This window comes from Sminthopsis crassicaudata, chromosome 4 (genome assembly GCF_048593235.1).
Source record: "Sminthopsis crassicaudata isolate SCR6 chromosome 4, ASM4859323v1, whole genome shotgun sequence".
NCBI lineage: Eukaryota > Metazoa > Chordata > Mammalia > Dasyuromorphia > Dasyuridae > Sminthopsis > Sminthopsis crassicaudata.
In genome coordinates this window covers 122,973,453-123,527,869 of record NC_133620.1, presented here as the reverse complement: position 1 = coordinate 123,527,869, position 554,417 = coordinate 122,973,453, and the positions used below count along the sequence as shown (strand labels likewise).

Below are 554,417 nucleotides of genomic sequence, written 5' to 3'. Positions count from 1 at the left end.
CTTCCCCACTTTATCTTTCACATATCCAAAACCAGCTACCTTTCTTGCCTATTCGATTCTCTCCCTTTGATACTATTGCCTCAATTTCCTCCAGGACCTCCCTCCATCATTCATCTTTTTTCTCTGTTTCTCACTACATTTCTTTTTATGTCTCTTGCTTTCTGTCTCTCCCTCTGTCTCTGTTTCTGTCTCTCTTATCTCTCTCTGTCTCTCCTTCCTCTCTTGCTTTTTCTTCCTATTCCTTCATTCTCTCCATCTCTTCTCCCTCCCCCTGCTTTTCTTTCCCTCCCTTTCCTTCACTCCTTTCTCACCACCTATTACAGATCCCATATTTTTAAGAAACCTTCTCTTGACCTTGCTTTCCTGTGAGTTATTGCTTAAAATTCCTCCTCCTTTTTATTGCTAAGCCAGGTTTTCTGCCTCCAAGTTCAGTGTTCTTTCCAGTAAGTCTCACTGACCTCTCTTAGGGCCTTCTGCACTAGCACTTCCCCCATCCCTGGCTGTCTGCCTTCTGTACTCTCCAGTGTAATGAAGCTTCTTTCTCCAAGGTTATCAGTCAATCCTTAATTTTCAAATTAATAGCTTTTTCTCAGTCATTAGATCAAGGGTTTAGTACAGGAAGGGACCTTGAAGGGTCATCCAATCCAACTCCTTAATTTTATAGATGAGCAAACTAAATCTAAATCTTCTTTCCCTTGATTTTGCTTGAAACATTTTGCATGTCAGCTCTATCCTTAACTCTTTGTGTAAACTCTTTTCACCTGGTAGCCTGCTGATCTGAGCATTCCTTTTTCCAGATGCATCACTATTTCATCTTTCTTCTCCTTTTTCACAAGGCATGGATATGCTCATGGCTCTTACTCTCTGCCTTTGAAGCCTTATCTGCTCTCATGGCATCAGGAGGAATTCAGATGGCTCTCTTGTATAGACATATATACTTCCATATGTACATATACAGATGTACATATACACATCCTTAATACTTCAAGAACCTCTGATGTCATCAATGGGGGTGCTCCTTTTACTGCCATAAAAGTGACAAAAGGAGGTTGATAACAGTTATACACTTAGTGATGCATATTTTGAATCAACGAATTTAATAAATGTCTGTAGTATTATATTTTCATGCTGCTATCAGAGTTACTTAGTTTTGACAGTATTATGCATATGGTAGGCAGTTAGTAAATGTTTGTTGAATAAATAAATGTATGAGTCAAATCATAAAAGCCTTCTCCTGCATTGGTTTCCACGTGTCAACTTTCTTTTTCTGGAAAGGTGGAGTGGAAGTTTTCAGATGGATGTAAAACAATTACTTTTCCCAGTGGCACTAAGAAGGAAATCAGTGCTGACAATAAAACAACAGTTATCACATTTACAAATGGAGATGTGCAGAAGTTCATGCCAGATCAGAGAGTGGTACGTAAATGTTTTGTTTTATTTTTAATAATTTTTTCAAAACCTGGGGGTAGCACAGTAAATAAGAGTTCCAGATCTGAAGTCAGAAAGACTCATGTTGAGTTCAAATAAAACTTCAAACATTAGCTGTGTGACTCTGGGGAAATGACTTGATCCTATTTACTTCCATTTCCTTATTTATAAAATGAATTGTAGAAGGAAATGGCAAATCACTCCAGTATCTCTGTTAAGAAAACCTCAAATAGGGTCATGAAGAATCATATCTCATTGAAAATAAACAATAAGAAATATATAGTCAAAGGGGCAGCTAGATAGAGCACCAGTCCTGAAGTCAGGAGGACCTGAGTTCAAATGCAGCCTTAGACACTTAATACTCCCTTCTCTTTTTGATTATATATTTTCTTTCTTTTTTTCTAGTAGGATGTTCCTATTTTCCAGTCTCTTAGATTTTTTCATTTTTACTTGATCTATCATTCAGCTAATTGGCTAAAATCTTCCTTTTTTTTTTTAGGAGGGAGGGCTAAATGCAAAATGCCACCTGATGCTAAATTATGGGAATATGTACAGTGTTGTAGGGCAACATACTCCAGATTTGGAGTCAAAGAGGTAATTGCAAGTGTTGACTTAATTATTCACTACCTTTGCAGTCTTGGGTGGGTCACCTTTTTGAGTTCTACTTTACTTTAAACTCTGTACAATGAAGGCATTAAAACTCACACTACACATATCCCTAGATTATTATGAGAACCAAATGAAATAATCATGTAAATCATGTCAATGTGAAGCATTAAATTATACCTTCTGAAATCTAAGCTCTTGCTATTTTGTTTTGCATTCATGCCACAAGACAGGAGAATGTAGGGAAGTGTTAGGAAGAAAGATCATTGAGACTGGAAACCAAAAAATGCTATTTTCATTTCAGGAGGCCTTAAAATTATCCTCTTATTTGTTAGTTTCTTTGTTTATTATGCATCTTGAACAAGTCATCAAGATATTTCCTTTCTGCTATATTTCAGTTGCCTCATCTTAAAATGAGAAAGTTGGACTATGAAATTACCTCCAAGGTTCCTTTCAAACTTAAATAATATCTATTGCCCACACGAACTTGAAACTGTCTTTTGCCTTTTTGATGTGATAGATTCATACTACCTTCCTTACTTGGTATCTTTTGAAGATGGAATTTTGTCATTAGTTGAAGTCACTCATGAGCCCTAGCAATGAAAAAAAAAAATGGAAACGACCAAAAAAAGGAGCTACGAGTAACATTGCAGTGAGACTTTTTAGTGCTAATAACTTCTCTCTGACATTTATAGCACTTTTCATCATATGGAAATGGGCATAAACTACCTTAGTTAGAAATTCAAATGTGTGAGATTCTCTTTTTATCTCTACAATGATCATTTTGATCCCTGTGCAGGTGTTATTTAATTACAATGCAATTAGAATCCTGTTCAGTGACTTAATAGGAAAAAGAACCATTTCTCCCTAACCCAAGTGGGGTTTGCAGGCTGGTTGAACTATGTTTAATTTTAACTTGGTTTATGAATCAGGAGGAGATGTTATACATTTGTATTTCTTTATTCTTATTTTCAAGGACAATATTCTTGTATGGTTGCTAAATTCTTTTCAATGTCAGCTCACTGAAAAGCCAAGCTCATAGAACTTGGTGGCACATAAGTATTTAAGATCAAGATTTTAATAATTCACTTCTATAAAGATAGTAGCAAGTTGGTTTCTTTCTATCCTTCCCACTCTCCATTTTTTCCTGAACTGAGTGGATTTCGCATTGTGGCAATTCTGGACAATGCATACTTTTTAAAAAAAAAAAAAAAGAAACTTGGAATTATGGAAATGAATATTCTCCTTCTCCCTTCTCCCCCTCTTTCTCTCTCTCTCTCCCCCACCCCATTCCTTCCCTTCCCCTACCCCCGACTTGCCATAATGGATAAGAAGTTAGGAGCAAACCCAGAGCAATTCCTTTTTTAAAAATAGTTTTTATTTACCAGAAATATGCATGGATACTTTTATAACATTGACAATTGCCAAACCTTTTGTTCTAATTTTTCCCCTCTTCCCCCCCTCTAAATGGCAGGTTGACCAATACATGTTAAATATGTTAAAGTATAAATTAAATACAATATATGTATACATGACCAAACAGTTGTTTTGCTGTACAAAAAGAATCGCACTTTGAAATAGTGTACAATTAGCCTGTGAAGGAAATAATAAATGAAGGTGGACAAAAATAGAGGGATTGGGAATTCCATGTAGTGGTCCAGAGCAATTCTTAAGAGAGTTACCTACAAATAGAGGTTATATCTTGCCTTCTTATAATTCCAATATGGTTAAAAACACCAAGCATTCTTAGCTGTTGGCTCAGTTTGTTTTTACCATTTTATTTAATTTTTTCAAGTGCTATTATTTATTTTCCCTCACCATTCCCTAATTAAAAAAAACTTTTAAAAGTACTATCCATCCATTCAATAGCATTTAATTATTATCCAAGTAAAACAAATTTTCATATTGTTTCATTCTGCATAGTGAATCTATCACCTTAGTTATGGTTTCATCTTTATTTTAATGGAAAGTCTGCAAGCCATGAGAAAAATTTAGCCCTATATTTATAGTATAATCCTTGCCCATGTAGGTGAATTATGGAAAGGAGTACTCTCCTCCCTCTCTTTCTCCCTCTCTCTCCCTCTCTTTTTTCCTCTCTCTCCCTAATGTTTCTCTTCTTCCATTTTCCTTTTTCATTCTTTCTCTTCTTCCCCTTATTTCTTTTCTCTTCTATTGGGTCCAAATCATTAAACCTGCCAGTTCATTGTCATAGGAAAATCCTTGTAATTTCCACTCCCAAAGCAAATTAAGCAAAGCAAATAAATTCTTAGAAATTTATTAACTTAAGAAAATTCTCTAGGGCCCTAAGGTTAACTGAATTTCCCAGTCATACAGAAAGTGTCAGAGGTGGGGCTTCCGAAGAGATCATCTGAACTCCAGACCAGCTGTCTTCTCTTCTCTTTGCCATGTTGCTACTTACAATGGGTCAGATTATTGACAAAGAAAGTGATTTTTATTTGATGCATTTGTTTGGTAGAGTTCATATTTGTTCTTACTTTTAAAAGAAGCCCAGTGGAATGTTAACAATTCTGTCTCTTAAAAACAAATAAAAACTAAATCAAACATTTCCACCTAACATTTTCTAGCTGTATAAAATTGGGCTAATGAAATCACAGTTCCTTCTTGGTGTTTGCTTTTAGAATTTTTCTGAGAATCAGTGCCCCTAGAGATATTTAAAAGAAAAAGAAGAAAAAGGTTTCTTATTCTTGTTTTATAGCACCCCATGACAACATTTCCCCTTCACTCACTGTAGAGTTCTCTTTCATTCTTTATTAGCTTCCCTATGCTCATTCATTGGAAGTGAAGGAAGTAACAATTAAGTGAACCCAGCCTTGCTGGGCAGACATGGGCTGCTATGGAAGGTTATCTAACCTGATGGTACTTGGCCCTGTAGATATTATCCTCTATTTTGGTGTTTCATTCAGCAAAGAGAACCCAGATTCTAAAAGATGGACATCCATTCAGGATGTGTTTTGAAAGAATGTCAGGTTTTTCCTTACTCTAGTTATTTTGAGTTACTCAAGAACCATGGTCCATGAATTTCTGTAGCTTCAAGGACTTGACTGGCAAGGTCTGAGTTGGTCATTCAAGTGTCATGGGAGCCTCCTTTCCTATTATGCACATTTCTAGAGAGTGACTGTCAAACCTTAGGGATATTAGGAACAACGAGAGAAAGCTGGAAGGAACCTTGGAAGCCATTGAGTCCAACCCATTCATCTTACAGATAAGGAAACAAGCTGATGGAGTAAGTCATTCGAGCAGGGCCAAATAAATTGTAAATATATGAGCCAGGATTCAATTTTATTACTTTCTAAACTTCATGTCTACTTTTCTATCCATCATACCAGGAGAGATATCACCTAGTCCTTTCTTTAGATTTCACAGATGAGGAAACCCAGGTCTAGAATTTGTCCTCAGCAATTTGTCCATGGTCACACAGCTTGTTACTGGAGGAGCCAGGACTATCATTCAAGTCTTGTGACTTCCAGGTTATTATAGGATGCTGCTTCCTTTCTGTAGACCTGATTGCCTACATGCTGGTTGTGAGACACCTGCAGGGAAAGCATTTGTCCCTTTGAATGGATGAAGCCCAGATTTAAAACAAACCCTCTCAAAACCTTCCTGTAATACCAATGTTGTACTTTCAGCTTTATTATTATGCAGATGCTCAAACAACTCACACCACTTATCCCAATGGCCTGGAAGTGCTACAATTTCCTAATAAACAGATTGGTAAGTGATAGACTGACCCTTGAGGTCAGAGTTACTTTATCAAGATAATTTTTTCTTAGATTGTTTTTCTTGTTGGTTTATCCTTAAAATATCCCTTACAGAATGTTTACAGAAAGAGGGAAAAATTGCTGTGTGTTTTTTTGTGATGGGAAAAAAATCATTTAACAACAACAACAACAAAAAAGCCAGCTGGTGAAAGATATATGAATAGTATATGTGGGTATGATAGGGCTGGCTGAGCATATGGGCAACAGCAAATAGAGGTATTTAGGCCAAATCTACAAAACTATAATGGTGCAAATAAATTTAACCTTTATAAACTGAGATAATTGGGGGGAAAATAAGTTTGAGGGCTTCAGTTATTCTAATTGACTTCAAATTTCTTAAATGACTTCTCAGCCCTCTGTTTTATTTTGTGTAGACAGAGGTAGAGAAATGAAAATAGTACTGGAGGAGATGGTCTCATCCTGGCATCAGCTCTCATATGGCACAGTATATGGGCTCTTTACCAATGGGCCCAATTTAGATGCATCATATGCAGAGTTCACCAAGGAAATGGTACATGCTGCCAGCATTCTCAAATAATGTAATTTACTGTACCTCTGCAACAATGACCTTTAAAGCCATCTTTCTTTATCGCTTAAAAATTCAAAGCCATCTGTAGCACAGGCCCTGGAGCCTACTCTCCCAAACCCTATATGCACTGGCCATCTGGCTAATCCCTGGAACATAGTTGCTATTTTTCCCTTCAGAGTTCTCAGGGTATCCCTCAGGGTTAGGGTATATGATTTTCTAAGAAAGGTTCATGAATTCCCATCAATGTATTTCCCTCCTTGTGATTATTATTTGATATCAGATATCTAGCAGAATTATTTACTTTTTAGAAAGGAGTATTCATTGAAGTAGTATAATAAGGATAATCAGTACAAAATATCTATCCACCCCTACCTGTCTCTTGAATTTCCCATTTTTTAAAGTTAAAATTATAATCATGATCAAAATAGTAGCCAACATTTAAAAACTGTCTACTATTACCTCATTTTATCTTCACAATAGCCCTAGAAGATAAATACTGTGATTATTCCCTTTTTACAGATGAGGAAACTAATATAAGCAGAGTTTGAATGACTTGCCTACTGTCAGAGAGCTAGTGATTTAGATATTTGAGACTTTAAACTGTCTACTATACTTGTAAAACTGGATAAATACTGAGTAGGACTGGATAATTACTCAGGTCCCTGCCACCTCCAAGTTAGCGATTCATTTGAATGTGTAAAATCTGTTATATTTACTCAAGAATGTATCTCCTTCCTCCCCAAGTACAATATTGAAGATAGAATTTTGTGCTTGCCACCCACATGCGTCACAGTTTGATTATTCTTTATTCATTTGAAGTATATTGATTTTGGTCATCCCAGTCTTCAAGTGAGAAAACTTAGATTTGAAGAAAGATTTTTCTCCTTCATGAAAATCCTATTCTGATGCCTCCCTATGAGATGGAGGTGACTCTGGGGGTCTCGAAGGCTTTGTTATTGGGGTTCAAACTCTGGCAAGTTTTGCCACACTGGAAAAAATTTTAGCACTGGCCCCCTCACGGACTACATGTCTGTTGTGTGAAGACCAGCTTAGATAAGTTTGAACAGGTTGGCTTCTGAGTGATTTTTTTTTATTTTGTTCTGTTTGTTTTTAGTCAAAACAGCCCAGCTAGGATCATCATTGGGTTATGATCTGTGTTAGTAGAAAAAGTGCCTGTGTCAACAAAACTAAAGAACCTTGAAGTGTTAGAATTAAAAAAAATATATATATAATATATATTAAAATATATGTTATATATATATTATATATATGTATATGTATATACACTTATATACAGAGACATATGGACACACATGCATACACACAAATAAATATACATATCTACATATCTATATACATATGCATGTACACGTATATACACCTATACACAAACACGCATGCATACATTATATACATATATACACACTCACAATGCATGCATATAGACACATACACACATATATACATATATGGCTTGCATAAACTCATACTATAAGACCTTTTCTTTGTGTGACACATCCATTGTATAAATCTCAATGGCTCTTAGCCTAAGCAGATTCCTTTGCATTTGAACCACCAGAGATCATAACCTATATTTAATTCCTCCTTCTGCTTTCTTAAGTTTTTGAAGGTTGTTTATTTTCTCTGTGCAAACCCCACCTCCCCAAAAAGAAAAAAACAACAACAAAACCCCAAACCATCCCGTACCAGCAGCCAAATGTATCCTGTCTTGCTTGTTGCATATGAATGCTAGAAAAAGCAACAAGAGAAAGCTCTGTGGCTCCAGATTTTATGGTAAATCCTTTCTAGCTGTTATACTTTATATAAAGCTGTTCAGTTCATTCTTGTTGCAAATAATCTGCCTGTAAATTTTTTTTTCTGACATTGGTAAATCCAGTGCAGGAATAAAAAAAAATCTTCTCATTGTCTTCTTCAAAACAAGAACCATGAATCTATTTTCTTTGTTCCTGCCCTTCCTGTCATTTTTTTTTCTCCTTCCTGTCCTTAACTTTCAGCCTATGTGGTTATGTGTTTTATTAGCATTTTAACTCTGCTAAATTGTCACATAGGGAGTGGGTCAAACTCAGAAGAAAGCATGAGAAATGTCTCAGTCTCCCTCAGAAACCAGGCAAAGAATTGCTTTCAGTGACCTTAAAGCAAATCACTGAAAATGAAGGATTAGACTTGCTGGCTCGCAGCTGCCTTGTAGAATGATTGATTAATGTTAATTCAGTTCTTTTGAAAATGAAAAGTACTTTATAGACCTGGATTTTCTTTCTGCCACTGAACCTTTTAAACTGTCTAAGTCTTAGCTTGTCCAGCTGTAAAACTGACACCCAGTTATTCCATAGGAATTGTAAGTAGTGTTATTGTTCTTTGGTGAATTTTAGGAGGGGAAATCTGGGGGATGGTGAATAGAAAAATAGGCTAGTCAGTTGACATGCCCTTGCTAAAAGCAATGGTAATGCTGATCTGATTATAGTTCTCAGGACAAGAGGTACAGGGAATGGTATACATATCCAAAGGCAGATTGGAAACTGGATGAAGTGGAAGAGCATCTCTTCCTGGAATTTCGTAGACATAAAGGAATTTTCAAAGTGGAAAATTTCTAGACTAAACCATTTGTTTTTCATTACAGTTTTAGAGAATCACCTAGGAGGAACTGATAGACTAAATTATTTGACCTTGGTAACACTTCCATTATGTGTCAAAGATCTAGAATCCAGGGCTTCCTGATTCTAAGATCAGTCCTCTACTACTGTGTCCCATTCATTACCTTTCTTTCTTCCCCTGATTGGGATACAGAAATATTAAGGAACTTTTCTCATGTCACTAAGATGTAAGATTGCCAAACTCCAAAACCCTTTACTGCGCTGTCTCCATATAATTATTTCTCTCAAGTCTTCTTCAAAACTAAATTTGATCATTTGCCTAGGTGATGCTTGACATGGGAGATAGATAGTTGACAAGGTGTTCCCAAAGCCAATATGAGTCTTGATTTGATTAGAATTCACAGAGCAAAAATAAACTGTGCCTAATGGCAAGTTGAAACTCAGTTGGGGGATAATCACAATTTCATGGGTTGGAAGCTAAGAAGATGCAGGCAAAAGTTGGCTGCTTAGGACTTGTCCAACCTCTGATCTCCTGACTTTTGGAGCAGTGCCCATCCCCTCACCTATACTGCCAATAAGTAGCATGGAGGTTGAGAGAAAAAAAACTGACCAGGATAGGCAATGAAGGGTTTAGGGAGGAAACTGAATTGAATGGATCATAAAGGACAAGTAGGATATCAGAAAGTTAAGGAGAAGGGAGTAGGACATTTCAGATAAGTACAAAATATAAGTAGAGAAAGCAGGCGTGGATTATGGAAAGGTTGTTGGACCTGGAGGTGGAATGCTATTTGTATTATTTGGGGGAAGTCATTTAATTTTTTGGAACTTCAGTTTTTTCACCTGTCACATGAAGGGGTAGAAGTAGATAATGTCTCATTTTGGTTTCTAATGATTCAGGAGATTTTTGAGGTGTGTTTTAGATAGGAAAATATGGTAATTTTGTGGGACTTATCCTTAGAGATGAGGAGAGATGACGTGAAAGTGAAGATCAAAAACAAGCAAACAAATTGGATATGTATTTTGGAAGAATTTGAAGCCACATTTAAAATTTTGGATTATAATATATAAGGCTTGGGAATTTATTGGAGATTTTTAAGTTGGAGGGATTCCACAAGAGTCATTCCATATGTAGAAATTCTCGGTTAATTACATTAATTACATCACTATAAAGAATTCATTTTTTTAAAAAAAGTGAATTTAATTATGAATTACTTTTCAAGACATTTTCTTAGAAGCAACTAAAGTATAAATCAATCCCTATGTTCCTGACAATCTCCTAAAAAGCACAATTCATAAAATTGCTTAAGGAAAAAAAAATGATTATTTCTAAATAGATTCAATGTATTATACTTACACTTTTAAAAAAATTGCTTCCTGTAGAAAAACACCATCCTGATGGCACTAAGGAAATTGTGTTTCCAGAAGGCACAGTGAAATACTTCGGTGTTGGGTATGAGGAGACTTTATTCCCTGATGGAACATTGGTGAAAGTAGAAAGGTAAGCATTGCGAATTTAGGGAAATCTAAGGCATCCTGTTTCTTTTGTTTTTCTTTTTGTGTTTTCCTAATAGTATAATTTGAGCACCAAAATGATGCGGGGTGATACAGATATCAGATAATGATAGACAACAAAAGTTGGGGTTCAGTCATGTAAAGAATTCACAATGGCCATTTTCTTTGACAAAAAGTAGATTTATTTAGAGGTTATAGACAAGTTGAAGGGATACAATAGACACCAGGAATGATACATATTAAATAGAATGGGAGAGCATATGAAAATAAGCTCCTCAGTGGAACTCACAATTACTCAGTGGAAAGGGAGCACCCCATGGGACATGTCCTTAACTGGCAGGCTAAATCTTGAAAGAAACTTAGCACCCTAAAATAGTTAATTAGCAGCAAGAAAGATAAGTGGAATTGGGAAACGTAGTAGAATCAGGAGAGATGCCATGTGGCATAGGGGAAGGGAAAGGGGAAAGACTCCATGAGGCAGAGTGTCTTAGAGGACTGACCCAAAGGAAGACAGCAGCCATGGGATGGCCCCAAAGTAGATTTTATAGAGAAAATTTAACCTCAGGGACATGACTGGGATTTCTGACAGGACATGGCAAGGTGAGATTGCTGGAGACCTCTGCAGAGGGTGGGTCTCAGGGGTTTGACATAACTTGGATTTCAGACTGGTGAATCTCCCCAAAGGGATCATGGAGCTAAATTGATCTTTATCAGAGCCTTCTCCCTGTCTGTCTCAGGGATGAATTTTTATTAATTCCTAACCACGCCTAACACTGAAGACCTCATCATGTCTACTCTTCTTTTTTTTCTCTTTATTTTTTTAGGTATTGGTAAAAACAATTCAAATTATCAATCATTCAGAAAGCATTTATCAAATGCTTACTATATGCCAGGCATTGTACTAAAGAATAGGGATAAAAAAAAAAAGGTTAATAGTCCCTGCTTTGAGATAGCATACATTCTAAAGAGGGAGACAGAATATAAATTGCTAACGATGAGATATATACTGAAGAAGGAAATAGCAAACCATTCTAATATCCTTGCCAAAAAAAGTCCCTGGTCAAATTGGTTGACAGGATCATGCAGAGTCAGACAGGACTTAGTGACTGAACAAGAAAAAGAAATTTACAGAGTGGTGAAAATGCCTCACAAGGCTGAGGGGGTGTGAGAGAGGAGGAGTTGGAGTGGGGGCGTGAATGGGGAAAGTTCTCCTATAAAAGATGGAATTTGAACTGAGATTTGAAGAAAACCAGAAACATTAGAAAGCCAAGGTAGAGAGGTTTTCAGGTGATCTTCAATTTTATTGTCTCCCGTTCCCAAAATGGATCATGATTATCAGGGAGTGACTCCATGACATGCAAGTAAATTGCATTTAAGTGAGGGACAGCTGGACAAGTTCACCTGCCTCCAGAGTCATCTGGGTCCAGTGGCCAGATACAGATCAGGATGATTAGAGATGACTGGATAAAATGGCAGACTTTGGCCTTTTTAAGTTAAGCTAACGGGTCTCACTTTGACTGAAGGTACATCAAAGCTAGGTGGCAATTGAAGCAAAAAAAATGTCCTCTTTCACCTAGTACAAAATATCCAAATGAATAAGTAAAGGAAGGAATGAATTTGAGAGGCGGGAAGCTCTGGGTTTCTGGCCAAAGCAGAAATGACTGGTATTTACTTTCAATGAGGAGCCAAACAACCCCCAAACAAATGGGGTTTGGTCTAGGACCTATTGGTGGCCAATTACCTTTCTTTTCCTGGAGTTCTCACTATGCAAGGGATCAAAATGAGACTGTCATTGGCCAGTCCCAGTGACATGGCTGTAGAGCAAAGGTAGAGAAAAGGTAACATGAATTCTGGAGGCTTCCTTCTAGTTTGTCATTCATGTGCTGTTCTGGACCTTGTCTGGATCACTCAGTGTCCATTTAGAAAATGGGAGTTAAATATATATTATCTAATATTTATTTTATTGTCAACTGTGATAGTGAAAGTTTCTAAAATGAAAACCAGAAGCATATCTATGAAAATCTATGATCAATTATGGCTAAAATGATCATAAAAGATTAATTTTATCAATTTGTAATTCATTCATTTTTTGATTGTGCTTGGCTCTGATCCCATTTGGGGTTTTCTTGACAAAGATACTGGAGTGGTTTACCAGGTGAAGAAACTGAGGCAAATGGGATGAAGTGACTTGCCCAGTGAGACCTGATTTGAACTAGTGTTCCTGATTCTAGCTGTCCCATTGATATAAATTATATAATTATAATATATAGTAAAACATATAATTATAAATTATATACCCATAATAAATGATTGTTTTTTAGACTATACAGTGAAAGAATTGATAATTTTTGATAAAATACTGGATGAGAAAACAGATCTAGGGAGCAGTGATATTTTTTTATTTAGTCCAGTATAGCTTTAGTACTGTCTACCATATTACACATTTTATAAGACTAATTCTCTCCTATTAGGAATGGAGATAAAACCATTATGTTCAGTGATGGGCAGAAAGAGATCCACACTTCACAGTTCAAGAGGAAGGAATTCCTTGATGGTACCATCAAGACCGTGTATAATACTGGCCATCGGGAAACAAAGTATACTTCAGGCAGGATTCGAATCAAAGATGAAGCAGGAAAGATCATCCTTGACAAGAAGTGATTCGTCCCTTCTGTTTGTAAAATTATGTGTGCGACTCAGATCACTTTTCATTCAGATTTTCTTTTATATCTTTTAGTTATCTGACCAGAAGCAAGACATAGGTAAGGGCCTATGAGGAGAGATGCATGAGAGATCTCAAATCCAATTAATTATGTAGAAATCTTAGAAGAAAAATGATTCACTTATTCTTAATTTGGAAGGGGAAAAATGGTTAAAATAGTACTCTTGAGCCAACTTCTTGTTCCCAAGGTCATTGTGCCTGGTCCATCCAGGACCATTTATTCTTTGGTGACCAGATGTGTCTGCTATTGGAGCACCTTGCAGAGCTCCCTGCTGATGCCATGCCTTTATTGGACTCTTCATTTATTTTTACTCTGTTCATTCATCCCAAGGCAGGTGAACTTAGCCTTTTTGCAATCCTGCCTCAGCAGAGATTGTCCAAATAACAATACCCATCTTATTTCCAGAGCTAGGTTTTTGTACTTGGTTCCAAAAACAGTGAATGAATTGAAGCAGTTTTAAACAGTCTTGTAGCAACACCTGTCATGAGCAGCAGACTTAACCACCTCTCTGAATATCTGGCAGCCATTTACCCTCCTACCAACTTCATTCATAATCCCAAGTATGAAAGTGATTACATGATTTTTACTAACCTTACAACTTCATTTCCATTGTAAATAACTCATAGAATGGCAGAAGTAAACTTTTTTTCTGAAACAATTAGAGCCCAGAAAATGTAAGAAGTGAATAACTTCTTGCAAATGTTATCACATATGACAGGATGTGGCCAGATGTGATTTGCTAATGTGCACTTTTCTATGTTTTTATATGAAACCAGATGTGATCATGTATTTTCATGCCGATGATTATCTTGGCCTGGGTATATATTGTGCACATACTGCTTTGTTCTTTAAGATGCTCTTGTATTGTTGTTTGAAGAAACTAAAAATCAGCATTCCGTATTGTTATGAGAAATAGAATTCTGTTTTTATTAGTGCAGGGTTACGGCCATGTCCTTATAGGTGAATGCTGAGAATTTTTTCAGAAACATCAGGCACAAAAAATTCCAAAAACCTTTTGGAAGTTGGACTGAGAGAATACTTTGGTCAGAAATTTGTTCATTTTTTCAAATTGCCCTTCAAAAAGGGTGAATCAATTGATTTCTAATTGTCTTGTGGAATGTTAAGAGTTGAAAATCCAAGTGTGGTTTAACCAGAAAACTGCATTCATGAAGCCCTATGGGATTTGCCTGAGTGACAGCACTCATCAAATATAATCTTCCCAACTCTGCTGAATGTGTAAAACCTCTCTTGGAGATGAAAAGGGCTCAATAGAAAAGATCTGTTTTCAAATGTGAAGTAGCTAGAAATCTTTTTAAAAAATTATAAATCTTCCATTTGTTTAGTACCATGCTAAACACTTGGCTTATGTATGTAAAAATGATCTTGGAATGGGCTTTTGTCATATGTATTGATGAACTGTATCCCATAAGATTTTGAGTTGCCAAAGGAGAGCCATTGCACTAATTACAGATAAAAATTTTCCTGGTATATGGAGATAAACAATGTTATGTATCCACCAATAGACAGATGTTGATAATCTAGGGGAAGGATCGGTGGACTTGGAAGAAACCTTGATAAGAGTTTCATCTTAGCCAGACCTAGCTAGCTGTACAATCCTTGGCAAATTTCTTACTTGCTTCATATCTCACTTTCCTTTTTTTTTTTTTTTTTTTTAAAGATTGAGGTCACACATTTCACAGAGATAGAAGGAAGGATGATGAATGGCAGCTTAGTGAATACTTTTTGAAGAGAAGAATCACATTTGATTTGGTTATCTAATTTATTTTATTTATTCCTAAAAATGAGAACATTGCAGTCGACCCAATGAGTAGTTTCTATGAAAGAAAATGAATAGCTTCCCCTTGTCCATATTTTTGACATGGCACTTACTGCAGCAAAACTTGCCAATCTAGAAAGAGGGCATTGGGGACCACACAATATCAGGAAGAAAAACTTCCACTGCAAACAAGTTTACTACCTGTTTTAATTCAGCCCAATTCATAAACATTTAATAAGAAACTACTATTTATTTGTCTATCTATGTATCCACCCATCCATCCATTCATCTATCTAGCTGTGATCTATTTAACATCTACCTACCTACTTACCTATCATCTATCTATCTAATCTGCCTGGTCCTGTGCTAGACTGTGGAGAAGCAAAGACAAAATTGAAGCAGTCTCTGTCCTCAAGGAATTTATATAAATTCTACAGGAGGGGCACATTAAAGATAAGCAAAATCAATATATATGTACATATATTATTATTATATAATCAATATATAATATATTATATATGTATATATGTATACATATATATATATATATCAAATAAATGCAAAGCACTTGAGCAAGCAAAAAATAATTTGAGTCAGGGAAGGTATTTTGTAAGAAGTAGTACTCAAGCTAAGGCTTGAATTGATAAAAAAAAATCAAAAACATCAGCTCCAAGCTATAGAACTGAAGAACATTATTCCAAATATGAGGAACAGTCTGCACAACAAAAGGGAGTAAGCAATGTCACAACTTGACAATAGGTAGATTGACAGTGTCAGCACTTTCTTATAATAAGTTCAAAGTCTGTACAGAAGCACAGAGGAGGATAAGGATGTTCTTCCTTCCTCAAATGGAATCTCCAATCTCATCATGAACTAGTTCCAACTTATTCCCTCTGGTGTTACATTCCACTACTATTCTTTACAAGCCCACTGTGCAGTCAAAGTATTATATTCCCACATATTGAATATTTCTATAATTTTTCACTTTTGTCTGGAATACTCTTCCACAACTTTCACCTGTCATAATTTTAAGCCTTTTCTTTTCTCTTTTTAAAAACTTTTCAATAGTATTTTTATAACATGTAAAAATAGTTTTCAACATTCATTTTTGTAAGACTCTGCATTCCAAATTTTGTCGCCATCCTTCCCTATCTAACCCTTCTTCCAAGGCAGCAAGGCAGTAGATTACACATATGCAATCATTTTAAATATGTTTCCATATTGATCATACTGTGAAAGAAAAAATCAGAACAAAAGGGAAAAACCACAAGAAAGAAAAAGCAAACAAAAAATAATGATAACAGTATGCTTTGATCGGTATTCAGTCTCCATAGTTCTCTCTGAATGAGAATGGCAAATTCCATCCAAAGGTATATTACTATTGAGAAGAGCCAAGTCTATCATAGTTGATCATCACATGATCTTGCTGTAACTATATACAGTGTTGTTCTGCTTCTGCTCACTTTACCCAACATCAGTTTAGTTAGTCTTTTCAGGCACTTCTGAAATTAGCATGTTTTATCATTTCTTATAGAATAACATTCCATGACATTCATATACTATAATTTATTCAGCCACTTCTTAATTGATGAGCATCTACTCAATATCTAATTCCTTGCCATTATAAGAAGAGCTGCTATAAACATTATTGCACAAATGGATCCTTTTCCCTTTTTTATTATGATCTTTTTGGGATACAGACTCAGTAGAGACACTGCTGAATCAAAGGGCATGCACATAGTTCCAAATTACTCTTCAAAATTACTAGATCAGTTCACAGCTCCACCAACAGTGCATTATCGTCCCAGTTTTCCCGCATCCCCTCCAACATTTATCATCTTTCCGTCACTTTATTCAATCTGATAAATGTGAATGGTACTTCAGATTGTTTTAATTTGCATTTCTCTGATCAATAGTGGTTTAGAGCATGTTTTCATATAACTATAGATGGCTTTAATTTCTTCATCTAATCCTAACCATTCTTCTAAAGAGCCAGCTTAATTGCTACTCTCTCAATGAAGTCCTCCTCTCTCACCCTACTCCTCCTTCATTTCCTCTTCATCAACCAAGTAGCCTTTGCTTGTCACCGAATCATCACCAGAATATATTGCAGCTGTTTAAGTATGAACCTTATCTCTCCCACTAGACTGTAGACCCTGTGAAGACATGAACTAATTTTGTCTTTCCTCTTTTTACCTTCCACACACCCTCCATTATATTAGGAGACTCGGCAAATGTTTTTTTTGAATCAGTGGATGAGTGAATGAATAAATAAATTCAAATATAATTTAGGATAACCAGAATTGTCCTGAGGCAAAATTGTGAAGCAGATAAAGCCTCTACTCATTTCTCTAACTTGTATGATATTCGTTTTCCCTTCCTTGGCAGTCTAGTCTCTTGTTCCACAATCAGAAACTACCATTGTCTTCATTCCTGTTAAGGTATAAACAACTGATAACAGATTTTGACATTAATGACATTTTGAGATATAAATATTTTAATTGAAAGAAGTTCTGATGGTGGACTTTCAAATGTCAAACATAATTGATATTTTCCAGGCATGCATAAAATCATATGAGGAGGTGGTCAGGTATTCCCCCTAACCAAAAGCAGCCCTGTAACATCTTAAGGGGGTATGTGTCTCAGTCTCACAACATTTGTTTGTACCTACAAAGATTAACATAGTGAGATTTATAACCTAAACAAAACTCATAAAGTTATTTGAATAAGACCTAGATTCAGTATAGTTTTAGCTGTGTTATCCTAGGCAATTCTCTGAATATTCCTGTGCCTTATTTTTTTTATCTACAAAAAGAGGGGGGCTAGAATTGATATCCTCTAAGAATCCATTATACTCCTTGATTTTGTGTGGCAAAGTAGGAGTACTTTTAATTAGAATTCACATGGTAAGTTCCAAGTTCCATTTTGAGTTGTCACAATAAAAATACTTAGGTAGGCTCTAGACATTTTCCAGTAATTTAGCAAGTAGATGCTTTTAAAAAATCACTTTACATGTAAAGAGTCTTAGACTCATTTACATAATCCAGTGAAATATAAGGTAGACATTTTATTAATATTTATTTAATATTCATATTAGAAAATTGGATTAACAAAGTAACAATGATTACTTTCTTCAGGATGAACCTGAAAAGAGTAGTGAATAACTGATCGTCTTGGAATACTATACACAGGGGAAGATTGCTCTTAAGATGTTTTTGCCTGTAGTTTAAAGTTGAAAGAAAAACTCATAAGACATAGGGATGATTAGGCATTGAATGTGATAAACCAGACACCACTATTAAAAACACCTACCTCCTCACCAGAAGTAGGGGAAATTCTCTCAGCTAAAGTCATGACACTAGTTTCCCACTTTTTCTAGCTTGTCTGATGATATACTTTCAATTTCAAAACTATCAAATTCAAAAGAATTTAGTATAAAAAAATTGAATTCCTATGGGGTAATAAACTTTTAAAATGACCTTAAAAACTTGTCTGTCTTATTGACACACAAGTCTTCTCTTAAAATCTTAACTGTTATTCTTACATGATACTCTTTCTTTCCTTCCCCTCCCCCAATTCTATTCATTTCTTCTGTTCCTGTCTCTCCTTTAAGAGTCTCAGAGTCTCAGTGCCTTCTAGAAGAAAGAATACATGAAGATTAAGTCCAAATGTGCCATAAAACAACTCTCTGAGAGAATAATTTAAGTTGAAATTAGACCATGAAATTGTGAGATTTTCTAAAATATATATTTATTTTTCTTATTTGTTACCAATTTTAACATTTCTTGGAGATTGTGTTTTTAAAAAGATAAAAAGATATATTTCAAAAACACATGGAGGTCATTGAAGATCCTTTTACAAGATTCTGAAAGATCTGAATATTTTGTAATAATTATATCAATTCATAGACTAGAATAGGAAGTATGTACCAGATTTTCTAAAGTGCTGTCACTCATTTGCCAATCTCCTCAAGCTCTCCTGAAATAGAAGTCAAAAGAGCATAGGTGGGAATGCTTGGAATGCTTCATATGCATCATATAGAATAGAATTTGATTTTCCAGCCTTTCATCATTGCTCACTCCATTCAGGTATATACTGAGTGTGGAATTTTAGCAACCAGTTCACATCTCTGTTTCCATACATAATCTTACTCTTCTCATAACATGCAGGGCAGTACCAAAAGTCTCTACAACTCCTCAATTACAATCCCACTTATTTACCAAGACCCAAGTACATGATGGTAACCTTTAAACTCCATATTCTTCCTTTGACTTTCATATTTAATGCAAATGAGAATGTGTCCACCAAAACCAAGCAGTGATGGAACTTAGCTTTGAAATGAATTGAGATACAAAGGATTAATTGTCTGAGTTGAGGAAGGGAACATCCAGGGCTGGTGGACATCTTGGGTTAAGGCACTGAGATGAGAGATGGATAGTTGTGAAGAGTAAGAAGAGTAGTTTAGCTGGACCATATGTAGTATGGAAAGGGGAATAATGCATAATATTCAATAATCAAGTGTTATTTAGACTTTGCCTGAAGATTCCTATTAAGAAGGTAGATTATTCCACTTTTGAATAGCAAAGATAATTTGAACAGCACAGGTAATTGCTAGTAGCCAAAATTTGCCTCTTTGAAATCTCCACCTGCTCTTTCCTATTTTTAAAATCCTAGGTATAATTTCAAGAAGTTTAACCCTTAATCCATCTAATAGCCTTTCACCAACTTATTATGATCAAAATTTGCTCCAAGTTAAATATTCCTTGTATCTTCACTGAATTCATATATAGCAGGAATTTGAGGCCCTTCACTATATTTACCTTTCTCAGATTACCCATATTCTTTTAAAATAGGGCATTGAGCACTAGGCATAATGCCAGTTTGCTTTGATGAGTCCTGATATCTTGTCATCCAGCCTAACATCTTGTTACCTTTTTGAATGCCATATCACTATTTTGACTAAAATGGGACTTGCAATAAATCTCCAGATTTTTTTCAAACTAATTGTCAATTCATAAAACTCTTATATTATCCTGATGAAAAGGATGTTTTTTTTAATCCAAGTGCAAGACTTTATATTTATCACTAATTTTCTTTTTATTAAATCAAACACACTATCTGAGGTTGTTGAGACTTTTATGGATCCTGTTAATCAATAAACTATCTTTGGCTCTGCCTAGTTTCAAATTGTGCTATAGTCTAGCTCAGCTTAATTCCTAATTGGTAATATCATTCTATAATATACCTACATCTTTCCCTACTATCTAAAAAATATCATAGAAAATTGTTCAATGCTGTGCTGAAATATAGGGAAACTTTTAATTATAGCTTTCTCTTTTCTACTAGATTTAACCTGTCAAAAAAACTAGCTCTTGGTTTTTGATGATCATTGCTAGATAAAGGTGAAAGATGGATATAGAGTTGAAGAAACTCACAGAATGCTTGACACTTTAGGAAGATGGTCTTAAAAGGATAGAAATTTAATTCTTGAAAATTTTGCATCCTAAAGGATGCTTAAAGGCTGGTTGAATTTTGACTGTCTTTGAATCCTTTGATGTCTTCTCTCCAGATCTCTGGAATATATTTTAGATTCCCTTTTTCTCTTTCTTCCCCTTTTCTCTAATTCCTCTTCTTTCTATATTCCTCTCTTTGTCTCTGCCTCTTCCCTCCTTTTTTTTCTCCTCTTTTCCTCTCTTCTGTCTCTATTTCTCTATCTCTGTGTCACACACACACACACACACACACACACACACACACACACACATATCCATCTCCCTCATCTATGGGGCCTGTGAATACAGATCACCATTCCTTAGAGAATGGAAAAATGTTGCCTTTACAGCTGGTCCAATTTCACTCCTTAGTTTTCCTCTGTATGTATCAGCCATAATTTAAATTACCATTCAAGCTACTCTTATGGCTCATTGCATTATGGAGGTAACCCAGTGGTTTTGAAGGCTATGCTGGGGAAAGGCAAAGTCTGGCTGATTCTACAGTAGATTGCAAAAGCTTTGCACATGTGCCCAGGCAGAGACTGCATGTCTGTGGCTTCCAAATAAATTTTGAGAGGTCCATCAACAGTGTGACTTCAAGGTCATTTTGATTTTTAAACACTGCAACTGTCACAAATCATCTACTAAGTACCAGAAGGATTGTGATCTGCTTTGGGTGACAAAATTCTATATTCTTCAAATGTTCCCTTTATACACTCTGCAACATGTCACTTTCTAACATTTGAAAAGATGCTATCTTCAGTTTCTTCACAACTTTCGAGGGCCTGTTGTTTGCCTATTAAGTCTTTTTTGTTTTCATTGCTGCTCGTTTTACTTCCAAGGCTTTGCAGTTTCCTCACCAATCTTAGAATTTGAAATACTCCAATTATTTATTTTTGTTTCTCACTAAGAGCAATCTCTTTTTTTTTTCTTTTCTGTCCATTATCATCTCCCTCTCCCTCTACTTCTCCCTCTCCTTCTCTATTTCTCAGTATGTCTGTCTCTCTTTCTCCCATTCCATTTTGTGCCCTAAATCACTTTTATTTGTGGCTAATATACACAAAATAGTTTTTAGTGATATGCCTATATCAAGAGAAAGAAAAGGCATAATTTTAATGAAATTAGTTCTTAGATCCAGAACTGTGAAAACCCTCAAATGCTCAGAAATCTTTTTAATCTCCACAAAAGTAGACATTTACCACCGTATCCTACTTTAATTGAACAGTATTTTTCAAGAGAAAAAATTTCTCATATTTCATTTTTTGTTATTTCATTGCAATCTTCAGTATTTCTATTTAACTGGTTGGTATTATGCCTCTGAGGAGTTGGTTAAGTTGATCCCCTAAGAGCATATACAGATTCCCAGTAGGGTCATACTTGAATATTTTTCAACAGGATAGAATTTATGAAAGCTTGTCTTCCATTGGAAAAGCATTAGACAATCCCAAAACCATTTCCACAGCAAGATGATCCATTATAATAAGTTAGTGAAAGCTACCCTGTTCTATTTCATCTAATAGACCACATTTTGCTCTCCCTTGGTACTTAGTATAATGTCTTTCACATGATAGAACCATAAATAAGTTAAATCAAACTTAGATCAATTTTATAACATCCATTGGCATTTAATTTTATAACATTAATTGACATGGATCATTTTCTCAACAATAGTTGAAAATTTATATGTTAGACCAGAAACAAATATAACATATTTCGTGAACCTTCACATTCCCATGTCAAGTGTAAAATTGCCTCAATCATATGATATTCAGGGGAAGCTATATCTAAATAGAAGAAAAGCCATAGCCCAATAAGTTTTAACCACTAATGATACTAGAGTTTTATTACACTCAATTAAACTGTTCTGATAAAAGTTTAACCACCAGCAAAATGTATACAGATCAGACACACTTTTAAGTTTAATCATTGTTAATTTTTTTTCATGACTTTGTTTAAACAATAAAAAAGTCCTAATTTCTAACAAACTGCTTTTATTGACTTTTCTTTCATTCCACCTAAATCCAATCAGTTCTGACAGTTGAACCTTCAGTAAAATTATCTCATTCTTCCCTGTTTTGACCTACCTGGGGAGAAACTTAGGGTATTCCCCTTCCAGATAGGTTTTTTGCAAAGTTTTTCTTTTGCCTCAGCTTTTATCCAGTCTTCAATGAATAAATTGATGTTACTTTAGACAAATTGAGACCTAGGAAAGACCTTGGCTTAAAAATGTCAAAATTACCCACTGAAGCTAGAGCCATCTCTAACCTGTGTCTTGTTATTGGATGCCGATGACTCTGGAGGAAAAAGGGGTTGATGACTTTGCACAGCTCTGTCCCCCTTAAGTCCAATTAACTTGCCGGTTGAGAAATCACACTCCTGATTCATTGGTCCTTTTCAGAATAAACAACAATCTCATCCTTCCTATTCTAGATGCCACCATTCCACCTAAGTCCTTTATTACCTTTCATTAGGATTACTACAATTGCCTTCCATCTGAAATCCATTTCACCTGATGCTGTCTCATTTATTTTCCTATAAAATAGTTACAATTACATCATCTTTACATAAATCCTTTTCAAGAGTTCCTTTTGAACAAATTGAACAAGCATATTTTCTAAGATATGACCCTGATTTCCATGTCCATCTCTCATCTCCATACCCGATTCTGTGACCACCCCAACTACATCCTTGTCCCAGCACATTCCCCATGATATCCCAATTCAGTTCTTGAACTCACATTCCCTCTCTCTGTATGTATCCCTTTCCTGTTCTATAGATTCACTTATCCAATTCTTGCTAATCCTTCAATGCTATTTCTAATAACTACATCCTTGCATCCCTGGCCAGGATGTATTATCTTTTCTTGAATTAGGTTGATAGTTTGGTAGAAAACAAAAACAAAAAAAAAACCCAAAAACAAACAAAAACCACCCTGGAATTGGAGTCAGAAGACTTTGGATCAAATTCTGCCTTTTGCCATTTATGTCACTTTGAGTAAGCTATGTCTCCTCTCTGGACTTTCATTTCTTCATAATGAAAAATGAAAAGATTGGACCAGGTGATCTTCTACCTCTAACTCCATCATTCTATGATAAGATTTCTCTTATTCCACTTCTATGACCTATAGCTCTTTGTGCTTGTATTATATCCCATATGGAAATGTCCATTCTGGAAAAGAATGCCCATTCTATGTGTATTATATCCTATACTGGAATGTCCATTCTAGAAGGGGAGAAAGCATGAGTTATCCCTCTTTGTATCCCCAACAAGACCCAGCACAGGGCTACTAATGGTAGCTCTTAAAAGTTGAATAAGTTAATACATAAATGCTTACAATCAAACTGTTTGAGCAATACAGCTTCAGTATATAGATGCTATTTGTTCCCAAATGAGATGTATTTGAATATAATGGAAAATGACTTGTCATTTTTTTATGTGTGGTAAGAATGGGGTCAGGAAATCTTTTGGTGTCCTTTTTTCTTTAGTTTTGCAATTTGTTTAGGGGAAAACTTTGATGTATTATAGGATGTTAGATATGGAAGAAACCTAAAAAGTGTGAATCCAATTCCTTCAATTTTTAGATGAGGAAATTGAAGGCACAAAAGGAGAAATGATTTACCCAACGTCAGAATGTGCTAGTAGCATTGGGTATACATTACGAGTTATTTGTTATGAAGTAGATTTCATTATGCAGAAATTGGTCATTAAGAGAGTCCCATGAAAAGATCTATTGAAATGTGGCTGTTTAGAATGTTTACTCCTGATATTTTAGTCTTATATCCTTCTTCTAAGATCCTGCAACATATTAGCTTAATTTTTTATTATTTTTATTTTTTTAATTATATAAGGCCACTGTAGAAAGCCATGTCCAAATGCATGTAGGCACCACTTTCCCAGAGTTTTTGAGGAAATCTTAGACTTATAATAATATATGTGTTTTGAATCTATAAAAATTTAAACACATCATATCTAATGTAATTTTCCTTTTATCTAATTTTGATAGTTTTATATGCTAGCCAAAAAGCAAATAATATTGTCATTATTCATATGATAAAAAGAAATTTCAAGGACTTGCATTCATATTGTCCCTAAGTCATGAAAATCCTTTGTTATGTTTTCTTAGTTTTAACCTCTGCCTCTGGTGTTGATTGCTTATTTACAAAACTTCTGAAATTCATGGATGACCTTTTTGATATCCAGTCCATTCTTGGTAGCCTCAAGAGTAGCCTCATTGAAAGGGAAAATGAGAACAAAATCACCTGCACAGGAGCATGGTCTCATGCCCTTATCTGACAGCAAATTTGGGGTGATATTTTTCTTCTTCTTACATGACTCAAAAGATGGAGAGTGACGGAATGAGTTGAATGTAGTTTGCATGTTTCTTATCTTTGGAAAGGCTGCCGGTAGAGAATGTTTTGCCTTCCTTTCTTTTGGTTTTGCAATAAACATTTTTTTAGGAAAAATTTTGATATTTTTCTGTATGACAGATAAATCTGTCTTATAGACTATTCCTTTGAACTCTAATAAAGATAAAAAATTGGAAGAGATACAAGACTCTTTATAATGAGATGTGTATCCAGACAATGCATAAATTCTGTTTTTTTGTCCAAACTGAGAAATATTTGTCCATTGTCCTGAAGTTTCAAGGTCTCTCTCCGAAGTTTCAAGGTCTCTATCTTTTTTACCTTCTGCCCAGGAAATTTTACACCAATGCTTTGAAGTTTCATGGACTCTATTTTTATCACCTCCAGTCCAGGAAATGTGAGGCCGGTGATTTGAAGCTTCACTGGGTTTCTTTTTGGTGTTACCCAGGCAAATCTGTTTGAAATGCATTAATTCAATGATATCATGGATAAGCTTTCTCTTCACTAACACATCAGAAGAACAGTCTAAAGATAAGCCAGGACTAACATTCACTTCCAAAAGCCATGGTTTGAACTTGTCATCAATCAAAATGTCAAATCCAAAGAGCTCAAAGCAATTGGAAGCAAAGGGGACAGAAGGGGCTATGGAGAGAATTGTGAGGATCACCAGGTGGTTGATTCTTTGCCAGAGAAGGAGGTCATCCACATCCTGATTGCGAAGATAAGTGAAGAACTTGCTCAGGGTCCATTTGCAACCTTGGCCAATCCCTTCTTTATTTTTCTTGTAGGAGGCCCCACTTTTGTTGACAGTGCTATTGGTCAGATGAGCACATTTGTTCTTCAGGTTATTGAGATCAAACTTTTCAGTGGCGAACCGTACCAGTCCTTCCTGATAGAGGTAAATGGTTAAGGGCTGGAAGCCAGCAACACAAACATAAATCCGCAGATCACTTTTATACTTAGCAATGAGGAAGGGATTGCTGATATATTTTTGTACAACTGTTGCACAATCAAAGAGCAAGTCTTTTAGGTCACTGAAAATCATTATGCCCCTCCCACCAGACAGTTCTGCTGGCTTGCAAATCCAATAGCTTGGCTTAGCGCCAAGGGTCTCTTTCTCCCTAGAATATTCAGCAACGAATTTAATGTAGTCATTGGGCATGATAAAAGTTAGTGGAGAGAAGGCATAAAGAGATGCTCCATAAATCCCTTTCATGTGCTTTAGATGTCTTGCCAAGTAGTCTTTCCTGGTAAGCCTGGTGGTTCCTGGGTGATGATTAAGTCGTTGCCATGGCTTAATATTGTTATGATCAGTCATACGGAAAGCTGAGGTCCGCCAGTACAGGTTCCAATCTGCTACATCCTGCACATCTTCATTATATTTGTTCCAACCACGTTCTAGAAGAACATTTTTTACTACTTCAGGAATATAGTCATCTGCACGAAAGACCAATGGCTTTAACAAAATTTCTGAATTTTCATCTGTCATCATATGATTTTTTTTCTTTACTAAAAGATAGAAAATTAGAAAGGGGTATATACAATGAATTCAGCTTGTCATGATCATAACCTAGCATAATATCTAAGCATAATAGTAATTTGAGTTATTTTATTTTGATATTATCTGACTGCTCCACTGCAAACTAAATTAAAGGAAATAAATGAGCTCATGTCTATAGTTTATACCCAAACAAGTCCATCTATAATTTAACATTCCTTAGGACGTGTTGCCAAAAGGATAGACTCACTTTGTTATTGGGTATGAGTGGGGAAATATTAAAATGGGTCAAACTTAAAAGGGTCAAATTTTGCTATTGGGCATGAGTGGCCACATGTTCTTGATCTCCAAAAGTATTGCTTTCAATATGCCTGTTGTTTCCCATTTGTGCAGGAATACAATGACATTTAATATGAAATTAAACAAACTAGTAATGGAGACATTGGATTTTGTTTTTAAAAAAATCCTTGGTATGACAAGATGGCAAGAGAAACATTTTTTAAAAATTAGTCTAAAAGGTATAAAAAAGGTAGGGAAGAGGTTCACAATGATGCAGTGAGTGGTTAGCTAATCACCAACAGGATTGGAAAAAAATTATGAAAAGTTAAGAGATATATTTGCATTGAATAGAGGGTTCATTATCAGGAAAAAACTCTTAATAGAATTGTTCAAAAGTGGAATAAAACAACTTTCAGGAACTTAATATGAGGCCTCTTTTTGCCTTATAGTAAAAGTTTTATAGTTCAGAGATTTTTTTTTTTTGATTCAGAACAGTATGATGCAATGACCTTATTCAAATTTGGTTCTAAATTACTTTTGCCTATTTCCAAAAGTTAGTTCCTTCTCAATGGGTAAAGTGAAAGTTGACTGCCTACTTGTTGGGGATAATAAAGAGCAGGAGTTAGTGACATTTTTTGTGCAATCAGTATAGTGAAAGACCTTGAGATCATTATATACCAGTATAAGTTGAAGAGACAAGAGATGAAAAGGCTTACAGGGAACATGATAACTGTCTTTGCGGATCCTAAGGATTGCCTTGTGGAAAAAGGATTAATCTTAAAGCATAAAAAGGAACAATGGACCAACATTATGAAGAGGTATATTTAAACATAATATTAAAATAACCCTTCCTAATCCTTAAGAGTTAATCCATAATGAAATGGGCTTCCTTGGTCAGTCATGGGCCTTCACTTAACAGAAAATTTAAGCAAAAACTGGATGACTGTTTAGGTGTTGATTGCACTAAATGATTACTGAGATCCCTTCTAATTTTGCTATTCTGTAACTATTTAAAGAGCTATATAAATACCAGTTATTATTATATTTGCTGACTTCAAGTTCTAAGTATGGCTCTCAAGAAGATATGACTAATTGACATCATTGGCTTGGGATGAATGCATGCTTTGAGGTCCCTGAACACTATTGCAATGAACTGAGATTGGTAGAACTTGGGGATGCAGGGGGAAGTATGTGTTCAGGGGAGGGGAGGGTGTGAGTTGTACGAGTAGTTGTTAAAACAAGATGATAGGTATATATACCTATCATCTATCTATGTGTGTACACACACACACACACACACACACACACACACACACATATGTGCAGTAGCAGCAGCAGCAATAACAATAACATAGTAATAGCTAGCATTTATACAGAGTTTTTTCATGAGTCTCAATATTGCTAGAATAGTTTTAGGTGTTTATAGATTACTGGGAACCAGTCCTAGGGGCTGGAGAAGAAGAGGAGAGAATAATGTCACACAGACTAGAGGGAAGAGAGGGCATCAGAGAAAAAAGCGTTAATTCACAATGTCAGAAGGTATACCTTCACAGAAGACTCCCGATTGAGAAAAGAAAAAAAAGTAGATTTGATAATTAATTTTACAATTAAGAGGTCAACTTAAAGAAAGTTTATGATGAAAGCCAGATTGCATAAGATTAGAATCTAATCAGAGAAGAGCAAGTGGAGACCCAAATTGTAGATGGTTTTCTCAAGGAATTGAGCTATGAAGAGGAGAAGAAATAGAACAATAGCTAACAGGGATGGTAGCATCAAATGAGTATAATATTGAGAAGCAGAGATATGAAATTTCTGTAATCTAGTGGCTCAAATTACCCTTACCTCTTTATCTGGAGCAGAATTCTGAGCATGCAACAATCCTTTGGAACTTCAATTGATCATGAAGTGGAGCCATTAAAATGGATGTCACAGAGTCTGTGTGTATGTGGTCATGAATATCCGATATAATTAAATGAAGCAATATTTTGAATATATACATATATGGTAATATAATATTTTATATTGGCATATGTATTATGCATGCATGTTGCATGAAGTATATGTATTGTGCTGTATAATTAAATGAGATGACATTATATCTGACTTTTTATATACACACATGTGTATGTAGATTTCACACATACATATATAAATATATAATTTAATCTTTATAGTAGTCCATTGAAGTGAGTACTTTTACAGATGAGGAAAATGAGGCTGAGAGGTTAAATTACTTGCCCAGGAGTATCTAGCTAATATAAGTTCCTGAAAAGAGATTTGAACCAAGATTCTCCTAAATTTAGTGCTATATCTCACTGTTTCTCTAATTCTCAGTTTCTATAATTTTTTTGGTTGAAAAGGGTTCTAATTATGGAAACTTTTGGACCCTAAAGGAGAGAAAGATGTTCTCTACATCCTCTCTGCCACACACTGGTTCATCTGCAGTAAAGGGAGAAAGAATTATGGCAAAAGAAACAAAAATCCACGGTATTACTGTGAATACTTGTGGGAGGCACTGCTGGAGCAGGTGATTTTCCTGAAATCTTTTGGCTGCTGCTCTGTTTAAATATTTGTCATAAGCAATTATGCCCTGGACAAAATGGGGAAGCAGTTTTCTTGTCTTTTATCCATAGCGACTCCGCTATGAACCTCTTTTATCTACTTTAGAGTGGTTCCTTCCCACTTCAAGGTTCCAAAATCATCTTGTAATCTTTCAATTAAAATCTGCTCTTGAGAAAAGGGACACCTATTCATACTAATGCAGAAATGATAGATAAGAATTTCAAATGTCCTACACAAAGATTAGCCTTGGGAATATTTAGTTTTAAAAAATTATTTCTTTTAATTCACACCTTTAATAAAGTTTTAGATAAAAATCTTTCCACCACTTAACCACCTGTCTGATTTTGGAAAGTAATGATAACTGATATGTATATAAAATAAGATTTGCAGAGAATTGTAAATGCATTATTTTATTTTATTCTTACAACAATCCTAAAAGATAGGAATTATAGGATGTATTTTCCCTTATAAAAAAAGCTATAAAAGTCTAAAACTACACTAGGAATTTTGGGAGTTCTTATGTAAAATCCTATATAAATCCTAGCTTTTAATATTAATTACTATTACCTACTGCTGTTTTTGTTGCTGCTACTACCACTACTTCCACTACTACCATCACTTTCTTCCTCTTCTTCCTCCTTCTTCCTTCTTCTTCTTCTACTGCTATTATTGCTACAACCACCACCACCATCATTTTACAGATGAGGAAACCAAAATAGAGAATTTAATTTCTGAAAATTTTCAATTTGTTTTTACATGCAAGAGAAAGTTTTGGGTGATTAACAGGCTATCTGTTGCCCTTGAAATCATATTATGTAAATGATAAGATTATCATCTGTTCATATGAGATTTAGCCTACTCTACCATTGATGTTATCTGTGTAACTTTAGATATCACTCAATTTCTGTAGGTCTCTAATAGTCGTGGTAGTAGTAGTAGTAGTAGTATCACCAGCAACAACAGCAATAGTGGAGATAGTAATAGTGGCAGTAGTAGTAGAAGCAGCAGAAGTAGTAAAAATAATAATAGTAGAGATGATGATTGTAGTGCAGTAGTAGTAGCATCAATAACATCAGTAGGGCAATAGTAGTAGTCATATCTAGCATTTATACAGAATTTTACATATGATTCTCAAAATTGCTAGAGTAGTTTTAGGATTTTATAGCTTATTGGGAAGAGATTAATATATAGAAGATATAGTTATATTAAAATGCATCAGGAAGATTCTAGGAAGATGGTGGAGTAGGTCAGTAAATTTCAAGCTCTCCAGATTTACCCCACAAACAGAACAAATTTGCATCTCAGAGTGAATATAGACTGTTGAAAAATGTGGGGCATTTTTTGGGGGGGTCCTAGTACAATCCCCAAAGATCCAAAGACAAAACCCAGATATGGATTAACCTGTGTGAAATGCAAACATCTCTGGGCTGGCTCCACAGAAACACCAAGTGGGGAACCCTGGGGCTAGCTGGGGTAGGCTGGAGCCTCAGTAAGAACCACAGAAACTTTTCATCTCTAGACAGCTTGGGGAGTTGGAGGTTTGAGTCCAGGAAGACAGAAGGAACCTTGGCTGATTGGGATCACCAGGCTCAGCAATGCAGTATAGATATGACCCTGGGTGAGAAGGAATCAATACACCTGGTGAGTGCAAAAGCCATGGGGCAGGGATGCTGCTGGGCACTTGCAGGAGGATGGAGGTCAGAAGGAAGAGATGAAAGTGAAGCACCAACCCCCACCACAATTAGAAGTACTTAGGCATTTAATACTTCACTTTTTGAAAAAATGAATCAGCAAAGAAAAAAAAAACCTAACTGTAGAAAGTTATTATGGTAATAGGGAAGACTGGGGTTCATCTTCAGAGGAGAACACTTAAGTAAAAAACACTTATTCTCCCAAAGGTAATGTTAAAAGGCTACCTGCCCAGAGAGAATTTATAGAAGAACTCAAAAAAAATTTAAAATTTAAGGAGAGACATTGAGGAAAAACTAAAAAAAAAAAAAAAAAAAAAAAAAAAATCCAAGAAAAATATGAAAAAAAAGTTATCCAACTAGAAAAGGAGATACAGATTCTCAAAGATGAAAATAACTCTTTGAATATTAGATTTGGGTAAGGGAAAGCCAGTGAAGCTATAAGAGACCAAGAAATAACAAGATAGAATATAAAGAATGAAAAACAACAGATCTGGAGAACAGAAAAAAATGCAAGAATAATTAGACTAACAGAGAACTTTGAACAAAAATAGAACCTTGACACAATAACGCAAGAAATAATCCAAGAAAATTGTCTAAAACAGGAGGGGAAAGTAGAAATAGAAAAAAAAATCTACCAACCACCTCAAAGAGATTCTTTGTGTAAAACACATAGGGATATTATCTTCAAATTTCAGAACCTCCAGACCAAAGAGAAAATTTTTCAAGAAACAAGAAAAAAAATTCAAATATACTGAAGCTACAATTAGATTAATAAACAAAAAACTGGAAATGCCCCATCCTTATAAGAAGCATATATCCTGGTGTTTCACAAATGAGTAACTCCTACAAATGTAAAGGGTTAATTTACCCTGGGAAAATAATGAATATAAATACAGGGTTTTATAAATCTGCCACCTCTAATAATTGTCCATATATTTTCTTTGATGGTTTAACAATAAGATTATTTGAATTTTAGATTCCTTGCAGCCACCCAGCCTCTAAGCTTGGAAGAGGTTGTTTGGGCTGTAATGACACCATACTTACTTAAAGAATTAAAAGGCAGCCAGGCATAGGGAACTTTGAATTCACTCATTTTACTGATGTTGCAATTTGTAGTAGTAGAGACCCACCCTGGGAGTCAGAAAGACCTGGCAACATGATTGAGCAAGTCCCTTAACTTTTGGAGCAGGTGTTGATATGAATTAATAGGAATTTCTTCTTTGGAAATTCCCTTTACTAATTAAAACATAAATCTGGTCCACTTTCCTTGCTTCTTCCCACCCTTTAGATCTAAGTAATTCTTTCTAGGAATGAAATGATTATCTCTGAATTCCTCACAAAGGTGGTGTGAATCCATTTATCAAAATATATTTTTATGTCTCTTGTTAAACAGAATCTGAATAGTAAGGTACCTCCAGGGGAACCTGGGTGAAGATAATCATCTGATCATTGCTGTGACTAATGTAAGCACATTACTAATGTAATCCCTGAAGGGGCTTCCATTGAATACACTCATACTTCCATTTGACCCTGCAGAAAAGGATGGGTAGAAATAGCTTTGTATCATGCATCATTTCCAAGGAGCTCCTATATTCCAGCTTGGTCAGCTACCTAACTGAATACCCAGATTGGGAAATTAGAGAGTTAGGTTAAGAAAACAGAAGTGAGACTATTTAATAATGCCTAATATTGAGTGCCCCTGTACAAAATTCAGAGGCTATGGTTTCAAAGGATTACAATACGAATATTTGTAGATCTTATTTAAACTTAACTTTACCAAATATCAGTGAACTGTATTATCTTTCTGCCTCTGTAAACTTAATAGGTTTCCTTTTCCCCACATTGTTCCTTTTAAGTTTTTTTTTTCTTAAAAGACCCATATCTATGTTAAATATTCTCCTCAAACAACTAATATCTTGAGACACATTTTTATATATTGAAGAAGGAAATGACAAAGCAGAGAGGTGGAACAGTGGATAAAGCATTAGACCAGGAGACTAAGACCTAGATTCAAATCCCTCCTCAGCCATTTCTTAATTCTGCAACTTGGGTAAGGTCACAGTTTAATTTTCCTCATCTATAAAATGGGGATAGTTTTAACATTTACATTAAAGGGTTGTTGTGAAAGCTAAAGGCTTTTCCCAAACCCTTAAATTCTATATAAAGGTAAGCTATCATTGGTAAAGTAAGTCTCCTTTCAAAAACTTTAGACAAGGGAATAGTTTCTTCTTATTGATCTTCTTGGGAGTTCCCTCTCATTTTCTCTATTATGCTTTTTCAAGACTTTTATTTCTGTGTAACAACTAGAAGAATTTCTAGGCTGATTCTGTGTAAGATTGTTTTTCTTTTATAGACCTCAAGACCTCCAAAATGGCTCCTATTCACTATTCAATATTATTCTGCCATGTTAATGTCAATTGATTTCACATATTGATTGTGTCACTTAAGAATTTAAGAGCTTGATATGTGCTAAGTGTTGTATTGGAATTCATGGCAAATTACTTAGTAATCAAGTGAAACTACTTCTGTAGTTTATTAGCAGGAGTGAGTAGTTTACCCTTCACCTTTAGACTCAGCTTACTCAAGGCTGCAGCATGTTCTCACAAGACTGTTGATTAATGTTTATGATTTTATGATAGTCTAATTTTAAGCAATGTTATATAGCCTTTCAGGAACAACAATCTGCTTTGTCTACTATAGAAAGACCACACAGGGCAACAGCAATAGAATTTGGCTAAGTGTTACTAAGCAAAGGGGAAACTATTAAAAGATTTTCTAATTAGCAAGCCAAGAATAAAAATAATTCATAACATATAGCCCAGAAGGCATTTTTCTCTATTCGAATTGACATTTGCCTTTGCTGTTTGTTATGTATCCCCTAGCCATATGTGATGGTAAATATTGTAAAGTGATATGTAATTAAGTTCCTCCCCTTTCCTAGGAAACAAAATACAGTTTTTGCAATTGTCTTTTTCATTTGATTGATGTAGACAGTCAAAGCCAATGAACTAGATACTAATATTGGTATTTCTGGGACTATCTTGTTCAGTTTTGTTGTTTAAATTCCTCAGATTTACTGGAAAGTGACCAATTTTGTCTTCACTTTATGATTTTCATAATCTTATAGCTCTCTATTATTAAGTTTTAATTAGGAAGGGAAAAATAAACTAGTGAGGCTCATACAGATTGTTAATAAATAAAGAAAATAGTATGATGAGGCCCTAAATTTTTATTCTTGGTTGTACTTTTTCCAGAATAACCACCGTTGGTGACCCAATAGAATATATGATTCTACAGGATGGTGATTACATTTTTTTCTCTACATCAGAAGCACTTAGTACCATAATTGGCACTAGTAAAGAATGTATAAACTAATAGATTTATTAATTGATCCATAAGTTGCTTTGCCACACTTTGCTTTTTGTTTTAATGTTCTGTCTTCCTGGTACAACTACACATAACAGATTCCACTTGCAATTGTCTTTTTCATTTGATTGATGTAGACAGTCAAAGCCAATGAACTAGATACTAATATTGGCATTTCTGGGACTATCTTGTTCAGTTTTGTTGTTTAAATTCCTCAGATTTACTGGAAAAAATGGATGAATAAAAAAAGAAATTGGTCACTTCTTGGAATCAAGATTTAACATTGATATCTATATATATGACTTATGGATAAAGGAGGAAAGATACTATTCACTTCCATATTCTTTGAAAACTACACCAAGATGATACTTAGAATTACTCAGTCATTACTGGCCCTGGCTTTATGACACAGACACATTTTTCTATGAAGAGCAAAATGTAAGATATGATTGGAGTCTATGATCACTTTGGGAACCGTGATCGTGGAAACATTTCACTTATCCAAATACAATTGTATTTCTTCCTCACTCCAAGACAAATGCTCTTGTGACTCAAGCACATACCAATAGAGTTGGAATCATGCCATCATTGATATAGAAAACAAAGTACATCTTCCAGCTCCATCTGGAAACTTACATGTTCTATATCAATATAGCTGTTTTCCTATACCTGAACCACGCTATTCAAGAAGTAACAAAAATGGGCATATTCTGAGGTTCAAACCTAGAATTCTAGTGACAGTAAAAGCTTCTTGGAATACATGAAGGATTTTCACCATAACTCTAGATTTAAGTATTTTTGCAATTATGTTTTTGCCCCAAATCAAGCCCCAAAGAAACTCTGCAGTAAATATCTTGTGAGAAAGAGAATTGATTTGATATGGACCAACTAGGGATATAGATGGAGTAGGCAAGATGATTTAAGAGTTTTTAAGAAAGCTCTTATGATATCACCATCCTACTGAATTTTCCACTCTTATTCTTCTAGTAGCCAGTTTCAGACCTTGACTAATAGTTGTTATTGTTTGTTCTTTGCTCTAAAAGAGACCATAACATCATGGAGGTGATGCCATGATATGCAAGTGAATAGGATTTAAGTGAGGGAGGGCTATGCAAGGTCACAGCCTCACTTTTTCCTGCAGAGCCATCTGGGGCCAGTGGTAAGACATAGATCAAGATGACTGGAGATGGTTCTGGATGCAATGGGAGACTTCGACTTTTTTAAGTTAAGGTCTTCAGCAGGTCTCAGTTTAACTAAGCCATACCCATTCAGAGATTAAGGCTAGGTGGCAACTGAGACAAAAAATATCCTCTTTAACTTAGTCCAAAAAAAATCCAAAAAAAATTAATCTGGAAGGGAAAGACCCTTCCGTTTCTGGTCAAAGCAGAAATGATTACTATTTACATTCATGTTGGTTTTGATTTAAGGCATGGTCCTTATGAAAGAAATCTAGTCAGTAAACCCCAAGATAACTTGGGAGAATTCAGAGCACCATTATAAAAATGAAGACTTCCCTCAGTTTCCTACTAGATACAAAATAACAGGATGAGAAAGCAGTGTGCTACAATAGAAAAAAAAATGCTAGATTTGGAATAAGATGGATTTAAATCATTTTTCTGTCACATATGATTTTTGGACAAATCTTTGCCTGTACAATTAGGAAGTGGGACTAGATTACTTTCTAAGGTCATCAGACTCTCAATAGTTCTTAATCTATGATGGACTCCCCTTATGGAGGAAATCATGAGATATTCCCTAATGGATGTCCCTTTATCGATATCTCATTGCCACCATTTCCATACTTGAGTTGGATTTCTTGCCTTACAGAATACTTTACCACCAGGAATCAACAGAAAAACATAATTCTCTAATTAGGAAAACACCCACAAGAGTCAGAGAAGACAATTTTTAAAATGGGAACATGATACTTGGCTTTCAAAAAGGTAGTTGAAACTATAAAGGAGGAGGAAGAGTAGTGCATTTGAGAGAATAATTGATGTTCTACCATAAGAAGGGAAAATAAAGCTCAGCACTAATAACATAATTCAAAGTACCTGTAAGATATGAACAAGAGTAAGACTTATTCAGTAGACCATTCTTAAGGAGGAGGTGTCTCTCACAAAGTTGTTGGTGCACCTCAAGGCCATCAAAAGCTACCATAAAATAAACCCACCAGGGTTTTCTTTCTAAGTTAAAGGACATCAGTAGTATCTGAAATCCTTTTAGGAAAATAGAAACAGATAAATTTAGCACCAACTTAGCAAGAAAAAAAATAAGTTAAAACAGTAAGTGCTAAGTTCTTTCTACTGTACAGTTAAGTGGTGTAGAGGATAGCATTCTGAACTTGGAGTTAGGAAATCAGCTTCAGACAAGCTTTGTTATCCTGGGCAAGTTACTTGACCATTATTCATCTCATCATCTGTATAATGGGCTTAATAATAGCACCTACCTCTCAGGGTGATTCTGAGGATCAAATGAGATGGTAATTGTAAAGCACTTAGCACAGTGCCTGGCATACATGGAAAGTAGAATACAAATATATAAAAATAATTTGTGTTGTTGTTATTATTATCCCAACTTGGCTCCTCTCCTAGTGGTAAGTATCTAGCATCAGTAAAAAAATATCAGGAAGTTTTGTCTCCTCACTACTAAATAGTTTCTATCCCAGATTCATCTTAATTTCCCTCCCTACCAGCTGACAATATATTTTTAACAATTTGCTCCATAAACAGATGATGGTATTTTTTGTAGGTGAAAAAAAGTTCTAATTTTAATTTTATCTATTTTTTTTTCCCAGCAGAGACCATTTCGAAGCATTATTTTGACAATCCATTAGCTAAAATGGGTAAAAGATATGCATATTAAAAATAATTTGCTACTTCCAAAATCACATGTTTTTTGCTCTTGCTATTCCAGGGAAAACCCCAATTCCCCTCTCCCCATGTCTATGAGAGGAAAAAGTGAAAACAGGAGAAGGAAAGTTATCTTAAGCATATTTGAAGGGTTTTTGCCATATCTTGGTACTTTTCTTAGACCTAAAAGTTCTTCTGGCACCCATTTTCTTCTTGTCCTTTATTGGCATACAAATTAATATGTATTTTTGGCTACATATTTTTGCAACTATTTTATTTTTGAAAACTCTAATATAACAAAAAAATTTAAAAAAATTAAAAGAAAAAAAACCTATTAAATGTTACATCGGGCACAATAGAACTTTCAGTGCCAGATATGATTTGAACTTTCTGAATTGTTTTCAATCTTGAAAATGCTCAAAACAAAATTAATTTTAATTCATTTTTTAAAAATAACTAAAAGTTCTATAGTACCTAAGTGTCTATGTGGGGAAGTATTGAGATCAAAATGGTGATAATATGAAATTTTAAAATGTTGATAGAATATTACCTCCCAAAAAACCTCCTATAAGGCTTGGAGATCATAGTGTCAAAAGAATCAATAATAGTAAAGTGAATTGCAATATGTAACTACATGAACTGATGCTAAGTGAAATGAGCAGAACTAGGAGATCATTATACACAGCAACAGCAAGACTATATGACGATCAATTCTGACGGACATGGCTCTCTTCAATATTGAGATGATTCAAACCAGTTCCACTTGTGCAGTGATGAAGAGAGCCATCTACATCCAGAGAGAGAACCATGAGAACAAAGTATGGAACACAATATAGCATTCTCACTCTTTCTGTTATTTGCTTGCACTTTGCTTTCTTTTTCAGTATTTCTTTTTCTTACTTCTTGCTCTTATTTTTCTTATGCAATAAGATGACTGTAAAAATATGTGATACATATTTTGGATCTAACATGTATTTCAACACTTTTAATATGTATTGCACTACCTGCCAGCTAAGGGAGGGGGTTGGAGGAAGGAGGGGAAATTTTGGAACAAAAGATTAGAAAGTGTCAATGTTGGAAAAAACCACCCATGCATATACTTTGTAAATAAAAAGCTTTAATAAAAAAATAGCCTCCCTAGAAATTATCGTATTCTAAACTATAATCATAAAGTGTTCTTATTCTCCATTCTTTTCTATCCCCTTGTATTATTCCAGAGTTTAAATACCAGAGTTGTACACCAGAACATCATACTAATAGGGGGTATAGAAAAACTTATAGGGCATGTAAAAATGAATGGGCCTAGCTCTTATGGAAATTTGAAATCTCCTATAATTATCAAAATACATGGACATCATATTGCATAATTTGCAGCCTCTTAGCATCACCAAAAGACTACTAATATTGAAAAAATTAACTTTTGTTTTAGAGATAGATAAGCTTGGGGCTAATTGATAATCTTGTGCAATTTTCCAAATGTAGTCCAGCCCCCCCCATTTATTCTTAACTCTGAGTCCAGCTCAATGTCCATTTATAATGTCCACATATATTTACTGACAGGTCAACTCAATTGGTTGTTCTTTCAACTACATATTAAATTTTGTACAACAAACAATGTTACACATTTTTAATCATAAAATTTGAAATCATAGAATGCTATAGTGTCAAAAGAATCAATAATAGTAAAGTGAATTGCAATATGTAATTGCAAGAGTAAAAAAATAAAAAAAATGGAATAAAAAAAGAAATTGGTCACTTCTTGGAATCAAGATTTAACATTGATATCTATATATAATTGATATCCTTATCAAAAAGAATTAGAAAATGGGAGGGACTTAGTGGGACACTCGGAATACCACTCAGAGTGAGTTGTACTGATTCTGGAGTTAATTGGCCTGGGTTCAAATTTTGATTTTTGATAATTGCTATCTGGTTGATTGTAGACAAGATACTCAACTTACTTGAACCTCTGTTCACTCCTCTGTAAAATTAGGGGAAGGAACTACACTAGATGGCTTCTGAATTCCCTTCCAGTTCTAAATCAATGGTTTTTTTAAAGGTCTCCAGCATAATGGATATACTTGGTGATGAAAATCTGTGTAAAGAATGAAGAGTTTCCTGGACTTCATGATCCCTGGAAACTTATTCTGTAAAATAAAATTGTCTGAAACTCCACACCTCTTCAGAAACTCTCTCTTGTTGGAGAGTGGGGAAGGTGCATATTGGATAGCTTCTTCCCAGATTCTCTATCATGTAAGGAAGATTCCCCAGGGCATTCACTTCATAATTTTTGTGCCCAGCTGCTCTACTCCATTTTATAATATCCAAAACCTCTCATTCTGCAAGGTAAAATTAACTCTGAAATCCATACCTCCTTAGATAGTTTCCTACCCTGGCTTTAAAACTTCTTTATGACCTAGGCTGCTCCTATTTCTTTTTCAGTTTTTTGTTTGTTTGTTTTTTAAAGTATTATCTTCTTAAATTAGTTTGTAATCTCAATTAGTTTGTAGGGATTGTCTTTGAATTTCTACTACTTAGCACAATGCCTGGCACAAGGTAAATGATTAATGTTTATTGTCTCTGAGATATCAGAGAGATAAAGGATGGGTTGTATTCTGTTCAACTAGAAGGAATACTAACATAGTATATATTCATGGTAATTCTTTTGGGGACTGAAAGATTGTCAAATAATAATAAAACATTTTTTTCTATGCCAGCTGGCTCCAGACTGGAATTTACTATATAATTCTCATTCTGTCAATGTTACTGAACCACTGAGTTGTCAGAATTCCATCAGCCTGAATGTATTTAACTGTTTGCTACACCCTAGTTGACTACTCTGATGTTGATTGAAAGCACAGTCGGAAGGAAATAGAGGACATTGGACATTCCTTTTCTTCCCATTAATTCACTACAAGTAGAAAGCCCCAGGCAGGAGTGTAGCTAATCCACTAAAACATTCTGATATGCTGAAATCAGAATCATAAATGTGAATCCCCATTTTATCCAAGTTTTGTTTCTTTACCTGGCAAATGAAATGTAAGATCCTTTCCAACTCTAAAAATACATGGTCCATATTCCTCATAGATAAACACATTTAATTTCAATTGTATTTGTCCAGCAAATCTCCTAATAAATTACTAATCAGTCGGTTTCTTCATTGATGCTACCCTGAAGTCTTTATTTATTTCTAATAATCTTCTAATTTTTCTTGTGCTTGTCTGTTTTATTCTTGCTAAATCTGAATTTCCAATGAGTGGTAATTAAAGCAACAAAGATATTTACCTGGGGCACAAAAATGGTTGGGAAGGGGATGAGAAACAGCAGTAGTAGCACAGAGTCTTCTCTTGGGAGTGGGTAGGAATACACTCCAACTAGGTATTATCTCACACTGGAAGAGGAAACAGCCTATAATTGTAGAAGGGTTCCAAACATAACCTATAAGTAGGCAATTCCAGGGTGGGGCTAGGTGAGGTCACACAGGCTACTGAAAGACTGCAAAGAATGATACATGTAGGTGGGAGATTCTTGATGACTGTGGGGAAAGAAATGAACCCTTAGAAATCAAGCTTGTCCTTATGATGTTAGTGCTTGATTGCCTTGTCCTAGTTACTTCTCCGGAGAGAATATCCAGAATATTTTAGATGTCTAAGATGAAGAAAGTAGGCTGTGGGTTGAGGGTATGTTAAGACTAATCTAACTTAATTTGGAAGAGAATAGTGGAAAACCTTTGTCCCCTCCACACATAGGAACTTTATGGGTAGGAACCACCTGGAGCTGATAAAGAACAGTAAAAATCAACTAATATAAATGATGAAACAAAATCTGCTTCCACACTGAATGGTAATATGAAGAATGATATAGCCCAGTGTTTCTTAAACTTTTTCTACTTGTGAATCCTTTTCCTTTCTAAAAAAATTTTTACATGACCCTGGGCATATAAGTATATAAAACACGTATAAAAATCAAATATTTATTGATAGTCATAATTTCACAACCCCTACATTCAGTTATATGATTCCCTAGGGGTTCATGACCCACAGTTTAAGAAGCTTTGATCTAGTCAATCTGTATTATATCACTACTTGATTTATACCAATCTTTGCCTTATGGAGTTTACTCATCTTCTCCCCTTCTCCTTACCTCATATCTTTTTGACATAATCCTTGATCAGTTCCTCCTTTAATACAACCTCTGATATAGAAGTGGCCTTCTTTCTTGTCAAGACCAGTCCCTCTACTTGTATCCTTGATTCCTGTTCCCTTCCAATACTGCCTGTATATTGCCCTATACCCATCTCCATTCATTATTCTTCCTCTTGAATATTCAACTTCTCTTAATTATCTACTGGTCCTAACTTGCTTTCTATAAATATGCCTAACTCTTCTTTATCCTTTAAAAAATTCTCACAAGACCCTACTATATCCACAAGTTCCAGCCCTCTCCTAGCTCCTGTCTTCTCTAGATTTCATGATGAACTACTGTCCTTTGGTGTTTCTCTTACTTTCTGACCAAGTGATTTCTTCTTTGCTGGATAATGATTCATGTTCCATCCTACTTGGGTAACCTTAAGGATTCTTGGATTCTTTTATTTTTTCTCTCCACACCCTCTCATTTGATGTTATCAACTCCTATAGATTTCATTATGATTTCTATACTAATGTTTCATAGAATTATATAACTATTCCTAAACTTCCTCCAAAATTCTAATCGTTTAATCTAATCCAGTGACCAATGTCTATTGGATTTTTCAAATGAATGATCCATAGATACCTCAAACTTAATATGTTCAAAAGAAAATTCATTATATTTCCCTTCTAAATCTACCCCTTTTCCAAATTTCCTTATTTTTGTTGAAGGTTTGTAAATTGTGTCATCTGATCAGTTTACCCACATGTCGAATCAGTTATCCAATCTTATTGTTTCAGCCTCTACAACATATTTCTACTCAAGTAGCCACCATCTTTTCACTGGGCTATAGCAATACTCTCCTAAGTGAGGGCTCTATCCAATCTATTCTCATTCTTAAGTGTACTCATAACAAACAAAAATAAAATATACCACAAATAATGTTAATTTGTGGTTCACAGAAATCTGTTTCTTTTTGGGTTTGCCACCATTGTACTTACTTACATTACACTCCATCTCCCTTTGCACAGTCTATCTCCCATGACTAAAAAGTATTCTCTTCTTACCTCAGCTATTTGAAATCCAGGCCCTACTTAAAGCCTTAGCTATAATAATTCCACCTTCTGTATATGGCCATTTTGTGGTCCTCCTAGCTGTTAATGCTCTCCCCATAAAAGTTACCTTGGGTCTGTTCCACTTGTGTTCTAGATATATTTATATATGAATGTGTTGTTTTTTACAATTAGAATGTCAGTTTCCTGTAGGCTAAGAATAATTCATATTTGCTTTTGTATCTACAGTGCCTGATACATAATTGGTGTTTAATAAGTATTTTCTGATTGATTGATAGAAGTAGGAATATGAAGTCTAGAAGAGAGAAGGCTCACCAGGAACTTAGCAGTGGTATTCAAGTAATTGAAAAGTTACTGCATAGAAAGAAAATTAGATTTGTGTTTTTCATCAGAACACATCTGGAAGCAACAGACAAATAGTAAAGAAGCATATTGATAACAAGAAAAAACTTTCTAATAATTAAAACTATTCATAAGTAGAATGAGGCAGTGAGTGTTGCATGTCAGAAAGTCATCAAGTGAAGGCCAAATAAAAATACACCAAAAAAAAATTTAAAGTCACATGAAAAAGTGTTCTAAATCACTATTGATCAGAGAAACACAAATTAAGACAACTCCAAGATACCACTACACACCTCTGAGATTGACTAAGATACAGGAAAAGATAATGCTGAATGTTGGAGGGAATGTGAGAAAACTGGAACACTCAAACATTGTTTGTGGAATTGTGAACTGATCCAACCATTCTGGAGAGCAATTTGGAACTTAACCCAAATAACTATGAGAATGTGCAGTGTTTCTTTCATCTTTGATCCAGCAGTGTTTCTACTCCCAAAGAGATTTTAAAGGAGGGAAAGGGACTCACATGTGCAAAAATGTTTGTGGCCGCCATTTTCATAGCATGGCTTTGTTAATATCATCATGATGGTCCTTAGCATCTACTTTTGAAATCCTCTGTTTTTATGATATCAAAAAATATTAACCAGGCCACCAATATATTATACTGAGTGAACAAAAAAATTATCCTCATTGGCTAATTCACTTGCTTTAAATTTTTTAAACAGCTACATGTGTATATCTTAATTTACTGTGTATGGCTAGAAACTGAGAATGAAAGGTTCACAAAATCAATCTAACCCATACTAGCGAGAACATCACAGTAGTTTAGTGATTTACATCAGAATTAGAATTATTATGGTTACTTATACTTTGACATCCATATTTGTCTTCAAAGTGCTTTATAATGTTTTGTGCTGATTGTGTCTTGTGAGAAGATGTGCAATTTATACAACTGAGAATTTTGAGTGGGAGACAGAGATGAACCAGTTTTCTCAGAGCCATCTAACAGAAAAACCAAAATTAGAACTTGAAGCTCTGAAATGATTGTTTGACCCACTGGACCTGTGCTGTCCCTCTGGCAGTGCTGAAGTGGCCATTGAGTGATGGTCTCTACTCTAAAGAATGACTTTGAGTTACTAACAGAGACGAAAAGCTTTCAAGGTTTCTCTCTCCAGGACTCTTGACAGAGTACCTTGGCATACTCCATTAAATCCCTCTCATCAAAAAGTTAAAAAAGAAAAGAGGGAATGCTGAAGGTGTCGTTCAAGAAAGTGCCACAGTTCCTAACAGTTGGCTGGCTTTTCAAGAGAAGGAAAGCACCATCTATCAAGCATCACAAACACAACCCAAAGCAACCAATTCCAGTTGATTGCTTTGTTTGCTGCATCAGGAATCACTTGCAACTCTCCTATCTGGTAGGGAGGCTTGGGCTTATGTCAAAGCCAGTCTGGCATGTTTTGCCAAGCGATAGCAGTAGTAGATAATGAGCCCAGACAGCAGATTAGAATTCTGATTCTTCATTAACATCAAGTTAAATATTTTTAGGTTGGCTAATTTTCAATTTTATTTGTGTTTGTAAAATACAAGATTGAAGGCCATTTCTTTGTTCACATGCAAGTTTACCTGGGCCTCTTACATTCATGCCTCCTCAAATGAAAGAGAAATAGTCTTTCTCATTAAATTCCAGGATGGAGGTTATTTCTTTCTTAGCAACTTAATGGGTTACATTAGGGAGTTGGGATATGTGTGACAGGGCAGAAACTTCCTGTTTTATATTGGTGCCAGATTCTGAGAAGTGTATAGAAATATGAATTCTTTCAAATCTCAGAAAAAGACTCAAATAGCTACTGGCCTGCCTCTGATAGCTGGAGTCAGCTCATACCTGTTTGGAAAAGTTGATTGTTAAATTTTCAACATAAGTAATCAGGGCTGGATTTATTGCTTTTCTGATTATCAAAACCTAAGAAAGTGATGGAGAAAATGTTAATAATGCAGATTAAATTTAACTTTATTTTCTAATAAAACTAATTTACATGGAGCTAATTTCTGTTATATAGAGAGGTGTTTGCCTAACAACAACTCTGTAAGATATTATTGTCTCCATTCTGCAGAGGAAGAAATTGAAGTTCAGAGTCACAAAGCTGGAAAACAGGGTCTAACTCAAGGCTCCAACTCCTAATATCATACTTTTGTCACAAAACACTATGAAATATATTGATACCTTTGTTCAATGTATCTCAGTTGAAATTCTTCTTAATAGTATGTTAATAGTAATGAACAATTTTGGCTCTGAGAGCATGTTAGAAAACACACTTCCCTCTCGGTAAAGAGGCAGGAAATTACAGGTACAAAATGCCGGTTGTTCTTGTTTAGTTATTCTTTAAATATTTCAACAGGGAGAGGGGATTAAAAACCAAAGTGGGGGGGAAGATTAGCAGGAAGTAACTATTGTGTTAAAAACAGAAAAGGGAGGCAAGTATTATAGACATTTCATTTATAGCCAAGTAGTTCAATGGAAGATTCCTAGAATCAGGAAAAACAGAGTTTAAATCTAGCCTCAAATACCATGTAAACTTGGACAAGTCACTTAGACCTCATTTGCTTCAGTTTCCTTGACTATAAAATGGGAATATTGCTAACATCTACTTCCTAGGGCTGATGTGGTGAAGATCAAATGAGGTAATAATTGAAAACTTCTTAGAATAGTGGCACATAGTAATTAATAAATACATGCTTATTATTATTATTACTATTATTTCCACTGCATTTATAATTTTAAACACCTCTTGATATATTAACAATGGAAGAGTTTCATAGTGAAAATCATTTTTATTCTCAGAATAAAATTAGCAAAATCTTCAATATATATGCCTGTGTGGTAAGAATTCAATTTGTAAAGATTTCCTTTAGGGATTATATCATTTCAGAGGTATAAGATACCTCTCTTAGCTGTGGCCAGTCAAATTTAGGCTCTGATTCTGATATTAGTGGTGAAGAAAAGTAGGCTATCTACCTCCTCTTGCCCACAAAGTCTAAGCTTTATTTAAATTATCTTCTCTTTCTATGTTTGGCTAAATGGCTCAGGCCCTGATTTTTGTCTGGCAAGAGAAAATTGGGCCAAAATCAAGAGGGAAGTGAGTATCCCCCATAAATAAAAACAACCTTTTCCTCCAGTAAGCTGAAAATTAATTCCTAATACCATGTCCAACTTTGGACAGGATATTTGTATATTTGAGGCAGTCTAGGACTGTTCATAATCGAGTTTCAAACAATACTGTTCTACAAAGTGGGGGAAAAGATTGTTATTTCCTTGTGGGTGAGACTGGGTCTCATACTTTTTTTTTTGGTTTCCCATGATACCCATCAAAGCCGTAGGAAGTGTGGCTAGTAGAAAGAATGCTGGATTATAGATCAGGAAACCTGAGTTCTCATTATTTCGTCATTAATTTCCTGTGTGGTTTTAAGCAAGTCTCTTTGCCTCCTTGATATATTTATTCATCTGTAAAATTGACGGTTTGGACTTTTAAGGTCCCTTCTAATTCTAAAAATCTGGACTTTATGAAACATTAGATATTAAAAAAATATTTTAATCCATAGGAACAGAATGGAATACCCTTAGACAAAACAGCTTCTGTCATGAAAATGAGGTCTTAGGTTATCATCAAGGTAGAATTAGCAGTAAAAATGAATGGGAGACAGAGAAGCCAAGTTCCCAGAACTCTTTATCTCCTGGCGTGAAAATATCCTCTGATTATGCTGGGAAGAGTTTCTTGGTAGATGACAAATGCAACAATCACCAACTGTTTGAGTTTCTCAATAGTATTCAATAAAATCATTAGTAAAAACTAGCTTTGGGGCCAGGAGAAAGGATTAAATTCAGGAAGGAAAACTCAACTTCCATGAACTGATAACAACGGGACTCTATTTCTAAGATGCTTTATGGAAGTTTTAGAAGTTCCCAGGGCCATTTGAATATACTTTGACTGAGGTTTTCTTATGAACAATATGGAACTTATAGAATGAGTAGCTTATGTCTTGGAAGTTTATATTTCAGTAGAGATATATAGTTCAGATATATCCATACATACAAGTACATACATATATATATATGCATGTGTATATATGTGTATGTAAGTATGTAGACACACACACACATATATATATATGTATATATATATATATATATATATATATATCATATCTACATCTAGAAGATGGAGGGCTTCTCCAAGTACAATAGAATCAGCTTTTCACTTTTCTTTGGATTAAAAGAGGTGAAGAGGAAGAGCAGGTGAACAGATAACCAATAATCTTGCAAAGACATAAACTGATATGAAGTAGAAGTAGAACCAATTATTTAAGTTATTAAATTATTTAACAATTTTAAAATGTAAAATTTAATTAATATTTTAATTAAATTATTTAACAATTTAAAATTTTTAATTTTAATTAAATTATTTAACAATTTTAAAATTTTAATTTTAATTAATATTTTAATTGAATTATTTAACAATTTTAAATGTTTAAATTGCTTCATTTAATGAGTATAACCTATATAATCTGTTTTTCTTAATGGTTAAAAACTGAAATAAGTGAACTTTTATCTTTTAATTTGCTTACATCCAAATTTCTGAAATAGTGGGAATGGGTATGATTTATCACAACTATTAAAATGACCTTAATAAATAGAATGTTGTTTTTCCTCAAAGGACAAAAAGTTTCTGGCCTTGGGGCACTTGTCAACACATGTCCTTAGTATCTTTTAATTTGGCAGTCATGTAATATGATGTCACAAATGCCCAAATCTATTGAGAAGAATGTTAAGATAATCAAATAGGACACAGTTCTAGGATTTGACGAACCCCTAGGAATGCTATAAAGCCCTCTCATATCTCTCTCTTTAAAATTCAATCCAAGAGCAAAAACAAAGAGATGCAAATTTTCATTGAGAATCTCCAGTTAATATTTTAGTGGTCCTATTTTCTGTCTTTAAACAAAATAGCTTTTTTATTTTTAAAATACATGCAAAGGACAGTATTCAATAGTCACCTTTGCAAAACCTTGTGTTCCAAGTTTTTCTCCTTCCCTTTCTCCTCACCCCCTAACCTAGACAGAAAGCAATCCAATATATGTTAAACATGTGCAATTCTTCTCTATATATTTCCACATTTATCATGCTGCACAAGAAAAAATCATATCAAAAAAGAAAAAAAAGAAGAAAAGAAGAAAGAAAGAAAGGGAGGAATGAAGGAAGGGAGGAAGGAAGGAAGGGAGGAAGGAAGGAAGGGAGGAAGGAAGGAAGGAAGGAAGGAAGGAAGGAAGGAAGGAAGGAAGGAAGGAAGGAAGGAAGGAAGGAAGGAAGGAAGGAAGGAAGGAAGGAAGGAAGGGAGGGAGGAAGGGAGAGAAAAAGAGAGAGAGAGAGAGAGAGAGAGAGAGAGAGAGAGAGAGAGAGAGAGAGAGAGAGAGAGAGAGAAGAAAGAAAGAAAAAGCAAACAACAAAAAAGTGCAAATACTATATTGTAATTAGGGGTCCTATTTTGAAGGACTCTTTACCTTCTGTAGTATATAGCAGCCCCAAATTAGACACAACTCATTATTCAGCCCATTAACATGCTATGAAAATTTTGTTTTTAATCTTTTTCAATGATTTCAAAATTAAACCAAAATTAAAATTTTGTGAACCAGCCTTTTGGCTAATACATGGACACTCATTGACTTTAATGAACTAGCCACCAAACTATAAGTGATGTAATGCCTGGAAAACTTGATTCTAATTTAGGTTCTGCTATTTATAGCCATTAAAACTAGTTTTACAACCTTAGTAATTACTTAATTTTTGAGAAACACAAATTCCTATCAGTAAAATGAAGGATCTGGAGCTCTATTTCTCAGATTCCTCACAACTCAAAAATTCTGTGATTCTATTTGGGACTCAGGAGGGACTCAGGAAAGAGAAGGAGATCTAAAGAGTTAATCATCTACAGAATGTTCAAGAAAGTGAGAGGGAAAAAATGGAAGTTAAGTGAGAGAATGGGAACTCTCTTTTGAGACTTGAATGCTGTGAACTAGATGCAAGATTTAGTTAAGAGAAAGAAAAACAGAACTTCAAAAGTAATTAATATGGATTGGAGAATATATAACAACTAGCAGAGGAGGAAAAAGGTATCCTTTTCTTCCTCATGCAGAGTAGAGAAATGTTGTTTAGGGCTTTTTGCCTCCCTTTGGGCAAGAGGATGCTCTCTTGTGAGAGAGAGGAGGCTCCTAATCCAGTTCTATCTGAACCAGGGAATTACTATTAATATATAAGAAAATATGGAAGAGGAAAGTCATGAGAAAATCCATTCATCTACTGCTAAAAGTGTGTATGAGTGCAAATAGCATGTCCAATTTTCTGTGGAAAAATATCTCATATTGGAACTCAATATTGTTAATAGAATGAATAAGTGCATGGATTATTCTGAGGTTAATAAATAGTCCAGGTCTGGTTCACTTAGGGCGTAAACATCTAGAAAATAGCTGATGTGTTCTGCTGTTTCCATGGAAATAAAATGCTAATGGATAATGTTACTGTGGGCAGAGAGGACAGAAATATAGGAAGAGAAGGAAAGTACTTAAAATAGCATTGCTCTCTAGCCCACTTGTCTCTCTCAGTCTCCTGAATAAATAAGGAATTGAAGTGTGAAAGATTTCAAATTCTGTCCTTAGCAAAGGAAAGAGAGAAAAGTTCATCATGGAGGCAAACTTTGGGTATTTTCCTAGAGAACATAGGTTAAATATAGTGCACATTTAAGAGAAGCCAATTTTTTGGAGCTAGTCAATCCTGTCGAATCCTTTCTAGCAACTCATTAGACAAAGAAATATTTTAGAAGGCATTTAGTACATCACCACATGAGAGTTGAAATGACAGATTTTGTTCATCTTTCATTAATTGTTAGAGTGAATATACACATATAAATTATCACAATTTCATAACTTCAATACTGTGGGAAATACTCAAGTGGTTGATTCCAAGCTGATTCCAAGTTGATTACTAAATGTTCACTGTATGGTGAGCACTATGCTAAGTGCCAGAGATATAAATAAAAGCAAAATTACTTGCCCTAAAGAACTCACATTCTAATGGAGATTACAATATGCAAATAACTATGTACTTAGAAGAATTCAGTGTGAATGAGAGGTAATCTTAGAGGGAAGGAACTAGTGGTAGGGAATCTAGAAGGGCAGAAGGTGGGGTTTAAAATGAATCATAATAGAAACTAGTTAAGCCAGATGCTTGAGGTGGAAGGAGAGCTTTAATTGTATAGGTGAAATCAAGGAAAAGGAGTTATATGAGAAAAACAACAAAGACCACATTGTCACTGTATTGTCGAAGACTGAAGAAAAACAAAATTGAGAAAACAACAAAAATTAGGAAAGGGCCAGGTTGTGAAATGCTTTAAAAGCTAGAGGATTTTTTTTATTTGAAAAGCTAGAAGTAATAAGAAGCAGAAGTAACATCACTTTAGGAAAATCACTTTGGTAGCTGCTAAACGGAAGATGGGGAAATGGAAGATGGAGTGGGGAAACATCTGGAAAAGGAATCCAAACAAAAAACTATTGGAATAGTCCATGTATATTGTGATAAAGGCTCCAAGGTAATAGTTACATGAATGTAGGGAATGGGTATAGGTGAAAGCTATTGTGTAGATACAAATGATGACTAGGCAACAGGATTGATACATCAGATAAGTCCAAGTGAGAAATGGATAAAAGTCCCAAGATGGCAAGCATGGGTGACTCAGAGGATGCTGGTGTCCTTCACAGTAAAGAGAAAGAAGGAAAGAGGGGCAGGCTGGAGAGGAAAGATGATGGATTTTGTTTTAGTCATGTTAAATTTGAGCTGGCTAAGAATATCTGATTCAATATGCCTGAAGGGTGATTGATGATGCAAGACTAGAGTTCAAAAGAGAGGTAAGGACAATCTGAAAATTTATTTGCATAGAAATGATAATTGGATCCATGAGACTGAGGGGCATCTTAGGTGATACATTGTGAACAAGAAACTGAGTTCCAAAGTGGTTGTATGAAAAAGTATCAGCCTAGTCATTATAACATATATCTAGGATGGCAACACATGATGTTCTATTTTATAGTTCTGGATTTCAAGAATAGCCACTGTTTTCTTTTTAATTCTCCTTGACCAAACATAAAAATGATAAAATTTAGCAATATTGTTTTTTTTTTTTAAGTACTACAGCATGAAAATTGTGGAAATATGTATAGAAGAATTACACATATTTAACATATATACGATTACTTGTCATCTAGGGGAGGACATAGGGGAAATGGAGGGAAAAATTTGAAACATAAGGTTTTGCAAGGGTGAATGTTGAAAATTATACATGCATATGCTTTGAAAATAAAAAGCTTTAATAAAAAAGTACTGCAAGAAGTTTATGTCATATTTTGGTTTCTTAAAGTCAGCTCTCTTTATCCCAGATTATGGCATTTAGTCTGTGTTTGAATTTACCCACTCTTCTACAAAGAATTTCACTAAAAAGTCATTAGTTCAGATGATAATAAAAACAAACAAAATAATTTGATAAATGGTCAAATTAAATGTATTAGGAATAGTTGCCTGTCACATTGTGGCATATTCTTAGCATCCTCCTTTCATAGGAAGTCATCTATGACTAAAGTTCAAAAAAGAGATTTCCTTTTGAGCCCCAAAGATCAGCCAGATAATGACATAGGCATGGTATATGGAGGCTGTGGTAGCTTGGAAAAGTAGGAAATGTGGCAACTTTTTTTTTTTAATCCAGTGATAACAACCTATTTGGTATTTCTCAACTTTTAATTAATTTTAAGGTCACTCATATTGTAGATTCAGCCAACAAATACTCTTCTTAATGAGTATATTCACTTCAAATCTCATATCTCAAATGACATGAGAAAACTTCATCACTCAAAGATAAAAAATTCCATTTTAGGTAAAACCTAAATAAATGCATTAAGTGGCAAAAACTTCCCCTAAGAAAAACTCCAAACAAGTCTTTCTTTCTTTCTCTCTCTTTCTTTTCTTCCTTCCTTCCTTCCTTCCTTCCTTCCTTCCTTCCTTCCTTTCTTTCTTTCTTTCTTTCTTTCTTTCTTTCTTTCTTTCTTTCTTTCTTTCTTTCTTTCTTTCTTTCTTTCTTTCTTTCTTTCTTTCTTTCTTTCTTCTTCTTTCTTTCTTTCTTCCTTTCTTTCTTCCTTTCTTCCTTCCTTTCTTCTTTCTTTCTTTCTTTCTTTCTTTCTTTCTTTCTTTCTTTCTTTCTTTCTTTCTTTCTTTCTTTCTTTCTTTCTTTCTTTCTTTCTTTCTTTCTTTCTTTCTTTCTTTCTTTCTTTCTTTCTTTCCTTCTTTCTTTCTTTCTCTGTCTCTCTCTCTCTTTCTTTCTTTCTTTCTTCCTTTCTTTCTTTTTTAAATTTGCTTTCACATGGAGCTTAAATGTACAAAAAATATTAATCAAACCCAGATTGACACATGAGCTAAAGCTCCATTTTCCTTTTTTCTCAACTTTTTTTCCCTTCTAGAAGTTTCTTTAAGCTTTGTGGTATGAAGATACAAACCTATTCATCTACCTCTAAGTTTTCCAGTTTGATTTTTAAAATCTCCCATTTACCACTATTCAACCTTCTGTGACTATGCTACCTATAATCTGTCTAGCATCTTCATTAGAATCAGTCCCATCCCACTGACTTTGGACTTTTGGTCTTAATGTGTCCTAACTCTAGTAGCTGAATTCATCTTATTTTGTTAGAAACAAGATTTCTACATTTATTTCTATGCCATGGCCACTTTTGCTTTACTCTCTCCCCGACTCTCATTTCCTAACTTCTCTTTTGTATATCATCTTCCTATATTAGAATGTAAGCTCTTTGAGAATAGAGGCTATCTTGCTTTCTTGTATTTGTATATCAACTTGGCAGATATTGTATAACTGGCATATAATAAGACTTTAATCTTATCTCTATCTATTGTCCACTCTATCTATCTATCTATCTATCTATCTATCTATCTATCTATCTATCTATTTATCTAATCTGTTATCCATTGCAATCCTTTTTCTTTCAAAGGGCTTCATTAGTTACATAAATTTGTTAAAGTGAATCCTATACTATAGAAAGAGACTTATTACTTTGTATTTGCCAAATGGTGTCTGTCATGTAGCAAAAAGCAAGAAATATGAAGGATACAATCAATTGATTACACTGAGGTTTCCAAAGCAAAAGGACAATTATGCAGACATAATGTGTCATTGCATTTGTATGCCTTGTAGAGGGAAGAGAGGAAAATAAACAACCCTTATAAGCATGAGAAAGAGCACAAGCTGGAATTAGTTCTTGACTTTACTGACTTGTATGCCATATCCTTAAAATAGGCAGGTAGAGGTATGTACATGTCACTGCATCTAAACTAGTACTGGTCTTTTATCAACCTTCTCTTTGTATTGAAAAAATATGAATGCCAAGTGGTACAGAATTGCCAGTTTCTTTTTTTTTTTTTAAGTTTTATTGATGGGTTTTGTTTTTACATCATAAATGTTTATAGATTGCTCCCACTTTGTGAGAAGTCACTTAAGAAAAGTGAAACAGTTAAGTAAAACTAATAAAATACTGACCTAAGAGGTGTTATAAAGTTCAAATGGTGACCTTAACATGATTGGGTAACTAATCTAATTTCTTTTTGTGGACATCATGATGTTCATATCATGAACTATAAAAATCTATAAATGCACTCTCTAAGTGACCTCATCTGAAAGTGCATGAAGCATTTCATATTTATAGCACTCCCATCTCTATTTAAAAAAAATAACAGAAATATATTGTCTCTCCCTTCTACTCCACTGAAAAATAAAGGAAAGAAAAAATTTCCTTTACCAAATATGCATAGTCAAATAAAACAAATTCCTTCAGCAGCTACACACACATAAATATTCAGAGTACACAATTATATAGTCATATATACCCTTTGACTCAGCAATATCATTATTAGGTCTGTATCCCAAAGATATCAAAGAAAGGAGAATCTATTTATGTAAACATTTTAGCTGTTCTTTTTTATGGTGACAAAGAATTTGAAATTGAGAGGATGGCCATTAATTAAGGAATGGTTGAATAAGTTGTGGTATAAGATTATGATGAAATACTACTATGCTACAAGGAATGATAAACAGGATGCTTTCAGAAATACCAGGAAAGACTTTTGTGAACTGATTAAAATGAAGTGAGCAAAACCAGGAGAACATTGTACACATTAACAACAATATTGTAAAAATGATCAACTGTAATAAATCCAACACAATTTCAAAGGATATAAAATGAAAAATGCTATCCACCTCCAAAGAAAGAGATTATAAACTTTGAGTGCAGATTGAAGCATACTCTTTTACTTTATTTCTTAGAAATCTTTGTCTATTTTCTTTTGCAGTAGAGATAATATGGAAATATGTTATGCTTTACTTCACATATATAATATCAAGTTGCTTGTCTTCTCAAGGGGTAGGGAAGAGGTGGAATGGAGAAAGATAATTTGGAGTTCAAAATAAAAAAAAAATGAATGTTAAAATTTGCTTACATGTAATTTGGAAATATTTAATGAAATAAAAAGGATTTTTTAAAATCTCCTATTAATCCCCTACAATATTTATTTGAGTTGTTTTAAGAAAGCAGAATCCAGGCTGATAAAAGAAGCTTATACTTTCCAGTTCTCTATAAAATGTAATAATACTTGCATGCCTTACTTTTGAATTTTTTTATTCATCTTATCTTTAAGATCAATGGAATACCTTTTTCTAACACTAAAGTTAAAATCCTTGCTTATCCTTATTCAATTTAAGCTTTGTTCTCCCTTCTTCTTTTGCTCTTCAAGAGAATATACTATTTATGAGCTAAAATAAATTCTATGAAATTATAAGCCTTAAATATTGATTAAAGAAGCATCTATGTATCATGGCAGGACCTGGCTGAAAATGAAAGAAAGGAGGAGGAAACAAGCATTAAGACCCTACCATAGGCCATGAATTTTGCTGATTGCTTTACAAATGTAATCTTATTTGATTCACATAATAACCCTGGGAAGTCATTGCTATTATTATTCACATATTATAGTTGAGGAAATGTATATTAAATTACTTGACTTTAGTAAGTGTGTGAGGATGGATTTGAAAGGAAGTCATCAAAGAAATGGAGAAAATCTCAGATCCTGTAAATAAAGCAAAAAGAAAACAAAGAGAAAATAACTGTTTACATCTATGTTTTCTCCTCTTTCTTGATAAACTCCTTGAAAAAAAGTCTTTTACTCTTTGAATTTCTACTTCCTTTCATTTTCTTACAAACTCTTGGCAATCTGACTTCTGGTCTCATAATTCAAATGAAATTTTTCTCTGCAAAGTTACATGTGATCTCTTAGACAAATCAAATCAAATATCTTTTTTTTTTCAAAATCATCTGCCTTCTTGACTTTTATCAGTAGCATTCAAACTAGTGATCATCTCTCTGCCTGAATAATCTCTCATCTCTGGGCTTTATGGCACTTCTCTCTCATGTTTCTGTTCTAGATGTTCTTTCTCACTCTCCTTTGGTAGTTCCTCCATGTCAGTCCCACTAATCATTGGTATCCTTTAAGACTCTTGGTCTTCAGCTTAAGATCTTCTTTTGCTTTATATTGTATCACTTAATGATCTCATCAGCTCCCATAGATTCACTTCCTATCTCTAAACAGATGATTCTCAGATCTAAATACCTAGCTCTAGTTTCTTTCTTGAGCTCTAGTCCCATGTTACTAACAGTCTTTTGAACATCTCAAACTAGATGTCTTGTAAACCTCCCAAACTCAACATGTCCAAAACAAAACTCAGATCTCCTCCCCTCCAAAATTCTCCCTTCTCCCAAACTTCACTGTTACTATCAAGTGCACACCATCCTCCCAGTCATTCAGACTCCCAGCCTTGTTGTCATCCTCAACTCTGCACTTGTATAACCTCCTATTTCTAACCCATTACCAAATCTAACTATTTTACCCACTCATCTCTTATATACATTTCTTCTTTTCTCTATTCACACTGTAGTTCAGGCTCTCAAAAGCCCAAGCTAAGACTACTGCAAATGTTTTCTGATTAGCTTTTCCAATTCAAGTGTCTCTACTCCTGTCCATCTTCAGTCGGCTGCCAAAGTGATTTTTTTTACCCTATTCTTCTCTCTCTTTCTCAATAAACTCTAGTGGCTTCCTATTACCTTTAAGATAAAAAAATGAATTCCTCTTCACAACCTGACCCCTTCCTGTCTTTCTTATATTCTTCCCTCTTAGTCTTCTTACACTCTATCTTCCTCTATGTATTCTGTGATTCAGATATATTTTCAGTAACTTGCAAATGAGCTTCTGCCTCCTATCTCTATGCCTTTTACATTAACAACCTCCTATGTTTGGAATACTTTCCTTCCTCATCTCTTAGTTTTCTTGACTTCCTTAAAGTCTCAGCTCAAATATTTTTTCTTCAGGATGTTCTTTTCGTGAACAAAGCTGCTAATTTCTTCCCTTTTGAGATTGCTTTTCATCTACCCTGCATATATCTTGTACACACTTACTTATTATTACTTCCCTCATTTTAAATCCAGATCCTTAAAGTCTATTTTTTGCCTTTCTTTGTATCCCTAACACTTAGTATGATGTCTGAAACAAAGTAAAAACTTAAAAAAATGTTTATTGGTTGGTTACCTTACCTGATATGACTACTTTTCCAAAGATAACTCTTCTTCCAACAAAATGTATCCCCAAGACACAAGTGACATATGTCTAAAGGGAAAAAAGACAAATAGTAAATTTATGTCTGCACTAATGATAAGCTTCCCTTAAGGACTGAAATCTGAAAAAAAGGCAGAGTTTGATGATTTAAAATTTTGATGAGGATGTCTAAATTATGCCAAAGCTCATTCTGCCGTTTGATTGCTGGCATGTTAATCTAACCTGAAATTTTATTTCAGTTTTCAATTCCCAGAGTTCCAGGGGCAATGCTAATCTTTGCACATGGAATCTTTTGGACATAAAGAAAACTGTGCAGAATTTAATATTTACACAACTTTCATCCCAATTTTCCTTCTGTACACTCAACAGGGAGACTTGGGGGGCATTGATTGATGAATACAGTCATTCTCTATAGACATCATTACTGATAGGATTGATGATATGCAATGATAAAAATGAGCAAATGAGAGGTATATAGTACTTCTTGTCAGAATAAATGTATAGGATTATGGAAAAAATTATTCTCATATACTGGTGATGGCTCTAGTTCCTTAATGCTCATTTCAACTTCATCTCTCTCTCATGTGAAGTTCCAGCCAAGAGAACAAAATCAAGGGCAGTCTGTGGATAGCATAATACTTTCCTCTATGTACTCTATTCTAATGTATTACCTGTGCACTCTGTTCTAGTGTATTACCTTCCTTTATGTACTCTAAGTGGTAGCAATTTAGTGGAAGTCTGATGAGCTATTACCCAATTTCAGACTTGCATGCTAAGCCAAGTAGAATTTAAATTTTCTTGACTTTTCAGAAAGAAGGGAGTTGAGATAAATGGAACTTGATATTATTAGCTATATAATTTAGAAGGGAACTAAGAGGTAAAAGAATAACCAATTTAGAACTAGAAGAATCTTCAAAAGTTTTCTTTTCCTCTCCCTTTCATTTCTTTTCCTCCTCCTCCTCCTCCTTTTCCTCCTCCTCCTCCTCCTCTTCCTCCTCCTCCTCCTCTTCTTCTCCTCCTCTTCCTCCTCCTCCTCCTCTTCTTCTCCTCCTCTTCCTCCTCCTCCTTCTCCTCCTCCTCCTCCTCCTCCTCCTCCTTCTTCTCCTCCTCCTCCTCCTCCTCCTCCTCCTCCTCCTCCTCCTCCTCCTCCTCCTCTTTTTTTTTACCCCTTTCTCCTCCTTCTCTTGTCTTTCTCCCTGTCCCTCTGTCTCTCAGTCTCTCTGTCACACTGTCTCTGTCTCTGTGTCTCCTCCCTCCTTTGCTCCTCCCTCTGCTTTTTCTTTCTCTCTGTCTGTCCATCTCTGTGTATGTCTCTGTCTCTCCTCCTCCTCTGCTCCTCCCTCTAGTTCTCTTGTCTGTCTCTTTCTCTCTCTGTCTCTTTGTCTCTCTGTGTTTTTCTTTCTCTCTTTCCCTCTCTCTCACTGACTCTCCCTCTCCCTCTCTCTCTCTCTCCCTCTTTCTCTCTGTCTCCACCTCTGACATAACTTAACTGACATAAGTTAAATGATTTGCCACAGTTATGTAAGTAGCAAGAATTTGAACCCATATGTCTTCCTGACTCCCTGTACACTGCTCTATTCACTGTGCCATGTGGCTTCCTTAATATATTTTGTCATTTCTCTTGAATTCCAGATCTTTCTCCCTCTAGTTCTAGTGCTCTCTCTACTATACTCTGCCCCCCCCCCACTCCTCATCTGCCTGATGCTTGAATAAAGGTCTTCTTAAACCTGGGAATTTATTGGGGTTTTTTTTTGAAGGGTATGTGTTTTCAAAGTAGGTTGACATCACTTGTCCCAAATCCAAGCCTGAATAGTAATTATCAGTCCTAGCTACATTTTTTATTCCTAGAGTGCTTAATTAGAGCAAATTCCAGGCCAAGAAGAAGGATTATATAACAAACATAATTTAAGTATCCTTTACTTATTTTTATCCACATATTAATTTGACCTTATTAATCATAAATGTTTCCAAGACTTTTTGTCAGATATGCATAGAACCCTGAAATTTGCATAAACTTTGCATACCTTTCAACCCTTTCTTCTTAAAACTATCTTCTCATTTAATTTCTGAGGTAATGCAGTTTCAGAGATGTTTTCTTACACTTTTTCAGCAACTTCCATTATTTGATTTAATTTCTTCCACAAAGCCCTTACCCATACAGTTCCCTAAAGTTCTATATAACACATATAGCAGATAATAAATATCTGTTGATTAATTAAAATTGTGGACAAGAGTACATTTACATAGATGAACTGGAATCACTAACAGAATAAATCAATAATAACTTGCATTTTCAAAACATTTTAAGCATTGCAAAACATTTCTCACAACTCTGTAAGTAACATGTTTTGAGTCCCATTTTACAGAAGAGAAAACTAAAGTTCAGAAAGTGAAGTGAAAAAATACTATTAAAAAAGACAAAAAAGAATAAAATTAGTTACCTGTATCCACTCTGTAAGATTCAAGCACAAGTGCTTTCTTGCTTTAGATCTTGCTGTTTTTTTTTTCCATCATAGCATCCTTCCTTTCTTTAGGGATTTTTGCCAGTATTCATTTATTGCATTACTTATTCTGAGGAGAGCCAGGAAAAGTTTGTTCAGAAGTTAAACCTTGTTTGCATATTTATGAAGATTTTCTAATAGGCTCATCCCGTTGTATGTTACTGCTAATGAAAACCCTGAAGCATTTCATTACAAGAATATTTATTCCCTCCCTGCAAATCCAAGGCAAATGTATAATATTCCCTGAGACATAGATAGTGAATAAAGCTTCTAATCTTTCCTGCTGAACCATTTGAGTTCTTTCTTTCCTTAGGATTTGGTGTGGGATTTCACAGGATGAATTTTCTTCTTGATTAGAGGCATGGAGTTCCTAAATTTGAACTATTTATCCTGGTTCATACAAACTTTCTGTTAATTTCATGTAAACAGGTTAAAAAAAAAAGCTAACTGGTGAACCAGACCAGTGATTCCTTATATACTCAGTCAGGATTTAGAGTTGGAGTCATCCAGATCAATCTCCTCCTTTCATAAATGAGATAAATGAAGATGACTTAGACGTGCTAAGTGGCAGACCTAAGATTTCATCCCAGATCTTTTGGTTCCTAATTTATTTTTCAGTGATTTTTAAAGGGATGTCAGATAATTAAACCCTACATTTAGCAATTGCTCACCCTGCTAAAATTGTTCTGATAATGTTAGGTGGTTATGGATTATATTATCCAGTCTCTAAGGAATTAAAATTGCTAAAAGTAAAAATATTATTTACTAACATTTTACAATAAGTTTAAGTAAATTTCTCAGTGTCTATAATTAAGTGACTTAGTAGAGAGTAGCTAGAGAATTAGGTGGTACAATGGATAGAGTGCTGGTATGAAGTCAGGAAAACTCATCTTCTTGAGTTCAAATCTGGCTTCAGACAATTTACTAACTATATGACCTTGAACAAGTCACTTAAACTCATTTATCTCAGTTTCCTCATCTGTCAAATGAATTGGAGAAAAAAAGGCAAATCACTTTAATATCTTAGTCAAAAAAATAAAACCAAACCTCAAATGGGGTCACAGAATTAGACTTGACTGAAAAATGACTGAACCACATTAGGTGCTTAGAAATGTTTTTTGAATGAATGAATGTTAAATAAATGATTTATTATAAGTAATGTTGAACATCATTATAACTAATTAAACTTCCTTTTAAGTATTTATCCCATTGCTTCAACATTGGAGTTGAACAACATAACTTTTCAGGCATTCCTTCTAAGTTCATCAGAATTCTTTCTTGTTATATATGTGATATATGTATATATTATCTATGTTAGTTACATATGTGCTCTATCAGTGAACTCCAATTTATATAATAATGTCCCTATTATGTAACATTTAGATTATATCTTTTTGTTTGTGGTTTAAAATGTTTCCATGAAAATCTATGAAAAAATGGATCTTTTTGTTTTCAATAATGTATTCAGGGTACGTACCTAATAATAGACCTGTTGGTTTAAAAGAGGTATGGTTATTTCTCTAAGTGTCATATTGCCCTACAAAGTATACTATAAATGCTCAATTTCACCATTAATGAATGAGTATAACTGTTTCTCTTTTACTCCACAAAGATTGCCTTTGGTTCTTTCCATCAATTCAATGAATTATTGATAACTCATACTTATTTTAATTTTCATTTTGTCAGTAAATTAATAATTTGTGTTTTATCTTTTGCCATTTCTTGGCAATTCATTTGTTGATTATCCAAAATTATAAATTTTAATAGTTCCCCATATGTTGTATGATGAGGTTCAAGGGGAGCTATTTCTGATTCAAAAGGGGAGGTACAAAGCAAAAGGCACTTATGAAAATTCACAATAGTGTTCTCTTTGCCAAAAGTTACCTTTATTTATTAGGAAATGTCATGGACAAAATCCAAAGGTGATTTTTGTGACATACTTTGGGAAGGGGCACTTTTTATAGACAGAAGGAAGGAGAAAGAAATCAGGATAGAGTTGGGAAGATAAAAAGGAAGCGTTAGGGAAAAATCTCAGAGTAGATGATCTGATTAAAGAATTTTGATAGGTTTCTTGATAAGTTGAGAGAACAAGCTGATTTGAATTCCCATCACTATAGATGTCAAATTTTTATATTATATCGACAAATGCATTTTCCTAATTTGTTTTCATTCTGATGATAGTTTTTATTAAAGCTTTTTAATTTTCAAAACATATGCATGGATAATTTTTCAACATTAACCTTTGCAAAACCTTAGTTCCAATATTTTCCCTGTCATTCTCCCACCACTCTCCTAGATGGGAAATAATCCAATATATGTTTGTAATTTTCTTTGGTTCGGTTTTCTTGGAGCTCTCTGGGGGCAGCCTTCCTTTCAGCAAAGAATCACTACAAAAGTAGCCAGGTGTTAAAGTCCAAATCCTTTATTATCTCTTTCAAAGCCTTGTCTTCTTTCACGATTAGCTTTCTTAGAGGCTTTCTGGAGTCTTGGTTTCAGTAGAGAAACTAAGGAGGAAAACCTGCCACTAAGGTGAGATGGGATGAATGAATCTGAGTCCAAGGACTTGTGCTTCAGCCTCCAGTCTGCTTGTCTTCTCTAGCTCTCTCTCTCTCTTCGAGCCTCTCAGCCCTGGAGCCTGACTGAAGATCGAATAAATCTCTCTCCTTGGTTCTGAGAGCTTAAGCTCCTGCCTCCAGTTCTCTTGTATTCTCTGCCTCTGCATCTGAGGTCTTTATCCAAGTTCCAGTTTATAAGCTCTACACTGAGTATAAACCAATCATTGTATCACTAGGAAACCATTATTTGTTGTAAGATTAAATCAATCATACTGAACTTAGACAACTATTAAGCACCATGCTCAACTAGATAACCATTGTCTCATCAATTCCACTTAGTACCTGGTAAGAATCCTTATTTCAAGTTTAGAGTTCTGGTCTATAGCATATGTTAAACATGGTCAAATATATGCTAAATATAATATATGCATATGTATTTATACAATTATCTTGCTGCACAAGAAAAACCAAATCAGAAAGGAGAAAAATGAGAAAGAAAATAAAATGCAAGTAAACAACAACAAAAAGAGTGAAAATGCTGTGTTGTGATCCACACTCAGTCCCCACAGTCCCCTCTCTAGATGTAGATGGCTCTCTTCATTTCGAAATCATTGGAATTGGCCTCAATGATTTCATTGTGAAAAGAACCACGTCCATCAGAATTGATTGTTATATAGTCTTGTTGTTGCCATGTATAGTGCTCCTGGTTCTAGTCATTTCACTCAGCATCAGTTCATGTAAGTCTTTCCAGGTCTCTCTGAAATCATCCTGCTGATCATTTCTTATAGAACAATAATATTCCATAACAGTCACATACCATAATTTATTCAGCCATTCTACAACTGATGTTCATTTACTCAGTTTCCAGTTTCTAGCCATGACAAAAAGGGCTGCCACAAACATTTTTGCACATGTGGGTCCCTTTCCCTCCTCTATGATGTCTTTGGAATATGTCCAGTAGAAAAACTGCTGTGGGTATGCATAGTTTGATAACTTTTTGAGTACAGTTCCAAATTGCTCTCCAGAATGATTGGATCAATTCACAATTCCACCAAAAATGAATCAGTGTCATAGTTTTCCCACATACCCTCCAACATTGTGCATTATCTTTTCCTATCATCTTAGCCAATCTGACAGGTATGTAGTGGTACCCCAGAGTTGTCTTAATTTGTGTTTCTCTGATCAATAGTGATTTAAAACACCTTTTCATATGACTAGAAATGGTTTTAATTTCTTCATCTGAAAATTGTCTATTCATATCCTTTGACCATTCATCAGTTGGAGAATGGCTTGAATTCTCATAAATTTGAGTCAATTCTCTATACATTTTGGAAATGAGGCCTTTATCAGAACCTTTGACTATGAAAATACTTTCCCAATTTATTGCTTCCCTTCTAATCTTATCTGCATTAGTTTTGTTTGTTACAAAAACTTTTTAGCTTAATATAATCAAAATTATCTATTTGGAGTTCAATAATGAATTCCACTTCTTCTTTGGCCACAAATTCCTTTCTTCTCCACAGATCTGAGAGGTAAACTATCCTTTGTTCTTCTGTTTATAATATCACTCTTTGTGTCTAAATCATGAACCCATTTCGACCTTATCTTGGTATATAGTGTTAGCTGTGGGTCAGTGACTAGTTTCTGCCATACTGGTTTCCAATTTTCCCATCAGTTTTTGTCAAATAGTGAGTTTTTATCCCTAAAGCTGGGGTCTTTGAGTTTATCAAATACTAGACTACTACAATCATTGAGTATTTTGTTCCATGAACCTAACCTGTTCCACTGATTGACTACTCTTTTTCTTAGCCAGTACCATATGATTTTGATTATTACTATTTTGTAATATTTTTAGATCTAGCACAACTAGACCACCTTCATTTGCATTTTTCATTAATTCCCTTGAAATTCTTGACCTTTTTTCTTCTAGATGAACTTTGTTATTATTTTTCCTAGATCTGTAAAGTAATTTCTTGGGAGTTTCATTGGTATCATACTGAATAAGTAGATTAATTTAGGTAGTGTTGTCATTTTTATTATATTCGCTCAGTCATGAACACCTGATGTTTTTCCAGCTGATTAGATCTGACTTTATTTGTGTGGAAAGTATTTTGTAGTTGTGTTCCTGACTTTGTCTTGACAAGCAATTCCCAAATATTTTATATTGTGTAATAGTTTTGTTGTGCAGTTGTTTGTTTTTAATGTAGTTACAAAGATCTCTCTTGTCTAAATTGTCCTTTCTTACATTGTAATAAAAAAGTCATTTCTCCTCTATAATTGTGACAAATTTTTCTATTTATTTCCTTTTAATGATTCTTTTAAATGAAATATTTCAACATTTGAAATCTATATGCATCAGAAGAAGCATCACTGTTTTCCTTTACTGTTGCATCTTAAGGTAACTATGTAATCTTTACCTCTCAAATGAAACCTTGTATATGTGTTGTTGCTCTCATTAGAATGTTAATTCTTAGAGAGAAGGGGCTGTCTTACTTTTCTGTTTGCAAGTCACAGTGCTTTGTAAATATTAAAGCCCTTAATTGCCCTTAATTGCTTTCCTCTATCACATAGTAAAAACTCATAGAAGTATATGGGTCTAAATCCATTTTCACCCAAATTATCAGTTTTCTTAATATAGGTAGGGCATCCTTTCCTCAATTTTAGTTTTCTCAAACATTAGGCTTTTTTATACATTTGATTTTATGAATGTATTCTCCTTAATTGTTTCCTTTTCCATCTCCCTCTCCCTCTTTTTTTCTCCTTTCTTCCTCCTCCCTTCCCCATTTTTCTCTTTCTTACCCTGCCTCTTCTTTCCTTCTTCACTTCCCTTTCTCCTCTTTCTCCTTTTCCTCCTCTTTCTCTTCTCTTTTCACTCCTTCTCCTCCTCATTCTCTTTCTTCTTCTCCTTTTCTTCCCCCTCCTCCTCCTTCCTGAACTTTTCCTCTTTCTTCCTAAAATCTTGCTGAACTTGCTGTCTCCGTTCATTTTTTGATTAAAGAAATTTGATTTTCTTGATACACTATCATATGTGACATGCAAGTAATATTTTATGCCCTCCAATATTTTTCTCCCTTATTGCAATTGTTACAATTTCGCCTTTTATTTAAGTGGTGAAACTGGGTAGCTTTTATTTTAGTAAGGATGATTCCAATATTTTTCATTACATGTTATGTTGAATCTTGACTTAAGATGGATAAATTTTATTGTACCAAGGAGAAAAATCTCTCTATTATCTATTTTAGTTCTTTAAAAATTATCGAGTGTTAAATTATATTAGCTATTTTCTCAGTAGCTTATGGATTCTGAAGTAGCACAGCTTGGTGGATAGCTAGCTAGCCTTGGATTCAGGAATATTTGGGATTCATCATGTCTTTGAAATATACTAGATGTATGATCATGAACAAGTCACTTCACTTCTCAAGAGTAGTCTAGGAAATTTTTCTAAAGTTGTCAGCTGAAGAGATCAGTGTTGTTAATAAAATTTCTTATGAGAGCTCTCTACTCTGATGAAATCACAGTTGCACTCTTTCCTCTCTTCCCAAAAAAGTTTTATTATTTTAATAGCCTTTCTGATGCTCAACCACTCTTTCATTATTATATTGGTTGTCAAGGAAAGATATACAGTGATTCAGGGATATGGACAATTGCATCCAGTTTGTATGGATTATTCATATTGGCCAGCTATGCAATTCAGGTTTTTATATGTAAGCCAGACCTCTGTAGTAAACTGATTTTAGTTTCTAGAAAATAAGAATAGTTATATAAGTCATGTTTATTATTATTATTATTGAACACACACACACACACACACACACACACAGTTCTAGACCTGAAGAAATTTAGGAATCTTTATGTAAGATGAATATTTATATGAAGCTTTCTAAGTTCCTTCAGGGATAAGATTTTTTTAAATAACATAATTAGTTATAGGATAAATAGGTAATGATTTAATTTTATATATTAGCAGAGGATCCCTCTGACCTTACCATCAAGTGTAGTTTCTCAAACTAAAGATCAAGAAAAAGACAAAGCCAGCACTTCATTCAGGAGGAATGAGAAGTGTCAGGTTGGTCCCTCAGAGCCAGGGATCAGGTACCAGAAATAAAAGATGTTAAGCTGGTGGGCCAGAAGCAAGAGGTAGGCTTCAGATTTAAGAATGCCAGTACTAGTGGATCTAGGTGTTTTTTCCCCTGATTTCTTGAACTAAAATGGTTCATTTTTTTGGTCTTAGCTTCCAGGTAGTCCATTGATTTTTAAATGATCTTGATCTATTTTGCATTGTCAAAATGTTTTCATGAGATGGATAACAATTTTTTTCTATTTTTTCCTATAATTATAGTTGAACTTGTGCTGAAGCTGATTCTTACAGATTTTGCTTGTAGAAATTCTGGAGTCATTATTTTCTTCTTTTGTGTCTTGGGTGTCTATCATAGCGGGAATATTATTTTGTTTGCCCAATTTTTAATCTATTTCAGATTTTATGTTACAATGAGGCTCTTCAAACTTCTAGGGCCTGCTACAACTGAGAGCAGCTATGTGACGCTGAATAAATTGTCAGGTCTTCTGGAGTCAGGAAGAGGACCTGAATTCAAATCAAGCCTGAAATACTATCTTTGTGATCCTGGGCAATTCAGTTAACTCTGTTTGTTTCAGATACCTCATCTGTCAAATGATCTGGAGAAGAAAATGGCAAAGCCCTCCTAGTCTCTTTGTCAAGAAAACCCTAAATGGGGTGGAGAGCCAGACGTGACTGAACAGCAACATGTCATCAGTACATTTTTCCCATCCAAAGAACTGGCTGTTAAAAATTTACTACCATCTCTCTACTTTGTACAGTCTTTCTCTATGCTGTAAAACTTTACCAGCAGCTCCTAGTTAGATCCCCTTTTTAGTGCCTTTAATACTCTCTATTTCCCTTTGCAAATCAAAATGATTCTCTTCTCTGTCATAATAGTACTAGAACAAATACTAAATTTTTGCATTTTAATAAAAAGCCTTTGCCATACCAGATACATTATAAAAAGTTGATTATCAAAATAATCTGATGCTGGCTAAGAAATAGAGTAGTAGATAGGGAAATAGGTTAGGTATATAATACATTGTAATATATGAACATATTAATCTAGTGTTTGATAAACCCAACAATCCAAGCTTTTGGAAAAAAAAAACTTAGCATTTAAAAAAAACTGCCTGGAAAATTTGTAATCAGCATGGCAGAAACTATTCTCTCTTTGCAGATGACTTTCTGATCATATATCCAGTCTGAATCTCTCCCTTAATTCTAATCTTCCATCACCAACTATATAACAGATACCACAAAATGAATATGTCTTTGATGTCTCCCATGGCCAAAACAGAACTTGCTGTCTTTTCTTCCAACTCTCTTCTCAACTTCACTAAAAATCTTTCTTTCTATCAATGACAATAACCATCTTTTGGATTCTAGCTTATCATTATAATGACCATTTATCATCATGGTCTTCACGGGAAAGATGGTAAGTTTGGTTTTAGAGTTTGAATTAATGGCATATCATTCAAATTGAAGACTTTTGGAAACATGAGATTGGAGCAAAGGAAGGAGGTGAGGGCTGGACATCCAGAATTAAAAGCTATCTTTGTAAAATTGATAATTGAAAGCAGGAATAACTAAGTCCTACAATGGTGAGAGTGTTCAGAAAATAACAGGCAGCAAAAGTTCTGAATCCCCATGAATGAAGAAGGAAGATTAACCAGAAAAATATATAAATAAAAACAAAGGGAGATTCAATGGTATTGACCCTAAACAATAAATAGACATTAGTGAGGACTAGAGGATTAAAGACATTTTCAAACAGGTGTCATACCTTAACATTTATATAGAGAGCTTTGTAGTGTAAATATAGAAATATATAATTTTTAAAAGGCCTAACATTTCTTAAATGGATTTTGGACAAAATCTGATTACCTAACTAAAAATCAAAGCTTTTAATATCAGTGACTTTTAATAACTTCAAAGGCCTTGCCCTAAATCATACATCAAATAAATGAGGAATCTATATTAACCAAGGAATCTAGGTATTTGGCATTTCAATTGTGTGACCTTTTCTCAAAAACAGCAAAAGAAGTAATTTCCCACCTCATCTGTACAATTGATTAACAAAAACTCATATCAACACAGTACAATGCAATGATATAAAATAAAAACATTTTATAAACTATACTTCTATATGAAGATTTGAATAGTCATTGAATAGACTGATGATGTACACAAGGATAGGCCCTTGTTTTATGCAAAGTACTTCTATCTGGCCCATAAACTCATGTTAATAGTTCATCACAATGCAATCACAAGATCAAAATATATTTGCTTACTCAAATCTGAAAAAAAAAAGACTAGAGAGGTAATGAACAGTGAATATTGAATTTTGAATTTGAGAGATAAAAGCTTAGAGTAAGAAGGAAAGTGTTATCCCATCATGAAAAACCTTTGAAGCTATTCATATAGCAATGGTGCTATTTAATGTTGATATTAGATTTTTATTTTTGTGTGTGTTCATATACTTAACTTTCCAAAATACATAGTCAACTCCTATGGTATGGGTTTTTTTGGGGGGTCTCCTGTAGAACTTACTACAACACTTATAAGGTATATAATAAAAAGTCTATTGAATAAATGGATTTCTTTCATGTAGGTTAATTCTGAAATTGTTTTCAGGTATCTTGTGCTGATAATGTTACATTTCCATCAAAGATGTTTTGCTTGGAAAGAAATTTTCTGAAGTTCAATCATCACTCACAGGCTACATTTGCCTGGGTACCAATTACCAACCCCAACCACTTGCAGATTCTTACTTCACTCCGAGAAGGAACAAATTTGCTAGTCTTTATTTCTCTATAGAAAGAAGGGTGTTGAAAAAAGCTGGGTAAACAATGGATGGTTCTTTAAAATCAAGAAATGGAAGAGATCTTAAAAATCACCTACTCTAAGGGTTCTACTTGAAGGTAGCTGGATTTGCTAATTGTTTTTAAGTTTATAAGTGTTTTTTTAATATGAGAGGTAAAAGGAGAACACATGCTACTTATTAACCAAAACAAATTAAATTTTTTGTTCTTTTTTATTATAAATGTACAATAAGTTTTTTGGGGAAAATGCATTTTTTTTAATGAATCATGTTGAGAGAGAAAAATCAGAACAAAAGGGAAAACCACGAGAGAAAAAAAAAAGGAAAAAAAGTGAAAGTAGCATGTGTTGATTTACATTCATTCTCATAGTTCTTTCTCTGGATGCAGCTGACATTTTCTAACCAAAGTTTATTGGGATTGCTTTGGATCACTGAACATCTGAGAAGAACCAAGTCTTTAGTTGATCATAGAACAATCTTGCTATTACTCTATCACTGTATTCCTGGTTCTGCTTGTTTCACTCATCATGAGTTGGTATTCATTTTTCCAAGCTTTTCTAAAATCAGCTTGTTCATCATTTTTACAGGGCAATAATATTCCATTACTTTCATAACATTCAAATATTCCAATAGAAATTCATTTAAAAATGCATTTAGTATTACTCCACAACCAATGTTTGAATGATAGTAATCAACCTGTCTGGGGGATTTGTTTCTTGATCTATGTTATTGTGTAAATTTTATTCCAAGTTGGTAATGAGAATCTGTATATTTAGTTGTTTATATCTTACTATAGTTATCTCAAGGCAAAGTCAGCATGCTGAGTAGTACAATGGGAACATTTAGAAAACTGCTTTAATGTTTTGTGTGTCATCCTGTTGTAGCAGCTGACCAACTCTTCTGAAAACATATACTCAATCCCTCTACCCAATGTCCTAGCCTTTGTTGGAAATGACCCTTCCTTTTTCTAGAATGTTTTATACTTGTCCTACCAAGCCAATACCCCTTTCTGGCCAATTCCCAACATCTTCCTAGTATAAATGAAAAACCAGTCTTGTGGAAAAGATAAAGATATGGCCTAACCAATAGTATACTTAGATGTATTTTGGATAGACTGAATGGCCTGACCTAAAGAATAGCTATTAATAACCCCATGTTAAGTTAGATTAATGTCTCCAGTAGTATGTCCCAGGGATTGAGTCTTGAGTCTTATGTTTTTTTATTTTTATTAATGATTTGGAAAAAGAGAAAAATGACATCTCTATCAAATTTGTAGGTGATGCAAAGCTAAAAATGATTGCTAACACACTACATGAGTAAGACCATAGAGCATTTTCCATACAGAAACAAGAAAACTGGGCTGAACCTAATATGATGAGATTTAATAGAAATACATTCCATATATAATTAATTACAAATATATTAATAGAAATATAATAGAAATTAATAGAAATACAAATACAATAATAGAAATATATATATATATATATATATATATATATATATATTAGAAAATATTACATTCAAGTTCAAGAAATTTGCACCACAACTACAAGGTGAGGGAGAAAGAAAAGAATGGCTGGTAAACAGTTTATAAGACAACTAGAAATTCAATGTGAATCAATAATGTGGTTTGTTGTTGTTTAGTCATGTCAGCTGACTTAACTCATCATGACCCCATTTGGAGTTTTCTTCAGAAAAATAGTGGAGTGTTTTTTTTTTTTTTTTTCATTTTCTTCTTTAGTTCATTTCACAGATGTGAAAACTTCAGGGATAAGTAACTTGCCCAGGATAATTTAGTAAGTGTCTGAGGCCAGATTTAAACTCATAAAGATTAACCTTCCTACCTCTATTACCGCATATTTTTTGTCCTTCAATAATGTGAAAGAATAGCCAAAATAGCCAATATATTTTTCAGCTGCTAGAGAGATATCATTTCCAAGAATAAAGAAGTGATGGTCTTTCTCTTCTCTGTCATCATCACACCATCTCTGGAATATTATATTCAATTCTGGGCACTACATAGACCTTGATTAATAGGAATTATTATTATTATTATTATTATTATTATTATTATTATTATATAGGAATTACTATTATTAATAGGAATTAATTATTATTAATAGGATTAATAGGAAGATAAGCAGAATGGTGAATGGTCTGGAATCTGTGCTGTGTCACAGTAAGTTGGATAAAGTGAGGGTGATTAGTATGGAGAAATGGCTTTTGGAAACAGAATGGCTATATTCAAATATCTGAAAGCTACTGGGGGAAAGAGTTTAGACTTGTTTATGTGAAATTCCACCTAATTTTCTAGACTATCAACATATTTATGCATCTTAAACAAGTTAGTGATTCCTCTTAGCTTTGTGTCATCTACAAGTGAAAGGGATGGCATTTATTCCTTTCCTTTATATCATGGGCAAATATTTGGTCTAGAAGATAGCAATAGGACCAAGGATGAAAAATATAAAGAGATAGATTTAGGTTTAATATAAGGGGAAACTTTCTAATGATTAGAGAGAGCTTCAAGTAAAATGGACTATCCATAAAGATAGCAGGGGGGTTTTCTTCAAGCAAAGGCTAGATTACCACTTTTTGACTTTGATAGAGCAATTATTCTTTTTTATGTATGGCTTTGACTAGAGGTAGCTTCAAACTCTGAAATTCTGTGATTCTATATAACTGACTTAAGCAAGTATTTCGATAGCCAATGTTGTAGCAAATTTTTTTTTCTATTTCTTTCAGTGAATTCAAAATTAAACCATAATAATTGCATGGATCAATCAATTATGCAGTGAAAACAAAGAGACTTACTTCCCTGTCTATAAGCTAAGCCATGAATATAGCAAAATGAAGAACTACTAAACAAAGTCAAGAGACCTATGATCTAGACTAGATCCTGACATAGACATTATCAAAATGAACTACAGGAGCATTGTTCAACAAGCATTTATTATTTAGCTACTATGTGTTTTGAACTGTTCTTGCTGCTGGGCATAGAAAGGCAAAATCATTCCTTGTATTCAAGAAACAAATTTTATTAGGGAAAAAGGTGGGGAAAATAACACGAATACATAAGTGAATATAAAATAAATACAAATTAATTTATGGGAGATAAGACACTAGTAAGTAATGGAATCAGGTTAGTCCTTATATAGGATTAGGTTCTTGAATCTTACAGGAAATTAGGAATTCTGAAAGGCAAAGGTGAAAACAGAATGTGTTACAAACATGGAGTTCAGCTGAAGTAAAGGCATGTGGACAGGGAATGGAATGTCAATGAAGAACAGCAAATTGGACAGTTTGGCTAAAACATAAGAGTATGTGAAGGAGAGTATTGTGTAATATAAGTGTATATGTTGACTAACATGATGTTGTAAGGAGTTTTAAATATGGAAAAAGAGAAGTTTTTTAAGGTTGAAAAAAAAAAAAAAAGCTAATGGGAAGCATCTTGGGACCCATGAGCTCAAATACCTTTGAGAAGCAGAGGAAAAAATTGGGAAAGTATGAGAAAGGGGCTTTACTGAGACTAAAAGTTACAATAGCTCTTATATTTCTGCAAGAATTAGCCTTATTTTCTATTTTACTATCTCCTAGAAAGATGATTCTTCTTATGGCATAAATTTCCTGGCCCCCAAAGCCTGTATTTAGCTTACTAAAAAAATAGAAAAAATATTTTTAAAAAAGGATGAGCTAAATGCAAGCTGTGTGATTTTATTGGAAGGGAGAAAGTGCTGTTTATGAGACAATCTACTACAAAAAACAAGGGAGAGAAGGAGACCTCCTCCTTTCTCCCAAAACCTAAATTTAAAAAGTGTGTCATACCATATTTGGGGCCAGATGGAGAGAAAATTGGCTCTTAATTCTATTTCACCTGAGACTAGGATTTGCTATTGCCTTCTAAAATAAAATGGGAGACAAAATCCAGGTGAAAATCCATCAAAATGAGTGTTAATGCCTATTTCTTATCCCGTTTTCAAAGAGGATATTTAGTAATTTACAACTGAATTAATAATTTCCTGTGGAACATAATTTGCATATACACACTCAATGTTTTGGGAATAAATGAGAGTAGATTATCCTCAGATTAATAAATAGGCCATATTCAGTTTTGTTTGGATATAAGTATCATTCTAAAAGATAGCCCATGTATTCTTTCAGATTACCATGGAAACAAAATGTCAGTGGTTAATATTACTGTGGGCAGAGGAGACAGTCATGTAGAAGGAAAGTATATCTAAAATAGCACTGCTCTCAAGCCTACTTGTCACCCCTACTCTCCTGAATGGACAAGGAACCAAAGTATGAAAGATTGACTCCTGCTCTGAGGAATGGGGACAGAGGAAAGTTCATCAGGGAGGCAAGCTTTGGATACTTGTCCTAGGGAATACAAGTTAAAGAGGCAGATATTTAAAAGCAACCTAATTTTGTGAAGCCTGTTGATCCTGAAAAATCCCCTTTAACAAGTTATTAGGCAAAGAGTTATTTTTAGAAGGCAGCATTTTGTATCTTAAATGAAGCACATCAGCATGTTAGACCTGCCATGACAATTTCTCCCATATTTCATGAACTGTCAGAGTGAATAAACAGATCAGAGATGTTTTCCTAGCCCTATTACTCCAAATGCCAAAAGAACTCTTAAAGTCTTCTGGGAAATAAATAATTATGCCATAAGAAGAATCATCTTTCTATTTTTTTTTATTCTTTTTTACTTTCTAATGAAGAAACATGTCTGGCTGTTTACGATTGTGGATGATAACTAAAAAATTTAAAATAATATTGAATCTTGCATCATTTCTTTATAGATGTTTTTATGAATAGTGTGTTTTTAAAAGTATTCAAGAAGAGAGGAAAAGGTAAGATTACAAATCAGACCCACTGATTAGAATGAACAAAATAAATGTAAGAGATGATTTCAGAAATCTGGCATAATGGCAAATACTGTCTGCAATTTTTGGTGTCATATTGAGTCTATTAATTTTTAAAATTAACTTCATGTGTAGAAATATAACAGCAGAGAATAGAAAAGGAAATCATTATTCATAATAATATATAATAAAATTATTGTTATTATTTATAGTAATAGTTAGCATTTACATAGTGCTTTGAGGTTTAAAAAATGCTTTATAAATTACACCTAATTTGATCCTTACAACAATCTTGAGGGTTGTTTTTATCTCCATTTTTACAGATGAAAAAACTGAAGTTGAAGGAGGCTGATAACTTGATCGAGGTCACAGAGCAAGATTTGTACTCAGGTGTTCCTAAATCTAAATACAGGATTCTGTCTGCTGTACCATCTACCTCCTATTTCTTATTGAAATAATACTAAAAGCTAATAAGAAAACAAGCTAGAACTATTATAGCTATAACATTTTTTTAAAAAAAATATCTTTTTATTTTCAAAATATATGCAAAGATAGCTTTCAATATTCACCCTTGCAAAACCTTGTGTTCTAATTTTTTGTCCCTCCCTTCCCCATCCCTCTCCTAGACAGCAAGTAATCCAATATATGTTAAGCATGAGCAATTTTTCTATACATAGTTCCACCATTATCATGCTGTACAAGAAAAATTAGATGAAAAAGGAAAAAAATTTAAGAAAGAAAACAAAAAGCAAGCAAACTATGAAAAAAAGGTAAAAAATATTATGTTGTGATCCACATTCAATCCTTATAGTTGTCTCTCTGGTTGCAAACAGTTCTCTCCATCACAAGATCATTGGAATTGGCCTAAATCATCTAGTTGTTGAAAAGAATGTTAGAGTGGGCAGCTAGGTGGCGCAGTGGATAGAGCACCAGCCTTGAATTCAGGAGGACCAGAGTTCGAATCTGGCCTCAGACACTTAACACTTCCTAGCTGTGTGACCCTGGGCAAGTCACTTAACCCCAGCCTAAAATTAAAAAAAAAAAATGTTAGAATTGATCATCATATAATCTTTTTGTTGCTGTGTACAATGTTCTCTTGGTTTTACTCACCTCACTTAGCATCAGTTCATGCAAATCTTTCCAGGCCTTTCTGAAATCATCTTGCTGATAGTTTCTTTTAGAACAATACTATATTCCATAGCATTCATATACCATAATTTATTTAGTCCTTCTCCAAATGATGGAAATTACTCAGTTTCCAGTTATTTGCCATTACAAAATGGGCTGCCACAAACATTTTGGTACATGTGGATCCTTTTTCCCTTTTTAGTGATCTCTTTGGGATATAAGCCCAATTGAGAAACTATTGGATCAACATGTATGCACAATTTGGTAGCCCTTTGGGCATAATTCCAGATTGCTCTCCAGAATGGTTGGATCAGTTCCCAACTCCACCAACAATGCATCAGCATCCCAGTTTTCTCATATCCCCTCCAATATTACCATTATCTTTTCTTGTCATCTTAACCAAACTGTGTGTCTTAACTTGAATTTCAAATTATCATCAATAGTGATTAAGACTATTTTTTCATATGACTACAAAGTTTTAATTTTTTTATCTGAAAATTGTCTATTCTTATCTTTTGACCATTTATCAACTGTAGAAGGCAGCTATAACATTTAAAAAATAATTATATTTTAGCATGAATACTCCAGCATAAAAACAAAGACAGGAAAAACTTATACAACTCCAATTAACTAGTTAAAATGTCAATTTCTAAAAAGCAAACAACAGACCAAAAAACCTCCCATAACTTTATAAAAACCAAGACACAACATCTCTCCAATATGGGATCTAAATGATTCTTACTTCCATGATCAAATGTCATATTCTCTTGATCTTGATTTCTTTGATTTTGTGAGTTCAGTAAATGTTCATGGAGTTTCAATATCCATGAAATGAATGAGAATTTAAAATAAGAATCCAGATAATACAAGAAAAAGAAACTCAAAATACTTTCATCTAAATCACTTAGTGTATCTAAGGGACTGAATTTTGAGGACCTAAATATACCTCCTTTCTATCTTTTTATGTGTAGATAACCCTTGCAAAGCTAAAATAAATTCTGGAGATTCCATGAAGATAGGAATCATGTTCTTTTTTCCTATATTGTCCCTCACTGAAGTGAAAGTACAGAGTTTCATATACTGTGCAATTCAATAAAAATAACTATTACTTCAAGGATCTAATAGTCCACTTTGGATCTTGTGGAACTGATAGTCATTGGAACTGTAGAAATAGAATCTTAACAATCATCTACTCAAATCTCAAGTCAGAGATAAGAAACAAAGGCACATAGTCGGGAAATGCTATGTTTAGCTTTGTTCTCTTAAAGGATATATCAGTCCAGCAGCTATTATCAAGTCTATCAGCATTGCTAAAAGTTCCAATTCCTTACTCAGTGATGATCTCAGTAAAGATAATAACAGCTCTCAAGATTGTAGTAAGGATCAAATAAGCTGTAATTTGTAAAGCATTTTTTAAACCTGGAAGTATTATATAAATGCTAATTATTATTATAAGTAATAATTAATTTGTTTTTTCCATTATTTATCGTGATACATATCTAAGTATGAATTTAATTTTAAAAATTAATAGACTCAATATGGCACCAAAAATTGCATACAGCATTTGCCAGTATGCCAGATTTGTGAAATCACTTCTTACATATATTTTGTTCATTTTTATTAGTAGGTCTGATTTACAATCCTCCTTTCCTCCCCCCTTCTTAAATGCCTTAAAAAAATAGGTACAACGTACCTATTCAGAAGTATCGGTACATGTTTATAATCCTTGCTACCTAAGAGACTGAACCTGGCAGATTTCTTATGCCTGGGACTTCTAAGCTAGAGTGGACTATGCTTATTGGGTTTCTATATTAAATTCATTACTAATATGGTAAATCACCTGAAATGGGAAGCCTCTAAGATTGAAGCCAGCCCAAGTTGAAAATGGATCAGTCCTTTGTTAATTCCAAATAAGATAAGAGAACTGATTTCTCTCATATCTATCTATGAATTCATGTTATTTACCTACCTACCTATTTACCCAGCCATCCATCTAGCTATCTAAATGTGTGTGTGTGTATACTTGGAAATGCCACAATCAACACTTTCTCATTTCTTCTTGCCTAAACTGTGTGTGTATATATCTTTAATATGACAAAAATAATTACAAGTGGAATTTTGCTTTTCTTCCAAATACATTAGCACATTTAACTAAGTATGTGTCTGGCCCATTAGTCTATTAAGAATCTATTTAAAGTTAGCTGAGTTCAGAGAGCAGACAGGACTGAAGCAAAAGAGAATTAGCAAAAAACAAAAAATAGTCAAGTTAGTATGATAAACTAGAAAGGGAGAAAGAGAAGACAAGAGAATTAACATTTATATAATATCTATTATGAGCCAGGCATAAAGCTAAATGCTTTAAACAAATATCTCGTTTAAGAAATTCTGAGGGTTGCATTTCTATAAGAAATTACAGATCTTTAGAAAAGAGACTATTCAGAGAAGGACATGCTATTTCACAGAGCTTTAGAATGAAATGGGATTTTAGAGATAGGTCCAGAAAAGGAGGGGAGGGAATATGCATTTACTATGGGCCAAGTATTATGCTAAGTGTTTTACAAATATTATTTCATTTGAAATTCTCATTTGTTTTCATTTCACTTACAATCCTTGTAAATAGGAGGTCTTATGATTCTTACTTTACATTTGAGGGAACTGAGGTACAGAAAGGTTAAGCGAGTTGGCAGAATCACACAGCTAATAAGTATGGTGGTCAGATTTCAATGCAGGTTTTCCTGACTCAAGCCCAGAAATCTATCCTCTAAACCCCCAGAACAAGATAAAACCCACAAACCTTTAAAGAATCTGTGTCATGTAGTCAATGATCAGATCAAAATGGGCACATGATTGATTCCACAAGCAAATTAGATCATAGAATAGTTTACCTGCCATAGTTATGGATAAAATAATAATTTATGACCAAGAAAGAGAGAATGTTACAGAATGTAAAATAGATAATTTGTATTACATTAACATAAAAAGGTTTTGCACACACAAAACCCCAAAGCCAAAATTTAAAAGAAAGCACAAAGGTAGGGGGAAATGTTACAGCAAGTTTCCTTACAAAGACCTCATTTCTGAAATACATAAAGAATTGAATTAAATTTATAAGAATATGAGTCATTCTCCAGTTGAGAAATGGTCAAAGAATATAAAGAAGCAGTTTTCAGACAAAAAAAATATCAAAACTATATGGATATGAAAAAAGTGCTCTAAATCACAATTGATTAGGAAAAGAAGCAAATTAAAAGAACTCAGAAGAACCATCACAAACCATCAGATTGACTATTAGGATAGAAAAGAAAAATTATAAATGTCATATGGAATGTAGGAAAATTGGGACATATTAATTGTTGAAGGAATTGTGAACTGATCCAATCATTTGAGAGCAATTTTGGACTTATTCCCAAAGGACTATAAAACTGTGCACATCTTTTGGACCCAGCATTGCCACTATTAAATCCGTAGCTCCAAAAGCTTTTTTTTTTTTTTTTTTAAGAAAAAGGGGAAAGGACCTACTTGCATAAAAATATTTGTAGAAGCTCTTTGTATGGTGGCAAAAAATTGGAAACGAGGTGATGCCCAGAAATGGAAGAATGGCTGAGCAAGGTGTGGTATAGGCTGTGATGGAATACTATTATGCTATAAGAAATGATGAGGATTCTTTCAGGGAAAAAAAAAAAACTGGGAAAACTTACGTAAATTGACACAGAGTAAAGTGAGTAGAACCAGGAGAATTATGCAAAATGAGAGCAATGTTGTATTATGATTAACTGTGAATGACTTAGCTATTCTCAGCAATATGAATATCCAAGACAAATCTGAACTACTTATGCTGAAAACTGTTATCCACCTTCAATGAAAGAACTAATGAAGTTTGAATGTAGATGAAACAATATTTTTACTTTATTTTCATTCATTTTTGTGTTTTCTTTCATAACGTGACTAATATGGAACTATGTTTTGCATTGTCTGGTTTTTCAATGAGGGGGGAAAGAAGAGAGGGAAAGAGAGAATTTAAAATGCAAAATTGCAAAAACAAATTAAAGGCTAAAATTATTTTTGCATGTAATTGAAAAAGGAAAAAAAACTAAAGAAAGAATCCATGTTGGGGTAAATATTTGTTTGAGTCTGAGCAACACCTAATTTAGCAATATTTTTGAACTGGATATTAAGGATTTATGATTTTATAAAGCATAAAATATTTTCTCCCAATTTCTTTTTTTTCTTCTAATTTTGGCTGTAAGGATTTTGTGTAACACTTTCAAATTTACTACAATCAAAATTGTCTATTTTACATCTCATGATTCTCTTGACCTCTTTGTCATGAACTCTTCCCTTATCTATATCTGAGAGATAAAACTTTCCATGCTCCCATAATTTGCTTCTGATATCAATCTTTATTTCTAAATTATGTACTAATTTTCACATTATCTTGGTATATACTGCAAGATAATGATTTTTTAACTAGTTTCTGTCAGACTGTCTTCCAGTTTTCCCAGCAGTTTTTATGAATAAGTAAGTTCTTGCCCCCAAACATTAGATCTTTTGGTTTATCAAATTTTAGATTATTATGGTCATTTATTATTGTCTGTTGTATACCTAATCTATACCATTGATTGACCACTCTACTTCTTAGCCGTTAACAGAATGTTTTGATGATTATCACTTTGTAGTATTGTTTGAGATCTTGTAGTACTATACCTTCGTTCACTTATTTTCCCATTGATTCCTTAATATTTGTAATCTTTTGTTCTCCCAGATGAATTTTATTATTATCTTTTCTGGCTCTATTAAATAATTCCTTGTTAATTTGATTAGCATGGCATTTAACAAGTAAATAAATGTAGACAGAATAATCATTGTTTTATATAGGTAGGTCACTACCTGTGAAGAGTAAATATTTTTCCAGTTAAATAGATTTGTGTCATTTGTGTAAAAAAGATTTGGTAACGGTATTCATAGAGTTCTGGTGGATGTTTTCACAGTATAGTTTTATAGTATTGCTATTACCTCATTGTTTATGACACCTTTTAATAAAATGCAGTTTCTTTCATTATCTCTTCTGTCTGTTTTTTTTTTTTTTTTGCTTTGAGATCATGATTGCTGTTTTTAAAACTTTGTAAATATTTATGTCTTCTTTTTATCATGCTTACATTGCTATTCAACTATATATCTAGTATTTCTGATATTTATTTAAACCCATGAGATTAGTTGTTTTAATAAATAAGCAATCCTTTATGAGAGAAAGATTTTTCCAGTTTATTAAATATATAATATTTAATGAAGGAGAATACATTTTTATTAATTATTTTTTAAAAATCCAGAATTATCCCTGGATGATTCTAGAGTCTGGGAGGTAACCTAAAAGTAAATGTGATCAATCCCATGACCTTTGAACTTGTTATATTGATATATGTTAAGTCCTCAGTATATTTCTCCTTGAAGATGATATTAATCTGATTAATAAGTCTTTGCAGAGTATTCAGCACCTTATCTATTATGTTCATGATTATGATTGATATAACCATCAATCCAGGAAAAAAAATGAAAGAATGAAAATGCCTATTTAGACTGTGACGAGAAATTAGATGGTTATTGTATGAACTTAATACTCTGGTACATATAAGGACAATTGGACCCATGGTTGAATAGGAGGAAGAGAAAGAAATTGTGTTGTACTTTCAATGATGTACTTTCAAGATCCAAATCTTTTATACAAAATTTCTCTCAGTAAAGCTGTATAATTTTGAATCTCTGAACATCACAATCTTCTAAGAGTCAAAATGGCAGAGGTGGATCAAAATGGGCTGAAGTTTATCTCCAACAATGATCCACAAGACATAGAATATAAAATGTATGGTAAAAAAGGAGGTAGGCCAGTCAAATAGCAAAAGGAAGGGATACTAGATGAATAGTGTAATAGTACTACTACACCCATCCTGATCTCAGTATAAAAAGGTCTAGAAAAATGTTTCCAGAACATTGCACAAATTCCCTGTTGAAGATTTATGAGAGCATATGGACAAGAATTACACCATCTGAAAAGGCATAGATGGGTCATGATCTGTGCTAATGGAGGGAGAGAATACTCACACCATGAGATCACAGATACATTGAAGTATTGTGACTAATGCTAAAATTGTTCTGAGAAAACAATTTAATACTTTGGTGCTTCTACAGAGAAAACCATGTCAAGCCTTTCTTAATATATCTCCTCAAACACCTTGTCATTTTTTACATTTTTGTTTGAATAAATTTTTCTTCTCTTTGACTTTGCTTTTTTTCAGCAATTGTCTCAGATGGCTTCCCACGTTCCAGATACTCAACAATCCCATAGGTCACCATTGACAAAATCAGTACTGCAAGTACTATATAGAGTTTGACATCAACACACAAAAATGTGCTGTATCCAAAAGCAATGACAAATCCAAGGGATTCCCAAAGGCGGTAATTGGCAAAAGCAGCTTCCTTGTTCTTTACAAATAAAACTCCATAGATGGCTGCAAGGCAAAGAAGAAAAGAATGATACATTTTTCCTGCAATTATGCTTTTTTATTATTATTTCTGAGACTAATTACTCATACATCACAGTTCCTCAAATATTCCCATCAAAATTTATATGTATATTTTAGTAAATCTTTGATAGTAGAGCTAAAACAAATTACTATTATATGTTCAAGTTATTTTTTCTATGTTTATCTAGAAATGAAAAATAATAGCATGTTGTTATTAACTCATTATTATCTGGCTCAATATAATAGTTCAAAAGCAAGGGCAAACAACAAAAGCAATAATAATATTTAACAGCATCCATCCATTACAGAAGTAAATTCAAGAATCACCCAGACGTATTCTAATTCCATGTTTAAGAACTTTGAATGTCCTTTATCTGATCATAATCTTTATCTGTGCATCTTTCTCTATGCTTTATGACCTGGAATTCTTTATGCTCAGTATTACTTTTAATTACATTTACATTTATATATTAAATTATGCCACTTCTCAAAAAAAAGTCATATTCTTAAATTAATGTCTCATTTACCTTAGAAGATTGCTAGCAATGGTAACTGCTAATTTATTAGGATAAAGGAGGTGAGTATATATTATTTTCTTATAAGAAAACAGGGATAATAAGAGCTACATAATTAAGGCCCTTATAGTTTTGTCAAACTTAGTACTTGTTTTGAAAGCAAAAATTAACATCTAACTCAGAGAGAAACAGATCAGTTGACACTATAGGCAAGCATTAATAGAATTAGAAGATTAATTCATTGAAAAGGGAGGCACTAAGAACATTGTTTATCTTGAGACCACCAAAATTAACTGATTAGACATTTGTAATTCTTTTAAACTTTCCTCTTTGATTTGTAGTAATGATTCCCATCTTATATCCATATCATCATTTATTTTAGGAAAATTCTTAAAATACCTGAAAGAAAGTATTTCTATTACTTTAAGGATTAGGACAAGGGATAAAAGAAAGAATCATGTTCTTTCTGCAAGATGGTTTGAGGGGAGTCAGTTTTAGAAGAATGTGTTGACAACTAGTAGCCAGAAAATGACATCAGGTTCTAAAGCAGATGAAAATGTATGGGAGAGATAAGTTTTCATCTTTTTAATAATAATATCAGTAGCTAGTATTTTAGTGTTTTTAATTTGCAAAGTACTTATTTTATATGATTTCATTTGATCCTCTCAATAATTCTGAGAAGTAGGTGCTATTATTATCCCCATCCCCAACATTCCTATTATCCTAGCCCCAAATTATATTAGGTTCATTGAACGTTATCTTACTTCCCACACTCTAGGATCCAAGCAAAGTTACCTTCTTTCTGTTCATCATATATGGCATTCCACCTCCCTTCTCACCAGCTTCTTAGAGAATCACTCTTTTCCTTCTTATCATAGTTCAATCACCATCTCTACATGAAGCCTTTTCTGATCATCCCAGCTGCTAGTATTTCCTAGCAGTTCCTAGCAATTTCCTGCCTAATTACTTTGTATTTAGCTCTTTTATATTTGTATTTATTCTTTTTATATATTTTCTGTATGTATTTATAGATGTACTTTCTATTTCCCAGTTAGAATCTAAGCTAGAGTAGAGAACATTTTAGTCTTTGTATCTGTATCCCCAAGTGGCTGACATATGTTAAATATTTAATAAATAATCACCCATGAGCCATTATTAGATTTCTTAGCTGTGTCCTTTCTTTTAGAATCTTCCTAACGTCTTTATTGTTTGAAGGTGAAGAAGCTAGAGAATGGTACTTACCATTGGTTTGTGTCTGCAAAACAGCATCTGCCATGCCCCAGAGGGCAGGAAATATGAAGAATACGGGCATCTGACTAGGGTGAGGTTTCCACAGCAAAAGGGAGATGATGCAGGAAAAGTGTATTATTGCACCTGTAAGTTTGAAAAGAAAGGAAAAACATAAAAGGGAAAAAAATTGGTCACTGAAAAGCAGTTAAACAATAGATGTAGAAATTATATATGCAAAAAAGAAACTCATTCCTTGATTGTAAAATGTCCTTTTAAATTTCCTTTGTCCAATTTTCCTTCAATAACTTCAATGAAACTAAACTAGTACTTGGTCTTTTATAAATCTCCTTTTGGTACTAAAACAAAGCACAGATGATGCTATTGGAATGCAGGAGTTCTGATCAATACATATCTACTATACACTTTCTAGGTCTATTAACACCCATAGATTTTTTTTTCTTTTTGTTTTTACCTTTCTTTGCATCTCATGCATTTAGGATAAGGCCTAGCACCATGGTAGTTAGTAAATTCTTGCTGATTAACTGACTAATTGATTGTCTTTGAAAACTAAACTGAAAATATCAAGATGGGGAAGCTTGGATCTGAGAGAGCCACTAGGTTACTATTAGCAGTTATAGTATGCAATTTTAGGACCAAGGGCAGTTGCCAGTATTAGGAATAAAGGAAGAAAACAAAAGTAAGTTAACTCTAGGTCCCAGAAAAGCTTTCTCAATTGAGAGGTGATGCTATTATATTATGCAGTCTTCACAAAGTTTTTGACAATTATGATTTCTGCATGCTGTCAATATCATAGCTTTCTAATCATAAGACAATTTCTGTTTCTTTTCATATGCATATCTTTGGAATTTGAAAGTACCTGTCCACATATCTTAATACTAAATTCCTCCATCATCCAATTCTTTCAGACCTTGATTGGGTATCTATTTTTAACTTCATGATTCAAAATCCTTGCTTATTATTATTCATATTGAGCTCTATTTTCTTTTCCTTGTTAATTAAAATAATAAAATGTATGAAATTTGAAGTCTTAGATTATCAATAAAGAAAGTATCCTACATCCAATCATTCTGGAGAGTGATTTGGAACTATGCTTGCTCAAAGAGTTATCAAACTGTGCATACCCTTTGACCCAGCAGTGTTAATACTGGGCTTATATCCCAAAGAGACCTTAAAGAAGGGAAAGGGACCTATATGTGCAAGAATGTTTGTGGCAGCCCTTTTTGTGGTGGCCAGAAACTGGAAACTGAGTGGAGACCATCAATTGGAGATTGGTTGAATACATTATGGTATATGAATGTTATGGAATATTATTGTTCTTTAAGAAATGACCAGCAGGATGATTTCAGAAAGGCCTGGAGAGACTTACATCAACTGATGCTGAGTGAAGTGAGCAGGACCAGGAGATCATTGTATACTTCAACAACACTATATGATGATCAATTCCGATGGATGTGGCCATCTTCAACAATTAGATGAACCAAATCAGTTCCAATAGAGCAGTAATGAACTGAACGAGCTACACCCAGTGAAAGAACTCTGGGAGATGACTATGAACCACTACATAGAATTCCCAATCCCTCTAATTTTTTCCACCGGCATTTTGGATTTCCTTCACAGGCTAATTGTACACTATTTCAAAGTCCGATTCTTTTTGTACAGCAAAATAACTGTTTGGACAAGTATACATATATTGTAGTTAATTTATACTTTAATATATTTAACATGTGTTGGTCAACCTGCCATCTGGGGGGGGGAGGAGGGGAAAAATTAGAACAAAAGGTTTGGCAATTGTCAATGTTGTAAAATTACCCATGCATATATCTGGTAAATAAAAACTATTTAAAAAAAAGTGTTCTAGAGCATTGAAGATTGGAAAGAAAGTCTAGGAACATTTATAAGCATGATGACAGCAGTGAATGGATTTATAATAATGTAAACAATGATATTTTAATAAATGATTTTTCCCATGTTAGTCTTCTAATTTCCATATTGACATGAAATAAAGTAGGGCAAGGTCCTGGATTTAGAGCATGAAAACTGCCCTTATTAAAATCCTAGCTCTACTTACTGTCTGTGAGTTCTAATATACCACTTCAACTCCTAGACCTCAGTTTCTCTATAAAATAAGAGGATTTGATTAGGTAGTCTTTAAGGTCCTTCCCTGATAAATATTCCTTATATTTGCCTCTAGGTTTCTTCTTAGTTTTATTGGGGCCCTACAGCATAACCTCATAATTATATATCATCAGCATTATTTAAATAATTATTTTTTTCTGTTCTGAGATATTTGTGTAAAAAAAAAAAGCACTTACCACAGAATGAGGCATATAGTAGGCACTTATATAGATGCTCATTGCCATTCTTTTTCCTTCTTTTTTCCCCCTTACTTTCCCATGAAAAAAGGATGAGCAAATCTGTTTTCTAATGTATTAATGAGTAAATAATTGATCTATGTAAAGCATTTTGTAAAGTTTAAAATATAATTTCATGTAGAATAACAATATACATTCTATTTATAATAATCATAATATAAATAGGATATATGTTTATATGTGTGTATATAAGCACTTTCTCAATAGCATCTTTATAGCATACTCTCCAAAGACTTCGAGTTAGATGGGACTTTAGAGGTCAGATAGTTCAGAGGGTCAAATACACAGCCTATGGGACAGGTTACCCATAAGGAGAAGAAACTAGATTAAAATATATGCATATACTCCTTATGAGTCACTGTTCCACAGGCTGTGTGTTTGACCCTCTAAACTATCTGACCTCTAAAATCCCATCTAACTCGAAGTCTTTGGAGACTATCCTATAGATATAACTATTATACCTTATATATTATACTTTATATACAGTAAGGCCCAAAGAAAACAAAAGAGAATTGGTTTCTTCTCACTTACATTAATAATAAAGGGGTCCACAAGCAGCTAAATATAAGCTTTTAAACTCCAAGACCAGGGCTCTTAAGCATGCTGCTTAAATCTTAGAAGAATCATATTCAAATATAAAAGACAGAAACTTTTTATTATTACCAATAAAGAGAATAAAGATTATTACGTACCTAATACAAACAAAGCTATTCTGCCAGTATACTGGGAGAGCTTTCCAAACAGCATAGAGCTGATGGAATTGGTGGCCGAAAAGCAGATCATCACATAACCAACATATTGTATCCCCAGGGCACAGGTGACATATGACTAAAGAAAAAGCAGGCAAAGATTAAAATTACATTTACACTCATGATTGTTCTTCTTGGGTAGAGACTAAACCTGTAATTTCATGTCTACAAAAAACTTTCAGATAGAAACTTGACCAATGTAACTCAGCTCTTTCTCCCTAATTATAGTCCTAGAGAGCTATTTAGAACCCTGCAGGATTAAGTGATTTGCCCAAGGTCATATGGCCAGGATGTGTGAGAAGTTAGATTTTAACCCAAATCTTCTTAACCTCAAGGCTAACTTTAACCACTTCATTTTTTCTTAATTGTCAGTTGGGGAAATAAGCTTTTTCAGAAAGGATTCTATATCATGCTCTAATTCATTTGTCATTTGATGGACATGTTAATTTAGCCTGAAGCATTGTTTCATCACTTAGCTTCTTGTATTCCAAGGACAATGATAATTTTTATTCATGAAGTTTGGATGCAAAAGAAAAATGAACTGAATTTAGGGATAATTGACAAAATTCAACCCAATTCTCCTATAAATATATCCAATTTATCATCTTCATCCCTTTAGAAAATGATTGGTGGAGCTCATAATTATTTATGGTTTTGATTACTTGGGAAGGAAAGAAAGGAAACAAGCATTTGCCAAGTGCCTACTATGTGTCTGTCACTGTAATAAGTACTTTAGCAATATTATCTTATTCAATTCCCACAACAACCCTATGAAATTTGTGCTATAATTTTCTCTGTTTTTGAGTTGAGGAAACTAAAGCAGATGGATGTTAAGTGATTTGCCCAATGACACACAGCTGAAAAATTATATGAGAAAGAAATGAAATCAGTTTTTCTTTCTATGGACCCATCATTTTGTCCACTGTGCCACCTAGCTACCTCCCACAGGGACAATGAAGGAAAGTGGTAAAAATCATAAAAGTCTCAATGGGAAATGAGAGGCAGAAAACTATTGTAAAAGGTTTTGAGAAATTATTCATATAAAGTGGTGGTCATCAGCATTTCTATATACTACCAATAAAACCCAGCAGCAAGTGATAGAAAGAGAAATTCCATTTAAGATAACTGTAGGCAATATAAGATTCGTGGGAGTCTATGTGGCAAGAAAAACTCAGGATCCACATGAATGCAATTGCAAAGCAGTCATATCTAAAAAACTGGAGAAATATTAATTGCACATGGATAGGCTGAAGCAATATAATAAAGAGAACAATTCTACCTAAATTTATTTGGTACCATACCAAAAGTACCAAAAAAATTGTATAGAACTAGAATGACAAATGATAAAATTCATCTATTAAAAACAAAAGAATAATAATAGGGGAATCAATGAAAAAATGAAGGAAGATGGCCTAGCCATACTAGATCTCAAACTATATTACAAAGCAGTAATTACCAAAACAATCTGGTTCTGAGAAGGAAATAAAGTGGTGAATCAATGGAATAGTTTAGGCATATGATAAACACAATAATAAATGACCATAGTAATTTGTTGTTTTACAAACCCCAAAATTCAAGATTTTGGTATAAGAAATCATTAATTGACAAAAACTGCTGAGAAATCCAGAAAGCAATTTGGCAGAAACTAATTATAGAACAGCATCTCACACTGTTTACCATGTTGCAGTCATCAAAAATATTACTTAGACATAAAGGGTGATAATAAAATGAGGGGATAATGAAATATGTCTGTCAGAGTTATGGAAAAGGGAGAATTTATGACTAAAGATAAAGAACATTACAGAATGGAAAATACACAATTTTGATTATATAAAATTAAATTTTTTTCACAAAACAAAATCAATGCAGCCAAGATTAGAAAGGAAGCAGGAAACTAGAGAATTTTTTTTACAATGTCTCCAGCAAAGGCCTCATTTCTCCAATATGTGGAGAATTGAGTCACATTTATAAGGATGCAAATCATTCTCCAATTGATAAATGATCCAAGGATACTAATATGAGGGGATGTAAAAAAATAAGAACATGAATATTCTGTTAGTAGAGTTGTGGACAGACTCAATATTATGGTGAACAATTTGGAACTATGCCCAAAGGACTATAAAATGGTGCATATGCTTTGCTTCTAGGTCTGTACTCTGTGGAGATCAAAAAAAAAAAAAAAAAAAAAAAAAAAAAAAGGAAAAGGATCTATATATATGAAAATATTTATAGTAGCTCTTTTTTTGTGGTGGAAAAAATATTGAAATTGAACGTCCATTAATTGGGGAATGGTTGACCGAATGGTAGTATATGATTGTGATGCAACACTATTGTACTATTAGAAATGACAAGTTAGATGCTTTCAGAAAAACCTGGGAAAATTTATATGAACTCGTGTAAAGTGAAATCATCAGAACCAGAAGAACATTGTACACAATAATAACAATATTTGTATGAGAAACAATTGTGAATTATTTCACTATACTTAGCAATACAATGGTCCAAGCTAATTCCAAAGATCTTAGGATGAAAAATACTATCACCTTCAGAGAAAAAAATCTGGATACAGATTGAAGGACAGTTTTTTTCCTCTTTTTTTTGTGTTTGGAGGGATATCTGTACTTTCTTTTATAACATGATTAACATGGAAATATTTTACTTTACTGCTCATCTATAATCTACATCATATTGCTTGCTTTTTTAAGGAGGGGGAAGGGAGGATGAAAAAGAATTTGGAATTCTGAATTTTAAAAAAGTATAAAAATTAGTTTACATCTAATTGAGAAAAAAATAAAAACAAATACCAGAAAATAAAATAAAGTGGTAGTTGCTCCAGCTCCTTAATATGTATTGCAATCCACCTTGTCCTCTGACTCTAAACTATATCTCAGCCAAGGGAATAAAGTCAAGACAGTTTTTGTAGAGTGAATCTGATAGAGTGATAAAGATGGTCTTTTGGCTAAATTCAGGCTTTCCTGGAATGCACTGTGATGGCCCAGTGTTCTAGAAGTATTTTAACTATGAACAATAACATAAAAGATAACTAGGTTGGTATTCTTATAATTTCCTCAATACTTCCTTTCTAAAATGTAATTCCAGGGTTCATGTTTTTTGTTTCTGTTGTTTGCAACTAGGCAGAAATATTTGATTATTGACTATAACACCCAAACCAAACAGAGGGAGCCAAATGAGGAAAATAAATTATTTTAATGTATGTAAGGACTAAATTATAAGATCTATATAAAAAGTTGATATACATACAGAAGTTGTATATCATTGATTTGTGGATAAGGAATGTGTTTGAACTATATTTTAAAAGATTTGGATTTGGAATCAGGAAATATAGGTTTATTTCCTGTCTTATATATTTATTCACTTTCTAGGCAAGTCACTTCACCACTGTCAGATTTGAAAACAGGCTAGCAGGAATAATAATACTTGTAATGTCTAAACGACAGTGTTATGAGAATTAGAAGGAATTCAAAATCACATAGTTTAAGTTGCAACAGTTCAAGCTTTCCCTGAAAAATAATCTAAAGTCTCCAAGCAGAGTACTCCTAAGGCAGTCATTTCCACTTTGAGATAGTACTCAAGCACTTAAAGGAAGCACAAATTTAACTCTTTGCAACTTTAATTCACTAATCCTACTTTATCCCTTGGAGGATAAATAGAACAGTACTAATCCTTCTAATAGACAGGCCTTTTGATATTTGAGTAAGCTATCATGCCATTTCAAATCTTTTACAAGCTATCAGATTTTCCCTGATATGAACTCACTGAATTTCATAAGCAATGAAATTATAGACTTTGTCCATCTTACTGTCCCTCTTCTGAATATTCTCCAACCTATCAGTGTTTAAATTTTTTACTCAGAGCTAAGCACAACACTATAAATGTGGTCTGACCACAGGAGCAATTGCTGCTTCATGATGATACCTTTCCTTTTCCTTGATTGATTGCCTACTGTATTCTCCATTGCATCTTTTCCAAATCACTTTTCTTCTCAAACCATCTACTCTCTTCCCACTTCTTTCCCCAAGCTTAGCAGAGAACCTTAACTTGTACTCTACTAAGAAAATGGTGGTCATCCCTTAGATATTACTGGTTTTCCCTTTGCCTTTCATATCTCAGCATTTTCTCTCAATCTCTTCTTTGTTCTAACATCAGTGGAAGAAGTGATCCATCTTACTGAAACTAACTTCTGCTTGTGTCCTAGAATCCTATTCTCTCCCATCACCTCTTTAAACTTGCTCCTTTGTTCATTCTCCCTTTTTCTAATCTAAAGGTCTTACCTTTCCTTTTTATCCTTCCTTAGTGTCAAAAATACATTGAGATCTCTTTTTTTAAAAGTTGAAGTTGGACTAGTAATGACTACTCTTCAAGTAAAGCAAAGTTCACTTCTAAGTTCATTTAATTTTATTCTTCATAACCAGGATCTTTCCATCCTTTACATAAGAGAAACTTTGTCAAATTTTTTTAATCTAATTAAATTATATCTACAACATTTCTCTGATCTCTCCGCAATATGTGTAATATACTTTATAAATCTTAGAAAAACCTACAGGAATGCCATCTATTCTTTGTCAGTCCCTTTCTAGAAGGGGTAAGAGGTGAGGCATTGATTGCTCTTTTGTGAATAAGGGGAACATTGGATTAACTTCTGGAGAGAGTCTGATAAGAATCTCCAGAATTCATACCTTTTCATTTTTAACTATATCTATCTCATCTCCATCAGCTTAGGCATCCTGATATTAAGAAAGGAGAAAAGTAGAAAGGAAAGCTGTATTCATTTTTATCTCTATAATTTTTTCTACTTATTCTTCTGATAAGAATCTTGGTTGAAATCTAAAAATTCTCATCTAAGAACAAGAGAGAAAAGTCTAATAGAAAAAGATGAGAGGGTCTAAATCCTTCCTTCTTAGAATCAACCTATAGCTTTACTATGCTTCTTATAAACCTCACATTACAAATTCTCCAGTTCAAGTAATCCTAATTTTATCTTTAGGAAGGAGGACAGGCTATTAAGAATAGGTGACCATCCTGAAAAGATCTGAATTGCTTTTATCTTCAAGGAAGATAATCTGATAGCTGGGTCCATATCCATTCCTTATTGGTGCCAAATATACTCTGAGATAAGCAAGCTTTGAGGTCTTTTAGATGCTGTAGAAGTACACATCTACGGCAGTTAGGTGGCTCAGTGGATACAGTACCAGCTCTGAAGTTAAGATGATCTGAGTTCAAATTTCATCTCAGATACTTAACATTTCCGGCTGTATGGCCCTGGGTAAGTCCTTTAACCCCAATTGCCTCAGGGGGAAAAAGTACACACTTAATTCAGTCTATACAATAGGTTAAATATTGGCTCTTTTAGTCTAGCCTTTCCATAAATTGAGATATCCCCCAAGAAAGGAAACCATGTTGAGCAAATATATCTGTGATTCTATGGTCTCCTTTATGACAAGTATTTTTGTTATTGCCATGACTTCTGGATGACAACCTTTTGCTATATTTGGTTGTGGAAAGATGAATCTCCCATCTAAAATGTCCTTTATATTTATTACTGTGTTTAGCGTATATATGTTCTGGGAAAAAAACCAAATTGATGACCTATATCTCTAGCTTTTTTATTATTATTATTATTTAATTTTATAATTATAATTTTTTGACAGTATATATGCATGAGTAATTTTTTTTATAACATTATCCCTTGTATTCATTTTTCCAAATTTTCCCCTCCATCCCTCTAGTCCCTCCCCTAGATGACAGGCAATCCCATACATTTTACATATCTCTAGCTTTGAGATATTATATTACAGGTTCATTCTATTTGTACATATTGATTGAGGCTTCCATGGTTCCTGGTGAGATTTAGCAAAAAATGTGACAAAATCAGTTCCCTTAAATTTTTAAAATTCTCTAACTCCAAAACACAAAGTGACCTTCACATTCCTCCACCTGTTGAAATCTTTCTTCAGGTTCAAATAAACTGTCTTCTCCTTCCTGAAGTACATTTCAAATTTCCCTGCCTGAAAATATCTCTTTTCTGAAATTTTGTCACAGTACTTTGTATATAGATGAGGGAGAGATCAGATGTAGATTAAGGTGAGGCAAACTATGATCTTGTTTGTTGTATAGCAGGTAAATGAAGAATGTTTTTTAATTTTTTATTATTAAAGCTTTCTATTGACAAAACATATGCATGAGTAATTTTCCAACATTGACCTTGCAAAATCTTCTGTTCCAACTTTTCTCCTCCTTTCCCCCACCCCCTCCCCATCTGGTAGGTAGTCCCATACATCTTAAATATGTTGAAATATATATTAGATCCAATATATGCATACATATTTATACAGTTATCTTGTTGCTCAAGAAAAAACTGATCTAGAAAGAAGGTAGAGGTTTTTACATTTTTAAATAAAGTTTTATTGTTTTTAAAAATGTAAAAACTAATTTTAGTTAACATCTAAATAAAAAAAGGGCTGGATTTGGCCTTCTGGATATAGTTTTCAGAATGTTCTAAAATCTAAATCTAAATTTCTAAAATCTCTAAAATTAGTTCTAAAATCTAAAAAAAGTTCAGATGTTCTAAATCTGTTTTTTCATTTAGTGTCTGATATATGTTGTAATTATTTATGCAAAAGACTAATCTCCTCTGATAGACTGTGATTATGGTCAGGGACTTTGTTGGATTTTATCTTTTTAACCCGTGTGACTAGCATAGAGCAATCACTTCCCAAATGCTAGCTTAATTTAAGTTGAATTTTATTCATCTTTCCCTAACTTAATTGGGTGAGTCACTTTTCTTTGGTGGAAACAGTTATACAGGCTCAGATCTATGGTTACACAATCAAAGAAATTTAGAGATTTTATTTATGTTGCTAAAGGGAATCTAATTAATCCAGCCAATGGAAGTTATAATAGACATTCTCAATATTGTATTTATTCAAGCTATGACTATATTTTTATCAGTCTCAAATGATTATGCTCTACTTATCATCAAATGCAAAAAAGGAAATTGAGAATACAATTTGAAGGGGTGACATTGCTAGAAGAACAAAGTATCATTGTCATGAGTCAAAGCTCTGAATTTATAACTAGATAGATTCACACTGAAATCTAGTGCTGCATGTCCAATTACCCATTGTAAAGAAATAATTTAACAGAAGACTATTGGTTGTTTTTTTTTTTGTTTGTTTGCTTGGGTTTTTTGGTTTTGTTTTTTGCATTTCATTGCAATCTTAAGGCACCGACAGTGCCTAATTCATAACAGACAATAAATACTTTTTGATTGATTAATGAAAAAGTCTTATATTTTTCAAATATCAAAATTTCTATTTTATTTAGTATTGTGAAATAAGGATGTGTCCATTACTTGAGGACAAACAATACAGAAATGATCAGAGTATTAAATGAGTTCATAGAGAATGGCCAACTAAAATTATTTTTAATTTATCTTAAAACCTTTTTTTCTAAAGACAACTTATATATAATAATTCCCTTTCAGTCAAAAAGCAGAAATCAGTTTAATTCAACTGAATAATTATAAAGTGCCTACTCTTTTCAAGGCATTATATCATATGCTAAAGTGAGAAATGATATATTCATTATTCTAAAAGACTATGATTAATGAATTCCATGTTTGTTGGAAAGTGTTGACTCCTTTGTTTACAAATCTAAGTCTCTCAAAATCATTAACTATATGAGTTAGTAGGGATCTTAGAGGCTATTTAGTCTGACTTTTACTTGGGAAAAAATATCTTTTACGATGTTCCTACAAAAATAATGATAAACATATTCCTTAAAAACTTCTGGAAAAAAGGGAATCTGCCACCTGTTGAACAACCCATTCTACTTTTCTAGGTTTTATATGGGTTTATGTCTCTCGATATTAGGAGTTGTTTCTTTATATCTAGCCTAAATAGGTCTGTGCAGGTTTCTCTCACAGTTTTCATTTTGGTCTTTTCGTTGAAATAGAACAGTCTAAAGCTTCTTCTTTCCAAATTAGATACACTATGATGGATGTGTGATTTTATGAATTTTATATTCCATCTAAATGTGGATTATAACCCATCTGCTTCTTCCTATGTATAACTCTTGTCCATGTCTTCCCATAAATGCACAAAATGGCAGCCAACCAAAATACCAATGGTGGGTAGAAAAGACAGGGAAGGATGCTTTTCTAGATCTTGTGATAATATATGGATCCTAAAAGAACCTGTGGATCATTCGTCCCTCATTTTCAATAAATGGCCTGATATTTATTTTTCTATCATACATATCTGTGTGTTCTTGGCTATTAATGTGTTGGCATGGATTCATGCCTACCTTTCTGTTACCCTTTGGATGATCCTCAATCATAATTCTTCAAAGATGGGATATTTCATGATTCATAGTTACATAGCAACAATAGGAGAATATTGGCAGCTTAAAGTGGTACAATGGATAGAATACTGGCCCTGAGTCAGGAAAACTTGATCTCTGATACAGATTCAGACATTTAGTTGTGTGATTCACTTAAGTTTAAATCTTTTAAACTCTGTCTTCTTCAGTTTCCTCAACTTTAAAATGAAGAATATTTGTAGCAGTTATCTCGCAGAGTTTTTATGAAGCTGAAAGGAGGTAATAGTTATAAAATGTTTTGCAAACCTTAAGGTAAATGCTATCTTTTATTCTTGTTTTTGATGAGATGGGACTTTATTCAGAGATTAACTCAGGATCACTGAAAACTTTACTCAATTTTCCCAAAGAAACCCATGCTTCTCTCCTCCTTTTCTTATTCAATTCTGAATGCAGATCATTTTCCATGCACAATGTCTATCCAAACTATATATATCAATGGACTAAATCTATGTAATGCCTTCTATTCAACTGCTTATTGTAGCCTCTTAATAGACATTCTTCATCCACTTGTTTTTCTTGCATGGATATTTAGGACAAGATTTAGAATAATTTTTTAGAATAAATTTTCATTTTAATTTAGGAGATTCTGCAATATTCAAGTCTTGATTCAGTCAGGACAAAGTTGTCTATATACAGATGCATGTGGAAGACCTAACCATCAATAACAAATACCTTTTTCCATTTGGACAATACATTAAACATTCTCTATGACTATGTCAAATCCCCTGGCAAACCTATATATTCCTGTTTAATTTCTTATTTGACATTAATTATTAGAGAAAAACATCCCAAGAACTCACAGGTTCCCCTGAATCTGACCTACCTCAGCAGATCCACTTAAGTCACTAGTAAAAATAATATACACATCATCATCATTAGTTAGACACATAATTTTCGTTTTCTTTCATACCTTTGTATAGTCTCCAGAAAGGAATCCTTGTTCAAAACCACTATACATTGTCAGTGGAATGAGGAGACATTGCCGCTTATCTTTAAGGTGCCGGAAAGTTGCCAGGAAATTGGTCCAAAAAGAGGCTTTTTCCTTTTCGTCTGTACTTTCCAGTTGATCATTTGGGATCTGCTCAAGAAATACGGCTACCAGTAACACTGCCAAAATTCCACTTCCTATGGAGATAAAAGTAACCTAATGTGAAAAGTGCGATTAAAATGTGGCTTTATGTTAAATGTTTTGGCTATCACAGAATATTGGACCCATGCCTTTTGGAACCATGACTTTCTAATATGGCTTCTTACAATTAGAACATGGTCAGAAGAGAAAAAAAAATACATTATATGTCTTAAAAAATGGCTCCTTGAAAGAGACTCTCTTGGAATGCAAGATTTCAGGAACATGAACATTTTTTTTTTCTCATGATAGTATATTCTTTACTTTTCTATATCCTAATACATTGTGTTTTTTAATTATGACTTTTTATCATAATTATGTCTATCTTCAGAAAAATTGATGGCTCTAATTAGCACAATTAAATTTCTTTATGTTTTATGTGTATTATTTCTATTTTGTACTTTTAGACATGAGAAGTTATTAGGTCACTGGATTTTTCCTAATCTAAACCAATTTGTGGTCTAAGGTTGCCCAAGATTTTTTTGTCTATAAAGCAGACCAGAAGAAACCATTAAAGAAGATGTTAAAATTGATTTGGGGATATATTCTTAAAGCAAAACAAAATCATAGGGATTCGTTTGCGTACAGTCAAAAAACAATAGATGAATTTTCTGTAATTAGGAAGTTTAAAAATTAGCTCAGTGTAATGGAACAAAGGAAGAAAACATGAAAACACTAAAAACAAGAATGCACAGAGACTTCAGAGATCATAGGATCATAATTCTGGGATGGGGAGGTATTGTCAAGGTGATCAAATTCAGTCCACTAATTTTGCAGATAAGAAAACTGAGGTAAAGAGAATTTGAGATTTCCCTAGCTTCCTAGCTAGGAGAAGTAAGATTGAAATTCAATACTGCAAAGGTGATTTGCTCCTCTGTTTTTACTGTCATATCACATTGCCTTTTGCATGCCCCAAATAATCTTGGTTAGAAAATATTTGAGAAGCACTGGTCTAGAATCTCTTCTTTATATGTCTCATATATAATTGATAAACTAGTCTGAAACACAAAGAGATGGTATAAAGGCTGCAACCTTCAGGCAGAGAAATCAGACAAATATTGTCTTAGTTTTTTTTTTTTTTTTCACATCATTTGCCCTTGATTGTGTATCTACAGATTTCTGAGCTTACTGGTCTTAGAGCTGGATTTTAGGATGAGTGGTAAATTATTGTCTTACCAATCTGTGCTTGAATTTTGCAATCACAGAGATGAAACATGACTCCTGGTTCCTGATTATGAAGGTAATTTATCATTTCTTGTGGTATTTTCTAATCTCAGATAGGGATCTCAGAAATATTCTCACAAAACAATCTATGTAAGTACTGCCTGAAAGTTGATTCTTATTAGCAATTTCCAACCTTTTCATCATTTGAATTGCATAGAATAATTCTCTAGATCCTGTGAACACCAGCTGGCAAGCAGGTATCTACAGAGCAATTCTCTGGAGACACAAAAGATAAAATACCTTCTATGAACAAGAGTCCAAGATTCTGGTATGAAAGGAGTGCTACTTCAGAGCACAGAAGAGAATGGGCATAACCACCAAATACCACAGATTTAAAATTCAATGAAAAATTGGCTTTATATGTAAGTTTCTTTTGGGGCTACAAGGAAACCACCACTAGATGTGTTCACTGAACCCCTATTTATTTTACATATAGAACATTAGGCTTAGCTTTGCCAATATATTGGAATAAGAATAATTCTGATATATTTAACTTCACATGAGAAAAATCTGCCAAAGCAAATTGTCCTTCACAAATTTAGAAGAGAAATTGTTCAATTTGGAGAGGAGATTTTCGGTGTGGGGGGTTAAGCATAAGAAAAAGGAAGAGAATTTCAATTGCCTCTAATTTCTTTACTATTGATAATTAATCAGTATTCATTTTAGGCACATACCAGTATAGATGCCCAGCAGTGTGTAAATTAATTCATTTGTTGGACGCTTAGTACTATTTGTAGATGTGTTGCTTATAAAGCAATCACTAGCTCCACAATGCATCAGTTGTTCTTCTGGGATTTCTCCTGTAAAAAATAAGAATAAAACAAATTAGAGTATTGGGTACTATCCTTCTGGTTTCAAATAATGAACTGGAGTTAGTTTCCAAAATCCAGAAATGATAGATTATGACCCTATGTGGCTCTTCGACACTAAAACTTTGAAAGTCTCCTTGCATCATTTATACTTAAAAAACAATCATTGTCCATGGAATTCTCCTTTGATGTCTCATCATCGTTTTGAGATGACCCTGGGTTCTCAAAGACTATGTCAAACAACCTCCTCTCAAGTTGGAAAAGCTTCAAATATGAGATATCTGAAAAACTATGTATCTATTATCTGATAGCCAGCTTAGCTGTATTTGGAGAGCCTTATGACCATAAAACTCTCTAGAGTTTCTCCTTCAAGTCTAGCTTCTGTGCTGTATCAAAATTAAAAAAAACAGGCCTCCAATGTTATGATTGAATAATGGTTGATAGAGAGGGATGTGGATATAGCCAGCTTGTAAATAAATAGTTTGAAAATAATATCATATAGTAGGATCTCAGAATAATTGCCAATATGACTTGTTTTCTGCTTCATTTCTCCTGAATTTGGACATTTTTTTGATACATACTGTTCTGTGTCTAATACTAGAAACAAAACACAGTAAAGAACATTGGATTTGGAGTCAGAAGATATGGATTTGCATCCTGGCTATGGTATTTTTTACCTTATCTCCTCAAGAAACTGATTTAGCATCTTCAGGGCTCAATATTACTTACCTGTTTTTAAAGGGGTAAGGGGGCTTATAATATCCCTTCTGATTTTAATTCTGATTATTTTCAAAAAAGTTCAGAAATTTATTTTACTAAGTGATTCAAGCTATAATTTTCTCCACATGATTTTTAAAAACAGAATTTTAAATAATTTTAGGAGTTTTGGGGGGATTTGTATCATAATGGATAAAATATTGGATCTAGAGTCAGAAAGAGCTGAATTCAAATCTGGCCTTAAACATTTAATAGCTGTGTGATTTTAGGCAGGTCATTTGACCTACCTCTGACCCAGTTTCCTTATTGATAAAATAGAGGTGATAATAGCATCTATCTCCCATGGTTGTTGCAAAGATAAAATGAGGTAATATTTGCAAATAATTATGCAAGCCTTAAAGTAAAATGTGTATGTGTGTATGTATGTTTGTATGTATTTAGTTTGGGGAAAATAGTATAATAGAGATACTCAAGAAAATTCTCTCTCCTTGGTAAGATTTCCTTCTATATACTATGAACTCTACTTTTTTAATCACCCATTTAGTTCTCAACCATTTAGAATCTAGTTTACAATCTCACAACTCTACCCAACTCATCTTTCTGAATTCAGATCTTTTCTCTGACACTTACCAACTGTGTGATTCTGGTAAGTCACTTAACCCTGTTTGCCTCAGTTTTCTCATCTGTAAATTGAACTGGAGAAGGAAAAGGCAAATCATACCAATATCTTTGCCAAGAAAATCCCAAAAAGTATTGTAAAGAGTTTGACATGACTGGAAAACCACTAAGCAACAAAAACTAATCTTATCATTCATTGCCTAATGGGCATATTAATAATCTCAAATCCAACATTTACAAAATAGAAATAATTATTTTTCTCTTTAACCTATCTTTTAAAAAAAAACTTCCTTATTTTTTATTGAAGGCACTATCATTCTTCCAATGAAGACCACATTGTTGCTTTATTTTGAACATTTGGCTTTCCTTAAGGTATTTATATTTATAATAATATCATTTGACTTATATAAGGACAAATAATATAATAAAAAGATAAAATAACATAATGGAGAAATAAGAGCATGATAATTGTTAAGGATCCTAGAACCTTATAATTCTGTTGAGGTTTGTTAAAGTAACATTTTTTTAAAGCATACAATCTATTTTAGTCCATCACTAACCATTTTCTAATTCTTACCCCGAATAATCCATCCTTGACTTTTGCTTCACCACTACATTTATAACATCTTACATTTTCTTCCCATTTCTGCTCATCATCATCAACAATTACAACTCAATTGATAGAGATAGTAAATGACTTGTTTAGAGTTGTGCAGCTGGGAAGTGTCAGAGATACAATCTAAAGTTAATTTTTCCTGACTTTGTTTAATACTCTATCAACCATTTTACCACAATCCTAATTTAGGCCTTATTTACTTCTCCCTTGAAAAAGTTTAAAGGCTAGTAGTAAATATTAGAATCATGATTTGAATTCACATTTTTTAAAATTCCAAATCCAGTGTATATATAGACTTAATTGTTATCTAAGATTCCTTTATATTCTAAATATTGCAGTGACTAAAAACCATTTGATGTTGGGAGAAAATAATAATTCAAAGCAATAAATATTTATTGAGCATCTACTGTGCACAGAATTCTTTACTGATGACACGAAAATGAAAAATGGCATAAGCCCTGCTTTCAGGAACATTGTGATCTAATGGGAAGTATACAAAATTTATACAAAAAAGGATGATACAAGATAAAATATGATAAGGCAAAACAAAAATATGTACAATGTGTTCCAGAAAAATGTATGTTCACATGAAACAGAGAAGATTTAATGGAAGAAAGACATCATAGCAATAATAGCTAACATTTCTATAGTGTTTTAAGGCTTGCAAAGTGCCTTGACTATGTTGTCTCAGTTTATCTTCACAACTCTAATGTGAAGACCTAGTTAGCACCCTGGATACCTTAGAATCAGCCGGAGTCAGAATAAGCAAAAGTCCTTGGTCTTTATTCTTGGTCTTTAGAGGTAGAAGTGAATTGGATGGATACAGGATCTCCATGACCTTCCTTCTCTTCCTCTCCTGCCAAAAGTAACTCTGGCTTGTCTTACTCCATCCCCTAGTCCCTCTTACAATTCTCTGTATACACCAAACGCTTGAGCTAGCACAGAATAATGCGAAGGACATTTTTCAAGCATATGCTAAGAGAGTATTGTCCAATAAGTAATTAGCCTTAAGTGCTCAGTTGTCCAAGTGCACAGTACTCTGAGTTTCAACCCTTTACACTGTAAGATTGTCATCTTAATAGTCAAGGAATCTGAGGCAGATAAATAGTTAAATGACTTGCCCAGGGTCATACAGCTAGTTAACATCTGAGACTAAATTTGAATTCTAGTCTTCTTGAGTAGAGAAAGGAAGACCAAGACAGAATCTTTCAATAGGCATGTGTGCATGGCAAACACAACCACACATGAAAGCAACACACATACATGCACAGTTTGAGAGGAGGCAAGGGGATCACAAAATCACAGAAGACTAAAATTTCCATTTAGGATGATCCATAATTAAAAAAAAAAAACTAGTTCCCATAATACTTGGGAACTGATCATCCAGCTTTACTCAAAGGTAAACATACTTTCCTGCTTAGGAAGTTAATATTTTGGATATCTCTAATTGTTAAGCAATTTTTCTTTACATTAAGCTTAAATTTGCCATTTGCCAACTTTTGTCCATTCCTGCAATTCTTTCCTCTATAGCCAATAAAAAAAAATCCCTCTTCCATGTGTCAACCCTTCAAAAACTTGAAGAAGGCAGCTAATACTTCTCTTCCCTTTGAAGGACACTTCTGGTTCCTTCAGTTGCTCCTGATATGACTTTAATTCAAAGTCCTTCTCCATTTTACTTGCCCACTTCTGGATACCTTCTCCAGATGATAAATATCCTCCTTAAAACATGGCACCCCCTAAATAAACTCAATGTCACGTATGTGGTGTAATTAGGGTAAAAAATGTTCATATCCTTAATCCTGAAAACTATGTTTTTGTCAATGAATCAATTAAGCCTCTAAAATGTCAGATAATTGGGTTGGTGACTAGAAAAATAAATATCTTTGAAATGAATAAAATAATCTCAATTCTCAAAGCATTTTGCTCTCTAAAGAGGGAGACAAGAACATCTGAAAGTACATACAGAATAAATACAAAGTGAATAAATTGATGATAGTTTGTGAAAAAGGGCCTTAGAAGGTAGGGAAATAAGAAAGTCTTCATGTAGAAATCTGTCTTTAAATACAAAAAAAGAAGCAGATTCTAATATACAGAGGTGATGAGGGGAGGTGATATCTATACCCAGGAATAGGGTGTAGACATTGTGAAGGGATGGAGATAGAAGTTGGAGGGTTGGGTTAGAGATACAGAAAGAAAGCCAGTTAGGCTGAATTGCAGAATGTGGAAGAGAAATCAATATACATTTATGTTGGAAGGGTAGGTCCAAATTTTAAATAACTTTAGAACGTTACATAAAGAAGTTTATATTTTGTCATAGATATATAGGGAGTCAGTGTGAATAATGGGTTAGAATTCATCTCTAAAATGATGTGGCTTTCTTAATCATGTCACTAATTTATATTAACTTTGAAATTCACAGATTTTTTTCTAACAAAATACTATTCGACCATGCTTTCTCTTGTCTTGTACATGTGAAGTTAACTATTTTAAGCCTAAATATGAGGTTTCACATATATTCTTCCTCATATTTCACTTCTTTTTTGACTCATCTCTTCATCTCCTTTTTGACCTAGATTTTCCTGAATCTTGCCTATTTATCCTTTCTTTCTTTTTTTTTTTTTTTTTTTTTTTAGGCTGGGATTAAGTGACTTTCCCAGGGTCACACAGCTATGAAGTGTTAAGTGTCTGAGACCAGATTTGAACTCAGGTCCTCCTGAATTAAAGGCTGGTGCTCTATCCACTGAGCCACCTAGCTGCCCCTATTTATCCAATGAATTAATTATGCAAACTAAATTTGTGCCATCTGCATAAAGAAAAATATACTATTTAAGTCTTTTCCCAAGCCATGGATAAAATGTCAAATGTCACAATATCAAGTTCAGATTTCTGAAGTTCCCTGAAGACCTGCCCAATTATTATGGCTCTATTAATGACTACTCTTTGACTTTAGCCATTCAACCATTTACAAAGTTCACATATTTGAACTCTCATCTATTTCACTTCTATTCACTTTTCTCACAAACATATTATGACAGACTTTGTTAAGTTCTGTGTTGAAATCTAAGCCAACATTATCTACAGTAGAGATGTCAAACACACTCAAGAGAAAAACAGACCAGATTAAAATGTAATTTGGAACTATTCAAAGGAAGCTTATTCTTTTACTCTTACCTTCCAACCAAGAAAGTTCAATTAGAAATCTAGAAGAAAATGAGGAGAGCATTGTATGAGAGAAGTCATGAGAGACAGAGGATTCAAAATGGCAGAGAGAAGTCAGAAAGTTGCCTGAATTCTTCCTTTTCCTTTGGAAACAGTGTTAAACCAAGATACTAAATGGATGCTGGAGCAACCAAACCCACAAAAAACCAGAATAAAATAAATTTTCAGCTTAAATGTAGAAGGACTTCAGGAAAGGTCTGTCTCACTTAGGTAAAAGGGGAACACATCTCAGTACAGACAGTGAAAGTCAGGGAGAAGCTGTTAGCGACAGCACAGACAGTGGACAGTGGCACAGCAGTCCATCTGTGAGATCTTCAGCATCAAGCAAAAGGCAAATTGTAATCCCTGGAATTCTGACACAATAGGTGCAACTAGACCAGGCCACTCCAGGGCAGTGGGCAAGCTACAAACATCCAAAGTCCTGACATGGAGGAGGAAGTCTCCTGACATGGAGAGCCAGTGACCATGCCCTTGGCTCCTCGCACAAGAAACTTGGAGGAGTGCTTCCTATGCCCCAGAATCTGAGCATAACTTTAAAAGTCATGAAAGTAAATTTTTAAAAAAATACAGAAAAACAGAAAAGAGCCTTTCCCATAGAAAGCTACTATAGTGACAGGGAAGATTGAAACACAAACTCAGAAGAGGACAATACCGTCAAAATACTTACATGTGAAGTCTCATGGGGGAATATAAATTTATCTCAAGTCCAAGACTTTTTGGACAATCTCAGAAAGGATTTTAAAAATCAAATAGGTGGGGCAGCTAGGTGGTGCAGTGATTAGAGCGCCAGCCTTGAAGTCAGGAGGACCTGAGTTCAAATCTGGTCTCAGGCACTTAACACTTACTAGCTGTGTAACCCTAAGCAAGTCACTTACCCCCAATTGCCTTGGGAAAAAAAAATTAAATAGGAGAAGTAGAGAGAAAAAAAATAGGAAAAGAAATGAAATTTATGGGAAAAGAGTCAACAGTTTGAAAAGAAAGCATAAAAAATTGACTGAAGAAACAAGCACATTAAAAAAAAAAAAATTGGCCAAGTGGGAAAAAAAAATCTATCATTTCCTACACAAATGGTACCTACACAAAAACTGACCACATATTAAGGCACAAAAATCTCACAATCAAATGCAGAAAGACAGAAATACTAAATGCATCTTTTTCTTTTCTTTTCTTTTCTTTCTTTTTTTTTCCCTCTGAGGCTGGGGTTAAGTGACTTTCCCAGGGTCACACAGCTAGGAAGTGTTAAGTGTCTGAGACCAGATTTGAACTCCGGTCCTCCTGAATTCAAGGCTGGTGCTCTATCCACTGAGCCACCTAGGTGCCCCCTAAATGCATCTTTTTTCAGATCATATTGCACAAATATGTATAATAAAGGGCCTTGGAAAGGTAGACTAAAAAATTTAATGGAAACTAAGTGATTTAATCCCAAAGAATAAGTGAGTCAAACAAAAAAAAAATCATAGAAACAATCAGTGATTTCATAAATAATGACAACATCCAAAAATGTATGGGATGCAGCAAAGGAATCCTTAAGGGAGTTTTATATCTCTAAATGCTTACATGAATGAAATAAAGAAAGAGATAAGTAAATTTAGCATGCAACTAAGAAAGCTAGAAAAAGAACAAATTGAAAACCCTCAACTAAATAACAAATTCGATGTTCTGAAAATGAAAGGAGAAATTAATAAAACTGAAAGTAAGACAAATATTGAACTAATAAAACTAAGAGCTGATTTTATGAGGAAAAAAAAGAATAAAATATTTTAGATAAACCTTTGTTTAATTTGATTAGAAAAAAGAAAGCAGAAAACCAAATTATCGGTATAAAAAATGAAAAAAAGTGAATTTGTCACCAATGTAAAAGAAATCAAAGCAATAATTAGGAGATATTTTGCCCAATTATTTGCCAATAAATCTGACAATTTAAGGGGAATGGTTGAATATTAACAAAAATATAAATTACCCAGATTAACAGAAGAGCAAATAAAATAAATAACCTTATTTTAGAAAAAGAAATTGAGCAAGCTGTCAATAAACCAAGGGGAAAAAAATCTCCAGGGTCAGTTGGATTTACAAGTGAATAATGTCAAACTTTAAAGAACAATCAACCCCAATAGAAATAAACTATTTGGAAAAGTAGGCAAAGGAGTTCTATCTTATTCCTTTTATGACACAAATATGATGCTAATACCTAAGCCAGGAGGAGCCAAAATGAAGAAAATTATAGACCAATTCCCCTAATGAATATTGATGCAAAAATTTTAAATAAAACATTAATAAGATATTACAGCAATTTATCATCAGGATCATATACTATGACCAGATGGGATTTATACCAGGAATGAAGGGCTGGTTCAATATTTTGAAAACTATTAGCATAGCTGACCATATTAATAAGCAAATTAATATAGTTATCTCAATAGGTACAGAAAAAGCTTTTGACAAAATACAGCACTCATTCCTTTTAAAAACACTAGGGATGCTAGGAATAAATGAAGTCCTTAAAATGATCAAGGAATGTTAGCTTTAGCAATAAGAGAAGAAAAAGAAATTGAAGGATTTAGAATTGATGAGGAAACAAAACTATTACTTTTTCCAGATGATATAATAGTAAAATTAGAAAATCCTAGAAACCACTTAAAAAACTACTTGAAACAATGAAGAGCATTAACAAAGTTTCAGGATATTAAAAAAATTAAAATCATCAGCATTTCTATTTATTACTAACAATGTCCAGCAACAAGAGAAAGAAATTTCATTTAAACTAACTGTAGACAATATAAAATATTTGGGATTCAACTTGCCAAGACAAACCCAGGAACTTCATGAACACAACTACAACACGGTTTTTATATAAAGTCAGATCTAAAGAAAAGATGAATTTACTATTTCTGCCTTTCTGCCTTTGATTATGAAGTTTATATGCCCTTGGTCAAATTTTGTGCATGTTCCATGTACTACCAAAAAAAAATATATATATATTCCTTTTTGTTTCCATTCAGTTTTCTCCAAAGGTTTATCATATCTAATTTTTCTAAAATTCTATTTACTTTTTTAACTTTTTCATTTTTTCTGAGGTTCAATTTATCTAGTTCTGATAGAGGAAAGTTGAGATCACCCACTTGTATAATTTTGCTATTTCTTTTTGCAGCTTTTATAATTTCTACTCTAGGAATTTGGATGTTATGCCACTTGGTGCGTATATGTTTAGGATTGATATTACTTCATTATCTATGGTACCTTTTAGCAAGACATAGTTTCCTTCCTTATCTCTTTTAATTAGATCCATTTTTACTTTTGCTTGATCTGAGATCAGGATCACTATCCTTTCTTTCTTTCTTTCTTTCTTTCTTTCTTTCTTTCTTTCTTTCTTTCTTTCTTTCTTTCTTTCTTTCTTACTTTCTTTTTTTCTTTTTATTTCAGCTGAAGCATAATAGATTCTGTTCCAGCCTTTTATCTTTACTCTGTATCACTGCTTTGAATGTGTTTCTTGTAAACAACATATTGTAGGCTTCTACCTTTTAATCCAGTCTGTTATCCACTTCTGTTTTATGGGAGAGTTCATCACATTCACATTCACAGAAAATTACTAACTCACTATTTCTTGCCAGCTTATTTTCCCTAATAATACTTTTCTCTTTTCTTTCCCTTTTCTCTCCCTTACCAGTGTTTTTGCTTCTGACTACCACCTCCCTCAATCTGCCCTCCCTTTTTACAGTCCCTTTTCCCTTCCTTATCCCTTTACATTTCTACTTCTAGTCTTCCTTCTATTATCTCCCTTTTTCTTTTCCTCTTTCTTCTCCTACTTCCCGATAGGATGAGGCAAGTTTATATATCAAACTGAATATATCTGATATTCTCTCTCTGAGCCAAATTCAATGAGATTAAGATTCATGCGGTACTCATCCCCCTCTCTTCTCTGAATAGGAATTTTTTTGCCTCTTTATGTGCTGTAATACCCATTTTACTTCCCTTTTCCTCTTCTTCCATTATAATCTCTTTTAGACACCTAGTTTCTTTTCTATATCATAACAGTAAAGTTAAATTATATCTATATTTGAAGTACATCCCTAACAAAGAAACAGTTCTCAAGAGTTAAACATATCATCTTCCCATATAGGGATATTAATATTTTCACTGTTAAAAAACAAAGTTTTTTTCTTACCTTTTTATGCTTCCCTTGAGTTATATATTTGAAGATTAAATTTTCTGTTCAGTTCTGGTCTTTTCATCAAAAATAAATTAAAATCCCCTATTTCATTGAATGTCCATTTCCCTCCCCTGAAAGATAATGCTTAATTTTGCTAGATAGTTGATTCTTGGCTGGAGTGCAAGTTCCTTTACCCTCCAGAATATTATACTCCAGGCCCTTCAATCCTTTAAAGTGGAAGCTGCCAAATCATGGGTAATTGTGATTCCTTGATATTTGAATTTCTTTTTTCTGGCTGCTTATAGTATTTTTTTCCTTGATATTTGAATTTCTTTTTTCTGGCTGCTTACAGTATTTTTTCCTTCAGATTTTTTCCCTTCCTCCTCCAACCCCCTCCCCCAGATGGAGGCAGTCTTATACATGTTAAGTATATTACAGTATATTCTAGATACAATATATGTGTGTAGAACCGAATTCCTTGAAGTTTTCATTTGGGGATCTTTTTCAGGAGGTGGATTCTTTCAATAGCTATTTTACCCTCTGTTTCTAGGACACTGATTCAGGTTTTTTTGATGGTTTCTTAAAAAGATGTCTTTTTTATTGTGGTTTTCAGGTAGTTCAATAATTCTTAGATTGTGTCTCCTGGATCTATTTTCCAAATCAGTTTTTTTATTTGTTTTGATGAGGTATTTTACATTTTCTTCTATTTTTTTTTCATTCTTTTGGTTTTGTTTGACTGATTTTTGATGTTTCATTGAATCATTTACTTCCATTTGTTTAATTCTAATTTTTTAGTGAATTATTTTCTTCAGTTAGCTTTTTTTAAATCTCTTTTTGCATTTGGCCAATTGAATTTTTAAATGAGTTGTTTTGTTCATTGGATTTTTTTCTCATTTCACACATTCTGTTTTTTAAGGAGTTGTTTTCTTTTTTCCATTTCACCAGAACTATTTTTAAAGAAGTGATTTTTTTTCAGGCAATTTCTGTGTTTCCTTTTCCAGAGCTCTCATTTCCTTTCCCCATTTTTCTTCTAACTCTTTTAAGATCATTTTTTAAATTCTTCCAAGAGAGCTTTTTGAGATAGAGAACAACATATAATTCTTTGAAATTTTATCTGGAGCTTTTTTGCCTTTAGTGTCCTTAGGGTTTGAGGTGTGTTCTTCCCTGTCTCCATAAAAATCTATCTATGATTACAACTTTTTTTTGCTTTTTTGCTCATTTTTAAGGGTTGAGGTCTGCTCTTAGGGTAAAGTGGATATTGTCCCAAGCTTTCTTTACAGGTGACAGTGGCTTCACACTGTCCTGGGGCTGGTGCTGCCAGCTTCTTCTAGTGTTTGTGTGGCCAAGTCCCACTTCTTATGCTGAGGTTCAGAATCTAACTATTTGCCTTCTATAGTTGTGATGGAGGTCTTACAGCTAGTCTGCTGATCCACTAGCTTCTGAACCAGGACAGAGTAGAAAATACTGTTGTATTTTGGCAAAGGGGCACCCATTAGATTCCCCCTACATGGGGAGGTCTCTCCTCCTTGGGTCTCCCTGTACTACGTTGTATCTATACTGGGCTACAAACCTCCACACATCAGCACCAACCACCTGACTGAGAACCTGAAGTTCTTCAAAAATATCTTCTGCTGGAAATTTGCTACACTCCAAATATTTGTGGGTTCTGTGATTCCAAAACCCATTCACGGGCTTGGTCTGGTGTTGATCTGAGGGAAGCCAGGAAGACCTCAAAGACCTATTTACTCTCAGCCATCTTATCAGTTGTTGTTCTTCATCCTTTGTTCTTCCAGAATAATGACATCAGAAAAGTGATTCCTTGACTTGTAAATGAATTGGATTTAAATGATCAGAGTCCTGCAAAATCATTAGCTCACTCTCTCCTCCAGAATTATTGGAATCCAGTGGTAAGACACAGGTAAAGGCTATTGATAAAAGTTCCAGATGGAAGGAAACATGGTCTTTTAAAGCTATGGTATTTCCCAAATCTTAGTCCTTCTGATGAAATGCCATTCAGTAATTAAAGACTATATAAGAATTGAGGCAGTGCCTTCTTACTAGATGTTCTCTTCCATTTACATTATCTTTTACACACATGATTATTTGTATATTGTGTGTCCCATTAGAATAGGAGCTTCCTGAAAAAGGGCATTCAGAAAGCTTAGCACAGTATCTGATACATAGTAAATATTTCTTCATATTTTGATATTGAGATGAATGAGAATGAGGAATTAAGGATGACACTGAGGTTGAAGGTGAACCATAGGGAACAGATGTCAGAAATGTTGAATTGAATAGTGAGGCATTTTAGACTATGATGGAACATGTTTGTTAGATACTTTTTTCCACTGGTAAGGGCAGGATGGTGGTGGGGAACAAAGCAAAGTGACTTATTGCCTTGTCTTGAGAAGTAGTTTTTATAAATGGTAAACTATTATGTAAATATAAGTTATTATTAATCAAATAATTTTCTGTCATTTGATCTTTGAACTTTCAAGATATGGTTTTGCTAAAGGTCAATGAGTAAGAAAACCATCAAGCAACAAAATTTTATATCTAGGTGTGCCAAAGACAGTTACAAACAGAAGAGTGTAGTAAGAGAATATATGGGAAAAGAAACTTTGATCCTGGATGACTCAACTAAACTAGTCTCCAAGATAATTGGCAGCCCTTACTTCCCACACATCTGATAAAATGCAGAGTTGAACTGAATTATTATGACCATATGACCCTTAATCTTAGTAGCAAACTAAGATGATTCAATTTATGCGAATGGGGCAAGAAAATCAAGCTAATTTTATATTACATAGAAAATCTGAAAGGGAAAACAATGACTAAATAACCCTGTAAAATTCAATACAAATTATATTGAGCTTTCTCAATATAGATTACAAAAGGAATATAGAAATGACTGAATCAGCAGCGCCCAAAAAGATAAATGGTCAAAAGGAATATAGAAATGACTGAATCAGCAGCGCCCAAAAAGATAAATGGTCAAAGGATAAGCACAAGTACTTTTAAAAGAAAGAAATCCAACCTATCAATAACTGTATGAATGTGCTCAAATAACTAATAAAGAAATGAGAAGTAAGGCACCTCTGAGGTTCTACCATATAGTCAATAGATAGGCAAAAATGACACAAGTGGAAATATTGGATGGTCTGAAAGAAAACAGACATATTAATCCCTGGTTGGCAGTGTTGAGAACTGGTTCAGGCATTCTCAAAAGTCACTGGAACCATGCCCCCAAAGTTCCTAAACTATGACTTCCCTTTAACACAGCATGATGAAACACGTTACTTCTGATAGAGAAGGCATGAATTCAAAAGAAACCCATACATTTCTGGATATGGCCAGGGAGGAAATTTGGTTTGCTTGACTTACAAATATTTGTTACAAATGTTTTAATTTTTTTTAATTTGGAGGGGAGTAGGAGAAGGAGAAAAAAATAAATATTGGATTAATTAAAATTAATTGAATTATAATAAAAATTTAATTAATTAATTAAAATAATAAATTATTATTAATTAAATTTAAAAATAAAATTATTTTTTAAAGACTGAATCAACATATTTATCTCACTCATCACCACAGAAAGACGCCCTTCTTGGAGCAGTATTTCAGCTAGCTCCATTTACCTTTGGTCGGCTCTTGCTGAAATACCAGAGATGAAATCAAATTCCCCCAGACACCAGATGACTGAAATATAAGAAAGAAGATGCCAAAATACTGGTTGACGACGTCTTTCCCAAGTTTTCCTGCCTTCTGTGCATACACATTTCCACTAATTGTAAGATAAGTGCATTTGGCTGACCACAGCGGGGCTCCTCCAAGACCTAGGATGATGGAGGTGGGGATCAAGGTGTACCTACAAAAAAAGAATCTCAGTTAGGCAACATAAAATGGCATGTTCTTTCTTTTTATTACTTTTTTTTGAGAGAAATGATGGAGAAAGACAAACCATTCATCATACTTTTAAAAATGGGTAAGCAACATACTTTTTAGCTGAAGTACATAGGTAGAGAGGTCATTAAGTGCCAATGAATTCTGATGATGGAAAGTTCAGTAGATGGTTGTCAAGTATTTCTAACAATTTAAAGGTACTGATAAGAAAGCCTTGGTATCCTCTGTTGGAATATTGTGTGGTGCTGCTAGAGTACAAGATAGAAGGAATCTATTAGTCAACTGATCTTTTTTGATATCTTCCATTGCTGACTTCTCTCCATATTTGCCCTATAATTAATGTGTAACAGGTTGCAGCTGGCTGAAGGTCAGGGCTTTTACTAGAAGAGAGAAGAGGAGATATACCAGCTGGCATAGAAGTTTCCCAGAGAGAATGCGATATAGCAGCACATGGAGGCTGTAATGGTCCACTTGCAGCCAAATTTCTTAATGAGAATTGGAGGAAGGAACATGGAAGACAGGATCAGGGCTCCATAGACAACACTGAGTGTAGCCACTCCTAGTCCTTCCTCATCATTAAGACTGCTCTGTAAAAACAAACAAATAAAAAATAGTCAATTATATTCATTTAAAAGAGGAAATAAATAAAAGATCATTTAGGTATTCTGCTTATTTTTCCTGAAAAACTTTGAATAATCAAACAAAACAATTTCTTTTTCTGTAAAAAAAAAAATATTCATTTATTTTATATTCATTTGTAATCTGTCCACTTACTGACTTCAGACACGTCAATTGAGAAAAACCCAAGAACAAAACTGAGCATAAACATAGTTCATCAAAACAAATTTCCACTTTAGCTATGACCAAAAATAAATGTATCTTTCTGTGTATTTTAAATTTATCAGTTCTCTGGCAGGAAGTGAGTGATATGACAAATTCTACCTCTCAAATTCCATGAAGTGGTACAAAGAAAAAAATTATAGCAAAATTTGAAACAAAGTAGATACCCTTCTATATAATTATCTTAATTGTAGAACATGAATATATTGGCATATTATTATTCTGTAAATAAAATAGTGAAAAAGAAGGAACCCATGGAAAGACATATAACCTCATGCAAAGTAAATTGAACAGAACCAAGAAAATAATATACAAAACAACTATAATAATGAAAGAAAAACAAAAATCAAAATCAAATGTTACCTTCTCTCTTTCTTTTTTTTTTTTTTTTTTTTTTTTTGAAACTTTCTTTTAGTTTGGTGTCTGAGACACTGTAATCTCTAAGTTTTGCTTGTGGCTTTTCAAACTTTCCTTCTTTATTTATCCTTCTTTTTTTTTTTTTTAATTTGGACTAATTACTCTGGAATTTACTTCCAATATATGGAGAAATATTTATGTTATATCTCCAACTACATTGTAAACCCTTTGAAAGTCCTTGTGCAAAGTACGTACTTAATAAACATCTGTTGTTTGATTAATTGATTAAAATCCTGGACTGCAAAGAACAATTGCTCAGAATATCAGGGAGAAAGAGAAAAAAGAAATCATAACTCGTGTTGGCACAGCATTTCAAGTCTTCTCAGAGCAATGCAAAATAAATGGAGGAAAACAAGGCTAGCCACCATATTTAGACTAGTCACAGCATAAAACTATGGTCTGGAAGGAACATTTCCACTAAATATCAAAAAGGAAAGAAGAAATTAATGATAAATCATATTGACCCAAACATTTTAAGTTTTACTAAGCATTGTCTCATAATCCACATAATCCAATAGGATTATCTCCATTTTACCAGTGAAGAAATAAACTAAGACTCAAAGTGAAGGGATTTGCTCAAGGAAACATTCTCATGATCTTGATTTGAACACAAGCCCTGCTAACTCCATTTCCCAATCTGTTCTCATTGTGCTATACTACTTCTTTTTGGGAGGAAATATGCTAGATTTAATTTATTATAATATCTAGATGGCACCGCGGATAGAATTCCAGCCATGATATCAGGAAGACCTGAGTTCAAATACAGCATCAGATACTTACTGTGTGACCCTAGACATTTAACCCTGTCTGCCTTAGTTTCCTCATCTCTAAAATGAGCTGGAAAGGAAAATGGTAAATCACACCAATATCTTTACCAAGAAAAATCCACATTGGTTCATGAAAAGCTGGATACTATTGAACAACAGCAAAGATTTATTATTTCATGAGTTGGGAGTAGAGCCAGAGTAATTTAGACTAAGACCATTTTCCTATTCTTGAGGATTAATTATTAAACTTATCCTATTGTATGTTACTGAAAATCCTGCAGCATTTCACTAAATTGATATTTCTTCACCACCCACAGCTTTCCTACAAATAAAAAAGGTGTGCTTTGGTCATGAGAGCTTGATTACAAGTGAGTAAGCAGAGAGATTTAAATCAGTGTGCTTTGGTCATGAGAGCTTGATTACAAGTGAGTAAGCAGAGAGACAATAAAAAAATTACTATCATTTCCATTATAATTTTAGTATGGACTCTAACCATAACCTATGGCATAAAACTGCAACCTTCACGCTAATGGAGCCTCTATATTCTTTATATGCCTATTTTTACACGTTAGGCAAGGTATCTATTATGGATCATAAAGAAACCTGAAATATTGGAGTAATCCTCCTTTTAACTGTAATAGCCACTGCATTTGTAGGTTATGTGTTACCCTGAGGCCAAAAATCATTCTGAGGTGCTACGGTAATTACAAACCTGTTGTAATTGTTCAATCAACAAGCATTTATTAAGTACTTGCCATGTGTCATGTACTGTGTACCCTAACCCTAGCAAAACAAATAAAGGAAAAACAGTCCTTGCTTCAGTAAGCTCATGTTCAAAAGAGAGAAACATGTAAACAAATAGGTACATGGAAAATATATACAAATGATGCATGATGACCTTATGAGGAGAGGCTCTAGCAGCTATTCATTGAAAAGACTATTTATTTAAAATTTCTGATCTATTTAAAACTCTTTCTCTACTTAAGACTTTTTGTTGGAAGGAAGGAAGAAGGAAGAAAAAAAAAGGGGGGGAAAGAAAGAAAAAGAAGCAAACAAACAGAGCTGGCTGTGCTGATCAGTACAACCTAGTGACTGTCAATTCTAAATTGGGTCTTTGAGCTGGAAAAGCCCTTAGAGATCATCTAGTCAAGTCCAACTCTCATTTCATAGCTTAGTAAAATACAGCCAAGACAAATGAGTCAGACAGGGATTCATTTACAGAATAAAGATACAAAAACAAGCCTCCCCACTCTTTACACTTTAGTGGTCTGAAGGTGTCCGTGGTTTCAGAAAATAGTTATTAGCTGCTTAATACATTCAGAACTTTAAAATTCCTTTGGTTGTATGACATATGGGTTATTTAGAGGCCAATGAATAGAGAGGCACACGGCTAGGGGTAGACTCCGGCATATTCCCAAGGAAGGACTGACTACCCTCCCAAAGTTTCAGAAAAGATGTCATCTAAGAACTGTAAAACCTGAGAAGCATAAAGGGTCATTAGATACAAGAGCGAGGGATCAGAGAAGGATAGCCCTCATGCAGCTAGGTGCCATAATTGATGAGTTTCTGGGGCTGTACTCAGGAAGACCAAGATCATATTCAGCCTCTGATAATAACTTGGTATATGACTGTGGGTAAACCATTTAATTTCAGTTTGACTCCATTTTTTTCAAATATAAAATGGGGAGGGGCAGCTAGGTGGTGCAGTGGATAGAGCACCAGGCTTGAATTCAGGAGGACTCGAGTTCAAATCTGATCTCAGACACTTCCTAGCTGTGTGACCCTGGGCAAATCACTGAACCCCAGCCTCAGGAGGGAAAAAAACAAACAAACTATAAAATGGGGATAATAATGGCATCTACTTTATTGTGTTGTAGACAGAATCATATGAAATAGTTGTAAAGTGCTTCTGGCTCATGATTGCTATATTAATGCTAGCAATTATTATTAATAATTTTTATTAATATCTACACAATATTTAGAGAACTCAAGGGAAATACTCCTTCAAATGAGAACTCTACAAGATGAGTGATGGGCAGTGATGGGTGCATCAAAATAAATGCAAAGAATTGTTCTAGGTCTGGACTGTAAAGATTAAAAGCATATAATTCAAGGAGCTTCCAGTCTAGTAGAAGAGATGACACTATATATAATAATTGTTATAAAGTTATAACATAGTTATGTGTATAGCGGAGTTGACCTCTTAGAGATTCTCTCTAAGACTCATGGATAAAACAGCACTTCTAGCTGGGAAAATAAAGGCAGATTCTGTGGGAACCCTACCCATTAACTCAGAGAGGCCTAAATGTCACAGTAAGTACAGTGAAAATATCAAGACTATTTGTAGATGAGGCAATCCCCCTCTCTTGGATTCCATATCTAATAGTCAATTTGCAAATCTTCCTCTTAGCAGCTCCCAACTCCTGAAGCCTATTGTCTCTCTAAGCTTAACTTCTAGGGGAGCTAAATTTCCAGCATCTTTGGACCTATACTCAGGCCTGACCCATGATCATTATGTCAGTCATTTTCCCCTACTTGGGGAAAAGTTTCATTGTTTGAATGGTGAAAAGGGAATCCAAAATCTCCCATATTCCATTACCACCTCAGTAAGTGTTGCTTCCTATTGAGCACAGGCTCATACAACATTAGGCTCAGCATAAAAAAAAAGAAAGGAATATTAGGTATATTAGACATGGTTATTAAAAAGAAATATCAATACCCAGTTTTATGTTGTTAAGTCTCAAGTAGGGCAGTTAACTTCAAGAAATGAAATAGAAAGGCATTTCAAGGAAATTGGAGCATTATTATTTTTTATAACTCAACATTATCTGTAGTTTTAAGCTTTAAATTTAAGCAAGGCAGCAGACACAAAGTCAAAATAAAAACTGTGTATGAAAAATGATGATGAAAAACTCAAAACGGATGTGAACTTTTTAATTGTTTTCTTTTGGGGGGAGGAGAGAAAGAAAGGTTGGTTGGTTAGTTTTGTTTTATATAATAGGAGGGAGCACAACTTTTTTTTTTTTAACCTTCCCAGTTTTCTGTCACTGAATTCCAGATTCTGAACAAGCGCCCTGTTTCAATTATTGTATTTTTTAAATAGTTCTTTAGATTTCCCTTCATATCCTAATAAACTGCTTGCATGTTGTGGTCTAGAGCAGGGAAGCTTTTTAAACTTTTTCTACTCATAACCCCTTTTTGCTCCACCAAAATTTTACATAAGCCCAGGTATATAAAATATATATGTAAATCAAATGTTTACTGATAATGAAGCATAATTTCATGACCCCCACATTCAGTTATACAACCTTCTATGGAATTGCAATCCATAGTTTAAGAAACTTTGATCTAGAGCAGTATCCTCCAAGATGAGGAATATGCATCCCTTGGGAGTGCAAGGGATAATCCAGCAGAATCTGTGAAAAAAAAAAATTAGAATTGAGGAAAGCAGTGCAGTTGTTCTAGCTGCTAATAACTACCACCAGCTTCTGTCATTCTCATCTTTCTCCATGTGCCTGAGAAGGGGGCTACAATGGGCTGTCAGATATATGAGTTCCTCCAAAGGCCCACATGATCCCATGAATAGGATGAAATGGGATAGATTTCAATGGAATTTATGATCATTTTTTCCCAATACATTTTTAAATGAGATTTTTTTTTTGCTTATAAAACTACCTTTTCCCAATTACATTCTTACCGGGTCTTACCAACAAAATAAATCATTTTGTAAAGGCTGGGATTAATTATTTGGAATATGATTTTCTATCTTCTTAAGCATAGCATTTTTGACAGGTAGAACAAATCATTATGAATCATCTTATTTACAACCATTTATCTTTGAGGTCAGATTCTATTATATGAATCTGTAAAAATCTCATAAAATCTGTATATGTTACTTTTAGGTTGGACCCTGGACAAGCTTGTGGAATAAACAAAGTTCTGCTTCTACAGAACTGCAAGGTCTGCTTGACCTTAGACAAAGTGATAGGATTATAGCAGAAGGAATCTTAGAGACACAGCACTTAGTCTAATACTCTTCTTTTACATGAGATTGTGGTACTCAGAGTTTAAGAAACTTAATCCAAGCTCATTTAGTTCTTAAATATCTGAGGTATGATTTGAACCCTGGTTTTAACTGCAAGTCCAGTCCCCCATCCAGTACAACATGTTGTCTCTCACTTTTTCACTTGAAAAATGGCAATGATTCTTGTAGTTTCTGCTTCAAAAATTGGTGAGGCACAAATGAAATTATGTATTCAATACTTTAAAGCACCATGCCAATTGTCAGTTATTGTATTGCCTATTTGCTCACAATGTTAGGAAGCATGAAAATGTTGCTACAAATGCTAACAAATGATGCGCATTATAATAGTACCCCTCAAAAAGCACAGATGGCACCATATTGTCAATGGATACACTCAGGATCTGCTAAAATAAAACCTGGACCACACAGCAGCTAGCAAGTTTTGATTTAAGAGATATCACAAAGATAATATCTTTTCTAATCTCTGCTATGGAAAAAGTTTAAATGCCCTTAACATAAATGCCCTTAACATTAAATACACACACACACACACACACACACACACACACACACACACACACACACACACACACACTTTAACAGCCTTTTAAAAATTTCCCAAGAATGGCAAATCCTCACCCATAATAAGCATTTTTAATTCTACACTAAGATATAAATGACTGATATATCTTTTTCTCCCAGGAACTCTTGCTAGGAAAGAACTGAAAGAAGAAGGAATAATGTGGGAAAAGAGGGGTAAACAAAGGGGCATGGAGGCAGAACTTTGTGTTCTTTAAAAGCTTGCCCAAGGCCTAACCTGAAGGCACTATACAGGTTTTATGAGAATTTTTTATGGATTTATATGCTAGAATCTCAAAGTCTAATGGTTCAAAACAGGGGATGATTCATAATAATTTCTTCTACCTGTCTTAGCTAAGTTCAAGAACAGAAAAAACAATCCCAGATGTTAACAAACCCTATCCAAGAGTATGATATGATTTATTTTGTTGGCAAGACCCAATGCAAATGTCGAATGTAATTGGGGGAAATTGTCTTATAAATTAAAAAAAAATCTTATCTTAGAAGATCTTAGAAAAATGAATGCAGATTCCATTGAAATCTATCCCATTCCATTTCATTCATGGAATTCTCTTCTCCTATAGAGATGAAATAAATTTTGGTCCTATCTAATGTCATCTATATGACCATTGGCAAGCCATTTTTCAGGCTAATGAGAATATCATTATTATTACTATCATTACCTACCTCAGACAGTTGTAGTAAAGAAAGGTTTTATAAACCTTTTGCACCCATAGAATTCCAGGTTACATTTATCATAATTATATGTCTCATCTTCATGTAACTTTGGGGACCAAGAGGCCAAAAAGAGTAAGGGGCATATACCTTTTGAAAACCTCAAGATTGCCAAGTGAAATACATACACCTACCTGTAGATTCTGAAGACCTCCATATGCTGTAAATAATAGCAGAAAACCAAAGGCAATCACAAGAACATTCTTTAAGTTTCTTTCCATTTTGTTAATTGAAAATCTTCATTTATTAGTTGACGGTGTAAATCTGTATTTCCTTAAGTAACCAACCAGAGCTTCAAGGTGAAAAAGGAGTCTGGGCTTTGAAGTGACAGCCTCCCTTCTTCATCTAAAGAGAAAGAACTTGTGATAGCCATTAAGGCTAGTTAATGAACTTTGTAATCACTATCATCTAGCACTCCCACAAAATATTGTTAATTATTCACTTTCTCCAGAACATCAACAACAATTTTCCCAACAGGACAAAAGATTAGTATTTTTTGACAAATGGTGTGTGTGTGTGTGTGTGTGTGTGTGTGTGTGTGTGTGTGTGTGTGTGTGTGTGTGTGTTTTCTTTCCAAGTAGACAATCAAATGTGCTCTGGCATCTATGTCATGTACTGAAATTGGAGGTAGTACAAAAAAAGAAAGTCTTTTAGTCCCAAATAATAAAAAGTAAACATTAGCTCTTGCTCCTCATAAAGGCTAACATAATTATAAGGTATTATGGATGGTCAAATACTTCTTTATTACAATACACAAGCTATAAGATTATGTAACATAATCAAAGCAAGAACAATAATTTTCCCCATTTAAAAACTTCAAATTTGACCTTAGAAGGTTACTTTTTGAAAACCTGTGATTTATGTTATTTTAAAATAGATTTGAGTTTGCATGACAATCCTTATGAGCTGGGGGAAATATAGCCAATGGGTATACCAATGGAAATCTAATTAAGATAGTATAAACTTTATGCTTTGGGGGAATTAACCATCTCCCAAATTCCTCATGTCACTGTCATACTTTACAAGTAAGAGTTGGCAGGACAGTTATTTCTGCTTGTGGTAGCAGAACATGTAAAGCATCTTCTTTTTATCTTTATTCACATGATTTGCCTAATACCCTACTTAATACCACTTAATACCACTACATGAAAATACTTTTGCTATAAAAACTGGCATATCCAAACACTTTTTATAAACCAGCAATTCTTAACTTGTTTTACATAAACTTATTTTTAAATATATTTTTATAATTGGGTTTTAATTTTAATGTTTTCCTCACCATCCTAAGCATTTTATTTTGTGTGTTTAAAAGCATTATTCTATTATTTTTCTATAAGAAACAAAAAGCAGGGTGATTTTAGAGAGGCCTGGAGAGACTTACATGAACTGATGCTAAGTGAAATGAGCAGAACCAGGGGGTTATACACAGCAATGGCAAGATTATATGGTAATCAATTCAGATGGACGTGGCTCCTCTCAACAATGAAATGACTAAGGCCAGTTCCAATGATCTTGTGATGAAGAGAGCCATCTATACCCAGAGAGAGGACTGTGGGAACTGAGTAGAATATAGCATTTTCACTTGTTTTTTGCTTGAATTTTATTTTCTGTCTCATTTTATTTCCTTTTTGATCTCATTATTCTTGTGCAGCAAGATAATTGTATAAATACATATGCTTATATTGAATTTACATATATTATTATCATGTTTAACACATATTGGATTAGTTATCCTCTAGGAGAGGGGGTGGAGAGAAAAAAGGGGGAAATAGAACACAAGGTTTTGCAAGAGTCAAGGGTAAAAAATTATGCTTGTGTATGTTTTGAAAATAAAAAGCTTCAATTAAAAAAAAAGATTAAAAAAAACAAACATTATTCTGAGAATCTATACAACTCCAGACTGCCAAAGGGGGCTCATAACACCAAAAAGTTTAAGCAACTTTTATGAAAAACTGAGTATCATATCTCTTCATTCATATTAACAAACTTTTATCATTTTTTCAACTTCTACCTGATGTTGGTAATTAATATTTATTTTCTTAAGATAAAATGAAAAAAACAAAGAAAATGTGTCCCTCAGTACTCCAGAGGATGTCTAATAGCAAGCTTATCTTTTAGTTTTTTATAAAATGTAAGCTCCTTGAAGGCAGGAACTTCTTTGTTTTGTGTCTCCAGCACATGACAAATGGCATATGCTCAATGAATATTCATAAGATCATAGATTTAGATCTGGAGATAATCTTAGAAGGCATCTTTCTAGTCTAATCCTTTTGTTTTGTAGATGACAATGGTCACTGAAGTAGTTGGGCTAGTATTCAAACCAAGGACCTCTGTTTCCCAGTCCAGTGTTTTCCCACTATACTAGACTTTTTTCTGTTGAGCTGCATTGCTATTTCATAATTCCAAAGTCATTTCATAACTATCAGTTGTATGTTACTTAAAATTTTCCTCTTATTCTAGCCACATTAAAGAAGCAGGCTGGGAATGACCTAGAAACAAGTTTTTTCAGAACTCTCTGCCAGTTCCGGTAAACTGCAGCACTGACTGTTCCCTTCTTCCCCCAGCCATATATAAGAGAGATGAAGCAGAAAAACTAATGCTCTATGTGCCATGGTCTTTGTCCAGCAACAATATTCCTTTGAAACTGCAACATTATTATTTATCTGTACCACATAACTAATAAGCTCCCCCCACCACAAATTCCTCTCCTTGTCTTAAGTTTTAGCCATAGATGAGCAAGCTGTTCCTACTCTTCCCACTCTCATGCCTACACTCCTTTTCCTTTCCCCACCCATGTTTGAAATTGCTTTTCCAAAGTCAACAAAGGTCCCATTAATCTATGTATTAGTTCTCAATGACTAGCTTCCCTGGATAATACTCTCTTTATTATCCTCTCTAGAATTGGACGGAGAGGACTTCATTCCCATTCCTCCCCACCCCATCTTCCACACAAACAAACTATTTTGTTTCTTCAGTTTTACAAGGAAATTCAGATACTCCTACCCTTACTCAGCATTCTCTCTTCCTTTGAGGTTTACTACAACAAAAATTTCTACCTAATTCAGGTCATGGCAACTTTTTCTTTATATTTCCACTACTTAATTCCCACCTGATATATAGTAAGTACTTAATAAATCCCTGTTGATTGACACAACCAGATAGATTCTAAATCAATTCCTTCCTTTCTCAAGGAGTTCAGAAAGGGATTTATCATCTTTCTCTCCTCCCATTTCCTGACTTTCTAGTAGGGGGTTTCAACATCAGTAGTGATTCTCCTTTAAACTCCTTTGCTTCCAAATTTCTCAGGTTCCTACAATCTTATAACCTAGTTTATTATTATTTCATCTCAGTCACACAAAGAGAACACTTGTGGGAAATGTGGAGACACACTGTTTATCCATGTCTTTGTGTGGCTGAGATGAAATGATGGATTAGATTATAATAAAATAATAGGATACAGTGGATCTCACCATTCCTTACACTTCTTTAATTAGCTTTCCTTGATAGGATCACAATTTGTTATTCCTTTCCTAAACCAGTTCTTTGTTTTCATTATGTACTCCAATCATTCCACCCCTTAGGATTTTCTCAGGCTATTACTCCTGCTCCCACTTCATTTTCCTTCCTTTCCAATCTGGATATTTTGGTTAGTCAGTTAATTCCATACTATCCTGTACTCTTGAATCCCTTAGTTCCTTTTCCTATTTGCTACTAATCCCCTTCCAAACCTCAGTACAAAATTACTCCTACCATCTGCTTTTCTTCTCCTATTTATGTGCCACTGAATGGAGCTAGAAGTGCAACTGTACTGACTAGAAACATTCTAAATTTATTTTATATCACTTCACCAGAGCCCTTATGTTATCAAGGTAGAATTTTCATATCTCTCAATTTATTTCTTCTTTTTCCATAGATACTATTCCATGCCTTCTCATATCATGTCAGGTCTCCTAAACGTCCTTATATTTCCTCTCTCTCAGCTGAGGACACTGGTGATTATTTTACTGAGAAAATTGAGACCGTTTAATGTAAGCTTCTTCTTCTTCCCATTCTTTCCATCTCATAAATCCTTAAACTGCTTTCTTCTTTTTTTCCTTGTTCTTTGACAGTGATTTTTTTTTGCCAAGATCAACTTCCTCTTTTGTGCCTTCATTTCCATTTATTTACATTCTTTTCTGCAGATTTTAAGCTCAGTAACACCCCATCTTTCTAATCTTCAACCTTTCCCTGTCTGATAATTCCTTCTCTACTGACATCAAATATGGGCAAGTCTCCCCTTATCCATGAAAAATATTTATTAGATTCCATTATCCTATCAAGTTCTCATCCTACATCTCTGTTATCTTTTTCAGCCAAAATCCTAGAAAAATCTTTCTAAGATCTTTGGCTCTTATGCACTATTTAACCTTTTACAACATAGTTTCCTACATCATCATTCAACTGGAATTGTCATGCCAAAGTAATCAACAGTTTTAATGACCACATTTGGTGTTTTTTCTTCAGTCTTCATCATTCTTAATCTATTTTAGTCAATAGAGATTTATCAAGGGATTTACTTATTATGTTATATTATACCATATATTTACTTATTATATGCTAAAAATGGACAAAAGTTGGGGATACAGAGTACAAAAAAATCCAAAAAATCAGAGTCCTAGCCCTTCAAAAAGTTAACATTGTAATGGTGAAAACATCATCATCATCCTCATCATCATCCTCATTGTCATCCAGAAAAAAAAATGGTGTTTACATAAGACTTAAGATTTCAAAGTGCTTTACAGATGTTATCTCATTTGATCTCAAAACAACCCTGGGAGATAGATGCTATTATTATACTTATTTTACAGTTGAGGAAACTGAAGCTGATAGATATAAGTGACTTGTTTAGGGTCACATAACTAATAAATATCTAAAACTGATTTTGGACTCAGGATTTTCTGACTTCAGTTGCAGCATTCTATCTACTGTGCACCTGAAACCTCAAAAAAACCTATCTGCCCAGAATTGATACCTCTCCAATCTGATCGATTTCTAAAGATTATATGATATACCATATCTACCCTGTTAACCAGGATTCCATATGGAGATAATAAGGGCTCATCCATAATGGTTAAAAGCCACTATATCCTTATCACATATTTTTTGCTGCATTTGGGCAAAATAAACCTCTTTTTGTTAATGTTCGATGACTTACAATTGCTTCATTTCATCCCAACAATGAATCTGAACTTAAAAAGTGTTGTTATTGGACTTGCATGAAAACTATATACCTACCAGATATAATCAGTGTAAAATGTAGATAATTATCTAGGGAAATGATTAGCAGCTGGAAGGGTAAGGCAGGAGAAACCTTCTAGAGAAGATGAAATTTTAACTTAATTAATAAATACTTATTTCCTTTCTATAAGTCTCTTTCACAGGACAGTAAACTGCTTTGACACTGCAGCATGTTGTCATACAAAAAAAAAAAAAAAGTACTACATCTAAATTTTGAGCACCCAGGTTCAAATTCTCATCCCACCACTTATTACCCCAGGTGATCTTGAATAATTTGCAACCAGCCTAGGTCACAGTTTCCTAATCTATAAAATTAAGAAGCTAGACTCTATGATTTCTAATTTTCCAGCTCTCTAAATCTATGATTCTATGACTAATGAAAGGTGTGTGCATTATTCTTTTTCAGGTCCACACTGCCTTTATATCTCATTAACTAGTGGATTATTAATATGAAGGGATTCATAGGGGATATAAAAGCTTAGGCTTGGAAACAGAAAGACTGATTTGTCTTTCTTCTGTCATATATTGTCTGTATGACCACAGATAAATCACATAATCTCTCAGTGATCTAAGCAACTTTCCAAAACTCTAAATGCCAAGTGATCTATTAATCTCTGGCGAAGGGAATATTCATAATTAGAAGGTTCCTAAATTGATGCAATCACATTTTTCAATGTCTCCCAAAAAAGGTAAAAGAAAAAGGTGGCAAGAATGTATCAATCTGCTGGTGGAGAAAGGAAGGAGATCCAGGTATAATATCCCATTCTAAAAAGCCCAAATACCAGCGATAAACAGTCCCTGAAACACAAGTCAGAAATCCTTAACAAAATTGAGATTGAGGTAGCTTGACAAAAAAAAAATATATATATATATATATAAACCAGGATATAGACTACTCAGCCTATAAATTACAGATTCAAAGCCAAGGCATTGGAACACAAAGGATAAAATTAAAAAAAAAAACAAAACAGTACTATAAACGGAGATATTCAGTGCCTACTACTGATGAATTACTTCCCACCAAAGAATCATCCTCAGGTAATATATTAGGTAATATCTACTCAACTGAAATTAGATACAACCTCAGACTTAGAGAGATGTAATTCTATTCATTAAGCAGGTCTTTAACAGACCTTTTTTCTATTAAAAAGAAAAAGATGGGGAAAAGTCCACAAAATCATGTAAACATTGATTAAATACTAATGACTCAAGTTTATATGCTAACTCTAAGTACAAATACTATTTGGAATAAGATTTGAATAACTGATTCCTAGACTAAAAATCCTAGAATCCTAGACTATAAAAAAACCTTAGAAGCCATAGAGTGAAAACTTACCCTGTTTAGGAATGCTATATCCTGGATAAATGATCATCTGGCTGTCATCACCCCAAGATTTTTAGTGGTAGGGTCCTTACAAGTTAGGTAATTGCATTTGGTTTCAGCTTCATTTCAATTGTTTAACTGCTCTTTATATTGACCCAAAATTGACTTTTCATGTGGTTTTTCCTGGATTTTTTACATGATTTTGGAATCCCTATTTCAGATTCAATTGTACAAGTACATACAGGGTGTAGTCCAGTGAATTCTCTATCCAAAGATTAAGAGTGATAATTCAAAGAACAAAACTTTTATTTAGGATAGAATTGCAAAGTAAATAGATAAGAAAACTCTCTCAGCTCCTCATGCACTGAGCTCCATGCTGTCAGAAAAGGGAATATTCTTTGGAAGACTCAGATTCTAAAGGACTTTCTTAGCTGGAAAAACTTTTAAAGCTCTATTTCCTAATGGCCAAATATGTCTCACTCCAGCTACATTCTGTGTTTGTAGCTGTTGTTCCTTCCTATCTCTGAAGTTGACGATTATTGCTAGTCTGTAGGACTGTTGCTATCCTCTGATGCTGGGTTGCTTCCTGCTGATATACTTCAATCTGTTGACACTATCACAAGCTGCTAGGAATTCTTTCATAGGAATGTTAGTTAGGACTTTTTATGTGCTGCTATTGCACTGGCCAGATATACCTAGGACAATAAAGAGTATCCAACCAGGGGGGAAAGGATATCCCACTGGCAAAAATCTAATTTTTTTTCTCCCAATAACTTTACCACATGCCAGTGTATTTCCTCCCAGATTTTTCAATGTTCAGATTGACACTAGGAAATTCCATTCAATTCTCAAGTTGCTTCTGGAAATCAGCAAAATATCATTAGAGTTTCACGAACTAACAAGGAAGTATTTAACAATACAGGTAAGGGCAGGGTGTAACTGGAGACCTTTGCCTGTATCCCTACAGGTCAGATCTTTGTCCCTCTTATATATCTCTTACTCATTGATGCTAACACTACCCTTGGACCTATATGAAGAAAATGCTATCTTCTTACACTAAATGGTATTTATAATTAATTATGACTACTTTTAGAAAACTTTTTAATCAAAATACCTTAGGCTTTTAGCTCCTCTAAAGGCTACTTAGATTTTGGATTTAATTTGGCTTTCTCGTTTCCTTCTTCTCCTAAAGTCTCTCTATCTTAGATACTTAACTGTTTGGTTCAATCTGAACTGAGACATTTCTTAGTTTCTTCAATTCTATCAACCTAGGAGGAGAGGAGCTTCTGAGGATTACATTCTCTGCTACTTGCCACAATTTCTTGGGGTATTTTTCTTGATTACAGATTCTACATTTCCTCCTTCCCTTCCAAGAAAGTGTGTGTGTGTGTGTGTGTGTGTGTGTGTGTGTGTGTGTGTCCATCTATAAGGTGTCTTTATGATTCTCTGCTTCTTTTCCATCAAGAAATATCATTTATAAAATGAGAAAGTTAGAATCAGTGATCATTAAGATCCTTTCTATCTCTAAAATGCATCTGCTATATAACTGGTTTCCAGGACAACCATACTTCTCTGGTACTATATTTTTTTTCCTTTGTCTTTACTGGTCAATAATTCACCTATGTTGAAAGAGATTTTTTAATGGTATGTTGTATAATTTGGCTTTCTGTCAGATCAGCGTGTGTCTTAAATAGACCCTTTCTCATCTCCAATTTTATCCTCTGAATCCTTTAAATATTATTTGAAGAGACTAATGTTTAAATGGAGTTGAACAGTGACTTCCTTACCCTTTTCTTACTAAAGCAGGGGTTCTTAACCTTTCCGTTGTCATGAAAGCTTGATATTTCCAATGAATGACATTAAGAAAAATTCTTACCCAAAGGGAGCTTTGTTGCCTTCAGGCAAAACAAAGGAAAGCACCTGCTCAATCTGAAATCAGTTATATATTTTTCTCAGAATTTTCCCCAAACCTAGACTTTGATTCTGAGTTTCAGTAGCTTTTCCAACAGTATACACCTCAGTCTTTTAACCTTGTAACTTCCTATTCCAATTAACTTTGTTACTCTGGTCATTTTATTTTCTGCTTTCTCTTAAGATTTTAAGTAGTTTAAATTAAACAAAATAACCGTCTGGCAATCTGGCAATGTCTATTGACCACATTTCATAATAATGTTTTTAAGTGTATAAAATAAAATATATACAATAACAAAGGAAATATATATACATATACATATTACATATATATATGTGTGTATATATGTGTATATATATAATATAGGACCATATTATCAGGTTAAGAACCACGGAAGACTCATCTCATCCTTCACTCCAGGAATTTAAATAAAAATTAATTACTGTGTATTGAGGGTGTAAGAAGAGGAGAAAAGTATATAATTAGGGTGGAAAAGACAGCCTGGTCAGTTTTAAATACCAATTGGATTTTAGAAGTAGCTTTGGTCTTATTAAAACAAATATTTGATGAACCCCAAAACCAGAGATAATATTGAAATATTTAAGATCTCAACAAATGCATTCTGTTTCATTAATATTAGTATCTCTACAGTATCATCAACTTGGGCAAAGTAAGGTTTGGTTGTTATCTGTTTGAATTATGATTATCACTTCTAAGGGGCTAGTATCAGGGCTACTTGCCATAATTTGGAAAAACACAAAAATTTTCAATTATTATTCTAACCATTAGATGGCACTGTTTTTCTATTTCTCAGTAGTTCCAGGCTTATCACTAACCCCAAGGTGTGACAGAAATGAGTGTCATTTAATCAGATTTTAAATAATCAAGCTTCCTGACAAGAAATCAGAGATTGTTCTTAATTTTAAGGGAAATGCAATCAATGCTTTAGTCTTTTTACAAAAAAGTGTTCATGTAAGCAGATTATCATCATTCTTGACATTTTAAAATGGTATTTCATCTGTTAAAAAGCAGCAACAAAGACATATCCTTCCTATTAACAAATAATATAGATTGTTTGGGTCCTCACAGACAATGGAAAAATCAGTTGCATTCATTAAGAAATATACAGCGTGTGAGTGTGATTGTATAGTGTGTGTGTTATAAAGAAAAAACTAAGACTAAGCTTGAATATAGTATCCTTGTGTTTCTTGCTTGCGGATAGATTTCCTTTGGCTGATTGTTGCAAACCATCTAGCACTATGAAAAGAACATTCAGGTCTACCAGGCTTTCAGATGAAGCAATATCTTCCTTCATTCGTCTTTGAATCAGATGATTTCTCAGGTGCCTGCCACCCCTAACACTCCTTTAAAGGAGATAAGCAGCTTTGGTCTTCCCTCACAACATTTTTTAGCTTGCCTGACTCTGGAGGGGCCACATCTAAGAATCAAAGGTGGATTCAATCAACACTCCCCACTCTGTCCTTCTCTGCTCAGCCGAGAAGAAACGAGGAGCCCAATTAGGGAAATAGCTTTTGTGATAAGACTCCAGTTTGTTAGGCACCCATCTGAGACCCCTGCAGCTCATTTCCATTAATACCAGGAGAGGGCATTGACCTTCACTGCGAGCTGTCTCAGCTGGAAAAGACCCTAAAGGGATCCTAAAGGAGAATTGGAATATTTTGCAGAGACTCAGCTTTTTATTCCTTTCATCTTAACATTATAGATAGATTCTCTGAGCCCTCCAGGTAGTTCCTCTTTGAAAATGCTTTTGACTGTCCTTTGAGGTGTTTTTTTTTTTTTAATCTCCTTTGCCAAGGTTACCCTTAACTCATATCCCATATAAGAAATTTGTGCTGTCTGAAAATCTAGAAATAATGCCTAGAAGTCTGTCTTTTCTGAGAAATTTGTGGAATCCTTGCCAATGACAAATGGCCAATGGTAAGGTTGGGGTACTCCTTATTTTGTACCATGATGTAGAAGTCTCTAGTAGGTCTGTGGTACATCACATTTGACAATGCTTTCAGTCTTCCTGTCAGTCTAACTAGATTTTAAAGCACTTCTGACTTCATCAAGAAAATCATTGCAAGTATTTCTTCTTATCTAGTGTTACTCCTGGTTCCTTAAAGAATGAATTATATATATATATATAAATGCATATGCACAAACATATATATTAAGCCTGTCTTTTGTAGTAAGTTTATTTTTAATCCATATTGTTTTATGAATCATGTTGGGAGAAAAAAACTAGAGCAAAAGGGAAAAATGTTAGGAGAGAGGAAAAAAAAAACAGAAAAAAGAAGTGAACATAGCATGTGTTGATTTGCATTCAGTTTCCTTAGTTCTTTTTCTGGATGCAGATGGTATTTTCCATTCAAAGTCTATTGGAATTGCTTTGGATCACTGAACAACTGAGAAGAACCAAGCCTTTCATAGATGACCATTGCACATTCTTGCTCTTATTGTGTACAATGTATTCTTGGTTTTGCTTGTTTCACGCAGCATCAGTTCATGTGAATTTTTTCCAAGCTTTTCTATAATCAGCTTGTTCATCATTTTTATAGAATGATAATATCCCATTGCATTCATATATCACAACTTGTTCAGCCATTTCCCTATTGATGGGCATCTACCCCTTTTCCAACTCTTTGCAAACACAAAAAAGCTGCTACAAATATTTTTTGCCCATGTGGGTACTTTTCCCTCCTTTATGATTTCCTTGAGATACAGACCTAGTAATGCCACTGCTGGGTCAAAGATATACACAGTTTTATAACCCTTTGGGCATAGCTCCAGATTGTTCTCCAGAATGGTTGGATTATTTCACAACTCCACCAACAATATATTAGTGTCCCAATTTTCCCACAAACCCTCCAATATTTGTCATTATCTTTCTCTGTCATTTTAGCCAATCTGAGAAGTGAAAGGTAATACCTCAGAATTGTTTTAATTTGCATTTCTCTAATCAATAATGATTTAGAGCATTTTTTCATATAACTATAAATGGCTTTAATTTCATCATTTGAAAATTGTTCATATCCTTTGATTACTTATCAATTGAGGAATGATTTGTATTCTTATAAATTTGACTCAGTTCTTTACATATCTTAGAAATGATACCTTTATCAGAAATACTGACTATAAAGATTTTTCCCAGCTTTGTACTTCCCCTTTAAGCTTGTTTCTGTTGGTTTGTTTGTGCAAAATCTTTTTAATTTAATATAAACCTAGTTGTCCATTTTGCCTTTCATAATGTTCTCTAGTTCTTCTTTGATCCTCCCTTCTCCAAAGATCTGATAGGTAAATTATCCCTTGTTCTCCTAAATTGTTTATGGAATCATCCTTTATGCCCAAATCATGTACCCATTTGACCTTATTTTGGTATGGGAGAGTGGAATGTCAGTCTACATCAAGTTTGTGATATATTATTTTCCAGTTTTCCTAGCAATTTTTGTTAAATAGTGAGTTCTTATTCCAGAAGCTAGAGTTTGGGGGGTTATCAAAAACTAGATTACTATGGGCTTCGATTATTGTGTCATGATCCACCATTCTCTATCTTAGTATCAATTATTTTGATGGCTGTTGCTTTATAATATAGTTTTAGGTTTTGTACTGCTAAGCTACTTTTTTTCATTAATTCCCTTGATATTCTTGACCTTTTGTCCTTCCAGATGAATTTTGTTATTATTTTTCAAGTTCTATAAAATAATGTTTTGTCAGTTTGCTTGGTATGGCACTAACAAGTAAACCAATTTAGGCAGAATTGTAATTTTATTATATTAGCTTGGCCTAGCCATGAACAATTGATATTTTTCCAATTGTTTAGAACTGACCTTTATTTATGTGAGAAATATTTTGTATTTGTATTTATACAGTTCTTGGGTTTGTGTTGGCAGCAAGACAATACTTCCCCCTGCCCAAGTATTTTATTTTATCTACAGTAATTTTAAATGGAATTTCTCTTTCTATTTCTTGCTGATGGGCTTTGTCAGTGATATATAGAAATGCTGCTGATTTGTGTGGGTTTATTTTATATCTTGCAAATTTGTCAAAGCTGTGAATTGTTTTCAGTAGATTTTTGGATGATTTTCTAGAATTTTCTAAATATATCATCATATCATTTACAAAGAGTAATAGTTTTATATCCTCATTGCCTATTCTAATTCATTTAATTTCTTTTTTCTTTTCTTATTGCTAAAGCCAGCATTTCTAGTACAATGTTGAATAATAGTTGTGATAATGGGCATCCTTGTTTCACCCTGAAAGGATGCATCTTCTCTCCATTACAAATAATGCTTGCTATAGATTTTAGATAGATACTGCTTATTACTTTAAGGTAAGCTCCCTTTATCCCTATGCTCTCTAGTGTTTTTAATAGGAATAGGTGCTATATTTTGTCAAAAGCTTTTTCTTCATCTATAGAGATTATCAATGATTTCTGTTGCTTTTGTTATTGATGTGGTTAATTATGATAAAAGTTTTCCTGATATTGAACCAGCCCTGCATGCCAGGTATAAATCCCACTTGATTATGGTGTATTATCCTGCTGATAAATTGTTGTAATCTCTTTGCTAATATTTTATTTAAAATGTTTGCATCAATATTCATTAGGGAGATTGGTAAACCAAACCTATTAAAAACATAGTGGAAGACATCACAAAAATTCATTTGTTGAGTTTAAATATTGCCTTCTAGCAATATGGACTTGGAAAAACCTGCATTGCTATTGGTGGAAACCTTTTGAACATACTACAGAAAAATGGAAATGACACCTTATAGCAATATCAAATTCAACCAAATGGGTAGAATCATGGCTTTATTGAATTGTGGAGTACAGGCTATTCTTTAGTAACTGACAGTCAGGCATATCTCACTGGACTAGTAAGACAAGTAAGGGGCAAACAGTATTTCTGGTTGAGGTAAACAATTTGCTACTTTATGGGTAGACACATAACCACAATGACACCTGGATTGGCAAATAGCCTAAAGAAATTCTGTGCTTGTTAGGATAACACACACATTTACAAATTTAATGCTTAGATACCCTCCCACTCCCACCCCCAGAAAATAAAGCATCATCTATACAAATCTTACCTGGTTTATGTTGCTTTCTTGGATTCAGGATATGAGGAAGTTTGTTGCTGCTCCATTCTTTTGCAAACCCGAAACACAAAGAAGAATCTGTAATCTAGTTTCACTTTAAAAGAAAATGATGACTCATGGACTTTTGTGCAAGTTGTTGTGAAACTATTGTGTAATATTTATTTTTATTACAGCAAGAAGCAAAAGTCTTTGGAGAATAATTGGTCACTCAAAAGCAGATTGCCCCCAAATCTATTTATAGTTGCTTGAATTTTTAGGTACTCTATGATCAGTAATGATGATAAGATGTACCAGGAAAAGTCATTTGACATAACTTAGTGGCAGGACATCTCACATTTCAACTGAATATGTATTATTATTATCCAGTAGAAATTGTAAAATTTTGCAAATTCTAGATATTTTGTGAATTCTAGACATTTATGTCTATGTAGATGTCTTATTATATTTTTAGAATATCTTTATACCAAGGGATCTTAGTATGGAGTCCATGAACTTGTTTGCTGTTGTTGAAACTATTGTTTAATATTTTAAAAAGTGCATTTCAATATAATTAGTTTTCTTTATAATCCATATGTTTATTATTCTGATAGAAATTTAGCTGAGGTTTTATTAGAGTGTAGCCCTTAGGAATATGTCTGGCACTTGGTAGGCATATAGTAAATGTTTGTTGAATGAATGGAAGATTTCTGAAAATAAAATGAATTATTTATAACAACTTTTGCCAAATTCCATCTTTCTAGAAAATGAGTGATTGTTGAGAACTGCCCTTCCCCCAACATCTTCTATCTCCTTTCTCATCTGTGTTCCATGTATCTTTTTCCAGTGTTCAATTGGTATTTAATCATCAAATAAAGTCATATTGTACATCAGTACTGTGGGTAATAAGGGGGAAAAAAGCATTTCTGTATCACCTAAAATCCTACTCCAATTTATATATCAGCATATATACTCAAATGGCCCACCCCTTCTAAGCAAGTTGAGTTCATTGTTTCATATGGGGGAAGGGGAGAAGTATGCCATGTGCTACAAGTTGGAAAGTGAACTTTGTTGTACTTATGAAGGATATCATTACCAATATAAAAGCAAAATGATAGCACTTATGACTCTCTAGCTCTTATTTTCTTAATTCACACAGTTCAATGTAGAAATTGAGTGATGGATCAACTGTGAGTATGTACTAAGCATCCTTCTAAGGTAATATTCATGACTGCCATTTTTGTATTATTGAAGATAAATGTAATGGTTATTTATTCCTGGATCCATGCTTGAATTTAGCTTTTGGGAGGAAGGAGGAAAAGAATAGAGGAGACACTATGGCTTCAGGTGAAGAATTCAACTGAGTATGTGTTTTTGAAAGAGCAGGTACGCAATAGATAGAGTGTAGACCCTGGAGTGAGGATTATCTCAGTTTAAATCTGAACTTAGATACTTACTGGCTATGTGATCCTCAAATCATTTAATTCTGTTTGCTTCAGTTTTCCTCATCAGTAATCTGTAATATAACAAACCATCCTAGTATCATGAAGAGTCAGACATGAGTAATAGACTAACACCACCACAACAGGTTTGGAGAGCCAGTTATCCCTATTATTCATAATGCATGTGCTTGAGTCCTAAACATTTACAGGAACATTTGACTTTATGGAGAAATGGTGAATTTCACTCAAAGTTGCAAATGCAGAAAGCACAAAGTAATATCCTATAGCAGGCCTAAACCTGAGGTTGGAGGTTAAAATACAATGACACACTTGTGGAACAAAAAAATCCAGTAAAAGCCACTTTACTAATTAGAAATTAAAATAATGATACTGCTTTCTCTAGGCACCAAGTTGAGTACTATAAAAGAGGAATTTTAGGTAATTGAAGATCAGGAAGAACCTCTAACATAGAGGTTCTTAACTATTTCTGTTTAGTGAATTCTTTTGGCTGTCTGGAGCTCTTTTCAGAATGTATAAAATAAAAATAGATAAGATTACAAGGGAAATCAATTTGTATTGAAATAGTTATCAAAATATTGTTTAAAAAAATAAGTTCATGGACTACAGGTTAAGAATCCATGCTCTAAAATAATTGACTTCCAAGCTAAGGCAATACTCTATTTACCCAAACCACAAAATGACTTTTACCCTTTTTTTTTTCTCCCAAAGGACCAGTCCAATCTATAAGGCACTAGGAGGGCAAGGACTATCAAACAATTAGGTGAAAAAAATCCAAGAGATAGGGAAAGGGAAAATCGAAATCTCTGGTCAGTTGCCATGGGCTAGTGGGAATGCGTCCATAATCTATATCCCACTAGCCCTCCTTAGTAACAGTCCCAGAAAAATAAATAAATAAAAAATAAAAAAAAAAACAAGGATAGTTCCTACCACAGCTGGCCTATATTTCTTTCTGTGGAAAGCGAGAGCTCCTACTGTTGGGAACTGAAAGCCCAACACAGCTATGTCTGCTAAGTGCTCCCAAATATCTAGACTTTGGCAAGGAGCTGAGATCTTTTGGCAGACCAAAGTGGTCATCTGGATCCCAGATGCACTGTGTTTAGTCCCTGAGTACCAGGCTGACACTTTGCATAGAAAAATACATTCCAGTGTCAACACTATATGAGAGAACTGTTTTTTCTTTGCCAGCTCAAATATTCTCTTTCTTTTTTACCCCAAACTAGTGAACATGGTAGGCAGCTAAATGCCTATTTCCAAAATGAAAGAAATAAGTTTGTCCTTCTGTGGTCAGAAAATGAGGTTCATGAAAATAAGGGCCTGGAGTGATAGGTATGAATTGCCAAGTACCCCTCACATCCATTCTCATACATCTATCATTCTCTCTCTCTCTCTCTCTCTCTCTCTCTCTCTCTCTCTCTCTCTCTCTCTCTCTCTCTCTCTCTCTCTCTCTCTCTCTCTCTCTCTCTTTTCCCCCCCTCTCTTTCATACAACTTGTTTTCCTATTCCCTTCCTTTCCTCATTTGTTTTTCTCCGCTGTGTTTAAATATTTCATTTTAATTCAATGCCTCTAGTGCTTCTGAGGAAAGATGCAATTAATGCAAAGTTGTTTTTTTAAGTGCTTTAGTGCTAGGTGCCATGCATTAGAAGGAAGGCATGCATATGACAGTCAGTGAAGTGACTTCAATCAGTGAACTTCCAGGGCAACATGACAATAGGATATTTTGCATAGGGAATAGGGTCCATTTTGCATTTTTGCCTGAGATAGATATTGAAGACAAATTAAAACTCTACCAACACCTGCAAAGATTCATGCCAAGCAATGTTAATCATTGACTACTACTACCTGACAGGATGCTTACCCCTGCCTACAAGTGGTCATATCATCTTGCAGTTTGTGGACTGTCTCTTAGAAATTTGATATGTATTTTGGAAAAGTTTACAATTTATTTCATTTTTGGTCAATTATGATTTTCATTATTACTCTGCTGTTGTTAGCTCTATTTGTTTTAAAAGTACTCCTCCATCAATTAGTCATGATTTCTATTTCAGAGTTTTAAATGATTCCCTAATGGCCAATTTCCTTCTCATCATTACCATTAGAGCTTCACTTTTTAAGAAATGAAAGCTCAGAATTTTTAAACTCTTGAAAATGTATTTGTCAAGGAGTCCATTTTCAGGAGGGAATCATTTGCATCTAAGCACACTGCTTTACAGTTTGGGCCACATTAATTGAGAGAGACTTTCTCAGAGCCAGGAAGACCTGTACTGACTGTTATCACCTTGGGCAAATCACTTAATGTCTCAGTCCATTAGCCATTAAGCAATTCTCTAAGACAAAATTTCAGACAAAGTGTTGTTGTAGAATCATTTCAATGGTGTCCAAGGTTCCATGACCCTATTTTGGAGTTTTTTGGCAAAGATATTGGAGTGGTTTGTCATTTCCTTCTCCAGCTTATTTTATAAATGAGGAATTAAGGCAAACAGAATAAGGTATTTGCCCAAAGTCACATAGCTAATAAATGTCTCAAGCCAGATTTGAACTCAGGAAGATGAGTCTTCTTGATGCAAGAGCAATGTTCTGTCCACGGTTCCACCTTGCTATACCTTTCAGAGGAAGTACTAGCCTTCTTTAATAGAGGGAATTTTATCTCCCAGAATATCCCTAAGCCAAGAAGTCACAGGCCTTGCTCCTAAAAAATGCCTATATTATTTGATATATAGATATTTGAATCAAAGTAAGAAAACAGCATTTGCATTCTTGTTCTTATAGGATTGCTGTCCTCATTTTCAGATGTTCTTCATATAGCATTCAATAAAACTCATTATGAATTAATTACCTATTATGTTCAATATAAGTCAGCTAGGTGTCATTGTGAAGAGTGTGAACTGGAGTTAAGAAGATTCATCTGGTAAGTGGCCTCAGATATATGCTAGCTGTACGACCCTGGGTAACTCACTTACTTACCCCTGTTTGCCTCAGTTTCCTTATCTAGAAAATAAGCTGGAGAAGAAAATAGCAAACCACTCCAGTATCATTGCCAAGAAAACCCCAAATGGGATCGTCAAGAGTCAGACATGACTGAAAATGATTTAACAAAATGTTCAACACAATGAACTATATGTTGAAGTTATACTGACAGAACCAAAATTAGTCCATACAATCAAGAAACTTATTCTACTGAATAAAATCAGCAAATTTTTCTGATAGTCAATCCTACTATACTGATGGTAGAATCACTAACTGAATTTGAAAAGAGCATTCTAGTTCTTTTTATGCGTTGTTTTTCAAAAACTTTCCTATGAGCCTTCTAGTCAATACTATTATAAGGAAAACTTCCAAAGTAAACATAAGGTGTGATCAGTCACTCCAGACATTGACACTGCTGCCTCTCCATGGTGCTGTCTTTCTTCCTCCTTTCAAGTGATTTCTTATTAAATTTTTCCTTCTTTCAGGTACTCTCTTTATTAAACTCACTTTATGTCTCTTTGTCTCTTTCTGTATTTTTCTCTCTGTCTTTCTCTGCCTCTTTGTCTCTCTCTGTGTGTGACATATGTATAACAGATTGCTTGCCAATCTGAGGGAAGAGATTGTAAAAAAAAAAAAAATCTGTTTCTCTCTCTCTGCTTCTATCTCTGTGTCTGTTTTTCTCTGTCTCTTTCTATCTCTGTGTCTCTTTCTTTGTCTCTGTTTCTGTTTCTCTTTATGTTTCTCTCTCTCTCTCTCTCTCTCTCTCTCTCTCTCTCTCTCTCTCTCTCTCTCTTCTCTGTCTCTGTCTCTGTCTCTGTCTCTCTCTCCTCTCTCTCTCTCTCTCTCTGTCTCTCTGTCTCTCTCTCTGTCTCTCTCTCCTTTCTCTCTCTCTGTCTCTCTCTCTGTCTCTCTGTCTCTCTCCTTTCTCTCTCTCTCTGTCTCTCTGTCTCTCTCTGTCTCTCTCTCTCTCTCTGTCTCTCTCTCTCTCTCTGTCTCTCTCTCTCTGTCTCTCTGTCTCTCTCTGTCTCTCTGTCTCTGTCTCTCTCTGTGTGTGGGTGTCAATAATTTATAATTTGAGGTAAAATTAGTCATATTTTACATCTTTCTGTGCTAGTCTTGTTTCTTAGTATTAAATGAAAGGGTTTTTTTCACTGTTTTAGGGATCTTATATGATTGTACATGTAAAACATGTATATTCACATTATTTGTTGTCTTGGAGAGTAAGGGGAGGGAGGAAAAAAATTGGAACTCAAAATATTTTAACAAAAAATAAAATATTATTAAATGTTTTAGAGATCTTAAGCTGAGTACATTTGAGGTGTATATAGTTTTTATGGTGAGAACGTTTTCCAAAGTTCCTTACAGAATTTTGCTGCATGGCCTTGATTAAAATTGAGAAATTTGGCCAAAATTCTGAAAATTCTGCATACTTACCCATAAGACTTCAAGCATTTTTCACAATACGCAGCTACTAGTTAAGCAAAATTCACAAAGGAATCATTATCCAATCATGATTCATACACATAAATTGGGACAAGCATCCTACCAGTATCTGCTATCTCAATTGTTTTTGTTATTGTTGTTGCTGCTGTTTGTCCTTGTTCTCGAAGAGGACCATGATGTCAGGAAAGTGGTACCAGGACATGCAAGTGAATTGGATTTAAGTGAAGGCCACCTGCCTCACTTTCCCCTCCAAAGCCATCTGGGTCCAGTGGCCAGATGTAGATTGTATGTAAGTATGTATGTATGTATGTATGTACATCTCCTAAGTAGATTAAGACAACTTGAGATGCTTTAGACAAAATGGGAGACCTTGGCCTTTTTAAACTAAGATCTTCAATAGGACTCAGTCTGACTGAGACTGCATCCATTCAGTGATTAAGGCAAGGTAATGATTATCTTAATTAGTCACTGAAAGAATCATAGAATCATAGAGTGACAGAGCTAGAGAAGTAGAGCTCATCCAGCAGAGTGTTCTGAAAAAAGGACTACATTTGACCTCAGGGAACCTGGATTTGAATCCTGACTTTCCTACTTAATACCTCTGTGACCTCGGGGGTCACACATGTATTCTCTCTTAATATTCATTTTCTTATTTGTGAGAGAGATGAAGTAGATGATATCTGAAGCCCCTTCTTTTCGAAATCTCTGGTGCAATATATATTTTTTTTATTTTTATAGATAAGAAGAACTGGGGCCCACTGCATCAAGGTAGTTCCTAAAGGCATACCAATAATAAAGACCTTAGGAATTCAAACCCAGGTTTTTTTTTCTTACTTCATATCCATTGTCATTTGCTCTACTGCCATACTGCTTTCTCAAGCCACTTTATCTGGAAATCATTTGTTCTTACCAAAAATAAAGTTGTTGAAGTTGTATGTTTTGATTGCTGTCACAAATTAGGCTGACTTTTCTGTTGAGAAACTATAGTCACTAGTAATAGGGCATTGCCAAAGAGTTTTTATCCCCCCCCTTCATAACATTCCCTTTTCTGCTCTTGACACTGCTACCCCTTTATTACTTGATGTTTAGAGTATCACAATAGCTTTCTTGTTGGTTTTCCTGCCACAAGTCCCTTCCCTCTTTAACTCATTCTCCACTCACCTGCCAAGATGATCTTTCTAATAAAACGGAAAATAAACTGAGGTACAATTTGTCATTTGCATGGCAAATAGATGTAACACTGTTTTATATTTCAATTTGTTAATTGTTGTCACTCATACCATAAACTTCTGGATTTGTAGATGGTTTAGAATGACCACGAACATCTACAAACATGCACGCATATAGTCCCTAATCCTGGTCTTGTGAATGGTCAGGCTGATTATCATTATTGCTATACCTTATAAATCCCTTTTGTTTCCTGGAAGAAAGTTGCCAACCTTATGTTCAGCTCTTTCCCCATGTCAGACTTTAGGTCAATCAGGAGAAGACTCATTGGACAGCTCACATCCTTCTCTAGATGAGCTATCATCAGTCTTAAAGAAAGTGCTTTGAAATTCCATCTAGTTCACATAATTGCTGATTTTTACTCTTGCTCACCAAGAAGCCTGACAGACTTCCAAGAGTATGTAGGTTATTTTGATTTATTGTCTTTATGGGATCTTGGCCATTCTCTAAATGTCATTTTTAAAAATGGCAAGTTGCCTAGTTTTTCATCCACTTGATTTGGAATGGCTTTCCTTTGGTCTGCTTTATTGTGTAGTCCCTGCTTATCAAGATTGATTTCTGAGCATAACTCTACTGCTTTGACAGAAGACTTGACAGTGACTTTGGGTATCATTTTATCATTTGTTTCTACCAGAAATTTTCTGAACTTAGCTCACAGGTAATCTGTATGTCTCTCAGTTAGCCTGATCTCTCACCAAGGGATGTATTAGATTTAGTTGAGTTGGAGAATTCAATGCTCTTTTGATACTCTCTGCTACCACCTGCTTCTAGTTTCTTGGAAGTTTTCTCACAAAAGGTATTGATAGCCATAAAATCAAAGTATTGAGTCCTACAACATTGCCTGACTCATTGTGCAACTCTGTTGAATAAGTTCGGAAGATTCTAATCAATTCTGTCACATCAGAAATTATTCACTAGACTGTTTCTTTGCATACCAGAGTCAAGATATCAAGCTTATATCAATGTAGCCCACATATGGATGGACTTCACTCACTCCACAGTGACTCTGTCTAGATTATAATTGCCTTTTTATATAATAAATATAATAGTCATGAGGTCCACTGTCCACTTTAACAGATTAGAATAGCTTTAATTCTCACAATCACTTCTGTATAAGACACTATGAGTCTAAGTAGATAGATTACATGGGTAGTTTTTTGGATTTCTTTTGGTTAGTTAAATTTTATTTCATTTTTATTTTAAAAGGACATTTTTTCTCCTTCCCACAGATTCCATTTAAAAAGGAGAGTGGAAAGCCCCTGTTAATGTGAAGCAAAACAAATGACCAGATTGACTGAATAGTTATTAATAAGATCATGCTTAGCTTATTCAAGGTCAGAAGTAACTTCTGTTTCTGACCTTACCATCCAATATTAAGTCACTGAACAACAGCTTCTGTCCAACAAAACACATATTCATCTCTTAAGAATGTCCCAGCATGCAATTGTCTGTCTAGGACATGGCTATAACAGAAGACAATGTTTTAGCTTCAGGCTGTTAAGAACTCTTGTTCCAGAATTCTTTGTCCTTATAGTAGCAGTCCTGACCTTTGTTTTATTTGTTTTTCAGAAGATTTTCCTTGTGTTTTTATCTACAGGTCTTAACAGTCAAAGGTAAAGGTGCCTTTTTTATAGCCCATACAAATGATGATATTCTGGATTTCATTTTATTGGGCTCTCTCTCTGAAAAATTAGCATTCTTGCTCAAATGATCACGAATTCAGTAGGCCATTGTGTGTAATCTGTTTCACCAATTTAAATATAATAAATGCTTTTGTAATAACATCTAACTGCCTTCTTCCTGTCAAATCAGTGCTTACCTAGGGGCAACTTCACAATGTCTTTCTGCTGGATTCACAGTTCTCTTGACTATTAGCTTCCAAAGCTTTGTCAGAAAGATAGATGCCTACCTTGATCCTGACATACATTTGGGGATTTAGCATAAGTTGGCTGCAAATTCTCTGTAGTGCCAAGTCACTTTTCTAGACTTTTCAAGCATTCAATATTGTACTATTGAGGGCCTCTTTTTTTTCCAGATCATACAACAATTCCAAAATTGGACTTTTATAATTGTTCCGTGATCTCTATTTCTTCATTTTAATCACCTGACACTGCTGTAATATCCTTGGGGCATATCCTATTGGCAGCTTGAATGATATCCCCCTCCAGAGAGATGAGACATATTTTTCTGAAAAGTATCATTACAACTTGCCACAGTGAAATCTTTCTTCCAACTAGCTTGTGTTAAATACTTGTGCTAGTTACTTGTCTTAGATAACATATTCAGTGAATCCTTTCCTTTGTAAGAGAGTCTTGAATTTTATTTCTATTTCTTCTTTTTTAATATGGGATTTAGAATCTGGTTTCTAAATATTTTTGCCAATTCATATTCCTGGTCATACTAGACCAAGTCACTAATTTAAGGAGCTTAAAGACTAAAAAAGTGGATGTCTGTCTCTTTATAATATTTAATGGGTGTTTAATACCTCTCCAAATCATTCACTACTACTTTCAATGTTTCTTATATTAATTTGTCTCTAGTGCTCATAAACACCTCTAATATTAAAAGTCATTAGTGGAATAAAATTCTAATTAAAATGAGGTATGTTATTTCAAAATTAGGAAACTATGGGTATTAAATGTAACTTAAGATGAGCTTGATAACTATCATCATTATCAAAATATATGATCCTACCATAAAAAAGTCATTAGTAGTATTTCCATTTCCACTTCATACCAATGCTGTAAAGATTTAATATCCATACAATCAATTTTTAAACATCAAAATGATCAGCAACTTGGATCATATTTGTGAAACTAGTCACATTATCATTACCTTTATCTATGATTCACTTTTAGAATATTTCACTTTGATGTATTTTAAATTAAGTATAGTCAACTCAAACTCTGTTTACCATTTGGGAAAAAAATGACCTCTGAAATTATAGAGAGGAAAGGAGTGATTTGTGGGTTCTTTGAAGTATGTGGGCAATCAGCATCATATAAAATGTCATTTAAACAGTTTGGATTCTTACTTCTTGAGGAATTGTGGCTGGAAAGTAAGTGAATATCTTCAGAGAATTGGAAAGGCCAAATGTAAGATCCCAACTACAAAGAAACAAGCGGTGCAAAGACTGACTCCACTATAACTGTGCAAATTATTAGTTGTGTGGCCTATTAGGATCATAAGATTTAGAGCAAAAAGAGAACTTTAGCCAAACACCTTTATTTTACTGATAACAGACTAAAACCCAAAGATGTCACACAACTCACTAAATATTACTTGGGTGTTAAGTAACAGATCCAGGATTGAAAGTAACATTCACTGATCTCAAATTCACTGTTATTTCTACTATATTATACAGTCTTCATCTTTCTTTCCTCAGACTATTTTCTTTTCCTTTCCTTAATCAGGGAATAGGCAAGACTCTCCATGTATGAGTTATTTATATAACTACCAGGGAGACAATGCTTCTTTTGCAAAGAGGTAGAGAATAACTCTAAGATTTTCACTCAAAAGGGTTTCCACAATTCTTTATGAGCCCTCATAATAGCAAGAATTTGGGTTCAATGGTGTCTTTTGGACAGGGCGCTGTCCATGGTAGCTAAGATTTGTACAGCACTGTTTAACTCTTCCAGTCAGCAAAATATTTGCTAATTAGCATCTCTGGGCTATAAGATTAATCTGTACCTGAATAAAAATCCCCTCTAAAACATATTTTGCTTGAAGACCTTTAGTAATAAGAACTCCTTTATCTTCTAAAGTAGGCTTTTCTTGTTTGGGATGACTCCAGCCTCCCTAGATTGGTGATGGTCTCCTTAAACACTATTTCAGGAATGCCTGAGCCATACAGCACTATCTCTTCTCTGGCTACTTCTATTCCAATTACTTTGCTTAATCAGTCATACCTTTCAGTTCCCTTATCTTTTTTTTCCCCTAAAGCAATTGGGGTTAAGTGACTTGCCCAGGCTCACTCAGCTAAGAAGTGTTAAGTGTCTGAGACTAGATTTGAACTCAAATCTTCCTGACTTCAGGGCTGATGCTTTACATCCATTGCATCACCTAGATGCCCCATGCTTCCTTATCTCTTTACCACTCTTCAGTTTTGTTACCATGAACTATAATAATCTCAACAATGCATTTCTGGGTGAAATGTGTCACTCCTATGGCCACATATATCATCCATGTGTCCTCCAAGATCAAAGTGCTCTTTCCTGAATATCACTTTCCTATCTGTGTTGTTTTGCCCAAAAAAAGGCAAGTTCTTTGAAAGCAGGAACTATATTTGCATTCCATTAATTTAAAATAGTCCTTGAAGTAAGTTCTTAATAAATTGGTTCTTTTGGTCATTCATTCAATTGTTCATTAAAGAGTTTTTCCTTACATCATTCCCAAAATTTGCCTCTTTGCAACTTTTCACCATTGTTCCCAGTTCTGATATCTAAGATGAAGTAGAACAAGTTGAATTCTTCTTCCATGTGACAGTAATTCTTTAGATACTTGATGACAGATATGTTTCCCCCTATGTTCCCTCTTCCCCAGGCTAATTGTCCTCATTTTTTCAACTGATTCTTAAATGACATGAACTCAGGTCCTGACTGTTGCTCTCTAGATGCTGTCCATTAAAGACTATCATATTCACAGAGCTGGACACAGTGCTGCTCTTGCTTCAACCCAAGCTGACAATGTTTTTAATCTTCTATATCACTTTTGATTCATATTTGAACTTGAAATTCCCTAAGTTTATAAGCATTCTTATAACCCCCTAAATTTACAAGTTCAAATAGACTTTTGAGATTATCAAGTACAATTCCCTCCTTTTTTACATAAAGAAACTGGGGACCAGAGAGGTCAAGACACTTGCCCAAAATTACTGACTTATGTATAGGAGAGCTATGATTTCAATACAAGTCTTGTGATTCCCAATACTCTAAAGAGTTCTCTCTATTTACCTTCCTTATTTTGAAAACATAGATGTTAAAAAGGCTACTTCACTTTCTCTTTTCTGCTACAGACTTCCATCTTAACTCTCAAATGAAATTCAAACTCCTTCATCCTAACTTATTATAAGTGAGACTTTTCTGAGGCTACATATAGCAGAAAGCTCTTGGGTGAATAATTGAGTGATATATATATATATATATATATATATATATATATATATATATGTATGTATGTATAATTCTCTCTAATTATTATTACTCTTTCCCCATAACTTTTGTATGTATTTGGTATTCATTCTGATTTGGTATTATTCTGCTAGATGATACAGCAGACAGAGTACTGGACCTGAAGTTAAAAAAAGATCTGAATTCAAATCCAGCTTCAGATACTTACTAATTATATTATTCTGTGTAGTTCATTTAATTTATGTCTTATTTTCCTCATCTATAAAGTGGGAATTATAACAGCACCTCAGGATCATTGTGAAGATCAAATGAAATGTTTGTAAAGTACTTAGCAAGGATTTAAAGTGTATTGTTGGGGCAGCTAGTTGATATAGTGGATAGAGCACCAGCCCTGAAATCAGGAGGACCTGAATTCCAATCCGGTCTCAGACACTTAACACTTCTTTGCTGTGTAATCACAGGCAAGCCACTTAACTCCAATTGCCTCAGCAAAATAAATAAATAAAAATAAATAAAGTATATTGTTATTGTTGTTTACATGCTTTCTACTTCAGTGGAATGTATGCTCCTTGAAAGCAGGAAGTATTTTTGTCATTATATCCTTAGCATCTTTACATATAGTTGCTACTTAATAAATGTTTTTTGATTAGTTGATTGGACAATATTAGATGGACAGGGAAATGCTATCCTAGATTTATTTAGGACATAACTTGATTTTTTTTTCATTTTCCCCCTATGATATTGACTCAATGTAGGTCCTATAGAAAATAAAATCTGAACGAATTATTTGATTCAATAACTTATGGCAGACGGTGGTACATCCTGCATTTCTATATGTTCTTTATATAGAATTAAAGAAAAAGCAAAAGGTTGGAAATTGGTGGACAAAAAATTGTATCATTAAAGGTAATGTAGCTCTGTTCTTTGGACTATACCCACAGATGTTTGCCCATGGAGCAGGGAAGATTCAGGAAGCTGCTTGTTGGTAGACAGCTTTTTCTACCCAGTGAGTCTACCCAGACTCACATAGACTTGAACTTGACTTGGGGTCAGACTATCCAGAATGTCACTGATGCTTATCTTAGAAGAGATGAGGAGAAAGAAGACTTTGCAATCATGAAATGCAAGAGAAATAAGAAATCACTATCAGCAAGGGGCATCCATATAAAGTCATTCCTCTGAAAGTAGCAAATAGGTCACCTTTCTAGATTCAAAAATAATCTTTTTTAGTCACAGCTTCAATCACATGAGTATGTGGGGATAAGGCAGAAGCCTCTGATAATAAATGTCCTGTAGCAAAAGAGGCAGGGCCTAGTTCACACCCATTTATATTCTATAATCCACTCCCCAGTTCAGCCTAGTAGGTGGACCTATACATCATTGGAGACTCCTGATTAGTCTCCATGTATTCTGGAATCCAAATGTTTCATGGAAAAGATAACTGACTGGGGGGAGATCCAAGTTAGCAGAGTGGTAAGAGACAGTGAGACAAACTTATCACAAAATTCTTCTAAATAGATCTTGATAAAGCACCCTTTCTACCTTGACCTATTGATAGTAGCAACAAGTATTTCAGGAACAGTCTGATGAAGTGTATAAATGGCAGATAACATGGTGCTTCCTATCCTTCTATGTAATTATGGTGTATTTATAACAGGGTTCTTAATCCAAGGTCTATGAACCTTTATTTTTAAAAAACCTTTGGACAATTGTATTTCAGTATAATTGGTTTCCTTGAAAATTCTATATATTTTTACTTTATGAATTTAAAAACATGATTCTGACCGCCAAAGGTGTCCCTTACACACAAAAAAAGGATAAAGAATTCCTGATCAAAAAGAACAATTTTCTATGCATGTTATTCCCTCCTCTCAATGTGCCTCCATTATGCTCAGGAGAATTTAAACTTCTTTAAGCCACGGAGTGTTCTTTTTGGTTATGGTTCATAGTGTTTTGAGAAGCAGATAGGATAAAGAGCAGATCTCAGAGGAGCCAGAACTCAAAGGACTTAATTAAAATCCTACATCTAACAAAGACTGATTGTATGACTCTAAGCAAGTCACAACTTCTAAGTGTTTTGGATTACCGGCTAGAACAGGTGCAGAGAAGCTGGTGGTCTTCCTAGTTAGAGGTAGATTCCCCCACCTGTAGTTCAGTTAGACTGAATATCTTGAAACTAGAAACCATTGCGGTGTTTTGGGGGGTGAGAGGAAAGAGTGAGTTGGCCTTTCTTTGTATCCCCAGCACTTACAGATGGGATTTTGATTGTTACCTCCAAGAAAAACCTCCTCTCTCTCCAGCCCCAAATCCACAGGAATCCTCAATCACAAACTGACAGGTGCAGGTCTGCATGGTCTATAATTCCATCATCCATCAAGTCTAGACATACCATAGAAATCAACCAGCAAGAAAGTAGGTAGCACTAACAGGATGTAGACTAGAACATTGAATCATAAACTTCAATAAATCTTTCCCCCAACATAACACCTGCATACTAGCCTTCTTTTTTATCTTTTGGATGAACTGATAATGAAGTCAGGCTAATCATAATATCGTTACTATACATTAATACCTCTCTAAATGGACTTTTCTGTATTCATTCTGGGTAACCCCATGAGCAGTTTCATCAAGGTTTTAGGACATCCCCATGTTAGCAAACTCCTCCTATAATGTCAAAATTTGCATATCTTCTGATTAAGTCAGTGCCATTTTACTTCATAAAAATTCCTGAATTGCTTTGCTGGGCTCTTGATTCCTTCAGGGAGGTTGGCCCACCAAGTGTGTAAATGTCATCAAAACACCTTTGCTTGTGTTGGAGTCTTGAGTCTGAATTCTTTCAGAGATGATACCATGGCCCATACCTGATACCTCAACACTTATGGACAGTGCTTGAAGGCACATAGCAGATGCTTAAGATGCAGATTTTTCTGGCAAGATTTGAAATTATTCTCTTCTTGGCTGAACTGAGATTTTATCCTGTTTCCTGGAAGCCCCATTTACTCTTGCATACTCTTTTGTGTTATCTGGGATCTGACTGACTCAGATTGAAGGTAAAACAAACCTTGAGGGTATTCCCCTCCTATATTCATTTATTTATTTAGAATTTTTTTGGACTAGGTGAAAGAGCTTCTTTGCTTCAATTGCTACCTAGTCTTAATCATGATACTGGTGCAGCCTCAGTCAAACTGAGACCTGTTGAAGACCTTAACTTAAAAAGGACAAGATCTCTCATTTCACCCAGGGTCATTTCTAATTCTCTTGATCTATATCTTGGATGACTCTGGAGGGAAAAGAGAGGCAAGTGATCTTGCACAGCCCTCCCTCACTTAAATCCAACTCACTTACACATTATGCCATCTTCTTCCTAATGTCATGGTCCTCTTCAAGAATGAAGGACAAATAACAACAACTCTTTTGTGCACCCTAATCTGCATTGCTTCTCCCATTTCTGTTCTGGAGCTTGCTTAGATAATAAAAGTCTGCTATGTCTCTTTTGTATAAGAAACCTACCTTGTACTAGGCTTTTAATGCCTTGACAAGCATTTGGTGGAAGGGAGACAAAGTGGCCAAGAATAAACTGCTACCTTTTGTTCTAGGGGAAAGTTACTTAATAATAATAATAATAGCAAGGAACTATTCATGCTAGTTCTTTTTTTGCATTGGCTTCTAGGTGATGATCTAGATGATGAAGGCATTGTGCTTTATGAGTGAAGCACAATTGCAGGAGCTCAAAAGAAATGTGAAATGCACAAATTTACAGAGATTTCCACTCCAAATATTCATGTGGGCTATTTGTACGCAATGTGTGATAAAGTTTTCTGAGCTTATATTGGTGATTGGTCACAGTCAGACATTGTACCTTGACTCCAAATTAGTGCTGTCATCCAGATCCTCCTCAAAAATGAAGAGCAATAACAATAACAACCTTCCCCAATCAATCTATTTCCAAAGCCTGATAAATTTATCTATAAAATTTCATTCAAACCTATGCCTTTCCATTTCTACTGTTAACATTTTTACTTCAGCTAAGATCCTTAGGACCCTTGCCCTGAACTAATCAATGTTTCCCAGTCTTCTTGATTGCAATCTCTTCCCTCTACAATTAACTCTCCGCAAAAATAATCATACATAAATGATCCTATCATCCCCCTACCCAAAACATCTTTAATGACTTAATAAAACTTCTGACTTTAATAGAATTGCTATGAGCTTATTCTAATATAGCTTGCCTTTATTCCTGAACCCTACCCCCTGCCATTTGATGCTTTACATGTAGTAATCTTTTAGTCGTTTCCTAGTTTGGACCCTGTTTTGCAGTCATGAATTCTAAAAGTAATCACTATCATTTCACAGATTTCCCTTTTACATATTTTACATAGTTTTACAAAGACAAGCAAAAGAGGATTTTTTTAGTCTATATTCTTTAGTTTTTCAGAATACTCTCTTATGGTCCCAAATTCTTACAATACATTCCACCGGGGCAATTAATTCAGCAAACTAGGCAGAATGTACAATCACTGATTTGGAGTCTACAGAGAACTTAGAAATCATCTACCCCAGCCCAACTACCTTTGAAAGATGAAGAAACAAACCTAGAAAGATACAGGCACTTACCGAGGTCATAAAGTCAAATGACAAGCAAATTCTTCTAGCCCATAGGATCATAGATGTTGAGTAGCAACCTGTCCTAGACATTATCTATTCCAATTCTCATTTTGTAGGTGAGGAGCCAGGGACCTAGAGAGGTCTAGGCACTTGCCCAGATTCACACAGGAACTAAGTAAAGCCAGATTTTTAGTTCAGGCAGCAATTTTCTGGTAAATGTTTGACAACCAGTAGTCCAGGGATGAGGGAATGTACTGATGACATACTTTTTAAGTGTAATCTGCATTTATTAGCATTTTCTCTGTTGCTTTTTAAAATCTAGACAATCAACAATAAAACAATAAATCAAGCCCTAATTTCTAGGGTTTGCCAATTTCTGGGATATAAATATTCACACTGAAAACTTAACAATTGGCTCTTTTAAGCTGGTAAGAGCTGGCTTCAGCATACCCCTTAATTGAGATCACTTTCAATTTTGCCATGCTTTCTCCATGACTCATATTGTTGAGTCTTTAGCAACAGATAGAGATATTATTACTAATCACTGACATTTTGGGAAAATCCTGGAAAACTGAATAAAACTTCTTTAACTCATTTGGAGTTGTGTTCAAGTGTTTTATCAAGTCTAGAATTAAGGAAAATTCTAATGGGATTCAAATTTTCAATGGAAGAGCTGTCAAAGAGAACACAGGTAAGCAATGGAAGAATAGTGGTATCTGGGTGGTCAGCCTGTAAATTGCTTCAGCCAGGAAGACCTGAGTTCAAACAGTGCCTGACTAGGTGACCCTGAACAAATCATTTAACTTCTCAGTTTCTTCATCTGTGAAATGAACAATACTATTTTCTAGGGAATTTGTGAGTAGAAAACTAATATGTGGAAAGTGCTGTATAAATGCTAGCTATTGTTACAATGTTTGATGAAAGAGTTTTTGAATCTTTTTTGCATGATAAAGGGACAATTGCATAAGCCAAATGCTTAGTCTTAATTATTATATGGGGCAGACTCTCCACTATTCTCTACTAATTATCTTTCTATATAGAGATCATATTGTTTACCTTCCATGTGCCAGTTTGATAAATCTCACTACTTTAGATTGGTAGTCAAGTAATTTGTATGTCAGAGGCAGCAATAGCTTGTCTTAAATGAGGCTTTTAAAGTTCAAAATGATAACTTTATCTCTTATTTTTCTCCTTTTTTATTATAGCTTTTTATATACAAAACATATACATGGGTAATTTTTCAACACTGACCCTTGCAAAAACTTCTGTTTCAACTTTTCCCCTCCTTCTCTCCATCCCTTCTCCTAGATGGCAGGTAGCCCCATACATGTTAAATATGTTAAAGTATATGTTAAATATAACATGTGTATACATATTTATACTGTTATCTTGTTGCACAAGAAAAATTGGATTTAGAAAGAAGGTAAAAATAACCTAAGAAGAAAAAACAAAAATGCAAGCAAACAGTAACAGAAAGAGTGGAAATGTTATGTTGTGGTCCATACTCATTTTCCAGTGTTCTTTCTCTGGGTGTAGCTGGTTCTGTTCATTACAGATCAATTGGAATTGATTTGGATCATTCTTTAATTGTTGAAGAGGGCCACGTCCATCAGAATTGATCATCATGTAGTCTTGTTGTTGAAGTGTATAATGATCTCCTGGTTCTGCTCATTTCACTCAGCATCAGTTCATGTAAGGCTCTCCAGGCCTTTCTGAAATCATCCTGCTGTTCATTTCTTACAGAACAATAATATTCCATAACATTCATATACCACAATTTATTCAGCCATTCTCCAATTAATGGACATCCATTCAATTTCTAGTTTGTGGCCACTACGAAAAGGGCTGCCACAAACATTTTTGCACATCTGGGTCCCTTTCCTTTCTTTATTATCTCTTTGTGATAGAAGCCCAGTAGTAATACTGCTGGATCAAAGGATATGCACAGTTTGATAACTTTTTGAGTATATTTCCAAATTGCTCTCCAAAATGGTTGCATCCATTCACAACTCCACCAACAATGCATCAGTTATGACTTAGTCTCAACTCCCCACTCCCAACATTTCTTGTTTTGACTCTTTACATATATATAATATGAACAATGTGGGGCAACAGAAAAAGTGGCAGGAAAAAAAAATCTACTTGGAAACTTCCTTAAAACTCTGGAAAGGCAGCATGTAGATGCATTAATTATTCAGAAAGGGAAAGGGATAGGTGATTTGAATAAGCTAGAATTTGTATTGCACCTACTAAGTGTCAAGCAATATGCTAAGGATTTTATTTTTATTTGAGCCTCAAAGCAATCCTGAGAGGTAAATGCTATTGTTATCCTCATTTTACAGACGGGAAAACTGTTGCACAGAGTGGTTAAGTGCCTTATTCAAAGTCACACAGCTAGTAAATATCTAAGTTTTGATTTGATTTGAGTGCATTACCCAACTACCTAGATTGGCTGCCCACCATGTATCACACTAACTTGGGAGACATCTTAGTTCCTTTCTGGTACATATGTGGTTTCTCTTCCAAAAGGATTGCTGTATCCTGAATAGCAACTGGAAGACAATTTATAAATATGCTACTCTTTAATCTCCATGGCCAATAATTTTAATCAGCAGTGCTAAACACCTGAAACACAATATTGCCTGGTTTTGAATTTTAGCTAGTAGATAATAGAGCCAGTCAATAAACATTTACATTTTCTACTATGTGTCTGGTATTGTGCTAAGTACAAAGAAAGATAAAATGTTGTCCCTGCTTACAAGGAGCTCATAGTCTAATGGAAAAGAAATGGCAAGCAGATATAGATATAGATATAGATATAGATATAGATATAGATATAGATATAGATATAGATATAGATATAGATATAGATATAGATATAGATATAGATATAGATATAGATAAACATACATGCAAACCAAATTAGGATAATGAACGGAAGGGAAGGTACTAGAATGAACAGTGAATCAAGAAAGTTTCCTATAGAATGTGAAATTTTAGCTGGGACTTTGAAGATAGTGACAAACGCAGGAGCCAGACATAAGACGCGAAAGGATTCTTGGTGATAGTAGGTGATAGTTGACAGATACAGTGAGACATGTGAGTAGAGAGCACATGCATAACGGACATCACAAGTAATATGGAAGAGGTGGCAGATAGAAGTGGTGGTATAAACTATAGGAAGACTAGAATAGTAAGTAGTATGGTAAGAGGTAGCCAAATTACTAAGGACTTAGGATGCTAAATAGAATGTTATATTTGATCCTGGAGGGGATAGACAGCTTTAATAAACTGGAAATTATTAAGTAGTGTAGTGACATAATCAGACTTGTGCTTTAAGAAACTCATTTTGACAGCTGAGTGGAAGTTAAACTACAATGGAAAGAAATGAGGCAGGGCATTAGTCACCAGGCTATTAATAGTAGTCCAGGAATGAGGTGATGAGGATCTGTACCAGTTGTAACAGTTTTTGAGAAGGAAAAGAGGAATACTACAAAAACTGATAGGATTTGGCAACAGACCAGATAGGGGATGGTGTGAGACAGTGAGAGAGAAGTCAAAGCTGAACCTACTTTGGAACACTATGTAGTACCACCACTATTAATAAGGTAATTCAAAAATAATAAGAGAGATGGGAAGAGAGGAAAGTTTCAGGGAAAAAATGAATGAATTTAATCTTGTATATGTTAAAATGTGCAAGGAAATTAAAAGGAAACAAAAACTTATTGTACATAGTCTTCTCCAGAAATTCACACACAAAAGGGAAGAAAGATATGAGATGATAATGGGTGGGCATAAATGGCTTACGTGAGAGTTTGGAGGGGATAGGAGAGATATTAGAAGGTTTGTAGGCAGTAGGGAATCAGCCAACAGATAAGGAGAGATTGAAGATAATTGAAAGTATGAGGGGATAGAAAAGGCATTCTGCCAGAGAAGAGGAAATGTTATGACATCACTTGTGTATATAGAGACTTTTACCTTAACAAATAAATGAACCACTTCATCGTGTGAGACAAGATAAAAGAGGTAAATGGCAAAAACATTTGGGAGAAATTCACTGAAGTTAAGTATAGGTGAAGAGGAACAAATATAATATGAAATATCACTCAAATTTTTGCAAACCTGAATTCTGTGACTTTTGAATGCCCCATTCCCCATGCAGAAACTTCTCTATCCTTAACACACATACACATACACACACACACACATATAGAACACAGCTACTCAATACATTTTGGCCTCAGGACTTATTGAATGAAACAAGTGAAAGGGAAAAGGTTGAGTATTTTTATGTGGAGTAGTCCACTTCTAATCATCTCCCCAAATATGGCCCAATTTCCCCGCTTATTTCCTTGTAGAAAAAAAATATTCTGAACCACTCCATACTGGTGGATAATAAAAAAAAAAAAAAAAAAAAAAAAAAAAAGGAATAACAGAATGGGAGCAGATGAGTCCAGGACCTCAGTTCTGGATCTTGGACTATATCAAGGGCAAGTTCAGTAAGACAAAGCAGTAGTCTTCCACCAACTCACCAGCCTTACAGAAGTTGCAACAGTGGTCAAATTTCTCTGCTGTAGGATCGGACTCCCCTACACAGTGCCACTCTATGCTGTTCCAATCCCTGCTCTATAAAGTCTGTTGCCACAGAAGTTTGTAGCCACCAGAGCTCGTAGTACTATTCCCATTACTTTATGGAAGTTTCACCTTGATCCAAGTGCAATAGCAGCTTCTTGTTTCCCATGTCCATATGGCAATCGGTATGTTTACATCCTTTTTTTAAAAACGGCAGCAGAAGGACAGAGGCAACCAATTCTGGATGCCAGCTTGCTGATCCTTCTCAAGGATCCTTAATCCAGAGAGTGTTATAGTGTGAATTCTCCAGGTTCTCCTTCTCCCCAATTATCATTGCCTCCTACCCAGAAGTAAATAATTCTAAAGAGATAAGAGGCTATGATACAGACACAGTAGCAAAATATTGGTAAAGGTAGAGAGCCAGATAAATCCCCCCAGAAATTATTGCAGAGCCACAATTATACACTGAATCTGCAGATAGATTTATCCAGCCATGATGGTTGCTTTGGGACAAAACTGATGACATTTATAAGGCAAGGGTGGTGGTAACATCTTTTGCCTTGACCTTTCCAGGGACACAGCTCTCAATTCTTGGTATTGAGCAGTTCCCCTAAGGATCTGGCAATGGGCCTTGGTTGGAAACAGAATAGGTCTGTTCCTAGTCATATTTCTGCAAAATATGAACATGCACCCCCCCCTCAGTCTCATTTGACATCCAGAATTTGCGAAAGTTCTTTTCCTCTTTGTTCTTGTATGATTTAGTTATTTTTATTACTTTTTCTTCTAAAATAGAATAGCTTATTTTAGGAAAGAATATTCTTTTTTAGAGCTTTCTCAAGTATTTCTGGGGAAACTTGCAATGAATGTAAAGTTAAAAGATAATAATAAAATTTATATCTTGGTTATGATGCACCAGAATAAAAGCATAGAGTTAATCTCTGAATTAAGAAAGCTCCCTAGGAATTTTCTGCAGAAAGTCTACATTCAGCTTTGCAGATTTGAGTGAAGCAAAAATACTGAAGATCAACTCGATTTCAACAAACATATATTGAGCACTTTCTCTATGCAGGACACATATTATGAATCTAGAAGGTTGCCTCCTCATCCCCATGGCTAGTTCTAGCATGTTTTAATTATAGATAATCTGCCTAATGGAGCTCCCAGAGTTTGTACAGCTAGTATCAGTTAGTGCCAAATAATGAATCCACTGCAGTGGCTGCAAGTATTCAAATTTATACTATTTGAAGTTATAATCATGTAAACTGTGATAATCTGTTTCAGCCTAATAGAAATAGAGAGTGCAAATTTGAATAATGTGACCACTTCAGGGAATTCATTATTTGCACTAATTGAGACTGAGCTGTACTTACATACCTACACTAAATTTATCAAAAAATAGAACTTACTGTGTGAAAGGAATTTAAGCTTTAAACTATACCAGATAAAATAAGTTGTTTAGTTGGATCCTGGAGTTCTTAAAATATTCATTTGAAAAGTTTGCAATTTATTCACTCTTAGGTCAATTATGATTTTTTTTTATTACTCTTCTGTTAAATTTCTTTGATTTAAAAGTACTCTTCTATCAATTAATCATGATTTTTATTTCAGAGTTTTAAATGGTTCCCATGTGACCTATTTCCTTCCCGTCATTATTGTTTAGATCTCACTTTTTAAAAACAGGAGCTCAGAATTTTAAAACTCTTAAAGATAAATTTGATTAGGACATCATTTGCATGAGAAAAGACTACTTATTTCCATGCTCTGCTTTATAGTGTGGGCCTATCTCCATTTTTTTGTGTTCCATATCACACAATGTGCTTGGAATTAGAATAAGAAAATGAACAGAATATTTGCCTGACTATGTTTGTAATTCTGAGTTGTTTTTCTTTTCATTTTGGTCTAGTAATTTGATTTCATTGGTGTAGAAAATTTTTGTGAGGACACTAAGAATTTGATTTATCCAGATCAATCAATCAGCATTTGTCCTAAACCAATCTTGATTTGAATCCAGGTCTTCCTGACTCTTTTGTCAATTTGTTATACACATGTCATATGACTCCTCCTAAGATAAAAGTTACAAGGGCAGCTAGCTCGTGCAGAAGTAAGGAAAACTCATCTTTCTGAGTTCAAATTGACTTCTGGCACTTATTAGCTATGTGACCCTGGGCAAGTCATTTAACCCTGCTTGTCTCAATTTCCTCATTTGTAAAGTGAGCCAGAGAAGGAAATGTCATACTACCCTAGTATCTTTACCAAGGAAACCCCAAATTAAATGATGAAGAGGTGGACACAAGTGGAAAATGACTAAACAAGAAGATGATAGTATTACTTCCCCAAGTAACATTTCTTAATATGCTCATTATATACCCTTTATTCTTTCTATAATATTCAATTAAACAAGTTTACTAAGTTCTATGTGTGAAGCAGTGTGCTTTGGGGCTGACAGAAAAAAATTCTTTGTTCTTATAAGTCTACATTGTATTAGAATGCAGCATGTATGATATTAGCAAGTCTACTTCATCAATAAGATCTTGGATGCATTTTATCATTATGCTGATTACAGAACCTGGAAACTTTTATTACAATTTAAATATGAATGAAGAATTTTTAACAGCCAAAGTCAGTTCTCCTTTGAGGCTATGTTTTTTTTTCCAAAAAAAAAATATCAATTTATGAAGTTTTTAACCAAAACTAACTTAAAGCAAATTCTGAAGCAGACATTATTTGTTTCAGTACTCCTTGTCATTACTCTCTTTTGTCCTCTTCCTGCTTTTAAAAAAATTCTTATATTTTATTTATTACTTTCAGGTGCCTAATATTTTTTGCCTTTCCCCATCAAAATCACACACACACATACAAAATGAGAATGATTTATACTTTGGTGTAAATTTGTAATTAGATCCTAATCAGTGGCAACCACTTTCTCAGAGCAGGTGCAGGTATGATTTCTGATGATTTTTCAGTCTTTTTACTCCATGGTTAAGAGGCAAGTTTTTCTGAAACAGTAATACATTATTGGTGGAGTTATGAACTTATCCAACCATTCTGGAGAGCAACTTGGAACTATGCCCTAACGGCTATCAAACTGTACCTAATCTTTGATCCAGCAGTACCACTAGGAGATCTGTAAAAAAGGGAAAAGAAACCCATATGTGCAAAAATGTTTTTGCAGCAGAAAGGATCTGGAAACTGAGTGGATGCTCATCAGCTGGAGAATGGCTGAATAAGTTCTGGTATATGAATGTTACAGAATATTATTGTTCTATAAGAAACAATCAATAGGATGATTTCAAAGAGGCTTACATGAACTGATGCTAAGTGAAATGTGTAGAACCAGGAGAACATTATATACAGCAACAACAAGATTATGCAGTGATCAATTCTGATTGATCCGGCTCTTTTCAACAGCAAAGTGCTTCAGTCCAGTTCCAAAAGAGTTGTGATAGAGTCCAGAAAGAGAATTGTGGGGACAGAATGTGGATCACAACATAGTATTTTCACCTTTTTTGTTGTTTTCTTTCTCATTTTTTCCCTTTTTTTGATCTTATTTTTCTTGTGCATCATGATAATGGTGTAAATATATAGAAGAATCACACATGTGTAATATATATTGGATTATTTGTTTCTGGGGAGGGAATGGGAAGAATGGAGGGAGAAAAATTTGAAATACAAAACTTTGCAAGGGTGAATGTTAAAAACTATCTTTGCATATATATATTGAAAAAATGATTATTAAAAATAGAGGGATATTTTTAACTTAGCTGCTGAAATAGGACTGAGAGGCAGAAAAAAGTTTCCCACAAGAGGAATTTTACCTTTTTCCACCTTAGTTGTGTTTGAATGAAACCTTTAGGTGGATAGGCACATCTTCCACCTTAATGTCCTCACCCAGAGCCACACATGACTGTGAATATGGGGTGCTGGTCTTTCCCTCTTTGCATTTGTTTTTTCTGAATCTTAGATGAATGGTCATTGACTAAGCTGTGACTTTGTGAACTTTGAGAGTAAGCTACCCCAGAGTTCCAAGAACTAAAGTCCATGACAGATGTCTGTCTCTTGTAAAGAATGAAATACTGAGTAACCTATTTGTCTTAGTATAAAAATGAATTGAAAGTAGTAAAAAAGAGAATGACAGCAGCTCATCCATTAACTATATCATATTCAGAAAAGAACTCAGTGGGGTGAATGCTATGTAGAAATTGCTTTAAATATTGAATCCTTTCTCTCCACAAATTGAAATGGCATGAGAGAGATTATGTCTCTGATTTGGGGAATTTAGTTGTACTTCTTGCTATAGCTTTTCAGTAATCTGCCTTTGTAAAATCTCGATCTCTCCTTTGTAAAAATTAATATTAATTGTACTGAGGATACTAATTGGTGATATTGATTATATAAAGAAGATACTAAAAATACTGGGCAATTAACATTGGGTGAAAACATGCTGGAATAGAGGCTCATGTTAACAGCATAAAAGAATAGCCTTCACCAGTAACCTTAGATCTCAGAGGAGGAGCTGTAATCTTGCTCTAGGGATTCAATTTATAAGAGCAAATAGAAATTGGGATAAAGGCTCACAGCATACACAAGATAAATTTTAAAGCCTTTTCACTATTATAGAATGGAATGTTTTTCCACATTTTTTTAGGAATTTCAAGCACAGTATTTGGGGGCAAATACTTTTTTAATGGGACTTCCCAAAACCCAGAAAATAAAAGCAATATATTGAATGACCCTGCTTCTAGCTAAAGAATTTGGCTGGGCTTCTAAGAATTTCCCCTACTGCCTATAATAACTCACAATACTCAAGAGCTCACTCTTCTTTGGCAGTTAATTGTGAGCCAGTTGCCAGTTGTGAATCATACCCCAAAATGAGGACAAGCAGCCTGTGCATGGCTGCTACACCATGCATTGAATAATTTCATAGGATCAATGAATATCAGAAGTAGATTAAAGCTCATCTAAAATATTATGGTGAGAAGAACAATGGATTGACATCAGAGGACGTCAGCTCAACTTCTGACTTGAATGATGATAACAGGAGAAGAGGCAATAAGATGTGGAAACTGCCCAGAATCATTCTGATTACTCCCTCTGGGAGCTCTGAAAATTATTTCTTTCCTGAAATGTGTGGTACAGAATAGGACACATTAAGTCAGGAGTGCTTTGACCAGAACATTGATCTTCTCTTGATGAAACCTAAGAGATTATACTGTTAATCTATATTCGCCTTTCTAACTGCCAAAACAAAGATTAGCAAACTAAATTCCAGGGACAAATCATGCATGATAACTATTTTTGTGTGGTCTATGACTAAAAATTTTTTAAAACATTTTTATATAAACTTTTATTGTGTTTAAAATATAAAAAAATGTAAAAACATTTTTAGCTAAAGGTATAAAAACAGGGCTGGATTTGGCTCTAAGGCTATAGTGTACTAGTATACGCTTGTGTTTTAAAACAGAAGTTTGTTTTTTTCATATGAACTGTTGTTGAGCCACACCTCCCCCAACCCATACTTGTAAAGTTGATTTTCTTAAACACAAGCAAGATTTTATATTTATCTGTCAAAATTTATATTAATCATGCTTGATATTCCTTAAATCATTTTGCCATTTATAACTATGAAAAACATTGATTGCCATTGATAAAAATACCAGCTATCTGCTTTTTCCCCAAAGGTCCTAGTGCCAGCCTATACTTCACAGAAAGGTATGTAATATCAAATCTCAAAGGCTCCATCCTCCAGGTCTCATTCTCCCAAATGATCATAACCCCAAACCCAGAGATAAATAATTCTAAAAGAGAAGATGACATGGTGTAGAAACAATGGAGATCGATCAGGAAGCTTGCATCAGAACTGATTTCTTCATTCTCCCTTCCATTACTTTCAAGATATAAACATTTTAGTTGTCATAGTGGCAAAATAGTGATAAAAGTAGAGCCTGGCAAATATTGACATTTCTCTTTATCACCAAGTACAGATTCTTGGGGCATTTCACAAAAGGCCTCTTATTACACTGCTATTGTCCCATCTATGCCTATTAAGGACTATTCTTTTTTTATTAAAGCTTTTAATTTTTCAACATTAACCCATGTAAAAATTTGTGTTCTGATTTTCCCCCTTTTCCCTCCACCTCCTGCCCTAGAGAGCAAGTGCTTCAATATATGTTAAACAAGTTAAAAAATATGTTAAATCCAATATATGCATGCATATTTATTCAATTATCTTGCTGCACAAGAAAAATAAAATCAAAAAGGAAAAAATGAGAAAAAAATAAAATTCAAGCAAACAACAACAAAAAGAATGAAAATGCTACGTTGTGATCCACCCTCAGTTCCCACAGTCTTCTCTCTGGGTGTAGATAGCTCTCTTGATAGCAATATCATTGGAACTGGCCTGAATCATCTCATTGTGGAAAAGAGCCAGTATTCTTTGACTCTGCCTATTTTACTAGATACCAAATACCATTGACTACTTTCATGTGGTTTGAATCTCTTCATCTTATATATAAGTATAGTATGAGAGACTTTGTCAAATGTGGTATAAAATCTATGTAAACTTTAGTTAAACCATTAGCCTGAGCAACCAGTGTAATAACCCTGTGCAAAAAAAAAAAAAAAAAAAAAAAAGATGGTGTTAGAGTGGTATAATCTATTCCTGATATAATCATACTGGCTCTTTATTATCTCTGTTTCCTTTTCTGGATAATTTCTTCAACAGCATTTATGAAGCATCTCCTCTGTGCCAGATACAGGTGTGAGATGTTGGGAACACAACTGTAAGAATGAAATCCTTAAGAAGCTTATAATCTATTAATATCCCTTTAAAAATATTGTTTTAGATTTAACTAGAAATCATAGTCCAATGTCCTGGACTAGTATTGTAGACTCTATTTTCTTTCTGTTTCTTGAAAGGGACAATATTTGATGTTCTTTAATTCTGTAAAACTCCTTTCATTATTTATAAATCTTTTCAAGATCATAGCCAGCAGTACAGCAACCACTTTTGCCTGTTATTTCAGTACTGAAGAATATTATTCATTTGGCTCTGTTAAGTAGAGTTCTTCAGGCTCAGCTAAGTGTTCTCTTGAAATCTTTTGTGTCTTCTTTACCTTAAATGAACCAAGCAGGATATATTGATTAAGCCCCTTCTCTGTGGCTGAGGATAGAAAGACAAATATAAAATAGTCCCATTTATCCTTTAAGAGCACAGAGTGTGTGGAAGGTAGAGGGGGGAAGAAAGAGCAGTGCTAAGTACCCTTGTATGTAACTGGGTTCTCGCTCCATCCTGAAGATGAAAAATTTCTTTTTAAATGTTTATCTACATTAAAGTTCAGTCACAGACAACTCTTTGTGACCCCATTTGGAGTTGCCATTTCCTTCTCCAGCTCATTAGGTTCATATAGTGAGTGTCTGAGGCTGAATTTGAAATTAAGTTCTTCTGATTCCAGCCTATCTACTGTGCCAGCTAACTGTCCCTTTATCTTTGAGTTTATATTATTTAATACTGCAAGTAAGTAAGAGTTATTTGCTATAATGTGATTCCATATTCTTGAATACAAAGTTCAAAAGAGAGGCACTTAGCCTTTAGACTTTTTTCTTTTCATAAGAAATCTGGGATAGTCTAGACCTGAGAGAAAATAAAAATCAATTTTCTTCTTAAGTATAAATGAAGAGTATGTGTATACTGTTTTCTGAAAGTCTTGACCATGAAGAGATATCGAAAGGAAATGATATCTTTTAAGAAGCTGTTATCACTTTTACAAGCAATTTGAGGTCTGTAAAATTCTTTATATTTATCTTACTTGATTCTCAGAACAATCCTGTGAGAAAAGTGCAATTATTTATTTTCTGAATGAAAATGAGGCAGGCAAAGGTTAAGTGACTTCCTTGGAATCACAAAATTAGAAAATGTCTGAGGTCATTTTTCAACTCAGATCTTCTTGATGTTCAGTCCAACTTCTTACCTAATGTATTACCTACCTATCTGTTTCATGAAATTGATTTTTGAGAGAAATTGAGTGATGCGGGACTGTGTTTTCAGAGGTTAGGAGAAGATGGTTGTAATTATAGTTTGAGATGACTTGGGGTGGCATCTCACAGCAAAAAACACTGTAAATGATTATTTATGTCTTATGTTATTATTGCTTACATTGTCCATCAACTGTATGGCTTGTATTTTTGATATTTTAATACAAGAGATTAGTGGATTTCATACATAAGCAATCACTTGTGGGAAAAGACGTTTCTCCAGTTTATTAAATATATATTTAATGAATGGTGGATAGGGTCAAAATAATAAAAAAAAAGGTGATATAATTTAATGATTATGAAGAAAATATCAAAAAGACGACACCTGGATCTTTTTAGAGATCAAGAGAATAAAATTGAATATATGTCAAAGTCAAAGAGTGAGAGGTGGGTGACCCAAAAAAGAATGTGGCCAGTCCTGGGAACCTTAAACTTGCTCCACACACATGCGCGCGCGCGCACACACACACACACACACACACACACACACACACACATGGCATACTTCATTCTGAAGATGATATTGGTCTACTTTATTAAGCTCCATAGTAGCACAAAACCTCCTTATTTAGATAGACGATTAGTCTAGTAAAAAAAATTCTTGTAACATCTATTCAATAAAAAAAAAAATCAAAAGGATAAAAAAGGCTATAGTTTAATCTATGACAAGAAATCCTCAGGTATACTCAACTATAGACACTGCAGTTAAATGATAAGCAGAAAAATATTACATTGCATTTGGAAGTTTGTGCAGCACTTTCAATAAAGCTGAGCTATTCCCTGGCATAAAGACTCAATTCTTTTATATAAAACTTCTTTCTGAGAAACTGTATAATTTTGAATCTCTTAACACTACAATCTATAAGAAATCAAAACTGATAGGGACTAGCCAAAGTGGGGTGAAGCATGTTTCCAACAATTAAAAAGTGAAGTATGCAATACAATTGAAGAATTATATAATAAGAAGGGAAGTAGGCCAGTCAAATAGCAAAAGGAAGGGATATTAGTGAATAGCCCAAATATTACACCCTCCCTTCCCCCAATATAAAAAGATCTGGATGGATATTCCAGAAGATTGCACAGATTCCCAGTGGAGGATTTATGTATGGACAGAGAGTATGGACAAGAATTACACAGGAAGAAAAGACGTGGATGGATCTGTACCAATGGAAGGAGAGAATATTCACATCCATGGGATCACACATACATTGAAGTATTGTGACCAATGCTGAAATTGTTCTGATAAAACAATTTAATACTTTGGTGCTTCTACAGAGAAAACCATTCTGAGGTCTTCTTATAGTTTCTCCTCAAGCACTTTGTCATTTTTACATCTTTGTTTGTGTAACTGTTTCTTCTATTTGGTTCTCCATTTTATCAGAAATTGTCTCAGGCAAATTCCTATATTGCAGGTACTCAACACTCCCATAGAACATCACTGAAATAATCAGTGCTCCGAGCAGAATATATAACTTGATGCTGACACACAAATATGTGCTGTATCCAAAAGCAATGACAAATCCAAGGGACTCCCAAAGACGGTAATTGGCAAAAGCAGCCTCCTTGTTGTTCACAAATAGAACTCCATAGAGTGCTGCAATGAAAAAAGAATGAAATGATAAATTTATTCTGAAACCATGCTATTTTTTTATTTCTGAGATTAGGAACCCACACATCAGTGTTCCCCAAATATTCTCAACAAAATGTGTTGGTTTTCTTTTTTAAGTAACTCTTCCAAGCTAAAACAAATTCCTGTTCAATTTGATTTTTCTATATTTTCTATATTTTTCTCTATTTCTCCAGAAGTGAAAAATAATAACCTGCTATTGTTAACTCATTCTTACCTGGGCTAAATATCAAAAGCAAGGACAAGCAAAAGAAGCAGTAATAACATTTAGCAGAACATTTATAGATGTAGATGTGATTCAAGAATCACTTACATGTGTTCTAATTCCATATTTAAGAACTTTGAATTTCCTATATCTGATTGTAATCTCTTATCTTTGCATCTTTCCTATGCTTTATGATCCAGCATCCTGGCCTTTAGCAGTTTTAATAGCTGCCCTTCAAAAAAAAGTCATATTCTAAGATAATGTCTCATCTCCCTTAGAAGATTGCTATCTGTGCTAGCTGCTCATTTAGGATAAAGAGAATAAATATATTTTCCTTACTTGTGAGAAACCACAAAGAGAGTCTTCTGTGGGAGAAAAGAGAGTGAATATTAAAGCTTAGGGCTCTTATCACTTTGCCAAACCCAAGTCATTTTATTTGAAAGCAAGAAATTAAATTCCCATTTAACAGACAGAAAGCTCTTGGTTGACTAAGAGCTAGTAGAATTAGGAAGTCAGTTTCATGAAAAAGGAAGCACTAAGAACATAACTTATTTTTTCCTCTGTTTCCTGAGACCATCAAAACAAAGACAAAAATTTTAGAGGATTATAGAGGTCTTATCAGTCTTTCTTCTTTGTTATTGAGATTCCTACTCCATTCTTACATCATGACTTATTCTAGGAAAACTTTAAAACATCAGAAAGCTCTTGGATTATTTTTAAAGGGTAGGACAAGGGATAAAAAGGGAAAAAAATGTGTTCTTTCTACAAAGTTACAGTGATTTGAGGAGTATCAGGTGTATAAGGGAGAGACTGAAAGCTAGAAACCAGAAGGAAACATCAACTTCTTTTGTGAAACTCATTTTTAGTTCCAACACTGATAAAACTGACTGAGAAGGCAAGTAATATTTACTAAGTTATTAACTTAGAAGATTTCTTTTCATCCTCAGAAAACCCTGTGAAGTAAGTGCTATTATTATTTCTACTACCCTAGCCCTCTCTCTCTTTCTTCACTGAGTGTTACTCCTGCCACAATGTATGATAGAAGCAAACCATTTAACATCTCTGTGCTATTGCCCTACCACCCCCATCCCTGAAATGCAGGCCTATCTCACAACTTTTTTCGTGTACCTTTTAAAATTTGCAAAGTGCTTATCCATATGAGATTTCATTTGATTTACAACAACCCCTGTGAAAGAAGTGCTATTATTATTTCCATTTTAGGGAGGAGGAAACAGAAATTGAGAAAGTTTAAGTGATCTATCTAAGTCACAGCTACTAAGTATCTGAAAGAAGATTGAATTCAGGTCTTCCATAGTCAAAGTCCAATACTCTATACATTGTATTACATAGCTAATTTTTTTCTGAACCTGAAGCGGATGAAGAGAAAGACCTTAACTTTTCAGTTATTGACTGGCTCTTTCTGAATGAACATATGGCATCTAAGTACTGAAATACAATAAATGAACTTTCATCTTTTTGCTTTCATCGATATTTCTGAAATAGTGGAAATGAACCCTCACTTTCATAACTCTCAGACATACCTTCCTGAACAGAAGGTTGTTTTTCCTCTCTCTGCCTTAGGGCACCTGCCAACAGACTACTTAGCAGCTGTGAATCTGGCAGCTGTGCAATCCCATCTCTTAAATGCCAAAATCTTTTGAGAATTATCTAAAAATAATCAAATGGTGCAAAGTACTAGGATTAGTATACTCCTGGGAACATTTAAAAACCCTCTCATTTCTTTCTTTTCTTTTTTTCAGAAGTCTTTAAAGTTCAGTCCAAAAACAGAAGCAAAGAGTGGGAAATTTTGATTGAGTTGAGAGCCTTTGATTAATATTGCCTTGGTTATATTTTCAAATTTCATTTCCTTCTTCATGATTTATAGGAGCTCAAATGAAATACAATAATTATTTGGTTTGTTTCCCAATCTAATGTTATGCAAAACTTGATTTTTAATCTAAAATGCTGCTATTTTTAAGTGCAATGATTAGTCTCCTTCAGTGCTTTCACAATTAAACCAAAATTTAAATTGTGTGAACAAGTCATGCATTTAAGACGAGATAAGGCAGTTCCTTGACTCTCTTGTTCTTGCCACCAAAGCACAGATTCTATAACACAAAAAGATGAGATTATGAGTCTAAGGACCTACATGAAAGTCTAGACTGCCATGTACAGCTACTAAAATCAGCCATATCAGTCAGTCAATAACAAATTACAATAAGCTTTTACTATATGTACCAGGCATGGTCTAAATGCAACACATTTGATCTCTATGAAAATTCAATTTCCCTATATGTTAGATAACTATTATGCTTAATTTCTCTAGTTCCTTATATCTCAAAAGTTCTGTGACCAAAGGATCACAGAATTTCACAGATTTCAAAAATTAGTATAAATTTTTAAAAGGCCCTCAGCAAAGAAAAGGAAGAACAAGCATGTCCATTATTGTGGGATCTCAGACAAATATTTCTGAAGGATGGGAAAATTGTAAAATAAAATAAGAAAAGGCCATTCTGTCCTATGACTTGGTGACTGTACACTTTAAATGCCAGTTAATTAAGGGAATGGGGTATAGAGTTGATGAAATAGAATTGAATGGAGTGGCTGGCTGGAAAATGTATGACAAAAACAAAACAAAGAGAAAGAGCCCTTTGGCTCCCTCCACAAGTTGAAAAGGCAAATCTGTTTGGCAATGGTTTTGCCCAGAGAGAATCTTCTGATAGGAAAGAATTATTTTATCTTCTTCCGTCTGAGGCAGAACTTGCCCCTGGTTTCTAAGAAAATGTAGAAAAGGCAAACTATGAAGAATGACATTTACCCACTGCCAGAAAGTATATAAGTGGCTGATTGTATGTGTGGTATAAAACAGGAGATTTGTAAGGCTGGTAACAAATGAAATAATGAATACTATCCAATAGAAATATCTTACATATAGATAGTAGGCACTCAATCAGGATTGTAGAATGAACAAGTAGATTCTCCTCAGATTCATAAACAGACCAGTCTCAGTTCAATCAACACCCAGAAAGAAACAAATCTATTCTGTCAAGTTTCTGTAAAAAGGGAATTCCACTGAGTTATATACTGGTGGCAAAAGAGACAAACAGAAAAAAAAAGGAACTTAAAATAGTATAACTCTCCAGTCTATCTCTCTCATTTTCCTGGATAGACAAGGAACTGAAGAGTAAAAGATATCAAATCTTGTCGTAAATTATGTGCATACAGAAAATTTCATTACAAAGGAAACTTTGAAGACTTGTTCTGGGAACTCAGATACTCAACTCATTTGGGATCTCATTGATTTGAATGTGTGCTGAAAAATACATATTAAATATAGAGAAAGAGAAAGATAAGCCAGATTTTTGGAGTCCATCAGTCCTGACTAATCCCCTTTCACAGTTTATTGGGCAAAAGAATATTTTTAGAATACATCCTTGTATCTTAAAAAAAGTACATCTTTAGTCCATAAGAGTGTCCGTGGCATTTCGCCCATTTTTTATTAATTATCAGAGTAAATAAAAATATAGAAATTCTTACATCCCACTGCTCTAAGGAAAGGAAGTCCCAGAGCACTGTGAGAAATACCAAGTGACATCTTTCCCAATTTTTATTCACTTTATTTTTTGTTGGAGATTCATCTCTCAGCTTATAATTGAGAAATGATTATTGAAAAGGCAAATATAACATAGTACTGAATTTGCTAAATTCAATTACAGATATTATGATGTATACTTTATTTTCTTTAAAATTATAAATATTATTCAAAGATTAAAATTTTAAATTTGATCCAAAGATTATTAATTTAAAAGTGAGGAGAGAAGGGATGATTTTAGAAATTTGGAATGGTGACAAAAGTTATGTGTAATTCTTTTTTTCAGGTATTCTAATGTCTTTCATTATCATGAATTATGATACTTGAACAATTTCACTATTCTGATTTTTATTTCTTTGTTTTTAATATATAAAGAAGAAAACTGGGTTATTTCTTCTAGGCTGTACAGTGATTCACATTCATTCACTAGTGAAAATTTATATTTAGATAGACTTTCTTTTTTTTAAATTAATTTTTCACACATATTGCTTTATGAATCATTTTGAGAGAGAAAAATCAAATCAAAAGGGAAAAACCATGGGAGAGATTTTTTAAAAAATGAACATAGCATGTGTTGGTTTACATTCAGTCTCCTTAGTTCTTTTTCTGATGCAGATGGCATTTTCTGTCCAAAGTCTATTGGAATTGCTTTAGATCACTCAACCACTGAGAAGAACCAAGTCTTTCAAAATTGATTATAGCACATTCTTGCTATTATTGTGTATAATGTATTATTCCTGGTTCTGCTTGTTTCAATCAATATCAGTTTATGTAAATCTTTCCAGGCCTTTTTAAAATCAACTTGTTCATCATTTTTTATAGAACAATAATATTCCATTAGCCACAACTTGTTTAGCTATTCCCCAATTGATGAGCATCTACTCATTTTTCAATTATTTGCCACCACAAAAATAACTGTAACATACAGTTTTGCACATACAGGTCCATTTCCCTCCTTTATTATTTCCTTGGGATATAGACACAGTAATGGCACTTCTGGGTCAAGGAGTATGCAGTTTTATAGCCCTTTGGGCAGAGTTCCAGATTGCTCTCTAGAATGGTTAGATCATTTCACAACAATCATTAGTGTCCCAGTTTTCCCACATCCTCTCCAAAATTTATCATTATCTTTTCCTGTCTTCTTAGCCAATCTGAGAGGTGTGAGATTGTACCTTAGAGTTGTTTTAATTTGCATTTCTCTAATCAATAGCAATTTATGTAATTTCTGATAGCATATTGACTCTACTAATTTCTTTTTAATAGACATAAACTTACAACTATAATATGGGAGATATTGAAAAGAACAAAGTAAACAAAACTTAATTGGGGCAGCTAGATGCACAGTGGATAGAGCACCAGCCCTGAAATCAGGAGGACTTGAGTTCAAATGTGATTTCAGACACTTAACACTTCCTAGCTGTGGGACCCTGGGCAAATCACTTAACCCCAATTGCCTCAGCAAAAAAAAAAAATTATATATATACATATATATATGTATATATATGTATGTATGTTTAGTTATTAAGATATTATTTAGAGTGAAGACAAAATGGAAGCTGAATTAATATTATAGCTAGAATGTTAATGATGATTCTTTTTTAAGCATATTACTGTTTTCCAAAAACAAAGTTCTATTCTATTCAAATTAATGCCAGTTAACTTTTCATTTATTTAGAGCCCTCAATTAATGCCCAGTTGATCAGTAAGAATTTATTCAAGCATCTATCACATTCCAAGCAGTGTGCTAAACCTTAGGCATAAAAAAGATAAATATGAAGCAGTTCTTGTCCTTAAGAAACTTATTTTCTGTTGGTAGAGACTAAATTCCAACACAAATATATACAAAACGCATACACAATTAATAATAAGTATTGGGGATGGGAAGTATTAACATCTGAGAGAGTCAAGAAATCATGTTTGAGTTGAGTTTTGAAGGAAATCATATTCTAATAGTTGTAGATGAAGGGTTGTACAGTGAAATAGAATGCTGGGCTTGGAGTCAAGAAGACTGAAGTTCAAATCCATCATCAGAAACTCACTATGTGAACTTGGAAAAGTCATAACCTCTGCTTGTCTCAGTGTCTTCAACTGAAAAATAGGGGTGATAATAATAGCTCCTTAGAGTTGTTATGAAGATCAAATTAGTATTTGCAAAGTGCTTAACATAATGCCTAGCACATAGTAGATGCAATACAATAACTAGTTTTTCTCTGAGCATGGGAAGATACTAATGGAGGAAGCTTATGCTTTGGAGAAAACTCGAGTCAAGTAGACCAATTTGTATGCTTCTGCAGCCATATAGGAAAAAGGTGAAGAAAGCCTCAACAAGATCAATAATTATGTGAATGAAGGTGACAAATATCAAGAGATATTGTGGAGCTAGAATCAATAAGATTTAGCAACTGTTTCTGTCAATGGAATGAGAGACAGTGAGGAATCAGATATGACTCCCAGTCTGTGACAATGACTATCCCATGTGAAGTCAAAATAATTCTTCTCTTTATAACCAAGCTTCATATTCCTTTGACTTTCACTTTGTTTTTGCAAGTCTAATGGTGGAGACCTCTATATCACAAAATTAATCCTGTGTTCTAAATAATCCAATGAAAAGATGGTCAAAATACTCTGATTTCATACATTGAATGTGTATGTATATATGTGTGTGTGTGTGTGTGTGTGTGTGTGTGTGTGTATCAGTGAATTTTTTTGGTCTAAATTATATGTGCATTTACTTTCACTTTTAATATTCTTAAATTGGTGTGATTTCATTGATATTGTGAAGTCATAGATAAAGAAATTCCATTCATTGATACAAATCTGCACTTTCTCTAAAAATTATAGAATTAGAAAATTGCCTTAAGCACTAAGGGAGTAAGTACCTTCTTCAAAGTCATATAACTACTATATGTCTGAAAAGAACATTTAATGAAGCTCTTCCTGGCTCCTAAGTCAGCACTCCATCCACTAAGTCACATTGCCTGTCTAGTCTTTGAATAATGAAAGTATATTGAGATGGGTCAGTGAAGACTAAAGCCTTATCTTTTACTTTCTGTATATTTTCTCAACACACATGCAATACCCACATAAGGGTGGGTCTACATTCAATGGAAGTTAAGGATCCAGAAAGTTAACAAGTCACTTTAAAAATAGTAGAGTGCATGGGAGCAAGTCATCCAATCCAAATCCTTCATGGCACAAAGAAAAAATGAGTCTTGCAATGGTTAAATGTCTTGCCATGAATCATACAGCTAGATAATGAGAGCAAAGGGTCAGCCCAATAGCCACTTTGAAACAGGATTACAACACATGACATTCTCCCAACTTGTCTGTCTCAGTTTCTTCCACCTTGAGAAGGCCTCCATGATTAGTGAGTCCCTGCCCTAAACTGTCATAACTTGAGGACCTTCAATCCTACCACACAGGAGTTTTACTTCCTGCTTGCTCTCCGACTTGTTCTACCTCTATACCATTAGCCTTGTATGTTATCATCCCCTATTTAAATGTAAGCTCCTCATGAGTTGGGACTGTCTTGTTTTCTTGCTTTGCATCTCCCATGCTTAGTATAGTACCTGGCATGCCTGGGATGCTATGAATATTGCATTTTCACATCATTTTCTCTTTGCCTAAACCAATATTTAGATAGTTTTCCAATATGGTGAAAATACTTCAAGAAGAGTTTCACTCTTGAACCAAATTAAATACATTATGGCATCTAACCCTTATGTATTTGAACTATCATTCTGTAAGAAACACCATCTAGGTGAAAGGATATGAACAGACAACTTTCAGATGAAGAAAATGAAACTACTTCTACTCATATGAAAAGATGCTCCAAATCATTATTGATCAGAGAAATGCAAATTAAGACAACTCTGAGATACCACTACACACCTCTCAGGTTGTCTAGGATGACAGGAAAAGATAATGATCAATGTTGGAGGGGATGTGGGAAAACTGGACACATTGTTGGTGGAGTTGTGAATGGATCCAACCATTCTGGAGAGCAATTTGGAACTATGCTCAAAAAGTTATCAAACTGTGCATACCCTTTGACCCAGCAGTGTTTCTACTGGACTTATATCCTAAAGAGATCTTAAAGGAGGGAAAAGGACCCACATGTGCAAAAAAGTTTGTGGCAGCCCGTTTTGTAGTGGCAAGAAACTGGAAACTGAGTGCATGCCCATCAATTGGAGAATGGCTGAATAAAGTATGGTATATGAATGTTATGGAATGTTATTGCTCTGTAAGAAATGACCAGAAAGATGATTTTAGCAAGGCCTGGAGAGACTTACATGAACTGATGCTGAGTGAAATGAGCAGAATCAAGATTTTTTTGTACACGGCAAAGGTAAGATTATACAAGAATCTGATGGATGTGGCTTTTCTCACCAATGAGATGATTCAGCCCAGTTTCAATGATCTTGTGATGATGGGAGAGCCATCTGCACCTAGAGAGGACTGTAGGAACTAAGTGTGGATCACAACATAGTATTTTCACTCTTTTTATTGTTGTTTTCTTGAATTTTATTTTCTTTGTCTTTTTTTCCTTTTTGATCTGATTCTTCTTGTTCAGCAAAAATAATTGTATAAATACATATCTCTATATTGGATTTGCATATATTATTACCATGTTTAACATATATTGGATTACTTGCCATCAAGGAGAGGGAGTGGGGGAAAGAGGGAAAATTGGAACACAAGGTATTGCAAAAGTCAATGGTGATAAATTATCCTTGCCTGTGTTTTGAAATTAAAAAGCTTCAATAAGAAAAAGAAAAAGAAAAGAAAAAGAAAAGAAACTCCATCCAAAAGTTCAGTCCAGATTTAGGACTAAAACAACACTGATATCCAAGGGTATATAATAAATTGGCATAAATTATGTGTACTCTAGAAAATCAAAGGTACTTTGTTATCTGATTTGTCATTAGTTTGGGAACACTAAAGGCATTATGTTCAGTTCCGGAGAAAAGGGATAAATCTAAAGAGCAATAGATAATTCATGGATCTTTAGAGTTTGAAGTGATCAAAATAATCACTTAGGATATCATGTAGTCTAAATCTCTTCTCTATTGGATTAGTAAAATTGAAGTCCATAAAGATTAAGCACCCAGCTAGGAAGTGTTATGGCTGCTACTTCGGCTTCAGATTTAAAGTCTGTATTTTGCACCCTTTCAGGTAGAGGTAAGAAAGTAGTAACTTACCACCACTAAGGATAATATTTTGTGGTTTAGTTTTATGGAGATTTATTTCCTGCTCCTAGATGGGTTAAAAAAAAAAAAGAAAAATCCTTTTGGATTCTCTAAGTATGCTAGAGAATATATTGCAGAGGTAAGAAAGTAACTTACCACCACTAAGGATAATATTTTGTGGTTTAGTTTTATGGAGATTTATTTCCTGCTTCTAGATGGGTTAAAAAAAAGAAAAATCCTTTTGGATTCTCTAAGTATGCTAGAGTAAAGAACACAATCATAGTATTTGGAAGGTAGAGAAGGCTATAGCAGTTTGGAAAACTTCTTGATTTGTGGAAGCTCTTCTGTTGTTAATACAACCAATATCATTTGTGATAATCTTAATTTTCAAATATTATTCAATAGGATATTGTGTGTAAATAACAACAAGATTGTGTGATGATCCACTATGATGGACTTGGCTCTTTTCAACAATGAGAAGATTCAAAACAATTCCAATAGACTTGTGATGGAAAGAGCCATATGCAACTAGAGAGAGCAATATAGAGACTGATCAACAACAACAAAGGTGAAAATACTATGCTTTGTTGCTGTTGTTTGTTCTTTTTTTTCTTTTTTCTCACGTTTTCCCCCTTTGATCTGATTTTTCTTGCATAGCATGATGGATATTGAAATATGTTGAAAAGAATTGTACATGTTTAATCTATATTGGATAGCTTGCTGTTTAGGGAAGGAGGAAGGAAAGGAGAGAGGGGAGAAATTGGAACACAAAGTTCTGAAAAGGGAATGTTGAAAACTATCTTTGCATGAATTTGGACAAATAAAATACTATCTAAAAGTTCAAATAAAAGGAATATTGTGGTAAATACTTCCCCCCTCTAACATCCACTGTCTGGGTGGCTCTGAGCAACTTAACGCCTCAATGGTCTAGGCAATTCTCAAAGTCAGTAAGTTACAGAAAAGGTGCTAACTTGCTTTGGTACAAACAGCTAGGTGGTACAATAGAATACACAAAAGAACTATTATCAGAAAGAATTTAACATCATCAATAACCGCTAGGGTATGGTTCCAGTTCTAGAGCCAGACATCCTGGAAAATGAAATCAAGTAGGCATTAGAAACCTTGTTAATAATAAGGCTATGAAGATAGTGGAATTCAGCTGAACTATTTAAAATCCTAAAAGATGAGGCTGTGAAAGTGATGCACTCAATAAATACCCAGCAAATCTGGAAAAGTCAACAATGTCCACTAGATTGAAAAAGATCAGTCTATGTCCCAATCCTAAAAACGGCATGCCAAAAAATGTTCAAATTAATGAACAATTGTGCCCATTTCACACGCTAGCAAGATTATGTTTAAGATTCTACAAATTAGATATCAGCAATATGTGAATTAAGAACTACCAGAAGAGAAAGGTGGTTTTTGAAACAGCTGAAAAATTAGACATCAAATTGTTAACATTTACTAGATTATGGAGAAAGCAAATAAGTTATGGATAAAGAAAAATCAAACAACTACTTTTGCTTCATTAACTATGCTAAAGTCTTTTGACTGTGTGGATCCTCAAAGAGATGAGAGTACTATTTAATCTCACTTGTCTTTTAATGAACCTATATGAAGGCCAAGAAGTAACAGAACCAAACTTGGAACAACTGATTGGTTTAAAATTGGAAAAGGAATACAACAAGGTTATATATTGTCAACTTATTTATTTCACTTACATGCAAAGCACATCATGAGAAATGCCAGGCCTGAATCAAAAGCTAGAATTAAGATTCCCAGGGGGAAATATCAGCCATTTCCGTCTGATAACAGTCTGATGGCAGAAAATGAAGAAGAATTAAAAGCCCTTAGATGAGGGTGGAAGAGGGGAGTGTAAAAAGTACCTTGAAGCTTAACATAAAACAAAACAAAACAAAAACCCCTCAGACCTTGACAACTGGTCCCATCACTTTCTAGCAAATAAAAGGAGAAGAAATGGAAACAGTGTCAGACTTTATATTATTGGACTCAAAGTTAACTGCAGACAGTGACAGTGGCCATGAAATTAAAAGAAGTTCCCTTCTTGGAAAGAAAGCTATGACAAATCTGGAAGCATTCTAAAAGGCAAAGGCATCTATCTTGCTGACAAAGGTCCATATAGTCAAAGCTGTGTTTTCCCAGTAGTATTGTAGAATTAGATTATAAGAAAAGCTGAGAGCCACAGAAGCCATATTTTCAAACTATGGTGCTAGAGAAGACTATGGTACCATGAGAAGACAAGAGTCATGGGAAGAGACTGTGATATTGGGAAAAATTGAAGTCAAAATGAAAGGGGGTAGACAAAGGATGAGACAGATAGACATCATCATAAAAACAATGAATATAAATGTGAACAAATTTTGGGAGATAGTGGAGGATAAATATCCAGCATGCTATCTTACATGGAGTCACAAAAAGACTGACCGACAGCAATAGCAACAGATCCTAATAACCTTGTTATTTTGCTATATCTTTTCTTTCTCAGTCATGTTCTGAGAAATTGTCTACAATAATAGCTTCTACTTACTCTCCTCTCACTATTAAACCCTTTGTAATATGGCTTCTGATTGTATCATTCAATTGAAGCTTCTCTCTGAAGTTGCCCTTGATCTCATAATTGCAAGATCAGAAAGTCTTTTCTAGGTCTTCATCCTTCTTGATAAGGATCTCTACTTCTTTTGACCCTGTTTGCCACCCTCTCCTCCTGGATACTGTCTCCTCTGCTCCAATGCGTGCTCCTTCTCAGTCTCCTTTGCTGGCTCACCATATCCTTGATGTCCTTTAATAGTGGATATTCTTCAGACTCTATTCTGGGTGTTATTTTCTTTCTATGCACTTTCTCTTAATCTTATAAATTATCTGAATTCAATTATCATTTCCATGAAAATAACTCATTGATGGATACTATGTCTCCCTGAGCTTTAGTCTCACTTTACCAATTGCTTATTGGATATTTCAAATTGGATGATCCAGAAACATCTCAAATTCAAAGTTCAAAAATAGAACTTTCCTTCTCTTCCTCCAAATCACTTCTCTTTCAGACTTTCCCATTTCTGTATAAAGATCACTATTCTTTCCAGTAATCAAGTTTATATCTTTGATATCATGTTTGAATTCTTATTTCTCCCATCCTATATCCAAATTTTTCAGCTCAGATAATTTCATTCCCCTATTTAATAATCTCCAGTGGTTCTCTAAATTATTATATAAATACTATCTTTTAAATCCTTTCTGACTCCAAAGTATTTTTCTAGCTTCATTGGACATTACCATCCCTCTTATATTCTGTGATCCAAGAAAACTGACTTTCTCATTGTTTCTCATATGTGGCATTCTATCTTTTGTTTTCTTACAGAATCAATCTCTTCCTTCTAGTCAACTCCTATTCAACCACCATTTTCTACATTAAAACCTTTCCTGATCCATCTCAATTGTTAGTGCCTTCGCTTTCTAAATATTTTGTATTTAACCACCTTGCATTTGTGGGTCTATTTATGTATATATATCATCTTTCCCACATAGAACCTAAGCTAAAATAGGGATTATTTCATTCTTTGTATTTTTATCATGAAGACTGAGCAGACTTTTTGGCATACAGTAGGCACTTAAAAGATCACTGATGGAGCCACTGTTTGATTTCTCAGCTTTTCTTTCCCTCCTAGAAGCTTCCACCATCTTTATGGAATGAAGGTACAAAAGTTTGAAGAATGATACTTACCATTGTTTTGTGTCTGAAAAACAGCATCTCCTATTCCCCAGAGGGCAGCAAATAAGAAGAAGAGAATCTCCTGAGAGGGATGAGGTCTCCACACCAAAAGGGAAATTATGCAGGTGAGGTGTGTCACTGTACCTGTGAGTTGAAGAGAGAAGGAAAATTGAAAAGGAAACAAATGACCATTGTAAATAAGTAAAAGAACAGAAGGCAAAATTTAGATACACAGAAGAAATTCTTTCTCTGATCTTTTGGTTTCCTCAATTTGAACAGTTTCCTTAAAATATCTTTAAGTGTTTTCTTTGACATGTTTACCTGATCATGGTTCTTAGGCTTTTTTGAGTCCCCTTTTTATACCAAGACAAAGCACAGATGCTCCTAGGAAAATAACTTCTAATTATTTTACTTTCTAGGTATCCATGGATTTTTTCTTCTTTCTGTTATATTTTCCTTTATACTCCAAGCACTTAAAATAGGCTCTGGCACATTAGGGAAGGCTTCCTGATTGGTTGTCTAATTGTTAGATATTTTGGTTCTAAAGACTAAACTAAAAACACCCAAACAGAGGAACCTTAGTATTGAGGCAACAAAAAAAGATCATAAGAAGCACTATATTCTACAATTCAATATGTAGGATAGTTGTCAATCTTAGATGTGAAGGAGGAAAACAAAAGTAAATTAATTATTAGGAATTTAGAAAAGTTTTCTAAATCGAGAATTCTTTCTACTTTACCATGCTAACTCTAAAAATGGCAACTGAGAACATTTCTGACAATTGTGACTTCCACCTTATGTCAACATCATGGTTTCCTGCTCATAAATAATTTCTGTTTCTCTTTGAAATGTAATAAATGTATCTTTGGAACAGGAAAAGACCTGCCCATATTCCTTACGATGAAATTCTCTATCCTCCAATTTTTTCCATCCAGAACTGGAGATATGTTTCCAACTTCATAGTTTAAAATCCATGCTTATTATTATTCATGTTGAACTCTATTCTCTTCCTTCTTGATTCTCAAGAAATAAGGCTATTAAAATAATGAGCTAAATAAAATCTGTCAAATTTGATGGATATGAGTAAAGAACAAGGCTATAGGATAGCAGGCTGGAAAGGAAATTTGTAGACATGGTAGAAGCAGTAACTGGACTTAGCAATAATCTTAATAATGATATCTTAATAAATAAGCCTTTTTCCAAGCCAATCTTCCAATTTCTACATTGCTATGTAAGAAAGCCATAAAAAGCGGGGGGGGGGAACCCTAGCTTTAAGAGCAAGAAGACTGCATTTGGGGAAATTTTAGTTCTATAACTTTCTCTATGACTTTAGATAAGTAAATCCTTTCACCTTATAGGCTTCAGTTTCTTTATCTGTAAAACAAAAAGATTAAGATAGATAGTCTTTAAGGTTTTTCCTTATTAGACATCCCCTAAGTTTACCACAAGATTTTTCCTCAATTTTATTGGAGTTCCATATTATAATCCCACAATCATATATCATTAGTATTATTTGGATTAATTTGTTTACCAGCTATTCTTCTAGTCGTGGTCCACCATCTGACAAATGTCTACCGTTCACCATGAAGTGGATTGGGTGAAAATGAGTATGAATATCTCTGAGTGCTTCTGAAAGGATCTAATGAACTAGTTAATGTATAAGTATATGTACATGTAAAATGCTTTATAAAAAGGTATAATTTAACATTAAAAAAGTACATGTTTAATTGGTATAATGATAATATAATAAGTAATACATATAGGTGAATGTAAGAATCTGTGTGTGCATATAAATATATCTATGTAAAGTGCTTTCTAAACAACATCCTTGAATCATAGCCTCCTAAAATTTAGGGTTGGATAGGACCTTCAATGTGATTTAGTCCAAAGGTGTCAAACACACCCCCAATTCTGAGGAGTAGATTAAAATATAATTGAGAAGTAGTTATCAAAAGAAATAAAAATGCAATCGGATATAGATGATGTTACTATGTGGTTTTCTAAGTCAATATGCTTCTACAGGAGTCCTAAGTACAGTTTAGTAGTTCCCATTTATATATGAGTTTAACATTATCAGCTCCCATTTTACACTTGAAAAGACTAAGGCCCAGAGAAAAGAGAGCAGAAATAACTTCTTCCCAATTACATGAATAGAAAGGAATCCAAAAAAGAAGTTGAATCCAGTCTATTTCTACTATAAATACTCTTTCCCCACCCTGCTGATTGACAAATTAGAAGCAGCATCTGCAGATAGAAAAGATAGCAACTTATTAATAAGTTAAATAGATGATAAAGTAAATAAGAGCTATTACAAACCTAGTGCATACAAAGCTATTCTGCCAGTGTATTGGGAGAGCTTTCCAAATATCAAAGAGCTAATGGAATTGGTGGCTGAAGAGCAAATCATCACGAAGCCAACATAGCGAATTCCCAGGGCACATGTGACATATGACTAAAGAAAAAAGAGGCAAATGTTAAAATAATGTTTTCACTTATGATTGTTCTTTCTCATGGATAGGGACTGAACCTGTGATTTCATGCTTATAGGGAAACTCGATCAATTCAGCTTAGCTCTTTCTCCATAATTTACAATCCTGGAGAGTTACCTAAGAGAACCCTGAGAGGTCAAGGGTTTTGCCCAGAATCATGTTCATTTAGCCTGAAATTTTGCTTTACCATTTATGTCCTTAAAGGAAAATGCTCATCTTTCCACATGGCATCTTTTTGGATGCAATGGAAATGAACTGAATTTAGAGTTCATCGACAAAATTCTACCCAATCCTGCCCTATGAATTAATCCACTTTATTTTTTTTCCAGAACTATGCTGCAAAAGATGATGGATGAAACTGTTTATTACAGGCTTGAATACTGGTGAAGGGAGGGAAATAAGTGCCTATTATGTGTTAGGAACTATGCTAAACATTATATAAATATTATCTCATTTGATTTCCCCAACAGCCCTATTAGAAAGGTACTAAAGTATCTTCATTTTATAATTGAAGAAACTGAGGCAGGAAGAGATTAAATGACTTAGGAAATAACTGAATCTAGATTTGAACTCAAATTTTTCTCTCTCCAGGCTCAGCAGTTTGTTTATTGTTTCCCCTACTGTCTACTGTGTCATATTCCCAGGGAATGATAAAGACAGTGAGAAAAAAAATCTTAGAGCAAATGGGAGGCAGAAAATGCTTCTGTTTGAGTAAATGTAAAATATTTAACTTGAGCTCCTTGGTACATCTTCCAATTCACTTTATCCTCAATCTCCAAACTGCAACTCAACCAAGAAAATAATAGGCCATGACTAAGTTCATCCTTGAATAGCATATATTAACATGGTCTGATATAATAGAATTGCCCTGGCTACAAACAATAAAAGTAACTATGATGAGATTGGTGATCCTTCTAGTTTCTTCAACACTTCCTTTCTAAAACTGAACTTCAAAGTGGGTTTTTTTTTTTTTTTTACTGTAGTTTGCAACTGTAAAGTAACATTTTTTAAACTGAATATTACTCTTAAGTCTTATAGAGAGCCATATTGGGGAAAGAATTTATTTTAATGTAAGTAAGTATTCAACTGTAAAATCTGGCTCAGAGGTTGACACACATATAAAAGTTGGTTATCGATGATTATAGGAAAAGTAGCATGCTTGAATGGGTGAGAAGAAGTACAGATTTGAAATCAGGAAATCCCTTAGTGTACATCCTGTTTTTACATTTATTCATTATCAGGGCCAGTCATTTAGCTAATCTGAAAATAAGATAGTAGGAATAGTAATATTTGTACTGTCTAAACCATATAGATGGACACAAAATCACATAAAAGTCCAAACTTAGTCTGAAAGATAATCCATGACCTTCAAAGAGGAACTTCTGAGACAGTCTATTATACTTTCAGATAGCTCTTATATGCTCACATGAAACATAAATTTGTCTCTTTGCACCTTTAATTCACTGATTCTAGCTTTGCCCTTTGAAGGCAAACATAACTAAATCCTTCTCCCAAGAGACAGGCTTACATATGCTTGAATAAACTACCATGCCCCTCTAATTTAACTATTCTGAATTCTTTCAACTAATCCCTATATCATATGAACTCACTGATTCTCCTAAGCAATTAGTTCAAGGCTCTTCTCTATAGTGGTTCCTTTCTGAACACTTTCTAATCTATCAATGTCATTTCCTAAATGTGTTTACCTAGAACTAAACATATGCCGTCTTACTAGGAATGCCCACTTCTTCACAGCAAAACCTTTCCATTTCCTTGATTGATTGTCTATTGAATTCCCCATCATATCTCTTCCAAATATCTTTTTTTCTCAAGTCACCTATTCCCTTCCCTTCTCTCTACACAGCTTAGCAAAGAATCTTACCTCATATTTACTAAGAAAATAGAGTCCATTCATCAGTAGTTCTCTTTCCTTCACTTCTGCCCTTCAAATCCCCTTGACATTTTTTCCTAACCTCTTCTTTGTTCCATAATCAGTGGAAGAAGTGACCTACTTTACTGCAATCAACCTCTCTTGCCTGTGCTCTTGGATCATATTTTTTATGAGCTTATCCCTTTATTCTCTCTCTTTCTAATCCAAAGCCTTCATCTTTCCCCTATAGCCTTTCCCTACTGTCAAAAATATATAGAAAAATTTCCTCTATTTTCTATTTTTTTCACTAATTTCTGCCATCCACCAAGCTATTTTCCCATATTTTTCTTCTTTCACTACTAAATTCCTAACAAAAAGCTATCTATAGTCATTATCTTTACTTCTTTATTTGCTACATACTTCTATACCCCTTGTAATATCGTACCTCATCAACAAATTTAAACTTCTCAATAAAGTTTTCAATAATTTTCTAATGGTTAAATCCAAAAGGCTTTTCTTATTTCCCATTCTTCTTACTCTAACATTTTTTCCTTCCTTTTTCTTTTATTTGTGTGACTATTCCTTCTCATTTTCCATTACTAAATTATTCTCCCTTCATCACTTGTCCCATCTCCATCTTGGCATGAGAATAATATAGGATTCCCCTCTGAGACTTTCTTCTCTCTGTAAAGCACTTAGCATAGAGTCTGGCATATAATAAGTTTTTGAAATTATTTATTGAATTTATTATTATTGAAATATTTATTATATTACTTGTATAATATATATATTACTTAAAAATAAGTTCAAAATAAAAATCCTTATCTTCTGCCCCACCAAATAGTATCTTTTCCTCATTATCTATTTCTTTCAAAGGTATCACCATTTTTCTAATCACTCAAATCCATAATTTCAAAGTTAAAATTGACTCTTCATTCTTCCTCTTTCCACCTGTCCAATTAATTTCTATGTATTGTTAATTCTACTCCATCAACACACAAAAACAAAAACAAAAAATTGTTGCATCTATCTCCTTCTCTTCAGTCATATAACCACCACACTAGTCTATGTACTATGATAATAGCCTCTTAATTGGTCTCCCTACCTAAGGCCACTATACTCTCTAATCCATCCTCCACAACACTGCCAAAATGATATTCTCAGAACAGTTTTAATTACATCACTCTCCTTCTCAAAAAGCTTTAGTGATTCCTTACTACCTTTAAATGTAAATGCAAATTCCTCTCTTTATTATTTAAAGGTTGTCAGAATCTGTCTTTTATCTGTCTTTCCAGATGTATCACACATTAATTTTCTTTACATGGGAAGGTGATCTTTATTCCTGCCAAACCAGCCTACTTAGCACTTTAATTATATGAAATTCCAATTTCCAACATTATACCTTTGCACATGGTATCTCTATAAAGCCTCCCTTAACTCAATTTTATAAAGTTCCTAGCATCTTTCACAGAAAGCATAATTCAGATACCACCTCCCAGAGGAGAATTTTTCTTGATATCCTCATTTACTAGTGCTTTCTTCATTCCCATCTAACAAAAGTACTTTGAATTTATTCTGAATATGATTATTTCTATACATGGGAGAATAACAGTATCTATTTCACAGGTGGGGATATCAAATGAGAAAATATTTGCAAAGTGCTTTGCACACCTTAAGGTATTATATATTGTTGGAGCTGTTGTTATTAATGAAATGGAATTTTATCTCAAGGATTTCTTCAGGATCACTAAAAACTTAACTTCCCCAAAGACACCCAGGCTTCTTTCCTCTTCCTATTCAATTCTGGATGCATTTCATTATTTATGTATGGTGTCTGATCAAGCTGCATGTACTGATAGAGCAAATCTGTGGGTTTTCTATCCAAATGCCTATCATAGTCCAGTAAGCATTTTAAAATTCTTTTTCCTGTAGGACTAGTTAGGTCAAAAGCTTTAAAGCAATTGTGCTTTAAAATAATTCAAATCTTGATGCAGTAAGGATGTAAATAAACAAAAGCATGTGAAGTACTTAACAATTTATGATAAATCCCTCTTCCACTTTGGACAATGCATTGTAAATTCTCCATGTCACTGTCAAATCCCTTTGGTGAACCTTTATATCCTGGCTTGATTCCTCATTTGATATTAATTATTAGAGGGAAACACATTAAGGATTCACAGTAAGCCTTGTGTCTTCCCTGTCTCTCAGCAGAATCCACTTATATCATTGGTAGAAATATCAAATACAATGTCACCATTATTTTTATATACTAATAATGATTTTCATTTTATCCCATACCTTTGTATAGTCACCAGCAAGGAATGCTTGCTCAAATCCACTATACATTGTTAGAGGAATGAGGAGACATTGCCTCTTATCTCTAAGATGCCGGAAAGTTGACAGAAAACCGCTCGCGATAGATGTGTTCCCTTCTTCTTCATTTTCTTCTGAGTCATTTGGAATTGGATCAAGAAATATAGCTACCAGGAATACTGCCAAAATACCACTCCCTATGGAGACAAAAAGGAATCTTATGTGACAAGGGATTCAAACTTTTAGGCTGTCACAGAATATTGGACCCATGATTTTGGAACAATTGAACTCTTTCTAGAGTTTGATAGAAAAATGAACTACCTAGAGATCTGTGAAGCAGCTAATAACACACAGGAACTTACCTGAACCAACTCTTTGCCAGGCAATTTCCAATAAATTCCATATTATTACAAGAAGTCTTCAAATTGTAGGCTGGATGTGAACTCATTGGGGAAATTGTAGAAATAGTTTATGTTTGAGGAAGAAATTGGATTCTCCCTCTCTAATATCCTAAGATCAGATTATTTTTCTTTACTTTATACTGAATCATATTGAAACGTATTCACTCTTTTTACTTTTTCACTCTGTGTTTGTTTGTATGTGGGTATAAAATGATTATTGTTGTCCTTCATTCTTGAAAAAGACCAAAATGATATCATTTTGTGTGCCTGACTAATATGAGCTCAGAATGCTCTTCCACAGGTCATCCACAAATAGTCCCGAGGAACATTTGAGGTGGCTTCTCTAATTTTACACATCTCACATTTCTTCTGAACTGATCAATTTAATATTAATATTTAATTTAATGTTAATTAATAAAAAAGCACAAGTCCTTTTAAAAAGGCTGATCCTTTTGGAAGGTCTTCTGGAAGAAGGTCATCTACCTTAGAGCCAAGGTGACTTTAGAAGATGCTAAGGAACTGTTGATATGATATTTGCTGTCCTACAACTCTAGAAGAAATACCAAGAGCAGAACACTCTGAACACAATATTTGTAGGTCTGACCAAGATCTTTAACATAGTCAATTGTGAGGGCTTATGGAAAATTATGTCAAAATCTAGTCACCCAGAAAAGGTCATCAGTATTGTGTCAATTTTATGATGATATGCTTCTCTGAATTCTGGACAATGGACAAAGTTTTCATGGCTTTCCCAGTCACCAGTGGAGTGAAACAAGGCTGTGTGCTTGCTCCCATGCTCATTAGCATGATGTTTTCAGCCATGTTGTCAAATGCCTTCTCTGCTGAGGGCATCATCAGTCCTGTGCCAGTGTCTCCCATGTTGTAGGAGATTCTAAAACTCTTAAGAGAGACCTTGTATACAAGTATCCTTGTATCACTTTTTCTGACCACCTTGTGAGTGCTTGCCCTGTGTGAGTTCTCCATAAAATAGTCTTTTTTGGCAAGCATATATTTGCCATTTGAACAGTGTGGCCAGTGCAACAGAGTTGTGCTCTCTGCCGTAGAATTTCAATGTTTAGCAGTTTAACTCAAAAAATAACTTCAATGTCTGGTATCTTATCCTGCCAGGTGATTTTCAGTCTTCTTAAGACAATTCAAATAGAAGCAATTTAGTTTTCTGGCATGGCGCTGGTAGACTGCCCAGATTTCATAGGTATACAACAATGAGATCAGCACAATGGTTCTAGAGACTTTCAGTTTGGTAGTAAATCTAATACTTTTCCTCTCCCACATTTCCCTTCAGAGCCTCCCAACACAAGACCTTTTTAAAAGGCTGATCCTATCCCTGGAAGAAGGTCATCTACTTTAGAACCAATAAGGCTTCGGAAGATACTGAGAAACAGTTGGGATGGTGTTTGCTGCCCTACAACTACAGAAGAAATGCCAGGAGCAAAACAGGTCTTAACACAATATTTGTAGGTTTGACCAAGGCCTTTAATATGTTCAGTTAACTGTGAAGGCTTATGGAAAATTATGTCAGAATTTAGTCACCCAGAAAAGTTCATTGGTATTGTATGTAAGTTTTATGATAGCATGCTTCTCTGCATTCTGGACAATGGACAAAGCTCTCGAGCTTTCCCAGTCACCGATGGAGTGAAACAAGGCTTTGTGCTTTCTCCCATGCTTTTTATCATAATGTTGTCAAATTTTTTCAATGAGGATAAATATAGCATCAAAGACAGCTACTAAACTGATGGTAAATTCTTCAACTAGAAAAGGCTATGAGTCAAAACTAAAGTGGAGAGAATATTGGTGCATTTTTATTTCCAGATAATTATGCACTCAATGAGCCTCTGAAGCCAAGATGCAACAAAGTATGGATCAGTTCTCTGCTGCTTATGTTAATTTTGGCCCAACAATTAATATTAGGAAAATACAGGTCCTCCATCAGCCAATACCACATAATCCATAAGTGGATCCATTGATTACAGCAAACAAAGACGTTTTGAATGTTGTGGATAAATTCACTTACCTTGTCAGTATACTACCGTCACACTGAAAATGAGGTTTAATTTATGCATACATATATCACCTACATATACATATTATATTTATAATACATATTATATATAATATACAATATATACATGCATATAAGTAACATATATGTGTGTATGTATACATCTTTCTTCTAATTTGTCCAAATAGGTTTTACATTTTACAACTAGGAAATGTCAAGGAGGGAGGTGGTTTTCAGATAGCTGAAAACTAGATTTCACTGATTATAAACTCTTTTACAACATTCATGAAGTTCAATTTTACCAATCTCAGCATTGATCTCTAAGGAGCCACATTTTAAAGCACTATTTCATTTGTAACAGTTCTCTATTCTTTGTTTCTTATGGCTGATTCATAATCAAATTTATCTTAACCATCTGCCTCTACTTCCTTGTCCTTCCAAATATCATGTAAATTCAGTAATGCTAACAATTAGAATGGAATCTTATTGAGGACTATTTGGAAATCTCAAGAGATTATGCTTACTATCATTTCACTGATTTCTCATCTTTATAATACAAAGATATATTTTGGTAGTTGTGGTATGAAAGGATTTCTAGTCATTTACACAGTTCTGTCCCAAAGATTTCTAAGTCTACTTTTCTAAATCAATTACAAAAGCTGTTTTTCTTTATATAAACACTATTGAGATAGAATTGTCTAATCTCCATCTATTACATAAAATTATTTTCCATCAATTCCATCACATTATTAAGATGTTTGGTTTCAAAATTGCTTAATAGGATGTCAAAACATTATCAAACTTAATTTTGACAATACACTGGGATAGAAGTAACTCTGATATCTCTAACTTCACTTGAGAAAGATCTACCAAAGCAAACCAGCCCCTTACAACATATCAGATCTCTACTGGGGAAAAAATTATATAATGTTGGGGGTGGGTAACTTTTCTGAGTAAATACAAGAAAAAAAGAAGAGAATTTCAAATGCTCATAATTTACTTTTCATTGATAACTGATTGGCATTTAATCTAAGCACATACCAGTATAGATGCTCAGCAGGGTATAGATTAACTCATTTGCTGGACGTTTAGTGCTGTTTGTAGTTATGTTGGCTATAAAACAATCATTTGCTCCACAATACAGCAATTGTTCTTTTGTTATTTCTCCTGTAAAATAAGGGGAAAAACACATTAAGTATCAAGTACTGTCCCACTGGTTTCAAATAATAAAGAGGAATAAATCCTTGGAATCTATCAGTGATAGATTATGATCATGTGTAATCCCTCGACACCAAATTTCCAAAATCATCTTACATAGTTTGTATTTAAAGAACAATCATTAAGTTATTTCTGGAGTCCTCCTCTGATGCTTTGTTATGATTTGGAGGTGATCCTGGTTCCTCAAAGACTATGCTAACCAACTGGAAACTTGGGTACTGAGAAATCCCCTCATCATTTGAATTGCTTCATATATAAATATGGCACAATCAATGAAAACCATCTTAGCTTTTATAGGAGAGCTTCATCCCCACAAAACCCTCTGTAATTTATTCTTCATGCATAGCTTCTCTGCTGTCTCAAGACCTAGAACACAAGGGTCCAAGGTCGTAGTTTGTAAAGATGGATGGGAACACATATAAACAATTTTTTTAATGGTACCATGTAGCAAGACATCATGAAGTAAATATATGATTTCTGTTTTCTGTTTGACTTGGAGGTTTCTAGGCACCTATTTTGTGTGTCTATTAGGTAATCTAGAATTGGAAATAGAATATAGTCAAAAGTACTAGATTTAGAGCCAGAGTTGAATCCTGGCTATAGAATTTCCTATCTGAGTAATGTCAAGAAATGTATTTGAATTATCTGAGGCCCAGTTCTTCATCTAAAAAAAGGGAGAGATCTTGTAGGGTCTTTTTTGGTTTTAAATCTATAATCACCTTCAAAAGGTTCAGAAATTTATTTTATTAAGTGATTCAAATTAAAATTTTTTTATAACAATTTAAAATAAATTTTGGAATTAATTCTGAATCATTAGGTATCATAACAGAAAAAAAATGCTGAATCTGGAATAAGGAAGACTTGGGTTCACACCACATCTCTGATGCTTACTAACTTTGTCACCCTGGGCAAATCATTTAATCCCTGCCTGCTTCCATTTCCTCATCTGTAAAAATAGGATTAAAAATATCACCTATTTCCCAGGGCTGTTGTGATAATAAAATGAGATTTTGCAAAGAATTTTGCAAACCTTAAAGCACTATGCATGGTTGTCTGAGTCTGTGCATGTATGTGTGTGAGTGTTATTTAGGTGGCAAAAATAATGTGGTAGAAAGGGGCAGCTAGGTGACACAATGGATAGAGAGCACCAGTCCTGGAGTCAGGAGGACCTGAGTTCAAATCTGGCCTCAGAAGCTTAATGCTTCCTAGCTGTGTGACCCTGGGCAAGTCATTTAATCCCCAATTGCCTCAGCAATAATAATAACAATAATAATAATAATAATAATAATAATAATAATATAGTAGAAATACTGAAGGAAATGAATTCTCTCTCATTACTTAGATTTCCTTCTGTCTATTGTAGCAAACTCTCATTCCCTCTAATTATTTTTTAACTCATGAATCAAAAAAAAAAAAAAAAAAGCCTAATTCCTAGGCAACCAATTAACCTTTTGAATACCTCTAATTGTGTAAATTTGACATTAGGCATCTCCCATCCATTCTTCCCAATTCTTCCCTCTCTAATCAGAACAAATCTAATCTTCCTATTGACAACCACTCAAAAACTTGAAGATAGTTAAATGCTTCTCTTCCCATTCTCCCTTCTCTTTGTCCTCTTCTGAACACATTCTCCTGATTAATATCCTCCCTAAAATTTGGAACTTTAAACAGAACTTTATTTCCCAGATGTCTAGAATGTCTATCACAGTATTTTTACTGAATACTATGTTTTTCTCAAATCATTTAAGTCTTTACCAGTCATTGTGCTTATTCCTGGAGTTACAAAAGCAGAGAATGAAATAATATCAAAACTCAAGAAATTGTCATTGTAACAGGGGACACAAGCACATCTATAATTATATACCAAAAAATACAAATGAAAACAAAGTGATAGAAGATGTGGTAGTTTGGGAATGAGGGCTTTAGCAATTATGGAAATAGGAAAGGTTTTGTGAAGAAAGTTGTCCTTTCTTACTTGAAAGAAGAAAGTAATTCTATGAAGCAGGGGTGAGGAGAAGAGTAAATGTATGGAAACAAAAGTTGTAGGGTTATTTATGAGGGCAAGGCAGAAAACAGTAAGACAGGAATGCAAAATGTAAAAAAAAAGTTTAAAGAGTTTTAAATGAGTCTTTAAAAAGCTGAACAAATAAGTTTATATTTTGACCTTGAAGCAATAGGAAACCACTGGAATTTATTGAGGAAAGTGATATCCCCTGATGTAGCTTATAAAAAATAACAGACTGCAGTGTAGATAATGAACTGACTGGAATCTATCTCTAAGATCATGTTAGCTTTCTTGACCACATCATTGATTCATTACTAACTTTGAAGGTCACTAAATTATTTCCTGTCTTTAACTTGTGAAGTTGATATTTTTAGTTTAAATGTAAAGCTTCCCATCTATTCTCTACTATATTTCTTTTTTTTTTTAAATTTACTTTCAGTCCAATTTTTTTCTAAATTCTGTTTATCTAGTGAATTTGTTATTTTATCCCAAATTTGTGACATCTACAAAAATAAAATACCAGTTAGCCATTTTCCCAAACCATGGGGAAATGTTTTTAAATGTCATAATACCAAGTCTCGGTCATTAGGTTGACCTGGAGATTTTCCTAATTAATATGGGCCTATTAATGACTTTTCACTGATTCTGGCCTTTCAGCCATTTAAAATATCCACATATTTGTACTATCATATATCTAATAAAAATATCATTAAAATGATAAAAATATTTTCTATAAAAATATCATTAGCGATTTTATCAAATTCTGGCTGAAATCTAAGCAAACATCTGCAGCAGAGCTGTCAAACCCAGTCTATAGACCATGATGCCATCCTCCCAGATGCATCCACACCAAATTAAAATGTAATTAGGAAATATTTTACAAAATAAATTTTAAAAGAGAACATTTGTTCAATCATATTGGGCCCTTTGTTGTAAGAGCCCCACATTGGGCGCCATTTGTAAAGTGCTCTCCTGGCAGTTACTATTACTAGTCTGTCCTAGACCCACCAGAGTACCTTTGACCACTGTCCTTTGCAGTGTGAACTCTACCTGGCTCACCTCCTCTGAGGCCTTCAAAGGTCTCTGGCCACAATCTCTTGAATCTATAGCTTAATAACTGGTAGTGCACTCAAGAACAGCCACGTGTAATCTTAAAAGCCTTTATTATACCTACTCACATAATGCCTTAACTGATGCCCTGACTTGTTGGCTCCCGAGTGAACACCTGGTCAGAAGACCTACGTGTTCACTACCAAAACCCTTACCTCTTTTGGCTATCCATCTTGGCTTGGCCACCCAGGCTAGGAAGCCAGAGTGAAGAATGCCAGGTTAAAGAGAGCGATTGCTGCCTGCAGTGGGCTTACATAGGGCCTGTGAGGTCACACACACAGCCAATCAGCAAGAGAGTCACCCATTACGAAGCTATCTCAAAATGGACAAGATCCCACCTACAAGGCAGTCCTAATATCCATAGAAATTACTTCCGGACCACTCAATCTCCTGATGCACTGTGATCCCATTTGGGTTTTTCTTGGCAAAGACACTGGAGTGGTTTGCTATTTCCTTCTTTGGCGGATCTAGTGGATCCATTTTGACAGGCAATCAGAGATTAAATAATTTGGTCAGGGTCACACAGTTAACTCTGATCTTCCTAACTTCAGGTCCAGTACTCTATTTATTGAGCCACTAGCTGCCTCACAATAGAACATAGATAATGGTAATATGTGGTTTTTCTACATCAATATGATTCTTATAGAAATTCTTATATATGGTTTTAATGGTCCTGTTTCTATTTGAGTTTGACACTACTGGTATGTTGTATTTTCTTCATCATCCAGTTTAATAACACAAAAGAAAAGGAAATAAAAAACTATGGCATGACTATGTTCTTTATGAAGCTGTGATAGATGGCTGTAAATGCCTTTTCTACATGTATAGTAATCATGGCTTTAATAAAATATTTAGCCAAGGATCACATTGGAGCTCACTAATCTAGCATGTGTTCTCTTAGCTTTGGTAAAAATGCAGTCAAATCACTTTTTTCTATTCCTATAGGTATCTCTCCCATTCTTCATGATGTTTCAAAGATAACAGTAATAGCTGTTATCAATTTCATCATCCTTTTTGGTACCCTAAGATGTAGTTCAGATCCTAATAAGTTGAACTTATTAAAGGACATTTACTGTTACTTTTACCTTACCAATGAAGCTAACCAAGAAGGACCAATAAGAAATCTAGAAAATAATGAGAAGAGCATGGTATGGCACAAGTCATGAGAGAAAAGAGAATTAGGAATTAAGCAATACCAAATGCTATAGAAAGGGGCATGAAGCTAACAAAAAAGAAGCAATTGAATTGTGCATCACGAAGGTCATTAGGAAACTTGAAAAGAAGTTCCAGTAGAGTGTAGGATCTAATAGCCAACCTGAAGAGGGTTGAAATATGAATGTAGCCAGATGCAATGGAAGGAACATTGAAATGGACCTTATAAATGATCAACGTTAAATTACAGCCCTGACATCTTGGTCAAGCCATTCAGTAGCTCTGAACCTCCTCTAAGGTCCCTCCTACCTCTAGTTTTAGAACCCTGTGATTCTATGGGGGTATTCTGAGAAAGTGCTATCTTCCTATTGGAAATCATACTTTCCAGAAGTTTGAAAGTGAAAAATTTTACCAGTAGGAAGATAATTCTAAAGGATGGCAGGGTGAAGGGAAAGTTAAATATCAAAAACACTCAAAGGCAAAAAGTATGTTGAGAGGAGAGTCTAAAGAGTCTTCCCCCTTCCATATTTATTTATTCACTTACTTATATTTTTTTGAAATAGGTAAAAGAGAAGATTCTTTGCTTCAATTGCCACCTAGCCTTAAATACTGAATGGGTATAGTCTCAGTCAAACTGAGACCTGCTGTAGACAGTCTAAAGAGGTCTGTTGTGCCACAGTCCCCTTTTATTGTCCTAAGTTTCCCTAATGGTGTTGCCTCGGTTTCCCTAAATTGTTTTGCCTCAGTTTCCCTAAATTGTTCTGCCTCAGGTTCCCAAATTGTTCTGCCTCAATCTCCTTAGTTGTAAACTCTCCTCCACTTCATTACAATTGATGTAACTCAGGGCTAGTTACTCTAAGGTTATAAATTGTAAATGTGTAAACTCAAGATAAGGGAGAGTTCAGACTTCCTGGTTCCAAACGCTTCCTAGATTAGTAAGAATTTATGGCCCTTCCCCCCAACCCTTCAGAACCAGATTGATGGTCCCTTCCTGGAGATTCCTGCTCACCAGAGTTTGGACTCTATCCACCTTTTTGTGTACCTGAGCTTGGAGCTTGCATATATGTCATTGAGAACTCACATTTGTTGCTGGATGCTTTGGACATCAGCCCTGGGGGCAGCATGCCCCCAGCACAATTTCTCTCTCTCAGAGATCCAATAAAATATTAAAAATTCTCTAATCTCTATCTTGCCTCAGTTTCTCCAGCATTACCACAATGGATCCAGGGCCATTCCTGATCTATAACGGGGCAATTGGACCCAGATGGCTCTGGAAGAAAAGGTGAAGCAGATGACCTTGCACAGCCTGCAATTCACTTGCATGTCATGTCATCACTTCCCTGATATCATGGTCCCCTTTGAGAACAAAGGACAAAATAACAACAACAACAACAACAACAACAAAAGTTACTGAATGATTCACTTCTCTAGTCCTCAATTGCTTCGTGTAGAAAATAAAAGGAATTATAATACTTCTCAGATCTATTTCAAATTTCTATTCTTTAATCATTTAGAAAATTATGCTCATCTGTTTGAATGTTGATTAGAAATAGAAGTTCCTTTCTAACAGTAAGAAGTGCAAATATCACAATGATATTATCCAGACTATGAACTTTAACTTTGGGTTTTACTAATGCGATTGCTACAGACAAAATGATATAAAGTAGATTATTATTACCTACATAAAAAGTGCTACGGCATGTCACCATAAAATGAAGAAACCTTCTGTCTGATTAATTAAGAAGAAGAAGGAAAAAAAAATCATTCTGGATAGTCTCTCTTTTAGCTATTATTGTAAAGTGTCACCATCTTGGATGGGCCAGGATTATGAACTGATATGCTGAAAATTTTCAGATTGACGTCTATGCTTTGCATGGGTGATGAAAGGAGGAAAGGCAGTGGTAAGGAGATATATTTTGATTACATTTTCAAATGTTTAAGACAAACTTATGCTTCCTCTTTTCCAGTTTGTTTGGCAGATGAACAAGAACTCTCATTAATATACAAAGGGAAAAAGCAAAAGTTATTACTCCAAAACACTTTCAACTTGGCAATATTATATATGGTCTTAGCAAAGTAAAGTGACAAATGTGTCACTGTTTCTTAAAATGCATAAAATTTAAAATTCTTTCAAACCCTACTGATAGTAGGCATTCTGGAAAAAGCCCCAAGCTCCAAGCCAGAGAAGGCTTGAGTTCATATTTTAGCTTTGTCACTTGCTAGTTGGAAGTCTGTGAGCAAGTCCCTTAAACTCTCTGAGATTCCATCACCTTATTCATTAGGCGAGAAAAATAATAATTGCATGACGTTTCTAGCCTTTTTCTATGTTACTCCTCTTCATGCATTCTACAATCCAGCTACACTGGTCCACCTGCTATTCCTCCAATATGGCACTCCATTTCCCAACTGTTATTTGCATTGGAAATTCCTCTCTCAATACTCCAGAATTCTCCCCCTTCTATACCTTTCTTTTAATTTCCCTGGTTTCCTTCAAAACTCCACTTAAATCTCATCTTCTGCAGAAGGGTTTTACCATTCTTTCTTCTCCTCAGTGCCTTCTCATTGGAAGTTTCCTTCCATTTACACTATCTCTTACATGTACGAATATTTGTGTGTTGCCTCTCCCATTAGCATCTTTGAAAGGAAGACTATAATTTTTACCATTTTTGATATTTACAGTGCTTAGCACAGCGTCTAACATATAGTAAGCACTTCATAAATAAATACTTGTTGACTTACTGACAAGATTTTGATATCAGGATGAATGAGAATGAGGAGTCAAAAATGATAATGAGGTTATGAGTATGATTGAGAGTGTTAGTATTATTAACAATCATGGAGAACAAATATTGTAATTATTGAATTGAATAGTAAAGCATTTATTGGTAGACTATTAGGAAACATGTCCATTGGAAAGGCTAGGGTGTTGATAAAGATAAGGAACAGAACAAGTTGCCCTGCTGTCTCTTTTTTAGGGTTATGTGAAAAGTATTTTAAAATGGTAAAGCATTATATAAATATGTTATTACTAAGATAAAGAAAATAAAATTACTAAAAATAATTTCCTTCCTCTTATCTTTGTTTGAATGTTTTGGATTTTCAGCATAGATACTAAGATGAATTGATATAAAAACTATAATACAACCCAGTTTTATATCTAAGTGTATCCAGAGGCAGTTACAGATCAGTTTAATAATAGAATGAATGCAAGGAGAAACTTTGATATAGAATGGCTCAGTTGTACAAATTAATTAGTAGTTTCTAGTCCCCAGTACTCAACACATCCAATAAAATACAATTGATTTGAAGAGAATGACTATGTGTCCCTTAAATGTAGTAGAGAACCAAAGTGATTCCATTTGTGTGTGGAGGTGGGGGGAAAAAAAAGTCAAGCTATTTTTATATTGTATAGAAGGGGCAAAAATAATTCTTTAAAGTTAATTTATACTTTATTGTGCTCTCTCAACATAGATGGAAAAGGAAATAAAGAAATATGTTCAGAAGCATCTAAATGGTACAGTGGATTAAGCACTGATCCAAGTGTCAGGGGGACCTGAGTTCAAATTCAGCCTTAATCACAATTCTTACTAGCTATGTGACCCTGGGCATATCACTTAATCCCAAATGTTTTGCAAAACAAACAAACAAAAACAAAAGAAATATACTCAGATTCAATTAACAATTTTCTGATAAATATTCAAGGAATATGGGCAAGTACCTTTTTTAAAAGAAGAAATCTACTATCAACAAGTATAATTTAAAAGTATTCTCAAATCTAATAATCAGATAAATGAAAACCTTTGAGTTTCTACTTCATATCCAACAAATTGGCAAAAATGACACAAGTAAAAATGACAAATGTTGGAGGGACTGCAGGAAAACAGACCTACTAAGGTATGGTTAATGGTTCTTTGAACTGTTCCAGGTATTCTGAAAAGCCCTTGGAACTATGCCCCCAAAGTCCCTAAACCATGCATCAAGGTCAGCACTAAGCTTATATAGACTGAAGATGAAGCATGTTACACACTTCCTTATAGAGAGGGGATGGATTCAAAACTGAGATTGAACCATGCATGTTTGGTTATGGTCAGGGAGGGAATATGCATTGCTTAACTACGTAAATTTGTTACAAGAATTTTACTTTTCTTTTTGTTGTTTTCTCATTTTAAGGGATGGAATGGGAAAGAAAGAGAAAACAGACATTTGCTCATTTAAAGTTATAAAATAATTTTTTAAAATGGAATCAACATGTTTCCCTTGCTCATCTCTACGTAAGTTGCAGCTACTTTAGAGCAGTATTTGAGTATACTCCATTTACCTTTGACAGATTCCTGCCGAAACACCAGAGATGAAATCAAATTCCCCCATACACCAGAGGACTGAAATATGAGATAGAAGATACCAAAATACTGATTGACAATATCTTTCCCAAGTTTTCCTGTTTTCTTTGCATAGATATTTCCACTTATTGTAAGGTAAGTAGACTCTGCAGACCACAGTGGGGCTCCTCCTAGACCTAGGATTATGGCAGTGGGGATCAAGGTGAACCTAGGAAAAGAGAATCAGTTAGTCAATGTAAATGTTTTTTGTTTCTTTGAGAGAAATTAAGTAGCTCGGGTCTGCTTTGTTTAAACTTCCATGATGTCCTTCCCAGGATAAACTGATTACTTGGAATCTCATGATCATATCAACTCAGCCTTGAATACTCAACACCTTCCCAATTTCCTCAACCTCCTCTCCTATCTGATTGGAAGGCTGGAAGGTAGAGGAAATATTAAACTTCTCCCCAAGCTTCTCTTAATATTAAAGCAGGCACAATATGGACTTTCTGGTTCACCCTGCATTTTTTTATCTGCAGCTCAGCTTGGTTTGACCTCCACAGAACAAGATGCCCCTATTCAGGTACTTCCTGGCATTCCTGTCTTCCCCCTTTTACCTTTTATTGTTGTCTTCCACCATTAGCTTATAAGTTCACAGGCAAGAATGTCTTTCATTTTCTTATTTGTATCCCCAGAACTAGAACTATGCTTGGCACAGAGTAGGTGCTTTTAAAAATGTTTTCATAATTGGGTTAGACAAGCCATTTATCATTGCACTTAAAGAAATGACTAAGCAACATACTTTTTAGCTGAGGTACATGTGGAGAGAAGGCATTAAGTGCCAATGAATTCCAGCACTGAAAAGTTCAGTAGATGGTTACCAGGCATTTCAAACAATGTGAAGGTGCTGAAATGATAAAAAGCCTTGGCCTTCGCAGCCGGAATACTGTGTGTTGCTATTAAGAGTAGGAGGAAGCTTTTAAACAGCTGATCTTTTCTGACATCCTCCACTGCTGACCTCTCCATATATCTGCCCTATACCTAGTGAGCAGCAGAATGCAATTGGCTGAAGGTCAGGGCTTTTCATAGGAGTTAGAAGAAGAGATATACCAGCTGGCATAGAAGTTTCCCAGAGAGAAAGTGATATAGCAGCACATGGAGGCTGTGATGGTCCACTTGCAGCCAAATTTCTTAATGAGAATTGGAGGAAGGAACATAGAAGACACAATCACGGATGCATAGATAACACTAAGTGTAGCCATCCCTAGTCCTTCTGCCCTATTAAGGCTGCTCTGTAAAAACAAACAAAAAAAAAACAAGCAAACAAAAAAAGCTAGTTACACAAATTCAAATGTTTTGTTATTTGAGGATTTTTCCTGAAATTTTTTGAAAAAATAAAATAAAAATGTTTTTTCCTTTTTGGAATAAATAAATTTATTGATTTTTACATCATTTAGAAATCTATCCCTCCAATCGTCTCACTGATCCCTAACTGAGCAAAGAAAAACTTGATTTTAAACAATTCAGCAAAACAAAATCCCACTTTGGACATGACCAAAAATTAAAGTGTCTCTGTATTTTAAATATGTCAGTTTTCTGTCAGGAGGTAAGGGATATGACAAATGCCATTTCTCAAGTTCCATGTGGTTGTCTTTAAAAAAAAATATGCACCAAAATTTTATATCATCACTTTTTTGTAATGGCAAAGAACTTAAAAGAAAGTAGATGCTAATCCATATAACTAATTATATTCATTGTGGTACATAAATGAAATGAAATATTATTCCTCTGTAAAAAATAAAACAAAAAGTTAATAACAAAGAGCTGTGAAAAGACATGACTTGATACAAAGTAATTTGAACAGAACCAAGGAAAAAAATATACAAAATACCTACAAAAATATAGAACCACAAACATAAAGAACAACAAAAATAAGAACCAAATGCTATAAAATTACCATGACTGGGTTTAACTTACAAAAAAAGCAGAGGTAGAAGAATATACTTTTCTCTCTTCCTTACAGATGGGAGATAGCATGTGATGTCATATTTGATTGACAAAATATTTGGAAATTAATTATCTTCTTAGGGAAGGGTGGGGAGAAAGGAATGGATATTCTGGCTGTACACCAAAGTAACCATAACCTGATGGTAGGATATAGTCACAGGACTGCAAACAAGAATATATGCACCAGGGAGAAAAAAATGAAATCCAAACTGGTTTTTCCTTTTTCTTTTTTGATTCAAATTTCAAGATTAAAAATTATGCCTGACAAGATGTTTTGAAATTCTACCCAATGAGACAATTATATCAGAGTTTTCTCTACACAGATTTAAATGAGAAAATAGACCTGGCAAGCTTCAATTAGTACTTTTGAACTTAGAGTAGACAGAGAGGAGCTCTCATGCCTCTGAAGGGAAACAAGACTGTCCAGAATCAGGTTTTAGTTTCCAAAGCAAAATCATCAGTGAGCAGGAATAGAACTAGCACATGGCAAGTAGAGAAAACAGCAAATAAATCCAAGCTAAGTAATGACCAATCAATGATTCATTGAACATTGAGAAAGAATCAATCATACTTCTAAATCTTGCTCCTTATAGTATTTCTACATTTATCTTTTCTTGGCTTAAAACTCAGGCCTTCTTCTCTTCCCTTCACTTCCTCTCCTCTCACTGACTTCTAAACCTACTGTATAGCCTAGCTGCTGAGCTTATTTTTCAAATGAAATTATTCTCTCTCAAAATAAGTGATCATTTAGTGAACAGATCTATTGGTCTTTTCTCTATCCTCACTATTCTTGACTTATCTGAAGCATTTGAAACTTGATTGTTCTGCAGGCATCTCAAACTCATATTCAAACCAGAAATCATTTTTCCCCTTAAGTCCATCCTAAATTTCCCTATTTCTCTCAGTGACTCCATGATCCTTCCATTTATGTAATATCATTTCCTCTTTATCATTTTTGACTTGTACTCATCTCACATATCCAATGAGTTGCTAAATTGACTTGTTTCTACCTCCAAAATCTCTCTCATTCACATCTATCCCCTACTTTCTATTCACACAAAGACCACCCTATTTCACCTTATCTCCAATTGATTAGATCACTGCAATATAGCCTGCTTATTTTTCTTGCCTCAAGTCTCTCTCTATTCCAATCCATCCTCCATTCCTCCAAAGTGATTGTCTAAACATTTTGTCTGACCATCTCTCTCCGTCTCTCTCTCTCTCCTTTTTCCTCTCTCATCTCTCTGTGACCTTTGCAGGCATTCTCCCCCATCCCCAGAATGTTCTTCCTCCTCACTTTCATCTCCTGGAATCCCCGTCTTCCTTTAAAACAAATCAAATATCTCTTTTCTGTATGAGTTGTTTCCCAGTCCATATCCCCTAATTTACTAGTGCCTCCCCAACTAAGGTTTTTTGGTAAACTTAAATCTTCTTTAAATTGTAAATCTGCTTTCTTTACCTACATATGTGTATGTGCTTTTTCCTACTAGAATGCAAGTTGAGAGGAGGATGCTTAATCTAGTGCTTAATCCACAGTTGATACAAAATGCCCATTGACAGAGTGATAAAGCAGTTAACTATTTCATATTGTTATTTTGTTTGTAGTAAAAGTCAACATTCACTGACTCTTGTACTCATGCTGATATAAGGTTCATGATATTCTAACAAGCATCACTATCTCCACAATGAGAGCCTTCTAAAATGTAGGATATTGAGACTACTAAGAGGAATAAGACCTCGCCTTAAATCTCAATAACCAGACTTAGAGCCTTATATAAACTAACTAATCTGTAAAGGGTGTATTCTAAATCTTTTTAAGTTCAGACAAATATCACATCTACTCAGGTACTGGCTATGTGATGGATGAGAAAGTGATATGAGGAAGAAATTTGTAAGAACAATATTATTCAATAAAAGTGTCCCACTCTTCATATCTTCTTAGTCTACACTGTTTTGAAAGGTGCTATAATATCAGAGTAACATAACAGAATTTCAGGGCTTATATAAGATTTTATTTTTTATTATTGTTTTATTATTGTTGTTTTATTCAGTCCTGTCTGATTCTTTATGACCCCATGGACCATAGTATGCCAATATTATCCATGGATTTTTCTTGGCAAAGATACTGGAAGGCTTTGCCATTTTTTTCTCCAGGGGATTAGGGCAAATAGAGTTTAAGTAACACGCCCAAAAGTTCACAGCTAGAAAATGTCAGAGGCCAGATTTGAACTTAAATCTTTTTGATTCCTGGCTCAGCCTTCCATTCATTGAGCCTCCTCTCTTCTACATAAAATTAATATACCAGGAGAAAGAGGAGAATTGACCACAGTGAAGGTGCTAAATATAATCAAATAGGTATAAAAGTCATTTCTTTCTCCGCAATCTTGCTACCACAATTTATCATTAATTCATACTATATATTAAAAGGCCTTCTAGGAGTTTTAAAAAACCATGCAGGTATTTAATATGTATGGGAATGCCTGCCATCTAGGGGAGAGGTTGGAGGAAAGGAGGGGGAAAATTCAGAACAGAAGGAGTACAAGGGATAATGTAAAATATTACCTATACATATGTACTGTCAAAAAATGTTATAATTATAAAATTAATTTTTAAAAAATCATGCAGGGAACCCATAACTTGTACTTAATATATGTGGGTACTCTTTTTTTGCTTAGAACTCTTGTTTCTTGAAATAGTCTTCTGGTTTAGTTTTTGGAACACCACAATCTTTAGGTTTTCTTGCACCTTTCAAATTTTTTCTTCTAAGTTTTCTTTATTTGATCTAATAATTCAAACTTTATTGGGAAATTCAAAATTTATTGGGAAACTTTTCCATGATGCGGTCCTTGACCTTTTATTCTTCACTCTTTGTACACAATTCCTCTGAGAGTTTAAGCTTCTCATAACTGATTCCATTCTGTGTGGCTCATAACTCCTCATGTACATCTCCCTATTTCCTCCTGTCCAAGCTGATCTCATCATTTTTCCCACCAAAATTAATTTCATTTATCTTAGATAATTAATCATCTGGGTCTTCTTCCTTTTGTTCCCTTCAATGTTCAGTTAGTCACTAAGTGCTGTCAATTTTCCCTTCCTATTATTTCTTTCATTGTGCTCTCTTACTTTTCAGTACCATAGTTACAATCCTAGCTAAGAACTTTATTATCATCATATACCAAAACTACCAAAATAAGTTATTATTCTTACTACCAGTTTCTCCCAACTCCAATTTCTTGGCATCATTTTTGGATTAATCATCTTAGAAAATGGAGAAACAGCTTTTATTTAGGACAGTGCAAAGCATGGACTCAGAGTGCAAAGATAATTTGAATTGTAATTCTACTACTTATTATCTGTGTGACCTATGCCTATATAGGACCTGGTTTTGTCACATATAAAATAAGGGGATTGGAATAAATGAGGTCCATTCCTACTCTAAAACCATGACTCCCTTTTATGTCTGTAACCTATTTGATAACAATGTCTGAATGATAAAATTCAATATCCATAAACTACTATTCAGTGCTTTCTGAAATGCAGCTCTATGTTTTGAATTCTTTTTAAACCTGTAAAATTTTGCAAATGGGATTTATCTTTTTAGACTACTGCTGCCCTTGGCTCTCACATGGCTCTGCTTATATGTAGATCAAGTTCTGTTTAAGGCAGTTTCTGGGCTCTTTTAGTTTTTTCCTTATAAGAAAACTATTGGGTTGGCTAAACCTGCTTTTGTAAGAAATGATCCGCTCCAAATTTGACTTTTATATGTAGTGAATCTCTTATTCTTAAGCATCTTTTCATAGATCTATAATTCTTATCTCTCTAATTACATTGTAAACTCTTTTAGGGCTCATACACCTTTATGTCCTATGCATAGTAGTACTTAACAAACATGTTTTTTGATAGATTGGTAAAAACCACGACAAGAAAGAACTATTCCTCAGAATATCAGGAAGACAGAAGAAAAAGTTAATCATAGTTCATATTGGCACAGCAGTTCAAGTCTTCTCAGAGCAATGCAGAAGAAATACATGGAAGGAAAGAAGGCTTACAATCTTGGTTAGATTAATCATAGTCTAAAACTGTGGATAAGAAGGAACATTTACATAGAATATTGGAAACAGAAAGAAGAAATCAATGATAAATCACATTGAATAGGCATTTTAAGTTTTACTAAGCACTATCTCACAACCTACCAAAGTAGGTAGCACAAATAGGATTATCTACATTTTACTAATCAAAAAATACATTAAGGCTAGAAGTGAAAGGATTTGCTCAGGGTCACACAGTGTCACAGCCTTCATTAGAACACAAACCTTGCAACTCCTTTCACTCTGCCATATTGTTTCTTTGGAGGGCAAATGTGCCAGGCTTAATTTACTGTATCATAAACCGGGAGTAGAGCCAGTCATTCAGACTGAGACAGTTTTTCTATTCTTAAGGATAAGTTTTTGAATTTATCCTATTGTACCTTACAAAAAACTTTGAAGCACTTCATTAAATTGGTATTTCTTCACTACTCACAGCATTCCTACAAATCAAAAGGTGTCCTTTCTTCCTTTGATCCTGGTTACAAGTGGGTGAGCAGGGAGATTTAAATAAGTAAACACAAAACTTAAAATGCCAAATTTATTTTCTGTGTGAAGAAGCCCATTGACACTGAACCAAAATTAATATTTATAAGTGGAGCAAGTCCTTTCTCCTCCCCTTTATGTATATATCCAATTAGGTAAGACTCGAAAATACAGTTGTAGAACCTTCTTTCCAGATTGTGTTCCAGATTGTGTTGTATGGGACCCTGAACATATAGAACTCCATTGAGTTCCTCTAGTCATTTTTTCTTTCCATATTCACTTAATAATTTCAGTTAGTTGTTCGATCAACAAACATTTATTAAGTGCTTGCAATGTGCCATGTGCTGTGCTAAGCCCTGGCAAAAACAAATAAAGAGAGAGGGAGGGGGAAGAGAGAGAGAGAGAAAGAGAGAGAGAGAGAGAGAGAGAGAGAGAGAGAGAGAGAGAGAGAGAGAGAGAGAGAGAGAGAGAGAGAGAGAGAAGCAGAGGGAGAATAGAGAGGGGCACAGACAGACAGAGATACAGAAAGAGAGATAGACAGACAGATATAGAGGGAGAGGGAGAGAAGGAGAAAGGAGGAAAGAAAGGAGGAAATGAGAAAAAAGAAAGAGGAAAGGAGGAAAGAAAAGAGAGAGAGGGAGGGAGGAAGGAAGGAAGGAAGGAAGGAAGGAAGGAAGGAAGGAAGGAAGGAAGGAAGGAAGGAAGGAAGGAAGGAAGGAAGGAAGGAAGGAAGGAAGGAAGGAAGGAAGGAAGGAAGAAAAAATAATCTGTGTTATTTAGCACAGTTTAATGATTGGCAATCCTAAATTAGGTCTTTGCTCTGGAAAGGCCCTTGAATATGACCTAGAACATCTTTTTCTCTTATTTCATAGATTAGGAAAATGTAGCCAAGGTAAATGAGTCAGATAGGGGAATTCATTTACAGAGCAAGGATACAAAGACAAGTCTCCCTACTCCTTAGACTTTATTGGTCTGTAGGTGTTAGTAGTTTCAGTAAAATTTTATTAGCTGCCTAATACATTTAGAGCTTTAACATTCCTTGGGTTGTATTATATGACAAAGATTTCTGAATAATTAAAATCATGGGTTACTTAGAGGCCAATGAATAGAGAGGCACATGGTTGGGAAAGGACTCCAATATATTCACCAGAAAGGACTGACTACCCTCCAAAAGCTTCATAAAAAATATCATCTAAGAACTGTAAAACCTGAGAAGGAGAGAGGTTCATTACATAACAAGATCAAGGGATCAGAAAGGGATAGCCCTTTTGCAACTCGGTACTATGTTTGATAGAGTTGCTGGGCCTGTAGTATGGGAGACCTGAACTCAAATATGGTGTCTGATATTAACTTGATAGATGACTGGAACCTCAGTTTGACTCAATTTTTCAACTATAAAATGGGGATAATAAGAGCACGTACTTTACTATGCTGTGGTAAGGATCAAATGAGATATTTATAAAGCATTTCTGGCTCTAGTTGCTATATTAATGCAATTTTTATTGCAATTATTAATTTTTTGTAGTCTTGGCCAACTTACTTAACCTCCATTTACCTCAGTTTCCTCAATTATAAAATGAAGACAATTATTTCTACCTCTCAATGCTGTAAGGGTGAAATGAGATATTATGGGTTATATAAGCATTAGTTTATTATTATTATTTTTAATCTCTTGATACCTATACAATGTCAAGAGACTCGGAGGGAGGTCTATGTCAAGTGGACACTGCATGGAAAAGTTATAAGAAGATGTGGACAACAGCCTCACAAAATGAATGATGGAGAGTGATGAATAACACAATCTGCATCAAAGTATATGGAAGGGATTGTTTTGAGCCTGGGGCTACACAGATTAAAAAGGTTACAGTTCCTAGTTTTAATGATCTTCTAGTCTAGTAGAGATATAGGTAGCCAGAGATATATAAGATGGCTAAGTATACAGCGAAGGTCCACTGAAGTGGGACTCTTAAAATTCATGGAAAGAAGATAACTTCTTACTGGGGAATTGAGAAAGACCCTGTGTGGGACAGATTGGCCCTATGCCTGAAGTAAGAATAGCCAAGTAAAAATATAATGTCACAGCATGGACAGTGAAAATCTTAAGGCTGATTGTAGTTAAGGCAATCTTTTCCTCTGGATTTTAAATTCAGAATCCTCTGGATTCTAAATCTAAATTTGCAAACATTTCTTTTAGCAACATTTAAAAAAGAAAGAAAAAAAGAAAGAAAGAAAGAAAGAAAGAAAGAAAGAAAGAAAGAAAGAAAGAAAGAAAGAAAGAAAGAAAGAAAGAAAGAAAGAAAGAAAGAAAGAAAGAAAGAAAGAAAGAAAGAAAGAAAGAAAGAAAGAAAAGAAAAGAAAGAAAGAAAGAAAGAAGAAAGAAAGGGAGGGAGGGAGGGAGGGAGGGAGGGAGGGAGGAAGGGAGGAAGGGAGGAAGGGAGGAAGGAAGGGAGGGAGGAAGGAAGGGAGGGAGGGAGGGAGGGAGGAAGGAAGTATCCCTTTAAGCTCAACTTCTTGGGGGAGGTGCTAAGTTTGCAGCATTATTAGACTTATCCCCAAGCCTGACCCATGATCACAAAACAGCTATTTTCTCCTATTTGGGGGAAGCTTTCTTATTCAAATATTCATAAGGGACACACATATCCCCCTGTTCTATGACCATCTCAGTAAACTTTGTTTCCTATGAACATAAGCCTATGTAGACTCAGTAGTATTTAAAACAACAACCACCTTATTTTTCTAGCTATAGAAGACATAACCAGACATGGTTACAAAAAATAAAATCAGTACCTGCTTTTATGTTCTTCAGTTTTAAATAGGACAGTAACTTCAAAAGCTTAAATAGAAAGGCATTTAAAGAAAATCAAAGAATGATTTTTTAAAAATATTTAAACATTATCTAGTTTTATTCTTTAAATTTGAGTGAGGCAGTAGCTCTGAAATCAAAGTAGAAAGTAGAGAGAGTAGACAGTTTTTTGTCTTCCCTGCCACATGCTTCTGCCATTCTCATTCCCCTACATGTGCCTCAGGGAGTACTATAATGGGCTAATATCTATACTGACTCCTCCGTAGGTACACCTGGCTCCCAACTAGGTGACTGTGGTCAAGTGATAGGATCATAGCTTTAGAGCTTCAAAGAATCTTGGAGGCCATCCAGTCTAACCCCAGCCTTTTACAGATGAAGAAAGTGAAGCACAAATAGCTTAAAAGACTTGTCCAGGTTTACATAATTAACAAGTATCTGAGGCAAGATTAGAATGCTGGTGGTCCTGGTTCCCAATCCAGTCTTATCCCAAATCTGTCGGTATCCCAAAGAGATAATAAAAAAATAAAAAGGACCCACATATGAAAAATGTTTGTGGCAGCCCTTTTTATAGTGGCCAAAAAACTGAACAGATGCCCATCAGTTGGAGAAAGGCATATGAATGTTATGGAATATTATTGTTTTATAAGAAGTGATCAGCAGGATGATTTCAGAGAGGCCTGGAGAGATTTACAGAAACTGATGCTACATGAAGTGAGTAGAAGCAAGAGAACATTGTACACAGCAACAAGATCAATAATCAATTCTGATGACACAGCTCTTTTAAACAATGAGGTGATTCAGGCCAATTCCAAAAACTTTTTTTTATGGTAGTAAATTTTTTGTAGTATGGTAGTAAATTTACTACCATAAAAATCAGAGCAAAAGGGAAAAAAAACAATAGGGAGATTTAAAAAAGAAGAAGTGAATATAGCATGTGTTGATTTATATTCAGTCTCCTTAGATCTTTTTCTGGATGCAGATGGCATTTTGTGTCCAAAGTCTATTAGGATTGCTTCAGATCACTGAACCAATGAGAAGAACAAAGACTTTCATAGTTGATCATGGCACATTCTTGCTGTTATTGTGTACAATGTATTCCTGGTTCTGCTTGTTTCACTCAGCATCAGCCAATAGACGTGATGGAGAGAGTCATTTGCATCCAGAAAGAGAACTATAAATGTGGATCACAGCATAGTATTTTCACTTTGTTGTTATTGTTTGCTGGCTTGTTTTTTTCTCTAATTTTTTTCTTTTTGATCTGATTTTTCTTGTGCAGCATGATAAATGTGGAAAATATTCAGAAGAATTGCACACATTTAACTTACATTGGATTACTTGCTATCTAGGGGAGGAGGAAAGGGTGAAGAGGGAGGGAAAAATATGGAACATGAGGTTTTGCAAGGGTGAATGTTGAAAACTATCTTTGCATGTATTTTGAAAAAGATAAAAAGCTATTATTAAAAAAAGAAAATAATTTCTTGTTGAAAAAAATAAAATAAAATAGCAATTAGACCATATAGCAGCTAAAAAGTTTTCATTTCAGGAATACCACAAAGAATCATTGCTCAAAATGCTTTCAAATCTTTTTCCTACAGAAGTATCTAAAATATCATTAACATTAAAAAATGCATTGAGCAATCTTTAAAAACAATTCTAAGAAAAGTAAATGCCTTCAGAAGGGCATTCCGTTTCATAGTAAGTATAAATAAGTGATGCAACTTTTTCTTCCAGTAAGTAGCTTTTGATAAAGACATCAAGACTGAAAAAAGAAGGAATAATGTGGGAGGGCACACAAGGGATTAAAAAAGGGGGGGCATGGAGACAGAACTTCATGTACTCTACGAGTTTGTCCAAGGTCTAACCTGAAAGCACCATTTAAATTTTATGTTTTTTTTTATAGATTCATATAACAGAATCTGACCTAAAAAAAATAAATGGTTCACAACACAGGCTGATTCATAATAATTTGTTTTATTTGTCTTAACTACTGTAAAAGAAGGAAAGAAAAAACACTTTCCAAATCATTAATCTCAATTCTTTGAAATCCCTATCTAAAGTATAATATGATTTATTTCATAGATACAGTAATGCCCTGTGGGTGCAGTGGGCGATATGAACTAGTCCAACAATTCTGGAGAACAATTTGGAACTAAGCCCCAACTACCACTAGATCTGTACTCCAAAAGAAACAAAGAAGAAAAAAAGAAGGAAAGGAATGCATATGTGCAAAAAATTTATAGCAGTCCTTTTTGTGGTGGCTGAGGGGAATGGATGATTAAGCTATTTTATATGACATGAAATACTATTGTGCTATAAGAAATGATAAAGGATTTGAGTTTGAAAAAAAAATGATATGAACTGATGGAAAGTGAACAAAACTAGGAGAACATTGTTTTCAGCAATAGCAATATTATGATAATAATCAATTGTGAAAAATTTTGCTATTCTGATCAATATAATTCATTTTTGTCCAACTCTTTGGGGGTTTTCTTGGAAAAGATACTGGAGTGATTTCTTATTTCCTACTCTAGCTCATTTTACAGATGAAGAAACTGGGACAAACAGAATTAAGTGACTTGCCCAGGTTTATACAGCTAGGAAGTAGCTGAGATTAGATTTGAAGTTAGGGATTCATTACTCCAGGACCAGCTCTCTGTATTGTTCTACCTCATGGCCACTTCTCTGCCTCTTGAGCAATAAGATGGTCCATGACAATCCAGAGGACTCATGATGAAAATGGTAGTCATCTCCAGGAGACAAAAGTGATGAGCTCTGAGTTCCAATTGAAACATATTATTTTCACTTTGTTTTTGGTTTTTTCCCCATAACATGTCTAATAAAGAAATATGTTTTGCATGACTTCATAAATATACGGGTATTGCATTTTGTGCTTTCTCAATAGGTGGAGGAGGGAAGAAGAGGATTTGGAACTGAAAATAAATTAAAATTAAAATTTAAAAATATTGATTTATTTTGTCATCAACACCCAGTGAGAATGTAATTGGGAAAAAAGTTTTATACATAACATAAAAACAAGCATTTAAATTTAGAAGTTCTTAGAAAAAATGAATACCAAGTTAATTGAAATATGTTCCTTTTAATTTTATTCATGGAACATTACTCTCCTTTGAGATGAGTTCAAATCACAGCTGAAACTATCTCTGTGGCCCTTAGCAAACCACTTTGATCCTTAAGTAGTACCTGCAAACGCCAAGAGCATGCCCTTTGAAGACTTGAAGATATTAAAGTTAAATACATACACCTACCTGTAGATTCTGAAGAGCTCCATAAGATGTAAATAGAAATAAAAAGCCAACAGCTATGACAAGAACATTCTTCAAGTTACGTTCCATTTTGTTTAATGAAAACCATCAACCATCAGCTGAGAGTGTAAATCTGTAGTTCTGAGCTTCAGTGGAAAAAAGAAGTCTGGGCTTTGACGTGACAGTCTCTCTTCTTTATCTAAAAAGAAAAAAAAAAAAAAAAAAACTTGTGTTAACCATTTGGATTAGTTAATAAGCTTTCTTATGAGGAACACATAATTCCCCAAACCAGTTAATTATTCACTTTCTCTAGGATACCAATGGCAATTTTCCCAATGAGACAGAAGTTTGGGGCTTTTGACAAATGGTTGTTTTTTTCTTTTTGGGTAGATGAGGCCCCACAATCAAATAATGACTTTCCTATTGTGATTATATGGGCAAAAGTTGATATTATGGCATTCAAAAATGGAAACCACTTTGCCCCCAAATAACAGAGTAAATATCACTTTTTTCTCCTAATAAGAGCCAATAAAATTATAAGGCATAATAATGGTCAAAGTTTTCTCTATTAGGAAACACAAATGACTAGTATGGACATGTTTTACATGATAGCACATGTATAACCTATATCTGATTGCTTACCATCTCAGAGAAGGGAAATAAAAAGAAGAAAGGAAAGAAGGATAGAATTTGGAACTCAAAACTTTTTAAAAAAAGTTTAAAAATTGTTTGTGTCATAGGTGATACACATATATATGTATATATATATTTAAATATGCTACAAATCCAAAGCAAGGTCAATAATTTTTCCATATAAAAACTTAGAATTTATATTTGAAAGTTAATTTCTAAAAACCAATTTATGCAATTATAAAATAGCTTTGGATTTGCATGGCCCCTTTACTTTTGACAATCCCATACCAGGTTGAAAGGTGAGAAAAGAGTTATATACTGTTGTTCATTATAAAGACCCAGGATACTAATCAATCAGAAATCCCTGGAGTAAAAAAGCTGTAGCTGTCCAAATATAATAGATCCAGGAGACATGGCAGAATACAGGATTGTAGATTTTGAATCTGGGAAGGATCTCAGAAATCTAGTTTATCCCTCTTCCCCTCTCTATTTTACTGATTAGAAACCTGTGGCCCAGCAAGGTGACATGATTTAATAAAAGTTTCTCAGTTACTAAAGCAAAGCATCAGGATTTAATGTTTACTTTTTTATACTGTTCTCACCTAATCTGCATCCTGGAATATTAGTCAAAAACTAGGGAGATTTTTGCCAAGAAGAAGATAAGGAAAACACAAGACAGAACAAAATAAAGTTTTGAGTGAGAGGCTAGCTATAACTCCTCCCAAGTCGTCAGAAGGTAATGAATCTTTGTACTTGGGAAACCATCCATTGTCCCACTTGTCAATGGGAAAATATGTTTGATTCAATAGTAGAGATCAAGTATTTTGCAATTTTCTTTTAGGTGGCCTCAGCATGAGCTAATGAACAATTGCCACTATGTGGAGACCCTGCTGCTATAAGCCTTGCTATATCTAGATTACTGGTTTATCATATAGATGTGTGTATGTATGTGTATATATATATACATATATATATGTGTGTGTGTGTATGATGTATATAAAATTATAAATACATAATATTATATAAATTATCATATTTTAATATAAGATTTCCTTTGTAATCCTAGGTATTTTATTTTATATATTTAAAAACATTATTCTATAAAGGGATCTTTAACATTTTTCTCCCCCCTGAGGCTGGGGTTAAGTGACTTGCCCAGGGTCACACAGCTAGGAAGTGTTAAGTGTCTGAGACCAGATTTGAATTCGGGTCCTCCTGAATTCAAGGCTGATGCTCTATCCACTGCGCCACCTAGCTGCCCCTTAAGGGGAGCTTTAGATATCATCAGTCTATGAAAGAGAGTCTATAGGAAAACTAAGGAACTCATATTCTAAATATTACATATTTATTGAAAACCTTATTCAGACTTGATTTCAACAAGCTGCTTCTTTGGAATACTGTTATGCTATCTCTTTGTTCATATTAACTTATTTTACTATTTCTTTGGCTTCTATCACTTATTCAGAAGACCCTGGCATGGTATTAATTATTTATTTGCTGATGAGAAAAGTTAAATATACAAGAACATTTGGCCCTCAACAACAGTCTGGAAGATTACTAATAGCAAGATTATCTTCTTTTTTGCCATAAAATATAAGCCCTTAAAGAAAGGGATTTTTTTGTTCTTGTTTGTTTAAGATCTCCAGCCTAGAAAAATGGCAGGCATTTAAATAGTCATAAGATCACAAATTTAAAATCTGGAAGGAATTTTAGAAGCCATCTGAACTAATCCTTTCATTTTATAGGTGCTCAAAGGATCACAAGAGTGACAGGGCTACTATTCAAACCAAGGACCCCAGACTCTCAGTCCAGTGCTCTTTCTTTTGTATCAGATATTTTTCTTGTTAAATTGAACTGATTTGTCATTTTATAACAATCAGTTCTAATTTCCTCTTATCCTACCCACACCAGAAGAGCAGGCTGGGAGTGCCCAGCCCTCTCTTCCAGCTGAGATAGGTCATAGCATTAGCTATCCTTTAGCTATAGGAAAATCAAAAGTGAAGTCTAATATCTCATATACTAAATAAAGGCTTTGCCCAGCTACAAAACTCCTTTAAGACTGTAAGCATTACTATTCATTTATACTTATTTCCCCATGTCTAATAATTTCCCACTAATACCTACTCTTTTCCCTCTATTTCTCAAATACTGGCTACATGAGTGAACTATTCCCTACCTTCTATTCCCCTATTCTCATAATCTTCCACCTTTCCTCATCTACATTCCACTCCAATGTTGCCTGCTTCTTTCACTGTACTTTTTGAACTTATTGATCCATAATGAAGAAAGGTCCCCTTATTACGGACCTCTTTCTTTTATTCTACATTAGGTATCAATAACTAGCTTCCACCAATGACACTACATCTTTTGCTATCCTTTCTACGACTGGCTGGAGAAGACTTCATTTCCCACTCCTCCCTACCGCCTACCACACTTTCAAATACTTTTCTTGGAGGGGAGTAGGATTTGCCTTGATTTCTGTTACCATTTCAAGACTCAATTTGCTTATATTATGAAAATCTCTTTCTTTGAAGTTGACTCCAATAAAAATCTTCCATCTAATCTAGGTCATGGTGGCTGTTGTACATCAGACTTCAGACCATTACAAGTAGTTCAGCACCTGGCTCACCCTATTTCCCTTCTCCCCAATTCCCGACTTTATACTAGGGGACTTCAACATCCATAATGATGCTCCTCCAAACTCCTTTTCCTCTTAATTCTTCAGCTTCCTACAATCTTACAATTTACTCCATTATTCTATTTTAGCCACAAAAAGAAATGGACAAATAGTGAATCTCACCATACCCACTAGTGTTCTATCTCCTTAATTAAAACTCTAACATTCCTTAATATAACTATAACCTCTTATTATTCCAATTCTCCCTTACTAATTACTCCTAAATCAATTCTTTTTTTCTTTTTGTGTTACTAATCTTTTCACCCCTTAGGATTTTCTCAGCTATTAATAATTCTTGCTCTGATATAATTTTCTTCTTTTACTAATGTGGATCCTATGGGATGGACAATTAATATTATTTGGCTTCCCAAATCATCATTCAACTGAAACTGTTACTTCCAAAATAATCAATAATGTCGGCCTCTCCCTAGTCTTCATCCTTCTTAATCTATCTCAGTCATTTTGTCAGTGTTCATAAGGATTTTTAAAATGTTAACTATGTGTAAGACGTGCAAAATATTGGGGATATAAAGAAAAGGGGGGGACATGTAGTCCTAGCCCTCAAGCAGTTTACTTTCAGAAGGAGAAAGAAGACCAAGAACAAGAACAAGATTTACATAGTACTTTCAGGTTCAGAGTGTGCTTTATAAATATTATCTCATTTACTCTTCAAACCAACTCTAAGATATAGATGCTATTTTTATCCCCATTTTATATTTGAGGAAACTGAGATAAAGGAGAGGTAAGGGATTTTCCCAATGTCGTATAGTTAATAAATGGTGAAAGCTGGATTTGAACATAGGTCTTTCTGACTCTAGATCCAGCACTTTGTCTACTGTGTATTTGGTTGCCTCAAAAAAGTTAAATTGGTACCCATCTGACTTAGTGGATTTCTGAAAACTACACATATCACCATGATCTACTCTGATGAAAATGTTTTCATATGGAGATGAAGAAGTCTTCATCTAGCAAAGTTAAAGGCCATTATATTCTTATTACATACCCTTATTGCCTTAGGGTTAAATAAATATCCTTCTGTTAAATTGCTTGTCTCATTTTGTCCTAAAATTGAACCTGAACTAAGAAACTTTGGTATGTGGATCATTGTAACATTTGTCATAGTCAACATGTACAATAGATATATTCAATGTATAATGAAGGTAATAGTCAAGAGAAGTGATTAGTAATGGGAAGAATAGGATAGGAAAAAATCTCTAAAAGGTGGTGAGATTTTAGCTGAGGCATGAAAAAAGCCAAGAAATGAATGTGAGGAAGGAGAGCATTCCCTCCTCACGAGGGAGATCTAGGAGACCACCAGTGAAGAGGCCTGAAGACAGAGGATGGAGCGCCAGGCATGAGGAACAACAAATCATTGTTGCTAGACAGTAAAATACATGGATAAGAATAAAGTGTAAGAAAACAGAAAGGTAAAAAAAATGTCAAGTTTTGAAGAGATTTAAAGTTAAACACAGAATGTTATATTTCATCTTGGAGGTAAGGAGTCATTAAAATTTATTGAATAGTCTCAGACTTGTGCTTTAGGAAAATTACTTTGGAAGTTGAGTGGAGGATAGATTGGAGTCCAGAGACGTGCACAGCAGAGAGAACACTCATTCACTTATTTATTAAGTGCCTACTTACATGCCAGGCTCTGTGCTAAGCACTGGGAGTACAAAAAAAAAAAAGGCAAAAAGTCCCTCTTTTCCCTGTATAACTTACAATATAATAAGAGAAACAATATGAAAAATATCTATACGAGGCAAGCTACATACAGGATAAAAAATAATAACTAGAGTAAAAACATAGGAATGAAGATGAATTAAGGAAGGCTTCATGTAGAAGATATAATTTTAATTGGAACTTAAAGAAAACCAAAGAGTTTAATAATTGGAGAGAAGAAGAAAAAGTATTCCAAGGTTGAAGGACAGTCAGGGGAAATGCTCAGAGCTAAATAATGTCTTGCTCACAGAATAGTCAGAAGGCCAATTAGAAGGCTATTGAATTAGTTGCTTGCTATGAGGATGCTTCATGGAGTATAAGAAGTTCTTCTCTGGTTCAGATTAGTTGTTGCTAGACTGCAATATTATTGTCCCAATAATGGTAGCTCACATTTTTAATCAACTTAAAGTTTATAAAGTGCTTTTCTCACATTAATCCTGTGAAGATTGTTTTAAAAAATCCCCTTTTAAAAGATTCTTGTTAACAAAAGATCCCTTTGACAAAAAGACAATTGTCCTACTCTCCTGTGAAAAAGGGAAATTTTAACACATATTATAGTTATTATCAAGCCCATATTAACAAGATATATAACAAAATTATCTCTCTGAGACACAAAGAGATTAAATGATGTGCTCTTGTTCACACAGGTTGGGAGTTTAGGACTGGTGTTTGAATCCAGTTTTCTCTTAACTCTTACATCCAATGTTTCTTCTACTATCTCTTGACACTTGGGTGTTGAGTGCACAGAGTGCTGGCCCTGAAGTCCAGATGACTTGAATTCAAATCCACTCTTAAATACTTAATAATTATGCGCCTTGGCAAATAATTTAATTTATATTTACCTCAGTTTCCTCAATTGTAAAATGGGAATAATCATAGCATTTACCTTCAGGTTGATGTAAAGATAAAATGAAATCATAATTGTAAAGCACTTGAAAAATATCAGATAGTAAGATATCAATGAATACATTTTTTTCCTTTCTAGATGCCTCTCTCTGAGCTTTTTGCCAAAGAGAGAATTCAGCTCTGCCATTACAGCATGCTGTCTTGAAAAAAGGGACTACATTTGGATTCTGAAGTTGTTGTTAAGTCAGTCGGTGGTGTCTAATTCTTCATGACCCATGAACCATAGCATGTGTGATGTTTGTGAGGTGTTCTTAGCTAAGATACTGAGTGATTTGTCATTTACCAGTGCCTCATCAACTCCACGATGACCTACCTGTTCATCTTAACTTACTCTGAATGTCATAGCTTAGCATTTCATACACAAGCTTTTCTACCATGACAAGGCAGTGATCCAGGCTGGGTTAGATTTAGGAAATCAAGGTTCGAGTACTAGCTCTACCACTTGGATAACTAGATAATAATTTTCTAGTCCATAAAGTGAAAAAGTCCCTTAAAGTTCTAAATTTATAATTCTGGATGAGAAGTGCAATTTTTTGTCATATTCACATTTCTCTTAGATCCCTGGATTAATAGATTGTTAATAGGAAGGGAATCATAGGGAATATAGATTTGGGGAAAGCCTAAATTTATGTCTTTCTTCTGGCATATCCTGGCTGTGTGACCATAGATAAATCATGTAACTTCTCAGTGACCTAAGCAACTTTTTAAGACTTTAAATTTAAAGAGAACTGCTAATCTTCATTAGCAAAAGGAATTCCTATACCAGAATTTTACTACATTGATGAAATCACATTTCCAAATGGCTTGAAAAAATGAATAGGGGTAGGGGGCTATAAGGAAGGTGTCAATCAGCCTGTAGGGAAAGGAAGGGGTTATAAGTATATCATGCTCTAAAAAATCCTAAACAGTAGCTGATAAGCAATTTCTAGTATATGAATCAGAAGTTTTATACAAAGTTTAAATTGAGACATCTTGATAAAAAGAATATACTAGTCTGAGGCTAGGAGCAACATGGAACATGAAGAGTATGATTAAAACAAAAGAGTCAGGTTTTTTTTTTAAAAGATAAAAACAAAAAGAATAAGATTAAAAAAAAAAAAAAGTTCAGCATGTCTTATACTGATGAATTACCTCTCACAAAGAAACATCCTGATGTAGTATGCAAGGTAATACTCATCTCCACTCAGCTGAAATTAGATGAAATTATAGAGAGAAATGTGATTAAATTCATGAGCTGGTCTTTAAATGGCCTTTTAAAATATATATATGAAAAACAAAAAATGAAAAAAATAAAATCATGTAAACATTGATTAAACACTAATCACCTTTTTATGCTATAAATGCAAATACTAGTTAGAACAAGATTTTAATAGCCATAACTATAAAAACATAGAATAGAGAGAGACCTGAGAAGTCATATAGTCAAACAATTTATCCTATTTAGGAATATTTTCTACATATCCCTTATAAGAAGTCATCTAGTATTCATCATCACAATACTTTCAGTAGTGATGATCTCATAAGTCGGACCATTCCATTGGTTTACAACTTTGCTAGAAATGACTTCTTTATGCTGCTTCCCATTTCCCTCCATTTCCATTGCTTTTAGACTTCTTTGGACTTCTCAATCATGCCTTATTTCCATAGGAAAACTCATCATTTGGAAATCTCCGGATTGTACAAAACTGAATGTACATGGTATGTACATCTAATAAGTAAACTCTGCTCCATTTATTGAACACTCTGGATGGGGAAAAGAGCCATAAGCTCCAGTACCTTTATTCAAGAAAGATGCTCATCACAGTCTTCTACCTATTTTCCACAAGGCACACTAGATACTAGAGTGGTTTGCCATTTCCTTCTCCAGTTCATTTTACACATGAAGAAATAGGATTAAGTGATTTGATCAGGATCATACAGCTACCCCAAAATTAAGAGTGATAAATAAAATGTAAAATTTTTATTTAAAGTAGAATATCCTGGGATATTGTCTTAGCTGGAAAAATCCTTAATGCTCCATTTTGCAACAGCCAACTGTAACTTACTTTAGATTTATTCAGTTTGTAGCTGTTATTTCTTTCTATCTCTGAAGCTGCTCATTGTTGTTGGTCTGTTTCTCTGCTGATTTACTGCCATCTGCTGACACTATCATCAACTGCTAGGGTTTCTTCTTTCATAGGATTGTTAGGATTCTTTGTGTAATGCTACTGTACTGTACAAACATATCTAGGGAGAGGCAGAGCCAAGATAGCAGAGAATAGACAAGGACTTCCCTAAACTATCCTTAGACCTCTTCAGGTACCTTTAAATAATGTCTCAAAATGAATTCTAGAGCAGCAGAACCCACAAGTGGACAATGTGAAACAATTTTTCAGCCCAAAACAAGTAGGGGGGTTGGAAGGAAAGGTCTGTTGCACCCGAATGGAGTGCAGTACAATAGAGGTCACGGTGGAGACCTGATTCCACCAAACCAGGAGTAGACTTAAAGGAGACTAAATCAGTGGCAGCAATGCAAATTCCAAACCTCTCAGTCCATAGATGGTAAGGGGTTCAGACAATTGGTCAGAAGAAAAATATAGTAGTCCCTTTTATGGCACCAGGGGCAGGATTCTGTTGCATTGCTTATACCTAGATCTGGGTAGCTCTCCTGGATCTCAGTCCCACGACAAAGTAAATTATTACCACACTTCTATGGCTTATAGCCATAGAAGAACAAGGATCCTGGTTACAATTCCATAGTGGAACAGACCAATGCACAAAGCAGGAGAGTGGTAAACACATCTCTCCCTAAATCATACCATCTTGGAAAAACCAAAAAGTTACAGGTCTCCAGAATTACCTCTGAACACATATATAGAAAAAAAAAACTTGAAGCTTGGGACAATGCCCAAAAAGGCTGAAAATGAATAAACAGTAGAAAAATCTTGACTATAGAAAATTATATAAAGACAGGGAAGATCAAAACACAAACTCAGAAGGCAACAAAGTCATGACCCTCCCACCCAAAGTCTCAAAAGAAAATATGCATTGTCATTAGGTCATGGAAGAGCTCAAAAAAGATTTTTAAAATGAACTAAAAGAGGAGAGGAAAAATTAGGAAGGCAAAAGAAGTAATTCAAGACAATCATGGAAAAATCAACAGTATGGTTAAAAAAAAAAAAAAACCACTCACACACACACACAAAAAAAAAATACTGAAGAAAATACCACCTTAAAAAAGAGAATAGGCCAAATGGTAAAAGAGGCACAAAACTTCAATGAAGAGAAGAATGCCTTGAAAAACAGAACTGGCCAATTGGAAAAAGATGCACAAAAGTTCATTGAAGAAAATCCTTAAAAATTAGAATTGAGCAAGTGAAAGCTGATGACTCGATGAGATATCAAGAAACAATAAAGCAAAAAGAATGAAAACATAGAAAATGTGAAATACTGAAATACTTCATTCAAAAACCAACTGACCTGGAAAATAGATCCCCAGATAGATAAGTTAAGAAATAGTGGACTACATGAGAGACATAATTAAAAAAAGAACTTAGATATCATCTTTCAAGAAATTACCAAGGAAAACTACCCTGATGTTCTAGAACAGAAAGTAGAACAAAAATTGAAAGAGTCTATCAATCACCCCCTGAAAGATATCCCAAAATGAAAATCCCAGAAATATTCTATAATTCCAAAGTCAAAGAAAAATATTTCAAGCAGTCAAAAAGAAATCATTTAAATAGTACAGAGCCACAATAAGGATAAAAATACAATATTCCAAATGACAAAAGAGATCTGATTGCAATTAAGAATCACATACCCAGCAAAATTGAGTATATTCCTTCAGGGGGAAAAATAAATATTCAATGAGATAGAGGACTTTCAAGCATTCCTGATGAAAAAATCAGAATAGAATAGAAAATTTGATTTTTAAATATGACTTAAAAGAAGCATAAAAAAGGTAAGCAGGAAAGAGAAATCAAAAGGAAATTATTAAGGTTAAATTTTTTTACATTCCTACATGTGAAAATAATATGTATAACCTTTTAAAACTTTATCATTATTAATGTAGTTAGAAGTATACAGAGATAGAAAACATAGGTGTGAGTTAATATAATGGGATGATTATCTAAAAAAGGTAATTAATAGATGAGAAAGAAGAAAGCACTGGGAGAAAGGAAAAGGAGAGATTGAATAGGATGAGTTATTTGGCAAAAAAGAACGCTGATGGAGATTTTATAGTGAAGATGAAGATGGGGATAAAAAGGAGCATGTGAATCTTATTCTCATTGGAATTGACAAAGAGGGGAAAATATACCATACCAGAAAATAGAAGGGGAAGAGGAGAAGGAGGGAGGGGAACTTTGATAGAAGGGAGGACAGATTGAAGGAGGCAAAAGTCAAAAGCAAAACACTTTTGAGAATGGACAGGGTGAAAAGAAAGAGAGAGAATAGGATGAGCAGGAGAGAAATAGAATGGAGGAAAATACATAGTTGGCAATCTTAATTATGAAAAAAAAAATTTACAGCAAGTTTCTCTGATAAAGATCTCATTTCTCAAATATAATAAATTGAGTTAGTTTTATTGAAATAAATGCCATTCCTCAATTGATAACTGGTCAAAGCATATAAATAGATAGTTTTCAAAATAATCAAAACTATCTACAGTTTTCATATATAACATTAAAAAGTTCTAAATCATTATTGATGAGAGAAATGCAAATCAAAACAATTCTGAGCTACCCCTGCACACCTATCAGATTAGCTAATAAAACAAAAAAAGAAAATTATAAATGTTGGAGGGAATGTGAGAAAATTAAAACACTTGGTAAAGTTGTGTACTGATTCAACCATTATGGAGAAAAATTTGGAACTATGTCCAAACCATGGACATAAAACCATGTATATCCTTTGATCTTGCAATATCACTACCAGGTCTGATTCCAAAATTTCAACATCCATACCATTAATCTCCTTAAATCATAATTATGTTGAGTTGAATCATATTTGTGGGATTGACCACAGGCTAACATTATCTTTAGGCATGGGAGTACATTTTTAGAATACTTTATTCTGACACGTCTAAAATCAAGTCTAGTCAATCCATCTCTGAACTTTGTTCTTCCCTTGAAAAATAAAGGACCTCTGAGATTATAGAATGATAAGGCATGTTCTACCTCGTTTATGGATTCCTTGAAATATGTGTGTATCCATATATACAATAACATTTAGTTACTCTGAGCCCTTATTTTCTGGGGCAATTGTGGCTTCTTCTTTTGTGTATATCTTCAAAGAATTGGAAAAGCCAGACATAGGGTATCATTAAAAAGAAATAGGAGATGCAAAGACTGTAGCTGTTTAATAGCAGATCCAGGGTTTAAAGATCCACTAATTTCAAATTCATTTCAATTTCAAATCAAGTCCTCTTTACCTCCCTGAAGAATATTTATCTTTCTTACCCCTCTTTCTCTTTCCCTTATCATGAACTGGGCAATACTTCTCATGTTACAAGTTGTTTATTTGCCTAGAGAAGAGATGATGGTTCTTGTAAAAATATATAGTGGATCACTCTGGGGTTTCCAAAAATATATTTTTTTTTTCTTTCTGAACTCTTGTAATAGGAAGAATTTAGGTTCAATAGTGTCTGTGCTTGTTGTCTGTGTTAGCTAAGATCTATTATTGTTCAATTCTTCCTATAATGATTTTTTAGCAGTCAGTAAAACATTTAATAACAAAGCTCCACAGAATCTCTGAGCTATAAGTGTAAATTGTACCTAAACAAAACCCTCCTCTCCACCATGCTTGAAGACTTCTAGTGATGAGAACTCCCTTAATTTATATGGTAGGTTCCTCTTTGGGACGGCGCAGCCAGCTTCTACAACCTCTTTAGACTGGTGGCTGTCTTCCTAAAATCTAATTCAGGAATCATTCAACTATACTTTACTATCTCTTCTCTCACTACTTCTCCATCAAATACCTCAGTTAATTAGGCATATCCTTCCTTCTTCCTTCTCTCCTTACCACTTCCAGTTCTGGATCCATTTACCATAAGTATATCAACATTTTATTTCCCGATGAAATGTATCATCACCCTTATGGCAACACTCATTATGCTGGTAGCCAGCAAGTTCAAAGTACTCTTTCCTGTTTAACACTTACTTTATCTGTGGGGTTTTTTTGTTTTGGTTTTGGTTTTGGTTTTTTTGCCCAGTGGAAGTCTCTCTTTGAGAGCAGCAATTTTTATATATTTGTTCTCTAAGGACTTAGTATAGTTCTTGGGACCTAGTAAGCCCTTAATAAAGGGTAATTTTTTTTGTTATTCATTAAGTTATTGTTTAAGAACTTCCCTTAAGTCAAGCCTGAATATGTCCCTGCAACTTTTTACCATTGCTGTCAGTTCTGCCTAAGGACTAAGCAGAACAAATTGAATCCCTCTTTCATGTGATAATAGCTCTTTAGGTGCTATTCACTGTATTATCATAATGTGTGTCTTTTTTTCTCTAGACTCATTGTCCCCACTTCCTTCAACTAATTCTTATATGACATGAACTCGACTCCTTACTATCCTAATTATTTCACAATAGCTACTCTCCAGATGAGAGAACATCAAAGACTATAATATCCCTAGAGATAGACGCAATAGTCCTCTTAATTTAGGCCAAAATGACAATAGTTTAGGGTTTTTTTTTAAGCTTCTATATCATTTTGAGTTTACCATTCCCTCGGTTTATAATCTCCTTTAAGATCCCCTAAATTTATAAAATGAAATGGATTTTAGAGATTATCAAGTCCAAGTTCCTCATTTTATAGATTAGGAAACTGAGGCCCTAAGAGGTCAAGTCACTTGCCCAATATTACTTGGATATCCATGAGTAGATTTTAATATGATTCCAAATCCAAAGCCTCATCTACTATTCCAAGCTGTCTTTATAACTCACAAATCTTATTCAGATCAATGGATATACAGCTACACCATCCCTTTCTTGAGCTTGAGAAATCAGGTTGAGGTGGTTTTTTTTTAGTTCAATTATAAGATTTTATCTTTATCCCTATTAAATTTCATTTTATGTAATTCACTACACTGTCCTAGCTTGTCAACATCTTTCTTAGTCCTAATTCTATAATTCAGTTTATTAGCTATCCCTGTTAGCATTGTAGTTTTTACAAATTTGATAAGGTTTCATCTTTACAATTATCCAAATCATTAATAGAACTGTTAACAGGACAGAGCCAGTCAGAAATCCCCAAAGCACACTCCATTGAACATCTTTTAAATAGACATCTAAATGTTAATGGCTTGGCCATTTAACCAGTTCATCTAATTAAATTCTGTCATTTAGCCCTCACAATTTAGCCCTCATAATAATAACAATTTGCCATATGTTTTACTAACATAGTAAATCATATTACCACATTCCCCTGATAAACCAGTCAACTAATCTTATCTAAAAAGAAAATATAGTTATGTTGGTATGATCAATTCTTGATAAACAATTCTGCCTCTTTGTCATCTCTGCTTCATTTTTTCCCTAGAATTTCCCCAAGAATCAAAATGAAGTTCTATAATGTTTAGATTTAGCCTCTTCATTAAAAATAAAAAATCAATACACTTTGCCATTTCCTGAACATGTGGGACCTTTTTTTGTGTCATTCAAAGATTACTGAGATTGAATTGGGCATCATACTATCAATGCCCTAAGAAGGAATTACTATGTCCCTATTGACTAAAATTCATCAAGAAAAACTAGGTGTTCTCTTATTCTCTTCCTATTTACCTTATTTATTTTGAAAATCCATATATTATAAAGGTTCCTTTACTTTCTTGTTTCTCATATTTACTTCTGTCCTAGCCCCTTTGCACAAAATTTAGTCTTTGACCCTAGTCTGGTAGAAATAGCTACTCTGAAGTTATGTATGATAGACAGCTTCTAGGTGAATAATATGTTTTTTTAACATATTATCCCCTCCCTACATGCTAATGTCCCCCAAAATTGTTTTTTTCTACATTCCTTACACACAAGATCTCTTTTGTACTGCTTTTGTACTGGCTTTTTCTGCTCAGTCTATAAGAATACTTTCTTCAAGATTGAGATCAAGCCTCATTTCTACAGAAAGCTTTTTTTTGAGATCCCCAAGTATTCCCCATCTCCCTAACTATCTTGTATTTATTTGATATTTATTCTACATATATTATAAAATTCTGGCTGATATGGTGGATAAAGTGTTAAACCTCAAATCAGAAAGTCCTGAGTTTAAATCCAGCATCAGATACTTACTAGAGTGAACTTGGGAAAGACATTTAATCTGTCTGCCTCAATTTCCTTATTTATGAAATAGGAATAATAATAGTACTTGCTACCCAAAGTAGTTATGAGGGTCATGCAAGATAATATTTGTAAAGTATTTTGCAAACCTTAAGTGTATTATTGCTGTTGCTAAGTTAATATACATGTTGTCTACATCACTTAATTATAAACATCTTGATATTAAGAACCATTTTATTTTATGTCTTTTTGTTCTTAGGACCTTGCAGTATGTCCATCATATGATATGTATTTAATAACTGCTTTTTGATTGGTTAATTGAGTGATCAGTTCACAATTTAGATGGATAATATTCTAGAAAGTATATTTAGGATGTGCCTTCATTTCTTTCTAATGTTGCACTATTTTGACTTTATGTAGGTTCTAAAGAAAATGCAATCTGAATCGTTTGATTCAGATGCTTTTGTCAACATGGATGTTGATATATGCTTCATTTCAATATGTTCTTAATTAAAGAAAAATTAAAACATTAAAGAACAAGTGAATGGGCTGGAAATTATTGGTGAACAAAATCATTGGCTTATTGGAGCTAAGGTAGCCCTATCTTTTGGACTCTTAACAAAGGAGAAGATGGGGGAAGTCCAAGCTGCTTCTTGCTGGTATAATAGCTTTTTCTGAGCATTCCCAAACTCTAGGTCCTATGGATAATACCTGCAGATACACTATCCAGAATTTTTCTGATTCTCATCTTTGAAGGGGCTAAGAGAAAGAACACATTTCAATCAAGTAGAATAAGGAGAGTTAAAACTCATCATCCCCCAAAAAGAAGTTTAAGTGTGTAGCCATCTTAAAGTCTAGCAAGTGGACCACTCCTCTTGGTCCTTAAAGTCTAGCGTGGATCAGACGCTAGTCTTTGACAGGCTGACTCACAGGAACACAGGTATAAAATAGGAATCTCTGGCTGCAAATATCTTATGGCAAGGTATCAGGGCCTAAGCCCATCCCCAGGCAGTAGAAACCAAAAAACCAAAACAAAACAAAATCTATATTCACAATAACACCAATATAAATGGAAAGAACAACAATTTCTTCCACAAAATCAGAATGTGCAGAGTTCTGGGAAAACAGTACTTTCCACCAGGAAAAAAACCCTGATTCTCCATCTTCTCCCCACCTCCATCACCTAGCTTTGAAGGAGCTACCTTAATAAAGAACCTATTAGAAACATTGTCACAGATTATATTGTATCTTCAAATGGTTTGAATAGGAAAGAAAAATTGCAATTGATGGGAAATGGAATTTCCCATTGATAGATTCTTTTCTACACACAACTTCAGGTTTGGTCTACACAGGGAAGTGGGCTTTTGTTAAATTATCCAAATGAATGTACCAATAAAATAAGGTAATAAAGATGATAACTTTGTGAATTGTTCAGTGATTTACAGTTTACACATTATATGTACTATCTCAGGGAGAGGCAATTTTGTTGCTGTGCAAAGAATATTTAATTTGTATTCAGTAGACTTATGTTTCAGTCCTAGCTCTTTTATTTTAATACACATGATTCTAGACTTCCTTCTCTGGGTTTCAGTTTCCTCATATGGAAATTGAAAGAGTTGGACTAGAAGCTGAGGCTTTTCATGTTGGGGACTATGAACTTTAAAAAATGCTTTTGTTGGGGCTAATAATTGGATAGAGCACCAATAGTGGAGTTTTGATGACCTGACTTCAAATCCAAACTCAGATCTTAATAGGTTTTATGGCTTTCAGCAAGTCATGTAACTCTGCCTCCAAAAACATTTCTTTGGACAATTGTATTTCAATAGAATTTATTTCGCTGTGTAGCCATATGTATTTTATTTTGTGAATTTAAAAGCATTATTCTGAGAAGGGTTTCATAGGATTCACCAGATTGCCAAAGGGAGTCTGTGAAATAAAACCCCATGACTAGATCATCTTAGATTTTAAAGCCAGAAGCAGGAACATACAAACATTGAAAATACTTGATAAAAGGAAAACTTTCCTTAGAATTAGAGCTATAGAAAAGTGAAATGTCTCAAGAAATAATAACTAAATCCTCCAGCTATCAATAGAGTTTTTCAAGTAGAGACCAGATGATCTATGCATTTTGTAGAGTGATTTTTGCTTATGTTTGGAATGAGTTAGATGATCTCTGAGGTGTCTTCCTTCTCAATTTCTTTGATTCTAATACAGTTATTATTATCCCTACTTTAACCAAGGAGAGTCAATGCAATAAGATTAAGTGACCGTCATACAAGTAGTAAACAGCAGAATTTTATCTTAAACACATCATCTTTATCAACAATCCTGCTATCTTTTCTTCAAACAAATAAATTTTTAAAAATCAATGGATGGATGGATGAATGAATAGATTACAGATGAAGATATGCTCTGACTTTCCAATTATCTATGTAACTCTAATAAAATTTTATTTCATTTTAATTGTGAATATAGTCTTTGGGAAATCTCTTGTTTTATCTTCAAAGTAAACAGCTAGGTGGTAAAGTGGTTAGATCACTGAATCTGAAGATCAAGAAGATTTAAGTTCACATCCATCTTTGGACATTTGCTAGTTCTGTGACTCTGAGCAGGTCACTTAACTTCTGCCTATAAGTTTTCTCACTTTTACAATGGTGATAATAATAGCACCTATCTTCCAAACATGTTGTGAAAATAAAAGATTTTTTTTTTGTAAAGCACTTTGTAAGCTTTAAAGTACCATGTAAATGTTAACTATAACTATTATTCCTCAAAAAGTGCCTATACTTTTCTTTAGCTTATAAATTGCCTACATTTTAGAACTAGTAAAGGAGAGGCGTTCAACAGTACTTTGTTCTTATGTTTTTAGTGCTCAGTCCAGTATTTCAATTCCCTTTCTCATTTTGAGATAAGATTGGGAGCCAAATATGCCAGAGAGCCAACTTGGCATGCTGGTTATTGAAATCCTAAAATATGGAAACCTGCTGGGCCAGCAGCTGTAATAGTGAAAGGAACAGGAGGCTGGGAAGATTATCCAAGAGAGAACTCTCTCCCTATACTTCAACAAATACTTTTCTTTTTTAAAGAAAAAGTTAGTGCTTTGAAATAAAAATACCTTGGCAGGTGGCTCTATATTTACCTCAAAGACATGTATTTTGAAATACAAAAGGACATAAAAGACAGCTTTCAAATCTCCAAATATGACATCATTTAAATTTGTGGTCATATGAAATTTCAAATAATATTATGACAAACAAATAAAAAAAACCTTTGGTGCTAAAATTTATAATTTATTCCATCCTGCTCCCCAACTCTAGCTAATATTTCTTGTTTCTTTCAAGGAAATGTTCTATGATTAATCTGATTTGTCACTGGTTGAACAGACAAAGTGCTTTAATTTTCAGGCACTGGAAAACTGTTCTTTCTATCTTGGATAGAACCTGCTACAGCATAGAAATAAGAGCATAAGCTCGCTTTAGGGCATAAAATGAAATTTCTCTAGGGAAATAACAAGAAAAGGCCTAGTAGTATGTAGAATCTAAGTTCCTAGTGTGCTGTGACTATTTGATTTTTTTATTTGTATACCCATTGCCTGATATTTGGTAGATAATTAATAAGTATGTATTAGATCGAATTGAATTGAATCAAAATGTTTTTTATTTGGGAAATGTCCCAAATCATCATATTAACCCCACCAAAGGTCAGTTCCCAGAGATTCCAAGTGCTAATCTAAGGGCTAAAAGTGGGTGGTGGTACCCATTTTTAATAGGAAATATACTAAATCTGGAACTAGAAAACATGGGTTCAAATTACAACTCTACTACTTTCTATATATAGGATCTAAAGAGACTTCCCTCATCTCTTCATATAAAATGAGGGAATTTGACTTCATGATTTCAAGGATTTCTTTCTAGATACTTCCTTCTGGGGAATCATGATAATATATGACTTAAAAAAAATAGGGATAAGAAATTATTTATTTGCTCTGGTTTTCTCTATCAAGGAAAAACATATTTTCACTAGAAATATTAGAACAACTGTATGTAATATGGAGTTTATATTCAAGATAAAAAAGAGATTTTTTTTAAATAGGTAAGGAGATGGTAAAAGAACACATTAGATTAAAAAATCTAGGTTAATGAGGTTTTTTGTTTAAAACTTTCAATTTAGATGTATTTGACAAATACTCTGACAATACATACACACATTCAGAATAATTCAATGCACAAAATTTTCAAAATAACTAGATATTATAATAGTTCACAATTTAGCTTTAATTGTACAAATACTCATCATAGGAAATCAATTTTGCAAATATATTTGTTTTCTTTTTTAAATACTTTAATACAGAAAATTTGTCTCTAATCATCTTAAAGCACATTTTAGTAATTAAAGATTTATTTCCTATTACTTGGTTTACTCATTTCAGTTTTTCTAATTTAACACAGCACATCAGTCACTTCCAAATGAGCATAGAAACAGTGCTTTCTGTCTCAATCTGTCATTTCTTTTCAGATACTGCTGCCTATAAAGTTTAAAGGATTCTAGCCCTTTTTTATTGAACTGAAAAAAAAATCAAGTTTTCTTTAGTAGAGCTCATTTAAACATCTTTCCTTCTGAAATGTACCTAGTGTAAAGTTTAAGATGTTTCACTAACCCTTAACTGGCAACATTATCTTTTCCATTCTAATACACATTAGATTAGCTAGAATTTGTCTTACTTTTGACTGGACAAGCATCCTTACATTTTCCCTCTACCTAGAATTTCAGAAACTTTTAGTATCTAGTAACAAAAGCAAAGGATCAGTGTAATTTGGTCAAAAAGCAAGTAGATCCAGAATAAAACTATTAGTGAGTTTTTTAATTTAAATAGTATTACTTAGACAGTAAAAGAGGAGGATGCATTAGATAAGGTTTAGTCAATCATGTACTTTCAGCAAAGTATATGACAAATTCTTATTCTAGAGAAATATATAATAATCAATAGTACAATAGGTAGATTTGGAATACTCATTAATGGTTCTATATTGTTTTGGAGAGAAGTCTGCAGTATAGTGTCCTAAAGATCTGTGCTTGACCCAGTGTAGCTTAGCATTTTAATATGTGACTTGGATAAAGTCATAGATGATCTACCTATCAATTTGCAGATGACACAAAAATGGCAATGATAGCTAATAAATATATTAGATAAAAGAAACAGGATTCCAAATAATAGCTTCCATCTCCCATCCTTTTAATCCCTTTGTCCTCCATGTCTCTTTCCTATTTTCTTTCTCTTCCCTTACCTCTCCTCTCCTTTTCCCCTTTTCTTTTCTCCTTTATTTTCATGCTAATTTTAGAAACAGGAGGTCTATATGACCATATATTAAGACCAAACTGGGTTCTTCTGGAAGATACTAATTCATAGTATAATCTTATTATATTTGTAAGAATTCTTTTGTGTCTACATCACTGGAGTTTTGGCTAAAAATTTCACTCTCAAATTATGAAAGTCATTTTAATAGATATACATATTGATACTGAACTAAAAATTTCCTTTAGAGACTGTCTCCTTGTAAGTCTTAAATATTTCTTCCCCTCTTTTACTTATCTCGATCCCTGAGTGTCCATCTAAGTAGAAAAGCATGGAACTTTCAATAGCTTCAGAGGGCTTGCTCAGATCACACAATCAAGGCATATGGGATTATAAATGACTATGTGACCTTTTTCTGAGTCAGTTAAATGAATAATTCCCCACCTAATCTTTACAACTGATTCCCTAGGGATTCATGTCAGCTAAACACAAAGCAGCAATTTCAAAATAACAGTTTTTACAAAGTACAATTTTGATTTGATTTTGAATTGATTTGAATGGGCATTACAACTGATGATCCATTGGAGGATACGACTTTTGACCTATATAATCATATAATCTTTTTTCTCTTTTTACAAGGCTTTTGGGATTAAGTGACTTGCCAAGGGTCACATATCTAGTAAATGTTAAGTGTCTGAGGTTGGATTTGAACTCAGGTCCTCCTGGCTCTAGGACTGTTATTCTATCCACTGCACCAACTAGCTGGCCCCACCTTTGTTCTCTGTGTGTGTACACAATCAACTTTAGCTTATAAAGTAAATCATTTCAATGATTCATTACTCCACAACTTACTTTTAGCTCTGAAAATTTTAATACATTTATGTCAGTAAAACTGACATAAATCTGGGGAAGTACTGGAGAAAGAATGAATAAGGAATCAGCATGTCCTTAATTTAGGATAAAAAGCTAAAAAAATAAGGGAAAGAGGAAAATGTGATCCCATCTCAATAAATTTTTGAAAACAGTCATTTGGCCCTGAATCACATATTGTCTTGTCAGATGTTTTGTTTTATTTTCCTTATTTTATTTATTGTTTTCTTGCTACTTAACTTGGGTAGATCAAGAGAGATACTAGACTAACTTGGTGAGTTTACTAGGAGGGATATTTGATGAAGGGAATTTCCTCATCAATTTGATGAATTTTCCTACTTTCTCTACTCACCTGAAAAACTTGCAAACTAATGTCTTCCCAGAGAAGAGTGGTAGGTAACTGGAGACCCTGAGAAAGATTATAAAATGACTACTTCAGTACAGGTGATTTTATCAGAAACAGAAATCAGAGTGTAAGTGTAAAGTAGCTACTGTGAGACTAATGGGTCACACTCCCACTAAGCATCTGAAGAAGCTTATAGTCAAGTCTTGCTTATCCATATAATGAGGGCCTGTTTAGTGCCCCAAGTGATATTAAGAGGGTAGCACACCAAAAGGAAAAGAAAAGTGCTATAATTTACAGATACAGGTAAAGTCAGTATCAGTATCAGTAGTAGGGGGGCTTACCTGATAGTCCACGCAGTGGGACGAAATGTTGACTCTTAGAAAAGGTGATATGAGATGGACTAGAAATTGATCAAAATAACTTCAGAAATAATAGTAAGTACCATCCAATGTAACCTGGGAGGGGAGTCAGATGAAAATATTTCCCATCAAATTCATGGCATCTGGTAGCAAGTCCAGCAATCTTTTACTTCAGCCCAAGCAGTTGACTTCAGCAAAATAGATAAGCAGATCATATGAGATCTCTTGCAGAGATCTTTTGCAGACAATGGCTTAGAAAGGCTCAAGTCCAGTCAGAGGAGGACAGAGTACTGCTGAAATGTTAGCAATCGGAAGCAGACTTATAGATGTTCTGGTTGTGTTGAATCTGGAATGCAGGGAGAAAGAGGAGTGGTACAAAAGAGAATTCTCCAAGGCTAGTAAGAAGTAAAATTATTCTGTTGCTGGCACAGGGGTCCTATGAAGTCACATGAGTGACTTGTGGTATAAACACAATGAAAAGATTGTTGCCAAAAAAAGTAAAGCCTTAGGCAACTTTCTAAGATCATGTGATCTGAATCAGGGTTGGGAGTTCCCACCTAGATGAAATCTCAGGTTCTAGGCATAATCAGTTTGAGGGTAAAAAAAATCCTAAAAATTTCTTTATCCTACTTCTGATACATTCTCTACATAGCTACCAGACATTTTCCAAAAGCATGGATCTGACAATGTCATTTTTCTACTTGATAAACTTCCCTGTTTTCTCTGGGATTAAGTATAAACTTTTCTGTCACATAAAAGCTTTCACAGTCTAATACAATCTAAGAGGAAAATGTGATCCCATCTCAATAAATTTTTGAAAACAGTCATTTGGCCCTAAATCACATATTTTTCATTTTTCCAGCCTTATTATACATTATTACCCTTCATGATTCCTATTATCCTTTCCTCTATTATATCATGGCACTCTATCGGAGAGCCTTTGCCTTGTCCATCCTTGTTTTCTGGAATATAGTCCCTCTTCCCCTCTTTCTCTTAGAAAGCCTTTAAGACTTATCTTGAATTCTACCTTCAGCACAAGTCCTATCCTGAACTACCACTATGTCCCTACTCCCACGCACAATTGTTAGAACACCCTACAAAAGTAAAAATATCAGCTTAAAGTAAAAGTATCCCAACCTCTTTGTTTTTCAAATAAGAGAAATGAGATGCAAAGAGCTTGTGACTTGTCCAGGGTCACAGAACTAGCAATATGAAATTGATTTGGAATCCAAATCTTCTTAATTCTAAGACCAATACTATGTAATTTTCCTCATTGCCTCTCACTAATCACCCTGAATCTGTATTGCATAAATATGCACATATGTATCTGCTGTTTATCCTTCTCCTTCACCATCTAGATCTTTCATCTCTATCTTTGTATTGTCAGCATTTAGCCTAATGTCTGAAACATAAAAAGTTCATAGTAAATCTTACTGATTGGTTTATTGTTAGCAGCTGGTACAATGTAAGGTGATGCTTCCTTTCAGGTATGCTGGGTCTTATTCTCCTCCTTCCCCCCTCTTCCCTCCTCCCTCCCAATTTTTTTTTTTTTTTTTTTTGCTAGTAATGTCATATTTTCATCAAAGTTGTTGTGATTAGTCCACACTTAAGAAAGCTGGGGGACATTGAGGATGGAGCTCTTAAGACCTAAGCTCAAATATTGCCTTACACAAATGCTAGCTATGTGTCTCTGCAAAGTATCTGAATCCCTCTAAACCTCAAGTTTTTCCATATGTAAAATCAAAGAAGGTAATAGCACCTATTTCTTAGAATTGTTGCCAAGATCCAATGAGATAATATAAAGTGCTTTAGGAACCTTAAAGTTCTAGATAAAAGTTTTTCTACCAAGTCAGAGAAGGAGTAAGAATAATCCCAAATATTTATTTATTCTTTAGAAAAATAGTTCTTCTGACCAAAACTTTAGAATTATAAGGATTCTCCAAAGGACTTAGTCCTTTGCCTGTGTTGCAGTGATCCTCCATGATCATGAGTAGAGCAAAAACATTCCTTACAGATTTTCATTCTTCTATGCCAAAGAGTATGATGAAAAACAGGGCCTATTATATGTGTGTGTGTTTATATGTACATATATATATATATATATATATATATATATATATATATATATATATATATATATATATATATATATATATATATATATATATATACTTTTTTTTTTTTTTTAAAGAAAATCACACTATATTCAGCTACATGTATTGAGTGTAAGGGTTCATTTGTCTACTGGTTTTCCTTCTAGGTTTGAAAAGGCTGAAAATCTGTTGGTAATCCTGAGGTAAGTGATTTCCTCTGACTTTATGCAGAAATACCCATCTTCTTTTTTAACAACAAGAAGTAGCTCCCCACACATTCTTGTAAGACTATGCCAATAAATGTGTTTTTTTTTTTCAAATAAAATTAAGAATCTATTATATATTTTTTACAACAAATAAGTGAATCCTAAAAATATGTTAGGAATATAATGATGCATTTGTAAGCATAGGGCCACAAGGAAAGAAAAGAATGAACTTTGATATCCAAAAATATATTTTACAATTGAGGAAACAGGAGTAGGGTAGTTAATTAGTTGCCCAAAGTTGTGAACCTCAAAACTTTATTTTTTAAACCTCTGACTATAAATCTATCATTTTCCCCCTGCCCCCCAATAATATGGTGTTTATTCAGGGAGAAAATGTAAGAGGGGCAAATACTCCCTCCCCTACACTTTGAACTTCCCCACAAGGATATACTAGATGTCTGAAATCAAGGGTGTGGGAAACATTTCAGCTTGGCACCCTGTCCCTAAACAGGACCATAACAGTCTGACCCTTGATACTCTCCTCTGTCCTTGATATCTATCTCTGATAGAAGGGGAGCCTCTGAGAAGGAAAGATAAAGATTATCAAAGATCTCTAGACTCAGCCACATCATCAAAGGGCTAGTGGGAGGCATATGATTATCATTGGAATGTATGTTCAGTTTAAGAAAGGATGGAGACCAGGGATTCCCAGAAAAGGAATAGGAAAGGAAGGGAGGTAGTGACTTGTCTCCATACCTGAATTCATATCCTTGAAGCTGGTCCTTCTTGATTTGATCCCTTTCTGCAGTTCTCCAGTAGCTACAACAAATTCTCAACATGTTAGTTTTATTAGGTTGACTTTATTTTCATTGGAAAAAAGTGAATGCATTTATGTAGAAGTTTTCCTTTAAAATACACCACAATTTAGGCCATAATTTTGCACAGTTCTCTCTTTTTTAACCTCCAAAAAAACTGCCCCAGTGTATCCATATCATGAAGTGGAAACTCTGCATTATTCCCCCCTACACACACACACACACACACACACACACACACACACACACACACACACACACACTTTTTAATCTCCTGCCTAGAATAATAGCATCATCCCTGTAACTTGGGGGGGGGGGAGGGAGATAGATAAATAAATCTTGTTTACTACCCACAAGGTTAAGTCTTGACTTGTTTTTGTTATTATTCTAGGTCAGATATTTTGACCTATTTTGTGTGTCATGGAAGTTTGGTGAAGTAAATAGAGACTTTTTCATAACAACATTTTTAAACACAAAATACACAAGAGTACAACAGAAGCTGATAAGGTTGAAACATATCAAGATTATTTTTTTTAAATCAGGTTTATAGATTCCAGGTTAAGATCACCTATTTTAGGGGAGAAATTCCCATTGCAAATTTAGTCCTGCAAAAAATTGAAAAAACAGTTAAAAGATTAAGATTTTTTTGTAATTTAATTTTTATTTTAAGCACCAAATTCTCTCACTTCCTTTATCACTCCCCCATTCATTTAAAAGGCAAGAAATATGATATGTATTATATACAGTAAGTCTTTCACAATTTATAATCATTACTGTATACAATGTTCTCTTTGCTCTGCTAATTTCATTTTGCATCAATTCATGTTAAGTTTTTATAGGTTTTTCAGAAATCATTCTCTTCATGATTTCTTATGATACAACAGTATTCCATCACAATCATATATTATACCTTGTTTATCAATTTCCCTATTTGACAGGCATTTCCTCAGTTTCCAATTCTTTGCCACCACAAAAAGAGCTACTATCAATATTTTTGTCCATATAAGTTTTCCTCCTCCTTATTTGTTCTTCTAGCTCTAAAACAAGTTTTGCTGAACCAACAGGTAATGGAGTTTTATAATCTTATGGACATTAGTTCCAAATTGTTCTTCATAATAGTTGGACTAGTTCATATCTTGACTTAATGTACTAATGCAGTTCATTCTCATAGTCCCTCCTATATTTGTCATTTTCCTTTTCTATTATCTCAGTCAATCTAATAGCTGTGAGGTGGCACCTCAGAGTTGTTTAAACTTTTATTTCACTATATTTAGTGATTGAATAATTTTTCATATGATTATTGATAGCTATGGTTTCTTATGAAATCACCCTGTTTATATCCTTAGACCTTTGGGGAATGGTACTTATTTTTCATAAATTTGGCTCACTTCTCTATATGTTTATAAAATGAGATTTTTATTAGAGAAGAATTCACTATAATCTGCTTTCTCCCAGTTTCCTGCTTTCCTTCTAATTTTGGTTGGATTTGGTTTTGTTTCTGTAAAACCTTTTTCAGTATAATCAAAATTATCCATTTTACTTTCCATGATCCACTCTGTCTCGTTTGATCATGAACTATATTCTTCTGTCCATATATCTGACAGATATTTCTCTTCTCTTAATTTACTTATGACACTACTCTTTTTTGGCTAAATCATGTCCCCAGAATTACTTCCAATCAACTGGTTCTGTGGTAATTTGCAAGCTCAGGAATAGCAGCCATGATTGGAGCCCTCAAGAAAGGGCAAGATTGGGATGGGAGAGAACATAGCTAAGCAGACCTAATTTCCCCTAGGCTATTTCTCTCCACAGCCTGGGATTGGAGAAATCTATCTCTGTCTTTTGGATAATACATAGCCCTCAGCAGAGGTGATTCATGTCCTAATAAATGACCAAGCATGATGAAAGGAATTCTACATACATTATGTGGGTTTTAACATTGTTGGATGAATGGATGGATATCAATTGCCCTTGACCAAATGACCAAGGAATCAGGTAGCATCCTGTTTCCAATGGAAAAGCCTCTGATCCAGATCTCACTGGAAAAGTCTCTCTGACCCAGAAATAAGGGTGAGTAACAAGGAAACTTTGTTAAAGAGCTAAAGTAGAATTTCAGCGAAATGGGGCAAATTTTTAGAAAACAGCCTTCTGTTTCTGTTCAAAGAAAATGTTTAGAGAGCATTGTCAAGGTTATGAAAAGCCAAGGATTGATTATAATTTTGAAGGAGACCACTTTGAACTTTTAAAAACTGTACAGGTCATATGTCCTTGTTTTTCTATGGAAAAAGAATTGGATCTAGACAAGTGGGAATTAGTAGGAGAGGAACTAGGTGAACACTACAATTCCAAACCAAACTTAATTTCCAAAGATATATTTCATAGTACAATTTAATCCAAGTGGCTTTAAAAAGTGTTAGACTAAAGAAAGGGAAGAAAGAACAGGAAGGGAGGATCCAACTAAACTAGGTGAAAAGGATGAATCAAATAAGAAGGGAGTTAAGTACAATTCTGAACAATAGGAGCATTTCCCATCTCCTCCTCCCTCAATTAATCCTTCAGGGGGTGGAGGAAGGAGGGGAAGAGGCAGTGACACAAACAGAATCGTCTTTTAAGCAGCCTATGACAAGATTAGAAAAAGCATTGGTTAAGGCTAAGAGAAGGACAGGGATGTAAGTGATTTTATAGATGCATACCCTGTGATTGAAGAGCTTGACTCTTCAGATCAAAAAAGGAGAAGATATACTCCTTTTGATTTGGATAAAATTAATGATTTGAAAAAAGATTGCACTCTTTATGGGGATACATCCTCTTATGTTAAAAAGTTACTAGATAAATTTGTCTTATGAAATCCTAACCCCAAATGATTGGAAATCCATAGCAAGGACATGTTTAGACCTGGACAAAACTTGTTGTGGCTTTCGGAGTATCATGAATTATGTAGGATTCAAGTCAGATTCAACAGGGAAACAGGAGTTAACAGGTTTTGACCAACTAGCTGGTCAAGGTCAGTATGGAGGGAATTCAGAACAGATTTATTATCCCATAACAGTGTATGAGCAAATTTCTAAGGCTGCAATAAAAGGTTGAGGTTCTCTCCCCAGACAACAAGATTGAGGGGATACTCACAAAAATTGAGCAAGGTCCCAATGAATCTTTTGTGGATTTTGTGGGACATCTGCAAACTGCTGTCACAAGAACTATTGGAGAGAATGCAGCTACAGAAATAATGACCAAACATTTGGCTATGGAAAATGCCAATGAGCTTTGCAAAAGAATTATATGGGGACTAGACAAAGATGCTCCTTTAGAGGAGATCATAAGATGCTATGCTACAGTAGGCACAAATGCTTATTGTACTCAGATAATGATGAACATGGAAAAATGGGGTCCCTCTTGGCAAAGGACTTCTAGAGAAACTCGTCAATGTTTTCAATGTGGAAAAGTTGAACATCTAAGAGCTCCACAATATGGAGATAGAATGAGAAGACAGGCTGAGAGAAAACCTAAAACCCCATGTCCAAAATGTTACAAGGGCTTCCACTGTGCCTCAGAATGTGGATTGACCCAGGGAAATGAGAGGTGGAGCCCAGCTCCAAGATATCAATCAAAAGATAGGTGGGGCATGATGGCAGCTGAGATTACACCTCAGTCTTTAGAAGGTCAGGACTCTGACCTGATCAGCCAACAGAAAAGCAATCAGATAGCAGAAATGGCTTGCATTTGGGGAGAATACAGGCCTTTTAAACCAACAGGGCCGAGTCCAGTGTAAACAGCTCCAATGTAATTGCCAGATGATGAGAAGAGATTTAGAAAGTGGTAAATAGAAGGAAATTAGATAGGTTAACTGCCTGGGAGAGAGGGTTTGCTTGTATTTTTACAGACAGAGAAGGAAACATATGGAGAAGGAAACAGATGGGTGGCAACAAGCACCTGGAGAAAGAGAGAAAAAGAGAAAAATCTGGAAACAAAGGAGAAGACCTAAGAACAAAATTTGCAGGAATCATTGGATTCCCTAACACAAGATAAGACTGTTAAAGGACTTGAAAACCAGCAGGGATCATTAGATTCCTTGAAATGAAAAATTACTGATGAGATTATTCATGTTATTTGTTACATCATTTCTAGCATGTGTTATGTTAGTTATGTGTTTATGTAATTTATGTAATTGTGTGTAATACCTCCCATATTGATGGATTTATGTATTCCTGTTTCAAGAGAGTCCCTTGAGAGACCCACTAATCTGATTTGATTTCCCGTTTGCTTTGATATTTTCATCTCCCTGAGAAGTCAGGGAGGGTGTGACCACCTCCTTTTTATAATGTTTTCACTTCTTTTTTGAGCAGTCAGGGAAGGAATGATCACCTTCTTTTTGGAGGTTCTCACCTCCTTGAGAAATCAAGGAGGTCATGACCACCTTATGTACTAAATCAAAAGAAAGGGGGAGATGTTAGGATTTTTATAAGGTGCTGTCACTGGAATGAATATAATTATCTAATTTAGCACAGTACTTAACAATTCTCTTCCTAGTATTGGTGAGAAACTTATCACTTCAAAATAAATAGATATATAAACAAATAATTTAATGGATAGATGAATAGGTAGATAGGCAGGCAGATGGATGGCAGATAGATGGATAGATAGATAGATAGATCATTTTGACCTTATTTTGAGCTTATGAAATGTTGGTCTATTCCTAATTTCTGACAGACAACTTTCCTGTTTTCTCAGAAGTTTTTGCCAAATAGTGAGTCTTATCATAGTGTCAGTGATCTTTGAGTTTATCAAATAAATTTTTACTAGCTGCTTTGAAGCAACATGTTACCATGTGAGCAAAAAAAGTGAAGGCAAACTGTCCAGATGGTCACTTTTGTTTCATTTTAAAATATTTGACATATCCATTTTTTAAACAATGTAAAAAAAAATCAATTTAAAATGGGACCTATTGGTGAAAATCTTGTATTGCCAAGATAAATTTGAACTTGACACACCAGCAGTGCTTGACCTAGTGGTTTACAAGGTGAAAGAAAGGGGTATATTAATCAAGTTTGCAAATCAATTTTCCATAGAAAACCAAAAAATGTGTGAATGAGCCATTTCAGAAGTATTTATTTCAGACTCCAGATGTGATTTCTCTAGATCAGAGATGTAGAATTAAGAAGAAACTTAGAGGTCATGTAGTCCAACTCCCTAATTTTACAGATGAGGAAACTGAGACATAAATTACTTGCCTGAGGTAATGCAGGTAATATGGGACATAGCTGAGATTCAAGCCCAAGGTATCTGACTCTAGATCATGCCATTTGGTCTCATTTGAAGAAAGAGAAATATTTGGTTTGGTTTTGTTCTATTTGCCACACCATTACCCCATACTTGATCACTATCAATAGTGTTGAATCCAAATTATATCACTATTAGTAATAACAATACATAGCTCATAATAAAAATGTTAAAAACTATTATTTGTCCTTTATTCTCAAAGAGAACCACCACATCAGGGAAGTGATGCCATGATATGCAAGTGAATTGAATTTAAGTAAGGGAGGGCTGAGCAAGGTCATCTTTCTCACTTTCTCCTCCAGTGCTGAATCTAGTGGCCAGATAAAAATTCATTTTCGTTACAACAATCCTTAGAAGAATGAATATGAATCCCCACTTTTTAGATGGAGAAAGTGAAGCTGAAAAAATCAGAAAACTTGTTCAAATCAAGTCACAGAATCAGTAAGAAAAAAAATCAGGACCTGAACCCAAGCCTTCCAATATATCCACAACATATTGTTTCCATCTGGACAGTGAATGAGGTGGGGAGACAAGTATAAGTGATATTGCTGAATTATCCAGGCATTTTGTCTACTTCCCTGAATTCATCATCTAATTGGTTAATTTTCTTCACTACATACAATAAAAATTAGTATGAAAAATATCCAAAGACTAATTCCCTTTGTTTTTGAGATTTGTTTGTTTGTTTGTTTGTTTGTCTTTCAAATTTGAGCCTTTGATTAGTGTTTTTTTTTTAAGTTGAGGAATTTCTATGAACTCTAAAAAAAAAAAAATTTATGAGCTAATATCATTCACTTAATGTGCAAACCTGTGTAAATTATGACCAGAGACATTGAAATATTCTTGTCCCAGACATGAATACTAAGCCCTTGGGTTGTATTTTAAAAGGAAAAAACACAATCACCAAGCTGTCTGTTATCTCTGAAATAGAATTTCTCATTTCACTAGGTCAGCACCTGCTGTATTTAAGAATAATTCCATACAGGGAGCCTGAACTTTAAGGAGGCATAGAGAGTTTTTCTGCATGATGTGAAATAAAAGGTTTGCAAGGGCAAACCTTAAAGAAACTAGGTGGTATTATCTCTGGGCATTTATTTCTGCTGTCTAGGGTTGCCCTTCGTCATGGCTTATAGGTTCATTAGTGGAGTCAAACCCAGAACTTGTTTCTTATTGTAGGTATGTTTAGCAGAAATGGATAATTATGTTCCATTAGAGTGCAGTTTCCGTCTGGGACTGAAAAGACTTCTTCATCCACCTTATAATTATGCAGCTAAAACACTTCTATTATTAGAGTGAAGGGATAAATGACAGTTTTATCATAGTTTTTTGACCTTTGATTGATCTAGAGTAACAAAATGCATTTCAGGAATAGTTTGCTGATATGTATAATGGCAGAAAACATGGTTCTTCCTATCCTTCTACATGATTGTGATGCTTCTATAATAGGGAATTTTAACCTGAGGTCTGTGAACTTATTTTATTTATTTATTTATTTAGGCTGGGGTTAAGTGACTTGCCCAGGGTCACACAGCTAGGCAGTGTTAAGTGTCTGAGACCACATTTGAACTCGGGTCCTCCCGAATTCAAGGCTGGTGCTCTATCCACTGTGCCATTTAGCTGCCTCCTGTGAACTTATTTTATAAAAAATCTTTAGATAGCTAATATTTTTTTCCAAAGGAGTTTTCAAAACAAAATAAAATCTGATATTGCTCTGAATTTGCTTTATTTTTGAATTTCATAATTATCCCTTTAGTTTCTTTTTAGAATCAGTTATAAACTTTTTTTTTTTCTTTCTAAAATGATACCAGCAAGCTCAAGGTTGACTTTTAAAGTTGAAATTGTTTAGCAACTTTGGGATTTATAAAAAGCAAAAGAAATAATGGAGAGAAAATATCAATAATTCAGGCAAAGAAAAATCCTTTTTTATTATATTAATTTAGGTGATTCAAATAAAAACAGACAAAGCAGAAATTTTGCCTAATTAAATTAGATATTTTTCATTATCTACTTTGATTTCATAATTGGGGCAAGGATGCCAAAGATGACAGTCTCTCTCCTGAGGAGCAATCTCTTCAATCTGAGAATGTGACCCTTCCCCAGGGCAATAGCAATCAAGACAAATAAATCTTATTATTAGATAGATCACCACTGGAGCATTGATTTAGAACTTGAAGGGACTTTTGAAGTCATCTAGCTCAATGCACAAAGTTAAGGATAAGAAAAAGGAGGTCCACACAGTGAAATGACTTTTCCAAGATCCAAAATGAACATATCCTGATATATTATCTAAGTATATAGGATAGGATATAGATTAGAGTAGCATAAAGTTTCTAAGATGAAAGTGGTTATGAAGTATTCCTTCCATTAGTGGTGCAGGGAATTCAATGTTTTACTGGATATCAGGCTTTGTACTTATTTCTGAATTTGATTTCCCTATGACTAAGATAAATAAATCTCACTAAGAGACCTGTGAATTTTATAAATATTTCTCTTATTCATCTCCTCTTTCACTTCACAATCATTCTTGTTCAAGTGCTCATCATCCCTGACTTTTTTAATATTCTCTTTTAATTGGTCCCCCTGTCGATAAATTTCCTTCTCCAATTCATACTCTACCTAGTTGTTAAATTGATATTCACCTCTGGCTGTCATTCCCTTGTCAGCAGCCTCTTGTGGCTCCCTATTCCCTCTAGAATAGAAACAATAAAACTGCTATGTGGCATTTTAAATGTTTTGCAATATGGCTCCAACCTATAACTTATCCTCATGTAATCTACAATTCAGGCAATTGCCTATTTGCTGCCCCTGTATTGAACATTCTGTTCCCCACCTCTGTAACTTCAAAGGCTATCAACCATTCCCCAAAATGCTTTTTCTCCTTATCTCTACTTCTTATAACAGCTAGTTTCTTTGTGCTTTCCTATTGCTACTTTTGTATGTATATTTATACATCCTGTATTTAATTATCTATGAACATTTTGTATCCCTGTAGAATATACACTTTTTAAGGACAAGAATTATCTTGCTTTCAGTGTTTAGCACAATCCTTGGCACAGACTTAATCAATAAACACTGATTATATCTTAGATCCAAATAGACTTACCAAAAATATAATGGAGAAAGTAGAATCCTTAGTTTAATAGGTGAAGATTCTTGCTATGTTTTTCTCATTTCAATGTAATAAAGAAATATAGACAGATTTAAATATATCACAAATTTGTCCATTTAAATTGGAATTCAAATTTTTAGAAAATTTATTCTGAGTTTTTTTTTTGGTTTATTTTTTAGGCCATCAGTATTAGATGACTTGTCCAGGATCACATAGCTAAATAAGTGTTTAAACCCAGAATTGAGGTACTGCTGACTCTAAAACTGGTGCTCTATCCACCATAACTCTTAGTTCACCTAATTTTTATTTTTTTGTTCAGGCAATTGGGGTTAAGTGACTTGCCCAAGGTATGCCCTAAATTTTAAAAAGTCATTGTTAAAATTTCTATTTAGATATGCTAGTCTATAGATACTGTAGTTTCATTCATGATAGATTTTCTTTCTGTTTAGAAGAAAAGAAAGTAGGCTGGTGCTAATTTTCCAGATATTTGATAAACTATGTAACTTTTTCAGAAACTTCAACATGATATGAAGGGATGACTTCTTTCATCTCTCTTCGTCCTTAGAGTCATCAGGATAACTCAAATTCCATTATCTCATGCCAAGTAGAATAGCATCACCAACTATTCTCATAAGTACATGGTTCACAAGGCTCACGGAATCAACAGGTTTATTTTCAGGTCAACAATACCAAGCAGAAGTCATATTAGGGCCCATGAGAAATAATTACACATGCCAGTGAATAACTCTTCCCCAGGTACCTGAATAACCTCAATCATTTACATACATTTCTCTGATAAGGGCTCCCAGTGAGTTTAGCTTCTAGTTTGACTCCTTAGGACAGGACTCCTACTGAGGCTGTTAGGTTTACTATTTGTCAGGAGATTGTCACAGTGCCAGGCCATAGCAGATTTTTTTTAATAAGGTAGATCACACTTGTATTTAGAAATTTGGGGAACAATAATTTATTATTATAAATTGTTTTCCCTCTCTAATTAAATTTTCCTTAATCCTTTATACCTATTTTTATGTTTCCAACAAAGAAAGAAAGAAAGAAAGAAAGAAAGAAAGAAAGAAAGAAAGAAAGAAAGAAAGAAAGAAAGAAAGAAAGAAAGAAAGAAAGAAAGAAAGAAAGAAAGAAAGAAAAAAAATTGAAAATCTACATAGTTTCCAATCTTCTATACATAAAACGAGGAACTTAAACCAGGAATATGTGAAATGACCAAATGAGAAAAGATCACATTTTAAGTCATATTGTTGACATAAGTTGAGATGAAATAGTACTATTTGGGTAGATGAAGATTTCCTAGTTTTTGGACAACATTCTTATGGTATAATTCCTTTTACTAAGTTTTCAGACATAAAGCATATGTATGACAAAGGTAATTTTTAAATTTAATATAAAAGAATTTCATGAGGTAATACAGTTTTACCTTATGTATTAATACAATTTGGAAACATATAGTCTATATTTTAGCTACAAGTCTAGAATTGCATTTGTGTTTGAGAAATACCTTTGAATCTAGTTCAACCATCACATTTTGAGGCTTGATGCTTCAAAAACATCACATACTCCAAATATCCTTGGTGATTTACTTCATTCTTTAAAGCACTGTTTTTAGCTTCCTTTTTGAGGAGATTTTATCCTGAGTGTGGATGGCTCAGATAGTTTTCTTTATTCTGAGTGCATTTACATGTATAACCAATTTAAAGCTGTCTGTAGTCAACAAAGCTCCTGAAAATATCCCTTAAAGCAAAGTGGGATTCAGCCCAAAGGGGAAAAATGGTTCCCAATAATAACAAAACCAGGGAGAAAAGGGAGGAAAGAAGGAAAGGATTTGATAGGGTTGTCTCAAATTATAATGTTCAAGCAATCAAAGACACTCTTTTCTAGCTACCAGTCCACAGTTAGATTTTTAAATACATGTAAAATTAAGAGGCTAGAAACTTATGCAATAAATAGATAGAAATACTTCTTTCATCTAAATTTTAAAATAGTCTTTGTACTTGACTGCCACTTATCACTTGTGTTGCTTAGTAGTTGCTTAATTTCTGTGGGATTCAGCTTCTCATGTGTAAAATGAGAAGATTGGGTTAAATGATGTTTAAAGTCCATTTTCACTCTAAATCTATGATCCTATATAATAGCATATGATTAGGAGCATTACATTTTAAGGACAATAAAGAAGTGATAATGAACTTCATGGAACTTTATCAAGATTCATAGGATCATAGATAGATTGAGAGAAAGAACCTCAGTGGCCATCCCACCTCATTTGACAGATGGGGATACTGAAATTGAGAGAGGGCAAGAAATTTTTTCAGTTGTTATTTCTTAAAACACAATGTAAATTGACAGATGGATTGAGTCCTTCCCAAAAGAGTTACGGAACACAGGAGAATACCTTAGTGATATTGGGCTTAATCTTTAAAACAAAAACAATAATAAAACTCTAAGCATTGTCAGTAGTCCTGCAGTTTAAGCCCTATGAAAAGCAGACTCTTACCAGATCAGGGAATGTTGCCTCTCCTCTTCACTATCCTTTCTTCACCTTCACCCTATACAAGGTCTACTTATTTTCTACCTTAAAGTATTGAAACTGGAACATGCAGGAGCCATAAACCTATCTTCTCATTTTAACTGGTATTACCTGTATTACCTCATTCAGTTTCTAAAAAATACCTAAAGCCAAAAACTAGAAAAATATTCAGTCAATGAGAATATAAGTGTGAATCCCATTTCTAGTATTTATGTAACACTAAAGGATTAACTTAATTTCTCAGTGTTCAAGACTAGAAGTATTAAACATGCTTCCCATGGGCCCCACATGGTGGATAACACTTACTATTATGGCCCAAACCAGATTAAAACATAAATTGGGAATTATTTAACAAAATAAATAAAAGTGCAATAAACCTAATGTTTATATGTTGTTTTCTAAATTAGAGATTCTTAAACTTTTTCTAGTTGTACCCCCTCTCTATTTGAAAAAATTTTATATGATCCCACGTATATAGGTATATAAAAATAGGCATACAAATAAAACATTTATTGATAATAAATCTTAATTGCATAATCCCCACATTCAGTTACAAGACTAGTATGGGGTCATAAACCATAGTTTAAGAAGCTGGGTTCTAAGCCAATAAGTTGTCCATAGGTATACTTATATATAAGTTAGCATTCACCGTTTCTCTCTGATTTTGATACCAGGGTTCTAGACATTTCTCAAAGACTATAAGTTACAAAGATTCGACACTGAATTGATAGAGGAAATTGTCTCATTCAAGACCTCCCTATCAAATTATAAGTCCAGTCCCTATTATCTTTATTTACATGACAAAGGCATTTTAGAACATGCAGATCTAGAACCAATTTTATGGTAAACAGAATGGAATGCCTATAGTGATAAAACCGAAGTACATTAGGGAAGTTCTCTTTTCCCCAATATAATAAAGTTCTACTGGTTTATTTATGCCTTAAATTTCCCATCAGTACAACTTCATTTGGCTCCAAACTTATATCTTTGTTAAAATGCAAATCCCAAAGGCAAGAAAAAACTTTTATGTAGAGTGTTGATTATATATATCTAAAAGAATGTTTCAGAGTCTCATTTGTACTCCTATTTTGATTGGAAGTCAAAAACAGTGGGAAATAAGACTACATGGAAGGAGTTCAGAATTGAAAGTGAGAGAATAAAAACAGTCTACTATCATATAGTCTTAGTCTATATAGCATAATACTCTTGAATTATAGGGGCTAAGCAGCTAAATTCTACTAAAATTTGTAGAGGATCACAGTCAATGGGGACCTGATAACAATACTGGGTTCAGTTCCCCATCTCCCCTAAGGTTCCTAAGAAGCCAGGGGATGTTGACAAACTGTATTGAGATTGAAGCAGAGTGAGACCAGATGGAAGACTGATACCAGGTGGCAAACTACGTACAATAGCAAGTTGTTTATGTGGTCCCACGTGCTCAGTGTTGTTTTTGTTATATTATATAAAGGAGAAAGTCCTTGAAATAAACAGACCCCATTTTTCCACCATCCTCAGGAGTCCTGCCTCATCATTTCTCCACTAGGAAGGTATATTTTAATCACCCTAGTGTGGGGGGTCTAGAAAGCAGGACACAACATTTGGTGCCCATACATGGGGCTCTAGGTGAGGTCCTATACAAGTCAGCTGATCGGCAGAGTTCAGTGGAGAAGTCCCTGTGACCCAGAAGGGTAAGTATAGAAATAAGCAAGCGGGAAGAATCAGTAAGGGCTAATTTAGTCACTTTTGTTTCTCAACTGAAATGAGGCAAATACTAAGAAATGAGCCGCCCTACGGAGGGAAGTAAGAAGCATGCTTAGCTAAGTTAACAGAGAATGAGGTTTGGTGGTAACTCAGAAGCAGATCACTGAGTTCTCACATGCTCTGCAGTGCCTGTCTCTATGGCTTTGTAAGAAGACTTTCGAGCCAGAGATGTGGAAGTGAGTGGGAGAACAACTAACTGAATACATTGGAGTAAAATTGATTTTAATGAATCCTAAAAGTATTAAAACTAGGAAAGATTTTAATTGGGTGGCCAAACCAGGAAGTATGAGGAGAAAAACAACCAGAGGGTTGGTGCATATTGCTGTGGAGGATACAGTACTTGGGGCAGAGCTAAGTAAGCTTTTTTTTTTTTTTTTTTTTTTTTTTAGTGTTTTACCGATTTCACTTGCCAACGATTATAGCAAACACTTACATGTCTGGCATAGGAGGATCAATAGCAGCTGAACTTGGTGCTGCTCCTTTGGGGTGGAGGTTTGGGGATGGAGCATGGGATTTTGCTCCTTTTTTACTGTTAAAAAAAAAAAAAAAAAAAAGGATCCCCATCAGTCTATGGGGAAGAGACATTTTACAACAGTTAGAAAACAATTAAGTACTTCAGCTTTTTAGGCAGGGCTGCTGTGGAAGACCTGACAGCATTCTTACCTGTTCCCATTCAATGGAAAATTAATACACTGGTGTGGGTGGAACAATGTTCCTTAATCAGTGAAAAAATTCAGGCCTACTAATATACTCCTAAAATGTAATTTGGTGATATTTATCCAGATTTTGACTCCCAATAACAGAATCCAGGATCAAGCTGCTCCTCCAAAAATAAAAGAGAGGGGGAGCCATAGATAACCCTAGAGAACTTATAAATTTAAATTCATGTATTAAAATTTTTGTTTGATTTTTGATGGAAATGTACTGGCTCCAGCAAATAGGTTTTATAACCTGCTCGAAGGGCAGTGTTCAGTGCTAGCAGATCCACTATTTTTTAGATGATCACCAGGTGATGTGGAGAGATCCAGAAAGTGGTGAATGAAAGGGACCAAGATATGTTAACTGCTTGTATCTCTGGGTTTGCTTGTATCTCTACAGATGGAGAAGAAACCCAGTGGGTACCAACAAGCCATATCCACCTTGTCCATTAGAAAGAGATGAAAGGGAAAAGACCCTCGGGGTGAGGGAGAGGACCTGGGAGGCATCGGGTGGTTCCATTGCTGACTGTGCCCACCACTGAAAGAGACTAGCAGTTAACCCTTTGTGTACTCAGGAACATCAAAAATAATTCTCAATAAGACTGATGCAGGACTTTAAAACCTGCAGGAATCATTGGATTCCCTGACACATAAAGTGATGGACAATAGATTGCTTTTGGACTATTTCCTGGCTGCTGAAGGAGGTGTATGTGAGGTTGTGAATTGATAGTTATTTTTTTACACCTTCCTTTTGGGATTCAAGGAAATCTTTGTAGTATTTTGTTTATTTATATTGTTTGTTATGTTACTACTTGCTTGTATGATATTACAACTTGCCTGTGTGATTCTTCCCATGCTAATGGATTTAACCACTGGTATATACCTACTTCAATTAAAACAAAAGAAAGAGAGAGATGTAGAGGGTCACAGTCAGTGGGGAAACTCTGGATAAGGTATAAGACCCTTTAGCCCAGAGGGAATCTGCTGACAATGTCTGGTTCAGCTCCCCATCTCCCCTAAGGGCTCTCAACTTTCCTGAAAAGTCAAGGGATGATGACAACCTGTGTGGAGATTGAAGCAGAGTGATACCAGATGGAAGAATGGTACCAGGTGCCAAATTGTGTATAACAGCAAGTTGTTTATGTGGTCCCACATGCACAGTGTTGTTTTTGTTACATTATATAAAGGGAAAAGCCCCTGAAATAAACGGACTCCATTTTTCCACCATCTCGGGAGTCCCACCTCATTATTTCTCCATTAGGAAAGTATATTTTAGTCATCCTGGTGTGGGGATTCTAGAAAGCAGGATACAACAAATATTCACATTTTTTACTTTTGAAAAATGATTGTTATTTGACGAACAAGATAAATTTTTTCCTTTTTACAAATAACATAACAGTCTACTTGGCTTTAGAGAATCAAGCAAGAAAACAGATTAAAACAAAGATATTAGAAACAATTAATAGCTTTGGTTAAAAATAACCTAATATAAAATTAAACCACAAAACTGTTAGTATTAATTGGTAATAAACAATAATAAAATTGTGGAAGAAATAGTTCAAAATGAAATCCAACTCAAAATAACTACAAAGTGTATAAATATCTACCAAGAAATAAACAAAATATCTAAATAAAAAAAATATAAAAATTAACATGTCAGCGATATAAAACCCAAAAAGAAATGGGGGCTGCTAAACTATACACAAAGATCTTGGCAGGTTTCATATTGACTCAAAACCCCACATATTAATATTACCTGTCTCTTCCTGTTAAAGCTTACCTAATTACATTTTAATCTGGTTTAACCTGCACACCGAATTGTAGGCTCCATTAGGTTCCACAGTAGTGTTTGACTCCTGTGACTTAAATCATGGGAAAGATATTTATTGATCATGGTTGGGTCATTCTAATATAATAAAAATCATGGTAATAAATGAATTAAGATACTGAGTATATGCTTCATGGAAATATTTTTTAAATTTTATTTGAGAGAGAAAAGGTCCAGATGTTTAAAGCCTTTCCCCACTATTCATCTATTCATCTTCCACTCAAGAGGCACAGAGCAGATCTGAACACATCACCCCCAAAGACTCTGTCATTTGCAGAGTCAAGTTTAAAGTCAATTTAACATTTGAGGGTCTTTATATCCTTTTCATAACTTTTCATGACTCTTTATGAAATTCATAATATTTTCAGTCATCTTATACTTTACTTGAACTCTACTTATCCATGAAATCAGCTCATTTATTTTTCCTTACAGATGGCATTCTATTTGCTGGTTCCATATTTGTTTCATTGATTATCCCTATAACAAGACTATTTCTCCACTTGCCTCTGCCTCTGACATCTCTAGTTTCTTGAAAACCCAATTTGAATAATACTCATCTGTGGTAGTAGTTTTTTTTAAGTACCCTAGCCACTAGAACTTTTTCTTCTAAGTTTACTCTCCTTCAACTTTGTGTATATCTTGTTTGTCCTTATTTTTTGTTTATTTATATTTGTTCATATGTTATTTCTTCCATTATTATGTAAGCTCTTTAAGGACAGGAACTATTTTTGATTTTTGCCTTTCTTTGTAACCCCATCATTAATTGCTTAGTATACAATAAGCACTTAACAAATGCTTAAATTATTGACTGGGGGAAAAAAGGAAAAACGATGAAGGAATAATATTTCCAGGCTTTGAATTATATCAGGAAAAAGTAATCATTAAAAATTTTATTCCTAGTACCTTGTCATTGAGGAGGTATTAAAGAAGAACAAGTAGTTATTAAAAGAATTGAAAATCACCACAACTCAGAAAATCCTTGTCAGTTTTTTTAAAATGAAACTCCTAAAAATCATACTAAATAAATGCAGCCTAGAAATTGCACATTAAGCACATAGTCAAAAGAACTTTTTAACTTTAAGTCAGATAGTCTTGGAACAGATAATGATCTTGATGATAGAAAAAAATAGTTTAATAAAAAAGATTCAAAGCTTGAGGAATTACTTTGCTACACTCTCTAATAGAGCTACTTCCATGGCTAGTTTCTCTGTGTTCCATAAACCTTTTGTTCCTATAGTTTAAGAAGCTCCTCTTGGAAGGGAAATGCCAATTAAATTAAAGCTTTAAGGACTAACAGATTCTCAGAGGAAAGCAGCTTGAGAATTATCCCCTAGACTTATAATTGAGAGAATGAGAGTTCTTTATTTTTATAAGTTATAGCATGAGCCTCTGGATTTTAAGCTAAAAGAAAGATGGTAGAGCCCATTCTTCTTTTTATAGAGATGAGTGACTCTTATGTAAAAAATTCTAACTGAAGCCAGAAGTTCAAAGGAGTAAGACTTTTCATAACCTCTTGTTCAGTGAATCCATAGCTAGAGCAAAGTGACCAAGAGAACCCCCTCCAAAAGCAACCCCAGAAGACTGGCAAGGAGCAACCCCCATATATAAAGACTATATAAAATATTCAAACTCTAGCATTCTCCCTTCGTATAATTCATGCCATGCAAGCTTAGTGAAGAACAAGCTTGGTATTATTACAAGATATCTGCGTTCCTGCTTCATTGGAGGCAAGAATTACTAATGTATCTATATTCCACGACCGTCTGTATTTGTATGTGCCCTTTCATTCGCTTACCCAATATGTCCCTAATTTCTACTAATGATATGTTTATTTATGGGATAGTGTGTACCAGGTTTATAAAGAGAATGTTTTATTTATGCACACACACACATATATACATAATTATGTGGGGAGAATGAGAGAGAAACCCATCTCTGCAGTAAAGAAAAGTAAATACATTTTCTCAAACTTCTCCAAGGGCCATTCTTGGTCATTACAATTATCTAGCATTCCATTTCTTTTTTCATTATTTCTAATTACATAGATGTAGTCATTTTAATATATGTGTAATATGTGTTTTATATTTATGTATACATATATATATATACTCACACACATATATTTTACATAAGTTTTCTCATGTATATTTGAACTCTTGTTTCTTATGGCACTGTTATATTTCATTATATGTATATATTACAATTTGTTCAATTGTTTCTCAGCTGATCGGTATCTACTTTATTTTCAGTTCTTTTCTACAACAGAAAGTGCTGTTTTAGATATTCAGTGCATATATATATATATGAGACCTTCCTGCTTCTGACCTCTATGAATGTCCAAGCTGACTCCAAGCCTAGCCTTGTCTCTTATACCATGCCCTAAAAAACCAAACCAAACAAAAAAACCAAACCAAAAAAAAAAAAAAGTTCAACCTAAGATCTCACTGTTTTGATAAATAAATATCTCTCCTAAATCAATATTTCAGGCAAGTCCCAACCAACCTGGTTCACTCTACTCCCTACTCCAGTCATCACCAGCCATCATTATGTTATCCTTAGTCTTTATCTTATTCTGCATGACTGGTATATCATATCAATGAAAAATTCTAGAGCTATGGTTTTGAGTTAAGGTGTACCCTTAGATTAGCTGAATCCAGAGGTAGCTGGTCTGGAAGAAGCCATATGCTAATAGGGAAGTGCCCCAAAAATGTTACACTGGAAGTCAGTGAAAGGCTCATTCTAGAAACTTTCAATTTCCTACAACTGCAAAATGATGAAAGCCACTGTCATACTCCTTCACAGGGATTTTAAAATGATTCATTCAGATATATTTGCCAAGAACTGGACTCTTTTCAGAAGAAAGTACTAAATGTATAACATTATTATTTAATATTTTAAATGGACTTGAAATATGTTATGCTATGTATGTATGTGTGTGTAGCCTTCATCCCTACTCAACATGAAAACACATGAATTCTGAATAAAGCCAAGAAGAAAAATAAATTCTCTGTATCAGCAAGGAGAAATTCTCTTCCTGTTTCCTAGCCAGTAGTTGCAGCCCAGGTAGTTGCTGGCCTAGCAATTACTTTGACATTTTGAGCTCTGACAGCCTCAGGCCAACATATTGCTAAGGGCAGAAGCCTGTTAAGCATTAAAGTCTCCAAACACCTTGGGTGTCAGTTAAATGTTTTGTAGGAGAATGACTAGCCTAGATGCTGTCACGGTCTGCAATGTTTCTGAGTTGGGTTTTTTTGGTTTAGGTTTTCTCCCCCTTATTATGGTTAAAAATTTCTTTAAACTGCCAATGTTCCCTTGGGTTCTAATTGAGCCATCTGGATCCCTTACATAAATCTCTCCTTTCCCTTCTCAGGCAGTACCCAATCAAATGGCACTAGCAATGATACTTTCCCAGCATGAAAAGATATCCTAGAGCTCCCCTTTAACTATTTCTTAACTTAAGTTCTGCAAGCTTTTTTTTATTCCCTGAGGCTGGGGTTAAGTGACTTGCCCAGGATCACACAGCTAGGCAGTGTTAAGTGTCTGAGATCAGATTTGAACTCGGGTCCTCCTGAAGTCAGGGCTGGTGCTCTATCCACTGCGCCAATTAGCTGCCCCAATGTTCTTTTAAAACTTTTTTAAAAATTATCAGAATGGGTGAATAGAAACTTTTGGGAATACTCCCCAGGCTTTTAGTAAAGAGAATCACCCCTCTGCCCATGCTGTAATCATTTGTTTTTTAATGCTAAGAAACAGGTTGCATTTTATAGTCCCTTCCTTCCCCACTGTTGTTGACAAGCAAACATGAGAACAAGAAATACAAATCTCCAGTTGTACAGTGAAGGATCTAGGAAGACCTAATGATTTGGGTGCAAGTTGTCTGCACTCCAGTCTCAATGTGCCACTAAATACCAGGTGGCTGAGAATTGTTCTCACAGCCTGTGAGATCTGGGTCACAATCTGTTGCCTTCAATAGCAGAACCAGGACTTTGCCTGCTAGCTTGCACAGCCTTTGTTTTCTTAAATCTGAAAATTCTGGAAAACACCTTTGGTTGCAAATCAAGCTGTCTTCTTGGGTTAGGAGTATAGAGTTCACAACTCATGGGATACAATTCAAGATGAAGTATGTCTTTGTGCATGGTAGCAAGGAAAAGTCTTCGGAACACCAAGAATCAAGAATTCTTGAACAAACTAAACATTATTCTTTGCAAATGGAGAGAGCATGACCCAGGATTAAATGGCAATTCTGTCAGGCATAAGACTGGTAGAAGTGAGATGGGACAACGGGCCTCCAGTTCCCTGGCTCATACTGTCCCTGTTTGACTGTCTTCACTCATAATAAGCCCTTTCATTTTCTGAATGTTGCCCAAGGAAGTTCTGGGCTGAATTTGCTTCCATAAATTGTATGGGAGATGTCATGTCAGTAACATATACAAGTGAGATCTTTTAGGAGGCAGAACATATACTAGTGGGATTTTCTTCCAGAGGAAAAAAGTTAAGAAATCTTTTCATTGCTCTAGTCAGTCTATTCCTGAAACAGATTTACTCGGAACTGATTCTTAACAAATGGAGGATTTGCTTATACTGTAATTGCAACTGGCACATTGTAGTGACTGTCATTATAATCAGTGCCTTTTTGTACCTGAATTCCCTCTAAGTAGCTTTCATCACATAAGACTTTTTTTTAAAGTATGTACTTTAAGGAATGTTCTTATGGCACATAGTTTAAGTAATTAATGTCTGCCCATCACACAGAAGAAAGAAAGTTGTTAAATGGCATAGCAGTCTCTCTCATCCTTCAAGAATTAAAACACATTCAATGATTTTCCTGGAGCAAGAAGTCTACATCATTGCATTCGGATATGTAGCAAGAGTCCAAAGCAACAATAGGACCTGTGAGTTGGTAGGAAAATGTCATATGTAAAACCCAAATGGATAATGTTGTATTCCAAGAAGATGGAGCATCATAATATTCCCAGTTCCCACAGGAGACAAGCAAGTCTTTGTCCCCAGTACCCTTTCCTCTTCCTGTAATTAGTCATAAAACCTCTACTTTGGGAAGACTGAGTGACACATTGACCTGGACTGTTGGGTTTGTTTTTGTTTTTGATTTTTTTGGCCTGACAACTAAGTCTGAAATCTAAGAAAGCAGTCTGGCTTGCTAAACTGTGAATGGAGATGAATTGATGATCTGCTTCTGGCCCCATCTTGTTCATCAGTGTGGTCAGCCTGCAACTTAGCTTCCCAGGGCCCCTTTAGTAAATGCAGAATAATACAACACAGAGTAATGAAATAATGATTGATTGCAGCAGGCTTTGACTGTTACTAAATGCTACTCTTGCTTAATGGATGTCACAAGGTCCTGAAGGCAGGAACTAGATTTGCTTTTTATTTTAGGACTACCTCCAAATGCTTTAGCACAGTGTTCCCCAGGTAATGGATGCTCAGTAAATGCTGATAATGACTGACAAGGGATCCTGTCATTGAATTTGATTGTTTTATATGTCAGGCTAATCATTATCCAGATGAATGTTTTTCTTCCCTCTATTCAATTCTTTTTATAAATGCTAAATAATTTTTTTATTGTTAACAGTGATGTGATTAAAAAGAACAAGCTATTTCTTTGTGTGACCCAGACCTCAGCTTTCTCTGATAGGAAATTATATTCATTTAGAGAAAGTATTTGAATAAGGATCTCACAACTATATAAGAATTTCTGGGCATGTTTTGTCTCTTCAACTAAGTTGCAAGCTCCATTATATTGGAAACAGTCTTTTGTGAGCTCCCACCTATCCCCACCCTATTACTCGTAGCACATTTCTAGGCACAGTCAGTTGATTGAGTAAAAACAGGTAAAATAAAAGAATCGAGTTATGTGTATAGGAGTTATGTGTATAGACTTGCATTGCTTTTCTAGATTAGTGCTTGACAGTGCCTTGCACATACAATATATCCAATATTTGTTGTATGAGTAAATGAATAAATTAATAGATTAAGCACATCCTTATATAAGAATAATTTTCCTTATTAAGGGAAAGATCAATTAGCCAAGAGAGGTATAGTATATCTAGAGAAGACTATGTTATAAGAATTAAAGTCATTTGTAAATTTTTTTTTTTTAATTAGCACAAACCTATATTTTATTTGGATCAAAAGTGCAGGGTTCTAGAGAGTAAAGCAAGTAAGAGAGAAATTTGTCACACTCTGATACAGTTTCATTTTCATTTGCTATGAATTAACAGTGAGATGAAGTTCACAACCACCCTTCCCTAACAGTTAAAAAAAAAAAAAAAAAGGCTACTTTGATTCTAGAATGGCCTTAGAAGTACAAGCTTGGCTGAGTATAGTCATCAGGATTCCTTATCATCCATTCTTAAACCTGTAGTGGACTTCTCTGTAAAGGGCTAGAACTGAGGGGATGTACTTGACCTAGGTGCAAGGTAATCTAGCACTTAGGGCTAATTATCAATTGGACAATTCCCTATTAACAAGTTTGGAGGATGACCCTACCCAACTGGATGCTGGCTCGATCTGTGGGTGTGGTGAGAGAAGGGAGGAGTAGGAGAAGGAGGATTCATTCTTTGGCGGTAGAGAGAGAGGAAGGAAGTGTAGAGATTCCTACATCTAATCCCCTGAGAGGGACCCCAAAAGACCAAGAATATAGACTTTTGCTTATCCTGACTCTGGCTGATCCTAAGATATCCAGGGTCTCCACATTTGACTCCCAAACACTTTTCACCCATGTGGACTGGATTCAAGGTAGGTCAAGGTTGACCAGGCCTCTTTTTATCTTATGTTCTACCTACATATTTGACGTAATACACCTGGGGAAGATTCCGTGACCAGGAACAAAAACTTAACAATAATGTGACCTATGAGGCAATATGGAAAGTGGGCCTTTGAAGCAAATATTTTAGAAATGAGAGACAAGCCTTGACATGTGGCTGCCCACATCTAAACCAAACTCAAGCAACACTCCAATAAAAGAGAGGGAAAAGTTTGAAAGGATGATGGGAGAGCAGGAAAGAATATAGGACATTCAGATGTGAAGGCTCTCAACAATAGTGGAAGAGAAGCTTGTGCCATGTGTTCTTTTCAAGTCTTTCAGTCTATAATGCACTACTTAAATCCCCCACTCTAAAGGGGGGATTTACTACTTAAATCCCCCACACTAAAGGAAAAAAATTAAACTAAATAGATCCTCCTGAACTTGAACAACTTAGAATTTCCATAGAGCCCTAAAATCAATATCTCCTTCTGCTATTCATCCAGAGTAGGACTAACCTAGGACCAGACCGGACCTACAATTGTCATGAACTAAATTTGGAGGGTTTTCCCCAAGGCAATAGGCCTTTTGTGATGAGGATCGGTTCATTTAACTATAAATGCCCTTCATTTGCCTAAGACACTTGCTGCTATATAAGGCTGGAGCAGTTATGTTAAATCTCACCCAACCTCCCAGTTCAAAGTCCTGCATCATCCTGTGTCAGGCATGAATTCTTTCTCTGGATGCAGAAAGCATAATTCTTTATATATCCTTCATAGTTAATTTAGGTCTTTATAATAATAAAAACAACTTATTCAGTCAAAATTGTTCTTAAACCAATAGTGCTGTTTTTGTTTTTTTGGGTTTTTTTTCCTGAGGCTGGGGTTAAGTGACTTGCCCAGGGTCACACAGCTAGGAAGTGTTAAGTGTCTGAGACCATATTTGAACTCAGGTCCTCCTGACTTCAGGACTGGTGCTCTACCCACTGCGCCACCTAGCTGCCCCTGTCAGACATGAATCTAAAAAAGAATAGATACCCAACTATTCAATGTGTCTTACTAGACCTATAGCAAATCAAAGGATCTCTAATGATATCATCTAAGTCTGAATTGAGTATCTAATATATTCTTTCCTCTACTGTGAAAACTACTTTGTTTAAGTGCTATTGAAAACACATCATGCAAAGCGGGTATAACACTTCAAAAATCTGTAAAGAAATAAGGGGGAGGGAATTGGATTAGGTGGGATTTAGAACAGTGTGTACATTAATAGGAATGGGATGAGATTATAGAAATGGGATAAAAAAAGAAGGGAAGGTCAGGGGTAGAAAATAAAGGAAAGAATCTATGGTCCAGAGGGCAATAAGGGGACAGTAGGAGGTTAAACAAAAGCAATGCAAGTTAACATATAGAAGTAGAAGAACTAGCAGGGATAAGAAATGAGAGATATGCACAAACACAATAATAATGATCAGGAGTAGAATTTATTAGAAAAAAAGGTAGGGATAGTAGTCATTGATCTCAGATAAAATCAAACTTAAAAAGACTCAATTTTCTTATGCAGCACGACAACTGTGAAAATATGTATAGAATTGCACATGTTTATCGGATATTGGATTAATTGCTATCTAGGAGAGAAGAAAGGGGGGAGGGAGGGAGAAAATTTGGAACACAAGCTTTTGCAAAGATGAATATTGAAAACTATCTTTGCATATATTTTGAAAATAAAAAGCTATTAGTAAAAAAGAAAAAGACTCAATCAAGAGAGAAATTTATTTTATATATCAGCCATATTAATATTCTTTTATATGTGTGTATGTATATACATATATGCATATGTATATGTTTATATATAATGGCATATATACATAGGTATATGTATGTGTGTAGGTAGGTATGTGTATGTAGTATGTATACATACATACATACATACATATATGTATATAGGGGTATGTGTATGTGTGTGTGTGTACATAAATATATCTATGCTTAACTGTAACCTGCTTGGGAAACTGGATGGGAATGAAAAGGGGAAAAAAGAATTTTTAAAAAGTGCACAGCTGAGAACAAGAGGACACCTACAAGGAAGAAATGAAAAGATAAGACAATTATGAATATAATATCTTCTATTAATATGTATGCTTTCTTGAAATGGAAATTTATTTTTACATATTTTGAATTCTCTCCATGTTCTGATGGGCACATGACAATATTGTTGTTGTTTTTTCCTATTTTGTTTTTTCTTATTTTCCATTTAAGTTTTAAATAAATACTTTTTTTTAAAGGAAGAAAACAGATTATGGATATAGACTGTTCTGAGGGAAATAAGACCCACAGAGAGAAAGTGTCACAAATTCTCTGACTCCAAATCCAGCATTTTTTTCATTAAACTTTAGGTAAGTCATTTCCCTATTGTGTCCTTAGTTCCCTAATCAGTACAATGACGATGTTAAATAACTTTAAAGGACCCTTCCAGCTCTAAATTTATAGCTAACATTCTTTTTATTTCCTGAGACAATTAGGATCCAGTGACTTTCCCAGGGTCACACAGCTAGGAAGTGTTGTGTCTGGGATCACATGTGGGCTGAAAGTTCTCTCATTACCACACTTCTACTTTTAAATCTATTTGCTGTTTTCATATGTTCTGAAGGATTCAAGATTCTTTTCCAATTAAATGTAAAAATATCTACTTTACATGCAGAATTTTTTTTCTCAAAAAGACAGACTGTGGTTCAAAAAAAAAAAAAAAAAAAAAAAAAACCCTGTAATCCAGCATATGCAATTTCAGCTCCAAACACAGACTGGAGTTGTTATCACTACTTAAAAATCCATTACTTGATACTAAAAGTTGGTATGAGTGTGCATTAAAAAAGAGCAGCAGACAGCAATTGCCTTCCAATGTGGCTGGCTACGCTCAGAATGTGTTTGGAAAATTCCAATACTTAGTGCTTATCCCTCCCTTTACAGCTTCTTATAAGCAAGCATATTCGTGTCTTTTCTTGCAAACCAAGATTGGCTCACAGTGAATCCAGAGCACTGATTTCTGGATACCTGCTATGCTGAATATGGATCTACCAGTTAGACTGTGTTTTCAGATTATCTCTGTTGGGCACTATCCTCATTGAAAAAATAACTTTACCCCATCAATATAGCTTACTAAATTTAAAACTTGATGCATTATCACTCCTCTTGCCTAATATAAACTCCCAAAGCACAAAGTACACACACACACACACACACACACACACACACACACACACACACACACACACACACATCATGGCCAAAATATTTTAGAGGGGATTAGTTAGTATCTGAATGAAACCTGGGTCCTAGCAAAATTCTGATTCCACAGTAACTCACTGAGCTCTGAACTGAGTTAAAGAGACTTTAATTTACTCCTCTAAAATTTTTCATCTGTTCATTTCCTGAAAACTCTTAAAAGGACAGAGTTGAATAAATCCAGATGATCCTGTTGGAAAGTGAGCTTGAGGGAAATCAGATATATAGTTCAGAACCTACCCTGGTCAGAAATACCATAGATCAAGTATGAATGGCAATATGATATAAGGGAAGGCATACTACTAGAATGGGCATTGGAAGACCAAGATTCTAATTTTGCTTCTAATACTTGTTAGCTGCAGGACTTTGGGAAGGAATCTCTTTAAATTTATTTCCTCATTAATAAAATAATGAAGTTGAAGAAGATAATTTTGAAGGTTCCTTCTAGCTCTATGATTCTGTCTTCAGCATCTCCAGCTTCTCCTTTCTATAGAAAGAATCTCAGAAAACCTCAGAGGCCATCAAGTCCAACTTGTATCTGAATAAGTACCCTTTATACAACCTGTCCTGAAAATGAATATTCAGACTCTGATGGAAGATTTCCAAACTCCCAAAGTAACTTCTTCCACTTTTTTGATAACTCCCATGGGTTAGATTACCATCTCTATGCATTTGAGTCCCATTATCTATATAACCTGCCTGAATTTTTATCTTGATCTACACCAGATATCTTCTGGACATGTCCACCTGAATGTTTCAAAGACACAAAATCAACATGATCAAAAGATAACTCTATAATTACTCTTAACTTCTCTGTTTCCATTAAGGGCACCATCATCCTAGTTATTTAGATTACCTTAGAGTCATCTTTGAATCTTCCCTCTCTTTCGTGCACCTCATCCTATCAATTACCAAATCCTATTAAGCTGATTGCCACAATATGTAACATATCTATTCCCATCTTTCCATTCACACAACTTCGTTATTTCAATCACTCATCCCTTTTTACCAGGATGATCTAAATAGCTTCCTAAATGGTCTCCTATGATCCACTCTCTCCATTCTCTAATATATCTTTCACACAGCTGCCAAATAAACCTAAGCCACAAATTTGACCACACCATTACTCTGATCAAGAACCTTCAGTGGCTATTTACCACTTGTAGGATATAATACAGAGTCCTGTTTGGCATCTAATTTATTTCCAATCTAGCTCCTTCCTTTCTGTCTAGATTAATTTCCCATTACTCCCACACACATATTTCTCAATCTAGCCAAAATGCTCTATTTGTCTTGTATATGATATCCTCTTTTTGTTTCCTTGTATTTGTACAGGCTCTCTACCAATCCATCCACAAATCAATAATGAATTTTTATTAAGTACTAACTATGTATCATGTAGTGTGCTAAATTTTAGAATTTTTTTAAATAAAATATTCTTTTTCCTCAATAAGCTTACAGCTTTAGGGGGAAAACCTATATGTATAGAAGTAGATTCATAAAATATAAAAATTCACAGAAATGTAAGATACTATCCCTGTGAGGTATTAAAGCAGTTTAATGTTTTTTAAAATAATTTTTTCACAGTATATATGCATGAGTAATTTTTTATAATATTATCCCTTGTATTCATTTTTCCAAATTATCCCCCCCTCCCTCTACTCCCTCCCCTTGATGACAGGCAATCCCATACACTTTACATGTGTTACAATATAACCTAGATACAATATATGTGTGTAAATACCATTTTCTTGTTGCACATTAAGTATTAGATTCCAAAGGTATAAGTAACCTGGGTAGATAGACAGTAGTGCTAACAATTTACATTCACTTCCCAGTATTCCTTCTCTGGGTGTAGTTGTTTCTGTCCATCATTGATCAACTGGAAGTGAGTTGGATCTTCTTTATGTTGAAGATATCCACTTCCATCAGAATATATCTTCATACAGTATTGTTGTTGAAGTGTACAGAGATCTTCTGGTTCTGTTCATTTCACTCAGCATCAGTTGATGTAAGTCTCTCCAAGCCTCTCTGTATTCCTCCTGCTGGTCATTTCTTACCGAGCAATAATATTCCATAACCTTCATATACCATAATTTACCCAACCATTCTCCAATTGATGGACATCCATTCATCTTCCAGTTTCTAGCTACTACAAAAAGAGCTGCCACAAACATTTTGGCACATACAGGTCCCTTTCCCCTTCTCAGTATTTCTTTGGGATATAAGCCCAGTAATATCACTGCTGGATCAAAGGTATGCACAGTTTGACAACTTTTTGGGCATAGTTCCAAATTGCTCTCCAGAATGGTTGGATTCTTTCACAACTCCACCAACAATGTATTAGTGTCCCAGTTTTCCCACATCCCCTCCAACATTCATCATTATTTGTTCCTGTCATCTTAGCCAATCTGACAGGTGTGTAGTGGTATCTCAGAGTTGTCTTAATTTACATCTCTCTGATCAGTAGTGATTTGGAACACTCTTTCATATGAGTGGATATAGTTTCAATTTCATCATCTGAGAATTGTCTGTTCATATCCTTTGACCATTTATCAATTGGAGAATGGTTTGATTTCTTATAAATTAGGGTCAGTTCTCTATATATTTTGGAAATGAGACTTTTGTCAGAATCTTTAACTTTAAAAATATTTTCCCAATTTGTTACTTCCCTTCTAATCTCGTTTGCATTAGTATTGTTTGTACAGAAACTTTTTAGTTTGATGTAATCAAAATCTTCTATTTTCTGATCGATAATGATCTCTAGTTCTCCTCTGATCATAAATTCCTTCCTCCTCCACAGGTCTGAGAGGTAGACTATTCTCTGTTCCTCTAATCTATTTATTATCTCATTCTTTATGACTAAATCATGGACCCATTTTGATCTTATCTTGGTATATGGTGTTAAGTGTAGATCCATATCTAATTTCTGCTATACTAATTTCCAGTTTTCCCAACAGTTTTTTCCAAATAATGAATTTTTATCCCTAATGTTGGTAAGTTTGGGTTTGTCAAAGATTAGATTGCTATAGATGTACCCTTTTTTGTCCTTTGTATCTAATCTGTTCCACTGATCGACCGTCTATTTCTTAGCCAGTACCAAATGGTTTTGGTGACTGCTGCTATATAATATAGCTTTAGATCAGGTACACTTAGACCACCTTCATCTGACTTTTTTTTCATTAGTTCCCTTGCAATTCTCAACCTTTTATTCTTCCATATGAATTTTGTTGTTATTTTTTCTAGGTCATTAAAATAGTTTCTTGGGAGTCTGATTGGTATAGCACTAAATAAATAGATTAGTTTGGGGGGTATTGTCACCTTTATTATATTCGCTCGGCCTATCCACGAGCACTGGATGTCTTTCCAATTATTTAAATCTGACTTTGTTTTTGTGGCAAGTGTTTTGTAATTTTGCTCATATAATTCCTGACTCTCCTTTGGTAGATATATTGCCAAATATTTTATACTATCGACTGTTATTTTGAATGGAATTTCTCTTTGTATCTCTTGCTGTTGGATTGTGTTGGTAATGTATAAAAATGCTGAGGATTTATGTGGATTTATTTTGTATCCTGCAACTTTGCTAAAATTCTGAATTATTTCTAATAGCTTTTTAGCAGAGTCTTTGGGATTCTTTAAGTATACCATCATGTCATCTGCAAAATGATAGTTTGATTTCCTCATTTCCTACTCTAATTCCTTGAATCTCTTTCTCAGCTCTCATTGACGAGGCTAGCGTTTCTAGTACTATATTGACTAGTAATGGTGATAGTGGGCAACCTTGTTTCACTCCTGATCTTACTGGGAAAGGTTGCAGTTTATTTCTATTGCATATTATGCTTACTGACGGTCGTAAATATATGCTCCTGATTATTCTAAGGAATAGTCCATTTATTCCTATCCTCTCAAGCGTTTTTAGTAGGAATGGATGTTGGATTTTGTCAAATGCTTTTTCTGCATCTATTGAGATGATCATATGGTTTTTATTAATTTGATTATTAATATGGTCAATTATACTAATAGTTTTCCTAATATTAAACCAGCCCTGCATTCCTGGTATAAATCCTACTTGATCATAGTGTATTATCCTGGGGATGATTTTTTGAAGTCTTTTTGTAAAGCAGTTTAATGCTAAAAGAAACTGAAAACAATTTTTTTTCATAAAGCAAAAGAGTAAAATCATCTACTAACAAATGCAAAGTATTGCCTCTTTCATAGATGAATAGTTTGACACCTGAAAGGAGTAAGAATAGAAATTTGGTATAGTAAAAACTACTAAAAAAAAAAAAAAGAAAGAAAGAAAACTCACAAAAGTATAAAAATATAACAATTATCAAAAAGTATTTGAGCAGTAATCCTATATGATGTACATAATAAACTATGAAATAAATATAAATATATGGGTCCTTGTAAAGGATATGGAGTGATCCCTCTTGTGAATGGAAAGGTTAATGTTTTAAAGGAGCAGTAAAATACTTTATTTATTAAAGGCTGAAAAAATTAAGTATCAAAAATATATTCAAAGACACAAAATGTAACAGAGGGCCTTTTTTTAAAAATTGGTTGCTATAGGGCATTAATTTCTTCAATCATTTGCACATAACTATTTTCAAACTTCAGAAGATAAAGGAAAAAAAAAGAAAGAAAAGTCATATGACTGTTGACTGAAGGATAGTTAAATTAGGACTATTTCATGGGAGAAATTAGGTGAGTGAAGCATGAGTGATTTACACCAGGACATTCTGATTTATTTGCTGAGGGTAGAGAAAGATGAGATTGAAAGCTACAGTGTCAGAGAAAGGTGGGACAGTTTGGTGGCACAGTGGATAGCATATAAGGTCTGGAATCGGGAAGACCTGAGTTAAAATCTGCCTATTAACATTTATTATCTGTGTGACCCTGGGAACATCACTTGATAACTATCTGCCTCAGTTTCCACATTTGTGAAATAAGGATGATAATAATAGCACCTACTTCCCAAGGCTGTTGCAAGGATCAAATGAGATAATTATTACAATGCATTTAGCACAGTGCCATACACACAGTAAACAATATATAAATTTAGCTATTATTAGTTATAATGGGCAATAGTAGAATGCTCTATGAGTAGCTAGATAGCACATTGGATAAATATTAGGTCCAGGATCAGGAAGATTCAACTCTGGACTCAGATACTTACCTACTGTGTGACCCTGGGCAAGTCACTTAACTCTGCTTAAGCTTTCTCCTATGTAAAATAAGCTGGATAAGGAAATGGCAAAACACTCCAATATCTTTGCCAAGAAAAACCCAAATGGGATCACCAAGAATCAGACATAATTGAAAAACAACTGAACAAATCAAAATCAAAATGCAACTTTGTCAGAATTATAGAAGAAACCAATAGCAAGAACAATTGATTAATAAGAAGGCTTTGGTTGCATCTCCTAATAAGTTGAATTAAGCCTTGAATTCAGCTTTTGCCCTTTTTATCACCTAGAACTTAAGATAAATATATTGATCTTTGTTATCTTCACTGGCCCTTAATCTTATTTTAGAGAGAAACTCAGAAAGGGAAGTGAAAGATTTTGCAGTTGCTTTGCTATAAAACAAAATGCTGAGATCTAATTGAATGATAAATAATATAAGTGAGTAAAAAGCTGGAGAGGCCATTTTGCCTAGCCTAGAGAAGCAACCTGAGTGCTTAGCTTTGAGTTCTGATTTCACTAGGATACTGCAGCAATATGGGGGGAAAGAGGGAAGTGAATAGCTGCCTTGGCTAGTGCATAGTGCCTAGAGATAGCCAGTCTGATAAGGTTTGAAATTCTCATGATTGGGAAATAATAACAAAATTAAGAATATAACAACTGTCTAACCTCTATAAGTTGAAAGAACTTATAATAAATTCAGGTGCAGAATTTTGAAAAGGGAAGATGATTTACTTATCTTCAGAGTGATGAAGAGTAGCTGACAGAGAAGAGATTTTGTATGGTACAAATATTATGGAATGACCAAGTCAATAAGTTCAACTAGCCTACAATACAGATTTATAAGTTATCTCAAGCAGTGAGGTTTTCTCCTTCATTTGCTTCCTTGTTAGATTTCTATAATTCTCCAGCACAGATATTGAGAATGTGACTCAGATTTGATGTGAATTATAATACATGCTTTATTTATGTTTGTGTGTGTGTGTGTGTGTGTGTGTGTGTGTGTGTGTATCTTTTACCCCATTGCTAAATAAACAATAATGCTTAAGATTGAAAAGTGTTGGGCAATTAGGAGGGACAGTGGATAGAGCACCAGCCTTGAAGTCAGGAGGATCTGAATTCAAATGTGATCTCAGACACTTAATACTTCCCAGGTGTGTGACCCTGGACAAGTTACTCAACCCCAATTGCCTCAGCCTCTCCCCTCCCAAAATGTATTATCATTGTTAGTGTCTGATTTGTGTAAATAAAAGCACATTAAAGTGGGTAAAATGGTAACTTGGGTAAATATATTTCCTTTCAAGAGTAATTTGAGAATTTTAAGTGTGACCACATAGTGGTCTTTCTCTGAGAACCTAGAATTTCCCATTCTGAGGACAGAATAGAGTGAGCAATTTGGCTCAAAAAGGGAATAGCTATTCACACATGCCTATGTGAGACATAAAAGGCACAACAGAGTGAATAAGATTCTCTCATGTATACATTATACAAACTAGCTTTAGAAGGGAGTCTGCTAGTAGCTGAGATAATCAAAATGGGTGTCACATAGAATTTTGAACTTAAATTGTATCTGGAAGGAAACTCAGAGATTCTGAGGAGTGATAAAGAGGGAGTATATTACAGATGTGGAAACAGAGAGGAGATAGAATACTTACTGTGTGTATAGAATCATAAGGAGATTACTATAGTTAAATTATAAAGTTTGTAGAAGGGAATCATGTGTAAAAAGACTGGGAGTGTAATATAGCTCTTATATGTATCTTGGTAAATTTATTTCCAAATATTTTATATCTTCGATAGCTGTTTTTGATTAAAATGTCTCTTTCATCTTATTGCTGTGGGTTCTAATTTGGGGAGGGTTTTTTGCTGTTACACAAGAATGCTGGTGGTTAGTGTGAATTTATTTTATACATTGTACCCTACTTATTGTATCAATAATTTTTTTTATTTCTTATTGAATCAGTCTGAGTATTTTATATTTTTATAAATGAGTTTGTAAAATGCACTCATTTTCTTCAAATTATCATTTTTGCTAGAATGTGATTGAGCAAAAGTTTCTGGTAATTTCATTTATTAACAACTGTTTGATTACTATAAAGTCCCTTGTTTTCACTTTTGATATGAACAATTTATTTTTCTTATCTCTTTAAAATATAAATGGTAGTTGTTATTATTCATTATCTATAGTACCTTTAAACATGACAAAATTTCCCTCTTTATCTCTTATTATGTTTTTATTTATTGTAGATTTATCTAAAAATCATGCTTGTTACACCTGTGGGTTTTTTTTTGTTTGTTTGTTTGTTTGTTTTAGTGCATCTAAAACATAATAGATTTTGTTCCAGCCCCTTATTTCATACTTTATATGAACTTTTAGGTTTCACGTTTGTTTCTTATAAGCTACATATTGTTGATTCTGTTTTCTAAACCATTCCCTTCCATTACATGGGTGAGTTCATCCCATTTACATTCATAGTTATGATTGATAATTGTGTACTTTCCTTTATTCTCTCCTCATACTATTTCCTCTTACATTCCTGTATAAATAAGAAGAAAGGGTAAAATAGTTTGTCTGTTTCTATAAATAAAATGGTCTATTTCCATTTTGCTACAGCTTTTTTCTTCATCATGCATTCATTCCTTTCCCCTTACACAATTTAGCTTTCTCATTCTTTTTGATCCCCTTTCACATCCTCTTTCTGAAGTTTAAGAATATCTTGTTACTATTCTTTTAATCTATTCTGTTCTGCCTCTTAAACAGCTTATCTTAGTTTCTTCTAGTTACTTTGTGATTTTAATCCATTTGTATTCCAAGAAATGTGCATTTCTCTATGATTAAATATTCTTTCCTATAACGAACCTCTATTATCTCCATGTTGTAATCTTCACCTGAAAATGGGGCTAATAATACTTATGTACTGAGTTATAATAAAGAAAGTGCTCTCCAGATTTTAAAGTGCTATATAAAATAATAGTGTATCAATTTTATTATTATGTATGCATTATGTCTTCCCCTTAATATATCCTATTTCACTAAGTGGTAAAAATTAGGTGTGCTTGCCTCAAGGAATATGTGTATATATGTGTATGCACTTACATATGTGTGTATTTATGTATATCTACATATATATATAAGTAAATATTTACAAATATATGGATATGCATGTGCATACATAGGAATATGTATGTATGCATATATGTAACAAAAGCAACTTCCAAGGCTAGGGCACTTACTGGCATTACCTCCTACTGAATAATGGGTCCCATGATTTGTGCTTGATATTATTTCTGATGCTTGAAGAGAATCATGCTAGTATTGCCCTTCATCCCTAAATTATCATTATTTTGAATATGCTTATATTATATATGTATATTCATTATATGCATATACTTATTATATATTTATATTATACTTTTATGTGATATGACTATATGTTTATATATTGTATATATCCTTATCTCCATATATGTTCTTTTCCCTGCCTGAATATTAATTTTTTGAGAGAAGGGATGGTTTCATCATTGCCTTTGCTTCCCTAAAGCTTACTGTATTGTCTAAAAATAGAAGGTCCTTAATAAATATTTATTGATTTATTAATGGGCCTAATAACTTATTTCAAATATTTTAAGGGCTATCTTAAAGGGAGATTAAACTCTTTCTTCTTGGCCCCAGAGAGTAGAACAAGGAACAAATAGTAGAAATTGCAAAAAGGCAGATTTATATTCCTTAACAACATCAACAAGAACTTTTATATAGCTCTTTAAAGCTCGGAAAATGTTTTAGAAATACTATCTCATTCTATTCTCACAATAGCCTTCAAAGTATTTATTATTATCCTCATTTTTATGAATGAGAAAATCAAAGTAGACAGAGGTTAAATAATTTCTCCAGAGTCACTAGTATTTAAGCTAATAAGCCAGTAAATATTTAAGAGAACCACTAATAAATACCTTTATTAATAAAATAAATAATAAATTAAATAATAAATTAGAAGGTAAATAATAGTGAGTATTTAAAATAAAGATTTGAACTTGTCTTCCTAACTCAAGGTTCAGCATTCTATCTACTTTACTACCTAGCTCCCAAAGCAATAATTAAAATAGAATCAATCTATTAGAATTAGATTAGAAAGACAGAGACAAAAAACAAATAGACTGAGAGACAGAGAGACAGAAAGACAGATAGAAAGGCAGAGACAGACAAAGAGAGAGAGATAGAAATATAGAGGGAGAGGGGGGGAGGGAGAAAGAGACAGAGAGACAGAGACCATAGAAAGAGACAGAAAAACAGAGACAGAGCGTGTATGTATGTGTGTATATATATGAGTGTATGTGTATATATATACACATATATATATACACATATATGTATGTGTGTATACATATATATGTATATATATATATGTATATATATAGATATAGAGAGAGAGCATATATGTATGGGGAGATACAGACAGAGGATGTGTTTGTGTGGGGGGAGAAGAGAGAAAGAAAAACAGACAAAGAAGAGGGAGAGAGAGAAAAAAAGAGGAAAAGGGAGAGAGAGAGAGAGAGAGAGAGAGAGAGAGAGAGAGAGAGAGGGAGGGAGGGAGGGAGGGAGGGAGGGAGGGAGGGAGGGAGGGAGGGAGAAGAAGAAGAAGAAGAAGAAGAAGAAGAAGAAGAAGAAGAAGAAGAAGAAGAAGAAGAAGAAGAAGAAGAAGAAGAAGAAGAAGAAGAAGAAGAAGAAGAAGAAGAAGAAGAAGAAGAAGAAGAAGAAGAAGAAGAAGAAGAAGAAGAAGAAGGAGGAGGAGGGAGGGAGGGAAGAGATAGACACAGGGATAGAGAGACAGAGACAGAAACAGAAACAGAAGCAGAGACAGAGAGACAGAGGAGAAAGAGACATGTGTGTGTGTGTGTGTGTGTGTGTGTGTGTGTGTGTGTGTGTGTGTGTGTATGGGAGGGAGAGAGAGAGAAAGGAGAGATCCACACATATGTGCATAGATACTAATACACATACATTCCTTAGGATGGGCACACTTCTTTTTTGTTGTTAAATCACTTTAGGCCTGGCTGACTTTTTATGATCTCATTTGGAATATTCTTGGCAAAGATACCAGAGTGGCTTGTCATTTCCTTCTCTAGCTCATTTTACAAATGAGGAAATTGAGACAGAGGGTTAAATGACTTGCCCAGGATACCACAGATAGAAAGTGTCTGAGCTCATATTTGAACTCAAATTTCTTGGCTCCAGGCCCAGCATTCTATCCATTGCAAAACCTCCTTGTCCAAGGCATAGAATGTTGAAAAACAACATTCTGATAGAGATAAGAGTTGGACTATCTTATAATTCTGAACTTTGGTTATTCTGTGTCTGGAGTGTCTATTTTCATTCCAAGTTATTCAGATATATACCTAGTAGAGAGCACCTCATTCTGCTGCCATTCACTATAGACACAAACCAACAATACAACACTATGAATGCAAAATGAAAGATAATAGCAGTTTCAGGAACCCTGAAATGGTTCTTTCTAAAGGGGAAAAATAGACATTTTCTTTGGCTCAAATTCAAACCTTAATTTTGTTGTCCAAGTGCTTTTCATCAACATTTAAAACTGAGTCCAAATGAATCATCATAGAAAAGGTTATTTGGAGTTGAGTGGCTAACCTACCATCTGCTCCATAAACATAGCCATCTAAACAAGTTTTTAAAGGGATTTGCCCCAGTTCAGCTATTCTAAAACAGGACTATTGTGAAATGATTGGCACCTACAGTATAAGTCCCACCCTTCTTTATCTTCTCAACCCATAATTAAGAGTTGGAAATGAAGAGGTCTCCCAAAAGAAAAAGGTTACAGACAGGAAGCATGTTAAAGATCAGATCCAAAAAGTGTTGCTTCCAGTAATTGAATATGGTAATTTAATTAATGGTGTCTCAACCACTGCTTTTTCTAAATTAGACATATTATGATGCTTATTAACTAGAATTTTTGTTTGAAAATCTATCATGACATTATTAAATTTTTTATGTCAAAATTAAATGGTTGACCTCTTATCCCAAGATTTTTTGTCAATTTTAAGTTTTTATAAGTAGGAATTAGGGACAGGAAATAATACTAGCTTACATGTATATAGTGCTCTAAGTTTGCAAAGCATTTACAAATATCATCTCATTTGATTCTCCCAATAGTCCTGTATAAGAGGGGCTATTAATACTCCACTTTTTCAGATGAGAAAAATGAGGCTAACTTACCAAAGGATCACATATTTAGTATGTGTATAAGGTAAAATTTGAACTCAGATATTAAGAATGACTTAGTCAAACATATAGAGAACTGAACATAATTTTTAGCAATAAGGACAACTCCATAAATGAAAAATGATCAAGAGATATGAACAGTTTTCAGATGAAATAATCAAAGGTATTTATAGACATATGAAAAATTTTCTAATTCATTATTGATTGGAGAAATGGAAATTAAAATAATTTTGAGGTACTACCTCATACTTATTAGGACATAAAAGGGAAATGACAGATGATGGAAGGATTGTGGGGAAAATGAAACATTATTGTACTGTTCCTGAAGTTGTGAAATGATTCAACCATTCTGTAGAACAATTTGAAACTATGCCCAAAATGGCTATAAAACCATGCATAACCTTTGATCTAGCAATACCACTGCTAGGTCAATTTCCCCAAGGAGATAAAAAACAAAAAAGGAAAAGGACCTATATGTACAAAAATATTTATAGCAGTTTTTTTCTGGTGGCAAAAAAATTGGAAATTGAGGGGATGCCCATCAATTGAGGAATGACTGAATAAATCTTGGTGATTACAATGAAATACTATCATGCTTTAAGAAATGATGAACAGCAAAAAGTTATCAAACTGTGCATATCCTTTGACCCAGCAGTGTTACTACTGGGCTTATATCCCAAATAGATCTTAAAGGAGGGAAAGGGATCCACGTGTGCAAAAATGTTTGTGGCAGCCCTTTTTTGTAGTGGCCAGAAACTGGAAAATGAGTGGATGTCCATCAATTGGAGAATGGTTGGGTAAATTATGGTATATGAATGTTATGGAATATTATTGTTCTGTAAGAAATGACCATCAGGATGAATACAGAGAGGTCTGGAGAGATTTACATGAACTGATGCTAAGTGAAATAAGCAGAACCACGAGATCATTATACATGTCAACAGCAAGACTATACAATTATCAATTCTGATGGACATGGCTCTCTTCAACAATGAATTGATTCAGACCAGTTCCACTTGTTCAGTGATGAAGAGAGCCAGCTACACCCAGGGAGAGGACTATGGGAACTGAATGTGGGCCACAACATAGCATTCTCGTTCTTTCTGTTGTTGTTTGCTTGCATTTTTGTTTTCCTTCTCAGTGTGTTTTTTTCTTTCTAGATCTGATTTTTCTTCTGCAGCAAGACAACTATATGGATATGAATACATATATTGGATTTAACATATATCTTATCATATATTAGAATACCTGTCGTGTAGGGGAGAGAGTGGGGGGAAGGAAGGGAAAATTTGGAACAGAAGGTTTTGCAAGGGAAAGTGTTGAAAAATTACCCATGCATATGTTTTGTAAATAAAAAACTATAAATAAAAATGATACACAAGAAAAAAAATGATGAGCAGGATGCTCCCAGAAAAACTTGGAAAGATTTACATGAGCTGATACAAAGTGATATGTACCATGTACAAAGTAACATCAATAGTGTAAAATGATCAACTGTGAACAACTTAGCCATTCTCAGCAATACAATGATCCAAGATAATTCTGAAGAACTTATAATGAAAACTGCTATCCATCCCCAGAGAAAGAACAGATGGTATCAGAACACAGATTGAAGCATACTTTATTTATTTATTTGTTTTGCTGAAGCAATTGGGGTTAAATGATTTGCTCAGTGTCACATAACTAGGGAGTGTTAAGTGTCTGAGATTTGAACTCAGGTCCTCCAGACTTCAGGGCTGATGCTCTATCCACTGCAGCACTTTAGCTGCCTCTGAAGCATACTTTTTTTTTTTTTTACTTTCTTTATTTATCTTGGTAGTTTTGGGTTTTTTTTGTTTTGTTTTGTTTTGTTTTGTTTTGGTCTATATTTTCTTTTACAACAAGACTATTATGGAAATGTTTTTCATGATTAAATACGTACAGCCTATATCAAATTGTCTGCCTTTTCAATGAGAGGGTGAAAGGTAGATAGAGAATATGAAACTCAAAGTTTTAAATATAATTCTTAAAAATTGTTTTTACATGGGGGGAAATAAAATATTGAATTATTGTACCAAAAAAAAAATAAGTTAGTAACCTGCTTCAATCTGTGAATAATCCAAAAATGACTTGAGAGGGAAAGAAGAATAACAGTGACTCCATTAATAGCATAATATTAATCTCTTTGTTGCAATGGAATTCCTTTTGTCACAACTCTCAAAGAGAATTAAAATTATTTCAAAACATAGTCCCTATGACATATTTAAATAGAGATTTGTACATATACAAATCATAGAATTTTAGAACTCTACTGACTTCAGGGATTATCTAAACCAAATTTCTCATTTTAAAGAGGAAGAAACAAACCAGGAGAGATAAATTTACTTACCAAAAGCAATATAGCTATTAATCAGCAGTTAAGGTATCTTCTAACTCCTAGTTCAATACTCTTTCTACTATACAATACTATGAATATAAGTTATTTCAATTGCCTGAAATTCACAAAGTGAATTAGTGAAGGGATGAAGAAAAGGAGTTATGTTCAATAATTTACAGTTCATTGACCTCATTCCCTTTCAGAGTTTTATTCTTATCCATGAACTAAAATTCTACTTGGGAAGTCAGCCCAAGGGCTATGAAGAACACAATACTTGAAGACAAAAGTGAAACAATCTGAAAAAGAGAAAACATTAAGTTGTTTAATGAAACCAGTATAAATGCATAGAGAAACTCCAAAATCAATTTAGATGTTTAACAATGTACACAGATGTTAGAAACAAGGATAGGTAACAAAGAATGAAAGAAAAAGTGTGACATGTTGCTTAAAAATTTTGTCTGTCTGTGGTGTTCAAGATCAAAATGACCAGAAGACACTGAGGAATGCTAACACATTTGAAAAGGAATTCCCCATCCTCTTCCCAACCCCTATTCATCTCTATTCCCACCCATCCCCACCCCTGTCTGAATAACATCATGAAGAACTAGAGGATCAAAGGTAGAACTACTAGTTGTGGTAGATGAGGTGACAACAGATAGAAGGCATACCTTCTTGATTTTTATCTTGCTTCTGTTTTAACCACCAAAAAGAATGATCCTTGGACTGGAAAGAACAGAACAAAATTGACAAAATAAATAAGGAGATAATACAGGAATATCTCATTGCCCTTGGATTCCAGTGATCTTTCCCAGATGAATTAAATCCTCAAGTACTGAAAAAACCTATAGATGTGATAGTTGAGTCTCTATTTTTTAAAAAAATGTGAAAAATAAAAGAAATACTCAACATTGGAGAATTAATTAAGATGTCCTTATTTTAAAAGGTTGGGGTGAGAATAAAAACTAAAAATTCTATGTCACTGAGTTTGACTCCTGGGAAAAAATTCTAAAATGCTTTACAGAAGTAAATAAAAGGTTAATAGACATCTAGGGGAAAAAAACAATGAGAATAAAAACAGACATATTATTTCCTTTAAAAAAAAAAGACAACCAAACAGTTAAGAGAATACCGTAGATGTAATTGCTCCCAAATTTTGACAGTGATAAAATAAAAACTTGAAAGAATATGGCTAGTATAATAGATATTAGATGATAGATAATGGAATTTAAAGAGTTGAATACAACTAAAAAAGTAACAGGGCAACAACACTTATCCTTTTGTCTTCCTATGGCATCACAGAAAGGATCAGTACTGTGGAAGATTGGACACAAAAAATAGAGAAAAAATATTTGCAATATTTTTCTGATAAAATTGGATAAAATCTGATAAAAATCTTATTTCCAAATATAAAGAAGTAACACAAATTAATAAGATTGAGTGTTTTCCTTGTCAATAGTCAAAGGATATAAATGGGAAGTGTTCAGGGGAAGAAATTCAAACTAAGATCAACCACAAGAAAAAACTGCTAATTCACAAATGATTAGATAAAATGTCAATTAAAAAGAATTTTTAAGTTCTACTGACACTTATTGGATTGGCAAATTTGACCCCCCAAAAAGAAAAAATGACTAGTGCTAGAGGAGCTGTGGGAAAACAGGTTCACTGTTAGATTTATAGCCCCTGTTAGAGTAATTTGGAACCATGCCTCCATAATTACTAAACTCTATATATTCTTTGACCCTGCAATGCTGCTTCTAAATCTCAACTCCTGGAAAATCAAAGAGGAAAAGTACCCATATGTACACAAATATTTATAGCAACTCTTTTTTTTTTCATGGTAACAAAGAACTAGAAACCAAGGGGGTACCCATTAATTGGCGAATGGCTAAGCAAATTATGGTATATGAATTGATATTCATATATCATAATGAAATGATAGTGTCCTATTAGAAATTATGAAAAGGACTGGGTTTTAAAGAAATCTTTTTTTTCATTTATCTGGGAAATTTGCATAAACTAATGCAGATGAAGTGAGGAAAAATAAAATAGTTTATAAAACAATATTGTAAAAACAAAAGGCTTTGAAAAATTTAAAAATTCTCATCAATGCAATGACCAATCACCATTCCAAGAGGAATCATAATGAAGCATGCTACATATCTCTTAAGAGAGGTGATAGACTGAAAATATAGATTAAGACTTCAATTTTTTACATTTCAAATATGTATATTTACATATAACATGGCCAGTGAAGAAATTCATTTTGTTTTACTTTGCATATTTGTCAAAAGTGTTTTTTTCATTCTTTTTCAATAGAAGTGAGGAGATATGAAGGACAGGCAAATTTTCATTCATAAAATAAAAGCAGAGTTAAGAAAGTTTCCCAGAGTCACACAGCTAGAAAGTATCTGAGGTCAAATTTGAACCCAGTTCCTTTTGATTCCAGAGTCATGCTATGGCTACTATACTACCTAACTGTCCCAATGTTGTTTTGAAGGATCCAACTAGTGACACTAGATAGGGGTATATAATTGTACTACAAGTCTTACTTTATTTCATTTGGAAATTTTTTTAAAGTATCTTCTACTTGGATTTCAAACCCTGATTTGAAGACATCTGATCTTTCTCAATAGCTATTCTCTAATCTGTATTAGGGCTCTTTCACTTCTCTGTTCTGTCTTAATCTATAAGTGAAGAATTCTCTATTGAGAATAGTCATTAATCACTCATTCAAGTGTGTGATATAATTACCATTTTCTCATTGAGCATTTCCTACATTTATTCAGTGATAACAAACACCTCTTCCTACAGAGGAGGTCAAAGTAGAGATTAATACTGCAGTTGGAGCAGAAGTGAGAAGTGAAGCCATATTGGAAAAGAAGAAAGATAATTAACAATGGACATTAATTTTAGTCTAAAATAAGGTCTCAAGACTTCAGTAGGGGGTGTTTAATCCCCTTGCAGATCAGCTAATCAAATCAGCAGCATCTGTCAGGACGGTATAGAATACCCAGATAGAACTTAAATTTGAATAAATCACTATTTCTATGCACTTGTTTCTCTGTCTATAAAACAGAACCAATAGAAAGTCTTTCCATTGGATTTGATTAGTAAAAATTCATGTGCCTTTCAGTAAGCATGAAATTCATATGTGGTATATACAAGTAGAATCCATTCTACTTGTGTACATGAAGAAAGTTTTCAACCATTTCCTTTCAGTAATTAGATTTCAATTTTGATTTATCTTCCATATTTATGGAATGATCTACAATCTTATGGTAACTATGTTCTTTTGAATAAGTAGTTTCAAAATTGCAAAACATTTTGTGGACCATCATTCAGGCCATGTAATAAAATGGTGACACATGTGAGAGCTTGCTCAAATATCCTGTAATTCTAATATAGAAAAGAGGATATAACAGTAATATCAGTAATGCCAGTGATATGATTTGTAACTAAGAGGGTTTCCAAATGAAATTCATTTGAAAAATCATTATCGGACAAAAATCAAATACCATCCTCGTCTTATGGGAAAAGATTAGTGTAAAACTTGATTTAAACCATGAAGTAGAATATCTGAATAGTGAATCTTCAAGCATAATGTCAGATGATTATCTTATGTTTGCAGCATAGATTCCTCCTAATTGGATTCTGAGAAGGCTCACCCTTAGAAAAAAATTAATGTTATTCCTCTTTGAACTTCTCCTGGATAATTCAGTGCCCTCAATTCTCTCTTTTTCTCATTAAGCTCATTATCTATAAGAATAGTAGTTTGTGAAGTATGTGGGAAGGCATATGATCTTAATTTTCAATTTGTTACTTATTACAACTTTCCAGTTTTTGTTTGTTTAAAATCACAGCCTGAATTCCCTCTGCTTGGGTTTCTTTGCACTGCCTCTCTTCATATTTCAAAGATGCAAGAAGTCACCTGTGAAATAACACCACAGAAGGTCTCTTTGTTTGCTTATTCATGAAAAGGAACTGAAAACATGCATTTAAAGCAATCTTTGGATTCAGGGGAAAGGAAAGAAAGGAGAGAAAGGAGAAAGGAGAGGCTATATGATTTTTTTGTAAACCAAATTATGTATGAGGTATAAAAAAGAAGAAAATAATCTTCTCAAAATAAAAACTGTCCTTCTAAATGGCAATATTGGAATCACGTAATCAGGGCCTATATGATAGCTATCTGAGGTTCCCCATGTCTGAAGGAGAATTCCCTCTGTAATATTACCAGCAGGTGTTCATCTAGCCTGGGTTTGAGGAGACCAATCATGTCTCTTAAGTCTTCTCTATTACATCCCTAAAACAAGAGAAGTAATCAGTTTCTGTCTCACTCACATCACATCTGGAGTATTTTGTTCAGTCCTGGAAACTACATTTTAAGAAGGACATTGTCAAGCTAAGCATTACACCCAGGGGAGGGGAAGTGGCTTGATAAAAAGTAGTCAGTAAGATGTAGTTGGAGAAGAACAGACTTAGTGGAGATATGAGCACTACAAGTACAGGAACAAATTGTTGTGTAGAAGAGAAATTAGACTAAATCAGATTGGTCCCTGAGGGCAAAATGAGGAGAAATAATCTATAAAATCTAAAAAATAAATGGGTGGTGAATTCTCTCTCCTTTGAATTCTTCAAGAAGAAAATAGATAACCATTTATTCAGAATGCTGTAGGTTTAATGTTTGGATTTATCTTCAATTAGCCTGGCTTCCAAGAGTGTTTTTTTTTTTTTTCTACTGTGTCATCATGGGCAAGTGACTTAACTTTTGTTTTCTTGATTATAAAATGAGGATAAAAATAATAGCTACCTTTAAGGTTATTGTAAGGATTAAATGAGATTGTATTTGTAAAGTACTGAGCACACAGCCTAGTCTGTTTTGTTGTTCAGTTACATCCAATTCATGATGTCTTGGACTATATTGTCCACCTGGTTTTCTTGAAAAAACTAGTACAGTGCTTTGCCATTTCCTTCTCCAGTGGATTAAAGCAGATAGAGATTAAATGACTTGCCTAGGGTCACACAAGTTAGTGAGTTTCTGTAGCCAGATTTAAATTCAAGTCTTTCTAATGCCAGTTATAGTGCTCTATTCACTAAGCCATTTAGCTGCCACTGCCTAGTAAGCATTTAGTAGGTATTATATTTATTTTAAAAAATAAAATAAACATCAGAAAGACTGAAATTTAAGAATATCTCAAAGGATTTGACCAAACCTTTGCATTAATTAATAAGCCTGCACAAGAAGAATAGCAAGGAGGTTTGATTCCAGTGACTGCTGGATACAGTTAGAAATGCCACCTGTACGCATGTTCCAAAGAGCCATACTAGAAGTAACATTTGGGAGCATGAATAATATTTACTAAAACTACTCAGAATTCTCAGGGAAAATTGCACTTAGGTTGGTGTTGTGCATCATTATTTCCCAAGAGTTATTGTGAGCCCTAATTGTTTTATTTGACTTGTAAATAAGCCTTTTCATTGAGTCTAGAGATCCATGGGCAACTTAGCGGAATTCTTAACAGCTAACTGGAATTAGAGAATTTCTCAAGATTGTCTAGGTGAGGACAACGTATTTTTTTGCACCTTTCATGCCTTAGGTGAGCCTCTGATACTAAGGTATATAGTAAATCCTACCTTAAGCATCTGGCAGGTTGTTAAGATAGACCATGTAGTGGACTAGACTGGGAGTCTGGAAGATCCACATTTAAATCTTGCCTTAGGCAATTAATAGTCTTGTAGTCTTAGTGAAGCACTTAAATCTCTCTCAGTCTCACCTATGAAATGGGAATGATAAACAACACTCTTATCTGCTCTTATGAACTTCAGATGAGAGAGCAGAGTGTGTGCCTGAATAGAAAGAACAAGCTATCAAAGCAAAAAAATGCCCTGTAATGTCTTCCCTTGGCAGCCCTGGAAAGCTAATAATAGTAGAAATAGGTAAAACCCAAAAGATGATGCTACTGGTTGGGTCAAGAACTAGCCTTCCAACTTAGACCTCCAGGGAGAAGTTGTCTATGACCTCCATTTTTTAACCCCAGCCACTACAGGGACTGTGAGAGACCCTGACTAGGGGTATTATATTATCGATGTGGCCTCTTTTCATTATCCCCAGTCTGAAGGTCCTAGCAGGGAAACAGAAACAAACAAGAGAAGACAGGTAGATTTTGATGTTTAGATAAGGCAATAACAGGCTTCAGAAATGGTGATATTAGAATAAATGGAAAAAACAAGGAGCAGGATGGCATTTGTAGAGAATATAAGGCCAATGGGATTGCCATAGCCCATTTGTAGCAGTTGGCATCTAACAGACAAAGCCCAAGACCTTTCTGAGTTTCCCTAGGCTGGGATTATTTATGGCAACTTCTAGATTAACTTCTTTCTTCAATTTGTTACTTTCTCTAAATAAGCTTTTAAATTTTATTCTTCCTCTTGCCATCCAATGATTCCCCAGTGTACTTCTATAGGTTCTTCTTGTTTTGTTTTGTTTTTCATTTATGGAATAAAATAAAGATTTCCATAACATTGTATGATTTTTAAAAATGATTGCATATGTAACTGCAAATCCATGAAACTGCAAAATTTGCTATTTTTTTCAAATATACAACAAAATTATTATGTAAATTTCTTTTTTCCCCTTACCTCCCTCTCATCCCCTATCCTAGGGATGGCTATCATTAGACACAAAATAAGTATATATAATATATTTACATTCATATATATGTATATATAATATATATGTATAAAATCATTCTATTTGTACTTCTATTCATTAATTCTTTCTCTGGGTGCAGAAAGCATATTTCTTTATATATCCTTCATAGTTAATTTGGGTCTTTATAATAATCAAAACAACTTATTCAGTCAAAATTGTTCTTAAACCAATAGTGCTGTTTTTTGTTTGTTTGTTTTTCTTTTTCTGAGGCTGGGGTTAAGTGACTTGCCCAGGGTCACACAGCTAGGAAGTGTTAAGTGTCTGAGACCAGATTTGAACTTGGGTCCTCCTGAATTCAGGGGTGGTGCTCTCTCCACTGTGCCACCTAGCTGTCCCTAATAGTGCTGTTAATGTATACAATGTGGTTGTACAAGTTCTATTAGGAGCTGCTACCAAGGAAATAGAGAATAGACAATAGTATCACACTAGTAATTAACCCTATTCTTAGTAGTAATTGTATGTAGGCATTTGCAAAAACTAGTTTGATTATCCTAGGAAAGTTATCTTTCCCATGGTAGCTGGAGATATAGGGATATGGGAGGCAAATAAGAATGGGAACAATGTAAGACTGAAATAGAAAAGTTTTCAGCCAGAATAGCATTCTATGCATGAGTTACAACAATAACAAACAGACACAAAAAATAAACAACAACAATAACAACAAAAAGTTGTTAAGCATTGTGCTAGATCCAGAGAATATTACAAAGATAAAAAGAACCACAGTCCCAACTGTGTGATATTTATAGTCTAGTAATGAGAATAAAAAATGCACAGATATAAACAAAATACAAATTGGAAAGCAAGCAGCATTCATTCATACATTCTTTCATTCATTCATCAACAAGCACATTAAGTGTCTACTATGTGGCAGAGAAGGAGCTATTGGAATAAAGTTGCAAGATGCAACATAGAGTTAAGAATCCTGGGTTCAAGTCCTTCAGACACTTACTAGCTGTGGGACATAGAGCAAGTTGTTTTCCTTACTTACGATATGAAAATATTAATACTTAGACAATCTAACTTACCAAGCAGTTTAGAGGAAAATGCTGTCCAAATTTTCAGTTATTATATAAATGCAGATTAACACTTTGATTAAAAGGTATTGAACTCAATAGAAAATACAAAGGGTCATTATAGGGTCATAAGAAGAAAGGTACCATATCCTACAATGACACATAGTCAGACATCATTCCCTCAGGATGTAGGAGGTGGAATGAATTCAACTAGTGTAATCAGATATGCAACTCCAGGCTGAATTTGGAAAAAAAAAAAAAAAAAAACTTCATTGATCTATAAGTCACCTCCATGTCATCTCCCACTTACATTCTAGTCAGTGCTATTCTATGTCTGGTCTGTGATTATCTGAAGATTTCTCTTATTATAATTGGGTCATGGAGAGCTCCTAGATATAGGGGTTCAGGAAGGAACAGCATTGTGATCTGTTCTATTGACCTTAATGGGCCAGTAAATCAAATGACTAGAACAGCTTATAGATCAGAGATCAGAGTTGGACAGGAAAATGAATCAATGTTTTTTTGTTTTTGGTTTTTTGGTTTTTTGGTTTTTTCCCCACTCTGATCCTTACTCTCTCAAATGACAGTTGGTATGTACTAATCAACAAAGCCTGGGATCAGATTTCCCCATGGGCAAATTTCTACAGTGACTTATCTGATGAAATTCTACCCTTATTTCCCTGATCCCAAAGACAAAGAAAAGTCAATACTCACTCAAAGAGCACAAAAAATATAATACGTTCTTCCAATACACAATTTTGATCCCTAACACAGGCAACATGAAGGAACAACTAAAAACCCACCAAGAAGATAAAAAGAAAACTAGATCCCAATATTACCAAGGATAGGAGGGAGGAAGATGTGTATAATAGCAAAAATTTCACTGAGAATATACTTTCAGCATAGGGATCTGAGCAGGAATGTTTTATATCTTAAAAACTGGCTCGGTAGAGAACAAGTAATCTATGCCATATGTGAAAGGTGGCATTCCTAATCAGACCCAGATACAATAGAGAAATTTGCTGGGTTACTTATTGATAATGAGGTTTTGAGTGGAGAGAATTTCTTTATTAGAACCAGAAATTGATTAAGAGTTTAAGTTGGCATTCAGAGACTCCAGGGAAAAGGGTACCTCATAGCCCTATAATCAAGCAGCAGTATTATCCAGTAAAGAGTTGTGATTACATAACTGCTTAACATGGAGTCAGACCAAGTCAGGACAGTGGAAAAATGGAAACTGTCATTGCTTACATGTTTATGGCCACCATGCCCACTTACTCTGTGATTCCATAGTAGAATCCTATCATAGCTAAAACATCAAACAATCTATTTTAAAAGTCATAATGATTACAATCTATTCTGTAGTTTTAATGACTATCTAACTGGCTAATCACAATCATGTCTTAGCCATAGTACCTGCTTTCTTAAGGATTTCAGTATGAAAGACTTGTAAGAGAAACAGTGGCAGTAAGAACACAATAATAAAAAATAATCTCTGATAGACTACTAGCCCAGTTGCCCCCAGCCATCAAGCAAAATAAAAAAAGAAAGGAGGAGGAGGAGGAGGAGGAGGAGGAGGAGAAGAAGAAGAAGAAGAAGAAGAAGAAGAAGAAGAAGAAGAAGAAGAAGAAGAAGAAGAAGAAGAAGAAGAAGAAGAAGAAGAAGAAGAAGAAGAAGAAGAAGAAGAAGAAGAAGAAGAAGAAGAAGAAGAAGAAGAAGAAGAAGAAGAAGAAGAAGAAGAAGAAGAAGAAGAAGAAGAAGAAGAAGAAGAAGAAGAAGAAGAAGAAAGTATTTAAGTGTGGGGAAGAAAGGAGACAGAGAAAAAAAAATTTGAACATGCTTATTTGGATTGTCAATTTGTTCCACCCAGAAAAACATCCTTTGGGCCATTATGACTTTTGTCTACTTGTATGCAACAGGGCAGCTAGGTGATACTGTGCATAGAGTGCTGGGTCTCAAGTCAAGAAGAGCTGAGTTCAAATGTGGTCCCAGATATTTAGTAGATCTATGACTGTAGTCATTTAATCCTGTTTGTCTCAGTTTCCTCATCTGTAAAATGACCTAGAGAAAAAAATTATAAGCCACTCGTCTCTACCAAAAAACAAAACAAAAAACAAACAAACAAACAAACAAAACAGATGGGATCACAGAGAGTCTGACATGACTGAAAACAAGTAAAAGTCCACACACTTAACTTTCCAGCACGAAGTCCAAGGCCATATGATTGTCATACACATTGAACATATGCTGGCCTTCAACCATTATTTTCAGGTTCTCCTCTATATAGGTTTGGTCTTTCAAAACATGTACCATAGTTAACTGGACTTCCTTAAGAGAATTCTCATGAGCCAGCTTCATCTTTGCAGTATCAATAAGGGTAGCTAAGCCAATCACAGTAGACAATTACAAGATACCTCCCCACATGTGGTTTAATATTCATTTCCAGAATAAAGTGGGATGTGATCGGGAGATCCTGGGAATGGTTTATAAAACAACAGCTCAAGGTTAAAGGGAGGGAGAGTAAGATAAGATTATTAGAAATGATCATTGGGGTGAGAATATAAAGCAGAAATTGTGGAACTGGTGGTTATAAGTCCACCAAGCAACTAGCATCATTTATACCTAGATCATGCTTATCCATGTAGTGAAAGACCTGCCTAGTGTCCCATGTGACATTAAGAAGAGCACATGAGAAAAAGAAAAAATAGTATAATTTGTAAAGGTGCAGGCAAAATCAGTATTTCTTGTGGGGTTTATCCCATAAGTCATAAAGTGGGCTGAGATGTTGGCTTGAAGTAGATACATGATGATGGGTAAATGGAAGAGTAAGCACTGCCCAATTTGGGGTGTCTAGCAGGGGAATGGGGGGTTCCTGTCAAAGGCAGCATTTGATGAGATGTCAGCCTCATTCATGAGATGAATTATGAAGATAGTTTTCTGTCAGATCTTTTATGACAGTGGCCCTAGAGGGACTCAATGCTAGACAGATGAGGAGAGGACATTGCCAAAGTGTCAGCAAATTAAAACACAGACTTATGGGTGTCTTGTGGTCATGGATCTGACACACAGAGAGAAGCAGAAGTGGTACCTGGGAGAATTCTCCAAGTCTATTTGTTGTTGAGTCCTTTGACTTGGATACGACTCAGTGATATTGTTTAGGGTTTTCTTGACAGATTACTAAAATGGTTTGCCATTTCCTTCTCCAGCTCATTTTATAGATGAGGAAACTGAGGCAAACAGGGGTAAGTGACTTGCTCAGGGTTAGACAGCTAATAAGTATCTAGTGCCATATTTGAATTAAAGGTATAAAGGCAAGACCAAAATTTTTTACACAAATTTTTCAGATCCTGGGGGCACTGTGTCCCTTACTCCTGTGATGTGGAAGGAACAGCTGCACATATGTAGAAGGCTGAAACTCCAAAAAGGTATGCTTGAAGCAGACAACCAAGCACTTAAGGCTAATTACCTATTTGGATGTGAGACAATGACTCTGTTAGCATGTTTGGATAAATGGCTCTTCTCAGCATTGGTGCTTGCTGAATGTTTGGTGTTAAGATAATCATAGGCAAGGATTGGAGGGCTGAGGGAGAGGGGCCAGAGTCACTTAGCAACAGGAAGAGGAGGAAAGAAGTTGATTACTCTGGACTCCTGAATCCAGGATTCTGCTGGGCTGCCTCTTTCAATTCTCCCCCTAAAGACCAAGGACTTTAATTTATCCTGACTCTGGCTGATCCTGAGGCCTCCAGGAAGATAGCTCATACCTTACACATATAACCAGGAAAGAATTATAAAATTCCTCCTCTTGACCAGACAATGAGTTTCTTTTGCTTGGGCACAATATCTCACACTAGTTCCATCCTGAATTTGGGCTACTAAACTTAACTTGCCTGGGATCCTGATTTACAGACAGATCTTAGCCTGGGATATCCTGAGAATTTTTATTTCCCTATTTAGAGTGGGAGCACTTGGGGTTGACATCAGGGAATTCTGACTGGTTGGAGACTAATTCTCATTATGTCCATAACATATTTACTAACTATATCTTTCTTTCTCTCTTCAGTTAAACACTCTAAGAAAGATGCATATACTATGTAACACTATTTCTCTTCTCACCTGATTTTAATGTTTTTGCACTTTGGCCTGTAATAAAGTCTTTCAAAGCTACTAAAGATCTCTAATTGACAAATATAATGGACTTTTCTGAGTCTTTAACATTTGTCAATCACCATTTCCTCTTAAATACTCTCTCCTCTCTAAATTTCTATATCAATATTCCATCCTGATTCTCCTGTCACATCATTCCTCAGTGTCTTTTGATGAATCATTATTTGTCTTTTGATGAACCATTATTCAAATCTTATCACTAAGGTGACGCTCAGTCCTCTATTCTGGGATCCTTATTCTTTTCATTCTATGTGGTCTGTCTCAATCATCTCATCAACTTCTATAAGTTGTTATTATATCTATTCAAATGATTCCCAGACTTACACATAGCTAGTTCTAGTCTAATGACTCCCAGATCTTTATATTCCAGATCTACTCCTGCATTACAAACCAGTTACTTCTTAGACATCTTGACTTAATTATCATATAAACATCTCAAACTCATTATGTCATTATCTTTTCCCTCAAACTCTTTGCATTTCCAAACTTTACTATCACGGCCAAGATTATCACTAGCCTTCTAGACATTAGGCTCACAACTTCAGGATCATCTTGGACTCTTTACTTTCAATCACCAAATATTTCCAATCTGTTTTCAAATTTCATTGTTTCTTTTTACTTTCATAATTTCTCTTGTATATGTCTTCTTTCCCTCATAGCCACAGCCCTAATAAAGACCCTCATCACTTTTCACCAGGACTATTACAAAAGCCTTCTGATTGGCCTCTCTAATTCAGATCTCTCCAACCCTACTTTTACTCATCTGCCAAACTGATTTCCCTGAAATGACACAAAGTAGACTCTTAATAAAAGTTGATTGAATGATAAAAGTGATTACTTTAGAGAAACCTGGAAGACTTGTATGAAATGATGTAGAGTAGAGTGAACAAAAGTAGAAGCACAATTTATATAATAACAGTGTAAAAAAACAAGCTTCGAAAGATTTAGGAACTCTGATTAATGCACAAAAGTACAGTAACGAACCGTGTCTACTTCCTGACAAAAAAGTAATGGACTCAATGTACAGAATAAGACAAATTTTCAGACATGGACAATTTTATATTTTATTTTGCTTGACTATATATTTGTTACAAGGATTTTTCTTTTGTTCAATTTGGAAGGGGGAGGAGGAGTTTCTGCCAAGAACGAGGGAAATCTATCAATATGGATACCAAAAATAAAGAAAAATAAAGGAAATAAAATAATATTAAAAGCATTTGTAATAAATATTAGAGAATTAAGGAAGCCCCCCCCAAAAAAAGATAATCAGGATAGTTTTGAAAAACATGTTAAATGTATTATATAATTAATAGGAAAAGGATGATGTCCATAATAGATACTTGTAATTTCACATATAGTCATGTTTTTCTATACTATTTTGTATATGAAAATAGTCTTTTTTTAGTGTCTGTTGAGCTCATTATGTATATGTATATATATATATATATATATATATATATATATATATATATCATATATATGTATATATGCACAAACACACACACACATATACATATTTTTAAAAATTGAGAAATCTAGGGCAGCTAGGTGGTTCAGCAGATAGAGCATCAGCCTTATAGTTAGGAAGATATGAGTTCAAATGAGGCCTGTGAGATTTATAAGTTCTGTGATTATGGGCAAGTCACTTAAACTCTGATTGTATGCCCCTTAAAAAGAAACTGAGAAGTTTAAAGGGTTTGTATTTTTTTTAACTTTCCCTAAATTCCCTTTCTTGTGCCTTTTTGCTCATAGGTATTTCCATATAATTTTTCTTGCTCTTTAAGCTGTTTTCTAATTATGATTCTTAGTTTCCAATAAAAATGTGTAACTTATATAAGTACCGTCTTCTGAGAAGGAAGGAAAATGGAAGAAGCCAATAAGTACCTGAGAAACAATGAACTAAAAAAACAGGTCAAGGTACTAAAACCTGTCTCAATAATCAGACTTCTATTCTGATAAGAGTCCAAGAGTTATGTATGATTTTTATCAATAACATGTATTTTAATGCTCCCTAGTAATGGGACCATTTTCTCCAAGATAGAAAATGTGTTGTTTATAGCCCAGTGTGAAGCCCAGTCCTTAGGGCCTCCAACAAACCTGCAACCTAGGAGAACAATAGGAGGGATAACAAGTAGATGGGATCACTAGAGATAAAATCACACTATAAGAGATTAGAGAAAGGGGGTGAGTGCAGCTAATTTTGATCCTCAGCAAAGCCTAATAGTTACATAGGATTAAACCTGGCCCTATTTGCATTTGCAAATCAGGTCAGTAAACATGCTTTCCCTCTTCTCCATACCCACCTTTTGCTTTCCTATTAGCCTAGCTCAAAGTCCAGTAATATAACTTACCCTTGAGAAATATTACAGGGAAAGCATCAGGATGGAAACAGATTATGTGTCAGTATGCCAAAAAAAAGACAGAAGATTTTAGTTTTTGGATCACCTTCTCACATCCTGTGCATCCAAGAGCATAATGTGCTATGCTATGCATCTGGAATATATTCAAGGGAATCATCTTTGAGAACATCTGTGAGGACACCTTTTTTTCATTTGAAATTTTAATGAGGATTTAATAATCACAGTGAACCCTATGAATGTGATCTGAGCACTTTGCACGCCCAAGGATAGATGATCTGAGTGGGTGGGGAAGTGAAAAATATGCCAGTTCTGTTAGCAGATTCCATTATCGGCCCCAAATCCATTTCAACACATTATGACAACTTTTTGACATATGATTGAAATTTTCTAAAAATGTAAAGCTTGAAGTCCATGTTCCATAATGTGTGGTATTTGGATTTTCTTTTTTGGGAAGATGGCTGGTGGTAAAGCAAAATATCTTGGGGTCTAATTCCTTAAAACCCTAAATTATGACACTAAAGTTGCCAAAGAGAACACTTCTTCATCCAAACTTTATAGCCCCATATCTGGTAGAATTGATAATAGATTATTATTATTATTATTTTTTTTTTGGCTAAAACAAATATGTTTGCCCTGGGAAAATCTCGATCCAATTGTATTCTTTATTTTGAAACATTCTTTCATCCCAAAGGACATTATGAACAGGTCTGAACTTTTACTTTTTTTAAACCAGCAGCCATCAAGAATTCCTTTTGACCATCAGAATTTTGTCTTTTTCCTATTCTTGCACTTTCTCTGAGCTGTCCACACCTCCTTTGGCAGATCACAAGCCTAAGAGAATTCAGGCATCTGCAACCAGCACCATTTCCTCCCTAACCCTCACTCCTCTACACAGATGCTCATAAAAATCCACCACAAAGGAAATAGGAAGCAGATGAACAGCATGTCATTTATTATTTCTTTTAAGCTCACTATTCAGTTCTCATTAGATCTGTTTTGAGTTCTTTTACACTAGTGGGCCAATATTTAATTTCATGGCTGTTTGCACACTATTTAATTCCGTAACATGGTAGCAAGTAAAATGAACTTGAAATTCAGAGAGTGGACAGTTTTTTACTCCCTCTAATTCTCAACTCTCATAGGAAAAAATAAAAACAATAACGAACAAAAAAGTCCTCTCACTGGTAACTTCACATAGTTATCATAAGGGAAGTACCTAACAATTCCCAAAGCAATAAAAAATAAATAAATTATTCTTAATTAAACTTTTTTTTGTTTTACTCAGTCACCTGTAACATTGAACAAACTAACCATGATCAAAGCTGCGAATTACTAATCTTAAGTGCCCTGCATCCCTGGTTCACATTTCAATCTTGTAACAGAAGATACATTTTCCAGATATGAAAATTGGATTGATGTAAAAAGGAAGAAAGAGGTATGTTGCAAGAGAAACACTGGGGTGGGGGGGAGGGGAGGCACATGCTAAGATAAAAATGATCAAAATGTTCTGTTCCTAATAACTAATTTGTATTTGATAGAAGAAGAGACTCCTCTTACAATAATATTACAATAATAATTCATAATAATATTCATGAAATCCTGATACCATGAATTGTTTGGTAAGTATAGAACAAACCTCTATTGCCTCATTTTGATGGGCAGAAACATGGATTGTGGTTTATCATCATGAGATAGAAATAAGTCCTCTCACAGAAGAGATCCTGTTTTGGACCAATGAGGAATAAGTTGAAAGGAGCAGAGCATAGGACTCTAGCATGAGTGGTATCTGGATTTTCTTTCTTGGGAAGATGGCTGGTGGTTATTTTTGGTGGTGTTTTCTGTTTTTGCTGAGAGAGTGACAAATGTGACAGTATCTCAGCAGTCCAGAATAGAAATAGCCCAATTCTTATTGCAATCTCGCTCATCAAAAAAATTTCACCTACTGTTCCTAAGGGAAATAGTGGACACCAACGACTATGGTTCAGAGTACCTGAACATCTTTGTATCCTACCCTTGTGCCTCTGTTATGCGTCTATAAATTTGTGACTATTATTCCTTCATATACACACTATGTATCAATGACAGAGGGGCTTCTAGTTTACACTTGAAAAGTTGTATTGTTATTACTCTTGGTTTGCCTTGAGTTAAATGTGTGTTTCTTTAAGAATTAATGGAGTTCAATTGGCTGATTTGTTAAATTGGAAAAGACATTGGGAGAGAGCCTCAAGAGCTAAGATGTTTAGAAAGGTAAGTATGTATTTCCCCCATCAAAAATACCCCTAGAGTTCTTAGATAATGGGTTAGAACAGTCCTATCCTCCCTGAGAACCTCCCAATCTAGATTGAGTGAGCCAACTCAGAGAGAGAAAAAAAAAAAAAAACAACAGAAGTAAATAGGGATTATGTGATATACCTCTTCTAGCCAATTACATTTCTTCTTTAGAAAAACACTGTGACATTGGAAGACTTCCAAGGCATTTCTATGCCTTTTCCTAACTTTGAGACTTTGGGAAAATAACAACCTCTCTCTGGATACTTGTACTCTAAAATATAATTATTATTTAAGTAGGAGCCGAGAAAATTCTCCCTATCACAGATTGTGTTATAGAGAGACTTTCCTGAAGTCAAAACATAAAATGGTAAATAATTACTAACTCTCTAGGATGATTTCCCTAAGGCTTCCTAGCTTTATGGATATGAAATCCTGGCAAAATATTCACCATCTCAGAAGGCAGTAGCAATAGATATGCATCACCAAAGCAGTGGGCTACTTAGCCCCAATTCCACATCTATCATGCTTTATAGATAGGATTATAAGTCATATATTACCAACCTCTCATTTTTACAAATAGACAAATTTTAGGACTGAAAGCATAAGTGATTTGGCCAATGTCATGTAGTCACCAAGTAGCAAAATCAGAATTCGAAACTAAGCCTGCTGAGTCCACATCTGGTGAACTTTCTCTTAGAGAATACTCTTTTTACTTTTCTATGTACACATTGCATATTCAAGTAAAATATAAGCTCCTTGAGGCCAGGGACAACTGTTTTCATTTTTGTTTTAGAATTCCTTTTGCTGTGTAGCATTTGTATTCCATAGGTACTTAATAAGTGCTTATTGGGTGGATCTAGCAAACTGAACTTGATTGGGCCATTGGAATCAGGATAATGAGGAGAAATCCTCAGGAATGGCCATTTTGACATGGGCATCTGAAATCCTGTGTTGCTGAAATCTGTGATGTAAGACTCCACATCGCCCATCACCAGCTCCAGAATTGGCTAAAGATGTTTTAAATAACCTGCCTTAATGAAAGCCCCTCACTGCCATATGTTCTACTTGGAGCTGTATACACAATCTTCAAGTAAAGTTTTACTTAAAGAATTGTAATATTAAAAGAAAAAATGTTAATTTTGTATAAAAAATCAAATGCTTATTGAAAGTTTGGCAAATGGGCATATCCTTGAGTACTAATTACTAATAACTCCGAAACTATATTCCATTCCTAAAGTTTCAATTCAAGTACAAGGTACTGTATTAAGTGCTTTGGATTCAAAGAATAAAACAAAAACAAACAAAACCCACAATCCCAGCATTCAATGAATTTAAAGTCTGCTGGTAGGTCAGGGAATGAGACATACACAAATAAGCACCTACAAAATGTCGAGAAAGTAAATTTAAAAATAATTTCAGTGGAGGCTAGGTATTATATATAGCCCTATGGCTAAAAGAAAGTCCCTTAAAGATCATTGCTAATATTTCTGTAATATTTAGTTTGTGCCTGGTACTATGGTAAGCACATTACAATTATTTTATCCTCACAACAACTCTGGAGAGTTAGATGCCATTATTGTTTGCATTTTACACCGAGGTATATGAAGATTAAGTGATTTGCCCAATAAACATCTAAATCTGAATTTGAATTCAGGTCTTCCTGTCTCAACACCCAGAGTTTTATCTGTCCCACCTCACTGTCATATGATTGTTAAGGCAGTGACCTATTGTCAGAGATCTGAGTTTAAGATAGCTGTTTTAACTAAATGTCCTTTAAAGTTCCTCCCAACTTCAAGAATCTCTAAAACAATGAGAATTATAGGTAGCATTTACAGGTAATTTTAGAAGCACCATCCATATATTATCTTATTTTGTCCTCACCACACCCTGTGCTATTATTATTATTAGCCCTATTTTGAAGAGGGGAATTTGAGATCTTGAAATAACAAGTGACTTCCCAGAGTAGTAAAGTTAATAAGTTTTTGAGGGCACATTTGAACTCAAGTCTCTGTCTCCAAGTCAGATAATCTATACACTATCCCTGCATCCTGGCTGCTTCCTAACCCAGAATTTAGTATACCGTACATCTGACATGGACTTCCTCTGAAGGAGCTAATTATATATGAAAAAGACTTGCAGATAACAGCATCCAATTTAAGGTCAGAATTAGAAAGGTTTTAGTGACTTGTATTCATAGCATAGGATCCATCTTGACTTGTCTTATCTAAACTATCTAAAACTTATCTAACTTAACTATCTTATCTAAAACTATGTTTTGGGGAACAAAACTCTGCAGGGTGTGATACCCTCAGACACAGGCCTGTGGTTTAGTCATAACTTGACATACCTTTAAATTGCAATTACTTTTAATTATCCAAGCAATAAGCTAGAAAATGAAACAACATGTTTGCATTCTTATGAGGTAAAATCATAATTGCTGGGGCTAAAAGCAAGAGCCGTCCCCCTCTTTGCTACATTCTTGGTAAAGGTTTTGGAAGGAAGGAAAAATAATGGGTAACAGTCAACGTATTTCAATTGGGAAAACTAAAGTTAAGTCCTGTATATAGCTAATCACATTCCAAATACCTTAGAGGCATCTTAATATTTTTTCACACATAGTTAAGAGAATGTTGATGCTTATGGTTCATCAGTTGAAGTATTTATTATCTCAAGCCACACTACAGACAAACCTGCAGAGCATGGTGCCTGTTGTTTTCCAAGGCAGAAGAATATGTTCCCTCTTTTTATTCATTTTTTTCTTCACAGGGAGAGGTGATTTCACAGGTATAGGCAACTCCTGAGTGAGGAAATTTTCTCTGTGAATACAGCTGTTCACCTTAAGGTTTGGAGAGTTTCTTGGGGAAACTCACAGGTTAAGTGACTTGCCTATGATCACACAATTAGTACATGTCAGAGAGGCTGAACTGAGGTCTTCCTGCCTTTAAAACTGTCTCTCTGTGATAGGTTGCCTCTCATTGCCCTTTATTCAAAAAGAGGAATGGATTTTGCTGCACTGTTCAATGTTTTGAGTCATTGCTACTTTCCAAAATTAGGAAAGGGGGCCTAAGGAATCAAGAACAAGACTGTGAGCTAAAATTCTTATCCCATGTCAATCATTGGCCAAAATTTGAAAGAATTTACTGAACTTACATTTGAAGAACATCCCTCTCTTTGTATAGTTTTGTATTTTATTCTTTAATCCACTGAATAGCACATTGAAGAAATGGACTATTCTTTTATATATAGGAATTTAAAACCCTATATTGTGAGTTATTATAGGAAAAATGTTCTCTAAATCTTAAAGCATTAGCTAAGTATTGGCTACTGTGAGGATCATGTTCATTAAATAGCATACTATTCTTTCTAGTATTCAGATGGCTAGCAATAATCTGCAACAAATGACCTAAACTGCCAGCCTCCAGTAAGCCTTTGGGCCATTAAGGATTTAAAAAAGTCTCTCTCCAAGGTACAAAATAATAGGTGTGGGTTCCTTAGTTTAGCTACTAGCCAATCTACCTTTTTACCCTATTTTACCCTGAATATCATCCAGGGAGGGTACTGAGCTTCTTTACAAGTCAATTTCCACCAGCACTGATCCTGGACCAGTGTTCACAGCCCAACTCTGATCACATCCTCCATACAAGATTGGAATAAATTGATAAAACAATTATTTTTTTTAAATACTGCCTAGCTTTCTGTTTTAGATCAGGAAGCTCCTTGAGAGCAGGAACTGTTTTGGGGAGTTTTTGTTTTAACTTTTTTGGTATCCCCAATACTTAGAACAGTACCCAGTACATAGTAGGACTTAATGAGAGCCAAAAGAATCTTAACTAAAATCATCTCTAATCTTGCCATTAGAGGTTTGCAGGTGAACCTACAGATGAATCAAAAGAATCACTTAATTTGATGCTTTCCCAAATTAAGTTTTCTAAAATGGAAGACTTTTACAATTCATGAAGACATGACAAGCATTTCAGAAAAGAAACTGCATGCTTGTGAATACAAATGAAGGCAAGAGAGGGAAATTCTGTAATCATCTTATTTTTGACAGTCTCCTCTCTTACACATGATTCCTTCCTCCTCCAGAATTTCACGTTCTTTTTTCATTAAGCTTCTCCAGTGAAGAACTGGGAGGAGCAGACAATAATATTATGGGGGGGGAGGGAGAAAGTGACAGCTGTTTCTGGTTGTTTCTCATTAGCAGTTCCATCAAGCCAATAAATGTTGTAACTGTTCGCTATAATAAGCAGATGGTGGATACAGAGTATGGACTGGCCACAGGGAAAGTGTCAGTTTGTGGAATGGTATTCTTTCTAAAAAACAGAAACTGAACTTTGAGGAGTAGGGCATGAAAGAAGAGAAAGGAAATGGGAAGAGATTTTGCTGTGCTTTGGAAGTGAAGTCAAGAGTTATGATCCTCCCTATTAATCTTCAAGCAGTTTTAATTCCATCATCTAACCCAACTAGATAGCCTAATGTCCTGGGAAATACACTTAATTTGGAGTCAGAATTATCTAGACTTGAGCCTCAGATTGGCAACTTAATGACTGTGTGACAGCTTCCCTGACTCAATTTCCTTATCTGTGAATTTAGGATGATAACTATAAGACTTGTAAATGTAAGACTTGTATTGTGGGTTGCACTAGACTTGATGTTTAGACCACCGAGAAACCTTCCTAATGTACCTTTCCCCTTTTTTCCATTCCTATTCTGACCCTCTTTTATTTGTTTTCACAATAAACATACCATTTTTCTAAACCATCAGACTCTCTCTCCCTCCCACTCCCCAGCCCCAAATGCATCCTTCCTGTCTTCTCCATTTCTTTCACCATCTTTCCATTCATCAAGGTTGGCAACTTTGCAGTCATCCTTGACTTTTTCCCTCTCCCTCTCCTCCCAAATTCAGTCTACATTCAATCTATATCCAATTGCTGACTTCTTTCACATATGTGACCTCTCCATTCACAGAGCTACCATAGTAATTCAAATCCTCAAAACTTTTCACTGTGGACAATTACAGCAGTTTTCTGTTTGCCTTGCTTCTACTTTATACCTATACTAATCCATGCTTTATGTCATTGCAAATTTATATTCCTAAAGTACCGGTCTTATTGTATTACTACTCTGTTCAAAAACCTCTTGTGATTCTCTATTGCCTTAAGGATAAAATATCAAGTCATCTACATGGCATCCAAAAAATGGTTCTATCTTATCTTTTCAGCCTGTAGTTATTATTCACTTTCATGTACTCTATGTACCAGCCAAATTGTCTGAACACAACAGTTTACCTCTTATCTTCAATCCTTGGCAAAATCTGTTCCCCATATCTGAAAGGACTCATCTCTGCCTCAAAAATCCTTTACACAGGACTTTTCCTGATCCTCTTTTCACCCTCAGCTATAGAAATCCTTAAAATTACTTTATATTTACTTTTGTCTTAATTTTGATTTATTTTTTAGTACATCTTGTTTTTCCTGATAGAATATAAGCTTTCTGATGAAATAAAATATCTTGTTTACTTTGTCATTGTATTCCTAGCACTTTGTTCAGTCCCTGAGATTTACTGCTACATAAAAAAAAATTGTGCATCAATTGTCCTTCATACATTAAAGTTCAGTAAAAATGAAAACATTTACCACTTCCTCTTTCTCCTCACCAACCCCTTCACTCCATCTATTTTCTACTCACCTTATTTGATTTGTTTAATATATCTTGAATTGCTTAATCATAAACTTATTTTTAAAGATCATCCCTTCCATATGTCTTCCAACACAATAAATTGAAATTATTATTATTCAGATAACTTATATTAAGTACTAACATGTGATACCTTCATGTATTTTCAAAGATTCTGACAGAAATTAATAAGCTTTAATAAGTCCTTTTGTTCATTCTTTTCAATTGTTTCCAGCTCTCCATGACCCCATTTGGGGTTTTTCATTCTCCAGCTCACTTTGCATATAAGGAAATGAAAACAAATAGGGTTAAGTGACTCTCCCAGGGTCACACAGCTAGTAAGTGCCTGAGGCCAGATTTGAACTCAAAGATGAGTCTTCCAGATACCAGGCTTATACATTATGATGGCATTAAGCTGCCCTACCAAATCCTTCCAAGCTATAAAAAAAGGATGAGTATAGATCTACTATGTACTAATCTAAAAAAGTTCAGAGATTTATATCACTAGAATATTGTTCTTCAGCTAACGGAGATATTTTTGTTATAAACACTCATAAAATGGATGTAAATATAAAATGCATCTCATCCCCAGGTAGTCAGTCAGTTTCCATTTATATGGTGATATTGATGGAATTGTAGAAAAGGCTGGTATTCTCAATGTGTGATATTTGTCCAAATGATCTGTTTTGGTACATTCCTTTAGGAACTCAGCCATGAACGGGATCAATAATATTTTCATCATAAATGAAATTAGGAATGCAACTAAATGGAAGCACAACTCAAAGGTTCCCCCTAGAAAGGTGAATGAAGAAGTTTAAAAAGTTGATTTCATTCAGTCATCTGAGAAAACATGAAGTATCTTTTTATTGAACACTTAGCTACCTCATCTTTCAGTATTTGGGTTTATCCCCAGAAAGCTATTCTGGGTTTAAGACACATTGTGAGTCAAAGCCTACTCAAAACCATATCTCACAAGCCCCAACAATGAGTTCCTTTTACTAAAGAGAATAAATTAGTTCAAAGCAAAAGACATTAAATTAGACAACACAGCAGAATAAATGTTAAAAAGTCCCCTCTCTCTTCACATAGGGTTTGCTGCACCACAGTTTACTATGTCACTAGGAAAGAAGACACATTTAGGGAACAGTTATAATTATGAACATGCACCAAAAAATGACAATCAAAAACTGATGTATTAGGAATATTACCTAGTCAGCACAGGCAGGAGGTTGGAGGGCCAACGAAAAGGTTATATTACAAGCCAAGAATATATAAAAATCTCAACTACAATGGTTCCTGAAAGTGTATGTTTTGGGGGGAGAGGAGGGAAGATTGTCACAGAATTACAAAGAAAGGATAGGCTATGCAGGGGTTCTCAAACTACAGCCAGAGGGCCAGGCCAGATGTGGCCCACTGAGGACCTTTATGCGGGCCACAGGGTTATGGCAAATAGGCTTAGGGGCGGAGAGTGCGAGCTTTTGTTTGTACTATAGTCCGGCCCTCCAACAGTCTGAGGGACAATGAACTGGCCCCCTATTTAAAAAGTTTGAAGACCACTGGGTAGAGACTGAATGAATGTGGAAAATGAGGTAGAGGAAAAAGTCAACTATCACACTAAGATTTTGTGTAGTAGAGAAGTAGCACAAAGGATCAACTTTGGGAGAGGTAAGGAGTCTGCTTTTGGACACATAAAGTTTGAATAGGGCATCAAGGTGGCCCAACAGATTAGAATTCTGAGCCCAAAGTCAAGAAGGCTCACCTTCCCGAGTTCAAATCTAGCTTCATATACTTAATGTCTTTGTGATCCTGGACAAGTCACTTCACCCTATTTGTCTAAGTTTCTTTATTTGCAAAATGAACTAGAAAAGGAAATGACAAATCATTCCAGAATCTTGCCAAGAAAACCCCAAACGGAGTCCCAAAGAGTTGGCCGGGTCTGTAATGACTGAACAATAAATTTGACGCAACAGTGAAGCAACCAACATTTCAGTAGGCAGGTCTAAATTTGGGACTTGAATTGTGACTAGAATGTGGGTGGAAATGGGGGAGAGAGGAATTATATGCTTATAATTGATGTGATGGGAGTGATTAAGATCATCAAGTAAAAGAATATAGGAAGAGAAGAAAAAAATGACAGTCTTAGGTGGTATATGCATTTAAGAAATAGAAGAAAAAATAAGGTAATAAGCAAAAAGCACAAAAAAAAGCATGCGGAAAAGTAGAAGAACATAAGACCGTAGTGTCTTGAAGGCCAAGGGAAAAAAATAAAAGTATCAAGGGAGGGACAGGGGCTGACCTGGCAAAATACTGCCAAAAGGTCAGATTAGAAATATCCATGACTTGAATGCAAAAAATGGAGATAGAGAATTAGTTTCCATATATTGATTTGTGATAAAGGAATAAAATGGACCAAATGCTTCTTAACTTTATAAAGAAAAGATATATCTGTATACTTTGTATAGTTTCTTCAAGAGTTTGAAATATCTTCATGAAAAATGAAATTGATTCTAGCTAAAAAGAAACAAGAAGTTATAGAAACCATTTCAAAATCAGCTATGTGTGTGTGTGTGTTGTCAAATCATCTTGTCAGAGCAAAGGTTAAAATAAATATCAGATTAGAAGAAATAGCAAAGATGAGCAGAGAGTAAATTCTTCAATTTTAATAAGTGTTTAAACAAGCTGTCAACTTCAAAAAATGGAAATAAATCAAAGTGTAAAGATTGATTGTCATTATTATCGTTTTCTAGAAAAGTTCAACTGATTCAAAAATGTAGCCATCAAAAGAAAGTCAAAAGAAACCAAAAACTTTCTTAGACAGCAAACAATCTCCATCTTGGGTTAAGAGATGTGATGATCAAGAAAATTATCAGTTTAACATACAATGTTTGTAAAACACAATGGGTGGAAGAGGAAAAGAGAGAGAGATTTCAAACATTATCATCACTCAATCAAGAAAAACAGTTGAGGAAAATAGATGAGATTAGTGACAAAATGACGTGAAAGCCAGATGGTTACTGTGAATTATCTAGGGAGCGTTAGAAACCAGAATGGCAGAGTTGTAAAATGGAACAGCCCTACCTGCATTTTTATATGAACTTAGGACAAAAATAATGAAACTATTTATTTGTCATACTCTTCTCTTTCTGTTGTTATTATTGCTCTGTTGTTTTAATAATGGTCACTCTTTGAGGCTCCTTTGGGGTTCTCTTGACAAAACTGCTAAATATTAAAGGCTTTAGAATAAAAAGGGTTATTAATTAGGCAGTGAACATTTTCATCAGGTGCATTGCACTATAATAAGTTCTGAGGATACATAGTCAAGAATTGTGGATGTTAGAGACAAACGAAAGCAACAGTTCAAGATTTTCCAAGATGCTTGTCGGGGAAACCTTCCCCTTATACTGTTCTTCCTCAGAAGTAGTCTTGAACTCTATCCCAGATGGAAGTGATCTGGAACTCTTCCTAGAAAATTTAGAATAATATTAATAATAATGGTTCTTAAAGTGGAGAAGTGGATAGAATTCATTCAAATCTAGCCTCAGATATTTACTAGTTGTATGACCCTGGGCAAGTCATTTAATCCTGTTTGTCTCAGTTTCCTCATCTGTAAAGTGATCTGGAGAAGGAAATGGCAAACCATTCTAGAATCTTTGTTAACAAAATCCCAAATAGGGTCAACAAAGAGTTGGACATGACTGAAAATTATTTTTAAAAAAACTAATAACTATTATTATTATTAACATATATGTGCTTTATATAATTTATGCAAAGTACTTTGTAAATATTTCATTTTATCCTTGTAACAACACTGGAAGGTAGATGCTATTGATATTCCTGTTTTATAGTTGAAGAAAGAAACAGACAGTAAGAGCCAGCAAGTGTCTGAGTTCAGATTTGAACTGTCATCCAGATTCCAAGTCCAACGGAAAGTTACAAGTAATGCTAAAATCCATCTAATCCAACCTCTTTATTTTACAGATGAGGGAACTGAGGATCAAAAAGGTAAAAAGATTTGCTTAAACTAACACAGGCAGTTTGGTAAAGACTCTTACCAAAGTGACTTGAATTCTAATCCATATTTTTTTAGACTGGATCATACTCATTGTCTATCTCACATATCTAACATCTAGACACTGACTATATGTAGTTAGTTTTCTATATATTTGAGTATATATTTTAAAATCTTGTTAAGTAGATTGCAGGCCCCTTGAAGGAGAGGCACTTAGCTTATGTTTCTTTATATTCCTCTTAGTGTCTGATATGTTGGGTGTAGGAAGTGCTGAGAAAATATTCCACGGTCATTGGAATCTCCCACTTGGAAGGAAACTCTAACCTTGGACAGCAGTTCAGATAAAATGCCATCTGGCTTCCACTTGAAAATCTTCAGATGTTGAGAATTTATAGCCTCCTGAATCCCCATGAACATAATTGTTATAGTTTATTTTCCCTTTCATTAAGCTAAAGTCTTGCTTCATTGTGAAATGAAGAATTGGACCCTGGCTTCTTGAAGATTATGCCAGTAGAGTGGGAGCTCAAATAGGGTCTACTAAATCACAAAGACTTGGCTTTTGTCCTGGGATTTTTGTTTTCCAAGGACCAACTAGATAGATTAAGAGGACAACACTAGATTGACTGCTAATCAATAATTTTATTTTATTTCATTCACAGTAACTTTTGCAGGCTTTCTAATGACACACAGAGAGAAGAGATTGCCATTTTATTCATTAGTGAGATTGTATACACTGACAAAGTCTCAGATTCTTGATGTATTTGAACATGGCCATGATCAAGGCCAAAACCAGTATCCCTGAAGCTTCAGTTTTTTGCTCCTGATTGTTCCCTCTGGGACTAAAATAAGCATGTATAATTCCTCTTCTAAGTGATAGTCCTTCAAACACTTTGACCTTCATCAAATGTACCTAAATGTCTTCTAATCTAGGTTAACTCACCCAAGGTCTTTAAAATCCCAGATTCTTAAACTGTGGTGCAAGACCCCATATGAGGTCCTATAACTGATACCCAGTTATGATTTATTATCAGTAAATGTTTGATTTGAATACCTATTTTATAATCTTATATACCTGGAGTCATATAAAAATTTCTCAGTTGGGTCACAAATAGAAAAAGTTTTAAGCTGTTTTTTAAATGATCCTCATGGGACATAAATCACTTGTGTAATTTTTTTGTCTACCTATCTTGCAATCCATCTGTTTGCTATCTTAAATACAGATATGTATTTATATATGTATTTTATGACATGAGTGGTTCATCTTTTATTTCATGATATTATTTCTTGAATATAAAATTATATTAGTCACAGTGTCCTTACACCTACCATGTCTCTTTTGATTGTCCTTTCTGTTATTTGTAATCTGAATCAGGTTGGATATAATCTGGATCATGGTGGATAAGAATTTGAAAAAAAGTAGTATCATTGACACAGTTACCTCAAAAAAATGGGATTTTTTAAAGAGTGAGCAATTTAGGATCATTGGAAATGCTACCCTACACAATTTCCCAAAAACAAATGAGCCCCATCTTCTCTTCCTACTCAATGATGGACTCAGCTCATTGTACATTTCACTTTTCTAAGATTCACATAAGAGATGGGTTGCCTGGCTAGTTACATGCCATAATCTAGGAAATATACATTCTTATACACACTGTTTTTCACGTGTGGATGCTTAAAACAATTTCTTTCATAATACTATAATTTTCACTGAGGGGGTTTTATAGAGTTCCAGAATTTGACATAATACACATAATAGAATTTCAAAATTAGAACATCAATAGAAAAATCTTTCTTTAATATTGTCACTATACAGATCATTTTTGATAACCTTTTGGGGAACATATATCTCCTGTTTTAACACTTCATGTGATATCAATATTCAGGGGATCATTAAACAAAAGTTATTTTGTAGTTGTCCTTCATATTTTATATAATTTTCATATGAGAAGTATCTTGAATAAGTAGAGCATTTAAGGATAAGTTTTGCTCTACTGAATAAATTGCTTTAATAAAACCAATATGCAATAAACAGAATGGAGCATTATATTCAATATAACACTTTGTCAGTTTTGTGACAATAAAGATGTGATCCTCCATGGATCACATGGAGCAAGCACTTGTAAAGTCTAGCTACTGACTTTTAATGTTTTCAAATCAAGTCAAGTAAGATGTGCTAAGTTCTAGGGATACAAAAAAGCTAAAATCATTTTCTGTAGTCAAGTTTTAGGGCTCAAATTTTTTATTGAGGATATCCTTAAGGGATCCAAAATCCAATTTTCATTAAAAGAATTTAATAATGAGAAAGTAAGTGTGGGGGGTAATGAATGTTTATACATCCATAGGCATCTAACCACTTAAAGTAGCATTGGAATTCTTCTTTTAAAACATTCTTCCTTTTGGAATCTTTCTCCTTTGAGGTATTATGGGAATTCCATCTTCTTGTCTGGTTTTAAGGTAACGATACCTTTAGAATAGATTTCTTACATTTGTACTTAGGTCTGGTTACGCTCCCAAACTTTATCATTAGTCAAGAAGTCACCATTATATTTGGAGATAGAAAAAAAAAGGCAAAAACAGTCCCTGCCTTCAAGAAACACATTTTAATGGAGACAGTATAGAAACAACTACAGAAACTGTTAGCACTACTGTCTATCTACCCAGGTTACTTATACCTTCGGAATCCAATTCTTAACGTGCAACAAGAAAATTGGATTTACACACATATATACTGTAACACATATAAAATGTATGGGATTGCCTGTCATCTAGGGGAGGGATAGAGGGAGGGAGGGGAAAATTTGGAAAAATGAATACAAGGGATAATGTTATTTAAAAAATTACTCATGCATATGTACTGTCAAAAAATTATAATTATAAAATTAATAAAAAAAGAAAAAAAAGAAACAACTACAGAAATAACAATTTTATTTAGGATAGGCAGAAGGAAGATATTAGCAGTCAAGTATGGGAAGTAGGAAAGTCAGAAGAAGAAAATGAAGCAGGAGAACATTTCAGGTATGAGAAACAACCAGGAAAGAGACATATAGATCAATTGAGAGATGGAATGAGTAACAACAAGGAGGCCATTGATCATAGAATAAGGAGAAGTGAATAAAGTGTAAAAAGACTAGAAAGATAAAAAGGACCAGATTATGAAAGGTTTTCAGTGCCAAATGAAGGGTTTTATATTGAATCCTGGAGATAATAGGAAGTCACTGTAGTTTATTAAATTAGAGTTTATTGAGTAATATGTTCAGATCAGAACTTTAGGAACCTTGAGTGGAGAATAGACTAAAGTCAGGAGAAATTTAAGGCATAAAACCCATCTATTTCCTCATATATACATTAGATACAGAATTAGGTATCTAGAGTGCCAAGCCTGCAGTCAGGAAGACTCATCTTACTAATTCAAATCTGGCCTCAAACCTTAAAACTAGCCTTTTAATTTTGGGCAAGTCAGTTCATTCTATTTGCCTCAGTTTCTTCAACATAAAATGAGTTGGAATCAAAAAAGGAGTCAAAAAGGGCAAACCATCCCAGTATCTCTGCCAAACCCCAAGAGAGGTAACAAAGAGTTGGATACAACTGAAATGACAACAATAATATGAAACACAAATCTGCATTAGACCTACTTGACCTATGTTTTCAAAGGTATGAAATAGCATGTGAAGCTATTGGACAATCTATACTTAGAGCAAATTAGCTTTCTTGTCCCTAGTAAGGCAGCTCTCCTTAATTCAAGACAATACCATGATGCTGATGCTACTGATGATGAGGATGGTGATAGTGATAACAATAATAATTCCTTGTACATAGGGCTTAAATTTTATAGCTTATTTTATAAATATTATCTCATTTTCTTGGAGTTATTTTGTCTTTAGTATAAAGATGAGACTGATAAAGGTTAAGCACTATCATTATCTCCATTTTACAGATGAAGCTGCCAAATATTAACTAGCCTGGAGTCACATCAGTATCTGAGACAACTGAACTGTCTTCCTAACTCAGAGTCCAACACTATCTGTGTTCCACTTAGCTGCTTATAAATATAATTTTAGACTAAACATGTTCTTGGTTTATTTGGTAAGGATTTTTTGTGAATAAAAAAGAAATCCTCCATTCAAGTCCAGTTCCCATGCCTCATTATATCACAGATATCAACCTTAGTTCTTTAAGTGGTCTTATAGTTAATACAAAGTTGGAAAGACTTTGCTAAATCAGAAGGGTACATGTAGACATGAACACTTAAATAATCAATAAAGAATTATAAAAGGAGTAAAAGGCATTATACAAATTATACAAAGGAAGAAAAAAATGGAGAGGTAATAAAGTTAATTAAAGAGGTCCAAGGGGTATCCTGGTTATGTCAGTAAAACACCAGAAAGGTGCAATTGGATGGATCCTATATAGGAAATTTCTGAGAGAACATGAACTAGTTTAGAAAGGAATGGATAGTTTACTAACTGCGTCACTAAAGCTTACTCATGAATACATAAAACTACAAATACATTTGAGTATCCTTAGGAAGATTTTAAAATATTGCCATGGTATTTATTTTGTTGTTCACTCCATAACACTTAATATAAATCTTTCCATATTTTTGAATTCTTTCATTTCTTACAATGTGTTAATATTCCATGACATTCATATTTGACAAATTGTTAAGCTGCTAATCAATTGTTGACCTGTAGATTTTTTTCAAAGTTTATTTCGTTGTTATAAGTCAAGTTGCTATGCATATTTTTATGCAGATGTAACGTTTTCTCCCTTTTAATAAATGACATCTTAAGATAGCATCGTGGGAATGAAATGACTGAGTCAAAGGGTAAGAACATATTTCAGACTTGCCATTTTTGTCATATGTCACTATGCTGGTTTTCCAAAAAGATTGTGCCAATTTACAGCTCTATAGCAATGTATGCATTCCCTGCTTATCTGTGTGATCAAACATAAGAGAACAGAACTTAACAAGATAGAATAATGTGTCATGTGAATTCCCCTTAGACTGGGAAGAAATGACCAGTCCTGGTTTCATGTTTTTAGTTTGTTCATAACTGAAATGGAATGTGAGAAAAGATGTTCAGACTTGTCCTGACCTAAGTCTTCATGTAATTCATCAAACACACATATTAACTAAAAGTTAAAAAGACAGAGAAAAAGAAAGGGTTTGGATTTCTTTCTAGAAGAGTACTTAAATTATTCATTTAAACAGGCTCTTTCAAGGAGCTTTGTGCAGGAAAATGTAAAACACATTCCCACTGCAGCCTTTTGCAACTGGCCTGTTATATGTGGTTTGGAAATAAAATAGATAGCATCTAGAGAATCATTCTATATTCAGGCAGGGAGGAGTGAGCTTTAGGAAATGGGAAGTGAATTTGCTTCTGCCTCTTGAGAAGCTTTTAGAAGCAACATTATCTCTGGAAGTAACTAGGAGACGACAATCATCATTTTCATTTTGATGAGAAACTGAGAGACAAGGTTAAGTGATAAGCTTAAGTACTCAGTCTTTCCCAGGGAAATTCAGATAGAACAAGCCCCTTGGGTATGGCTTCAATTGAGTAAGAACCCAGGAGTCCAGGATCAGAACACTGAGTGGAATTATTTATTTAGTTAGTTTTTGCAATTAGAACAAATAGCTAGAATTTTGTTAGTGTTACTTAGTCATGTCTAACTCTGATCCATTTGAGATTTTCTTGGCAGGTACATTTGTCATTTCTTTTTCCAGCTCATTTTACAAATGTGGAAACTGAGGTAAATAAGGTTAAGTGATTTGCCCAGTGTCATAACAGCTAGTAAGTGTCTGTGGCTAGATTTGAACTCAAGAAGATGAATCTTACTGACTTTAAGCCTGGCATTCTAACCACTGTGCTCACCTGGATGCAAAGAACTGAAAATCTGACTTTAAAATCAAGTTCCTAAAATAAACTCAATGGGGACTGGAGGGGGAGGAAGAAGACAGAGATTCTAAAAGGAGGAACAATGTAAACACTGAAAGGTGGGGGGTGGGAGAGGGAGCTTACCTGGTGTGCCTGGGAAGGAAACATGTCATTTAGCAACTTCCTATATTAATTATTCTTACTAATTAGGTGCTAAGCTCAAATGTATCTCTTCTTCTGGAGTTCAGATATTGTCAGCAGCTTCCATAATTCAGTGCTTCTGCAGCAAAATCCCACACATCCAACTCTATTTAGTCATTTTCAGTTCTGTCCTTTTGGGATTTTCTTGACAAAGATATTTGAGTGATTTTCCATTTCCTTCTCCAGCTCATTTTACAAATGAGGAAACTGAGGTAGACTTACTCAGAGTCATACAGATAGGAAGTGTCTGAGGCTGGATTTGAACTTAGGAAGATAGGTCTTCCAGTCTCAAAGCTCACCAGAACTCTATCTAGTCTGGCTCCAGCCAACTCCAGTTATAGCTTTTATAGAACTACCTGGATCACATGAGTAAGCTAGGTGGTTATATGTGGGAGATTTCTTACATAAGTGTACTTCCTTTTTCTTCTTTCTCACTCACTATCCTTTACTTTGAGATAATAGAATGATGGCAAAGCGTCTAAATAATAACTGAAGTTTATCTGTTTCTCTATTATCTTTAAAGATGAACCTTCCAGGGAAGATTTCCAGTGTCTAGGAGAATAAAAGTTATTAGTCTTGGCTAAAGAAACCAGCAAAGATACTGCTATTGATTGCACATGTAAGAAAGGATTTATGGAAATGGATCTTTTCTCTACTTTTTATATTTGATGAAATGTGTTCTGTGAAATTAATAATAGGAAAACTTTCAAAAATACTTCAAGTCACAGTCAATTTGGACTTCATACCAATAAAAAGAGGTGTGGTCATGTTAAAATCATGGCAATCAAGCCTTACGTGAGTAGGAATTGATCTCTTGGAGGTCACAGAATTCCTTCTTCATAAAGCATCACTTTATTGGCCAGGTACACTATTATTATTTTCTAAACCTTGAAACTAAGGTATTAAAGAGCTCCAGAAATGGGGAGGGATGGGGGAGGGAATACTTATCTATATGTCAGCAACTGGGGAATAACAAGAGAAAGACTAGAGACAAGCAAAACCAATGGTCTAATCTGGCTCTGATTCTGAATTAGGTGATGAAATATGTCATATGCAGAAAGTACTCAGTGGCAACTCATTATTCAGGAGAGAGAGAAAGTATAACACCTAGGGAGGAGAGAGAGAGAGAAGAGGAGGGAGGAGGAGAAAAGAGAAGAGAAGAAGGAAAAAAGGAAGGAAGGAAGGAAGGAAGGAAGGAAGGAAGGAAGGAAGGAAGGAAGGAAGGAAGGAAGGAAGGAAGGAAGGAAGGAAGGAAGGAAGGAAGAGAGGAAGGAAGAGAGGAAGGAAGGAAGGAAGGAAGGAAGGAAGGAAGGAAGGAAGGAAGGAAGGAAGGAAGGAAGGAAGGAAGGAAGGAAGGAAGGAAGGAAGGAAAGAAGGAAAGAAGGAAGGAAGGAAGGAAGGAAGGAAGGAAAGAAGGAAGGAAGGAAGGAAGGAAGGAAGGAAGGAAGGAAGGAAGGAAGGAAGGAAGGAAGGAAGGAAGGAAGGAAGGAAGGAAGGAAGGAAGGAAGGAAGGAAGGAAGGAAGGAAGGAAGGGAGGGAAAGGAGGAGGGAGGGAAAGAAGGGAGAAAAAGCAATATTAAGTTGTTCCTTCTACCATATCCTACAAGTAGGAAATCTCTATAAGAATTATGATATCTCAGTACTGGATGGAGCATCAGAGATCATCTGATCTAATCAGTATATAAACAGAAATTTCCTTTAAACTCTGCCCAAGAAGTGATCATCCAGTTTTTGTTTGAAGGCCACTAGTGAAAAAGAGTCCATTATCTGCAGAGATAGTCCATTCTACTTTTGTACAACTCTAATCAACCAATAGCCAGCTTACTTAAATAAAATTGATTATCTGTCCTTCTTCAACTTCTACTCATGGTTTCTTGTTCTATCCTCTGGGCCCAAGAAAAACAAATCTAATTCCTCTGACAATAGACTTTCAATGCTTGAATTTATGGTAAAGTACTTTTCAAACCTCACAATGCTTTCAGAGGGAAAATGGTCAACATAAGTGAAATGCAGCACTCCCAATTCTTAAAAATCAAAATTTAATGCCCAAACAAATCCACTAAAGTCAAAATTTATCTGCTAATTGCAACGTATTTTGTAGCTACACAGTTGAACTGTCTTAATGGGGACTGTGACCTTTTAGTAATTGTCCCTGAAAGACACACGTGTTGACACATGGTGGCAGTAGAGAGTCACACTCAGGAAACATTTAGAAATTAGCAAAATTCTCCTTTTTAATTAAAAAAATAAAAAATTTAAGTTAGATATCCAAACGTCAATAATCAAAACTTAAGTATGGATGGTGCCATACTGAATTTCCTACCTGCCCAGTTCTTATCTGATTTTATTCAACAAGAGAATTTAAATAGAATCTAAATGTGAATGTTGGATTTTCCATTTACAAGTTCTAGCATCTTGGTCAAGTCACTTAATTTATATAGACCTCAATCTTCTCAGCTGCAAAATAGACATAATACAGTGACTTAACTAGTTTGCAAGATTCAATTAAATTCAATTCAACATGTGGTATTAGAGATTCAATTTCAACATGAAGAGTTTCTGAAATCAAAGCACTATCAAATATGTTAAAACTGTGTTCTCCATTTTTAGACTCGAGTTTACCAGAGATAATTTTATTTAACTTAACACTAATCTCTAGCAATGTCTAGTTTGAAGAGAGATTTGCCCAAACTGGCAGTTGTCAATGTTCTCTAACTAGTAAGTCCCAAGAAACTATCAGATAACATTCATAGGAATGTTGAAAAAGAAAATGTTAAAATAGAGTCTGTGTTAACATTCCAGAATTATTAAGCAACCAGATCTTCAACCCGTTCTCTCTAGTTATTACTTCTCTCACTCCAGAGTAAAAGAAAGGGACATTTCCCCTCCCCTCCTATTAATATGTTTATCCTTCCTTCATGGCTGAGAGAATGTCCTAGATCCAATCACTTCCAGTCGGCAGTCTGACTAATAAGAGAGAATTGAGTACCATACTTATTCCTTTTCTATAGGAAAAAATCTTTTAATTCTCTTTACATCTTTCCAAGAGATTTTTCCAAGGATTTTAGTTAAGACTTTTTGGAGGAAAATATTATTTTTTGATATTTTTAGTTTTGTTAAAAAGATTTTAAAAAACACTTTCATATTCTACTAGATAGTGGGATATAAAATGAACACATACAAGTAAATTCAAAGTTTATGCAGAGTAATTTCAGGAGGTAGAAGAATACCAGTATTGGTAGAGGATCTGGAATCAATCAATTAATCAATAAACATGTATTTAGTACCTACTATATGCCAGGCAGAGCAAAAAAAGAAGCAAAAGACAGTCCCTTTCCACAAGAAGCTTATAATATAATGAGAGAGATAACCTGCAAACAAATATTGTATAAAGGCAAGCTAAATATAGGATATATATGCATATATATGTATATATATATATATATATATATATATATATATATATATATATACAGGATAAATAAGAAATGATTAACAGAGAAAAGGCACTAGAATTAAAAAGGGTTGGGGGAAAAGGAAGAAGAAGAAGAAGAAGAAGAAGAAGAAGAAGAAGAAGAAGAAGAAGAAGAAGAAGAAGAAGAAGAAGAAGAAGAAGAAGAAGAAGAAGAAGAAGAAGAAGAAAGAAGAAGAAGAAAGAAGTAGTAGTAGTAGTAGTAGTAGTAGTAGTAGTAGTAGTAGTAGTAGTAGTAGTAGTAGTAGTAGTAGTAGTAGTAGTAGTAGTAGTAGTCAGGGAAGTGCTCCAGGCATGAATAGCACTTGGAAGCAATTCCTACAGCAGAAGTGTGTGATATATTACATTTATTAGCAAAATTCTGGGTATCCCAAAAAGTCTAGTGCAGTCCTATACTTTCAATAACAGAGATTTTTGAGACTAAGGCTTTTTTTTTTAATTAAGCATTTTAGGACACCCTGCATTTGTTAAGTGTCTACTGAATATAGCATATTATAGACCCTACTTGCCATTGTACTATATCAACATTATTTTCTGTGGAATCAACCTACCCAAAATAGCTGTCTCTTTTTATTTCTCTAAGTTCTATTAAACACCTGCATCTCTCTTCTTCCTTTAATCAGAAAGTAGGAAAATCTTTCCTTTAGATGTAAAATGTAAGTTTTTCACAATAAGATATACTTTTGAGCAGTTAGTAAAACAAGATATAAGTTCTCGGATGCATACTATTTCTTTTTCATAACCGATTTCTAAGTGTTCCTAACAGCTAATTTTAATCAGTCTTGTGATTAAGTTCCCCTGACTCTGTATCATATATCCTGATCTCTGTCAATTTAGACTTCTTTCTGTAGATGAGAATCCTATGATGCTCCAGCCTCCTGGTTTCCCTGAAGGAAAATGGCACTACTGGGTTTCTCAAAAATGTGAAACCAAAGGGTTGTTTTTTGTTAGGTAGATAGTTTTATTTCTTAGCCTCTTCTAGAAAGGATAGAATGAAGGAGGGAAAAAAAGAAATGGTAGAGTAGTTATCTTGAAGTTTGAAGGCCTGTCTTATAATAAGAAAATTCTTGCACACATTAGCTGAGTGACCCTGAGCTAGTTATTCCCATTCTCAGAACTCTGCATATATCTCTAAAATTTTAAGTTGAAGCAGTGCATACATGTACACATGTGTGCATTTCTATGTGTATACAGTTATCCTTTCTACATTGTGACTTTTCTCATAATGGTTTATAAGAAATTAAATGGGAATTTTTCAGAAGCTAAAATGACATGCAATGGTCAGCAGATGACAGAAAAAGTTTAGAATCTTTCACAATATGACTAATATGGAAATATATGTTTGTGCATGTATAACCTACATCACATTGCTTGGTCTTTTGGGGAGGGTATTAGGGGCAGGAAGGAGAAAAAAAATTTGGAATTCAAAATCTCCCAAAAATGAATTGAAAACTATCTGCATGTAATTGGAAAAATAAAATACTATTTTATTTTTTAAAAAAATAAAGGGAGGATCAAAAAATTTTATGTGGATTTTTGAACTTGTGGGGAGACACTACACCCATAATCCTCCAATATGGAAGGGATAACTGTATCTACACACACTATTTATTTATATTTGTGCATGTATGTATATCACCTCACACCTGAATTATTCCAGTAGCTTTTTGGTCCATCCCTTTCCCTCAGTTATCTTCCCACTCTAGTCCATCATCCACTTAGCTACCAAAGTAATCTCACTAAAGCAGAGTTTTGACCATGTGACACCCTCTTTCCCACTTCCCTCAATTCACTCTAATGTCTTCTGAATCAAATATAAAAATCTTTTTTATTAAAGGGCTATTTTTCTATTAAATCCTTTCATAAATTGGCCTCTCCTATCTTTTCATTCTATTAATACCATATTCCCTCCATGGGTATGATAAGTAAAGAATATGAAAATAGATGAAGATGCAAGAATGGAAGGCTATTCTAGCCTTCTAAAGTTATATTGTAGACAGTCTTTATTTAATTCCCTCACAAAAAAAGGAGGGTTGAGATTTGAGGGGTGATGGCCAGCCATAGATCACTGCCCTTCTTTACAATGGGCCCAGAAAAAAGGAGCAAGCTCTTTATTCTCTCTCCCTCACTTCCCTTGTACTACTTTCCTTAAAGGTCTCCCCCCCTTTTTTTCTGAGGCAATCGGGATTAAGTGACTTACCCACAGTCACACAGCTAGCTAGGAAGTGCGGAGTATCTGAGGGCATATTTGAACTCTGGTCCTCCTGACTTCCAGGCTGGTGCTCTATCCACTTCACCACCTAGCTGCCTCAAAAGTCTCCCTCTTAAGAAGCAAAATCCAGAAGAATCATTTTAAGGATTAAGTGTAGCATTTTGAAGTGGAAAAAAACATTCTTAAAAAAAATTTAGTCTAATATCCTCATTTTACAAATGAGGAAAAGGAGTTCCAAAGAGGTAATTAGATTTTTTGAAGGACTGTTTAGGTTTCAGTGTCAAACTCAAATAGAAAGAGGGGGAGAGTAGCATTACACCATACATAGGACCCCTGCAGGCTACATATTGACAAATTAAAAATGTAATGTTATTTATATCTTATACTTTTATTCATTTAAAAATATTTTCTAATTTCATTTTACTTTGGTTTTGGAGGCATGCAGAATTATTTTGGGTGTTAGATACCCAGGAGCACATCAGAATTTGAACTGATTCTAAAATCCAAGGTTATTACTACTGTGCCACAGCTGGCCTCCATCCCCTAATAATCAGTTAACACCTTAGTCAGGGTTAATTGACAACCAGCTGTGAATGAGAATTGGCTCATCCAATAAATAATTATTAAGCTTCTACATATGCAAAGGAAGTGGGATGAAATTAGAAAGCAAAGATAAAGTCAGCCTTTAGCCTCAAGGAACTGTTCATCTGTAGTGGAGGTAAAGCACTATATAATTAAATGCAAAGTAGGTAAAAAGTGCAAAGGAGAAATCCATGAAAATGCTATGAAAAACTGAAGGAAAGCCCATTTGTGGCTTAAAGGAAGAGGTAAGAGGGGATAGAGTAGGAAGTGTCCAAGAGAGATTCCAGGAGGACAGCCAGGAAAGTAAATCCCAATCAGGAGGAGAAAAGTAAGAGATGGAGAAGCGAGAGAAGTCAAAGTCAAACTGTTCGATTTTGTCTAAGATTTTGTCACACAAGGATAGCTTTGATACAGTATTTTTTTAAACTTCCTTAAGTATCCTTTCAAATACTACTCAAATGTCCTTCTTCCATGAATCATTCCTTGTTTCCCTTATCATCTTACCCTCCCCATCCTAACCAACCTTCCTCCCTTTGACCTGTCACATTTTAATAACTTTGTAAAGTCTATGATAAATAAGACTAATGTGAACTTGATCTCTCTGCAAGTGTTTATTCCCACTCTTGCCACAGGGACTCAGAAGGCCAGAGAAGATTGTGGTGACCATTCAGAAATCCAAGAAGCCATTTCATTGGAAATGGAAGTTGTAGAAAGACACTGAAAAGGGATGTGGAGGTATTTTCCAAGTGTGAGCAAATGTTTGAATTTTTTTTTTTATGTTTGACTATGTTACAAGTGACACCTTTGGGAAGCATATAGGTGGGGGTAACTGGGGAATTATATTTAATAACAAATTATATTTCTAGTTGAATAATGATAAAAATAATAAATTTAGAAGAAAAAAGAGGAGGGGAAAAAGAATCTACTTTGTTAAATGAAGGCAGGAGCTGTTCTGAGCAATAGCACTGGGCTTAGGGGTATTCCAGCAGAGGCCCTTACTCTGGTACTCTTCCAGAATAAAGTTGCAAGACCATAGAAATTAGAATTATGAGGGTGAACCAGAAGCTGTTGTTTGTCTTTTGTTCTGGAAGATGACCTCATGGCAGCAAGGTGATGCCATGAAATGCAAGTGAATCGGATTTAAGTGAAGGAGGGCCGGGCAAGGTCACCTGCCTTACTTTTCCCTCCAGAGCCATCTGGCCAGATATAGATCAAGATGACTGGAGATGGCTCAGGATGCAGTGGATGACCTTGGCCTTTTTAAGCTAAGGTCTTCCACAGGTCTCAGCTTGATTGAGGATGCACCCTTTCAGTGATTAAGACTTAGCAGCAATTGAATCAAAGAAGGTGAACCAGAGAGACTTCCAAGAGCTAAGGTTTGCAGCTCTTGAAATAAATCCACTTAGAGAGTCTTTCCTTTACTCTGTCTCTGATTGGATTGGAAGAGTAACTGATGAAGTCATAGGATTTCTGTCTTTCCTTCAAGAAAGAGCCAGAATTAAAAGGAAGAAAAGATGCTGCTTCCTTCCTAGCCAACAGAGAGTAGATAACTTCTTATTTAAATTAAATGCCCTTACTCGGGGTTCATTTTCCTGTAATAGCAATTGTTGTTTTATTCTTGGTATAAATAGAAATTTACTGTCCACTGATTGTGACTGGTATGATTAAATGTAATGGCTCAAGGTAAGAATTGAGCAGAGTTTTTGTCCCACTAAAAGGAGAGAAGAGGGAAGAGGAGACAATTATTCCTTTTATTCCCAGCATGAGAAAAGGACAACTGGGGAGGCCTGTGGATTCCTATGAAACATGCAAATCTAAGCAAGAAACCACTGCACTAATGAGAGCATGAAAACCAACAGTATTTTGTTCCTTGAGTTTAATAATTGTACCATGAGAGATGATCCACCATATATATAGTGAAGAGCTCTTAACAGTCCCTACCTTTGGAGTTTATAATTGAAGGGGGGAAACAGTATGGAAACAAATATATACAACTCAAATTATATACAGGATTTTTTTATGTTTAGTTGCTTTTCAGTTGTGTTTGTCCCTTTGTGACCCTTTTTGGGGTTTTCTTGGCAAAGATACTTCGCCATTTCCTTCTCTACTTATTTTACAGATGAGGAAACTGAGGCAAGATGTTCTTATGTACTTCTCCTGAATAATGTTATATTAATACTATATATTTTACTCATATTATCAAAATCTATATATTTGCCTAATTAGTTAATCTCTTTCTAACTTCATCTTGATCAATGTCATGAGGGATATGTCACTAATCATGTTGTATACTGAGGTGATAAAGTCCAAATGGGTCATAGAAATCCAGTCTCATTGATACTGAAAACAGATCACAACAGATAGTTTGGGAAATTATTTCCATTTCAGATTTATCTATTGTCCTCCTTACAGTTTCATTTATAAATATTCTCAAATTTAACATGTCTAAAACAGAACTCATTATATTTTCTACAAAAACAGTTTATCAGAGGCAAGGCCTAAATCAGTCTAGTCTCCTGATAATTTAGGACCCAAATTAGGACTGAATAACACAGGTAGTTTTACAGAAGTAGGTTTGCTTAGCACACCAGGGAAAAGACACTGTAAACAAGGAAGGAATACTGAATCAGGATAATTCAATTCAATACAGTAAACATTTATTAAGTACCTACTATGTGCCAAGCACTATGGATATAAAAAGAAGCAAAAAACAGTCCCTACCTTTGGAGTTTATAATTGAAGGGGGGAGACAGTATGGAAACAAATATATACAACTCAAATGATATACAGGATTTTTTTTTTTTATGTTTAGTTGTTTTTCAGTCGTGTTTGTCCCTTTGTGACCCTTTTTGGGGTTTTCTTGGCAAAGATATTTCGCCATTTCCTTCTCTACTTATTTTACAGATGAGGAAACTGAGGCAAACAGAGTTAAGTAACTTATAGCTGTTATGGTCTGAAACTGGATTAGAATAGAAGAATCTTTCTGACTCTCAGAACCACCACTCTATCCCATTGTGCCACCTAGCTGCCATATACAGGATAAGTAGGAAATAATTAATAGAGGGAAGGCATTAGACTTGAATGATTAGGAAAGGCTTTCTGTAGGAGGTGGGATTTTAGTTGGGATTTAAAGGAAGCCAGGGAAGTCAGTAGTCAGAGAGGAGAGAGCACCAGAGGAGACAGCCAGAATAAAGCTGTCTTGTTTATGGGACAAGTTAGTGTCACTGGTGTGAAAATGGAATGGTTAATGATTTTACTAATCACCTTGATTTGCCTAAGCTCCCTTACTATGCAGGCTGGACTGACCTGGGAATCAGAACCTGCAAAGCAAGGGTAAAACTGAGCATTCCTTAAATTGGTTTTATCAGAAGTTCCTTGAAGTATTTGCAGATTAGAAATCCCCAACCTAGAACTTCCCCTGCAATGCTTGGTAACCAACTCAGACTGATAATAAATAATCACCATTTTACTAGGCTGCATTCAGAACCATGAGAAGAAGAACTCCAGCCCTTTCTATCCTAGCTGTATCATCCTTAGTGACAGGAAGATATGTTCATGGTCTTAGCTAGTCCACTTAGCCTTCAAAAGACTCAAAAGACTCAAAAGCTGCTCTGGTGTTCTTATTCACTATCTCAAGGGCCAGCTTTTATTCAGAACCGTAAATTGTACAGCATTACACAAGATTGCTTTCCCCCCTATAAAGAGTATCCATGAACTCTACTATTTCTAACTTGAGTATATTCAAAATAAATACAAATAGATTTCTGAGGAGAATGCTAATAGTTTGCTAATACTGATCATTGAATATAATCAGAAAAGAGGAATTAAATATTGGAGTATCCAGTGGATAGAGAGAAGATACATCTTCCTGAGTTCAAATCTGGCCTGACATTTACTAGCTATGTGACTCTGGGCAAGTCACTTAACTCTGTTTGCCTCATTTTCCTCATCTGTAAAAAATGATCTGACTGAAGGAGGAAACAGCAAACCACTTTAGTATCTCTGCTGAGAAAATACCAAACGGGGGCAGGAAGAGTCAAAAACATCTCAAAAACAAGATATGGAAGTAAGGAAGAAAAGCGAGTATTCCCTAGACTGGGGACATCTTTTTTAATGGCAAGAGAAATATCTGAGAGTGACGATAAATATAGCAATTTAGCTACAATATAAGAGTGTGTACGATGAGGAATAATGAAAAATCAGTCTAGAAATATACTCTGAACTTATATTATTAACATGTTTAAATGCCAAACAGAGAAGTCGATATTTTATTTTAAAGGCAAAAGGGAATGACTGAAGCTCTTTAGTAGTAGAGTGATTAGACTTGTGTTTTATCAATTTAGCCCATTAGAATGGCTGAATAAGTTATGATGTATGGATGTTATGGAATATTATTATTCTATAAGAAACAAAAAGGAGGATGATTTCAGGAAGTCCTGGAGAGACCTACATGAATTGATGCCAAGTGAAGTGAGTAGAACCAAGAGCAATTCTGACGAAGGTGGCTCTTTTCAACAGCCAGATGATTCAAACCATTTCCAGTGTCTTGTGATGGAGAGAGCCATCTGAATCCAGAGAGAGCAGTGTGGGGATTGAGTGTGGATCACTTTTTATTGTTATTGTTTTTTACTTGTATTTTGTTTTAGTTCTATTTTCTTTTCTTTTTTTGATCTGATTTTTCTTGTGCAGTATGATAATTGTGGAGATATATATATATAAGAATCGAACATGTTTAACATGTATTGGAATATTTGCTGTCTAGGGAGGGAGAGGGGAAGAGAGGGAGAAAAAAATTGGAACACAAGGTTTTGCAAGGGTAAATCTTAAGTATCTATGCATATCTTTTGAAAATAAAAAAAAAAACTTTATTTAAAAAAAATCAATTTAGTAGTTGTATAGAAAATAGATTAGAAAAGAGGGACTCCTGGAGAGCAGAACTATAATCTACATGGCTCCAGCAAGTCTAAGGTTCTCATTCTTCAGTGGAACTCAGCTGCCTGAATCTCAGGTGGGGAAGACATTCTCCCCATGTGACCTCCTACAAACTGGCACCCACTCGGGGCCTGGGATTTCCTCATTCTTTCTCTCTTTTTAATTTACAAGTTTGCTTCCCTCTGAATTCTCATTCTACTTGCTCCAAAAAGCTCATTGTGGTTCCCTGGGAAGTGAATAGAGGATTTGCAGTGGGGCGTTATCTTCCTCCAGCCTTTGTCCGGCTTTCCCTCACTCCAGTATCTGAGGTTCCTTTTCAAATCCCCCAGATAAGAGATGTGCAGTAGAGAAAGTGCAGGGATCTGTGACATCCCTCCCTTTCCCCTCCCCCCAAACCAGAGAGAATATGGAGGGTTGATATAACTAACCAGCTCCTTTAAGATTGCTAGCTATTACTAGTGCATCCATGAGGGGACCCACTCACAGTAGCTTTTGTTTTTTTAAAGCCCATCTTCCCCCTCTCAATTTCAAAAAGATTTTTTTTCTTGGGAGATGCTTTCTTAGCACCTATAGTCCCCGCCTTAAGCAACAACAGGAGATAATTATACCACTTTATGTAAATATTAAGGGACAGCCCCAGAGTTCTAATTAGACCCACCTAGTATCTCTCACCACCCCCACTTTCTCCCCCAGCCCCTTTCCTTTCTTTAATCCACAACACAATACACTTAATCAGCTGCCCCAAATTATGCATGCACCAGCCTGTGAGATTCTGCTGGGTCTGGCTTCTCCTGGACAAAGGAATAGATGCAGCTCCTGAATCTCACTTTTGTTTTCCCTAGCTATCTTTTGTGATGTAGCATGGGAAAAATCCTAATGAGCCTATGGTGCAGCAGCCGAAATTCTGGGCAGATAAAGAGTCAGCCCCTCCTTCCTTCCACCTGGTAAGTGCTTTCAAAGACAGAAAACCCAACCCATACAGACAGGAATGTTACTGCTGGGAGCAACCTCATAGCTCACATACAAGATGCCCTCTTATTCCCTACCACAATCCCTAGTTCATGGGAAATCTGAAGAGACTCAGAGCACACAATAAAAAAGTCCAACTAGTATGATTTTTAATGTACCCCCTAAAAAAAGCTTAAATGTCAAGGCAGAATATGTCGACAGCCTCCTGTTTCTCTATTTGATGCTATATTCTTGCTGAGGTGAAAGCCAAAGTCCTGTACCCAGCAGAAAGCTGAGGAAAACAACCCAATTAACTAGATCTCAAGCCCCTCAAGGGTAATGAGCATGTTTCTGATTTCTTTTATCCTCTGTTTACTCAGCAAATGTTAGCTGATTGACCGACTCAGGATTTAAAAATTAAATCACTGCATTACTTGTGTTCCCAATCCTTCCTTAGGTCTTCACTTTCTTATGTTGTTACTTCCCAGAGAATGAGAGAATCCCACTCCTCAACTCAACTCAAACCAACTCCTCCACTATTCAACCAATAGTTCTGTTCCAAAAGGTGCGGCTATTCAGGAGATACTTAAAATCATGTTTTGAATTAGTGTGGCTTTGAGGTGGTATGAGGCAAATGAATTATTTCCTGCTTGGCCTGAGATTCTCTGCTGCTGGCAAAGGAATGAGGGAGGAGAGGAGAGGAGAGGAGACAAAATGGCACGGAGAAAGGAAAAAGTGAATTAAAAACACATGGGAACCAGTATCTCTCTCAGCAATTTTTCCTTATGACCTCCACTGCTAAGGAACAACTTAGGATGTCAAGTGAATTGGTTTTTGCTAATAATCATCTGTAAATCTATTAAATTTATACATTTCAGTCAGATTGATAATTATTTCCTCACTGTTTTCAAGTGTCTTTCATATGTTCTAAAAAAAGCACAGTAATTAAATACATATAAAAAAGAGATTTTGTGAAGAATTTCCAATTAGATAAAGGCTATTTTAGCCTTTTTCTTTAAAAGGAGATCCTCTAGCCTTAGAGGACCCACAACTGTAAAAGTAGGATAATGAGCAAAGGCTCTATCAGAAAGAATTCTGATCTTGAAAACAGAAAAAGGGGCTTATATGAATAAATGGGTGAATGAAGAAAAAGCATTTAATTATTCAATGTGACAAACCTCAGCCTTATTTTCCAGAATTCCGTCTAAGAAAGACAAAACAGGATGTATCTGTGGGTTTATTCTTCCTAAGAAGTTAGACATGTAAACTTGGAAGCACTGAGTTCAGAGTGGACACATGCAGCAGAAATTATAAAAATAAAAATCACAGTGTGGGAAGAGGTGTAATTGCCTCCTGGTCTTATCAAGTCACTCTGGGGTGGGTTGTTTTTCAGAACTGGGAGTGGAAATGAATCAGTCTGAGTTAATGATCTGGCATAGCAGGGGAAGTTCTGGGTTTCAGTATGCTAGTACCAAAAGGAACTTCTAGTATGTGAAAACTGCAAGGAACTTCTGATAAGCTCAGTTTAAGGAATGCTCAGTTTTATCTCTTGACAAACTGGTTCTGATTCCCAGGTCAATCCAGCCTCTGCTGGAAGGAAGCTTGAGCAAATCAAGGTGATGAATAGTCATTAGCCATTCCATTCTCACATAAGCTAAGTGCTGAAGACATTTTCTGCTTACTTAGGCAACACTTGTTTCACTAAGCTTTCCTGGAGAAGCTATGAATTCTGTTGTTCAGTCAGGTCCTACTCTATGTGACCACATTAACCATAGCATACCATTCTTGCCCATGAGGTTTTCTTGACAAAGATATTGGAATGGTTTGCCATTTCCTTCTCCAAAGGATTAAGGTAAACAGAGGTTAAGTGCCTTGCTGAGGGTTACATAGCTTAAAAATATCTGAAGAGAGATTTAAACTTAGGTCTTCCTTTCACCAGGCCTACTACTCTTTCCATTGAGACATCCAGCTGCTGACAGATATAATTACTGTATCTTTAAGGATCAAATGAAACATTTCAGGAATGCAGATAGAGGGTATGGTTGCAAATGTCATTCTATGTGGTTCTTTTCCCTGTAAAGCCAGAATATTGTATCTTGGATATAAAACATGATAAAAGCAGAGAAAAATGGTGAGGAGAAATTTTGTTTTTATGAGAGCTATCTTAAAACTATGGTATCATGAAGAAATTTTATAAAGAAAATTCTATGAAGACAAAGGACGTTTCTCTTATTTATTTAATAAATAATGTTTGATGAATTGTAGTGAAACTTTTAGCCAAAAGATTGATGAGGAAGCAGTTACAATTTTATTAAGAAAATAATCCAATGCATACTTGGATTTCTCTAGAGTGGTAGAATCAAACTCAAATAGAAACAGGTACATAAGGATCTTGTGGACCGCATGTTGGCTTAGAAAACCACAAATTATCATTATCTATGTTTTATTTCATTTTATTAACTATTTTCCAGCTATATTTTAATCTGGTTCTATCAGCATTTGCTGGCCACCATGCAATAGAGAACTCTGTGTTTGGCACCTCCTTCCTAGAAAATAGGATGGTAAGATTAAAGATAGGAATGAGCCAAATAGGGGCAGCTAGGTGGCGCAGTGGATGGAGCACCAGCTCTGAAGTCAGGAGGACCTGAGTTCAAATTTGACCTCAGACACTTAACACTTCCTAGCTGTGTGACCCTGGGCAAGTCACTTAACCCTAATTGCCTCAGCAAAAAAAGAAAAGGGAAAAAAAAAAAAAAGGCAATGAGTCAAATAGTAGGTTAAAGAGTAACCTGTGAGTATGGCCTACTTCTTCACCCTTTTGTACTTATCTGTTAATATGTTGTATCCTCCCCTAAACTCCATTGAATGTGACTCTCCCAGATCACCTTAAGAACAACTAATGTGAGGGAAAACTGGCTAACTACAATTATCCAAAAGTGAAGTGAGCTGATTTAGGCATAGGTTCCCTCTTACTGGAGGTGTCTAAACAAAGACCAAAGACAGGATAATCCCTTGTTTGGATTATTGAAGTGACAGATCTTCAGGTCCCTTCCAATTCTCTGATTCTCTTTGAGAGTAAAGAAAGAATCTCAAAGGTTTCAATCTTACCTAACTTTGATAATGGTTCTAGCTTTCCAACTCTTACTTTCCAGTTGATATTGAATTCTTTTACCAGAATGTAAGCTCTCTGAGGACAAGAACTGTCTTGTTTCTTTCTATTATATACAGTGGTATTACAGCCTGTCCACCCACATGTAGCATGGAAGTGTCATTGTGGGAGTCAAAGGGAGGCAGAATATACATATGTCTAGCCTCTTCTTCCCATATTCTCTTCTAAGGAAGACTTTGAACTGCCAGGAGGAAAAGTGAAAGTTTGGATCTAGAACTCATTCTGCTCTTCTCAGAGAGAAAGAGAGAGTATTGGATTATAATTATATTTTTCTACTCCTTTAAATATTATTAGTCTAGGGAATGTGATCTGGGCCAATCTAATTTCTGATCATTTTCCAATATTGGAAGGGAATAAGGACTTTATATGGAAGGCTTGATCTCTTTTCCACCAAATGTCAGTTCCACTATGAACATATATAGCATTTAGCCAAGAAAATCCATTTATCCAAATCAAATGCAAAACAGAAATTGGAGAATTTATATATAGGAAAATATACACCTGATAATATAGAGTAAAGGAGCTCTCCAACTGGGAGTAAGGTAGCTTGTCTCAATCAAGAATTAAGTTCTCCGAGACTCTGCTATAGCAAGCTAAAAATAGGGGCATATTGGAGATGACCACTTTCTCTCCTATCAGCTACTTTCCAACATCTTTTTCTTAAGCAACCTAAAGTAGAGTGAGCTCTTTCATTCTCCCTCTCTGGAAATTTGGCAGACAAAAATTCTAAAGCAACTGTAGGATCTGAAGTAACTGGAAGGCTATCTCAGGAAGGAATGAAGAAGGCTGGAGATCTGCTCTCATCAACTTTGCTCTACTCCTCACACAGAATAGGATTCTCATTTCCACCAATAAGGAGAGAGTCCCATATCAAGAAACTCTGGGGTTACACTTCAATTTGTACCTCACTGTTTAGGACAATGATTTGCACATAATAAGTATTTAATACATGATTTCTTTTTCCAATTCTTTAACAGAAACAGGTTGAAAAAAGAGACAGGTTTTTTAAAAGGAAGATGAATTCAGTTACAGAAAAGTTAAAGTATCAGAGCATACTAAAGCAGAGAGACCCAGCAAACAGTAGTTTGACCCAGGGAGGTCAGTGTAGGAGATATAGATTTAGTAGTCATTCACAAGAGGTGATAATTTAAGTCATGAAAGTGAAGAAGAGTAACAAGGGAGAGAAAATAGAGCATCAGTTGTTAATTTGGGGTCTTCAGATCCCATAAGCAGGACCATCAACTTGGATGGGGGAAAAATTTACATCTTTATTTTTTATTCATCCCTAGTTGAAATTTAACATTTTCTTCAATTATTTTAAAAAATACATTATTTTAAATAATCCACCAGAAAGTAAACAATAAATAATAATAAATTCACCAGATTTACAGGATATAAAATAAATATACTTAGAGCATTCCTGTATAAGAGATATTTCATTAAAAATAACTATAGAAGCTAAAAGGGTATACCTGGTTATGATATTGAATCAAATCAAAATAAAGTACTCTTTCTTGTGGAAATAAAGATAGACTTAAATAATTCATGAAACATTAATTGCCCGTGGGCAAGTTGAGCCAATAAAATAAAAATTACAATGTTATCTAAATTAATTTATTCAGTGTTGTATAAATCAAACTACCAGAGGAATATTTTGCAGAGCTAAAAAAAAAAAATAGCAAACCAATTCATATGGAGAAATAAAAGATCAAGAATATGAAAGGTAAAAATGAAAAAGTAGGGGAAAAGTAACTCTCTAAGTACTGGATCTATGCTCTAAAGCAGTAATTAATAAAATCATTTGTTATTAGTTTAATTTTTAAAATTAGTCAAAATCTACTTTTCTCCCTCCCAGGCTTGCCCCCATTGAAAAACAAAGGGGAAAAAAATCCTTGTTAACAAATATGTATATTTAAGCAAAACAAAATCCTATATTGTCCTTGTCCAAAAAAAGTACTAGGTGTCAATCTGCATGCCAAATCTATTATCTCTCTGTTGGGAGTATGCTTTATCATTAGTTGAATATTTCAGTTTTCAAATTTGAATTTGAATAATCCCTGTTTGAATTATTCAGTTTTCAAAGGAAGAAATCCAAATTTTCAACAACCATATGAAAAATGCAACAAATCACTAATGAACAGAGAAATACAAATTAAAGCACCTTTTAAGTTTCATTCTATACCAGTTAGATTGACAAAGATAACAGAATTGGAAAGTAACAAATGTGGGAGAGGCTCTAGGAAAATAGGAATTTTAGCATTCTTCTCAAAGTAGAACTGTGAACTGATCAAATCATTTTGGAAAGCAATTTGAAACTACAATGATACCTCAACACTTCTCTACTTAGAAACTTGTCAAATTTGGTATTCACAGTATTTCAAGGGGCTGCAGCAGTGGACTCCTGGCAGTCCTAAGTTCCAGGTGGCAGCCGGAGCCCTGGGCAGTAGAGGGATCAGGACCATAGTTTCCACCTCCAGCCCCTTCCTTCACCCAAAGAAGGGTGGGGGCAGAGACAAGATAACAGAGGGTAGACATTGCCAGAACTCTCCCCAGCTTTCTTCAGAATCAATGCTAGATCAAGCCTCCGAACAAATTTTGGAATGACATAGCCTACAAACATTTGAAGTCTAATAATTTTACAGCTTGGAAGGACTTCAGGAAAGGTCTGCTCAATTGAGCAGGGGGGAATGGACTCCGGTACAGTGCAGAAAGACACAGGACAAGATGGCCCAGCTAGGGAATTTAGGAGATTATTAGCCAAAATACAACAGTGTTGGCAACAGTAGGACAGTGGATCAGCAGATCTGCTGTGAGATCTCCAACACAACTACAGCAGGCAAATTGTGAGTTCCCAAACCCCATCATAATAGGCAGGACTTGGACAGGTTCACCCAGAACAGTGGGGACAGTCTGCAGCACCACCAGCCCCAGTCAGTGGGAGACCCCTTTCCCTTGCAGGGAAAGTGCTAGACAATCTTGCCTGTGCCCTAGAAGTAGAGTTCAACTTCTAAAAAAGAGCAAAAAAAGAAGAAAAAAAAAAAAAAGGGGGGGATCAGGAGACAGGGAAGATCAGAACACAAACCCAAGACAGTAATGACAAAATGCCTACATAGGAAGCCTCAAAGCAGGGGATATGAACCGATATCCAACTCAAAAGCTCTTTTGAAAGAATTCAGAAAGAATCTTAACAGAGAAATAGAAGAGAAATGGGGGGGGGGGGACGGGAATGAGAGATATACAGGAGAATCACAAAAGTTTGGGCAGGAGAAGTCAACAGCTTGGAAAAGAATGCACAGAAATTGACCCAAAAAAACTACTTAAAAATAAGTTTGGTAAAATGGGAAACAAAATATACTGACAAAACTTCTTAAAAAATAAATTTGGCAAAATGGGAAAAAAAAACTCCTATAAATTTGGTGAAATGAAAAAAAAAAATCCACTGAATAAAACAACTGCTTTAAAAATACAATTGGCCAAATGCAAAAGGAGATTTAAAAAAAAAAAAAAGCTACTGAAGAAAATAATTCACTAAAAATCAGAATTGGACAAATGGAAGTGAATGACTCAATGAAACATCAAGAATCAATCGAACATAAGGAAGCTTGGACAGCATGGAGTTGGAGAAGAATATAATGGCTTTAGTTCCTCTCAAAAAGTGAGTTGGGTCAAGAAGGGAGGAGCCTTGTTGGGCTGGATTAGGCTAGATTGTTTCTCCTCAACTGGAAGCCCCACTTGACCCTTTAGGGAATTGTGTGGGGAGGAATGGTTAGGCTATGGGCTGGAGATATACTCCTTATGGAAAAAATTTGCTTAATATTTATTGGTTTTGCCTTCTGGAGCCAATTAACAATGAGTATAGAGATAACATTATACATCCAGAAAATTATTAAACCATTCATATCTTTGATCTAATGTACCACAAATAAGCCTATCCCCCCCAAAAAAATATCAGAAGAAGAAGAAAAAGATCTATATGTACACAAACATTTATAGCAGTCCTTTTCATAGTGGCTCAAATTGGAAAGTAAAGGTATAAATGAATAAATCAGTTATAGTATATGAATCTTACAGAATATTGTATTTAAGAAATGAGGAAATGAATAGTTTCAGAGGAAACTAGGAAGACATCTATGAAACGGTACAGAGTAAAATGAACAAAACTAAAAGATAATTTATATAATGACAACATTATAGAGAAAAACAACTTTGAAAGACTTTAAAACTCTACTCAATGAAATGAAAAAAAAAAAAAAATCATGAATCCAGAGGACTGAAGAAGAAAAAAATCCACTAAACAAAACAAGTTCTTTAAAAGTACAATTGGCCAAATGCAAAAGGAGGTTCAAAAAAAATAAATTAACCAAAGAAAACAATTCAATAAAAATTAGAATTGGATGAATGGAAGTAAATGGCTCAATAAAACATCAAGAATCAATCAAACAAAAGCAAGTTTGGACTGAGAGGAGTTGGGGAGGAGTATAATGGTTGCAGTTCTCAGAAAGTGAGTTGGGTCAAGAAGGAAGGAGTCCTGATAGGCTGGACTGGGCTGGATTGTTTCTTCTCAACTGGAGGCCCTATTTGTCCTTTTGGGGAATTGGGTGCTTCCCTTTTGTTGGCAAGGTGAAGAGAGAGAGAGAGAGTAGAGGGAGAAAGGTGGGGAAAAAGAGAAAGACAGAGACATATACACACAGAATGAAAGAGGGAGGGAGAGAGATTTTTTAGGCATGGTCAATGTGGCAATTAGGACTGCTAGGTGACATAGCGGATGGAGTCCCTGGCCTGGAGTCAGGAAGACTCATCTCTCTGACTTCAAAGCTATCTTCAGACACTTACTAAGAGTGTGATCCTAGACAAGTTACATAATCCTGTTTGCCTCAGTATTTCATCTATAAAATGAGCTAGAAAAAGAAATGCCAAATCTCTCCAGTATCTCTACCAAGAAAACCCCAAAAGTGGTCATGAAGAGTTGGATATGACTGAAAACAACCCAACAACAAAATCTGGCAACTTGTTTTCCTAGATTATGCATGCTTATAATTTCTTTTGTTGATTTGTGTGTTCTTCCAAGGTGTTGAGAGAAAAAGTAAAATTGCATGTAAAAAATAATTTTTTAAGAAACGCATACAAAACTGCCAAAAAGTTATATGACACACATGGTTGTTGTCCTTCATTGTCAGAGAGGACCAAAATGACATTATTATGTTAGAAAGGAGGTGCAGTGTGTCTAAGTATGGCTGATCAGACCAATTTGAGCTTTGAATGCTCTGCCCCAGATCTCACACAAATAGTCCCTATGAACATTTGGAGTGGACGCTCTAATTTTGCCCATGTTGTATTTCCTTTGGGCTAACTCAAATTCTGCTTTGTCCACAGAGCACAGCACTTTCTCTGATAATGGCTTACCACGCCGGGCAGTCCTGATCCAGTGTCTTCCATGCCATACTATTGATTCTAAAGTTCTTAAAAAAATACTTTAAGAGTGTCCTTTTTCTGACCACCCTGTGAGTGCTTGCCTTGGGTGAAACTAAAGGTATGAATGGATAAATCAATTATAGTACATGAATCCTACTGAAAATTGTATTTAAGAAATGTTGAAATGAATCGTTTCAGAGGAAACTAGAAAGACTTATGAAATGATGCAGAGAAAGAACAAAACTAAAAGGATAATTTTGGGGCAAGTGCACCTTTGGCATTTGAACAACGTGTCCAGCCCATCAGAGCTGTGCTCTCTGCAGTAGAGCTGGAATGCTTGGCAGTTTAGTTTGAGAAAGGACCTCAGTATCTGGTACCTTATCCTGCCAGGTGATCTTCAGAATCTTCCTAAAATAATTCAAATGGTCCTCCGTCCCTCAGCCCCACACCATCCATATGTGGAACCATCAGTTACAGTAAATGGTCAAGTTTTGAATGCTGTGGATAAGTTCTTTTACCTTGGCAGTATATTTTCCAGGGATGTCCATGCTGATAATGATACATACTTTGCCACAGCTAGCTCAGTGTATGGGAGGCTCCAAAGGAAAGCGTGGGAGAAGAGATGTATTAGACTGACTACCAAACTATTGTGCTGACCTTGTTATGGTGTGTCTATGAAAACTGGACAGTATACTAGCACCACACCAGGAAACTGAATCACTGCGATGACAAAGCTCTCAAATAGAAAGAGACAAATTGAGAGACCAAGGACATGATTGTGGGAGGATACCTATATTTAGCAGGCAAGAAGAAAAGAGACAGTATCCAAGGAATGAATTACATTTCTCAATCTCTCCCCCAAACTCGCTGGCGAAATAATGAAGGAGATACTAAGAAGCAGTCTGGGGACTTCAGCATCCATTGTTGTTTGAGGAATTTTTGCAACCCTAGAGGATATTAGATCCTTTAATTGGTCATATGGCTTTTAATCACATATTATATGAAAAGGAGGAATCCAAGTCCTCTTGAGATTTGTTGTAATCTTTTCTTTGTGTTGAAGCAGGAGAGAGTTAGGAGAGGAACATGTACACTGTCTTCTACTATTCCTAAAGAATGGGGAGGGAAGGGTGAGGAGATGGGGGAGAAAATGATTCAGAGTATAGACTGAATCGTTGATCAGCCACTGCCAGTCAATAAAGGGCATAAAGGCTCCATTCAATCTATCACAGAGCTGTCTGAGATTGACAAATCTACCAATCAGTGACTTTGTTAAATGATCTATAACTACTTTTAGTGCTCCAATCGCACAAAGTCCCCCAAGTGTAATTTTACTACAATAGCCAATCTGAAACCATTAATGATTTAAGGAGTGGGAATCACTTTAAAGGAAAAAAAAAAGGAAACTTTGAATCTCTCAGCCTGGTCCTTTTCATTCCTCAGGACAATTTTAGTATCGTGATTATCACTTGATTCTAATGGTTAAAGAACCTATCCCCCCCAATTCCTTAGCTATACTTCTTGGCACGTGTAATTGGTTTCTCTCAGCTATGTGCTGGTAAATGCCTCTCTTTAGGGGGGAAATAAGTTCTCTAAGGAGGGCAGATTCCCCATCCCAAAATTTATTTATTTTTAAAAGCTTATTTTCAAAATATATGCCTAGATAGTTTTCAGTATTCACCCTTGTAAAACCTTGTGTTTGTATTTTTTTTCTCCCTCCCTTCTCCCCATCTGTTTATAATGTACAAGAAAAATCAGATTTAAAAGAAAAAAAATGAGAAAGAAAACAACAACAAAAAATGAAAATATTATGTTGATCCACACTCAATCCCCACAGACCTTTCTCTGGGTGCAGATGGCACTCTCCATCACAAGACCAGTGGAACTAATCTGAATCACCAGGTCTGTTGAAAAGAGCCATGTCCATCAGAATTGTTCATTGAATACTTTTGTTGCTGTTGTGTACAATGTTCTCTTGGTTCTACTCACTTCATTTATTCATTTATGTAAATCTCTTCTGAAATCCCTTCCCAAAATTTAAAAGTTGATCTGCATTATTATTACTTTCTTAAGTTTAGACAATTAACAAACAGTACATCAAGCCCTGATTTGTTGTATTTACAGAATTCGAAGGGATACATGCTCACACTGAAAATTTACCAATTGATCCACCAGTTTTTAGCAAGAGCACACTCAATCCTGTTCTCTGATGTCTTCATTTAGTGATTTAAACAGGGGGACTGTGGAGTAGAGCAAGTGGTAGATGTGAATTTGGGAGGGACCTGAATTCAATCCCCACCCCATCTCTTGTTTATTGTGTGGCAACAAGTATTACTTAATCTCTTAGAGTTTTATTTACTTATTAATAGTATTACAGTATCATTGAAGGGACATCAGAAGCCATTAATTACATCCCCACTTCCCACCCTAGTTTTGGATGGGAACACAAGACGCAGAGAGGTTTAGTCATTTGCCCAGTGACATGCAGGTAATGGGGCTGGAGGATAAGTGGTGAGAGTAATTTGATTCCGGGTTCTCTGATTGCAAATCCATTGCTCTCTCCACTTTGCACTCCCTACCCCCATTTAATTATGGAGAAATGTTATATAAAAGCCTGCCCATCATTTAACTATGGAAGAATGTTATACAAAAGCCTGACCATCATAGTTCCTGAAAATGATTGTGTATGGTATATGATATGCAAGGTGGGAGAGAGAAGGAAGGGTTGGAGTAAAGGAATGGAGCAAAAGCAATTAGCTGGGCATGAAATTCTGGAATCATGAAATACCATCTGAACACAGCATCTCTTTTAGGCCTCACATATATGTAGTATAAGTTCAGCCCAGCTCTGGAAATCATTTCTTACCTCAAATGTGATATATTTTGAAATATATAATTGTAATCAATAATAATTACTTAAAATATGAAAAGAAAACCATGTTTTGTTGTACAGACTGAACAAGATCAAATAACTAATAGGGAATTAGTAAAAATGGAAAATAATCGAGCAACCAAACCATTCTTAATTTTCCTATTTGGAAATGGATATATCCATATAGATTATAATATAATCTAACCTTCATTTCCAGAATCCCCATGCATATTAGAAGAAGGATACAGCTACCACTAAACTTAGCTAGTAAGTGGTTAAAAAAATAAACAAATAAAACTATTTAACTTTCAGTGCCATCTGCTTAAAGAAGCACTGTGGTGGGCTCTGGGGTGGGCTAGAAATATGCTAATGCTGTTCCTTTGGCACTGGGCTCATTAGAATCCTTCTCTGACTCACAGTGTCAGAAATGTCATGGCAGTAGCCCTCCAAGCACTCCCACTCCATCTCCACAAATTACCATAGCTTCTGGCCTACTTCTCCCTGTCTCCATCAATCCTATATATAAGAGCTTGCTTTCTTTTAAATCTCCAACACCCCCCCCCCAGAAGTCATTCTCATGAATGACTCCTTCCTTCATGGCAGAACCATTTTATATTCACACATAAAACCTCTTAGGACACTGGGCGCCTTTCCCAGTAAGAGCAACATTTTGGGGGTTTCAGACATCATGAGAGATATAGTTGGACAGATCATATTTGATGTGCCTTTAACTATACCTTAAGGAGGAGCAGGGCTGAGTGTGGGTCAAATGATGATTAGGTCATGTACACAAAGATATTCTTAGTCTTCTTTCCCTCTTCAGATAGCTATTAAATCTTTATTAGCTGTGAGGTGCTATGGGAAATATGATTTAGAAACCTCCTACCTAGAAGTTCAAATTCTCAGAAAAAGGAGATATTATTATATGTACTGAAATCAAGGATGGTAAACTGGAAAGATTATTGAACTTGGAGTCAGAAAACCTGCATTGAATTCTGGAAATGTTTATCACTACCTTTAGGTAAATCTCAGTTTCATCTCTGACAATGGGGATTTCTACTCTTGTCCCATTACCTTCCAGAATTGTTAGTTCCAATCAGATAAAGTCCTCTGCAAATTCTATCTCTCATGGTTATTGTAAGGAGGTAAGAATTTTACAATATGTAAATACATAATTTTTTACATAAAAAATGAAGTAATTTAAAATTTGAAGTGTAATATAAATATGATTTTTACTATTGAATAACTAAAAAATGTATAAGGTGAACACAAAAGAAGCTTTCAAAAATCTTATGAACTTAAGGATGAAAAGATAATCACATATTAAATATATATTTTTTAAATGCACAACCACATGTGATTATAGTCTGGCAAAGTCAGGAAAGGTATCTTGGAAGAAATGGAACTTTAGCATGAAAGAAATGGGCCTACATCTAGATCTTGCATAATAGATAGGATATGAATAGATAAAGAAGAGGAGAGCTTACTCCCAGAGAGTAGGACAACACAGGCAACATCCTGGAAGTTTGATTATTTATGGAGTATTGAGGGGAACAATGAAAATATGGTCCTAGATAAAACAAAGATTCAAACTATGGGAAGTAGAAGCAAGGAAGAAAAGAGAAGGCAGGTCCAAATTGCAAAGGACTTAGAATTTTAATCTTACTAAAGGTAGTTAGCAAGTTAGATGGTACAGTGGATGGAATGCTTGAGACATTAGAAGACCTGAATTCAAATAGTGTTTCAGATAGCTGTGTTCACACATAAAACCTTCTGGGACCCTGGGAGTTTTTCCCAGTAAAAGCAACATTTCCTGGGCTACAGGCATTATGAGAGAGAGGGACAGATGGATAGATCATACAGTTTAGGCGCATAAACAGGGCTGAGTAAGTCACTTAACCTCTCCTGGACTGTTTCCTCAGCCATAAAAAGGGGATAAAATAGCACTTATTTAATAGGGCCATGTGAGGATCAATGAGATATTGGTAAAGTACTTAGTGAATTTTCAAGTACAATGTGAATATTTCTAATAGTAATGATAGTACCATAGTACCCATGTCCCTTGTAAATGTTAGCACAAGGTTAAAGAATGTTGTGATTATGGATTGGTATCCATCACAATACACACACACACACACACTCTCTCTCTCTCTCTCTCTCTCTCTCTCTCTCTCTCTCTCTCTCTCTCTCTCTCATGGGCCATTAATGTCATACTTTTACAAGACATCCTTTTACAATTACAAAAAGTAATTAAACAGCACAGCAAACTCAGTGACAAGAAACCTTAACTTACATACACAAGATATACTTTCCTATAGGTTACCATCCCACTAAAGTACATTGGAACTTGCCTTGGGGGGTACCCAAGTGCTGAAGTCCCATTGCCAGGGCATTCATATTCCAGGAAAGATTCATGATACCATTGTAGCTAAGCACTAGTGATGGCCACATAAGCTGTTTTCTCTCCTATGTCCTAGATTCCTTCCTTGTGGGACTTCTCTGCTGATTGCTTTCTGCTCTCTCTTAGTATGTTCTCAATTTTGTAGACTCTTTGGGTCTCTGCTACCATCTGCTGGAATTCACCTGCCAATCAGTCTCCCTTTTGGAAGGGGAGGGCTTAACTTTTTAGCCACATCTTAGGGTATTGCTCAACTACACCCAACCAGCTTCAGCAGAAAGGAAAGGAGACTTTAGGGGAGCAAAATATTACCTAATCTGTAAACATAAAACTACTATATTCATTGTTTTTACAACCTTTTTTTTTTTCAAAGAAAGAACACATAAAATATATTTTTGTAAAAATCTCCCAAAATCCCTCAAGTTAATATTTTCTGCCATTTTAATGACTTCTTTGTTGAACTTAAACTCTCTAATCCCAGTCTTCTAGCTAGCTAGGAGTTGGATTATTCCTTTCAATCCATCATAGTCCTGTTGATAGTCTATTCAGTGAAAAAGATCAGACACTTCATTTAGAAAAGCTATAAAGGAACTCTACAGAGTCAGGATGACATTTCTCTTGAACTCTCAAAATGTTCTTTGTTGCTTTACAAATTAACTTTGGAGAAGACACAAAGCACCATGTGGAGTAGACTTCCAACTTCATACTATTTTTTTATTCTATATTTCTGTCTATTATGCATTCCTGCCAGCATCAAATGCTTTGGTGTCCCTACAAAGATCCTTGTGTGGGAGAATGACAGGGTTAGAACAGTGCTTTGGCAAAGTTATATATCATTGATGTGCAGAGTAGTGTATGGAGTGTATGGAGTAAGATGGTGGTGGGTGGACATAGGAAAGTAGCAAATCATGTGAATATTATTGCTAGTAGTTGTGGTGGTGATGGTGGAAATGATAATAATGGTGCAGTAGTAGCAGTAGCATTTATATAGTGCTTTTAAAATTTATCACGTGCCTTATTTGAGACTGACAAGATGAAGAAACTGAGGCTGAATAAGGTTTAATGACTTAGTCATATTTATAATTTGACAACCCACAAGAGTAGAAAACAAGATTTTGAACATATTACTTTCTACCATCAGACTCCCCTTTGATAGCTACTAGACATATCACTTCTCACATGCAAAAATAACCAGCATTTCAAAAGATGAATCAGCAGTAAATTCTGACTAATAGAAGGAAAAGGAGGAAAAATCAGTGGTAACTACAGAGTTGTATACCAAGTGATTGAGAAAAAAAAAAAAAAAAAAAGTAAATCATTGACAAAAGAAGGAAATTGAGAAAAAGAGTCGTTACTGATTAGTCATTTTTAGTTGTGTTTGACTTTCTGACCCATTTAAATTTTTCTTGGCAAAGACACTAAAATGGTTTGCCATTTCCTTCTCCAATTCATTTTACAGATGAGGAAACTGAGGCAACAGAGTTAAGTGATTCACCCAGGGTTACATAAAGTCTAGCCTGAAATAAAAATGTGTTAATGTGGCCTTCAGAACATCCCATCTGTGTTTTTTCCATACTATTATCTCTTTTCCTATCCTCTACTCAGTTTTTGATCCATATATCTCATGAAATTTGCTAATTGTGCAGTCCAGCCAGCAGACAAGGAAGGCAAGATGTGACTTCCTGATCTTTACAAAACTGTCAATGGGATTTGTGATGAGTTATTCTTTTCCTCAATGATAAGTTTATCCTGTCTATCCCATTTGGCTGCAGACAGGAACTATTTTACATATAATCAGTCAAACAAATATTTTTGAACACTTACTCTCTGAAAGCTATTGTTTTAGGCACTTATTAAGCAGCCACATGTTCAGTGAGATAACAGAATTATGCTAATCCAAGGGTGCAGAAACTGTGCTAAGAAGAGCTGTAAATTCTGCAAGAAAGAAAAAACTCCTCGCTTTTTAAAAAATACTCTTTGAGCAGCCAGGATGGTGGAATACAGAGGGCATGCAGTGTGGTGGACAGGAAAGAGCCTTTGACTCTTGGTTCCTTGGTTTTGTTTCTAAGGAGTTATAGAACTTTGTCAAATTGACTTAATGACCATCGTAATAACAGCTAATATTTATACTTCATTATTGAGGTTTGGCAAACAACTTTCATATGTTATCCCACAACTGTAGGAGGTAAGTGCTACTATTCTTCTCATAATAGAGATGAGGAAACTGAGTAGTTGCCCAAAATTCAATAGCTAGTCAACTTTACAACTGGGATTCAGCATTTCTAGATCTCTCTGGGGAATTGGACTAAATTAACTTCAAGATCTAGAATACCTTTTTAAAAGATATGTGCTTATACATTTTTTTTCTTTAGAACAAAGCTACTAACCTTGAATTCAGGAGGACCTGAGTTTTAACACTTCCTAGCTGTGTGACCCTGGGCAAGTCACTTAACCCCAGCCTCAAGAAAAAAAAGAAAAAAAAAAAAAAGCTACTAGATGGGCAGGATTCATGACTTTCTTTTTATGTTTCACCAATATTGTTCTGACACATAATAGAGCTATTTTAAAGTATTGAAACACTTGTAAATCATTGAATCACCAATGGTAATTTTGAAGGAGTTGTGGAGAAAAGGAATCATGTCAATCAAGTAAATACCTAGATTTTCACATGTAAAATGAGGAGATTGATAGGATGATCCTTAATGTCTCTTTATGCTTAAAATTCTGTAATTTGGTTGTTAAATAGTGAGAAATTAAATAACTAAAATCCCCAAATTAGCCATGACCAAAACTTTAATACAATCATTAGGTCACAATTAAGGAATACTTAGTTTTCTGCCTATTCCAGGCCCTTCCTTCCCTCCTCCCAAAAAAACCCTGGATCTTCCAAATTTTCTGAGCAATAAAGCCTGAAATGGCAAGAAGGAGGCTACAAGGGAGATTCTGATTGAGGTAGGTCTATTTTTCTAGCTAAGATTACAAGAGGCAACTGAGTTTCATAAAGCAATTGTACTCCATGTTTATCAGGAAAAAAAAAAAAAAAAAGGTGTACCTGAAGATTTCGTCTCTTTCTCCAGCTACATCTAATCATAAGATTTTTCTACTCTCTGAGGGCCCCCCTCTCCCTTTGGGATCTCAATAAATGTGGTCTTTTAAGTTCCCTGATGGTCACTGACTCACTGGAGGGAGGAGGGGAGGGGCAGTTCAATCTATTTTAAAAGTTTTATTCATTATTGTTAATAAACTGTTATTTTGCCTGGAAAACTTGCCTCGATTTACCTTTGTTCCCCACAGTATGGGAAAGTCTTTCTAACAGGCTGAATTACTGCTTACTAGCTACCAGAACTGACTCAACTAGCAGATACCCAAATTATTCCTTTAACCTATTGAACCTTCAAGTATCTATGTAAGGCAGATTCAGAATGATAGTAGGAAATGAAAAGTAATATTACTTACAATGGAAAAATCTATAATCTATAGGATTTTTACCTTGTGAAACTCTAAAATATGGGTACTGAGAAAATGAAATCCCCTTTTGTATTATTATAGTAGCATTATATGAGATAATTTGTGATCATTAAAATTATGGAGTTATACCTGAAATGAGATATTAACCTAGTCTTAATAAACTCCAGTCTTAGGGACTTAATTAAGGGAACAATATACACTACTTATTCAATATTAATAACTGAGTAAAGCCCTAGGCTATGATTAGTGAAATTCTCTGTTTAAGATTAAATCTTATGGGGCTATAATTGATATTATTTAGAGTTTGATTACAGATATGATCATTGGGAAATGTCAGTCAATCAATGACCCATATGCCGACTTCACTTTGGGAATGATATTTGTTAATTACTGCATTTGCAATTTCTGTCTCAGGGAAGTCGGAAGAGCAAGTATTGGTATGGGCTAAGGTAAGAATCTCCTGACTTGATTTTCCCAGTGTGATATTTTCCTTTTGCACAGAAAGATTTCCCACCTGTCTAATTCTGAGCCTGTCTGTGATAACCTGACAATAAAGCCGGCATCCTTCTTTTTCCTTTTCTAGCAAATTTTATAATTGTGGCAAGTGATCAATAGAAGACATGAACACATTAAACTTCATCTAACAGACTAATACTGAAACACATCTAATTACTATAGTGTGATTCAAGCATGTAAGATCAAAGTTATTCAACTTGAAGTCATGGTCCTTTTCACATCCTAAAAAACTAAGTTGAGGAGTACTTGCGTTTGTCCTATACCTACTATTGGTTTACATATGCATGTGTAAGATTAGGTCTTTGAAATAAATCTGCCTGTAGAGCATGTTCTGAAATGCAAGAGTTACCTTAAATATGTCTCCATGTTTAGAGACTGTTTAAGAGCAGTTAGGAGATTTAATATTAATTTCTGAATGGTTAATAACTGAACATGTTTTGCTATAGATAATGTATTTGATTCAATTTAGGATTAATTACTTAGTCCATATACCTGGGCAGGTAGTTGAACAGTAGTTAAGGCTCCAGAGTTGGAATCAGGAAGATCTGAATTCAAATCCAGCCTCAGACACTTACTAACTGTGTGACCTTGGGCAAGTCACCTAACCCTGTTTGACTCCGTTTCCTCATCAGTAAAATGAAATAGAGAAGGAAATGGCAATCTACGCCAGCATCTTTGCCAAGAAAATCACAAATGAGGTCATGGAGTTCAACATAACTGAAATGACTAAACAATAAAAAATTTTGCATGCTATACCAGGTCTTTTGTTATGAATGTAATAAAATAATGGAGTAAAATTAAGTAAATTCATGTATGACCATTAAACTTTGGTAATAACACTCTGTAAGTAGGTGATTTCTATGCCTATGTGCTTATATAAGGATTAGATCCTTAACAGCATTTCATCATCCTAAGTGGAATAAATAACTAGAGTAAATATTTTCTAAGAAAACAGAAGGTGATTATATATGTCAAAGAATGATTCTAATGGGCTATAAAGGCCTGGAGCATATTTTAATAACAAGTTCTAAAAATTAAGTTCAGAATTTTATATATGTAATTGTATTGTTTATCCTCTGCATAAATTAGGCTATGTAAGAGGGTTGGCTCTTTTCAGTTGCTATTTGAATGTAACAATTTGCTTATTTATATCACAGGGCTGTGATAGATAGTAAAACTGAATTTTATATTACAAGGCTATATATAATACAGTAAAGTATTAAAACTGTAGTTTTAGTAGTAGTAAAACTAATGTTTATTCCCTTTGTGGGGTTAGTGCTCAAGATAAAAAAAAAAGAATAAATGAATGCTAGTCTTAAGAAGTTAAATGATTTGATGGGGATGTAGTAGGGATGGTAGGAATTAAAATGGCAGCACACACCTGACCTCTCCTAAATTTCCCTCCAAACAACAACTCTTAAGTAACATTTTAAAACAAATTCTGGAGCAGCAGACCCCACAAAAGGATGAGGTGAAACAATTTCCAGGCCAAGTAAACATAGAAGGTTGGCAGAAAAGGTATTTCACACTAAAGTGAGAGTAGAGTACAGTTTATCACTGGCAAAAGTATAAGACAGCAGCAGGCCTTGGAAGCAGCTGAATCAGCAGTAATGGCTTCTGGAGCTCTTAACCCACAGACAGTGACAAGATCGGGTGATTGATTAGGAAAAAAAAAAAAAAGATGACAGGGGCCTATTTATTGACACTGGGTGCAGGTCTCTCTTTTGCCTTGTTCTTACTTAGATCTGGGTTATAGTCTTGACCAGGTCTCTATTCTATGGTGAGAAGGAACACTAGCACACCAAAACTTGTAACCACAGAATGTGGGGAAGCTGGTCACAGTTCAAGGATGGAAAAGAAACCATAGCACAGGCCAGGAGAGCAGTGACCACACCACTACTTAAATCACATCACCTTGGAGGAACTGAAAACTTATTTCAGAATTAGCTCTAAAAAGAATTCCCCCCCAAAAAAAGACCATCTAGAGCTTGAAACAGTGGGCCTCTCCCCCAGGAACAGAGTTCAACTTTAACATAGAAAATGAGCAAACAACAAAAAAGGAACCTGATCATAAAAAGTAACTGAGGTGAGAGGGAAGATCAAAACACAAACTCAAAAGAAGATAATAAAGTGAAAACTGCTACATCCAAAGCCTCAAAGAAAAATGTGAATTGCTCAGTCACATCCCTCCAAAAGAAAGTAGAATTCCTGGAAGAGCTCATAAAGGATTTTTAAGAGAGGTAGAGGAGAAAATAGGAAAAGAAATGAGTAATGCAAGAAAATTATGAATAAAGAGGTTTTAGGTTAATAAAGGAGGCACCATACATACACACATATATACATGTATGCATGTATGTATGTGTACATTTGTATATGCATGCATGTATACATGTATACATAAATCTACCCCCCTGTGTATATACTGAAGAAAAACATGAAGAAAAATCAGAAGAGGCCAAAGGATAGAAGAGGCACAAAAATCTACTGAAGAGAACTCCTTTACAAAACAAGAATTAAGGAGATAAACTCCATGAAAAGCAAAATTGGCTGCATGGAAAAAGATGTTTAAAAATTCACTGGAGGAAAAAAACTCTTTAAAGTGTATAACTGGCTAAATGGAAAGGGTGCTACAAAAGCTCAATGAAGAAAATAATTTAAAAATCTAAATTGCCAAGTGGAATCTAATGACTTTATGAGACATCAAGAAAAAAAATAAAAGAAAATTAAAAGAATAAAAGAAATAGGAGGATTCTGGGAAGATGGCAGAATAAGTTTCTAAATTTCAAGCTCTCCAGATTTCCCCCACAAACAGAACAAATTTGTGCCCCAGGGCAAACATAGACTGGTGAAAAATCAAGAATATTTGAAGCAAAACAGTGGTCCTTCTGGTACAACCCAAGAGAATCTGAAGATGCCAGGCCAGGGATCAACCCATGTGAAGTGCAAGCACCTCCAGGATAGCTCTGCAGAAAAAGCAATTGGGAGCCCTGAGGCTAGCTGGATTTGGCTAGATCTTCAGCAGGAACCATAAAAACTTTCCCCTCCTAGACAATATGCAGAGTGAGAAGTCAGACTCAGAGAAGACTAAATGAATTTTAGCTGATTGGGAATGCTAGGCCCAGCTGTGCTTCAGAGATACAGCCTGAGTGAGAAGGAGCCAGCACACCAAGTGATGCAGAATCAATGGAGCAAGAATCTGCTGGCTGTGAGCACTTGCAGGAGCCAGGAGCTCTTAGCTTAAGGTTCCCAAACAGAGGGAAGAGCTGAAGTAAAGCCAGAGGCACTATTCCCAACCCACAATTAGAGGTGCTTACATGAATACCTCTTATTTAAAAAAAAAAATGGATTTACAAACAAGAAAGAACCCAACCATAAAAACTTACTATGGGAACAGGGAAGACCAGGGTTCATCTTCAGAGGACACAAAAATAAAAAACTGGAAATTAAGTGGATGCCATCAATTGAAGAATGGCTGAGTAAATTTTGGTATATGAATATTATGGAATATTATTGTTCTGTAAGAAATGACCAACAGGATGAATCAAAGAGGCTTGGAGAGACTTATATCAACTGATGCTGAGTGAAATGAGCAGGACCAAGAGATCATTACATACTTCAACAACAGTACTATATGATGATCAATTCTGATGAACGTGGACCCCTCTTCAACAATGAGATGAACCAAATCAGTTCCAATAGAGCAGAAATGAACTGAACCAGCTACACTCAGAGAAAGAACACTGGGAGATGACTATGAACCACTACATAGAATTCCCAATCCCTCTATTTTTGTCCGCCTGCATTTTGGATTTCCTTCACAGGCTAATTGTGCACTATTTCAAAGTCCGATTCTTTTTTGTACAGAAAAATAACTGTTTGGACATGTATACATATATTGTATTTAATTTATACTTTAACATATTTAACATGTATTGATCAACCTGCCATCTGGGGGAAGGGGTGGGGGGAAGAAGGGGAAAAGTTGGAAGAAAAGGTTTTTCAATTGTCAATGCTGAAAAATTACTCATGCATATATCTTGTAAATAAAAAGCTATAATAAAAAAAAATAAAATAAATAAATAAGTATTATGGGACTACCTGAAAGCTATGCTCAACAACAACAAAAAGGTTATCAAGGAAAATTGGCCTGACATTCTAGAGCTAGCAGACAAAATAGTCATTCAAAGAATCCAACAATCACTTCCTGAAAGAAATCCTAAAATTAAAGCTCCAAGGAATAATGTAATCCAAAATCCAGAACAATCAGGTGAAAGAGACTATAAGCAGCCAGGAAGAAACAATTCAAATATCAAGGAGCCACAGTCATGATTACACAGAAATTAGAAGCTTCTATATTAAAGGATCAGTAGGCTTGGAATATGATATTCCAGAAGGTAAAAGAGAATGAATTACAACCAAGAATCAATTACCCAGCAAAACTGAGCATAATTGTTCAGAAAGTTGGATATTCATTGAAATAGGGGACTTCCAAAGTTTTCTGATGAAAAGACCAGAATTGAACAGAAAATTTGATCTTTAAATATCCAAGAGAAAATTTAAAAATCTAAGAGAAGCATAAAAAATGTAAACTGAAAAGAAAACAGCCACAAAACAAAACATGGTTTTCAATAAGGGCAAACTGTTTACATCCCTATGGGGAAGATGATACTTGTATCTCTATAAGGATGGTTAGAAAGAGTATACTTAGAAGATACAGATATAATTGACTTTTATTGTGATTATAAAAAAATTAATTAAGTTGTGAAAAAAGATATTGATTGCACTGGGAGAAGAGGAAAGAGGGAATAAAGTAAATTATATCACATGAAGAGACATAAAAGACTTATTTATTACAGGACAAGGATTAAGGAAGGGTTTAGGCATTGTTTGAACCTAATTCTCATAATATTTGATTCAAAGATGGAATAACATATGCACTTAGTTGGGTAGAGATCTATCTTATTCTATATGGCAATTGGAGGAGAAATGGAAAAGAAAAGTAGAGAACTGGAGAAAAGGAGAGGTTAGATCAGAGGAGATAGTAGTCAGAAACAAAATACTAGTGAAGAGAGATGGATTAAAAGGAGTGAGAAATGGAGGAAAATACACAATTAGTAATCATAAATGTGAATGAGAATGGGATGAACCCTCCAATAAAATGGAAGTAAACAGTAGAGTTTTAAAAGCCAGATTCCTACAATATATTGTTTAAAAGAAACATTTGAAGCAGAAGAACACACAATAATAAAGATCAAAGGCTGGAATAGAATACATTATGCTTCAATTGAAGTTTAAAAATTAACAAAAGAGGTAACAATTTTGATCTCAGACAAAGCAAAAGAAAATATAGATCAAATTTAAAACGACATGGAAGAAAACATCTTGCTAAAAAAAAATTACCAGAGACCAGGGGTTTTAAAACATTTTTCATTTATGATCACTTTTTACCTGAGAAATATACTGACATATACCAGTATATACATTTACTGAAATAAACCATAATTTCATGACTCCCACATTCAGTTATGAGATCCCATATGGCATCCCAAATGACAGTTTAAGAAGCTGGGTCATAGACAATAAAGTAATATCAATACTAAGCATATATGTACCAAGTGATATAACATCAAAATTCTTAGAAGAGAGGTTAAGTGAGTTACAGGAAGAAACAGATAGCAAAACAAAATGATATTAACTGGGGGACTTCCTCCTCTCCCTCTCAGAACTAGATAAATCTAAACACAAAATAAAGAAGGAAATTAAGGAGATAATGAGAATTTTAGAAAAGTTAGATATGATAAATCTCTGGAGAAAATTGAATGGGGATAGAAAGGAATATACACCTGATCTTAGAATAGATGGCACCTATATAAAAACTGACTATGTATTTGGGCATTAAAAAACCTCAATCAAATGGAGAAAGGCAGAAATATCAAACTTATCTTTTTCAGATCATGATGCAATAAAAGTTACAAGTAATAAAGGGCCATAGTAAAAAAGATTTAAAATTATTTGGAAACTAAATAATCTAATCATAAAGAATGAGTGGATCAAACAAATCATAGAGACAATCAATAATTTCATCAAAGAGAATGATAATAATGAGGCAACATACAAAATAGGATATAGTAAAAGTAATAGCTTGGGGAAATTTTCTATCTTAAAATGCTTATATGGATAAAATATAGAATGAACAGATCAATGAATTGGGCATTCAATTTAAAAATCTAGAGAAAGTACAAATTAAAAAGACCCAATTAAATACCAAATTAGAAATGCTGAAAATCAAAAGAGAGATCAATAAAATTGAAAATAAGAAAACTATAAATTAATAATAAAATTAAAACTGTTTCATGGCAAAAATAGATAAACCTTTAGTTAATTTGAATTTAAAAAAATGAAAAAGAAAACCAAATTACCAGCATCTAAAATGAAAAAGACGATTTCACCACCAATGAAGAGGAAATTAAAGCTCAGCTGTATGTCAATGAATCTAACAATCCAAGTAAAATGGATGAATATTTGCAAAAATATAAATTGCTCAGATTAACAGAAGAAGAAATAAAATATTTAACCCCATCTTAGAAAAAGAAATTGAATGAGCTATCAATTAACTTCTTTTAAAAAAAATCTCTAGGCCAACTGTATTTATAAGAGAATTCTACATTTAGAGAACAATTCCAATACTATATAAACTATTTGAAAAAATAGGAAGAGTTCTACAAAATTTCTTTTATGGCACAAATATGGCAGTGATACTTAAACCAGGAAGAGCCAAAATAGAAAAAAGGAATTTACAAACCAATCTTCCTAATAAATATTGATACAAAAAAATTTAATGAAATATTAGCAAAGAGAGAATAGCAATTTATTATTAGACTCCTACAATAGGAACAGGTAAGATTTATACCAGAAATGCAGGAAAACAACCAATTAATCAATTAATTAATAACAAAACCAAGAAGAATCATATAATTTGTTTTGTTATTAATATGATTTATAATGCTAGTTTTTTGACAAAATACAGCACTTGTTCCTATGAAGAGCATGAGAACATAGAAATAAATAAAGATTTCCTTAAAATGATAAATATTGTCTATATAAATCATTAATAAGCTTTAACTGTAATGGGGATGAGCTGGAATTCTTGCCATAAGATCAGGGGTGAAAAAAAGGATAGCCATTATCATGACTATTATCTATATTATACTAGAAAGGTTAGCTATAGCAATATAAGAAGAAAAAAAAAGAAATTGAAGGAATTATAATAGGCATTGATGAAACAAAACTACTATTCTTTGCAGATGATATCATAGTATACTTAAAGAATCCTAGAAAAACAACTAAAAAAAACTGCTTGAAATAATTAACAACTTTAGCAAAAATTCAGGATGTAAAAACTATCAGCAGTTCTATATATTACCAACAAAACTCAGCAAAAAAGAGATAAAAAGAGAAATCCCATTTAAAATAACTGTAGACTATATAAAATATGTGGAAGTTTACTTGCCAAGTCAAACCAATAACTATATGAACAAAATTACAAAACACTTTTCACCCAAATAAAGTCAGACCTAAACATATGGGAAAATATCAATTGCTCATGGACAGGTTAATTAAATATAATAAAAATGACAATTCTACCTAAATTAATTTGCTCATTCCAGTTAAATTACAATCAAACTACCAAAAATTATTTTATAAAACTTGAAAAAATATTAAATTCATCTGGAAGAATAAAACATTGAGAATATCAAGGGGAATATCAATTTAGGGAACAAATGCAGAGGAAGTACAAGATCTAAAATGCAGAATTGTATAAGATCTAAAACTACATTATAATTTAGTAGTCATCAAAATTTTTTGGCACTGGCTAAGAAAAAGTGCTAGACCAGTGAAAGAGATTAGGTACACAAGACATAGTAGTCAATGACTATAGTAATCTACTGTTTGATAAACTCAAAGATTTCAATATCTGGGATGCAAACTAACTAGCTGACCCCCTCAAAAAAAAAAAAAGGCAAACTGGAAAAATAGTATGGCAGAAACTTAGGCATCAACCAACATTTCCCACCAGATACCAAGATAAGGCCCAAATAAGTACAAGATTTATGCATGAAGGGTAACACATAAGCAAATTAGGAAAACAAGAATATTTTACTCTTAGCTCTACGGAGAAGGGAAGAATTTATGAAGAAATAGAGAACATTATGAAATGGAAAATGGATAATAGTGATTGCATTAAATTAAAATGGTTTTGCACAAACAAAACCAATGCAACTAAGATTAGAAGGAAAGCAGAAAGATGGAAAATGTTTTTACAGCCAATGTTTATGATAAAGGCTTCATTTCTCAAATGAACTGAGTCAAATTAGTAAGAATACAAGTCATTCCTCAGTTTAAAAATAGTCAAAGAATATGAACCGTTTTTAGCTATCTATAGTCATATCAAAAAACGCTTTAAATCACTATTGATTAGAAAGATGCAAATTAAAACAACTCTGAGTTACCACCTCAAACCTCTAAGATTGGCTAATATAACAAAAATAAGAGTGAAAAATGCTCAAGAATTGGGGAAAATTGGACATTAATGCATTATTGGTGGAAATGTGAATTGATCTGACCATTCTGGAGAGCAATTTGGAACTATACTCAAAAGATAACCAATCTGTGCATACCTTTAGATGCATTAATACCACTACTAGTTCTATAACCTCCAAGAAATTACTAAAAGGGGGAAATGGCCTACATGTACAAAAATATTTATAACTGCTTTTTTTTGTTGAGGCAAAGAATTAAACACTGAGGAGATGCCCATCAATTGGGGAATGGCTGAACAAGTCGTGGTATATGAATATAATGGAATACTATTGTATTATAAGAAATGATGAGCAGGCAAGTAGATTTCAGGAAAATCTGGAAAGACTTATATAAACTGATGCTGAGTAAAGTGATCAGAACTATAAGAACATTGTGCACAGTAACATCAACACCTCTTTTTCACCCATACAATGATCAAAGATCCTTCCAGAAGACTTCTGGTGAAAATATTTTTCGCATCCAGAGAAAGAACTATGGAATCAGAGTGCAGATGGAAGCACATTATTTTCACTTATTATTGTTGCTAATTTTTGTTTATTGTGGCTTTCCTCTTTTGTTCTGTTTTTTCTTTCACAACATGACTAATATGGCAACACGTTTACATGACTGCACATATATAAAATATATTGTCATCTTGGAGGAGATAAGAAGAAGGGATAGAGTAAAAACTTGAAACAAAATCTTAATTTAAAAATGTTGAAAACTATCTTTACATGTAATTGAAAAAAATAAAATATTATCAACCCAGAAAAAAATAACCCTTGATGAAGTGTTTAGTACCTTCAAGTCTTTTGATACCCTGGTGAGTCAATTTTGAGATGAGAATATATTGAATGCCATTTTATAATTGACATATCAGTTAGTGATTCATTGAGGAATTGTATTTCTCAGTGAGTCAAATGAGAAATGAGGAAAATTATCATTACTCTGTAACATCCTATTCCTCATTTTGTCAAACCCCATTTCTCATAGTAGATCAAAAGGAGCTTAAAAACTAATTTTCCAGTCCAAACTAAAGCCATGATGGTTCAGGAATGGGAGAACTCCTAACTCCTTGGGATATTTGCTCTATAACCAGTTTAAAGTTGGTATCTAGCTTCTGTTTACCTATAAGCAAAAGAGCTAACTGGGCCTGAGTCCCAGGGGACAGCTTTTCCTCATGAAAGTTAGAAATGATTTGGAAAAGACTAAGGGGGCCAGTGGAAGATCCTGATTGATGTTGGATCTGTTTTTCTAGACAAAATTACCAAAGGCAGCTGAGTCTCATAAAGCAATTAGCATTCCTTAATTGCCAGAAAGAGGTGTTATCAGTCACACCTGAAGGTCACTTCCTCCAGTTGCAACTAGTCATAAGGCTTTTCTAATACCTGAAGGACTCTCTCCCCTTCATTTGGAGTCTCAATTAATATGGTCTTTTCAGTCCCATGGTGGTAACTGACCAAATGAGGGGGACAATTTGACCCATTTTATTAAGTTACATGTGTCGCTGTTAAGTAACATATCTTTCCTGGAAAATTTGCCTCAGTTTACTTTTATTGCATTTTTACTCACCTTAATATGAAACAGTCTTTCTAATAGGTTGAACATGCTACTGGTCATCAGAAATCACTCAGATGGCTGGCACCCAGATTGAATTATCACCTGATGAGTCTTCAGTTTCAAGTGTTTGTGTAGGAATTTTAGAATTATACGAGGGGATAAAATGGAATATTCCAAACAATGGAAAGATCTGGAATCTATAGTCTATTCATAGCTCCAGAGCAAGAGTTCTTAATTTTTTCTTGTCATAGATCCCCTTGACAATCTTGTGAAACCTCTAAACCCTTTCTTAGAATAATGTGTTTTCTTTTTAAACAAAGGATGCCAATTATATTGAAATAAGATGTAATTTTTTCCCATCTAAGTTCATGGTACCCCTGAAATCTATCTATGATGGTCTCTAGCCCACAAGTTAAGAACCTCTGCTCTAGAGCCCTCACTCCATAATCAGTCTCTTCTTTCTCTGGTCATAATTCCTGAAGGATTCAGGCACTCACATACTATGATAAATTAGCCTATGTTTTGTCTTGTTTTAAGGAAAGGAATAGAGGAAATGGGTCATGGATTTATGGATTTAAAAATTATGGGTAATTTCATAAACATCCCATTTACCTTCTCAGATCTCAGAGATGGAAAGAGAATATTCCCAAAGAAGTCACATCCATGGGTCAAAGACAGGAATAAGGGATGTGTGTGTGTGTTCAGGACTCACATCAATGGATTCTGGGCTTTAGCAGAAAAATAAGCATTAGAAATTAGTCTCTTCTTAACCCAAATAGTCACAATAATTGTCAGCTTCAGCCATCATGTTCCTCTCAGTTTTGTCTGTGGGTTGCCCACAGCAGATTCAATTACTGGCTATTGGAATCCTAGACCATAGCAGAAGAAAACAAGAGTCCCAGCCCTTCCTGTCCCCTTCCAATGACATCTGGGTCTCAAGAGAAGAAGAAAAAATAGAAAGTGAAGCTAGAATCCAGATTTCATGTTCCTCTATCCTATTTTATAGTTTCCTGCCTACTATGAATTTATACTCCCTGAGGTCTTCCAGTGATGGTGGCAGAGGGAAATCATTCTCTCATGTGTCAGGACCATCTGAAATTGCTTCTCCAGTCTCATTACCCTTCACATAACTTATTTGTTTGTATAGGAAGTCCAACGCTGGACTCCTCTGCTAAGCTATTTTCTGTTCTCTGCTTTGCCATGTTCAGTTATATAATCTCTTTAGGTGTTCTGACTTGACTGCTCTCTCTAGTTCGAACCCTAATCACTTCTTCCGCATTGCTGCAATAGCCTTTTTGATCTTTCCTTCTACAATCACTCCAGTTTCCCATCTTTCACAAAGTTACCAAAATTATCCTACTAATGAACAATACTAATTACATTTTTCTATAGGATTATTCTTGTGCTCAAAAGCACTTAGTGAGTGCCTATCATCTTCAGTTTAAAATCTATTTTTTCCACCAGCATTTAAAGCCTTCATAATTTGACTCCAAGCTTTTTCCACATTACTTCTCTGTAAGCATTCTACATTTTAATCTCATTAAATTACTAGATATATCTCAGTTTTGTCTTACATTGACGCAGATTAGCTACCATATCTAGAATGTAGCCCTTCCACATATCAACTTTCTGAAACCTTTCTCTTCCCCTCTCAGGATATCTTCCAGATATTCTCTCTCCCTAAGCACTGGGAAGAATGTAAGCTCTTAAAGCCAGACACCCTCTTTTTTACTTTAATTTTTATTCCAACTTCTTAGCACAGTGACTAACACATAGTTAGGATTTAAAATCTTAAGTCATGAGCTATGCTAATTTTTTTCTATCTTTGAGAGTTTTTTTCCCCCCTGAATGTTTCCTAAACTAATTAAATTTTGGGTCTGGCTCCCCTCTCTTACCTCCCTAACGCCCCACCTCCAAAAACAAAAACAAAATCCAAACTTCTAGTACCTAGTACAATTATATAGGACAGATATTTAGGAAGTATTTGACTAATGCTTAGGAAAAGGAATTCAATTTAACAAATAGAACCTATTATGTACAAAGTATCATGCAAGGCAAAAGACACAGAAAAACAAAAATGAGAATTTTTGCTTTTAAGAAGGTTCTAGAGAAAGCCATCAGTGGAAATGGGAAAATGTTGGGGATGTTTTGAAAGACTATAGCTTCTAGGGAAAAACAGCAGTGATTTTAGGGAGCTTCTGTTCTGGCAATCTAATTCTTAAATCCTCTGGTTTGCCCTCCCATAACCAACCTAGTAATGCTATTATTCTAATAATCTGGTCTGATTCAAAATAAACCACTCTTCAGTCAGATAGTTTCTGGCTTCAGGAGAGTCCCACAGATCAAACTCCTGAGATAATAGTGAATAGACAACTCCTCAGTTCATTGCTGAGTGATAATCTGGTCAGTATTAATCTGGTCAAAGAACCCAAATTCTGGAAACTGCTCCTCTATCCTACCTATGGATCACTGAATTAACATGTCAATGATAGAAAGCTGGATAAAAGTGTCTCTTTGCTTCTGTTTCTTTGCTGAATCCTCTTGGAATTTAGTTCACTTGTAATAATGTTACAATTATAATAAACTTTGCCCCTTGACTAGGAAATGGGTTCAAGCCTGCTAATTTTTTGAGACACCTTGTGACATTGGTCTGTGACCCCAAACTTTTGGGGTCCCCTTTCCAACCTCAACAGTTTGAGTCCTATTTTGAATATATTGACTGTGAAATGCCTATGGGATAACAGATGAAGATATCAAGTAGGCAGTTGGTAATATGAAACTACATTTCAAGAGAGATTAGAGATGGACATATATATGTGGGAATTGTAGAATATTTATTCTATTACCTATTACCTATATTTATTATCAATAGAAATGGTAATTAAAACCATGGGAATGTAATTGAGGGAAAACAAAATATCATTTTTAAAAACCATGAGAATTGATTCAAAGGAATAAGAATTAAAGCAGAAAGAAATGCAAGTGTTCAGAGGAGGAAAAAGCAAAAGGAGAGTTAGGAAAGTAGATGCTATTAGAACCTACTAGAATTGATGACATGATGGTATACTTAGAGAACCCCAAAGACTCTGCTAAAAAGCTATTAGAAATAATTCAGAATTTTAGCAAAGTCGCAGGATACAAAATAAATCCACATAAATCCTCAGGATTTTTATACATTACCAACACAATCCAACAGCAAGAGATACAAAGAGAAATTCCATTCAAAATAACGGTTGACAGTATAAAATATTTGGGAATATATCTACCAAAGGAGAGTCAGGAATTATATGAGCAAAATTACAAAACACTTGCCACAAAAATAAAGTCAGATTTAAATAATTGGAAAGACATTCAGTGTTCTTGGATAGGCCGAGCGAATATAATAAAGATGACAATACTCCCCAAACTAATCTATTTATTTAGTGCTATACCAATCAGACTCCCAAGAAACTATTTTAATAACCTAGAAAAAATAACAACAGAATTCATATGGAACAACAAAAGGTCGAGAATTTCAAGGGAAGTAATGAAAAAAAAATTAAGTGAAGGTGGTCTAAGTGTACCTGATTTAAAGCTATATTATAAAGCAACAGTCACCAAAACCATTTGGTATTGGCTAAGAAATAGACTAGTTGATCAGTGGCATAGGTTAGGTTCACAGGGCAAGATAGTGAATAAAAATAGCAATCTAATCTTTGACAAACCCAAAGATCCCAAATTTTGGGATAAGAATTCATTATTTGACAAAAACTGCTGGGAAAACTGGAAATTAGTATGGCAGAAACTAGGCATGGACCCACATTTAACACCACATACTAAGATTAGATCAAAATGGGTCCAAGATTTAGGCATAAAGAACGAAATCATAAATAAATTGGAGGAACATGGGATGGTTTACCTCTCAGACTTGTGGAGGAGGAAGGAGTTTGTGTCCAAGGGAGAACTAGAGACCATTATTGATCACAAAATAGAACATTTTGATTACACCAAATTAAAAAGTTTCTGCACAAACAAAACTAATGCAAACAAGATTAGAAGGGAAGTAACAAATTGGGAAAAATTTTTTACAGTTAAAGGTTCTGATAAAGGCCTCATTTCCAAAATATACAGAGAATTGACTTTAATTTATAAGAAATCAAGCCATTCTCCAATTGATAAATGGTCAAAGGATATGAACAGACAATTTTCAGATGATGAAATTAAAACTATTTCCACTCATATGAAAGAGTGTTCCAAATCACTATTGATCAGAGAAATGCAAATTAAGACAACTCTGAGGTATCATTACACACCTGTCAGATTGGCTAAGATGACAGGAACAAATAACGATGAATGTTGGAGGGGCTGTGGGAAAACTGGGACACTGATGCATTGTTGGTGGAGTTGTGAAAGAATCCAACCATTCTGGAGAGCAATCTGGAATTATGCCCAAAAAGTTATCAAAATGTGCATACCCTTTGACCCAGCCATACTACTACTGGGCTTATACCCCAAGGAACTACTAAAGAAGGGAAAGGGACCTGTATGTGCCAAAATGTTTGTGGCAGCCCTTTTCATAGTGGCTAGAAGCTGGAAGATGAATGGATGTCCATCAATTGGAGAATGGTTGGGTAAACTATGGTATATGAATGTTATGGAATATTATTGTTCTATAAGAAATGACCAACAGGAGAAATACAGAGAGGTTTGGAGAGACTTACATCAACTGATGCTGAGTGAAACGAGCAGAACCAGAAGATCATTATACACTTCAACAATGATACTGTACGAGGATGTATGCTGATGGAAGTGGATTTCTTCAACATAGAGAAGAGCTAATCCAATTCCAATTGATTAATGATGGACAGAACCAGCTACATCCAGAAAAGGAACACTGGGAAATGAATGTAAACTGTTATTTTTACCTTCTGAATCCAATTCTTCCTGTGCAACAAAAAATTCAGTTCTACACACATATATTGTATCTAGAATATACTGTAATATATTTAACATATATAAGACTGCTTGCCATCTGGGGGAGGGGGTTGGGGGAGGAAGGGAAAAAATCTGAATAGAAGTAAGTGCAAGGGATAATGTTGTAAAAAAATTACCCATGCATATGTACTGTCAAAAAATGTTATAATTATAAAATAAAATTTAAATTAAAAAAAAAAAAAAAAGAACCTACTAGAATCTGAGTCCTTAACTTTGTCATTCACAGTAACATTCCTTGTTGATTAGAAGTAGAAGTGCACATTCTAAAAGCAAAGAAAAGGAAAAGAAGAAAGAACTTTTCTAATTCCGTTGTTTTATATTTTAATCCTGTTTTAGATGTCTTATCTTAGGGTATCTTGGAGTGGTCTATACCTCTGACATAAAATGACTGGTTCTACTTCTGTGTATGATCAGACATAGAATAGTTAAAATGGATTACTTAACTAATGGTCATTATATATTACAGCTAGATTGAAGAAAGCTTTTCTTAAAGAAAAATAGAATCTGTTGAAAACTATCTCTGCATATATTTGGAAAAAAATAAAAGACTATTAAATTTTTTAACTCAAGATTTACTCAGAGAATTTACTAAAATATTATTATTCCAAACCTTACCTATATTTTATGATGATTATGAGATCTGAAGTGTATTTTTTAAATTATTGTCTACTTCTTTTCTGAATCAACAATCTCGCTGATTTGAACAATTTGTTGACTATTTAAAATGGCTACAAATAAAAAAAAGTCCAATAATGTTAAGTTACATGTCCATTTACATGGATTGGTCTTTATTAGGGAGGCAGTGTTTATATATGTGTATGTGCACATACATTTGATTTGTTATAGTATTAAGGGTAAAAGATTAACATAACATGGAGGAACAGCACACATTTGTTAACCAGAAATGTCAGACTATGGCCTGAGGGTCAAATCTATTCCCCTTCCCTGTTTTCAACTATATTTACAAATGTAAAAAAAAAAAAGAGAGAGAATTCCTAACTCAAGAGCCACACAAAAATAGCTAGGAGATAGTAGTTTGCCCATCTCTGGTATAAATAAAAGGTAAAATTGTCATTGTTTGCATGAAAAAACACTATACTATTGATGTGGCTGATGACATTGTACAATTTAGTCATATAACCAATGTAGCAGAAGTGACTATGAGAAATACTACAGATCATCTATGTAATTTTCTCATCACTGGGGACAGGAAGCATCTTCATTGTTCTAGATAAACAGACACAGACACTGGTAACCAGTGGATCATCCATTAAGAAACCTAATAGTGGAGCTAGACGTAGAGTTTTGAAGCTGAGAGAGGTGAATGTAATTGGGGATGAGAAAAGTACCATTTAAAGAACAGTAGAAGAAACCAGAATGAGCAGAAGAAAAAATTCTGGGTATTGGTACTAGAGATGAGAACACTAGGGATTGTAGTCAAATAACCAGACAGAAAAGATGCTGCTCACTTGCTCAGGGGAGCTGAGACACAATGATCTTGATCTTGATATCAGTTGGAAGTAATATTTGCCTTACCTACCTCACAGGGATGCTGAGAGGAGGATTTGAGAGAGAGAGATAAATCTACTATTATAATTAGTATGTGTCCAATGGAGACAGCAGGTTATATCAGAGTATCTGAATTCATATCCTGCCTTTGCTACTTATCATCTATGTAATTCTCCTTGGGTTTCAATGTCCCCCTCTATAAAAGGATTGGCCTGGAATTTCCAAAATCTATAATTCTATTATAATTATTTAATTTTGATTGGTCTGGAGATAGAAAAAAGGAAGAGAAAATCAGACTTCTTTGAGAGGCAGCAAAGAGATAGATTTGATTTGCAAAGGGGATTGATTCTATATATAACCTACAACTATATTTTGCCTATACACGAGAGACAGACAATAAATAAGAAGAGTTCTCACATATAGTAAATAGCTTTCATGTATTTCCTAGATTTCATAAGCTATATGAAATGTAATTTTTACTATGAACTACTATATTTATAGTGCTCTGTTTTATATATAGATATGTATATGAATATACATATACTATATCATATACTACCATATATAGTGAATAGCTCTCAGATATTTTCAATATTTTCAATGGTTGATTGAGTTTTCTTTGGAGATAACTCATTTCTAACAGAATTAGTACTATGAGCCTTAAGAAATACTCAAAAGAAATGACGTAAAGAGTTGCCTGCTAGGGAGATTTTGCTTATTTTACATGAATGAAAACTTATAACAACATTGTCAAATATCCAAGATTCATCTTCCCAGTTTACCAAGTAAGGAAATTGAGCTATAGAAAAATTAGTTTAACATAAAACCAGTAAAAATTGTGAATTTTAATAGCACAGATGTTACAAACAAGATAAAATATGGTATTTTGTATTAACATGATGATTCACATATTTTTCCCCTTTTGATCTCTAATATTTACCATCTAAAAGAGCTTAGGGTAGAGTTTTATAAGTATTTCAATATGAAGCCCCATGATAATGTACTCAAGAAGCAGGTGTGCAGCTGATATTGATGCCTGTAGGACAAGACAAACCCTTAGTAAATTCTGATCTGAGGACTGTAGAAATGTGGCTTTTGGGGGAACGGGGGGTGAGGAGGAAGGGATCTCTTGTTTCTCTTCCTTAAAAAAGAGAGCTGAAACATTAGGCAACAGAAATTTAAACAAAAATTCTAACCCCTTTATTTTTCCCAAATACATGTAAAAACAATTTTAATGTTCATTTACTTTAATAGTATTTTACTTTTCCAAATAGATGCAAAGATAGTTTTTAACATTCACCTTTGCAAAATCTTGTGTTTCATTTTTTCTCCTACCCTCCCCCCAAAAACAAGCAATTCAATATAGCTAATATTCATTTTTAAAAATGAATACTTTCTCCATTTCTTCCTTCTTCCCCCCAAGGCAATAAGCAATCTGATATGCTATATATGTGCAGTCTTGTAAAACATTTTCATGTTAGTTATTTTGTAGAAGAAAAAAACGAAGAGGAGGAGGGGGAGGGAGAGAGAAAGGAAAAGGCAAATTACTATATTACTATATTCAGGCATCAGATCTTTCTCTGGAGTTGAATGGCATTTTTCAACATGAGTCCTTTTGATTGTCTTAGATCATTGTATTGCTGAGAACAATCAAGTTATTCACAATTCTTTATCAAACAGTATTGATGTTACTATATACAATATTCTGGTTTTGCTCACTTTACTTTGTATCAGTTTATACCAGTCCTTCCAGGTTTTTCTGAAATTATCTTGCTCATCATTTCTTATAATACAATAATATTTCTTTATAGTTATGTACCACAACTTGATCAGTCATTCCTGGAATGATGGGCACCCCATCAATTTCTAATTCTTAGTTGCTACAAAAAAGAGTTGATATAAATATTTTAGTACGAAAAGATCCTTTTCCCTTTTTAAAAAACTTCTTTGGGATACATTCCTAGCAGTAGTTTTGCTGGATCAAAGAATATGCATAGTTTTCTAGTCCCTTTGGACATAGGTACTAATTGTTTTCCATAATGATTCGATCAGTTCACAACTTCACCAACAGTGCATTAGTATCTTGATTTTCCCATATCCTTTCTGGGATAAAATAATCCCTTTATTATTTTAATTTTTTGTCATATTAGCCAATCAGAGTTGTTTTAATTTGCATTTCTCTAATCAATTATGATTCAAAGCATTTTTTCATATAACTATAGATAACTTTGATCTCTTTTCCTGAACACTGGCTGTTTGTATCTTTTCACCATTTCTCAATTGGAAAATAACCTGTATTGTGACAGATTTGACCCAGTTCTCTTTGAAGAGAAATTTGATCTTTTGAGAAATGAGACCTTTATCAGTGATATTTGCTATAATTTTTTCTCTCAGTTTTCTGTTTTGCTTATAATTTTGATTGTGCAAAAACTTTTTAATTTTTGTAATAAAAATGATCTTATGTGAGTCCCTTAACCACTTTCTGCCTCAGTTTCTTATCTGTAAAATGGGGATGATAATAGCATCTACTTCACTTGTTTGTTGTAAGAATAAAATGAGATTTATAAAGTACTTTGCAAGCCTTAAATTGCTATATTAATGTGTAGCTCTTATTATTATTGTTATTAATTAAAATAAGTGAGAGAATAAGGGGAGGGAAGATATTTTAATGTATTGAAAAGCGAATAGGACTAGGAATCTAAAGACATTGGGTATAGTTTGTTCTGTCATTAGACCTGGGTGTAATTTAGTCATTTTCTCTTCCTAAGGTCCCAATCTCTTCATTAGAAGGTGTGAGGATTGAAATTGCTGCTTTCTAACATCCCTTCTAGATGGACCATTTTATGTCCATGTGTTGGCAGACATGGCTCCTAGAATAGAACAGGAGATATCCATGTCATGCTGAGTGAGACTACTATAATTACTCACAACCAAAAATTGTATCATTGCTGTGATAGCTCTTAGACGAACCATTTCCACAGCTCCTCAAGAGAATGTGTTGCCTACGCATTTGATGATACCAACAAATACTAAATCTTTGGGTAAAAAAAAAAAAAAAAAATGCAACCAAAAAAAAAAAATCCCTATTCAGATCCTGCCTTCAAGGAATATATATTGTGGAGGTTGTATATATGCAAATAAGTATGATAGTAGGCAGAATGTGATAAATGCCAACAGAGAACCAAATAAAACATGATGAGAAATTTGAATAATAAGAAATCATTTTCAGCTCCTGTTAATTAGGTTTCATGGGAGAGAGAGTCCCCAAACTGATCTTTAAAGAAAAGAAAAGAATATTATAAGCAGAAATAAAGGGTTCCTTTTAGGATTGGGAGACAGAGAAAGTTTAATGACTTGGGAATCAGAGAGCTTGGATTCAAATTCCCCATCTGACATTTACCACAAATTCCCCTTCTGACATCAGACAAGTCACAATCTCCATGGGTCTCATTTTCCACAACTATAAATTGGAGAGGTTGAATTAATTAGTCTCTAAACCCCCTTCTAGCTCTTTAGTTATGATTCTATGTAAAACTAAGCTATAATAAATGATAAACTGAGCTATAATAAATAATAAAAAGGAATATGATATTTGGACTCAGCTTAGAGAAAATTTTGCTTCATATATATATTTTTTTGACAACAGACAAATTGAGGGCAATGAACAAATCAGTGTGTCGTACAGGTGACTTATTAATGAATGAAACTGTGAGACTTAAAAATTCAGGGGAGTGTAGTTAAATTCATGATTAATTGCCTGGTTCTTTAAGCAATAAACCCTAGACTGTGACCTTTAAAGTAGCAACCTCATTGAAAAAGGAGGTCAAGCAGAGAAAGGGCTTCAAAAACACAGTGGCAATGGAGATTAACATTGAACCTGGTGAAATGGGAACTATAGCTCTGGAAGTCTAGCTCAATAAAAGAGATCCAGGGAACCACTGCTTAAGGAGGTAGGTCGTATTTCCAGAATTCAATATGAAATGTCTTGGCAAATGGTACTTTGCCTCAGAGATTCTAATGAAGATTTAGGTCTATACTGAGGTAAAATCACTGGAATAAAGTATGAGAGAGAATATGATGAGAAATATGATTTAATCAGAATTTTAAATTTGGGATTCCTAAATTTTTGTTTCTTGAACTCTACCCAGAACAAGTTGATGGAATCAAGCAGAAATCTATCTAGCAGTATTTTTTTTTACTATCCCACTTTTCTGGTACCAAGTACCCTCCTGAGGAACAGCCTTGTTATATTTTACCAGCTCCAGATTCTGAAAAATTCTGGAGTCTCTTTGGCCAGCAGCTTAAGCACCTATCAACTGTGTGCCCCTCATTTTATAGTCCCAGTGATATGGTACATGAGTACGATCTAGCCATTTAATATCTACAAAGGGACATTTACATCAAATGTACATGTATAAATGTATTTTATTTGTATATTTTAAAAGTGCTTAACAACTACTTGGTTGATTGTATGATATGTATATGTCAATTGCAAAATTAAATAATCTAATTCCCAGTATCAAAATTAGACAGATGGTGAAGTTACCCAAATGTCAATTTAAATGTCCACATTTAAATAAATATTTCTTTCCAGAGAGAATTTCCCTTGATGTAAAGTAAAGGTGACATCTTAATTGGCCCAAATGTTCCCCATGGCAGTAAGTCTAATTTTTCCTTTAACAATGTTAACATCAATCTTGAGATTTGGCTGGCTCAGGAGACTAAAAGTTCAGGTTGTTGACATTGCTTCCTGGTCATCTGAGTAAAAAGCATCCATGAGGAGATCCAGAAAGGTCTTCACCTTGGCTGGTGGCCTTCAGTGAACAGCTCAGGCCAACTTAGTCCAACTATAGGCATCCTTATCTTATCTTAAACCTATTTTATATTGAATATCTTTCTCCTACTAAGAATAAGTAATTATATTTTTGTTAACTATTGAGTGACTTCTGAGTGTCTCATGCTTTGCAACATTGAGACTAAACTACCAAGGACTAGGTCTGAGTCAGGATCAGCCAAGAACAGAAACGAATAATATAGAATTACTTCAAAGCAAAATAATTTGTCTCAGGAAGTAGCTGGTTCCTTCCCCTTGCTAGAGGTCTATGAGCAAAGGCTGGGGAGAGAACAAAAGAGAGAAATTCCATTCAATTCATTAGACATTAAGTTTGCCCTGTGTAAAGCACCATTCTTGGTGCTAGAGGAGATAAAAAGTTAAAGTAAGACATGGCCCCTAAGCACAGAACTCTTTTTTTTTTAAATTTGGTTATCAGGTCTCCAATTCAGGATGCTGTTTATTATTCTAATATTGTCTTTTTTCCGGAAATATAGACTCTACAAAAATAATTTTGACTTTAAATCTCCTTTCTGAGATTATAACTTGTTATCAATGTGAGGAGAGATAGTGATAAAGAAAGAGAGAAAAAGAGAGAGAGAGAGAAGAGAGACAGAATGAGAGACAAAGGCAAGAGACAGACAGAAAGTGATGTACATAGAGCTGTACATATGTATGTATATATAAGCCTACATTTGTATGTGATCCAAGTTCTAGAGCAAAGGCTCATCTTTATACTACTAATACTCTGTAGTGTTGTATAACTCAGTCACAAACACTATAGTCTCTGAAAAATTAAAAATGAGTATCAGAGCACAATGGAATCATGCATGGTGTGTGTTATCAGGCTGAAGCATATAACACAGAACTTTGATAACAGATGTGATGGAAATTAGGGAAATATATTGAGGGGAAAATTTGCTTGTCACATGACAAGAAGAAGGGATGACATGTAAACAGTGTGAATACTCCATGGGTATCTTCCTGATGTTAGGAAAAAACAAGGAAGGATCACAGAGTGTAGGGTTGGACCTTCTGTGGCAAATTTTGGAAAGACAGAAAAAGATATCTTAGATCCTGCATCACTGAGGAGAATATCCACATTGATGAAATCACTAAGCCATCTGAATATCTGAGCATTCAATGTCTAATAGGTAGCCATTTTTATATATGTTTATTTACTACATGAATGTAACCTTATATTATTTATCCTTGTATCTCCCATAGTACTTGCTATTGTTCTTTGAACATCATAATTGTTTAATAAATATTCATTGATTGTTGTATGAAGATGTATTCTGATGGAAGTGGATATCTTCAACATAAAGAAGATCCAACTCACTTCCAGTTGATCAATGATGGACAGAAACAACTACACCCAGAGAAGGAACACTGGGAAGTGAATGTAAATTGTTAGCACTACTGTCTATCTACCCAAGTTACTTATCCCTTCGGAATCCAATACTTAATGTGCAACAAGAAAATGGTATTTACACACATATATTGTATCTGGGTTATATTGTAACATATGTAAAATGTATGGGATTGCCTGTCATCTAAGGGAGGGAGTAGAGGGAGGGGAGGGATAATTTGGAAAAATTAATACAAGGGATAATATTATATAAAAATTACTCATGCATATATACTGTGGAAAAAAAATTCTAAATAAAATAAAATTTTAAAAATAAATAAATAAATAAATGTTCATTGATTAAGGAAAAAAAGGAAAGATCATAAGACTCTACAATTATTATTTCCTGCTAGATGCAGTTTACCCTTAGATTAAAAGTAAGCAAACTATGACCAGAGAGCAAATCCAACCCACTCCCCATTTTTGTTCAGCCTGCAAGCTAAGAATGCTTTTTACATTTTTAAAATACAGTAAGACTATTTTAAATTGTAAAAAAAAAAAAAAATTCTTAGCTCATAAGCAAGTGTAAAAAACCAAGTAGCTATAGTTTATCAGCCTCTGCTTTAGACCAATCCTAAATATGCTTTCAGGTTCATGTAATTTGTATAGGCCATTAATGCTTCATTTTTTTAAACTTTATTTTTGTTGTTTTTTTATAACATGATTAATGTGGAAATGTTTTGCATGATTTCATATGTATAATGAATGACTATTGTATTTTTTTTGTCTTCTCAATGAGTGAGGAAGGGCTAGAAGAAGGGAGAGAATTTGGAACTGAAAATAAACAAAAAGAGAGAGTTAATGCTTTCTTCCTTTCACCTGGAAATAAAAAAAAAAAACAAAACAAAACACTGGAGTGCTTTGATTTTCTTGTTTGCCTACACTGTCACCCCCAGATTGTCACCAGTGATCTTTCCAGACTGCAGAACTTAGAGTGGTACCTTGGAATGAGAGCCAATTTGGAGTTAGAAGTCCTAGGTCAAATCCTTTCTTGAACTCAGTTCCCAGTCTGTAAAATGAAAAAAAAATTAAGGCAATGTGTTTTTTCTCACTTCAAATCTGTGCTCCTTGTTATAGAGGTATATTATGGCTAGCTTTTACCCTTAACATTAACTTTGCTCTATTATTATTATTACTGCATTTTTTATGGAAAGCCATTGACTTCTAAAGTTTCCTCCTTATCTTGTATTTGTCACTTTCTCTGGGTGGCAGAAAAGATATATTTTGATCTCTATTCATAGATTTAATTCCCTAAAACACTGCTGGAAGTGAAAGTCTGGTCTGTAAAATGACTTATCCTTGGAAAATTATTAATTAAGGTACTTGAAACCTTTAAGTCCCAAACAATAAATTAAACAAATGAGTTTTGATAGTTTCACTTCCAGTTTGGATCAGCTGAACCATACAGCTGCCAAAACATAAATCTCATATATTTCACCATGGCAGCCTGATATGGTTGAAAGATCACAAGATTTGGAGTCAGGAAATTGGGTTAGGATCAAAGTTCTGCCATCTAAGTGACCGTGTAATTATGGGCAAATCATTTAACCTAAGTGCATATCTAGGAGCAGCCAAATGGAATTGTGGACAGCAGGCTGGACTTTGAATGAGGAAGACCCATTATCTGTAACCTGCCTCAGATACTCACTAACTGTGTGGCTTTGGAAATATCACTTAAATTCAGTTTCCTCATCTTTGAAATGAGAATAAGAGTAACTTTTACCTGATATGGTTGTTTTTGAAATAAATAACAATCTCTTCAAAAACAAGTAAGTCTTTTGCAAACTTTGAGGCACTATATAAATGTTTTTATTATTATTGTTGTTGCTAATACTATCATCATCATCATCTACTTCACAGGATCCCATTTATTCAGTCATTCATTTAAGAAACATTTATTAAGTACACAAGTAAGGTTAAAATCTGAGACTACAAAGAGCTTTGACAAAACTCTTTCAGTCAAGGACTTGCAATATACTAAGGTGAAAAAACAGGTATTTTGGATATACAAGTATATGATAGGGTTACTGATACAAATGAGGTGAGATATCTAAATATCTATATAAAGAAATGGGCCATGAGTCAGAAGAAACCATTTTCACTTGGGGAGCAAAGAATTGGGGGAGGAGCTAATATCTAAATTGGGACTTGAAAGAAGGGAGAGATTTCAAAAAGTGAGAAAAAGGAGTCTATTTTAGAGGTAACAGAGAAGAGTTGAGTTTGAATAGAACATAGACTACAAGGATAAGATCAGTCTTACAAGATAAATTGGATTAAGATCATGGAAGTCCCTGAATGTTAGCATAAGAAATTGACTCTTCAACTAATGGGAAACCACTAAAAAGTGTTTTCAGTTAGAGGAATGAGATAATGGGAGTGGGTTAGAAAACTAGTTTAGCAATTTGTGGTGAATGAATGAAAGTATGGGAATGAAAATAGACTGGAAGTAGGAAAATTGCCTAGGCAGTTAATATATTACTGTAGGTCAAAGAATACACGGCCTGAAGAAACGTAAAAGTAATGGGAATAGATAAAGACCGATGCAATAGATAATGGAATCAAGATGAGAAATTTAATAGGATTTACAACTAATTTGATGAAGAAGAGAGGGAGCTGAATCTCAAATACAGTTCCAAGATAAAGTTCACCATCAGTCAGTCAACAAGCATTTATGAAATTCTTACCATGTACCAGTAAACATGACTGCAAGAAGAACTTGGAACCGACTCACATCTTTTTTTAAAGATATTTACAGAAGATGGAAACTAGGATAAGTAACTGAAAGTGAATACAAAAGAGTAGTTTGGTCCTGTTAGAGTAGTACTAAAATAGCAAAGTCTAGAATAACCTGATTGTGGCAACCAAATAGTAAAGCCAACAACACCTTTTTCAATTTTTTAAAGTTTTGCTAGGAGGCAAAATGATAATCCAAGGGGATACATAAAGGACTACTGTGCTGGAAAGATAGATAATGTTAATAGTGAGAAGCTGGAACCACTCAATTCCAATTTTCTCCACTAAGGAGAATTAACTTTAGACTGGGAAAGATAGAACAAAAAAATGCTGAAAAAGATTGAAATTGATGATGTGTGAGAAGATTGCCTCACTACTCTCAAATAGATGGGGTCATCAGCCTAGACCAATTACATGCTAGGTACTGAAAAAATTGATAGGTATGATTGCTGAGTTATTCTTGGTGATATCCCAGAGTTGGGGGAGAAGTCAAACAGCCCGGTGAATGATAAAAAAGTAAGAAAGTGGAAAGCTTAACTTCTTTAGCAAAATTCTGACTTTAGCAAAATTCTGACTCTCTTTCATTTTATCCTTATGGAGAAATTTGAACTACAGAAATTCTCACTTTATTTAAATGAACTCCTTCACAGATCATAATAATTATGTTATTATGTAAAGTAATTTTTACATAAACATGGACACAGACTCCAAAAGGTAGATAACAGGTGTCAGGGAGACTAGGGGACAGACTCTGGTATAAGAACTGGACAAACAGAAGACAGACACAGATGAGTGAGAAGAGCAGGCAAAGGTCTCCTTTCTTTCACCAGAGATCTCTAGCCAAGATCCTAACCAGCAGCTCTACATCCATTCTTCTGCTTTCACTTAGAGGATTTTATGTGTGCTTGTTTTGTTGTTTTTTTTAATTTTTATTTTGTGAGAGAGAGAGTGTGGAGCATGTTCAAGGGGTAAGAGCACAGAAAGCAAGTGAGAGCAGTGCTGTACATTAGTTAACATACATTTTTGTTTGTTTTTATAATGCTGGATTTTTTTCCCAGAATTCTTTATGTTAAATTATATTTGCAGAATGACACTTTGCATAAAGTGAAAATTGTCTCGCATATGTATAGGATGTTCTCCCAAAAAAGTATTATGCCGTTTTCAGCTATTAAAGTTTTAAACCGCACTAAGACTTTGGGGATCTTTTATTTAAGAGAAATATGAACTATTTAATTTTTCAGTTAGGTAATTTTAAAGAGCTAGTGTTTATGCCATCTCCTGAGTAAAGGGAAGCTGGTTAACCTGAAGAAAAGACTTAAGGGTCACAATTGGTTTTTTGCTATCTTCATTCATTTGCACCTTCATTTATTCATAAGCACTTTCTGTGGTAAAGAACTTAAATTTGTTTTGTTTGTTCCCCAGATCCTAGAACCAATGACTAGAAGTTCCAAAGAGGTAGAATTCAACTTAATTCTATGAAAGAAAAACAAAAGAAATAACAACTACTTTCTAACAATTAGAGATGTCCAAATCAGTTGCTTCAAGAATTTGTGGGTTCTGCTTCTTTTAATTTTTCTCTGAGAGCTTAGATTATAATGAAAATGGTGTCCATGGTTCCTTCTTGCTCTGTGATTCTATGATTTTATTCTGCTTAGGAGCCTGATGACTGGTCTTTTGTAGTAACATATTCAATAAAAATAGAGATGTTAGGAAAAAAAAGTTTTAGAGGTCAATATGATTAATACAGTTTTGAAAGGTTTGAATAGAACATGCTAGTATGCCCTCAAGAGTAGAAACAGCCAGCAGACAATTAGGAGCATATTCTCAATTTTAAATGTTTTATTTTCCCTTCGATTTCAAGCTCCTTGAGAGCAAAACTATTTTTAATTTTTCTTTGTATTCTCATTGCTCAGTCCATTGTCTGACACATAATAATTGTTTATAGCTCTACTGATTTAGTAATCACATACAAAGATGTGATAATTGAAGCCATGGGAGTAGATAAAATCACCAAGGAAGAAAGTATCTGTACTTGGGAAACACTTGTATTTGAGGGATGATATGAACATGAGAATCCAACATGAGAAAAAGTAGAGTAGTCAAATAGCTAAAAGAGGAATTACTAAAAATTACTTTTAAAAAGTGTCACAGGAACCAAGGGATGAGACTACCTAAAAGCAGATGGTCCATGGTGCCAGGTGCTACAAAGGTCTTAAGGAAAATGAGGACAAATCAAGATATTTAGCAATAAAAAGGTCACTAATAATCATAGCTAGGATTTATATAGTGAAGATTTTCAAAGTATCTTACAAATTTTAGCTCATTGTATCTTCACAACAATCTTGAGAGGTAGAAACTATTATATATACCTAATTTACAAATGAGGAAACTGAGGCACAGAGCTATTTAAGTGTCTTACCAAACACTTACTAAGTACCTAAAATTAGATTTGAATTCAGGTCTTCTTCATTAACCTTTTAATCACTATATAAACTAAATGCCTTATTTGAGACATTAATGAGAACAGTCTCAGAAGAGTGGTATAAATAGAAGTCAAATTACAAGAGATTCAGGAACAAAACAATTAAAATTTGGTACTAGCTAAGAAATAGATTGGTGACTCAGTGGAATAGATTAGGTTTACATTACAATTATAGTAACTGGCCCAAAGATCCAATCTTTTGGAATTAAAAAAAAAAATCACTATTTGACAAAAATTGCTGAGAAAACTAGAAAACAGTATGGCAGAAACTAGATACAGACCAAGATCTTACATCATATACCAACATAAGGTCAAAATAGATTTACTTATAAAAGGCAATACATTAAGCAAATTAGGAGAGCATGAAACAGATCAATTGTCAGATTTATGAATAAGGAAATAATTTAGGACCAATGAAAATATAGGAATATTACAAAATATAAAATAGATAATTTTGATAATACAAAATTGAAAAAATTTGCCACGACTGCCACCAAAATGAAAAGAAAAGCAGAAAACTGTGGGAAATTTTTGTAGCAAGTATCTCTGATAAATAGAGAACTGAGATTTTTAAAAATACAATTCATTGCCCATTCGATAAATGGTCAAAAGATATGAGTTTTCAGATAAATAAATAAAAGCTCTCTATAGATATATGAAGCAGCGCTCTAAATCCCTATTGATTAGAGAAATAAAAGTTAAAATGATTCTGGGGTATTACCTTATACCTATAAGATTGACTAATATGACAAGAAAAGAAAATGATCAATGTCGGAGGGGATGTGGGAAAACAGAGACACTAATGCATTGTTGGTGGACTTATAAACTCATTCAATCATTCTGAGAACAGTTTAAAATTATGAGAGTTGTAAAACTGTGTATATTCTTTGATCTAGCAACACCACTACTAGGTCTATATCCCAAAGTCATGAAAGAATGTGAAGGGAATGACCTATTTGTACAAAAATATTTATAGCAGCTCTTTTTTGTGGTGGCTAAGAATAGAAAATTGCCAGGATGCCCCTCAATTGGGTAACGGCTAAATAAAGTGTAGTACATAATTGTGATGGAATATAGTTGTGCTATAAGAAATGGCAAGCAGGAAGATTTCCAAAAGATCTGGGGAGACTTACCTGAAGTGATGCTGAATGAAGTGAGCAGAACCAGGAGAACATATACGCAGTCAGAAATATTGACTAGAGTATTCTCAGTAATACAATGAACCAAAACAACTCAAAGGATTCACAATGAAACATGCTATGCACATTCAGAGAAAGAACTGATATTTCTGAATACAGACTGAAGCATGTTATTTTTTTTCTTTCACTTTTTTTGTCATACAAAATGACTAATATGGAAATGTTTTACATGATTGCATATTTATAAACTTTATTGAATTATTATCTCAGGAAAGGAGGAATAGAATTTGGAATTCAAAACTAAAAAATATTTTTTAAAAACTTTAATTGTTCTAATGTGTAATTGGGAAAAATAAGCTAGAAAAAAGGAAAAGGAAAAAAAAAAAAGAATTTCAGAACCATATAGATAAGACAGCATAGACAAGTCTTTCTAGCAACTTATTTGTGAAGAAAAGGAAAGAAAGATGACAATTTATCTTGAGGAAGATATTTTATAAGAGGAGACACTTGAACAAGTTAGTTGACTACAGAGAAGAAACTAGTACAAGAAAGATCAAGAGAAGATGTGAATGAGATGAAGTCATGGATGACTGGAGGAAATGAGAACAACAACATAAGTAGAAGGATTATATTTGGCAAGAAAAGAGTACCTTCTTCCTCTGAGACCAGAAGAAGAAAATAATGGATAAGGACATTAAAAAGTTAATAGGTGTAGAGTTACAATTCATGCAGAAATTTTGACCCGCATTAAGCCTTCAGATCAGTTCTGTGGCCCAAAAGATGGAAATAACAAGTAATACTTTGCTTTGTGCTTAATTTAGTGCCTGGCATATAAGAAGGGTTTATAATATGTTTATTGATTGAGTTAGAAAACAATAAATTATGGTCAAAGAAGAAAGTCATAGAATTCAGGAGGTGAAAGTTTGAGTGATTTCAAATGATGGAATGACTCCACCAATCCATGGTTGAATTAAATGTAAAATGAAGAAGTCTATAGTTGAAGAGATCAAGAATGTGAGTTCAGTCTATCAGGTTTATTATAAATGTGGCTTTTAAAGTCCCCAAGAATGAGGGAGAAGTCAGGGATAGAAAGGAAGACTGTGTTATGAAGAAAAGTGGAAAATGACCAGGAATTGAGCCCATGACGATGACAATTATGAATAAAGGATTACAAAATCTTGGCTTGAACTTTAAAGAAGTTGATTAAATAGTGGTATGGCAATGGTTAAAACAAGGGAGTGGGGAATAAGGAGTTTTCTAGTTTAAATTATTTATATTAAATTTTAAATTTAAATTATTATAATTAATTATGAACTAATGAAGTCACATATTTGATAGTACGCATTGACTAGTCTAATATCATTATTTTAGACTATGTAAAAAATGGGTAACCTTAGATGAAGGAAGAAGGACTTTTTAATAGGAAACTTTCTGAATCAACCATATCCTAGTTCAATCAACCAAGTATATTTCCATGAACTAGTCAATGTCAATGAACTTTTCTTGGTTGTTGTACTTAACTGGTTTTCTTCCTAATTCTTCTAACATAACACTAATTGTTATATATCCTGGAAAAAATAGTGGTTTCATCAAGGAGTAAGGGAATTGAAGAAATCTATATATCATGTATCAATTTTTGAATCTATTTCACATTTGCTTCTTACTCAGGAGTCAATGGGCACCTTTGTACCTCAGTTTCCCATTTATAAACTGAGCACAATGAACACTGGCTTTGAAAGTGGTCAGTGTGCAGAGAGTTGCATAGTATTCTAGGTTTCACTAAGTAATCCACAAATGCTGTATCTATGCCAAAAAAAGCAATATATTGTTTATTAGCTGGAGTCTAGTGAATCAGTGTGCAAGATACATACATCATGACTGCAGAAGTGATGGATGTGACAATACCAAAGAAAGCACAAATGAAAAAGGGGAGTATGACAGGAAATTTATTGCTGGGTGGAAAAAATAAAAGTGATGGATTGGCAAAATTTCACCATCAAAACACGTTTACTTACTGTTGAAAATAAAAGTTTTATATCCTAATTCAGCAACGAGAGGAAAGAAAAATATCAACAATGGAACAGAAAGGAACACTGAAAAGTGAATCTGCGATTTTGTTTTGCATAAATTATCTCTTTTGCTTAAGAGAATAAGAGCTCATCAATGTTTTCTGCTATCTCTCTCTTTAAAATGCTGGAGTTCCCTGAAAGCAACCTGGGAAAATGGAAATACATGATAAATGAATGGTATATTTTTTCCCTCAAACTCATACAATCAGGATACATAATATATTATATTAGTAAAGCAAAATTCTAGACTCATTTTTCCAGAGTAAGACTTGCTATGTCTCCCCCTCAGGATCTAGGGGTACTCCAAGGAGGTTTGGATGTTTTCTCTTCTGCTATCAGCAGAATCACTCATTCCAGTGTTTTTCTCCACTCTTGCCTCATTGTAAGCTGCTGCTGTTACATTCAACCCTAATGAATGCCCCAGTTATGTTTAGGCAATTGACATCCATTAGCTTTTACAATTGAGTCTTTATAGCTATAGCAAGAACAGACATATAAATGTCTCCTTCGCTCCCAAATATATGAGGATTCCAAAGCAGTCATGTGATGATTTAGTGAAGAGTTTTGGCAAATACTAAGTCCTTAGTCCTTTCCCAGCTCCCAGACTGTGGCAGGAGGTAGCATCAGTTAAAAAGAAGAGATATAAGGGTTTCCAATTTATTCTCTTGCCTTCATTCTCCATGTGCTAAGTAATGTTCTCTAGCCCTAAATTGCCCAGAAGGGGAAGAGGGAAGTATTACACTTTTTCTTCTCACTCTACCATTATTTGTACATGAAACATGGACTCAACTTGCATTTGGGTCCTAGCTGCCTTTGCTGCTTCCTATTTCCTTTTCTGAGTAGGTGACAAATATTGCTCTTAACAAATATCTAGGCTTGAAGTTCAAGAGGTCTGGAAATCCTAGGTCCAGTGAGTGGTATTGATTTGTATCAAGGAGGTTTTGAGCACCAAAGCTGAAGCAATTTCCATAATTATGAGACTTCTGGTACTTAACCTATATTGAGGAGTTACAACAAACTTCAGAAATGGAAAGAAGGAAGCAGGTACAGACATGCAATGAACAGTAAGTTTTCCTACTCTATTTAAGATAGTGTTCTATTAAAGAACATTTGTTTACACAGTCTCTGAGTTACAAACCTAGCTGTAAATCAAGATAATTTTGCCATGCACATAAATCCTTTGACCTTAGGAAGTTATTAGCTTTGAGCTATCCTTAAGAAATTTTTGCATTTATGTATGTCTAGGTAGATAGTCTTGATCAATTGCATAGGTCTGAACAATCAGGGAAATAGAACAGAGACTTGTACTTTATAACTACAAGTTAAAATAAAATAAACAATTGGAACTATTTCCAGAAAAACAAAAAGAACATATTTCTGAAAGGTAATAAAGATATATATATATATATATATATATATATATATATATATATATATATATATATATATATATATATATTCAACAATTCTTCGAATTCATTCAATAATGTGTCAAGGATTGCTATTTGTAAAAATGTACTAAGATTGGTCTATTTTATTACTATTATTATTATTACTTTAAAAAGTCACTTTCTCCCATTTTTAAACCCAGAAGAAACAGTATTTTAAAGTAAAGCATATATGTCATTATCTTTGAGGTTTAACTCTTCTCTATGGTTTATATCACTTTACCATTCAAGTCCATATAAGATCTCTTTACTTTCTCTTATTTGAAAATGGGAGAGGGAAGGGAGCAAAATGGAGACAAGGGGAAAGTCTGGCTATTTCATTATTCTCAGATAAATGTGCTCAAGATGTAGATGATCTGGAAGCTGGATTTTGATCTCCCCAGTGTATTTGTTAAAGAAACAACAATAAAAAGAGAGGGCATTTTTTTTAAATCTGGAAAACAATTCCTTCTTCAAAACCAGGACTAAAAATTGCATAATGCATTAGATTTTTATTTGTTTAGGATTTCACTGCTCAGTCCTGCTAGTGACAATGAATAAAATAAGACTCTTAGGAGTCTTGCTTGTTGTGATAATGCAAATCCTTCACAAAAGGAAATGAAATACATTTCCTGAGCTTTGAGTACTAATAACCTCTATTGCTTACAGCCATCCCATTAAAGGAACAGACACATAGGAGGGATTCAAAGCTGATATAAAAAAAAAAAAAAAATCCTCCAGCAACTAAATGCAGATAAAGCCTGGCATATCCTTTCCTCAGTAAGATGAGGAGCCTGAAATATCATCCATGGAAATATTCAATCTCATCCAATTTTCATTTTGATCAAATGAAATGAAAGAATGAAAGAATAGAGACAAGAAGTGGCAATAAAAAGGGGGGGAGGGACAATAAATCTTTAAATATGTGTCTAGATATACATATAATTATAATTCAGGTGAACATTGAAAATAAGGGGTGACAACATAAAGACATACTCAGTGGCATCTTGGCTTTGGACTGGGATGTAAGAGTTCTGGGTTCTAGCCCTAAATTTTGCTCTAAGTCCCTATGCACTTTTAAAGCAAGTCCTTTTTTTTTTTCTTTTTTTTTCCCCTCTTCAATTCCCAGCTTTATCCTTTGCAAAACGAGGTTCTTAGACAGAATTAGCTTTTTAAAGTTTCCTTAAAGGCCTGGACATTTTTTCTATAACATATGCTTATATAAAGATAGCCTTGGCCAATTGCACAATCTGAAGAATAAGGGGAAAAGAAGAGAAAACTGACATTATAAGTGAAATTTTAGGCAGTCTTTTTCTCAGGAATTTCCATGTTCCCCTAAATGTTCAAGAGCTGGATCGGAAAAAAAAAAAAAAAAAAAAAAAAAAAAAACCTGGACAAATGGCAGACATAATGACAAAGTAGTTGCTAAGGAAAACAAAAGCAGAGTATGACCTCTAGTCTTCAGAGGTGAAAGGTTAGGGCTACAATTTCATTCAGTCTTTGAGTGCAGATAAACAATGTCAAGAGAGAAGAACTGCTGGGATTAGGGCTATAAAAATCTGCCAGCAAAAGCTGAGGGAATTCAGGGTTTTGTAGGATTTACCAATCAACAAGCATGTCTTTGTATCTCTGTTACCTAACATCATGTTGCCTGATACTTAATAAATTGGTATTAATTAATTAATTGGTAGATTTCCCCGGGGTTTACTAGCAGAAATCTTTATCAGAAAAGTAGATAAACTTCTGGCAGAAGCAATGGGTGATAGTAGGAAAAGGAATCAAGTGCACCATTCCCCACTATTCACAAAACACAGCAGCAGCAATAGCAAGAATAATAGTTTATAAATATTTCAAATGAACAAATAAATTATAAACATTTCATTTTACCTTACAACAGTTGTTTTGTTGTATTTTACACAATCCTGCGAGGTAAATACTATCATTCTCCTCCCTTTACAATTGAGAAAACTGAAGCAAATAAAAGTGAAGTGCTTTGTCCATGACCATACAAATACTATCTGAGGCAGTATTTGAACTCAGATCTTCCTAACTTTAAAGTCAGTGATATGAGGAGCCTTTTAATAGTTGTTTAATGTACCAATCTTCAGAACATTCCCTCTCCTTTCTCTTGGAGTTTAGTATTTGGTTTATTTACTTTTTTTTTTTCCTCTCCAATACCTTCCCTTATACTAAGGGACTTCAACATCTTGGTTCATGCTTTTTCAAATTCCCAAACCTCCCTTCTCCAGCCTTCACTCTGATTCAGCCAGCTCTGGATCTTATTTTAATCTGTAAATATTCTATTTTTCTTAATCAATAACTCACACACTCCTCTGTGGTCTTCTGTGATTCCATCTCTTCTTGTACCTTACTTCTCCTAAATCTATTCTTATTTTCAATCCCTCAAAAGCAAACCTCTCTAATATCTTTGCCAAGAAAACGCCAAATAGGTCACAAGAGTCAGACATTGTTGTGCCACAGTTCTCTTTCATGGTTCTGACTCAGTTTTCCAAAATTATTCTATCTTGGTTTCCCTGAATTGGTCTGCCTCAATTCCTAATTGTTCTGCAACACCACCCCTCCCTCCTAATCATGATGATCCAGATAAGGAGAAAGACCTTCTATCTTAGACATCATGACCCCAGCCCTTTCCTACTAATCAGAATGCCTCCCCTGACCCTGTCAGAACCAGATTGATGATAGTCTCAGCACTCTGACTCCGCCTCTACTTCGATCTATCCCAGTAGCTGAGCCACGTGTATATCTGTCATTGAGAACTCACATTGTTTGCTGGATTCTTGGAGACAATAGCCTCATTCAGCCCTTGGACCAAACCATGGATCCATTTGGTCCCAGTAAATCTCTCCCTTTCAAATAAATTATTAAAAATTCTCTAATCTCTATCTTGCCTAAGTTTCTCCAGCATTACAACATGACTGAAAAACAAATGAACAATCCCTTAATACTTTCCCAGATTTTTTTTTACTCTGACTTCCCTTTTCTCCCCCACATTTCGATACTATAGTTAACCAAATTATCTCTACATTGGCACCTGCTCTCAAATCCCTAATTCAGTCTTAATTATCTACCTTGCCCCAAAACAAGGTACCCTCATTTTGTCAAAGGTGCAGTAGTAGTTCAGTGGCCGCTTACAGGCCTGATTTCATTATTGATCAGCATGTAAGCTACATTAGAAAATCACTGTAATGATTAAATAAGATTATATATGTATTGTATTTTACAACCAACTATAAACTAAACCAATTATAGTTTCCTCATCTGTAAAATGAGCTGGAGAAGGAAATAGCTAACCACTTTAGTATCTTTGCCAAGAAAAGCCTAAATGGGGTCACAAAGAGTTAGATGCAACTGAAAACAACTGAGCAATAGCATGAGTCTATATTTGAGTGATTATGATAATTTGTCTGAGGATTTTAATTTGTTAGATATATGAGCTAACATTAATTTATCTGCTTTGAGTCCCTCCTTTTGGTAATCTATTCTACACTCCTTGTATATGCGTGTTATTTACATATGTTCTCCCTCATTAGAATGCAAACTTTCTTAGGAAGGATGCGTGTGTATGTGAGGTGGATATGGATTTGAGTGAGTGTATGTATCTATATATCTATATATATTTACAAGGAAGTAAAGAAAAATGGCCATTCATGAATATAATTTCTTCTACTACTATATATGCTTTTATGATCTAGTAATTTGTTGTTATATATTTTGAATCCTCCCTGATGTTCTCTTTTGTTTTGTATTTTTTTTCTGTTTTCCTTTTTTTCTTACTCTGTTTTTTCAAATAAAAAACAAAAATAAAAAGGAGGAGAAAAGGAGAATGTAAACTCCTTGAGAGTAAGAACTAATTTTGCCTTTCTTTGAATCCTTAGTGCTCATCACAGTATCTGGCTTATAGAATTTAATAAATGCCTATTGGTTGTTTTTATTAACTTCCAAAAGCTAACACTGAGTCTTTTTAGACAGTATCAAAGCAATGTGTTTTAATAGCCGATTAACATTGATCTTAGAATCATGAATTCAAAGATAGATAAGATTTTAGAGGTCATTTAGGCTAGTCTGATCCCACCCTGTTTTCAGATAAACTTCCAGAATTTAAATAATTTATTCAGGATTACAGACCTATTAAATGTCCAGTGCAGAATTCAAAACCAAGTCTTCTTGATTCCAAGCTCAATACAATTTTGTCCAATACATATATTGCTTCTCTACTGATTGCATAGCAACACATCCAACTAAACTCTGAGTCTTTGTGATCCTCTTTGGGGATTTTCTTTGCAAAGATATTAGAGTGATTTGCCATGTTTTTCTCCAGCTAATTTTACAGATGACAAAACCGAAGCAAACAGGATTAAGCGACTTGTTCAGTGTCACATAGCTACTAAGTTTCTAAGGCTGCATTTGAATTCACATCTTCCTGACTCCAGCTCTGACACTGTATCCACTGTGCCCACAGTGAAACTTTACTTTGTAGAAATTGAGGGCTGAATGTCTGTTCTATTTCCACTCTGAAATATAGATAAACTAAGCATTTCCTTCACTTTACTGGCAGAGAAGATTCCCCCACACTACTAGAGCCTTTATGAAACTATGTAAAAAGTTTTTCAAAAGAGGAAGGACATGATGAAAGAGGTGCATTTGTTAATCTGGCCTTTTTGTGTGACATGAACTCCTTTGATAATCTGGAGAAACCTATAGACTCTCAGAATCATGTTTTTAAATGAATAAAATATACAACATTATAAGGGAAATAAATTATATCAAAATACTATATATATGTGTGTATACATATCTACATACATGCGTACATATACATATGCATGTATATGTATATATGTAGACCTTGAAGGTACCCAAATATAAAAGATACTAGCTTAGGTATATATCTTTACATTATACATAAACACTTATATTTATGATATATTTCTATATTATACATAAATATGTATATGTTATAAACATTGATATTTATGTGTAAGATGATATAAATAAAACTACACATATATACATACATGTTCCCAAACTACAATCTTTCATACTTGGGTAGCTTCATGGTGGAGATTGGCAAGATATTAGGGATTTTGGAGGCAGAGTCCACAGAGATAATTTCCTTCACTCAACATTTATTTTTGAAGTCCACATGCAGAACATAGTGCTACCTGGGGCAAGGAGAGGAGGAGGAAGAAAGGCAATAATAAGAAGAAAAAAATGATCCTTACTCTTGTAGAGAGAACTAGCTAGTAACTGAATCTAGCATATAGGAGACAGAATAGGAAATTACTAGGAATTCTTCCCATTTGTAAATGAAAAAAAGTCAAGCAACAACATAGTGAGTGACTCTGTTTGTGAAAATTGATAGAGGAACATGGGAAAATTTCAATTCAGAAAAAATAGAAACATTCCCTAGGAAACAAAGTATAAGAAGCTCTTTATTTTCCCAGAGGGAGTTCCTTTAGTAAAGTCCTCCATGCATTGAAATTATGATTCGCTTTACAGAAATTAGGTTGTTTTTTTTTTCATTCTTTTTTCCATGAACATATCTGTTGTGCAATGTGATATACTTGGGCAAAGTGCTAAATTGTTTCGAAAGAAATACAGAAATTGTAGGTATGGCAGTTTGGTTAAGAGCAGCACCATAGGATCACTGAAAATTATAAGAAAAGAAAGGCTTAGGATACCATTCCACCTTTAACCTCCTTCCCTCTACCACCATCTTTCATGTACTGAGTGAGAAATTACTGCCTAGATATGTGAGCAGTTTGCCCAAAGTCACCCAGAAAGCACTCAGTTCTGACTGCAAATCCTTTTCTGAGCTATTTTCCTGATCAAGAATTTTCCTTTTCAGACAGCTTGCCAACTTTCATGTTATTCTGTCATGGCAGATATCATGATTAATCACAGTATCACAATAATCTCATGTATTCAGATGGTACCTCTCCTCCAGAGAGCTCAAGATACTTTCACATATATTATCTCATTTGTCCTCTTGACATCCCCGGTGCCTTTGGAAAGGCAGGTATTCAAGGTGGCAGATAATTCCCCCATACAAATCACTCAGGGCATTCATGATGTTGACACTAAAAATGAGTAAATTGGTTTTCCCAAGAGCTGAAGCAAAGAAACCACAGGGAATTCAATTGTCTGGCAAATAATTGGAATGTTTTTCTACATTGTTAGTAATAATTGGTTAACGTGATAGATGAATAATTTCAGCTAATAGCTAAGGGAATGTTTATCTCCTTTAGATGTACCAGACACAGGGCTAGTGTGTCTACCCTTTCATTTCTTTTGACCATTGATGGAACTCTTTTGAGGGTGTCTGGATCTGGCTACCCTGTGTATCACATTTACCACAGAATTTTTGGTTGTTTTGAAAACATGTCAAACTAGGGATATAGACAGCTAGGTGGCAGAGGGGGTAGAATGTCAGGCCTGGAATCAGAAAGACTTATCTTCCTGAATTCAAATCAGACAGTTACTGGAAGAATCAGGGAATGGTTCTTTTAAGAGAACAGAAATGGTAAAGGAACATAAGATCATGGAAAACTGAGGAACACATTTCAATTCAAGAAGTACCTGCTTAATAAGGCAGTTTCATGGAGCGGATAGGTTATCTAATAAGAACAGTAATGATAACTCACATTTAGATGGTCCTTTATGATTTATAAAGTGCTCTCTTCATAAACACCATACAAAGTTAGACATGTTTTGCCATAGCCCACTTTATAACACAGAAATTTGAAAGCTTGTTTTTTTTTTTTTTTTTTTAATTAAGAAAAATCCTGTGATTTTCTTTGGGCAGAATTTGATTGGTGCCTGTTTCCTGTACCAGGAAAAAAAGAGAATATTTGTATGGGGGAGGCAGAGGAGGTGCAGTCAGAGTCTGGAGACTATAGAAAGCAATGGTCCTTAGTTCCTATAAGTTTTATGTCCTAGGAAAATTTCTTCAAAGGCCTTGGGGCCTACACTTGACCTCTGGGTTAGTGTGGAAGTCTCTTTTCCTTATATGGCTACATCAAAGGAGTGAATGTTTGAAAGGTCAAGTCTGCTAAATACTTCTGGCAGACTTTAGTCAAAACAGGGACTACCTTTTTCTAAAAATAGAAAAAAATATATATTGTCCCCAATGACTCTGGGCCTCCTTTATGTGATAGATGCTCTCTCTCTCTGCTCCAGTACACATCTGTCTTCTTACTTCTTTTGTTATATCGATAAGGTATGAACAAGAAGTAGAAATCATTTCCAGTTCTAAGCACTGTGGCTCTGCTGAATATTTTTAAGACAAAAACAAAAACAAACCAAAAAAAATCAGCTGCTTTATTTAAAAGCTAAAAGGGAGGAGATGAGGTACTATTTCAATCTGTTTTCCAATCTATCACAAAATACTCCGGATCTGCATGAAGAGACAATCAGACCAGTAGCTAGAGAGGTGTTTAACTGCTTGAAAGTCATTAAGAGCCCATTTCCTATCAATAACACAACACCTAAGAAAACATTGAGACATTGGTTTATCTCAAACCAGTTCCACTGCAATACTTGATCCACTCTTTTCAGGATAATCCCAGCATACCATGAAAACATAGTCTCCATAGAAGGAAGAGAAAAAAGAAAAAAAATCAGTGATTTATGAGTGAATATTTCTGCTTTCTCCTTGAAAATACCTAAAGAAACTCTAGTGCCCTCAGGACAGAAAAACTTCAAAACAGTTAAAGAATTCAATTTTTTTTTTTTTGAAGAATCAATGCCAAATAAGGAGAGGAAATAGCTTAAGAGCAACTCAAGAGGAATAGGTTAAGCAACTGAATACTACCACTTCTACAGAGATGTTTCTAATAATGGCCCTGGGAGATTTGGAATATTTTCAGTGGGAAAAGGCAAGGGAGGGTGTGAGGGTACCTGGTGTAGGGAATAGAGAATACTACAAGTGAGCAGAGAGTACAAAAAGGAAATGGGTCACTGAAGTCAGATAGCCTACTTTGTAAATAATAATAATAATAATTTTTCCTAATTAAATGTAAAAATAATTCTTTTTTTAAATTTTATGTTCCACAGCAATAAGAAGATTATGCAATGATTAATTCTGATGGAGGTGGCAGGATGATTTCAGAAAGGTCTAGAGAGACTTATTTGAACTGATGCTAAGTTCTTGGTTCTACTCAAGAGAACATTCTACACAGTAACCAGATTATGTGATGATCAACTGTGATGAACTTGGCTTTTTTCAAAAATGAGATGATTCAGACCAATTCCAATAGACTTGTAATGGAGAGAGCCATCTGCAATCAGAAACAGGACTATGGGGACTGAATATGGATCTCAACATAGTATTTTCATCTTTTTTGTTGTTTGCTTGTTTTTTTGTTTTCTTTCTTTTTTTATCCTTTTTGATCTATTTTTTCTTGTGCAGCACGATAAATATGGAAATATGTATAGAATAATTATATATGTTTACCCTGTATTGGGTTACTTGCTATTTATGGTAGGGGACAGGGGAAAGGGAGGGAGAAAAAATTGGAAGAAAGGGTTTTGCAAGGGTGAATGTTAAAAACTGACTTTTTATACATTTTTGTATATATTTTGAAAATAAGAAGCTATTATTTAAAAAAAACCTGTGTTCCAAATTGTTTTCTTTTTCTTTCCTCATTCCTTCCCAAGACAGTAAGCAATTTGATATAGATTATGTGTACAATCATACAAAATCTATTTCCATATTAGATGTTATGAAACATAGACCAAAAAAGCACACAGAAAAAAAATGTGGAAAAAAGTGAAAAATAGTATGTTTCAATCTGAATCCAGAGTCCAGCAGTTGTTTTTCCGAGGTGGATAATATTTTTCATAAGTCCTCTGGAATAATCTTGGGTCATTGTATATTACTAAGAATAGTTAAGTCATTTACAGATGAGCATCTTAACAGTTTTGCTAAGATAAATTACTTTTTAACCTGGCCCCTACCTGAATATCATGCTAATTCATGTCATGGTCTAGCCAAAATGATTCTCTTGCTATTTTTCATAAATAGTACTCCATCTCCAAACTGGGTACTAGCTGTCCCCCATGCCTGGAAGATATTTCCTCCTCACTATTATGTTCTTCAGGGTCTTGGGAACCTATCACAGAGGCTGGCATGTAGGACTTGATAAATACTTATTGGGTGACTGATTTTCAGCTATTTCTAAGGGTAAGCTTTGGTCTGTGCTTTCTAATTCTGTTCTTCCTATGGAAAGAAACAAAGAAAAATGTCTTGGTTTCTGCAATACACTAGACAAGGATATATTGGTCCAAATCCTAACAATATTGAGCAGCCATGCAGAGAAATTTTCCACTCAGCTTTCAATCCTGAGAATGGCACAAGCCATCTATAACTAAAAGTATTTACCATGCAGCAGTGGCCAAATATGGTGACTAATTTAATTTAATAAATATTTACTAAATATTTAACAGTCTATAGGCCCTATTCTAGGTTCTGGAAAAACAAAGACAAAAAACAAAAGTGAATCTGTCTACTAGAATTTTGTATTCTACAAATTTCAGGTTCAGGGGTTTGACCTAGGCCTGGGCCTCAGGTATAATGGCATATGATTTTTTTTAAAATCCTTAAAGAATAGAAGAAACGATGTCTTCTGAATTTTACTCCTCAGCATTATTCTAACAATACCTAGTATATACTCTTTCCCCATCTGTTTCTTTCACTCCAACCCAGTCCAGTATCTAAAGACTTCTTGTTATTTAGTCATATCCAACTCTTTGTGACCCCATCAGGGGTTTTCTTAACAAAAATGTTGGAGTGGTTTGTCCTTGCCTTCTCCAGTTCATTTAACAGATGAGGAAACTGAAGCAGATAGGGTTAAGTGATCTGCTCAGGATCACATAGCTAGTAAGAGTCAGAGGTCAGATTTGAACTCAGGTCTTCTTGACTTTAGCCTGTAGCTCTATCCACTGTACCACTTTGCTGCCAGTAGATGCTGTGAAATGCTTATTCCCTTTCCTTCCTTTGTCCCTTTCCCTTTCCCTAGTTTCCCAGACAACTCCCTGGGATTATAAATTGAAAAGAAGGCATTTCTGAAATTTTTTGAACTAGGAGGTCCCTATACTAGTCAAATCACAGATCTAATCAAGAAAGAAAAAAGAAAGAAAGAAGAGAGGGGGGGAGGGAAAGGAGGAGGGAGGGGGGAGGAAAGAAGGAAGGGAGGGAAGGAGAAAGGGAGGGAGGAAAGAAGGGAAGGAAGGAAGGAAGGAAGGAAGGAAGGAAGGAAGGAAGGAAGGAAGGAAGGAAGGAAGGAAGGAAGGAAGGAAGGAAGGAAGGAAGGAAGGAAGGAAGGAAGGAAGGAAGGAGGGAGGGAGGGAGGAGAGAGGAAGGAAGGAGAGAGAAAGGAAGGAAGAGAGGAAGGAAGGAAGGAAGGAAGGAAGGAAGGAAGGAAGGAAGGAAGGAAGGAAGGAAGGAAGGAAGGAAGGAAGGAAGGAAGGAAGGAAGGAAGGAAGGAAGGAAGGAAGGAAGGAAGGAAGGAAGGAAGGAAGGAAGGAAGGAAGGGATGGATGGATGAAGAAAAAAGAAAATCTTACTTTCCAAGATTCTCATGAAAGAACTGAGATAATACCTCCTATTAGTAAGTTGGACTGACATGTTTAACTTATCACTAGTAGGTAACAGACCCTAAGTAGAGTCTGCCTCATTAATAGTGAATGATAGTAGGGAAAAGAAAAATGCCTTCCCCTGAGATAATCATGGGTCCTGAAAGCTGTTTCCTGGGAATATATTTAAGAGCTTGCTATCTGTAGTGAGAAAAAGAATTCTTTACTAGAATAATTTGTGAGCCTGTGGGTTTCTTCCTCAATATTTATGTTCCTTTTTCCCTCTACAAATATGTTATCTGGAGGCAGAGACAAGCTAAGGGAAAGGACTCTTGTGAATTTTCTTTTTAAGGAAGGAATAAAAGGGGCAAAATAAATTGGAAAAATAAATCATAGGCTCTGACTATCCTTTTACCACAAAGCATAGGAAATGGCAACTGCAGTTACCGTAGGGGAAAAAAACACCATTGTTACTTCTCAATTAAATATCAATTTCAGAAAATCTGGATGTGGAATATAGATTGAAGTACCTAAGACAGTAGCCTGACATTAAGAAGCATTTGAGATTTGAGATTTTTTATTAAGCAGTTTTAATTTGTGATTTTCATGGACAGGGATAAGCTAATTTTATGTTCTGCCCTTTGTCTAGTGTGACCTAAGTACTCAATAAATGTCCCAGACTTGGATTCTTAGAAGAATGGAACCCTCCTGAATGAATGACTATAGTTATCTTCTTTGTCAAGGTAAAATAGTCTTTAAAACAACAACAAACAAAAGGTTTGTTGTTAGGTGTTCGTGTTATTTCTGAAGATACTGCAAAGGGAAAAAAAGATGTGAGAGGATGCTATTTTGAGCAGCCACACATGTAAATTTTTCTGTCCAAATTTTATAAATTTGTAAATAATGAATCAAAGCTTATATTTCTTCCATGGTATGAATGTCAAAGGAACATCTCCTGCAGACATCTCTTGAGAATATTGAATGATGCTACTAATTCAACAGTCCCACTCAGAACAAAAGCCCCCCACCCCCATCTGAGCAGAAAAGCCTGTTATGAGTACAGTTGACTCACCACCCTTAGGGCCCTTCATATTGGATGTACCCTTTGCATCGGTCTGCTGCCCCCATGTTGAGAGCATATGAGCTCCAGAGGATTATGCAAATAGCTTCCTCTCACTTCATACTTAATTAGATGTATAAAACATCTCACCACTGTTATTTGCTATACATCATTCAGAATTTATCATCTTGCTATGGATTTCATATTTTGTGTGTGTGTTGCTTATTTTTGGCCTCTAAATTGGAAAAACAAAGCAAAGCTATGGATGAACTATTTCATCTTTGCCAGGAGTGACAATAGGTGAGTTTTAAAATAAAGGTACTTTTTTAATCTGGCAAAGTTTTCATTTATAGGCAACCCTTGTCATGCTGTATTCATTAACACCATCAAATTCCCATATGCCAAATCAGATTTTTCAATCAGAACAATATTATCATTGGGGCTTTTGTTTTTAACTAGGGACATGATATCAAAATCAGTTATGACCAATAATATATCAAAAATGCATATTTACAACAAATGTAGATGTCTATAATTTTTTTAAATAACATTATGTTCCCATATAGTAATGCCTCTAACGTTAACTAACTGTCTGACCACAGGCCACATTACCTCTTAGTCTTAATTTCTTCATTTGTAAAATAGAAGTTAAGTGAATTGCAGAGACAGAATTTGAACTCGAGTCTTGTGATTCCAAGTTTAGCACTTTATATTCCAGAATTTTGTTCAATCATTTCAACGGGGTCTGACTCTTCATCAACACCCCATTTGAGTTTTTCATGGCAAATCAACTGAAGTGATTTTCCATTTCCTTCTCCACCTCATCTTAGAGTCCAGGTAACTATGGCAAATAGGATCAAGTGGCTTGCCCAGGAACACACAGCTAGTATTTGAAGCCAAATTTGTACACAATTCTTCCTAACTCCTGGCTCAGAGTTCTATCCTCTACACTATTTCACTATGCTAAAGAAATAGCTCATAGATAGAAAAATAGGAGTTGAGTGATTTGATTGCTGGAAATTCAAGCACTCCCATTGATAACAAAGATTGAATATCAAGGAAGTGTTGACAAATTTGTTCTGAACCCTTAGTAAATCTGATTAAAAAAGAAAAGAGGAAAAGCAAATTGTTAGCCTTAAAAATGAATTCTACCAAACATTTAAAGAACAACTAACTCCAATGCTATATAAACTATTTGAAAAAATAGGGATTGAAGGAGTCCTACCAAATTCCTTTTATGACGCAGACATGGTACTGATACCTAAACCAGGTAGATCGAAAACTGAGAAAGAAAACTATAGACCAATTTCCTTAATGAATATTGATGCTAAAATGTTAAATAAGATATTAGCAAAAAGACAAATTTGTTCTGTTTCTTATTCATTTTGCCCCTGAAAGTTCATCTACAAAAGTTCTTAGTATGTTGTGGCTTATTTGGACTCCTTGCCAAGGCCTTTTTCCCTCTTCTGCTGCTTTTCATTATTTTATGAAAATATATTACTCATAATCTTCTACTTTACTCTCTTATTCTTTAAAAATGAGCTGGTATTCTAAATTGGATTTCACCCTTGGATGCCTTGTCAGTTCATTTGGCAAGAATTTGTGGGCTATAATGGTTCCTGGATTCTTTTGACCTTCTAATGGTGACTACTTGAATCAGTTCAGCTTTTGAAGAAAATTGTGATCATGACTAATTCTTTGCCTTTGCCTCTGTGTGTATGTGTGTGTGTGTGTGTATCTGTCTGTTTCCTCCCTACCCCCTTCTCTCTCCTTCCCCTCTCTTTCTTTCTCTGTCCCTTTGTCTCCCTCTCCCTCCCTCCTTCCCTCTCTCTTTTTCTCTCTGTCTCTGTCTCTCTCTGTCTCTGTCTCTCTCTGTCTCTCTCTCCTTTTCACCCTCCCTCTGTCTCTCTCTTTTTCTGTCTCTCTCTTATTTAAATTGTTTTCATTTCATTGGATTGCCTTCTCATCATTTTTCTTTTTTCTACTTTGATATTGATTTTGATTTTTGTCTTTACTAGACAGTGGTCTAATTACATATAAATAGTAGATTCCAACTATCATTTTTCTGTCATGATCTAGTTTATTTCACTTTTCATGGCATTGTTCAGTTTTCTACATGTTTTCTACAGCATCTTCCTGCTCTCTTAAAGAATGTAGGCCTTTAAGCAGGCTGATTTCAGAAAACTTGGAAAGACTTATATGAACTAATGCTGAGTGAAGTGAGCAGAACCAGAAGAACATTGTACCCAGTAATAGCAAGATAATGTGACAATTAACTATGACAGGCTTAGCTCTTAGATCCAAGACAATTTCAATAGACTTGAGATGGAAAGTGCCGCACTCATCCAGAGAGAAAACTATGGAGACTAAATGCAGCTCAAAGCATCATTTTCATTTTGTTTGTTTGTTTTTTCTTGTGTTTTTTTCTTTTCTTTAATTGTTCTTTCACAACATGACTAGTATTGAAAAATATTTAAAATTATTTTACACATATAACCTTGTCTTGAGAAGTGAGGAGGTAAGGGAGGGAGGGAGAAAAAATTTGAAACTCAAAAATCTTAACAAAATGAATGTTAAAAATATGTAACTGGAAAAATAAAATACTATTGAGGGGAAAATAGGAAAGCTTAAAAGTCTTCTATTTCATTAAAGATACATTATTTTGTCTTATAACATTAAAAAAGGAATGTATTCTTAATATGGAAGAACAACTTATACAATAGAAACAATATTATAAGGACAATCAACTTTAAAAGCTTTGTTAACCATGATCAATGCAATAACCAACCACATAGTTTTAAGGGCTAGTTATAAAGCATGCTACCAGTATCTTGATGCACTTAGGATGAAGATTGAGACATATTTTTTGCATGTAGCTAATATGGGAATTTGTTTTACTTGAATATGCACATTTATAACAAATATTTTATTTTGTTTTGTGTTTTTTATTTGGGAGGGGATAAAGTTGGGAGGGAGAGAAAATAGATTTTTATTAATTGGAAGAAATTAAATTTAAAATATTCCTGATATCAAAATCACCGGGCTTTTCAGTCAGCTTTTGGCCTTTGATATTTTAATTCTTAGTTCTGTTTTCTTACACATTCTTTATCCTATTCTTTGCCTACCATCACACTGAAGACACCAAAGATCAAAACATTATGACTTGGTTTTAGAAGATCCTGTGAAATTCTTCATAGAATTATCCCTATATCTTTTGCTGAGATGTCAGTGGACAAGATACAATTATCTTCACAATCTTCCTTATGCTTATGACCCTTATGAGCGTTATAAGATAAAGATAATCAAATATCTCATGAAATGATATCTTTCAGTGTTTAGAGATACATAATAAAAGTCCATTTTCTCTTTTATTTTTCTCATTTGGGAGAAATAGCACAGATATGTTTGCTGCACAGCAGAACAGTCACATGGGAGAAGAGGATATTTCTGTATCCTGGGACTGGAAAAGTCTACCCACAAAATCCAAAAGATTCCTAAGAATGGTGCTATCCCCTTAGTCATTAATTTCTACAGTATTTCTTTTTTCCTTTTGGTGAGGCAATCAGGTTTAAGTGACTCCCTAAGATCACACAGATAGTACCCGTCTAGTGTCTGAACTAGAGTCAGGTCCTCCTGACTCTAGGACTGGTGCTTTATCCACTGTATCACCTGGCTGCCTCAACAACCTGTCTTTCTATTATCACTTGAATCTCTGTAGCAATTTCAGATCTTTCTCCAGGAACTCATACCCATTTCTTTTCTCCACCTCTTTTTCTCCACCTGTACCTCCAGGGTCCAATGACATAAACAACAAAAAGCATTATGATTGCTCCCTCTTCTGTTCTAGTACCCACTAAATCCATGATTTGAAAGCTCTTGTGAGCTAGGAAAAACTCTCCTACCTAAAAAAACAAAGAAAACAATGAAAACACTGGTTCTCTTACTGCAGTTTCTGTTACTGCAGCATTTCCAAGAAGACTTCAGTAGCTTATGAGGTCACTCCTAGCTAAATGTCATTTAGATTTTTTTGGTACCTGTGTATGTGTGTGTTTTGTTTTGTTTTGTTTTTACTTTTTAATTATTTTTAATAGTATTTCATTTCTCCAAATACATGCAAAGAGTTTTCAACATTCATCTTTGCAAACCTTGTGTTCCAAATTTTTCTCTGCCTCTCCCCAAGATAGCAAACAATTCAATATATATTAAGCATGTGCAATTCTTCTAAACATATTTCCATATTCGTGATGTCATTTAGTTTTGAAGTGGGAGAGAGTTTAAAGAGCACGTGGAAAGCATTTAGACTTTTGGTCCTATGAATATAAAGAATTTACTTCCATGGACCTTTATTTATTATAAAAGCTTCAAATTGGAAAGAAGCAATCACCTTGTATGAAGTAAAGCAAACCTTGTTCCAAACAAAGTCCACCTCGTCTTGTTTGACATATCTCACTTGGAGACCCTCTTGTCTATTTTTTGTTTTATTTGTTCAGTCATGTCGATCTCTCTGTGACTCCACTGGGGTTTTCTTGGCAAAGATAATGGAGTGTTTTGCCATTTCCTTCTCTAGTTCATTTACAGAGGTTAAGTGACTTGCTCAGGATCACATTGCTAATATATGTCTGAGGCCAGATTTTAACTCAGGAAGATAAGTTTTCCTGATTCCAGGCCCAGCACATTATCTACTGTATCACCTAGCTGTCCCTTGTTTTGTTTTAGAACAATAAAAAAAAAAAAAGTTGTAAAGATTAGGGTGCTCCATCTAATCTCACATATAAAACAGAAATTTCTCCACTTTGACAAGAAATCTGTCCTTTCCTTATTATCCTGTGGAGTGCTTTGGAGAAGAATCTAATCTTTATTTATTTATTTTTTTTAAGAATCCCCATGTTATCTCTTGACAGCATTTGCCAAAACAATACAAGACAGTTAGAGCTTAGTGAAAGACCAAACTTTAAAATGATTGATACTTCTATATCACTCCAAGGTTTGTAAAAAGTATTGTATGTGATTTATTTCATTTGATACTATAAACAACCCTGTAAGGTCTCAGGTACTATTGTCTCCATTTTACAGGAAATTAAATAATTTGTCTGTGTTCACACATTTAGGAAATGTCAAAGGTGAGATTAGATACCAGGGCTCTCCTTCAGTTCAAGCACTCTTTCATATATACTACAAATGCTCTCATAATTCTTTTACCATCATAAATAGGGTACATGGTTTTGTAGTTAGAGGACTTGGGTTCAATCCCAGTTCTCTTACTTACTAGTACGATTTTTTGGAAATCAGGCTTTTCTAAACATTAGTTTTATGACTTCAAATCTCTTTAAAAGGAGGTTAAATTCTATGAACAGTTGTTATAATCGAGTCATTTTTTAGTCCTGTCTGTCTTTGTGATCTCACTTGGAGTTTTCTTGGCAAAGATATTAGATTGTTTTGTTATTTCCTTCTCCAGCTCATTTTACACGTGAAGAAACTGAGGCAAACAGGGTTAAGTGACTGGCCCAGCGTCACACAGCTAGTAAATATCTGGAGCCAGATTTGAATTCATGGCTTCCTGACTCCAGACCCAGCATTCCATCCACTGTGCCACTTAGATGCCCATATGATCAATAAGTACCATAAAATTCTGTGATTAATTTTAATTCAACCTTTTGAAATCCTACCTCAAGTGTTATATTTTTCAAGTATTCTTTTTTTCCACTTCACCCACTTATAAGTGTCCACCCTCCCTAAAGTTCCTTGATATTTATTTTGTATATATGTTATGAATAGCACAGTGGACAGGCAGCTGGGCTTGAAGTTAAGAAAACTAATCTTCCTACCCTTATTCACTTACTAGCAATTCAATTAATTCTGACTGCTTCCATTTCATCATCTATAAAATGAGTTGGCAAACATTTCTAGTACCTTTGCCAAGAAAATCCAAAATGAAATCATAAAGTGTCAGACACGATTGACAAACAATCCAACAACAAAGATAGTTTGAATTAACCTAAATATTTGAACATGTTGTTTACCTTCAGTAAAAGCAGGGACTGTTGTGTTTTTTTTTTAATCTTTGTATTCATAGTACTGAGTACAATGTGTTTAATAAATTCAGATATTTATTCAATGTTTATCAAATAAATTGAATTATAATTCTGAGCCATAATAATTACCTTGTCATTTTTATCTTACTATGTTTTCTGATTGCTTCACATTTGTTCATCCAAACCCTCAAACTAGATTGGTTGCTCCTTGAAAGCAGGGACCTCTTTGTATGCATCTCATTTCTGTCATAGTAGGAGCTGAATAAATGACAGAAGAAAAGAGCATTGGATTTAGAGTGAAAAGACTAAGCCCCAAAATGTATCATATGACACTGGGCAAGTACTTCATCTCTTTAGAGCATCAGTCTCCTCTTCTACCAAATGGAAATAATATTCTCATTACTTACCCCATGAGGTAACTGTGAAGAAAGTCTTTTATGAACCTGGAGGCACTAAAAAATATCAGTTACTATTTTTGTAATTATCATAAACTTCTGAATAGGTAAATTGTTCAGTAGAGGGCAGTATTGCACATACTGGGATAATTTTGGAATTGGGTTCTAATCAAAAAATCACTTTAACTCAATATTCACTCTCAAATAAGAGAGGGAAAAAAAAAATATATATATATACACACACACATACATATGTGCATACATATGTGTTTGTGTATGTATATATCAGAATAGGAGAAAATGCTAAAAATGAGGAGCTGAAGGATTTTGAGCAGCAAAATACTTTTTCACTTTATTTCATCTCTATTATCATTTGATACTAAGGTTTACTTTGAGACAAAGCTCCCATAATTTATGCTGGAAATTCTGGGATGTTACTGAATATTTCACTAGGTCTTCTCACAAAGGTTTTTTTTAATTCCTTTCTCCATCCAAAAGATGAAGAGTTTGGCATGTTATCCCTTGGACTTAACACTAGAACAGCAAATTCATAAAAAGGAAGGTTATTGCCAACCAAATATAAAAGAAGGCCAGAAATGGGAAGTGTAAGGTTCTGGTTAGCTTTCTCTGACTAGTCTTGGTTTCAGCAGAATAATCAACATAAGAATAGTCAGGGATAAAATCCAAAGTATTATCTCCTTCATAGTCTGTCTCCTTCACCTGGGGCCTGGCTAGCTTCCCGGAGGCTCTCCAGAATGGGTCTTGGTTTCAGTGAAAAAGGCAGGAGGACCACCACAAGGATCTCTATCTTGAAGTCTGTCTCTAGCTAAGTTTGTCCCCAGTGTTTATATGCTCTATTACAATTACATCATTACAATATACTGAGTATAAACCAATCATTATATCACTAGGGAACCATTATTTGTTGTAAGATGAAATCAGTCATGCTAAACTAGTGAACTCACAAGCTAAACTAGATAATCATTGTCTTATCAATTCCACTGAGTTAACACCTTGTTGTAGAATTAAATCAGTCATACTGAGCCTTGAGTATATTTCTCCAAAGTTCCTGCCCTTTACAAGGAAGACCCTGACAACATTGAGACTTGCTCATAATATACATATTGCGTTATCAGTGATAGGAATTACATATGAAAGGAGTAGTCTGGGGATGCCATTAGCATTATATCTGTTTGTGACTTCCTAGGCATGAAGAATCCAAACGAGCAAAGAACAAAGGCAAGAGCATGGGGGAAGAAGAGAAGAGAGGATGGAGTACTCCTTCCTTAGGATGATGTGTTCCATTCTCTAACTGAGCTGCTGATGGGACCAACCTAAGGTCTCTCCTTAGATCTCCCTTTGTTTCTCCTCCAAAAAAATCTCTCAAAGATGATTACTAGCCTCTTTTATTTCTTCTTTGGAAGACCTGGATTTGTTGGACTGTTTTCTGCATCATGTTCTGCTTCCTCCAATCTAACTGATTTTGACCTGGTGAAAAAAATCCTTAGTTGTGCTTCTGATCTGAATTCTAAGGAGGGGGTAATATACCATTTCCCTTCTCTTTCTACTTCTCTATTTTTTTTTCCAAAAAAAAAGTTTTACAATGTATTGGAACTCAAATCAATACAGAGTCATTGGATAAATACCTACTATGTACCTAGTACATAGACAAATACAAAATCCATTCATGGGTTCAACTATATCATTCCCTCCCTTCCTACTCAAAAAAAAAAAAATTTAAAAAAAAATCCATCTATTGTTACATGTTGGAAATAGGAAAAATGACTTAAGAAACAAAATCAACCCCATAATCCTAAAGCAAATCTAAGCCTACAACTTGCATAGTGCTAATATGGTTCAGACTTTTGCAAGCTACTTGCTGTTTATTTTCTATGTAAGCTTGCAAGTTCATTTATAAACTTTGTATAATCCTAAACTTTTTACAAATATTTTTATAGCTATTCAGTCTTACAAGGGAAAAATAAAAGTTATAGTCACTGTTTGCTTGATTTAAAAAAAAGGCTCCAGTGTCATTCTATTACTCTAGTATCAAATATTCATTCATTTGAAAGCCTTTTGCAATCTGGCTCCTTCCTATTTTCTCAGTCTTCTTACTTCATATACCCTTTATTCTACAATCCAGTGATACTAGTCTTTTTACCCTTTTTCTCTCTATATTTTGTGTTTCCCTCTGAAGCTAATATGTATATGAAGATTGTGTGTGTGTGTGTGTGTGTGTGTGTGTGTGTGTGTGTGTGTTTTTCATTCTTTAGTATAGTATCTTTAGGAGCCATTCTGGAGAAAGAGGAACCAATAGTACAAGTGTTCTGATACTGAAAATCGACAAAATGTCTTTTGGAAAAAAAAATAAGAATTCAGAGGATTTTGTTTTTCAATCATTTTAATCACATCTGACTTTTCATGACCTCTTTTGGTGTTTTCTTGGCAAAAATATTAGAGTGGTAGAATACTTTGTCATTTGCTTCTCCAGGAATATATGTAGAGAGTATCTCTAGTACTAAGCGCAGTGCCAGGCACATAATAGATGCTTAATAAATGTTTGTCAGAATGTCATAAATGAAACCTTTCATAGAGAAATTCAGAACCTTGATGCAGGTAAGCAGGATTTAAACACACAAAATCATTATAGAATAGTACATGATGGACTACTGTTAACTGCTTAAATTCAAGGTCCCTAAAATAATTACTGCAAGAGATCAAAAAAGAGAAAAATGGTTGTGAGTAAAGAAAATCCTCATTAAAAAAATCATTTGTGCTAGATCTTAAAGAGTGGGGAACATTTTGTTAATTCGAATGCAGTCTCACTATTAGTGAGTGTTTTAGAGGGATACTTGTTCAGATATGTGTTGGACTAGGTGGTCTCTGAAGTCCTTTTCCTGTTCTAAGATTCTGTGATTCTTTTCCACTTCAACTTCATTTGCATGCTTTTCTGGGATAATGTAAGAAAAGCAAGAAAGATTCTTTTTTTGAGAAGGAACCTTCCTTAGAAGATAAAGGAAAGCACTTGATATCTAGATTCAAATACCCCTTCTACACTCATTAGCTATGTGATCAATATCAAGTCATTTAATTTCTCAGATCCATAGTTTTCTCATCTGGAAAACTGAAATGATAATACGTATTTACTTAATACTTACTTACTTAATACAACCTAATGGAGTTGTTGTGATGAGAATATGTAGCAGATTTTAGAATTAGACATAAATATGATACATGTTTTATTCATTTGTCTGTGTATTATTTTATACAGTACTTTTTATGTATGTGTTATATTTCTCTATTAGATTATTAACTCCTAGGCTGAGCGAATATAATAAAGATGACAATACTCCCCAAACTAATCTATTTATTTAGTGCTATACCAATCAGACTCCCAAGAAACTATTTTAATGACCTAGAAAAAATAACAACAGAATTCATATGGAACAACAAAAGGTCGAGAATTGCAAGGGAACTAATGAAAAAAAAGTCAGAGGAAGGTGGTCTAAGTGTACCTGATTTAAAGCTATATTATAAAGCAACAGTCACCAAAACCATTTGGTATTGGCTAAGAAATAGACTAGTTGATCAGTGGCATAGGTTAGGTTCACAGGACAAGATAGTGAATAAAAATAGCAATCTAATCTTTGACAAACCCAAAGATCCCAAATTTTGGGATAAGAATTCATTATTTGACAAAAACTGCTGGGAAAACTGGAAATTAGTATGGCAGAAACTAGGCATGGACCCACATTTAACACCACATACTAAGATTAGATCAAAATGGGTCCAAGATTTAGGCATAAAGAACGAAATCATAAATAAATTGGAGGAACATGGGATGGTTTACCTCTCAGACTTGTGGAGGAGGAAGGAGTTTGTGTCCAAGTGAGAACTAGAGACCATTATTGATCACAAAATAGAACATTTTGATTACACCAAATTAAAAAGTTTCTGCACAAACAAAACTAATGCAAACAAGATTAGAAGGGAAGTAACAAATTGGGAAAAAATTTTTACAGTTAAAGGTTCTGATAAAGGCCTCATCTCCAAAATATACAGAGAATTGACTTTAATTTATAAGAAATCAAGCCATTCTCCAATTGATAAATGGTCAAAGGATATGAACAGACAATTTTCAGATGATGAAATTAAAACTATTTCCACTCATATGAAAGAGTGTTCCAAATCACTATTGATCAGAGAAATGCAAATTAAGACAACTCTGAGGTATCATTACACACCTGTCAGATTGGCTAAGATGACAGGAACAAATAACGATGAATGTTGGAGGGGTTGTGGGAAAACTGGGACACTGTTGCATTGTTGGTGGAGTTGTGAAAGAATCCAACCATTCTGGAGAGCAATCTGGAATTATGCCCAAAATGTTATCAAAATGTGCATACCCTTTGACCCAGCCATACTACTACTGGGCTTATATCCCAAGGAACTACTAAAGAAGGGAAAGGGACCTGTATGTGCCAAAATGTTTGTGGCAGCCCTTTTCATAGTGGCTAGAAGCTGGAAGATGAATGGATGTCCATCAATTGGAGAATGGTTGGGTAAACTATGGTATATGAATGTTATGGAATATATAGTGTTCTATAAGAAATGACCAAATAGGAGAAATACAGAGAGGCTTGGAGAGACTTACATCAACTGATGCTGAGTGAAACGAGCAGAACCAGGAGATCATTATACACTTCAACAATGATACTGTACGAGGATGTATTCTGATGGAGAGTGGATATCTTCAACATAGAGAAGAGCTAATCCAATTCCAATTGATTAATGATGGACAGAACCAGCTACATCCAGAAAAGGAACACTGGGAAATGAATGTAAACTGTTATTTTTACCTTCTGAATCCAATTCTTCCTGTGCAACAAAAAATTCGGTTCTACACACATATATTGTATCTAGAATATACTGTAATATATTTAACATATATAAGACTGCTTGCCATCTGGGGGAGGGGATTGGGGGAGGAAGGGAAAAAATCTGAATAGAAGTAAGTGCAAGGGATAATGTTGTAAAAAATTACCCATGCATATGTACTGTCAAAAAAATGTTATAATTATAAAATAAAATAAAAAAATTAAAAAAAATATTACTATAGATTATTAACTCCATAAAGACAAGAGTTTATGTCTTACCTGATTTTATACCTTCTGTATCATCTCTCACCATTTTCTACTTAGTAAGTTCTTAATAAAAGTTTGATGATGATATTGTTAAAGATTCTCAGAAGGAAAGAGAAACATGAATATTAGCACTCCTCTAATTACCATTTAGTACCAAATATGATGCAGAAACCATTCTTCTAACAGCTTCTTTCATAATAACAGACTAAATGTATTTTCTAAGAGTATTGCTAGAAGAATTTCTGAGAAAATAGGAAAAGATATATAATCTAACCAACTAAATAACCAAAGAACAGACATTCACAACCATATATTTCCTTTCCATGGAAAAATACTTGTATTATTTTCTTATCATGTGAATAATAAATATTGGATCCAGCATTTTTTCCTTTCTTCCTTCCTTTCTTTCTTCCTTTCCTTCTCTTTCCTTCCTTCTTCCTTCCTTCCTTCCTTTCTCTTTCTTTCTTTCTTTCTCTCTTTCTTTCTTTCCTTCTTTCTTCCTTCTTCCTTCCTTCTTTCCTTCCTTTCTTTCTTTGTTTCTTTCTCTTTCTTTCTTTTTGTCTCTCTCTCTCTCTCTCTTTCTTTCTTTCTTTCTTTTTTGGTGGGGTGGGAGGCAATTGGGATTAAATGACTTGCCCAGAATCATACTGTTATTTTTTAATCCAGTGAATTTTAAGGAGGAAACATTTTCTCTGGAGTGGGGAAGTTTTCCTTTCTTCAAGGCTTTTGACTGAAAGGTTCGCTTGTCAATAAAAGTATTATTCCATGGAATTATTCATAAGTTTTCTCTTGGGACACAGAACCTGCAAATGTATTTATGGTAAGGATCATTGAGTTTTCTACTGCAGGCCTACACTTTATAAATCCAAGGTCCTTGCCTGAAAAGCTTAAAGGAGTGACAAAGGAAAATAAATGGTTCTATCCTTTGTCAAATAATGTCTACATTCTGTCAAATAGTGGGCCTTCAAAGCCCGCTATGCTAAACCATTTTGTCACTGAAATAAGATCCCATACTTTTAGAATGCATTTTTTAAACAAAATTTTGAAATGTAAGAGGTTCTCCTATGATGAATATCTTCACAGCATTGTTCAGAGGGACAAGAATTTACCAATTTACCAAGAATTTTGGTAATTAGAAAATTTAGAGTGAAATCTTAGCCAGACTTGGGTCAAGACAGAACTGGTAAACTATTAAGGCTAGAATTATAGGGCTAGTTTGAACCCCAGACTTGTCCTCTTACTATCTAGATGACCCTCAAATGACTGTATATTCTACATATTGGATTTGAACAAAAATGAAAATGAAATGATCTTTGCCTTTATGGAGCTTTGTTATTATGTAGTTTCGATCATGGCTGACCCCATTTGGGGTTTTCTTGGCAAAAATACTGGAATGGTTTGCCATTTCCTTCTCCAGCTCATTTTATTATTATTATTTATTATTATTATTATTATTATTATTATTATTATTATTTTTGGAGGCTGGGGCTAAGTGACTTGTCCTGGGTCACACAGCCAGGAAGTGTTAAGTGTCTGAGGCCACATTTGAACTCAGGTCCTCCTGACTTCAGGGCTGGTGCTCTAATCTAGCTCATTTTAGAGATGAGAAAACTAAGTAACTTAGGGCCACATAGTTAGTGTCTGAGGCCACATTTGAACTCAAGTCTCTCTGACTCCAGGCCTGGCATTCTGTCCACTGTGCTATCTAGCTGAACCTCATGACGTTATCAATCAAGATAACCCATGGGTAATCCAGATAGAGTAAAAGAATAGGAAGAAAACCATTCATATATTAGATCCACTATGGAAAAAAAAAACTTACAAAAAAACACAAATAGAAATTTTACAGAATGAGAAGGGGGAGATAAATGCCCAGGTCAGAACTGTATGGAAATGTCTGCCCAACAAGATTATGCTCATTAAAAATTTAAACTAAGACTTTTGGGATGCCATGTATAAGATAGGTATGTGACTCTTAATATGGATAGACAGGAGCTGAGATTTGATTTGGCCTACCCCATCTCCAAAAAAATTGTCTTTCTTTCTTTCTGGGGAGTGGAGATGTGTCTTGCCTATTCTGCCAAAAACCTGGCCGGAAGAAGGACAGAGTCTGGGAGATTTCTTCAGTTTTTAAAAAACATAAGAATTCTGTCTATTTACCACTCATCAAATATTTCTAGTCTAGGTGTAAATCTATGTTCCTAAGGTAAAACACATTCCTGCTGGCTCTTAAGCAGGGAAGGTAGATTTTATTTTAATCTTAACCAATTTAGCCTATTCCCACCAAACTTAGATACAAAAGACCATCACAAATAGCAAATAGAGAGTAAATCTATCTATCTAAACAGAAAATAAAAGTAAAAAACATTCTATAGATTAGACTTTTTTAATACACAAAAGTAAATGAGGCATTCATGCTGGAAGCAAGATAAGATTTTAGCTCAAATTTTTCTCACTCAAGAAATCTACTCTCAGCAGATTTTAGATTTGCAGACCTTGGCAGTGACAGAACTATGATTGGCTCAGCTTCTCTATATACCCATATCTGTAAGGTTTTCAATCCACATTCACAGAAGTCTCTTTCCTGACTGACTCTCTGGAAGCTCTTCTTTCCATGGCAGTGCAACAGCTTGAACTAACTCCCTTATGGTAGATAGTAGCATCATGCCCAATATTCTCTCAGGACTCACATTTCCAGTCTCATATACAACACAGAACACAGCCATCCCTCCACAAAACTATCCCAGGCTTAGTAACCTTGTCCAAATACAATCATTTTACATTTGAGAAAATTGTTTTTTTTGTTGTTGTTTTGTTTTGTTTTTGTTTTTGTTTTTTTCTGAGGCTGGGGTTAAGTGACTTGCCCAGGGACACACAGCTAGGAAATGTTAAGTGTTTGAGACCAGATTTGATCTCGGGTCCTCCTGAATTCAGGGTTGGTGCGCTATCCATAACTGTCCCCACATTTGAGAAAATTAAAGCCCATGGAGACTAAATGCCTTGTCCTGCTATCATCTCAAAATCAACATACCTAAAACAGGATTTCCCATCCCAAATCCTCTTTGTAACTTAACTAATTTCTATTGTCCAATTACCCATATTAGTGGCCTTCTCTCTCCCTTACCCATCCATAACCAATTAATTGTCAAGTCTTATTGGTTCTACTTTCACACCTTCCCCATCTGTGTCTATCTCTCCCTTCACATTCAATCTATTCTCATCCCTCATATAACCTCCATTATTCTGGTATTCCTCACCTCTTGCCTGAATTGTAAAAATAATGATAACATACATTTAATAAATAGGCAGGGAGGGGACCCAGTAGATATAATACTAGACTTTTTTTTTCAGAGTTCAAATCTAACCTCAGACATTTACTAGCTGTGTGATCCTGGGCAAGTCACTTAACCCTATTTGCCTCAGTTTCCTCATCTGTAAAATGAGCTGGAGAAGGAAATGTCAAACTACTCCAGTGTCTTTACCAAGAAAAAACAATTGGGATCATGAAGAGTCACACACAATTGAAAAATAATTGAACAATAATATTACTATAATATAATTTATATTTTTTATTTATATACTATAATTTATATGATATAAAATTTGCAAAGTCCTTTAAATAAATTATTTTATTTGATCATTACAACCTTGGGAAGAAGGTATTATTGTGATCAACAGTTTACAGACTATAGAAACTCCCATTCTTAAGAACTGAAATGCCTTGTCCACAGCCATATAGTTTATTATATATGAAGTATGATCTGAATATAGTTCTTTCTGACTGGAAATCAGTATCTGTTCTTAATATCTCTCTCCCCACCTCAAAGCTTTCTTCTTTCCTTTCCACTCATCCCAGTTAGCAATGTGATAGCCCTAAGGTACAAGTCTGACAGGGAAATTCCCTGCTCATCTATGACTTCCTCAGTCTCCATGGTTTCAATGATCAGGAAGATGACTCTCAGATCTGCTTGCTGTTCCTGGTATTCAGCATTCCATTTCCCATCTCATTGACTACACAGCATGTCCCTTACACCTGGATTGAATGTTCTATCTCCTTACAGTGAGAATAGGTTTCAAGGACCTTATTAAAATAGGAGAAATAAGTTTAGCAAATTATAGTGGATTCCATTTTGTTTTAAGCATCCATTTTGTGACTGACTTATTATGGGCAAGTCATTTTTCTATAAATTGTTTTTCAATAATAAGGTAAGCACTTTTGTGACATAAGGCAAACAAATGTGTTCTCAAATAACTGATAAGCATGTGGACCCTTTGATAAGATAGAACGCCAATAGAAAAATATTACAAACAACTTCATCAGTAGTTTATGTAATAAATCACCAATCAAATTAAGTGATAAACAACTTAGGAACACTCATAATTAAAAATGTAAAAAAAAAAAAAAAAAAAAACCAGGGACCTCAGTTATGAGCCTATTCCAAGGAAATGACTAAGACTGGCTCCTCCATTCCTCACATTCAGATTCAAGCATTCTGGGGTCACTGTTAATTGATGGAGACTTGACCAATAACCTCAGGAGATAACCTGTAAGGAAACCTCTAAGCTTCACGTTGGTGGTTTATTCTTAGAGAAAGATATAGTTTGCATACTTTGATTTATATAGTTTGATCAAAAACATCGAGATGGATAAATCTAATTGGTGTTTCTGTATGTCACTCCCCACTTCTAACTCAGAATTTTCAGATTCCTTTGAGAATTATCTCCAGTGTCAACTCCAGTGACAGCTTTTCCCCAGTCTTTCTAGGTGTTAATACCTTTTCCATAATTATCCTATCTATGATTCATTGGGGCCATCTCTAGTCATCCTGATCTGTATCTTGCCACTCTTGCTAGGGACCCAGATGTCTCTGGAGGAGAAAGTGAGAATGGTGATTTTACACAGCCCTGCCTCACTTAAATCCAATTAACTTGCAAGTCATGGAATCATGGTCCTCTTTAAGAACAAAGGACAAACAGTAACAAGTTTTATGAGTGCCGAAGCCGTTTCTGGTCTTGTTTTTACAAAACTGAGTCACACTTTTAGTCTTCATACTGGGTCTCCTTTCTACCATATCACTCTACCTTGGGAGAACTAAAAGACAGGCTCTCCTCTATAAATAAATGCATAGCTTAGTCTTAGCCAACATTTTTTTCTTCCTCTACCTTCCCTCATGTTGAGGCACTGGCTGAACCGGCTGCTCAGTATCTGTATGATGTTGACTTGAGTTTCTCAGTAAGCCAGGCTTAAATGAGAGAGAACCACCTCTCAGTTCTTATTCCCTTTTCTTCTCTTTATGAAACAATGGTTTTAAAAGGGGAGGAGCAGAATGTGCATTGCTAGGGGAATCTGAAACCAAATCTGGTTTTGTTGCATTTCCAAAAGATTAGGGCCTGTGGGTGAGTGTTTGAGTTAAGGAATGACCTGCTCAAGATTTTATCGAAGCTGTGACAGAGTTCTCCCTGCTTACTTGTGGAAGTATCACCCAATGTTTTCACCTCAAGGGAGGAATAGTTATCTTGGTGTCGGCTCCTGAGAAACTGCAGACATCTCCTGAGCCTTTGGTGACTTTTTGATGACTTTTCTCACCATAAGCATGACCTTACCAATTTTTTCCTTGTGGTTATAAAAAATAACCTTGTGTAAGATAGGTGCTATGTGCTGATAAAAAAAAAAAAAAAAGCAATAAAGTGAGAACTTATTGGTTGGAATCTAGTAAAATTCAGAATTTTTTTCCTTGGCTATCCATAACTGAATACTAGATACTTTCCATGGCCATTATCTAAACAGAACAGGTATTCTATGATAAGGCAATCTGCATCTCTCTTGTATCAAGCATTCTTAAAATAATCTAGGAATCCTATTGAGTCCACCAGATGCTTTGCAATACCAGACGAAAGTAGAATGTAAACCAAACAAGACCACAGTAGTTTATTTCTTTGGGGGAAAACTGATACAGTAGGGATTTGGGGGAACATCAATAGAACAGGAACATGGATAGGGCAGAACTTGGGATTTTACTGGTTTGGAGAATTCCCCATAGGTTTTACTCAATTTTTGTGGACTTTGCCAATGTAGACTAGCACCTGATATGCAATTTAAAGTCATTGAGACTTTTCAGGGGGAGGAAGGAGGACAGCTGGATGGTCTAGTGGATAGAGCATTAGTCCTGAAGTCAAGAGGATTCAAATTCAAATCTGGCCTCAGACACTTAACACTTACTAGCTGTGTGACCCTGGGTAAGTCACTTAGCCCCAATTGCCTCAGCAAATAAAAACAAAACAAAGCAAAAAACAAAAAAAAACAAAAGACCCACAAACTTTTAGATAGATAGATATGGATATAGATTATGTACATATGTATATATATGTTTCAAAAAATTGCACATGTTTAAACTATCAGATTGCTTGCTGTTTAAGGGAGGAGGGAAGGAGAGAGAAATATTTGGACACAAGGTTTTGCAGGAGTAAATGTTGAAAACTATCTTTGCATGTATTTTGAAAAATTAAAAGCTATCATAAAAATGAAAGAATCCCCAGTTTGCTGAGAAGTTAAATGGATACACAGCCAGTATATGTCAGAGACAACATTCGAATCTAGGTCTTCTGTTTTAAAACAAAATCTCTATTTGTTAAAATCTCTATTTGTTACTCTGTGCTTACTCTTTAAAGTATATGTTTCTATTTTTAAAAACACCAATGTTTAAAAATAATCAAATATATAAAACCAATATTCAGGATAGTCAATCAGTTTGTATGCATTTTTTAAAATACTATATCTCATATAAAGGGCAGTGGGGTGGCTCAGTGAATAGGCCTGGAATTAGGAATACCTGATTTCAATTCAGGCCTTAGACATTTACTAGCTATGTGACCCTGAGCAAGCCATTTAACTCCAATTGCAAAAAAACAACAATAACCAACCAACCAACCAACCACAACTCATGGCAGAGATTATTATTTTTTGGTTTTTTGTTTGTTTTATTGCTTCAAGAAGTCTCCTGTAGCAACTAGGACTTGAAGTCAGGAGATCTAGTTTCAAATCCTACCTCAAAGAATTACTAGCTTCATGACACTGTTGTTACTTAATCTCTTTATGCCTCAGTTTCCTTCTCTGTAAAATGAGAAGTTTGGACTTGATAGCTACCAAAGTTTCTTGTAGACTTTAATCTATGATCCTTTCTAATATGTGGTGATCATGTTTCATGGCCATTGCAGCTTAAAGATATGTGTTGAGAGACTCCAAAGACTTAAATTCAGGTTCAGAAAATCATTTACACTTATATCTAAAGGTCCACTAACTCAAGCCTGTTCTTTCTTTCATATATGCTGTAACAAGTAGGAGTTTCCCTTAGAAAATGTCCTAATAATCCTATCTGGAAAGCACTCAAGAACCTTCCTCAAGAGCAGAACTCTGCAGAATCTTTCCAGCTGGCCACATTCCCTTAGCTTTCTTTCCCTCTGCCAACTTTGAAGTCAGGAGGTAAATAGAGTTCACAGAGTATTCCCTATCCACCTGTAAAATGCCTTGTCTCACCCCCTCCCCCAAACACACACCTTTCACAGAATCACAGGTCCTTGACTCCTAGCTCAACTCATTCTCCCAACTTCCCCAACAGCTTTGCCCTCTTCAGGCACCTTTCCCTTGTACCTTCCCACTAATTGGCTCAAACCTAGCCCAGACCCCTCCCTTTTTAGAAGTCCCAACTGTGTTCAGTTCCCTGCCATCTCTCCTTATTGTCCATATTTAATCATTTCTCATTTGTCATCTGTTCCCCCATTAGTGCTCTCCTTCCAAATCCTCTGAATGCTTGTCTTTTCTTACCAGAATGTAAACTCCTTGAGAGCCGAGATTGTCTAGATTGCTTATATTTCTCTCCCCAGATTTATTACAGTGTCTGGCCCATAGCCGGTTTAATGCATGTTTTATCCATCTATCTAATCCAACCCCCCTCATTTTATCTATGAGGAAAATGAGCCCCAGAAAATTAAGCAATTTACCTGAGGTTATGCTGTCAGGGTATAATGGAGTTGAGATCTAATCCAGATTCTCAGACTTCAGAATCCACAATCATACTCTTCTATTGGGCTGTCTCTTTTCTCTACTATCATTTCTTCTGTCCCTCCCACCTTTTCAGGATGTTCAGTAGTAGGTTCAGCTAAGACAGGTTTTATTGACATAGTGAGATCCTGGTAAGGAAATTCACTTTACCACTGCATCTTTATGCTTTCCAGTTCTGAGATCACAAAGCCAACATGTAACAGAGCCAAACTAGAACGACAAACTAGAACCTAGAGCTTAATTCTGTATAGGTTCCAGAAATAATTGAATCCATCAGAAGTAATTTGAACATGAAAGACAAACAAATTTTGTTCATAACAACAAAATATTCTCAAAAAGTTCTAATTTACTCTCTTCCTAAATGTAACAATTGTTGGCTAACCTTTCCACCCTTGGGGATTGTCCAAGTGGGTTGTTAAAAACCTGAACTTCAGGTAGTATGACCAGAGCCAAAAATCATATTGCTTTTGCCCTGCCTCTGCTTATAAAAAACAGAAAATCAAGCCCATGACCCGTGAGAGGTTTTAATCTACTCATTAGAAGCACAGTCTACCAATTCCTAAGCTTTTTTTTTTCCATTCAGAAATCCAGGAATAGTCAAGTGAACAAACAGTGAAAAAAGACTGGACTTATCATTAATAATGTAGATTACTTTTCTTTACCAATAAAGATTGGTACTTTCTCTGTGACAGAATAGTCTAAAAACTGCCTGGAAAACTAACTTGATCAGCATCACATAACCAGCATATGACAGAGAGATAATTTGAAATTGGATTTACCAGGACAACTTTCTATTTATTATCTCTTAATAAGTTTAAAAAAAAAAAAAAAAAAAGACTTTTTTGAATCTGACCCGGATTTCCTAAGAGTGACTGTCATAGCCTTGTGTACAAAAACCTGTTCTGTAATAAGGGAGGAGAGCACACAATACCATTTCCTTGAGCTAACTGTCACTGTGATGGAATGATGAGAACCACATGACTGGTTGTTGAACCAGACTCAGTTTTCAAAATCCTTAAAGATTATCACAGCCTATGAAGCGTATTTATTCTACTTTTTATTGTCATAGGATAGTACCAGAAGAACTAGTTTCCTTTACTTTGTCAGGGAGATGGGCAGGGAAAAGGTGGGGAAGGAAATTAATTCCCCTCTTGGTACATTCTGCTGTTTCAAAAGATGCTCCGAGTACCATTAAATGTTAAATAATCCACAGCCAAGCTTAGTTTTTTGTTTTTGCTTTTTCTTGGCCAGTGTATTTTGGATGTTTCTATTCCAAAATTTTATTCTCTTTAGAGAGATTGCTTTAAGGAACTTCAAAGAATTTTATCAGTGGAAAAAACCTCAGAGATCATCTAGTTTCACCTAATTTTTCCTGAGAAGAAACTGAGGCTTATAAGTTAAGTAATTTGTTCAAGAATGAAGGCTGCACAACAATAATAGGGAATCAGAGACTAAGATTCAAACCCAATGTTTTGTCCACTTTAGCTTCTAAGTATTGTCTTGTGATTCCCCTGACAATTATACTTTGGGGCCTTTAAAGTTATTTTCCAACCTAATATCTTGCTTATCTCCAGTCTTTTTAGATATTTTTCTCCTTCACTATATTATACAAAGCAGTGACATGAACCTCCTTGCTACACTCCATCTCCTGACTCATACATTTTCACTGATTGTCCCCATGCATGGAATTCTCTTCCTTCTTATTTCTATTTCCCGACTTATAATTTATAACAATAAAATAACAATCCCCAAGGGTGGAACGGGTAGATAACAATTGTTACATTTAGGGAGTGAGTAAATTGTATTTGACTTAATTCAAGTCTCATAAAATCCCACCTTCTGTTGGAAGCCTTTCTAAATCCGCCTTAACGTTAATACTTTCCTTCTCTGAGATTATTTCTATATCTTTTTTTTAACCTAGTTGTTTTCTTGATATTTCTCCCATTAGACTTTGAGCTATTTGAAAGTGGAGACCACCTAGCTGTGTGAGCCTGAGCAAGTCACTTAACCCCAATTGCCACAGGAAAAAAAAAAGAAGAAAGAGGGGACCATTTTTGCCTTTCTTTGTACCTCTATTTGTTAGAACAGTGTCTGACAGCATTTAATTAAACTTGTTTACTTGACTGTCATTGTTTGATGCTACCACTTTGGAAGGATAGTAATAGACTCTCTTGAGAATATGAGTTATTTCACTCTAGTAACCAACCTATTGAAGACAGATATGGTTTCTCCCTCTTTAGGGAAAGAACAGTACATGTGACTTTTTCCAACTTGTACAAGGGAATTGCCAGAGAATGATTGATAGTTCAAAAATCATCTCCATTTACAATCCCAAAACTTCTTAATGAACTTTCTAGTTTTTCCAGCTTGCTAGTGAGAACTTCTTTAGAGTGTTGATTCGATGATTCTACTTATTATCTAAGTTTTGATGGAGCCTAAGAGAAAGAAAAAACACGGGGAGACAATGAATGCTTTTTCATTCATTATTCGTTCATAAACATTTATATAAGAAAAGGGCAGTACCTTACTGGAGGAAAAAAGGGGGGAAAGAATGGCAGAAATCAAAGATAATGTCAAGGTTTCAAGTCGCTTTGGAAGGATGATGGTGCCATCAGAAAACAGAAATAGATCTTGAGAGTAAAGATGAATTTAGTTTGAGATGTGATGAGTCTAAAGTCTTATTGAAATATGCAGGTTGAATTGCCAGGATACAAATGGAGATGCTGAACTGAAGCATGGGAAAATTTGGGGAGGTAAAAACGTAAATTTAGTCTGAGGACAGAACCCCCGAAACAGACATCTGGCAAGTTGGAAGAGAAAGATGGTCCAGCAAAGGAGATGGAGAAAAGTTGGGAAGAAAACAAGGAGAATATAGTGCCATAAAAAGGACAGATCATTAGAAAATTTTAGATGACTAACAACATGTCTGAGAAGACTGCAAATAGCTCATTGACTTGATCAGAGGGCTTCAGAAAGCTTGAGTTAGTAAAGGAGTAGTTGAAATAATACTAAACTCATCAATTTGGACCAAAATCCAAATGAGGTGGTTAATTAGTGTAAATGGTTCATTTTTACAGTTATAATCTTTAGGCTCCAAATAGCAAAAATATGAGGAGGGAAAGCTTTTGCAAAGAAATAGCTACAATGGAACTGAAATTTGCAGAGCTAAATGGCCAAATTGATTATTCCTCACACTTGAAGTCAGAATGAAGCCATTTACAGAATTCAATAATAATAAAAATATTAATAATAATAACCTTTTTTAATAGCCCGGAGAAGATAACAATACTATTTTCCTCCAAATCATTTTCTAGGAGATCTCACCCCACTTATTACAGGGAACTATTGTTTAAATATATATCTGGAAGATGAAAAGTTCAGTGTTTACCCAAGGCCAAAATCATAACTCTTTTAATATTACTATTGTAACCAGATTTCTGAAATCTGACAAGACATTAAAGACAGAATTTCACTAAATGTAACTGAGCAATCTTGTATCTGTATATATGTCTATATTTGCAGTTGCTTTCTGACTCAAATGAAAATTGTATTGAATATTTGCAGAGGGGCAGCTAGGTGGCGCAGTGGATAGAGCACCAGCCCTGAAGTCAGGAGGATCCGAGTTCAAATCTGGTCTCAGACACTTAACACTTCCTAGCCGTGTGACCCTGGGCAAGTCACTTAACCCCAGCCTCAGAGGGGAAAAAAAAAGAATATTTGCAGAAATTGTTGATGATAATTTCTTGAATTTGTCCAACCACTAATACTCTGAAAGAAAAAAAATCACAAATCCTAGATTATTGACCTGGAAAGATGTTTGGGTGTATCCTTGATAATGTAGTATATGTAATGAATCCGTGGAAAACTATCTGAAATTCTAGATATTTTTGGGGGGCCTGAATTCTCTCTGAACCATAGCCTATGAGTCCCTATTATTGTTTTGACTTTTACTAGTCAGGCAGAATATTCATTTAGTTTAACGTAAAGGCATTTAATGAAATAACATAAAATAAAATATCAATAGTGCTTCCCCTTTCCCCATAAACTTGGACCTCACAATACAAACATAATAACAGTGAGAAGAGTAAATAAGTAAATGGATCAAACAAGGGCTATACACATGGAGAATATTGGAGATCAGAGATCCCACTACAGAGTAATTCAAATTCCTTTTCTTTGACTCGTTTTCTTTCATTGCTTTTTACAATCCGGCTTCCCATTTAAGCATTCAACTAAAACTTCTCACTTCAAAAATAACTAGTGATCTCTGAATTTCCAGATCCAATGACTTTTTCTAAATCCTTATCCTTATTAACTATTCTTTTTCATTTGACTCCATTGACTGCCCTCTCTTCTCAGATGCTTTCCACTCTCTAGATTTTTGAGGCATTAACTTTTTTAGATATTATTCCATTTGTTTGATCATTCCATCTCTGTCTCCTTTTCTGCATCATCATTTATATCCTGAACTTTTAACAGTGAGTGTATCCGTGAGGCTAATTCATTTAAGCTTTTTTTTGTTCTCTTTTTACAGTCACTCTCAATGACCCCATTGCCTTAAGTGACTCTACTTTTTCTCTATTAAAATTTCCTTTCAGAAATTCTATTAACATACTTTTGAGGGAGCTATATTGGTTCAATTATTCTGGAAAAAAGTTTGTCATAATGCAGGAAAAATGAAACTGTCCATATTAGTAATTCCATTGCTGGGCACATGACCCAAGGAAATCAGAGAGAGAAAGGTCCCCTTCGATGTTAAAATAACCATAACTATCCTTTTCGTGGTAATAAAAAAAAAAAAAAAAGAAACAAAGTGAGTACCCATTAACTGGCAGAACAAACTGGTAAGTGAATATAATGAAATGCTGTTTGTCCATTTTTGAAGAGGACCAACAACATCATCAGGGTAATAGCTTGACATAGATTTTAAGTGAGGCAGAATTGCACAAAGTCATCAGCCTGGCTCTCTCTTCCACAGTCAGCAAAATCTAGTGGTGATGTAAAGTGTGTCTCCTTTGATCTTTGGAGGGAGGGCAGACCTGGATTAGAGAAACCCTAAAATCTGTTCATAGGAGAAACTCCCATAGCGATTTCCACCTACAATTCAATTGGAGATCTTGGCCTGGGGCATACTCACCACTCTTTATTGAATTAAAATGTATACATATATTGTATTTAATTTATACTTTAACATATTTACCATGTATTAGTCAACCTGCCATCTGAGGGAAGGGGTGGGAGGAAGGAGGGGAAAAATTAGAACAAAAGATTTGGCAATTGTCAATGCTGTAAAATTTATGCATATATCTGGTAAATAAAAGCTATAATTAAAAAAATAATGATAAAAAATAAATTAAAAAAAATAAAAATTAGTCCCTCAAATTCATCTGGAGATTGCTCCCTAGCTTCAGGCCACAAAAATCCAATGTAATCAAAAGCTGAACCCCAAACTTTTGCTAAAAATCCTAAGAGGATTTGGCCTGCTGAGAAGTTATTACTTCTCAATGTAAACCCATCTTTGCTGAAAACCTACCTTTGCTTAATTCCTTTGGAACAAGCCCTCTGGGAAGTTATTTCTCAGTATATAAACCCATTTTTTTTTTTTTTTACCACAAACCTCGCCTGCATTCAGAAGTGTGAATTCTTTTGAAAAAAAAAACCTGGGACACTGACCAGGGGATCTCTCAAGCCTCATTTCTCAAACCTCAGCAATGGCAAGAAAAAGTCAAGATGACTGGTGGATGGCTATGATGCAGTGTATGGTGATCTTGGGATCTTTTAACATAGAGCCTGCTTTAGCTGCCTTAGGCCTCTTAGAACAGTTTGTTTTCATCTGCCCATTCCACTGGGGAAAGTTTTCACATGCTTGGGGTAGATATCCCCCAAACTCACCAAAAGGTTTGAGGCCTGTCAGTTATCCTCAACCTTGTTTAGTCCATCTGCCAAGATGGTTTAATTGTGGTATGGCTACTATACTCCATAAGCAAATTTTGCTTAACCATTTTTATTATATAAGTTTCTACTTATCTAGTCTCAGTATCTCTGCTGTCTTCCAGTAGACTTCTTAATTCAACACAAACTGCAACCTGCTAAAGACCTCAGCTTAAAAAGGCCAAGGTCTCCCAAAGCCTCCAGGGCCATCTCTAGTCATCCTGATCTATATCTGGCCACTAGAGCCAGATGGCTCTGGAGGAGAAAGTGAAGTGGGTGGTCCTGCCCAGCCCTCCCTCACCTAAATCCAATTCACTTGCATGTCATGTCACCACTTCTCTGATATCATGGTCCTCTTTGAGAAAGAAGGACAAACAGCAGTAATTCAATATATCCAAAATTAAACTCATTTCCTTTTCCCCAAAGCACCCTCCTCTTTTGAAAACATCTTCATACTCCTAGTCACCCAGACTACCTAAGTATTACCCTCAACTCCTCACTTTCTCCAATCTTCTATATCTATTGATCTTTGCAATATCTCTCAAATATATCCCTTTCACCTCCTGTGATATTACCACCATCCTAGCACAGGTCCTCATCATATCATGTCTACATAGTTGTGATAGTCCGCTGGTTGCTCTGACTGCCACAAGTTTCTTCCCATTCCAATCTATCTTCCACTCAGCTGTCAAATGATTTTCCTAATGTGCAAATATGACCATATCATCCCCTTCTCCCTGCCCAGTAAATTCTAGTGATTCTTTATCAATTCCATGATGAAACATAAAATCATGAGCTTAATATTCAAAGTCCTTACTCACCTGACCCTAATTAGATGCCATTTTATTAATCACAGCAGTGCCTTTTAGCTATAGAAGCCAAATTGCTATGAACATCTATCTTAACCATCACAACAGTCACCTGAAGATAGAGAAACTGAAAGAGCTAGGTAGTATTAAAGCTATTCTAATTCTCCTGGTGAGGAAATAGTTTTTGGAACACCTGCTACCAACTCATTTCATCTATACATTGATAGCTGGTTAGTTTAACTAATTAGAGAAGAGGACTAATAATACCAAAGTCATGAATTCAATTAAAGCATGTACTGGTAAGCTGTGCTTTATTATACGGCTACAGATGCCATTCATAACCTTGAATAAGTGTCTACAAAGAAAATTTGTAAGAATCAAGTAGGAAGAGCCAGAAGAAAGTGTGGATAAATTGTTGTAAATCTGTTGTCAGTAATGAGACTATGTATGTTCTGCTGAAAATGGAACAGTTGGAACACATCTTCAAGTGTATAAAGAATAAGATAGACTCTTATTTTTATTTACCAATTTACACTAACATGTATTATTTTACCAGGGTTGTGAGGTATGACCATTATTAGCAGAGTCATCATAAGAAATTTTCATATCTGGGGAAGGTAGGAGAGGTATTCTTTATGTAGATTGAAGTTAAGTGGGGGAGGACTGAGTTGAATAAAAGATGAGGGAAAGTATTTTTAGGAATGGAAAAAAGAGAGTCATAGGAACTATAGAGGTTGAGGAATTTGGAGAAGAGAGTATTCTAAGTGAAGGAAATTTAGATAGTGATTTGAACATCTTCTGAGGACTACAAGAAAGAATATCATCATATTCTACTGTTCACCAAAGGTTGGAAAACAGAAAATTATTTTTTTTAATTAAAGCTTTTTATTTTCAAAATATACGCATGGATAATTTTCAACATTCACCCTTGTAAAACCTTGTGTTCCAAATTTTTCCCTCCCTTCTCATCCCCTCCCGTAGATAGCAAGTAATCTAATATATGTTAAACACATGCAATTCTACTATACATATTTCCACAATTATCATGAAGGTTAATCGCTGCACAAGAAAAATCAGATCAAAAAGGAAAAAATGAGAAAGAAAACAAAAAACAAGCAAAGAATAACAAAAAAACTGAAAATACTATGTTGTGATCCACACTCAGTTCCCACAGTCCTCTCTGGGTGCAGATGGCTCTCTCCATCACAAGATCATTGGAACAGAATTGAATTGTCTCACTGTTGAAGAGAGCCATGCCTGTCAGAATTAATCATCATGTGATTCAAACCAGTTCCACTTGTTCAATGATGAAGAGAGCCATCTACACCTAGAAAGAGAACCATGGCAACAGAGTGTGGAACACAACATAGCATTCTCACTCTCTCTCTTGTTATTTGCTTTCATTTTGTTTTGTTTTTCCCCCTCAGGTTTTCTTTTCCTTCCTTCTTGAGCTGATTTTTCTTGTGCAGCAAGATAACTGTATACATATGTATACATATATTGGATTTAACGTGCATTCAACATATTTAACATGTATTGGACTACCTGCCATCTAGGGGAAGGGGTGGAAGGAGGCGAAAATTTGGAACAAAAGGTTTTGCAAGGGTCAGTGTTGGAAAATTACCCATGCATATGCTTTGTAAATAAAAGCTTTAATTAAAAAAAAAAAAAAAAGAATTGATCATCATGTAATCTTGCAAACAGAAAATTCTTATTGGATACTATTGGATAGTACAGGAAGTGGAGAAGAAGAAGAAAGTATAATTTTTATGTTACAAGCTGGAATTTAGATGAGATGAGATTTTGAAAAATTATGGCAAAAACGGAACAAAGATACTACTCCCTCTCAACTTTTCTCTTTCCTCTAGTCCAACATATCTTCATAGGAAGGGAGGAACACCAAAATATTTGGCATTTAGTAAGACTAAAATAAGACTTTCAAATAGGACACTTCATAAAAAAAACAGATTGTGTAACATCCTGGCATTGACTCTATAGTGCCAAATGGCTTGAAATAAGGTTAGCAAAAAAATTTCTCTGGAACACATCTTGCATTAAATGAAATACAGTAGTTAATAAGAACTGGGCAGACTGTAGACAATGTTCTCCATGGTTGTAGTATACATTTCCTTTTGATATAAACAGTTCTTGGGATACTAGCTCTCCATCCTAACCCAAACATGGTAGTGAGATTCTGAACAATTATGGGCATGTGGTCCAACTAAGACCTCATTTCCAGGTTATTTGAACTAGGTCAAACTCAGAAATCTCATGTCACTAAGTACTATCATTTCTATTTTCTAAATTTTTCTTAGATTTATCACCATTCTCTGTGTTCTTATTGCCCTTACCCTAGTCCAGGTCTTCATCCCCCCATGCCTTCCTTAATGTAAAACCCACCAGGTTGGTTTCCCACAATCCTACTTCAAACTTTTGAGATTTATCTTGTACATCAATATTATACTAATCCTCCTAACACATTTCTTTCATTGTGTCAAAAACCTACAGGGACACTTTATCACCTAATACATTAAGTTTTTTCCTATGGCTTTCAAATTCCTTCTTAATCAAGACTCAACCACCTTTCCAAACTGATTTCTCACTATTATATATTGCATGTGTGCTTGTGTGTATATATATATATATATATATATATATATATATATATAAAACATTTATTTATAGCCATATATCTACATGCATTCATTCTTGTGGTTACCAAACCAATTCAATCCAAGAAACATGTTTCAAATGCTCACGTTGCACCGATCATAGGGGATTATAAAGAAAATTGAAAAAGTCCCTGCCCTCAAGGGATTATAGTCTATTATCAAAATACAAAATATAAGCATAAATGCTTGTATGTATTGCCTCCATTGATGCAGCTCCCAACCTCTCCACACCTCAGGAGATAGTTTCAACTAATAAAATTCCTTACCCAAAGGCCAACCTTACTCTGGTAAACCTCTCCAAACTTAGACAGTCCATTCACCTTAAGTCTAATGCCTTCCTTCTGTTGATTATCTTCTATATGTAGTTTGTTTGTTCATAGATATTTCTATGCTCTCTCTCCTGTGAGCTTGTTAAAGACAGTGACTGTCTTTTGCCTTTCTTTGTCTCCCTAGCACTTAACACAGTGCCCAGCACATAGTAGGCACTTAGTAAATATTGACTGACTGAAAAGTCTTTTTTAAGTTGGTAAGGCCTTCCAGAATTTGAGCTCCCCTAATATCGTAGATCAAACCTCACTTAAGATGGTCTAGTTTAGTAGTTATGGTGTTGAATTAGAATGAAATGAGACAAGTTAAAACATTTAAGAGTTTAACAAATGATATTTATTTGGCCATTAGGGAAAGAGGCAGCTAGATGGCCCAATGAACAGTGCTGGACCTAGAGTCAGGAAGATCAGAGTTCAAATTTGACTCAGTTATTTACTAGTTGTATGGTTCTGGGCAAGTTATGTAATTTCCATCAGTCTCAATTTCCTCATCTGAAAAATAAAAATAATCAAAGCACCTACAACTGAGGCTTGGGGTGTGTGTGTGTGTGTGTGTGTGAAACAAAGAGAGACAGAGGATAAGATGAGATAATATTTGTAAAATATTTTGCATTACTTTAATTATATAATTCTTCAGCACCTTATTGTAAAATACAATTCTTAAGCAGTTCAAGGTTTAGCCTATAGATTGTTCAAGATTTGGCAAGGACAAAATTCTGCTAGCACTCTTCTTTTGAACTGAGCTAAAAATAATTTTTTACAATATTAAATCTCATACAAATAAATAAATATAATTTTTATAATTTTAAATACAATAAAGTTATTTTTAAAATTTACATTAAAAATTTAAAAAACATTCTAGCTCCTCGGTTATATAAAAGCAGTGGATTACTTCTATACTATATAAATGGTAGATATTGTTAAGGACTATTCCTCTCTCTCTGTCTCTGTCTCTTTTGCTAGCATGCATGCACACACACGCATACACACACACACACACACACACACACACACACACACACACACACAAAAACACACACTGAGACAGCACTGATTCAGATGGGCTCAGTTTTACCACCTCTGTGCTGGTCATGATAGTCTGCCGTTCAGGAACCTAAGAGAAGAGGAACTGCTAACTCCCCATGTGCTGATTTTTTAGATTTGGGCCATCAGGAAGCGATCTAAGACTTAAGTCCCTGAGCCACTCAAAGATGATTTCAATATCTGTTAAAGAAAAATTAGTCTAACCTACATGACAGATATTGTTTATAACACACTTAGCATAAACCCTGAAAAGCCAACATTGCCTCCATGCCCAAAAAAGGGAGATGATTTTATTGAAAAGTATAATTAAGAGAAGCTATTCTGTCATCTGTTGATCTGGGCTGCAATTAATAAAACATGGAAAAGTACCCAAGCTTGTGAACTAGCTGTGGACAGACTCATTTTGGATCCACCAATTTAATAAATTTGTGTGCAATGAATTTTCTTTAAATGGAAGAACTCATTTCCATTCAATTCAATATTTATTCAAGATAAACTATATTCCCTATAACTACTAGGTGCTAACATGCATTCACATTGACACTGTGATCCTGCATTATTATGAAGAGAATTGAAAACTGTTCATAAGAGGACTTTTTCACAAGGAGAAGACCAGAGCTATGATTGTCCTTTTCCAGTTTCAGAACAAAAGAGCTACATATACAAGCAGCCAGAAATAAGCATAATGCTACCTTATATTTATATAATTTTCAAAGTGACTTCACTTGTTTTGAAAAGAGGGAAGCAGGAATGTGAATACAAAATTGGGCCCAAACTAGTTATTTGACCACAGGCAAATTATCATCATCATCATCATCATCATTATCATCAAACATTCATATGGAATTTAAAGGTTTACACATCAATTTACACATATCATCTCATTTTGTTATATAATTACATAATCTCTACTAATTGAATTTAGCAATTTAGAAAATCATAAAGGGATATATCAATGTAAGTAGCTGTTATGTCCTCTCTCCTCAATCTCATTTGCTCTTCACAACAGTTTTGTGAGATATGCAAGGACCCCATTTCACAGATATTATGGAAGATGAAATCCAAAAAAAGTGATTTGCCTGTATCATGAAGCTAGTCAAGTAATTTCATTGTTGCTGTTTAGTCATATCAGTCATGTCTGAAATGACACCATTTGGAGTTTTCTTACCCAAGATATTGGAGCAATTCGCCATTTCCTTTTCTGGTTCATTTTACTCATAAGTAAACTTAAGGCAAAGGGTTAAGTGACTTGCCTAGAATGACAGTTAGTAAATGTCTGAAGCTACATTTGAACTTAGGTTTTCATGACTCCAAGCCCAGCACTCTATCCACTCATTTGTCACAAAGCCAGTCATGGTCATACTATAATGAAAAGGGTATAAAAATGGCAACCAAAAGCTTATATTTGAATCCTATTATTGTCACTTATGATAGATATAATCCTGAACAAGTCACCCTCCCTGAACCTCATTTACTTCCTCTGCAAAAAAAAAAAAAAAAATCAAATATTACCAGAAATATTTCTCATTTTCTCTGAAGATTCAATTAAATTAATTTAATCATTGACATTTATTCATCAACTATTCATTATCTCTCTTGAATCACACAAGAGATCCTACAAGAGGCAGATTATGATAGTTATATTATCCCAGTTTTACAAATCAGACTAAAACTTCCAAAAAACTTTCTTGTTGATGGTGATATAGCTAGTCTGGATCAATGGAAGGACTGAAAGCCATGTGTTCTTCACTTGAAGTCCAACACATTATCCACATGCTACCTCTCTAAATATGGAATTTGCTTTGAAAACTGAAGTGCTTTACATATATAAAAGTAATATGGCATATGTTCTAGTACCAAAACTCTATGATTATATGGACCAGATTTGATTTTAGGGACAAATCGTATCCCACATGAAGTTTCCCCTGGGAATCTCAGAATGCAGTTTTTGGCATGTTGGTAAAAGGACCACCTAGTTCCTGTGCAATCCTATATATTGGGTTCTGGAAAACAATACACATGCAAAAACAACAATCGTAAAAACATATAGGACTCACAATTGCTCAGCAATAATCAGGACAATTTTTTTCTCTCTTTGTGAGTCCTATCTTCCTTTCTCCCTAAGATCTATATAAAAGTCTTACAGGTCTTCAGAATTGTAACATTGGTATATGGTTATGATGCAATATTATTGTTCAATAGGAAATGATGAACAGAGAAACCTGGAAAGTCCTCCATGAATTAAAGTGAAATGTACTGTATGCAAAGTGATAACAATGGTGTGGGATGATCAGTTGTGAGTGACTTTGCTATTCTCAGCAATACAATGACCCAAGACTATATTGAAGGACTTGTGATGAAAAATGCTATCCTACCCAGAAAAAAAACTGATTGTGTCTGAATACAGATTTAAGAATATTCTTTTTTTTTTTAAACTCTATTTTTCTTGAGAGTTTTTTTTGGGGGGAGGGGAGGATTTATGTTTTCTTCTGCAACATGACTTTATGGAAATATTTTCCATAACTTCACATGTGCCCTTCTCAATGTAGTGTAGAGGAAGGAAAATAATTTGTAACTGAAAGTTTTAAAAACAAATGTAAAAAATGTTTTACATATAACTAGGGAAAATAAAAACATTACATTTTTTAAAAGAATCATAACATCACAATGTCAATGTAAATGTATATTAATATGCAGTAGCTATAAGACATATAATTGGTCTTCAATAAATAATTATTGGATTAAATGGAAATAAGTTTTTCCATTGAAGAATTTGAATGGGATTGTTCTTCCATACTGACAGGAATAAAACTATTTGCAGAAAGATGAAGTTTGGAAACCTCTCAGAAGTGAAATGGAATTGATGTTTCCTTAGAGGCAATCTATCAGCATTCCAACAGGCCCTTTCTTCAGCCTAGAAATCCATAAAGTCCCCCAGCCTCATTGTACTGCCCTAATGCCTTCTTAGAAGGAAATAGCTTAGGGTTGCTAGGGAGTTAAACTCCCTCCCATAAGATCTATATCTTCTTCTTTTTTTTTTTAATAGTTTTTTATTTACAAGATATATGCATGGGTAATTTTACAGCACTGACAATAGCCAAGCCTTTTGTTCCAATTTTTCTCTTCCTTTCCCTTCCCCCTTCCCCAGATGGCATGTTGACCAATATACATTACATATCTAAAAGTATAAATTAACTACAATATATGTATACATGTCCATACAGTTATTTTGCTGTACAACAAGAATCGGACTTTGAAATAGCATACAATTAGCCTGTGAAGGAAATCAAAATTGCAGGTGGACAAAAATAGGAGTATTGGGAATTCTATGTAGTGGTTCACAGTCATCTCCCAGAGTTCTTTCACTGGGTGTAGCTGGTTCAGTTCATTACTGCTCAACTGGAACTGATTTGGTTCATCTCATTGGGCCATGTCCATGAGAATTGATCATCATATAGTATTGTTGTTGAAGTATATAATGATCTCCTGATCCTGCTCATTTCACTCAGCATCAGTTCACATCTCTCCAGGCCTTTCTGAAATCATCCTGCTGGTCATTTCTTACAAAACAATAATATTCCATACTATTCATATACCACAATTTATTCAACCAATCTCCAATTGATGGGCATCCACTCAGTTTCCAGTTTCTGGCCACCATAAAGAGGGCTGCCACAAACATTCTTGCACATACAGGTCCCTTTCCATCCTTTAAAATCTCTTTGGGATATAAGCCCAGTAGTAACACTGCTGGATCAAAGAATATGCACAGTTTGATAACTTTTTGAGCATAGTTCCAAATCGCTCTCCAATGTATGTAGTCACAATTCCACCAACAATATATCAGTGTCCCAGTTTTCCCACATCCCCTCCAACATTCTGCATTACCTTTCCCTGTCATTCTAGCCAATCTCACAGGTGTATAGTGGTATCTCAGAGTTGTCTTAATTTGCATTTCTCTGATTAATGACTTGGAGCATCTTTTCATATGGCTAGAAATAGTTTCAATTTCTTCGTCTGAGAATTGTCTGTTCATATTCTTTAACCATTTATCAGTTGGAAATGGCTTGATTTCTTATAAATTTGAGTCAATTCTCTATATATTTTGGAAATGAGGCCTTTATCAGAACCTTTGACTATAAAAATACTTTCCCAGTTTATTGCTTGCTTCCCTTCTAATCTTGTCTGCATTAATTTTGTTTGTACAAAAATTTTTCAATTTGATATAATCAAAATTTTCTGTTTTGTGATCAATAATGATCTCTAGTTCTTCTTTGGTCATAAATTCCTTCCTCTTCCACAGGTCTACCCTATGATGCTCTAATTTATTTATTATCTCATTCTTTATGCGTAGATCATGAACCCATTTTGACCTTATCTTGGTGTATGGTGTTAAGTGTGGGTCAAGGCCTAGTTTCTGCCATACTAATTTCCAATTTTCCCAGCAATTTTTGTCAAACATTGAGTTCTTATCCCAAAAGCTGAGGTCCTTGGCTTTGTCAAACACTAGATTATTAAAGTTATTGACTGTTTTGTCCTTTGAACCCTACCTATTCCACTACAGATCTATATCTTCTTAGTAACTCTTGGCATTAATAACATACTGCCAAGATTTTTAAGCCATGTTCCTTCTCAGTTCATTACTACTCTTCCAGATATGGGACCATGTGTATAGTTCTTATCCCCAGAAGACTATTAATTACTAAATTCCCTTCTCTTTTTATATGGATTAGTCCTTAAACTCTCCAGAAATTTGACATTTTTAACATTTGTCTATCTTCCCAGGAATGTGGGGTTTAGGAATTCCAACCACTTGCTCATATAGTTTCTAGCTCTTGGGATTCTTTTGAATCTCTTTGACTATGTCCAGAAAAACTCTTCCTTTGCCAACATTGCCCTGGCTTGACTATCTCTTGGGCAGGAATGGTAAGGCTGAGAGTATCTTCTTGCAGACTGGTAAAAACAGGACCTTCCCAAAATACAGACTTCTCTTGGTTTTCTACTCTGATCCATCTCTCTAAAAAGGTTGTTACAGGTCAGCTGTCTTTATAAGTCTATCACAAAGGGATGGCTTTGATTAGCTTGAGCTTATCAATTCATCCCCCATTTCTGAAATTTAAGGAAGTGGCCAGGACGTGACAATGAATACATTCACACCCCAAACAGGAAGACAGTTACTATACCTTGCTATAACTCAAGTTGATGTGCACTCAAGAATAATGTCATTAGTAATCTTAAAAAATGTTGAGCTCTCTCATGTTCTTAAATTCATAGTATACACATTCATATGCAAACATAGCACATAGAACTGAAATCATTCCTTTTACCTTTGACCTTTTTCTGCTATATTTCTCTCTTGGAAGGAGGAGAAAGATCAAGTTACCTCTGTAGAAATCTGCTTACACTTTTTGTCTCTTTGATGCACTCATGTTTCATCTTGTAAAAGTATTTCTTTTACATAATTTATTGTCCTATTTTTAAGATTCTAAAAGACAAAGAAAGGCATAGGGGTGAATGGACCCCCGGTTCATCTTATAATTGAGGAGATTTATACTAAAAGAGATTTTGACTTGCCCAAAGTCACACAGCTGCCTAGATATAATGACAGAGCTGAGATTCAAACTCAGACTTGAAACTCCAAGTTCAGGACTCTTCCCTCTACAATGGGCAGCTAGATGATAAAGTAGAGTATTGGATCTGGAATTAGGAAGAGCTGGATTGAAATTCAACATCAGAAATTTACTAGTTGTATCACCTTAACAAGTCTGTCTGCTTCAGTTTGTGCATTTGTAAAGTAGGGATTAAAATAGCATCTAACTTCTGTGTTTATCATAATTCTTGGCAGAGGGTAGCAATTTAATCCATATTTATTATTTATTGACTACATTCCAGAGGTATTGCAAGGAATAATACTGCAAACTTTAAAGCACTACATAAATGATAGCTATTTTTTAAAATCTGCGTTTCACACTGCTTCAGTAAGATTAAAACTATATTATATCTGTTTAGTATTTCATTTAACTCCTACTGGCTCAAAGCCTTAGAATCATAGTATCATAGATTTAAAGGAAGACCACAAAAGATGTGCAGGCTATTATCCAGGAATTTGTCTGTTCTCTATCCAAAAGCCAAAGGCTCAAGAATTCTAGTATTCTCATTTTGTTCACAGGGGTCCCACCATAGAAGCCCAGAGAGGATGAGTTACTTCTCCAGGGTAAGTGGTTGAGTTAGGATTTGAAATCAGATCCAGATTTAGCACTTTTTATATGGCACCATTCTACCTCAGTAAGATTGTTTCTTATTTCTTTTTTATACCCCCCTCCAAAACAGAGCTATTCTTTTTTCTCTCAGATGCTGTTTTTATACCTGTTGATATAGAAATTTAAATGTTTCTCTTACTCTTCTCCATGATAAGTATAAAATAAATAAATATCTTGAAATTTGGAACAGGTTAATAGATGGAACAAAAACTTGATGGTCTTTTAAGACAAAGTTACTGTCCTTCCACAGTTAACTTCTCTAGTACTTTACGTCCTTCCTTTTTCTTCACAATCAGACTTCAGTCCCACCTCACCCCAGCCCATGTACACATATGTGTGTTCTCTCTCTCTCTCTCTCTCTCTCTCTCTCTCTCTCTCTCTGTCTCTGTCTGTCTGTCTGTCTGTCTCTCTCTCTCTCTCTCTCTCTCTCTCTCTCTCTGTCTCTCTCTCTCTCTCTCTCTCTCTCTCTGTCTCTCTGTCTGTGTGTGTGTGTGTCTCTCTCTCTGTCTCTCTCTCTCTCTCTGTCTCTCTCTGTGTGTGTGTCTCTCTCTCTCTGTCTCTCTCTCTCTCTCTGTCTGTGTGTGTGTGTCTCTCTCTGTCTCTGTCTCTGTCTCTGTCTCTCTGTCTCTCTGTCTCTGTGTGTGTGTGTGTGTGTGTGTGTGTGTGTGTGTGTGTGTGTGTGGGTCTCTCTCTGTCTCTGTCTCTGTCTCTCTCTCTCTCTCTGTCTCTGTGTCTCTCTCTCTCTGTCTCTCTCTGTGTGTCTCTCTCTCTGTGTCTATCTCTCTCTCTCTCTGTGTCTCTGCCTCTCTCTGTCTCTCTCTGTGTGTCTCTCTCTCTGTCTCTGTCTCTCTCTGTGTCTCTGTGTGTGTCTCTCTCTTTCTCTCTCTCTCTCTCTCTCTCTTTCTCTCTCTCTCTCTCTCTCTCTCTCTCTCTCTGTCTCTCTCTCTGTCTCTGTGTGTGTGTCTCTCTCTCTCTGTCTCTGTCTCTGTCTCTCTCTCTCTCTCTGTCTCTGTCTCTCTCTGTCTCTCTGTGTGTGTGTCTCTGTCTCTGTCTCTCTCTCTGTCTCTGTCTCTGTCTCTGTGTGTGTGTGTCTCTGTCTCTCTCTCTCTGTCTCTGTCTCTCTCTGTGTGTGTCTCCGTCTCTGTCTCTGTCTCTGTCTCTCTCTCTCTTTCTCTCTCTCTCTCTCTCTCTCTCTCTCTCTCTCTCTCTCTCTCTCTCTCTGTGTGTGTGTGTGTGTGTGTGTGTCTCTCTGTCTCTCTCTCTGTCTCTGTGTGTGTGTCTCTCTCTCTGTGTCTCTGTCTCTGTCTCTGTCTCTCTCTCTCTGTGTCTCTCTGTCTCTTTCTCTGTCTCTGTGTGTGTCTGTCTCTGTCTCTGTCTCTCTCTCTCTCTCTCTCTCTCTCTCTCTCTCTCTCTCTCTCTCTCTCTCTCTCTCTCTCTCTGTCTCTCTCTCTCTGTCAAAACACTGTGGAACAGCCTCAAGACTGAGGGAAACAAAGCCCAATAGAGCAACCTGTCATTTCTTTGGGTCTTGAGAAGTCCCTTCCTCAGGTGCCTCAGAATCCCATGGAACACAGGAAAGAAGGAGGTGGGACAGCTGCATCTGCTCTCTCCAGCCCACACACTCCATTTCTCTGGAGCTCTGACCTTCCCAAATGGAAACAGATAAATTGGAGAGGGTACAAGTCTCTAAGAAAGGGTGGTGAAAAGAGAGAAAAACAAAAACCATCAAGCTGTGAGAGAAACAGCAGTGTTGCTGTGAGATTTCTCCCCAGTGGCCTAGGGCACAACTACCACCAGATGACAAGACTCAGATTCCACCAAGGTGGTATCTGTTATCATGGGAAACCAGGGATGCCTTTGCTTAAGTAAAACTGAGACTGACATCATCCTTCAAACTGTTTCCATGGACTAGAGTGTGTGAGGTCTTTATCCCAAACTCAGCTTGTAATTACAGGACTGTGAGCCAAAGTACTCATATGCTCAGCTCAGGCTCTAGCCCCCACTTTCCCTGGGTATTAAAAGTATTACTTTCCCAGACAGTGCCGGGCTATTTGAGGAAGCCTGTAGATTACATGGCATTCTCTTTTTTTCCTGCAACTACTCAGCAAGAAAATAAATCATATTTTCAGACCTGCTTGAATTCCAAAAATGTTTCCCCCAACTACAGCCATCAGTCTATATTGAGGGATTAAGTAGGGTACGGTGGGAGTCTGATGATGTGTTAGGAAAATTTCTGGTATGTGGCCAGGTCTGGCTTCTTTCTCTCCAGTCAGAACCTTCTTCCTATTGAAGTATGCTCTTCCTATTTCTCTTTTCCTATCCACTTAATCAAGTGAGATCAGTACCCAATAAATTTAGATGACTTCATCTGGATGGATGAAGATCTCAGGTGCAGTGTGAATAAAAATTCTGATGGGTGAGTGTTTAAGCAAACAAACTTCTGGAGATGGCAGATAGAGATCAAAACCCAAGATGCAGAATTCAATTTTCTAGTCACATCCAATAGCATCAGAGATCACTTTCAGCTTCCTGTGGTGGTTGACAAATTCAATCACATCAATTCAGCAAACATTCATTGAACTCCTACTATGTGAAAAGCATTATTCTAGATGCTGGGAACTTTTTTGGGGGGAATGGGGGAGGAGAGAAGGGGATGGACAAGCAGTGTAATTTAAGAAAGAAGTGCTACTGTGTACTAGGCATTGTCTTAAGCATTTTACAAATATTACCTCATTTGGACCTCCCCAAACTCAGAGAAATATGTACTTTTATTATCCCCATTTTACAATTGGAGGAACGGAGGCAAACTGTTTTAGGTGACTTTCCCAAGGTTACACAGCTAGTAAGTGTCTGATATTGAATTTGAATTTAGTTCTTCCCCAGGCCCAAGACTCTATGTTCTAGGCTACTGGTTGCATTTAATTAAGGAACTGACACTCTATTGAGAAAGGTGTTTCTCAATTACAAGATATTATAGTTTAAGCTGGAAGGAACATTAGAATCATATCATCCAATTTCCTCATTTTTAAGAGAAAACTGAGGATCCAAATGGTTAAATGAATTACATAAGTTCTCATAATTCATTAAGTAGCAGATCTGGGATTTGAATTGGAATTCTTTTACTCTAAATCCATCATTGTTTCCACAATACCCACTTGTCTGCCCAGTAGGTATTTACACACGTATTATACTTGTATCCAGGCTAGGGATAAAGAGGTATGGATGCAGAAAAGGACTTTGGACAAAAATGTGTCTCAGTTTGAATAGCATATATAGATGGTATAAAGGAATAGTAGAAGATAGAAATGGTTGGAAGGAAAAAAAGTCTTAGAAGCATATTCAATTTATGATTTTGAGTGACATGTTCCTTTAGATTTTCCAAAACCTGGTGTGACCAAAATCCCATCTCTCCTTCTAAGGAATATCCTTATTCTTCTCTTTTCAAACTCTTTCACCTCTATTATCCAATTGCATTTAATTGAATTTGTTGGGTTCCAATCTTCAGTGAACATGAGACCATATTTGTGTTCAAGGGACTACCTGGAGAAAAAAATGGAAGCATTTTATAGAGATAAGGAAAATTCACTTCTGAGGCTTGAATGATAGGTTGACAAAGTAAGGTTAAAAAGATCAGTCCTTTAAATAAACTGGATTTGGTGATTCTATTCAAAGACCTATCACCCATTCTCAAGTACCAACTTCTATGGGATTGTTGGAATTCAGCTGTGTCTTGCAAGGCCAGCTTTAATCACCTGCCTCACATACAGTCCCATTACAGTGCAAAAATACTAAGGCTACACTGTGACTTCTGAGACAAAAGAGACAGTGTCATATTGGGAGAAAGTTCTAAAAATGGAATCAGAAGAGTTTGTGTTCAAATCTTGCTTCTAACACTTATGTGACCTTGGATGAAAATTGTATCATCTACTTCATGTAAAGAAAATATGTTGCAAAACTAAAAATAAGCCTCCCAAAAGATGAACTGACAATTGTTTTTATTAAAGACAGATAAGTGATGGAGTGGAAAGAATGCTAGACTTGAATTTATTCAGATCTATTCTCAAATCATGCCTCAGAAATTTTTGGTCTGAGCTAAATTGAAGAAATCATTTTATCCTCCCAATTTTGGCTTCCTCATTTATAAAATAAAGACACTGAACTTCTTTGGCATTTCCTTCTCCAGTTCATTTTACAGATGAGGAAACTGAGGCAGTTAAATGGCTTGCCCAGTGTCATACAATAAGTTTCTGAAAATAGTTTTGAACTTAGAAAGATGACTCTAGACCTGGCACTTTATGTCACCTACCTGCCCCTATGTAAGTGCTAGTTATTATTATTATTATTATTATTATTATTATTATCAAAATTAAATGGACAAAAAAATAGGCAATATAAAAATAAATATTAAACCAGCTAGGCAATATAATGGATAAAGTAAAAGAAGTCAGAAAGATTGAGTTCAAAACCAGCATCAATAAATACTTAGCTATGTGAACCTGAGCAAATCACTCAGTTTCTTAATTTCAGTAAGCATCAAATGAGATGATCTATATAAAGCGCTTTGCAAACCTTAATCACTATATAAAATAGGTCATTATATAAAATTAAGTCACTTTATAAAATTGTCATTCTTTTAAATCAGTCAATGGTCTTCCTTTATTTTGTAAGTCAGTGAAATAGCAATTCTGCCTGATCACTTACTACATTGCTCAGCACTTTACTAGGTGTGGTGGTGGATGGGAAGGTGGAGCATAGAATAAATAAGAGGCAGCTGCCATTCTCAAGCTTTCAAAGGTTTTTTATTTGGGAACAGGGCTGGATTTGGATTGTAGAAGAGATAGGGTGGAGTAGAGAGAAGAATTTTTTGTTTGTTTGTTTTTAACTAACTTTATTCATTTCCATTCTACTATTGAGAACCCAGAGTTTTCACTCTGGAAAAGATTCCAGTTTTTTCTGCTCAACTTAAAGACCACAATAAATAACCAGTTATAAAATGGTCCTGTTGGCCTCTGGTTAGAATTTATGCTTTTAATGAATGTTTTTCTCTGGCTCACTGTGTGGAAGCAGTTGTTTCCCTTCTTCCTCAAAGTTAGCCTTTCCCCTCTCCTGAATGAGCCCTACAGGAGGCCCCTGGTGAGGTGCTCCAGCATTCCTTGGTCGTGCCTGCCCATCCACTCCCCCCTTGATCTTATCCTCACTCAATCCCCTCGGTACCTCTCAAAAACCACGAATCAGTCTAAGGATATTTCAAACAACCAATAAACTTGTCTACACCAATAATTAACACTCTAAGCTTTATCAGTAGGCTAATGAATCTGTAGATTGATATATAGGCATTTTATCATTTTCAGACTATCTGCCATTTCCTCCAGGAGCATTTATGGTTGTAATAAGATTTTTATATCTGCTGAGCAGCCTCAGGTGCCACAGGTATTGAAAAGTAGATTTATACCTACCTCCAGGTTCACAAAAGCAAGACTGACTGCCCTGAGACCCTCCTGTCAATAAAATGCACTCCTTCCTTTCTCAATTCAAATTTCACCAGCTTATTATTAGCAAGTTGTCCTTAAGTATCTGTGGTATTTTAAAACACAACGTCAGAAATTCATCATGGAAAGAGTGATAGAAAAAAAAAAAAAAATCTTCAAGGATGGGAAGGGAAGATGTCCCAAGTTCTAAGTCCTTAACAATTGCTGGTGACCCTTTAAGTGCTGGGCTAGTGAAACTTGAATTAAATGCAACACATGGCATAGTTAATATAAGATACCTCAACTTAAGGTAAAAAGATTTACCATATTCCAATTTAAACCTTCCTGTTGAGACAAAGTCCTTTAAGATAACGCTGGCTGCTATCAGTGCTATGCAGACAATCTCTGTACTATAAGACAACCAGGAAAAAAAAAAAAAAAAAAAAAAACCAAAGGGACCCATTCAGATATGGCAACTGAAGAAGAAATAGAGCAGTGATGGACTTAGGAATGTAGGAAGATTTTAGGAATTTAAGGACACATGGAGTCCCCCTTTCAATCTAGTTTAAAAGGTGTTTTGCTTCCATCCATCCCTAGTTCCCAGTCTCTTTTCTTCAACTCATCCCATATAGAATGTAAATCTATAAGAGCAGGATTGGTTTCTTTCTTTCTTTCTTTCTTTCTTTCTTTCTTTCTTTCTTTCTTTCTTTCTTTCTTTCTTTCTTTCTTTCTTTTTTTTTAATACCTCTGCCTCATTGATTTATATAATTAAATAATTCTGATAGAATTTTTTCTATCCCAACAGACAGCCATTGGATCATAAGAAACCTCTTGGAAAAATGTAGAATTCTTAATACAAATTGAAGCTGCTTTAAGCCTCAGTTTTTCATAGACTTCTTCATCTTGACATCTCTTTTTCCCATACAATCTACCTTGTACCATACTCAGTTTATATTCATGCCCATCTCTATGCTGAGCAACTAGAGAGTAGATGGAGTGTTAGCCCTAGAGCCAGGAAGACCTACCTTCCTAAATTCAAATATGGCTGCAGGCACTTCCTGGCTCTGTGTCCCTGGACAAGTCAGTTAGCCACTTTGTATCAGTTTCCCCATTTGTCAAATGAGCTGGAGAAAGAAATGGCCAAGAAAACCCCAAATGGGGTCGTGAAGAATCTGAAAAAGCTCAATAACAATAATAAATCTCTGTGCTATTTAATAGTACATTATATTTACATATTACATGTAATATATAATTATAATATGTATTATATATAATAAACATACATAAATTTGAAGGGCAAAGACTGTGGCAATCTTTTGTTATTTCATATCCCCCAATATCTACTCCTGTGTCTTGGTTATAGTATAATGCTTAACAAATGTTTATGGACTGACTGTAATGAAGTTGAGGGGAAATTAAGCCAAAAGCTTCAGGCATAGGCCTTTGATGAAGGCCCAGCTCTGGGCTCCAAAACAGAAGGCCTAGATTGGACTCTCATTTCCTGACTTCTCTAAGAAAAGGATCCCAAATGATTTGAGTGACTTTATATTGGAGAAATCTAACAAAAAGAAATAGATTTGTTGCATGTAGGTGATTTTTTTTTTTTTTACTTTCTAAATCCTTTATTCTGTGGGACGGTGTGAAATAAGAGAAAAGATTTTTGTTAGCCAGTATATTTTCCACAGAACTTCCTTGAGGGTCAAATGCAAGATCTATTAACCAATGAGATCATATATTTTTGCTTGCTTCAACCTTATTGTCTGGGTATCTAGCATTATAAAACTAAGACTCTGGAGGAAAGGGGCATCTCAGATCATTAGGAAGATCTGAGGTCCAGTTCATTAAAGTAAGCTATGCATCCTTTAATAAAGTGCCATTGGCTCATAGCTTCGTCTCAGTTTTTTAATTATAATTTGTACAATTTTTAATCCCACAATGAACCAACAAAGGATTGGCTATCCTTCCTGTCCCTTGTTTGATCAGTGATAGAGATATTACCAATTTTTAAGGCTAGATTCAATCACTATCTGGGACCTATTACCCTTCAAGAATCATGGTGGAAAGTTTTTATCTCTGGCTGCTAATGATGGCCCCAATCTGGCATCTTCTTCCCACTGTTTGTTTATTTTGTCCTTCTAGTTGCCTCTTTTCATCTCCTTCAGAGTTTAGGATCAGCAGCAATTCAGGTAGTTTGTCCCATAGGCTAATTCCATAGGTCCCCCAGAACTAGGGGGTGCAGAGCCAGCAAGAAGCTCCCTGGCTTCTTCCCCAACCACAAGCATCTGTGGGCAGGCCCAAAAGATAGAGTTTCATTCATGAAGCACTTTGAAAAATTAAAGCATTTATATAAATGTCAGGCAGTATTATTATTATTATTGCTGTTAGCCTTGGGCAGTCAAGTCACACATTAACACTTCTTTGTCGTTTTCAATCCAAGCTACATTGTTATAAAAATTTCCTACTATAAAGAAAATGTGGGCCTGCAGTAACAGATGCTGAGAAACAAAGGCTGTGTGAATTCTCACTTGCCATATGCTCCAGGCCTCAGGGTTCTAGATTTTCCCTAAAATGGTCCTTTCATAAAGCAGAAAACTAATGACAAAGGAAATAATCAGACTTGAAAGTGGTGGATGGGAATGTGCAGGCAGGCAAGAGTTTCTGGGACTTAGATCCAGAAGGGACCTAAAAAGTCATCTAGCCCAGTGATCTTATCCCAGTCCCAATTCTGTTGAATGAATGAATGAAAAAACACTAATAAGCACTTACTGTGCACCAACCACTGTGCTGCGTTGGTAATTTTCAAGGTTCACATCCTTAATCAGGAACTTAGCTGGGATTCAAATTCAAGTTCTCTGACACTCCATATCCCAGGATCAATATGCTTCCCTTATCATCCTTCTCATTTTACAACTAGGAAACTGAGACCCAGAGAATTGGGAATCTCTGAAGGCAATAGCAAAATTAATATATGATCCCAGGTCATTAGATGCTTCTTTTGGCACTCTTTGTAATATATATCAATGCTTTTCTGACGAAGAAGGCAAAAGAAAGGCCTTTCCTGCTCAATAAAGCTTTGGGAGAAGAGCTGGAGCCTACCTAATTTATCTTTTCTACATTTAGTAGGTCACTAACAAGCCTGTGGATTGTTAAGTAGTACAGTGGATAAAGATAGCACTGGGCTTGGAATTATTTATATATATATATGAGATAAGTGAAAGGAAATTTGAGGGGGAAGATGATGGATTTAGTTTTGAACATGTTGAGTTTAAGAAATCTCCAAGGTATCCTGTAGTTTGAAATGTCCAAAAGGTGGTTAGTGATTTGGTCCTAAAGATCGGGGAAAGACTCAGGCAGGTTATATAGAACAGGGGTGAGAGCAAGATAGGGGCTAAATTGGAGGGTATCAAGATGTTTGGATTCAGCATAGCCCTAAACAATGTCCTACCTTTGGTGGACCCTGAAGCTGAGTTTAGGGATGGTCTCAGAATGCATCTGACATTCCTTCCACCTCCTCCTCACTATATTGGCAGATCCTTCTGTTCTTTCTTCGGAAGTGAATTGTCCTTGCACTTGTCCAGGAGGAGTAGCTGCCAAAAAGCCCCATCTTTGTTTTCTTTATTAGTAAGCCTTGTAATCATAGCAGAAAACATGTGTGTTTCTTTAAAAAGCCATTCCTGGCTTTCTATACCTCCCTGAGCTTTTATGTGAGACTGATAAGGAGCTTCCCAAGCAACACATTTGTTTTTTTGTTTGTTTGTTTGTTTTTTATCATTGCTCAGAAGTAGCCATAGATTTCTTTCAGCAGGTTTCCCAAACAGGCAACTGGAACAAACTGCTGTCTGTTCATCAGCAGGGGTGTCCTGGCACCTGGCATCATGGCCCCAACCTTGCCTCGTTAAGGCACAAAGCAGTGACAGGCTGCTTAGGGAAGATAGCATACTGAGTATCTTCTAATGCAGACATGCAGGGGGTGCATTTAATAAGCCATTAAGCCAACACCCCGTTAACTCTAAGTGCTAGAGAACATCTGGTCCGTTTTCCCTCTAGACCGCGAGCTGGCTTGTTTTCATTTCTTTGTGTTAGAACTTTAAGACTCTCCCTTTGCCAAGCATTTGGAGAAGCCCTGCAGTGAATTAAAGAACAATGCATAAATAAATTGAATTAGCTTACACTTAATTCAGCTAGGGTCTGTAAAATGCAATTTGGCCTCTACTGTCAGTCTGTGGTGAATGGGTGCTTACACTTGGCTCTAGGCAGTGGTCCTGGATTTAGTCACAGATACTGATCTTGGTGGTGGTAAGGGGGAGAGAGAAAGATGTGGAGGAGGTACACATTGTGGAGATGGAGGTGCCTCGATGCAGTATTTGTGCCACCAGCAGAAGCAATTTCTCTGGGTGAACTTCATCAAAAAGTTCATTAAAAAATTTTGTCTATGTACCCCCAGTGCCTAGCACATGATAAAATAGACACTGAATAAATGCTTGTTGATTGACCGTTTGATTATAATTTATTTCCTTTATAGTAATTTCCCATATACATGGGCTTTAGCTTTTTCCTATCAATGAAAAATACTTATTGAATCCGCTCATTCATTTATGCGTTCTTTCAGTATTAATGAGCATCCATAGCAAACATAGTATGAGGGAAAACACAAAGTGAAGGTAAGACATAATATCTGCCTTCAATGAAGGCTACAACTCTAGTGAGCCTATGAGACACAGACAAAAATGGCCATTGAAAGCTACTATTCCTTATTGTTGTTCTGTAAAAAATGATCAACAGGATGATTTCAGAAAGTCCCGGAGAGACTTACATGAACTGATGCTGAGTGAAACGAGTAAAACCAGGAGAACATTGTATACTTCAACAACAATACTATATGATGATCAATTCTGATGGACGTGGCCCTCTCCAACAATGAGATGAACCAAATCAGTTCCAACAGAGCAGTAATGAAGTGAATCAGCCACACTCAGGGAAAGAACTGTGGGAGATGACTATGAAACTACATAGAATTCCCAATCCCTCTGTCTTTGTCCACCTGCATTTTGGATTTCCTTCACAGGCTAATTGTACACTTTTTCAAAGTCTGATTCTTTTTGTTCAGCAAAACAACTGTTTGGTCATGTATACATATATTGTATTTAATTTATACTTAAACATATTGAACATGTATGGGTCAACCTGCCATCTGGGGGGTGGGGAAGGAAGGGAAAAATTAGAACAAAAGGTTTGGCAACTGTCAATGCTGTAAAATTGCCCATGCATATATCTGGTAAATAAAAACTATAATTAAAAAAAAGAAAGAAAGAAAGATACTATTCCTTTTGTATGTGGAGATGAAAACAAATATTTGTGCAAGGAGTACTGATAAATCAGCTTCAGAAGAAACAACTGAGAGAGCAAGAGTGAGTGGCTATATCCAAAAAAGGGTAAAACCAAATTTTATACATGAGAACTGACTCAGAATGTATGGAAATGTAGAAGAAAGGAAGAAGAACAGATTTACAAGGAAATATACTAAGTCCAATGTGGGACAAGCTAAATATGAAGCATTGATGGGACATCCAAGTAGAAATGTCCTATAGGTAAAGGGAGAAATTGATTTGAAAATCAGTTGCATAGAATTGACATAGAATCATTGTGATATCACAGACAGACTAGAACTTAGAGTCATCTAGAGTTGAATTCAATTTTTATTTCTTAATTACTAGCTATTTTGACATGCTCAATTAACTTATTTATTCTAAGCCTTAGTAGCTTTCTGTAAAATGGTGATATATGCACCATAGTGTTTAGCTATTAGCTATTTCACAGGGTTGTTGGGAAGTTCAACTGAAATATTTTATGTTAAGTATTTTGCAATTTTAAAATAAACACAGTAATGTATATGGTATCTTGTTGTTGGTCCTTTTTCTTTTCTTTTTTTACTTTTCAACATTTAATTTTTATGAAATGTTTTTCAAATTTTTTCTCTCTCTTTCCTTCCCATTCTTCAAACCCAAGAAGGCAAACAATTTGATATAGATTACACATAATAATGTAAACATATTTCCACATTAGTCATGTTGTGAAGGGAGAAACAGAACAAAAGGAAAGGCTACAACAAGCAAACAAAACAAAACCAAAGAGTGAAAATAGTATGCTTTGATCTGCATTCAGATTCCATAGTTTTTTCTCTGGATGTAGGTAGAATTTTCTATTATGAGTCTTTTGGAATAGTCTTGGATCATTGTATTGCCGAAAAGAGTCAAATCAATTATAGTTGATCATTGCACGATATTGTTATTACTATGTACAATGTTCTCCTGGTTCTGCTCACTTTACTCAGCATCAGTTCTGAAATCTATAGTGCTTTATAGCACTACAGTACCCCATTACAGTTGTACATCACAACTTGATCAGCCATTCCCTAATTAATGAACATTAATTGTACAGCTTCAATTATTGATAAAGATAACATTTCTAGTATAATACTGAATAACAGCGGTGATAATGGTCATCCTTGTTTCACATCTGATCTTATGGAAGGTTTCTAGTTTTTTCCCCTTACATTTAATGCTTGTTGATAATGATATCATTTTAAGGAAAGTTCCATTTATTCATATGCTCTCTAGTGTTTTTAATAGGAAAGGGTGCTGTGTTTTGTCTAAGCTTCTTCTGCATTTATTGAGATAATCATATGATTTCTGTTGATTTGAGGGCAATTATATTGATAGCTTTCCTAATATTGAATCAGCCCTGCATTCCTGGTATAAATCCCACCTGGTCATTTTGCATGATCCTGATAATAAATTCTGTAATTGCTTTGCTAATATTTTATTTTAAAATTTTTCATCAATATTGACTAGGAAAATTGGTCTATAATTTTCTTTCACTGTTTGGGCTCTTGCTGATTTAGATATCAGCATGATATTTTTTGTCATAAAATGTATTTGGTAAAACTTCTTCATCTATTTGTTTTTTCCAAATAGTTTATATAGCATTGGAATTAATTGTTCTTTTAGTGTTTGGAAGCATTCTCTTGTGAATACATCTGGTCTTGAAGATATTCTCTTAAGGAATTCATTATGGCTCATTCAATTTCTTTTTCTAAAATGAAGTTATTGAAGTATTTTATTTCTTTTTCTATTAATCTAGGTAATTTGTATTTTTGTAAATATTCATCTATTTCACTTACATTGTCAGGTTTATTAACATACAGTTGGGGAAATAGCTTAATTATTGCTTTAATTTCTTCTTCATTGGTACCAAATTCACTCTTCATTTTTAATACTTTTAATTTTCTTTTCTTCTTTATTTTAAAAATAAAGTTAACTGAAGATTTATCCATTTTATTGGGGTGTTTTTTTTCATAAAATCACCTCTTTTATTTATTAGTTCAAATTTTCTTACTCTCAATTTTATCAATCTCTTCTTTGATTTTCAGAATTTCTACTTTGTTATTTAATTTTGGAAGTTTTGACTTGTCCTTTTCCTAGCTCTTTTAATTGAATGTCTGATTCATTGCTTTGTTCTTTCTCTATTTTATTCATGTAAACCTTTAGAGATATAAAATTTCCCCTAAGCATTGCTTTGACTGCATTCCATAAATTTTAGTATATTGTCTCATTATTGTCACTTTCTTTGATGAAATTATCAATTGTTTCTATGATTTGTTGTTTGACCAAGTTATTCTTTAGAATTAGATTATTTATTAATTTTTAATCTATCTTTCTGTGGCCCTTTATTGCACATAATTTTTATTGTTTCTTAATCTGAAAAGGTTGCATTTGACATTTCTGTCTTTCTTCATTTGATTATGATTCCTTGTGAATCAAATGGGGATTGTAATTTGTCTGTATAAATCAAATTATAGCATTGATTTTTAATGCCCTAATACATGGTCAATTATTTGTATAGTGCCAATTTTTGTATAGTACTATTGAGAAAAAAGGCATATTCCTTTCTATTTCTATATGATTTTTCCCAAGGCCTATCATATCTAATTTTTCAAAAATTCTATTCACTTCTTTAACTTCTTTCTTATTTATTTTGTGGTTAGATTTATCTAATTCTGAGAGAAGGAAATTGACGGCCTCCACTATTATAGTTTTGCTGTCTATTTCTTTCTATAACTCTCTTAACTTTTTCTCTAAGAACTCTCCAAGATTTGGATACTATACTACTTAGTGCATATATTTTAATATTCATATTACTTCATTGTCTATGGTACATTTTAGCAAGATAATAGTTTCCTTCCTTGACTTTTAAATTTATAACTATTTTTGCTTTTGCTTTGGCTAAAATCATAGTTACCCTGCTTTTTTTTTCCATTTGAAACATACTATATTTTGCTCCAGCCTTTTTGTCTTAATTGTTTATGTGTCTCTCTGCTTCAAATGTGTTTCTTATAAACAACATGTTGTCAGATTCTGACTTTTAATTGACTCTACTAACCACCTAGATAGCTATATTTGTACCAGAGTTTCTCCTCCACCAATTCCCTAATCCTTTGGTTTTCTTAATAGAAAAAAAAAAAAAAAAAGAGGAAATGCTAAAAATAATTGGCACTAATGAGTCTCTTCCTACAAATACTAACACTAAAAATGATGGCAATAGACATATTGTTGGTAAAAGTCCTAATAAAATGATTAAACAAGTTGCTAGCTTTGCCCAGAAGAATAATTTAAAATAACAAAAGGAGAAAAAAAGAATAATAGAAAGTGGCAGAACCCATCCAATAAGGATCAAGTAAACAAGAATGAATGTCACTAGCCTTATATTAATAGAAAGCCTATAAAGAACAACAGTTAGAATGGAGGACTAGAGTTATTAAATAAGCATTGGAACAGAATAAGAAGTTTAGGAGATTGAAGGAGTCTATTTGCTTCTCTGTACCTTTTAACCAGTTAAATACAGAAAACAGTAAAAAAACAAAAAGCTTCATCATCTCCCCTGGCCTCTGATTGTGGATTCTATTCCAGTTTCTTTTCATGTGTTCAGGGTTAAGTGAGCTCCATCTTTAAAGTATAAGAAGTATTATTCTCCTAAAATCATATGAGCATTCATCTAAGTTCATGTTTTCTAAAGGGGGAAGTGAGGAATAATGCACGTAGCCTGGGGGAGTTTATAGCCAGCTCCTCCAGCCAGAGAGGCCAGAATGGTAAAATAATGGGAAAAGCAGGATATGCTAGGAGTAAACCTTGAGAATCCCTTGGATCATACATTTAGATTTTGAAAGAAATAGGGAGATTATCTGATTCAATCTCAAGTCCGGATTCCTCATTTTCATATACAGGAAAATCTAGAAGAGGAAGGAGCTAGGTGACCCAGAGGATAGAGCACCAGGAAGATTTCTGAGTTCAAATGTGACTTCAGATATTTAGTAGTTGTGCAACTCTGGACAAATCACTGAACTCTGTTTGCCTCAGTTTCCTCAAATGTAAAATGAGCTGGAAAAGGAAATTCAAAGAAACCCTCACTTGGAGTCACAGGGTTGCATGTGACTGAAAAATGAGTGAACAATACCAAAATAACCAAAACCTAGCAAAGTTGGAACTTGCTCAAGGTCACATAGGTGATAAGATAAAGGAAGGATTTGAATCCAGGTCTTCTTATTTTTATCCCAGTGTTTTTTAAAGAACTTGTAAATATTAACGCAGTTGTTAATTCCTTTACAAGTTGAGCTTCCTTTCCAAGGACCCACATATAGATATACAACTGGAGGTTCTAAGTTATCTCAATCTTGAAATTCTTCTTATACATGAAACAAAGAGACAGACAAAAATTGCTGTTAAATGGAAGGATAGCTTACAGGTTCTCCTTGAAGAAACAAGTAAAGAAAATGCCAAACTTCACTTTATGGGTTACAATAAAGCAATAAGAAATATCATGTAATGGGACATTTGGTCACCTCCAATTTTGATGCTTATTATAATTATTTGCAAAAATAGCATCATGAAAGCATTTGCAATTCATCTTATCATCATCTTTTGCAAAAGATGAAGAGATAGCAAAATGTCATGCATGACTAGGTAAAAATTTCCAAATTAAATGAACATACTCTTTGATCCTTGGTGACTTCAATGAAAAGTGTAAATAGGTAAAGATGATCATATATACATATATATATATATATATATATATATATATATATATATATATATATATATATATATATATATATACACACACACACATATGTATATATATATACACAAGGATGTGTTCTTGTGTGTGCATGAACAATATATGTATATATGCACATATGTATCTATGTGCATATATGATATATATACACATGTGGATATACAATTTCTGTGTTTTATATATATATATATATATATATATATATATATATATATATATATATACACACACACACACACCCATATAGTTAGGATATATTGCTTAGAAGTAGAGATAAAGGCCAAAGAAATCTTCTGTTTCTGCCTCATAAATGAGAAAATAATAATCAGAAGGTGCCAGACAGTGAATACTGAATAACTTTACAAAAATGAAATTGATTAGATTTTAACATTTTGAGGAAAAACTCATTGCTAATGGGGAATTCATTACCCAATCAACTATCTATATATAGTTAGACAATCAAGAAGAAAAGATAAAAAATAATATAATACTAGCAGGAAAAATAAAAAATGAGACAAAATGTCATGCAGTTGAAATAACTCCTAGCTGACCTATTGAAACAAGTAGATAAATGTTACCAAAAAATGAGAAATGAATGGAAGAAAGAATGTCAAGTACAATAATTTCATATAGAAGTTTAAAGTATACTAGCACAATACTCCACTGCCTATTCGTGCCTAGCACATAGTGGGAACATAATAAATGTTGATTGAATAATTGATATAAACTAATTGACATGATGAAAAAATAATAATGAAGAGATTTTTTAAAAATAATAATAATAAAGAGATTAAAAAAGACTAGACATCATCTTAATGAACAAACACTTGACTTTCTTAATAGGTGAAAAGACATGGTAGTAAAAAGTAACAATGACTTATAAAGTTGTTTATAAAATTTTACAGAGAAGGGCAGTAAAAGACTGAATCATATTGTTTAAAAACAGAGATAAGCATTAGACATTAAAACCAAGTTAAAGAAAGTTTGACAAGAGAACCAACAAATCAAACACATCCCAAGGCTATTTAAGGAGGAAGCTGGAAAGAAAACAACAAATAGATGAAAGATGGAAGAGATAGGCAGTTTTTCTTTTATAAATAACAAACTTTTTTCAATCAAGGACAATGGAGCCTCCACATTTCAACTTTAGCATTACAATTTGGATTTGCTTATAGAGAAGACAGCACTAAAAGGGAAAAAAAAAAATGGGGAAAAACAGCTGGCCTGTATGAGAGGCCTATGCTGTTGGTAACACAGTTTTGCAATATTGAAGGAATAATTCTCAAAGTATTTTAATAAAGATACCAAAAATATAGGGAAAAAATCATCCACACTATTACCAAAAACAAGTGAAGAAACATCAGTTAATACTGAACTATATGTTCACTTTCCAATCTATGAACAATTTTTAATCAGAATGGTTTATGCAGATACACAATGAAGACATTCCATTTAACAGAAACAGATCTATTTTTGTATTTCGTTGCCCATCACATCTTAACTCCCACATAATTAGCTAGAAGATGTGAAACACACAAAATCCTAAAGTGTTTGTCCTTTATTGACTAATTTTTAAAAACTGAATCAATAAAGCAAAGCTTCATGTTAAAAGCTTTCCTCCAAAAAGGTGTCTCCAATGCATTTTTCAAAATTATGTGAGGTTACTTTAAATCTATTCAAAAATAACTTTTTGTCATCCCTGTGATTATTGAGACCATAAAGAAGGAAGTCATTTTTGTCAAAGTACTCATTCTGTCAATGGCAAAGACGCAACACAGTCCAAGCTAAAGAGGGATTCCCTATAAATGATAAGGACCTTCAGTACCCTTGCTGCAAATGAGATTTTTAAAAATTGAATCAAGACCACAAACATTTCAGTTTCCTTTATGAGAAAAAGTTTCCCACACTCCACCCCTAAAAAAATGCCTGCTATAATACAGGAAAAAACAAATAAAGAAAACCTTTTTTTTCCAAACTATGATATACAGTTGAATTGACAATTTGTAGCACTTGTTTAAATAGCTCTAGGAAAAATGGACAATGAGTTGAACCTAGAATTTAACAGGATGAGGTGAAATAGATTGTCTTTAGGAAATTTCAAATTTCTTTTAATGACTCCAAATTTCTCTCTGAAAGAGACCCATTTTTCTAATATCAGTGTTTATCTAGGGATGTTCTATAGTTATGAATCATGTAACACTAGCTTCTGAAAGACTGAAGTTGAGAATTAACCAAAAAGCAATGGAGAGATACATGGCAAGTGCAAGTTGACCTACCTGCAACATATTGTAAATGAAGAAAAATGAAGAAATTGTATAGTAAGAGGCACTATTAGGGAAATGTATAAGCAAAAAAGGAAAATGGTCTTGTTATGTGACCAGAAGCAGTAGCTAAAGCACATATGAGAAGAGGAATTAGTAGGATAAAGATGGATAAAGGAGTTTACATATTCCTAAATATCCAACCAATGCACTTTGAGAAAAGTAGTCACCCCGGCTATTTGGCCTTAAGTCAACTAAACTACAAATTGATTGATGCAATTTTTCAATCAGCTGTCTTCATAACTTATAAATAGGCTGAGTCAGATAACAGAAAAGAATCAGTTGAAGATATTTAAGAATCATTTTTTTCTAAATCCTTACAATTCCAACATGTGCTGTTGAAAAAAAGGAATTTTAAAAGTTACCAGATTTTCCCAACTTCTGTGGGCTATCTAGCCTTTCTCAACACATTTTCTGGCTTCTTCTCCAAAGAAAAGTAGTGGGACTAAAATGTTTTATCCTTTCTTCCTTTCTCTCTATCCATCCAAAGAGACTGGGTGATTTCCTGCCTACTCGGGTGGAGAACAAGCAGTTAGTTCCTGTTATGAATTATTTGAGGGATGTGGACAAAGTTGGGGGCAATGTTTCTCTAACACATTTTTCTTGACATTAATTCTATGTGTGGTTAAAAAAAAAATCTCACCAACATACTACATCTTTATTGTCAGTTTATTGCATTGTTATGTTTAACTACAATAGACATTTATATGACTTTAAATTTTACCAAGTGTTTTACAAACATGATCCCGTTTTATCCTTACACCAGCCCTATGAGGTAAATGCAATAGTTGTCATTAATTCCACTTTATAGAGGAAGAGGCTGAAGTTCAGATGCTTGGTTTTGCCCAGGGCTATGCAACTAGCAAATGGTAGAGAGGAGATCCAAACCTACAACTTCTTCACCTGTTTCCTGGGATTATTACATTCAGCAAATAATTGTGCAAAACATTGACATTTCTGTCTAGTCAGGGAATGAGCTCACTTTGCCACAGGGCAACCAAAATAAGATGGTTTGGGGGTTGGAAGGCGAATGTGTCTGTGGGAATATTTTATCCTGGGACAAAGAGAGATTCTGCACTCCATGATTCTGATGTGTTCCCATCTGGAAAGTTGCTCTCTGGGATCTGGTCTCTTAATCTCCCCTCTCCCCATGATATAGATTGATGTGAAAGGGCTCCAGAGAAGTAGAATCCAAACACAGAATCCAGGAGAAGGGGGCACTGATTTATGCAGAGGAGGTTTAAAAAAAAAAAGGTAGTACAGCCATCACAGAAATAGGGCAGCATAACTCTGTGGCCTAGGGGTGGTGCCCTCAAATTGGAGAGTAAAGTGGGTTTTCTCAAGAAATGTTTGAATATAAAATTAATATGTTATGTAACCCCCACTGAAAAATTGCTTACCCCTGCTTGTGCTTTACCTACCTCCCTTAAGGTAGCCTAGGAAGGAGAGTGCCATGCTTGACGTCGGCATACCAGAGTTCAAATCTTACTTCAGATAACTGTCCAACCATTGAATTTCTTTCAAACTCAATTTTCTCATCTGTAAAATGGGAATAATTAAAAGCACCGACTTCATAGGATTGTTGTGAGGATGAAATGAGGCAATATATGTCAGGCTATTTGCCAGTCTTAAAGTCCTATATAAATTATTATTGCTTCCATTTCTTAGTGACATTGTAAAACAAAGTCTTTGGGTGTGTCTTTTTGTCTGTCTGTCTCTGTCCCTCTCTGTCATTCTCTCTTTCTTTGTCTCTCTGTCTCTGTCTCTCTGTCTCTGTGTCTGTTTCTCTCTGTCTCTATCTCTGTCTGTCTCTGTCTCTGTGTCTGTTTCTCTCTGTCTCTATCTCTGTCTTTGTCTCTCTGTTTCTTTCTCTCATACACACATGGATGTGTGTGCACATGCACATGCACACACAAACACACACACATCCCATATATATTCTAAGGAACTGGAGAGCCATTGTCCAAGACCCATTGTGAAGACTCTGGGGACAACAATGGAGTGCAGAAAAGTAATGGTGAGCTTTATTATTAGAATGGAGGAGGAGGGGGGAGGAATTCTAGCTGAGGTGAAGTCTAGGTATTCCAGAAAGTCTCTAAAGTCTCTTCCCATTTGGGTTTCATTGTCAATGAGGTCTATAATTATGGTTGGGGAGAGTCCAGCTATAAACAGCTTATTTTAATAGGTTTTGAGAATGGGAGGAAATACAAATTGCATTTTGGAAATAGGATAGAAACCCCTAGAGGATATGTTTACATTGATATATTTTCTATTAGCCTTCAATAAAGGGGGCATGATTTATGGTCAGCTCAGTTTTATCATTGATGGGAATAGGAGGTACCTGGAGTGGAGCCCAACCTTCCCCAAGTCTTGCCACCCAGGGTGCCAGTGTCTAGATTTAGCTGTGGGCACAGGCCAGGGTGGAATCTTGTCAGCTCAGGCCACCTGGGTAGACTTGGCTGGTTCAGAAAGAGCTCATGATGAAGCTCTTGCCTGCCCCACCTTCTGAGGTCCCATTCCCTGGGCCAAATTCTCCACAGGAATACACCCAGCTTCCCATCCCAACATTTTTCCTAGAATAGCTAGAACATCGTGTTGTGCCCTGGAGATGCTACCAGATGGAAAGAGCTTTCAGAAACAGGGTTGAAGGGAGTTGTCCAAGGATTGACATGGATCATGAGATCCCAGGGTCATAGCTGGAAAGGACTTCAGAGTAAATCTAGTTTAACCCCTTCATCTTATAGAGGAGAAAACTGAGGTCCAGGGAAGTTAAGTAATTTGTCAGTCAGTCAATAAGCATTATTAAGTGTTTGTTGTGTGGCAAGCTCCAGGCTAAGAGCTGGAAATACAAGTACAAGAGACAGTTCTGCCCTAATGGGAACTTCCTTTCTAATGAGGAAAGATGGAAGGTAAGAGGGGAACTGGTACTGGGCTGTTAGCATGGTAGAGAAAGTCCCAGAGTGTACTCTGGACAGCAGTGAGACATGGCTGACCTGGACACCCTCCTTAAAGAGAAGTTCTTTAAGGAGCAACTCCGTGAGAAGGAAGGGCCACAGGGGAGGAAGCATGTGAAGTGGAATGTGAGCCTGGATTCTTTAACTCCAGAGACCCAAACTGAGTGAGAAGGAAGGAGGAGAGAGGGAGAGAAGGAGGTGGCAGGGAGAGAGACAGACACAGAGAAAGAAAGAGACAGAGACAGAGACAGACAGAAAGGAAGAGGGAGAGATAGACACGGAGAAAGACAGAGACAGAGACAGGGAGACAGAGATAGAGACAGAGAGACAGAGACAGACAGAAAGGAAGAGGGAGAGATAGACACAGAGAAAGAAAGAGACAGAGAGAGACAGAGACAGAGACAGACAGACAGACAGAGATAGAGACAGACAGAAAGGAAGAGGGAGAGATAGACACAGAGAAAGAAAGAGACAGAGACAGAGAGACAGACACAGAGAAAGAAAGACAGAGACAGAGAGACAGACAGAGACAGACAGAAAGGAAGAGGGAGAGATAGACACAGAGAAAGAGAGAGACAGAGACAGAAACAGACAGACAGAGACACAGAGACAGACAGAGAGAGAGGCAGAAAAAAAAGAGAAGGAAGATCTGGAAATGGAATGCTGGAATGAGAAGGGGCAATAAGAAGGGCAAAAGAGGTGTTTGTACACCCTAAATCTGGCAAAAAAAAAAAAAAAAAAAAGATTTTAATTCCCCCCCTTTTCCTTCCTTTGACCTATAGTAAAAAAGCTGTGCCAGTAGGGCACTTCCCATCTCAGTAAAGCTTATGTTGCTCAGCAAAGAACCAGAGTGTGTGTCCAACTCCATGGCAGATAACTCAGTCCAGCAGACTGAAGTTCCTCTCAGTCCCGTATTCACAAATAAAAAACTTTGACTTACTTTTTTTTTTAATTTTATATTTGTTTTGTTTTCCTTAATAATATATAAACAAAGAATGTTTTAACTTTTTTTTTGTTCCATATTCTATTCTCCAACTTTGAGAAGGCAAACAATTTGATATAGATTCTACATGTGCAATCATGCAAAACATTTCCATATTAGTCATGTTGCAAAAGAAAACACAGATCAAAAAAATATAATAAAGTTTTAAAAAGCACGCTTCAATCTTCATTTAGAAGACTTTCTCTAGGAGTGGATAGCATTTTTCATTATAAATCCTTCAGAATAATTTTGATGTACTTTTTTAATACATGGGAGCAGAATTGCTGCCCTTTATACTGCTTCAACCTCCCACCAAAATATTAGTGCTTTTGTTTTAACCTGACCCAAGTAATCTACATTTCTTTAAATACCACAATACTTACAGCACCATGAATTCTTATTTCCTTTTTTAGGCAAGCAGACTTCTATTTCCTTTCTTATAGCCTTTATAGAACACAGGAATCATTTACATCCTGCTAGCAAGGTCATCCTTTAGATCCTGAAGCACACATAGACAAGATCCTCAGGAAGACAAGAACATGTGGGTTTGATGCTGTGCTTTGTAGTAGTCAAAATAACAAGTTCATGAAGTCTTAGTCATTGCAAACCTTGGCATAAAGTGAAGGATTATGCAAAATTCTTCTTTTTTGATCTACCACAATCTCTCATATTTTTCTGTACAATCCCAGGATCTTGCTTTGGTTTGTAATTAGCTCGTTTCTAATTGGTTCATTTCACTTTCTCAAAGTTCCCACATCTTTATGTGGCTTAAAACTCATTTATCAGAGATAGGCTAACATTCCCTCTCTAAGGTTTCCTTCATCGGTGATATCATGTTCCAAAAAAGATGAGTCAATACATAGAAATCCTAGAAATGTTATCAATAGTCAACTCTGTCTTTATTCTTTCGTGAACATATGATTCATTGCAGTTCTAACTAGGGCTATAGAAATTATGCCTTTATAGGCTCTTTCTAAAAGAAAATCGCTAGGTAAAAAATATTTTGCTCTTGCAAAAAATTTATTTCTTAAGCTAACAAAGGATTTAAATGGAGAACTAACAGATCCAGCTTATAGCCATTTTTCTACTCATCCCATGGGTAATATGTATATATAAAAAGATTAATGATTTCTGCATTTGATGTTCCATTCCTGACATATCTTAACTACTGCAAGCATTATAACATTATGGCATTATGACAAAATAAAATAATTAAAGCTTATTGTAGAGTGACAGATGGGACCCTAAACCTGGAGTCAGGAAGTCCTAAACTGAAATCCTTTCTCATATACTTACTATCTAAATAGCCTTTAAATCAATTAATTTTTCTTTGCCTCAGTTTCCTCAGATATAAAATGAGAGGGCTGGATCGAATGCCTTCTGAAGTCTCTTCCAACTCAAAAATCTATTATGCTACAATACTGACTTCTCTCTAATTAATTATAAAAAATTTAAAAAAAGTGTTGTTCCCATAGCTAGCTAAGGATTCAGCCATCACTATTACAAATAAAGTACGGCTGAGAGAGATTGTCAGGAATTAGCTGCTTCTGCTTTCTGAATCAAATCCTGAGTCAGTCACAGGGATAATAATATTCATGCCTGAATAAGACTGATACCTCCATCACTTATTTTGCCAGAGGAAAAGTAACTCTTCTCTCCCATCCTTTCCAACCCTCCCAGTGTTGGCAAGCTGCTGTGGGGAAGCTTTCTCCCATGAACATGATCTTTTTTTTTTTCCTTTTTTCAACCCCATGTTCTTTTTGAATCTTTGGTGTTGCTTTTCTAAGAGCTATATGAAGGCAGCTCTGTAAGTAAACTTACTCAGAGTCTACACTAATCTACTACACTTATCATCAGTTGCTATGTCACTTGAGTTCCTGAAAAAAATTGGTGAACTGGATTGCATGGCAAGGATGCTTAAAATCTTGGAGACAGAAAATTCTATTTATCAATGATTTAGCAGTAAAAAAAAAAAAAAAAAAAAAAAAAAAAAAAAAATCTGCCTCACAAAGTGAGCAACAATTTTATCAGTGAGCAACAATTTTATCTCTGATAATACCATCTGAACAGTTCCCAATTTTCTTGCTCTTGTCTTTGTTAAAGGTCACAGCATTCTGAAATTAGATATCTATGACCCCCAAAACAGAGCTGTTATGTGTTGTTGAGTTATTTTAGTCATGTCTGACTTTTTTATGACTCTTCAATTCGGGATTTTCTTGGCAAAAATATTGGAGTGCTTTACCATTTCCTTCTCCAGTTTATTTTACAAATAAGGAACTGAGGCAGACAGGATCAGTGATTCGCCAGGTCACAGGGCCTCTCTGATTTTGAATCGAGGTCCTCTTGGCTCTAGGACCCTATTTACTGTATCTCCTAGCTGCCCTGCTGTTATATGTACCACATGACTAATTAACGTGTGGTAGGAAGAATAGCTATTGCTATTCTGATTGGGAGTCATAATTTCAGCCAGAAATCTGCTGTGATGATCCCAATTCCTTGATTGGTTCAAAGAACTAAAACCAAAATAATTTAATTCCCTGATCACCTAAGTCATAAAAGTAATTGTGTTCCTCAATAATTATGAGGGTGGTTAAATCTTACTGAAATTGAAGTTGAGATAGAACTAGACTCTTCCCTTGTGGAAAATATTCCTTATTTTGGCTCTGAAGTTGATTTAGCTCCTGTCTTGTCAGCAACCTAAGCTATTGAAGATCTAGAATAGTATGTTGTCACAAAAAAAAAAAAAAATATGTGATATTATCAATAGAAATACCATTAATAAAAATGCATTATCATTTGTTTTGTCTCTATACTCAAGGATCACTGGGTCTTTCCATCTGCCTAGCAACTAAAATTTCCTATATGTGTTTTTTTCTCCTATTAGAATGTGCTGTTTCTGAGTCTTAGTTCCCTATGGTTAATATGGAGTTTTGAACAAAATAAATACTTAAATGCCTTTTCATTAGTCTCTTTGTTTATTCATTAGTTCATTTTCTTAATTGATAAGTTTAGTTAACCCTGTCAAAAAAGGAAATAAGTCTCTTCTGTCATGACTTGTGACTACGACTTCTTTTTGTACAAGTTCACCAACTATCTCTCTAATTAAACATTCTTGAATTGTTTCCAGAAATTAATCAAGCTAGTAGTCTACTGGTGGCAGACTTTATTCTGCACCTTTAAAAAAAAAAATTGGGACATTTAATGAGGATAATGATGATAGAGAACAAGCACTGTGCTAAATGTTTTACATTTATTATCTCATTTGATTTTCCCGATCTGTGAGCTAGGTGCTGTTGTTATCCCCATTTTTACAAATAGAGAAACTGAGGCAAACAGAAATTGAGTGACTTGTCCACAGCTAGTGAGTGTCTAAGACCCAATCTGAATTCAGCTCTTTGCTATTCCAATCCCAGCACTCTATTAAATGAGCCACTTAGCTGCTATTTGCTTTTCTCCACTTTTATGATTTTTCCCATTGTCCAAAACTTTTAAAATATTACTGACAGTGTCTCAATAATCATATAAGTGAATTGTTTCCCCTGCATTAGATTATAGTTCCTCTGAGCCTAGTGTCTTAAAATCATGAAGAATGGCTGATGGTCACTCATTATCACCCTAGCTAACTTGGTATTAACTCAATTAGTTTTTCCCTTTCTTGTTCTCTTGGCAGATAAAAAACAGGAACAAAATAAAGCTTAGCAACTTTGACTTCTGCGTGGTATTGATCATCACTTTCCATCCTCCCTCCCACATAGGTATCAATATACTTAATCCACACTGCTTTTTTTTTTCCTCCAGAGTTAGCTTTCCATGTCTCAACAGTAATAAGATCAGTATGGTACTGGATAGATGATAGTGTCAATGGAAATTGATTCTGTACATAGAAAGTAGAGAGACACACAGAAATGTGGTGTGTGTGTGTGTGTGTGTGTGTGTGTGTGTGTGTGTGTGGCTGTGTCCTCACAGAAGCTTGAATTTCCTTTATCTTTTTTTTTTTTCTTTTTACATGGAACAATGGAACAAAGCACCTCCCATTCTTCAATACCTTAAGTTTGGCTCCGGTTCCATAATCATGTTTTTCCACAGCAAACACACATAACAGATCAAACAATACAGAGTTCTCAAATAACCAGTTGGTTCCCTTCCTTGGGCCCCTGTGTGCTCTATTTGGCTTTCTTTCAGACATTTTTACAATTAAATGAAGCCAAATTTAGATGAAGATAAATGATGAGAAATATACCATGCAGCAACAATACATAGTCCTTGAAAGATGATTTTACTGGTTTTTATTTGTCTCAAGATTCAAATATTCACTGTGCTAGCTAGTGCTCTCATTACTCTGAACTCTTTGCTTTTGCCTTAAGCAAAAAAAAAAAAAAAAAAGGTTTTCTTTACATTTTTTTGTGAGAGCAACTTTACATTGTAAAATGTACATGATTAAACTTTGTAATCCAGAAATTGAGACTTATGAGACACAAGATGATTCCAGGTGACACACATGTTACTAGTCAAATTCACAACAGGCAAAGTTACAAAGATGAAGTATTTTGCCATTTACTTATGTACATTAATTGATAAATATATGCACTATTTCTTTCTCCATTGCAGTTTCAAAATAGCATAGGTCAACATAAGAAATTAAATGGGAATTTTTTGAGAGTTCTGTGAAAAACTGCAAATGACAGAAAATGTTTAGAAACTCAGAAATGTATAAAATATATATGTATATAATATTGTATAACATGAACATATTTCATCTTTTAATACAAAATAAGTCAGACTTCTTTGATATGAAGGGAAGGCTAAAAATTTTTACATAAATTTTCTAGATTGGGAAGGAATCTTGGTTCTAACTTCCCATGAAGTAGAAAAGATAACTGTATATCATTCAAATAGGTAATGCTTCTATTTTGTTCATTTGGGGCCTATTTAGATCTTTTTTTGCTTATGTCATCATGTAGAAAGAATCTTTGATGGTTATTTCTTGACTACTGAATTAAGTCCAGACTCCTTAGCCTGGTATTGAAGACTTTTTAACCATTAATCTCCAATTTACATTCCATCTTTATCTTATATTACTCCTCCTCCGATACACTATGACTTAGCCAATATTCCTATTCCACACATAGGCCTTAGACTTTTACACTATTCCAGCTCCAAAACTGGTCATTCCCTATTCTTATTAATTCCCTTCTTCAAATCTTCATACAAACTTGCTTATTCCCCACTGGTCCTGTTAGATATTATCGTTCTCCCTTTGGAACTTTCATACTATTCATAGTATTTCCATTCTATTTCCTACTTCTTTTTTTTAATCTACCATATTCTTTTCACCATTTTACTTATTTATCTCTACTGCTAGGTTATAACTTCCTTGACATCAGGGACCATCTCTTGGAACATATCTTCTGTCTTCATATCCTCCATGATCCCTTGCATAATTTCTACACGAATATTTATCTACAATAACAGTATTTATACCTGTCAGAACTTGGATCCTCATTCCCAGGATGATCCTGTCTACATGGCTAGACATTCCTCTGACTGACCAATATTTTAAGCAGTTTTTGCTCTTAGCTAATCTTATCTTCCTTCCACAGATTGTGCCAAGGGTAGCAGCTAATCTAGTTGAACTCATTTATAGAAAACTAAAAAAGATAATAGTTCAAATCCACGTTTTCCTGACCCTATTCCCAGCACTACCCTATAACTCTAAAAAACAATCTTACAGCATAACTAGGAACTAATCAGAGAATATTTTCTCTATTGAAGATGTACAAGTCTCTCTTACCCTTCCCTATAGTTAACTGTAATATATTTGTAGTCTCAGAGGCAACAAATAGTTGGTAATTAAAATGAAACACTACACTAAAAATAATATTAAAGCAAGATCTGAACCCTCATCAGTCAATAAATCAAAGACCTAATTTGCACTAATTAGGTACTGTCCTAGGTGCTAACTAGTACTAGTGCTAAGTATTAGTTAGGTACTACTATCCTAGGTACTTTTAAGCAGTAAAAGTTATAGATCCTACCTTCTAGCAGTTAATAGTTTAGTCAGGGAGAAATCTATATTGCACAATTAAAGAATATTATAGAACAAGGATAGTATAAATTAGAAGGACAGTAAGAGTTCAAAGTCCAAAACAAGGGAAGATATGTTGTTCTACAAATAATCCTGGGAGTGAAATAGAATTTAGACAAGTTCACCTTTGAATTATTTTTCTTCCTGTGTCACTTTTTAATACTAAAATTTTTTTTCAAAGATAGATCTGTTATTGCCTTTGGTGATCTACCACAGTCATTTACCCTAAACATTCCTTCATTGAACACTTCCAGCCTCCCCCACCAAGACAAAAAACTTGAGCAAAACCTACTAACATTGTACTATTGTATAAAATACATTCCACATCAATGACCTTAACTTCTCTGAGAGGTAAAAGATATGTTTCCTTATCACTTCTCTAGGACTGGGATTGTTTACCACCATTCATCACAATTTGGCTGGGTTTTAGTGTTATTATCATTTAAATTGTTGTAGTCATCATATTTTTCTCTTGATTCAGTTTTCTTTTTTAACTCAGAATCACACAAATCCTCTTTATGTTTCTCTAACATTCCCATATTCATCGTTTTTTTGTACCCCTCCCCAATCCAGTCAGTTTTGTAGAGTCATTTCAAAAAAATAATTCTTCTGACCATTTGTATATTTTGTACTGAGTCAAAGCTAAAATCAACATGATACAATTCCTAAAATACTAGAGAAAGATGAAGAGGAATTAGTGCTGGCTTGGCCAAATATGTAGATATATTTGCCTGGTTTGCTCCTGTAACACAATCTTGTATAAATCATCTTCCCTTTCTGCCATCCAAGTTTTATCAGGAAAATCCTTTTACTGTAATTCATCCTGAACACATGAGGATCTACCTTCACAAGAGTAATTAACTACCGCTAAGGAAAAGCAGATAAAGATTTACAATGAATTACAAGTGGAGATTAGAATGTAAACACAGAAATCTCAATTAACCTTCTAATCTATAGGTCAGTAGGGGGAGGTCTTCCAGTTGGAAGAAAAATAAAATGCGGATTTACTTGAAGCATGAGGAAGCTGGTTGGTAGGACTTGGGTCATAGTTAACTGTGATAATAGGAGGCAAACAAAAAGTTCTGAAGTTCAGTTTGAAAAAAACACTGAGTCCAGGTGCATAGGCAAAGCTAACTCCAAATGTGAAAGACAAGAGTTCAAGTACAGGGGTTCCAGCTGCAGCCAACCAGAGCAAGCACAAATTATGCATTTCATGATTCTCATTTCCTTCTCTAGGTGAAAAGAAAGGTTGATGTGCATTCATATAAACAAGCAAAGCACTTTCTCAAGCCCATAAAAATAGGTTGGGTGTTTAGTTTGTTTCAGATTTAGGTGAAGGTTTACACTGGTCCTCATTGTACATAACCTGGGGCACATAGCCCACCTCGGCACAATGCCCATGGGAGTCAAGCAAGGACAATCAGAGTATTGTCCTGTAGGTTTTCTGATTCACATATTCTTGGCAGCCACAGACCCATAAGGAATTTTGGGGTAGGTGGGTGTGGGCGGTTGATTATTTCTATCCACAAATATTAACTCAAAGTCTGAGAGAAATTTTCCTGACATGTGCTCTAGTCCTTCACCAGCAGTGGCCAGGAAGCAAAGAATGGCCCGAAGAAGACTTCATGTGTTTCTCACCATTTCTTTTCCCTCCTCATTAAATCTGTAACTATTATTCCGTAATAGTCAACCAGAGACAAACTGAAAATTTCAGGCAAATAAATAGATGTTTAGTTATTATATTGAAGACAAAGCATCAAAGGGTGGACAAAAGTTATGAGATAGTTTTATAGAGATTCAGAAGATTTGTTATATTCTATTATGTTGTGGTAAATCACTTAAGATACTTTCAAACAGAAGCGTTTCTTAATTTTCACTAATTAATCTGATGATCATCAAACAACACTATGGAGACTCCCTTCCCAATACCATGGCTTTGGGGGCCAGGACTTGATCCTTTATTGGTTCTCATGGCCCTTCCTCTCAGTCCTACCTATTTTACAGTATTAACTATTCCAGAATATAAACTTTATTGTCCTCTCAGGACTGATTTAACTGTATCCTAGAAAATTTGACTTCCCCAAAACTTAAAGAGAGACATTAAAATCTCCCAGACTTCTCACATCGGAAGTACCTTCCACCTCTGTGATTTCTCTTCTCTTCTTCATTTCCATTTTTCTTCTTTTTCTGTCTCCAGTTCTAGTACCTTCATGTTTTCATGATTATCCACAAACTTTTTAGCTTCCTTTTATGTGTTGTTTTCTGACAGGGAAAGAGACAGGACGTCTCCTTCTCTAGATGGAATTTCAAGATTCCTGATTACAATCACCATCTCTTTTTGCAAACTGCATTTTTGCATTTAAGACCTATTTTTCTATATTATACCCTCTGGGGCTGAGCAGAATAAACCTACACCCTCTTCCATGTAACAGAGGTTTTGAAGAAATTTTGTATTTGAAGAATTTGTATTTGAAAAAAACAATCATACTTACACCTTTTTTTTCAAGTGAAATATTCAAAAATATTTTTAACTAACCCTTATAAAGGCAGCTAGGTTGTGCAATAAAGGGTAGCAACTGGAGTCAGGAATACCTGAGTTCCAAAGAGCCTCAAACATACCCTAGTTGCATATGTTTTATGTTTGCGTTATGTTTATTATCAAGCTTCTTTTGGATGCTGACCCCATCATCTAATATGTCAAAAATCCCTATTATTTTAAAGTCTTCTGCAAACTTGATAAGGAACTATAGCTATACTTAATAGAATGCTAATAAAATTTTTGATTATCCAAGAGTCAAAGGAATGAACCATTACAGATCTCTTATGTTGACATTAAACTATTAGTGACTAGTCTTAGGATTTAACCATTTAACTTCTCAGAAATCTCTTAAACTAAAATATTGTCTCACTCACATGTCTCAATCTTACTCACAAAAAAATAGTACAAGCAATAGTATCAAATATTTTGAAGAAATGGTAAGAATAAATAACTTACTATAAATATTCCCCTCTATCATGCTAGCAAGTCTGGAATAATAAAAGATAAGAAGATAAAAATAAGTTTGGTATTGATAACTTCTGAAAAAGTTGTGTTGGCTTCTAGTTATTACTGTTTTCTAAATGCCCACAAAAAATCCCTTTAATAATAAATTTTATAATTTTTCCAAAAACTGGAACCAACCTCACTAGCTCACAATCTGAAGACCCTTTGCTCTTCCCTTTTTCAAAAATGTGCCCAACATTTGCCAGCCTCCAGTCTTGGGACATCTCTTTTATTCTCCATGGTTTCCCAAAGATGTCTGACAGCAGTTCAACAAGAATATCTACCATTTCTAAAGTTGGGGTTGATTTGTTTGTTTGTTTTCCCTTAGTACTCTGGGATGGTTCATCTGGGCCTGGAGACTCATTTACAATAGCTGAATTTGTTCTATTTTCTTACATATCTTGTGTTTCAACTTCTTTTTGACCATTTTTTGTCCTAACCTTCCAAGTTTAGGATTTAGAAACACTCCTTAACGAACAAAAGACTAACAAAAATACGTTATGTGTCTGATGTGTTTTTTTTCACCATCATCTCTTCCACTTGAAATGAAACTTCTCTTTTCTTTGATTTTCACACCTATAATATCACTTTAAAGACAAAGCTAGGGGTGGGGAGCAGAGGGGAAGGGCTTCTTAAAATTCTTCTCCAACTTCAATTCATTCTGAGCTTTCCCATATTTTTCTTATATACATCCTCTACTTCCTAACTTTGTTTTACTCTTCCAATTATTAACTAAGATTCCACTTACTATCTCCCAGCCAAGTTCAGTTCCCTGAGGAATGAGTTAAAGGTCAAGTGCCTTTGAGGACAATAAAGAATTCGGGAGAGGTCCCTGTAAGGGTATTCATCGGGATTTGGGGGAGCATAGAATGGAGAGGCCCTGGCAGCCAGAGGGCAGTATGAGGATACCAGATGCCTATTGATCACGGATGGACAAGATACAGTAAGTTTTTTTCTGATGGTTTACGTTGAATCAATTGTTCATGCAAAGTCACCTCTTTCTGATAGATTTGTACCAATGTGGTTGGTTATTTCCACCTCCCTATTCACTACCAATACCTTAAAAAAAAAATGGCTAAGCACATAAGACACAAGGCTATACCTGGAGGATACCACGATTCAGAAACATATAAAATTTTTTCTATCAACCTAGAACATATTCTTCAACCCACAGTTTAGTATTCTTTTGTTATCAATATCTTCTCTTTGACCTTTCCAATGAAATTTATTTACAAGAATATGAGATGTTGAATCAAAGTAGAATAATTCAGTGGAAAAGGCCAGGCATAAAAACTGTGAGTGTATCTCATAATACCTGTGTTTTCATTTTGCTAAAGATTGTAACTACATTTAAAAAAAAAACAAAAACCTTCTAAAACCTTTGCTATTTCTCCACTAGATATATTGCCCTAAGGGCACCTTCAAGATTGTCAAACACATTCCTCAGGCTTTGGTCAAGTTACAAAAAAGACAAATCAAGACTTTGAAGTATATTTATTACTTTCTCCACAGGCCCACTTTGCAACTACCATCACAGTCATATGGTTTATTCTAAGTTAACTGAACTCTCCCATGTCCCTGCTGAGCTTTTGGTCCCTGGAAACAACAATTTGTCCTTCATTCTTTTAAAGGGCCATGACATCAGGGAGGGGATGCCATGACAAGCAAGTGAATTGGATTGAAGTGAGAGAGGACAGGGCAAGGTCATCAGACTCACCTTCTCAAAAGCCATCTGGGTCCAGTAATAAGATATAGATCCAGATAACTGGAGATGGTCTTGGATGCAATGGGAGATCTTGGCCTTTTAAAGCTAGGGTCTTTAACTGGTCTCAGTTTGATTAGGGCAACACCCAGTAAGTGGTTAAGGCTAAGTAAGAAATGAAGCAGAGAATGGTTTCTTTTACCTAATTTAAAAAAAAAAAAAAAAAAAAAAAAAGGAAGGAAGAAAGGAAGGAAAGGAGAGATGGAGGGAGGAAGGGAGGGAGAGAAAGAGAAAGAAAGAAAGAGAGAGAGAAAGAGAGAAAGAAAGAAAGAGAGAAAGAGAGAAAAAGAAAGAGAGAAAGAGAGAAAAAGAAAGAAAGAAAGAGAGAAAGAGACAAAGAAAGAAAGAAAGAAAGAAAGAAAGAAAGAAAGAAAGAAAGAAAGAAAGAAAGAAAGAAAGAAAGAAAGAAAGAAAGAAAGAAAGAAAGAAAGAAAGAAAAGAAAGAAAGAAAAGAAAGAAAGAAAAGAAAGAAAGAAAGAAAGAAAAAGAAAAGAATCTAGGAGGAGAGGAACCAGAATTTCTGGTCAAAACTGAAACAATTGCTATTTACATTCACTCTGAGCCAATCAGGACCTAACCAGTCACCAGCGGGGTTTATCCTGGGATCTTTTGTTGGTTAATCAAATGAGAGAGTGATCTGAGTTTAAAGCATGATCCTTATGAAAGAAATCTAGTCTATTAACTCCAAGGTTTGTGAGGCTTCGGTGGTCAAAATTTACATTCCTTTGGGCAGAGCAGCCCCAGATGTGTAGACAGAGAGGGAAACAATGGAAAAGGACAAAGAACAAAACATTTTTGAGCTTACCAACTAGTGGACAGTTTCTAATACTTACTCACATGTGACATCAAAGAGGTGATAACATGACATGCAAGTGAATTGGATTGAAGTGAGGGTGGGCCATGCAAATTCACCAGCCTCATTTTCTCCTCTGGAGCCCTTTAGGTCCAATGACAAGATGCAGATCAGAGATGAGAAACAGATAGACAGAAAGACAGACAGACAGAGGTGATAAATATTTCCCCTCCCTGAAAGTTCTCAGAAAACAAAATTCAGAGTAGATATATTTCAAAACTGACAAAGAGATAAGCAATTGTTGAGTCAATATACAAATCAGTATACATTTAACTCAAATGATTAGGAGAAACTTAAATTTGACTATCTATCTTGCCATCACCTCAAACCTGAAATATCTAAAATCTAACTCATGTTTATTTTTTAAAAAATAAATCTGTTTCCCTTGCAATTCATCCCAATTTCCATCAATTGTATCATTTTCTCCATCATCAAGCCTTGAAATTTAAATTTAATTTCTTCTCCTTCATTGTTCATTATATCCTGAAATTACTATAAATTATCCTTTCATGATGATTCTTTTCCTGTACCACCTTGTTAGTCTGCCTATTATAATAAACTCCTTACTGATTCCCCTGCCTCCAAGTTTCTCCAAGTGTCCTTTTCCTACCCTACATAACCTGACTACTCTAGCTAAAATCCTTTTATTACATCACACTTTTCTTCAAATGCTTCCCATTGCCTACAGAGTAAGTTAAAAGTTTTAATTTAGAATGCATTCAAAATTTATAATCTGACCCACTTTTTGCTATCCAGAGTTATCTCCTTCTCCCCCTAGTTAACTATCCTCTCCAAAATGAGTTGCACACTCTTTTCATCCTCCCTTGAACATTTCATGCTAATTCTTCTTTCCAAATCTTTGCTCATGTCATTTCCCCATCAATAAATCAAGTACTTATTAAACTCCTACAATGTTTCAGGCACTGTGCTAGGTACCGAGGATAAAAGTACAAAGAATAAAATGGTACCTGCTCCTTCTCTTTTCCCCTTTCCAAACACCAACATCTACCTTCTATATAAGATCTCCAGTCCCTCTTTGACCTTCCCTTTTTTTTTTTTTTTAAATTCCTAGGCTATTACCAAATCACCCATTTAAACATTTAATCATTAATGTTTTATATGGTTATCTGATTGTGTCAAATGTGCTTGCTTATATCCCAGTTAGACTATAAGCTCTTAGAGGGAAGGCATTTTGATTAACTGTTTTTTTGGTTTGGGGACTGTTTTTGTTTTTGTTTTTGGTCTTTTTCAAATGCTCAACTCAGTTCTCTAATATTCTAGGACTTCCATGGCTCTGTGATTCCATCAAAGTGGATCCAATAATGTGTTTCACCACCCACTCATGCCTTATTATATGACAGATATATATAGGCCACCATAAATACATGACAGCAAATCCATTCTGGGTGACTTTCTCTCATTCTTCTGACATTGCATTAATACCCATGGATTGTATGACCTGTCTTTTTGCTCTATAACTTGCCCATCATTTTTTCCGTTTTTTTCATATTTTTATGACATCATTTACTCTTTTCTTTGTCAACCTGACTCCTGAATTTCTGAGTTTTTAAAAATCCATTACAGCTACTTTCTCACCCTGAAGGTGCTCCAAACTCCGTGCTATCTTCTCTGGTTGGTGAGTTCCAACCTAGAGACTTCATTCAAAAAAGTGCTCAGGCCAGTCATGCTCACTTCCCTCCCCACTCTGCTGCTGACTCTCCAGACCTAGGCACCTTATCTTTATGTGGATAGCTTCCCTCTCCCACCCTGTCCCCCAATCTTTTTGGATCCCTTTTATGTGTTGTCTTCCTCCATTAAAATTAATCATATTGAAGGCAGCTTGTATGTGTTATCCTAGTGCTTAGTGCAGTATCTGGCACACAGTAAGTGCTTAATAAATGCTTATATTATTTATTTTCCATTTATCGATTATCTATATCTATCCTCTAGCTAGCTACCATGCTTTCATTTATTTTTTATTCACCTATCATGTGTTACAGTCTGCTCATCCCTACTACATAGTCTAATACCTTCTAGTCCCTAACTCCAATTACATATTGTTTTCTATAACAAAGTCATTCAATATAATAGGAAGAAAATAGTTATTTAAAAGATGGGCTTTAGTTTCAGAGAGAAGCTTGTGGTCATTAATAGAACTTTTTCAGTCTACCAAAGTCAAGCCAGCTTCTTGTCTTCCTCTTCAATTCTGGGCTCAGCTCATTGTCCATTTGTAATACCTATCCAAGAGATAAATCTATTCATGGGGGTATGCTATGGATTGCATAACCATGTGTATTTTTTAATAGTATCAAACTCAAACAGAAGTGAGGACCACTAATATGTATATAAGTAGCCACATATTGATTTAGCTTTAAAGTTATTATATAAGTTTTACTTTTTCTGTTTTAGTAAATATTTCCCTATTATATTGTAATCTGATTCAGTCTCAGTCAGGAATGAGTGACTCACAGGCAGAGATTCTTCATTCACTTTGTTCTTTATCTGTGAATAATTATTCCCCAATCCCTTGAGAGATCATGGAAATTCTTTAGGTAGTTCTGCATTGTTTCAGCAGTTAGAGCAAATGGCATGTTGTCATTTACAAATAGGAACATCTGATGACTGTAACCATCTATAGAGAATCCCTCTTCCCCTTGGACTTTGTGCTCAATCTCCTGAATGACAGTAGCATCTCTTGTTTTTATGTCCTATATGATATTAATAATCAAAATCATTGAACAAAGATTTTAAGGAAATTTATCAAACTTGGATATATGCATAGGAAATTCCTTATTTGGAGAGAGCCTTTAATAAAGGCAAAGTTTTGCTCTGCTGAATTAAATGCTTTTTTTTTTTTTTAACAGTCAACAAATAATAAGGAAAGTAGGATGTTGCATTCTCTATGCCATCTAGTCAATTGTCAGTCAATAAAAATTTACTAAGCACCTTATATGTACCAGACAATGTGCTGAGGATACCAAGAAAGGTGAAAAAAAAAACAAAAAACGCCCTTTACTCTCAAGGGGCCTCACAATCTGCAGGGATAGACAACATACAAGTAACTACATATAAACAAGGTATGTATTGGATAAATTTGAAATAATCAGGAGCTGGAAAGCATTAGAATTAAGGGAGATCATGAAAGGTCTCCTACAGAAGCTGAAAAGAAACTAAGGAAGCCAGGGCATGTAAATGAAAAAGGAGAACTGAAAATACCCAGAGTCTGGAGACATGTTTTATTCAACAGAGAGAGTAAGCAGAGCAGTGTCACTAGATCTCAGAGTGTGTGAGAGTTGTATTCAGCAGAAGATTGTAGATGTAAGATTGGGACAGGTAATGAAGGGCTTTGAATAGCAAACAAGATTTTGTGACTAGTAATGTAGTCTGCTAAGAAATACCATTTGTGGAAATCTACCTGTACCTCTCCATACGTTCCTCAAGAATGTTTTCAATGAATACATACAATTATTCTCATACTGAGCTTGTATAAATGGGAAATGAAGTGCACAGGTCAATAATTATTGGTATTCTTTTGGTTAACTTAAAAAAAATAATAGTCTAACAATTTCCCCCAAGCTTTAGGTATCTTCCCTTCTATGCCTGTAAATACTTACTGAATGAAGGATGGTAATACAAAATGGTTTTTGCTAGAAGCATGCAAGAATGATTGCTCTTCTTTCCCATAGAATTCCCATGGATTTCTCTTTGATTCATATTATAGCAAGACATGTATCGATTCTTTGGGCCATCAGAATACCAGCAAAGCAAATATATTGTAATAATGACCAGAATAATCTTCATCCGCTCTTTCACTATTGAATTCTCATATTGTCATTTTGAATTTGAAACACAATGCGGAAAGATTCACGTCTGCTAAAAGTAGTTGTTGGAGAATGAATTATACTGGGGAAATATGTGTGTGTACATGTATGAATGTAAATATGCAAAGGCACACACATGCATGTATACATATATATGTGTGTATATATATATATATATATATATATATATATATATATATATATATATATATATATATATATATATATATATATATATATATATATATATATATATATATATATATATATATATATACATATATATAATACACACACATGTTTGTATACTTGGTGATTGCAGTCCTTCATTCTCCAAGAGGACCAAAATAATGTCACTATGCTAGAGTCAATTTACAATATGAACAATTGTCACTTATCAGACCACTAGGAGCTCAAAATGCTTTACCATGGTCAGGCACAAATAGTCCATGTGAACATTTGGGATGGATTCTCTAAATTTGTACATCTATTTCTTTGCAGCTAATTCAAATCTGCTTTCTACATAGAGCACAGCATCTACTTGGAAGAGAATATACCATTCTGGGAAGTCTTGTGCCAGTGTCTTCCATGTCACACAATCAATTCCAGAGTTCTTAAGAAAGACCTTGAAGGGGCAGCTAGGTGGTGCAGTGGATAGAGCACCAGCCTTGAATTCAGAAGGACCCAAGTTTAAATCTGGTCTCAGACACTTAACACTTCCTAGCTGTGTGACCCTGAAAGTCACTTAACCCCAGCCTCAGGGGAAAAAAAAAAAAGAAAGACCTTGAGAACATCCTTATATTGCTTTTTCTGACCACCATGTGAGTGCTTGCCTTGTGTGAGTTCTCCATAAAATAGTTTTTTAGGTAAACACACATTTAGCATTTGAACAATATGGCACACATACATGCATATATGAATATACATATCCATAGTGAATACAGTATATATCTACAAATAGAGCTCAATCTCAGAATTTTCAAGCAATTTAGTGAACATCTGGTATATGAATGAGAATTTTTGGAAAGGAGGTTATAAATACTAAGCTATGTTAGGTGTTGAGAACATCAAGGCTTTCATAAATTATAGAGCTGGTTTAGGGCTATGATTCCTTTACCCATAATAGGCATTCAATCTGTTGATTGATTGAAGTTTGAGGAATATTTTGAGATATATGTTCCTGGCATATATTTTATCGTTATTTGATGGTTTGCTGAAAATTTCCTTTCCAAAAAAACCAACGGAAGTAAAGCCGATATTATTATCCCCACACCACAGAATATAACTCTCAGTCTCAAGAGAAAGTAACTTGCTCAAAATGGTTCGGTTAATGAGTGATAAAAAAAATAATTGAAACCAATAATATCTTTGGATTCTTAAGTCCAATCCATTTCCATTACTGCACATTGTTTTCCCCCAGGTTTATCATTTTATAATATGTTCTCTTTAGTATTCCTTGAAGGAAGCCTTACGTTCTGCATCTTAATCTAACATGACACTGCATAATGTTGTCTGGTGCAGAAAAATATTGTGAGAAATGCCAGAAAAGGGAAATACTCTGAACTGCCAGGAAACTGTGGCATAGTATTACACTGATGTATTTTCTATGTTTCAAAGACAAGTCAATACACCATACCCTGAGTCCCTTGGGTTTGACAAGCAGGATTGGTAAAAGAACATTGTAAAAAGGAGATGCTTAGAGGGGCACCAAGAGCCAATCCATGAAGTACAGAATAATGATTCACTGGAGGTCAGAGGGCTGGGAATTGGGCATGCAATCACAAAATTACCCAGGGGTAAGGCCTGATATGTTTCTCATTCTAGGTCTATGAATATTAAATTAAGCCTAATGTAAAAGCTTTTACTCCTCCCCTACCTAGCTTTTTCCTCAAGATCCAATGTAACTTTGATTTGTGAGACAGAGAAAGAGGCTCGAATTCTATCAAGTTATTTGTAGGAAAAAAATAGTCATTCTCTCACAGTAGATTATAGGATTTGGGGATAGGTGATGTAGTAGAAAAAGCACAAAGTCTAACAAATGAGAAGACTGAATTCAAATCTGGCCGAAGCTACTTTCTAACTATATGACCTTAGGCAAATGATTTAATCTTATTTGCTTCAATTCCTCCTCCATAAAATGAGATGGAGATGGAAATGGTAAACTACTCCAATACCTTTGCCATGGAAACCCCAAAAGGGGTCATGAATAGTCAGACATGACTGAAATGACTGGACACAAAAAGGGACTTCAGAGATACAGCTGGCTCATTTTAAATACCCAAATTAGAAAGTCCAACTGCTTCGTTTTTAAAAATCAGGAAACAATGATATTAAATTAACCAAGCTTCTCTCTTCCTATTCCCCTTAAGTCTTCACTGGAGTGTCCCCCAAATCATGTTAGCGGAAGCTTTGTATGAGTCTCTCACGTGACACAAAGGGCATTTTGGGGGGATTGTCACCTCCTTGACTTTTCCCCCTCACAAAAAAATCTGGGAAATTCGCCACATAACACCATCCAGTGCGGTATCACCTCCTCCCCCCGATGACAACACACGGTTGTTAGACAAAACTTAGGAAGAAAAAACTTGTTTATGGGTCAAAGAAAATAAATGGGTTCTTAGCTTTATGCTAGGTAAGGCTCTTGCTCAAGTGTTTCCCACAAGTCCCAGAAGGTGGCGCCTATCACTCCTGTAGTTCTCTACAGGTCCTTCCCTAGAGCCTCTCTCAGTTTACTGAACAGGTAGTTTCTCCCAGTTGCTCAAGGCAATTTTTCCTCCCTTCATCCCTGGACCATCTTCGTGGAAAAGAGGGGACTAGTTCAGAATTCCCCAGTCATCCTCCTTTATATGTTGCCATTGGACTTGTGGAGGAGGAGAAAAGGAGGCTGGTGACCTTGCCCAGCCCTCTCTCACTTAAATCCAATTCACTTGCATGTCATAGCATCACCTTCCTGATGTCCTTCGAAAAGGAAGGACAATGCTGAGTGAAATGAGCAGAACCAGAAGATCACTATACACTTCAACAACAATACTGTATGAGGATGTATTCTGATGGAAGTGGAAATCTTCAACATAAAGAAAAACCAACTCACTTCCAATTGATCAATGATGGACAGAGGTAGTTACACCCAGAGAAGGAACACTGGGAAGCGAATGTAAATTGTTAGCCCTACTGTCTATCTACCCAGGTTACTTATACCTTCGGAAGCTAATACTTAATGTGCAACAAGAAAATGGTATTTACACACATATATTGTATCTAGGTTATATTGTAACACATGTAAAATGTATGGGATTACCTGCCATCGGGGGGAGGGAGTGGAGGGAGGGAGGGGATAATTTGGAAAAATGAATAAAAAAAAAGAAAAGGAAGGACAAACAGCTACAACTCAAATGCTGAGGCCGGATCAATGCACCTCCCCTCTGATATCCTGTCTTTGCACAATAGCCTTACACAAAAAATCAGTGATGTGTCATTTTAGTTTAGACAAAAAGTCATTATTTTAATCTGATATTCTCCAGAAAGAGGAGAAAAAAAACAACAGTCTCTGCTCTACTACTTTGCTCCAACTGTTGTGACAACCTTTGCCTCTGTTACTATCAAGTTTTCCCAGGGGATAGCATAGCAACCCCCAAATTCCTATTGTTTGTTTTTGGAGAACTATCTAGCTTTGCCTTGAAGTGATGTCTGTTTTTAGGACCTACAGGTGCTACCATAAGAATTTTGTATACGTGTTGAGCAACGGACTGGTTAGACGAGTTCCAGACCCCTTGAACCAATTTTTTTTTTTTTTTTGAGAGGTAAAGCCAAACGACTGTTTTATTATATGTATATATATGCCATTTAAATGTTCTGGCCAAAAAAAATGAATAGTTCCAATAAAAATTCTTTGAACATCCAAGATACTTTTTTAAAAGCTTCCATGATGCACTATTCCCTTATGACTCCTAATTTGATAATGCTCTGCGGAGGCTAGGATTTGGGGGGGTGATTTTTTAAATAGTGATTAACTCACTACAGTATACATACATAACTATATATGCACAAAGGCATTTACATATGCATGCATATTTGCGTGTATATGTGTATATATGTGTGTATATGTATATATGTATATTGCGTGCATATATGTGTATATATGTGTATGTATATTATGTGTATATGTATATACGTGTATGTATGTGTGTATATATGTGTGTATATGTATATGTGTATATTGCGTGCATATATGTGTATATATGTGTATGTATATTATGTGTATATGTATATACGTGTATGTATGTGTGTATATATGTGTGTATATGTATATGTGTATATTGCATGCATATGTGTGTATATATGTGTGTATGTATATTGTGTGTATATGTGTATATATGTGTGTATGCATATTATGTGTGTATATGTGTGTATATACGTGTATATATGTATATGTATGTGTATATATGTGTATGTGTGTGCATATGTATGTGTGTATATGTATGTATATGTGTGTGTATGTCTGTATATGTATATATGTGTACACATAGGTGTATGTATGTATGTATTTACTAAGCTGTTCACTGAATAGAATGCTAGAGACCTGGTATCAAAAAAAACTGAGTTCAAATTTTACCTCAGACATTCATTAACTCTGTGAACTTGGACAAGTCATTTAACTTCTGTTTGCCTTAATCCACTAGAAGAGGAATGACAATCTATTTCAGTATCTTTGCCAAGAAAATCCTGTGGACAATATTGGTGAAGTATGTTCTGTAGGGTTATGTGCAGATTAGAAACAACTGAACAATAACAACATATAATTATATATGGATGTATGCACTTTTTATTTTTTGTTCAGTCATTTCAGTCTTTAACAATTCATCATGAACTCACTTCTTAGCAAATCCCTCTAGTATTTCTGCCATTTCCTTATCCGGCTCATTTTACAGATGAGGAAACAAGGAAAATAGGGTAAAGTGACTTGGCTAGGGTCAGTGTCTAAGGCCAGATTTCAGCTCAGGTTCTCTTGATTTTAGGCTCAGCACTCTATCCACTGAGAGACTTGATTTCTCTATGTGTGCGTGTTTATGTATATATGTTTGTGTGTGTGTACATATATATGTGTGTATATATACATATATATACACATAATACATCCATTATATATTTATACATATACATACATACATATACATGCACATGCATGTATCTGTGGAGTGTCCTGAAGGAAACTATTCTCATGATTATTTTCAGTCCCATGAGGAATTATTGAAAAGCAAAAGATTTAGTCACTATTCTTGAGGTATTTACAAGCAATGGAGGAAACAGCAATACCACATGTTAAGATTATAATACTCATAAATAATTTCTGGAGGCTTCTGGATACCCTGTGGTAAGCCACAGGAAAGTTGACTCCAAGCCACTGGTCCTAATATTTAGACTTCTGAGTACTCTGGTCCAACTTCCTTAGAATGTTCAACATTTTTATTGATGATGGGAATAAAGACAGAGATTGTATACTTATCAAATCTGTAGGTGGCACAAAGGCTAATACGCTCAATGAAAAGGATCAGCAGCCTCGGTCAATAGGTCAAATCTAACAATATGACAAATAATAGGAATAAATGTGAAACTCTATATTAAGATTTTTAAAATATTGGTGTTATATACAAGATGGGGGAGACTTGACATATAATTAATACAAAAGGAACACAAGTGTTTCAGTTAACTACAAGTGTTATAAGAACTAAATGTACCTTGAACATCCAAAAAGCCAGAGGTTGTTTTTGTTTGTTTGTTTTTAATTTTTTAATTTTTTACTTTTTTAAAATCAGACCTATGATCTCATCAGTCTAGGGAGCTCATGGTAAGGAATTTCTATCAATGTAGCACAGTATCCCTTTGCAATACTCATTATTAGAAAGATGTCTGGGGTATGAGAAGGTCATAGAGCCAATTCTCATCAGAGACAAGGACTTTAACCCAAGTTCTCTGGCTCCGAGGCTAGGGCTCTAGGACAGGGCCTCTCTTGAGATGCTAGGCCTAATTAATAGAATCACTAATCAGACAACTTCTGAAATGTTGTTACCAATTCTAGGTGTTATATCTTAGGGTGAACATATAGAGATGGGTTAAAGGAAATAATCATATTTAGCATAAAGAAAAAAGTTAAGGAGACAAGGTGGTGACCTTCTAGTATTTGAAGAACTAGTTTATAGATGTTTTGACTACCAGAAAGAGAGGAAGAGAGGGGGGGAGCAGAAAGGAGAGAGAGAGAAAGAGAGAGACAGAGAGAGACAGAGAGACAGAGAGACAGAGAGAGAAAGGAAAGGAGGGAGGGAAGAAGAAAGACTGTCTAAGGTGGACTAAATAACCTCTATAGTCATGAGAGTTGGAGGTTTTTAACACAGCCCCAAAGTGCTCAGGTAGGAAAAAAAAAATGGACTATTTGGAAAAAGAAAAACTCCTAATTCTAAGAATCCAAAGCGATTGCTCCAAACTTGGAAGAGCCAGAACTGGTGTGTGAGATGAGATAGCAGGCCTATAACCCGTGGTAAGGTGGCTTCAGGTTGCTGGGTTCCCCTCGTTAGCACTTTACTGCATGATTAACTGTGATTTTTAATAAAATATATAAATGTACTGTGAATTTCAGGAAGCTAAAAAAGAAAAAGAAAAACCTTGATCTTATGCAGTGATTCCCATTTAGTAGTTCACAGATTTGTGATGATGATCCCAAGAGTTTAATGCTAAAAATTCTTTATTGGCAACTTAAGTGAATAATTACTCAATAGTAAATAATGACCCAATCATGTCATAAATATATTTCTCTTCTGTTACAGTGTGTGTGTGCGGGTGGGTGGGTGTGTTTGAAATATAAATGGTTTGTTTCTGCAGCAACTTAAAACTGTCATGATCTTGGACATAAAGATCTGGTGGATCACTTCTGATCTTCCTGCTCACCCTTCACACCCTCCTGGGACAGTCCTGGACAATGGAGACATAAATGAAGTTTCTAATCCAGCTTTCTAGTCTTTTACTCTTCATGGTGCTTAGCTCTTTTTCCTCACTTCTCTTTATACCATCATATATTCACTGCCTTTAACAACTCAGTGCCCCCTACTCAGTACTAGTCTAAAATATTCTGTATCTTTCTTGTCCCATCCCCCTGTGAGATTCATTTCTCTTTTGTTCCGTTCCCTTTTTAGGTGATAATAAGTAGTAATGGAGAACATTAAGAAACATTATAATCGATTGTTTTATATTCATTTTAGACAATGCAACAATCTAGCAAAGGGTTTGTTGGAGCCAGCTTGGACTGGCTCTCAAGAACAGATGATTAAATTTTTAGTATGAGCATTTGCACCTTGGAAAATGGCAAATGTTACAAATCAGGGTTTTATCTATTTATGTACCTATTACCTTGACTTAAGAAAATGATGGAGAAAATGTTAATGCTAAAGATTAAATATAAAAGAATGTCATGTAATTTTCTTTTGCTTTTTTTCAGACAGATGGTTATTAAACTGATTTTAACTCAGTTACAGAAGTGGCAGATAGTTTGAAGGAAATTGTTTATATACTGAGTATTATTGTCGTAATTATTGTTATTATTGCTTATTGTTTTATTATTTTTATTCTTTTGGGGGCTAGTTTATCTTCCTTGTTCTGTTTTTTACTTTCTTTTTAAATTTTAATTTATTTTATTCCAAACTTAAGAAATAAAACAAGTATTTCCATGGCACTATTAATAAAATCAATTTTCATTTCTTGAAAGACATAACAAAAGGGAAAATTGGTCCTGCTGTCTTTTTTATTCAGAAAGCCAGCATCAAAAAACAAAATACCTGCCTTGATAATCACAGGTTGATTGCAGTCATATTGAAATCATTGAATTAATTAACAAAGGTTAATCTTTGTTGCCCTATGTATCTATATTCAGAAAAACTTCTACATATAATCTCTAACCAGTAGATGAAAATCTCCTTAACTATCTTTAAGGCTAACTGGCAGATATCCAATCCGGAGGCAGTAATTACATGCCATAATCTGTCATTTTTTAAAAAATTCCAGAAGGAACAACCTGGAAACCATGTAACCTTTCCCACTCTACTCAAAGACTTCATTATTCTTTCCCTTATGGGTCTCCCATTCAGGAACTTGACAACATCTTTACTAGATGATAATTTTGAAGATGAATATTTTGTCACTGATACTAGCTGAAGCAATGCTACAGGATCCCCGAATTATCCTCAAGTTTTGAGGAAAAAAGCAGTAGTTCTTTATAATATTTAGGACTAGAAAGTACCTTAAAGGTCATCTGGTCCCATCTTCTTACATTTGTAAGGCTGAGACCCAGAAAAATGAAGTGACTGGGGCAGCTCGATGGTGCAGTGGATAGAGTGCCGACCCTAAAGTAAGGAGGACCTAGTTCAAATGTGACCCTCAAACACTTAATATTTCCTAGCTGTGTGACCACAGGCAAGTCACTTAACCGCAATTGCCTCAGCAAAAAAAAAAAAAAAAAAAAAGAAAAAAAAAAAAAGATTTACTCTAGATCATACAGGCTTGTAGTGAAGCTACATTTACTCACACTTCCCATTCACACACACACACACTATGTGGAAGGAGAAGTTCTCCTCTTTAAATAAGGCTGACCCCATCCAGATTTAAAAAAAATAAAAAATAAAAAATTAGGACTTGCATGTTATAGTATTATCAACATTGAACTAGAAGAAACCCCAGGTCATCTTGTCCAAGTCTCTTATTTACAGTTGAGGAAGCTGAGATCCTTGGAAGTCAAGTGACTTATGCAATGGTACATAGATAGCAGTTTTTCCCAGATGGAATTGGAACCAGGTCCTTTGGCTCCATAGCTTGGACTCTTTTCATTCTACAAAGTCATCTAGTTCAATTTCCCCATTTTATGGATATAAACACTTGATTTTGTGGCTTCCATTCTATCTGGGCCAACTCTTTAACCAAATAAAACAAACTTTATGATATTATCCCAAGCTGCTAGACTTGTCAGTCAGCTGAGGAACACGCCAGACAATATTCTATGACTCATGAACTTTTTTCTTACCCCATCTTAATACCTAGCCAAGCACTTTAACAAATGTGTTAGAGTTACATTAATCAAACAAAAAGAGAATCTGGATCCCAGGTAAAATGTATCTGGGAGGTCCCACACTAATATGAGTTTGGTATTTATCTGATCTTCTTGGAATTCGGCTCTCATTTTTCTGTCTTTACCCACCCCCCAAATCCTTCTCTTTCCTCTCACTTGAGCCATTTTGAGAATTGAGAATACCTCAATTTGACCTTGAGTCAAAATTAACCTTTTCACCTCACAAGACAAAAACTTATTCCTTTTTTTGTATATAATCCAACTTTTTTTTTCTTTTTTTTTAATATGGTGGAAACTGGAATGGGGATTAAGATAGCATAAAATAATTACCTGTCAGTACCTTAATTAAGAATCACTGTATGCAAAGCACTGTAGATTAAGTACAATCAGGGGATACAGAGTCATGAAAAAAAAAAAAAAAAAGTCATCTATACCTCCAGGAAGTCTATAAACTATGTTGAGAAGGAAAGAAGGGAAGAGAAAATATACAGCAGCAGCATACTGAGTCAGAAATACTTTTGCAGAACTTTCCCAATGTAAAGGCCATGGTACATTTCAAATGACATATATGAGCCGTTTGTTGATGGATTGAAGTAAGTTGAACATACTAAGGATATAGCATTATGCAAACTGAAAGCATGATTCCTGATGCAGAGTGATAGCACAGCAGTAAAGTAGAGAAGGTATGGGAATTCTTCCCCTAACAGCACAATATTAAACAGAATTTGGAAAGAGAGGAAGTATGTGTAAGACTGATGAAGAATCCTGCAGAAGAAAGGACATATTCAATGGCATAGGAGAGGGAATAGTAAAGTCTTTTAAAGATGTACTAATACTACTAGCTAAAATAAAGTCAATAAGATGAATAACAAACTAAGTCTGATGAGCAGGTTGGAGAGAGAAAATAGCTTTGAATGTAAGGCTGAATCTAGATTTCGAATTAAAAAATCTTAGACTACTACCAGAAGTGGGAAGAAGTTTGGTGAACACTCAGACTAAATCCTTCATTTTAAATATGAGGAAATTAAAGGCTGGATAAGTTAAGTAACTTAGCTAAGAAATGGCAGAACTGAGACACAAAGCCTGTCATCTGACCAGATGGGCAGTGAAATTTTCCAGAGACTCATATATAATTGTTTCTAAAAACTCTGATTTGGTTAAAAAATTTGCATTTGAGTCAAGAATATGTGTCACACTCTTTCCAACAATGAGATGATTCAGACCAGTTCCAGTTGTCTTGTGACAAAGAGAGCCATCTACACTCAAGAGAGAATTGTGGGAACTGAATATGGATCACAGTGTAACATTCTCACTCTTTTTGTTGTTGTTCGCTTGCATTTTGTTTTCTTATTCATTTTCTTTCCTTTTTGATCCGAATTTTCTTGTACAGAAAGACAATTGTATAAATGTATTGGATTTAACATATATTTTAACATGTGAAAAAAAAAATATGTGTCACCGTTATGTGAAAACTCACACAATTTCTTGGAGTACAGTTTCTTCATCTGTAAAATGGAAGTAGCAATATTCATGTTTGGCAATAAAGTCATTGATGGCTTTGGAAAAAGGAATTTCAATAGTTATGTGGATGGGAGACCATTTTATCAGTTACTTCTTGCTCACTCAGTTTCTAAACCCATTCACTTTTAGATTCAAGCCTCCCTTCCTCAATGCAGGTAATCTTTTTCAACATCATCTTACTCAATATTCAGCTCTTAATAATAAGCTTTCTAATCATCTTTGAAAACAAGGATTTTCTCTTTTTTTTTTCTTTTTATCCCTAGTGCATAACACAATGGCTTGCATTTAGTAAGTGTTTAAATAAAGTTTATTGGTTTGGACAAAAGTTCTGATCTTACAGGAGTGATGGGGCTAACACTAGTAACATTAGCTGTAATACTAGTAGTCATTGGGAGAGATATGGGCTAGAGAATTTTATATAGAGAGTTTTATACATATATATAGTTATATAAAGGAAGCCTCAACATTGGTAAAAGCATCCCACTGTATGTTTCTGCAGTAAGCTTCAGATCTAGGAGACCTCTTAGAAATTGAGATGCTGTCAGTCTTCATCTTACTGTGCTGACCTTTAAATGATATGCTTGGATGCCATATTTCATGAATTAATGCAAATTATCAACAGTATATTCTCAAGTAAAGCTATTAATAGTACAGCATCACTTTAACTAATTGCTGTTTCTTTGCTTTTCCTGTATTTAGATTTGGCCTTGCTTTTTATCAGTTTTCTTGGATCATTTTTATTTTTTTTTATTTTTTAAATTAGTCCACTTTATTTTTGTGTCATAGATCATCAGTTAAGCAGTTAATACTTTCCCCCATTGTATATGTATAACATAAATTTTAGGATAATAATGATAATTATTTAATAGAGTACTTTATTACATGATCTCATTTGAGTTTCACAAGAACTCTGTAGCATAGAATAATATTATTTCTACTTGCAAAATAAGCCAATCCACTTGGATCATTTTTAATAGCATCCTCACATTCTAGGTTTTTTAGTATTTCTAGGAACTGTGGCTTATTGCCTCTAACCATGGTTTTTCCAGTTAACTCTCAGGCACTCCCATTCAGATCACTTTCCTCCAGCTTTCACTCCAGCTGACTCCATCAGTTCATTCCCCAGGTGTTCTCCAAATACCTGGCTCCTGGCCTCTCTTACACACACTTGAAATCAGATGCCCCCCATTCTGGGGAATCCCTGCCCACTCCACTTCTGCGACGTACCTTCCTCAGGGAAGAGGAGGAAAACAATCTGATTCAACAAAATTTCATTATGGTGTTAATGGCTAACATGGTCTTAACCCTTCCAATGACATTTGCTTTAAAAGAAAAGTCACTCCATCAATAAACATTTATTAAGCACATTCTGTGTCAGGTTCTGTCATAAACATTGGAACTATAAAGGAAGACAAATGACAATCCCTGTCCTCAAGAAGCTCACATTCTAATGGGAAAGATAGTGTACAAACATCTATTAAAAATAAGTTATGCACAGATCAAACTAAGAATGATAAATAGGGAAGGCACTAGAATTAGGACAGAATAGGAAAGACTCCCTGTAGAAGATAGGATTTTAGCTGGTACTTGAAGAGAAGTAAAAAAGCCAGGAATGGAAAATGGAGGAGAGCATTTTTAAGATTGAGTATCTTCTTTGAGGAAAGGAAGGAGTATATACATATATATATATATGGAGTAAGGAGTATATACATACACACACACACATATATATGGAGTAGTATATGGAATATAAAGTACAAAAAGACTAGAAAAGTAGAGATTGGAAGAGGCAGATTATGAAGGATTGTGAATGCAAACAAAGGATTTTATATTTTATTCTGGAGGTGACAGAGAGTCACAAGAGTTTATTTAGTAGATATGTTGGGGAGGGAAAGAGAAAGGATGGGGAGAAAGAGGAATATGACATAGTAGATCTGTGATGTAGGAAGCTCACTTTGGCAGCTGAATGGAGGATGCACCAGATAGGGAGAGATTCAAGGCCGGAAGAAAGAGCAGAGCTATTGCAATACTCCAGACATGAGGGCTTGCACCAGCATGGTGTCCTTGTCAGAGGAAAAAAGGGAGCTTATTCAAGAGATGTTCTGAAGGTAAAATTGACAGGCCTTGGCAACAAATTAGCCCAGATGAATCTCTCAGCAACCAGAATTTCTTATAGTATGACAAAGTGGTTAATAATATCAATTATTTTTAAATGCTCTAAATCATGTTTGAGTAGAGAAATGCAAATTAAAAGAATTCTAAGATACTACCTCCTATCTATCAGATTGGTTAATATGACAGAAAAGGAAAATTATAAATGTTGGACAGGATATGGGAAAATTGGAACCAAAAAAACCATTCTGGAGAGCAATTTTGGAACCATGCCCAAAGGACTATAAAACTGTTCATACCCCTTGACCCAACAATACCACTACTAGGTCTATATCCCAAAGAAATTTTAAAAAGAGAAAAGGGGCTAAATGTACAAAAATATGTATACCAGCTCTTGTTGTAGCAAAGGATTAGAAATTGAGGAGATCCCCCTCAACTTGGGAATAATTGAATAAATTGTGGTACATGATTGTGATGGAATACTACTTTGCTATAGGAGATGACAAGTGGGATGGTTTCAGAAAAATTGGGGAAGATTTATTTGAACTAATGCAAAGTGAATTGAGAAGTAGAAGAACATTGTACAAAGTACCAACATTGTATAATGTTCATCTGTGAATATCAGCTATTCTCAGCAATACAATGATCCAAAACATTCTAAAGGACTTGTGATGAAAAATGTTATCCAACTTCCAGACAAAAAATTGATTGCAGATCAAAATCTTCTTGTTCTTGTTTTTGCTCTTCTTCTCCTCCTCCTTTTTTACCTCTTCTTCCTTCTCCTCTTCCTCCTTTCTTTGTTGTTTTTTTTTTTTTTTTTAATTTAAAAAAATTGTTGGGGCAGCTAGGTGGCGCAGTGGATAGAGCACCAGCCCTAAAGTAGGAGGACCTGAGTTCAAATGTGATCTCAGACACTTAACACTTCCTAGCTGTGTGACCCTGGGCAAGTCACTTAACCCTGATTGCTTCAAGGAAAAAAAAATTGTTAAAATTTGTTTAAAAATTGTTCTTACATGTAATTAGGAAAAAAATTAAAAATAACCACTATCCCCCAAAAAAGCATTGTTAAGGCAAATTTTTGAACTGCCCTGTCAAGGTTTCCTAAATAATCTCACATATGAAACTATTGTTGTATCTACTTCTAAGGCCAGCCTAAATATTAATATCTAAAATAGTTTTTGCAAGTTCTCATTGAGTTAGATAATAGTCAAAATTATAACTGTTATTAACCTGAGAGGAATGAGATAGCCAACCCAAAGCAAACATTTTCATGGATTTGCCCCCATTTCAAAGGATATAATTGATCATAGAATCACAAGACAAGAACTGAAAGGACATCTAGTTCCAACTCCTCATTTTGCAGATGAGAAAATTGAAGCCCAAGGAAATTGAGAAACTTGTTCAACTATATATTTGTTTTCAATAATCAAATATTTTCTTTCCTCTAATTCATTGATAATCTTATTTAAAATGTAATTTTTTTTAGTTCATAATGTAGGAAAATATGAGAAACTAGATAAAAGTATATAATGTTTGGATGGAATCAAGTTCTCAAAATGGCATGGTGGACATTGAATCCTGTGGGGAAAATAATAGTTTAAGAAAGCAAAATCTGATTAAGTTATATATGAATCATTGTTATTGTAGGAATTCCATATCTCTTCTCTTGAAGTCATCTAGAAATAAGGAATTAAAGTAAGATTGAGTTTAAACCAACTCAGAGATTGATTAAAGATTTTTTTCCCCAAAAGACCATTTGAGGACAGGATTCATCAGCTGCCTAGTTGAGTACAATTTATTTAGCAATGATTTCTAGCAAACGCCTTTTCCCTTTCTAAGAAGTCAAAAAGCTATTTGCTTAAAAATCCATTCAAGAATGTTGCCATCAAGCTCATTAGTCAATACTTTTTAGATTCCGCTTATTCCTCCTTTTCAAAAATTAAGACATTTGCTTACCTCCAGGATTTCTGTTCCACCTCCTATCCACTGCAACTCAATGGCTAAATGGAGGGAATAGCAAAAGATAGATAAGGTAGCACCAGATACAACTGCAGCACTGGACTCTTGGGTTAGCTTTTGGGAATGTAATTCAATGGAAAAAAAAATTGATGGTTTCAGAATCAAAAAATTTGGGTTTGAATTTTGACTCTCCCTCTTATATGTGTGTCCTTGGGCAAATTATTTTACCTCTAAAGACCTTAATTTCTTTATCTGGAAAATGAAGCAGTCTTGATCGAACCAGATTGATGCTTAGAGTTGCTGGTGATGATTTGCAATTAGCTATCTTGAATTTAGAAGAAAAAGATTGCTCATGTGTCCTGACACTAGGTAATGACTGCCTATCATCCTGGACAATTCCTTTGCTTCTTCTCATCTGTCTACATGACAGGTCCATCTCCAGGGTCAACCAATTTAAAAGAAAAAAATATTAAAAATTAACTTTTAAATAAAAACAAGGGGGGTTTTTTGTTTGTTTTTTCAGATCATCTACTTTAAAATCAGACAGGGAAGCCCAATTTAAGTACTAAGAGGGGAACAGAGAAACAGAGAGGAACAGAGACAAAAAGAGACAAAGAAAGAAAAAGGAGGGGCAGAGAGACACTGAGAGAGATAGAAACAGTCAAAGAGACAGAGAGAAAGAGATTTTTTAAGAACTCTCAAAGTTACTAGTTTCATGGGGAAATGAAGGCCTGATAAATATTCTGATGAAAATGTCAATTCTGGCCTCTTTTTGATTTGGGGGGGAAAGGAGGAAGTGATCTTCTAAAGAACTTAGACTAGGAAAGAAACACACACACACACACACACACACACACACACACACACTTAATTATTTATTATTTGTTCATTCATTTACCTTTCTTTATTATTCTCATTCTTTTACCTTAACAATAATGTCAAGCAATTTTTCCTCCCTTATATCCAACAGAATTACATTATCAGAACTGTTGCTCATTACTAAGGGTTTTAAGTAAGATTGTGCTCCTTATTTTTAATGTGTTTTGCTTTTAATGATGATTATTAAGTTAAAAAAAAAAAAACTTAAAAGATTTTTTAGTGAGCTAATGCCAGAAAGCATTTACAGCCAATCTTAAAATATACACTATGGTTTAATAAGTTGACTATAGAAGTGAGAAGTGTGCTGTAAACTCCCTCAGTTTCCCTATAAATTTAAAGGCCTTACTTATGACCAAGGGTGTGTGCTGGTAAATATTTAGCAATTAGCTCTCCAACTGCATGATTCACACATTTTAATTTTAACCTGCATCAATAATTTTTTCTCCATCACTCCCTCAAGTTTGGAATAGATAGATAATCCACAAAGTTATAAATGAAGCCCTAATATTTAGTTTACAGATTCCTGAGATATAAATTCTCACATTAAAAATTTATCAATTGGTTCACCACATTGGAGTTAGCTCCAGCACAGTCCTGCATATGACTTGACCTTTCTGATCTAATAAATTCTAATCCCCTTCTTATAGAATCTATCAGCTTTACAAATGGATTAGCTAAATGTCCCCTTTCCACTATTCTTTCCTTGTATACTAGAAATTATCTCCAGTCATCCAAATTCCTACAGAGGTCTGCTGGAGCCAGTTTGTGCTAGGTCAGAGATGACTGTTAAATTTTTAGTGTATTTATTTACATTTTAGAAAACAGCAAGTCTTGCAAATCAATGCTTGATTTATTGTGGGGGTTTTGCTTGTTTGTTTTTTTGTTCAAGCTTAATAAAGTGATGGACAAAACATTAACAATACAGGTTAAGCTTAAAAGTTCTTCCTGATTTTGGAAAACTGGTTGTTAAATATTTATCAGCATGATATTGGTTGAACAGCATGGAATTCAACCTTACCCTTTGTCCTCATTGGATAAAAGACACAGGATGTCCAAATCAATCCCTCCCAATGGCATGAAAGATTACTACTCACTCAAGCTAATTTCTTAAATGAATGAATGAATGAATGGATTAAAAAAAAAAAAAAAAAAAAAAAGCCTAAAATTAGACACTGCTTTAAGTACTCTGACACAAGTAACTCTAATAAAATGGTTTGTTGTTGGGTTTTTTTTTTTTTTTTGGGGGGGGGGCGCTTGGTTTTTAGCAAATAAATATCTTAATTTGGAAGGAACTTCCCCTGAAATGATGATTGGCTGCCAAGGAGACTTTTCTTTACTTTCCTAGGCAAAGAAGATAGCAATCATTAGAACCGATAATGGACCAGAAGTCTGCCCTTTCAGAGCATCTTTCAAGGATGTGATAAAACACAATGTGGAACAATGCAGAAAGGTTTTGAACAAACAAAGTGAGAAATAATGGGAGGAGGCAGATAGGTCCTCCACATAGCAATCAGTGATAGGCCAGGGACTACTCAAACAAAAGCTTTGGAATGATCCCAAGACAAAGGGGGCCAAAGCCAGATTTGGCCAGCTGGGCAGAGTAGAGATAGGCTAACTCCAAATCCAGATGCCACAGTATGGCATTGTCTGTAGCCCTAAAGTGTTATCAGTAGGAAGGTCTTGTGAAACAGCGACATATGGCATCTTTAGAAAATGAATTAATGTCATTTCAATCATAGCTAACCCATATACAAAGTGTCCCAAAAGTCTTAGAACAATTTTAAGCCATGGAAGCGTAAATGTAGATTTAAAATGGCATTAAATGCATCTATAAAAGCTAAAAACTGTTCTATTATTTTGGGGATGCTATCTAGAGCTTAGAATTTTGCAAAATTTATGAACCTTATCTTATATAAACTATCCATTATCCCTGTGAGATAGATAAGTACATGATTGTCCCCATTTTGCAGAGAATGGCTCTTTGAGAATTTTCTTAGAAGCAAATGGCAAAGACAGAATTTGAATTCAGGTTCCCTGACTCCTAGGGTTCTACCAACTGCATCACAATGCCTTCGACTATAGCTTTGAATCTGTTCATATAGAGAGAATAGATGAAATGCTTTTGGAGTAAGAGCACTTATTCAAATCTCAGGGACCTTAGACAACTTATTTATCAAATAGACCTTAGTGGTCCAAAGAAATTAATGTCCTTAAAAAACAGATTATCAAACATGGCTTCTGTTAAATATCTGACCTCTCGGGTCAGGAAACAAAAGACATACTCCACTGTCTGCCACAACTCTCCAATGGTGCCTGCTCCAATAGAAATAGAAAAATGAGGGAAAGGGCCAGAGTTTGAATAGTGACGTTTCTGACAGTGAATTTCTAACTTCAATAGTTGGTAATGAAGAGAACTTCTTTGCTGCTCAGGGCTAACAGCCCTAGATCACTTCATACATATCACTAAAAAATCTATTGGAAAAAAAATTTTGGAGCAAAATATATCTTCTGTTCAGTCATCTTATTTAAAAAGAAAGATTTTTTGCTTTCACTTCCAGTATGCTGAACCAGACAGTTGTTTCTAGAGAAACAATTTAAATTGTAAGCCTAATTTTAAAAGGAGAGAATGAAGGGGGAAAAGATAAATATCTCACATTACTAATGGAAATGAGAGGAAAGTTTGGGATCATGGAGGTTTGATCCTTCAATATCAATTTATTACAGCTTTGAAAAACAAAAATCACACTTATATAATAAAGGAATGTTAAAATTCAAAATATTGTGTATCTTATGAAATCTGTATCTTGCATTTAATAGCTACACCAGGAAACAGCATCTGACAACATAAACCAATTTTAGATTTTTCAAGTCTTCATTCACCTCCCCCAAATGTTTTTATACTTTTCTTTCTTTAATTGAAAACATCTTTGTTATTATTATTATTGTCAGAGCCCTTTTATATATAATTGAATAGAAAAGCAGGCACTTTTGTTAATAAATCTGGATGTTCCACAGATCCTATCTAGCTACATAAATTACTCCCACCTGTAGGAAAAGAAAATAAAAATAAATTTCCTAAAGCTGGGTGATGCCTTTCTTTTCTTCTTCCCCCCCAAAAAAAAACCTGAATGTTTTTCCTTTTTGCAAGGCAAAGAGCCTGGATTTCAAATAATCCTGTTTATAATTAATCTCTTCTTTTATATTCATATCACATTGTCTCAATCCTTATTCCTTGTAACTGGGAATTAAAACACTTTTTGGATTGCAATTGTATTTCATCTTCTAAATTACTCATTATTATTCAATCATTAAATGCCAGCAATGTGATTGGAGTTAGCAAATCAGTGCTGGGAACACTGGCATGCTCATAATAAGGAGAATTCTTGGAATCAGAGAACTTAAGACCTGGACTCCCGGGTAAAACAAGCAGTCCATCAAGCCCAAGATTCTTCCTCTGAGTTTATTATATTTTATGGAAAAGCACAAATATTTTCTTTCTGTGTCACCAATCTCAAAAGGTTAAACATGAACCCCAAACATTAATCGTTTCCTTTCATTACAATAATAGCTCCATCCTCATTCATTTATATAAGCATTTCATGTAATCATTGACATTTTCAACCTAGATTATGAATCTCGGGTTAATGAATCCCTGTTTTTCAGAATCACAGCTTTTCAAAGTTAGAAAGCAGCCATCTAGTTCAACCTATACTCAAACAATAATCCTCCTCTATAACATATCCAACAATTAGTTGTCCAGATTTTTCTTAATAACTTCTAATAAAGGTCTTTAATATTAAGGCCCATTCTACTTTAGGATTAAATAAATGGAAAGTAGTTTGCAAACCTCAAAGCACTATAAAAAAAAAAGCATCTACCGCCACTCTCCTGTCATCAGGAAGAGCAGTTATAATTTACAGTCAAAACACATGACTCTGGGAGACATGTACTTGTGGGCAGCCTGAGAGAAGACTGTAGAGCACTATTTCCCATTTTCTTTCCTCTGTTAGAGCAGAGATACGTTGTATTTCCAAGGCAATATGAACCTAGAATACAGTTTGCTAGACAAGAAAGATTTTTCTGAATAGCACTAGATTTGAGAATTATTTTATAAATAACCCCATGTTAAAGATTCCTTGATTTAGAGATTTTCTGATTCAGCATTTTTTTTGTATTAAAAAAAAAAAAAAAGAAAGAAAGTTCATTTAGTAACTATAGAGAACAAAGGCAATGAGTCACTTAGTGCCAATTTGATGAAAAGACATTTGTGTGGCCCCAAAGTGCCACTTCCAAGGGAACAGTGGCTCCTGAGTACTTAGTCTTACTTATTTAGCATTTAGTACTTATTCCTTTTCAATGAGCCAAAGTAAAGGCCGTCCCATAGCCAATAGTCATATTGTACATTGAATTCCCATGTAGAACTTGAGGATCTGCCACTTACTTTTGAGATACCCAAGAAACAATCTATCTTTCTGAAGCTTTATTTTGGAAACTTTCCTGTATTAATTCAATCTCATCAAACTTCCTTTAAGTCCCCAAACTTTTGTTATGAATTAGGACATCCTCATGACTACATGACACCTCTTAGTGACAGAACACAGCTCCCTGGGTTCTGAGGTTGGCTTGAGTGTATGCAAAATTAATTAATTCAATTAATTCAGTGGCCCAAAGAAAGAAAAATCAACACTTGGGGTTCAATCCCCCCAAATCAACCTGATTTATGTGATTCCAGAGGACTTGTGAAAGGAGATAGAAGAGCAAGGATGTCAAGAGTTGAATTTCCATAGGGTTGATCATTATTTTCAATCTTAACTTTTTCAGTAATTATTGAGTTTGAAGCCATGAAGAAATGGATTCAGGTTCCTTACCTGACACCTAAACACAGGAAAATCACTTCACTACTTACTTCTCCAATGCTCTAGATAATTCTTAAAGACAAAAAATTGCAGAGAAATTCCCTTAGAAGAAGCAATGTAGGCCCAAATTCTGAAATCACTGATTCCCTTAAAAAGAGACCACAACATAAATGGTTAGACCATAGAAACATGTATTATTGAAACTCAAAAGTATCTTAGAGATTGTTATAAAAATGAGGAAACTGAAGCCTGGAAAAATCAAATAATTTGCTCAAGGTCATAGAGCCAGTCAGTGATAAAGCTTAGAGTCTTGGTCTCTTGATTCCTTCTCTTTTAATACCTTCTACATGTTTTTATTCTAAATTCAAGGAATTAATGAGTAAATGAAAAAGTATTCATTAAGTCCTTACCATATGCCAGTAATAATTCCTTGTTTACATGTACTATTTTGTAGTTTAATGTGACATCATGTATCTACCCAGGGAGGTACACTTATTTAATGAGGGGTCTCAATGAGAAACAATGAATTATTGCTAGATCTTACCAAGTCAAGCCTCTTGTTTCCCAGCCTGATATTTTAACTTCCAAATCCCATTATCTGCCCAATGAGTGATGCAAGCTAAGCCCTAGAGGAAGCATCCCCAAGTGGTTTTAGTCCAGGAATGAACATTATCCATCATGAGTCACCACAGATGGGAAGAGGAGAATAAAGGACTAGAGACACTTTGAGCCTGAGGAGTTTTGCCCAGAAGAGCCTGTGAAAGCATGCATTGCATCTATCTCTGTTTTTTACATAATAACTAGCATTGAATAATATTTTGCAGTTTGCAAACATTTTGCACTAGCCCAAGTGATCCTCACAACCACCCTTGGATGTAGCTGTTATTATTTTTCTTCATTTTACAGATGAGGAATCTGAAGCACACACAGATTAAATAACTTGCTCTAGATCACACAGCTAATCGTGTTTAAGGCAGGATTTGAACTCAATATTTCCTGACTCAAAGTCTAGTCTTCTACACACTACACCATATAATCGCCTCAATATCTGCAATTCTCTTTGCCCTCACAAAATTTCTTTAGTTCTAGAGAAAGAGAAATCAATGACGTCTAGAAAATTTATTGCTTGGTCTAAATGTTTATTAAACTCCTGAGAGTAAAAAAGCTCATTTTCTTGCACCCGCCCTCAGTTCCTCACAGAATTCTAGACACATAATAGGTAAATCAATAAATGTTTGAATAATGGATGAATGCTCCTTTAACCTTCCTGTGCCTCAGTTTCTTTATTTGTATTATCTCAATGAGATAATAACAACAAAGCACTTAGTACAATGCCTCACACATAGCAGGTATTTAATAAGTGCTCATTCACCTTCATTTGTAAAATGATTAGTTTGGATGAATTGATCCTTTTCAGAGAAGTTGTGTATCATACTTGAAAGAAAGCCAACCTCAAAACCCAGGGAGTTGTTTTCTGCTCCCTGCTCTGCCACTAAGAGCTGACATTTAGTTATGAGGATGTCCCAGTTTTTGAGGACTTGGAGGAAGTTTCACAAAACAGATTAGCAATAGCTTTCTTTTTCTCTAGTAAGGGGCCAAAGACATGCTTTAAGATGCCTAAGAGTAGCAGCAGAGGGGAAAAGGCAACCAAGAAAACAATGAGGAAGACTGCCAGTATCTCAGGCCTTTAGGTCTTTAGGTCACAGTAGAAGAAAAAATGTGTATCAGTAATGAGTCTAAGACCAACTGCCCTTGGGCTTAGCATACTGAAATCACTCCTTCTAAGTGATGGGAGTCCTAGTGCATGAGGACAGCCAATTTACCTTCACATATGCTAACTAGGTTCACGGACAGAGTAATTAGATTTATACTTCTGAATGCATGCAATCATGTTATTAATCAAAGGGTGCAAAGAATACTCTCCAATGTCCTAAAGAGGTTTCAATAGACTTCATTCTAACTAGACTCAAATAGGTTCCCTCTCTGCCCCTGCTATAGGGATCCTTCAGGATGTTGTCTAGCAAGTCTCCAAAATATCTACCAGTTCTCAGTAATTTGGACCACTGGTTAATTTGCTCAAAAGTGAGGGAAACATAAGAGCTAGACCAGAACTAAGGCTAAGGAACAGGCTGATGACTGGGATCTCATTGGGTTTTTAAGCTTATAGTCCAAATTGTTTACCATGTAATTTCATAGCTTACTTCAAAATTATTGATAATATTTTTCACTGATGATCTGTCTTATCAAAGGGCCTACAAAGGTTTAATAATTGTTTAAGAATATGCATATGAGGGTAGTTATGTAGTGCAGTAGATAGAGCACCAGCCCTGAAGTCAGGAGGACCTGAGTTTAAATCTGGTCTCAGACACTTAACATTTCCTAGCTGTGTGACCCTGGGCAAGTCACTTAACCCCAATTGCCTCAGGAAAAAAAAAAAAGAATATAAATATGTTCCATTGCTTAATAAATAAATGATCAAAGGATATAAACAAACAGTTCTCCAAAAAATTGCAAAGTATTTATAACCATTTGAAGGAATATTCTAAATCATTACTACTAAGCGAAATGCAAATCAAAACAACCATGAACTTTCACCCTGAAAATGGGTAAAAACAACAAAAAATGGTGATAGTTAATACTAGTGAGATTGTGGGATACAGACACATTAATACAATTGTTGGTGGAGCTGTGAAGTTGTACGGTCATTTTGGAAACTAATTTTGAATTATGCAAATAAAGTGATTAAGATGTCCATACTATTTGACCATGAGACTCTATTATTGGTCTTATACCCTAAGGAAACCATTGACAAAAAGAGTAGTCCTCAAAGATAGTAAAATATTTATAGCAACACTTTTTGGGATAGTAAAAAACTGGAGACAAAATTTATATCCATAGGATGGCCAAACAAGATATAGTACATGAATGTAATGCACTATTTCTGTCCTTTAAGAAATGATATGGGCAGCTAGGTGACACAGTGTATAAGAATGCCAGGCCTAGAGTCAGAAAGACATATTCCTGAATTTAAATATGGTATCAGGGACCTCGGCAAGTCACTTGACCCTTTGTTCCTTATCTGTAAAATGAGCTGGAGAAGAAAATGACAAACCATTCTAGTATCTTTGGCCAAAAACAAAACAAAACAAAGCAAGATTGGTTATAAAGAGTTGGACATGACTAAAACAACTGAACAACAACAACAAGAAATGATGGATGTGTTGAATATAGAGAAGCATGGAATGAATTGATGTAGAATGAATTAAGCACAGAAAAGAAAATAATATAAACAACAGCAACGAAAATGGAAAGAACAACTAAAGAAAAAAATCAAAAGTTATAGCAAAATTACATATATCAAATATGACTTGAATGAAGAGATATTAAAGGACACCTCAACTCATCCCTTCATTGAGATGGAAGATCCACAAGTTTTACACATTGTACATATTTTTGGACTTTTTCCAGCAAATTAATTAGTGGTACTGATTTTTCTTCTTTTTCTTTTCTTTTTCAAAAACCTTTAAAAATACTGTTTGTTATATAACATGGATCTCTAGAAAGGGGGAAAGGAGAGATACTAGAAAAAGCTATGATGATGTAAAAAAAAAGACATCAATAAAAAATGTTTTAAAAGAATATACATGTATTGCTTACTACATCATACTACACAAATGCTTATTTTACCATTGGAAAAAAAATATAGAAAAACAACTTACTCAAAACAGCTCAATCATAAAATAGACATAAAACCAAATGGAACAAGTTATGCTAAATTAACAAATTATTTTATAAAAGTACAGCCAGGTGGCACACTAGATAGAGTGCAGGATCTGGAAGAAGGGCTCAAAGTTCAGATCTGGCCTCAGATCTGAAACAAGGCCCTAATTTGTCTCGTTTTCCTCATCTACAAAATGAGCTGAAGAAGGAAATGGCAAACCACTTCAACATTTTTGCCAAGAAAATCCCAGATGGGGTCAGGAGTCAAAAATGGCTGAAAAACTACTGAACAAAAATCTTATAAAAGTAATTGTTTTTATTTTTATTATATTATCAATTATACTAAATTGACAAATTATCTTATTAAGGTAATAGGACTTAATCATGCAAATTATATCTGAACTCCTGGACCCAGAGAAAGCTGTGGATGACTCATATCTGGGAGGGATCTTCTGTGATAACAGTAGACTAAGGTAGATCCCTCATTCCTGGGGCAAGCCTGGCTGGACCTGGAGAATGGATGAGAATCATAGGCTCATAAAATGTAGGACTTTCTGTTTAGAAATCATATGGCCAAGGGCTGGGCAGACTACCGTGGGAGGGCCAGATCTGGCCTGCTGCCTGTTTTTTGTAGGATCTGTGAGCTAAGAATGTGTTTTATATTTTTTAAATGCAATAAAACTGTTAAGAAACATAAAAGCCATTCTTAGGTGGGGCCATACAAAAACTGGCAGCAAGCCAGATTCGGCCCTCCCACAGGAATTCTCCCACCCCCTACACAGATGATTTTCTAAATTTCCCTTACACTTAACTTTCTGTGAGTCTATGAATATCATCAGTTCCTGAGGCCCAACCTGGTTCCCAAGCATGAGGAACATACCTTGATCTAAAATTATGATTGAAGATAGAATTTATTTCATTGCCTCTTCCACATTAGATGGTTTTGAAATTGATTATGGTTTTATTGGAAACTAATCCAATTTCCTCAATTTTTTCTTCTGCTTTGTGTTTTTTTTTTTTCCAGCCCTTTATTTTTCAAAAGAAACTGGGACTCAGAGAATTTTGACGAATATTACAAAAGTAAAAAATAGCCGTGGCAGAATCCAAATCTATCTTCTATCTTTAAATCCAGATCTCAGTGTAATACTAGTAAAAACTTCCTTTACCCAGACATTTATTCTAAAGTGTTTGGTTCTTTCTCAAAACTGTCATAGCAAGTTAGAGTCAGGGGACTTGGATTCAAATCCTACTTGATGTTTACCAGCTAAATGACTTTGGATCATTATCTATCTTGAGACTCAACCATAAAATAAAAGGGTTCCACTACATGGTCTCTGAGTTCCCTTCTAACTCTACCTCACTGTGACTATGAGACAGCTAAGGAAGCAATGTAGCAGAGCAGAGGAGCCAGAATAAAAACTTGAAAAAATCAAGAATTTACTCTGTGATTCTGGACTAGTCAGTGCAGCAATTTGCCCAAATCCTCCACGTGGGACTCCACAGAATCCAGTTCTCATTTCTAAAGTCAGGCAGAAAAAAAAGTTCTGGAAAATGCAACCTGAATTGTAAAAAAAGAAAGAAATTTATTTTAAATGTACATCCTTGAATTTAGCGCAGAATTTTGCCCACAGTATTGGGCAAAAGCATAGTATCTATTGATAATCAGAAGAATAACCCTGGTGTTGTTTGGAAAGACTCAGAAGGCACTATGGAACTATTTTATAAGTATCAAGTGTCCATTAAACCAAACCAAACATGTTGGAAATAAATCTGAGAACAAAACAGATGGAAGGTAACATGTCCTTTAAAATATAGTTAAAACATTTTTTTAATCATCAGCTTCTCCCAGAAACCTCTCTTCTCTCTAGAAGGGAGGATTTCAATTTTTCAAGTACTTGTGGCCAGGCAGTCCTCCTGGGCTGGGGAGCCTAGAGATGCTAATCAGACCAGCCATTGTTGCAGCCGCCACCATCCCCCACTCTTTGAGCCTGTTTTTGACGTGACTCAGGGCTAGCTGTGCAAGGCCTTTGTATTTCTGCTGCCTGTGCTGATGCCCCGAGTTCCTTTTCTTTGCAGGGTCCCAAACGCCAGGCGCCCTAGTGAAAAAACTGGAACCTGCTGGCATCTATTTTAACAAAAGGGAAAAATTAATTGGCTTAAGCTAAACTCAACCGACCAAAGTTATGTTGTCCTGATGGATCATAAAGTAGCAGGCTGATTTGTTGGTGGTTGTTTTTTAAGTTTATTTCCAAATTCTGAGAAAGGAAAAGCATTCTAGAGAGAATCTTGGTCGTTTACTTTCATAAACAGTACTACCCTATGTAGTAGCTTAAATATCCTTCCCTTTCTTTACAGTTGCCCACAGAGAAGGCTGAATGTTTCTGGGAGTTACCCAAAGGGGATTTTCTTTCCTGCTCACACACCCAGGATATTTCCCTTATCTATGATTTCAGGTTTGCTTTTGTATCAACACCAGGAAGCACTACGGCAGCCACACAGTGCATATTAGATCTCCTACATTTGACTGTAAGCTCCTCGAGGACAGGGACTGTTTTTGCTTTTTCCTTTATCCCCGTGCTTTGCACAGTGACTGGCAGATAAAAAGTGCTTAATAAATGTCTGTTGACTGATTCAGCTGATGGATTGATTGATCTGGTTTGAACACTGAGGAGAAGTCAGAATACTGCTATGGCTTGACAGCCATAGCATTATTTCTATAGTTCAGATGTCATGAATGTAACACAGAGTACTTTTTCCCCCTTTTTGCAGGAATGGACATGACAAAACTCTCATCATGACATCCATTTTCTCTTGAAATAAAGTTAAAGTCAGAATGGGAAAAAAAAGCTTCATTTTTTTGAGAAAAACTGTCAGATTTTTAAAAGGAAGCAACATGGTGACAGAACCCAGCATTGACAGGAATGCAAAGCAAAGGTCTCTCTTTTCTTCCTGGTGTTTTAATAGATAACTTCTTAGTTTGTAAGTGATGACGTGGTATAGATTAAGGCAAGGGGCCACGCACCCTCCTAGCTTCTTCCTCAGTGTTTTAATTGTGATGCAGTCTGGAATTAAAACATTCATTCCGGTGGCATTTAAGTAAGAGCCTCTGCATTGAGTGAAAGAATTTTTCTGCTCATTTCATTCAGGTAGAATGGCCCTCTGGAGCCCAGTCATTTCTGATTGTCCATTAGGGACAGGAAAAAGCTTTTAAATGTATGAATTGTTTTCTCACTGGGTTCCATTGTTTTCCTATGACTCATACCCTGAATGGGAAAGGCAGTTCAGATCCCTTTTTTGTGGATTTGGTGGAGGGGAGCTGCTTGGTCTTTGTCTCACCATGGCACTAACTGCCTTACTGATCTGGTCCCCCATAGGAACTGCTGAAGCATTTTTCTATCACTTTAAAAGACACTGGGATTCACTCCCAACTCCTAAAAATAAAACTGTGATAAAGATAGGCTGATTCTTCCTGCTTGAGCTCATTAATGTGCTAATAGTTATTTTCAATCAGGGCACTTATTTAACAAGGCACATTGTCATCCAAGTCACTATTATATTGAAGTGAAATTATTGTTGTCCAGATGTATTGATGAAGGTAATAAATGGTGCTATTTTCTTCAAGGAAACTCAAATGAAAGCCAGGAAAACACCAGAAACTTGAAAGAAACCTTATTCTACCAAATTAAAGTGTACCTACAGGCTTCTGAAGTTCCTTACATATAGAAACAGAAATTTAGATCTAGTCATTAGAAATCCAGTGAGGAAACTGAGTCTCAGGTCATACATGTATTAAGTAGCAGAGCTAAGATTTGAACTCAGGAAAATTGCTTTTAAAAAAAAGATAGAGGACCTGAGTTCAAATGTGACCTCAGACGCTTAACACTTCCTAGCTGTGTGATCCTGGACAAGTCACTTAACCCCAATTGCCTGTGCAAAAAAAACCCTTTAGATCATAGTTGAAAAAGGAAGAGTCAGCTCCTTTCATTATACCACATGCCTCTTGGTATACAAATCTAAGAATATTTAGCTGGCATAGTCACATGTACAGATCTCAACCAGTCTTACAAATATATAGTATATTTGAAGATCTGAGAAGGATTCTACAGAAAATTCTCCCTGCTAATCGTAATCAGTGTCTGAAATTCCACTTGGATATTCTTTCCTTTGAGCTCCAAAGATTTTTTTTGTCTTCAAGAATCAGCTACTAAAATGCAAATATTCCTAGGAATGTTTACTAATTTCTCCTTCTGAGGATAGTGAATACTTTAAGAATATACTTGAGAGAATCAGCCAGGCAGATATTCCTTAAGCAGGTACAAATCTTTGTTTGGATATACACATGCTAAATGAAAGGATAAGAGAAGTTGTAAGTGTGGCCAAGCTGAGCTTCCTTTTTCCCTACCGTTTTGCCCAAGGTTGGGCTAGTTCCTCTGATGGCATACTTTGTTGTTCACAGGAAGTTACAGAATCTTTTGGTGAGTTAGGCTTTAGAAAAACAACCTTTCTCCCCCTATTTGACTTTCCTCAGATTTTCACTGTTCAAACAAGCTTCAGTAACCCTTCATTAAACGATCATTGGAAAAACAGAGATCATTTTGTAGACCTCTAAAATTTAGCAACTGTTTAAATAATAATTTCTTGTATTTTTGGCAGGATATCTTTCCTCAAAGAAACTCCCAATTCTTTAACAACCTCATCTAGGTTGTTTTCAAAACACCACTATGAGGTGAAATTCTCGTTAATTTTTCTGTCCTCAAGCAGCAACCCACAAAAAGTATAAAAAGTTTCCCTCAAAGAGCAAATTGTACTCATATAGAGTCATCAGTAGGCTGGGGCAACAAAAGCATTCTAAACCTCCACTGACATAAGCCATGTGGTATGACTGGCATGGGATCATCATCCTCAGCATCTCATGGTCTTGAAGTCCAACTTCCAAGCCTCTATCCATCTGCTATCTCTTCCTGTCTCCTTTTAGAGAATTTTGAGGTAGAAGACCATTGGCTGTGCCTTGTGGACCTAGGTTGGCTTTTCTGGGTGACTAAGTTGCCCTAACACCTAACAGAACTCACCTCCTGCTCAACTGAATTTACCTTCCCAACAAGAATTCTTAGCCATGACTCTGGTTTTACAAAACCTGCTTTGGAACCAACGTTGCATTGAGTTTACACAAAGTAATTACAAAGTAATTTTGTCTCCTACCTACTTGGCATTACAGTATGGTAAACCCATTTGGCTGTGTCTATAAAGAAAATTGACACTATGGGGAAGAGAAAACATTTCCCATCTATTAGGGGTATGCCAACTGAAAACCAGAGCACATTTTCTGTAAGCACTTTCACCAAATCATGGGTGAGAGTTTCTGAACAATTGGAAAGCTCACAAGGGAAACCAGTCATCAGAAATATCCCCCAAAGAATTCACCTATCCCCCTTGGCTTCAAAATCATTGTTGGTTCTATTCCCTTGGAAATAATACTTCCCTAGGAGAGTGCTTCTCTGCAAAATAAAGTTACCTTTACCTTTACCTTTAGAAATTCCTTTTTTCTCTTCTTTAAAGGCTTTAATATTCTCCTTCCCATTGAAAGCTCTCCCTGTTGACATGCCTGTCCATGTATGGAAATAAGCTGAAAAGCTCCAGATGCCCTCTGACAAGAATTTGAACTGAAGATGGCCTTTGCCACTCATCATCTGCTCATGGGCTGCACCAGGTCTTATCTCACAAAGCATTGCCCTGTCTCTAATTGCTTCATCTGGGAGATGGGGCCCCTGCTGGCAGTCCCTAGCATTCCACAGATATCACACAGCCCTGGCTCTGCTCCAGTGTCCTCAGAATGGGATGTCATCAACCCTGACATAACCAACTTGCCACTTTTGAAGTGACCTTGGGTCATTATTGGATTTCTCTTGAGCCATTTCTGCATCAGAGCTTCCAGAGTCCAAGCCCACTGATTGGGTCAAATAACTTGTTAAAACAGATGAATCCAATATAGAAAATTTCTTATTGATTCTTTTAAAATGCTCTTAAACAGTTCCCACCATATGACTTGCCTTTCTGCCAGCACATAGTTAATCCTTTTACACTATAGTTGTCCCATCATCATCAGGCTCTTGTCAGGAAGCAGAAAACCACATTGTCATCATTAGCTTTCTTACCTTCCCTTTTAAACTATCAATCAATGATAATAGTCTTACAAGTCTTGCACTGTACAAAATCATAGGATCCTGAGCTCAATCCTTCTCCATAATTTGATTAAATAAACTCTTTAGATTTAATTCATAACTCTTCTACCTTCTAACCAAGCTGGACTCTCTACTCTCCTATTTCTGAGTCTTTGTTCCTACAACCTCTGCGTCTGGAATGGACTCCTCACCTTTCCCTTCTTCAAGACCTGATCTGAATGCCATCTCTTCCATGATGCCATCCCCAAATCTTTCTACTTAGATTAAAGTGATTTCTTCCTTCTCAATTCTTATTTTTAACTAGCTCCCACTACATGAGTAGCTCAACTCATTTTTCAGTCATTGATTTCCAGAATGGCAGGCATCTCTTCTGTTATTTCTTATGCATAAGTTATCATTGGAAGAATGATGCAGCCTATTTGTGTCTGCTATATGCCTTCCTGCTAATGTAGTAGAGGAACGGTAGATTTTTTTAAGATTTTGGTGTTCCAAGACTCATAAGCATGAACGTGATCAGGTATATTGTTATGTTTAAAAGGTAGCTGAGGTTTTGTTGATGTTATATTGTTTTCTGTCCAGGGAATATCTTGGGATCAAAAACAAAATAAAACAAAATAATAGCACCACCACTATCATCAACAACAATGAAAATCACTCTTCAAATTCCTAAATGCAATCCAGCTCACCCTCTTACTCCTCTTCTATTCAGAATCCAATCCATTGTCCATCCACAATCTAATCTGTGATTATCCAAGGTTTACACATTGGTTTACGATGATTTGGTCATCAGCAGCATATCATAGTGGAAACAGTAGACATTTTTATAACATTTTATAATTTCATGCTATGGTAATTATGGTCCATGTCTGTAGGCACATTTATCAAGGAATATTGTATAATCTTAACATGTGTGTGAGACTCCTTGTTGGAAAAAAGTCTCTAAGGCTGTGTTTTTATTTATGGAGTCAAATGCTTTTTTGTAATACAGAAACAATAAATACAAAGTGATCTTGTATTCTTTGCACCTTTCAGTTAATTGTGCAACTGAAAAGATAAAGTCACTGTAGAAAGTAGTTTGCAAAAGGCTATCTGTTACATAGCCAATGCATTGATGTGCTTTGCTTGACTGCATTTATTGGTTACAAGGGAGGACTTCTACTTGTTTGGAGTGTAATCAGTAATTAATAAGAGTGAGGCTAAAATGGAAGAAAAGAAAGAAAACATACACAAAACATTTAAAAATATACAAGAAAGCAGAAGGGACCACAGACAAACAGAGCAGTTTTGCTTTTCTTGTTTTAAAATTAATGTACACATTAAAAATGTATGTGAGAGAAGTTCATAGTTTGATTTATAATCTTTTTCTTTTTTATTTATTAAAATATTTATATTTCATTGATATTTGAAAAATTTCTATATAAAAAGTCACAAAGTTTGTCTATGCCTTTCACATATTTTTTAATCAAGGATATGGGTGTAGATCATCCCATAAAGATATTATAAAGTTAAAAAAGAGGTAATATGCATCAGTAGTAGTTATTCATGTCCTCTTGATTTGGTGTGACTGACCCCTGTGACCTCATTTGGGATATTCCTGGCAAAGATGCTGGAAATGATTTGTCCTTTCCTTCTTCAGCTCATTTGACAGATTAGGAAACTGAAGCAAACAGGGTTAAATGATTTGTAAGTGTCTAAGGACAGATTTGAACTTGGATCCTCCTGATTCTATGATTATCTTTGATGAATAATATTGTCTCCGATTGTTTCCACTCTTCTAGTAGATTCCCATCTTTGAGATACCTTGTGAAATAATTCTTTCAAGATTGAGCTACTACCAGCAAGGATTTTTTCCCCTTGAGGCAATTGAGACTTGCCCAGGATCACACAGCTAGGAAGTGTTACGTGTCTGAGTGCTAAGAATCAGATTTGAACTTTGGTCCTCCTGACTTCAGGGCTGCTGCTCTGTCCACTGCACAAACAAGGATTTTCTTGATGTGTACTTTGTCTTTTCTACCTGCTCTTCATAAGATCATAGAATCATAAATTTAGAGTTGGAAGGGACCTAAGAGACCATCGAGTCCAACCCCTTCATATTACAAAGAAGGAAAGCTGTGCATAGAGATTTAGTGACTAACTATAAGAGTTGTACATTTGTTCTTCTTAACATTTCACTGTATTAGCTTTGGTCAATTGTTTAAGCCAGTTGAAATGTCTTAACGGTAGAATTCTAGTGTTTCAGTACAGGAAATAAAATTCTACCTTTGGAGTTTCAAAGGTTGTCTATTCACCTAGGCACCCATTTTTTGCAAGAATATAAAATAAATCTTTCTGCATTAAGAAAAAAAGTAGAATTCTAAATCCAAAATCCTTCCCAATTGTGTTAGCTACAAACATGTTAAATGTGTTTATGTTTCCATCTAAGCACTTGCTTCCATAAAAGTATTAAACAAGAAATTTTGGGTTCAATTATTCCACAAATCATATATAAATGTATCTGTACTTAGCATATTTATACTGCCATCCAGCACACATCTCTCCATTTTTTCTACAAAAATATCAAGACAGGTTTTGTCAATTCAGAATAATTTTATTTAATTACATTCAACAAGCATTTCTTAAATACCTAGTATATGCCAGGTACTGTGTAGTATCAAATGCCTTGTTAAAATCCATGTGTGCTATGTCTATAAGGTTAGTTTCATAAAAGTTATTCTTAGGGAATCCACGCTGATTTCTAGTGATTACTTCTTTCCTTCTAAGTTCAAAACAGCTATTTGTTTAATAATACATTCTGGAATTCTGTCTTGTGTTGATATAAATAAGCTCATTGGTCTATTGTTGTTATTTCTTTTCCAGAATCCAGTTTTTTTTTCTCATTTTGAAAATTAGACATTTGCCTGTTCCCTGTTCTGAAAAAGTTGTCCTACTCTGCTGAGCGCTTCAGATATCTCTGATCAACAATCACGTCTGCAAGTTCTTTCACCATTCTGGGATTTCATTTCTCTATGTCAGATGATTCGAACTCATTTAAAATAGACATTCTTTTACTATCTCCTCCCTTGTCTTTGTGTCAGTTTCTTCTTAACTATTTTTGTTCTGCCTATCGGTTTGAAAATCATTTTGCATTATAGAAAAGACAGAAGTAAAATAGTCCTGGAACATAGTGCTATTGGTTATTACTTTAAATGCATTGGTTAAGGATTGAAATTCCATTACACAGAATTTGGAGTTCTTATGAGATTTAACCTGATTTCCATAGGGCCCCCTATATACTGAATATAGACATTTAAGCAGCTCTTGGCCTTTTCTTTCTGTACTAGATAGTATCTCATTTCAAGATTTTAACAAATCTTTCCTCTTTAAATGTCTTATTGTACTTTCCTTTGTACTTTTCATATACATTTATTGTACTTTAGCTATAGGTATTTGTGAATCTGTTCTAAACTATAAATTTGTTTAATAAGATTGTGGCTTAATCAGCTTTGAATGGGACCCCATCTAATATAAAGTCTTGGACAGGGTCCGAAGACTTAATAAATGTTTGATGGATGAATGGACAGATGGATGGATGGATGAATAAATGAAATACATCTGACTCTATAAACATAAAACAGAAGATGAAATTATGCCTTAGTTCTATATTCTCCATGGAATCCAGCATCATCAGGCTGTCCAGGATCCACTCACTTGAGTATGGATAGAAAATTTCATTTAGTAATCTCTGGCAAAACTAGCCAGCTTCACAGAGTTCAATCATGGCTTGCTTCAGTCCTACAAATGGTGAGCTAGAACATGTTGGTCAATACTTCCTGAAAAACCTGTTATTTGTAACAATCAAAAACTTCATAGACATTTTTTCCCAGGTCAAATTAGAGTTAAAACTTTAATCTCAGCTAAAATGACAAGAAAATGAATCCGTGTGGCAGGGCATTGGCATGTATAAAGAAATTCCTCAAGGCTTATGAAAATAAATATCTACTAAGCACAAGAAAAGTAATAGATATCTTCACATTAAAGAGCTTTTTTTCTTTTTGAGAAAAAAAAATCATTTGAAAAGATGGTAAACTGATTTATCCTGATCTGTGTTTCAGAACTGATGGTTACTGAGGCAGAAATGATAAATAAAGCCTAATAAAGGAGACATAGGAGATGCTGGTTCCAGTCCCAGCTAGGCCAGCAGGTTTCAGAGTCTGTCTTTGCTTCAATTAGTTCCTCTGTAAAACAGGATTATATCTCTTTCCTTCCTGCCCCACTGGCCTTTGTTGAAGCTCTATGATATCATCTCCCCAAAGCTTTCTAAAGCTCAGGACGGTTAGAGTAGAAAGAGTGATAAATGTGGAGTCAGAGGCTTCGGGATTGATATCCTGTATCAGACACTTAATAATTGTTCAATCACTTCAGTCATTTCTGAATCTTTGTAACTCTTCTTGAGGTTTTCTTAATCAAAATACTGAAGTGGTTTGCTATTTCCCTCTCCAATTCATTTTACAGATGAGAAAACTGAGACCAACAACTTAATCTCTTAGGCTATGTTTCTATAAAATGAAGGACCTGGATTGTTCCTTCCAGATGTAAATTTATAATTTTGATAAGATCAGGGCAAATAGGTGGCACAGTGGACTAAGTGCCCCAGTAACTCTGTCCACAGGCACTTACCAGCTGTATGACCTTGGGCATATCACTTAACTCTGTTTGCCTCAGTTTCCTCATCTGTAAAATGAGCTGGAGAAGGAAATGACAAATCATTCCAGTATCTTTGCCAAGAAAACTCCAAAAGGAATCCCCAAAAAGTCAGAAATAACTGGAAAATAAACAATAATATAAAATCAGAACTTCTCTCCACATGATGAACTAACCATTTCCATATCTTCATGTTTTATTATCACACATTTAGAGTAAAAGCAAGACAGTCCTCCACAAAGTCTTATTCCTTTGCCTCATCGTGGCACAGAAGTGACCCTGAGTTCTCAAAGGTTATTCCAGCAGGCACAAATACCAGAAGGCTCTACCATGTTGGAAAGGTCTTAAGTTTTATCTCAGAAACAAAACAAATCTGCTTTGCGAAAAGCAGCTTTTCTAGAAAAAAGTGAGCCAAAAGCTGTGAGTCGAAATCCTTCACCAGTAGGCTGAATCCTTTTTGATGAATTCCTTTGCCAGACAAAAACAAAAGAAAAGAAAAAAAAAAAAAGATTGCTTTCAGTCCTTCATATTCCCCTTCTGTAACTAGTATGCTCCCCACAGTTCTTTTCCTGCTACTAATTTTCATTTGATAACCTCATCAGCTCCCATGGGTTCAATTTAAAACTCTACACAGATGATTCCCAACCCCAACCTCTCTCTTTAGCCCTAGTCTTGCATAACAAATACCCTGTTGTTCATTTCTAACTGAATATAGTTTAGGCATCTCAAATTCAATATATCCATAACAAAACTCATTATCATTTCTTCAAATCCACCCCTCTTCTGAACTTGCCTATTATTTACCTCATCCTTTCCATAACCCATGTTTCCAAACCCCAATATTAACTCCTCAGTCTTACCCTACATATCCAATCAGTTACCAAATTTTAGTTTCTACATCCACAACATTTTTTATGTACATCCTTTCTCTACTCATGCACTCAAATTGCCAATTTAAGCCCTCACTACCCTCCCTAGGTCACTGAAATACTGCCTTATTGATCTTCCTGGCTCAAGTTCCTCCTAGAAAGAAATATTAACTCATGTATATGAAAGTGAAAGATCTTCACAACTGGAATCTTTCTATCTTCCCATTTTTCTTGTATATTATCCTCCCTTCCACATTCGGCAATCCAGCCAAACTGGCCATCTTTGTATTTCTCATGCAAAACATCCCACTTCCTATTTTCCCTGAGATGTTATTCCTCCTGACCTCTATCTCTTAGAATCCCTAGGGTTTTTTTTTTTTTAAGAATCATTTCAGGTGCCACCTTCTATAGGATGCTTTTCTTTATCTCCTATGGTGCCTTACCTAGATGGTCATCTTATGTCTACTGTGTATGTTTTTTTGTATGTATTACAGATTATCTCTCTTCAAATATAAGATCCTTGAAGACAAGGACCAATTTGGTTTTGCATCTGTATTAAATTTATATTGTATTTGTGCCATATGGGTGCTGAGCATATAGTTGGCACTTAATATAAGCTTTTTGATTGATGATCATCTGAAGAAAATGCAAAATTCTTTTCATGACACTTATCTCTCACTAAGATCCATATTTTTAACATCAATACCCAAATGATTTATTATATAGCTTTTAGTTATAGGATGCAACTATATTAAAAGAATTAAAAATAAATATATATAACAGGCTACAACATTTAATAGATAAGTAATTTTAAAAATGAACAGGAATAAAAGACATCATCACAGAAATGCATAATTTATATATATATATATATATATAGTGGAATACTTAGCTTTGTCATGTGATCTATGTATATATATATATATATATATATATATACACACATAGGTCACACGACAAAGCTAAGTATTCCACTATTAGACTCATAGTGTCAGGAGAAAATAAGGAAGGTCTCCTGCACATTGAATGGACTCTTTATGTCAATATATGGGAAGACATGGACAAGAGTTTCATAGAAAGGGCTGGCATAGCAGGATGCCTAAGATGATCTGGGATGTGTATTATTGAATTGAACATACAAATTGATGAGCTCAAGGATCTATGTGAATATTTGAACACAAAGAAATAATCATAGGCTCATAAATTGCAAAAGAGATAAAGAGGATCGCAAAGATCATCTTGTTCATATTTTACAGATGAAGAAAATGACACCTACCTCTGCATTCATTGATTTAACTTCAGCTTAGAATTAATTCTAAAAACCGAATCTATTTCCCATCAGCATTCTCTCTATAATAAATAAAGAAGATAGTCTCTCTCACAAAGGAAGAAAGTTTTTAAAAATAATGAATACCCAGCATAGTGGCTTAAACTCAATAAATATTGAATGAATGAATGATCTATTCCTTAGCAAACTACACACAGTGAAAAAAAAAATTGACCTTTTCGGAAATGAACTCAAGATATGTCCTTGTTGATATGTTACTGAAAGAGAAAGGCACAAGAAACTGAGTAAAAATGATATTATCTAAAGGCAGGTTAATTTCTTTAGAACAGTTTATCAGTTTTTAACCAGAAAATTTCAACCAGTTAAGTTGTTGCTAATTTTTTCTCCCTTTTACCAGGTTCAATGAAAATGGTTGAAAGACTTGAAGATGAAAATGAAAAGACTTGAAGAAAAGTCAAAAGAGATGTCTTTGTTTATTTTCCCCTCATTTTTAAGAGTTTTAAGAAACAGAGCTGGGAGTTGGTATATAAAAATAGGCACATTTATATATTATTGGTAGAACTATGAACTTCTAAAAATTAGAGTTATGCCAGAAGACTTAGTCAGTTGTTCATACTGTCTGACCTAGCAATCCTGCTATTGGACCTATGTTTGGAGTATATAAATACCCCAAATTGAAAGGTCCATAAAAAGCAAAATATCCAGGTATATCTAGTGATAGACAAGAAGAAAAAAACTGGAAACAAAATGAATGTCCACTGATTACAGAATGACTAAACAAGTTGTAAAATGTAAATATAACGCAAAACTGCATTGTAAATTATTATGGATATGAGAAATTTAGAGAAATCTGGAAAATTTTGTATAAATTGCTATAAAGTAAGCTGAGTCCAGATTACAATATATACAACGACCACAAAAATACAAACTAAAACAACATTAAAAAATAACTGAGCTCCAATGAATTACAAAAAACCTTGCTTGCACAGAACATGTGATGAACTCTCCGTCTTGGGAGAAAGGAAGGAGAATATGAGGTGTGGATTGTTGCCTGTTTTGTTAAACCAATAGAAAGTGTCCTGTTGATAATAAAGGACAAAGAAGGTGGCTGTTTACTTTTAGCCTAAAGGCTACCAACTATGACCAAAAAGAAAAAAGAAAAAAAAAATGGCAATGGAATCACAACTGAGCCTAGATATCCCTAAGAAATATAGGTCATTTTTGCTGCATGAAAGTGACAAGCATCAGGTCTTATAGGCTCCCTTTGCTGGGGACAAGACTATATCTTCAGGCCTTCAGCCATGGCTCAGGGACCAAAGAAAGGCAACACTAGCCAAGAAACTACCAACCACCTAAGAGACTGAAGCTGAAACCAGGCTCAGTTGAAATGCTCTATGACTACATCATCAGTGTTCTTCTGGTTCTAGGCTTCCACTGGCCTTGAGAAGCTTTAAAGGCTCAAAATCCTAATAATTATGTGAAAATAGGAAGGACTTGGGATGGAGAACTGCAGAATAGGAGCTTGAATCCCAGTTCTGCCATGTGTTAGGTACAGGTAGGTAGCTCAATGGATAGAGTTCTGGACTGAGGAATACTCATTCCCCTCAATTCAATTCTAGCCTCAAATACTTATTAGCTGTGTGATCCTGGGCAAGTCACTTAACCCTGTTTGCCTCAGTTTTCTCATATGCAAAATGAGCTGGAGAAGGAAATGGAAAACACTCCAATACCTTTGCCAAGAAAACCTCAAATGGGTTTTTGAAGTGTTCGACACGACTAGAAATACCTGAGTAACCTGTGAGGTCTTAGGAGAATACTTAATCTCTGAGTCTCATCTTCCTCATTTGTAAAGGTAATAAATTAAATAATATCCAACTTCAAAAAATTTAACTTCTATTTTTCTATAATCCTGAGTAGGAACATAAACTGAAGAGCCCTCAAATTTGTTTAGCTCTAACTGACCTCACCCCCACTCAGGCTAATCCCAAGTAGTGCAATGAATATAGTCAGAGTTCCTCCCTCTTTCATAATCACAAAGAGTTATTTGTGGAAACAACTGCATGTTAGACTTTTATAAAGAGCCAGTGTTATTTTCTCTGTGTACAGAAAAAGAAGCCTTTTTAAAATTTCATTGTATTTAATAACTTTAAAACTAGTCAAAACACAGTGACTGCAGTAAAAAGAAGACATCTTCACAAAAGAGCATAAATTCTTAGAATGTATTTGTATGAGAGAAAGAAAAGGAACTTTCTAGTGCTGCAATAAGTTTTACTGGTACACTAGGACCCAAAGTTAAGACAAAAATTATATAGCTCTCTCCTAGCCTCTGATTATGAGAAGTTGCATTATTTTCATAGCCTGATGGGAGAGGGCATCATTTTGTCCCTTTCCCTTATCCCTATACTGTATTGACTGATTTGAAATAAGGTCACTTTAACCATCCCCTTCTCTGGATTCCTTAAGCTAGGTTGTTCATATCTCTTTTTTCTTTCCAGGCCACTGCAGAAAATACACATCCTGAGTCAGGAGAAAAGATAGTCTTTCTCAGGAGGAAACAAACAGTGGGTGGGCTGGCAAGGCAGAGAATTCTACTGCTGTTTTCCACTGTTCACCGTCAAGGCCTAGTCCCACTGCTAATAGTAAGCAATGTGTAAAGATATTTGAGTTTTTGCCCGTTAATTAAAAATGAATTTATATTCTAAAGTTATTTTCTTTTATTCTTCAATGAGCAAGTAACCCTGGATCACTTGCCAAACTTTATACATTGACATGTTCTTCTAGTCATGATTTTTTAAACTAAAAACAAAACTTCATGTGCTTTTACCATTCGTGTTAAACTTTTATATAAGAATATGGCAAAAACCATTGCAAGTTTTAAAAATGAAATTTCATTAGAAAGGGGTTTGGTTACATAAATTTTGTTTGCTCAGGTACCCTGCCCTACCTACTGTTATTTCTCAGATCTCTTTTTAGTGCTTTTTAAAACTTGAGCTCAAATTCAGTTCAAGAAGCATTTATGTGATAAATACTGTGCCAAGTGCTAGGAATACAAAAATAAAAATGAAAATAATCTCTACCCTTAAGGAGCTTATATTCTATTGGCAGTAAATAACTTGTCAGTGAGCAACCATGTTACCTACACAAATTAGTAAATACAAAATACACACCAAGTAAATCTTCCCAAAAATGGGAGGAGGGAAAGAAGAGGACAGAGAAAAGTATCAATTTTTTTTTTTTTTTTTGGAGGCTGGGGTTAAGTGACTTGCCCAGGGTCCCACAGCTAGGAAGTGTTAAGTATCTGAGATCAAATTTGAACTCGGGTCCTCCTGAATTCAAGGCTGGTCCTCTATCCACTGCACCACCTAGCTGTCCCTAAAACTCTCAAATTATAAGAAAAAGAAGAGTCAGAAAAGGCTTCATCTAAATATGACATCTAAATGACAAATGTTTGAGAGGATGCGGGAAAACTGGGACACTGATGCATTGTTGGTGGAGTTGTGAACAGAACCAACCATGCTGGAGAGCAATCTGGAATTATGTTCAAAAAGTTATCAAACTGTGCATACCCTTTGATCTAGCAGTGCTACTACTGGGCTTATATCCCAAAGAAATACTAAAGAAGGGAAAGGGATCTGTATGTGCAAGAATGTTTGTGGCAGCCCTTTTTGTAGTGGCTAGAAATTGAAAAATGAATGGATGCCCATCAATTGGAGAATGGTTGGGTAAATTGTGGTATATGAATGTTATGGAATATTATTGTTCTGTGAGAAATGACCAGCAGGAGAAATACAGAGAGGCTTGGAGAGACTTAATGAGCAGAACCAGAAGATCACTATACACTTCAACAACAATACTGTATGAGGATGGTTTCTGATGGAAGTGGATATCTTTGACAAAGAGAAGATCCAATTCAGTTCCAACTGATCAATGATGGACAGAATCATCTACACCCAGAGAAGGAACACTGGGAAATGAATGTGGACTACTTGCATTTTTGTTTTTCTTCCCAGGTTATTTTCAATTTTCTGAATCTGATTTTTCTTCTGCAACAAGAGAACTATATGGATCTGCACACATATATTGTATTTAAGATATACTTTAACATGTTTAACATGTTTGAGACTACCTGCCATCTAAGGAAGGGGTGGAGGGAGGGAAGGAAAAAGTTGGAATAGAAATGATTGCAAGGGACAATGTTGAAAAATTACCCATGCATATTTTCTGTCAATAAAAAGCTATAATAAAATAAAATAAATATGATATCTGAATTTTAAATGAAACTAGGAATTACAAGAGACTGAAGTAAGGAAGAAGAGCATTCCAATCATAAGAGTCACAAAAGTGGGAGATGGAATTTTTTTTTAATATAAGCACATAGGTTTCTGTCTAGAAAGAACACATTAGGAGAAGAAATATTCAATTACCAGGTTGGAAAGATAGGTTGGAGTCAGAGTAGAAGGGCTTTAAATTCCATTTGCAGAAGCCTGATGTCTATTCTAAAATCACATCTTTAATCCAAAATACTTGTATTAAAGTGATTCTTTAACAAGTTAGTCCCATAAAGAAACTGAAATGGAAGTATTTATAAAGGATTTTTCCAAACTCCTACAACCAAACATTAAACAGACCTAAAGAAAAACACAAGTTGTTTGATTGATTTATAAGTCACTGTATTACGCAAGAGATGCTTTCTAATAGTTGATGACACTCTTTTGTGAAAGGCAACATGGAAACTACATAGGAAAATGTCCACAAATGTATCGATCCATCCTTCTGTATGTGTTTATAAAGTAAAACAAATGAAATCATTATTTCTTTTTTAACTTACTACCTTCAGTTTTTAACCCTTTGTGAACAGAAAACTATTTTGTCATCTGATATAAAAATGATAGTAGAGTGATTGATTTAGTCACCTACTTAAATTGCCTAATAATTTAAATATTCAGTTCAAATGGCACACCCTAGGAGTATATAGGTCACTTATCAATTCCAACTCATCTCTTGATTTAAGCCAGATATGCTAAATTTTCATTCTAAGAAAGAATGAAATACAGCCAAAGCCACCCAGATAGAGACACAAATGAACCAAAGGCCTGAATAGGCATTTTGAAGAGAGAGGTTTGAGGAAATTATAAGGGAGAAAAAATTTTCCTGATCATGGTATACACCTCTCTCACTGGAGATTTTCAAATGGGGGATGATGACCAGCTTCCAGCAGTGTTGCAGAGAAGATTACATACTACTTGCCAATGAGATTAACTAACCTCTGAGATCTGTCCCAACACCTGGTTTCTATAATTCTGAGAAGAGTTAAGTAAATCCCAAACTCCATCCCCTTTATCCCAATCCCAATCGAATCCCAGTTTTGTTTTATCTCTTTAATTTTCATTAATGTCTTCTGTTTTTACACTGCTTTTCCAAACATATTCCTTTCACTCCCATCCCTATAGTCAATTTTCTCCCTTGTACAAAGAATAAATAAGAGTTGAAAAGAAAAGCAACTCATCAAAATTCACCAACAGATAAAAATTCAGTGTTCTGCTCAAAATCCTCCATCTCTTCAAAAATAGGAGGAAGGTACATGCTTTCCCCTTTTCTTGAAAGCCAAGCTTGATTAGGAGAATGACATGGCATTCCATCTCAATTTACTGTCATTATATATAGTTTTCCTGGTCTGCTTACTTTTTACTCCACATCAGTTCATTTAGGTCTTCATATGCTATTCTGTACTCTTCATAGTCTTTCATTATTATTATTGTTTAGTTATACTCTAGTACACTCATTTACCACAATTTGTTTAGTTAATCCTCCAGTGGATATTATCCATTCGTTATTACCTAACTAGTAGCATTCTTTTAAGGTAAAGAAAAAAGAAAGTCTCTAGAAGGAGTAGATGATCATTATTGTCAAAAGCTGCAGAGCAATTTAGGAGGAATAGATCTAGGGAGAAAAAAAAAGCAAAATTGCCTTTGGAAATAATGTCAATAAAAAATATAAAGTTAGAAGGTGTGTAATCATATATCCAGCCTCAACACTGAAAACAAATAAGGAGTTGAAAAAATATAGTATCGAAATGAATAGAACCAGAAGATCGCTGTACACTTCAATGTTGTATGAAGATGTATTCTGATGGAAGTGGATATCTAAAACATAAATCGTTAGCACTACTGTATACCTTCGGAATCTAATACTTAACGTGCAACAAGAAAATGGTATTTACACACATATATTGTATCTAGGTTATACTGTAACACATGTAAAATATATGGGATTGCCTGTCATCTAGGAGAGGGAGTAGAGGGAGGGAGGGGATAATTTGGAAAAATGAATACAAGGGATAATGTTATAAAAAAATTACTCATGCATATATACTGTCAAAAAATTTATAAATAAAATTAAAAAAAAAAGAAAAAGAAAAAAGAAAAAATACACTATCACCTCCTTGCCTTGGTTGGAAAATTCTGAGCAAAAAATGTTATACAGCATTTTCCAAGTGCGTTACATGCAAGGCCCATATAGTTTTCCAAGGGTCATCATTTTCTTGAGCATTTTTGCTTCATGAGAAGGGAAGAGGAAAGGAACATATTCAGATATGATTTCTTGGCAAAAACAGAAAGCAAATGAAATTTATTCATTAAATTAAACAATAGATTTGCTGAGATCATTGGCGGCCTCCAATGGTGGCACGAACAATTTCAGACAAAAACCTTATTTGCAAAGAGTGTTAATACTAATGAGGGAAAGAAAAGGGGGATAGATAGTAAAATAATCCCATGAGGCGCAGTGTCCCCTGTAAATGAATTTACAGGCCTGAAAACCTAGATTGATAAATAAAAGGTTTATTGTAGAAGTTTGGAAGTAAATTTCAGTTAGAAAGACACCAGGGCCAGAGGTGGGCCTTACATGGCTGGAAGGATATTATGTCTTGGCTGGGAGGGCTCCTGCAAAGAGAGCTCTCCGGCTTGGCCCTTTTTATATCTAGAAGATGATGGGCAGTACCCCCAAGTTCTTGGTGGGCTTTTCAGTTAGCTCAGATCAGGTGAGGGCTGGGGGGAAGCTGAGCTGATCAGGGGCTGGGCCCGGATATTCAAAGGGTGCCTTTGACCAGGATTTGTGAATCAAGATCAGCCATGGGTTGGGCAATTAGAAAGGAATCTTAAAAGGACCTCAACCCCCATCAATACTATTTTTAAGCTAAAGGCTAATCAGACAAGTTATGTCCTAGAGTCACCTAAGTGATGAAGCAAAGAGTATGAGTACTCTTTTACTAGAGTCAGGAATACCTACACTCAAAGCCCACTTTAGACACTTTTTTAACTATATAGGTGTCTAATTTCTTTAAGTCTCAGTTTTCTCAACTGTAAGATGGTCCAGCTCTAGATCTAAGATCCTTATCTAGCAATTGTTTTCATTCAAATCAGCTTTCAGGAGAAGTGATTTGATTTTGTGTTCATTCAGCAAATGTTTATTTTTAAAATATAGCCTTCTAGAGCAGATGCCCTGGAAAAAGCAAGAATGTATTGTTTTCACCTCTGAGTCATTTTCCATACTCTTAGATTGTCCTCAAGAATTTCTTTAGTTTTTTACAACCATGGAAAGCTCCAATGTCTGTCTGCAAGAGGAAAAAGTTTTGCTGTTACTCTGTCCTCACAACCTATGATTCCTTCCAACATTTCCTCTGAACTCTCCATCGTTCCTGGGGCCTCCTAATGACAGTCTCTGGAGTCTAAACTTTACCAATTGCCAAAGTCTCACATCCCTCTGCAACACTTTTGGCAATCCTTTGCCTTTGGCCTTCCCTCTCAGGTATTCTTTTTTAGTACTCTTCTACTCTTTCTAGCCTGAGCCTCTGTCTGTCTTTTTCCTCTTTCTGCTCCATCTTCCACTCTGCCCTGCAGCCCAGAGCTCTAGTCTCCTCCAGTTTCAGTCCTTATTCTGAAATCACTTCAAGAGTCAGTTCTCTGTGCCTCATCTTTATGACAGAAGAGTGGATTCTGAAATACTAAGAAAGCCCAGCAGTAACTATAGATAGTGACCCCAGGCATAATAGGTAGCCCTAGGCTGCAATGCAGTTCCCTTTCAAAAGATAAGTAAGGGAATTGGGAAACAGCTAAGCTCCCTTGGCAATAAATGCTCCTCTTCAAGATTCAGAAAACTGCAAGTATTTCAAAATAACATACAAATATAGCATTACACCCATAAATGGACCAGTTTTGGATTTTGGAAAATATATTATGTATGTAACCCATGTAAGCTCTGAGGCATTTTCTTCCTACCTCCCACTCTCACAGATGAGTCAATTTCTCACAGACAGGTTGGCCATATTTTGCCTTCCTAGGTCTAAGGTACCTGCCTCTAAGAGGTCAGAGTTGATGCCATTGGATAAAGCACCCAGGAGTGCTCTTCTCTCCAAAGATTATCAGTTAGAATCAATTTGGTGAGCTATTTTTAAGTGCTTTTAGAAAGGAATCTTTAAGATGGGACAATAAAGATAATTAGTACAAAAATTTCCCCAAAATTTATAACACATTATCCCAGCAGTGCATAAAATGTACAGATCAAACTTATAGATCAAGAAAAGATCAAGAGGTCTTTTTCTCCCTTTCTTGGGATGATCAAGTAGTTCTCTGTTTGCATGATGATTCTGCCCATCTATCTTGGTTTCTAATGTGATAGCTAATGCTAATTCTACATGTGAAGATGGAGATGCTGAAATACTCTATATTCTTCAAATTTCAGAAGAATCTTCTCTGACCAAAGTAGTCAAAAGATGGTTAAAGGGAAACCTGACCAGTCAGGTCAAAGTTGGCCCACCCTATGCAGAGCACTGGGGGATGAAAGGCACCTTTAATACATCCTGTATTTCCAGCTGGTTCAAATAGGAAGAGTAGGTTTCAGGGATTCTCTTTCTTCCTATCCAAAGACATACAACAATTCTTACCTGTATCATCAGCAAGAAAGAGAGCTATATGACCAGCAAGTGTTTTTTGCATGTAAACTCCTTCATGATTTAGCAGTCAATTAAAAGACTTTTCTTCACCATGCACTAGGTAAACAGAGAACAATCGCAAAATATCTGAGCATGCTCTGAATTGGAGTCAAAGTCCCTCTATTATATGTCATTATGAATTTCCAGAAGAAAGTTCATGGAACATGGATTGCAACAAGGAGAACACACTGAGCATAGTCTGTTCCCCATTATTTATTTTTTCTTTGCCAAGGCAATTGGGGGGGTTAAGTGACTTTCCCAGAGTCATACACAAGTAAGAAGTGTTAAGTGTCTGAGTTTAGATTTGAACTCAGGTCCTCCTGACTTCAGGACTGGTGCTCTATCTACTGCACCACTTAACTGCCCCATTTCCCCATTATTTTTAACTGATCCATTCTTCATTTGAATTTAGTCCTTCCATTCAGGCCCTAGCTAGACAATTCCAAATATTTAAAAAATAAAAACAAGTTTTCTTACCTTAACAACATTAGGTATATTAAAGAAACAATAGCATATTTAAATGGGAAAATGTTATAAGCAAAAATTCTCCCTGTAGTTATAGATTCCCCAAATCTTTCCCAAGTTTAGTGAAGGGATTTCCTGCCCATGCAGACTAATTTTGTTATTTTAATATTTAAGGAAAGATGCAAAAATCTCAGTGAATCTGCAGTGACATGATTTTGCATATCTTTTTCATTCACATTTTGTTAATTACTATGAAATAAAACTCTCCCGAGGTGACTAGATCTCTGAAAAAAAATTTGAGTTGAGATACTTATATATTATGAGATGCCTAAATCTTAGTGTAGATATAGCTCTAAAACCCAGTCTTCCTATTTCTCAGAACAAGTGAATTTTCTTCTATATTTATCATTGTTACTTTCTTGGACAAAGTGGTGATGATGGCCTTTAAGTCACTCCAAACTCTGTAAGAAACTATCTATTGAAGAAATAATCCTAGATTACAATTATCCATTACTCCCTCTTACCCCAACGTTTCTCACAAAAGTTGCAGATAAAAAAATAACCAGACACACCGTAATAGCCCAATGAAACCACATTGCCTAACAGTGGTTATTAGTCTGGAAGCTCAGAGAAGCTATTTTTCATACTGTTTATTTTGAAGTTAACTTTGCACAGCAATAAAGATACCACTGTTAAGTGCAGGACCTAAATATTTTGCAAAGATCAATCGGGTCCCTTCCAGGACCGAGAGGCACAGAAATCCAACTCCACATTCTCTAGCTAATTCACTGATAACATGCTGAGGTCCAGAAGAGAGGTGGGGATGGAGGAGACTGCAAAAGCAAAAAGGAAAAAAATACTTGTCCTCATCAAAAAGCATACAAGGAAGCTCCATAGGTCACCTAGTCTCGGCAGTCTAGCTTCTGAAAGACAAGCAGCTTCCTTGTGCCCAGCTTTTATTAGGACATCTCTTAGTATAATTTAGCCAATAATGAGGAAATAGAGGTGAGTCCCGGTGGCCCCAGAAGTTGGGGCTGACACTGTTTCAGCCTCCAGAGAACAAAGGTGCAGGAGCCTTTTCCAAATGCAGCAGACTAAGGTAAACAGACCAAGAGCACTTTTTGAATCCTGCAATCCTGAGTACATAAGATAGATAAGGATGCTTCTGGGATTGGTGGAATTCCTTTGGTATCTGGTGTTGAATTTAGGGACTCATCAGTCCTTCTAACTATTTCTCTCCTCCCAGTTTCCTCTCCCCTCTGGGGGAAAAAGTTCTGGTCTAACCAGACTATCAAAGACCTCTAATTCCTTTATCTTAATGCTTAACTACCTTATTTTTGAATTTTTTTTTCCCATTCCCTTTTGCACCCACTGAATCCAAAAGGCAGATGTAATTCTAGCCATGATCATAACACAGCTATTAAAATTTGGAATATGTATTCATGGAGGTAAATGATTTATATCAATAAGCCAAAGAATTTAATTCTAGGAGACAGTGTCCTCTTGGAATACTTAGGTATTTATTAGCCCCATATTTTCCTGGCACTAATTTAAAGGAGTCAGGATATGGATTTTATGACAATGGTGAAAAACATTGTTTAAAGAGAGGCATAAATAAGAGTTATGCTCTCCTTTTAAGAGGTGTCAGGCATAACAATACAAGATATGAGTGAAAAAGACAGAACAAAATTATACACAGGGAAAAATGATATGTCAAGTTGGTAAAAATATAAATAATAAAAAATTAGCAAAAAGCTCTTCTATTATTTGCCTGATTTGATCATTTTAATTTCTGCTTTTCCTAGTAAAGGAATAAGAATTGAAATTTGTTGATTTAATTTTAATATCGCTCATATATAACATGAATGATGCATTCATATTCTAAAGAGACTAGAAACATGAGCCAGCAACAGCAAAATGAGATTAACTTAGAAAACTGCAATCTAATAACTTGATGGAGAAATCCTAAATAGAATATTCAATGAGTTTGAAATATTTGGGAAAATATCAGGGCTTGTAAAGACATGAGAAAAGTAGAAAACAAATAATTATCCAATTTTCTGAGCACTGAGGGTGTGCCAGTGGGTCATAAATATGGACTATGTGACTTGATAATGTAAAATTTAATTACCAAACTTGTTATAGAAAAGAGCCAAGAAAAAAAATATCAGAACCCTTCAAAGATATGTGGAACTATGGATATGAAATATTGCATAGATGATCAGATAAAACTGATGCATTGTCTGGTTTTGTATTGTTGTTTTTCATCTTTGTTACAAAGGTGACTAGGTGGGTAATTTTTTTAAATTAAGCTGATGCAAAATAAGATAAAAACCACAAAAATAAATGGTTTTAAATTTAATAGATCAATTGCTTGTTCCGGTCCTTGTGCTTTTTCTCAAGCTGGATCCTCCCCCAATGTCTATACTTCTTCAAGGGTTACCTCCAATTCCATGAACTCCATTAAGCCTTTTTTGACTATTTCATTTCTCTAGTGGTTATAACACACACCACACCATTTGATAATTAATTGCTTTCTATTGTCTTTACTTGGTTTTGCTTCCTCATCTCAATTCTAAGATACGTAAGAGTGAAGGATGTTTCATATTTCTCTTTACATCCCACAGTGCCTACGAGATTGCTGACACCTAGAAATCTCTCAAATTCTTCTTTCCTACTCTATGTCTTTCCTACTCCCATCACTTCAGTAAAGCACTCATTATCTCTTGTTTAGAAGATCAAAATAAAGTCCCAACTAATCTCTCCTCTAATCCACCTAACACACCCTAACATATGTTTGATTAATCTTTCTCAAGCACATCTTTGATCATATCACTCCTATAATCAAAACTCTTCAATAATTTTCCCAGTGTCTTCCAGATTCTTGCAATAGAATATTATAAGCCATAAATCATATACTAGTCTCACCCTCAATTTACAGATGAAGAAATTGAGACTAAAGGTCACAGCACCAAAGAGTTCAAACTAAAAAGAAACTGTTTATCCTGACATTTAAGCCTTCTTTGATTTAGTACCAACATGCCTTTCAATGAATTCTCATGTTTCTTCCCTTCTTGTGCCCTATGCTCCACCCTAGTAATTCTCTGCTCCTGGATCACACCTCATACTTTCCCACTATCATTCTTTTTACTCATCCTATTTCCTCCAGATAGAATGAGTGCCCTTTGCTCTCACTTTCACCTATTGAACTTCCTTTAGTTAAATAATTATTACAAGTATAGAATCTGAGTCCCCAAATAGAGTATCCTGCCAACTATTTCCTAATCATGAGACCCAGGGAACAATTTCTCTCAATTCATAACTCACAAACTTTCATTTCCACTGACTATCCTCAACTAAAGCAGATTAACAAGCAAGTCATCTTGGAGAGAGAACATTTACTTGGAACAGAATTCAAAGTAGATAACAAGGAATTAAATTGAGCAACAAGCTCCCCCCATTTCCCAAACTTAATCACCTCCCAAACTCTCAGGAATTGTAAAGTGAAAGTCTTGTTAAGTAAGTTAACATCCATAAGCTACAGTGGTGAATTACATTCTCTGGGTATGTGTTTCTCTGTCTCTGTCTCTGTTTCTGTTTCTCTGTCTCATTCTTTCTTTCTCTATCTCTGTCTCTCCTCCCTTCTCTCTGTACCTTTTTGTTTTTGTCTGTGTCTCTCTCCGTCTTCTGTCTCTCTCCATCTGAGCTTCTTCAAGTACCACTTCATAGGGCGGATGTTAGACACTTGGCAACCAGACTAAAGCTGAAGCTTCTGCAGGATGGTTACTAACTGACAGCATCTTCCTGTTTGAACTAATTTTCCATCTCCCCTATATATCCTGTATCTTTACATATTGTTTCTCAGGGGCAAGCTCCTTGAAGACAGGGACTATGTTTTTGTCTTTCTTTGTATACCTAAAACAGTGCAAGCTCATCTGACATAACTGTACCATGTTTGGAAAGGATGGACTCCTGGCATGGAAACCTTGTTACATTATACAAAGATATATTCTTCCTCTCAGAAATTGGACAGGGAAAGCAATCCATTTCTACTTCCACCAGGAACTACTAGTGCTGGAATAGTATATCCTTTTTTTCTACTTGTAGACTGATGCCCAAGCCCTGACACAGCTGAAGAGAAAGCTTCTTTAAGTTGCTTCCTTCTCTGTGTGTCTGCCTCTCCTGACCCAAGTTTCCAACTTACATTTTGTACAACTACAAGATTTCTATTCTTCTACCCAACTGGGACTATGGAAAGTTGCTGAAATAATCCCCAGCCTTTTGGGACACGTAATTCCCAAAGAGGACAGGGAACAGACATACCATATTTACAGCTGCACTGCTCATGGCAGCAAATGTTTATTAAAATGAATTCAACTGAATTACAATATGTCAAGCATATGATAATAACAATCTTTACTATAAGAATGGGACTAGAAAGGGAGAAACAGATGTGAAAGTTATTATAAAAGCAAAATTGGCAGTATTTGGCAATTAATTCAATGTAGGTTGTAAAAAAGAGGAAAAAGCAAACACCACATTTTCAGATGTGGACAACTGGGAAAATCACATCATAGGTGGAAATAGGGAAATTGAAAGAAGCAAGTTTGTGGGAAGGATGAAAAATAAGCTCAATTTGGGGCATAGTAATTTAATGGAATTTTAGATAGGACAAAAAGGCAAGAGGAGAACATTCCCAGTAGAGTAAATAGCATGAACAAAAAAGCACAAAGGTAAGATTACACAAGGATAATTATTTTCTAGTCAGTAATAAAGCTATCCTGCAGAAGTAGAAGGTTTGTGTTGGGAATTAGGTGAGGCAAGGTCAACAAGGATGCTATGGCAGATTATAAAAGGCATTGAATGTCGTTTAAAAAGGGCTATTAATGTTTGTGTGTGTGTGTGTGTGTGTGTGTGTGTGTGTGTGTGTGTTTCCCAGCAAGGGGATCAATGTGATGTAAGCAATGTTTTAGAAAAACTGTGCTTGTCACAGTGTGCAGAATTGAAAAGAGGGAGAATAAAATTAGAAAGGCCAATGATAGTCCAAGCATGAGGATCTGTAGTATTCTAGTGACTATAAGAGTAGAAAGATTTTATAAGGAACAAATTAGTGATAAATGTGGATAGTAAAGAGTGGAGGATAAAGGAAAGAGAAAAATTAAAGAATAGCCAATTTGAGATTAATTTTTATTGAATTTAAGATGGTAGGAGTCATGTAAGTAGAAGTGGCTAGGAGTCAATTGCAAATTAGGGAATAAGGAATGGAGACCAGAAAGAGATTTGTGAATTGTCACCTAGAATCAGTATTTAATTCTCAGTCTTTTGTTTTTTTCTTGTATGCCTAAGGCTTAGCATGGTGACTGGACCATAGAGGGCATTTAATAAATTTTAAATGACTGGGAAAGAATAGGTAATTCAAGGGAGAGAACATGAAGAAAAAAAAAGTTAAAGGGCCAACTTTGAGGAATAACCAAATTTGAGAGAAAGAGAAAGAAGAGGAAACATGTAGGGAGACATAAAAAGAAGAGTGAGAAGAAATAAGAGAAACAACATAGTATACCATCATAGAATCCAAGAAAAAAAAAAAAAAAGAATTCAAGCAAATACAGCAGATAGATCAAGAACTCTAATTTGACTTCTAAAATATATCCCATTTCTCCATTAAGAAAACATGTGAAGAAATGTTTTTTGGGAGGAACAGAGTAATTTTTAAACTGTCTTATGAAACAAACAAAAAAATCTATTTTCACCAAGATTGCATCCTGCTGAGAATTCATCTGTGTAGGCCTTTCTCCCAATTTGCTTTCACTTCCAGAGGAATAATATCCACTAAGAATGGTCTGAAATATGGGCAAAACTTAAAAATAAAATTAAATAGGTGGTTAAAGAACATGAACAGGCACTTCTCAAATGAAGAAATCCAATCTATCAACAACCACATAAAAAAAAAAAGATATTTATGCATTGAGTAAGAGAAATGCAGTGAAGACAGGTCAAAGATTTTATTTTATACTTAATCATTGGCAATAATGACCAAGGGGAAAATAGTTATTGTTGAAGGAGTTGTATAAGACACACTTCTTATTATACTGCTTGTTGGTGGAGATGTGAAATGGTCCTATTATTTTAGAAAACAACTTGAAATTATACCTCAAATCTTTCCAAATTGTTGTTCCCTTTTGAACTAGAGATACTACAATTAGGCATGGATCCCCCGTTGATCAATGAGAGAGGAAAAAAATTCATATGTTAAAAACAATATAATTTCATAGAAACTCTTTTGTTCATATTTCTTTTCTTTTCCTCTTCTTACTATTTTATTTTTCTTTTGTTCTTTTCTTTCTTTTACCACAGCTCCTGACACATAATAGCATTCATAAATGCTAATTGCACAAAATTGAATTTTAGTAAAGAACTGGAAATAAAACAGGTTTTTATTAACCAGAGAATGTTGAACAAACTGTGACATATGGATGAAATGGAATTCTATTGTACTATAAGAAATGACAAGTATGACATATTCAGGAAAATATAGAAAGACTTGTGTGAATTGATATAGACTGAAGGAAACAGTGATGGGCAGAATCTGAAATAAATGAGGAAACAAAGGTTTGAGCTTCTAAGCATATCAATTTCTTAAGCAATGCATACCAGTTACATAACAAATCAGGACCAGAACTCCTCATCTTGACACTGAACCCCAAATAGAGAAGGAGAGAGGTTTTTATGTATGAAAAGAAAACAATGAACACTTATAAGTCAGGACACAAGATTAATTCTAATTGAAGGAAAGATTAAAGTCTAAGTCAGGAGGGTAGAAGGAACAGTGAACAATTCCGGGAATCCAGAAAAAGAACTGTTCCACTTCCCCAAGTATCTGTATTCAATAAAAAAAAAAAAAAGAAAGAAAGAAAGAAACCATAACTGTTTGCTTAGGAGCAATTTTCAGATAAAATATATAGTTTGCTTGAGATGTATAATTGTGAGAAAAGTCCTTGCATCAGTCTTCAGATCTAATTAGGTTTCTGGTCAGCATAACCTTAGTTAAGGGTCTCTAAGCAACAACTAGAAGTTGTTCGGCTTCCTAGTTATATAGGGCTAGATTCAAAAATGTTCTCATAATTCTCATAATTGAATAAAGTTTTTTTTTTTTTTTTTCACAATGCAGAAATTAGATTAGACTGATAATAGAAAAGGAACTGAACTCGATTCAGGATTTCATCACAAGATGGAGTCAATGTGATTCATTTAATTCCCACAATTCCTTCAGAGTAGAATGAAAGGAATAATTTGCATGATAACCATACTAATGTGAATGGAAAAAAAAACTTTGAAGGACTTTAAACTTCTGATCAAAACAGTAAATAATCATGACTTCAATAGAATAATACTGAAATACACATCCCATCTCTAACCAGATAGGTAATGGATTAGAAGTACAAACTGAGACATGTTTCAAATCTTGATTTAAATTGTTTGATTATACATATATCTTACAAACAAGAACTTCTATTCAAAGTAGAAAAGGGGGAAAGTAGGTTGGTTTGTGTGTAATAAATATGGAGGAAGAAAAGAACATCAATAAAACATTTTTTAGCCCAAAGAAAAAAGTGCAGAGGGAAACAAAAATAGAAATTTTCTTTTTTGTCTTATTAGATTTAAATATGCATATTTCTTTTTTTAAATCACATAACATTGTTTTTTTCTTCTGTAATCCTCTTTGTTGTTCTTTGCATCTTGAAATGTTTGTATTTGTTGACAATTATTAAATTCAAAATAAAAAAAATGGGTAGGACTTAGCAATACAAATACTTATATATCCCTATAAATATGACCTTACATCTAGTAAGCCCTTAATAAATATTTATTGGATTGGATGAATCTATAATCCTTACATTAAAGGCTCATGTAGTCAGAGAAAAGGGTCAATTATTTTCTGGGTGATTATTACAGTTTTGTTGACATCAATTCTTGTAATTTAGGATGCATAATGTTAGGAGGACCTTCTTATACCCTTATTGACTTCATGTCTCATTTGAAACAAGTGCTCCAAATCTTTTCTTTTCAGAAAAAAACCTCACTTCCCTCTGCTCCCCCACCTCTTCTACCACCTCCTCCTCAAATAAATCCATTAACGACATGTCTTAGACTATTTCACTGGGAACATTGCGGCCAACTAACATTAGCTCTCCATTCTTCAAACTTTCTCAGTATTACTCTTTGTTCTCCTGCCCTTTGATCACAAAAATATTCCTATTCTATATGAAAGCTAATCCCTTTACCTGAGCCTTTCATATAATTTCCTCAAAGGAGGATGCAGTTAAAATAATTCTGTGAATCTGAAGTCAGAACTTGGATCTGAATCCTGCCTCTACCAGTTGCCAGCTGTGTCCCCCTCAGCAAGCAACTTGATTTCTCTGTGCCTCAGTTTCCTCATCTGTAAAATGAGGGAGTTGAACTTGATGATCTCCAAAGTTCCTTCCAGCTCTAAACTTATGATGTTATATCTTCCTTCAGGATCTTGCTTAAATAAAAATAGCCCTTTATCTAATTTTTTTAAAGTTGTCCATGCTTTATAGCTTCATTTTTTAAAAATTACTCTTGTCAAACCATTGCAATGTCTTCTAATACAGTTGTAGCTACCTTAGATTCTATACTGCTTCTCTTCTCCTATGTTATTTTGCTTAGTGGTTTTAGAAATTTATGGATGAAATAATAATCTCCATGTTGATGACTCCCAAATCTATTTTTCCTGCCCTCAAATCTCTCCTAACTTTAGACTCATGTCTCCAACTTCCTATTAGACATCTCAAACTGGGTGTTCTGTATAAATCCTAAATGTATCATGTCTAAAACTAAACCTAGGATCTTATCCCAAAACCCTCTTGCACTCCTAACTTCCCTATTACAATGGAGGGCATTATCATCCTCTCAGTCATCCAAACATGCCATCCTCCTTGATTCTCTTGCTCTCTCTCACACCTTAGATCCAATCTATTGCCAAATCCTGTTGACTTTACCTTTGAAATATCTCTTATCTACATCCTTCTCGTTGTAGTCCAGTAGGGCATAGGCCCTCAATACTTCACACCCAGTCTATTGTTATAGTTTACTGCTTGTCTCTCTGACTCAAGTATCTCCTCATTCTAGTCCATCCTCTACTCACTTGTCAAATTGATCTTCCTAAAGCTCAGATCCAATCATGTCATCCTCTGAAATCCTACCTTAATCAATAAACTCCATTATATCCTCTATTTGGCATTTATAACTTTGCCCTGTCCTATGCTGCTAGTCTTCTTATGTTTTATTCTTCATTTCAACCCTGCTATTTACTAACTTTGGCAAGTCACTTCACTGCTATTGTTTATTAACCTGTTAAATAAATGAATGAATAAATAAGCAAATAATCAGAAAATTAAGACAAAGTGATTTATTGACAGTGGTTTTTTTGCTTTCCCTAATTTAAGTATTTTCCATCTTTAAGTATTTTTATGGACTATTCCCCTTGTCTGGAATTCTCTCCCTCCTCTCTAGGCCTTCTTAATTCCCAGTTAAAATACCACCTTCTAAAAAAGACTTCCATTTCCCTCTTAAGGGTAGAAACATCTCTAGTAACTGATTCTCTGGTTATTCCTCCTCCACATCTCTGTCTAAAATTCCTCTATAATCCAATTAAAATCCTTTCTATAAAAAGAAGCCTTTCCCCATCCCTCTTAATTGTAGTGTCTTCTCCCTTTTAAGTTTTCCCTAGTTATCCCATATATAGCTCATTTGTAAATATTTATTTGCATAAGAATGTAAGCTCCTTGAAGGCTAGGGCTGTCTTTTTCCTCTTCTTGAATTCTGAATGTTTAGCCCAGTGCCTGACACATAGTAAATAGGTAATTAATATTACTGATTATCTACAATTTATCCTGTCTATATCTTGTTTGGCTGTCCAACATTTCCAACAAGACTTTCAGTTCCTTGAAAACAAAGACTTTTTTGTTTTGTTTTTTTGCTTTTTTTTTTTTTGTATTCTTAGAATTTATTATAGTGTCTAGTAGTTAGTTAATAAATGCTTGTTTTTGACTGACATTTGCTGACAACCATCCTACCAACCAACCTTCTTTCTAAAAGATTGCCAGTGAACTCCAGCCCCAATTTTTTTTTCTGAGACAACTGGAGTAAAGTGACTTGTCCAGGGTGACACAGGTCTGAGGTCAGATTTGAACTGTGGTCCTCTTGACTTCAGGATGATGCTCTATCCAATACACCACCTAGCTGCCCCTCCAGACCCATTTTTAAAAAAGCCTTCATTCCCCTTGTTCTCTCTATAGCTTTTGACATAACTTGACATCCTTTATACTAGATATTTGCCGTTGCCTTAGCCTCAGATACTTTCTTGGTTTTCTCTTCCTGCTACTCCCGTTTCATATCTATTATCTATTATATACCCCTTAATTTAGGTGTTCTGCAGGAGTCTTTCCACTTCTTTGTAGGATTTTAGGATTTCCTTTGATTTTTAGTATTAAAGGAGAGAGAGGGCAGCTAGCTGGCAAAGTGAATAGAGAACTGGGATTTGAAACAGGAAGATACATCTTTGTGAATTCAAATGTGACCTCAGACACTAGTTAGATGACTCTAGTTAGTTTAGTTAGTTAGTTAGATTAACCCAGTTTGCCTCAGTTTCCTCAACTGTAAAATGAGCTGGAAAATGAAATGGCCAAGTACTCATATATCTTTGCCAAGAAAATCCCAAATGGGATCGTGAAGAGTTGGACATGACTGAAATGACACAACAACAACAAAAATAAAGGGGACAGTGGCTGGAGAGAAATGAAATAAGCATACATATATAGCATTTACAGCTTCCAGGATGGCTCCCCAAGAGAGAGCTAGTCCAGATTTAACATACCCTGTGAGCCTCATCCACTCACAGACCCAAACACATATAGGCAGAGATATAGGAGTGGGTAGTGGGTGCAGAGCAGAGGATTAGGGCCAGTTACTGGGCAGAGAGTAGAGAAGCAGTGCACAGATGAGCAAGGTTCCAAAAAGAAATTTGCTTCTGCAGATACAGATTGTGCAGCCTCATTCTCTTGTCAGGGCAGTCACACAGATCTTATTAGTGTCAGTGAAGTATGTGATGCCTGAGGATGTGCCAGGCTGCTTGAAATGGACTTAACAAATGAACCAAGTTCTCCTTCCTTCATTACTCCTGCAAACCATTCACCATTTACCAAAGATGCCTTGTTGAAAACAGATGAGTTGATCTCCCTATGGATGCAAACACAGAAAAGTTCTCCAACTTGTTGTTCCGGTATTACAGTCCCTCATAATTCATTTTCAGCAGTTGCCAAAACCTGGATCAAGTTTTCACTCTGGTTTCTGCAGGAGCTGGCGCAGAGCTGACAATGGATAAATACTCATTGGGTGGATGATTGCTTAGCTTGCCTGACTCAGCAAGGCAATGCTGTAATGGGAAGGACTCTCGATGGGATGTCAAAAGATTTGAGTTTCCTCTCTGTGACATATATGGGATCTGTCTGAGGATTTCAGCTCTACCACCTACTACCTGTGTGACCTGAGGCAAATCATTCACATGTATGGGTCTTAGTTACTCATCTGTTTAAAAAAAAAAAAAATCACTGAGGTAAACACAGATTTATTCTAGGTCTGATTCCCAGGATCTATTGTGATACCTCAAACAAACAAACAAAATAAAAAAAACCCAAACCTCCAGCTTGAGAAACCTCTGGTTTCTAGTCAACCAATTTATTTATTAGCAATGCAAGGAGGATTAGCTGTGTGATTCACACTTATTTTGATTTTCCTAAAAAGCTTCCTTTAAGTCAGGTGGCAGCTGGTGGGTGGTACAATAGTTAGACATTTACAAGTTGTATGACACCGGACAAGTCACTTAACCTCAATTTCTTCAACCATAAAAAGGGATAACAATAATCAATATAGATGACACATAATAGGGATATGTGTATGTATATATATATACACACGTATTTATATATATGTATGCTTATTTCATTTCTCTCCAGCCACTGTCCCCTTTATTTTTGTTGTTGCTGTGTCATTTCAGTCATGTCCAACTCTTCACGATCCCATTTGGGATTTTCTTGGCAAAGATATATGAGTACTTGGCCATTTCTTTTTCCAGCTCATTTTACAGTTGAGGAAACTGAGGCAAACTGGGTTAATCTAACTAACTAACTAAACTAACTAGAGTCATCTAACTAGTGTCTGAGGTCACATTTGAATTCACAAAGATGTATCTTCCTGTTTCAAATCCCAGTTCTCTATTCACTTTGCCAGCTAGCTGCCCTCTCTCTCCTTTAATACTAAAAATCAAAGGAAATCCTAAAATTATTCAGACTAGCTACACTAACAAGGTACATGAATACATAAGGGCCCAGAAAAACAAACTCTCAGTTAAGAAACATCTGCTCTAACAGAATGTAAATGATATATAGTATAGACGATTAGAAGAAAATCAATGATATATAGCATAGATAATTAACTATAGAACCAAACATCTGTTTCAATAGTTTTCCACAAAGCAACATTATTATACATTTTATTGACTCAGAAAACTGCAAGATAGAGTTACCTAAGCAACAAAGTAACTAAGTTTTAGCTAAACTTTATTTTAGAGCCTATGATCCAATTATGCTTACCAATGTCACCATCTAACTCTGCAAAATCAGAGATACTTCAGGAAAGGAGAGCATAATAACCCAATTCAATTCAATAATAATTCAATCAACCAACAATGATTTTTAAGGGCTAATTAGCCAGGCACGATGCCAAGCTACTGGGGCTACAAAGAAAAAAATTGAACCAATTCTTGCCTTCAAGAAAGTTATCACAAAGGACTTAGTAGATGGGAACAAACAAACAAGAGTAGTAATATATATACTGTATGTGGCCATCTGGGGCACTGTGAACATGAATCTGAAAATTGGAAGCAAAGCTTTCTAAATCCTTGAAGAGCAACTAAGGAAATAGTGCTCTCTCCATCGTCTCCCCCCAGTCTAATCAACCTCCAGTTTTTGAGGCTCCCAACATCTTCTGTGATCCAGGAACCTCAACTCCGCAAAATCATCAGAAAACAAACCAGTCCAAAAATCAGCAAGAGAAACTGTTATCTGTGCTTATGTCTGATTAGTCACGCAAATCCAAATTGCTTTGGGTCTCCCCTGGCTAACACAAACAAACCAAAAGCCAGACCCCTTCCCCTCACACACACACACACACACACACACACACACACACACACACACACACCACTTACTGTCATGAACTGTCTTGTTCATACTTTGGAACTGCCTTGAGACTTAGTCTCTGGCTCCATTCCTCGGACGGTGTTGCATAAGGACTTAGGTGGAAAGGGAGAAAACATTTTTTATACTGTCAAAAATGAAATTTAGTAACTAAAATTCCAACAAGCCACATCAGTTTTATATCTGAAGGCTGAATAGTCCAAGGACCCCTTCAGAAATCAACCCATCAGACAATCACAGACTTTGACTTGGAAGAGACATCATGAACACGTCAGACAAGAAAAGAAGATAAAAGAACCGTTTCCCTGGGCAGACAATAACCCAGTGGGGTTCTTTGCCTCCAAAAAAGAGCTCAGTAGACTGTTGTAGACCTTTAAAGTTCCCAAAGCACTTTATTACAGGAAATGTTATTTCCTTTCTAGGATTCTAGATTTAGAGCTGACTGGGACCTCAGAAAGTAGCAAATCCAGCCTCCACATGGTACAAGTGAGGAAATTGAAACAGAAAGAGATTAAGTAATTTGCCTAGAGCCAGACCAGCTGTTCAGAAAATTTGCACCTCAGTGGATTTGACTCCAGCTGTATTGTTCTATCCACAGTGCACACCCATAACAAGCCTAATAAGGTAAGGACTGCAGGTATTATTATTTCCACTTTTACAGTTGAGGAAACAGGCTCAGAACACACAGTATATATACACATGTATGCATGTACACATGTATGTTTACAGATAAATGTGCACACATCTTTATTATACACATTGTATATGTCCATAAGTGTATATATATACACATGTGTAGGAAAACACACACACACACATATATATATATATACACACATATGTATACACACACACACACACACACACTTAAAATGGTTTGATTCATAGTTCTGCAGTTCTCAACCAGTCAACATTATTAAGCACCCACAATGTTCTGGGTCCTCCCCAATTAGTTTATTAGTTCTTTGTACACAGAGATTGTCTTTCTTTTTCTTAACTGAATCCCTAGCCCTTAGGACTGTATACCTGCACATAGGAAGGCACTTAGTAAATGTTTATTATATTATATTCCAAGGAAATGCCAAGGAAAGGGATTACTCTCCTTAAAGAGAATGTAAAGTGTCATGTAGGTGGAATAGCGCTGAATTCAAAGTCAGAAAGACAAATTCAAATCCAGTTTCAGATCTTTAGTAGCAATGTAACTGAGAAAATCCTCCAACCTTTCTCAGTCCCAGATTTTTTCATCTGAGAACTTCCCTCACAGCGTGTCTTGGGAGTTTCAAAAGAGACAGCCTATATAAATTATTTTGCAAACATTAAAGAATAATAGGTGTTAATCGCTATAATTACAACAGATAATACATGAAAATCTGTACCACCTTATTCAAATATGTTTGACAATGAAAATGAGACTTCAAAGTGTACAAGGAAAAAATAAAGTATAATGGGTAAGATAGAGACCATAAGGAGGTCATATCTGGAAGCTTTCCCATAGTATAACTTTCACATCATCCAGTCTATTCACATAGCCAAACTGCATACACATTTAAATTCTTTCCTACAGCCTCCATAGAAACAAATCACATATTCAAGTTCTTTTCAGATCCCCTGCTTTTCATTCTAATAAAGCACAAATCCTCCAGCAAGCCAATTTCTCCTTCACTCTGTCTCTCCCTCCCCCCACAAGAATTTCAACTCCAATCAATACAAGACTACTCTATTAATTCACTAGTACCCAAAGCATTGTATTTTAATGAAATGCCTCACTCGGGTGGGTATTCAGTGTGGATTGCATATAAATAGAGGCAGTCTCAGGAAGGAGCCCAGCCAGAAAGCAACTCTACCCTGTTAGGTCAATATGATTCCTACTTCTGGTTTGGGGAGTATGGTCCCTCTCTTTTTGTTCATTATCTTTTTCTAATGTGCTAAAAAACAAAAACAAAAACCCAGAGGTTTCATCATAGTTCCTCAATGTATATCTGTTCAAATCACAGAAGAGAGGAATGGTGTTAGAACTAAACTATTTATAACAAGATTTTTCTGGAAGTAACCCTGCTGCTCCTTGAACAGAGGCCAGAGTGTGGACTCTCCACATAATAAATTCCACACTATCGCCAGACATGTTTCAGATAGGTTCTAGTGTACTATTAAAAGTTACTTCATCTGAAAAGATGGATGGGGGGAAGGGGGCAGAGGAACCCAATTTAAATATCTGATACCCAAAACCCCCTTGCCTATGAAGAGATAGTTGAAGACACATGGGCTTGCCCTGAAATGAACTAAATTGTGATTCTGTGAACCCTGACTTTACCATCCACACAGAAGGAAATATTAATGGCCAAAATTTATACAGGATTTTAGGAAAGTTAGGGAATAGAGTGTTGGGCCTGAAATCAAGAAGATTGAGTTCAAATGCCTGCCTCAGATACTTCCTAGCTGTGTGACCTTCTGCAAGTCACTTAACCCTGTTTGCCTCAGTTTCTTTATTTGTGAAATATGCTAAAGAAGAAAATGTCAAGCCACCCTAGTACCGTTGGGGGAAGCTTAGGGGAGATAGCTAGGTGATATAGTGGCTAGATTACCATGCTTGAAGTCAGGAGGACTCACCTTCCTAATGATGAGGTGCATGAATAGAGAGAAAGAGATTCCCTAACAGCATTGGAAGCCCCTTGGCCAGTGGCAGGCTTTGCAAAAGAATTCATAAACCCCAATGAATATAGGGGTTAGTGTCACAGGATAGGTTTATTAACACTAAGAAACCAGCTTGCTAGGAAGTCAGCCTTCTTACTGGGCAGGGAATATAGCAAAGATAGGTTATACTAAGAAGAGAATATCCTCAATAATGGGCATGGGAATGATGTAAATTGTGTCCTCTTTAACCTTTGAGGAGGCCCTGAAACTATGTCCCCTTTAATCTGTGAAAAAAGGGTGATTCTTCACAGATTTCCTAATAAGACTATGCCCACTTCTTGCCCCTCATCACTGAGTTCAAATGTGTAACTGGCCAAGTCACTAAATTCCATTTGCCTCAGTTTCCTCATCTATAAAAATGAGTTGGAGAAAAAAATGGCAAACTGCCTCAGACTCTCTGCCAAGAAAACCCCAAATGAAGTGACAAAGAGTTAAACATAACTCAACAACAAAATTAGCCCCACTAAATTTAATGTCCTGGAACTGTTTCCACCTGAGACATGATTTGTCATTATGGTGTATTTCAATAGATTTAGGATTCCCATGCTAGTGAAGACAACCAGTCTGGCAGGCATTCATTCAAGAAGCATTTATTAGGCATTTACTATGTTTTAGACAATTTACTAAATGCTAAAGATAGAAAGGCAGACAAAAATAGTTCTTTCCTTCAAGTTTCTCACATTCTAATTAAATGTGTATACAAATGTATATGTGTATATATGTATACATACATACAAATACAGACAATAGAGATTAGATATAGGCATACAAATAAGAACTTGCAAAATATAGAATGTACAGAAGGTAATTTCAAGAAAAAGAATTGGCATCTAGGGGGCTGGAAAAGGCACTTTCAGAAGATCTTAATAGAAGAAAGGGATTCCAAGAGGCAGAGATGAGTAGAAAAGAATTAAGAAGAGGAGGGGAAGGATAGGAAAAGAAGGATTATAAGTGCAGAACAGCCAGAAGGCCAGTATAGTTAGGTCTTAGAAACAGACAATATGATGGTATAGTTAGAGAATTCTAGAGAATCAACTAAAAAAAAAATTAGAAGCAATTCACAACTTTAGCAAAGTTGCAAGATACAAAATAAATCCACATAAATCATCAGCATCAGCATTTTTATGTATTACCAACAACCAACAGCAAGAGATATAAAGAGAAATTCCATTTAAAATAACTGTAGATAATATAAAATATTTGGGAATATATCTGCTAAGGCAAAGTCAGGAACTATATGAACACAACTACAAAACACTTTCCACACAAATAAAGTCAGATCTAAACCATTGGAAAAATATCAAGTACTCATGGATAGGCAGAGCAAATATAATAAAAAATGACAATACTATCTAAATTAATCTTCTTATTCACTTCCATAGCAATTAAACTGCCAAGAAATTATTTTACAGATCTACAAAAAATAATATAAAAGTTAATCTGGAAAAACAAAAAGTCAAGAATCTCAAGGGAATTAATGAAAAAAATGTAAATGAAGGTGGCCTAGCTGTATTTTATATTATATTATATTATATTATATTATATTATATTATATTATATTATATTATATTATATTATATTATATTATATTATATTATATTATATTATATTATATTATATTATATTATATTATATTATATTATATTATATTATATTATATTATATTATATTATATTATATTATATTATATTTATTATATTATATTTATTATATTTATTATATTATATTATATTATGTTATAAAGCAATGGTCATCAAAGCCATTTGGTACTGGCTAAGAAATAGAGTCATTGATCAATGGAATAGGTTAGGTTTACAGGACAAAATAGTCAAAGGCTACAGTAATTTAGTGTTTGAAAAACCCAAAGACCCCTAGCTTTTGGAATAAGAACTCACTATTCAAAAAAACAAAAAAAAAAAACCCAACTGCTAGGAAAATTGGAAAATAGTGTGGCAGAAACTAATCATTGACCCACACCTAACACCATATACCAAAATAAGATCTAAATAGGTTCATGATTCAGACATAACAATATTATAAATCACTATTGATCAGAGAAATGCAAATTAAGACAACTCTGAGATACTACTACATACCTCTCAGATTAGCTAAAACGACAGGAAACGGTAATGATGAATGTTGGAGGGGATGTGGGAAAACTGGGACATTGATATATTGTTGGTGGAGTTGTGAAAGAATCCGGCCATTCTGGAGAGCAATTTGGAACTATACTCAAAGGGCTATCAAACTGTGCATACCCTTTGATTCTATTGGGCTTATATCCCAAAGAGACCATAAAGGAGGGAAAGGGACCCACATGTGCAAAAATGTGGCATATTTTGGCAGCTCTTTTTTGTAGTGGCAAGAAACTGGAAACTGAGTGGATGCCCATCAGTTGGAGAATGACTGAATAAGTTATGGTATATGAATGTTAATGGGATATTATTGTTCTGTAAGAAATGATCAGCAGGATGATTTCAGAGAAGTCTGGAGGCTTATATGACCTGATGCTGAGTGAAATGATCAGAACCAGGAAATCATTGTACACGACAACAAAATTATACTATGATCAATTCTGATAGAAGTGGCTTTTTTTTTTTAACAATGACATGATTCAGTCCGGTTCCAATGATCTTGTGATGAAGAGAACCCAGAAAGAGGACTCTGGGGACAGAGTGAGCATTTTTGCTCTTTTTGATGTTGTTTGCTTGCATTTCATTTTTTTTCTCTTTTTTCCTTTTTGATCAGATTTTTCTTGTGCAGCAATTGTATAAATATATTGGATGCTCTACCATGTTTAACATATATTGGATTACTTGCCATCTAGGAGAGGAGGTGAGGAGGAAAAGAGGGAAATTTGGGATACAAGATTTTGCAAGGGACAATGTTGAAAAATTATTCATGCATATGTTTTGAAAATAAAAAGCTTTAATAAAAAAAAAAACCTTAAAAGAAAAGAATTGGAAATTTAGCATTATATATCTCATTTGATCCTTGGAATATTTTTAATTATTATTCCCATTTTACACTTAAGGAATTGAGGCTGAAAGTTTAAGGAATTTACTTGCCTAGTGACTTAACAGATAGCTAATGAATTATCTGAGACTGGAACTAAACTCATCTTTCTGACACTATTCACTATACTACCTAGGTAGGCAGAAGGAAAGAGCGGGGGTTTGTCATCCAGAGGTCAATGGATAAACTCAGTTCCTCAAGTTAAGTGCTACAATTCACAAACTGGTGCAGTTTCCAAATATGATATGTAAATACAGGAAGAGATTACATAGGAGGTAAAATCTGGTAAAAACTGACTACAGGCATCCCCTTCCTTCTCCCCTAGTAATTATCTTTCAGTTCTTTTTTTTTTTAAATAGCAGGGCCTGCAAGTCATGTGACTGACTCTTAGGGAATTAAAGATCTCTTTTAAACCGGGTGGAGGTAGGAAGGAGTAGGATGCTGCATTAAGTCATTATCAGTCATTTATTTCAATCAGTTGATCTGAACTGCTTGCTAGTCACCTGTCAGAGTCCTGAGGGAATACAAATGTTTTGTCAATTGTGATAGGAAAAAGATGGGACAAGACTGTTAAGAAAAGACACCATAAAGGCAAACTAGATATAACTACTATCTTGGAAACCAGAAATTTGAGATCACTGAGTCCAGAAAGATTTGAGAAGTACTTCAAGTGTAATGCTGGAGAAACAGAGTCAGGATCGAGATTAGAGAGTTGTAATATTTTATTTATTGGAGAGCTTAATTAATTGACTGGATCGGACTCTTGTCTCCAAGTATCCAGTATCAAATGTGGGATTCTAGAGACTCTTTATAGAGTTTTGATGATTAAGAAGAACAATGACAGAATGAGAGAGGCACTGGACATTCTGATAAGTAGGGAAGGTCTGGGGTAATGATGTCTAAGATAGAAGGTCTTTCTCCTTATCTGGATCAAACATCTTGATGATTTAGGAGCAAGGGGTGATGTTGCAACCAGGGGGATTGGAGCAGAACAATTAAGGAAACTGAGGCAGGACAATTAGGGAAACTGAGTCAGGACAATAAAAGGGAACTGTGGCACAACACAAGAAACTGAGATGTCTTGAATGCAATTTTCACTAACTATAATTTTATTAAGTAATTATATTAAACACCTTATTAAATTTGATATAGCTCAAGAAAAACTGGATAGGAAAGAAGGAAGAGGAATGTATTAAAATGGTCGCTTTGGATAACGGCCTCAAGACCATTCATACAGCATACATATTACTGATATGACAAAACCTTACCCCTTCTTCAAAATGCAGATCAGATCCCATTTTCTTTCTGAAGCCTTTCTTGATCTGCAATTAAAATCACATCTTCTGCAGGAAGACTTTCCCAACCTCTCTTAATTATGATGCCTTCCTTCTCTTATTTACTTCCTATTTATCCTTTTTACAACTTGTTTACATTCATTTATTTGCTTATTGTCTTCCCTATTAGATTGTAAGCAATTTGAGGGCAGGGACTGTCTTTTTCTTTTTTTTGTATCCCCTGTGTTTAGTACAATATCTGGCACATAGGCAATGCTTAATAAATGTTTATTGACTGACATCCTTAGAAATCATATTTCTTTCACTTTGTTAAGTTTCATAATGCATCCATTTAACACTAGAAGTTTGGAAGAATTGAATTTCAATCTTCCCTTAGTCATTTAATAGCTTTGTAACTCTGCAAGTCAATGCCTGTCTTCAGTTTATTCACCTGTAAAATAAAGTTAATAATATCTATATCACATATATGTATATGTATATACATATTAATATTTATGGTCACAGGACTGCCACAGATGTGTATTAGGGGCACCATTACTCCCTTATTCTGTTTCTTTTGCCCACTTTTTCTCTAATCCTATATAATACTTAAAACTCAAAAAAAGAATATGATCTGTGAAAATGAAATGGTTGATAACTTTTGCGAGATATTTGCCAGCAATAAGATGGATAAAGGAAAACCACCGAACATAAACAGCTAAAAGTCTGTCTTCTCCCAAAATGGAACTGATATTTGGAATTCAGAATCTTTACATTCTTCATCTTTTGATTAACACAACTGCATTCACAAACTGAACATCAGATATTTTGAGCTTTAAAGAACCATATAGATTATCTCATCCAACTCCCTTACATGTAGGAGGAAACAAGATCAGAGATGCTAAATGGCCTGCCAACGGTCACCTAACAAGTGGGGAGTGGGATGGGAGAGGGAATCAGAATATTTGACACAAGGTCTTTTTAATTCCCTATCTAGCATTCTAATAAATAACACTCCCTCTCTATCACTTGGATTGTATTGTATTTCCTTGACTGTTTTGCCAGATTGAAGAAGTGATAGCTGCAGGGGAATATACAAACTGAATTCTGCTTTTCAATCAAACTAGCAAGCAAATTTGTATGGCACCTACTTACACCAGGAATCATGCTAGAACTGGGAAGAAAAAGATAAGAATGAACATCTCTGCCCTTATATTTTAGACATAAATAAACACAAAATATATGTAAATATATAGGTAAATTCCAGGTAATAGGGACTGGTACCTGGAGGATTTAAAAAAGTAAAAGTTAAATTGTAAAGGAAGCTTATAATTCTAATAAGCAGAAGTGAGGAAGCAATGTATTTCAGGTACAGGGGAGAGGTTCAGATACACAAAGATGGGAAACAAAATGCTATGTATTAGCAAATAAGCTGGTTAAAAGGAAACATATATGAAGAACAGTAATTGGTAATAGACCTGGAAAGGTAGGGTGCAGTCAAATTGCAAAGTATGGAGGGAGGATTGAGAAAATGAGTTATCTGGGGCAAGAAGGCAACTTAATAAACTAATGCAATATTCTAGATAAAAGGTAATAATGTTCAAAATGAGAGTGGCAACTATATGAGTAGAGAAACGTGGATAGATGCAAGAGATATGTATAGACTTGGTGAGTGATTTGGATGTGGAAGATGTGAAAAAGGGAAAAATTAAGCCAAGGTAGGCATGAAAAAGATTGTGTGTGGTTACTCTCAGCTTCCCTGATGTTCCTTCTGCAAGACACTCCATCTCCTGACTCCTGCTATTTTCACTGGCTTTTCTTCATGTTTAGAATAATACTTTCATTCTTCATTTCTGTCTTCTGGCTTTCCTGATTTCCTTTAAGTCTTAGCTAAAATCCCATCTTCTCTAAGAAGACTTTTCTGGATCTCTCTTAATACCAGTGCCTTCCTTCGGTTGGTTATCTCCAATTAGTCCTTATATATCTGAGTTGTGCATAATCTTTTGTCACTTGCCTCTACCTCCCTCTTTTAGATTGAGCTCCTGGAGAGCAAAAACTGTCTTTTGATTTTTTTTTTATAATCCTATTACTTTGCACAATGCCTAGAACATAGTAGACATTTAATAATGATATAGCAAAGACAACTTTGAAGGAGCAATTGGACAGGCAGAGAGGTAGATCTAAAAGAGAACAGAAGCATGAAAACAGGTAAGCATATTCAGAAATGAACAATAGTCAATAGCATTACATACCAAAAAGAAGTCAAGAATGCGCAGGAAAACTCTCCTAGATTTGGCCTACTATGTGTTAAGGTCACTTTGGAAAGAGCAAAGTTAAAAATAGATGCCAGGTTGCAAAAGAAATGAAAGAAGAGAAAGTGTAGACAATAAGTCTATATGGCTAAGGAATTTCATTATGAAAAGGAGAAGCAATAGAGGACAAATAGTTTTGAAATATCAGGATCAAATGAAATTACGTTTGTAGATGGCAGCGATTGAGACAATAAATAGAGACTGATGATTAGATACTATGATAATTGTAGGGACAATTGGCTGGAGGGGATGGGAAATAATAAGATCAATGGTACAAGTAGAAGTTAAGTTTGGAGCCTATCAGAAAAATCTACAAGGTAGAGTTGTGGTAAACATTTATTTTTCATTCATTGATTCCATGTTTTAAAAAATGAGGAGAGAAAGAGGGGAGGCAAAAAGGGTAGGAGGGAGGAAGAGACCTAGAGAGAGAGGGTAGTTGACTCCCAAGAACACATGACTAGGGCTCAACAAAATACATTTAGATTATAGAAGAGAATGAGTTTAATGTTTTGGGTTTTTTTTGTTTTTTGTGCATTTTGTGGGGGTTTTTTTTGTTTTGTTTTGTTTTGTTTTTTCCTGGTAGCTGGGGACTTAGAATTACTTCTATTTGGGTAATTTCACAATAACCATATTCCCCTAGAGTGACATGATGGTCAGCAACCCAAAAAGAGACACAGCTATAGGACTTACTATCTGAGAATTATAGAGAACTTCTCTAGCACTCCCCTTCAATAGTTTCAAATGCATTATCTCCAGGCTCACTACAGAATTGACCAAGAGTCTGATGCTTCTTATTTAATAGGATCAGGATGGTGGCTAGTAATACCATCTGGTGGTAAGATATAAAATTATTCTACTATAACTTGACATGCAGTCCCCCAAAGGTACTACTTTACAGAATTGTACAATAAAACAGAGCCTTCAGGGAGTTGGGGCATAATGCTCAAAAATTGTGTTTTCATACAAAGAACCACACACACACACACACACACACACACACACACACACACACACACACACACACACATGATAAGGAATCAAAAAGTAGTAATACAATTTTAGGCATGTTGGTAGTTAAGAAATACATAAAAACTACAATAAATAGTGGTATGCCTATATCCTGGCATAACAAGTTGAACAAGAGGCCCTTGAACTGATGCAGAGAAGCCCTTCTCCACTCACAATTCCTACTGCATCAGAAAATTTACCATAAATTTTTCACTTTACTGTGACAAAGGTAGCTTATAGAAGTAGGTTTTCAAAAGATTTCAATTTGTAAATTATTGTAAAGTGATAGAATTTTTTTTGTTTTATCACTGTTTCTCTGGGGGAAAAAAATCACATAAAGGAAAGATAAAATTCAAGTTGTAGCAGAACTGACTCTATCTTGTCACAGGGTTTTGATGAGTATTAAATAAATTATTATATATGAAGTATTTTGCAAACTTTAAATGTCAGTTATGATGATGATTATTATTACCCGAGTTTTCTATACAATAGGCTAGAAAACATGTTTGGTGACCTCCAATTCTGATCTTGTGGGAGTTCAAATACAGTCCAAGGTCAGTTCAGGTTTATAAAGGTTTTGGGACGCTAACCATGCATACTAAAAACATCATTCCAAATTTCATTTTCATAAATCTAAGATGAAAGAAAATTTAAAATAAATAAAAAGTGTTCCTTAAATAGGTTAAGCATGTCCTTAGACAGGACTGGTGCTTCCAAGCAGGAATTTAGGCCCTTTCCGCCTGATCTGTGTATCAGCAAGTCAAGCAAAGATATTTGGAGTAAATCTCTTCTGGAGGCAGTGAAGTGATTTAGAGGTGTTATGGCATTCTGTTTGATTTAGAAAATTCAGAAGTGAAAATTCTATGGGAACTTGAAGGCAAAACACAAAATGTAGATTCACGGCTATGGAAAGTCATAGTCACAAATACTCATGGACCAAACAGATTTATGGTGGACTTTTGGATTTTTTTTCCCTCTAGGTTGGCAGCATCTAAGACTCCTGAAACAGCCCCAAATCTCTCCCATATGGATTACTAAAAGGTATGTGCATTAAAATGATGCAAGATTTGATAAATATGAGCTGACAATATAGCCAGACCTTGCATCTCTAGAAAAATACCTCATACGTTGTAAACTCTTGATAAATATGTGTTCAATTAAATTGAATTAAATTGGAACCAGTCATGAGATGTAGGAGAGAGAGACAGAAACATAAATAGACAAAAAGATGGACAGAGATAGGTAGGTAGGTAGATAGACAATTAATCATTTATTGTGGGCCAAGTATTATGCTAAGCAGTGGAGATACAATAATAAAGCAATCTCTGCTGTCAAGGAGTTCACATTCTAATAGGGGAAGAATAAACTTAAAAGCCACCTGGTCTGGGGGAAGGGAAACAGGTAGGGAAGGGAATGAAAGTATTTGTAGGGTTGGGGTGAGCAGGTAACTAGTGTGGAAGTGAACCAGACCAGAGAGTGAGCCAGAAATGAAAAGTGAGAGCAACAGATCTGAGCTTCCTCATGATTTAGAAGTCACCCAGAGACTCACCACTCCTTGAATTGGAGAGGTACTTAATTATTTTCTCCCAGACCATTAGAAATCCTGGATTTGAAGTTGTTTCCCAATAGGGGAGTGTCCAAACATTTGGGTTATTGGTGTTTGGTTTCTAGAAGGGGGTAGGAGGGAGAAACAAGAAAATTTCTGCCTCCGGAGAGGGACCAATTGGAACATTTCATTTGTATCCATCTCTCACAGCTTCCATCTCTTGGACCACAAACAAAGAAGGATCAGGTTTCTCACCTTCCTCCCAGCACCAGAAAACTGTACTGAACACAGAGCTCCCATTGATTTTCAAGGTTTCTCTGTGTGCAGTTAAGCAGAATGCTGAGTTTGGTGCACACTGGAAAAGGATTTGAACTTACACTGGAATCTGCAGGAACTCAGCCAGAAAAAAACACAGCCTCCCTACCATGTTATGTGCACAGGTCTATTATAAGGCCGAGGCATGCTGTGTTAGAAACCAGAAAGTGAATATGAAAATTGGCAATTGTGTACTGGTGGATGAAATACTAAGGACCTACTGACCTGGAAATAATCTCAACACTCAGTGCTTCCAAAGAGGTAAACATACATTGGTCCTGGGCCCTTTCTAATAAAATACCTTTGGGAAATGAGGTTTACCAAGACAGCCAGGATAATGTGACAGCAATACCTCTTAGGAAGAAACAACTTTCCTCCTTGAGAAAAAAAGATGGAATTTGTTAATGGTGGGAAGATATAGTGGGGAGGTGTTTAATAAGAGAAAAACTGCTGACAGTCCTTTCAAAGATCTCTGAGAATCTTTTTTAATGGAATAGGTGAAAAAGAAAGCAAGTGGAGCTTTCAATGTGGAAAGTGAAAGCCTCTTTCTGACCTCAAGGTATGAGAGATCGATAGAAATCCATTTTGATGGTATGTTAAATACCAGAGTACTTTAGGAAAAGGTCCCTGAGATTGTCACAGAGAATTCACATCAGACATCCCTCGGTTGAGTATGCTGTCACTTCATATCCATTAAGTTAATACTTTTCTAAATGAATGATACCTAAATCCTTGGTGTTACCAAAATTTCCAAAACAAAATTTGATTCATGTAGGTGGCGGCATTCTGATGGTGAAAAGTATAGAGACATACTTGAAAAACCAGGGCATGGGTACCCACCCGTCCTTTATCTCTCTGGGCTAACTCACCTCAACCTGCCCTCTTGTTGGAAGGTCTGAGGGGTTTCCAAGGGGGCGGGGGGGTCCAGTCATAGCTGTTACTCAACTCTTTGAGCATTCTAGGAGTAACACTGGAGTGAAAGGGTAAGAGACAGACTCCTAGTAATTGTCATTAAGATCCTGAGCCCTATTAATGTAGTTTCCCCTTACACAAATAAGTCAAAACAATGCTTTCAGTTCTTAAAGATGAGATATTTACTAAACAAAAAATTGAAAAGAGTAAAAATCAGAAAAAATTATTCAGTAGAAAGCAAGAACAGGAACAATCATAATGTTTACTAATTAGAAAGGAGGAATAATCCAAATGTAACAACTTGAATCTGATATTATGCATATTTCAAAAATGTAAATTTGTTCATTCTCCCATCATTATACACAGTGTCTATTCAGGAAACTGGCATCTTGGTATTTTTAGAATGTATTGGGTATCATGCATTTTTGTTTATCAAGATGCTTTTCTTATATCTTCTGCCATGATTGATCCCTATATTATCAGAGTTCTGAAGTCTTTCGGTGTGATTTTGTTGAGGTTGGGAAGGGGTACCCCAAAAATCCCAGACCAGTGTCATGAGGTGTCTCAAAAGAATTCGAAGGCTTGAACTCAGCTCCTAGTCAAGGGGCAAAGTTTTTATTGAAAGTAATGTATGGGATAGAGCACCAGCCCTGAATTCAGGAGGACTCGAGTTCAAATCTGATCTCAGTCACTTAACACTTCTTAGCTGTGTGACCCTGGGCAAGTCACCTAACCCCAGCCTCAGGGAAAAAAAAAAGTAAGTAATGCATGCCATTACAAGCAGACTGAATTGTAAGGGAATTCAGTAAAGAAACTGAAGCAAGAAGATATACTTATACAGCTTTCAATCATAGATATGTTAATTCTACAGCCCAAGGATAAGGCTAGGGAGTAATCTCCAGATAAATTGAGGGTGGTCTCTGAAATTTGATTATCACTGACCAGATCATCAGTCTGCAATGAACTGAGAAGTATTCAGGCTGAATTCTGAATCTCTTTTTCTTTCTTTCTTTCTTTCTTTCTTTCTTTCTTTCTTTCTTTCTTTCTTTCTTTCTTTCTTTCTTTCTTTCTTTCTTTCTTCTTTCTTTCTTTCCTTTCTTTCTTTCTTTCTTTCTTTCTTTCTTTCTTTCTTTCTTTCTTTCTTTCTTTCTTTCTTCTTCTTTCTTCTTTCTTTCTTTCTTTCTTTCTTTCTTTTCTTTCTTTCTTTTTCTTTCTTTCTTCTTTCTTCTTTCTTTCTTTCTTTCTTTCTTTCTTTCTTTCTTTCTTTCTTTCTTTCTTTCCTTTCTTTCTTTCTTTCTTTCTTTCTTTCTTTCTTTCTTTCTTTCTTTCTTTCTTTCTTTCTTTCTTTCTTTCTTTCTTTCCTTTCTTTCTTTTCTTTCTTTCCTTTCTTTCTTCTTTCTTTCTTTCTTTCTTTCTTTCTTTCTTTCTTTTCTTTCCTTCTTTCCTTCCTTCTTTCCATTCCTTCTTTCCTTCTTCTTTCTTTCTTTCTTTCTTTCTTTCTTTCTTTCTTTCTTTCTTTCTTCTTTCTTCTTTCTTTCTTTTCTTTCTTTCCTTCTTTCTTTCTTTCTTTCTTTCCTTCTTTCTTTCCTTCTTTCTTTCCTTCTTTCCTTCTTTCTTTCCTTCTTTCTTTCCTTCTTTCTTTCCTTCTTTCTTTCTTTCTTTCCTTCTTTCTTTCCTTCTTTCTTTCTTTCTTTCCTTTCTTCTTTCCTTCTTTCTTTCCTTCTTTCTTTCCTTCTTTCCTTCCTTCTTTCCTTCTTTCTTTCCTTCTTTCTTTCTTTCTTTCTTCTTTCTTTCTTTCTTTCTTTCTTTCTTTCTCTTTCTTTCTTTCTTTCTTTCTTTCTTTCTTTCTTTCTTCTTTCTTTCTTTCTTTCTTTCTTTCTTTCTTTCTTTCTTTTCTTTCCTCCTTTCTCTTTCTTTTCTTCTTCTTTCTTTCTTTCTTTCTTCTCTTCCCCTTGACTAGGAGCTGAGTTCAAGCCTTCGAATTCTTTTGAGACACCTCATGACACTGGTCTGGGATTTTTGGGGTACCCCTTCCCAACCTCAACAAAATCACACCGAAAGACTTCAGATTTAGATTCAGAATCAGATAGATTGGAATTTCCTGAGGTAGATTCCAAAGTCGAGGACTCAGGACCACTGACCCATTAGAACAGAAGCCCCCCCTCCCAAGGTAAGGGACCTCAAAAATCACATTTTCATCATTTTTATCTTACATTTTTGTGGCCATTGTGCCAACTATTCTCTTGGTTTTGTTTACTTCATGATAAATCTTTCTGAGTTGTTGGGTTTTTTTTAATTCTCATATTTGTATTTCTTAAAGCATTATAATACTCCAGCACATTTATAATCAAATTTATCCAACCATTCCTCAATCAATAGTCATTCACTTCCCTTCTCATTTTGCTATTATTGTTTTTAAGAAAACTGCTAAGGAGATTATAATACAAACTTACATGCTTGAGTTATATCATTTATACTCTGAAAAATAGCAATGAACCGGAGGCAGTGCATCTGCTACACAAACAGAGGCAAGGAGTAAGAAAATCTTTCCAAAAAAGGTGAATTCATCAAAGGTTGTATTGAAATTATTTTTTTTAATTTTATTTATTTATAATTTTTTGACAGTATATATGCATGAGTAATTTTTTAAAACATTATCCCTTGTATTCATTTTTCCAAATTACCCCCTCCCTCCCTCTACTCCCTCCTCTTGATGACAGGCAATCCCAAACATTGTATTGAAATTATTTGAGTCTAGTGCTGTTAATCAACTTTTCAGTGCTAAGAGGAATGTATCAGTCATTCTTTTTTATGAAATGAAAAAAAAATTTTTTTGGATTAGAAATAATTGCCCTTCTCTAACCCATATGCATGGTTAATTCAAGTTTTTTTTTTTTTTTCACTTATTCAATTTTCTTAAAATGAAGGATATCTACATATATTAAGACTTATAAATCTAATGTTAGGGGTTTTTTGATATCAAAAAGAAAAAAATCTTATACACACTATTAATCAAAGGCATGGGGCCATAGAAACTAGTGAAATTTAGATGATTGTCATGTAAATGATACTCCTAGTAGAAAAGAATCTTGGTTATATCTGTATAAATAAAACTCCTTTTGATGATAGTTAAAGTTTTATGAAAGGTTTCAAAGATTTGCTTGTGGTTGGTTACTAGTCCGAGTAATAAAGTCCATTACAATTCCATTTAATTGATATTGTGCCTTTGGGCAGGCTCCACCCCAAAGTGACTAGTTGGCATACATCTATCAAAGTAGGCAGAATGGGTCAAAGGACTTACATAGGCATAAAAAATTCAAATTTCTCAATCAAGATAAGATGAGGAGAAATTAAAAACCTTTTTTTTTTTAATCTAAATTAACCTGAGGGCTAAAAAAAAAAAAAGAAAGAAAAAAAGCAATTGCAGATAGGAAGAGGACAGGTCACTGCACCAGATGGTTGGAACTATAGAAAAGCTGAAAACAATTATGGAAATGTCAAAGGAGAGGGACCATAGCAAAGAGGAAAAAAAAAAAAATCAGAGAAAGATTATGGCTGATAAACAGATATCATTCTTTTTATTAACTCTCTCCCAGAGGATCACTTTGATGATAGAAATAGCTGTTGAAGGAGGCAGGTGGAAATTCACTGTCTAGGGAGCCTGAAAATAAGAGTTAAAATTCTCCAAAATCGCCTGGTATGATCTTGGACAAGTGACTTAACCTTGCTACATTTGTTTTCTTTTCTGTAAAATGAGGTGGCTAGATTAGATGATTTATCTCTAGAGTTCTACTGATATATTAAGAGAATTTGCCTTGATTTAATCATTTCAAATAGGGCCACTAGGTGGGCTGAGGGACAGTGCATTTGGAACAACTCTTCCTGAGTTCAAATTTAGCCTCTGACACTTAGCAGCTGTGTGAAAAAGACTATTACTTAGCCCTGTCTGCCTCAGTTTCCTCATCTATAAAATGACCTAGAGAAGGAAATGGCAAACCACTCTAATATCTTTGCCAAGAAAACCCTAAATGGGGTATGAAAGAGTCAGTGAAATTGGAAAACTGACTGAACGACTCAATCTAGTAATCCAGAGATACACGTAGTATAGTTGAGAAATTCTAAGAGCTGGAGTTGAGTCTGCACTATTAGGATGATAATTGCACCTTTTCCCAGGGTTGTTGTGAAAGAAAAATGAGATGATATATAGTTAAAACATTTTGTTTAATTTGTTGTTGTTAAGTCTTTTTGTTGTTGTTGTTGTTGTGTTTCACTCTTCCTGTGACTCTATTTTGGGTTTTCTTGGCAGAAATATTTAATTACTTCTTCAATTCATTTTACAGATGAGGCAACTGAGGAAAACTGGATTAAGTGACTTGACCAAGATTACACAGCAAGTAAGTAAACTCTAAAGCCCAGTTTAAAGTCAGGAAAATGAGTTTTCCAGATTCCTGGGGCAGGAACACCCCGCCCAACCTCTCCCAGTCCACTGCCCTAGCACAAAGTAGCTAGCATTCTACTTAAAATAGGAAGTAAAAGCTAGCTATTATTATGTCTCCAAAACAGGATGAACAAATTTGCATATCGATTAACTAGGGAAGACTTTAAGAGCTTCAGGCTAATTCACATTCCCTTTCCCTCTTCCAGCTTTCCTACCCCAAGGAAACCCATTACTATCTCAAAGCAGCTGCTCCCTTTCTTCAGTCTCCACAATTCTGATCAAGAAAAGTCCACATGCTGCAACCTTAATAGCTACATATCTGAAAAGACAAAAAGAAAAAAATTAAACACTGGTAAAGTAGATACAGCTAGCTAGGACAGCAATGACTGACCATTATAATCTGTCCTGAAGGGATGGATAGCACCAAAACTTTTTAAAAATTTTAATGTAGTTAAGTTATGAACTTTAAAAATTAATACATCAATATGCAAAGCGAAATAACTGATAAATAGGATGGTAGATGAAACTTAACAGCTAAAGGTGATATTAAATTTAACATGACAACAAAACTTCCCTGCTTTACATATTCATTTCTGAATTTCTGTTTTTTCTCTTATTTTTTATTTTTATTTATTATATTTAAATGTATGGATAAAACAATCATTTACATAATGTAATATAATTTTTTAAATTGCATATAAAACTACAATTTTATTGTGTACTTGTCATTCCTTTAAAATATATTTATGTTCCTAATAAATAATGTATACAAATTTATACATATAATAAAGATTAAATATATTTTGTGTTCTTCTTAAATGTTTCATTGACAATCTTTTCTTCTCCTTCATTTTGCATCATTACCATAGTACCTGCTTTCTCCCAGACACAATATGATCTCCTCCCTTCCTACTTTAGAAAGCCTTTCCTTGGGGGATGTGGGAAAACTGGGACACTAATACATTGTTGGTGGAATTGTGAAAGAATCCGGCCATTCTGGAGAGCAGTTTGGAACTATGCCCAAAAAGTTATCAAACTGTGCATACCTTTGACCCAGCATTGCTGTTATTGGGATTATATCCCAAAGAAATACTAAAGAGCGGAAAGGGATCTGTGTGTGCCAAAATGTTTGTGGAAGCTCTTTTCATAGTGGCTAGAAACTGGAAGATGAATGGATGTCCATCAATTGGAGAATGGTTGGGTAAATTATGATATATGAAGGTTATGGAATATTATTGCTCTGTAAGAAATGACCAGCAGGAGGAATACAGAGAGGCACTGGAGAGACTTAAATCAACTGATGCTGAGTGAAACGAGCAGAACCAGAAGATCACTATACACTTGAACAACAATACTGTATGAGGATGTATTCTGATGGAAGTGGATATCTTCAACGTAAAGAAGATCCAACTCACTTCCAGCTGATCAATGATGCACAGAAACAACTCCACCCAGAGAAGGAACACTGGGAAGCGAATGTAAATTGTTAGCACTACTGTCTATCTACCCAGGTTACTTATACCTTCGGAATCTAATACTTAACGTGCAACAAGAAAATTGGATTTACACACATATATTATATCTAGGTTATACCGTAACACATGTAAAATGTATGAGATTGCCTGTCATCTAGGGGAGGGAGTAGAGGGAAGGAGAGGAAAATCTGGAAAAATGTATACAAGGGATAATGTTATAAAAAATTACTCATGCATATATAGTCAAAAAAATGTATAATTATAAAATTAATAAAATAAAAAAGATATAGCAAAAAAAAAAAAAAAAAAAAAAGAAAGAAAGAAAGAAAAGAAAGCCTTTCCTTGTAACAAAAAATATGTAATCAAGCAAAAGCAAAATGCTCACATATTGGCGATATTTTTTAAATGCCTCGTTCTACATCTCTGATACAGAACTCTCTGCTATATTGGGAAGCAAGTTTCCTCATTCTTCTGAAGTCATTATTTGCCATCATAGTGATAAGAATTCTCAAGTCTTTTGAAGTTATTTTCTTTTACATTATGGAAATGATTGTATAAATTGTTTTCTTAGTTCTGATTACTTTTTTCTGCATCAGTCCACAGAAATCTCAGGTTTTTTCTGAATCTATCATCTTTAGCATTTCTTATGGTACAATAGTATTTTATTTCTTTATTCTATAATAATTTGTTTATCCATCCCCCAATTGATGGATAGCAGCTTTGTTTTCCAATTTTGGGGCAGTACTAATTCTTCACTCATCATTTACAAAGTCTTTGATACAATAAAAGAAATTAATATTGAAAGGCTAGATACCTGTAAAGGCTATATAACTGTTGTAATATGTGTAAAAAAAAGCAAAGAACTTACATGTCAACATCAGGCAGTAGAAAAGAGGCACCATCTGATCCTAGGTTCTGTGGCCCTCAAGGTCTGTGCAATATTTACCACCACAAAAAAAAATCACTTTATTTTGAGTGTCATCAGCAACTCTCTAAAATTAGTTAATCCGTATCTGTAGAGTTAGTTTCCATACCAAGAATTCCTCAAAGTGAACAAATCCGAGGTCCAGATTCTCCTTCCCCTCCTCCCAAAATGTTAAGTAGTTTAAATCTGGGAGGTTAATTAAGGATCATATATACATAATAAAGGCAGATGTTTGAAGGAATGAGGTGCTTGGAAAAAGTCTGTTGGGACTCTTACAATTTTGGCCAGAAACTCTGAGAGTCTTCGCCCAGGTAGATTTTTTTTTGACTTGGTAAAAGAAACCTTTCTCTGCTTCATTTTTACCTTACCCTAATCAATGATTGGGCATTATTGCCTCAATCAAACTGAGACCTATTAAAGACCTTAGCTTTAAAAAGGCCAGTCTCCTACTGCATCCAGAACCAATTCAAGTTGTCTTGATCTATGTTTAGCCATTGGACCCAGATGGCTCTGGAGAAGAAAGTGAGATTGGTGACTTTACACAGCCCTCCAATTCACTTAAATCCAATTCACTTGCATATTATGGCATCAACTCTGTGATGTCATGATCCTGTTAAAGAATAAAGGACAAGCAATAACTATAACAATCTAGTGTTTGACAAACCCAAAAACCCCAGCTTTTGGGATAAGAATTCATTATTTGACAAAAACTGCTGGGAAAATTGGAAATTAATATGGCAGAAACTAGGCATTGACCCACACTTAACACTGTACACCAAGAGAAGATCAAAATGGGTTCATAGTCTAGGCATAAAGAATGAAATTATAAATAAATTAGAAGAACATAGGATAGTTTGCCTCTCAGACCTGTAGAGGAGAAAGGAATCTGTGACCAAAGAACTAGAGGTCATTATTGAAAATTTTAATTATATTAAGTTAAAAAGCTTGTGTACAAATAAAACTAATGTGGACAGGATTAGAAGGGAAGCAATAAACTGGGAAAACATTTTTATAGTTAAAGGTTCTGATAAAGGCCTCATCTCCAAAATACATAAAGAATTGACTCTAATTTATAAGAAAGCAAGCCATTCTCCAATTGATAAATAATCAAAGGATATGAACAGACAATTTTTGGATGAAGAAATTGAAACTATTTCTAGTCATATGAAAAGGTGTTCCAAATCATTGTTGATCAGAGAAATGTAAATTAAGACAATTCTGAGATACCACTACATTCCTGTCAGATTGGCTAAGATGACAAGAAAAGCTAATGACAAATGTTCTTGGAGGAATGTGGAAAAATTGGGGCATTGATGCATTGTTGGTGGAGTTGTGAATGGAAACAATCGTTGTGGAGAGCAATTAGGAACTATACTCACAAACTGTGCATATTCTTTGATCCAGTAGTGCTACTACTGGACTTATATCCCAAAGAAATACTAAAGAAGAGAAAGGGACCTGTATGTGCCAAAATGTTGGAGAGCAACCATGAGAACTGCAAAGATCTAGCATTGACAATGAGACACAATCAACAGAGACTATGTGCCGTGCAAGACTATAAGGAGAGTCAATCTTTTTTCAGAGTTAGAAACTGGAAAATGAAGGGATGCTCACTAATTGGAGAATGGTTGAATAAATTGTGATACATGAATGTTATGGAATATTATTGTTCTATAAGAAATGTGCAGCAGGATAAATAAAGAAGAAAGGCTTCGAGAGACTTACATGAACTAATGCTAAGTGAAATGAGCAGGACCAGGAGATCATTATATACTTCAACAACAATACTATATGATGATCAATTCTGATGGAAGTGGATATTTTCAACAATCAGAGGATCCAAATCAGTTCCAATTGATTTGTAATGAATAGAACCAGTTACACCCAGAGAAAGAACTCTGGGAAATGAATATGGACCACAACATAACATTTCCACTCTTTCTGTTATAGTTTGCTTGCATTTTGCTTTTTTCTTCTCTTATTTTTGCCTTCTTTCTAAATCCAATCTTTCCTGTGCAACAAGATAACTATAAATATGTATACATATATTGTACTTAACATATACTTTAACATATTTAACATGTAGGGGACTACCTGCCATCTAGGGGAGGGAGTGGGGGGGGGAAGCAGGGGAAAAGTTGGAACAGAAGGTTTTACAAGGGTCAATGATGAAAAATTACCCATGCATATGTTTTGTATGTAAAAAGCTACAATAAAAAATAAAATTAAAAAAAAAAAAAAAAAAGAATAAAGGACAGGGGGCAGCGAGGTGGTGAAGTGAATAGATCACCAGCCTTGAAGTCAGGAGGACCTGAATTCAAATGTGGCCTCAGACACTTAACACTTCCAAGCTATGTAACCCTGCGCACGTATTTAACTCCAATTGTCTCAGCAAAAAATAAAATAAAATAAAGGACAAAAAAGAGCCTGGACTCTGATTTTTTGCCTTCCCCTTTACTTGATATTTGCATGTAAAACTCAAATAAAAGGGACAGTTAGGTGATGAGGTGGATAGAGCACCAGCCCTTAAGTCAGGAGGACCTGAGTTCAAATGTGATCTCAGACACTTAACACTTCCTAGCTGTGTGACTCTGGGCAAGTCATTTAACCCCAATTGCCTCAGCAAAAACAAACAAACAAAAACCTCAAAAAATATTGGGAATTGATAAAAATTACAGGATGAGAAAAATCATTTGGATTGATACCTATTTTTGGTAGTTTGTTGAAAATTAATCCCCCAAAATGATTTTAAATGGGTAAAGATTGATGATTCAAAACTGATGGGATTTATGGGGCTTTCTGATCCTAAGTTAAAGGCTTCAGGAAACATAATGTTTCTGATAAGGAGGAAATATGGTTCAAAAGAAAATTAAATGCCTGCAAGCTCTCTTTAACCAGTTGACTATTTCAGAAGAGCTTGACCTCTCTTGCAGAGAAAAGTCACCTATAGCTAAGATGACAGAACTAACAAGTATCCCTTTCCTCATAGTGAGACAATAAGATAAGATTTTGATTTTTTTCTTCTTCTGAAGAAACTGGGTTTCTTCTGAAACTGGGCAGATGATAGGCTTGACTCCTTAAAAGAAATAAAGCTTAAGCCTTTGGGCTTAAAAGGGAGATAATAGAGTCAGTTCTTCTTCTTATGGCAAAGAGACAGCTGATTTCTCTGCTAGAAACTGGAAGCTCAATTGCAATATGCCCAGGAGAGCAACCATGAGAACTGCAAAGATCTAGCATTGACAATGAGACACAATCAACAGAGACTATGTGCCGTGCAAGGCTATAAGGAGAGTCAATCTTTTTTCAGAGTTCAATCTAAGAAAGATAGATTTAAGTTGTATCCATGCATTTATTTCTCCTAAGAAGGCAGACACAGTTAGAATTAAGCTCATGGTGATCATAGGCAACAGGGGTTGTACAGACAAAAATCACAAGGGAATTGTGACTACATCTTCAGTTGATCAGGCTATCAAAACAAAAATCACAGATCTAGAGTAGGAATAGGCAGTAGTGGTCTCATCAGGTCATCTCTGGACTGTGTTGTTTTTCAGAACTAGGGGTTGACATGAATCAGTCTGTTGGTTATCTGGCATAGCGGGAAGAGTTCTGAGTTCAGGAAGCCAATACTGCAAGGAACTTCCAATATGCCCAGTTTAAGGAATGCTAAATTTTATTTTTTGCTTTGCTGATTCTGATTTCCAAGTCTTTCTCTTCCGGATTAGTTATGGAGCTCAAACAAATCAAAGTGATTAGTAAAGTCATTAACCATTCCATTTTCACAGAAGTAAAGCAGTGATGTCACCAGAAGATCCTACTAGCCTTATAGAATCACATGTATGCTCTGGACATAGGGATTTCTTACGTAGATTCCCTTCCACGTGTGTTCCATAGGTATGTTCATTATTCTCACTGATATGTGATTTGTAGAAGAGTGTGTCCCAAGTTTATGGGCAAAATGTTCTATTAGCAATATTCTTACTATATAGTATCTTTGCTTTGAACTAACGTTTTCTTCTGGAAGACTAGTAAAAGTAAACACAAAGAATGAGGTTCATGGAATAAAATTTAAATCTATCCATAAGTAACTTTGCTGGGGTACTCAAATACAGGAGGGATGCCCTCAGTTGCTGCATAAGATTTAATATATTAGGTGGATTGTTTAAAATCTGTCATGTTTAAAAACAAGCTAAGACCTATAGCAAGTTGCTAGCATATGGAGTAGATACTCTATGGATGATTAACAAGGAAGGTTGGAGATGGACAATAATGATGCAAGATGAGAAGATGACATAAATGATAACACATAAATTAGAGCAAGTACTCATATCAATAAGATCATAGATTTTATCAAAGAAGAAGAAGTATAAAGTATGTACATAACTGTGTTGCTGGGGAATTCTCAAAAAGAGAACATAGTGAAATCTTACTACTGTGATTAGCATTTATGTAGCAGAGGATTTGCTTGGTTTCTAATGACCACCTTTTTTGACACCATGTTGTAGTTTATATATAATATATAGTACAAATCAATGGTCAAATGAGATGGAATTCAATTCGGTTTTATCCACCAGTGAATTGATATCTCTAGAGGTAGGATTCATAACTGTGTTCCACAGACTATTAGATTTTCAGAAAATCTATAAAGTTGGGTTAAAAAAAAAATTCTATATCTTTTCCACCAGCCTTTGGTTTTTGCTTTGTAATTCTATGTATTTTGTTTAATGCATTTGAAAACAGTCTGAAGCTTCACTAAATGCCAAAGGAATCCATATTAAGGTCAACAACACTTTGTCTAGAGATTTGCCCAATTCCACATTGCTAGCAAGAACCTAGTCAGAGATAGACCCCAGATCCTGGTGATACCTGACTCTTTCCAGTGAATCAAGTTGCTTCCACTGGCTTGGGTATCAGAAAATCTTCTATTTAACTAAGTATATAATTTAGATAAATAACTTAATTCAACTAAATCAATATTAATTAAGTGCATAATATGTGAAGGGTGAATGGGGGAAGGACAGGGGAAAGGATTCAAAGACAAAATGAAAAAATAACCCCTGCCTTAAAAGATTTTACATTCTACCATGGGCTACAAAATGCATATAAAGGAGGTGTGATAATGATTTTTCTTGTTCCCCATTCTTTGAAGGTCAAGTCTGTTATATTTTATCCCTCCTCTAGGAGGGGGAGATGGCATGGTATCAGAACTCTGCCATTGACTCAAGATTCCATCAATTATATTCCCCAAACAGCACCCCCAATTCCATGTAACCTCTTACTAGCAGATTAGATAAAACAAAAAGATATTTACTTTAAAGGTAAGACAAATGTGGAAATATTTTCTTCATCTCCAGAGACATAATTTCTCCTACAACCTTCATACATTTGGTTTAACTCAGTTCCTATATAGCATAAGTCCTATCAAATCCCAAGTCTAAAATCTCCTGACATTTTAGCCCAACAATCTAACTTTTTAGGGCTTCCTTGTTGGGCTTGAATGGGACTAACTGGATAAAGTTTTCTCAAGTTTGTGGGACTGGGCCTAAGTCTTCTCCCAGAAACAAGATTCTGATATCTTCCACATGCATTCTTCCATTTTAGGTGATCTGAGCATGCACCAAAACCCTATTGCCTAAGAGATTAGGATAGAGATGAACCTATTATTTCACTGGTATAGGCAACCCTCAAATAAAATACCACTATATAGCTTAATAGAATTGCCTAGATTATTTAGAGGTTAAGTGATCTGCTCAGGGCCACATAGGCAATAAATGTCAGAGATAAAAACAAAGATAAAATCTGGAGGGATAGAGCAATAAAAATAATCACTTATATAGTAACCTTCAGCTTCCTCACTTGAAGGATTACAACAAGTGATATCTGAGGTTCCTTGTAGTGCTAAAAAGTATACGAAGTATAGTCAGAAACTAAGATCTGCTGTGTATTGAATCCTTACTGGGAATTTCAGCAATTCGATATGGGTCTCAAAGGGTAAGGTTAGTCAGCCACATGGTACAAGGCAACAAAGAATCATACTTAGCATAGACAGAAAATGTCAGGTTCTGCCTAAGAAAGCTGAATCCTATAGGGTCGGGTTCAATTGCCTCCCCGGAAGTGTTCTTAATGGTTATGGGGGTGGGAAGCAGCCTTAAAGTACTCCTTTCCCTGACAGAATAGAGTGAGTGCTCAATTGAAATTCCAGTAATTAACTGCTTTCTTTTAGCATTCCATCACCTAGGCATTTGAAAAGATTATTATAATAAGCGACATTTCCTTTAGTAATAACTCACAAAGCAATTTGAGGATTCTTTTTTTGCCCCTGTACAAGATAATCAAACCTAAGCTTGAAAAAAAATTTTTTTTGATTCCTTGGGCAAACTATGGATAAAATACGGCCTTCAGAATTCCCTTGAGGCTTCCTCAAGAGAACCCAGGCTACAACAGCCATTACCTCACTATTAATGATAATAATTATTATTTATAATACTTTACCTTTGTTTAACACATTAGAATTTCCAAAACTACTTATTACAGAATGCTTTTTTTAGCTAAGCATTATTTTGTAGGGCTTCTCACAAAAGCCCCCGGAAGTAGTCAGTTTTACTCTCACCGTTTTACAAATAGAATTTAAATGGCTTGGCTTAGGTCACATAACTAGTCAAGTGAGATATAACAATCAAATTATAAGAATCCGGGTCTTCTTTCAAAGCATTTTGAGAGAGTTTGTTGCCTTTTAAAACAATGCACTGAAGTAGACTGGGGAGTTAGTTATTCATCACCCCTATTTCACAGAGGAGTATCATGGGGATTCACTGAAGATACTGGTACACAATCAATTGTCCTAGAGCCACCTCCAAAGTCCACTTTTCTTTCTCTTCAGGGCCAAAGATATTCAAATTCATCTCCAAATCGTAGTCCTAGGCAGGATCCTCTGAGGCTTCTTCCCCCCAAAATTCATTCTACTTCCTTCAAGCTAAATTCTGAGGGAGTCTACAATTTTAATTTTTTTTTTTTTTTTTTTTTTTTTTTTTTTGTCTTTGGGGAAGAACAGGGAGAATCATACGGTGAAAGTGGAATGGTTAATGACTTTACTAATCACCTTAATTTGTTCAAGCTCCCCTGCTATCCAGAAGAGGCCAGACTGAGCTGGAAATCAGATAAAACTCAACATTCCTTAAATCGGGCTTATCTGACGTTTCTTGCAGTATTCATCCATCAGAAGTTCCTTGTGGTATGGGCATACTGACCCCAGAACTTCCCCTGCTATGCTAGATAACCAACTGAGACCGATTCATATCTACTCGAAGTTCAGAAAAACAATCTAGTCCACAGATGACCTGCTAAGACCACTATTCAATCATAACTCCCTTCTCTGTGCATAAATCCTGCTGCCTGTGGCCACCCTGAGCTCAATTCTCACTGTGTTCCCATGTATACACATCCACTTAAAAGGAATAGAGCTACAGATACAACCTAACTGTTCTCTTTTTTTGTTTTGTTTTTTTTTCCTTTCCTTAGACTGAACTGGGAAGGGGGGGAGGGAGGGGGGAAGGGAAGGTGACAATATTTATAATTCATATATATATATAATTCATATATTTATTATATAGATATTATATAATATTATTATTAAATATCATATAATTACTAAAATTAAATTTAAAATAATTATAAAATTATTAAATATTATTATAACTAAATATTATTGTTAAATATATTATATATTTATGATTCACATATGTATAATTCATACATATAGTTATAATTCATATCTATAAGGAGCTCCCAGTATGAAGAAATTCCATCCACCAGGGCAGAATAGTACCGTCAGAATAGAAAAACCCACAGAATAGAAACCGAGTTTCTGCTAAGGCACTCAGGGATCACTTAGACAATATGTATCGGAGATTGTATTGAACCCAAGTCTTGTAGACTCATTTCTATCTCTGCTAATATTGCCTGTGAACCTGAAGAAAGTACCTTCTCACTTCCACCTCTTAGAACTCCTGGTTTCCTTCAAGGTGAGGTCTATGGTACCTTTTCTCCAGAGCCGTGGATTCTTCCAGCTATTAGCACTTTTTTCCTATTATCTATGCATATGTGTATGTATGCACACATAAGGCATGTATAATATATATAATGTATAAATATTCTGCACATATGTGCATATGTTTGTGTATGCATATGCTAACACATATATGTACATGAGTATATTTATAGAGGCACATTGTCTCCCTGGGCTAAAGTGAAAGCTCCTCAAGGTAATGTGCTAGACCCCTTTTCCCAAATTAACTGATCAGGGACATTTTCAGGTACAAAGAGAAAGCATTTATTTAGTCCCTGCCTAGTTTCATCAACTGAGAAAACTTCATCCAATCAGTCCCATTCAGTAAGGAATTAGTTCACTTCTCTCTTTGTATCCCTAATCCACAGTAAGCACCTATTTGTACATGATGTCAAAAAATATGCAGCATAATTATTACTTTTCTTTGCTCCTCACTGGCAATCTTGATGGTCAGATGAGCATCTTTCTCCAAAATAGCTTTACAGTTTTTAGAGGAAAACTGGTGAGTAATCTCTCTGTCCAGATTTATGGCTCTTATCACTTCAGTCTGTAGTTCCTATAGATATCTCCATGTTTCATTGTATTGTATATGTTGTTTCTTACTGTACAGCAATATTCCATTATATTCATATGACAAAATTTGTTTATCCATTCCCCAATTAATGGACATCTTTGTTTCTAATTCTTAAAAATCATTAAAGGTGTCACTGTAAATATTTTGACGTTTATGTGGATTTTTATTTTACTAATGGCTTCTTTGGGGTATAAGTCCAAATAAGAAAATCTCCATTTCAAAGGGTATGGACTTTTTAGTCACTTGCATAATTCCAAATTATTTTCCAAAATGGTTGCCCCATGAACATATTAGAATGCCCATCTTCCCACAGCCTCTCCAATATTGATTGTTGCCATTTTTTTTTTTTTTTGGTTATCTTTGCCAATTTGCAAAGTGTAAGTGACAAGTACTTTGAAGTTATTCTTTTGAGCACTTTGTTCAAATCCTTAGACCATTTATCTAAATTGAGGAATGGCTATTAGTTTTATGTGTGGGTATGCATATAGGTGTATATATATATATATATATATATATATATATATATATATATATATATATATATACATATATATATATATAAATCTATATATACACATATACAACATACACAATCATAAACACAAATAACACATAGACACATACACATATAGATACCAATATATATACACACACACATACATATGTCTCGGACACAAAATTATTTTCAGAGAAATTTAAAACAAAATATTTTCCTATTCAATCATTTCCCTTCTCAACTAAGATACATTAATGGTGTCTGTGCACAGTAGCTTTCCAGTTTTGAGTAATCAAAGTTATCATTTTATCTTTTATAATTCCTTTTCTCTCTTGAATGGTTAAAAATATGTCTCTTGCCCATAGCTGTGAGAGGTACATTATCTGTAAATTATTATGAAGAAATCCACGAACCAGAATGGAGCACATCATTCAACCAAATAAGCAGCTTTATGTATTAGGCAATGAGGATATAATCCATAAGCAGCTATATGTATGTACTAGGCACTGTGAATAAAAAGAAGAAAAAAGGGTACATTACATTCTATCAAATTACTATAGTGGGGAGTTGAGAATCAGAGTTTGAAACAACTTAGTCAAAAGAGGTAAATTTGATGTTAACTTTGGAGTCCCCATTAGAGTGTTCCAGAATTCTGTGCTTGCATCAATGATGTTTAACATTTAAAATCAGACTTAGGCAAAGATACAGATGATATACTTATAAAAATTTTAGGTGATATGAAGTTGAAAGATACCTAACATTCTGGATAACTGTCAAAACCCAGAACAATCTTTAAAGTTTAGGATGCCAGGTTGAATCTAATAAGATGATATATAAATTCTTATACTTGGGTTCAAAAAATCAAGTTCATAGGTATAACATGATTGGGCAGAAATTTTTTCTTAAAAAAAAAAAAATCCAAATCTGAGTTTTACTGATATAGTCAAAATAGAACTAAATGTTAAGATATAGCAGAAGTTAAAATCCTAACTCTCCCAATTTATGTTTTGTGCCTTTGGGCAAAAATGTTTTTGTGCCTCAGTTTCTTCACTTATTAAAAAACCAAACAAACAAACAAAAAACTTGGGTGACCTTTAAGATTCCTTCTAGATTTCAATTATAATTCCCTGAACAATATGATATGGCAAGCAAAAAAGCTAACAATAATAATAATAGCTAAAAATGATAGCGGATTTTAAGGTTTTCAAAATGCTTCACAAATATTATCTCAATTTATCTTCACAACAACCCTAAGATGTAAAGACTAGATTTTATAAATGAGGAAACTGAAGACAAAGATTACATGACTTAAGTCACACAACTAACAAGTGCCTGAAGCCAATTTGAACTAAGAATCCTGAACCACTTTTAGTTGTCATTATTGTTCGGTCATTTCAGGAGTGTCTGATTTATCATGATTCCATATGGGGACTTCTTGACAAAAATATTACAGTGCTCTATGATTTTATTTTCCAACTCATTTTACAGATGAGAAAATTGAGGGAGACAGGAGTTAGATGACTTATCCAGGGTCACCCAGCTAGTAAATATCTGAGACCAGATTTGAATTCCAAACTCTAATGCAAACTTGGTCTATGTTAAAAGAAAAATAATTACAGATATAAGGAAGTGATTGTTCCTTTGTATTTTTTGCTGATTATACCACCTCTAGAGCATTTTGTTCAATTCTTGCCACTACTGTTTAAGAAGAACATGGATAAAATGGAGAATGTCTGATGATAACTATTCAGAATGTTGAAGGACCTCAAGTCTGTCATATTAAGATACACTGAAGGAACTAGGGAGACTAGGAACTAAGAGAAAAGAAAACTGAGAGTCAGGGGGAGGACATGATAGCTATTTCAAATACTTAAAAGGCTATAAGTTTTCCTTAATAATTAGAATTGTCCATAGTGGAATGGCCTATATTAAGAAGTAATGAGTTTTTTCTTATTTAGATCTAAAAACATAAGCTAGGTAACAACTTGCCATCAGAGAGTGTAAGTCACCAGGTCTAAAGTGTATGATGTCTCAGAATACTGAAAAAAACAAAAAAAACAAAACTAGTAAATGTGATTAATGAACTGCTATTAGTGAACTTTAATATTGTAAATAATAGAGATGGGGCAGCACAGTGATTAGAGTATTGGGCCTGAAGACAGAAGAACTGAATTCTAAGCCAACCTTGGACATGTACTAATTAGATGGCCCTAGGCAAGTCAATTAATCTTGTTTGCCTCAGTTTCTTTCTGTCCAATGAGGTGGAGAAGGAAATGATAAGGCATTCCAGCATCTTTGCCAAAGAAACCCCAAATGAGGTCCTAAAGAACTGGACACAATTGAACAATAAGAAATAACAGCCTATGGGGGTCCCAACCCATCAATGTGAATGAAAGTTAAGAGAATAACCCCAGCACAAATGCTTCATATGAAACAAAAATTAGAAATAATTTTTCTTTCATTCTCAATCACATAATATTTAAAATTTCAGGGCATATCTAGTAAAATTTGTTATGCATTATGCACTATGACATACTATTTGAGAACCACTACTCTGGAATGTTAAGATCTTTTTTGGATACTGGCTCTATCATTCATAGAATTAGTTATCCTTTTAAGATTTATTTCATCTGTTTATCTGATGAACATGCCTGTATCTAAGTCATTGATGAAAATGTTGAAAAGTACAGATACAAGTAGAGCTCCTTGAGCTATTCCACTGTAGATTCCCTTTCAAGTGGACATTAAACTGCTATCAGCTTTACTTCAAATGTAGTCATCCAACTATTTGGGAATTCGTTAAATTATATTACCATGCAATTTTTTTGTCTTATCCACAAGAATAGAATGAAATACCATACTAAAAGATTTGCTAAAACCCAGGAAAATTATATCTAGAGCATTTCCCACATTTGCCATCTTAGGCCAATACTAACTAGTTTTATGATCTGGACATCTTTTATGTCTGTTAGGATCATATATTGAAGTTTGGAAGCTTTTGGAAAACAAGTCTGTGCACAGTATTAAATAGGGTACTATTCAGAGATAAGTGGTACGTGATGAATATTTTCACTGAACGTCTCACAATAGCACTGCTAGCTATTAGACAGTTCAGGGCTCTCCATGCCCAGATGATCAGAATCTCTATAAAGAGTTGGCCAACAGGTACCAAAGAGCACAACCATCTTCTTAACACTTATTTAATTTTAACCTAGATTTTAGACTTCTTATAAGATAGGTAGAGAGACAATCATGGTTTTCTAGTCAAAAAAGTGGGTAAGTTTGTTTTTTTAATAATAATTTCAATACTCAAACCCCTACTTTGACATTTTCTAGCCACTGCATAAATTACCCAAGAGGGAGAGTAATTCTGAGATTAAAAGGAGCTACTTTTAATTGGACTAATGACAAGTAGATGCATCCTGGGAGGCTAATAAAGTGCCACATGAATCGATAGAGTGCAGGAAACTAGGCTTTGAATAGCTTAATATAGATAAACAGGAAAAGTTCATTTCCCCCTCTCCTCCTACCCTCCCTCTCCCAGTATGAAAGTAATTTATAGTCTATCAGGCCTGAATGCTAATCCGAATCAGATCCCACCATGGCCTCCTATTACAGGGCTAACTATGCATCATAGTAGGCTGATAGGTTGTTTTACAAGTTCATTAATCATGCTGTTGGCAAGAAACAAATTAGAAATTCTTCCATGGACCAGTTCTCCATTTCGCTGACTTACACATAAAGTATTTCTTAGTGCCATCAATGATCTCAAAAGTGGGTGTTTTCCTGGATAGTAAGGTGCTTAATAATATTCTACTTTTGAGTGAAACCATGGCCCGCCCTACCCCAGGCTATCAGCCTTCAATTAAATAGAGTCAATCCAAACCAAGCAGTATCATGTAACTTCAAATTGACTGTGGAAACAGTTTCCAAATGAGGTAATACTGCCATAAATCTCAGGGCATGTGCCCTGGAACTGTTTTCATTTCAGATGAGTAGACTTCTAATTTTCCAGCCCCTCCAGCATACACCATTCCATCCCAAATCTTCCTCTCTCATGACCACAAGATCATCAGGACTTCTCACTATGTCAAGGTCATCCTTGTCTCCCTCATGTTGTTCCCTCTCTCTTAAAGACTGGCTGATCTCTGAATCATAATCTCCCAGCCTGGTGGGTTCATGAGCACTAGGTTTCTAGGAAGTCTTGAAATTCTATAGTGATGTATACGAAGGACATTAAGGATCATCTAATCCAAGTTCTTCATTTAACTGACAAGGAAGCTGAGGCTCAGGGAGATCAGCTGTTTAACTCAAAAGTTGCCCTGGTGGAACATGGGAGAGCCAGAATTCAAACCCAATTTTATCCCCATGTTTTTTGGTGGTGGAGGCACCCACCTTTGTGGGCTGCAAGATGGCACGGTAGATATAGACCCTTGGTCTGGAGTCAGGAAGATGAGTTCAAATCCAGCCTCAGCTACTTATTAGTTGTGTGACCTTGGTTTAACTTAATCCTGTTTGCCTTAGTTCCCTCATCTGTAAAAAGAAATTGCAAATCACTCTAATATCTTAGTCAAGAAAATCCTAAAGGGATCAAGAAGTATCAGAAAAGTGAAGTGAGGGAACCACAAGCAAGAAGACTATAAAATAATCTTATTTACTTCCTAGACAGGCCTTTGACCTATAGATTATATCCCTTCCTTCTTGCATTTCCTCCTTCTCTAAACTTGCTTCTTTTTGTTCACTGTGATGCTAAGAAAGGACCAGAGCAGCCAAAATAAACCATTTTCTTTTCTAAAAGCACTACATGAAACAGGTTTAACTGGATAATTAATGGTCTCAAATATTTAGAGCTGGAAAAGAAACAAAGAATTCATCTTGTTCAGGCTTCTGGTTTTACAGATGAAGAACCTGCAGGTCAGAGATTTTTCTAAGGAAGTACATTTAATAACTGGCAAAGATAAGATTTGAACCTAAATTCAAACCTAGAACTCTTCACTTCACCACAATTTTTATTTATTTATTTGTTTATTTTTTTGCTGAAGCAATTGGAGCTAAGTGACTGGCCCAGAGTCACACAGCTAAGTGTTGAGACTGGATTTGAATTCAGGTCCTCTTGACTGCACAGACAGTGCTCTATCTATCCACTGTGCCATCTAACTGCTCCTACTTCACCACAATTTTAATAAACTCTAAAAGTTAGAATAACATAGCTGTTACGGGATTTGGTGAGGCACGTAGGTAGCATCGAGGATAGAGTGCCAAACTGGATTCAGAAAAAACGGAATTCACCTCCTATATTAGGACAAGCTACTTAGCATCCTTAGTCTCAGTTTTCTCATTTGTAAAATGGGGATAAAAATAGTCCCTCCCAGGGCAGCTAAATGGATAGAGCACCAGCTCTGAAGTCAGGACCTGAGTTCAAATCTGGATCAGATACTTAACATTTCCTGACTGTGACCCTGGGCAAGTCACTTTCACTTAAGTATAATTACCTCAGAAAAAAATAAATAAATAAAAAATAGCACTTACCTTGGAGATTTGTTGTGAGAATCCAATGAAATAAAACTTGTAAAATGCTTTGCAAACCTTAAAGCTCTATGTTATAGCTATCATTATCATTAATTTTTTTTTTTTTTGAGGCAATTGGGGTTAAGTGATTTGCCCAGGGTCACACAGCTAGGAAGTGTTAAGTGTCTGAGACTAGATTTGAACTCGGGTCCTCCTGAATTCAGGGCTGGTGCTCTATTCACTGCGCCGCCTAGCTGCCCCGTCATTAATTTTTAAAGGAGGATTTTTTTTAGCCATATTCCTGGTTCTGATATCTACTATTCTCTCAAGTCAGTAGGTAAAATATACTCTCTGTTCTTCTCATCAAAATTCATAAATGAGGAACAACCATGGATAACCAAGAGGGAGTTCAAAATGAATGCTATAAACAAGGAGGTTTCCCCAACCAAGGTGATGATTTCTTATTTTAGTAGAAGAGTATCTTAAATATTGGAAACAACAGCACACCTCTATGTAGACTTATAAGCTCTGTTTCCTGGCTACAGTAATTTTCAATAAAATGGCTTGAGAAAAATTCCCAAGGTACCACACCCATGGCAAAGCTCTCATGACTTGTTCTTCAAGAAAGGTAATATGTCTGTTTATCTTTGCTTCCTCTGTCAAGTGTCTTGCTCAAGGTCATTTATTCAGTAAGAATTTGAAGTAGGGTTAGAAATAACGTTTTCCAGAGAAAAAGTCCAATGTTTGGTCCACTAACATGGATTTATTTGTCCTTTGTCAACTCAAATGATACAGAGAGGTCTAGGTATATACACTGGAAATTCAGAAGTCCTTGTCACCTGTCTTACTGGTTCTACCTGAGGGGAAGCATCTTTTCAATAGATTAGAGAAAGAAAGTGGCAAGAACAATAACCACAAGGATCCCTGCTTTTTAAGCTATGGTAGTTGTTTTTCTCTTAGAAGTAAGAAAGCTGTCTTAAGACTTCTTTGGGACTAGGGCTTGAACCATTTATACAGCATCTTACATACTTAAAGTCTTGCTACATAACCTGGACTAGTTTTTCCCTTACAGGAAGAGATATTGTCTCAAGGATTTGACTAGTCCAGTGGATTAGAGGTTGAAGTCCTTGAGGAATCAGTGCCCCTATGATTTGATGGTTGCCTGAGAATAAACTCAATCTTCTAATCCAACATATTTTCTGACAAGATATATTTTTATACAGAAGATAAGGGAGGCTACATCTATCTGAACTAGTATGTAAATTTGATGAATATCTTTCTGGAATATCACACTGGAAGTCTAGGTTCTCCTCCCTACTACTGTCTGGGTTTGAAGAGTAACCTTGGAAGTGGAGTTCCTAGTAATCCAGCTCCTAAACTTTCAACAATATCCCATTGCTGATCAGTCAGACTTAATTAGCTTTTAGAAAGAGTATTTACCAAACAGGTATAGTAAGAATAGTTGGTACCAAAAAATCTCCCCTAAACCTGGGGTCAGAATTCAAATCCAGCTTCAAACATTTAGTAGTTATGTGATCTTGGGCAAGTCACTTAATCCTGTTTTTTCTCAGTTTCCTCATTTGTAAAATGAGTTGGAAAGGAAAACGGCAACTATTCCAGTAAATTTTCCAAGAAAACCCCAATTGAGATCATGAAGAGTAATAGTTGAAATGACCAAACAACAAATCTGGGTTGCCCTCTTGCACAAATAGACACAATCCAGGGCAGGTTAGATTTATGGTGCTAGTAAGGCACTTATCTAGATAATCCATTAGGTGAAATGGTAAATTCACTACTCCTGGTTCCTAGAAAACATTTCTTGAGTTATTAAGCAGCCTTCTTTTCTGGTATAAAGATTATTTTACTTCCTCCTTAAAGACCTTGTTTTCTACTGATTCTTTCTTTCTGGTAACATGGTGAATGGATGGATGGATTGGAGAAGTATAATAATTCATCTGAACTCACTGTTCTTCCTTCTTCCTGTCTTCTGGTACAGGTGTAAAGGCCTGCCTCTTCAAGTTCCACCTGAGCCTCCACCATTTGGCTGGCCTCCTACTGAACTGAGCTCATTACTGGAAAAACTGCTCTTTCTATATCAGAAGTATGATTTCATTTTTTTAAACCAGTAATAAGAGATTCCTGTATGGTATCATCTGCCTTCCATCCAATGGCCAAAAGTACTATTTTCCTTTAAAAAAATATTTAGAGCTTGTCCAAATATTATAATATTATCATAAGAAAATTCTTTACTGTTAATTTATTTCTCTGTTAATTTATTGACTAATTAGATTGAATCATAAGATTGTATTGAGTCAGATCTGACCTGAAATATAAATATACACTAATTTGAGAGGGCTCCCAATATTTGTCTTTCTTTATTTCCTCCACATCCTTTAAGTTAGTATAAATCTGAAGGATCTCTTTTGCTCCTATAAGTACCTGATCAAATTTAGCCTTAATTGCAATTATTTCTTCATTGTATTTACTTCTTCCTATGTTTCTCTTTTCTCCTGTGTCTGAATTTCAGTAATTTAACTTGGCTCCAGCCTTTTGATCAGAATATTCATCTGTTCTATGAAATATCTATTAAATGAGAATAACATATTTAACATGTATGGGACTGCCTGCCATCTAGGGGTGGGGGTGGGGGGAAGGAGGGGAAAATTCGGAACAGAAGTGAGTGCAAGGGATAATGTTGTAAAAAATTACCCAGACATATGTTCTGTCAAAAAAAGGTTATAATTATAAAATTAATTTTAAAAATAAACAAATAAAAACATTTAAATAAATAAATGATAATAACAACTAGAATTTACATTGAGGGTTTAAGTTGCAAAGAACATCATATGTGATTTCATTTCCCATTTTGGATTATATTTAATTTTTCAGAATTGTTATCTAAGTTTTTCTTTTGTCTTTTGAAGTTTTATATTCCAAATTTTCTTCTCCTTTCTAACAATGCTCTTATAGTTTACTATAGTTATTTCTGCTTGCTGTATATTTTTCTGTTTTCTATTTTTGGGAGACACTTCACCCAAACCAAAGCTAAACTTAAAGTAATTTTTTTTCTTTGTGACCAAGCTATATTTTTCTTTGAGATTTCATTTATAGGTGTTTTGGAGTAATTTTCTTCTGAGTTTATGCTTTGAGTGTCCCTGACAGTATAATTGCTCTTTATAACGAGATTCTTTTTTGTTGTTCATTCTTCCAAACTTCTTTTTGACTCTGGATTTTATGCTAAAGACAGACTCTGGGGGCTAGTGCAGGGAATGTCCAGGGCAAACTTACATCCTCTTAGGTTGCTTTCTTAGGGTGTAGAATGTTGTACTATTTCAGAATCTCAGCAACAGCTCAGTATGGGAATCTACAAGCTTTGAGTGTTCCTGAAATGGTCTGATCTAGAGCAATATCTTGGTTTGAACCATGAAAGTTCTGGACCTGGGTTTGAGTCTAAGTTATGTACATGTGGTCTTGCTCTTGGTTAGAGTTCATGTGGATTGCTTCTGGACTCAACCACTGTCAGCTGGAAAGTTTGCTTGATCATAGTGAATTGTAGGTTTCCTTTTGATCTGGGATTCCTACCTTGGTTATTTCCCTGTTGTCAGACTAAGCTGCAGGCTGGGATTCTATATATATATATGTATTATTTAAGTCACCAATAGCAAATCTACCTTCAGTAAAGTTGAAACTAATTAAATTAAATCAGTGTAGCTGAACTTAAATAGCTCACACCTTTTAGATGACAAGATTACCTGGTTTATTCTGGAACTCACTCTATATATTATATAAGCAAAGTGAGATAAGGACACAGAAAGAATATTATGTTTAATGAAAAAAATTAGCATGAAGTGAAGGGATATAATTAACTGTTTTCATACTATTGCTGTTCAGTTGAGTGGAAAACACACATGCACAAGTGATGCTTTTCAGAATACACATTATTTCTGAAACAAGATGTTCTATATAGGAAAATAATCCATGCAAATAATTCACTTTCTCTTCCTGCATTGTTGAGAAGATAACTCCACCATCTAAGAAGTCAAAAGTAGTCACAGAATCATGAATATAAAGCTAGAAAAAACCTGAGTGGCTAGTATACATCTATCTTTTTTTTTTAATAGTTTTTATTTACCAGATATATGCATGGGTAATTTTACAACATTAACAACTGCCAAACCTTTTGTTCTAAATTTTCCCCTCCTTTCCCCCTTCCCCCAGATGGCAGGTTGACCAATAATTCATGTCAAATATGTTAAAGTATAAATTAAATACAATATATGTAATATACATCTATCTTACAGGTAAAGATACTCCAAATAATTGACTTGACAGGTTCATACAGTCAATAAAAGAAGATAAAAAGGTCTAAGTTAAGAGTTCTAGTTCTATCGTTTACCAACTATGTAACTTTGAGGAAGTCATGTAACCTTTTTAAAAAACTAATTTATTCATCCTTAAAATCCTACTTATATTCTCTGACTCACAGAGTTGTGAATAAAGCTCTTTGCAAAGCAATAATTATAATTACTGATATAATAACAGAATATACTGCTCAGCCCAGGTAGACTGGAGTGCTCAGGAAATTGAGGGTGAAAACCCTCTTCTTACAGTATTTCTCTTAACTCTGGACTCCTGAATGCATGTATGGATAGAATTCAGACTTAAGAGAATCCAATCCTTCAAGAGAGTAAATTTTTTCCTCAGATTTCTGGTTCTTTACATTCCCCCCTCCTTACCCCGCCCCCAATCACCAGGGAAAAATCACTTTAAGCTTAGCTTTGGTTGGGTGAAGTAAATTTCTAAAGTAGAAAACAGAAAGATAGCTAGGATTGGAGAACAGCTATTTATTTCCTCTTCTCAAAAGAAATGCCAACCACAAAAAACTCACAATTGTATACTGACAGCAGATAAAAACAAAAAATGGCAGTAACACAACTACATTCATGCTTTGCAATTAGTGAGAATGCTGAATAAACATTTTATGTTTCACCTTGGCTCTGCTTATCCAAGTAATTCTTTCCAGATCCACAATTTCTGACAAGCCAGGGCAGAAGCTGGGTACATCTTACTGCCAGTTGTCATCTTCACCAAGACTTTCAGGACACTCTTCTTGCTGCTAGTCAGCCTGAAGGAACTATAACCTCTCAAACTCACAAGGTTGCCTTCAAGCCTAGCAGTGTCCGTCTTAGAACTGTTGTTCAGTCAACTTTCCTCAAGAAAGAAATGAAACAAAAAAGTCAATCAAAGAGATAAGCTCTGGCTTGCCTAGACACGATATATATATATAATTGACTGAATCTCCTAAACTTACATATATATATGTATATATATATATATATATATATATATATAATTCTTAATTTACACGGAAGATGAAATGAGAAACAGCAAGATCACAGTCATTTTTAAGTGACTTTTAAGCTGCTATTGTTTAGTAGTTTTAATAGTGTCTGACCCTTTGTGACCCTATTTGGGGGTTTTCTTGACAGAGATACTAGACTGTTCCATCATTTCCTTTTCCATCTCTTTTTTTCTCCTTTCTATTATTATTATTTCCCCCAGTTACTTATAAAAACATTTTTGTGATTTATATACATTTTTTATATATTTCTATATCTATCATTATGAGAGAGAAAAATCAGAACAAAAGAGAAAAACCATAGGAAAAAAGAGTGAAAATAGTATGTGTGGATCTACATTCAGTCTCCATAATTCTATCTCTAGATGCAGATAGCATTTTCCATAAAAAGTTTATTGGGATTGCCTTGGATCACTAAAGTGTTGGGAAGAAACAAGTCTATTATGGTTGATCATCTCACGATACTGTTGCCTTATACAATGTATTCCTCATTCTGCTTGTTTCACTCCGCATTAATTCATACAAATATTTCCAGAATTTTCTAAAATCAGCCTGTTCATCATTTCTTCTAGAACAATAATATTCCATTATTTTCACATACCATAACTTATTCAGCCATTCTTCAACTGATGGACATCCATTCAGTTTCCAATTCCTTGCCACCATAAAAAGAGCTGCTACAAATATTTTGGCACATATGGGTTCTTTTTTCTCTTTTATGATTTCTTTGGGATATAGACCCAGTAGCTCCACCTCTTTTTATAGATGAGAAAACTGCAAATAACTTGTCTGGGATTATACTGCTAGTAAGTATCTGAGGCTGCATTTGAACTCAGGTTTTCCTGACTTGGTCCAATGACTGTATGACCTAATTGAATATTGACTCAGCAGTTTTTTAGTGTCTAGTCTCCATCATCTAGGAGCCAAGTCCTTTCAGTGTTGAGCTACACTATCCCCAGAAGACACCAAAGACATGTAGAGCTTGGTCCATGGGTTAACATTTTTGATTCCATATCCATAAATAATCCCTATGACAGTGATATTTATAGGGCACTTTAAGATTTGAAAAATACTTTGCATATATTGTTGCATTTGAGTTTCACAATAATCCTCTGGCTTATGCTAATAGATAATGTCCTGATTGATAAGGGAGCAAGCTCAGGATGAGAGAGATGATGTGATTTACCAAAGAGAATATTTACAATAATAACAATAGTTAACATTTATATGGCCCTTTAAAGTTTGCAAAGTATTTAATATATGCTATCTCATTTGCTCTTCACAGCACCTTATGAGGTAGATGCTGACAGAAACTGAGAGAAATTGAACGCCTTGGCCAAAATCATAAAGTTAATGTATGAGGTAAAATTCCTGATTCCAAGGTCATCTATATAATACCACCTAACTGCTGGAGGATCACATGGTTATACTTACCAGAGCTCAGATTTAAACAAACTCAGGTTTGTTGATAAATATTTAACAGTCTACGGCCATACCACCCTGAACTCGACTGATCTCGGAAGCTAAGCAGGGTCGGGCCTGGTTAGTACTTGGATGGGAGATAAATATTTAACAATCAGCTCACCAGGATGGGAGAGAAGGGCAAAGTCTGTACACATGGCATAATTTTATCTGCATTATTAACTTTTACTCCATCACTTTAAGTCTAGACAATCAACAATAACAACAAAAATAATCAAGTCCTAATCTGTAACATTTGCCTATTTCTGAGGTGAAATTGTTCACATTGAAAATTAAACAATCAACTTTCTCAAGCCAAGCTAGCTCCAGCACACTTCTGAATTCAAGTTTTTGGATTCCAAGACTATTGTTCCTTTTGCTATATGGCATCACCAAGTCATACTAAAAATGGCAAATGACACAATTCAGATCAGTCTCCACTATCTCCCTCAAAGTCATTTGGAGACCACCAAACCACTAACCTCCCAACCAGGAAATGCCCATTCTTCAAAATATCACTTCCTTCTAAATTCCACATACTCCATCTCTAGGCCTGACATTTTTACATGAATGACATGTCCCGGATCTATCTGTCTTTGTCCTTCAGTCAGTTTTTATTGCCATCTCAACCTCATCCTTTGCAAATCCTGATATCCAACAGGATGTTAGTTGGGCTAATTCTCAGGTCAAAAATAGTAGTTTCTGTTCCAGAGATAATCTCTGCAAACCGTCAGGACAAAATACTGACAATTTCCCAAAAGAAAAGCACCAAGAAAAAGGGGTGGGGGGAATGGCTAAAAGACCAACTTGCAAAGGCCTATCTTTCTCAAAGTTGAGAAGGAACCTCTAGAATGGCCTAAGATATTCCTTATTGGAACATTATGATCAACATAGAAGATGAATTACAGGGGCCTAATTGCAGTAAATGGTGTTTGCACTGTGCCTTTATTTTGGTTAATTCCCCCCCCCCCCCATGGCAGTCTACTTGCAAGTACATTATGAGGAAAATGACCATTTAATCCAAGCTTTTAATCTTCAAGTAATTTTTTCTGTGATATGATTTTTCCAATATGATTTTTATGTTGGTAACAGCTACTATTGCTCTTTTCCTTTAGATTTTTGGAAGAATCTGGGCCTACTATTACATTATACCCACCAACCAATCAGCAAGCATTTATTAAACATCTACTTTGAGTAGATATTATGATAAGCATTGGAATACAAAGACAGAAATAAAATAATATGTTCTCACTGAGAATTTATATTCTAACACACAGAAACATTCCTAGTATTTGTGTACAATTGAAATCTGAATACATCTGAAGTATATAAACGAGTTAAGAACATTTGATTCATCAATGGCAAAAGAAAAAAGAGGGAACAGCTAGGTGAGCAAGTGGCTGGAATCAAGAAGACCTGAATTCATATGTGTCCTCAGACACTTACTAACTATGTGATCTTGGGCAAATCACTTAACCCTATTCGTCTCAATGTTCTCATTTGTCAAATGAATTGAAGAAGGAAGTGGCAAACTACTCCACTAATCTTTGCCAAGAAAACCCCAAATGGGGTCATGAAGAGTTAGATATGACTGAACAACAGCAACAAAAGAAACAAAAAATAGTTATAATCACAGAATCATACATTTTAGAATTGAAATGGACTACAAAAGCCATCTTGTCTAGTATAAACTGAAAAGGAATTCCAATCACAACATTCCAGATATGTCTTATTTTAATGAAAGTCTGAGGTCCAGACTCTAATAGATGAGCAGACTGTCCCTCTCTCTTCCAAGGCAAATCATCACATTTTGGAATATCTAATTATTAGGAAACTTTTGCTTACATCAGGACTAAATTTTCCCCTGCAGCTTTTACCTTTTTATCCTAATTCTTCCTTCTGGTAACAGAAAGAACAAATCTAAATCTTTCTTCTACTTGACAGCCTTTCAAACAAGCATCCCTACTTCTCTACTTCATCTTTCTTTCTCCAAGAATAACATCAACAATAGCTCTCCTTTTGAACAGATATTCTCCAGTTTATCATTCAGTCTCTAAATATTTTTTAAGCACCAGCGAAGTGCTAGGCATTGTACTAAGTATAATATCATTCTTAAATCATGACACTCAGCAGTGAAAGTTGTACTTCAAATGTATTCTGGCCAGGGTAGAATACAATAGGATTAATTAAGTAGACTAGGAGAACAACACTGCCACAGAAATTAAATCAATTGAGCTGTGTAAACATTTAGGTGGGGCAGTGGGGCAGACCCCCAGGTTCTGCAGTCAGAAAAATCTGAGTTCAAATCCAGCTTGGATATAAGCTATGTGATCCTGGGCAAATCACTTAATTCTGTTTGCCTTAATTCTTATCTGTCAAACGAAAAGGAAATGACAAATCACTCCAGTATCTTTGCCAAGAAAACCTTAAATGGGATTGTGAAAGGTTGGCTACAATTGAAACTACTG

The 554,417-nt window shown here is 34.8% G+C and overlaps 4 protein-coding genes and 1 long non-coding RNA gene across 31 annotated transcripts in view; 2 read left to right on the top strand and 3 right to left on the bottom strand.

The window, feature by feature from the left end:
• LOC141565773 (uncharacterized) overlaps positions 1-14,854 on the top strand; it is a 93,640-nt gene extending 78,786 nt beyond the window's left edge. For both annotated transcript variants that reach the window (XM_074309333.1, XM_074309332.1), the window contains 4 exons: positions 1,276-1,416; positions 5,682-5,766; positions 10,335-10,452; positions 12,938-14,854. In XM_074309333.1, the coding sequence (XP_074165434.1) occupies positions 1,276-1,416; positions 5,682-5,766; positions 10,335-10,452; positions 12,938-13,127 (534 nt within the window). In that variant the 3' untranslated portion in view covers positions 13,128-14,854. The remainder of the gene's footprint in view (positions 1-1,275; positions 1,417-5,681; positions 5,767-10,334; positions 10,453-12,937) is intronic.
• A 9,572-nt stretch (positions 14,855-24,426) lies between these two features.
• Positions 24,427-40,477, bottom strand: TTLL2 (tubulin tyrosine ligase like 2). Its single transcript, XM_074309334.1, has 2 exons — positions 40,356-40,477; positions 24,427-26,331 (listed from the first exon to the last, which is right to left on the bottom strand). The coding sequence occupies exon 2, from the start codon at positions 26,312-26,314 to the stop codon at positions 24,611-24,613; it is 1,704 nt and encodes a 567-aa protein (XP_074165435.1). The 5' UTR covers positions 26,315-26,331; positions 40,356-40,477; the 3' UTR covers positions 24,427-24,610.
• A 39,065-nt stretch (positions 40,478-79,542) lies between these two features.
• UNC93A (unc-93 homolog A) lies at positions 79,543-148,517 on the bottom strand. 6 transcript variants are annotated; one of them, XM_074309307.1, is made up of 11 exons: positions 148,282-148,516; positions 132,898-132,956; positions 131,456-131,558; positions 117,986-118,196; positions 110,895-111,076; positions 110,225-110,454; positions 97,135-97,260; positions 95,021-95,235; positions 85,654-85,789; positions 82,581-82,712; positions 79,543-80,808 (listed from the first exon to the last, which is right to left on the bottom strand). In XM_074309307.1, exons 4-11 carry the CDS (start codon positions 118,070-118,072, stop codon positions 80,543-80,545), a joined length of 1,374 nt encoding a protein of 457 aa, XP_074165408.1. In that variant the 5' UTR covers positions 118,073-118,196; positions 131,456-131,558; positions 132,898-132,956; positions 148,282-148,516; the 3' UTR covers positions 79,543-80,542. The 6 variants fall into 6 exon arrangements, with proteins under 6 accessions (XP_074165408.1, XP_074165410.1, XP_074165409.1 ...); XM_074309309.1 differs by having other exon boundaries at positions 131,456-131,512; XM_074309308.1 differs by lacking the exon at positions 132,898-132,956.
• Positions 125,397-192,790, top strand: LOC141565772 (uncharacterized). 4 transcript variants are annotated; one of them, XR_012489116.1, is made up of 6 exons: positions 125,438-125,515; positions 137,479-137,600; positions 171,894-172,056; positions 175,252-175,340; positions 183,592-183,746; positions 190,992-192,790. It is a non-coding gene; the product is annotated as an uncharacterized LOC141565772 (long non-coding RNA). The 4 variants fall into 4 exon arrangements; XR_012489115.1 differs by lacking the exon at positions 137,479-137,600 and having other exon boundaries at positions 125,397-125,515; XR_012489117.1 differs by lacking the exons at positions 125,438-125,515; positions 137,479-137,600 and adding an exon at positions 169,918-170,647.
• Positions 162,110-396,256, bottom strand: LOC141565771 (protein unc-93 homolog A-like). 18 transcript variants are annotated; one of them, XM_074309314.1, is made up of 14 exons: positions 396,156-396,213; positions 356,022-356,089; positions 230,861-230,923; positions 227,788-228,151; positions 227,453-227,509; positions 213,823-213,878; positions 206,760-206,955; positions 195,223-195,404; positions 194,112-194,341; positions 185,350-185,475; positions 181,873-182,084; positions 177,532-177,667; positions 175,228-175,359; positions 162,110-162,469 (listed from the first exon to the last, which is right to left on the bottom strand). In XM_074309314.1, the coding sequence occupies exons 7-14, from the start codon at positions 206,844-206,846 to the stop codon at positions 162,204-162,206; spliced, it is 1,371 nt and encodes a 456-aa protein (XP_074165415.1). In that variant the 5' UTR covers positions 206,847-206,955; positions 213,823-213,878; positions 227,453-227,509; positions 227,788-228,151; positions 230,861-230,923; positions 356,022-356,089; positions 396,156-396,213; the 3' UTR covers positions 162,110-162,203. The 18 variants fall into 18 exon arrangements, with proteins under 18 accessions (XP_074165415.1, XP_074165421.1, XP_074165430.1 ...); XM_074309320.1 differs by lacking the exon at positions 227,453-227,509 and having other exon boundaries at positions 396,156-396,256; XM_074309329.1 differs by lacking the exon at positions 227,453-227,509 and having other exon boundaries at positions 195,223-195,399; positions 396,156-396,256.
• Between the last annotated feature and the right edge of the window lie 158,161 nt (positions 396,257-554,417).

Coding starts and splice junctions, on each gene's coding strand:
- LOC141565771 (XM_074309320.1), bottom strand. CDS start 206,846: ATGGAACGTAACTTGAAGAATGTTCTTGTCATAGCTGTTGGCTTTTTA. Junction 185,476..194,111: donor TCGGCAGGAATCTGTCAAAG/GTAAATGGAGTA, acceptor CTTATTTTACAG/GAGAAATAACAAAAGAACAA. Junction 177,668..181,872: donor TTGCTGGTGACTATACAAAG/GTATGGGATAAA, acceptor TTTTTTCTTTAG/TCATATGTCACATGTGCCCT.
- TTLL2 (XM_074309334.1), bottom strand. CDS start 26,314: ATGATGACAGATGAAAATTCAGAAATTTTGTTAAAGCCATTGGTCTTT.
- UNC93A (XM_074309307.1), bottom strand. CDS start 118,072: ATGGAAAGAAACTTAAAGAATGTTCTTGTGATTGCCTTTGGTTTTCTG. Junction 110,455..110,894: donor GGAAACTTCTATGCCAGCTG/GTATATCTCCTC, acceptor CTTTTTTTGTAG/GTACACCTTGATCCCCACCT. Junction 97,261..110,224: donor TCAGCAAGAGCCGACCAAAG/GTAAATGGAGCT, acceptor TATTTTTTACAG/GAGAAATCCCAGAAGAACAA.